This window comes from Indicator indicator, chromosome 1 (genome assembly GCF_027791375.1).
Source record: "Indicator indicator isolate 239-I01 chromosome 1, UM_Iind_1.1, whole genome shotgun sequence".
Classification (NCBI taxonomy): domain Eukaryota; kingdom Metazoa; phylum Chordata; class Aves; order Piciformes; family Indicatoridae; genus Indicator; species Indicator indicator.
Genome location: NC_072010.1, coordinates 92,495,125 through 93,012,450, shown reverse-complemented (window position 1 = coordinate 93,012,450; position 517,326 = coordinate 92,495,125). Strand labels below are relative to the sequence as shown.

Sequence of the window (517,326 nt, the reverse complement as noted above, 5' to 3'; positions counted from 1 at the left end):
TTAGTAAGACTTTTGATGCTGACCCTCACAGCATCCTTCTGGACAAGTTGTCTAGCTGTGGGATTTGTGGCTTCATGATGTGCTGAGTGAAGACTTGGATGAAGGGCAAAGCTTAAAGGGTTGTAGTGAATGGGGCCACTTCTGGCTGGTGACTGGTCACCAGTGGTGTTTCTTGGGGCTTAATTCTAGGGCCAGTTCTGTTCAATATGCTTATCAATGATCTGGATGCAGGAATCTAATGCACCATTAGCAAGCCAAGAGGGCAAACTGCATCAAACACAGCACAAACAGCCAGTCAAAAGAGGTGATCATGCCACTGTGTAGCCTCACCTGGGATGCTGGGTGCAGTTCTGGGTCCTTGAATGCATCCAGAGAAGGGCAACAGAGCTGGTGAAATGGCTGGAAGGAAGGGCCTGTGAGGAGCAGCTAAAGCCTCTGGGCTTGTCTGGTTTGAAGAAAAGAAGGCTGAGGGCTTGCTCTCTACAGCTTCCTGAGGGGGAGAAGTGGAGGGGGAAGTGCTGTTCTCTTCTCTGTGGTACCCAGTGGTAGATAATGTGGGAATGGTTCAAAACTGCACCAGAGAAGGTTCAGACTGCACATTAGGAAGCATTTCTTTGCCAAAAGGGTGGTCACATTACAAAAGGCTACCTAGCAATGTGGTCAGTACCCTGCTCCTGGGGCATTTGGACAATGCTCTTAATACCATAACCTTCGGTCAGCCCTGAAGTGGTCAAGCAGTTGGAGGTTGAAGCTCCCTTCCAACTGAAATACCCCTGTTCTACTTTGTCCTATCTATTTATTCCTCCATATTGATTTCATTATCAATTTCACTGGTGTTATATTGTGGTTGAATGTGATCCTGAGTATCCACAATAGATGATGTCAGCTATGATTTTGTGGTTTGGTTTGTTGGGGTTTTTTTAATACTGTACCTCATTTTCTGAAGAGACACCATGTTGGTAGCTTTCATGTGCCCCTTGTCTGTTTACAAAGATGACCAAAAATACCAACCTAGTTCACAGGAGACCTGTGGTGCAGGTAGTGACAGCACAAGCATTTAGTGATACAAAGACTATTGCAGTTTTGGAGGAACTACAGTTTGGTGGTGTGTCACTCAAAAGTGATGACCATGTAATTCTCAGTCTTCTCTAGAGAAGTATCCCTGGCATTGCTGTGAACGAGCATGGTGATTTCTGCATAATTGCCATACCCCCTTGTTGTCCTTCTCAGGACTTTCTCTGAAGCCTGCTGAGAATGGAATGGAGAAATACCCTTTGGTTAGCCTCCCTGAGCATAGCTATTTCTGTCCAAAGTTCAACCACACAGCAGTAAGAGTCTTTTTGCATGCCATAAGTGATGCTAAATGATCCTCTGGCAGTGGTGTGCGATCAGGGAACAATGAAAAGAAGGTAGGCAGACCTAGCTGTGAGAGCTTCATATAAACACTCGTCCCAATTCTGCTATTTGCACTGCTGACACTTTAAGATCAGTTTAATCAAAAATTTGCTCTGTTGTGCAGTTCCTTTGCCCAACTGACTGTCCAAGATTGTCTTTCAAATGCTGAATCTGACCAGCTTCGAACATCTTCATGCTGATATGCCTTTAGGAGGAACAGTGGGTGGACAAAGAGAGGAAAAGAGGTGTTACGATTCACACCAAAAGAGACAAAATTGTGTGTTAAGTAATGTTTGTCAGTCTGTAATTATGAATTGGTTTTTGTTTGGTTTCCCTCTTCACCATAAACTACTCAGCCCTCCTGTACCACCTTGACCACGCTACTTGTGTTTAGCTTTGCAGGTCACTTTGTGCCACTGACAGGTCTGTTGTGTTACAGCTTCCAAGTGCTGGCCCTTTCCCAAGGCTATGGGATGGAGAGTGATTGCAACATCTTTGTCATTGAGTGGCAACTCTTTTTTCTTGCCCTTAACCACTGAAACGGCCTTAGGTATCAGGTTACTAAGATGCTAAAGAAGGCTCACCTTACCTCAGTCTGTGTTTGTTGGGGTTTAGCTCTGTGGTGGGCTTTGTTGTTTTTTGGTGGTGGTGGTGGTTGTTTTTATTTTTATTTTATTATTTGTGTGTAGGTTTGAAAACGAGGCTTAAGTTTTTCAGAGCAAATGATTCTGTTTTACTTGTCAAGATAATTCAACAGCTACATTTTCTTCAGCAAACATCTATGACTTTATCTTTTTCTTCTAAGAATTACCTAGCAATTAACAGTTCCTTTGTTTCTGGAGATCTATTTGTGAGTTTAATTGCAGTTTGTTAGTCCAAGAATGGCATTTTTCTCTTCCCTGATACTTTTTGAAGGTTACTTATACTAAGCAGGGGTTTGTTTTGGCTTTGAAGCTAGGAAAAATACCCAGTACTGCTTAATTTAGCCAAATAAGCAGCAGAAGGGAAATACTCACCACTACCTCTAAGCTGTTGTGCAGCTGTGGCTTTCAGCTTGCCCTAAATGACTTCAATGAGTTGTTTAGGGCTGGACTGTATGCATGGCAGGGTAGTCCTTGGTTAATCCCTTACAAAGCCTCCGAGAGTAAGTAGAATCAGAGAAAGCATGCAATAAAAGAGTAATGTCCTAACATTTATATACCTTTTCATCAAGAGAAAGGACTTCATTCAAGAACAGCGAAGGAAACAGAACGGAAGTGCTCTGAGCCAGGGCATGAGCCTTACTGGAATGTGTTTGCTAGCTCCTGCTCCCGGCTCCAGTCACTGTGCTGCTGCCCAGGTGGAAGGAAGAACACCTGTCTGGAAAAAAAAATCCAAATAGGCTGTGCTAGGACAGAGCCTCCTGAAGTTTTGCACAGACTTCCTACTGCACTTTAAAGACGTGCTGCTGCTGCTGCTGTGGTTGGTGACTAGTGCTGTAGCAGGAAACAAATCCTGTGGCAGGGCAACCGTAGAGAGCATGTCTGGAGAAAAGGAGTTGTTGCATTATTTCTGATCTCTTGTTATCCTTCCACCTTACTCAAAGGTTGCAGTCCTGGCTCAAGGACTTGGTCACAAAACTCACTGAGTCTGGATGGCTGAGTGTAGTCATCTCTGGTCTTTGTTACTCCCCAAATGAGTTTCATGCTCATCCTTTGGGTAACAATCTCACTTTGAGGGGAAAGACAGAATAGCATTAAATCTATTTATACCAAATTGGTAACATTGGTGTTGTTTTCTGAGACAGTGCTGTAAGGAGCTCCATTTTTGATCATAATGCAACCTCAGTTACCTACTACTACGGTTCCCTTCTCCCACTGACCCAGTGTGGGTAACTGCCCCACGGACAGAACATGCCAGTGCAGACACAGGTTTGCACGCTGAGGATGCTTCCAACCTCCTACCACCTCTCTGTCTCAAACCTCAGAGCACCAACACTTTATGCCCTGTAGTTATACTCAGCAAGTTATTCTGTGAACTTGGTGAAACACAGAGCAGAGAATTTTTGATGGTAACAATAACAAAACCATGGTCTCTCTGCTTAGCTACGCAGGAGCCATTTATTATTTGCTGATACCAAGTTTTATAAGATTATCTTCATTCCCTTTTTTTTTTTTTTAAAAAAAGGGGGCATTTCTTTCTGCTTTACCCAAAGTATTTTTACAAGGAGGTTTCCAAGTCTGCTCTTTTCTGCAATCACACATGCAAACCAAGCAAGCTCACAGCATGTCGTAGCCCTGTTCCTGCCTGCTCACTGTGAGAAGGGAAGCAAATATGGATTTCTGCCAGAGGAGATGATTAATCAAAGATACTGCTGCCCTCCACCCTGTAAATTATTTATATTCAGCCCAGAGTTTTCTGCTGCATGCTTCTGTTTTCTACAGCTGTAAATTACTTGGATACAGCCCAGTGGAAAGTCCTCACTATTTTGTAATGGGAAAACTAAAGGAACTCTGCAGTTGAAATCCATAATGAACAAACAGGAACATCACCTTCCAGCTGTAAATAAGATCGTGCTCCATTTATTTTGACATCTTTTTACAAATGTGTTGCATTCAGGTGTAAATATCCCAAACCATGATCTTGGTCAGAGTTCTGAGATTTCTATTGTTCGCTGTAACACTTTGTTTAATAGTTGTAATAATTATTTGTATAAACATGATAGTATTTTATTAAAAAAAGAAGAAAACTGCTCCTTGCATACTGTATTCTTGTTGGTAGGGCTCCTTTCCCCATGGAACAGCCACTCTTCAAGACAGGTAAAACCTGAAAGCTCTTTGTTTAGGACTGGGAATTTACAATTCTAGTTGGCCACTGGTGGATATTCTTTGCATATACCAGGAAGTGTGCACCACTTCACATGGATATAGAAAAACCATCTAATCCAGAAGAAACACACTCTGACAACGGAAGATGTCAATAACATGTGGCAGGTGCTGTCCCCTGGCAGGTGACAGTGCTCACTGGGGTAAGGTGCAGATTCAGCCTTATAAAATGCTTATCACGCACTGCTGTGATGGTTGTGAAGTGCACTAGGGAGTGCTTCTGTCACAGTGTTGTGGTTTAAGAGCTACCACGTGGGCAGGCAGAAACCCAAGCTCCCTAGGTGGGCAGGAACCTGACCCCCCCCTAGGTGGAATCTGATTCTGGGAGGGAGTCACCCTGACCCTGGCAGGGTGAGAACTTGACCCCAGGAGTGTCACTGGATCAGGTTATTCCCTTCCCGTTCCTGCCTCTATTTAAGGGGGAAGGAATTTCCAGTTCGCTTGCTCTTGCCCTTTGCCTCCCTGCCTGAGAGCTGCTGACCATGCAATCAGACCTGCCACATGGTCCTGGCCTACATCCAAAGAATTCATTGCCACCCATAATCTGGTTCTTTATATATTTGTATTTATCCCCTTTCCCTGTATCTCTGTCCATCCTTTTCCCCTAAACACCTTTCACTTACATTACTTTCCTAACTTCTAATCTCTGTTGAAGTCTTTTTGTTTACCCTTTTACTTCCCCTGCCTACCTTTTCCTTACAGGGAGAGTGGGAGGGGGAAGAGGGCAGTAACCTACATTCTGTCCCGTGGGTTTTAGCCCTGGCAACCCAAACAGTGACACAGTTTGAATCTAAAGGATGCGTTTTGGATGCTGCAAGGTAAGCTGGTGTAGTTTACGCTTTTTCCCGGACTCCAAAAGCCCAAATTGAACAGATTTAGATTGCTTTCCCTCTCCCTTTTTTCCCCAGCAGGGTAAAAGCAAATTAGGCAGGAGAAAGGAGAGGTAAAATCACAAAAGAAATGGTCTGGAATCCGTCTGGAAATAAAAAGTAATTTTTACAAAATATATATATAGCATTTGCGTAACAGGTAAAGTTACAAAGGTATAAGGCAAAGGGTAAATAGAAAAATAGACAAAACCAGGCCCAGATGGCATTGGAGTCCCTTGCCATAAATGTGGATTGTCTTTGGATGCAGTTCTTAGTGTGGAAGCAGCAGGGAGGCAAGCTACGTGGTAACTCAGGAAGCAGGAGGACAGCAGATATATCTGTTGACCAGGCGAGGCAGGGGGGAGAGAGACAGGAAAATGGATCCCCTTAAATACGCTTGCTGGACAGGGAGGGGGAGTGGAATAGACTTTGACCTGGGGACCCCCTCCCCCTGGGAGGCAGGGGACAAGTCTCTGCCCACCTAGGTCAGGTTTCTTTTGTCCACCTAGGGGCTGGGTTCTTTTTCAGTCTCTCCAGGGATGGGTGTAACCTGGCACATAAAGGTTTTTTTAGGAGGCTGCACGATGGAAGAGGAGGTGACAAAATGGCTGTGAAATGATTCCTCTTGGGAGTTCCAGGATGCCTTCCTGGTACACCCCAAAACACTCTTGGGAACCAAAGATGTCTATGGAAAACTTAAATTTAAAATTTAGTAAGAAAGACAAGCTTCTATTTTGGTAATTCTGTGTGGGTGAGAGGACATGGCCTCAAGTTGCACCAGGAGAGGTTTACTTTGGATAGTAGAAGACACTTCTCTGAAAGGGTTCTCAAACACTGGAAGAGGCTCCCCAGAGAGGTGGTTGAATCCTCAGCCCTGGAGGTGTTTCAGAGATGTGGATAGAGTTAGATGAGGGTTGGACTAGAATCTTTTTGGTTGGAAAAGACCTCAATGACAAGAAGATCACAGAAGAGGCAAGAGACAGATCATGTTGCTAACTAGGGGAGGTAGAGCAGAGCCTGCTGGGCAGCAGTTTCCTGGCCCTGCACCACCCAAAATTGCTTGACACAAGCACAGCACTGCACTGGCTTTTACTTGGTAACCTGTACAGTCCCAGGCTGGTGTAGGCCTGAGGAAGGCACCACAGGAGGTATGGCACAAATGACACAAACCAAATGCTAGTCATAATTTTGCTTATAAACCCAGCAATCTTAGGCTTATTTGCCAAGGCCTGAGATGAGCATTTAAAGACCAAATACAGAAAGCTTAGGGCAGGTGTTCCTGGGCAGGTACAGCTTCCACAACATAGAGTTATTCTGGAAGTCACCACTTACAGCCAGGCCAGCCCCTGCCAGGAGACACAAACTCATTGAGGGCAGATTCACCAGAAACCTGAACTGTCTGCTTCTCTTTCCAAAGTTGTTAGAGCAGCTTGTGCTGAGCATAGGCGGGAGGAATGTGTGATGGAGAAGCAGGGCCCCCCCCCCCCTGACACAATCACAGAATGTCAGAATAGTCCAATGCCCCTGTTAAAGCAGGATCACCTAGAAGGGATCACACAGGAACATGTCCAGGACGGGCTGTAATGCTTCCAGGGGTAGAGACTCCACAACCTCTCTGGGCAGCCTGTTCCAGTGCTCCAGCACCCTCAAAAGGAAGATGTTTTCTCTTAAGTTCAAGTGAAACCCCCTCTGTTCTGGTTTGTACCCACTGCCCCTTGTTCTGTCACTGGACACCACTGAAAAGAGCCCAGCCCCATCATCTTGACTTCCACTCTTCAGCTATTGATAAGCATTTTAAAGATCCCCTCAGTCTTCATCAGGCTGAAGAGCCTCAGGTCTCTCATCAAAGCACCCCTGCAACCACCAGGTGGGAGAATTGAAGAACAGAAACCAGCAGGCAGAGCACAGCTAAGAGGAAATTTTAGGATCTGATGCATCAAGCTGGAGGCACAGAAGCAGCAGAGAGACTATTCCAACCCTTCCATCGCCTTAGGCTTGAGGTACATTTAATTTTCTTATGTTTTCCTGCTTGCTCTATGCTGTTCTCCACCCTTCTCCAACCCCTCTCTTCCTGACTGCTACCACCTTTCCATTTGCATACTGTGCTCATCTCTGCTTAGCTCAGCAAGCCCATATGTTGCTCTTCTACCTCCTACGCTGAGACTTCCAACTGCTGTTCAACATTAGGGTTTTTTATCCCGAGATTCCCATTTAGAGAAGATACTCAGCTTCCCAGCTAGAAGGAAACACAAGCTCGGAACAAGGTCTGAGACCACAGGATATGAAAGACGCAGGAAGACAGAATATCTTTTATGAAAATGTGTGCCCAAAACTGGATAGATTTTTAAGGCACACAAACCCTTCTTCAGTCTGCCACGGAAGAAACATTCCCCCTACTCCAACACCTTGTGCTGTATCCTTGTACACACCACAAAAGACACCAAGAGCAGAACATACTTGTACAAGAGGAAAAGCTGTTCACCCAAATACAGGGTGAGGGCAGTCCTAACAGGCAAGAGCTCATCCTGCACCTGACTAAGCAGGAGCATGAAGGCAGCACAGCAAGTGAAGAGGACTTCAGGTTAGACTTACAAACAGCACAATCCAAGGCTAGACCCTCCAGCTCTAACTCCCCCTCAAATACCTGCAGGTACACCAGTTCTGATGATGTGCCAAGACAAGAGATTCTTTAACTCATGTCCCTCTTCTCCCTATCTCTCCAGCTCAAGGGGACTAAGGGAGGCAGCATTTGCTAATTCTAGCAAGAAACAAAACAGTTAATAGACACCACAGTGGAGTCTCTGGCCTGGCATGTCCCATTCATGTAAAAATATTCATGGAATGCTTTCTTTATATGGTGCAATTGCAGCTGCAAGGCATGATTGCAGCATGGCCAGAGAGAAACCTGGCAGTTAAAAGATTAAGGCTAGTGAAGGAGGCAGATACTCTAACTGGCGGGCCTCAAGCAACAGCAAGGCAGCATCCACACTTTAAATCACCCCAGCATAGCCTCCCACCTCAACAAGCTCCTACCTTAGAAGGGATCTACACAACTCCTTCCAGGTCCCAAAGGAGCAAGGCAAGCTTTGGTTTTACACTTCATGGGAGTGGTGTTGCTTGCTGCTGCTGGCAGGTTATATTCAAACCAAACATGCCTCCAGCACTCAGGGACTGATTCTGCCCTCCACAGCACTGATGTCCTGTAAGCACACCCCCCCTAAACCAAGCCTTATAACCCACCCTGAAGGAACACATGGTTCCAACAGATCTAACAACTACAGCTCTTCATGCAGCTTCCAGCAGAGCTCTATGCAGCCATGCCTCAGACCTCTGCTCCTGCTGCTGGCATCAAGACTAGAGAAGCAAAGGGAGAGACTGGAGGGTGCTGTCAGCAGTGCTTGTCTCTGCCTGTTCCCACCCACGTTCCAAGCAGAGCTCTGGAAAGAGCACACCCCAAATATTGCTCTAACAAATTTTGGGTTCACTGATCAGAAAACTGGAAGAGCAGCACTTGGGCTCCTACTGCAGCCCTCACATCTGCAGGAACAGAGCACAGAAGAAGCTTTCAGGTCAAACATGCACACCAACTGTTTAGGTCAACGTTCTGGGCACAGAAGCTCACGTGGTTCCATCAGGACAGCACATTAATAACCATGATGGGCAAGACAGAGCACCAGAGAGCCACCAGAAATCCCTGAGGGGGCAGCTCAGTCTTCCTACACTTGGCCGTAGGATTTGGCAGTAGCATTTTGCCCCTCAGACTTGCAGTCTTTCTTTACAGGAAGGAAAAAGGAAGCTGCAGGCAAGGCTATGTAGCTGTTATAATGGGGGGATAAAGTGAGAAATTAATAACTATTTATTTGTTAATTTGGCTCCACCTCCCTCATAATGTAATACAAAGGTTATGAAGGTTCGGTAGTTTGGTTGAGGGTTATCTTCACAACAGGAATGGTTACAGGTGGTTTGAGAACAGTATTTGGAAAAGACAAATCCAAAAGTATCAGTAATACCTCATTAGCAAAAGGAAGGAACTTCAGGAATGTATCTAATACAATGCTGTTTGCTGATGATGGGGATTTCTCTTTTGTCAGAGAATTCTCCTGAACTGCTACAGCTGCTTAGTGTGTGGTGAGGAAGACCCAAGAGAAAGAGCTCTCTTGCTCTGCAACTCACATTCTTTTATCAAAGCCACCTAATTTTTGTCACATCACCATGGAGAGCATTTCCAAAGACAGGCAAACAAAAAAAGTGGGCACCAGGAGCAGATACAGGCATCAATACAGGTTAGGGGCTGCCCTGCTGGAAAGCAGCTCCACAGAGAAAGACCTCAGAGTGCTGGTGGACAGCAAGTTCTCCATGGAACAACAACGTGCTCCTGTAGCCAAGAGAGCCAATGGTATCCTGGGATGTATCAAGAGAGATGTGTCCAGCAGGTCTAGGGAAGTTTTTTTACCTCTTTACTCTGCCTTGGTGAGACCACACCTGGAATACTGCATCCAGTTTTGGGTCCCCAGTTCAAGAGAGACAGAGACCTGCTGGAGAGAATCCCACAGAGAGCCACAAGGATGATTAGGGGACTTGAGCACCTCCTCTATGAAGGGAGACTGAGACCTGGGGCTGTTTAGTTTTAAGAAGACTGAGAGGGGATCTCATCAATGTGTATAAATATCCAAGGGGTGGGTGTCAAGTGGAGGGGGCCAGGCTCTTTTCAGTGGTTCACAGTGATAAGACAAGGAACAATGGCTTCAGACTTGAACGTAGATTTCTCCTCAACATGAGGAGAAACTTCTTTCCCGTGAGGCTGATGGAGCACTGGAACAGGCTGCGCACAGAGGTTGTGGAGTCTCCTTCTCCGGACACTTTCAAAACCCACCTGGGTGCATTCCTGTGCTGACTACCCTAAGCAATCCTGCTCTGGCAGGGGGGCTGGGACTTGATGATCTCTTGAGGTCCCTTCCAGCCTTTGATATGCTGTGATACTGTGATAAAGATCTGTACCCTGCCCAGACATGCCCCAGCACAGGGTCTGTGTCTTCCCATGCCTTGCAGGGCACGTGGCTTGGGAGGAAGGGCTCACATGAGTCTTACAGACCCACAGCCCTGGGTGGGGGGAGGTGTCTCCTCCTGGCTCCCTCTATCCCAGCTTCTCCGCTTTCCCCCATCCCATCTGTGATGGCAGAAGCAGGGCTTTGGCTTTACTGCCACAGTAGCTAATACTGGATTCCGCCCTTTTAGACACACCAAGAACATCTGGTAAGGCTGCAGGGTGGCTAAATGGAAAACATGGACTATCCTCAGCAGGACATTCCTCTGCTGTTGCCACTCACACAAAAGCAAGTGTTATCTCCTCCCTTGCAGCCCAGGATGATACTGTCAAGTAAGAGAAGCTTATGCTTTGTGACAAGCCTCAGAAACCTACCTCTATTTCACAGGACAACAGAACAGTAGGGTTGGAAGGGTGTAATAAAATACATATATTTAATTTTTTTGGCAGTGGTATCTTCAGACACTGCTGTAACTTATTTACAAAGTGTATTCACAGGTTCTATTATTCGGTTGTGGGTAATGTATTCCACATACAAGGAAGATGAAGACAGTTTATCAATTTAAGCAAAAATTAGAGAATATCCAATAGAGCAATTCAAATTGGAAATTCAGATGCCACGATCTGCAGTTTCCCACAAGAGGGATTCTATAGCAAATTAGCTGGGTACTCAGGGCTTGCAATTTTGTCTGGCATCTTTCCAGATGCTGTGACTATAATTCAAGGGGTTCTTGGCTCAGAAGGAGCTAAGGGGCTCTCTCCTCTTGTGCGCACAGGGCTCTTGGGGGACTGGTTACTTTAGTCCAAGTACAAGGCCCAGGTGTGGTTTGCCTGCTAGGACGAACTCTTCAGCTACAACCCTGGCAGCATTTGGCTCTTGTTGCTTTGTCGGTAAGAACAAGGCTGATTGCCTATTATCTCATCTGGTTTAAATACTGTCCAAAGACAATTAATGTTTGGTGGTAACAGGGAAACCTGACAGCCTACCCTATGGAATGGGACATGCCCAAACATGGCCAGGGGCACACACAGTTCACAGGTGTGTTACAAGGTTAATTACACATGCTACACCTTTACCTGGGCCATCTGGAGCCCAGGAAATGTCCAGGTTTGCAAGTTCACAGGTGCTTAGCCCATTGTCTGGGTTAGGGCGTATTTTGGGGTTTGTCCCTTCAGGACAAAAGGACCTGTGAAGTTCTAGACCATCCTCATCTGCTACAGCAGGATCACCTAGAGTAAACCACACAGGAACACATCCAGGCAGATTTTCGAATGCTTGCAGAGATGGAGGTTCCACCACCTCTCTGGGTAGCCTGTTCCAGGGCTCTGCCTCCCTCAAAGAGAAGATTTTTTTCCTTAAAAATTTCAAACATGAAATACTTACAACTCCATTCGTGCAGCGAGTCTGCAAGTCAAGCCCAAAGCACTGCAGTATAATGCAGCACATGGGGACCACCACTACCTTTTGCATGTTCCTGCATATTCTGCCTGAAGTGCATCTATGGGTCTGAAGCAGAGCAACTCTATTTGGGAAGATAACAACTGTCTGCCTCTTGTGTCATTCCTCCTCCAGCCTTCTCTTCACCTCTGCCAAAGGGGCTACAATAACAAGTGTCTGTTCTTTACTCTATTTAGCCTCACAAAGGCAATTTGGGCAAGAGAACAAGCAGGTCATCTGCACCTCCACTCAGGATACTGTTTTTGAAGGTCCTAAGAATGAGATCAGCTGTGTGACACCATTGGGTACCCCTCTGCCTCAAGTGCTCTCTGCTGCTGTTTAGAGCTAGAGCAGGAAGAACTAGGATCAACCTGCAGAGCAGATAATCAGGAACATTCAATTTTATTGACCATCTTGACAACCTCCAACTTAGAAAAAGTAAAAGAGTTAGTGCAAAACCCTTCTAGGAGATACAGACTTGAAGTGGAGAACTACCAGAGTCTTCTGTTTTCATAAGCAAAAGTGGAGTGGAGCCCTTGCCTCATTGGGTACATGCACATAGGCCAAAGAAAAAAACTCAGACAACTACAAGAATAAGGACAGCAGGCCTCAAAGAATACTTTTTAATTCAAAATTAGCAAAACATGTAACACTGGAGCTGCAAGGCCTGAAAGGATTCAAACCTTATTCTCATTTTTTAAATAACTAAAGAATTCAGGAATAAGTGCAGAGGTATTTGAAAAAACTTAATTCGGATGCAGAAAAGTTGGAGAGAAAAGAAGGTTGGTTTGGATCTTTAGCTGAAGAGATCAACTCCAACTGCCTCAAAACCTCCTCCACACTCCCAGCCCATCACAGGAAATCTTTGCCAAGTTTTCCCAAAGCAAACTTGAGGAAGGAGGAAGTCTGAGGCTGCTGAGCAGCCTTCCTATTTTATCTTGCCCATTTAGCAAGGCCACACAGCAGAAGCCAAGAAGCTGCCACTGCACAAGGCTGTGACTTCAGCACAGTGTTTCTTAGCATCACTTGAGGAGAGTCCTCTGATGGTGCCATGACGATCATCACTGTGAAGAGCCTGTATAGAGTCACCAGAGGGAAGTGAGGATATTTAAGATGTGTGAGGGAGGCCACAGGAGCAAGCCAGGAGGTTCTGTTCCGGCAGAGCACTCGTGGGCAACTCTACCCATCCATCTCCCTCCATCACTGCAGTCTCCTGTTACTATGACTCCCCCACCAGCAACAGGAAGAGTTTCTCAAAATAAAAAACAAACCACCACACCAGAAAAACAACAAACCAAACAAAACAGAAAACAGTCCCTCATTGCCACCTCAGTTTAGAGTCCAATGCTTACTCAGAGGTTGCAGGACAGGCACCAAAGGCTCTCCTCATTGCTGCTGAAGGGGCTCTGAGAGCAGCAACCTTCAGGGTATGCATTCCGGCTGCCAGTGCAGGAGGAACTGTGTTGCACTTGTCAAGACCTCTCACCAGAAAGGAAGCGGAGCACATCATCAGGGAGGAAGGGAAGCGGAAGTCTCAAACACATCTCCTGTTTCCTTCCTCCTCTCTGGCTTCAGCACCCACCTGCAAGCCAGAGGGCTGCAGAGTGGCCTCAGCCACTGGGTCATGCTTGCCCCAGAGTTAAAGGAAAAGGAGTAAATGTTGTCCTCCCTCCCAGTCCCACCTCAGTTACCACTGTACCCCTTCATGCTTGCTGTGGGATCCAGCTGCATGGCTCCCACGAGGTGATTGGCCACAGAAGCAGGGTCAGTCCCCACAGATGCCTTTGGCTGAGCAGTTTGGGACACTATGTCCCCGTCCCCCACAGACTCAGAACACCGGGATCTTGTCCCTGCGCACCGTGTCCAGGTCATCATCTAGGGTCAGCAGAACCTGAAGAGGAAAGCACAAGGCAGCTTCAGGTTTCACTGGCCAGCCCAAGGATAGAAAGAATGAACACGTCCTGATGGCATCTCCTTGCAGAGGAACTGCACCTGCTCCACATCTCCAGCATGTACAGGAATCACAACAGCAGCCCCCAGAGATGTGCCAAGTGAACTTTGTTTCTGTAATGCCCCCAAGCCAGTCACTCTGGCAGGTCATAGCTGACAGGCAGCTCTGCCTGCAGTGCTGTAAGGACCTGAGCAGGTACCATTGCCCCAGCCACAACGAAGACATGGCTTGTAAGCTGCTCCCTCATCACTGGCCTCTGACAGGCAGCACGGTGGCAATTGTTTGCCACAGCTCAGGTATTGCATGTGGCCCTACAGCTCCTTCACAGTTTGCACCTTGAAAGCTAGGGTTAAGGTGCCCCTTCACTGCCCCAAAACACCATGCACTGACCCCATTGCTGGGGACATCTCCCCCTTTGCCACCACACAGACCATCAGGCCTGAAAAGAGGTACCAAGTAGATGAGAGCAGGAGTCAACTACCCAAATAATAGAAAGCTCAGGAGTAAGCTAAGCTCCACATCAGTGACCCTACTCTGCATGGGTCAAAGGGAGTAGGGTTCCTTCCTGGGGACAAACTCATGAAAGGGTTGGTCACATTAGCAACCCTTCAGGTTCCCTACAACAGCTGTGTGACCCACACCCCCAGCAAGAATTTGAGGCCAGAAGGTGCAGGGAGCAACCAAGGCAGAAGGAGAAAGCCTAATCCCCTGAACCCTCTGACAAGAAGCACCCCCTGTGAAGGCTGTCTAGAGGCAAAGAAATGCAGAGGACTTGGGGAACTTTTGTGGGGTCCTCTGGGCAGATAGAGAGGAACAAGGATGAAGAAGATGTCACAAGGCCAGAGGATCAGCAGGACTCACCAGAAAGGAGAAGAACAAGGCAGCTGCAGAGAGGAAGTGCCAGACATCATGGTCATCAAAGAAGCCCAACAGGATGCATGGCCGGTTCTTTTCCCGGGACTCTGCTGGAGTCTCCTAGGGAAGCAGGCAGGGGTCAGGACCCGATATCCACTGACACAGGGCCCTTGCTGGCTTCACTGGACCTTCTGGAGATTGTCCTCTTAAGCCTCCAAGCAGGAGCCAGGAAAAAGTGCTGTGCTTACCAGACATGTAGTGAGAGTAGGACAGGAACATTATGCCATACCTAAACTCAGAGACAGATCTGGGGAGAGCGCTCTGGTCTCCACATCTGAGGCTCTGCAGAGAACAAGCTGCAGAGCCTCCACCAGACAACCCTCCAGCAAAGCCCTTCATTTCCATGGAGTATCCAACCAGTCAGGATTTTAAGAGCCTCCCAGGCCAAAGAGAGCCCTAACAACCTCAAGTGGGTTATTCCCCATTGGACACCTGCTCCAGGGAGAAGCCTTCCATTCAGCACCGGTCAGGATTTGCCCAGTTTTGCATACAGATTCCCAGCTTTTCCTCTGTCTCCTACTGAGCACGAGTTACTTCCAGATTACCTGGGTCATAAATACTCTCTCTGCAGCTGCAGGATCACAGTCATTTTTGGCTCAGTGCAGCCTCCCACGCTCCCTTCCCAGTCTGCTTAAGGAGTTAGGTCCTTTCAGCTCTCCGTGACTCTTCCCCATAATTTTTTTGTGTAAAGCAAACCACAGAAAAGATGACAAGAGATGGACAGAAGGACAGCGAAAGGGGAATTTTACCTCCCAGCTGCTGAGGTTCTGGAAGAAGAAGTAGAGGGCAGCTGCCCACACCACTGCCGTGGCCACAATGCAGAACAGGGGGATGGGCAGGAGCTTCTCAGAACTGCGGAGCTGCAGACAGAGACACAACCTCACAATGTGCTCCAGTTTCTTCCCTGAGGTCAGAGCCATGCACAGGTCTGACACATCAGCCTATACCATCTGCATTTGTGAAGGGCTGTCCACCCCAGGGAGACACAGCCCAGCACCCCTGAGCTGGCTACAGAGCATCCAACACCAACATCTTGTCCTACCCTGAGCCCCACAAAGGCCCCCCAACATCTCTCTGCAGCACCACAGGAACCCAACCTCCAAACCCAATCCAGAAAAGAGGCACATTTGGAACAGGCAACTCAAAGACAGCTACAGCTGCCTCCTTTTACCTTCATGATGATGTAGAAAGCCAGATACAGCAACAGGTTACAGATAAAGATCCCCAGTATGTAGGAGGCGAAATCTCTGGGCCGATACACAAGCCCAAAGATAGCACTGAGAGAGAGGGAAGAAGGGACATCAGACAGCCTTTTTCTTGGAGGACAGAGTACCCCCTCAAAACTGACAGCCACTTGCTGCTCTTCCCAGACCACAGCACACAGCAGCACTGCCATATCTCCCAGTTCCATGGAGAAAATGCACTGTTCCCTGCTGCTCCCTGCTGAGAGGCAAAGCTTGGCCATAGTAAGCTGCTGAGAGCAGAGACCCCAGGGGATAGGTCTCATCCAGGAGCTGATCCCTCCATCCATGAAGCTCATGCTGAGCCAGGTTCTGTGACTAAGGAGCATCTGTCAAGTCTCCTGCATACTGGCTGTGCCAGAGAGCTCGCAGCTATTTGCACAGCACAACCCACCCAGCACCACAGTACCAGGTCAGCCCTTCACAAGCTTGCTCAGAGGAAAGCCACTAGGGACAGCAGTGGCTAAAGCACTCAGGGATGCCTCATGTAGTGCTGCACTGCAGCCCATGATTCTGCTTACCATCAGCACTCATCAGATCAAACTCCTTGCCAAAATGTGTCAGAAGGGCCCCAGCACAGGGTTACTGTACAAACACTGCTGGATGTCCCTAGCACTTCAGGCCACCTGTGTCAATAGTGAATCTTGCTGTCCACATGCATAAGTACACAAGAACACAAGAACTCCCACTACTCACAAGGACCAGTTGACCAGGTTTCCAACAATGAGCAGCACCATCCTGTCCTGAAGAGAAGACACTGATGACCATATGAAACAGAAGGAAATGCAGAAACAGACCTTTGTCTCAGAGATTCAGGATATCATTATATGAGAATTAGGAGTCTGGTTCCTGCAAACACACATGCACATGGCTCTGCAAGAGCTTTAGCCAGATGGAAGCTGCTCTGATCCTCACAAATTTGATGAGTGTTGCAAGAAAGACTAAACATTTGAAAAATATGACTGAATGAGCCAGCAATGTGCCCAGGTGATCAAGAAGGCCAAAAGCATCCTGGCCTTTATCAGGCATAGGATGACCACACCTTGAGTGTGGTCATTCAGTTTTGGAGCCCTAACTTTAAGAAAGGCATTGAGGTGTTGGAGTGGGTCCAGAGAAGGGCTGTGAAGCTGGTGAAGAGTCAGGGGAACAGGTGTGAGGAGCAGCTGAGGGGACTGAAGTTTTTTAGTCTGGAGAAAAGGAGACTGAGAAGTAACCTTCTTGCTCTCTACAACTCCCTGAAAGGAGGTTGGAGTCAGGTGGGATGTTTGTCTCTTCTGCCTAGTAACAAGTGATAGGATGAGAGGAAATGGCCTTAAGCTGCACCAGGGAAAGGTTAGTTTGGTTATTAGAAGAAACTTCTTCACTGAAAGGGTTCTTAAATACTGGGAAAGGGTTCCCAGGGACATGGTTGTATCCCCATCCCTAGAGGTGTTTCAAAGATACAGAGATGTTGTGCTGAGGGACATGGCTCAGCATCAGACTTGGTAGAGTTAGATAATGGCTGGACTGGATGATCTGAAAGATCTTTTCCAACCTAAACAGTTCTATGATTTGGTGATTCTAAAAAGGATAAGCCCAGCACCTGAGGTTCAGAAAATCCTTTTACTCTTTCCACTGATTTTCTAGTTAGATTCCTTCCCTCCTTCCATTTTACAGAGATATTACTGCACAAAGCAAGGACATGCTTGAAAGAGACAGCAGGGGAAGCTTTGGACAGCATCCCACACATTCAGAGAGCTGTTTTGCACTCATCTTACCACTAGCTAGGGAAGCACTGTAGCGGCAGCAGGCAGAAGTGTTACACCTGTGTTGCATGTGTATTTATGCTTACAGCTGCTTTCATGGTGCAGCAATCTCAAGCTGGTCAGGCTTTCTTTACATCTGAGTGAACGAGTGCACCAAATTTGCTTGCAAGTCTGACACTTTATTCACTGCTGGGAGATGGCCACAGAGCCAAAACACTTGCTGCTTTCCCCAGTGAGGCTGCACTGTGCCACCTCACATGCTTCCCTTTGAATAGACACCTGCCAGGAGTAAGAGCAAAGGCAGATCCTATCATGCTTCTATCACCTCTGCTTTTTATTCACCAAACCTGAGATTAGGGGAGGCCTGGAGGTGGGGGTAAACCACTCCCCAGCAGAGAGAAGGAAGCATCACTTTTTTCCAAACAGTCACAGCTCCTTCCTCTGCACCTTGCCTAGAAATTGAGCCACTGCTGAGCTGAGAAATCACCTACCATGTACATTGGTCGACTGCACTGCTGGATACAGTCTGTGTACAGCACCATCGCTGCCCGGCGAAACATCCCCAAGTCTGTCAAAGAAGAGGATAAAAAGCCAGAACAGTGTTTCTGTGTGTAACAGCCATCAGAGTGAGATCCAAGATGCCTACAAGGAAAGACAGTGTGACACCCACTAGCTGACAGAGGACCCATCCTGTGGATGGGGTCCAGGTGTGAACATTCATTTCTTGTCCTTTGGGAGCAGTCTGTGCTGAGCGGAAGGGCAGCCGCAGATGGCATTTGGCCAGAACAACAGATAAAAAATTATGAATTAAAAAAAAAAAAAAAAACTCTTCAACACTGGCACTGCCCAGGAGTCAAACAGGCCCTGTCTGTAGGGGCAGACAGGCTTGCTTGGCAACCACATCTCTGAAAAATATGCCTGTGTAGGAAGCACCTTCCATGGAACAAGCAAGGAGACAGCAGAAACAGATCCTACAGCCCTTAGAGGGTCCTAAAGGGGCAGAGAACACTCAAGATACCTCTGCTTTCAGAATCTTTTCAAAGCTTGACTGTAGAGACAGACAGACATGCATGCACAGACCCACCCCTCTTCAGCAACAGATGTGGGGCTTGAAAAGCCTCCCATGCCATGACCTCTCCCACACTGTATCCATCCCTTTCCTGCCAAAGAACTGCCAGTGCTGCTGACAAACTGAATTCTCTTCTTAAGGGCCAATGCTAGGTAGCATATAAGCCTGCCTCCCCACACATCCATGCATGCCTGGCTGTTCCGTCACTTCAGAAGAAAATGAGAGCTGCTGACAGTTACCTGAGTCAGGGCCATCTGAGGCAGGCAAGAGCAGAAGAGAAAGGAGAAACATTTGTAAGCAGAGCATAGGAGCCAGGCTCCTCACCAGACCCTCTGTCTCCTCACTCCCATGACAGTTTTACATAGTCCACTGTTCTGAGCACAGTGCTAGGGATGGCTGAAGCTGATAGGCACACTCCCTCAGAGTCCAGCTCTTCTGACACCACAAAGCAGACAGGTCCTGCTGACTCCCATGGGTCTGGGAAGCAGTGGCAGCAGGACATCTTCAGAGGCCAGAAAGAGGATCAGACAGATGAGAGGACAGGAAAACCAGAACACAAGCCCAAGGGACTGTGCTCACAGGTGCACTGCACAGGTGGTTCACACAAGTGAGGACAAGGATACACCTGCACACCCCAAAGCAAGATGGTTCAGTCAGTACTTACCTATCTTGAAGCGGCCCATGTAGTAGATTTGGGTGCTGAGAGCCAGCGAGGCTAAAACATGGATCACGGAGAAAATCACCCAAAACCACATGTCATTCTTCCCAAACACCTAAAAGCAAAGACGTATTAAAAGCAAACTGAGACCTGTTGTTATCAGCAGGCTAGTCCTTTCCTGTTCTGTGTCACCATGGAGCATTTAGACAACCTCACTGAACAGGGAAGAGAACCCCCTGAATCTTCCAACCTGAGAACAGCTCTACAAATCCAAAACAAAGTACAGAGGAGCAAGAAGAGTTCAACATTCTGGAGAGACCATTCTTTCTGAACGTCCCTTCAGACAAGAATGGTAGGTTTAAAGTATGGCAGATTGCCCAAGGAGCAGAAATGCAGGAACTCCCAGGCCCTTGTAAGCTCTCTACTGAGCTGGGCAGCAGCTCTCTGGCCAGGAGCTGGATTCTTGCAAAGGCAGGTAGGAGACTGTTAGTAGACACTGTAGAAGACCAAAGGTGACAAAACTGCTCTGCAGGCAATTGCTCCTATCGTACACTTTCACTATATTTAAGGACTGGAAATGACCTACAAATCCAGGTTAATGCTATGTTAAAACCTTAATTTTTCAGTTATATGCTAAGGACAGTCCAGAAACTCTGGTTTTCCATCAGGCCATGACCATGCACACCCCTCCCCTGGAGGAAGCACTTGTCTGAACTTTTCCTTTTGTGTGGGGAAAAAAATAATCCCAAAAGCAAGTAGAAAAGCCTCCTCTACATGAATAGAGCAAGGGAGACATGCAGCTTGTAAGCTCCACTGAACAGCTTCAAAGCATCCCACAAGAAAAGATACAACATCCCACAAGAAAACACCAGTGGTTTGAACACAGGCTTGCAAATCTACCACAGCTCTCAAGAGATTTTTTGGAAAGACCTTCACAGGATCAACTGGTATTCCGCATTCTGTGTGGCAAAAAGGGGCTGACAGCCCACTGTGATGTAGCTGCTAGTTCAGAGCAAGAATTCAGTGGATTTTGCCTGGTTATTACTGAATTAAAATGAAACCTTTAACAGAAGAGAAGCTGAGACCTCCAAGGTGAAACAGGCTGGGAATTCAGGTAAGCCCAGCTCAGCACTAGCTGAGCAAACAGACAAAGCCCTGTAACCTGCCTGACCTGTCAGTGACTACTGGTGCCCTTCTATAGACAAGTACTTCTGAAACTTGCCTAGGTGCTCCCCAAACATTATTCTAGCCCTGCACCTCTTCAAAGATAGGAAGGCCAACTGCAGGAGCTGTGCTCAGCAACACAGTTTTCCAAAGGGGAAAAAGAGGCACAAGCGATTAGGTAGAGGACACTTGTCTTGGAAGGTCAGCCAATCTCACCCTGCAAGGTGAACCACCCCACAGGAGACCAGCTGCATGCTTGGGCCCAGACACCTGGATATGTTATAATTTCTCCTTTTGAGAAGGAAGGCATGTAGTGGGCAAAGTCCAAAAAGCAGCAGAGCAGTTTTCTCTAAATGAGCTATTCCCCTCCCTGCAAGCCTAGGGGAAGGGAGGAGAAAAGCCCAAGAGTGTTAGGAATTCCAATGGCAGCAGCTGCTTAACACACTCTCATCCTACCCTGCTGCTCCCCCCAGTCATTTGCCCACTTAAGCTATATTCCCAGCTACATTATCACCCTTCCAGAGTAGCAGGTAGCTAAAGAGGGAGTCATACCACTCCAAGGACAGCCAGGCAGATCACCACAGCAAATGAGGCATAGGCAGAGTAGGCACTGGCATTGATGTCTGGGTGTCGTGTCTGGTAGAGCTTGAGCATGCACAGTCCTGCGATCATGTACATGAAGGAGGTGTCTATGGAAGGAACACAACAAAACCAGTGAAGACAGGTACTCCTAGCAAGCTGAGACAGTTACTCTGAGTGCAGATAAAGCAGTAGGGTCAAACCCGAGGCTGACTGGCACCAATGCCTGATGCTGCACTGTACAGTACAGCACTTTGTGCTTGACATCTTGCAGCACATCTGCCACGCTCTGGGGTAACAAAACCTTTAAGGGACTGGGAAAAGAATTACCTAACAGTGCAGCACAGAAACAGGCAGAGAACCAGTGAGTGGCTGAGGTTGAAAGACACCTCCGGAGATTGTCTGTCCCAACATGCCCTGCTCAAACAGCGTCAGCTACAAGAAGGTTGTTCAGGACCACAACCAGTCAGACTTTTTTAGTATCTCCCAACTCCCTTGGACAAGCTGTTCAGTCTTTGACAATCAAAGTGAAATAGAAAAAATTTAAAATTTAAAACCTTACTTTTCTTTTGTTCAGATAGTTTTCCCTGTTTACTGTTGTAATTTGTGGCCATTGCCTCTTGTACTGTCACTGAGCACCACTGAGAATAACCTGGCTCACTCATCTCCATTTCCTCTCATTGGATATTAATCCACACAGATAAGATGCTGCCTATGACTTCTCTTTCCCACGAAGGTGAAGGACCCAGGACTTTCCACTGAGACTGTAGACAAAGGCTTCCTGGGCTTGAGCCCTCTGCCAATCAGTATGTACGCTTACTAACTTCAAACACTGAGCTGCAAAAGCAAAGGCAGATCTTGCCAGAAGCACACTACTAGAGTCCCAAGGTCTGGAGAGGAGAGTAAAATGTGTCACTCCCCAGCATCCAAAGCCTCACCGCCTCCTGAGTGAGCCTTGGAACAGAGAGACTTCAGGGAGGGTTGCAAGGATAGAGGGATGGGAAATGTAACAACTCCGCAGGAAACAAAGCATGGCAAATCCCTACTTCCAGCTCAAAAGGTGAAAGGAAACTCAGCTTACCAAACTGGAAATTGGAGTAATTAGGGCAGACATGGTAACAGGCACTGAGCACCCCTTCCATCATCAGAGCGATTCCCATAGCATAAAAGAGGCCAAAATGTTTTGGGATCCCATAGTCCTGAAAGAGAGCAGAGCTGTATAGTAACTACCCTCACTGTTCTGATGACAAGCAAGCTTCCACTCTCCAGCACTTTATCCCTACTACCACTACTGTGTGCAGCCAGAGGCTCAGTGTTTAGCCATGTTGTATAGCCAGCAAACCCAAGCTAATCACACAAACTTCTGGTGTAAAGACCTCAGGATCTGTAAAGACTCTACTCTGTACATTGTGCCACACTACATCCCACCCAAAACTGAGAGCACTGGGGACCCAAAACAGCAGCTTTGCTTTTGTGACCAGCAGGTGTTAAAAGCCCCTGAGGAACAGAGCCTATCAGCCCTAGGTGAGAAAGCTTCTCCACTGCAAGAAGCAGACCCTCAAAACTGCCAAGACTTTTAGCTGCTATCAAGCTAGTGAAAACAGCTGTTTGTCTTCAGATGCCATCAGCACCACTGCCCACAGGGCTGCAGACTTCTCCATTTTCTCCCAGAAGATAACTGCAGAAACTGACTACAAGCAGCTCTGCTCCAAAGCTAGAGGCAGTCAACTTCCTCTGGGTTATCACAGGCAGGTTTATTCCCTCTTGCTAATAGGAGTGCCAAGAAGGAACTCCTAACACAAATTAAACCTCACTATAAATCAAAGCATCTTAGAACACTTCCATTATCCTATTTCCATCTCAGTGAGCACTGGAGGAAAAGCCACAGCCACGTGAGTCACTCCTTTATTCATCTCCTGGATCTCCTGGTCTTCAGAAGCTGAGGCTGCGTTAACACAGACACGTGGACGCACTGTAAGCAGCCAGATATTGGGGTGTGGCAGTTTTAAGGCTATGCCTTTAATTTTAATTCACAACATTTGAGCAGAAAGGTGAAAGAATGTAAATAAATCACTATTGGGTGTAAGAAAGAGAAATAATGATTATTCTGAACTCTTCCATTGGAGGGAATGGTCTCTGAAGAGTCAGTTCCCAAAACAAAGACTGGGGAGTTCTCTCAGCAATGCCAACAGAGTGTTCTCTGTTTTTCTCTTTTGGCTTTTGACCTTGGCTAAGTTTTCTAACATAATTCTCTTTGCTCCTTGTTTTTTTTTTTTTGCTCCCCTTTGCCTGCTAGCTCTGGGAAGAATGGAGGGGTGGAAAGAGGCAGGGCCCCTCTGGGGCCAGGGGCCTTCGTTGTGTTTTTCTATTAATTGTACATATTTGTAAATGTTGTGAATAGTGTATATTTGTTCATATTTCATTGCATTCCATTGTAGCCTGTAGTTTTTGATCTAGTCTGGTATTGCTAATGTGGGAAGGGAATTTCAGCCCACCATATTACAACAATTAATTTGGTGCCCAATGTGGGGCACCAAATTAGTTGTGATGTGGTGGGTTAAGAAAAATCTCTCCCACACTGACAATAACCAGGCTAACTCAATTTGGAAGCAAATGAGGCTGTATTTTATAAGCTAAACCACAATCTATAATGAAATGCAATGAGTATGTACAAATATACACTATTCACAATATTTACAAATATGTACAATTAACAGAAAAACACAACAAAGCCCCCTGGCCCCAGAGGGGCCCTGCCTCTTTTCTCTGCCTTCCCTAGACCCCCCCAGGCAGAAGGAAAAAGCCAAGAAGCAGAGAAGTTGTTAAACTTTGATTTTCAAGGTCAGTATGCAGGTGTGTGTTATCTTTGAAAAGCAAAAGGCCAGAAGAGAAACACAGACTGTCCAGCAGAGAAACACCAGACAAACTGAACTTTCTTTTGAGAACTGACTCTTAAACATTTCTCTCTCTCCAATGGAAGTGTTTAGAATAATCGTTATTTCTCTCTCTTACACCCAATAGTGATTTATTTACATTCTTTCACCTTTCTGCTTGAACTTTGTGAAGAAAAATTAAAGGCATAGCCTTAAAACCACCACATGGGGTTTGTGTCATAATACATAAGTGTCCCACCTAGACTCTCCTCAGTGGAGGGAAAAAGAGGAGGATTCAGTCTTCCAGCAAGGAAGGCAAATGGAAACCCATTGTGTATCAGTCTGGTTTTCAAGTTCTCCTTTGTTTTCCTCCCTCTGCTCATCCCCATGCATCCATGTTTCATACCAGGGTATAGATATCTTTCATCTCCATGGCCCGACGGTGGAGAATGTTTCTGCGCAACACAATGAGGAGGAAGAGAAAACCCAGCAGCATGTGGCCTACATTGCTGAGGATGTTATTGAAGGCACTGCAGGGAAAAAGGTTTAAAATAAAAGACAGCACAGCAGCAGGATGCTAAACCGTTGATCACAACAAGCTGAATCCATTTTGCTCTCCCCTTCCACCACTTTCCACCTCAGCAACTTCCAAACACTTGCTAATTACACCCTGGATGATGGTTTTAGGATGAGTAGTTCACCTGTCCCAGTAGGCTTAAAACTTCCTCTACAAGATTCCCCAAGGTCAGTCTTTCTCTATAAGACTCCCCAAGGTCTTGGCTTTCTTTGCACTCCCACTTTAGTTCAGAGAAATGCTGCACTGGAAGGATTGATCTGAACATCTTTGCAGAGCTGCTTCTCCTTGGATACAAGTGAAGGCATCCAAAAAAGCACAAGAAGATCTCATTGCTGTGCCATAAGTTTATCAGGGGAACCCAAGTGCCACATGTTCCTAGGTGTATGCACCTCTCTGCAACAGAAAGCCACTGCTGAGTAAAACAGAAAGCTCAAGAGTTCTGAAGTCTCAGTGGTCTTATGACTACAGCTACTGTGAGCTGGCAAGGATAAAATCCTGACCTGAGCACTGCACAAATACTTGGGAGGGATGAGACAATAATGCAGTGACCACAGGGCTCACTCACCTCAGCACTCCAAGGGGATGAGCACACAGAAAGTTATAGTAGCAGATGTCTTGATTGCCTGTCACATTTACTACCTGGACAGAGAGGAGGTGGGAGATCTGATATTAGCAAAGACTCGACGAGGCCCTGGGCAGCCTGGTCTACTTGGGGATGTCCCTGCTGACTGCAGGGAGGTCAGACTAGATGACCTTTGGAGGTCTTTTCCGGTCTGGATCATTCTATGAAATCCTCCCTGTTCTGGGGGGTCTGTTTCATGCAAACACTTCATGTACACAGGGTGTACCAGGACACCTCTAGATCCAGCACTGGCAAAGGGAAGTAATGACATCTTCAAGTGAAACTTTTAAGAGAGGATAAGACATTGCCACAAGACCACAAAGCTGACAACTGTCTTCAGAGACAACATAGTGTGCTCTCAACCCCACTAATAATAGATCTGCTTGCAAATATCTCAGTTAACAGTAGGGCAGTAAGGACAGGGAGAAGGGAAGAGAAATCACTCATCACAGCAAACCCTACTTGCTTTCAGTTCTCTTTTAGAGATAAGAGTATATTCCTCCTGTCTCTAAAACGAAACAGGCCCCAAGTGAGACATCAGAAGAGCAGGAAAACAGCTAGCCCTTCTTCCCAAGCAAGAAAAGCACAGAACTGCAAGCTCAGTGAGCCAAGCCAGCAGCAACACTCAACACATGGTGCAAAGAGTAGCTAAGGTAAATTGCCTCTCAGACAGGGTAGGATATCTGGGTGACCCCAGCCTCACCATGACTATCATCCTCACACAGAGCAAGTTTAAAGGCAAGAGGACCCAAGCACAGGAGAGCCACAGAGCCCAACGCACCGTCTGGTAAGTGATGACAAGCTGGATGACTGGCAGGGCATAAAACACTGCAATGGTGATGATGTTCCTGCAGAAGAAACAGTAACAGCAGTTACACACACCATAAAAACTGGTGCACACCCAGGACAGAACCCCAGTGCTTGTGAAGAAAGGTGTATTCCTCAGTGTTTAAGGGCACAGACCCTGGTCCCCTCTCCTGGAGCTTTGTATCTCTGGTTATGATCTGCTGAAGCAGAAGAACAAATGTGATAATGAAACAGGAGGCAAGTACTAATGGCACAAAGAAAGACAGGATATGGACCAGAAACTTGCGCAGTTGAGTACCAACTTCTCCCCTTAATATGTTCCAGCACACCAGTTATTACCACACATGAAAGCAATTATGCAAACCAGAATCTATTTCCAGGATCATCTGTGCCCTGGTTCACAAATATCCTTGTTTGAGGTTTGTGGTATTTGTACTTACTGGTTGGAACTGGTTCAGAATGTGTAACAGGATCGCTCAAAGAATACAGTCAGGTCTAAAGTGTAGTGCAGAAGGGCATGTGGACAGACTCCACAACCAGAGACTGGGTCCAGAGCTTGGGCCTTACCAGAAATAGATTTTGTATTTTTTGCTGACAATCCTTCGGTCCTTCCTGGACAAGTCTGACAGATAGAGGAACACCTGAAACATCAGTGGGTGGGGAAAGAGGGAAGAAAACAGAAAAGAACTAATGAAGACTACAGAAGCCAGTAGAAGATCTTGATGTATTTGGACAATATGCAGCTTGGTCCTGTTTGGATCATTTTTTTTCTCCACACAGTGACCTTCATTGTGTCCCTCAATTCTATGGGAAATGAGTTCTGCAAAACCCTCTGGCCTCCAGCAATGGCTTTGACATGCCAAGTGGGGCAACAACAGGAGGCAGTTTGAGAACTGCTAGCCTGAAGTCCCCTTGAAGTACATCCACTGCACTCACACTGCTCATAACAGATAACTAACTGCTACTGCATATTATTTTCCCCCTACGCTATTGTCCTTGGGCTTCCTGTAACAACTCTGTGCTCCTTCCTCAACAGTCCCTAATATTAAATCACTCATTTCAGCACCACACTTAGCACAGCAAGAAAACACTTTCTAGACACTTTTAAAAAAGCCACTAAAGCAGCACATGTAGCTTTATTAGAGAGAAGCAGAAACTTAAAATCTTGGCAAGTGACCAGTGATGTTTGTGGCCCAGATGGGTCCATGACCCAGCCTTTCGTCCACCAGCTATACCTTTGTGCGGATGACATTCTTATCACTTTCAATTTCTGGCATGGTGTCAAAGTCGCTCTCCTCCTCCACAGAGCTGTCTGTGTCATAACCAGCTGTCGGCTTGAGCTCAGGGGAAGATAACTGGTGTCCACCACTGGAGCTTGATTCATCTGGAGCAGAGCGAGGAAAAAGAAACAGGGAGAGTAAAGCTAAAACCCACTATGCACAGCAGGAAGAAAACTGCCCCAGAGAGCAGCCATAACATGCTGGGACAAGTCAATAACAGCTATTTCAGAGAACGAGTTTCTTCATGATCATAAACCTTCCTAAAAAGTCTCAAATTATCAGCTAAGACCACTTTCAAGAACCACCTTCCCACCTCTGAAGCATTTTGTTTGTTTGTTCTCCCTCTGCTTTTACGCTATTACTTCTAATCTCTGAAATTTTTTACTCTATACTAACCTGAGCACTGAAATCTGGAAGCCTGACACAAGCAAGAAAGCTCTAATGAAAGCAGCAGGCTGTTCAGGGGTCAGAAACAGGCTGACCTAGTTAATCTCCAGATTTTATATAATCTTTATATAAAAGCTTTTCTAAAAATACCATAGAACAAAAGACAAAGAGGAAGAAAGTTGATTTTTCAAAGCAGGCAAGAGCTTTGCTCCCCTTACATCTACAGTATCAACAGGACTTGCCTGCACTTCCCACAGGCTGACCATGTTCCCAGCAAGCCTATTGCTCATACTGGCATAACCAGAACACAACTTTCTTCCTCACTTCTGAAATGCTTTTAAAGCAATTCCTTGTGAACTGGGGAAAGAAGGTAGGGTGGTGCTGAAGCCCTCAACTATTCCACGCCTTAACTCCTCCTGAATTTTTCCCAGGCCTCACGAAGTATCAGTTCTGTTTCTTCATCAGGCCTTTAGAGACAACACACTTTCACAGTCCAACAGCTGAGTGGTACTGAGCATCAGGACTGGTTTTACACCATACAGTGAGCAAATGCACCCTGAGCAGGACCAAAAATTACATAGAGGTACTCTCCTCTCTCCTTTGAGCAGCTGCCTCACACAGCCCTGGACCTGCACTGCCTCACCCTGCAACCTGGGTCCCCAAGATGTCAAGACTATGCCCAAAAGTCCACAGTACTGAGCTATTCAACACCAATCCCTCCACAGAAGGGAAAACTGGTGTAAGGTGACCAAGAAACTCTGGCAAAGGCAGGCATTTCCCATCATCTCAGATTAGCAGGACCTTTGTGAGGTTTTCCTCCTCTGTTGCCAGGGCATGATTCACCTGTTGACAGCATCACATTATTTCTCCCCTAATGAAACCTCTGGACCAAAAGAAGCTCCAATTCTGTCCTGCCTTGTAGCACATAATCCTTCAGTGACAGGCATGCTTTGTTCTAAAGGCAGGCTTGATGAGCTAATGAAACTCTTAGAAGCTTGGTTGAAAGGAACCTTTACCAGTCCCTAGTCAACCTCCTGCCTGACGTATCACTGTCATCAACATTTACCAGGTGACTGTGGCTTCATCTAGAAGAAACAAACATATCCAATGACAGATACTCTCTGTGCACCTCTTCCAGAGGTGTGCCACCTCTCTGATGTAGATGTTCTGCCCTAAAGCGTGACCTAAACCTCCCAAGCTGCATTTTTTTTTAAGTACTTAGAAGCTGCTACTAAAGCAGCTTATAGCTTTATTCCCTTCTGGCTTTAAAGTGCTTTCCTCTGTCCCAGGCAGGACATTTCCTGTGCCCCCATTTCTGGAAGATACTGTACCAATAGCACCATAGCTGCTTCCCTCAGGGGTGCTGGCTGTGATGGGGTGAGAAGAAGTCACAAGCCCAGATCCTGAAACAGAAACAGACCCAAAAGAGACAGTGAGTTGCATGTCAGTGCTTCAAAATACATCTCAGATATGAATACAGACAGCTTGAAGAGTTGGAGGGGCTCTTCTCCAGCATTTCTCCAAACAGATGGCAGTCTCCCTCTAGAGCATTGCACATGAAAAGAGAAAACCTTGCTTTGAAACGTGAAGCAAACCGTTTCACTTCAGCGCTTCCCCACCCCTCCACCAGGGTGCTGGTTCCACTCACAAAACCCTGAGCCTCCCTCCAGCACACCCTTTAGAGATCACATTATGGGGCTACAAGATCTGGCAAATTCTAGTGCAAGTCTCATGATATTCAGAACAGCCTTCTGAAGTTCCAACTCCTCTCCTTCCCCTCCTCATGCACTGATCTGTTCAAACACCGTACCTACAGCTATCCTCTAACGAGTCATAGACAGCCTTTGGCAAGGCAGCTGCCACACAATTTTAACCAAGCAAGGAGGAAGCAGAGAACGCTCCATGCAAAAAGTGGTGATCATCTTGTGCTTATGACAAGAAGGGCAAGCCTTTGAGGGCTAGGAAGACCTTGCCTTCTGCTCACACACCTGAAGCGAGGAGGGCTGCACCTCCCAGTCAGATTGCACTGGACCTTTCCTCTCCTGTCTCCACATTAGCTTCTTTTGCTTCTGGAGAGTTGGGCAGAAAGGAGCCTAATGAAATTCAACAAGGACAAGTGCAGAGTCCTGCACCTGGGAAAGAGTAACTCCATGTACCTGTACAGGTTGGCAGTTGACCTGCTGAAAAAAATACCTCTGTGGAGAGAGACCTGGAAGTCCTGGTGGACACTAAGTTGACCAGAAGACAGGAAATGTGGCCTTGCAGCCAGGGTTGCCAACGGTATCCTGGGGTGCATTAAGAAGAATGTGACCAGCAGGCCAAGGCAGGTTCTCCTGCCCTTCTAATCAGCCATAGCGAGGCCTCCTTTGGAGTTTTGTGTCCAGTTCTCAGCTCCCCAGTTCAAGAGAGACAGGGAACTACTGGAGAGAGTCTAATAGTGGGCTATGAGGATGATTAAGAGAATAGAACATCTCTCTTCCAAGGAAAGGCTGAGAGACCTAGGGCTGCTTAGCTTAGAGGAAAGAAGGCTGAGAGGGGTTTTATAATCCATGTTTACAAATACCTTAAGGGTGGGGCTTAAGAAGATGGGGCCAATCTTTTCACTGGTCCCCAGTGGTAGGAGGGGTAACAGGCACAAACTGGAACACAAGAAGTTCTGCCTCAACTTGAAGAGAGCCTTCCTTCCTGTAAAGGTGCTGGAGCCCTGGACCAGGCTGCATAGAGGTTGTAGAGTCTCCTTCTCTGCAGATTTTCAAAACCCACATGGATGTGTTCCTGTGCAACCTGCCCCAGGTGAACCTGCTTTAGCAGCATGGTTGGACTAGATACGAACATAGCAAGACCCATAACCAGATGAATTCTCTCATGCCTGTCAAACAACCATCTCCCCAAAAAGGAAGGAAACCAGAGCAGCAGGATCAAGACCAGGTCTTAGTGGTGACAAACAGCAAGACGGGTTTAGCTGCTTGTAAAGCCTCATTCTTGCAACATCATGTGGCCAATCAGTAGCAAAGGGATACAGGATAAGGCACAGTAAAGCCAAGCAAATTTCCTGCAGCCTGGCAATGGCCAAGCTGCATTTCTGGCTTCCCAGTACTTGACCTGTCCCACACTGTAAGGCACAGGCAGACTCCTCTCTCCAGCTTGCAATCCTGGGCATTTCTGTAACACCTTACATAGGTTTTTATACCGTTTCCTTTAGCCACATACGTAAAAAACCCCCTAACTTTTCCCTGCTTGAGTCAAATTGGACTTGAAACATTAAATGCCATTACTGCTTTCCCTTGACATATTCACTTTGCTTGTTGGCCTGTGGAGTAAGAAGCAATCTCCTTTTCAGCTTCTCTGCAGTCTTGCTCCACCCCTCTAATAGGATAACAAACAGCTCAATCTTCTCTCCCAAGTAACCAGAGAAAGATTTAAATCTGGACAAAGCAGGGACACCAGGGAGAAAAGGTGCTTTGCCCTGTCCCTCACAACCACTTCAGTTCCAGCTCATCCACTGATTTCTGCCCCACTTCCCAGTGAGTCAGCAAAGTAAATATACCACAATAGGTGTGGTTCCTCCAGCTATTACCTCCACCTGATAACGATGATGTGGAATGGGACATGTGACATGGGATTTTAAAAAAGTAACCACAGAAATTTGGTGTAAGACAGGTGACAGGAGCAGAAAGTGATACGGAGTTGAAGGATGTTCAGAGACAAAGTGCAGGGATAGATTGCGCAGCAAGTTCATCCACACTTTCTTGGCAGGGAAGAGGAAAGGAAACAGGAGTGATGGAGAAGGCAAGACTCAGTTGTTCTTTGGAGGAAGAGAAATTCTAGTGGGTGGGAAGTGGGGGGGGGGGGAAGCCAGCATGCCCTAGGTGATCTGGATAGGGAAGATGCCAATTATCCTTTTATAGGCATTAGTCAGACACACACCCTGAAGAGACACAATAGAGAAAGGAACAGCATGTGAGTAGGATTTGGCTCCTCCTCAGAGGAAAGGATGTGGAATGTGAAGGTGGGTGAGAGTACAAGGGAGAGGACAGGTCACAGAAGGAGCAAGTGCCTCTGGGAGGAGCCCTGTAAACTGTGAAAGAACTGTGCTCCTCTGTTCTTTCACAGTGATGCTGTTCAGCAATCCTTCCTACCCAGGAACCTCATGGAATTCAAGAGCAAGCATAGAGATCTACACCTGGGAAAGAATAACCTCATGCACCAGTACCAGTTAGGGGTGGATCTGCTGTAAAGCTGCTCCGCAGCGAAAGACCTGGAAGCAAGCTGACCATAAGACAGCAATGCACTCTTGTGGCCAAGAAGGCCAAAGGTATCCTGGGGTGCATCAAGCAGGTCAAGGGATGTTCTCCTGCCCCTCTACTCAGCCCTAGTGAGGCCGCACCTGGAGTCTTGTGTCCAGTTCTGAGCTCCCCAGTTCAAGAGACAGGGAACTGCTGAAGGGAGTTCCACAGGGCCACAAAAATGGTAAGGGGACTGGAGCATCTCCTAGTAGAAGAGGCTGAGAGAGCTAGGGCTGTTTAGTCTGGAAAAGAGAAGGCTTTTCTGGAGACTCTGAAAACCTGCCTAGATGTGTTCCTGTGCAGCCAGCCCTAGGTGAACCTATTTTAGCAGCACAGTTGAACTGGGTGATCTCCAACCCCTACCATTCTGTGATTCTCTGCTCTCCAGGTCTATATCAAGCACAGCATCTGTGCCCTGCAGCATCTTTGGAAACTTTCCAAGCCCTAGAGTTTAACTTCTACATTTCCCAGGGCAATGTGGAAAAACAGCTTGCAAGCTGCCTTTACCACAAGAACTCTCAGCTGCAGCACAAACAACTTCTTGGGGCTTCTCTTCTCACTTGACTGAGACTGTGCCTCCTTGCCTTACACAGTGATCCCTTGTCACCACCATGGATCTCTTCCAGGGCCTTGGCCAAGTCCCTTCAGCTTTCCCAAACTCCAACACACAGGCCCTTCCTATTCCTCTGGTACCCTAAGACCTGCTGCTGTCTTACCGCTGGATCTATACCAAGAGACTTAAAATAAGAATATTTTAAAGCATATTTTTACAGTCCCCTGATCATTTGGTTGTGAAGAAAGCCTTTCATACATATTCCACATAGAGGGATGCACATGTGTATCTTAGTGGCTGAAGAAGCCACTCTGAGAATCCAGATGTCCCCAGATTCTCAGCAGAAATATTAACCCAAGTAATGCCAAGTCAGAGTGAAGTTCCACTGCAGAGCACTTAACCATAGCTCACTTAATACTAGTATGCTTATCTGGTGGCATGTAGCAGATCAGAGAGGCTGAAGAAGATGGAGATTAAAAAAAGGGAACACACCAAGAACTTTTCAGTGCTGCCCAAACATAACACGTCCCCTTTCCCCAAGAGAGGTACAAATGATGATGCCTTTATCCTCAGACCAATGCTTTGAACTACTTTGCAGAAACTGAATATTTAAACAAAAATCAAACAGCCAGCCTCCCACACTTTTCCAGAAGTCAAACCTTCCCAGTGTCCCACCTCCATCCACACAGCAAAAACCTTCCATCCTTCACTGGTGGCCTCTTAGGTGCAGCTATGTTTTTATAATGCAGAAATCTGTGGCACATTGAAACGTGGGCACAGCATAAGGTGAACTGAACCCAATACCCAAGTAAACAAAACAAAACACCACTACCTAGCTGTATTAGTCATTCATTCACTTGTAGTCTGCAACTCACAGTTAAAAGCAAATTAAAATTTAGATTAAAATATTAGAGACCCCATGCTTAAACCAGACAGGAGATCTTAAAGTGCCTTGCTTAGAAATGAACAGACTTGGCATCAGGAACATTAGTCTGTAGCCAAGTCTAGTCTCGCCCTTCCTCCACTCCTCTAAAAGGCAGCTCTTCAGGGCAGGGGTCAGGATTACATTCAGGGGAGCTTGCTTCAAATGCCCTTGTGTGAGTGAAGAGAGGAAGCTCTAACATATTTCTTCAGCACCAGAAACCATGTAGTACATGTGCAGGGAAGAAGGCTTGAAGGGACACAAGGTACTTGACTGACAGCCTAGCCTTTGCCTGGCCTGGGATCTGTGATGGCCGTGTAAAGCTGTCACATAGCAGAAAAATGACCTTACCATCCTCAGGACTCAATCTCCCAGCTGAAGCCTTCCTCTGAACCCTGAAAAAAGAACAGGCAGCACCAGTGAAATAACCTACAAACACCATGACCTGCCAGCCATGGCAGGATTTTCTTGGGCACAAATAAGTAAATACAGTGCAAGCTCCAACCAAACAAACCCAACACAAAGTACAAAAGAAACAAACAAACCAACAACAAAACAATAAAAATATTGTTTGGACTAGACACGGCTCACCCACAACTGCTTGCCGTCTACCTCTCTGATTTCCAAAACAGAGGGATTTTTACCCTAGGAAGTGCCCACACAGGATGACCAGTTGTACGACCGTCCCATCCTACACTGCCCAGGCTGTTGAGAGAGAATTCCTAATCCAGCTCCCTCGCTCAGGCATCAAGTGCATAAGAATCTACCGGAAAAGCAGCAGGAGCTAGAGGCACACATCAGCGCAATGCTTCAGAAGCCAGGACCACATCCTTCAACACAGGTGCTGAGCAGAGGAGCACAAGAACACCATCCATCCACCACCTTAAGAGCACCTGCCCACTGCCCCATCAAGGCTCTCATCCTGCACTGTTACCCCCTGCAGGGGCAAATCTCATCTCCCTTTTAGGCATGGTAGCTGTGCCCAAGTTCACCTCAGATACAGATATTCTCAACATAAGCCCAGGCACCAAGGGCCAGGACAGAGGAGTCAGGTCAGGCAAGAAACCAGCACTCTTGGGACTCCAAGGCTCTGTTTGGGTCACTGCCATTTATTATGGTATTTGGTTCAGTCCTCTGGGAAGTACCTTGGCTCCCCAGTGCTCTGGTACCCCATATCCCAGACTGGCCCCATGACAATTACCACCCAGTGTCCAGGAAGGAATCCCAGAGCTGGGGCACTACAAAAGCTGTAGGGCAGAGCCTTAAGTTTTCATCACTGTCATGACAGCCACAGCAAAGAAAGAAAATATTTTCTGGCTGATGGTCAGTAGAAGCATACTGAGTAATCATAGACGACTTTGGCTGCTCTGTTCAATGCTTGCCACCACACCTGCCCTAAATGGCTCAACAACAGAGTTCAGAGGGTCATCATTAGTGGCACAGAGTCAACTTGGAGGCCTGTGGCAAGTGGTGTCCCCCAAGGATTGGTACTGGGTCCAAGTTTTGTTCAATATCTTTTTATGAACAACCTGGATGAGAGGATTGAGAGTACCCTCAGCAAGTTCATTGATGATACAAAACTGGGGGGGTTGGCTGACACCCCATCAGGCTGTGCAGCCATCCAACATGACCTGGACAGGCTGGAGAGCTGGGTGCAGGCAAACCACATAGAGTTGAATAAGGACAAGTGAAGGGTCCTACATCTGGGGAGGAACAGCAACATGCACCAGTACAGGTTAGGGGCTGCCCTACTGGAAAGCAGCTCCACAGAGAAAGACCTCGGAGTGCTGGTGGACAACAAGTTCTCCATGGAACAACAATGTGCTCTTGTGGTCAAGAGAGCCAATGGTATCCTGGGATGCATTAAGAAAGGTGTGTCCAGCAGGTCTAGGGAAGTTCTTTTACCTCTCTACTCTGCCCTGGTGAGACAACAACTGGAATACTGCCTCCAGATTTTGGTTCCCCAGTTCAAGAAAGACAGAGAACTACTGGAGAGAATCCCACAGAGAGCCACGAGGATGATCAGGGGATTTGAGCATCTCCCCTATGAAGAGAGACAGAGACCTGGGGCTGTTTAGTTTTGAGAAGAGAAAACTGAGAGGGGATCTGATCAATGTGTATAAATATCTGAGGGGTGGGTGTCAAGTTGAGGGGGCCAGGCTCTTTTCAGTGGTTCACAGTGATAAGACAAGGAACAACAGGTTCAAACTTGAACATAGAAGATTTCACCTCAACATGAGGAGAAACTTCTTTACAGTGAGGGTGACAGAGCACTGGAACAGGCTGCCCAGGGGGGTTGTGGAGTCTCCTTCTCTGGAGACTTTCAAATCCCATCTGGATGCATTCCTGTGCTGACTACCCTAAGTGATCCTGCTCTGGCTGGGGGGTTGGGCCGGATGATCTCTCGAGGTCCCTTCCAGCCTCTGATACACTGTGATACTGTGAAATGTAGTGTGGAGTGAGGCATCTCTGAGGATTATGAGGAACAAAAATGCTGTCCCTATAAAACCCCTGAACTCACCTGATGTAGTGCACAAAAGCAACAACCATCGAGCCCAGGTAAAAGGAGAGGAAACTCAGGAAGCTGAAGAACATGGCTTGGACATACACAGACTCTGAGGAAAGAGAAGGCATCAGTCAGCTCAGAGAGCAAGGATAGCTCCTCTCAGAGCCAGCACTCCTGTCTTGCTCTTGCTAACACAATCTAGTGACAACACCCAGCCCCAAACATCTCTTCAAAACTTAGCTGCTTTCTTCAAGAGGAATTGCCAGAACCTGCTGCAATGTCTTCCCCCATTTCTTTCACCCCCAGTGCTAGCTGGTGTGCCCATGAGACCACTGTGTGTCACACAGCACCTCCTGGAAGGGACTCCAGTTGGTTTTGACTCCTTTGCTAGTGCTTTCTGCACCATCCCACCAGAGGGCTTCCGGCCCAGCCATACCCTGTTATGCAAAAGTGCCAAGCTCCCCTGTAAAGTTGCATTGTTCTGCCCCAAAACACTGACTTTTGATAGAAGGCACAATTGTCACTTGAAGGTTCTTCATCCGCTGCAGGTTCCAGGTGCGATTGACATTCCCTGTGAAATGCAAGGGGTACAGCAAATACAAAAGCAATCAAACATGAATGAACTCCGGCCCTGTTCTTACTTCCCTGCACTTGCAAAAACACTAGAGCCTGGCTTTTCTCTATAATCTGTCTGTGGTTTTGCTCCAGACCTTTCTTAGACTTGTCAACATACAGCTTTTGCCATAGGCTCCCCCCTCCTTCCCATCCACAACCTGTGTTTCAGACTAGAAATTCCTGCTCGACCCTCTGTACATTAAGTCTGAATGCCTGAATCTCAATGGCATCTCATTCCCTATTTATCTAGCCTCCAATAGGCAGTTTCTCTCATTGGAGATACTAGGACTCCATTTGTGCCTTTGGCCAAAGCTCTGCTGGAAAAACACTTCCATGCAGGGTTGCTAGCAAATTGCTGTATTTCACCAAGGCTCAGCACACCCTGCTAGTACAGCTCTACTGATAGCTTTAGAATAACAGAAAGACAAAAGATGACAATTCTCTTTTTTTTTTAGGGGAGAAGTTCAAGAGCCCACTATATCTGTTGGTTGCAGCCCTGCTTCTCCTACAGGGAGGAACACATTCAGCTTTGAGGACAGGAATATCCCCACTCCAGGTGCAGCTACAATATGAGTGGTGGAAGCTCTGCATTTACCACTGTCCTTGAAGTACAGAGTGTTTTCTGGCTGGGAACAGCACTATGAACAATTCTCTTGTACAATTATTCTCCCCAAATTATTATTTTTCCTGTTCTCCCGAGTTCAGGGCTGTCATAAATCCCAAGACAGCAGTGGGAGAAGATGCTACCTGCAGGAACTGCTATTTGGGTCTCCACGCAGGCAGGAGAATATAGCAGTACTGGGAAAAAAGGCCCAAAGTAAACCACCAACCAAAAAGCTGTAAACAGCATTACCTGGATGTCTCCAGTATCTACCAAACCACCAATGACTCCTCCAAAAAGCCAGCAAGCCAGATGCTGTACTAGCCCACTACCTCCTAGATCAGTCAAAGACTTTTAATCTATCTGACAATATAAAATTTCTACTTCACTTTCTCACAGCTCCCTGGGTAAGCCAGAGCTATACAACCACCCCATGCTATCCCACAGGAAGATCTCAAAGAACCCCTGCTGCTTCATCACCCAGACACAGCAACCAAATCCACCTCCCAGCACAACTTACCATGCATGGAAGAAGGCACAGAACCACCACAGGCATAATCCTCTGGCTTGATGACAAACACAACAAAGAACTGCTCACCTGGAAAATCCTTTCTCTGCATGGAAGGATGGAAGAAGATAAAAAAAAAAAAACAAACAAAAAAACATGAGATATGAAGAAGACTCTCCCTCAAGAGGCAGCGCTTCAAAGGACAGAGATCAGGTTTTAGTTGCTATACAGGTATTAGACTCAGACCTGCCTGTTCTGGACAGAGCTGGGCTTCTGATGATGCTCTCATCATCCTTGCTGACAATAAGATGAGTTCATAGCTATGTAGTACAGCAGCACCTCAGTACAAGCAAACCAATGCTACTGCGTTTATTTATTTACTTTAATTACTGCAAACCATCTACCTAAGCTTTGCTTACTACAAAGGCCCTGCTACCACCAGTCAGTGGTAGAACAGCCAAAGTTCCAAGGGAAGGCACCTGGCTGCAGCCATTCTGATCTAGAGTCTCAGCACCAAGACATAACAGACCTACCTAAGCAAACATAAGCAGTTATAGTAAAGGTAACATTGCTTCTTCCATTTATAGAATCATAGAATCATTTTGGTTGGACAAGAGCTCTAAGATCATCAAGTCCAACCATTATCTAACTCTACCAAGTCTGATGCTAAACCATGTCCCTCAGCATCACATTTCTGTGTATTTTAAACACCTCCAGGGATGCAGATTCAACCACCATCCTGGGGAGGCCATTTACTCTCCTCCTATCACTTGTCACTAAAAGAAGAGACCCACCCTCACCTCACTACAACCTCCTTTTAGGTAGTTGTGGAGTGAGAAGGTCTCACCTCAGCTTCATTTTCTCCAGACTAAAGAATACCAGTTCCCTCAGCTGCTCCTCACAACACCTGTTTTCCAGACCCTCACCAGCTTTGTTGCCCTTCTCTGGACCTGCTCCAGGACCTCAATGCCTTTCTGGAAGTGAGGGCCCCGAAATAATCCAGTACTCAAGGTGTGGCCTCATCATTGCTGCATACAGGGGCTGATTCAATAAAAACAAAGGCTCACATCCATACCAGAATCAACAAAACATAGGAGAAGCCACAGACCAAAAATAAACAAACAAATGAAAACCCAAAACAAAACCAAGACACGAACACCAAACAAAAAAACAAACCCAGAACAAAACCCCAACACCCCCCACCCCCAAAAAAACCAAACCCCTCACCAACCAAAAACCCAAAAGCACTGCAACATACATCATCATCTCACCTGCACTGTTATGGCTGCCTGCTTAGTCATAGATTGGTAAACGCCATTGAACTCCACGTTGTGGTCCAGGTCATACACTGGGCACTAAAACAGACACAACTAAGGGTTAAACCAAAAATCCAAACTAATTTCAAAGGGAGAAAGGGGGAGAACAGACAGTGCAGAACTGCAGGAAAAGGCTCTGCTGGACTGTCAAAGTGAACAAAACAACCAAGACACATTCAAAAGTTAGAAGAGCTGCTCTGAAGACATCAGTTGTCACCTACATTCACTGCTGATCTTGGCATTCTCAACTGGTCTGCAGTTTAATCCCAGAAGAGGATTCAACCAAACTGATCACTCCACCATTCCCACAGGGCAGGGTATACCCTCAGCTGAACACTGGCTATGCCACACTTCGCAGTGCTTGCCCTCATCTTATTCTTTTCCACTGTTCTTACTACATGATAGGCTGAAAATTGCCTGTCCATCCCTCCTCCTGCCCTTCTACCATTCTAACACAGGAATGGGGGCAGGAGTTGATGTTACTCTCATCCCAGGTATCAAAGGCAGCTGCCTGGACTTCAGAGCCAGCAACCAAGGCATCTTGCACCTCTGCCACCATCTTGCTGCTCCCACACTGCAGTTCCCTGTATCATTAGGGGAGGTGGGAAAGGAGAATAAATATGAGGCTATTTTCCAGCTGCAAGCAACAGCCAACTTCCAATGACAAGGAACAGCTGTTCTTCCCTTTCAAGGAAAAGGGATCAGTAATTGCATGGAGAGGAAATCAAATTGGAAAGGAGGAGAGACCTCATGTCTGGACATCAGAAGCTTCCCATGCTAGCTTGAACAAGATGAGAGTCAAGGGAATGGCACTGTCCCCTCCTTCATCCACCAGCAGTGTGCCACCACTTGGTGAAGAGACAGAATCATGTCACAAGGTTAAGAGGGTGCTAAGCCTCATAAGGGGAGCACAACAAATGCCCTATGGACAGGCTGGAGAAGAACAGCTTGTTCACCTTTTTGCAACAAAATTCTCTGTACAAGATGCTTGAACTCAGCATCTTCAACTTTACCTCCTTCCCACAGAATTTTCATTCTTCTTTCAGGGGTTCCCTTTACCACCACTACACTAGGGTGAAACACTTCCTAGGCCTTTTCTCTCTGTACTAGGGCACAGACCTTCTCCCAGCAGCAGGACACAAAGCTTCAGGAGGCACCTCCTCACCCTGCTATATTCAGACTTACCACAATATCCTGGACGGAGACAACTGAGCATGGGTAGACTGCATCAGACACCACTTTAATGATGACTGAATCAACATCCTCAGGAAATTTGTACAGAAAATACTGCAGAGAAAGCAGAGTGCTGAGAGTTATGGTCCAGAAATCATCCCTGACACTAGTTTCAGAGTCTCCCTAAGGTACTTAAAACAATCCAAGCTGGGCTTTGGGGCTGGATGTGGAAGGCTTTCACAAAAATTCACATTTCAAACATTAGGACCTTACACTACAGAAGAGCAGATGAAATACATACAGACAACTCTTCCTGTTGCACAGCATACTTGTTAGACATGGAAATCTTCAGCAGGTAAATTACCAAGCAAGATACAGCATAGCTTCTGCTCCCCATAAGCTTTTTTCCACTTGGTCAAGCTAAAGTGACTTATTTTAATACCCGGCTCCATTTTACATTGTTATAAGAAGTTTCCAGATGTTTTCACACTGCTTGCTGCACTTTACATATGGAACATACCACAGAGTTTATCTCAGATGGGTTGCTTCAAAGATAGACTGTGAAAAGTATTAGGTCAAATGGTTGAATCTGTTAAGAGTGTCATAAATAAATGTGTGATATTAGCTATAGGATTTCGGTTTCTTGGTTTTGTTTTGCTTTGAAGACAAAGGGTAATGGGGTTTTCTCTTCACTTCATCTTTGCAAATAATTCAGCTATAGTTAAAAAAAAAAAAAAACACCTGGGAGACTAACATCTGCCAATACACCTGCTTTCCCTCTAAGAGTGAGGAGTGCTTCTATGCTTTGAGCAGGCCCACAGGGCAGTCTGTGGGGTTAGGAAATTACTTTCTCTGTCCCAGCAAGGGCTTTTTTTCAGATTTGGGCAAAAGATGCTCCAGGAAACATCATCATTTGCATATTTAATGTATTTTACCAGCCAGCTGCTGGAGAGGTATGATTTCCATGCTTGTTATCCTCTTAAAGCCCAGACCCCAAGCGCTCAGCTCACAGTCACTGCTGCTGGGCACCTCATTCCATCTCAGAAGGGACACAAGGCTGAGGACTGCCACCAGTCGCTTTCCTTTCTTCTTTCTTGTCACAAGGCAGCCATTGCAGCCACCCTGGAAGCTACCTAAGCTCCCGCTACAAAACTGTAACCTGAGACATTCCCAGCTAGGGAGCGCCCCTTAAGTCCTAAACCTCAGTGCTGGGCAAAGGCCAACCGTTTCCTATTTCCCTTCTCCCACCCCCTTTTCAGTAAGTAGGGCCCTCAACTAGAGGGCAGGGATAAGCCCCCTTTGCCCAAGTCTGCCTTCTCTACCAAAGCATGAATTCCAGCACCGCCCTCCAAGCAGGATGCCTTCACTGCTGAGGGAGAGCAGGCTCCAACTGCAAGTCCTTACTATCAGAAAACTCACCCAGCTGGTTTCTTCAGCAGAGCACACTTCCTCCCCACCAAGCAAGGACACTGGCAATCTCAGCTCCTTGATTTCACAGGTTCACTACCCCCAGAAATCTTCAGGTCCTTGAGGGAGCCACCCATGAGGACCCTTCTATAATTTTCTCTTTAGGCCACACTTATACCAGAATACAGAATTAACCCAAGGGACACTGAGGCCTACAGCTCTCTGCTACACAGTCTGTGAGTGGTGTCTACACATCCAGATAACACTCCTGACCTACACAAGCATATCTAATTTCTCCTTCTGCCCTCAGGCATGAGCTGGGTTCCAGACAACTCCTCCATCAGTTGTTACACTTGTCTATTTCCAGCCTCAGGGCTATCACAACATCCATCTAAATTTTGAATTGCCTTTTTTACCTCCTGCCCTTGCAGACTACTTAATATTGTGATTTACAAAACCCTCAGCATTATACCAATTAAGAAGCACTCGTCTTCTACTCCCTACATCTGGGTCTATATTTAAAAAAACAACAATCCCATTGATGAATTGTGACAAATACAGACCAAAGTTACAAAGCTAATTCTGGGCCAGAATTCCTAAACCCCTTACATTCAAATTACAAGATACTAAGTAACAAAGGTTTATAAAGAGCCTGTATCTGTAAACCATCTTAAGATATGTGACAGCAAAAAAGATCCGCTGGGATGACTGGTAATAGGAAACCTAAAATTAAGTGGTGTTACTAACAGTGATAGCAACAACAAAAACAGAGTACCAGACAGCCTGGCTAAATTACATACCTTCCCAGCATTACGAGCTCCTTTATCACTATAGTTACTGCCAACAGCATTTTCATTCAAGAGACGACTTGCAGTATCTGCAAGGCTGTAAACAGGGCTGCTCAGCTGGGTGTGCTATACTGTCTGCTCTTTTCTGAACTAATAACCACAATTATCAGGCATTTCACTTAACACCTTGCAACTTGACTTGCTGCCCTGAGCAAGGAGTAGCAGTCTGAGTTCTGCTGTATATTTTACAGTTGGTGTTCTTATTTTTTTCCTGGAGAAAGACTACATTTTAGTAAGTCATACTCAGGCAACTGAACCAGCACTGGCTGGAAGCAGACAGTGGTGCACACCATCTTACTTTCCATGAAGTGTAGCAGTCCAGCAGTCTCTGGACTTCCGTATTTATCTGAATTTTCCTGAAATGCAGACACCATTCATTTGCTGTGGTCAAGGTTTTTGGCTGAATTAAGTGCTTTGCAAGAGGACCCAAATGTGCCTGTAGAGGAGCTGAGGTACTGCTATCTCTTCACTTTAACCACAGAAAACTCAAGAGTAAGGAATTTACCCTGCATACCAAGAGAGAAAGGCCTAGTTATTACAAGGTTTTTGTCATATCTAGCAAAGGCTCACATCAACCATTTGGATGTGGCATTCCTCCTTACCTGGGGCTGGGAAGGGCTGGCAGTGAAGTTAAAGGCTTTGTTGGTCCTGGAAAAGAAATGCCAGAAAAAAAAAAAATATTTGTTTTCTTCCTCTGGGAAGGAAAAAGGAGGGAAGAGTAGACAGATAGACCAAATTCCTACATAGCAGACACACCAAGAAATGACATATGTATTCTCACAGCTTACTCAAGTTGGAAGTTCTCAAGCCTTGTGACTAGGAGCTCATAAGCAATATTAAATGGTGCCATGGAAGCGACGTCCACAAATATAATCTGGTCAGAGGGTCCTGTCTCAGGAGTTGGCTCAGAGGGACAAAGATTCCGACTCACTTCTTGGTAACTGTAGGTCCTCTGATAGCTATACCAGTCAGGGGAAGGAGGGAAAAATTGGATAGTTAGAAAATTGTTTGGTAGGTCTAAGAAAAACATTTTTTTCCCTGCTTGCATAACTTAAATGCTAAACTGAAGGCTCCAAACCATTTAGTCTTTTACTCAGAGCTCAAACTCCACCTGTTGCCTCTTGTGGTCTGCACAAGGGACTGGCCATCCCCATCATTTCACTTCCCTTAAGGCTTCCAGTGGTATCTGCAGATCAAGCATGTCTGCCATTTGCTGGAGGCAGAGAGAAGCAACGACAACCCAGAACAGGCACTGGTATAACCATCCCCTGCATCAACCAAGGCACTGCACTAGGCAAGACACTGCCCATCCCCATCATTTCAGTCACAGGATGAAACTTCACATCTCAGATGGTCTAAGGTGCCTGCAAAGCTTCAGTACTTGCAGCCTAACTAGATAAGGCTGCTGAAGATACAATGGAGTGGCACTTTCAGAAACAAAACACTCACAAAACAACCCCTCCAGAACAGACTCAACTTAGGTGTACCCAGGGTGAGAAACAGAGGAGAGCCCCTGTTCCTCAAATGCACTGTAACCCAGCAGTTAGGGTGCTCTTTCCAGAGTTTGTTCAAACCCTACTTGCATACACCATAAGCAACTGCAGAAGTGACAGCAATGCCATTTGGTAGATTCACAATCTTAGCAACTGCAATGGTTTAGAAAACCAAAACCAGCAGCTACCTGACTCCCACCCGTTCCACCACCATGCCTGCAGAAAAGAGCCAATACCCAAGAAGCAGCAACCAGAACAGAAAGCCTTCCATGTTACAATCTGAACTTCGAGTCCCATAATACTTTGCTCCCGTTAGCAGTTTCACTTTTTGAAGCTGGCATGACTGCAGCATGGTATGAATAACAGCAGCAGGTTCAGTTCAGTCCGTAAGTGACACAGGCAGATCCCCAGCAGACAAGCCGCCTGGTATTCTGTGCACATACCTGAGAAGCTGAGAGACAAGAGCATGCCACCAAGTAAGAGATTACCTACCAAATCCTGGTCTTCCTACACTCAGCTGACACTGAGCCAAGTGTTACACACCGGATCTGCCTGTGTCACCAAGACAGCGAATCTACCAAATGGCATTGCTGTCATTTCCACAGCTGCCGTTTGAACAAACCCTTGAAAGAGTACCCCAACTGCTGGGTTACAGTGCAGCTGGGGAATAAAGGCTCTCCTGTCCTCTGGCCTTTGTATCCAAGCCCTGCACTCCAAACAGGTAGCAAGATCTAGCACTTGAGAAAGGCTGACGGTGAATACAGTTGACAGACAAGAGTGTTACAAGGAAAAGACTCCAGTACTTACAGGCCTCGAAAAATTAGCGGGACCTGCCACGACAGCACTCCCTTCTGCTGGCGAACTACAAACAGGACGGGATATTGGAGGTTCTCAGAGCTGCTGTTCACATAAACACGCACTGCATCTACCTGTGCAAAGAGAAAGAAGAGTATGGATAGGCATTAGATGAAGGCAAAGAATGAGACAGCTCCAAATCTGGGTGGGAGAAGCCTGTTCCCCTTCCTCAGTCTGACCTAGATGCTGGCAATATCTGCAGGGAGATTAACAGTGTTTGTCACTGGACTGGTTATTTAGATCCAGAGGTCATTTACAGGTGTGCTTCCTTGTAGCTGCTCTAATCCAGAATCACAGCCCCAGGTGACTGTTAGACAAGACACACTGGACAAACACAGCAGTCGTTAAGAGGAAGAAAGTTCATCAGCTTCCACTTACCCAACTGGAAGCAACTTGAGTAAGTGAGGGATGAAAAAGCAGGTTAGCAGTTAGCACCTGGCTCTGCTATAAATTATATTGAGATAACCACAACCCATACATGCCCCACCTAAGAAAACACATTGCTGACTGCCCTCAACTGGACAAGGAAGGCTGCTTTGGTTTGTGAGCAACGGTTTTCATGCAGCCCACTGCACCAGAAACTGAAATTTTTCCTTACAGGATCTGGCCACCACACAGCTGCAGAGGTAAGACAGCTACAGTAGGGGTAGAATGCTCTCAAGTTTACTGTTTGCTCTAAGAAGCAAGAAAGCAATTTGTCTACATCAAATGGCACCATTTCCATTTGAAAGGAAGATGTCTTCAGCCTCCTCTCCAGAGCTGCAAGCATTGCTCAAGAAAACAAGAACGCGAATGTACAACCCATCAGAAGAGACTGTACATGTCAACTAGAGGCCCTTGCTTGATGAACAAATATAAGACAGATATGAGATATACATTTTAAGCCCACTCTCACTAGATCACTGAAAGACTTTTCGTAGAGATCTTGACTTTATACCCTCCAAGAAGAGTAAAGGTACAAGGGAGGTGCCACCACCTGAATAAAGCATAGAGAACCAGCAAGGTAACAGAAGGGCAGCTACCCGAGAGGGCAGCTTATGCTTACACTCAGGGCACCAGGTTCAGAGAAAGGGTCTGCAGTCACAAACCTAAAAGAAAATTTCCTGTTTATTCTTGTCCAACAATTCTTGGCTCACATGAAAGTTTAGTCTACTGGACCAAAACACCTTCCTGAAAGCCATAATCATTATCAATTTTGCTTCTACCATCACCATAATACTGAGGCTACAGCCACAATTCCTAAAAAAATAAAGTCTTCAACAACCACCGTTGTAAATAATTTAATTTAAAAACTCTTGAGATAGGAGGTAAAACACTGCAATCTGTTTTTATTGCCTTCTGGTTTCCAAACTTTTATAACACTCTTTTGCATGCCCTCCAGGTTTCCCTTCTGATCACAAAAATACAATGCAATTGTATTTTTACACATGCAATTTTGTTTCCAAGGAAATTTCATTGTAGGGTGCCAAAACCAAGTTACTAAAAACAGCATCATCACAAAGCAAGACTCACAGGTAACATCTGAAAGATATTGATACAGGAGGCCACCAACACCAGAAAGCACTGGAAGGTTACTCTCTGGTTTCCTCAGTTTCTGTGGCTGCCCTACTCTGCTCGGGGAGCCAAGCCAGCACACGATGGTATAACTGAGAAACAGAGGCACTGAGCTGAACAAGCTGCTGCTTGTTGTAGTGTTTGCTTTAGTCACTGTGACAAGGGACAGAGACCCAAATGAAGTGACACTGGAATTGAACATGAAAACAAATCTAAGCATCATGAAAGCACAATGGTAAAGCCAAAGTCCTGCAAACACATGGACCTGTTCTCACACTGTTTCATTTACCCACTGATGAATTGGTTCACACTGCTTCTGGCTGGGCACCACTCTGTCATGGCTCAGCACATTAGCACAATGCTATGGGGAGCTCATGTCAGGCCCACAGCAAACAGCAGTACTGTACATCTACTACTCATAATACAAGCTAGACATTGGGAAATGCTCTTCTGTGCTGACTTCACAGATACAGAACATAACACACTGCAGGGGTTAGCATATGTGGCAGACACAGGTTTGCTTTAAATTAGTATAGTTTGTTTGTATTCCTTGGAAGACTCTAGAAAGTTGTATCTCTACTTCTAAACTCTTGATCTAAGAAATATACTGGCTCTTTTAAGTATATGCTAATGATGAGCACTACTAAAAAAAAAGGTACTACTTTTACAGTTTGCCCAGGTTTTGGACACAGAAGTGAAAATTGCATACATGTGAGAGTGCCTCTTCTTCTCACCTATAGGTGGATACATTCAGCATACCTTTTTTGACATCTCAAGGCATTGCAGATTAGATGCTGTATGAGAGCAGCCAAGTGTCTGTTTAGGAAGGGGAAAAGAAAAGGGGGAGGGGGGGAGGGAAAAGAGACCTGCCTATGAATCCAAGGCTATTAACTAACAATAAGCAATGTCAAGATAAATTCACCATGTTTAGAACTTACTTAATTTTCAGAGACCCCTGCTCTTGTGGCAACTGCCACTCCAGGTGTCTACAGGGCCTGCTCAGGTAACCATAGACTCTGGAGAGTTTTAGCTTCCCTCATACAATTAATATACTTAACTACTGAAAGGTCTCTTGATTTTACAGTGACATGCTATATGCCCACAACAGTAATCACCTCCATTTTACAGATGCTGAGACTCAAGTGTGCAGAAGGAGGCAGAGGGGTGAAAGGAACATGTTGGGAGATTAACTGGGGACAAAGAGTGATTGAGACACTCAAAGCCTGAGATCTGCTTCCTGTACAGTTCATACTGCATGACCCCCAGAAACATCAGGTTAAGAGTGACAGTGTCATACAACTTGCAGCTCACAGCACACAGCTGTCACCTTTCTGCTGACATACTGAACAGCCAAGAGTAGTCTCATTTGCAAGTACTTGCGGTTTGACCACTCAGTTATAAAAAAAAAAAAGTGATTAACACTTTGACAGGGAGAAGCTTGAGAGAAGACAGAAGGTCACTTTTCCATGCTGTGATCCAGCAGTTTGTCCACTCATATGGTTCCCCTCTCTCCACAAAGCCAAGCTGACTACATACACCATCTACATTTCCTCAGCTTTTCTGATATTTCCACTGTCTTATAATATTATTAGTATTATCAGAGAATCACAGAATGGTAGGAGTTGGAAGGGACCTCTGAAGATCATATAGTCCTACTCCCCTGATAGAACAGGATCACCTAGAGTAGATCACACTGGAACTTTAAAGGGAGGTTTGGAATGCCTCTAGAGACAGAGGCTCCACAATTTCTCTCAGCAGCCTGGTCCAGTGCCACACTCAAAAGGAAGTTTTTTTCCTGATGTTTACACGGAACCTCACGTCCATTATCCCTTGTCCTGTCACTGGATACCACTGAGAAGAGTCTGGCTCCACCCTCCTGACACTTGCCCTTTAGATATTTAAACACAGGTTATACTAGTAAGAAATAGCATTACAACAAGGAGGGAAGAGAGATTCTCAAGGTTCAGTATTTTTTAACAATCTAAGCACTTAATCCCATTTCTTATCCACATGAAAACTGGTATGTGCTATGTTACTACCATAAATGATTTCTCTCTACCTTTCCTGTGTTTGGCATCCATCTTTTCCTCCTGTAACAGCTGGTTAGAGCTTTGCTCTCTTCCCATGGAAGCTCTCATTCATGTGTTTTATGCTCTTTTAGGTCTGATAGTATCTGGTACAGCATCCAGCTGCATCAAGGAAAGACCAGCTCTGGCCTAAGTATGGGCTCACAGGTGTGATCCCCATACACTTCTTCCATTTTTCTCATGTTTCTGCATTCTCCATAGGCAAAGCTGTTTCCCCAGGCCATATTCAAACAGGGTGCTTCAGCCAAAGGGACATCAAAGTGTCAGAAGCAACATTTACAGAGCAGCTCATTAAGATGTACTTTAAAATTTCACCTCAATATATTAACAATGCACTTGCAGTTAACATCTCTGCTCTTCCTATATTTGGACATAGCCCTGATCAATCAGGAACACCACAGCATCTAGCCCCATCAAAAATCTTTATAATAAAAGCCCAGGGGGGAAAAAAAAAAAAGAGTGATTAAGGATTTAGACAGATGGGAATTGATATTACAGTCCATCTAGTTATTTACTCTGCTGCTATCTCCACACAGTAGTGCAGGGCCTCTTGCAGCCAGATGCTATACTTCCAGTAGAAGGGCCAAATCCCAGACCCAGGATGCAGCTCCACTCTACCCCTCACACAGTTCAGGGATACAGCAGTAGCTCCCAGCATCACAAAGCTTTGGTTGATGTGCCTCTGTGTAACATAACAGATATGCCTCCAAAATATGACAATAAAACAAGAGTGATTTGCCTGTGGTCCAAACCCACTCAAAAAGCTCCTTACTAACAGTCGCTCCAGATTCTCCTCATTACTTGCAAATGAGGTTGGACATACCAGGGCAATAAAGTTCAGGAGAACCTAGATGCAATTATGAGGAAGCTTGGGAAAGCTGAGAAGGATTAACATTTAACTGCAAGCTGAGCTTCTCTCATCTGCTGTTAATCACTCTGATTTTTGTGCTACAGAGTGAAGGAACCCTAATTAGTATCTTGAAGAAAGACCTTTTGCTTGGCAGGGTCTAGCAGAAGCACCAGGGGTAACAAAGTAGCACCTATAAATTGGTGCTTGGGCTTTTTCAGTCCTTGTTCCAATTAACCTGCCTTAAACTTTTAATCCATGTTTTGCCTCTAGATTCTGCAATCCTCACATAGACAACATACACATCTTCATGCAACAGATTTAATTAATTCACTGCTGAGCCAGTGCTGATAGTACCATGCTTCCCTTTGGAAGTCCACATTTGGTGTTTGCCTCAAGGCAAGTATTTTTAGAAGAATGGGGGAAAAAAAAGGAGGAGGTGAAGTCAAAAAAGTGATTTATTTAGCTCATGCTGCCTCCACACCTTCACAAAGATTATTTCATTTTAAAAACAAGCAGTTCTGACACAAGAACCTCTCCCTGCCACAGAACCACTGCTCCTGTCACACACATCCCTGCCAACACAGAAGTAAGATCCTAATGATGTTGCACATAGACAGGAGGAACTCCAGCTAAAAATCACAGTATTTAAAATAACAGTTACACACACTAGAACAAAAAATTATTAGCTTCCTCTGCATCCATCCCTACTCAACTAGCATTGGCTGGATGAAGTTTTGCCTGGGTAGCAAGACGGTCAACCAAGCTGTTGCCAGTCCTGCAAACCTGAGGGCCTTCACTTGGCTGTTGACCATTTCCAGCACCACAGAAAACTAGTTGCACCTTTCTTGCCCTTCCTTGTACACACACATAAGGAGGCTGTCTATATTGCTATTGTAATAGGATGATAAATTAGTAGAGTCATGGAACAGTTTGGGTTGGAAGGGACCCTAAAGATTGTCTAGTTCCAACCCCCCCCCCATAGACAGGGACACCTCCCTCTAGACCAGGTTGCTCAAGGTCCCATCCAACTTGCTTTTTAACACTTTCAGGACTGGAGCCTCCATGACTTCTCGGGTAACCTGTTCCAGTGCCTCACCACACTCATGGTGGAGACTTTGTTCCTAATGTAAAATCTAAATGGAGCATCTTCCAGTTTGAAGCCAGTACCCCTCATCCTATTGCTGTGTTTTTCTTGAAAGTCCTTCTCCAGCTACCCAGGAGGTGCTCTTCAAATAAAGGAAGGCTGCTGCAAGAAGTCTTCTCTTCTCCAGGCTGAAGAATGCCAACTCTCTCAGCCTGTCTTCATAGGAGAAGAGTTCCAGCTCTCAGATCATCTTCCTGGCCTCCTCTGCTCTAACACTTCCATGTCCTTCTTGTGTTAGGGGCTCTAGAGCTTAACACAGTACTCTGGGTATGATCTTACAAGAGCAGCTAGAGGGGTAGAACCTCCTCCTCCCTTGACATGCTACCCACACTTCTTTCAATGCAGCCTAGGACATGGGTGGCTTCTGGGCTGCAAGCACACATTGCCAGCTCACATTGAGCTTCTCATCAAACAGGACTCCCAAGTCCTTCTCCTCAGGACTGTTCTCTATCCGTCTGTATCTATTTAATCTGCACCTTCTAAGCTGAGACCCTCACCTCCTGCAGATACCTGTGGTTCTGCTGGGGGTGAGACAGTTCAGGCTGGATCTTGGTAAACAGCATGCACTAAATGCTCCCATGCTCCCTTTGACAGTCAGGTCCTGCATCAACATTTGTTGGAAATAACCACACTGCTGCCCTTTGAACTTTGGGGTTGAGACAGAGTTAGCACTGTTTCAGAAAATTCTGCTCCTCATGTTCCTTCTCATGGTCAAGCCTCTGCCATGTGCATCTCTATTCAACAGCCAAGCTCAGGGCAGTTTTATTTCTCAGATGACTGACTGACCTTGAGCTTTTTTTCTGTATTTCAAGGTGCACAGAGCAGTCAGCTGAATAAAGACAGAGCTCTCAGCACTATACAAAAACATGTTAGTCCAGGAAAGACAAATATTTGTACTTCAGTTCTATCTCCACTCTGGAGATAAAGGGGGGGAGGAGGAGGAAGGGAAGGGAAGAAATTTAAAAGTGCATCTGAATTATTGCATTCTCTATATGGGAACAGGCAGAAGGAGCTGGTCCCAAATTCATACAGTTAACAGGACTGACATGGCTGCAAACACGAAGCAAAATTAGCCAGGCTCTTGTTGATGCAAAAGAACCCTTGGATTGATTATTAATTCTGCATTTCTCACAGGGATTACACATGGGTTTAAGACTGTGGGGATGTGAATTTAGGGGCAGGAAGGAGGTTGCAACAACAGTTTCTGCTTTAAGCAAAGGTTTCTGAGAAATCTTTACTATGGATTCCTTTGCACCACCTCATGCTAAGCAAGACCTTCAAATCACACCAAGGCTTCAGCGTGCTCTCCACCACACCTATACACAAACCACTCCTTGCAAGATCATTGGGCATTATTGGTCCATGTTGCAACAGCATTTGGTTATGGGCCTGACAAGGCAGCAAGCCAAGCCAGCAGGCAGGGAACACATCCGGCAAGCAAGCACACAGGTTGCCAGTTACAATGGAAGGTCTCAGTGCAGGATATGTCTACAAAAGCAACTGAACTGCTCCTGTCTACTGCTGCACAAGAAAGAGGTGTTTAATTTTTTATCTAACCCTCAATATTAAGCAAAGTAGCATAAACTAAGTGACAGACTCTGGGTATGTCAAGCACAGTCATAGTGATATTAACATAATTGTTTCAGGACTAGTATTTTTCACTTAAAAGTTCCACTGAGTATAAATATGCTGTGTGGATTTACAGTCTGCCATGGACATTCCCATGAGTTCAATTTGTTTCCAACAGTATCTGTGCAGCATAAAATGGAAGCAAGACAAATACAAAGCATGCCAATATTTATCTTTTCCCTTTCTGGAGATTTGTCCTCTAACCAACGTCACTAGGGAGTCTCTAGGGCAGCCACAAAGAAAAAAAATAGGTACCTGTTTCTGACCATTTTCAGATTCCAGGGAGGTACTAAACAAGTATGTCTTTTTTTGAACAGCTAGTTAAGGTACGAACTACTCTGTAATAAATAATGTCTTCCTAACCCACAGCAGCTGGAACTCCAAGCTAGGGCAACTCTTGAAACAAAAGGGTTTATAACCTTTCCAATTTTGCCACCACCCCAAGCTCACAACCCCAGGGATTACTGTCACAACACAAATATCTGGTTCTTTCTTAGCTGCCAACTTCTTCACCTCAGTGACACTTCAGATGTGGATTGAATTACATATCCTATGCCTCTCCCCACCCTTTTTTCCTCACCCCTTGTTCATATGTTTTAAACCACAGTGAAGTAGCTATTTCTATGCCCAGAAAAAAACATCAGGATAAAGAAAGTGAGGAAGGCTGTTTCTGAAATCCTCTGTGTTTCTCCAAGTACACACAACAGGAAACAAGGTTTGCTTACACAAACACACTAAACTATATTTTCAACCCGAGCAGATGGCACACCCTTGCAACAACTTTTACAGACTGCACTTTCATTCCCCAAATATCTCCTGAAAATAGCAGATGAGGTCTGTATAGGAAAAGCATACCTTCCTACCCAACAATTTCTGCACAAGTTATCTAAGGACATTTCAGCCTCCACTTACAACGCAAATGTTTGCACTATAAACTGCTGCACTGATGCTGGAAAGAGTTCAAACCAAGGGGGGAAATTTTGATGAAGTTACTCTTATTCAGAATCTTTTAAATTTTTTAATCTTGGGCAGAGATTTCAGAGGGAACAACGAAACCTAATTAGGACAGCCCAATGAGAAGAACAGTTTTAAGATTTAGAACAACATCCAAATTCAAATGAGATGCCAGGTGGAAAGGGACCTGGGGGTACTGGTTGACAGCCGCCTGAACATGAGCCAGCAGTGTGCCCAGGTGGCCAAGAGAGCCAATGGCATCCTGGCCTGCATCAGGCATAGTTTGGCCAGCAGGAGCAGGGAGGTCATTGATTGTACCCCTGTACACAGCACTGGTTAGGCCACACCTTGAGTACTGTGTCCAGTTCTGGGCCCCTCAGTTTAGGAAAGATGTTGAATTGCTGGAGCATGTCCAGAGAAGGGCAACGAGGCTGGTGAGAGGCCTTGAGCACAAGCCCTATGAGGAGAGGCTGAGGGAGCTGGGACTGTTTAGCCTGGAGAAGAGAAGGCTCAGGGGTGACCTCATTGCTGTCTACAACTACCTGAAGGGAGGTTGTAGCCAGGAGGGGGTTGGTCTCTTCTCCCAGGCAACCAGCACCAGAACAAGAGGACACAGTCTCAAGCTGTGCCAGGGGAGGTTTAGGCTGGAGGTGAGGAGAAAGTTCTTCACAGAGAGAGTGGTTGGCCATTAGAATGGGCTGCCCAGGGAGGTGGTGGAGTCACCATCCCTGGAGGTGTTCAAGAGGGGATTGGACATGGCACTTGGTGCCATGGTTTAGATAGGCATGAGGTGTAGGGTGACAGGTTGGACTCGATGATCCTTGAGGTCTCTTCCAACCTTCTTGATTCTTGAAATCTTGAAAAAGTTATATGGCTCATCAGCACTAGCTTATACATTAGAAATAAAAATCACAATTCTTGCCAGCACCAAAGTCACCATCACAAGATCTGTAGGTCCACCCTGCAAAAAAAAAAAAAAAAAAAAAACAAAAAACCAAACCCAGAGCAGAGGTGTCACACTTTCTTTCCCAAAGCTTGCAAATCGATAGCCTCCCTGAAGATGTACTTTCTTTGCCCCTCTAAGCTGGGAAACTCAAAGACAAAAAAACTAGAATGTCAAAAGAATAATTTAAGTCTGAAGGGATCTCAGATGGGCACATGATCCCATCCCCAATTCAAAGCAAAGCCACCTCCCATGCCATTCTTTCAATTAGGATATTGCTTTTTTGGTCAAAGTTTTCAAGACTGCTGCATACAAAAATGGTCAAGCTCATGTTTTCAGCAGATGCCCACACCATTTCTCTCATAGTTTACTTTTGGATTCTACTGTAAGCAAGACCTTTTCATGTAGCCGTGAGCAGAATGTGGAGTGGCCAAGGAGCAAAAGCATTCCAAATACTATGTGCTCTACACTGCCCACACTGTCACCTCATAGGGTTGCTTGTTTTCCTTAAAAATATAAATTATACATACAAATGTTACTGCAAAGGGATTCTGTTGAACCTTGCTTGGCTTTGGACATAGTATACAATAACTTGGTTTGATTTGACATTGTGCCTGCATTTTTGCTTCATCAGGAATTTACAGAAATGGTGTGCTGGGGCCCTTCCAGTGTCCTGTGGTGAACAGACTAGAACCAGCAACTTAAAAGCAACAGCATTCAGGCCCTGGAGATCCTGCAATAACAGGAGCTCTAATGACCTTAATAGCTCCTCTCATTCAAACATTTGTAGTCTTCCCACTTCATTTTTCACTGCATCTTTGTGGCCAAAATGGTGGGCTTCCACTCAGCATTAAGGAAAGACAGAACCTAACCTCTTCCCCCCATTATAGCTCAGGTTTGGCCATCTCCATGCCAGAGCCAGGTTTTATTGCATGCATGGTATGGCTGCAGGCTGAAACTTGGATCAGAGCCAAGGCTAACATTATGGAGAGCAAGGGAATATTTTAATGTAGTTTAGATCCAGCTTGAAGAGTTCTATATGTGAAGTCCAAAACCACCTCAGAAGCAAAAGGTGAAAAAATAGCTGCTGGAGTCGTTAGACATAGGTGCTACTGGTATGGGACCTACACTCACATGTGAAACAGCAAAGAGTAAAACAGATTTGACCACTTATTAAACCTGGTTGTCATGTGTAGCAGAACAAGGAGTTTCCCTGCAGCTAGGACAGATGGCTTTGGTCTGAGCAAGTGACTCATCCCACAATCCCAGAGGAACGTAGTGGTGAATTCCAGCTCTGGCTCCTTGCCTAGAGCAAAGCAGATGCAACTGCCATCCACACCTAGGAGACAAGGGACTCATTCACTAGAGATCAGAGGAACCCAAAGGTATCGCACTTTTGGGGCTGCTAAAAAGGGACTTGGTCTCTATTAGAGGGCAACAAAGTTTAAGCCATGCAATTGAAAGACTTCTGTTCTTGCTAGTGTTGATTCCCCTCTTTCCCTTAAGTCAGCTAACTTATTCTCATCTGCAGTCATGAAAGAAGGAAGGATAATGATGCAAGCAACCCACCATGGTGGTAGCCAGGCACTGAGGCATACTCATTCACTAAGGGCAATTTTTCACTCATTCACCCTCTGATAGACTCCACTTAGGAAACATTTCACTCCAGGTCTACACATCCTCACATGGCACAACTGCCAAGCAAAGAAGCCGCAGCTTAATCTACTGCCAATCACAACTTACAGGAAGGCTGGGCCATATGGAAACTGAGACTAGGGCTCTGTTCCTAGCCCTAGCAAGAGAGGAGGCGGAGGAAAATATCACTCACTTTTCCCCCTAAAATAGGTGCAGCCCACTGCTCAGCTTTTGGGTTCCTTGTAACCAACACACACTGCATGAACATCCATGAGCTGTGTATGGATTGCAGCAGCTCTGCCTGCAAATGGGAAGTTGGAAACTTGTTCCGTGAGATTCTATATACAGTTATCTCCCAAATCATGCATTCAGCTGACCTGAGCTCTGATTTGGAAGAACTTCTATTGCCTCCAACAGTCATCTTCCTCATGATGCTCTCCTACACCACAAGAAAACACCCACATGCATGATATTACTGCCATTTGTTCTCAACAAATTAACCATTAACTGCCAGAGTTTAGAGGTTTTGCACAAGTTGTTTACTTTGAGTTTCCTCAGTACTCCCACAAACTTTTATTTTCTTTTTTTGGCAACCCTTGTGTTATTGCAATCATGGAACTAAGCAGGTTCTCTCACTTGTCACATAAAGCCTTCTCCAGTTAATAGTAAATCCAGCAGGAATATTTTACAACTCTTGCTCAACCTTCTGGGGAAGAACATGCTGCACAGGCAGCTACAGCAAGTCAGTTCTCCTTCCTCACTTCCCATGTTGAATACGTGGAATTTGAAATGCTCACAAACATGTTCAATTTTGCTTCCCCATACTGGATGCCTCTGGTTTAAACAATCCTAAAATAAGATAATCTTGTTTGCCCAACTAAATATTCATCAGACTTCTATGATGCACATCTGCCTTTGCTGTTAGAGCATGCATGCATAGTGACAAGTGCAACCAGCTGGTTTTATTATTGAGGGGTTTTTTTTTAATTGTTTGGTGTTTGTTTTTTTCACACTTACAGTTAACCATTACACAAGCAGCTGTGTGGAAGGGAAAATTTCAATGTGCAGCTTAGCAGGAGAAAAAGGGAACTAGAAAAGGTGTAAGACTAAGACTACCTCCTAAATAAATGAAGGCCTTCCACTCTAAAACAGGAGTTTGACAAATCTCTTTGTTCACAGCCCAACTCTAGAGAAGCATAGCAGCAGAGGTGGCTGTGCTTTCCTCAGCCATCAAGGACAAAAAAAAAAATCTGACTCTTGCCTCAAGACACAAGATGAAGTATTTCTACACAGCACATTAGGATTTTTTTTTTCCATTCCACACAGAGAAGAGACCTAGCAATGTATAAAGTTTCTGCTAGGTGATTTGCTCAGTAAGTACCCTTATTTTCATTTTACACACCCAGGAGCTGCACAGAAGGGAAATTACTTGCCTGTCTCAAAGCAGCTCTGCTCAGAGCCCAAGTTGTACTTTCTTCATCTTGTTTATACATCTGTTCCTCAATCTCACAGGACTCACTTTTCCCCTTCCTTTGTGCATGCATACCTGTATCCCATGAAGTAAGGAAGATCATAAGAAAGCTGGGGAGGGACTTTTTAGGCTATCAGGTAGTGATAGGACTAGGGGGAATGGAATGAAGCTGGAAGTGGGGAGATTCAGGCTGGATGTGAGGAAGAAGTTCTTCACCATGAGAGTGGTGAGAGCCTGGAATGGGTTGTCCAGGGAGGTGGTTGGGGCCCCACCCCTGGAGGTGTTTAAGGCCAGGCTGGATGAGGTTCTGGCCAGCCTGATGTAGTGTGAGGTGTCCCTGCCCATGGCAGGGGGGTTGGAACTAGATGATCCTTGTGGTCCGTTCCAACCCTGACTGATTCTATGATATGGATGAAGAACATCCTCTGAGAGCAAGCAAGGGGTAAGTCTTCTCAGTGGTGTCCATTGACAGGACAAGGGCCAAAGGACAAACTGGAACACAAGAGGTTCCATGCAAACACCAGGAAAAACTTCTTCCCTTTGAGGGTGGCAGAGCACTGGAACAGGCTGCCCAGAGAGGTTGTGGAGTGTCTGTCTCTGGAAGCATGGCAAACTGGCCTGGAGGTGTTCCTGTGCCACTTACTCTAGGTGATCCTGCTCTAGCAAGGGAATAGCACTAGATGATCTTCAGAGGTCCCTTCCAACCTCTACTATTCTGTGATTCTAAAGGACCAAACGAGACTAACAGTCTTGTTCCCCTCTTTCTCTCACCACCATTCAAACATTTACTCTACACAGCTGCATTTTCATGGCACATGAGCAACCAGAACATTACAAAAGTCTGATGGGTCACAAGGCAGCCCTCACACCTCATCCTTAGCTCCAAATTGTCCTTTGCATTGTAGGCCTGCCCTCATGAGAGGGAGCAGCAGAGGAGGGAAAACAGCAAGCTTAGGGCATGAGGAAAACAAATCCCTGTTCCAGAGCCAGACCACTCCAAACCTGGCTTTGCTTCATAGGGAAAACAATTAAACTTACTTACTGCAGCCCTTCCACATGCAAAATGCTCTCTTTATTCAATTAAATTTCCTGTAATTAAGGTTAATGGTCCATGTGGCATCTGCCTCAAGGTATCAGAGTCTTTTCACTGACCTGCCATCAGCACAGAGACAAGAGGAGGCTGAAAAGACCAGGAATAGCAGAGAGCTCACACATGGCAGGCAACTGGTAAAAGCTGGCTGATGATCCACTTGCTAGGAGTTCAAGGCTGAAGACTGCAGTGAAAGGCAGAGACTAGTACACTGAGTTTTTGCAGCATTTGCATTCCTTTAGAGGATCTAAAAACTACTCAGAAGACAGTATGCCCTTAAACATGTTCACAACACTTGCACAAGTAAAACCTGTCTGCAAGAGCATGATGCCAGATTAAAGTCAAAATTCTACTACCAAGCTTCTAAACTTTGAGCAAACCTCAACAGGAAGATGCAGGATCACCAGAAGAGATCAATCTCTGCCTATAACCAGGCTGGCAAGAGAAGCCTCAGCCATGCTTGCCTCAGTTCAGGGCTGCAGCTGGGGGCGGGGGGGGGGGACTGTGAACACCCACAGCAAATTATCCCAATTAGGTCAGGCACCTCCTTGCAGGCTTTTGCTAGTTCAACTCAGGAACAGCATCTGTAGGGCTTCGCCCCAAAGAATCATGGAAAGGTTTGAAGAGACCACCTAGTCCAAACACCCTACCATGGGCAGGGGCATCTCATTAGATGAGAGTGAGCTCAAAGCCCTTTCCATCTTGACTTTGAACACTTCCAATTACAGGTCATCCACAACTTCTCAGCAACTTGCTCCAGCATCTCACCACTCACATGATAAAAAAAATTTCTCTCTTACATCCAACTCACATTTACCCTCTTTTAGTTTAAAACTGTTGCACCTTGCCCTTTTTTCTATAGTCCATTGTAAAGAACCTCTTTATCTTTCTTAAAAGTACTCTTTACATATTGAAAGGCCACTGTAAGGTCTCCCTGGAGCCTTCTCTTCCATAGGATGTTCTCTGTCCTCAAAAAGCCTTCACCAGAAAGGCAGTCCATCTCTACACAAGTGTTTTTTCTCTTCCAAGTTAGTTTTCATAGCAGGAGCAACTCGCATGGCCTTCTTTAAGCACATTTACAGCAGTGCTTGAAGAGTTCTGTATTAAAAAAACATTAAGCCTCAAGCCTGAAGTTTCCCTTCTTAGATATGCTCATGACAAGCTTTGTATCTCTGCAGAGACTCCATGTTCCAGCATACAAGACCATGGAGATTATGGCCATAAAATGTCCATTTAAATGCTGGGGTAGCCTGAACTGGGTGGTTCTCCAGAGCCACAAGAACAGCCCAGCATCTGAAAGTAGCCATTGAGAAGAAGACACAGTTAGATACTGAAAAAGACCACCAAGGAGCTGTGTACTCTCTCCTGTCTACTCCCACTTCATTATTACCTTAGTTCTTCAGGAGATAAAACATCTTTGTGGAAGGTCTGAAAGGCAAAACACGTATCTTCAAAGAGTGCATTACATTGAAGGAACTAAATTCATTTTAACTGAAGTAAACACACCTGCTGTCTCTGCTCACAACCCCCAGACAACAGCTGGTCTGCCAACAGGCCCTCACCACAATAGCCAATGTTACACCTGAAGACGCCTAACTTACATCACAACCAGCTTCTACCAGGAGGCTTACGGCCAAAGAGTGCTTTTGACCTCCTAGGTTCAGTGGTGGCACCCAACAGTTAATGAATGCTGGGCTCAGTTGCATCACAGCCTCAACACACAACTCCTGCCCCATAAATACTAGGTGCTTTTTATTACATACTAACACACACAATAGAACAGTCCATTTAAAGATCTGGATATTTTGGAATTTCAGAATAAGGCAAGGGCTGATAAACATCATCTCCTCCTGCTTTCCTCCTCATCTTTTAGCATGCTTTCTACTGATTTCCTCCATAGTGAAGCATTAGAACAATAATATAGAAAAAGCAATGTTTTCCATTTTCTCTCGCCCTGTGCAACTGAGAACCAGGAGGGAAGATTCATTTGCCTGGTTCACCATCTTTTGGTACATCAGTACATCTTACTCAGCAAATAACACCCAATCCAAACAACGGGGGCAGTTTCCAAGGTACCACCTCGTTACTGGCGATAAACACGACATTGAAAGAGGAGGGAAGTGGGGGGGTAACCCACAATAGCTAGGCACACAGAAATGGCAGGTTTTCTTTCTCCATCGAGCAGCTATGGCTTTAGCAGTGCTGTCCCACAGCCTCCTCACCTCCCAAAGATGATCCTGATCCTAGAGAAGTACTCAAGTGTGAAAAATTATATTTGAAAAGGCTTATAAGTGCACATGCCACCACCACGACCCCCCTTTCTTTATTTTTCTTAGGTAGTACTACTCTCCTGATAATCCCCTTCTAGCCTTTAACCCCATTTTGCTGCTGGAAGCGCTGGATACCGAGCCCTCGTCCCAGGCGAGGGGGTGCACCAAACCGCCCGTCCACCCCGTCACCTCTAGGATGCCGCCACCACCTCCTCTTACCCCCTCCCCCCCAACTCCGGGATGCCCAGGTCGTGCTGCGGAAGCCCATGGGGAGGGAGAAGGGATAGGAGCGGAGCCTGCAGGTGCAGCGGACAGGAGAATGAGAGCAGGACGGTGGTGGTGGAGGAAGAGCCCGGCCCCCTCCCGCACAGCCGTGAGCCGCAGCGGCCGCGGCACCAGCAGTTCTCCTTCACCACCACCCCCCCCAAACCACACCGATAGAGAGGAGGGAGGGACGCGGTGAATTTCCCCGCTCCAGGGGACGCTCCTACCTGCCCAGGCTTTCTGCTGTAGGCGAAGGCGTAGACCCGCTCCGCGCTGATGTTCACGGCTCCCCGATAAACGCGGCCGAAGGCGCCGGGCGCTGGGCTGCCCGCGGGGCCGGCCCCCGCCGCTGTTGCTGCCGCCCAGAGCAGCGCGCTGAGCAGAGCCCCGGGGGCCGCGGTTACCGCCACCCTGGCCATGGGCTCGTCCCTGCGGGGCAGCTCTCGGCCCGCCCGGTGCAGCTCCCGGAGCGTTTGTCCCCGACAGGGCGGGCGCTGAGGCGATTTATTTGCAATTTAAATAATTCGCTCGGCGACACGCACAGGAGGCGGGGAGGCAGCCCCGGACACCCCCGCCCCTCTCCCTGCGGACTCCGAGCAACTTTCCCCCAGGGAAGGAGCCTCCGTCGGCCGGCCAGCGGGAAGGGGAGGGGATGGAGAAGGAAGGCAAAGGGGAGGCAGGCTGAGCGGCCCCGGGGAGGAGAGTCCCCTCCCTGTGTCCGGTCTCAAACAGGGAGCTGGGTTTGGGTGACGGTTTTATGGAACTTTTGCCCTTGGGATGTAATCTGTGGGACGTGTCAGGGACATCGGACGGCATCAGCAGGGCTCAGACACCCCTGGCTCAACGAGTCAGGGCCGTCCTCGTCCCGCGCTCTGCCGGCCTGCTGGAGCGAGGGCACACAGCATCACGGGCCCGTGGGGGTTGGAAGGGACCTCCGGAGATCATCTCGTCCAGCCCTCACCTCCCCTGTGGGCAGGAGCTGCAAGATTGGGGGCTGTTCAGCCTGTAGGAAAGAAGGCTCTGGGGGAACCTTACAGCGCCTTTCCAGTACGTGAAGGGCGTCTGCAAGAAAGCCAGGAAGGGACTTTTTACAAAGACTTCTAGTGACAGGACGAGAGAGAATGGATTTAAGTTTGAGGAGGGTAGGTTTAAGTTCGATACTAGGAAGAAATTATTTACAGCGGAGAGTGGTGAGACACTGGAACAGGTTGTCCAGAAAGGTTGTAGATGCCCCCATCCTGGAGGTGTTAAGGCCAGGTTGAATGATGCCTTGAGAAACCTTGTCTAGTGGAAGGTGTCCCTGCCTGTGGCAGGGGGTTTGGAACTAGATGATCTTTAAGGTCCCTTCCAACCCAACCCATTCCATGAATCTATGAGCCTGACAGCTAAAGCAAGATCACCTAGAGTAAATCACACAGGAACACGTCCAGGCAAGGTTTGGACTGTAGAGACTCCACAGCCTTTCTGGGCAGCTTGGTCCAGTACTTTGCCACCCTCAAAGTGAATAACTTTTTTGCTTATGTTTATGTGGAGCCTCCTGGGTTCCAGTTTGTGTCCATTACCTCTGTGTCACTAGACACCACTGAGTAGAGTCTGGCTCCATCCTCCTAACACTTACCCTTTAGATATTTATAAGCATTAATGAGATTCCCCCCTGAGTCTCCTCCAGGCTAAGCAGCCCCAGCTCTCTCAGCCTTTCCTTGTAAGGCAGATATTCCAGTCCCCTCATCATCTGCAATGTATCTTGCAAACAACCATCCCCAACCTTGATTTTTGGCTGCTCATAACATTGGGATAAATGCCTGTGAAAGCCTGCAGCAAAATGTCATTTCATTAATTCAAGCATGGCCTCCTGCATCTTCTATTCTTTGAGTTGTTCATGAAACTACTTCAAACACTCTTAGCCTTTTATTGCAAGACAAGAGTGGTATTATTGGGCTGTGAAAGGGCCAGGCAGGAATCTTCCTTTCATGGCTTAATCCTCCCATGTTCTTCTGTTGAAAACACATCTGGAAAATGTGCCAGATCCCATGCAGAGAGATGCACTTTTATGTCAGAGAAGATAGAGTGTTACTAGAAAGTAACTGGAAAGGTTTTTCAGACTGAAGATGAACTTGTAGGAGCTGCAGTTTGAAAAAGCCAGCCTGCAGTCTCCAACTGTGGTGACCCTGGCCACAAAAGCTTTCCAAGTTGTGGGTTCTGTTTTCAAAATCAAGAGATTTCCTGGAGTCAGTTGTGGTCTTTGGAGGAAAAGTTGCAAAGATCAGCAAAATGAGCTAGCATGCATTATACTGTCATCTTGGTCTTTGGGTCTTTGTGTGATCTCTATCAAAAGAAAAAAACAAAAACACAACAAAAAATAACCAACAACACAGCACAAAACCCACTAAAAAAGTTGTCAGTGATTTCTGCGTTCCATCTTGAAGCAGGCTCCTGTTCAATTCACCCTGCCTTTTTTCAGAGTCCCAAGAACTGGCATTAAGGGGGAAAAAAACCTCATTTGAGATTTGCTGGAAGATGGACACTTCAACATGAAAAGCTTGCCTTTCAGCCTGGAATATTGTGCTGTGCAGTCCAGGAGACCTGTGTAATGTCACCTCTGGGCTCTTGTGACTTTGACTTGCTTTGTACTGGGACACAGTGTGACCTGTCCTGGGAAAGTTCAAGCAGTGGCTGGGAGTCTTGTGGCTTCCTCGCTCCACCCTGTAGAGCCCACAGCTCCTGAATCCTACAGCTCTTTGCTCACCTGCTGCCCTCTACAGACCCACAGGTCCCTCTAGCAGGACCAGTAGAGGGAGGAGACTGGGGAACGCGTCTTCCAGAGGCACATGGTTGGAGGTACGACAAAGCAAAAGTATGTCAGGGCCATGCTAGGTTTGTCAGAGCAAATTGACAGATGGCCAAAGGTCAACATTCTTCAAAACAAGGTAGCTCTGGCAGCTGCAAATAATTTTCATTATTTGGTGCCACATGTATTTCAAATCTGGAGATAGGCGTGGTGTCAGTGCATTGCCCTTCCCTAATCACGTTTTCATGACAAAGAAGTGCCTCTTCATATAGTCCATGTTTTCCCATGCAGAGTTAAAAATTTCTTAAAGTGCTTGCCCTGAGTGGATGTACATTTTGGTATCTTATCAAAGACTACAAGTTTTCCCCTCATTTTGAATTTGGGAATTCAAGTTTTCTTTTCAAAGTTTTGTGTTGAATTCTATCTCACTGATTTGAGGCTCTTTCTGTTAATCCTTTCTTCAAATCATAGAATAGAATAGAATAGAATAGAATAGAATAGAATAGAATAGAATAGAATAGAATAGAATAGAATCAAGAAGGTTGGAAGAGATCTCAAGGATCATCGAATCCAACCTGTCACCCTATACCTCATGCCTATCTAAACCATGGCACCAAGTGCCACGTCCAATCCCCTCTTGAACACCTCAGAATCTTTTTGGTTGGGAAAGACCTCTAAGTAATCATCAAGTCCAACCATTATCTAACTCAAACAAAGCTGGTGCTAAACCATGTCCCTCAGCACCACATCTCTGCCACTTTTAAGCACCTCCAGAGATGGGGATTCAACTACCTCCCTGGGAAGCTTGTTCCAGTGTTTGAGAACCCTTTCAGTGAAGAATTTTCTTTTCATAACCAATCTAAGCCTCCCCTGGTGCAACTTGAGGACATTTTCTATTATCCTATTACTTGTTACTAAGGAGCAGAGACTGATACTTATCTTGCTACAATCCCTTCTCCTCCAAAGTGTTGTAGTGCCCAGTGTTACTTGCAGAAATTTTAAGTCAAAGGTCAATTCTACCACTCAAGTCACTGATTAAACTAATGAGTCCTAGCAGACAGATGAGATCTCTTAATCTGATATACAGATTCATAGATTCACAGATTGCATTGCGTTGGAAGGGACCCTCAAAGGTCATCTTGTCCAAGCCTGCACAGTCAGCAGGGACACCTTCAACTAGATCAGGCTGCTTAGCGCCACATCGAGTCTGATCTTGAATGTCTCTTTTCCTTTCTTAACTGGACCTTGTTCTTGAATGGCAGCATGTATTTTGGAAGAAAGAACTAGTCCCTGTAGGAGACAAGATGCTGATCCAGATAGACCATGGGTCTGGGTCAGTGGAAGTAGTCTGATATTCTTGTTTGTGCCACAGCACTCTGGCATCAGGGGATGGTGAGGACCAGGTGCCCCCTCTGGGACAGAGATCCAAGTAACACAATAGAGCCAGCAGAGATCCAAATAACATAATAGAGCCAGCAGAGCAGGGACCTTACTGGCCAGGGTCCCATCCCACATGATTTGAGCAAGGTGAGCAGGGCAGACCTGGAGATGGCAGCTTGTGTCAACAGGCAGCCCAGATCACTTGACAAGCCCATGACAATGGGATAAGTCTGAAGTCAATCTGGGAACATAAGTTGGTGAGTTGGCTCTGGTGCTGGCAAGCAGAGATGAACACAACCCCATGATCAGCAGGCAACTCCATAGCATTGGGCGGATCTGAGGCTTTGATGGATGGTTGGTCAGCAGGTCCAGGTCGACAGGATACAGGAATGGCTACCACACAACTGTAGCTCAGGCAGAGCCAAGCACTAGAGCCTCAGCTGAAATGCAGCTCCCATGGGTAGGTCTCCCCACAGCCCTGACTTCAAAGTCCCTAGAGGGAAGGACGACAACCCTCAGCTGTGCTCTCAAGTCTGACAGCAAGCCCAGGCTGCCAGACCTCCAGAAAGGGAGATTAGGGCCCTTGCCTCTGTGAGAGGCACATATTTCCTAACATAGCCCATTTTTCCAGTATAAGCAAGCCCAGGGTTGTGTCTCAGAGGAAGGAGGAAATGTGCTGAACCAGAGGCTCACAAAGAGTGTGGTGGGGTTTTTTGTTTGTTGCTTGGTTGGTTATGTTAGGGTTTTTTTTGTTTTGGATTTTTTGCTATAGCACGAAAGTAGAAAATCTCATTGTTATTGGGGGAAAAAATCCCACACAGTAAAGAAATCTCATTTCTCCTGGTAACCAGGGCTGCAAAAACATCCAGGAGAGAAGAAAGATCTTAATTACAAAGGAATTCCCCAAATCATACTAGCTTGGGAGGATAAAGACTATGCATGTGTTACAGAACAAATTGTTTGAAAACCTGATGGTTTTAAATCACTGCTGTTTGAGCATTTAGTCTCCATCTTATGTAAGCTCCACTGTGAGTTAATAGATGCTGTAGATGCTCAGCTCGATTCTGCAGAGATAACGCAGTATTTTCAGACTCTGCTGTAAACACAGTGTGAAGAACAAGAAGAACCAAAAGGCAGACAGATTTTGAAGACATCTGATAGAACCAGCTCCCTGTTTTCTTGCAGGTGGGTTAAGTGTCTGAAGATAGGCTGCTTGAATTGAGAAGAGTCTCTGAATTGTGTTAGGTATTTATACAAGAAAGCTGGGGAGGGCCTTTTTAGGATGTTGGGTAGTGATAGGACTAGGGAGAATGAAGCAAAAATAGAAATGGGTAGTTTCAGATTGGATGTTAGGAACAAGTTCTTCACCATGAGGGTGGTGAAACTGGAATAGGTTGCTAGGGAGGTGGTAGAAGCCCTATCCCTAGAGGTTTTTAAGGCCAAGCTGGACGGGACTCTGAGCAACCTGATGTAGTGTGAGGTGTCCCTGCCCATGGCAGAGGGGTTGGAACTGAATGATCCTTGAGGTCCCTTCCAACCCTGACAATTCTATGATTTAACAGTTATATTTGATTGTAATTAATAATAGCAGAGAGGTTCAAGAGGCTTCAGAGTGGATGATGTATTGATCTAACTGTGCTTTTCTCTCTTTATTCTTCAGTAGACCTTGTTCTCCAAGACAATTTAAAGCCATGTTACAAGAGAATTCCAGATGTGCCCTTAATTTATGCTTTTGGGTTCCAAATGTTCAGATAAACAGAGAATAATGAATCCAGTGCATTGCCTTCCACATGTGAGTGAGAACAAGGATTTGTTTTGACACAGGCTGAACTCTGATGTTGAGTTTCAAGTTGCATGCGGTATCTATGTTTAGTGCCCAGATGGAAACTGAAGTTCAGGTGCGACTTCTAGTATTGAAAAAAAAAAAAGACTTAGCCAGGCTTGCAGCACTTCAGCAAAGGCAGCTGCTGATAGTACTTTCCTGTCATGTTTTTTCTCTCTTTGTAAATTCATTGTTTTCTTTGTGTATCACACAAAACCAAATTCTGTTACAGTCTGCACCTTCACCAAAATATTCTTACAACGATGCTGGTAAAGCCATAATTAGACTGATGGGGATCTTAAGCACCAGGAAAGCTTGGTGAAAGGGAATTTTTCTCTTTAAGTAAGGAAGGACTTTTGACTGAGAGGCTGATAAACTCTTTGTCTTCAGTTTCCAGCTCCTACAGATTGAATATTAAGCTCACTTTGTACTACAGGATGTTAACTATCAGCCTTCAGGGTAATTTACATCTTGTCACCAGGTATGTGACAGGGAAGTGGAGGATCTGTGGCATATTCTTGGGGCAAGTTTATAGGAAATAGATTACACTTGAGTGTAAGTTAAATGACTCATTTAAGAACAACCAGTTGCTTTGTGGAACCTAGAAATTCTTTGTGGGTAGGTGGGTAAACCCTCAGTGGCATAGCTAATGAGATGTTTGTTAATTCACAGTCAAGTGCCACTCTTTAATTTGATGTCACCTTAATTTAATAGTTCATGTGACATTTTGCTCTTAATCACCCTTAATAGGATCTGAAATACATTATTGCATTGGGGAAATTTCCAGGGCTTCCTCAGAAGGACAGTGAGAAACAGTTTGGGAGGGCATTTGCAGTAGGGAGGGACATTAATTAAATGAGTGAGATGAAAAATTAAGGTGAGAGGTGGAAGATATGGAAGAGCAACAGTCATAGAATTGCTTTGGTTAGAGGAGACCTTTAAGATCATTGAGTCCCACCATTATCTAACTCTACAGAGGCTGGTGCTAAACCATGCCCCTTAACACCACATCTCTGCCTCTTTGAATCACCTCCAGGGATGGGGATTTAACCATCTCCTAGAGCCTATTCCAGCGTTTGAGAGCTCTTTCAGTGAAGTTTCTTCCAATATCAGCTAAAACCTCCCTTGCTGCAATTTGAGGCCACTTCCTCTTTTCCTATCACTGGTTACTATGGAGAGAAGACCGCACCCCGTCCTGGCTCCAAACTGCACCCCTGAGGTGTCTGCCGGGGGCGGGCAGAGGCTGTTTCGCCACAGAAAACCCGAGACGGAGCGGCAGGGTCCGGCGCTATCTATCCGCGCGGCGTGAGGCGCGGCTGAACAAGGTTGAGGAGCGGGGTACTTCATGGGGCGGACGTTTGAGGCCAGCAGAGGGACACCAGAATTTACCGCCGCTGGAGGGCCCCGGAGGGAGGTGCGGGAGCGGGCGGAGGAGGACGAACCGTTGCTACGCCCGGCCCCTTAAGGCGGGGGGAAATAACTCCGGCTCCGCCGCCTCGGTAACGGTAGGGTGGTGGAAGTGCGTCTGAGTTTCTGTTGTGGTGCCGGTTCCACCTCGTTGTCTCGGCGATGTCGCTGTTGCGGGGGCCGCGGCCTCGCGGTGCTAGCAAAAAGGGCCCTAGGAAGCCGGCGGCGGCGAAGCGGGACTGGGACGTAAGTTGCTTCCCCTTCCTGGGTGCTGAGCCGTGCCCCAGGCCTGCTCCGGTCTCGGCGGTTCTTCCCGCTCCTCCTCCGGCTTGCAGGCAGCAAGGCGGGTCCGACGGCGAGACAGCATGTCCGGGGTGACATAAACACATAGATAGGGGACATAAACACATAGGAAGGGGAGTTTAGAAGTCTCTAGAAGTCACCGTCCTCTGTGGGGGGCAGATGGCTGGTTTGTGCCTATGTTTCTGCGGGGAGGGATACCGTGGGGGGGAGTTGTATGTGCGTGGGGTGGATGTGGTCCCTCTCACCTCCATAGTGCTGCTGGAGTTTAGGCCTCTTAGCTGGCAGCCTGGTCCTGAGGCGGTCTTGGTAAGTCGTATCATTTTACTGAAAAAAGGGTCAGGCATTGGGGCAGGCTGCCCAGGGAGATAGTGGTCATTATCTGTGGAGGCGTTAAAAAAACGTATAGATGTGGCACCTGGGGACACGGTTTAATGGTGTTGGGTTGGCAGTTGGACTTGACGATGTTAGAGATCTTTTTCAACTTTAATGATCCTATGACTTTTTGCTGGAGGGAAAACGCTTCCCTCCAGCAAATGCTTTACACTGCCATCAAAATGTACTATTGTATAGTTTTCTGGTAATTATATTGTAATTTAGAGGTTAGGGTTTTTTAAATGGAACTTGAAAAAAATTCCAGTTCGTCCTCAGTTCTGGATTTTGATATGTTCTCTGGTTCCTGTTTGCAGAGTACGGTCCAAGATTTGACAGTCCACCGTGCAACTCCTGATGATATTGTGAGTTTCATAGCAATCACAGCTCTTCTGTACCAAGATTTAGTTGATTATCTGACAGAAGCGTTTGCCATACTTATGGGGGTATCTTCTGCTAATACTTAATCTTTTTTTAAGCTTTAGCATTACACTCTTCAGTGTTAGTTCTTTGTTTACAACATCATACATCCCCATCTCTAGCACTTGGTAATTTTCAGGTTTCTGTTTCCATCAGGAATCTATAGCTGTAGTTGTTATTACCATAAAGTCTATACCAACATAAAAGCTTAAAAACTCAATGGAATAGATGAAGTTAAGTCTCCTCTCTGCTGGAAGGACTGAAAGGCATGCTTTATTTTAGAAAACACTGATTCTGAGGATGCAAAATTTTCGTTTAAACTTAATTTCTTTATACAGAGTTCATTCCAAAATATGTGAATTCTGTTTCATTTTCCTTGGTAGCAGTGATGACCAGGATGGAATAGGCAGGATGAGCTGTTGTTGATTATAAATTTTGACAGGTTAGTCAGGACAGATGGGCACAGTAGCAAAGAGAGTGTTGATTCCATAAATAGTTGTCTTGATAGCCTCCTAACACTTCAGCAAGCACCTCCCATATTTAATTTGTATCTAAAATGAATATATATCACTGTTAGAAGAAGCATGAGACTATCTCTGGGGATTGACATTAGTGTTAAATCAGGAAAATGCATTATGTCTTTTTATGCATATTACAATGCTGGTTTTTAGGTTTTTTTCCTCCTACAGCTGAGAAAACTCTCATAAGGTGGTGTAGGGGAGATGAAAATGATGCAACTTTCCCATTTGTCTTTGGAGCTACTTTAAATTTGGCTGCTGTTGATGGCATTTTACATTTCTGGATGTTTATGAGGTTGTCATTGGTACTGCGATGAAGTGTTCAGCATGTGAATGATAAAATCAAGCAGAACTTGTTAGCGTTACCCTGCAAATTTTGCTTTAGATTGTCCTTTGATTTTAAAAATGTTTTCTTTCATTGTTTACATAGCTGCGTCGCCATGAGATGCACAAATCAAAAAACAAAGCACTGGCACACTTGGAACTGCAAGAGAAAGCACTGAAAAGAAAATGGAAGAATCAAAAACAACTGGCTCCTGATGCCTTGGAGAAAAGGAAACTGACTCTGATGCGTGAGGTAAGAGCTAAACCTGCATTTTAAGCCTGCTGCAGGTCATTTGCAGCAGTACTAGAAAACTGCTCTTACGCATAGGTCAAAATGTGCTCCACTTACTGGATAATTTGACGTTATATATGCATACACTTTCCCTCCTCTGTGTGTTGAGTGCATGCAAGGACTGGAATAGGCTGTATAACATTAGCTGATCTATACAGTTGCATATTTGATCCCTGCTGTGTGGTTGTACTCTCTGTAATTCTGCAGGCCTCTTTGCATCAAAACAGGACCTGTTTGCAGAGTTGAACTGTATGTTCTTTGTATTCTTACTGCTATTGCCCTCTCCTCCCCCTGCCTAGTATTTTTCATTGATGGAAACATAAACATTTCACTTTCTGGGAAGAACATCCCTTGTCTGCTGTTGCTTATTTAAACAGAGGAAATGCAGAGTCATAGGGCCTGAAAGGGTAAGGTAAAAAATTGGTAAGGAAGAGCTTGCATGGAAGGAAAATTGATGCAGTAAATGTTGAGGATCTGTGGCTGCTAGCAGACAAGCTTGTCATCTTCAAATTGAAAAGATTGTTCTTTAGGCATTCTGAAGCACCCTGAATGGAAATAAATAGTTTATTGCTTTTGAGTATTGAACTGTAGCAGCAAGCCTAAGCTTAGCTAACACAGAGTCGCTGAAAAGGCATTTCTGTGCTAGGCATCCTCTTGTTTCACATGGCAGGTGACACTTTGCCTTATGTTGTAAAAACTAATCTCAAAACATTCATTAGCTTTCAGACCTCATCAGCACTTGGACAAACCGAGACTTATTCTTCTTGTTAAAGAATGCGGATAAACGCTATTTACCTAGCAGTTAAAATAAACATGATTTACCAGTCCTGTAAATATGCAGTGGATTAACCATCACAGACTTCTCCCTTTCATCTCTTCTAAATTTTCAGAAGTCTTCTCCTGATCTCTGAGAATTTTCAAGCATAGACAGAAACAAATAAAAGTACTTAGAGTTGAAGGTCACCTTCTAGTTTCCCAGTTGACACCTGTTTCTCTGCAATCACAGTAGAATTTTTAAGTTCAGGATATCATGCTAATCAAGCCTCAAACTTTGATTTTCGTCTTTGTTATTTACATGCTTTCCTGCCAAGTACATTTTAGTGGAGTATGCAAAAAACTGTGGGCTTGTATACAAAATTCCCTAATGTAGTAGTAGGATAGTTTCAATAAGACTTCCACACAAAAATAAATTATGTATCAGAAAGGTAGATGAGAGCACCAGCTCTAAGGTTTGGTTGGATTGCCTGTTATGTTACCTGGGTATTTTGCAGATGTGGAAACTCGGAGATAGGAAATCGTCTTCCCTGCGTGTTACCGTTTCTAATGACGATTTACAAATGTAAGATCTTCCCGAGTTGCTTTCACCTTCATATGTAAGATATTGCTTTAGTCAACATACCCTGTGTCTGCTTCTGAATCAGAGAAAAGATGCTTCCACATAGGAAGACAACAGGAGATAGTGGCAGGCAGGCTGAAACCCATGTGGCTGTTTGAAATACTGGCATCTTTTCATGTGCAAATTAAAAAATAAATGGAGGACAGTCACCCTTTAAGCCTACCCCTAGCTTAAATATTGTTACCACTTGGGTCCTGTTGTTCACAGTAACTAGGGAGATGCTTCACACTGTATCTCCCAGTAGAGCACAGCCACTGTGGGTTGTTTCCTTGTCTCTATCTTAGTGATCTTTTTTCCTCCTTTACTGCTGTGAGAATGTAGCTTCCTAAGCCACTTAAATCCTACTTGCAAAAGACTCGGAGACAAAAACTAGGAAGATGCTGCTGCTACTGTGTTTTGTTTTTTTTTTCTTGTAGGCTGAAGAGAAAGAGAGCAAAAGTTATAAAATGGATGAGCAAAATTTTAATCTTTTAGGGATTTGTCTGCCTGAAAATCTGAACAAAAAAACAATATGAGCAAATCTCTAAATGTGAATTTTGAATGTGTAGACACCATGCTGACTGATCCTATAACAACTTGGTTTTGAAATAACCTTAGTGTTTTGCACTGAAGGGAAGGTGGTGAGTGGGTTGTCATAGTGGGGAGATTGTAAAATTAATCTCATTTAATTATCTGTAGTAACAGTCTGAAACAGGAGGGAAATTAATGGAATTTATAGATGATACTTAACTGGGACAAAGTGCAGCACGCAGTGAATTGGACAAGGTCATGTAAGAGGGCCTAGAGGACTGAGAAGCTGATATCACGTTGTTTTCTGCTGATCATGCTCAAATCTACCTTGGGTGTAGTGTTCTAAAAATGTTCATAACACGTTCAGCAGGAGGGTGAAGCTTAAGAACCTGCTGATGCTGGAAGAGATCAAGTAGGGAGAGTGGAAACAAATTAATTGGGATAATTTGTGTCTGATTAAACATGTCACCTTGATTCCTTTCCCTGAGGCAATTAAACCTGTGTTTTGAGACTGGTTACCTTTTAATTTTTTTTTTCCTTCCTGCTGTAGATCTGTGTTTTAGTGAGTTCTTTTTGACGAATTAATTAATTACATGTACCACAGGTGCCAGTAGGTACATCTTTATTTATTATAAAGGCGGACGAGGTTCCGCCGGAGAGCTGAGCTGCAAGGCATGAAACCCAAAAGCAAGGCACAACCCCACAAGTTACCCTCAGCCCTAAAGCAGAGCCTGATTCCAGGCAAAGTGTGGCTAACTTACCCTAAGCACCGTATAAGAAACACGGCGGTACTGAAGATAGAGAAATGGCAGAGCTGACTGTCTCCCATCCAGGCAGGCATCCCCATGAGACCAAATCTTGTCTTGTTGGATCGGAGAAAACAGCAGAACTTCGCCAGTAGTGATCTTCAGGGTTTTTTTAGGGTCCCCTGTCCTGTGATGTCGGGCCAGGACAATCGCAGGAGGCTGGGTCTTGGAGCCAAAGCCCCTCCCATATGTCGCAATCGTGTTATGTAACTTCTCACCCTACTGCTCATGCACTCAGCCTGCTCAGGGGGTCGTACGCCCGCTTCCCAGCGATAGCCTTCCTCATCTTCATCTTTCTCAGGTGCGTTAGTGGTCAAATGAGGGCTTGAAGGTCTTGCGACTAGCTCAGGATATCAACGCATTCAATACATTCCCATCCCTGCTTAGTTTCATAAACAGAGGGACCCACAGATGCGTGTTACCTGTTACTCATATTGTGCACCTGGGAGCTTCTGATCAAACACCAAGCATTCCCAGACACCCCCGGGCAGCTGGGCACAAACACCAATTATTCCCAGGCACCCCTCAGCAGCTGGATACTTCTAATCGAACTCCAATTAATTATTCCCTGCTACAATCCGGCATGACTTGTGTAAAAACCCATGTTGGTTTTACATCAGATAGCTAAATGGAAAGACTGGATTTAGTTAGTATCAAATGCAATAACTGAATAGTGATTTGGAGAAGCAGGTATGTGGGATGATTGCTTTCAGAATCATAGAATGGCTTAGTGGGGAAGAGACCCTAGAGATTGTCTGCTCCAACCTCCCCACCATGGGCAGAGATGCCTCTCAAGTAGACTTGGCTGCTCAAGGCCTCATCCAGCCTGACCTTGAACACCCTCAGGGAGGAAGCATCCACAGCCTCCCTGGGCAACTTATTCCAGAGTCTCACCACCCTTATAGTGAAGAAATTGTTCCTAAGATCTAGTCTAAACCTACTCTCCTGCAGCCTAAAACCATTTCCTCTTGTCGTATTGCTAGACATCTTTTGAAAAGTCTCTCTCCAGCCAGTCTCAACAACTATCTCAGAGGAGGCTGGAGCAATGTGAGGGTCAGTCTCTTCTCACATGCAACAAGTAAGAAGACAAGAGGAAACAGGCTTATGTTGTGCCAGTGGAGGTTCAGGTTAGATATTAGGAAAAATTTCTTCACAGAACACTTTGTCAGGCATTGGAACAGGCTGCCCAGGTGGGCAGTGGAGTTACCATCCCTGGATGATGATTGAATGTGGTGCTGAGGGACGTGGTTTAGCGGTAGTGTCTTAGCAGTAATGGTGGGATTGTGAGGTCTGTGTGATCATTGGACTTGATCTCATAGATCACTACCAACCTCAACAATTCTGTGATTGAAAGGTGGATAGTCACTGAGGTGCTAAATTGGTTATAAGGAGAAGTGTAATATACTGCAGTGTATTTCAGGCTCAAAAGACTAGAACGACATGAAAACTATATGGGAAACATATGGGAAAACTTCTTGGCATAACAAAGCATAGTAAAAGGGGGGGGTGGGGAGGAAACAAGCGACATGCCACTGTCTGGAATTTTTTTGAATGAGGCTGAGTATAAACCAACAAACTTATCAATGAACACTGAAGGAAGCTCTATGAAGATACTGGTATATAGTGCTCTGAAACTGCTGCAAAGCAGTCCCTCTTATGATTCCTGGGGGAGCAAAAATTGTCCCTCGGTTTTTGAATCTTCAGTAGTAGGGCATCCATGAGTCTGTCTTTTCTGTGGGACATTCTGAATTAATTGCAGTCTCTCTGGCTGAGTTGATTAATCTTGATGAATGGAGCTTCATAGCAGGCTCCCCAGGGAAGTGGTGGAGTAACCATCCTTAGAGGTGTTTTAAAAACATGTAGACATGTCACCTTGGGACATGGTTTAGTGGGCATGGTGGTGTTGGGTAGATCATGGGACTTAAGATCTTAGAGGTCATTTCCAATCTTAATAAGTGATGCTGAGTTCACTTGCATATCTGGTCTCCTTTCAGATGTTTAAGAATAACTACCTTCTTCCCAGGTTGTGGGATATAATTTTATTACTTTGCCATTTCCAACTTTGTGAGTAAGTGAGGAGTTTGGAATTGCATTCTGCCTACAAAGCCATGTCTGCAGTCGGCTCCATTTGGCTCACAGTAGCTGAATGCCTCTTGATTCAGCCAGGAAAAGAGAAGGCTTCAGAAAGACCTTATAGAGATCTTCCAGTACCTGAAGGGGGCTACAGGAAAGCTGGGGATGGACTTTTTGCTGTCTACAACTACCTGAAGGGAGGTAGTAGCCAGGAGGGGGTTGGTCTCTTCTCCCAGGCAACCAGCACCAGAACAAGAGGACACAGTCTCAAGCTGCGCCAGGGGAGGTTTAGGCTGGAGGTGAGGAGAAAGTTCTTCACAGAGAGAGTGGTTGGCCATTGGAATGTGCTGCCCAGGGAGGTGGTGGAGTCACCGTCCCTGGAGGTGTTCAAGAGGGGGTTGGACGTGGCACTTGGTGCCATGGTTTAGATAGTCATGAGGTTTAGGGTGACAGGTTGGACTCGATGATCTTTGAGGTCTCTTCCAACCTTCTTGATTCTATGATTCTATGATTCCAAGACCTCCCTCCTTAGGAGACAGCTGTCATGGTGCCAGTGATGGACTTAAAATACTGAAGGAGAGAGACCTTGAATACAGAAGCTATGCATTGAGAAATGTGTGGAGATTTCCAAAAAGCCTTTTGATGCCAGATGTAGTTAGCTGCCTATTCAAACTTCTATGGTGGTATGTTGCTTACTTTTTAGGTAGGATTTTCATTAGTTAAGGCTCAATGAAACAAATCTGCCTGAACTGGTTTGGGTCCAGTGAAATGGTGCAGTTTTTCAGTGTCTGTCAAATGTAGATAGGTATTCTTTGGCCAGACAAAACTGAGATCAAATGATTTGAGTATACAAAGTGATTTTTTTGAAGTGCCAGATACATGTCTTGGTTTTGATGAGTGTGTCATAAACACCTCTGTCATAAAATACCTGTGTCCAGCCAGGAGCAGAAGAAGGGAGTGAAAGAATTGTCCCTAAAGAGAAAGAGCCTGTGCTGATGATAGTAATAAATGCTTAGTTTTCAGAAAAACAAGGTGAATTCTATTCACTGAGAATGAGGTATGGTTTTCTGATCTGTCTTAATTAGGATCTAAATGCATGGTACCAACTTTGCAAACATTGTCTGGTTGGCTATTTTCTTTCAAACTGTTTAGAATCACCCTCCCCCGCCCCCCAAAAAAAAAAAAGAAGGAAAAATTGGTCTGCTTTGAGTGAAATATTTCACAAAGTTAAAATCAGCCTGCTCCAAATGAAATATTTCCTTACACACTATACTTTCAGGTTCTGTCTGATCAATACCATTTGCAGGATGATTTGGAGAGATCTGATCAGGTTATGGCTGTGGCAAAAGGCTTGCTTGCAGGTGCTCCTCGCACACGAACAGGTAGACCATCTTGTTTCTTTTTGGTAGTAGCTTTGAGATAATATCCTTGCTTTTTATAAATAGCCTTGCTTTGCAAACTGTCTTTTTAACTATTTTCATCTTACCATCTAACATAGTATTGTTGATCCTATTCATGTTGGATTGTCAGGGGTTAAGGCTGGGCTGGTTTTAATGACAGATGCTCTCTCTTAAGCCCCTTTCCTTTGTCAGAATGGAAAGGAAAGGGGAGTAGGGAAGAGAGACTTATGGATTGGATAAAAAGTCCCTTAAAATAGCTTTAATGAAGTAGTAGCAATCAAAAGATAATAGTATTAATAAGAAAAGAATAAATACAAACCCAGTACTGAACTCCCCCAGAGTCCAGACTGGACTCAGTGTCATGTGGGAACTGGATTCAGAAACTCATGGATTCAGGAACACACAGACTGGGACCAAAGGCAGAAGAACAGATGGAGTCTTCCTCAGACACTGGCCATAGAGTTTGACCCTTGTGATCTCTCAGCTTTATACTCAGTAAGATGTATGTAGACTGGAATGCTTTGCTGCTCAGGTTTGGGTCACCTGTCCAGTTAGCTCCTCCTCACAAGTACAACCTTTTTACTTACGACTTTGAACTGAAAGCAGTGTAGCACACAAGATTTATCAGTGACCTTGGTTTCTACAGGAGCAAGCATAACCAACATTTTTCTGCATACTATACCTTAGTGTTAGCTATAAACATCAGGTGTTACAACTTTCAGAAACAGGCATTGAAAAAATATACCATTAACTTCAGAAAGAGCAGAGACTTAGCTGAAAAGGAAAATCACTGAAAAGAGAATTGGTTCTGTTCAAGCTCAGACCTGGACATTCCACCCCTTATTCCATACCATTTACATCATAACCATTGCTAGCTTATGATTTATCTTTCTACACAAAAGTTTAAGTGCATTTAGTTCATGATTGTGGATTTCCATCTAGCATAGCAGTCTCTCAGGACATGGATGAACCTCAGATGAAGATAATACTCCCCATGGCAGGGGAGGGCTACCCACGACTGCTGTATTATTCTGCTGTATCAGTCTATTGTGAAATTTTGGATCACTTAACTGTGAAACACCTCATGCTGACCATTTCCACAGACAAGCTACTGGTCTGTGCAGAGCACGAGTTCGAGCCACTGTAGTAGTTTGGATTCTCGTTGCTACGTGGGTTAACAGCCTGGTTTTGGATATAGTTGAAGATTTAATGGCAGTTCATGAAGAAGACTTCTCCTTTTCTTACCCTGTTTGTAGATCCTTATGCTGCTGGAAGGTGGGACTGACAGTTTGCATGAGGAATCTTAAGCTAGGTTGTTTTCTCTGTAGGATGTCGTTCTTTCTTGCTTGTAGTGGTTGTTTCATCCTACATGCTGCTTCTGCACAAGTGTGTTTCACCAAGTGAGAAGGATGGAAGCGTGGTACATAGCCAGATACATTGAGATAACCCTATGCTTGGCCTTTGGCAGTTGTTGAAAGTGACATACGTACCTCTGACGTTTTATGTGCAAAGCACAGGAACTTGCTTTTAGGTACAAGGTTCTGTGACATACTACAGACCAAGTCCTCTGTGTTCTTCCCTATTTTGTCTGATTCCTCTAGGTTTCCCTAATGTAACAATGGCTCCTAACTGTGACCTAGAATCATCTCAAAGACCCATTGTACGAAAATGTGATCCTCCCACTCAGCATTCCATCCTTAGTGAATCTGTCATAGCTTCCCAGGTAATGTATGTTCCGCTTCATGCATGTCCTTTGGCTTTTTTGTTTACCCAAAATAAGAATATTCAAAGGCTGAATTTCTAAGCAAACCTAAAGTTGTGTTTGGTGTGTTGTATACCGTAAAATCATAGAATCACATTGGTTGGAAAAGACCTTTAAGGTCGTCGAGTCCAACCATTATCTAATTCTACATGTGTGGAAAGTGATGTTAAATGAAGGTGAGTTTGTTTTGTGGACTGGGAATCATTGTTTTTTGATTTCTTAACCTTTGGACAGGAGAAACAAACATGTCTCATAGAAGCTCACTGATATTCACATGCTGTCTCTTTTAAATTCTGGAATTATCAGCAAGAGAACAAATTAATTATGGACTAGGAAAACAAGTCTTGAGTCACTTAACTAATAGCTAGGTATGAAAATCTGCCTATTCTAATTATATCTGCGTATGTGGGAACATAGCCAGTTGGGCTCCACTGTATTTCTGCTAACACACATGTGAGTGTACCACAGTTAACTCCACAGCCTTGATTAGTTCTCCAGGTTTAGCTTTCAGTATTTCACATACTTTTATAATGATTAAGATTTGTTTAAAAATTGTTTAAAATTTCATGTAGATTGCCTTTCCATTCTGTTTTCATTTCATAACATGAGTTGTGCCAGGAATGCTTGCTATGGTTTGAGAGCAGGCATATGGGCGCTGCTGGAAAGCAGCTCACTGATGAAGACCAAAAGGGCTGTGGGTGTGAAAGCAATAGTGTCATAATCTCATGGTTCTCTAATCCTGTTTCCTACTACTTTCCACAGACATCTACAACTTGAGTTGCAGTACTTCTCTGTCATGTATTTTGATGTGATATTTGTTTATTTGGTTTGTTTTCTCAATATGAAGAATGAACTGTAGCATCTCTGTAAGCTGTATCACTGGATGCACTCCGTATGATAAACTTAAATTTATAAAAAAACACATACTGCTGGCTGTCTGCTGAGCTTCTGCTGAGTTTTTCTTTTCCTTATGGGCCCACAAAAATCCTAATTAAAGGCTATCTGGTGAAGCCTACCAAGAAGTACAGAAAGCATGGTTTGAGGAACCCTAATTCCAAACGTGATTAAGTTTTGCTGAGTGTTGTACATAGGATTGTATTTTGTTCTGGTTGCATTTTACACATAGACTGTAATTTTGTAGATCTCACGAGGTTGTTTAGCTTGTATTTTCAAATGGCTGAAATTTTAGAAATGCTGTAATCTAGGTTGCTGTTTCCATTCTCTGCTTGCTATTTCTCTGTATTTGTTTTGGTACAGTCTTTAAAGATTTTTTTATCCGGCGAAGTGTGTCATCTTTCTTACTTACTATAAATCATCCAAGTAAAACATTGGATATTGAATTAATCGCTTGCTCTTATATGCTGAGGCAGTTGTCAGTATCAGTCTGTCTTAAATGCTGAAGTTCCCCAAAACTCTTCTCACAGAGGTTTATGTTTTTCTTTCTTACTTTCTTTCTTTTGTTTTGGAGGCAGAGACTGAAACAAATGGTTCTCTTCTTTTTTTCTCGAAGCAGTTCAGAAAACTGATCTCTAACTTCTTCCTAAAAACAAATTAAAATTGCTGTGAAGTTCCTTTTGTTTTATTTGTCTCCTTAAAAGGCTCTTAATGAAGTAGAAGAGGAAATGTTATCAATCTGTGAGTCAGATGATGAACACCACGACTCTCTGAATTTCAAATCCAGCATCAGTTCTGACAGGTCAGTACAAATATCCATTCCGGTTTCTACCTTCTTAGCACTGGAAATAGAGTTAAAAGGGTGTTGCACTGGAATAGTTGTTACTTTTTCTGTTTCCCCTGCCTCCTCCTTTCCTGAGCTCAGAATTCTGGGCAAGCCCTTTATTGTAACAATCAGGCTGGGAATGAACGTGAGCAGGGAACTCACCTGAGCAGATATACAGAGATTTTGAGAAGGTCTTTCTAGACTGCACAGTCTAAAACCATGCTGTTAGTCCTGTCACAATTCACTGTTATCCTTGCTTTAATGTAGGCTACTTCGGTTATTGAGAGAAGATTCCTTGGTGAATTCTCAGTTGCGGGCTGAAAAGAATACACGGAAAAGTACCTTATCTCAGGAATCAAATGTGCCTTTGACTCCAACAACTATTTCTCCATCACTGGATCAATCAGGTTGGGTTTGCCAAATCACAGCCTCTCAAGAGTTATTAGGCTGTTGATAGGATCCTCTCTGGAATTCCTTTTCTGAGTTGGGGCTGAGAGAGAGGGAGATGGTTCAGATGAATTTCTAGACTAAAAAGCCAGCTCTTCTAATAGAATTACTTTACAACGTATTACTATTAATAACACAACTGAAGTATTTCATGTATATAATTTTTGTTTTGTTTAAATCAGCCCTCAATGCTACTGATGTAGTCAAGAGAATCCATTCGAGGCTTCAGAATGAATATGAAGAAGAGGCTGGAGACTCCACTTACGGTGTGAGACAAGTGCTGAACCCGAACTCAAGGAAACAAAGGCAAATTGCAGCAAAAAGTTTAGTAATTTTTAAAACAACATATCTCCTTTTAGCTATGGTCTTTAATATCTTAAGAAAATGTAGGTTGAAGGGGGATCTTTGGAAGTCATCACAGAGCTAACTCCTAATTAGACTGAGAGAAGCCTCTTCCAGCCAAGTCTTGAGCATCTAAGGATGGACATTCCCCACACCGCAGTGTGATGTATTCCCCTGTGTGTTCATCAGCAAAGTAAAGTCCATAGGAACTTTGGAGCTATCGACATGGCCCTTTGATGCTGTACATTGCCTTGCTGCACATGGAGTTTTCCTCTGCAGGACCTTTCTGTTTCTGTTATGCTGCACAGACTTATGCTGTGCTTCAGACACATCTGCATGTGGAGACTGGCATGAAAGGATTGTTATGAATGGGCTGCTTACTAAATACCAGACCTGAAAACAGCTGGTGTTTTTCACTGGCTGTTCCCAGGGCAAATGTTTCTGTGCTTTTAAGTGAGAAGGAAGTATAAACAGGTATCTAAGATAAAAGCACTGAACAATCATACTTGAGAGGTACCAGTGTGGCGGCAGAAAGTGTGGGTTTTGATGATCTGAAATCAACTGAAATGACTGGGGATGTTCTTTGATGGTCCCTTTCAGCTCAGGGCAAGAGAGGATATTTCCTTTGAATAACTACAATAAACAATGAAATTTTATTGATACTGCAAAGCTTTCTGTACAAGTTGAAATTCCAATGACAAGTTTTTTTTCTGCCTTCAGTGAAAAGAAAACAAACTGCACAGAACTCTGCAAGACAGAGGAGAGATGATTCTCCAGTTAATTCAGTCCCCATTGACCTTCGGAGGGCAAACAAATCCAGTCTAGATGTTCTCAGCCACATGATACATGAAGTAGAGCATGAATTGGAGGAATATGAGCGTTGTACAGGTCGTGAGGTTCAAAAAGCTGAGAGAAGTGAAGGCCTCACTGGTTTTACATTATCACTGGTGAACACTCTCTGTCGTTTGATACGCTACCTCAAAGAGGTGAGAAAACTTTGAATTGCTTCTGCAGTTACTTTACAAAGTTACTTCACGGGTATGAACTTTGGTATTTCCTGACTCCCTCTCGGTTTGGTTTGAGGCCTGGTGATCATTGCTTATTATTTGGATTGCATGCAATTAGGGGGTTAAAGTTTTTTGGTTTGTCAGATTATTATCTGTGGTATGTTATGGGTAGCTCATGGTCTAATTCTGTCTATGCAGCAGAAAAGAGTAACCCCAACTATTCCGATCTCCTGTGCTTTGGAGATGGGAGGTGTTTCTCCTATTCAGGGATCCCTTTGAGTAACTGCAGGCAACCCTGGGGAAGGACTCCATCTGCTAATTCTGATGTGCATGTGTGATGTCACAGCCTTTGCTTTTTTTAGGTATGATGGTCCAAAAAGTAACAGTTGTGTATTCCATTTACTCGTAAGAGGCAAGGTGGAGTCTTTGGCGTCTTGTCCAGGGAGTCTGCCTACGGCAGTGGTCTGTCTTAAAATAATAGATTGATAATAACTTTGGAGGGAAAGAGGTTCTTTACAGTAAGGTCTTTTGCTTCATGCTCAAGTAGGCTACTTAACAAGCCTTTTGGTTGTCTTTAAAAAATAAAAATAAATTGTAGAATCATTTCAGTTGCAAAAGATCAAGTCCAACCATTATCAAACTCTAATGCATCTGATGCTAAATCACATCCATCAGCACCACATGTCTGCATCTTTCAAACACCTTCAGGGATGGGGATTCAACCACCTCACTGGAGACCCTGTTCCAGTGTTTGAGAACCCTGTCAGTGGAGAATTTTCTTCTAACAGCCAACCTAAACCTTCCTCAGTGCAACTTCATAGATTTATAGAATGGTTTAGATTGAAGGGACCTTAAAGATCATCTAGTTCATGCCCCCACCCATGGGCAGGGAGGGACACCACCCACTAAACCTGAGGCCATTTTCTCTCATCCTATCACTTGTTATTAGGGAGAAAAGACCAACTCCCACTTCATGCCAGCCTCCTTTCAGGAAGCTGTAGAGAGAAAAGATCGCCTCTCAGCCTCCTTTTCTACAGATTAAACAACCCAAATTCCCTCAGCCACTCCTCACAAGACCTGTTCTCCTGACCACTCAGCAGCTTCATTGCCCTTCAGAATACATCGAGAAACTGAAAACTTCTAGAACTTTTTCCCCCTCTGAGGGAACATATTAGAAAGCAGGTGTTTTCTCCTTTATTTAGTCATGTTTTCTTCATTAATGAATTAAGGAAACTGAAGAGTAGGCACAAGTAGTGAAGGATACTGACAAGCATTAAGACACTTGGAGTTATCTGTTTACTACAGTATCCACCCAGAGAGAGAATGTTTGTGGTTACAGCCTAGAAAAACTGCAAAGGCAGAAGAACAGAGATGTGTAGGATTCTGCAGTAACAAATAACAGTGAACTCTCTGACCGTTCTCAAGGCCTGAAAACGGGATTTTTGTCATGAAAGAAACAAAGTCAGTTTAGCAATAGTGTTGCAGTATGATGTCATATGGACCTGGTTTTGTTTTTACATATTGATTAATAGTGTTTTTTAACTGTTTGGTAATATATTTTAACTTTTTGGTATCTATTGGTTTGTAACTTTCTCCCTTGTTAGAGTGAAATGCAGCTGCGTGAGAAGGAGGTGATGAGGCAGCAGCATGAGGAGATGTTGAATGAACACAGAGAACTGATTGATGCTCTGACTGCAGAAATACTTCTAGTGAGGGAAGAAAACCGTACTACACAGGTACTGAGTTGTGTTGCAAATATGGGCTGAGATGCATTGTCTCATGATCAAGAGATTTTAACAATCAACAGAAAGAAAATGATAAAATTGAATGAGGAGCCTGAGAATTACAATAGCAAGTTCAAGGAGGGAGGGAAGGAATGTTTGGAAAATCATTTTCATCATCATTTATGATGTTTGTCTTCAACACCTTAGAAAAATCCAAACGTTTAAGCACCTTCTTCCATGCTTTTATGCTGGTTAACGTTACTGGAGCAGTGGAGTAGACTGGAAACACTACATTTTCTTTTTTTCCATTTGCAGTGGAGGTAGATTTGTTCAATATTTGTATTTAAGAATGAAACAATAAAGCAGCCCTTTGAGAGGAAGTGGGGTCATGTGTTAGGAAAATGAAAACCAAAGAATTTATTTGAGTCAGGAGAGAAAATACATGAGAAGCATGGAGCACTGATAGTTAACACCTCACTAGAATCCTACAGGTTCTTTCAGTGCTATTAAGAAGTCAGATTTATTCTCAGGGCTACTAGTGGTATATAATTTTCTAATTCATGTTGCTAGAATACAAATATCTAGATCTCTCTATTTTCCTTCCTCCTTTAGGAGAAGCTTCACCAATACATGATGGTTACAGATGAACAGCTGAGCTCCCTCACACAAGCATTGAAAGGCCTCCCTTTGGTAGAACCTAGAAGAGAACAAAGTCCAAATAATTTTGGAATTGAAAGCAAAGATCCAGCAAATGGCCAAGGTGTGTGTGTCCATGTGTGAAAAATGAAGCAGGAGTTGTGGTTAGCTTATCCCTTGCAGTGGAAAAGCTGGTATTTAATAGATGTCCACTCAAATTCTTCTTGCAAGCGTGTGAATCTTAACTTCTGGAAATTTGTACAGGTTCTGCTGTGAGCACAAGTGGGGTTTTTTTGCTACAGGTTATTTTTTAACAATGTTATAGGTTGTATTCCATCCCCCTTGGCATCCTTCTGCTGAATCAGGACTTCCCAGGATTAACTTCCTACTCAAGTCCTGGGCTGGAGCTTTAAGTGATATGTAATATGTTACACTAAAAATAAAAAGGAGAAGAGGGAAGTAACCTTCCCCTGTTAAGATGACTTACAAAGTCAGGTTTATTCTGAGGATCTTAAAAAAACTCCACAAACTTGCTGAGGCACCCTAACAGTCTCAGATTGACCCTTCCATCAGACACTGGAGGTCGCTGCTGTCCAGAAACAGTAGCTGCTGAGGCCTGTTAAGTCATCAGGCACAAGTCTGATTCTTGATGTTTGTGACTTTATTCCAGAGATGAATGACTAGTTGAGTGATGTATGAGCTATGTTAAGTCAACAGATTGATGGCCGGACTAACCAAACATGATGCACCTTGTACTTCTTTATATTCTTTCACCTTGGAGTTTTCTCCCAGGTGTCTTCCCTGATTGGTTGCTTAATTGCATTTTTGCTTTCAAGGTCAGTAACTCCTTATGTTGGAGTTCCTTGGAACTGTTTATCTTCCTTAGTTAAATTTGTCAAAAACTTTCTTCCTGACTGTTTTTGTGGGGTTCTCAAGAAGAAGCCACATACCAGATTCCTTTTTTGTGATTTACCCAGGCATTATAAAAGCAAACATAAAAAAAAATTCCTACCTCAGAATACAAATAATGAGAAAAGCACCCCTAACCAAATCAAGCCTTCCAAAGCCCCAAACCTTCCTATACAATAGTCCCTCATTGGTCTCCCTTCTTGGGAAAAGGCATCTTCCTGAGAGGAAAGCTTCCTAAACTTACAAAATATTTCTTCCACTTTCTGTTTCCAAATATCTCGTGTCCTTAACATGACTGACTGGCTGTGAGATATTTGAGATGTTTAGTTTTAGAACAGAAACTGTGCATAAGAAAATGTAGGACTTTCCTGAAGAGAGGAGGAGTGGCATAGGGTGTACCATAATGACAGAAGGATACTTTGGAAATGCAGTTCTGTACAGTGAAGCAGAGTAGGAAGATCTTTCTCATTTCTTGCCAGGGTCATTGAATAATGGGTGGCATGTTTTAAATTCAGTCTTAAAATCTCGGTTATGTGAGGTTCAAGAGTATTTTATGCAAGTTTTTTTGGTTCTTTGGTGCTTTTTGTCTGTTGCATTTTGTCATCAGGTGTATTCTGCCTAATTTTCCACTTATTTCTCTTTTGGCAACAAGTACCCTGAGCAAAATTGTGAGGAGAGGATTCAGAGATATCTCTGATGGAATAGTAGATGTGAGCATATTAAAATTACTGTGGTTTCATAGTTAGCTACAACTTTGATTTTACGCTCTTCATTTTGTACCTCCATGATACGTTCAAAACAAATGGCAATGTAGACATAAGCTGGTTGTAGTTAAATACAGAATAATTTTCTTTTTTAACTGAAGACATGTCTGATTTGAATTGAGTCACAGAAAGATCATCAGAGTTCAAAAAAGGTTTGAATTTCTTCCACTCCACCATTGTTGCCTTCACATTTGTAATACAGGTTCATTACAACAAGTGCTTTTCTCCAGAGAACATTGCCAAATGCAGCTCACCGAAATACTTACTCCTCACAAATTGCATGTCTGTAAGTCTTGTCCATGAGCTGCTCCAAACAGATCTGTTACTAGTATCCTGAAACTGTGGCTACATGTAAGAGCTTTTCTTGCTCTTAAAACCAGTGAAAGTTTGTCTTATTCTCCAGTGAAGGAGTTCTGTACCTGGGAATCAAAAGGAAGCTAGCAGCATGTAGGAAACATACTGTGGTCTGTCTCTTCAGCTCCCTAAACGTAAGAGTTGTTACTGAGAACGTTCCCTATTGCACTAAAAACTTTTTTAAATTCTATATCTGCTTTGTCTCTTTTCTTTAGAAAAACGTGATTTGAGTTATTTTGAGCCTAGAGCTGGTACAGGCAACAAGGAAGGTATGCTGAAATTCCCACAGGAAGAAATTCCTTTCCATTTTCTCCAGAGGTCAGGTGCTTCAGGTGATTTGGGAACCAGTAGAAGCTTTCCATCTCACATCTTCCAGCCAGCCGTGCTGTTGTCACCCCCCCGGCAGAAGAGCAGTCAGGAGTTGTCTCCCCTCCAGAATGGTGAGATCTCTTTGGCTGTAGACGACTGGAGTCTGTGCAGTGTTAGTGTTTCAATCACTGTGCTACCCTTAATCTGAAGTCTTAGACACCTTGGCCCCTGTAGCTGGAACATCCTGCTTCTGCACCCAGATACACGTTTTTCTTTCTATGCGTGTTGATACATTTTCTTTATATTTTCTGTCCCCTGCAAATTCTTCATGAACTGTCTGCAGCCCTGTCAGTGGCAATCCAGGCTGGCATTTTTATTCCATACTGCTTTATATTGTCACTTTTGTATGATCTGCTGTAGCAAGTCAGAAAAATAACCTAAAAGTCCTTTTGATTTTTAAGGAGTTTTGTCAACTGGAAGTTTACAGCCAGTTTGGCCTTTTGGTGGGCTGCTGTGCTGTGAGAAAGCACATAATGCATCAGGAGGAGATGACCCAGAGGCAGTGTTCTGTGAAGACCAACATCTGGTTTCAGTCCCACTGAGAACTATCAGATGTTGTCTGCCATTTGAAACAAGAATATAAAACTGCATTCCTAGACTTCACTGCAGTTCAGCTAGGATACAAAATGCATCATGAAATGTTAAACTTCTTGAATGTTTCTTTATGGAAAATAATTCATAAAACAGATTTAGGTGTACATTTTTTTAATGTCATGCACTGCTCAAGAGGCAAAAGTTAAATCTTGGGAAGGAACTGGCTATTTGCTCTATAAAGCAGAGAAAAATCTGGCTTTGATCACAAAATCCAACCTGGAGTTAACATGTAGCAACTGAATGCACTGTAACATGCTCGATCATGTGTGTAGTGTGTTATCTCTTCATTCACTAATGATGACCACAAAACCCCACTAATCTTGTTGGCCAGAGTGCTTCCCCTTTCTTATGGGCTGAGTAAATAGTTAATTTATTAGTATGCCAAAAGTCTTGCATTAGTTTCTTTTAGTATTCCAACAGTTTGTGACCAACCCAGTATAAATACCAGAGCTGAAATGCAAGCTTACAACTGGATTTTGGAAAATGGAGGACTAAGAAAGAAAGTGTTTGATCTATCAGCTGAGAAATTCAAAACTGTTTATCTTCTTCTCTCTGACTTGTCTCTTGACCTTTAATGAAATCATTTAAATTTAAGACTATTTGCAACCGGAAATACTGAACCTGGAGAGTTCTTGCAGCAGGATCTTGGAGAGAGAGTTTTGATCAGTAGCACACCCACACAGAATGTTAGGGGTTGGAAGAGACCTCGAAAGATCATCTGTTCCACCCCCCCTGCCAGAGCACCATTCAGACTAGATGTTACAATTCAAGTTCATACTTGATTATTCCTAGCCTGATGCAATAAAGTCATTGCTATTGTCCTTAACGTGGATTGCATCTCTTTTCTTACTGTTCTTTTATTTCTTGTCATGTTTACAGCCACTTCTCAGTCTCCTGAAAACACTGAAAGAGAGCCCTGCAAGGAAAGGAGCTCATCTTCCTCCCTGAGAACACAGAGCACAACTGAGAAAAAGACTCTCATCTCTCAAAGGCAACCGATTCTTCCTGCAGATAAAGACTTGGAGAGTTCCCAGGAGAAAATTGGTCGGTCCTGTACAGGCGATACTAGGAAAAACAGCACAGCTGAAGAGCTACTTCATAACAGTGATCTGCTGGGACAGATAGCTGAGTTTACGCAGCACAACTCTCTAATTCAACCTCAGCAGAGCAAATTCAGAAGCTTCTCTGATGACACAAGTGACTGCCTATATCAGCCAGACCCATTAGGAAATGCAAATCCTAGTCCAGACTCTTCACAAGGACAGGTGAGAATTTAACAGGAAAGGAAGGCTGGTGTCCCCCTTCTGCTGATCTGCGTTCCCACAGCTTGCCAATGCTTTCTCTCCTGTTGTCAATTGTTGTAAGGAAAGGAGTAGCAAAACAAGTATCTTTCCATGCATTTGCATGGAGACTTGTGATAGTGACGTTCCCTAGGGGGCTCAACAGTAGTTTCTAGTATTGGGCCTATGTTGTATACAACCTCTGAGAAGTGTGCAGCACATTTGTAAGTTTAGGATAAGACTATGCTGCAAAAAGAGATGTGGTTGCAACATGATCAAGGATACCTCTTGTAGCTTGGATAGTATTTATGGTGAAAGCACTGCACCAACCCACAGGTTTTTGTCAAGCATACAAAATACATATTTAAATCCATACCATACATCTCTTCTGCTACTGTGATCCCAAACCCCACGAGATTAAAGTTAGTGCAGGTACACCTCTTGCAAATACTTGATTAATAGTGTATGTACTAGTTGGGTCTGTTATGTCAGTCCTGCTGTGTGGTGAAAATCCTACAACCTTTGGGAAGGAGAACACTTGAAGGCTTCGGTTCACACAGAAAAACTTGAATCTGCAACTAAGAAGCTATTCAGTGGCACCCCAGTGAGTGAACACCACAGAATTACTTAATCCCTACCCTTGCTGCTGTTCTTCGCTTTTATTCCATCACAGTGACTGAATTACTGTTCAGTTAAGGGTCCTCAAGATTTTTAACTTTCCTCATGTCAAATGTTGGCCAAGAGTGCTGACAGTTTCCATGTCGTGTTGTGTCATATTTAGTCATTTTGTTGTATGAGATGATACAAACTTTTAAAAGTGTTTCTGTGGAAATAGTTACTGAAGGGAGTTGGGATGAGCTTAAAGGGGATAAAAACCTGGTTTAAAGATATGTTCTAGGATACTGTGGAGGTACCAAGCCTGGAATTGTTCAAAGGCAGGTTGGGTGGGATGTTGAGCAACCTAGTCTAGAGTAGGAGGTGTCCCTGCCCATGGCAGGGGGGTTGGAACTAGATGATCTTTAAGGTCGTTTCCAAGGCAAATTGTTATATGGCATTTCTGCTAGAAATCTGCTTAGGCTTCCCCACGTGCTCTGACCCCTGTGTCTCTCTGACTATTTTCTTAATTATGATAAATCACTGGATGATTAGGAGTGAGTTTGTTTTCTTTAAATGATACAGAAAATAGAGATGGTTCTTCTTATTGGTGGGAAATCCAGTTTAAAATAGTGTTGTGTTTAGTCAGTTAAGGACCTAGGCACAGGACAGTGAAAGGGCTAAAATCAGATTTTTCACAGGAGCTGATATATAATTAAGTTTACTTTCAGTTTGAAAATTAAATACAGAGAATTTCTTCAAATATGTTGCACGCTCTCCTTGGAAGGTGCGAAATGTAGGTTTTTAACTGGAAGTAATTATCCCACTAGACTCATCTCATGGTATCAAAGAGCTTGGAGGAGAGAATAGCAGAGCTGAACCGTCAGAGTACCGAAGCACGTGATAAACTGTTGCAGCTAATAGACCAGCAGAAATCAGCTGCCACTGATGCAGTCCCTCCAATGGTATCTCCTGTTCTGTCTCCATCCCTAAATTATACTGGTAAGTACCCAGCTTCAAGAGAAGCAAAACCCAATATGACAAGGTTTTTCTGTTTTTGAGAGTTCTCTGTCCTTATCTGATTTTATCAGTGGTTGTGGTCAGCAGTACAAGTAACAAGTGATAGAAATGAGAGGAAATGGCCTCAAGTTGCACCAGGAGAGGTTTAGGTTGGCTATTAGAAGAAACTTCTCAGCTGAAAGGGTTCTCAAAAACTAGAACTGGCTCCCCAGGAAGGTGATTGAATCCTCATCCCTGGAAGTGTTTCAAAGATGCAGAGATGCAGTGCTGAGGCTCTACCAGCCTTGGTAGAGTTAGGTAATGTTTGGACTTGATCTTAAAGACCTCTTCCAGCTAAAATGATTCTATGATTCTACATACAAAAACTGTATGGTATAAGTAAGTACTTCTTAATTCAGAAAACTGAAAATATACCAGGCAAACTTCTCCTAAAGTTAGTTTCTTAATAATTAGTCTTCTGCAACTATCATGCTTCATGGTAAATCTGTTTGCTATTTCTTTGGCTGCAGAAGAGAGTTCTGTTACATAGACACTGATGGGCAGAACTTGGCTTTTCAGTCAGTCCTCTCTGATGGAGAATCTTTTATAAAAGACTTAAGTATTTACATCATGCTTCTAAAATTCTTGGCAGAGGAATTATCCAATTGTCAAACACATTTCAGTTTTTGGTCTTCTGAGTGCTCTTTCCATCAGACTACCTCTCTAAGTTACTGCTAGTGCCAGTAGAAAGAAATACCTGAGGCTTCCAGTCATCTGACGTGGTAAAATTAGCAAATCATATATTCTTGTTGATTCAAGATTCATAGGTTAACTGCCATGTGTTGCTCTAAACAAAAATACTTTCCAGCGGGGGAGGGTTGATTTATCTTGTCGTGGAACCTATGTAATTACAGGCAGAACCATATATGAGCATGTACGTACATGTGCTGTCTAGGACACCCACCCTTTCACCTTCCCTAAGCCACAGCTGATGTCCCTTTGGAAGGACTACATAGAATGCCAGTTTGGAAGGAACCCCAACAATCATCTGGTCCAACCTTTCTAAGTAACAGTATAGTTTAAATGAGATGGCCCAGCACTCTGTCAAGCTGTCTTAAAACTGGCCAGTGTAGGGGAATCCACTACTTCTCTCGGAAGATTATTCTGATGTCTAACTTCTCATGGTGAAAAATTCTCTTCAGGAGTCCAATCTGAATCTCACCAGGAGTAATTTGTACCCATTACCCCTTGCCTTTTCCATGTGACTCATAAAAAGGGAGTCTCCAGCTCTTAGCAGCTAGCCTTTATGTACTGGTACATGGTAATAAGGTGTCCCCTAAGCCTTCTCTTCTCAAAGCTGAACAAACAGAATTCTCTCAACCTTTCCAGTCCTCTGATGGTTCTCGTCACCCTTCCCTGGAAACTTTCCAGCCTGTCCACATCTTCTTTGTATAGTGGGGACCAAAACTGCATGCAGTGCTCCAGGTGTGGCCTGACAAGAGCTGATTAAAGTGGGATAATGACTTCTTTTTATGTCTGATGGCAATGCTTTTGTTGATGCAACCCTTTTGACTTGAGGGGGAGAGGAAGGAGGGGGAGGAGAGACCATCTAGGTGCATGTGCCATTAGGGTGTTCAGTGGGAATGTTTTTAACACTTTCATGGCTGTTGTAATGAGTTCAGCACAATAGGTAAAATCTTACAGGAGCGAAGTAGAGAAATCAGAAGATTAATTGCCAAACTCCAAGTTTATTCATGGAAAATTATGTTCTGTGTCTGTACACAATGTCCATGGTCTAAAAATCTTTCAACATTATTTTCAGAGAGTGGATATGGAGTTGATGTTCAGCCTGATGTTTTATGTCCACTCTGTATGTTCTGTGCAATTGGGAAGCATTAATACCTCTCGAAAGTGGAAAACCAAAATGAATGTTGTGCAGTGTTGCTGTGTTCTCATCAGAACCAAGCTATTATTTATTGCCTAGAAAATGCAAGGAGAACAGTTGAAGTGTCTGTTCCTGTGGCAGCTGACAGATCCAAAGAAGATAGTGTTTCCCCTGCCAGTATGACCAGTGTAAGAAGGTAAAAGTTAAACCTTTACTATTTAATGTCTGCAGTGTCTTCATTACTCATACAGTGGAACAGAAATACAGTGGAAAATTTGCTGTGTTTTTCTTCGGCTTCATGGACTTTTCCTGATTTCATCATGCTCAAATCTAGAAATGGAACAGAGGTCCAATAGCTTTTTCACAATTTCTATTCTTGGTATTTTAAATACCTGCAATGTGATATAAGACAGGGGACATGGGTTGTTGAAGACTATCGATAAGGAGTCTTAACTCAGGATCTGAGACTTGATTCTAGGAGGCACTTCTAGTTTTCACTTTGTCAATCTCTTTGGATATCCTCAGGTCTCTAGGAGACTCTAGCAAATCTTGTACACCCTTAAGTGCCATGTCAGAAAATACGAAATTAACTTCTGTCAGCCAAAGACCAAAGGTAAGACTGAGAAATCATGAGACAGAGTTTGATTGAATCATAGAGTGGTTTATGGTGGAAGGGACCTTAAAGATCATCTAATTTCACCCTCACTGCCATGGGCAGGCACACCTCTTCATAGACCAAGTTACTCAAGGCCCATCCAGTCTGGCTTGGAACACTGCCAGGGCTGAAGCCTCCACAGCTTCTCTGGGCAACCTGTTCCAGTACCTCACCACCATCATGGGGAAGAATTTCTTCCTAATGTCTAAGTTAAATCTAGTTTCTTCCAGTTTGAAGCCATTACTCCTCATCCTGTCACTGTATGTCTTTGTACAAAGTCCCTCTCCATCCATCCTGTAGGCCCCTTCAAATACTGGAAGGCTGCTGGTTTAGAATTGAAAAGATAACATAAGCAAATAATCAAAAGGATAACATAAGCAAATAATCCAGGATTGCTCTTGTACTCTGCTTCCCCAGCACGTGATATTCTAAAAATATAGAAATATCTAAGACTAAGTATCAAATCAAGACAAATAAAGACAGAGTTCTGTCCTACCTTAATTTTTCTGAGGCCAATAGTAATCAATTCATGGCAGTTTGGATTCTGGGCAGTTGGTAAGGGGAGGCCTAAGTGCTAGTGACATTCAGTTGTCGCTCCTACAGAGCTGTCACTTACCATAAATAATTCTGTAACTGCATTTTCTGCTGTGGCATCTTCATGCATTAGAACTGGGAACTTCTGGCAGTCTTTTCACTGGTGGCTTCAGAGAATTTCTGGCAGTCATTATGATGCACTGGTAGGACCATGTATGAGAGGCAAGCAAGCTCTTACCTAGCCATTGCACAGGTCAGTTGCTGAAGGATAAATATATCCAAATGCAAAGAAAAATCTTCAGTCTAGATTTCTGATTCCTGATGTGCAAGAAGAAGAAAAGACTACAGTAAGATGAGGAGCTCCAAGCAGTAGTACAGTCTAGTAAACTTGTCATAGCTTAAAGCAGCCATGAGGAGATATTAATACTCTCTTTTCTAATGTCCAAAATTAGGATCCAAGATTCTATCCTGACAGTAAAGTATACATCCGCAGAGGGGAAGTTTGGAATACTTAAGGTAGACCTGACTTAAACTATATTCCCTCCAGCAGACAGTTTGCTATGTATTGGTAAATTGACATTACCACACAAGCCAGTGCTAGCTAGTGAGTCTGTGGGAAATCTGTGATGTATGAATTTCAACTGGTTTCTTCTTTTGCAGGTAGAAAAGCAAAAAGAAGAAGGCTGGTTTGCATTATCAATGCACATTATGTAAAGGAAGATGCACTCAAGTCTCTTTTTTTTAAAACCAAAATTTTTATGAACCGCAATTGGATCACAACAGTCCCTCTCTCCAGATGTGCAGTTTAATGTGTGCAGTGCTTTCATGTCAGCACTAGTGTCAAAAGCTCCACAGGCCTATTGAATTTGTGCCATGCAGGGCACTATAGAAAGTCCTGGGAATGAGTTTCTGAAGTGCATGTGCTGCTGTAACATTCCACTTTTTCACCAAATCAGTCTTTCACAAGGTTATAAACTCAGCAAGACAAGCAAGCATCTGATACCTGTGTTAGATATGCTGAAGACAGGAGGTTTTAGAAATTGCAATACAAAGTGAGTGTTTGAAGTTGAAATCAGAATCCCTATCTGCTGTGTACTAAAGTATGCTCTCTTTGATACAACAGAAAACTGAAATGAATGCAATTGTATGAGCTGATTTATGTGTGGTTCTAATACTCTAATGACTGCATTTTTATATTATTTTTATTGGACTTTTTAAAGTAACCATCATTTTATTATTAATGATTAATAATAAAATCTAGAACTGTGAGAAAATGCTTATGTCTGTTCCTTCATTGCAGAATGTTCCTTCATTCATAAGGCAAAACCCCTTATAATGGAGATATTTTTAAAATAATAAAAAAAAAAAGGGCAATCTGCCAGTTTGGTAAGAAAATATTTGCCAATCTTAAAACCAGATTTTGAGTCAAGGTATTCTAATACTTTTTCTTTTTTTTAACTGTTAAAATTTGCTCCTAAAGATTTTGATTGGTTAGGTCATTAAAAGATATCTGTCCATATCCTTTCAATCATTTCAGTTTTAGGAGAATGAAGAAAAGATGCTTCTCTTTTTTCTTTTTCCCTCATTTTTTTTTCTCCCTCCCTTTCTTCCCCCCCTTCCCCCTTCCCCCCTTTTGGCTTCCCCATACTCTGACCCCTGTCTCAGGACAGACCCTGTGTGTCTCAATCCTCTACCCCTGAGCCTCGATATCAAAGCAGCATGTTCAAGCTAATTACTTTTTTCTCTCAGCACAGCAAACAAGCTCAGGTGCCACCTTGGACTGAGATGGCTCTGGTGTCAGAGCTTGCTTTTAACACAGGTGAAGCACTCTGCGCTCCTCTTGGAAGGCAGGAGCATGTCACTGGGTGTCCCACCAACTGCTCCACAACCTTTGACGGGGGGCAGGCAGCCTTGTACTGCTCAGGCTGGGGTCTCATGGCTAAAATAGCCTCAAGTTGAGAAGCAGAGCAAATGTGTTTGGAACTCTGTAGGCTAGTATAAAGCAAGTATAAAGTTTCTCAGGCAATTCCTGAGAAACTGTTTCTTCCTGATTGTGGGTAGGGTTTTTTTTGCCTGTTCAAGACCAAGCAACAAATTGCTTATGTGGCCAGCAATAAAACTGATTTTTCATATCAGATGAAGGAGAAAGTTTTAGGGCTTCATTGATCTTTATTTTTCCAGTTGTGTTAAAGCACAATGAAACTGCTGTCACCTAGCCACAGTGCTTTATCACTGCAGTGTGTTTTACTGCCAACGACTTCCTGATTTTGCAAGTTAAACATTTTGTTGGGTTTCCTTCTTTTTTTTCCCCCAGGCCTTTCATGTTCTTCCTTTTTTGTCTTAAATGTCAGCAGAAGGACACTTGGCCACAAACCAGGGTAAACACAATAGCAAAAAAAAACAGGTAAAGAGCAGAGCTGCAGCCACTATTTTCTTTTGTCCTCCCCTTTCATCAGGTGTACCACATAGGGAAACCAATTCCTTTGAAAATGTTTCCTTTGGAAAGCATGGGAAAATTTCCTATATGTATCTTGATTATGAAACCTTACACTAAAAACTTTGTTGGATATAGCCTTTTTTTTCTTTCTTTTTTTTCAGGAAAACTCTAGGGGCTTTCCTTGGGTTTTGGATTGTTTCCTCTTTCGTTGTCATTAATTATTCTGCAGCTACATGAAGGATATGGTGCTATGTGTTGTTTGGGGTTTGGTTTGGTTTGGAAATATTAAACAGTTGATAAACAGCTGAGGGTAAGGACCAGAGAGATGAAGTCTGGCAAAAGTTCCTGCTGTTTTTTAAGCTTACACCCATATGTTCCAGTTTCTAGAGTCAAACTGAAAACTCCAAAGGTCTTGATGCTTTAATTTTTGTTTTGCATTAGGAGGACATACAAAGTACATAAGGTCTTTCTAAACAGAAAATTCTCAGAGTATTTGTACCTGAAACATTTTTGCTGTTCAGAAGGCAGTCTGGTGATGCTGATTCATCTTGTCCAGGAGAGTGCTAAGATGACCACCCCTAATGACAGTGATCATAGAATCAACCAGGTTGGAAGAGACCTCCAAGATCATCCAGTCCAACCTATCACCTAGCCTTATCCAATCAACTAGACCATGGCACTAAGTGCCTCATCCAGTCTTCTCTTGAACGTCTCCAGCGATGGCCACTCCACCACCTCCCTGGGCAGCCCATTCCAATGGGCAATCACCCTCTCTGTAAAGAACTTCCTCCTAATATTCAGCCTATACCTCCCCTGGCACAACTTGAGACTGTGTCCTCTTGTTCTGCTGCTGGTTGCCTGGGAGGAGAGACCAACCCCTGCCTGGCTACAACCTCCCTTCAGGTAGTTGTAGACAGCAATGAGGTCACCCCTGAGCCTCCTCTTCTCCAGGCTAAACAACCCCAGCTCCCTCAGCCTCTCCTCATAGGGTTTGTGTTCCAGACCCCTCACCAGCTTCGTTGTCCTTCTCTGGACACGTTCCAGTACCTCGACATCTCTCTTGAATTGAGGAGCCCAGAACTGGACACAGTACTCAAGGTGTGGCCTGACCAGGGCTGAGTACAGGGGAATAACCTCCTTTGGCCTGCTGGCTACCCTGTTCCTGATACAGGCCAGGATGCCACTGGCCAGTGATGTAGCCCTCCAGGTCTGAAGTGATAGAGGCTGGTGGTGAGATGTGCTTTTAACTGCGGAAACAAGTCTCTTTTACAGCTTGAAGAACCTCTGTGATTGCAACACCGAGGGGAAGGCTACTGTGACAAAATCAGGCCTAATTTAAGGATGTTTCTAGAGCTGTGCTTATACCAAAGGGGAGAGAAAGTGCAGAGGTCCAAGATACTGGAATATCTCACTACTGAGGGATGCTTAATCACTTCTGCCTGTTAATAAAAATTTGCTGCTTTATTTATCTCAAATTTTTCCAGTATTATTTCTGAAATTTCTGTATAGTGCAATGAATTGAAATGCCTGAGGCACATTAAACCCCATGGTATCTGAGTGCCTTGCTTTTGCCAAAGTCTGGGATGTTTTTATCTCCAACTTCTTTACAAACACAAGATGTAAGGAATTTTATATAATAAGGGAAACTGCAGTCACACAGTTTTAGAGGTGCTCCTCCTGAGAGCTGAAATACAGTGTCTGGATATTCAGATCAGCTGTGACATAACATGTTGCTTTGCAGTGTCCCTAGTACAAAGTGCAAGTATTCCATCGTAATACCTACACATGACCACACTGAGGACTACCATGCTTCTTTTTCATGACTCTGGTTCCCAGCAGGTGGAGGGACACCAGATTGTGCTGATTTATTAAAACAGCTATTTTGTTAGGCCATTTGCTGTCAGACCTTGCTTGCAGAGATCCCAAACCAGCCCTGCACCCTCTGTCTTACTGCACACTCACACACACTTATTTCTGCCTTTTGATTTGCTGGGGCTGTGCTCCATTTCCACCATAGCCAATAGTGTTGCTGCTGCTGAGCAGACCTCAGGCAGGGACATGCCTCAAAGCTAGAAAATCTCTGCTGTCCTATGCACAGCACCAAGCTTGTTTCCCTAAGGTGTTTTATAGCATAGCACACATGCTGCTTTGCGCTGTGACACGATATTAGTCTAATTCTTAGGGCAGACTAAGGGGCATGTGCAGCTCTATGGATGCCTGTTCTCTTTAGACAAGATGAAAGTACAGGCAGGAGTGTGGCTGCTGACCATTCCTCATGGGTTTTCTGTGTCTGTAAAACCCTAAATGTGGAATGAGATAAATAGACAAATCTAGATACAGGGAAGAAAACAAAAAAAAAAAAAAATTAAAGAGCACCTTACAGAAAACAAGGATGTGTAGGTTGGCTGGGAGGCATGCTGCTGCTGGAGTCCCAGCTTTGCTGTTTTGGAATTGTGGTGATGTGCCAGAACTGGGAAGAAGCATAGGAATAATTTTTCACATACTAGAGATTCATAGAATACCAGGTTGGAAGGGACCTTAAGGATCATCAGGTCCAACCTTTCAGGTTAAGAATATAGTTTAAATAAATGAGATGGCCCAGCACCTTGTCAAGCTGGGCCTTGATACTGTCTAATGGAGAGGAATCCACCACCTCCCTTGGTAGTTTATTCCAATGATTAATAGCTCAAATGGTAAAAAAAAAAAATTCTGGCATTCCTTTGTATGATGCATACTTTGCTTTTTACATGGTGTTTGTTACTAAAAGAACCTGAGCTCTCCATAAAAATAGTGTTAGCCATTTTATAAGCTGGGGAAACTAAAGCACATTTCCTAGTCCCAGCAGATGTTTCTTCACCCTATGAGCTGGTCTCAAGGATAAAGTGCTCTAGGAGTGTGAAAGAATGTACCCCTGAGTGGATGCAAGATTGAGGAGTTCTGGATCAGTTGTGCTCTTTAGAAGCACAAGTTTTGTTCAAGGAAATCCTCACAACATTTATGTTTCTGCTTTTCAGGTGAGCACACCCGGTCCTGACAGCTGCTTTGTGTGTGGTCCTGTCCCTTGGCAGGACTCACAAACTTCCTGTTCTTCTGTCTTCCCTTCTGTGGCCCTTGAACATAGGGGTACTAATGGGAGGGGAGGTTTTACATAATGTGGAAGAGGAACCCAAAAGTCTTTGAAGAGAATCTCTTTTCCTGTGCCAATAATGATTAGATAGAAGTATTAATATATTTATGTTCCTCGTATTTCAGTTGTTAGTGTTTCTTCTGAACACAGAAAACATAGGTGATTCTCACGCTTCAAAGTCACCAATTTGCTGGGCAAGGAGGAAGAAGGCATGGGGCAGGCAGGAAAAGGCAGTGCCACATAACCAGTGCCTGGCTTGCAACATTGCAACCAAAGTCCTCCTATCTTGCAGTAGCCTCCATTTGCCTCAGAGAAGTGGACTTCCAGCTCTGACTAGGGTACAGCTGAACTGAAGAGCTGCCAGGGCTTCTCCCCTGCCCCAGGCTGTGGAGTACAGTTACTTCACCATTAATACCAATTAGTCACAATCTCATGTCTAGCCCTGTCTTCTTGGGAACTGCTGGGTGCAGCTGAGAGGACGCCAAGGAGGAAAAGGGAGAGTGCTTCTTTTCAGCCTGGTGATCTTGCCAGGCATAGTTTCAGCAGGTGCTTAAAAAAACAACAAGACTCTTGCCTCTGTGAGTGCCCATCTGTGCCTCCTCTGTACTCTTCTGCACAGAGCCTAGGTGAGTTCCTGAGGTAGGAATAGGTGAAATGCTTAGGAAGAGCTATCTTGGAGTAGAGGGTTGATCCAGGGCAAGCCTAGATTCCCCTTATTAACAACCTTAATAGTTACCTTCTTTCTCACGTGGTTTGTTTTGATTTGGTTTTCCAATTCAGTAGAAGGCCTCAACAGCAACAGAGTGAGGAAAATAAGAGTTTGGATTGCCCCTGCACTGCTGCTTTCTGGCCAACAAACTAAACAGGGGTGGCATTAGACACAGGAAAGGAGCCGGGAGAGGTTGAGAGACCTGGGGCTCTTTAGACTGGATACTGAGAGGGGATTTGTCAATGCTTATAAATACCTAAAGGGTGGATGGAGATCAGGAGGATGGGTCTGGACTCTTTTCAGTGGTGCCCAGTGATAGGACAAGGGGCAGAGGGTTCAAACTAGAACTGCATCTGGGCTGCATCAAGAGAAGTGTGGCCAGCAGGTCAAGGGAGGTGATTCTCCCCCTCTACTCAGCTCTGGTGAGACCCCACCTGGAGTACTGTGTCCAGTTCTGGAGCCCCTATTACAAGAGGGATATGGACATGCTGGAACGTGTCCGGAGGAGGGCCACCAGGATGATCAGAGGGCTGGAGCACTTCTCCTATGAGGACAGACTGAGAGAGTTGGGTCTGTTCAGTCTGGAGAAAAGAAGGCTCTGAGGTGACCTTATTGTGGCTTTTCAGTATCTGAAGGGGGCCTACAAGAAAGCCGGGGAGGGACTTTTTAGGCTATCAGGTAGTGATAGGACATGGGGGAACGGAATAAAGCTGGAAGTGGGTAGATTCAGGCTAGAAGTGAGGAAGAAGTTCTTCACCATGAGAGCGGTGAGAGCCTGGAATGGGTTGTCCAGGGAGGTGGTGAGGCCCCATCCCTGGAGGTGTTTAAGGCCAGGCTGGATGAGGCTCTGGCCAGCCTGATGTAGTGTGAGGTGTCCCTGCCCATGGCAGGGGGGTTGGAACTAGATGATCCTTGAGGTCCCTTCCAACCCTGACTGATTCTATGATTCTAGAACACAGGAGGTTTCACTTGAACATAAGGAGAAACTTTTTGCCTGTGCAGGTGCCAGAGCACTGGAGAATTTCAAAACCTCCCTGGTTGCATTCCTGTGCAACCTGCTCTAGGCAAACCTGCTTTAGCAGGGGGGTTGGACTACATGATCTCTGGAGGTCCCTTCCAGCCCCTGCCATTGTGTGATTCTCTGAATGGGGGAAGAGGATCTTGGGCCAAGTCAAGCAAATAAGGAAGCAGGAGAGCTATGCTGAAAGCAGCTGCATGCTTGCCAACTCAAGCTTTCCTGCCTGGGAACAAATGTGATTAGCGGGCTTGTCTGCTAGGCACAACTGTGGCTGGCTTGTACCAATCTGAAACAAGACTTTCATTCAACTGACAGTTCCTTCTGCAGGAAGCTAGTTCTGCAAACCTATTGCAGTTTCCTTCAGGCAGGCAGATTTTATATTTTTATATAAATACACACACATATGTATGTAGCCATAAAAATACTGCTTTTTTCAGGTCTCATACTGACCACAAGCCTTCTCTAAGTGAGCTCTCTGCTCTCACTGTCTTGCAGCAAGGCCAGCTTTTTGTTTCTAGTGCTGCAGGGAAAGTCTTGTTCTGACACCCTGTGCACACACAGAGGCTGTGCTTAGCCTCTAGGGCCATGGAGTAAGTGAAAAGATGCTGCAGGTGAAGATGTACTGGTGCTGGATGCTGGCTTAAAGTGACCCCAGCAGGAGGCATGTTCTGATATTACATGCTTACCCCACAGACGCTCTCTGCTGCAGGAGTGCTCTCCCCACACACACCTCAGCTGTATGGTGGTCTGTAGCTGCTCTGTGAGCAGCAGAACTAATTCAGCCCTGGTTTGTAGCTGCCACATTTTTTAGCTACCCCTCAAGACCATAATAGCTGAATCTCCACATAATATCCTACTGTGATATACTGATACCCTTCATGGTCCCAAGCAGTGAAGGGAAAGAAGAATGACCCCTTTGTCTTCTCAGTGTGAGCATTAAGTGTCTTATTTATCAATCCTCTCTTGCATGTAGAAACATATTATCTTTCAGCTCACTTCCCCTGTCTAAAATATAGTTCAAGAGGAGATAAAATAGGGTTACTGGCCTTGCAGATCACATAAAACTTGCTTCCTTTGAAAACTTGGCTTGAAAAATTTCAGTTTCATCTTCCATTCAAAAAAATCTAGTCAGGATTTAGGAGAGATTAAGTAGAATATATATAACAGCAGAAAGCTGAAAGTGGCAGCAGGTGGCTGGAAGGCTGCAGGGAGCAGGAGAAAGCAAGAATGTCTGGTCAGAAGCCACAGCAAAATCAAGTCTGCACAAAGCCCACGTTGCTGGGTAGTGTAGCTGCAGCTGGTTTAGTCTTCAAATAGTTGCTGCCATCTGAAAGGGATATTGCTTGAGCACCTCAAACTCTGTGTTTCCTTTCACAAATCTGGAGGACAATAGAGATCCATCTTTTCTTATGCTGTCTTTCTATGTTTCATGTGTTACCAGATCTCTGTTCTGCTTCCAGTTTGCTATTTCAGGGTCAAGATAAGGACCTTTGTGTAGCGCTTGTGCCCCTTCTTTTAGCTGGTCAGCAACACAGGTTTAGTCTGCCAGGTGTGCTGTTTTGCTGCCTGCTTCCTTCACCTCTCCCAGGCCTTGCTGCAATGGCTTTAGTCCTTCTGCTGGAGCATGGTTTGATACACTAGGCAGCTTATGGAAATGTACTGTGGAGGCTGGCATAAAAGTGAAGAAACTTGTATTAAATGAAGTCTCTTGACTTTCAGTTTAGTTTAGTCCCTTAAACTCAACATCAGCCTGGAAAGAAGAAAACTATTAACAAATCGAAAGGAGAGTAGATGTGTGAAGGGAGATATTTGGCAGTGAGGGTGTTTCTCCAAAGAGTACCCCCAGAAATGCCTTGTAGACAGTCTGTCAGAGGTCCCAGGGCAGAAGTCCTCCCTCTCCATGCAACATGGTTTCCCAAAGCATGAGATCAACGTTGTCCTTGTGCAGCAGCTGCCACATTCCCCTGTGCTGTCAGTTGAGGAAATTGTGTCATGTGAGCCTTGGCCTGGAACAGCCTCCAGGCCACGCACAGGTAAAGGTCAGCTGGCACCTCCTCTGCCAAAGGCAGACTTGCGCATTGCAGTCCTTCTCCTTCATCTTTGATGGGAATAACCTTTGCCACTTGACAGAGAAGAAAGAAAAAGTGACATCTGTGTCACCCCACCAACAGGGCACTGTCCGGTATTCAGACTGCTGCGGGAGTCAAAGGAAATACAAACTCAGCCCAGAAGTTTGGGCAGAGATAGGGACACAAGAACCCAACCGAAGGCATTTTCTTTATAACTGGGCACACACAAAAACTCTGTCTGAGACACTGTGCTTACAAAACTTGGAGTCAGGGCAGGGTCTCATGTGCAGAGAGCACACTAATGACATCTGCATTATACTTTATAACCAAGCATGAGCCTGTTGCCGGATCTGAACTTGCTTCACACGTGCTGAGAGACAGGCTTGGATGAGCACTGGTGTATGGAGAGACAATTTCACCCAAAGGCGTGGCTATGCCTATTTTCTGTGAACCTGCAGCCCTGTCTCAATTACCCTCACAACTGCACCATGCAGCTAATGAAGGCAGTGAGTCTGGGCACAGCATCCTTCTCAGACAGACCCTAGCACCACGGGCAGCCCAAGCTCCTGAGGAGTGGTGAATGTGCAAGCTCTGACTAGCCTCGAGTGTGACAAAGTGTATGTGGTGACACTGCGATAGGCCTGCGGCATCAAGCTGGATGCAGACAGTGAGGGCTGGGGAGGATACCAGCCTCTCTGCCTCAGTAAGCAGACTGATAAATACAGACTTGTGGACCAGAAGCCAAAAGAACAGTACAGAAATGGTCATCCCACCAGTCAAACATATATTTAGCTGAATGAGGAAGAGATTCTGCCTAGGTTGGGAGATGGTTTGTTGGGTTGTCCAGGTGAGGTTGATATAAACAGGAAGAGCTGTTAGCTGCATGGCTGGGGAATAGACAACACAGAACAGTTTGCATGGAAACAAGTAGTGATGTATCAAGTACTCCCAAAAGACCAGCCTGGCAGCTCTCCCATGATCAGAAAAGTTCATGAAAGTTCAGTAGTTCCCAGAACTGACAAATCCACAGTAAAACTGGTCAACTGGAAAGCAGCCAACTGTCTGTTGTTCTTCATCTTTCTTTGTAAATCCCACCAGTAAGCCATTTTCCACCTTCCTCTGTCTGCCAATAACCCAAGCCATGGCATTTTGACAGGTTCCCTGCGAGCTGTCAATAAGATCTCTAACAATTTCTTTCTGAATTCTTTCAGAGCTTCCTTTTTATCATCAGTCATCTTCGACTTTTCTGCAGGCCAGGGATTGCAGGTCTGCTCCTTGCTGTCCTGTTCACTAATGACTTTGGCTTCACCACCTTTTCAGTTTGTTTCTTATGGCAGAAACAGATCCCTAAAATTAACAGTGTAGGAAGGGACAGGAAAGCATGAGGCATCCCATTCCAAATGTCGTGAATGCTTTATACCCACATTACTCAGGAAAAGTTGATGAAGAAAATCGTTCTTTAAATATTTATTTTGGTAAATGATATAAAAAGTTTTACCAATATTTCTTCAGAAATATATAAACACGAAAGCAGCATAAAAGTCTCCCCAGAATGGGCTAATTAGCAGATACAATAGATATATTAGTCAAGAATCATTTAAAGGAAGGTTGAAGGAACCCATCAATTCTTCCATGTTTCTGTGGGATGATCTAGTGCTTACTGGCAGGAAACAAGAGGCAGATAAACAGGAAAAAGGGAAAGGAGCTGGTGGGAAAGGGTGGTGAGGAAAGAACAGGTCACCCAGAGCAAGTATTCTGAGAGACTTTGATAAACATCTTTAACAATAAGAGCAGGAAAACTAGTTTGAAGACAACTCAAGTAAATTATGGGCCAAATGAGGATAATTAGCAATCCATCAGCTATCATGAGATGTGGCAAAAGGGAAACATTATTCCCTTGTGTAATTTTAATGACACGTTTTCATTGTTCCATTTTTGTAATTCTGTTCCTTTATTGCCCATTGGTGTTTCTAAGTTTATGTTTGTTTTTTTTTTATCCTAATGTTTTGTCCAGTTACAAAGCAAACTCTTGAGTCATCCGAGATGGGGGAGGGCCTCCCAATCCAATTCCTGCAGTGCTTTGCAGCCCAGTATGTTTCTTGATTATATTCACAGGGCACCAGCATTGCATGTCCATGGATTTGCCTTCCACAATTTAGGTGGTACAAGGGCTTCCTCCATTGGCTGGCAATAGGCAATTCCTCCCCAGATACAAGACTCTACACTTGCCCTTGTGGAATTTCATTAGGTTTCTTCCTTCCCAGCTCTTCAGACTGTCCAGGTCTCACTGAATGGCAGCACAGCCTTCCAGTGTGTCAGCCACTCCTCACAGTTTTGTATTGCCAGTAAACTCACCGAGGGTACACTCTGTCACTTCCTCCAGATCACTGATGAATATGTTGAACAGGACTAGACACAGTACTGATCCATTGGGAACAGCCCTAGTGACCAGCCTAACTAGACTTTGCCCCACTGACCACAACTGTCTGAGCTCTGTCTTTCAGCCAATTCTCAATCCACCTCACTGTCCAGTCATGCAGTCTACGCTTCTTATGCTTGGCTGTGAGAATGCTGTGGGGAATGGTATCAAAAGCCTCGCTGAAGTCAAGGTAGACCTCATTCACTGATCTCCCCTCATCTATCTATTCAGTTATGTGATCAGAAAAGACTATCAGATTGGTCAATCATGAATCCATACTTCCTGCATTTCATAGGCTGCTGGGTTAGTTGGTTTGGTTTGGGTTTTTTTCCCATTTCTGCTTCTTTTTCTTTTTCACTAAGTCTCCTGGGTCTCTCTCCAGCTCATTTCACTCTGACTTCCTTTAGTCACATCCAGAGGTTGCTAGTGGTGTATGCTGATGGCTAATGGATACATTACTCAGCAGTGATCTGTCCTGTCCTGCAACTTGGTCAGCCTCAGGGTAGATGATCAAATCAGCTCAGATAGGGTGGAACCTCAGATTTCCTCTGTGATTGCCAGCCATGGTTTATTTCACCATCTGAATGCAGTGATGGAAGAAGCTGCTGTTCTCTAGGTAGCTCGCCTTTTCTGCACAAAGGCAATGCTATCATTCTTCTCCCATCTTCTTCCCACACCCACACTTACAGTGTCATTTGCTAGTCATGCAAAATTACAGTCCTTCCTCTTGGCCACAATGTCTAATACTGCTGTCAAGTCATCTTGTCTCACGGTTACTGCAGCTTCTCTCTTCTTCAGCTCCTGCAGCAACCACCTCAATTGTTCAGACCACAAGGCGGCATCTAGAACATCATTCCTTTTTGATCAGCTTCAGGTTGTAAACTCTTGGCTGTGACCTAAAATCTTGCTCTCGTATTATGATATAAAAGACACAGAAATGTTTTGAGCGTACCACAAAAAGACAATGTCTTTGTCAAGACATTATGCATCAGAGGGATGTTAACATTCTTCACAGATTAAGTACTTAGAGATCTTAGCGTTTAGATAATTTGCACTTAACAGTCCCAAAAACACTTGCCTGGAGATGTCCCTTGATTTGCTGTTTTTTAATGCAACTTAGGGAACTTAAAATCTAGAAGTCTCAAATGGTGTTCATGTCACATTGGTATTCAAAAGGGCTAAGCAGGTCAGGCCGACTAAGACAGCCATGGGCCTAGGGAAGCTGATGGAGATGCCGGTACAAGGTTCAGTCATCGAGGGTTGAACATGCTCCCCAGTGAGCCCGTTAAATCCCCATCCCTGGGGGTGTTTCAAAGACACAGATCTGTGGTTGCTGAGGGACACAGTTTAGTACCAGCCTTGGTAGAGTTAGAGAATGGTTGGACTTGATGATCTTTAAGGTCTTTTCCAACCGAAATGGTTCTAATATGCCACGATCTGTCTGGCCACAGGCCGGGCTTTTCAGTTACCTCGGCGGGGAGACTGAGAACGAAGGGGGCTGTTGGTCCCCTCCACCCGCCTTTGCCTGTCCTGTCCCGGAGGAGGAGCCGTGCGGGACAGGCAGCAGCAGCAGGGTTCCCTCAGCCGCCCCGGCAGCTTCGCCCCTCACACCGCCTCTCACAGGGGAAGGCGGCGGAGGGCGGAGCCGATTCGGGTCGCCTCTAGCAACGGGGCAGCCCGCGCCCCAGGGCCAGGGGGCGGTGCGAGGCTCGGCGCCTGGGCCTCGCTGGGTTTCTCCTCGGAGGCGAAGGGGGTGGTGGTGGCGTTGGCGGGTGGGCTGCCGACATGTCGTCTGGGTCGCGCTGTCCGGCGTGCTCCGAGGCCTGTGTGTCGCCGCGGCTGCTGCCCTGCCTGCACTCGCTGTGCGCGTCCTGCCTGCGGCGGCTCGGCCGCCTGGGGGAACCGGGCCGGCCCGCCGCCCGCTGCGTCCTGTGCCCGGTGTGCGACGCTGTGGTGGAGCTGCCGCCCGGAGGCGTCGCTCAACTCACCCCCGACTACCTGGCGCTGAGCCGAGGCGGGGAGGCGGCGGTGGGGTGCGACCTGTGCGCCGACGGGGCGGCTTCGGGGCGGTGCCTGACCTGCGGTGCCAACCTCTGCCTCTTCTGCTGCCAGGCCCACAGGTGAGGGGGCGGCCAGGTCCTGTCCGGACGGGGACACCTCGCCACGGGGAGCGCGGGGAGGCCTTCCCTTCCTGGGCTGCTGGAGGTCAGCGGTGGGGGTCTGCAGCAGGCAGGGACTCACGCAGAGCCAGCCAAGTGGTTAGACCACATAGAATCGTAGAATGGATCGCGTTCAGAAGGAACTTTAAAGGTCATCTAGTTCAACCCCCCTACAGTGAGCAGGGTTGCTCAGAGCCCCGTCCTGACCCGTCTGACCTGGAGTGTTTCCAGTGGTGGTACTTCTACCACCTCTCTGTGCAACCTGTGCCAGTGCCTCACGACCCTCAGTGCAAAATGTTTCTTCCTAATAGCTAGTCTATGTCTGCCCTTTCGTAGCTTAAAATCATCACCCCTTGTCCTGTAACAAAAAGCCCTGCAAAACGATTGCCCCCATCTTTCTTTTAGGTCTCTGTAAGTACTGAAAGGTCTCCCCAGAGCCCTCTCTTCTGGCTGAACAATCCCAACTCTCAGCCTTTCCTTGTACAAGAAGCGTTCCATCCCTGTGATCATTGTTGTGGCCTCCTCTGGACATGTTGCAACAGGTCCATGTCTCTCCTGTGCTGAGGCCTTCAGAGCTGGGTACAGTATTTCTAGATGGGATCTCAACAAAGCAGACCAGAGGCACAGAATCCGCTCCCTCACCCTGCTGTCCACACTGCTTTTGATGCAGCCCAGGACATGGTTGCCTTCTAGGCTGTGAGTGCACATTGTTGGCTTATGTCCAGCTTTTCGTCCACCAGCACCTCCAAGTTGTTCTTGGTTGGACCACTCTCAATCCCTTCATCCCCCAGCCTGTGTCAATACCAGGGATTGCCTCAACCCAGGTGCAGGACCTTGCACTAGTCTTCCAGTTCAGTCCCTAGTGGGTTTGTATCCTCCCTGGAGGATGCTTTGTACCCAAGTGGGGACTGGCAACCTGCTAGTAGGTTGTTCAGCCAGTTCAGGAGAGGCTAGTAAGTCCAGAATCAGGCCACTCTTGGGTTGGCTAATTGGCATCTCAGTATAGCATCGTTGCACAGTGAGGTTGACAGTGCTGCAACACACATGGGTGTGGGCAGAGTACTAGCAGAAAGAGCCTTGTGTGTTGTGCTCTCCTACTTTGAAGAAGGCATGTCTCCCAAGGGAAAATGGCGATGTTAAACTGCTGGTCTGCTTCTCTGTCTCCAGAAAGATGTACTGTGTATGTGCAAAGGCACACCTGGGACAACTGAAAGGGTGGAAGTCCTGACACACCTTCCTACTGTAACTGCTACCTCCTGATGGCCAACCTGTGTGCTTGCCTGTTAACTGCTGTGTCCATGTTATCTTGTGTGCATTTTCAGCATTTCTTTGAGGCTGGGAGCCTATAGGAGCAACGTGATTGCTTTGTTGTGTGCCTGATGTTGCAGGGTTTAGTTCTGTAGTACAGTGGGAAAACTGAGGAAGTGACAAGAGGGCTGTGCACCTTGGAGAGGGTCATTTCAGTAAGGCAGGAAGAAAAGGTGATGACAACAAAGGTAGGCGCTCAAAATGAGGCACCTGCAGTGGTCAGTGAGCAGGGCAGAGGACAGTCAGCACCATGAAAGAAAAGTGATAAGAAGTCTGAAGGGCTGTCTGAAGCAAGGAGGTGACAGGCAGGGTCACAAAACCCCCAGTAATACTTAGCCAGGGAAGCCTCTTAGCCTGGGTTAATCAGCTCAGCCTATTCCCTCTATGTTTGCTACTCCTTTCCGCTTGATTAGGGAATTCTTTTCCAAGAGCGAGCTGAGGCATATTCCTCTCTGCCCTGCCCTCCCTGCAGATACCATGTCTATGGTAAAATGGCTTAGACTCTCAGTTACCTTTCTGCTGCGGGCTGTCATTTCCAGCATACCATTCTGATTAGCTAATGCCTCATAGCCCATGCAGGCTGCTTAGGAGTGATAAGCCAAGACCTTGAATAGCAGCCAGCTGCACTGATAGAAATAACTGCAGAACATAAAAAGCAGTAGAATATTTGTCCCAATTACTCACTTCCTACATTACTTACTTGATACTGTTTCCTCACCACGCTAACACATTTGCAGACTGATTTAGTTTTTGGCAGAGCAGAACAAAGGCTAAGGAAAAATATTTTGAAATAATTTTCTGGTGTACAGGGAAGATTTCTAAGGATGAGTGCCAGTGCTGTGCTCCTTGGAATAAGTGAGAGAGGTCTTAGGCTGAAGTCAGGGAATTGTGAATTTGAAGGCTGTTGTGAAGACGATGCTAGAAGGACTTTGAAAATGTGCTGGACCCTAGAGAGAGCGAAAGATGTAGTGTAAGGGCCATGTCCTGCCCTCTGATGAGTTTGCTTTGTGTTGCCAGAGCAACTCCATAGAGCTTGGTCCTCAGAGTATTTCTTTGCTTATGGCTTGGAGCTCCAATTGCAACTGCTAGAAGTCATTAGTACAGGAGACAAGGAGAAAAGACTTTTGTATACCGCTTGAAAACTTGCTCCTCAATGTCCAAAATAGCATAAAACATAATTATTCTAGTGGTGCCCTGTGGCATAGTGGATGTCTGGGTCGTAATAGGTCCTTCGGGTCTCATCCTTGGTCTCCTCTGAGCAGGACCTAACCTGTTGACCAGAAGGAAATGGAGTTTGACTTAAATGTGTTTTTCCTTAAGGACTGTTAAAGCTCATTTGCCTCAGCAAATTTAAAGGTGATGAAAAATCGCTGGGTTGGTGGCTGAGGAGCCTGGTGCCTCCCATTCCTCTCCAGAAGTGACTGTTGGTGAGTGATTCTGTTTTGAGACACCTGCTGCCAGTTCTCACACAGCAGGGCTCACCACCTTCCTGCTACCTTTGCCATGGCTGGCTCTAGGGGTAATTTCAACTATGCCATCTCTGCCAAGCTCCATGAAGGGGCTGCTGGCAGCAGCAGCCTGGCAACATGTTTGGGGTCTCTGTGTGGCCATGGTGGGCCACACAATTCTTGCATCTGAAAATGGCACAGCATGCATGGAGCCTGAGAGCAGGCTCTGAAGAGCTGTTTGCAGAGGCTGTTCTCTTGTGTGGACCTTTGTGCTCCAAAGACCATAATTCCCTTCATACAGAGTGGATTTGAGTGGAGGCAGGAGGGAGCAGTGCACACTGTGACTTGCAGTCTGTACAGACTGGCATTTGCAAGGGCACTCGGATGTTTGTGTTTCATAAACAACATGCATAAGGTGACATGCGGTTGCTCCCTTCTAGGAGACAGAAGAAGACAGCCTCTCATGCTGTGATGGAAATGGAGAATACTAAGGATTGTAGCCAAGCTGGGAAGCCTCTCTTCTGCCCCTTCCATCCCACAGAGGAACTGAGGTTGTTCTGTGAGCAGTGTGACCAGCCTGTGTGCCGGGATTGTGTTGTGGACAGGCACCGGCAGCACCTTTATGACTTCACTGGCAGTGTCATCCATAGGCATGGAGATTCCCTGCGGCAGCTGCTGAAAACCACCCAGCAGCACATGGGCACCCTGGAGGGTGTGCTGAGACAGATTGATGACATGGGCAGTGCTGTCTGCAGTCGCACAGAGGCTGTAGCCTCAGAGATCTCTCTGTTTGCTGCTGGCTATGTGAAAGCAATTGAAAAGCACCGGGACCAGCTGCTCAAGCAGCTGGAGGACTTGAAGGTGCAGAAGGAAAACCTGCTACACTTGCAGAAGGCCCAGCTGCAGCAGCTGCTGCTGGACATGAGGACAGGCGTGGAGTTCACAGAGCACTTGCTGACAAGTGGCTCAGACTTGGAGATCCTCCTCACCAAAGGGGTAGTGGCAAGCCGGCTGGCAAAGCTGAATGGCATTGCTTACAACACCCACCCCAGCACAGATGACAGGATCCAATTCTCTCCCCAGGAGAGAGCGGGGAAGTGTTGTGGCTATGAAGTTTTTGGTTGCATTCTCAATAAAGTGGTGGATCCAGCCAGATGTACCCTGCACGGGGAAGGTACTGTACAAGAGCTGAATGGGAACATGCTGCTTCCTGAAGTCACCTCTCCCTTCTCTGTACTCACATGCTGTGCAGCATAAGGCACTGTTGCCTCCCTGCTGTCCAGCCATTGACTTGGGGCAGAGATAGAGCCCTGTCAGAGGTTGCATTGCTTGTTGAGGGTCTGTGGAAGCCAGAGAGCTATCTCCAGCCAGATGTACAGAGCATACTGGAGCTGCCCTCTGCAGCATCACTGGCCTTGTCATGGGGCTGAGGGGCAAGGAGAGTAACCCTTAGACCAAAACCCACAGCTTCCTCAGCAATTGCAGGATGTGATGCTCTCCCAGTGGCCTCAGCTGTTCTTTAACATGGGCCCAGGAAGGTCCCCTCTGTGGATGAGTGACTAGGTTAATTCCCCTTACAGCTTCAGCTGAGATAGCCACAGGAATAATTGGCATTGCTAAGGTCCAAGGATATTTTCTTACTAAGGACTTTGAGCAGGGCCAGCCAACAGATAATATTCATATCAGCCAACAGAGCACAGCCAGCTGTGGTCTGCACAGGGCAGATGAGACAGACCCAGGGTTCCTTTGATCCTTTCCATTACAAGCTGTAAGTGCTGAGATCTCTGGGGCTCCACACTGCACAATGAGGCTGTTCCTCCTCCCTCCTGGTTGCATGGTGTACCTTGAGGCCTTCTGGGAAGATGCCAGCTGTGCTCAGAGGGACAGGCAGGAAGACCACCCTGGTCCATACAGACCTCTGGCCTAAGCCTGCTCAATGTCTCTCAGCACCTGTGGCTGTCCATTCTCCCCTGATCCCTACTTCTATATTTACTTTTCCCTATGAGTGAAAGGAGCTGTACAGCCACCCCAGCAGCAGAGTCCCAGCTATGCTCTGATGAGACTGCAGCACTGCAAGAGAGGTGGGAGGTAGCAGTCATGGTTGGTGTGAATGCTGTCTGGTCCTGTTCCTCTGCCTCGCAGATCTCCACAGTGCCCATCAGAAGGAGCTGACTGGCTTTACCCTGCTCCTCAAGGACACTACTGGGGAGCGGATGCGGCGAGGAGGAGAGGCCGTGCAGGTCACCATCACCCACAGAGACAAGAGAGACTGGTGAGTACTTCACCTGAGAACTCCCCAGTCACTGGGTTTGCTTTCTGCCTTCCTTCCTCTGACTCCTTCCTTGTTTGGGTAGGTGGGAGGATGTGTTTCAGCACGTGGGTCAGCATCTGTAGGGGAAGAGGCACTACTGTTCTTCCCACTGGTATAGCAGTGCTTCCTACTGGTTGTATTGGCTGTGTGGAGCTTGGCAGCATTGCCTCAGATTTGTGTTGAATCTATGAGTGATTTGGGACTTCTTAAAGGATTTATTTCTCAGTGTGTTATACATTCTACAACAACCTGAAAGGAGGTTGGAGTGAGGTGGGTGTCAGTCCCTTCTCTCTAGAAACAAGTGATGGGACAGCAGGAAATGGCCTCAAGTTGCACCAGGAGAGGTTTAGGTTGGATGTTAGACGAAACTTTTTGACTGAAAGGGTTTTCAAAGACTGGAACAGGCTTCCCAGGGAGGTGGTTGAATCCATATCCCAGAGGTGTGTAAAAGATGCAGAGATGTGGTGCTGAGGGACATGGTTCAGCACCAGCCTTGGCAGAGTTAGGTAATGGTTGGACACGATGGTCTTAAATGTCTTTTCCAACCAAAACCTTTCCATGATTCTGTGATTGTCAGAGTGAGATGTTGCTTATTCTCATTCCTATGATCAGACACTAAGGGCTTCTGCTTTTCTTAACCCCTTATAAACCTAAACATTCCAAACCCAGAATGACTGTCATGCATCACATAGACAGTCCACCAAGGCCAGGAGCCTCTGGCAGTTGATAGAAGTACCTAGTTGTGGCAGTTTAGGCTGGGTGCCCCCTGCCACTGCTGCATGAGATACACCTCTGGTGTCCTGGGTGCCCACCCAGAGGGGTGGACACAGGAAACGACGTATTTCTACCCATAAGTCCTGCACCCTATAAGGCCATCTGCAGAGTCATTCTCTTCCTCTTTCTTCCCTCTCTGCTCCCACGGGAGATGTCCTCTCTTATCGGGTAATGCCGGGGGAGTATCCTCAAGGCCTCTTAGGCCTGTCTAGGCCTAATGCCAGGAGGAGAATGGAGGGGGGGCAGTCTCAGACCTGGCCAGCCTGAGACTTGCCTAGCAGCGGGAGGGGGAAGAAAGAGCCCTGGGGGGTTTGGGTTTACCCTCAGGTGGGAAGAAGGGAAGGATTGGGAAGCTTTGGGAATTCTGTGAGGGGTTCTGTACGCTTTGGGATACTCTTTATCACTATGCTTTGTAGCTTGTAGTTCTCTGTAGCTTCACCAATTGCTTTTCCATTTAAACTTTCCATCACTCTCCAATCCATTTGTGTGAGTCTCATTCTTTTGTCCCTTTCGGGGCAAGAGAGGATCTGTGTCTGGCCCCAAACCAGCACACTAGTTCACATTCTGGAGAAAGAATCTGTATCAGGACTTCATTGTGCTTTCTCTTGTAGTTGAAAGTGTTGAGCATTTTAACATGTTGGAGGCTTTCTAGCAAAGGCAGAGAAGAGTGTGCTTGAGATCCTAAATGTTTCCACAGTGAAAATGACAGAAAATACGATTTTGTAACTGCTTCCAGGCTGTGCTTTACAGTAAAAAGCAGCCAAGGCACAAAGGCTTGGGGGTCGGTTCTGTTTTGAAGTGCATAAGATGGAGCTGGAGCAAGATGCCGGTGTAACTTGTTCCAGGAATGCTGTTGGTGGGATGACCTGATGAAAAAAGGGACAGGATGCTAAAACTCCTTCCTGTGGGGGAACATTGGCAAGCCATGCAGAAGCAGTGCTGGCTGCACAGATGCTAATCAATAGAGTGTCATCGCTCAAGAATATTATTCCACTGTACCTTCCTCCCTTAGGTGCACATACGACACAGAAAGGTGCACACATTAGGATTATGTGGATTTTACTTGGTGGGGGTAGAGGTCGCTGTGGCCACATTAACTCAGCTTCTTTTTCTTGCCTGTATGCAGTTGCTACATCTGTTGGTGAAAGCTGTCTGGCTTGGGGCTGAGGCTCAGCAGCTACAGAATAGCATGAAATACCACCACACAGTTCATGGCAGGAAATGATATAGGCAGCTGCGTTCATGTGCAGTGGTGGGGGATGGGGAGTACAGCCTGCAAAAATCTGGAAGATTATAAACTGTCACATCATGGGGCACAAGAAACCAATTAGTGGGGATTAGGAAGAACAGTTTCCCTATGCAGAACTGCATGATAATTGTCTGTGGAAAGCTCTTCCCATCTTCCTGTGAAGCAGGCAATTAATCCCTAAGTAACTACCTGGTGTTTTCTCCCTGGCACTCTGTCCACCTGGGTTTGTTGTGAAACTCAGTGAACTTCACTTTGGAAAGGGAGAGTTCACCAGCAGGGACCTAGAACCCCTCAGAGCACTGAAGAGAGGGGACTTGGGGTCAGTGAGTTTGGGAGAGTGGTTGAAGTGATTCAGACCTTCCCCATTTATGTCCTGTCTTACCTTGGGCTCTTCTGGAGCTAGCTGCTCTCTCAAGCTGTGAATTTAACCCATGTCTGTGGGCTCTTATCTGGTGAGATAATCTGACCTGTAAGTGTGCTGTCTGGCATATACTGCTCTTTGAGTGTTCAGGGTTGCTACAGATCCTCACGGTGCAGCTCATTTTGTGTGACTTCCTTTGCAGGGTTACTGCAGCTCCCAGTAGCAGGTGTATATGAAAGCTACTCGATGCTTGAGCGTTGCTCCTGCATCCTGTTAAGCTCGCTTGAGACCTGCAGCTGTGAAACAGGGCTGAGGATAGGGAGCCAACAACAAACTGAGGCCAAGCAGTGGTTCACATGTAGAGCAATTTTCTGCAAGTCATTGGACTTCTCTCTTTTTGTAGTTCACTCAAGCCAACAGTGCGTGATAACGGTGATGGGACCTATCATGTTTCCTACAGCCCTGAGGAGCCAGGCTTGTATGCTGTCTGCATCTATGTGAAAGGGCAGCATATACAGGTAGCGTTTCTTGTTTCTCTTATGCCGCTCGTTTTCTAAATATTTTCTTTAAATCTTTCTGAGGATTCCCTCTACTACTTAGCAGTTTACAGCTGGGCTTAGTGATATGTGACTGACAGGATCACCTGGTTGGTTTTTGAAAACACAGACACAACATCTCATAGCATCCACCACAGCAGCCTCTCTGCTTGCTTGTCCTCGGCAGGGCTCTCCTTTCTCTCTGGAGGTGAAAAACAAGTTCCGTGAGCACCAAGGTGTGTTTCACTGCTGCACGTTCTGCTCGAGTGGAGGGCAGAAAGCTGCTCGCTGTGCCTGTGGTGGGACCATGCCGGGTGAGTGCTCAGCTTTCCCTGTGCTGCTGGTGGCAGGAAGGTTTGTTGCATTTGGTCCTCCCCAGTGTAGACAGCTGTGAGTAGGTGCTCCAGCCCAACTCCTGCCTTGCACTTGCAGCAGGACTGTGATAACCTGTGTGTACATATTCTGGTAGAACGTGTAAGGAAAGCTTCCATCGCTAGAGGTTGATGTCCACAAAGGAGACAGAGGAGTCCTGTAAAACTTTATTTGCATGAAGGGACAGTCCACAGGGCAGATCCCTGTGGGGTCTCTCAAATCACTGGAGATCACAAACTCCTTTTATCCTACTTTCCTGTCTGCAAGTGACCCCCATTGGTCACTTGTGGAGCCCTGGCAGTTTTGGCCTTGAATATGCTGCCCTCTCATCAGCACATGCCTTCCCATCTTAAAAATGCCTCAGGGTTGGAGCATTCACTGAAAGCCTCTGACATACTGGGATTTGCTGGCTCACTTTTGGTTCTGCCGATGCTGCCTCTTCTCTTACAGGTGGATACCAAGGGTGTGGTCATGGGCACAAAGGTCACCCTGGACACCCTCACTGGTCATGCTGTGGACAAGTGAAGGAGAGCTCAGAGTGTTTGGATGGGCTACCCAGTGACACCTCACAGAGAAGTTTGCTCAGGACGGTGGCGCTCTGAGCAGCCAGGTGAGCTTCTGCAAGCCTGGAGCACTGATGCTGGCTGCTGCATGAGTGCAAACCACGAGGATCCCTGTGGTCACTGGGATCACAATGACAACATGGTGGCTGCAAACTGAGAAAGGGGCACGAGGGAAAATAAAATTGTGACTTAGCTTCCACCTGAGGTTGTGTATGCAGAGTTGTTTTGTGCCTGAGCAGGAGTAAACTCTGGACATTGAACTGTTGCCTACTGTTACGAATAAAGAAGGATAAGGCAGGGAATTAATAAAAATATAAATTACTTATTAAATGGCTCCACCTCCCACGTAACTATATACAAAAGTTATGAAATATTATACAGATTTGGTATGTTGGGTTAAGAATATCTTCAGAATATAGGAATGGTTACAAATAGTTTGAGAAAACAATATTTGGAAAAGATAGAATCCAAAAGCAGATGTTACCCAGGTATTTCCCAGAGACTCTAGGAGTGTGTATCAATTTACTCACAGTGCTGCTTGCCAATTGTGGGAATTCCTCTGGTGTCTCTTTTTATCAGAAAATCATCCTGAAACTACTGCTGCTTTTAATCCACGTGTGGGGGGCAAAAAGCCGAGAGAGAGAGCATGCTCTGCAGCTCACCTATTTTAATACATCCCAGATAACCTGTGTTGTTACCATAAAGCATGTCCCAAAAGCCAAAAAAGGCCAGAAACTGATGACCATCACTTCTCTGCCTCAAGTATGCCCACGCTTGCCCCCAGCATGGTGCCTGGCACATGGCTTGTGGGGAAGGACCCATGTGTGTCTACTGACCACAGCCTTGGGGAGGGGGAGGTGCCTTTGCCTGCTCCCTTTCCCCACGCTTCTCTGTTTCCCCCTGCATCCTGGCTTCTGGGGATGGAGAATGGGTTTGGGTGCACTGCCACACCTACATTTGCAAGGACTTGAGGAATGTGGGATCAGGCTCTAAGGGCAAAATCAGTTTGAGCAGTTACTTCACATGAAGGTCAAGATGTGTCTCATTCTGCAGGATTAACAGTCTCTGCTGTCCATCAAAGCTCTTTATAGAAACACAGAATAGTTTTAGTTGGGTTAACACAGCCCCCTCTCACAAGCCCTGCTCCCCCCAAAGAGATGGGAGGGAAAGTGACACCAAAAAAAAATTGATTGGGATAAGGAATTTAATGGAAATGATCCAATGCACAATTACCTTAGCTTATTTCACAGGAAAGCACAGCAAAAAGCAGAAGCAGCAGCAGAAGGCAGTGATAAAACTCTTCCCCTGCTCCCCAAGCACACCACAGAACTGGAAACTGGAAGCAGCAACCAGAATAGGAAGCCTGCCATGTTACAATCTGAACTTCAAGCCCCATGATACTCTGTTCCAGCCAGCAACTTTCATTTTGTACTTGGCATGGTGTCAGCATGGTATTGAATGCACATAAGCAGATTCAATTTAACTCATGCAAAGATCATCAAGTCCAACCATTACCTAACTCTACCAAGTCTGGTGCTAAACCATGTCCCTCAGCACCACTGCATCTTTGAAACACCTCCAGGGATGGGGATCCAACCCTTTCAGTGAAGTTTCTAATATCCAACCTAAACCTTTCCTGGTACAGCTTGAGGCCATTTCCTCCCCTTCATCAGGGCATGTTCTAAAAGGTTTGTGTTCATTCCTTGGAAAATTTGGCAGGCTGAATGTGGCTTTTGCCTCCCTGGTAGATACAGGGCCAGATTCCAACCTTGGATGTGCACACATATCACAGTCGTGCTCCTGGGAGCTGCTGATGTGTTTGCAGCTCATATTTTCTACAAGTAAGCTGTAGTCTCATTACACCCTCCCTGTCAGAAGAGCAAGTGGGAGAAAGGTGGGTTAGTAATATCTCTGAAGGAAATCCAAGGGAAACCCATGGAGCTGATGAGGAGTTATGATGTCATTCACACAGTCTGTGTGTTCTTCATGGAGATTGTGTAGGCTATAGTGCTGCTGGGGGTGATGCAGGATCTGGGAGACCACCCAGTTCACCAAGGGAAGATTTGGGGATGTTTTGTGTGTCATTAGGAGCAATAGGTACAAGTTTGCAGGTGTCTTTCCTGAAGTGCAGCATCTAGGTAAGAGCAGCAGCAGGAAAGAGAAGGCAGAAAAATTCCTGGGTCTGGTTTGTACAGTCTTGTCAAGGCTCCATTTATAGAAGGAGGGCTTGTTCCGCTTTCCACAGGGGAGGGCGGGATGTATTTTCTGGGCTTGTATGTGTGCTGTCAACCCATAGCTGGGGAAATCACAGAATTGCAGAATGTTAGGGGCTGGAAAGGACCTCAAAAGATCATCCAGTCCAAGCCACGTGCCAGAGCAGGCTCACCTGTACCAGATCACACTGGAACGCACCCAGGAGGGTCTTGAATATCTCCAGAGAGGGAGACTCCACAGTCCCCCTGGGCAGCCTACTCCAGTGTTCCATCACCCTCACAGTGAAAAAAATTTTCTTCATAGAACTTCCTGTGCCTCTACTTCTACCCATTGCCCCTTGTCCTGTCATTGGGCATCACCGAGAAGAGCCTGGCTCCATCCTCTTGGTGCTCACCCTTTACATACTTATTAATGAGTTCACCCCTCAGTCTCCTCCAACCTGAAGAGCCCTAGCTCTCTCAGTCTTTCCTCATAAGGAAGATGTTCCACTCTCTTAATCAGTAGTGCTGCTCTCCTAGTTGTCTCATTCACCATTTGCACCAAGAAGTTATCATCAGTGCATGGGAGGAACCTCCTGGACTCTGGATGGCTGGCTGAGGAGGCCTTCCAGCAAATATCTGGGTAGTTAAAATCCTCCCTGAGAACCAGGGCCTGTGATTGTGAGGCTGTTGTCAGCTGCCTGATGCCTGTGGCAGCAATGATGAGGAGGAAGAGGCACTTTCCTGGAATGGCAGCTGCTAACCTGCAACCTACTGCCTGTCACTTGCCTGGGTGAAGAAGGCATCCTAGACACCTGCCTTTACAAAACACGTTGGTGTCATTGAGACTGGGAATGCTACTGCCCTGGGGGTGACATTGCTGGCAGGTGAGTGTTGCTAGGGGCTTCTAATACTGCCTGAGAAGTTGGGGATAAAGGTCTGACTGTTGGTCACTTGAGGAGAGGAATGCTGCTCCAAGTGTCAACAGTAAGGGCTGGTTCTTGCTTTCTGGCTGGTGATAGCTGGCTCGTAAAGAGCAGAAACCTGTGCTGGCTGTTTGCTTGCTCAGAACAAGAAGGCTCCTCTTACAAAGCCCGTTTTGGAACCTCTTCTTCCCAGCAGAGCAGATAGATATCCTTGTGCAAATGCTGTTTATAGCTCTTCATTAATCATCCAGAAAGGGCTGTCAAACACAGGAGGGCAGGTTAGGTGGTTTAAATCTCCAAGTTAGGCAATTCAAATCTCTAAGTTGCTGACTCTGACATTTCAAAGTGAAAGTTTAATGTGAGTTAACCTTTCATGGATCCAACAGTAACCCATTCCTGGCCTTGCTGTGTGCAGTCAGTGCTCGGTACAGAATGTGGTGTAAACCCAAATGCCTCATTTCTTGCCTCCCCTACTCCCAGCCCCATGCATGTTGTTTTTTCTCAGAGCTTCTATCCTGTATTGCAGAAGGGACACATAAGGATGACACTAACTTCTAGGCACATAATTTCTGTCTGAAAACATCTTAGTCCTCTCAGACAGAGGAATGTGTTTTCTGTGTAAGGCATCCCTTACACACACTGTTACTGACATTTACCAAGAAGCTGTCTGTGACAATTACACAGTGAATGTACAAACCCTTCAGGGAACTGCAGTCAGCTCAGGGTTTGACATGGGGAGAGCATTTTTCAGACAGCACGGGGTACTTATCCTGCAAGGATCAAGCCCTTGTATTGCTTTTTCCTTTTGTTAGACTTAAAGGCTCAGTAAATCTCAGGGATTATAAACTATTGACCCAGTACCACTTTGTGTTTGGGAAAGGAAGGCTGTGCATGAGGACAGCTTGAGGAATCACATGCCGAAAAGATGTTTAATGGCCTTAGTCACTGTGTGGGGGTTAGGTTTGAGTATCCTCCCACTATTTGCAAGCAGACTTTGCTCTCAGTCTTCATTGCTCAGAATGCTTTGCCAAGTGATTATAGCCTTACAGATCTGCTGAAGTTTTATGTAGGATCCCAACAACTATTCCCAGGAATGGCTTCCAGTGCTCTGCTGGTAAACTGCCCTGTGCAGGTGCTGGCTTAGGAGGTGTAGTTAGGTGACTCAACCACTTCCCCGGGCAGCCCATTCCAATGCCTGACCACTCTTTCCATGAAAAAGTTTTTCCTAATGTCAAGAGTAAACCTACCCAGTCACAGCTTGAGGCCATTCCCTCTTGTTCTATCACTAATTAACTGTGAGAAGAGACCAGCACCAGCCTCTCCACAACATCCTTTCAGGTAGTTGTAGAGAATGATGAGGTTTCCCCTCAGCCTCCTCTTTTTCAGACTAAACAGCCCCAGCTCCTTCAGTTGCTCTTCATCAGATTTATTCTTCAGGCCCTTCACCAGCTTCGTTGCCCTTCTCTGCACTGGCTCCAGCATCTCCACATCTCTCTTGTACTGAGGTGCCAGTTCTGGGTGCTAAATGCCTTGGAATACAGTTTGCTGACTTTGGTTCCTGTACAAGACCCACAGCCCCTTTCAGCCCCTTCTCGGCTGTCTGGAGAAGTCTGGTGTCATGCACCACATCTAGCTATGTTCATCCCATGTGAAGTTGAGCAGGCTCTTCTGGAGTTGAACTGTATTTCAGAAGACTAAGCACACACTTCTGAACTCTCACATGCCCATTTAGAAGGCTCCTGTACTCCTTGGGGCATCATAATCCCCCCTGAATCCTACTCAGCTTTTATAGCTGGTTTGGTCATGGCAGACCAGAATTAATTGGCCTTGGGTTTAACCTCTAAGCTGTCACAGAGAAAGTAATTTGGTTTTGCTAGGTGCTGGGCTGTTCCTAGTTCTTCTGGGCATCCATAGATCTGCATGAGAAAGCTGTTTGCTTCTCCTAACCATCCAAATCTGCCAGAAGTGGCTGTGGACTGTCAGAAAATCCCCTTTTCCCATCCTCCCTGGAATACAGTCCAGACAGGATACACACATTCCCCTTTGGGAAACCAAACGTGATGGTGGCAAGATGCCTTCCCTTTGCTGCTGTTTCACAACCTCTCTGCCCTTCTCAGCCTCTTATGCCCAAGAGCTACTCATCCAGCCCCCAACCCTGAGTGAGACCAAGCACAGAGGAAACATCTTGCAGGGTCTGTACCAGTTTCTTTCCTTTGCATGCTCTGATATTCATGGTAATGGCAGATCTGAAAGCAGCAGGAACTGGCTTTGGGGAGGAGTAGTTTGATCTGGAGGAGTTCAGTGGAAGAAAATGACAGTCAGAAAAGAGGCCATAGCTGAATCTATGTGGTTCTGACGGCATGGCTGAGGCTGGAGAGCCTCTTGGCACAGCACAAAGAGGCAGGGAAGGATGCACGGTGTGAATGGGGCCAGAAAGTGGATCCATGGTTACGACCTCTCTGCCCAGTGCCAGCAGCATGACTGGATGGATGGTTATGTCCTTTTTAGGAAAGACAGGTCAACAAGGTAAGGTGGTGAAGCTGCTCTTTATTTGGGACAGCAACTAGAATCTGTCTAGGGGCAGATAAGGAGCGAGTTGGGAGTTTGTGAGTGCAAATGAAGAGGCAGACTAGCATGGGTTATGCTGTTGTGGGTCTCTGCTACAGGCCACCTGATCAGGACGAGGAAGCTGATGAGGCCTTCTACAGGCAGCTGTCAGCAGCCTCACAATCACAGGCCTGATTCTCTAGGGGAATTTTAAGTACCCAGATATTTGCTGGAAGGCCTCCTCAGCCAGCCAGCCACACTCCAGGAAGTTACTCCAGTGCATTGGTGATAACTTCTTGATGCAAATGGCGAATGAGCCAACTAGGGGAAGAGCACTGCTAGATCTTACATTCAGGTATCTGAATCTTATACTCAGGTATTCAGTAGCAGAGCTACTCGAGCAGTATAGTATATATATATATATATATAGTATAGTGTATATATATATATATATATATATATATATATATATATATAGTGTACTATACTGCTGGAGACTGTCCTCAGGAGCCTCAGATCCCTGATGCCCCAGAGAAAATCAGGATAAAGGAGGAGCTTGCCTTGGTTGATGAGGACTGGGTTAGGGATCAGTTAAGCAATCTGGAAATCCATAAATCCATGGGTCCTGATGGGATGCACCCATGGGTGCTAGGGGAACTGGCAGAAGTCATTGCTAGGCCACTCTCCAACATCTTTGGTAAGTTGCGGGGAATAAGAGAGGTGCCTGAGGACTGGAGGAAAACAAATGTCACTCCAGTCTTTAAAAAGGGCAAGGAGGAAGACCCAGGTAACTATAGACCAGTCAGCCTCACCTCCATCCCTGGGAAGGTGATGGAGCAACTTATCCTTGGCACTGTCCTTAGGCACATCGAGGACAAGAGGGTCGTTAGGAGCAGTCAACATGGTTTTACCAAGGGGAAGTCATGTCTGACCAGCCTGATAGCCCTTTATGATGACATAACTAGGTGGATAGATGATGGTAGAGCAGTGGATGAGGTTTATCTTGATTTCAGTAAGGCATTTGACACTGTCTCCCACAGCATCCTTGCAGCTAAGCTGAGGCGGTGTGGTCTGGATGATCAGGGAGTGAAGTGGATTGAGAACTGGTTGAAGGGGAGAAGTCAGAGAGTTGTGGACAATGGGACAGAGTCTAGTTGGGGGCCTGTAACTAGGGGAGTTCCTCAGGGGTCAGTACTGGGACCAGTGCAGTGCAGTATATTCATCAACAACCTGGATGAGGGAACAGAGAGCACTGTCAGCAAGTCTGCTGATGACACAGAACTGGGTGGAGTGGTTGACATGCCTGAGGTCTGTGCTGCCATTAAGTGGGACCTAGACAGAGTGGAGAGTCAGGCAAGGTGAAATTTAATGAAATCCAACAAGGGCAAGCGTAAAGTCTTGCACCTGGGAAAGAACAACCCCATGGACCAGTACAGACTGGGGACTGACCTGTTGGAGAGAAGGATGACCATGAGCCAGCAATGTGCTCTTGTGGCCAAGGCCAATGCCATCCAGGAGTGTATTAGAGGGGATAGGGTTAGCAATTTGAGAAAGATTCTCCTTCCCCTCCTCTCTGCCCTGGTGAGGCCACATCTGGACTATTGTGTCCAGTTCTGGGCCTCTCAGTTCAAGATGGAGCCACAAAGATGATGGAGTGGAACATATCCCTTATGAGGAAGGGCTGAGGAAGCTGGGTCTCTTTAGCATGGATAAGAGGAGACTGAGGGCTGACCTCATTCATGTTTATAAACATGTGAAGGGTGAGTGTCAGGAGAATGGAGCCAGGCTCTTGGTGATGTCCAGTGATAGGGCAAGGGGCAACACAAGCAAGCTGGAGCATGAATGTTCTGCATGAACATAAGGAAAATCTTCACTGTGAGGGTGACAGAACACTGGAACAGGCTGCCCAAAGAGGTTGTGGAGGCATTCTCTGGAGACATTCAAAACCCGCCTGGATGCATTCCTGTGGGACCTGCTCTAGGTGATCCTGCTCTGGCAGGGGAGTTGGACTCGGTGATTTCTAAGGTCACTTCCAACCCCTAACATTCTGTGATTCTGTGAGTCAGTCCAGCTGTCTTTTGTCAAGGACATGCAATAACTGATGGGTACAAAGGGGCTGTGTTGGTGTGAGCTGAAATTCCCCCCCCACCAAGTAACCAGGCTAGCCCAGTCTGGAGGCAAATGAAGGCTGTATTTACAAGCAGAGAAATGCAATGAATATGTACAAATATACAAAATTCACAACATTTACAAATATATACAATCAACAGAAAAAGCACAACCGATCTCCCTTTGCTTCCCCCCAAGGGGACCCTCCCAAAGGGGCCTCTCTCTCTCTCCCAGGAGCTTCCCCCCAGACTCCCCTGGACAGAGGAGCAGAGTTAGTAAAGCAGAAAGTTGTTAACTTAGCTGCCAAGGTCATTGTGTGTTATCGTCAGCCAGAAGAGAAGAAGAAACAGCAGCCAGACAGCCCAGCAACTGCCCCCACTGCAGAACACAGAATGTGCAGAATGCCTACTTTGTTTTGGGTAATAGTTCTTAAACATTTCTATCTATCCAATGGAAGTGTTTAGAACAATCAGTATTTTGCTTTCTTACACCCAATAGTGACTTATTTACACTCTTTCACTTTCTCTGTTTTGAACTTTGCAAGGAAAAAATTAAAAAGACAGTTTCAAACCATCAGAGGGGCACACCTGCCCCTTGCTGCGCTGCAGTGTCTCTGCCTGCACCAAGGGGCTGCAAGTGACTGGAAGCAGTGTCCTTCTTCATGGACGCTGGCCTCTTCAGGCAAATGCAGAAACAGCCCAGAGGGAGGGGTGGATTTTCCAGGAAGCTTCATAGGAGCACTGGTAGGTTTCTACTGATTTCAGACGGGGAAAAAAAAAAACAAACCACGAAACAAACCAAAACTCTAAAAAAAAAAAAATGAAGTGTTGAGAAAATTTGAGCTCTGCAGTCATTAACTTGCTCATTGGAATGGAATATCCTTCCTCTGGGGTTCTCCTTGTCATGCTATTTCTTTGAAAGAAGGCAGGGAACTTTCAGTCTCTTAATTTTCCAGGCTTTTTGATCCTCACACCTCTGAGCCCATTCTCAAGGGATAGCTTGCTGTGAGCAGAGCTGGAGATTCAGAAGATTAAGCTGCTGCCACCTATCACAGAAGGGCTGCGAGTCTCTCTGTCAGCCTGCTGTGCTTGGCAGCATTCAGATGAGGAATGAGTGAACTTCATGCCAAGCTCTTTTTGGCTGATGAGGAATGGGAGCACAGAAAAGGTGGTAGGATGCATGAAGCGACATCCCACAGGCTGCCAAAGCAGCAGCAGGAACGAAGGGTGGCATCAGGGCTCCGATTTGTGCAGCCCCAGCCATCTGAGCCAGTCTGTTTACAAGCCTGCGAGGCACTGGAAGTATGAGGGGAGCTGATGAACAGGAAATTGCTTTTCACTGGGACTGCTGGTCAGGACTGTTGTGAAACACAGCTACCATCAGCTTGTGGCCGGGCTGCCAGCTTCCTTTTTTTCATCCTGCTCCCTGGAGCTACTCGACATGCACTGGGGCCTTGCAGGCAAATATTTTGAAGGCCCTTGTGATTCTTGGATCTCACAGTTTCTGTGGAAGAAACTCCAAAGGGCCTAATTTCCCTTTGTCCCTGGTAAGGGGTGTTGAAGTGGGCAGTAGCATCTGAGTACCCAAAATTGCCACCTCCCCCTGTAACAAAGAAGTGGCTTTTTCCATCAGCCCTGCTGCTGCCTTGAACCAGAGCTGGGGCAGCACCTCTCTGGATCTACAGCTAGCAAGGCTTTGCAACTACAGGGGACAAAATTACTGGTGCTGGGCTGTTTGTGCTGGTTTGTGTCTGTCTGTGAGTGAGCTGAGGAGGGGTTTGCCCACTAGATTGCTAGGGCAGAAGTGGTGTTCATGCCAGAGGGTCCTTTCAAGGACTGGAGGCAAGTGTGGTGATAGCTGAAGTGTTCAAGGATTGCACAGGAGGGTGTCCTGGGTGCTTGTCCCTTGCTATCCCTTTGCTGATGAAATCCCCTGTACCCCACAGGCAGCATCCCTCTGCTTCCAACAATTTCCTGCCTGCCCACTCTTGGGAAGGAGGTTTTTAATCTGCAGGGATGTGAGTCACAGCTGCCACGTGACAGTACAGTGCAGCTGTTTCTTGCTCCATCCTTCCCAGGCGTGAGAGCTGAGACTGGCCATGGCAACCCTGGCTGAGTTTGTAGCAACTATCTTGCTCCGAGATCAGCTCTGTAGAAATTGGTGGAACTTTTCAAGGAGGTAGATGCTATCCAGCATACATAAGAAGCTTGATGTCTACCCTGGAACAGAAAAGCACAGGATTGCCCCAGTGAGCCTGGCTGAGGCCAGCTTTGAGCCCTGTGGGACGTGACAGGTCTTTCATGGGAGCTGTTCACATTGCAGGATCCACATGAGGAAACAAAGTCCCCACCGGGCATGCCCCCAGGGCAAGCAGTGGCTGGTGATGGATGATGAGCTGCCCAGTGCCCATGGCTGGAAGATATCCATTGCTTTCTTTCCTGATAGAGTCAGCTGGGACCACACCTGCAGGACACCAGGAGGGGGCAAGGGGAAAGCTACTGTTCACCCTGGTCATGAGTGAAAGCTGGGGAGAGTGAGGAGGAAGCCAAACATGTGACACCCCCCATCATTGAGGGCATCTTGGCAGGAATGGTTTGGCATGGATGTGAACTTACTTATGGACTTGTATGAACTTTTGTATGGACTTACCACATACTCATTCTGATCCCTCTCCTAAGTGTGCTGGTGTGTGCAGACAGGACTTCTTCAGACAACTTTCTACTGGCTTTAAGGATGAGGATGGAAGAGGAGCAGTGGGAAGGCAAAAGAGCTTTCTGCAACATCTTCCCTCCTCTCCATCCCCTCTTTGAACCCATCTTCCCTTCCTTCCTTCCCTGCTGCTCCCTGCAGTCGAGGCTTGTTAATGTGGTGTAGCTCCTGGGAGCTCCCTACCAACCCTGTGGTTGTGGCATCTGCAGTGGCTGAGGTGCAGTTGTGCAAGCAGCTGATGCAGGCACATTAATGGTGGGAGGAATCTGTGGCTGTGCAGACGGGCTCTCGTGAGGGAGGCTGCCAGTGTGTTGGGAAACAGTGTGCTGCAAGCCAGCAAAAGCTGCTGAAGAGGAACAACAGCTAATTTTGTGTGGGCAGAAGGTCCATGACATCTCACAGCCCCCCCTGCCTGGGAACAAGATGGGAAGCAGCAGCTCAAGAGTTTCTGTGTACGATGGGGGAAACCAGGGCCTGGGCTGGCAGCATCAGACACTGGTACAGAGTGGCCACTGTTGGTGTCTATGCCTTTGGCAGCAGCATTCTCTCCAGAACCCTGGGGGCTTTGGAATGGAACAGTCCCTGAGAGGACCTCCTGTGGCACTCTGGGGTTCTGCTCTGACCATCCAGAAGCCCACCATACCTGTTAGACTGTCAGGCATGAGTGTGTGAGCTGCCGAGATGTACCTGTGGGCTTTTGAGGGAAGCTGTTTCAGGGTTTGCTCTGGTAGGGAGCTGAGGTCACTGCCACGACTTCCCAGCCTACATTAAAATGTGCCCAGGAACAATGTGCGACAGCTTCACCACAGTACCACGGTATATCAGAGGCTGGAAGGGACCTCAAGAGATCATGAGGTCTCAACCTCCCTGCCAAAGCAGGATCACTTAGGGTAGTCTGCACAGGAATGCATCCAGGTGGGTTTTGAAAGTCTCCAGAGAAGGAGACTCCACAACCCCCTGGGCAGCCTGTTCCAGTGCTGTCACCCTCACTGTAAAGAAGTTTCTCCTCATGTTGAGGTGAAATCTTCTATGTTCAAGTTTGAACCCATTGTTCCTTGTCTTATCATTGTGAACCAGTGCCCCCTAGCCCCCTCCCCTTGACACCCACCCCTCAGATATTTATACACACTGATGAGATCCCCTCTCAGTCTTCCCTTCTCAAGACTAAATAGCCCCAGGGATCTCAGTCTCTCTTCACAGGGGAGATGCTCAAGTCCCCTGGTCACCCTCGTGGCCTTCCGTGGGATTCTCTCCAGCAGTTCTCTGTCTCTCTTGAAATGGGGAGCCCAAAACTGGACCAGCTGTGGTGGGAGCCTCAACCTAAGCCATGCTTATGGGTCTGTTCAAGCTGGGGCTATGCTGGAGGTGGGTTGCACTCAGCAAGGCCTGAGCTGTGCTGCTTTGTGCCATGCTGCCTGTTACCTCCTCTACTGGGGCTGCTCCACCTGCATGGCTTGGCAGGTGGTCCTCTCTTCTTCAGTCTCTCATGCATGGAACATCCCATCACATATTTTCTGTTTCCAACCCCATCCTGCCTGCTCTCATACTGGGTGTCTCCCTGGGCCAGGGTGCTGTCTCAGTGCTCTGCTCACCTCTGAGCAACTGGACTCTCATATGTGCCACCAGAGACTGCTCAGTTTGCTTATGAACTGCAAGATACAGAGAAGCATCCCCCACTGGGACCTGCTGCCTCATCCCAAAGGAAAAGCCGGGGTCTCTTCTCCTCCCATCCCATGGTCCCCCTCCTTTGATGACTTTGCTCACCTGAATGTTCATCACTACTGTGGTCATATGCTTCACCAGTCCATGTTGCTCTAGGTCTGTGGCTTACTCACCTTGACCTTCCTGCCAGCAGCTCTGCAGACACACACCACAGGCACAGGGTGTGAAGGTGGTGAGCTGTGTGGTAATATCCTTTCTTTCTCTGGTCACTAGGTCAAGAGAGGTTCTCCTCCCCCTTGACTTTGCCCTGGTGAGGCCTCTTCTGGAATATTGTGTCCAGTTCTGGGTTCTTCAGTTCAAGAGGGACAGGAAGCTACTAGAGAGAGTCCACTCTCTCTAGTAGAGAGCCACAAAGATGATTAAAGGAGTGGAACATCTTCCTTATGAGGAAAAACTGAGGGAGATGGGGCTCTTCAGCTTGGAGAAGAGGAGACTGAGGGGTGACCTCACCAATGTTTATAAAGGGTGAGCACCAAGAGGATGGAGCCAGGCTCTTATTGGTGATGCCAAATGACAGGCAATGGGTAGAAGGTGAAGCATAGGAAGTTCCATGTAACATGGGGAACATTTTTTTCACTGTGAGGGTGACAGAACACTGGAACAGGCTGCTCAGGCAGGTTGTGGAGTCTCCCTCTCTGGAGATATTCAAAACCTGCCTGGGTGTGTTCCTGTGTGATCTGGTATAGGGTGATGCTGCTTTGGCAGGGGGGTTGGACTAGATGATCTTTTGAGGTCCTTTCCAGCCCCTAACATTCTGTGATTCTTTCTCCTCAAACAGCATGACTGCAGTTATTGTCATCCTAGCTGCTGTGATTGTCCTGGTCATTGGATTTGCTCAGGCTTCTGGAGGGGCAATGAATTTCTGCCCTGCCTCTACTTGTGTGTCTCCATCCCCTGCATGGGCTGAGATGTGATCTTGTGTGGAAATACCACCTGAGGCCCATTAATGAAGGCTGGCTTTATAAAGGTTAGATATCAGATGGCTGAATTAAGAATCACAGAATGATAGGGGTTGGAAGGCACCTCTGGAGTTCATCTAGTCCAACCCTATGCCAGAGCAGGTTCACCTACAACAGGTTACACAGGAATGTGTCCAGGCAGGTTTTGAATGACTCCAGAGATGGAGACTCCACGACCTCTCTGGGCAGCCTGTTCCACTGCTCCACCAATCTCAAGGTAAAGAAATTCTTCATCATGTTTAGATGGAACTTCCTATGTCCAAGTTGTGCAAGACTGCACAGAGAACTTCAGTTCTGGCCTTTCTCAACAAGGTATTGCTCTAGCCTGTGCTGCTGTAGATGTAGTGCTCTGTTAGCTGTAATTTCATTTGGCTTAGAGGCCTCAACAAACAGACAGAAAGTCCTGTACGTGCTGTGCTGCTTCTCCCAGGTGGGAGGAGACAATGGTATTTATTGGGAAGTCAGGCAGCATCTGCCAGGATGGGACACATTCCCCTGCTCCCTCAGAGATGACAAAAATGCATTGGTCAAAATGCAGCCTCCTTGGGGTGTGCTGGGTGATGTCACTTAGGAAGAGGATGCACAGGGAAGAGGACCTGGCTATGGGTAGAAGCTAATTCTCAAGCTTCCTGATTGGGGCTTGATTTGAAAAACTGCCTGTGTTCCCAGGGCCATCCCTGGGAAAGTGCTGACTTTTCTTAACCAGAAGAAAATGTTTTGGATTCCAGTAAGGGTGAAAGAGCAACCTCTTATCTGCCAGCATTAAGCCTTGCAGTCACATTCATATTGCATAAAGGAAGGTCCTGAGTGAGAAACGACACAAAAATCACACTCTTCTGGCAGCTGCAAAGAGAAAAATCCCTGGTACATAAAAGTAAGCAAGAAAACATCACACAAATTCTTCTCAAACAAATAAGAGATACTTTTTGAAGCATGCTGCCTGAAGCTATGCCTTGAGTACTATGGTCAGTACTAAGGACATTGAGGTGCTGGAAAAAGGTCCAAAGAAGGACAAGAAGATGGTAAAGAATCTGGAGAATAGATCTTGTAAGGAGTGGCTGAGGGAACTGGGGTCAATTAGTCTGGAGAAAAGGAGGCTGAGGGAGACCTTCCTGCTCTCTGCAACTCCCTGAAAGGAGGTTGGAGCTGGGTGGGTGTTGATCTTCCCAGTAAGAAGTGATAGGATGAGAGGAAATGGCCTCACATTGCACCAGGGGAGGCTTAGATTGGCTATTAGAAGAAACTTCTTTACTGAAAGTGTTCTCAAACTCTGAAATAGGCTTCCCAAGGGGGTGGCTGAATCCACATCCCTGAAGATGCAGAGATGTGGTGCTGAGAGACATGGGTTAGCACCAGCCTTGGTAGAGATCCATAATGGTTGGACTTGATGATCTTAAAGGTCTTTTCCAACCCAAACAATTCTATGGTTCTAAATAAATGTTCCTGTGTTTTATCTTGGTATATAAGCAATGGAAGCTGACCTGTTCTAGCTGATAGCTACTGTTGTTGTGCTTGAGATATGCTGCTGCCTTTTCAGCCTCGGGCTTGGCGGTGCATCACAGCTGCAGGGTGGTCTGGCCTTTCTCCAAACCTCGCTGTCTCACCTTTTTCACACTGCTTTGCTTTCTCCGTGCAGGAAAACACTCCATCACCGTGACGACGCTGACATCTCCAGGGAACATCGGCCAGCGTGGTGTCCTGGGCTGCACTTTGGAGCCCGACATCCAGATGAGCAGCATTGTGATCCAGTGGGCCAAGGCGGGGGTAGCCGGGCTGGTTCCTGAGTTCAGAAGTGGGAAGGACCAGCTGCAAGAGCAAGACGTGTTGCTTCAGGGCTGCATGGCAGTGTTTGCGGACCAGCTGGTTGGTGGCAGCGCTTCGCTGGAGCTGAGGGAGGTGCAGCCCTCCGATGCTGGCACCTACCAGTGCTCGGTCACCGTGGCCAGAGGGAGCGGAGCGGCAGAGCTGCAGTACCGAAAGGGATCTGAGGAACACAGGGGAGAACATCCTGCTGTGAAACGTGGAGCAGTGCAGCTCGGCCAGATTTACCCACCAGTGCTAGAGTCTGTGTGAGCAGTTGTGGCAGTTTAGGCTGGGTGCCCCCTGCCACTGCTACATGAGGTACACCTCTGGTGTCCCAGGTGCCCACCCAATAGGGGTGGACACAGGAAACGGCGTATTTCTACCCAGAAATCCTGCGCCCTATAAAGCCATCGGCAGAGTCATCCTCATCCTCTTTCTTCCCTCTTTGCCCCCGTGGGAAATGCTCTCTCTTATTGGGTAACGGTGGGGGAGTATCTCCAGGCCCCTTAGGCCTGACTAGGCCAAATGCCAGGAGGAGAAAGGAGGGGCAGGGGCAGTCTCAGACCTGGACAGCCTGAGACTTGCCTAGCAGTGGGAGGGGGAAGAAAGAGCCTTGGGGGTTTTGGGTATACCCTCAGGTGGGAGAAGGGAAGGATTGGAAGCCTCTGAGTACTGTGTAAGGGACTCTGTATGCTTTAGGATGTTCTTTGCCACTATCCTGTGTAGTTTTCTGTAGTTTCACCAATCGCTTTTCCATTTAAACTTTCCATCACTCTCCAATCCGTTTGTGTGAGTGTCATTCTTTTGTCCCTTTCGGGGCAAGAGATGTTCTGGCTGGCCTCAAATCAGCACAGCAGTGCTTGCTCCTCCAGCTGCCAGCATTGAGCTCTACACCCCTGAGGACTAGTTTGGTTTTTTTGCTTTTCCAGAGGTGTCTAAGGCCTTACCTGCTCCTTCCATATCCTCATTCCAGAAGAAATTATTTTAATGCTCTCAGTTGTCTTTTCTCTTCTAATTTACCACATGTAATCTACCAGCTACATAACTGATGACAGAGACTCCCTAAGAATGCCAGTAGCTAATTGATCTTATAAAGAGCAACAGTACACTGGAAATACCCAAGACTGACTGGCAGATCTGGTTGAGTGTTTCATGCCTAGCTCCTAGACATTTGCCTTTTTCTGTCTCTCTTCCCATTTTTCCCTCCCAAAGCTTTCAGCATTCCCAAGGTCCGCTTGGAGAACAGCAGCAGCGGGGACACGTTACGGTGCGAAGCACCACGCTGGTTCCCTCAACCTGCTGTGCGCTGGACAGCCCACAGTGACTCTGGGGAGCACCTACCTCACGTTGCCAACACCAGCTATGAGCCGAACGCTGAAAACCACTCTGAAAGTGGTTTCCTTTCTGCACAACGTTACTGCTAATGTCACCTACACCTGTGTGATTGAAAACAACATTGCCAAGGCTACAGGCAACATCAAAGTGACAGGTAGAGTGTTAACACCAGCCAGAGACCACAGGCTGGTGGGAGCGGAGAGTTTAAACAGGGCATCTGTGTGCATTAGGAGGTTCCTGCATCACTGCCTCCCTTCTGCCAGTGTGTAGTTTCAATCAAGGAAGGGACCAAAATCCATGGTTAATCCCAGCCTTTCTCTATGTCCCTGGGATGAAGGAAAGGGCAGACTCTTTGTTTAGTCCTGCCACTTCAAATGGTTTTCATGGTAACAATCACTTCCTTAGCACAGGGGTGGAACTGATAGGGAATAGGGAAGAGAGGAGGGAAGGGGAGAGGAAGGAAGGGGAAGAGGGAGGAGAGGGACACAATTCAAAACAATGTATTCACAGAAAAGAATTGTTTCATTTGGAAAAGACCATCAAGATCATTAAGACCAACCATTACCTTACTCTACCAAGTCTGGTGCTAAACCATTTCTTAGCACCACATCTGTGTCTTTTGAAACCCCTTCAGGGATGTGGATTCAACCATCTCCCTGAGCATCCCATTACAGTGTTTGAGAACTCTTTCAGCGGAGATGTTTCTTCTAATATTTATGCTATCCATTTGAATGTTAACCAAAAGCAAACCAATCAACAAAACCCCAAACTTCTGACACTTTCTTTAGCCAGTTCAGCCTAGATCCCTTTTGTGTACCAAACCAGCAGGTCCCCTTAGCTGTTACTAACAATAAACTCTGACGTCAGCCCACCTCCTTTATTCAAAAGGCCACCTTATTCACAGGAAAGCAAGCTTTCCAAAAAGCCTGGCTATCTTCTCCTGTTCTACATGAGGGGGGCATAGCTCTTCTACAGCAGTGGGACCTCAGCACAAGAGGCAGGGTCTCTCTTTATCAAATACACTCATTTTGCCTTCCCTGCTGCCTTCCCCATTCTAGTAGCCTCTCACTATTCTGCTAGATTTCACCATTACAAGGAGGACCAACTTGCAGCTGGTGAACCTGAATGCAAAGTCAGTGTCTTCCTCCCTTCCAGCTTGTCACTGGACACTTCTGCTTCCCCTGTATCTGCTGTTGATATAAAGCCTCTATAAAACAACCAGAAACACTGTTGGACCTGAAGGTGAGCTTGGAAATGAAACCTCATAAGCATATATGCTCAGTATAAGCAGATTCAGACCATCTGACTGAGTTTGGTTACAGCAGCAAACCCATCTCAAGCTTGCCAGAATGTCTTTCCCTTGTGCCTATCCTTTCCCCACCTCCAGTTTTAGGCAGGACACAGGCTCCCTGATGGCTTCTTTCATTACTTTCTGCAACCTTAGAGATTATTCTCTTACACCATCAACTGTCATCTCTTACTTGTCCCATCATTCTCTTTTTTTTCCCTCCTGAACTTTCTCTCTGACCCAAAAGCTAGACATCTTTCTTGCTCTTGTGCACCCTTTGAACCTTGGTTATAGTTCATGGCTGCAAAGCAGTGTGGGCTTCTTCCCCGCCGCCTTCCATGGGGCCTGCATAAGCCTTGCTTGCACTCACATTACTCTGACAACTCCACTGCGCAGCACAGTACTTTCAGCAAATAGTACCTACTATGGACACTTTGAAGAGGGCTAGAGGGAGCTGCCAGAATGAGCAATCCCACCTGGACCTGGGATAAGGAGGCTCGTAGACAGTCAAAGCACAAGACAACTGCCATTAGTATTCACCAGCTTTGGCTTTGGATGGTAGGCTCTAGATGTAAACTAGAGATGAAGAGAGAAGCTACACAAATCAGCTGGAAGGAACATCTCTATCTTTCCGTGTGGAAGAGTTACTCTAGCTACCCTGGTGGCAGGATATGCTTCAAGCTTTCCTCCCTCTTGGGCTGAGAACTTTAAGAACCCTTCTCAATTCCAGAGCTCGCAGTAGCACATATATGAAATCATCTGGATTATTATTTCTTACCCATGCCAACAGGATATTTTGTTTGGCTTCACAAAGAGATCGAGGAAGATAAGAGGATTTGTATAACTAAAGGAAAACCTCTGGTCACAAGAATAAAATGTGTTCTCTTGTCTGAAGAAGCCCAGTAGCCAGAATTCTGATAAGAGGCAGAAGCTCAGGGGCACAACAGGAAAGGTTTCCTGTTGTACAACAGGAAAAGGTTTCCTGTTATACAGCTGAGAACTGATTCTTCAAACTCAGAGCACTAAGAACAAGTAAATTTTTGATCTCTTCATTTTACATCACAGTCAACATTCCCCCTCAGGCCGAGATACTAATTTTGGGGGGTTTTGTTGGGAAGGCTTAGCAAAATCTTTCCTATTATGCCAAAAGCACCTACAGAAGAAAAAAAGAAAAAAAAAGCCTGTCACTTGTGTAGACCTTTGCTTTAAACTGTTTTGGCAACCTCTTTTAGGATGGAGGCTCAGAACCTGAATGGTGTCCTGTCAGGTCTTGTGCCACTCATGCTTTGTTCTTAGAAGCAGCCACCATGCCTGGAGAGGGAAGATACTTTATACATGCTCAAGGAACCCACCATTTGAAGTTTAATACAAGGCTCAGAGTGAAAGGAGAAGGGTCGGGGGAAGCTCTGAACAAGCCAAACCTAAAACAGAGCAGCTGTTCAAATACACTGCACACAAAGTAAGGCGGAAAGTAAGTGTGCATGGAATTCACTGGCCTACAGTACAAGATGAAAGATGTGGGTGTTATTTTGCTAAAAGCAAGTGGAGAATACTTGGTCATCACTGCAAGCAGATGAGAGAAATCTCTTCAAATGTGTTTTATTGGTTGGTCTGCCATGCCACCATGGACACGATGTTGCCACTGGCAGATGACATTGCAGTCAGCCCCTTGCTCACCATGAAGAGACAGGCAAGTTGTGTTTATGTCACAGTTTCTGCTTTAAGCTGCAAAACAGTACCTGCCTAGTCCTGTGGTTGAGTAGCAAGATTTTCACCTTCCTCCTCAACTGGATTAAGACCAGCCCTTGTGGCAACTCTACAGTCTCACACGAAGACAGTGAATGATCTGCAAAATGCCTGGCTCTGCTTCATAAACCAAGGCTCTATGCTCTGCCCTGAAAGTAAACCCCAACACTAAACCAGATACGGTGGTGTTTAAACTGAATTGTAATAGCTTTATTTAGTATATACTACCACATAAAGTACACACATTGTGTGCCCTGGGCCCAAAGCAACCACTGTCATGTAGGAAATAATCATACATCTCTTTCAAAATGTAGCCCAGTCTCACTGCTGGCAATGGTCCACAATGACCATTCAGAATTCCACAAGTCACAGCAGCTTCTTGATGGCACCCTTCCCCCTGTGTTCACAGGTCAGTGGGTGTTCCTACTGGAAAGCAGATTAAACAAAAGGCTCCCAATTCCAGTAGGTATTTCCTTAATTCCTCTTGCGCTAGGAGAGATGTCAGGCAATGGCTCCCACTCAGCAGCGACTTGATGTCCTGCTAATCCTCTTGCTGCTCCAGACGTTGTGTTTCACCTCCTCCACATTCAGGCACAGCAGGCTTGGTCGAGGTCTCATTTGTGACACAAATTCCACTTCACTGCACCGAAAATTTCTCAGCTGCAGCGGAGCTGAAGGGGAAAGATACAACCCATAAGAACTCAGCACAGGCTCCTGCTCTGTACTAGCACACAGCTGTAGGTGTTCCTGGGGGAGGGAAGGCCTTGCAGCAGCTGCTTGGCATCTGCTAAACCTCAAAGGACAGAATGATTAATGAATCCAGGATGTAAGCTGATGAAGGCATTTGGCCAGCATCCCTCCAGCTTAAGGGAAACAGTCATTCTATGCTGCGAAACGCTGCAAACTGTGCTGCTCACAGAGCTGATGTGTTTGGCTTCGTATCTTTTCTCACTGTCAGCAAACTGGCCTTACAGACAGCATTACAGGATAGCCAAAAGAGAAGGTCTCCACAGCAGAGCATCCTCTGGGGAGCTCAGCAAATCAACCCCTGCAGCACCTGGACACATACTCAAGTGCTAGTGCTAGCACAAGCAGCTAAGAACGATGTCCCCTTAATGCAGCAACTGTGCATTTGTGGCAGCTTCAGCTCAGACATCAGCACCCATGAATTCAAAACTCTTTGCCACTTAAATTCTGTAGAAATAGGCTGTTTCCTGACCCTACCTGCTCTCCAGTGTAAAGTCAAAACCCACTTGATTTTAGAGCTCTGCACAGTAGCTCTGTCTGGCCAGAATCCCATGGGAACTGTGCTCTTTAAAACAGCTCTATGCTTCTGTGTAATGTAGAAAAATTCATATATAACATTGTTGTAGATAGTGACTTTTATAATATTATTTCTGTATTTTCGTAAGTGTGGTTCTGCTAAGAAACAGTTCCACACTACACAATTCACAACTGAATGATCTTGCTGCCTGCACAGCAAGGGCAGCTCTCTTTCCCCAGTCTGGTGAGACAGCTTCTCCCTTCCTTCCCATGCTAAGTATGACAAAAGCCAACAGTGCTTGCTTACCAGGCTGCAGGATCCTGGAGGGCTTCCTGTCTAGGCTGAAATCCAGCAGGATAGGGCGACAGATAAGAGGACTCCTGCACAGGCTCCTTAGGTAGCAAGCAACAAGATCGTCAGGTTCCTCTGCACACTGAGGAAGGAAAGGGTGTGTTGGCAGTCAATGTGAAGGAGGCAGGGAGCTACTGGATTGCCTACAGCAAAGGAAAATCCAGTCCAGCTGAGGGTTTTGAGACCAGCATGCTGCAGTCACTACTAAAACAACTCACTCACCCCTGTGCCAGTAGCTTCCCCGTGCTGAATGCACACACTGCCCCTTCTCTGCACACACTTTAGCAGAGCTTCCCACTCGAGAAGGCTCAGGCCCAGCATTGCTGCCACATGCTGGTTCCTGCACAGCACGAAAGCTTCACCTGTTCCATCCTCCACCAGCACCCTGTGGAGAGAGCAGGCAGACTAGGATGCAGAGGGAGGTCAGGACAATGCCTGGCTCCCTCACAAGGGTCACATCCCAGACAATGAATCTCAGGAAAGAGAGAGGGAGGTTTGCTCACATCCAGGAAGACAAGACAAGACAATTCTAACTTCTATCTCTGCTATTCTGTCTACATCCCATTCTTGATCTGATTTCTCCCCTCACCTCTGTGGTGTAATTTGTTCCCTCCTATCCACCTCTTCCCATACTCAATCTCTGCAGTGCTTACCGTGCACTGGCCTGCCTCACTCCTGTGTGTGATGGACATGCTGGACTGTGTCGAGTGCATCTGCCCTGAAGGAAGAGTGAAGTTACAGCTATATATAGGTGGGCATGGGAGAGGGAGAGGGAGAGGGAGAGGGAGAGGGAGAGGGAGAGGGAGAGGGAGAGGGAGAGGGAGAGGGAGAGGGAGAGGGAGAGGGAGAGGGAGAGGGAGAGGGAGAGGGAGAGGGAGAGGGAGAGGGAGAGGGCCATTGCTTTTTTTCACCCTCCCCTAATTAAGCATGCCAAGGCTTAAAGAACTTCACTGCATTTCTGGTAAGTGTCTTGGGTAAAGTTTATATGGGAAGAAAAATCACCTGTTACAAGGTGCTGAACCCCAACAGCAATGACAATGGGAAAAGCAGTGCATTAACAGAGTAGTAATCTGCCCTTCCATGCTCTCACTTCACCTCTAGTCCTAGATCCAGCCTGGCAGGTACCACATACATATTTCTAATCAGTTGTCACTTTGATCCCTTTCTAATATACACATTCTTTTCAGGCACTGGAAAAAGAGGTTTTGGATTTGGGACAGGAACTCTTATTTCTTCTACATGGTAGCAAGGGATGTATCAGAGTAGAAAATCTGCAAGGCTCCTCACAAATTATGTCTGTGAAAGCTCGCATACCTCTTTGAAGATGCTGTTGCAAAGTGAGCAAACCCATTGCAGGGACAGAAACAGTACACAGGTCAAGTGGCATAAAATCTGTGCCCGGGGCAGGCTTTGCAGGTGAGGTTGCAGGCTGGACAGATACACAAATGAGGGGGGTGAGGCTTCCCTTGCAGGCCTGGAAGAAATAGGAATGTGAAAAGCTTGGACTATAAAACTTCTCTTGTTTTTGTAAGGTGGGAACAGACCCTGGGCTCACCTGGAAGAAAAAGGTAGGTAAGAAGCTGGCAGAGATAGGATGCTCACACAGCTGGAGGCAATGTAGGTGCAATAAACATTATGGAATCTGCAATATGAAAGAGTAAATGTCAGAAAACAAACTGCTCAGTTTTCTTCAGATGGCTGGGTTATCTTCATCTGCAACATGGTAGGAAAATAATTTCTAGTAAAGGACTGGGAGACATAAAGGTATGGAAAAGGGATGAGGAAAGGCCACATGAGAGAAAAGATTCAGAATTAGTTTCAAAGACAGCAAGAGATGTCTGAGCTGTGGCCTAGATTAAGGCTCTAAAGACAGGGGTACCTTGAGATTTTGCGTTCCAGGTTCTGGAAGAGGATCTTGGCTCCAGGTAGCAAACCCCAGAGATGCTGCAGATAGGTGGAAGCAACATAAATGTCCATCAAAACATGGGAGTCCGAAGCAACTGCGACACTGAGCTTCACACTGCGATCACTGGCTAGTAGTCTCCCTAAGAGGGCACAAAACCACACACACTATGAGCTCACTCACTGAGCTGGACCTGCTAGAGGTGTTTTTCCCTCCCATCACAGTGAGGCTATTACTGTCCCACTTCAGATTTTCCAAGTACAGTATTCTCATTCCAATCCCCAACACACATGGCAGTGTACAGCCTCCCAGCCCTCTGACATGCAATAGGATGCAACATCTTGGCATACTTCCACTGTTCACAGATACAGAAGCACGTTTAGCCAAGTGCACCATCTCTCTGAAACAGGAAGAAGCAAGAATCAACCTGTTGTTGCCTTGCAGGCTGTCCAATCCTACCTTTCTGCTTTTGGAGGCCAACAGTCACACATGGCTTCTCGTTCTTGGGAGAAGCACACAAGGTCCTCTCCACTATCTCACCGGTGAAAGAAACAAGGGAACCTGTGAAACTGAAAGTAGACCAGGATTTCTGTCCAGCCTGAAGACAAAGGGAGAAGCAGGCTGCCTGACTTCAAGATTGGCACAAAGGACAGTGTAGAGTGCTGCTGCTTCACCCTGGTTTCAGGGGAACCTGCCCTTGAGCACCTGAATCTGGACTGAGGGCAGCTTGCTGCAGCCTACCCCAACCAAGGACAGGAGTCCCCTTTAATTCACTGTTTCTTCAGGCTCAGCAGTAAAGAAGGGAGAGGCAATGCATCCTTCCTATCTGCTTAAATCATAACTACTTTTCTTAATTAAAGGAAGAGGTCAACCAAATAAAAATTTGGTTTACTGAGTGAAGATTTCAGTGTGCATGCACACTACCTCACATTAAATATGCCTTGAACAGAAAAGCTTCTGACCCTAGGATTTAAGCAAGTTACACTAGAACAATCAAAAACCAACAGAAAAGTCACATATTTAGCTGTACTTTCCTTGCTGCACCTATCTCCACTTCTGACAGGAAGAGCCCTTTGGGACTTGTTTTACACCAGTAGAAGCTCAATTTTTTTCTGGACACCATTTTGCAGTCTTGTCACCTGAAATCCCTTTAGCTTTGATAAATGGGATGGGGGCAATCTGCTCTGCTTGCACATGGAAAGATTTCCAAGCCATATTCCTACAGCATGTAATTCATCACTGTTCAACACGGTACTGTCTCCAAGAAAGATTACCATAGACCCATCTTCTAAGACACAATCACATGTAATTTGGGGCAGACCAACATACCTGTTGCTAAGTACTTCTGGAATAGAGGAAATTCTCTGGTCCATGCCTGTCAGCAATGACCTGGCTGCCAGCTAGAAGTGGGGGAGACACAGCATCAAAAGGATTGCAGTTTAGAGCTGTCCCAAGCCAGAACAATAAAGACAAGCTCTGCATGCTTAAGAACTGTCAAGCAACTGATGCTTCCTCCTCAGATTAGCTCTGAGCCAGGAAAATGTGAAACCAACCAGCAGTCTCTGACAGAGCTTAGAGTAGAACAGTCTCATCAACAAGACATTCTGTGTTGATAATTTTCTGATCTAGATCTGGAGAGAAGTAGAAGTCTCCTGTGAAAGCCTGGAGCATTAAGGGACTGCATACCTGGTGCTCAGTCAGACTGGAAATCCATGTCTCATGCTTTAAGAGCCAGGTATCTTGGACACGCAGGCACATGGGGCAGGATGACCTGCTCAGGAACTTTGGTGGCACAGATGGAAGACAGAGCTTGTCAAACACTTCCAAGTCCTGAGAGAAGAGCAATAAGGTAAGAAAGAAGCCTATTGAAGGATGGAGACAAAAGCTATATAGAAAAAATAGCCACTGAAGGACAGTGGTTTAAAGAAAAAAAAGCCTCCACTGAACTCAGAGCTACGAGAATTTTAACCAAAGAACTGAAGCAGTTCCCTGGCAAGATGGATGGGAATTCCAAGCCTCCAAAAAGCTTAGTCACCCTCTGACCCCTCAACTCCCACACACAGTAAAAGACTCCAAGAGCCAGTCAGCAAGCCAGTCTCTCTCTTACCGAGCAGCATGGCACAATGAAGCAATACAGCCCATCCAGATGCAGAAATGGAAACCATTGTAGAGACTTCCCCATAAAGAGCAGCAGTGCCTGGCAGGGGAGGAGAGGGGAGAGAGGGAAAAGGTGATGAGAAGCGATAGAGAAAAGGTAGGAAATGAAAAACACAGCAAGACAAGAGCAAGCTCAGCAGAGGATGTCTTGACTGAGAAATAAGGTTATCAAGGTTATCTTCTCTTAAGAAGGTAACACTTACAGGAAGGTGACAGAGAGATGACTCCCTTGAAGAAGCACAAAAAGGTTGCCTGCATAAACACCCATCTGTACCCCACACAAAAATCACTTTCCCAATGATTTAGAATCTAGACGCTTAATTATCCCACAGGCTCCCTGAGGAGCCAGCCTCCCAGCCTTACCAATCCCCACATCCCCCAAAGCTGCCTTCTGCCTCACTTCTTGCCGTGTCATGTCCTCTTCTCCATCACAGCTGGTCTCCTCCAGCTCTGGTAGATGCTCAGTTTCTCCGAGGTGGCTCAAGAGATGAGGTCTGCCCAGCCACAGCACTGTGGCTTGGAAACTGTGCTGCAGCTTCTGTCCTCCTCCATCTGCTGCGGGCAGTTGGTAATTGCGTAACATAAGACCCTCTTTCTGGGTAACAACGAATAGGCGAGACACACAGCTTGTTCCTCCAGTGCTGCTCTGGCCCCCCTGGCAGGTCTCATCTCTGTGAGTTCCTGGCTTAGGATCCTTCAATTTCAGCACTTTTGCCTCTGGGATTTCCAGCTCACATGTTAAGCTGCCATCATCCTTCTTCCTCAAAGAGGAGCTGTTTCCACTTCTGAGGGCTTTCTGGATTTTTCCTTCAGCAGCATGGAGAACCTGAACATCCTCAAAGTAGAACTGCACATAAACACTGAAATGACAAATGGTAGCAGTGAAACTCCCTGTACCTGACACAAACAAAAACTTCTGGTGAGTGTCCTGCAGGTATTCAGCAGGAGCAGCAGAAAGGGTGAAGGAGGGCGCAGCTTAACAGGCTGGGTGTATCTGAACAAAATGGATATGGTGGGTTTATGGCTGATGACAATCTCCTTTTTTGAAAATAACACAGGACAGTTGCTTTGGCACTGAAATACTATGCTGATAAGCAGTTTTATCACAATCCAAAAATATTTGTGGAACTGGAGGAGTGGTGATTTTTCTTGTGCACTGAATAAAGGGATTCACCTGGTTCTTTTCACCCTCACATACTCCAGATTTGCCAGGTGCTCCCAGGAGGGGAAATCAGTCTGAAGGAATCTCTCCACTATGACCTGGTAGTTTTCCACCTGCAAAAGTGATCCTGCAAACACATCAGAGAAAGGTGCTGAGCTAATAAAAAGAGAACATAAAAGCAGTAAGGTCATTTTTTTCATTTCAAAGTTACAAGGCCAGGTAGTGGCAGTTCAGCATCTCCATACAAAGTCTCCTCTTCCTTGTTTCGGAGCTGGATGGTAGAACAGAAAGAGCTCAGCACCTTCAAGTTTTGCTTAGTGGTACATACCTTTGAGATCTGTATGAGCAAAGGGGCTACCATCCTTATGGGATATCACACAGGCAAGTGTGCTGCTCTTGTCCTGCAGCTGGAGGGAACTGCTTCTGGAGGAGACTTTCAGCACACCCAGAAGTATCTGCAACAGAAAGGAAGGTGCAGAGAGCATCAAACACTTCCCATCTTCGAACGCCATAAATCAAAGTGTGCATAGCAGCAGCTCAAATTCAGCCTGTGTTCAGTATGCCACAGGTGAGAAAAGCAGCATCAGTCCCTAACGTGGGAACAGGCATGCATCAGACAGGGTGCTGGAAGGCAAGGGGAGAACTGGGAATTCTCAACACCCAGACAGTAAAAGGAACAAGGCACTCACCAGTCGGGGCTGGAAACTTCCTGCTGAGAATGTGCAGTAGGACCAGGCCAGTGTGCGATTCAGCTCTTGGGTGCCCATGTGCTGAGCCTCCAAGGGGGAGAGCAGCTGTGATGGACTGAAACCTTCCCAGCTCTTCTGTTCTGCCAAATGGCAAAGTGCTGACAGAGATGGGGCCTGGCATGGGGGGTTCAGGGGCAAATACTAAGAAGAATGAAAGAAAGAAAGAAAGAAAGAATGAATTAATCAGTCGAGTTTCTTCCCAGAAGCTAAACAGGAAACAGCTTGCGGAGCATTTACTCACCTCCTGCAGGGGACACTGGTGTACTTTTCCTAAGATTTCACTATAAATATCTCTTGCTTGCTCTCTCTCTGGCACCACAGCTTGCAGAAGGGGGTCAAGAAACTTCTCAGCAGCTCCTGGGTGTGTCTGCCTAGAGCCAAGCAACAGACGAAGGCGCCCAAAGAAACAAGAAAATCTGAAAAAAATCCCAATAATGAAAAGCTTTAGCAGTCCTCACTTTTTAGTGAGTTTTGCATCTAATTCGGGGATTCTTTTCTACTTGTAATGAGTGAATGTGCTGTGTGGGACAAGAACTAAGGAGAGCACAGAAAAAAAACATACAGTGATTGAAAATAATAGGAATATCTGGGCAATGCAGATTTATGTCACGCAAGCCGACAAGGAAATGGAAAACAGACAGGCCAAAATCTTGAAGCTGGCCAAAATTGTGAAAGCTCCCCTTAAGTCATACAAATGGACCTCCAGGGGTTCTGGCTGAGCTTGATATGGTTAGTCATGTTAGGTACACTTGGCTTTCTTTTACAGGATGAGGAAAAAAAAAAAAAAAATCACACACACACACAAATTTAAAAATCACAAAGCAGCGACAACCACAGACTGCTCTTGTTCCAATATTTCCCTCACATTAAGTTCCTTTCAGAAGTTTATCTCACTCCTTTTGAATGCCTGGAAATTATCATACTGCCAGTCAAAATATGACTCACGAACAGAAAATGAACTCAAATTAAAAAAAGATAGCAACACACTCCCTAAGTTTTCAAGCAATAGCAGGACTTAGCAATCACTTCTCAAGAAAGTGAAAAAGCCAGTAAAACCTGAAACTTACAGCTAGCACCATTCCCTGAGCAAAACTGAAGCGGTTTTATTGGAAAGCAGAGTAAAAATTCCAAAGTGTCAACAAAGCACAGGAAGACGGAGCATTCTATGAACTGCCACTTGACTGTCAAAGATTACTTACACACATTTTAGTTTTTAAGCATGGCAGCAGTTACAGTGATTAACCATAACTATTCCAGAACAAAGACAAATATTTTCACTAACAGAACACGGAAGTAAACCCAGAAACTGGCCCATAGTTGTCATGGAAAGAAAGTGCAGCTGTCAACGAGAGCAGGAAGCCATCTGGAAGAGCCAGAAACAAGCATGTATGGGAAAATCTAAGAGAGAGGCACTCAAATGCTCACACTACTGGCAATACTTGGAATGTCTCAAAGTGCTATGCAGAGCAGTGGCTGCTGCTGCTGCTGCTGCTCCTGTGAGCAACCAGGACAAGGGCCTTCATAGAATCATAAAAGTTGGAAAAGACCTCCAAGATCATCAAGTCCAACCATCACCCTAACTTCACCATGCCCACTACACCATGTCCCAAAGTCCATGTCTACATGTTTTTTTGAACACTTCCAAGAATGGTGACTCCACCACTTCCCTGGGATTCATTACAATATGATCTGGGATCTGGTTGTGGCAGCAGTTCCCAGCTCCAGGCTCAATGCCTACCTTGAATTGCCAAGCAAACCAAGATGGCAGTCCAGACAGCCTTGCTACTCCTACCCTTCCCTATTTCAGGACAGTATTTCCTAGGCAGAAGTATGTGAGCACATGCTAAGTAGTGCTGCAGCTTTCCAGGAGCAGGAGCTTACTGCATGTTGTGGGAAGCACAAAACAATGGAAACACAAAACTGTATTATTTATAAACACACACAGCAAGCACAGGGGCTGGGTGAAGATCCAGTGGCCTGTGCTGCTATGTCACTGGGAAGGAATGTGGATGGGGCAGAGGCCTGTTCTTCCACTGAGTGCGCCTGGAGGCTCATTCCTACACTGATGTCCCATCAAATGGCTGAAATGGTTGTGAAACTGAACAGAATAACAGTTTCACCCTCTGCATAACAGTAACTGTAGATATGATGTATAAATATTGCCCTGGTTTTGTATCTAAAGCAGGAATGAGGATTTTCCCACAAGAGCAACTACAAGGTACATGCAACTGGACATAATGTGAAATCTAGATGAATTGCCTTACTCAGGTCAGTAAACCAGAAGCAATTGCCACTGCTAGTAGTATCCAAACACAGTAATTTTGCCAACTCTTTGTCTAGAAGACACCCAGGTAGCCTACTAAGCAGATATATGCATAACCTGACTTCAGAAGGACTGTCCTTACCTCTCCTCAAACATCTCCAGGAGGCTCACCAGCCAGAGGTAGACTGGCATACCAAGGTTGTAGCGGAAAAGCAGCTGTAAGTAGAGGTTTCCTAAGGAGGCTGGTGGCTGGTAGGGAGTGCTGAGCCTTGAGAAACTCTTCAGTTTAATGGTGCTCCTCAGGCAAGCACCAAGTACAATGTAAGAGAAGGATACCAGAGGCTTCTGCAGGACGTGGACACCAATGAGCTGAGATAGACAGACATACAGATTAAGAGACTGCTAGTCTGCCACCATTCTCCAAAACCATCATCCTATTCTAAATTCTTTGACACTTCACTGGATTTTGTATATAAATGGGCTTGAGGAACCCAATGGGCTTGAGGAACCTCGGCACTGCTTAGGGAAGAATCAGATAATAATCATTTTGACACCCATAACCAAGCCTAGACAGTAAGATCCTCAATTCTGTTCCAGAAACTTGCTGAAATAATTTCTGTGTTGCTGTAGTCTTCTGTTGACCCACATACTCATGAGTCATGCTCAGCGTCTGAGTCTTTTCCACTGAACTCTATGCTTCATGAGTCTCAACTTACCTCTACACATGCTCCTGGTCGTAGTCCACGTGCAGAGTTCAACAACTGCTGGTAAGCAAGGCACAGACAGACTTTGTCATCCAGTAAAAAGAGACCAGCTTGGACATTGAGTATTTTGGTGACAGTTCCCTAAATGGAAAGCAAACAGAAAGTTAAAGGAATGTAGAGAGTCCCAGAACATAAAAGACTCCTAGGCTTGAGCAATAAACAAATTAATTCATAGTAAAAATAACACTTTGCAGGCCAGATGCTGAAATCCTAGAGCATGAGTGGGTTGGTTAAGGCTAACCCTATGAGTCCTTACCACATATGAGATGATCTGGGACTTTTTGGTTGATGTTGGCATCTCCTCTTCAATTCCCAGCTCCAAGGAATCACTGAGCTGCTCAGCAGACTCAAGGGAAGAAGAATGAGTGGATTCTCCTTGCCAAGCACTGTCCAGTGGTTGCTTCCTCACCTTCTCTGCACAGTAGGGCAGAAGGCAGGAAGAAACACCCGTGATGAATATCCTTTGCCCAGTTTTCTTCAGGCTGGACATACTCAAGCCTGTTACTGTGTACCTGTGACCCAGCTGGAGGATATGATGCCATGCCAGCTGGTTGGGATTCTAGAGCAGAGAAACCAAAAGTGGTATCAGCATTTCCTGCTCTGGAAAAAAATTCCCCCTGATCCAAATAACACCACCCAAAAACCCCTTTCCTTTGAGAAGAATGTCTCACATTCTTAGCAAAAGGGTGATAGCTGCAAGATGTTCAGAGACACTGCAACTGCACGAGGGAGGAGGGCTGTATTTCTGCAGGGCATGGAACTAGACTTCTTACAAGGACAACTGTAGGGTGCATGGAATAAAACAAAACAAAACAAAACAAAAAACAGGACTCACTAGTAAAAGGAAGCACAAGTCAAATGAGAAAGTCAAGGGCAAACTACAAAGAATTAATCAACTAGCACATACAGATACAGGGAATGTCAGCAATAATCCAAGGACCTACCTGCACTAGCACAGGGACACAAATAGCTGAGGTGAAGCACTCCAGAAACAGAAAGAAGAATGTCTTGTGGTGAATATGAAGGAGAGACCCAAGTCTGGTCAATTCACCTGCTACCGTGAGATTTGATTTCCTCTTGCATGGAATCCTAGAGGGCAATTGAAGAAGCAAAGGAAATCAGACGTGAAAGAAGAACTCAAAAGTATCTCAAAAGCAAAATAAATTAATATGCAGCATGCATTTTTTAGAAATATAGGATCCAACAAAGTAATAAGAAACATCTCTCAGAGAAGTCATCAAAACAATATTTGGCTACAAAACTCTAACTTTTATATACTAAATCCCTTTGACATTTAAAAAGGAAAAAAAAAAGTCACAAGCAATTCTTCAGCAGAAAATAGAACTCAGCTTTGTAGATCAATGGAATGTGACACTATGGAAGCTATAAATCTATAAACAGAAGAGGCTTGAAAGCATCAGTGCAGTTTTCCTAACACACTTGCCACAGAGTGACAGAGGAACAAAACTGAAAGTAGGTGAGAGGAGAGAGAGGTGACATTCTTTAGTTATTTTTTTGCCATTTCCAACTTCCATGTCAAAAACCAAAAAGAAAAAAGAATTCATTTCAGACAAACAAATGTTTGTAATTTCATGTCATTTTCACTTCAAGTCCTACTGGACTTGAATATAACCATTCCACTTACTCTAAACAAATACATTCTTGATTCTAAAACATATATACAGTTATCTAATCTTACGACTTGTTAAAAAAGAAATATCAGCACATCTCCACACACCAGTACCGGCACATTTTTGGTAATATTTTTAAAGAAGGAAGATGGAAAACTGGTCAAATATCAGGGAATCACAGAATGGTAGGAGTTGGAAGGGACCTCTGAAGATCAAGTCCAAAACCGCTGCCTGAGCAGGTCACCTAAAGCAGATCACATAGGAATGGGTCCAGGCAGGCTTTTAAAGTCTCCAGAGGCAGAGACTCCACCACCTCTCTGGACAGCCTGGTTAGTTCTCTGCCATCCTCAGAGGAAAGAAGTTTCTTCTTACGTTTAGGTGGAACTTCCTGCACTGTAGTTTGTGCTCATTGTGTCTTGTCTCGTCACTGAGCACCACTGAAAATAATCCAGGCCCACCCTCTTGACACTCAGCCTACTTGTAAGCCTTGCTAAGATTCCCTCTCTCAGTTTTCACCAGGCTAGAAGGTCCCAGGTGTCTCAGTCTCTCCTCGTAAGAGAGGACCCTTAAGTCAAATACCTAAGCTTAAAGTAAGTTTCTCACAAACTGTCATGGATTGAGTTGAATCTGCTACAGATATTCAATACCATGCTGCATCATGCCAGCTTCAAAATCAAAGTACTGGGTAGAGCAAAGTATTATGGGGCTTGAAGTTCAGCTTGTAACATGAGAGGCTTCCTGTTCTGGTTGCTCTTTCTCGTTTTGGGAGTGTTGGTCTTTTCCACTGTGGCAGTGGGTCAGGGGGTGGAGGGAGGTCACTGCCTTCTGCTGCTGCTTCTGCATTTGCTGTGCTTTTCTGCAAATAGGCTACGGTAACTGTGCACTGGATCATTTCCAGAAAAACTCTTTATCCCAACTCTTTATCTCAACCCAGAGAGTTTTTTGAGTGTGTTACTCTCCCTCCCATCTGTGTGGCGAGAGAGGGGAGCTTGTGAGAGCAGGCTGTGTTAACCCAGGGCATAAACCAAATTAAACCAAAAGAAAACTAAAAGGAAACTAAAGCAGCCTGACTAATGACATTTTATTGTTATTAAATGACACCATGAATTATCTACTCAAGAAGATCCAACGTGATCTAGCACAACCTGAAATTATCAACTACAGTAAGATTTGCAATTCCACTGGCTACATTTTCACACACTGTATTATTTCCACAGTTAATCTTATCAGCTAACATTTAGCTGGCACCTTTATCTTAGCATTCTAGTAAGAACTTGACTGGTGGTGTAAATTAATTTAATATTAGAATCTGGAATTACTTTCAATAATACTTTTGGTTCACTGTAGGCTCAAAAGGAGTGCTAAAGTACATTTTAGCCTCAATGAAAGTTGAATCATCACTTTGTTCTCATGTCCTTTCTGTAGTATTAAACTACAGCTGGAAACAAGTAAAATTTATCTTGTTTTGTTGAACCGTTCAAAAAAACCTAGGTGTTTACCTGGAAGTAAGCAGTGGCTCAGCGGATGCTGGGTAGGTAACTGGAATGCTGTGAGGTACTTCCTTTGGGGGATTTATTGGCACAGGATCCATCAGAATTTCCAAGTACCCTGTTGTGGTCCGGTCTGTCTGGGGTATATATGACCAGCTTGGGAAGAGGAACAGTGACTCCAGCCACTCAAGTTCAAAATGCAAGAGCTAAGCCATAAACAAGATAAAAGCCTGAGATGAGCTACATGTTTTCTCAGCACTGTTTGAAGCCTTCATTACTCATTTTCTCTTGCATGCACATCACAAACTCTTGCTCTGCTGCTGGGCTTCTTTACTAAGCAAGTGCAATGTTTTCTGCCCTCTCTGGTATCTTGCATGGAGAATTTGTGTCTTTCCAGATGCAACTCTGGAACAGGTTTGCTGGCCTCTACAGCCAGCATTTTCTGGGTTACAGTCACACCTCTTAACCAGGTAGTAATTAATTCGCAAAAGGCTTAGTTACTTTCAGATTATTTTCCTAAAATTCTCACCTGCTTTCTTTTCTCCTGTGTTTTCAGTTAGAAGTTTATACTGGTTTAACTTTTTCCTAGTCTTCACCTCCTTGAAAAGCACAACCTCAGGGCACTTTCATCACCACTCTAGGGGCTACCTCTTACCTAGACTCCCCTTGCAATGGCCTTCAGAAGGTTTTTAATTCAACTGTCACGGAAGCTATTATTTCTCAAAAGTATGTCACCAATGCACCACTGAATACCCAGTACAATTCTCCAAAAGGTTATTTCTGCTCCACTAGTTGGGATTCAATACATAGAGGTTAGTGCTATAACCTCCAGGTCTCTCAGGATACCTCATACTGTTGAGAATTTAACAATAATTCTCTCAATAATTGAGAGCTGTATATTTGTCTTTTTTTCCCAAGCCACTGTATTCACTATTTTTCCTCCTAGCAATGACAAATGTGACATGTTCTACCCTCTCCTCAGGATGCAAACTTGCTGTTTCCCTATTACATAGATGTGTTATTTCCCTTGCTACAGACCTTGGCACACCATTTGAAGTGCTTGGTGGTCTGTGACACTGCCCCAGAAATGGGAATAAATACAGAATCCCTCAGACTGCGGACATACCTCACATGGAATTGTCCCAGTACTGTCTTTCACATATAGGCAACCATCTACCAATTTTTCTTTGTTCTCTTGCCTTCCTTCTGTTAGATAACCAACCAAGATTAGGTAAGTCCTTGGCAACGCAGTGTGCATGCGTAAAGAATCTTCTCCTTGACGAGCCCATTCTTTAAATTCGTTAGTGCTCCAGGTCAGATGGCTGCAGCATGGTGTGCACTGCTGATGCTGTAGGTCAGAGATGGAGATGAAACTGGGGAAAAAAGCGCAAAATATAGAAGGATGTAGGAAAAAGCCCTCTGTCAGCAGCATTTGGGGATTACAGTGATCATTTCAGAGTGGACAAAGCTTGGCTAAGTCAGAAGAGCCTTAGCTATTGGCATGTTCAGATGGCACATGGCAAGAACCAATTCTTTCACTGACAGTTATCAATGATCTCTTTCAGCTCATTCAACATCTGTTCTGCTTAAGCACCCCCTCTGAAAACAGTCTTTGGTACTATGGTTACCTGAGCAGGCACATGGAAAAAAAAAATCCAATAACTGAGAGGTAATAAAATGGAAAATGCTTCAAGTATATATGGGGGGAGGGGAGAGAGAGAACAGTTCAGACGTTTTTAGCTTGAATGGGAGACTGTGAGAAAACTACAACTGCTCAACACAGTTTACATATCTGTAACAAACACAGGTTAAATGCAGACTAATGACATCATTCGGTGCTAAAATTGCTAAACTGCAGTAAAAGCAAGGTTGAACAACTTCTAGTGCCAGTTTTGGAACAAATTTTCTCCTGCGGATAACTTACACAATAAAAAGCTGAGAGACTGCAAGCTGATAATTTTAGACGGGGCCTTCATTTATAAGAACACAACCAAGTTAGTCCTAAATCCTTCCACCCGTCCCCTCGGCTTTGACAAGAGGGAGAAGGAGGTGTAGCATCAAATCAACAATATGTGAAGCCAGCTGGAGGTTAGCATCAGCTTAGGCTGATCACATTACTGATCATGAACAAGACAGCATCCTCACTTTTCAGGACCATGGCAGCAGTTGTCACCATTGTTTCTCCATCATTTTGGCTTTCTGTGCTACAGAATGAATAGAATTCCTCTCTCCATGTCAACATCATTAAGAAAAGAATAAATGACAAACTGGAACATGTCCAGGTGGGCCTTCAAAGCCTTCAGAGACCTCTTTACACAGCCTGTTCATGTAAAGGCTCTGCCACCCTCAAAGTAAAGAAGTTCCTTCTCATGTTTAGATGAAACTTCCTATGCTCAAGTTTACGCCCATTACCTTTTGTCTTGTCACTGGGAACCACTGAGAAGAGTCTGGCCCCATCTTCCTGACATCCACCCCTTAGATATTTGTAAGCATTAATAAGATTCTTCCTCAGCTTCCTCTTCTCCAATCTAAATAGACCCAACTCTCTCAGCCTCTCCTCATATGAAATGTTCCAGTCTCCTAATTCTCTTAGTGGCCCTGCACTGGACTCTCTCCAGGAGGATTCTGAACAGAAAAAAAAGATCAGATAAAAAGCACATGAGAAAACTGATGCATTCTCAGAGGCACAGAAGCACTGTGAATAATTCTGGTATCTATGACCTCCAAGGAGAACACACTGCTGCTCATGTTTTCACCATGTGATAACTGCTTTTTGGGAGAAACCAAAACTACAGCAGTACACTGGAATCTGGTTATCACACAAAGACAACTAACTGGACCCTCTTATGTTGCTCTAGAGCTTGATAATTAGCTGTGGATATAGTGTGCTGCAGACCACTGGCCTCAGCATTGTTTTGATTGGAAAAGGCTTCCAAGATCAAGTCCAACCATTATCTAACTTCACCAAGGCTAGTGCTAAACCATGACCCTCAGCACCACATCTCTGCACTGTTTAAACACCTCTAGGAATGGGGATTCAATCACCTCCCTGGGCAGCCTATTCTGCTGTTTGAAAACCCCTCCAATGAAGATATTTCTTCTAATAGCCAAACTAAACCTCCCCTAAGGCAATTTCTTCTCATCCTGTCACTTGTTATAAGGGAGAAGAGACCGACCCCTACCTGGTTCTGACCACCTTTCAGGTAGTTGTAGAAAGCAAGGTCTCCCCTCAGCCTTTTTTTTTTTTTTTCCAGACTAAACAATCCCAGTGCACTCATCTACTCCTCACATGACCTGTTGGACCTGCTCCAGGACCTCCAAGTCCTTCTTGTCTTTTAGGGCTCTAAAACTGAACACATAGAAGACAAATACAAACTCCTTGGAACTTGCTATGAATTTCCTTAAATACAAACCAAACTCTGGTCTAAACATCATAAAACACAGTCTCAAACAAAACCACAAAAGGCTTAGATAAGAACAGCTTAACTACTATGAAAGACCTACCATCTATGTTTATAAGCTCTTAGTATAAAATTAAAAGCCACAAATCCCTAATCAATACCAACTGACTTCTGTTCCCAAACCAGCTGTGCCAGGGGTTTTAACAGACAATCTCATACCATAAGCGAGAGAGATACTTTCTCATCTGCATCACTCTCAGCAAGTCATATGCTTTTCATAATGATAAGCACCCAAACACCTTTTACCAACTACGATATGGACCACACTACCCTAGACATCCCCTTTCTGACAGCGCACAGAGGTAGTCATCTGCTGGTTAACAGCTTCTGAGACCATACAGAGAACGATCTCCTGAGCAGACTAACAGGATCCAGCCGGGAAGCTGCCGCGCACAAACCGTGCTGTACAGCAACTCGCTCTCAGCGTGATGGTCTACTTTTGCAGATTAGCGGATACGGTACTTAATCATACCGCAACAGCGATCGGAGGCCTACTGAAGCCAAGAAAACGCATGCGGTTACCCATCTTTGACAACATTCCTCCCACACCCAGCATCCGGAGTAGGTATTGCACATGAACGAGTGGTGCCCGCCTGGCAGCCATGCTGAGCTCCCAGGAAGTTCCGTTCCACCGGGCCAGCGCTGCAACCGTTCTCTGCGCGACTCTGCGTGTGTGGCCTTCCTCCGGAACTGCCGTGCATGTGCAAGGGTCAAGCCTAGGCCCAAAGAGACTCCCCTCGCTCATCCCGCTCCGGCCCTCCTCTTGCGTCCCATTCTCTCCTTCCCTCTACGCCCCGCGGTCACCTGTAGCCGAGTGGCAGGTCCCCGCTACTTGCTTTCCGCAGGCACTGCAGTACCGCGTCCAGCGGCGGCGGCTCCGACTCGCCAGGCTCCTCCAGGGCAGGCAGTGCTCGGCGGACGAAGTCCCGAGCCGCCTGCAGCCAGCGCTGCTCCTAGGGAGAAGCAGAGAAACGGGACTTCAGCGCCGTGTGACGGGAATGACCCGGAACCCCCTAGGTCACTCACCGCCGCACTGGGCTCCGCCATGACACCACCAGGCCACGAGGGCCTCACGACATTACCATGGCGACGCGGCGGCGGGAGGTGCGCAACGCCTGCCGGCAGAGCCGCCGAACCGCCCACTTGCCAGTCCCCGCCCCTTGCCTCCCCTCCGGACAATCGTCGCCGCCCACACTCAGTGCTTCGCCCCCACTTGCCGCCGGCTGTAGGTGGTGTATTGTGGTGATTGCCGCTCGGTCTCGGGGCTGGCGGAAGAGCCGCAAGCGGCGGCAGTCGTTTTCCTCACCACGATCATCCTTTACGCCATGGTTGGCGAGAAGCGGGAACCCGAGAGGGCTCCGGAGGCTGGGAGCGCAAGCGGCCTCGCTGGCAGAGAAGCTGAGATGCAGCTACCGTGTGACAAACAGGAGGGTGGCGAGCTGGGTTCGGTGCTCCTGGAGACACAGCGCCTCGCGAAACACTGAAGACCTGGCAGGCCACAGGGAGACGGTGGGGAGGGAGGAAGGAGTGGACTTGCCAGTTCTGCCGAAGTTAGAAAGTGGATGTGCTGTATGCGTTTGACATTAGTGTAAATGTCAACCGTGTGGCCGGGCCGTGAGATCACTCACCCCTAACCAAGCTGCGGGAACAGTCAAACGTGAAGGTTTGTGGGGATTTCTCTGACACTTGTGTGGTTCCATATAAATGCTTTTCCTTTTTTTTTGGAAGGCTGAAGCTCCTTGAAGGATGTGCCTCATCCACTCTCATGACAGTATATGATAAATCTGAGACTCTTAAAAATGTCTTTGCCCTGTCCACAGATTGAACTCCTCAGTGCCTGAGCATTTTTCCATTAAGAAGCTAATTTTGTGTTCTTGTTGAAGTAAAGAAATTAACTAGGCAAAACTTGCTAAATATTTTCCTTCTTTCTTCTGTGATGTGTTGGCAGCCTGATATGCTCCTGGAACCTGCTGCTGAAAATTCAGAGCTGTTCCAAGCCTGAACTGTGGAAAAGAGCTATGTGGCTGCATGGCCCTGATTCGTTTGTCCCATGTACATGGCGTCGCTGGCTTCCACACAGCAGATAAGGAATGTCATAGTAGGCACAGTCCATGGAGGTGTTTGGTTTGGCAGCAGCAGTTCAGGCAGCGCATAGATTGAACTCTATGTGTGCTTTGGGGCTTACACATATGAATAGGCATATTCTTCCAAAACAATGCTTAGTAGGTCAATTGACTTGTAGAACAGAGGAGGAACATGCCCTGTCAAACTGATAGGTGAAAGATGGCTGCTGCAGCTGTTTTTGTCCATGGTCCCTCCTGTTCATGATGCCTGTCACTTGGTGGTACTAAACTGCCAGTTTCTATCACCCCTGGAGATGAGGCGTCAGGTAGAGAATACATGCAGCTTGCTACCTCATGAGTGGAAATAGTTCTGAAACAGCAAGGTCTTAATGGACAACAAATAAAGGGGAGTTCTTTAGCATTTAGCTACTTATTTCTTGTTGTTTTTCTTTTTTAAAGCAATATCGTTAAGAGCATATATTAAATGAAACAGCACTCACACGGAATGTTGCATATAGTCCACTACGATACTTGCACTGTCCATATAACTTGTTGGAGAGTACAAGAAAATGTGTGTTTAAATAAGAAAAACACAGGATAGGCACTCATACTCTCAGTATGTTAGTTTTGGCTGATAAATACTTTAAAATTATTTAGGTGCTGACAAGGCAGCTAGGATGCTGAAAGTTATTTTCTGGCAATTACACGGTTAAGTTTCACATTAATTTTAAAAGCACGGCTGACAGGTGAAACGTTCGTGTCAGGAAATTTTAAGTGGACCTCCGTTGACTCCTTTCCAGTGTATTTTCTAGAAGTTTTAGCCACACTGCAGACACCGTCGGTCAGTTTTCAGCTTGTCCCTCTCAACGTGTACGGAGAACTGCTGCCGGGCAGTCGGTTTGTGCCGGGTGGGTGCGGAGGGCGGGCGGGGCGCGGCGCCGGGCCGCCTCCCGCTCGACGCCCTCTTGCCTGCTGCCGCTGCCAGGAAGCTGGGGACGGAGGAGTTTCGCTCTGCGCTGCTCCGGCTGGGGCTGGGAAAAGCTGGTGTGGCTTACTCTGAATGCGGTGAACCCTGCCATGGGGACGTAAGCAGGCCGCGAAGCCATGCGCGGCCCGGCGCTGCCCTGCAGCTCGCTTGGGATGGTAAGTCACGGGCGGGAGTTCGCCACACATCCACGGGACGGGACCGTACCGTACCTTGGCGGGGATACCATCTCGTCCGGCTGCGAGCCCTTCCTCCGGAGCTGCCGCAAAGGCCGCGGAGCTCTGGGGACCGGGCTCCCTTCGTCCCTTCTCGCCGCCGCAGGGCTACCCCTATGGCTCCGGATCTGCTGGATAGCAGTGGATGCTGCTGCTTCCCCCACGGCAGCACATAGGGAGCGAGTTTCTCTTGGCAGAGGGATGAGGTGGGTGATTGTAGTGGAGGGGGAGGCTGGTGTCAGACCCACGGGAGTGGAGACGGGCACCTGGGAGGAGAGCCGCGCCTGTCCCGCCGTCATCTGGCTGCCTGCCGTGTTAACCAGGGAGCGGCGCTGCGGGGCCGCTGAGGCGAGGCCGGCGCCGGGTTCGCCGGCTCCGTTTCCGGGATTGATCCCTGAGTCAGGGAAAAGGCAGCTGGATTTACAGGAACGGCGGAGGATTTCCTGGACGCGAGCCCGCGGCGCGGCCGTTAACTCGCGAGGCGCAGGGCTGTCTCGGCGCCGGCGCCTGCCGGGCGCACGGAGCGTCCAGGGCTGGGCTCCGCTCTCCTCCCGCTGCTGGTGTGCGAAGGCGGAGGAGCCGCCGCTGACTCACCGCATCCCGCTTTGCTGTGCCGTCGTCCCGAGGTGCCTGCGGTTGTGCTGCCAAGCACGAGATGGACGCGGTGCTGTTATTAGAATCCTCGAATCGTTTTGACTGAAAAAGATTAACGAGTCCAACCGTTATCTAACTCTACTGTAAAGGCTGGTGCTAAACCATGACCCTCAGCACCACATCTCTGCCTCTTTTAAACACCTCCAGGGATGGGAATCATCCACCTCCCTGGGGAGCCAATTCCAGTGTTTGAGAACCCTTTCAGTGAAGCCTCCCCTGCTGCAACTCATCCTGTCACTTGTTATTAGGGAGGAGAGACTGATCCCCACCTGGATCAACCTCCTTGTTGAGTTGTGGGGAGCAAGAAGGTCTCCCTTCAGCCTCCACTTCTCCAGACTAAACAATCCCAGTTCCCTGAGCCCCTCCTTGTAAGATCTGTTCTTCAGACCCTTCACCAGCTTCGTTGCCCTTCCCTGGACCTACTCCAGCACCTCAATGTCCTACTTGTAGTGAGAGCCCCAAAACTGAACCCAGTACTCAGGGTGTGGTCTCACTGGTGCTGAGTACAGGGTAACAATTGCTTCCCTGGTCCTGTTGGTCACACTACTCCTGATACAGGACAGGATGCGTTTGGCCACCTTGGCTACCTTGGAACACAGCTGGCTGTCAATCAACACCCCCCGGTCCTCCCCTGCTGGGCAGCTTTCCAGTCACTCTTCCCCAATCCTGTAGCATTGCATGTGGTTGTTGCAACCCAAGTGCAGGACTTGGTACTTGACCTTGTTGAATCTCATACGATTAGCCTTGGCCAGTTCCCTGATAAAGATATTAAAGAGAACTGGCCCCAGTACTGAGCCCTGGAGAACACCACTGTGAGTGGCTGCCAAGTGGACTTAATTCCGTTCATAAAGCAAGGGAAGCTTTATTGCCACTCTGCAGGCATCTAAGCAAAGATTATGGGCTGTATTGATACCCCTAACAATGTAATTTGTTTAAAAGTAAATTTACCTTTGCTGATAAATCTTTAGCCTTCTTGGATATCATAGGTCAAGATTTTTAAGCTGTCCACTGTAGTTTTGCAGGTGAAAAAGTTACTTGTGTCAGTGTGAGACAGTTTCAAACCATCACAGTTGTAAAAGAAATCCAAGAGTTTTATGAATAATCAGGCTGCTAGTGATGAGTGGTCATCTAGAATCAGCAGATACATGATAAAGCTGTGACAATAGAGGTGATGTCACTTTAGCGTCATGACATAGCCATTAATTCTGGTATAGAAGTTAAAAGGTCAAGCTGTTTATCCCTAAATACCTGAGCATCCTTGTAAAAAATACTTTCACTTGACTGGACTTGTTTGGTTAGTTGTTAATGCGCTGTCAGAAAGTTGTGATTATGTAACTGAAAATTACCTTCTTCCAGAACTTGGATTTTTTTTTTTTTTTTAATTTGGAAACTTTTCACTTGCACTTTTGCATTTGGAAACCAGGTAATAGAGTTACAGTTGGCACTGGAAGGCAAATATGACTTAAAGTTTGGAATAGGAGCACTCTACACCTTAACTCAAACTATGGATCACTTACCATCTTGGGGCCTAGGTTGGTTACAAAAATCATTGACTTGCATAGAGATTTCAAAGCTGTTAGCAAACCTGGAAAAGCGTTTTTCTGATTTAATCACAGAATCATAGAACTGTTGAGGATGGAAGAGACCTTTGAAATCATCAGGTCCAACCACTCACCTAGAACTCACAATCCTATCACTACTGCTAAACTACTACCACTAACCATGTCCATAAGTAGTACATCCACGCATCTTTTAAATACCTCCAGGGGTGGTGACTTGACCGCCTTCCTGGGCAGGCCATTCCCATGCTTGATAACCCATTCTATGAAGAATTTTTTTCCTAATATCCAACCTGAACCTCCCCTGGCACAACTTGAGGCTGTTTTCTCTTGTCCTGTCACTTGTTGCATTTGAGAAGAGACTGACCCCTAGCTCACTCCAACCTCCTTTGAGGTAATTATAGAGGGTGATGAGGTCTCCCCTCAGCTTCCTCTTCTGAAGACTAAAAAAACCCCAGTTCCGTCAACCGTTCCTTGTAAGACTTATGTTGAAGGCTCTTCACCAGCATGGTTCCTCTTCTTTGAATGTACTCCAGCATCTCAATGTCCTTGTGCCGAAACTGAACACAGTACTTGAAGTGTGGCCTCGTCAGTTCCGAGCAGAGTGGAGCAATCACATCCATAGACCTGCTGGCCACACTATAGTGGCATATCTATCTATCTATCTATCCACATATATACATATATATATATATATATATACTCTAAGTTTAGTGTTACACATATTTTTTTGTCGTTCAGGTACTGTATGTTTTGTTATTCATATTATTTGCAGTAAAATGCACAAAATATCACTGGGTTCCCCAAATTCATCGTACTGTTTTCAGTTAAATGATACGCTGGAGGAAGAGTGTCTTTCAGTGGGTTGTCTTTTTGAGGACATTTCCCCCTTCCGTGTACCCATCATTTTGAGTTCTCAATAACTCCACACTCACTTGAGAGAATATTTCTCTTTTTCCATAAAATCATACTTTTATTTCAGTGTTAAAATTCTCACTCTGTTGCAGGCATGCCCTTCCAGATGACCCTTCTTACTGCCCTGATACCCCCTTGTAGTTTTCTGCCTCCTTCATGTTTCTTCTGATTCTTAATAATTTCCTGTAGCTTACTTCCATGCATTTTCTCTTTTTGTATACCCTTTAACCTTGTTTCTAGGTCCTCTATGTTTTCCCCATGCACTCCTTACTTTTACCATGGAAAAAAAAATATAATATATATATGTGTGTATATATATATATATATATATATAATGGCAGTTTAATTTGTTAAAAAATTATTAATTTCACGTTTGTGAAGAACAAAGACAAAATTCTATCTTCATATTTTTGACCCACAAGTATATTTTTATTTCTGCTAATATGTGTGATGATTGCTTTTGAAATCCCCAGGCACATCCTACACCCCATCTAAGTGTTGGCTATAAAAGTTCCTCCTTGTATTTGTTTTGAACCTGTCTCCTGCTTGCTTTTATGTGATGCCTCATAGTTCTTGCTTTGGAAGAGATGGAGAGCAGCCATCCCACTTTCTACATTGCATTTATGACCTTAGGGCCTGTTATAGTAGCTTCTGCTTAGTTTTTGTTTCAGTTATTCCCTTTACAACAACCAGTCACTGATCATCCTTGTTAATCTTTCTCTATATCATATCTGGGCTAATTTCTTATATTCTCAGAACTGGGGTGCAAAGCTATGAGCTGGATTCAGTCCTTATGAATTTATATGTTGGCATAACAAACACTCTCAGTTTTGTCCTCAGATCTTTCCCTAATAATTGATAGCATCTGATTGCAACTCTGATTGCTTTTTTTCGAACCATATCGGTTCAACCTTTTATCTGCTTATTAATCTAATTGTGATCTCTTTTTTTGATGGCTATCCACTTCTAGCCAAATAAAAGATGCTGGTATTGAGTTTCTGCTAATTAAATTCTCACAAGTAATCAGTCTTGTCAATTTGGACGCCTTTCCATTTTTGTTAAGTAATCCATTTTTTACACTAGCAATATTATTTGGGGTAAAAACAGTTTTTCATTCTACTCCTTCTTGTCTGTTTTCTTTAATCATCACAAAGGATATTTGTTTTCATTCGAGGCAGATGTCTTATGTTCTCTTCCACAACCTTGGCCTCATTCCTGGACAACTGAGTGCTTTCTTTGAACCCTTAGTAACACAGGCCTTTCTATGGTGGTCTTAGGAGCCTGACGCTAGAAAGCAGATCTGAAAGCACTGTTGCTACGTTTCTCTATTAAAGCAACCAGGGGTGTTTCAATTTCCATGAGTAGGACTCAGTATGTGACAATTAACCTGGAACCGTAAAAAATTCACCCAGCGAGCTACTGACGAGGGGCAGGAGCACAACTGACTGCGACACAGCGTGGGCAAGGGCCAAGGGCTTGTGCCTAGCTGAAAATCAGTTTGGGATTAAGGTGGAGGCCCCATCTGAGTCTTCTCGCAGCTCTTGTTCTGACAGCACTCTGATTCAAGGCTGTACAGCTGCAATCTCAAACTCAGCCCTGAACACAGGCAGGCAGATACTGGGGTGCCTTGTGTCTGTGAATTTGGGACTCTGACGTTGCATTCACCACTGTGTCCTCTAAGGAAAAACTAAAGAAGTTGTTTTCTTAAAGTTATGATCACCTACTGTCTTTTCTGTTCTCTCTACTAATATGAAATATAAGCTTACAACTTTATGTATTTTATGATGTGAAGTCCACAATCTCCCTACAACTGCCCGAAAGGAGGTTGTAGCCAGGTGTGGCCCAGTCTCTTCTCCCTTGTAACAAGTGACAGGATGAGAGGAAATAGTCTCAAGTTGCTCCAGGGAGGTTTAGGGGCTATAAGAAGATAATTCTTCACTGAAAAGATTCTCAAACACTGGAACAGGCTTCCCAGGGAGGTGGCTGTATCCCCATCTCTAGAGGTGTTTAAAAGAGGTGGAGATGTGATGCTGAGGGAATATAGGAAGGACATGGACCTGATGGAGCAGGTCCAGAGGAGGGCCATGAAAATGATCAGGGGGCTGGAGCACCTCTGCTATGAGGACAGGCTGATGGAGCTGGGGTTGTTCAGCTTGGAGAAGAGGAGGCTCAAGGGAGACCTAAGAGCAGCCTTCCAGTACCTGAAGGGGGCCCACAAGAAGGATGGAGAGAGGCTGTTTACAAAGGCCTGCAGTGACAGGATGAGGGGCAATGGCTTCAAACTAGAAAAGAGCAGATTTAGATTGGATGTTAGGAAGAGGTTCTTGCCTATGAGGGTGGTGGAACACTGGAACAGGTTGCCCAGGAAGGTGGTTGGGGCCTCATCCCTGGAGATATTCAAAGTGAGGCTCTACAGGGCTCTGGGCAGCCTGATCTAGCTGAGGATGTCCCTGCTGACTGCAGGGGGGGGGGGGTTGGACTAGATGACCTTCTGAGGTCCCTTCTATGGCATGGTTTAGCACCAGACTTGGTATAGTTAAGTAATAGTTGGACTTGATGCTTAAAGAGCGTTTCCAACCAAAATTATTCTATGAATCTATGAATCTGTCTTTAAAGATAAATCACAAGTTTTCTTGTTTTTAAATTAAGATTTCTAAGGCCTTTCTTCATTGTGTCAAAGCTATTATCAGTCCTCTGATTTTTAGACAAGGCCTAAAAGTCCAGCACTTCTCCATCTGATATTCATAAAATGGAGGATTATTTATAATAATAGGACTTGTATTCTTCTTTTGACCTTTCCAGGTTTTAGTGAGCAATGAGAAAAGCTTCCTGTAAATGTTGCTTTAATAGACATTTCTCGGTGTGTAAAGCAGAAGTTCTGGGGTTTGTGTGCATTTTTGTGTAGCAAACTAAAAAAAAAAAAAACAACAACCAAACAAACCTCCAACAGCTTATGGAAATGGCTTAATCAGTTAAAGAACATAAGGTTAGTCTTGCACCCTGATTTCTTTGGTAGCTCATTACTCTGAGCATGATTTCTGTTTTCTTCTGAATGTCCAAGCAATTTTTTATGGCTCATCAAAAAGACTGACAGATGACTGATATGTGCATTCCTCTGTATCATGCTGAACTCTTAAGCAAAGGGAAGTTTCTATTATGAAATATTTGAGAAAGTCTAATAACTTGTAATTGCTTTATTTGCAGGTAGTTCTGTAGTTTAAAAATGGAATTTGCAAAACAGAAACCTCTTTTGAGACAAGCAGTTGAATGATTAATATGTTAGAAGTATACAAAAAAGGAGTAAACTTCCTAATCTCTGGATTTTAACAGCACATCTGCATTTATAAAATTGTTTTATTCTGACATTTTCAGCTCTATGCTTTTGTATTGATGAGTTTTAAATTCTGGAAATTATTAATTTGGAACGATTTTAAACATTAATACTTGAGCTCCTGCTCCAGCAAGTATTGCAATCTTACTAGTTCATGTAAACGTGTGAGGTCTTAAGGTGCTGTGTGTCAGGGCAGCATCACTTCTCATCCTTCCCAGTCTAAAAAGAGATGGATCTATTTAAGCTGCAGAAAGGGCACATAGCTGTCACTTAGTGGGGTAGGATGGTTTAAAGAAGCAGCATTCTGATTTTCATCTGCCATATTTTGTTTATTTCTATAGCAGTTTCTGAAATAATCCCTGGAGTTTCTGCTGACGTTTTTTCATTCCTGGGCAGTCCGCCCCTCACTAAAAACGTGAATCACCAGTGTACATGATGTGGTTTGGTGGCTTGAATTGTCATTCACCTTAAGTAATACATGCTGTCTGCTTTTCTGTGCAGCACTGCTTACTGGACACTTGTTATTTTTCATGGTGGGTGGAATGAGAACAATGGGAAATCACGGTAGAAAACCTCAAACTTAGCCCTGGTGAGCTGTTATCAATGACTTGAGGCTTCAGTGCTTGGTAAATGGAGCTACATCTAGCTGGTAACCAGTCACCAGCGATGTTCCTCAGGGTTCAGTTTTAGGGCCAGTTCTGTTCAATATGTTTATCAACAGTCTGGATTCAGGAGTTGCATGCAGCATTAGCAGGTTTGTTGATGATCCCAAACTGTGTGGTGCCATTGACTCTCTTGATGGATAAGAGGCCTTGCAGAGGGATCTAGATGGATTGGAGCACCAGGCTATGATTAATGGGATGAAATTGAACAAATGATAGATTCTCCAGCTGGGATGGAATAACATATAAATGGAGTGAGAGTGGCTGGAGGGCAAGGACCTGGAGGTGCTGGTTGATAGCAAGCTTAGTATGAGACAGCAGTGTGTGCCCTGGCAGCCAAGAGGGTAAATCACATCCTGGGGTGCATCAAACACAGCACAAACAGCCATTCAAAAGAGGTGATCATCCCACTGTATTTAGTGATGATGCAGCCTCACCTGCAGTGCTGAGTGCAGTTCTGTGCCCCACAATTTAAGAAGCATGGAAAGGTCCTTGGATACGTTCAGAGGAGGGCAACAGAGCTGGTGGAAGGGCTAGAAGGAATTTCCTGTGAGGTGCAAATTAAGGAGTCTGGGCTTGTCTGTTTTGGAGAAAAGGAGGCTGAGGGGTGACCTCCTTGCTCTCTACAGCTTCCTGAGGAGGGGAAGTGCTGAGCAATTCTCCCTGGTCCCCAGTAATAGGATGCACAAGAATTGTTCAAAACTACACCAGGGAGGATTGAGAATGGACATTAGAAAGATATTTTTTCCAATAGGATGGTCAGACAGGGTACCTAGAGAGGTGGTCAATGCCCTGCTCCTGGGGCATTTTGACAATGCCCTTAATACCATGCTTTAACTTGGTCAGGCAGTTGGACTAGATAATCATTGTAGGTCCCTTCCAACTGAAATATTCTATTCCAGTTTAATGTATTTCTTGAATTCCACAAAGTCTGTCATTGGTGTAAATTGGTATACTGCTGAATGGCTTGGGGAGTTGCTTAAGATGGTGCTGGTGTGCTTTTTCCTGCCATATGAATGATTTTTCTGGAAGGCCCAGTCACTCGTTTGTAATCACTTGTTGTCCTCAGATTTTGGTCAGTAATAATGTCTTAACTATGGTTTCATTACAGACATAATTTCACTTAATCTGTAAAACTGAAAACACCTTTTCTGTTTTCTTTTGGTTTTAAAGATGTATCTAACCAATTTTAAATGTGTTTTGGCTTAGTCTTTCATGCTTTCCTGTGTTGCTTCTATTGCTGACTTGTCTGATTTATGTGCTGGCTGTATATACTGCCATGTCAAGGGATTAATCATAGGCTAGAGACTGTGGATCTTTTATTAGTGCTGTCAGACCATCTGTGTGAACGATCTTTTACCTATTTTCTTGCAAGCAATCAGTCTTGTAAGACTATCAGCTGCTGAAACAAGTTCTGTTTCTTGGAGTGCTTCTGTATTTCCCTTGTGGTCAGCTAATTAAGTTTGACATGATAGCTATTTAAATTTGTGGTTCACATTTTCCAGTTCACCATTTTAGCATCTGGTCTATCAAATACATCTTTGTATGACAGAGCTCTTTGAAAAATGGGATTTTTGCTTTGTCAGGGTTGCAAAGCCCTTCTTGAGGTTTTGTATTGCTTTCATGTATGCACCTTTCTCCCCCAAGGCTTTAATTTTGAGAGAGAAACCCGACATCATGGAGCTGTTGTAGCCATCTCATTTTGCATATCCTTTATTAAGTTTGCCACTACAAAACTGATATCAGCACAGTGGTTTACCCTTATTGATTTATTTTTCTTTCACTGTAATTCTTGTAGGGGAAAATAACCACAAAGAAACAGAACTTGAAAGCTGTGCCTCTACAATCAGGCATCTTACTACTTTTCAAAAAAGGATATTACAATGTAGGGAAGTTAGTGCAGTAAAACTTGGTGTGAGATTGTATGGATGGGGTGGGATCTATTTGCCAGACTATGAGATGATTTGATGCTGGAAATTTGGATATAAGAAAACCTCCTGAGACTCATTTTGGAATATCAGGAAGGAGGCATTCTTTTTGTTTCAAAGTCGCAGAAGTTTGGGTGCAAGGGGGCTCATATCTCAGATCTTACACACCAATGAGTCAGAGTAACCACTTTTTATTTCTTAAACACACGCATATACATTATATTTCCTGCAATAATCATGCGTATTATAATTTCCTGGGACTAATCACCATACCTATTATGCTTGTGCAGTGCCTCTCTGTGGTGGTCTCTGAGGGGTCTCTGGTGGACTTTGAGGGTTCTTTCGTATTGAGTTTATGCAGTTTGCTGGAATTTCATAATTGGTTTTCTGGCCTTGAGGATGGCCTGATGTGGGATGATTTGCTTCCTTATCAAAGAAGCAAGGTTCCTCCCTATCTGTTGTGTATGATGAGAACATCTGTGTCTTATCCTGGGAAATTCTGTTTGTTGCTCTTTGTTAGTGACTCTTCATTTCCACTAAGCTGAATTTTTACTTTATCAGTTTTATGCATTCACATGATCTGATACCTAGGCTACACTGGTACATGTTCTCTGCAACATACTCGGAAGCATGCATATGTCCAGATAGTGTGTCCAGGATCACTAGTATGCAGTGCAGGTAACAAGGGAAGCTGTCTGTCAAATCTTCATGGCACTACTGGGGTTCTTCATGGCACTATATACAAACTAGTTTTTAGACAAGTCCATCATACTCTTTGGGAGTTATCAGCTGGGATGGAGAAACTTGCTGACTTCATGCTCTTTAAGTCTTGGGCCAAGTTGTTTCCTGGTGTTTTTTTTTGTTTGTGTTTGGGTTTTTTGGTTGCTTGGGTTTGGTTTTGTTTTGGTTGGTTTGGTTTAATTTTTTCCCCTTTCTTTTTTTGTTTGTTTGTTGTGGTTTGGTTTTTGTTTCAGTTTTTAAACCTTTTTGTTATTGTATGTTTGAAATACTTGCCTAGGGTTTGTATTTTTGTTTGGCCAACAGGCAAAAGAATCATATTAGTTATATGCTGCAGTCTTGTTACCATCCTCCTGGTGCAGGGTCTTTTGCTGATGAGTCATCTATGTTGTGGTGTTACCACAGTGTAATCCTTTTGGCCATAACATAAACGGCACATTTCTCAAATTTCACTGCTGGGAATAGTGTCTTGAAAACAATGTCCATGGAATACTGTCCTTCAATTACTGGTACAGGCTGTTCTTTTAACCCTTTGTTCTGCTGTTTCTTCCCATGTCTGCGTCCATGCACTCATGCTCTTACAGTCATACTGCAGTCGTGTTGGTCTTAATATTTCTCTTTAAATGCCTGACAACAATAATCTTCACTATGACAAATAGTAAGGAATTAAAAAAAAAGAAATTAAAAAGTGCATGTTTTTTCTGGCAGACTGTTCAGTGTTAACAGTTGCATTTTAAGAGAAAGTTGTGTGTCTGATGGGGGAGAAGGTGAAAGCCTAACTTCCTGATGTTTCTGGGGCTGGCTTGCTCAGGAGGAAAACTCTGTACTTTGCATGCAGTGAGATTCTCCTCTGCCTTCTTATTTCAAGCTTCCCATCTGGTTTATTTATTCAGTAGAACTGCAAGTACCGGATACATTCTTCTCTCTGGAACTGCTTCTAGATGGGGACAGTTTTACTGCCTTCCTTAATAAAACATTCCTTTGCTATTGAGTAACTTTCTGGCAAGCTGCAGCATTTTCAAGGCATTCCATCTATACATTACACATCACAGGAAGTATTTGCTTTATATACAAACAGAGATGACGCATTGGATTTGCTGAGGATTTTTTTTGGGGGGTGGGGGTGATAATAATCTCCCTTCCTACTTTGGTCAGAAAAGGGTCCTGATACCAGAGTCAATCAAGTCAATTGAACTCACTGTTAAAATAAGATTTGATTGCAAGTACTGACATCAGCTGTGCAGTCTGCAAGGAGATATAATGTTTTCTCCCTTTGATTCTCTCCCTCTTTCTCCTTCTCCCTCTGTATTTACAGGTTATCCTAACATTTGTTTGCATGTTGACAAAGGAATCTGTAGAAATTACTCCAGTGCCCTATACACTGCAAGTCCATCAGGTAGCTTTTGATGGAAGAGACCCCTCCAACCCCTTGAGGAGAGAAAAGAGGCAGGTGCAGTGTCAACTAGGACAATACCTACATCCCAGAAAGACCCACTGCTGCATGAGGTGCCATGCAGGTATGTAAAATAAGTACAGTAATAGTGAGCTTCACCTTAGAGGCACTTGTCCTGCACTCCTAAACTGTCTCTGTCCTACAGCTACATCTATGCTCCCTTTCCTTGGTACCTATCCCTACCCAGCTAAATTCTTATTTGTTGTCACTTCTGGGCTGTCAGTGTCTTTCACACTGGTGAGAGTAAGCATACTTGATCCTTACACCATCAGCTACCACGGTTTCTTTGAGGAATCAGTGATTTCCAGCCTCCCGTGTACAATGCATTTGCCTTCCTGTCAGAGCTCTGTTAAAGTATTTTCTTGCAGGTACCTACAAGGAAAAAGACTGTGATCGGCCTGACCTGGCTCCTGTCTGCCCTTCATGCCCTAATGGCACGTTCACAGCTGTTGATAACACCATGTCTAAATGCTTCCCGTGTACATACTGCCGTACAGGTGACGTATCTATAGGACCTGAACAAAATGGGTGGCAGTTGGAGGGGATGAGCTGGAGGGGATAGCAAACTAAATGAGGAGGCTGGGAAGAGTAAGCAGGTGAATGAGCAGGACAATGCATGAGAAGGGATTTGGGACACAAATTACTACAGTCTGAGACATAGTTTGCAGGCCATTTCAGCCTTTTTTCTGGGAAGAATTGGGGATGACAATATATGTCATTGTAACAGTGCTCTCAGCTGAAGGTGAAGGAGGAAGTTGGAATAATTGCTTCTTTCTTTCCTCAGAATTACAACAGATAGTAGAGAGCCCCTGCACTCCAAAGCAAGATACTGTATGTGGCTGTCGAAAGAATCAATATCAAATTGGCTCATTTGATCTCTTCCAGTGTAGGAACTGCAGCTCATGTGTCAATGGAATTATTGCCAGCTGTGAGTATGGCATGAATATGGCTCCAGTATGGAGGTACTGGCTAGAGTAGATATTAACAGCCCTCTGTTCATTTCATTTCAATGCTGCAGTGCATTGCCCTGAAGTGACTGCAGTTTTGGAACAACTCTTGGTTTTGTCTGCCCCCTCTCCCCAGAAAAAAATTACATTTTTTTCCTGCCTTGACAAATTCTAACACAATTTCTGCCTTCCTTTTGTCCTTGAATGATTTCTCAGTTTTGGCTATTGTAAAAGAGATATTTTCTACTTAATTTTGGTACCTCCACCTTGCACATACTAAAACAATATCTTTGTGCTCTAGAGCAGACATCCCCCATGCCTTCCTTTTCTGTCTTTGTGTGGATGTTTCTCCTGATGCACACTGCATTTCCCTCACCAACTGCTGGAAGTACTTTGAGTATAATTGCTGAAAATACTAGTGGCCCCAGTGCCCAGCTGAACTGCTTGTCAGTTACTGAACCACCAAAGTGTACTGTGCACAGTGTTTTAAAGTAAAGAGCTGCTCAGGTAGTGCTGAACTGTATTCAGCAGCATTGAGTGTGACCTGGAGATGCTTCAGGTGTCTTGGAGAAGTACCCATGTTAGTTGTCCCAAGCTGCCTCATCTCCAGTGAGGGACTGAAGATCTTAACCAAATATTGCATGCTGCTCTCCATGCTGTAATCTAATTCTGTTCGTGTCCATAACCGATAACCTTGTTATTCTAAAGCTATCCCTTCTGCTTCTCCTGATTCCTTTCCCATCTCTTACCCTGTCTAGTGTGAGGTTTGCTGTCTCACTGGTGGATGTGTTGCTCCCTCTGCTCATTAATCTTCCTCTGTCACAGTTTCCACGCTTAGAGCTATCCTCAAGGGTCATCATCGTGCACTGCCCTTGAGCAATTTCCTCCCTCATGGCTGATGTAGAATTGTTTTGGTCCTGTCCCTCACTTGCTGCAGAATGCATGTTGTTTGTTCTAGTACCCTTTTTTCCTACCCTCATGCATATTTATGTCCTTCCATCACTGTTCTTGTCTGCTCCTTCCCACACCTGTTCTATTCCGTCTCCACACTGTGACTTGCTTAGATGCAATAGCTCTTTAATTTCTTAGCCCTTCCACTTAGAGCATAGCAGTTCACAAGAGTAGATATGTGTCCTATGGCTTGAAGTGTTTTCTCTCTGCCCAGAACCGACTTCCTCACCAGTCCCAGCTGCTCAGGGACCACTTCTTCCTCATCTTTGCCTGACTAATGTAATTTCCCCTTCCTGTCCCAGTTGAACTCAAATGACTTTCCCTGCTTTTGCACTAGAGCTGTCGTTACTCAACAGAACAATTTCAGCTGCACTGTAATTTTATTCCCTTTCCAAATCTCTGCAGAGGTCCCTGGCCTATCAAGATACTGGTACACTTATTTTGTAGTATTTTTATCCTCCTCCAATCCTGTCCTCAAACATAGACTGAATCCTTTTTCTCTTCTTCAGTAGCAGTTCCCCAGGCTCTAAGAGGGATAATCCTCCTCCTGTCTTGGAGTGGATTTTCTCCTTACGTTTTTCTTCTCTGTCCAAATATGGCAACCATTTCTTCTTTTCTCTACAGGTTCAAAGGACAGAGACACAATTTGCAGGTGTAAGCCTGGATTCTTCCTGACACTTAGTAATGTTTGCAAGCCTTGCAACAGGTGAGATTTTTTTTTTCTCTGTATGCCCCTCCACTGAGTAGGAGCAACAGGAGACACAAGCCCCACAGGAGTAGGAATTTTTTCTCAAGACTCTGTTCATCTTAACACAGCTACAATATTTTGCCTTTCTGGGACAACTGAGTCTTCCCCTTTGCCATCCCGTGTCTTCTCTGTGTAAGCATCAGCTCACTGAGAACCTAAAGTCTAGCCACACTGCATTGCAGGCTCATCTTGATTTGTCTGTTCCTTTGGATTTTTGTAAATGGCTGGTGTCCCACTTCATGCCTGCTCATTCTTGATTTGCTCTTTCAGCTGCATTGAAGAAGAATGCTTGCAGTGTCATAGCCCAGTGACTACCCTGCCAGCTTCATCTGGGCTGAGTAAGTACTGAGGGAACTGAGGGACTGCAGAATCTTTCCAGTGTGGGCTTTTGTTCTGATAATGCCTTTTGTAAACTGTTATTTTCTCCACTCTCTCACACCATTATTCATTTTCTCACTACCATTTGCACATCTGCACTTGCTGTTCTTTCTCTAGCACTTACCTTCTCCTTTCTCAGTCACTCACTCATTTGCCCTCTTCCTTTTGTCCAGATGGGAACCTTATCCTTGGCACCATTGTTGCAATATTTGGAGTTATCTTTGTCCTCTACATTGTAAACAAAGTAGCAAAGCTGGTGCAGCAAAATGGGATAGTGTCATCTTTCTACTCCTGTGGTGAGTACAGCAGCATATGCAGGAATTTTAATTGGGACAGACATCATTCTCTGTGTGTTTGTGCATGTAAAGGGAAAAAGGTGGGATCCCATTGCTCTGCTGTAAGGCCAGAGGAACACGAGAACTTGACAGCTGAACTTACTGGTGCAGTTGTTAGAACTCTACATCCATGCTCATAGCTGTGACTGAAAGTACATGTGAGCTCATTGCTGTAATATCTTTTTGAGGGCAGAACTGTGATAGCTACTTTCCTCTTTTTTTCTGGGATCAGAGGAAGTGAAAATAATTTCTGCTTTCCTTTTTCCTTTTTTTTTCTTTTAAAGTTTCTTTGCCACAGACAACCAAGGAGCCAGTATCTGAGGTAAGCAAGATGATGCGTATAAGAGCTTTCCTTATGCTCTCAACAATGTTAGTCTGAAATCCAGAGTAATGTTTGTTTTTTCTTTTCCCATGGGGTGGTTTTCAGGCTTTTAATAGGGTAAGAGTAATAAAAGAGCTGAGTAATAGGGCTGTTTAATTCTCAAGTCTTTTGCTGTAGAGGCTGGAGCCATTAACAGTTTACATCTCTTCCTCTAGGGGATGCTTTTCAAACTCTTGGCTTTTTTGCTCTTTCTGGATGTTTTTTTTTCCCCAGACAGCTGGTCCTTAATCCCTTTTCCTCCCTATATACCCCAAGTATGGAGGGTTTAACGAATTATACTTCACTGCAGATCTTGACACCCCCCAAGCTTCTCAGTGCTGCTTCACAATATTCTCTCTGGTCCAGTGTTGTTCTGCAATTAAGAGGGCCCAACCAGTAGCTGAGGTGGGGTTTCCAAAGCCTTACAGAGAAGGCTGATGGCAAAAGTGGCATGTGGTGCTTCTAGAATAGTCATCATTTCAAGTCCTGGGCTTACTTGATTTTGTGAAGAAATATCTTTTTCCAGATTACTGCTTTTTTATGCCAAAAGTGAGTTAAAAACTCTGTGGGTTCTGTTAGAAAGAAATGTTTGGTGCCTTCTGCTCAAACAAGACATACAGGAAGAACTAAAACCTCAGCAGCTGCTCCCCACCTATCTTGGATGTATTTTAGTATATAAAACTGCCAGCAGATAGGTGCATTTTGCTGTTGCAGCTGGTTCTAGACTAAAAAAACGTGTCTTCCAGGTCGAAGTAAAAAGAAATGAAATTTCCATCCTTCTTCCTGAGTCTCAGAAGGAGACAGAATTCATAGTGAATGCAACACCACCAACTGCACCTCTGCCACAGAGTTCACATGAGCTACCAGACTGTGTCAGCCCTGCCAGGAAGACACAGCTTCCAGACAGTAAGTTTTCATAGAAACATAGAAGTGAAACTTCTCCTACCTTCCCTCCTTCCCTAGGGAAATGAGAATTTGATTATGGAGATGGTGCTAGGAGGATGTTGGAGACACCTTAACAACCGTACATGACCTGCGTGCATACTTCATGCTTGGCACAGTACAGTGGCAGAAGCATGCGCAGAGCCTGTGTGGCTCTATATGCTAAACATGTCTGCAAGGTGCTTCTGTTGTCCCTTTTCCCTACCATCACAATGGATTGTCATATGTGGTGACATACTGTCACTCTTAATGCCACAGGCATGATGGCCAAGAGCATTCTTTCTGCAGGAATGAGCGGCAGCAAGGTCCTAAGCAGGTGTGCTCAGCTCTGCTCATAATAAGTCTGTGTGACTACTCCATAAAAGTCATAAACAGGAGGGAGCAATTCATGATCCTAAAGCACCATCCAGCCCTGGATTATTCAGATTCTCCTTAAGGTTGCAGAACCTTAGTTCTCACACTTGATTTATTCTCTTTCCACAGACCCTTCTATTCTCTACACTGTGGTGGATTATGTACCGCTCTCTCGGTGGAAAGAGTTTGTGAGGCGTCTGGGTCTGAGTGACTATGATCTGGAGCGAATTGAGGCGGAGCATCGGCATTTACGTGATGCCCAGTATGAAATGCTTAGACTGTGGCAACTACGGATGGGCCATGCTGCAACTGTGGAGCACATCAGCTGTGTGCTCAACCAGATGGAGCTGAGTGGCTGCAGCGAAGCTATTCAAGAGGCTTTGCTAACCCAGAACTCTCCTCAACCTTGTGGCCTCCACAGCCATCTTTAATCTATTCTGCTTTAGTTGCTTTCACTATGACTGTTAAGAGAGGATCCATAACTCTCTTTCCTGTCTTACAATATCTTGCTATCTTTCTAACACTCCTCAGCTGGGTTTATTGGAGACAGCAGCAGATGATGCTGGAGAAAAGTTGAGGATTGCTTCAAAATCTTCACATAGTTGAACACATTTAAGCAAAGAGAGACGTCTACAATAACTCCTTTCCCAAGGAGGGAAAGCACCTCATAAAAGAAGTGGTTTGTGCACTCTGTCCAGGATAAGTGACTTGATATCATCAGCTGCTTTATGGACAAACTTGCTGAAACAGGTGCTCCACCCACCATGTGGTGGGTAAACTTGTAGGGTGACTTGGTTAAGATGGCAGTTTGGACGGTAAAGTACTTGCTCAATTCTTGCAGATCTTTTTTTCCTGCAAGATCAGACAGTCAAACTGGCTCACATTGCAGCCTTTCAATAGCTAAATCTGGCTTAAGGGAAGTGGTAGGAGGACATGCCTATTTCTGGGAGCAGGAGAGGATTGCCCCCTTTTGGTATCAACTAGTGGTCGCTGTGTCAGAAGAGTCCTGGAGCTTCAGAAGTGGTGGCTCTGTGAGAAATGGGAGTGTGTTATCCGTTCCACACCCCCATTTCCATGAAGTTCAAGAAGAAAAAGGATTCTTAGCCAGTGAGTCAGGTGAGAGGACTGGTGCTTTCTTCTCAAGTTATTTTTCTATATCTAGAACCCATGTAAAATGGCTTTAACAAAACACCTGCCTGTGTGTTTGTCCAGCTGCAGAGGGGAAAGGAATGTGCATGTCTGCCTGGGTGAGAAAGTACCTGTGTACTTGGTAGTGTGAGTGCCTCTGCAAATTTGTGCTTGCATGCAGGTCGGTAGGCTTGTGTCTACCTGCTATCTGTCTTTGAATGATTCACTGAATCTGATCTAACTGCAAATGGGACTATGTATGTGTACATATATATATATTTTTAGGAGCTGTTGAGTAACTTCACACTACTTTCTGGACTGCATTCTGTGATTGCTGCTTAAGTGTGAGAGCTGTTTGGTACCATCTGCAAGCTCTTACCATCACTTTCTCGTGGGTATTACCTTGGGTGAAGCAGAAGTAGCAAAAATCAGTTAGCCTGCATCAGGTGCAGGTTGTCCCCACGTTGATTATGTGGATTCTTTTTTAGTCTCTCATCCTTTTACTAGAGAGAAATTTTCTATTGTAAATGCACTAATTGCTATGAATTAAAATTTGTATTTTTTATCTCTGCTTCTCTTCTGGTTTTGTCTGTATCAGTTTGTCTTCTGTGACTGTGAGTGGGAACAGAGAAAGAGGAGTAACCTGCCAAAGTGGCAAGAATGGGCTGCAAGAGTGGGTGGCTTCATGGTCTGGTGAATTAAAAAAACAAAAACAGCAGCAAGTTTTATGAACTTTTGTATGTAAAGTTTAGCTACCCTCAGGTCACAGGGAGCTGGCTGAGGGCAGGAATTATCATGGGAATTAAATCCTGATTTAGGTCTTCTCAGATATTCCAGAGTTAAAGGGGATGCTAGCATGTTTAAAGGGAATTTTTAAACCACATACAAGGAACCATTTTGATTTGTATTTGGCTTTTAAAAGAGTAAATTAAATAATAGATTATACTTTAATGCTAATCTTACAGAAATGAATTTTTGTCTGAGGAACCAAGCACTGTATTAAGGCAGTAAGAACCACTCTTACTCCACCAATGAGAAAATGTGAAACTTGGAAGACCATGACAGTCAGTGACAAAGCCAGGAACTAAAGTCAGTTTGAATTCTAAGTTTGAAGCTTTGTTGAATTTTTGATGAATTTTCATAGAACCATAGAATTGTTTTGGTTGGAAGAGATCTCCAAGATCAAGTCCAACATTCAACCTAAGACCACCATGGCCATTAAACCATGTCCCAGAGTGCCATGTCCATATGTTTCTTGAGAACCTCCACTGGTGTGGTCTATGGAGCAGCAGTGGTAAGTGCCACATATTAGATTGGGCTTGGTCGAGCCAGACAGAGGCTTTGCAGGTAAAGGTTGAGCAGGACCCAGAGCACAGCTTCAGCAGGACCTGCCAGCTCTTGCGAACACATGAGACTAATGTGGCTCTGAGGGGGCGTTGCTATGCTGCAGCGCTTGTCATTTAAAACGTGACACTTCCAGCAATAACCAGTGACCATGGGGGACCAGCACTGGCATGATCTCTGGAGCAGCAATGGTAAGCGCTGCAGGTTGGATTGGGCTGGTTTGAGGCAGATGGTGCCATTTGCAGGTAAATGACAAGCAGGCCCCAGTGCACAGCTGTGGCAGGACCTGCCTGATCTCACAAGCTTGTGAGACTGATGTGACTTCAAGGGGGTGTTTCTGGGACCCAACATTTAGGAAGGACAGAATAACAAGATGAGGGGGTGGAGTTGTTCTTTATGTCTCTAAGCAACTAGAATACATTGCACTGATCCCAGGTGGGGATGAAAGTGTTGAAAGCTTATGGGTAAGAGTTAAGGGACATGCAAAAATGGGTGATGCTCTGTCTACTACAGACCACTAAGCCAAGACAAAATTGTTGATGAGGGCTTTTACAGGCAGCTGGAAGTAGCCTCAAGATTGTGTGTGCAGGTGCTCATGGGTGACTTCAATCACCTTGATATTAATTTGAAAGATCATACAGACAGGCATACTAAGTCCAAAAAGTTCCTGCAGTGCACTGTTGACAACTTTCTGACGCAGGTGAAGAACCAACAAGGAGAGGTGTGATGCTGGACCTTGTGCTAACAAACAAAGAAGTCTGGTCAAGGACATTAAGGTTTGGGGTAACCTTGGCTCTAGTGACCACGACATGGTAGAGTTTAGTATTGTTAAGGAAACAAGCAGGGCATATAGTAGAATTTCTACCCTGAACTTTAAGAGGGCTACTTAGAAGTGTCCTGTGGGCTAGGGCTCTTGAAGTTAGGGGGGGGGGGGCCCAAGAGAGCTGGTTAATATTCAAACACCATTTCCTCCAAGCTCAAGATAAGTGTACAGTCTTGAAAAAATAAAATCCAAGTAGAGGTAGCAGGACACCTGCATGGATAAGCAAGGAGCTGCTGGAAAAACTCAACTGGAAGAGGGAAGTTCACAATATGTGGAAAAAGCATCTGGTCAGTTGAGAGGATTATAGAAATGTTGTCAGAGTATGTAGAGATGCAAAAAGGAAGGCCAAAGCTCTCTTGGAACTAAATCTTGGCTACAGAGGTGAAAGAAAACAAGAAGGGCTTCTTTAAATACATCAACAGTAAAAGGACGAATAGGGGAAAAGTGGTTCCATTGTTAAATGAGGTGGGAGCCATGGTGACAGATGATGCAAGAGATGGTGGAATTATTGAGTGCCTTCTTTGTCTCAGCCTTTACTGCTAAGACCAACCCTCATGAATTCCAGACACTGGAAGTGAGGCAGCAAAACTGGAGGGAGAAAAATTCTCCACTGGTCAGTGAGGACGGGGTTAGGAATTGTTTGGATAAACTGAAAACGCACAAATCCATGGGCCCCAATGGGGTGCATTCATGTGTGCTGAGAGAGCTGGCTGATAGCGTTGTTGAGCCACTCTCCATCATTTTTGAAAGACCGTGGAGAATGGGAGAGGTGCCTGAGGACTGGAAGAAAGCCAGTGTCACGCCAGTCTTCAAAAAGGACAAGAAGGAAGACCCTGGCAACTACAGACCAGCCAGCCTCACCTCCATCCCAGGAAAGGTGATGGAGCAGCTCATTCTGGAGGTCATCTCTAACTACATGGAAGACAAAAAAGGTTATAATGATTAGTCAACATGGATTCACTAAGGGGAAGTCTTGCTTGACTAATCTGATAGCCTTCTACAAAGGCATGACCAAATGAGTAGATGAAGGGAGAGCAGTGGACATCATCTACATTTACTTCAGCAAGGCTTTTGATACTGTCTCCTACAACATCCTTGTAAGTGGGTTAAATGATTGGACTGTGAGGTGGATTGGAAACTGGCTTAACAACAGAGTTCAGAGGGTTGTGATCAGCGGTGCAGAGTCCAGTTGGCCTGTGGCCAGTGGTGTTCCCCAGGGATGAATACTGGGTCCGGTTTTGTTCAGTATTGTCATCAACAACCTGGATGACGGGATAGAGTGTACCTTCAGCAAGTTTGCTGACAAAACTCACAAGGATGGCTGTGTTGCCATCCAAGGAGATCTGGACAGGGTGGAAAGCTGGGTGAAGGGGAACCTCATGAAATTCAAAAAGGACTGAAGCTGGGGAGGAATAACATCAGGCACCAATACAGGCCAGGGGCTGTCCTGATGGAAAACAGCTCCATGGAGAAGGAACTTGGGAGTCCTAGTGGACAGTAAGTTATCCATGGGACGGCAGTGTGCCCTTGTGGCCAAGAGGGCCAATGGTATCCTGAGGTGCATCAAGAAAAGTGTGTCCAGCAGGTCTAGGGAGGTTTTCCTTCCCCTCTACTTTGGTGAGAGCACACCTGAAATACTGAATTCAGTTTTGGGCTCCCCACTTCAAGAGACATAGGGATCTACTGGAAAAAGACCAAGGGAGAGCTTCAAGGATGATTAATGGACTGTGAAGAATGACTGAGAGATCTGGGTCTCTTTAGTCTTGAGAATAGAAGGCTGAGAAGGGATCTTATTAATGTCTATAATATGAGAGGTGGGTGTCAAGATGAAGGTGACAGTCTCTTTTCAGTGGTGCCCAGTAACAGGACAAGAAACAACAGGTAGGAGCTGGAACACAGGAAGTTCCACCTCAATATGAGGTGAAACTTCTTTACTGTGAGGGTGATGAAGCACTGGAGCAGGCTGCCCAAACATGTGGAGTCTCCTTCTCTGGAAGCTTTCAAAACACACCTGGATGTGTTCCTGCATGGCCTGCCCTAGGTAATCCTGCTTTGGCAGGAAGGCTGGACTAGATGATCACTAGAGATCCCTTCCAACTCGTAACATTCTATAATTATCTAACTCTACCAAGTCTGGTGCTAAACCATGTCCCTTAGCACCACATCTCTGCATCTTTTAAACATCTCCAGGGATGAGGACTCAACCACCTCCCTGGGGAGCCTATTCCAGTGTTTGAGAACCCTTTCAATGAAGAAGTGTCTTCTAATACCCAATCTAAACCACCCCTGGTGCAATTTGAAGCCATTTGCTCTCCTCCTGTCCCTTGTTACTAGGGAGAAGAGACCATGTTACTAGGGAGAAGAGACCAACACCTACCTCACTCTGACCTCCTTTCAGGTACTTGTAGAGAGTGAGATCTTGCCTGCAGTCTCCTTTTCGCCAGACTGAAACACCCCAGTTCCCTCAGCTGCTCCTCACCAGACCTGTTCTCCATACCCCTTCTCTTGACCTACTCGAGCAACTCAATGTCTTTCTTGTTGTGAGGGCCCCAAAACTGGACCCAGTACTCAAGGAGTGTCCTCCTCAGTGCTGAATCCAGGGGGACAATCACTTCCCTGCTCCTCCTGCTCCCGGTATTCCTGATACAGGCCACCCGGGCACGCTGCTCCCTCTGCAGAGCCTTCCTGTCCTAACCTGGATAACACAGTGACCTCATGCACCAAAATAATGCTACAGAAATCCCTGACTATGAGGAATTTCAGAGAATGTTAAACCTCCCTCCGAGGTAACGAAGATGACAGCACGCATGTAACACGTGTGAATATGAACACAGGCTGAGCCTGAGCAGAGCGGCCACCAGAAAAAGAGAATTTTGAGCTGCAGTTTTGCTTTCTCTGCCTTCATTACTCGTCGACCTTGTCACCCCGAAGCGATGACAGCCGTCTATAAAGTATCTAGCAGCCGCTTCCCTCTTCCGCGGCGGGCGATGGTCTAACCCGGGCCCCACTCGCTTCGCCCTGCCCGCCTTCCCCCGCCACCTGCTGCGCCTTGGTACGGCCCGACGAGGCCGCGATGCGCGTTGGGAGCTGGGCGGGCGGCGGCGCGGAGGGCTCCTTAACCTGCTGCGTCCCGCCGTGTTGCCATGGCCCTTAACAAGTCTATGCATGCACGCAACCGCTACAAGGACAAACCGCCCGACTTCGCCTATCTGGCCGCCAAATACCCCGACTTCCAGCAGCACCTGCAGACCACCCTCACCGGCAGGGTGAGGTAGGGCCCGGCCGCTGAAGAAGCGTCGTGAGGGAGGGATGGGAGGGACAGATGGATGGATGGGACGGACGGATGGATGGGAGGGCAGGGTAGGCCAGGCCGCTTCCGGGGGCTGTGGAGCAGCTCCCGCCGCCTGCCGAGTGCCTTTGCCCGTGTGTGTCCGCCCCCGGCATGCGGCGAGCCAGGTGGCGCTGGCACCCGTGACCGCTGCTTGTACCTTTCAGCCTGAATTTCAAGGACCCTGAGGCAGTGAGAGCTCTGACGTGTACCCTTCTGAAGGAGGATTTCGGTCTTACAATTGACATCCCCGTGGAAAGGCTTATTCCCACCGTTCCCTTGAGGCTGAACTACATCCACTGGGTGGAGGATCTTATCGGTCACCAGGATGCTGACAAGCAAGTCCTTAGGCGTGGCATTGACATAGGTACTGGGAAAGGCAAAACGTGCAATTCCTTATTTGTTGTCAAGGAAACTAGTAGATTTTTTTTTTTTTTACTTATCCATAGAAAAATGTAAAGTTTAAGAAGCAAAAAAGATAGGAATTGTGCTTGTTATGGTGAAACGGGCAATCTGACTGCTGGGGGATTTCATTTGGCTTCTTGGTGGGTGGGATTTCTCAGCACTAACACAGGAAGGGCCATAGCAAGCAATTGCTTGGCTCTCATGGTCTTGAACTCTGTACCAGCAAAGTTTTGTGTAGTGTAAAAAAAAAAATGTGCTGTTAGTAATACATGCAAAGTGTCACTGTAAGGGAATTCAAAGAAAAAAAAGATGGTATTTTCAGTCTTCTAGTTAGCGAATTACATTAGTTTTGCTTTTGGATGCCTGCACAAGAGATTTTTTGAGTTGCATGACAATGCTTTGTAGCATTCCTTTTAAGAAAATTTATTCTGTGGATTTAGGTGTATTTTACAGACGAATCTGCCTTTTTAAAACAGATTTCTTTTGTTGTCATATAGGAAAAAAAGCCTAAAAAGTTGAAAATTTACTAGAAAATTTATTCCAGATTATTAAATTTGCTTAAAGGGAGTATTTAACAATGCCGTATTTCAAATTAAGAAAATAAAATCCACTAAAGAACTAAATAATAGATGATCAGTAATCAGTGTTTTCTTGAAATTGGTTCTTTTTGTTGTAAGAAGTGCCTTGCATCTCTGTGTATGACACCAGAGATTTTGTTTGCATTTCTCATGGCTTTTCACTTCTGCAGGGACAGGGGCATCTTGCATATACCCATTACTTGGAGCAACCTTGAATGGCTGGTATTTTCTTGCAACAGAAGTGGATGATATGTGCTTCAATTACGCCAAGAAGAACGTAGAACAGAATAACTTGTCTGATCTTATAAAAGGTAAAATGTAATAAGTTATCATACAGTTGTTGTGACCTATTTTTTCTACCTTCAGTGGTGTCTTATTCCAGCCAAATACACCCTCAGTTGTTCTTCCTCAGGTTAAATGTTTACTCAAGACAGGAAGTAACAGATGGTCTTGAATGGAATGTGTGAATGGAGAGCTACTCATCCTTACACCTGAAAGTTAAACTTCAGCCTGGAATGTTTTCATCTCTCCTTTTTTTTTTTTTTTTTTTTCCCCTTGTTACTGAAATATTTCTTAGGATTTGTGCCGCTTTTGCTGCTGGGAGACCTGGATTGCTCCCCACAGATAATTTACATGACAGTGCCACACTGTCTTTTGTACAGAGAGAGTCCTTCATCCTCATTTTGAAATTAGGTTTTAACAGTGCTTATGGTAGTAGCAGTATGCCAGACTTGGTCTGTGGGTGACCTTGGAAAATTTTTTTTGTGGGAACTTGGTACGTTAAAAAGCAGGTTCATTGTTCAGGTCTGAAATAAAAGTTTACTCCTGCTGGATTTTGGAATTGTTTTTACCAAAATGTTGTTGTCTTGGTCTATCTTCCATTTCAGTTTTAAAGATGCAGAACTTGATATGGAGAACTATGACATTTTGTTTGTTTGTTTGTTTGTTTTACTGGCATCATAGGGATTTTAGTGGTGTTTCACCATCCTGGAAAAACCTCCGTCAAAGGTAAATGCCTTGTGAGGCTGCAGTGCCAAAGTTGATAAGCTGGAGTGAATGACTGCTGGTGAGCGGAGCCACAGGCAAGGGAGTACCACTGGTGGTACTTGTAGCCAGATGCTGCTTGGGAATGATCCAGCTTGCCATGTTTTTTAGCTCCTAGGCCTGAGTTTTTTAGCTAGAGCTGAGTATGCAACTATAGCTACTGACTTGTTGAGGAAGACATTTTGGAGTCAGAAACCTTTCTGGGCCATTGTTTTTGTGTGTGTTTGTTTGCTTGTTTTTTGGTTGGTTGGTTTTGGTTTTAGATAAAACCCACCACAACACAGACCTCATTATTTTTGTGATGCTCTGTGTGGAAATGTTTGCAACATAGCATCATTTAGAGATGATGTTGGTATAAAGCCCTTGTTTTTCTCGCTTTAATGAAAGTAAAAATAATTTTTTCTTAGTAAAACCAGCAGTAATGTTGTGATGATTTACTAATTGCACCATAGCTTCTTTTTTTCCTAGATTAAAAAAAAGGAATATTTTTTTGCCTGGAAGTGAGATACTGCTTGCAAGAACTTTCTTCCAAAGGGAGCCTTTCCTGTCTGTGGAAACCAGAAACTGAAGAATGATTGTAAATGCTTAAAGAATTATGTGGTGTTCTGAGTTATCAAACAGTGGAATAGGCTCCGCAGGCAGGTGGTAGAATCCCCATCCCTGCAGGTGTTTCAAAGACGTGGAGATGTGGTGCTGAGGGACATGGTTTAGCACCACCTTGGCAGAGTTAGATAATGATTGTACTCGATGATCTTAAAGGTCTTTTCCAATTGATATGATTTCATGATTCTTGCATATTTTATTGGAATGGGATGATGCCAGAATTGTCTGTTGGTATACCAAAAAAAAAAGTCAGTACCCTTTATGTAGTGGTAGGTTAAGAGGTATTCACCAACTTGGGCTCTGGGAATTTTTTAACTACTTGCAAGTTAATTCAGTCTTGCTCCATAACATGATTCTGAACATAGTTTCCTTCCTGTTTGTTTTATTTCCTTTCTTATTTCAAAGTGAAACTGCATGCTATCAGTCATGCTAGCAATGTGGTATTCTTTGATGTTCTCTTCTAAGTAACTTTACAGTAACTTTAGAAAGGATGTGCAATAAACCATGTGTTACTGCTCAGATTACAGAATCTGTTTGAAGAATTGTGCCTGTCTTAAGTCTTTCTCTGCGCTCAAAAATAATTCCATGGGATTGTTTTGCTTCGGTGGGTTTTTTTTCTCCCTTCGTAAAACTGAAAATTTAAACTAAAATTGAAAAAGCATTGATAACAGGAAAAGCAGTGAAATCCTCTGGTAACTGTGGCCTGAAAATTTCAAAACATTTATATAAATGTCGCATTTATGTGCAACAGTGTCTGCTGATTTTGCACTTTGGTGCCAACTATCATAGAATCAGTCAGAGTTGAAGGGACCACAAGGATCATCCAGTTCCAACCCCCCTGCCATGGGCAGCGACACCTCACACTAGATGAGGCTGGCCAGAGCCTCATCCAGCCTGGCCTTAAACACCTCCAGGGATGGGGCCTCAACCACCTCCCTGGTCCAAATGACAGCTGAAGAACTTTTGACTTTGACTGTGATGTGTAACTGTAACTAGTAATTTACATTTAGTTATGAATAATTATCAGTGACTACTTTTATTTTGTTATACCTATTGTTCTTGCTCTATATAACCTGAACTTTGGTAATTGCCAGATACCTTACGAAGTTTGTATTCTTAAGATGATGATACCCTGTAGTACTACGTGTTGGGAGGAGAGGCATGGCTTCCGCCTCTCTTCTAAATATCTCTGTTCTATATACGTTATCCTTGAGTTACTGGTAAAGTCTGCAAGAAATCCTGCTTGTATGCTTTAACTAGACTTCATGCATATTTAAGCACCTGCTCCTTGGGCTGGTGTTCCTATGGTCTTCAGAAGATGTGACTTGACCACAATTTCCAAGGAAATTGTATAACCTTTGGGGAAAGACAGTTGAGATCTGTGTGGGATGTCTGCCTTCGTCCTTGTTATGAGTAATAAGTTGGTGGACCCAAGTGGGTAGAAGGTTTATCCAGAAAAGAAGTCTAATGTTTTTTGTTGTTGTTGTGATTCTTTTAACTTGTATAAGATGGTAGTTCCTGTGCAGGGTACATAGTATTGCTAACACAGGGATTCTGTGTTATTATAAGGTTGGGTGTCTGTTTTATTGTAAAATTGGGTGTAAAACTAATCTTGTTGCTGTGTAACCTCAGCTAAGATACCTTTATGTTAGTCTTTCTCTTTCTTAGCTTTTCTTTTTTTTTTTTTTTTTTTTATGTCTTTCGAAAGTGTAAAGAAAGACCAAACAGAATATTTTCTTGAGTGCCATTCTAGCATTCTGTATCTTAAAAAAATTCTTTAGGTGGGTATTTTTTTTTCCTCTGAGTAGTCTGTGAGGTAATGACCTGACACTTGTGTTAATTTTTGGAAGGAGTTAAAGTGTATTTCTAGTTGCATCAGAAAAGTCATTATAACTTAAGTAGTTCCTATTTTAAACTGACTCATATTGGTGTTGGAAGAATAGAGTTAATTTTTGGCTGAATAAGCTTCCACTGAACTGGTCTGAAACCAGGATAACAAGAATGAAAGGCCCTTAAGACTAAATAATGGGACAACCTTGAAGGTTAAAATAACCAGAATAAGATGTAATTAAGAGCAGTATCTAAAGACAGTAGAATTCTGTCAACTTTTATAGATAATGCCTTCTGACAGAAACCAGAAGCAGATCTGGACTAGGATTGAATCATTGAGGTGTCTCCTATATAACCTGTGGGGATTTTAATAATAAAACACACGTCTAGGAGGAGAATTTATGTGTAAGTGTAGGACCACCTTAGTGTAATGAATTAGGTAATTATATAATGAATTAGGTAATGGGTCGAGCACACGTACAAAGATTGATGTGGTATCACAATATATTGGGGGCTGGAAGGGACCTCAAGAAATCATCAGGTCCAACCCCCCTGCCAAACCAGGATCACTTAGGGTAGTCTGCACAGGAATTCATCCAGGTGGGTTTTGAAAGTCTCCAGAGAAGGAGACTCCACAACTTCTCTGGGCAGCCTGTTCCAGTGCTCCATCACCTTATCTGTAAAGTTTATCCTCATGTTGAGGAGAAATCTTCTATATTCAGTCTGAACCCATTGTTCCTTGTCTTATTACTGTGTACTACCAAAAAGAGCCTGGCCCCATCCACTTGACACCCACCCCTCAGATATTTATAGATACTGATGATATCCCCTCTGAGTCTTCTCAAGACTAATTAGCCCCAGGTCTCTCAGTATCTCTTCATAGGGGAGATGCTCAAGTCCCCTAATCATCCTAGTGCCTCTCTCTTGGGCTCTCTCCAGCAGGTCTCTGTCTTTCTTGAACTGGGGAGCCCAAAACTGGATGCAGTATTCCAGGTGTGGCCTCACCAGGGCAAAGTAGAGGGTGGAAGAACTTCGCTAGACCTGCTGGACACACCTTTCTTGATGCATCCCAGGATACCATTGGCTCTCTTGGCCACAAGGGCACATAGTTCCATGGAGAGCTTGCTGTCCACCAGCACTCCAAGGTCTTTCTTTGCGGAGCAGCTTTCCAGCACGGCGGGCACCTGTACAGGTTAGGGGCTGTTGTTATTCCTCCTCAGATGTAGGACCCTGCACTTGTCCTTATTAAACTTCATGAGGTTTGCCTGCACCCAGCTCTCCAGCCTGTCCAGGTCACATTGGATGGCTGCACAGCCTGAGGGGGTGTCAGCCAACCCCCTCAGTTTTGTAGCATCAGCAGACTTGCTGAGGGTACTCTCAATCCCCTCATCCAGGTATTGATAAAGATATTGAACAAAACTGATATAAAGTCATCATATAAAGTCATACGTAATTTCTTTGTTTTTGTACTGTTTGAACTAATGGTGGGATAGCTTTGCAGAACTACCTCCTAGCACCCTTTTCTATGCAGAACTGGAATAAATAAAATACTTCTGCTTGGTGTCTGTCTATATAGGCTGTTACACCCTGAGTAAATGATCCTGCTTTTAGAATAACTAACTACTGTGTATAAACATACAAGCTGCTTGTATGCTAGTCCTTAACTGAGGTCTGCATTTGCATGCTGATAGTTGTTACATTTTTTTCATAGACAGAAAATGCTCTTTAGAAAGGACAGTTTTGATATGGTGTATTGTTTTAGCAAGCACTGATACGTCAAAGGTGTTCTAGATAAAAGAAAAAGTTCTTTACTGACCGAACTTCTGTTTTTAATTAGTGGTTAAGGTACCACAGAAGACTCTTCTAATGGATGCACTGAAAGAAGAATCTGAGATTGTTTATGATTTCTGCATGTGCAACCCTCCCTTTTTTGCCAACCAGTTGGAAGCAAAGGTAAGTTAAACTAAATGCTGCTTGTACTTTGGTGAGGGGGAGGGTAGCAACAGTGTAACCTCTTCCCTTGAGGAAGGTTGAAAAATCCCAAATCATAATCATAGATTCATTTCAGTAGGAAAAATCAAAAGACTGGTAATAGCTTTCATATAATGAAGAAAAGCCTTAGAAATCTTAATTTAAAAGCAAGAAAACTTTTGACTTTATCCTTAAAGACAGAATCATAGATTCATAGAATGATTTTACCAAGTCTAAGTGTGTCCCTCAGCACCACATCTCTGCCTCTTTTAAACACTTCCAGAGATGGGGATTCAACCACCTCTCTAGGCAGCCTGTTCCAGTGTTTGAGAACTCTATGAAGATGTTTATAGTAATACCCAACCTACACCTCACTTGGTGCAACTTGAGACCATTTCCTATTGTTCTGTCACTTGTAACTAGGGAGAAGAGACTGATGCCCACCTTGGTCCAACCTCCTTTCAGTAGAGAGAGAAGGTGTCCCCTCAGCCTCCTTTTCTCCAGACTAAACAACCCCAGTTCCCTCAGCTGCTCCTCGCAAGACCTGTTCTCCAGATTCTTCACCAGCTTTGTTGCCCTTCTCTGGACCCACTCCAGCACCTCAGTGTCTTTCTTGTAGTGGAGGGCCCCAGTACTCAAAAGTGTGGCCTCGCCAGTGCTGAGTCCAGGAGGACAATCACTGCCCTGGTACTGCAGATACGCTATTTCTGGCACAGGCCAGAATGTTCTTCACATTCTTGGCCACCTGGGCACATGGCCAGCATAATGAAAGAGTATTTAAGTCTTCTCCCTCCCCAAGCCCTACCCTAAAGGAATTTTGAAAAACCTACCTTTCCTGAAGTGAGGGAGGACCTGTAGAATCTTTTCACAGGTTCTTACAGGCTTAGAGAATTAGTCTGAAAAGTAGACAGCTAGTAAATCTGAAATCAGGCTGTGTGATACATAATAGTGGTATAGGGGAATAGTTTCTGGCATTGTCCCTGTCTATTATTTCTTTTGCCTTTGTGATTTAGGCTATTCATGTAGCTCAGAACAGTTCTTGCAGTACCTGCCAAATATAGTCAAAAACTTAATTTTGTAATATAGGGCAGCAAGAAAAAGATATGTGTTGAAATTAAACTGTGGATTTGAACAGTGTAGATGCATGTAACCAGCATGTCTTACATGTATTGGCACTGCGCATTTCATGTTAGCAGGATACTAATTTGTGACAAGTAAATTACCTAGGTTTAAGACTCTAGGGAATTCACTCAATTTTACTTATTTTGAACATATCTGTTATTATTCATATGTCTGTTATCTGTGGTTCTGATAGGTTGACTAGAGGTGGTGACATTTACTACCCACTAAAGATTGAGGCAGGAAGCAGTGTACAAAGCAGCCTAACATTTCATTAAATGTTCCTCTCAAATGTTCTGTTTTATGCAGGGAGTGAATTCTCGAAATCCACGGCGTCCCCCTCCCAGTTCTGTCAATACAGGAGGGATCACAGAAATCATGGCCGAGGGGGGAGAACTAGAATTTGTCAAAAGAATTATTCATGATAGTCTGCAACTTAAAAAGAGGTTACGGTAAGTGCTTCATTCATTAAAAAACCCCAAAACCCAGAAAACCAAACCTACCTTTTATCTGCTGCTTTGACTTCTGGAAATGCGATAGCACTGGGTTCTGGTTCCACATGGTGCGTAGTTCCAGGAGAAACTTGCTTTTGATTAGTTGCTGTTTGTCAGTCTTGGCAAATGTAGTAGAGAACTCACTGATGTTACTCTCAAGGCAAGAAGTTTTTGCTTTAAAAGGGTGATGTGGAATTCTGAGGAATGGCTTGTTCCTGTATTGCTCCTCTTGACAGTGCCACTCCTCTAAGAAAGAGGAGGGTATCACTTCATCTGATGAACTGATAGCATAGGGCATAGAACATAGCCCCATGCCAAGTGTGTATCATACGTAATTTTTCCTAAGTTCTGTGTGTTTGGAGGTGGGAATGTTTCAGTTCATGTTTTTGAACAGATTACCTTGAAGAACAATTCACTTAAAATACTTCTTTTTATTTTGTTAGAGATAAAGTTTGGCAGCTCTACCAGAAGGCATGAGTAATGAACTGTTAGTAGATAGAGACTCCTTTGGACTGTAAGATGATCTTGACTTTACCCCTATCCCCACTTCAGTTAGGAGTCACAGGCTCAGTATGTTATAATTTTGGGAAGGATGTGTGGTTTAGTTTTGCTAGAAATGTTGAGGTTTAATTTAAGTATTGCTGTGAGAAATTCTGTGCATTGCATTATGCAGGCAGTAAATTAAAAAAATTGACTGTTAATAACACTGATGATATTTATTTACCTTTTTTTTCATTTGCAGTCTATTTCATTTGTATATGTGAGCAATTTTAAAGTGCTTGCCTTCAATTTAGATGCATGGTCTTGAGAAAACTGTTGATAACTGGGAACTCTAATACATGGTATCTACAAATAAGCTTTTGAATGCAGTCATCAAAAAAATGTATGGAAGAGGGGATTGTAGAGCTCTAATAGTACTTTAGCTGAAGAACAGAAGTGTAATGTTTGGAGATACTGAAGAGGTCAAGCTGGGTGGAAGGATGAGCTCCACCAGAAGTGGGAAAATTGTGTTTGTTTTTTTTTTTTTTTCTTGTTAGTTTCCTCATGAAATATGGGTTAGGTAGTGGAAACCTGGGTAACGGCTTACAAATAAGCAGATATGGTAGCCAGTAGGCACAAACGCTTGTCAATAGGTGAATATCCCTTTTTATTCTGATGCATTCCCCAAAGAAAGTGGGGAGAAACTGAAATGAATTATTGTAAGGGGTAATGTTTTCCACGTAACTAAAGTCATCGTGTTTAACAGGATTCTTGGTTGTTTAGGTCCTCTTTCAATAACAGACTTAATGTATTTCCTAAGAACTCAGAAACTGATTTCCTTGTTCAGTCTGCCTTTGAGCCTTATGTTCCAATTCATGTTGTACTTTGTCCTAGTCTCTGTTTAAGAGTGTGATTCTGTTGTTTTGTTTTTAAATCTACTGTTCTTGCAGGCTTTTGATCCAAGTAGTTTTTTCTGGTAGTTACCATTTTCAGTTGCTCTGCATTTGCAAAATACCTTATTAACATGTTGTTTGCAGATGGTACAGTTGCATGCTGGGGAAGAAATGCAGCTTAGCACCATTGAAAGAGGAGCTTCGAATCCAGGGGGTGAGTTTGTGTATAGTGCATGTATAGACTCTATATATTATGTCCTAATGCATGCAAGTAATTACTACTGAACTATTTTACAGAGTTTATTTACAAGAAGAAACTGCAATTAATCGTTAGAGAGACACTCAAAACAATTGAGATGGAATATAGATTCAAAGCTTACAGAGAAGTAGCACATACGGTCTCCAGATTTTTGTCTTTATTGTGGTAGAAGCATTTCGTTGTCCATTCTAGAACATAAGAAATTCTCCTTTAGAATAGCCATAGCAGGGCTACTATAAAATAAAAGTCAAATAATTATTTCTCTTTCCTTTTAGATAACGTGCAATCTAGTGATTTAAGTTGATAAAATAAATAGTAACATTGTTTAAGTGGAAGAAATTCTTTGTGTTCAGTTCTGGCACCAAGTGAAGTTGAACCTTCTCATGCAAGAAGGCTGTGCAAAGAACTTTTTTATGGCTTTCTGGAGGAAGTGTAGTCTTGTTTGATTTCCAGACAAAGACAGTGATTGTGAGATCTGTCCTTATGTATAGTAGAGAGGTGGAGGGAAGAGAATGCATGATGAAATAAGTTCCCATAAAGATCAACTGCAGGCCACAGGGAATCCTTAAACTATGTGACAAAAGAAGATGCTGATCTAAGTACCAGATTTCAAGTATCTGACTTCATGTACTGTTGCACTTCAGTCTGAGGAAAGTGAGAGAAATCCTTGCAAGCCTTGCAGAGAAAAGCTGAGGGTTGGTTTTGTATTTTTCCTGACACTACCAATTTCATTTTGTTCAGATTTTTGATCTTTGTTATAAGACAGATGGGAACATAGTCACTGTAACCCAGCACACACTGTATTGTGGTTCAGGGTAGAATGCAGCAAAAACGTTCCAAAAAGCCCTCGTTATTCAAAGTGTTTTGAAATTTGCTGTATTTATCTTAAATTTTGATACAGTTAGGAATCTAAAAGCAGGGAAAGTTCTCTTCCTCTCTCTTTTTGAATACAATTCACAAAAATAAGATTTTTATTTATTTTTTCTGTGCAGACCTGGGGCTTGTGCTCTGGAGCCAATAATTCAAAGTGAGGTGGGATGGTTGATATTTATCCTTACTAGTATTTAGCACGTTCTACATACATACATACATGCTTTAGAGCATCCATGTGTGGAAAGACTACTTAACGCTAGCATTGGATCTGAGCTTTATATTTAAAGGCAATGTAAGTTGTGGCTTGATTTTTGGGGGCAAAGATAGGCAAGTGTTTCTGGGCACATTTCTGCCATCTGCAGACAGGTTGAGTGGCTTGGCTTCCCAGCCCTTTGCTGCCTTTGTTTTGTGTTCCTTTGCTACAGCAGTGGGTTCAGTAATGAAATGCTGAGCAGGAGCATGTTCTGAACAAGGAGGAAGGATGTGCTTTTTGTAGGGTCAGAATGCATGTGTGCTGTAAGTGTGCTGGATGGCTGCACAAAAAGGGTCATGTTATATGTTGCTGAACTTGGAAGTTCTGAAAGGGCTTCAAGACTTGAAAGGAACCATAGATGTGGCAGGGCAGAGGGGGAGGTCGTGGGCATAGGTACTAGTTATGACACTGACCAGCTTCAGGTGGCCCTGACATCCATGAACCATGTCAGAAAGAATCTCTATTTCTTGTCATGAGAAGATCACTCTATGCTGACTTTATAATGCTTTCAAAATGGAAAACATGTACAGTAAAACAATGTTGTTTATTAATATGAAATGAAGTTTTGTACTGTTTCTTTGCATAGGTTCCTAAAGTTACTCATACTGAATTCTGTCAAGGACGCACCATGAGATGGGCATTGGCATGGAGTTTCTATGATGATGTTCAAGTACCTGTAAGTTGCTTAATTTTGATTTGCTTGTGATTGTATCTCTTATTTGAGCAAGGGCCTAATTGAGCTATAACTGCTGTAAAACAAACTGGTCTCCTTCAGACTGGAACATGGATGGGATGGGCTGTGTGGACAGGCTGGAGAGCTGGGCAGGGAGAAATTTAATGAAGTTCAACAAGGGCAAGTGTAGAGTCTTGCACCTAGGAAAGAACAACCCCATGTATAGGTTGAGGACTGACCTGCTGGAGAGCAGTGAAGGTGAAAAGGACTTGGAGGTCCCAGTGGATGGAAGGGTGACCATGAGCCAGCAATGTGCTCTTGTGGCCAAGAAGGGCAATGCCTTTCTAGGGCCTATTAGAAGGAGTGTGGTAGGTAGGTCGAGAGAGGTTCTCCCTCTCTACTCTGCCCTGGTGAGGCCACATCTGGAATATCGTGTCCAGTTCCCCTCAGTTCAAGAAGGACTCTTTCAAGCAGTTGAGAGAGTCCAGTGCAGAGCCACAAAAATGATTAAGGGATTGGAACATCTTCCTTACTAGGAGAGACTGAGGGAGCTGGAGAAGAGACTGAGGGGTGACCTCATTCATGTTTATAAATATGTAAAGGGTGAGTGACAAGAGGATGGAGCCAGACTCTTCTCAATGATGCCTGATGACAGGACAAGGGCAATGGATGGAAGTTGAGACATAAGGAGTTCCATGGAAACAGGAGGAAGAATTATTTCACTGTGAGGGTGACAGAACACTGGAACAAGCTGCCCAGGGGGGCTATGGAGTCTCCCTCTCAGTAGATATTCAAGACCTGCCTGGATGAGTTCCTGTGTGACCCAGTATAGGTGATCCTGCTTTGGCAGGGGGTTGGACTAGATGATCTCTCAAGGTCCCTTCCAGCCCCTGACATTCTGTGATTCTGTGACAGTGAGGCTTCCTAACTGACTGCCAGACTGTTAGTTGTTACATGCCAGTCATAAATGACCCATGTGTAGGGAGGAAAAAGAAGCCTGTGCAGGGATTTCCTGTGGGTTTCAGTGAAAGGAAGGGTCACTGGTAACACACTTCAAATAGCAGTTTAGTACTATTAAAAATATGCTAAGTTTGGGACTAGATTTGAACTTCAAGCATTCCTTTGAGAACTTGTTTTTAATTTACCATATGGATTCCATTACCAAATAGATGTGAACATATCTAGCTCAGACTTTCCTACATGAATGAAAGTGCAGCTTGTTCACCTTAACTAATGTGAGATGGTTGCTTTTTTTGATCCAGATGTACATATACTATAAGACAGGTATAGACAATAACTAACCTTATTGAGGATGCAAGTAAACCTTCAGCAAACTTGGATCAAAATGACCTCGACCTCTATTCCCAAGAGCAACTGCAGTTTCTCAGCTCACAGAGAGATAGTAGTTTATAGAATCATAGAATTGTTTTGGTTGGAAAAGACCCCAAAGATCATTGAATCCGACCACCAACGTAACACCACCATGGCCATTACATCATGTCTCAAAGTGCCATGTCCACACGCTTCTTGAACATCTTCAGGGACTGTGGCTCCACCACCTACCTGGGCAACTTACTCCAATGCCTGACCACTCTTTCCATAAAGTAATTTTTCTTAATACCCAATCTAAACCTCCCCTGGCACGATTTCAGGCCATTTTATCTTGTCCTATGGCCTGATACTAGGGAGAAGGAGCCAATGAAATTTTTTTGCTAATGTCTGAAGATCAACTCCCTCTATACCTCTGGTTAGTAAAGGGTGCATTATCCTTTTAGCTGGTTTTCATCTAAAACTTTTTGGAGTGAAGTGAAACTCAAGCCATGTCATTAATTGTTTAATGGCTTACGTTGTACTCTTAACCCCAATGTTTTCTGAGTACGAAGTCATCCCATTAACACTACATAGCTTTGTAAACTTTTTTTATTTCTTCTTGTAGTCGCCTCCGTCTAAAAGAAGAAAATTGGAAAAACCCAGAAAACCGATTACATTTATGGTCTTGGCTTCTACAGTCAAAGAGTTATCTAGCAAAGCTGCAGCTATGGGCTGGGATGCTGTAGAAGCTATTGCTGTGGTTAGGGCCTGGGTAGAGAAGATTCTCACTGATCTGAAGGTACAGTATTAAGTATTATATGTTAAAACAACATCCTACTTGAAATTATTACTGTGAGAGGATGGTATGAAGTTCTGCTGTTTTCTGCAATAGGTTCAGCATAAACGTGTTCCCTGTGGGAAGGATGAAGTTAGCCTGTTTGTGACTGCCATTGAAAACTCCTGGATTCATTTGAGGAGAAAGAAACGAGAGAGAGTAAGGCAATTACGAGAACTTCCTCGAGCTTCTGAAGGTACTCTGCAAGCAATGGAAGAGGGAAAAAACCTCCCGAAGAGTGTCAGCAACAATCTGGACTGTGAAAACCCCAAGACTGAAGACTCTGAAAGAGCGTTTATAGCCCCTGATGAGGATGTCCACCCGACCGCAGGGGATGAGCTAACGGAAGACTCTGCTGCCAAAGAAGAACACAATGAGCATGTGAAGGAGGAGGAGATGGAAGCAAATGGGGGAGAAGCGTCACGTGGCAAAGGTTCCAGTAATGCAAAGGAGGAACCTAGCCCTTCAGAGGAAGCTAGCAATCTCACAGTTGACAAAGAACAAAGTCCCAAAGAAACTAGTAGATGTTTTCTCTTTAAGTGTTTAATGAATGTGAAGAAAGAAGGAATTGATGTAGTAGTAGAAATGCACTGGGTTGAAGGACAGAATAGAGACTTGATGAACCAGTTGTGCACATACTTACGGAATCAGATTCTTCGACTGGTTGCTAGTTAATCCTCTTTCCTACTTTGTTAAAGTAAGCCAGTTCTCAAATTTAGTAAACTATTTTTAATAGATTAAAATTTTCAGTTAGCAAAACATGGCATTTTTTCTCCTGGGGGAAAAACAAAGTGTAAAAGGGAGATTAAAGTCCCCTTTAATAGCTTTTTGGAAAGCTACAAGGAGTGCATGAAGTAAGTGTACTTCATTGGACGTGAAGTGATGGAGAAGTAATAGCTTTTGCACTGCGATTGTAAAACTACATGTTGAAACGTGTCATTGCTGTGAGCATTTCAGATACCGATAATGCTTACTCTGGTCTGTTTTCTGGTGCAATAGAGTATATATATTGTTACTAAGTGGAAATATTGACTGAAATATTTTCTTCAATATTTTTTCAATGCTAATGTGGGCAATGATTAGTCTGCTGTGGGAATTGTGTTCTGCAGCAAAGAGTCTTCAACCAAGGATTTAAGTACGCCTCTTCTCTTTAATGCATTTAACCTTTAATCTGGAGAGTAGCAAGACTGATACATCCTCCTCAGTGTCAATTCATTAAAATAATTGCTTTAGAAAAACTTTGTGTTGTTCTTTCCTGGGGCTTGTGTTTTGAGGTGTGGAAGAGCCTGCTATCAGTGTCTGGTTTTGTAAACTTCATTTTAACATTAAAAAAGGGGGTTGAGCTCCTTGGCTTGAAGAGGATTTAACTATGTTGACGGTTCCATTAGCCCATTCCTTATACTAAATTGGAGGTAACTGTCTGAAATGGGAGCAGTATTCTTAGAGGATTTTACTTCCACGTAATCTTGAGAGATTGCTTTAGTGACAGGAATGAGAGCACATGTTCATCTTTGTGGGCCAGAAATTCCTTATTCAGGACGAAGATGTGTGCAGAAAGAAGACAACTGACAAGAAGGTGGCTGCTTCCACACCTGACTCCCTAGTCCTTCTTACTACTAGCTCTTTTCCCAGTGTTTCTGGGCCAGTGACCTGCCACCCTGAGAAGAGAAGCTGAGGGACATGGGCCTCATGCTCTTCAGAGAGGGTACAGATGTGTGTTTGAGATACAAGCTTTGCATGAAGTCAGCCTCCCAAGCTGTGTGACCTATTTCTCTGTGGAGATCTACAGAACATGGAAATAGTTCTTAGACTGGAGTGTGTGCCCCAAAATAACACTCCTGATGGACAGACTGAAGGAAATAATGCATATGTTCATGCTACTGGAACTACTTTGAATGTTTGGCCTTAGTTGTCAAGTTTTCTGGGAAGATTAGTGTGTTTTCTTAAGTTGAATTGAAGACAACTTAGAAAAGCCTTAATTTTCCTCCTCTGTTGTTAACCATTGTGTTTTATGCTTCTTAGCACTTCTCCTGCAGGTGATGGACAAAGACTTGCATTTTTTTGATATTGCATAATTTTCACAATATTGCTTCTGGTATTTGTGTCACTGGGAAGAGATGAAACTAGCCCTGCTCTTCCAGGGTCTGAAGAGGATATTTTGGCTAGGTGAGCCATTAAAAATAGAAGGGTTGTTTGTCCTTTGCACTGTTCCCTGTTTATCATTTCCATTTGCCTCTAAAAGAAGTTCTGCAAAGTAAGCCTGTGTGGTTGTGGCACATCTGTTTTGCTGAAGCAGAAGTCCTTGCCTTGCTTCGTTAATTACCTCTCTTCTGCCACCTCTGCAACATGAACAACGTACCCTCCTGAGCATTGCTTAAACAAAGCCCCAGGTATTTTCAAAGAAACCCAGTAGTTGGTGATTTGGATGACCATTTTAGAAGTTAAAGTGTTGTCTTGGCATTTTATTTAATGACAAAGGTGGGTGTGGTCCTTGGAAAGCTAATCCTGTGTTGGGAAAGAATAGTAATTTTAAATCTGTGAAATTAGTATGAAAAGGTAAATTAGTGTCATCACATGTACAGCAGAGATGTAGCAATTATGGAGAAATTCTAAATTACATGGCCCTGCACTGTGAACAGACATCTTGGGTGCTGTAGGTACCTGCTTTGCTGTGGGATCATCCTCCCCACCTCAAGCCAGCGGAGGCTCTTTCTGGATTGACGGGCTGATGCCAAGTGTGTGAGATTCAACGAGGCCAAGGGCCAGGTCCTGCACTTGGGTCACCACACCCCTATGAATGCTCCAGGTTTGGGGAAGAGTGGCTGGAAAGCTGCTAAGCAGAGAAAGATGGGGTGTTGATTGACAGCCAGCTGAACATGAGCTAGCAAACGCCCAGGTGGCCAAGGCCAACTGCGTCCTGGCTTTTATCAGGAACAGTGTGACCAGCAGGAGCAGAGAAGTGGTCATCCCCGGGTACTCAGCACTGGTGAGTCCACACCTTGTGTACAGGGTTCAGATTTGGGGACTTCAGTACAGAAAAGACATGGAGGTGCTGGAGTGGGGCACCAAGAAGGGCAATAAAGCTGGTGAAGGGGCTGGAGAACAGCAGGTCTTGTTAGGAGCAGATGAGGACATGGGGATTTAATCTGGAGAAGAGGATGCTGAAGGCAGACCTTGCTCTCAACTACTCCCTCAAATGAGGTAATGAAGTGGGAGTTGGTCTCCTCTGTAACAAGTGATAGGTCAAGCAGAAACGGCCTCGAGTTGCACCAGGAGAGGTGTAGGTTGGCTATTCTAAGAAACTTTACTGAAAGTGTTTGCAGACAATGAAACAGGCTCTCCAGGGAGGTCGTTGAATCCTTATCCCTGGTGGTAGATCTGTGGTGGTGAGGGCCATGGTTTAGCACCAGACCTGTGTCACAGTCCAACGGTGGGTAATTTGGCAAGATGTTAACTGCCTTGCGTGCCTTTGTCCTCAGATATCAGAGGGACTGGGTGCGGCTGACCTTAACTCCTGAATGATGCCTAACTGGACATTTAATGTGACTAACTTTACACTCTCAGGAACAGAATTAAGACTCAAATGGAGTCAAGGGTCAAACCGGTTTATCTGACAGGCTGCAGCTATAAATACCGCAGTGGTCAAGTGTGGATGACACGAACAGGGGGGGTGAGCGGGGCCAGGCAGGACGGCAGCTCGTTCTTTGCGGCAGGCAGGGAGGCAGCGGGGTGGTTCTCCACGGGCCCGGTCTTCGGCCTCTGACTTCTCAGCAACCGATTCTTCGCATGCGGTTCCCCCCCCCCCGAAACGGCTTTCCCCTAGCAGCGGCTCCTCTCGGCAGGCAGTGACCCTTCCCCCCCACTCCCCGCCATAGCGGATCCCCAAGCAGCCTTTTCCAAGCAGTCCCTCCCAACCGTTTCTTTCGAAGCAGTTCCTTCAGTTCGCCATACTGTGATGCCGTTTATAGTTTTACATTGTTGCTAAAAATAGCCATCCGCTCTGATTCGACAGCGGAGCGCATGCCTGCTGCAATCTCGGGGGCTCTAAACTGTGTCCCTGCCGCCGGGGCTTCAACCCGCGTCTCTCTCATTATCTCTGCCGCCAGGGCCTCCCCAGGACCCTAAAGTCTCGCCACGGAGCCTCTGAAGCCCCAGAGCCCCTCGGTCAACCAGAGGGGGCAAAGTGTCAAGCTCCCTATATCCCAAACAATTCTCCCAACAATGTCGAGCCATTTCCGGTCCTTCACAAGCTGGCAGAGTTAGAGAATGGTTGGACTTGATGATCTTTTGGCCTTTTCCAACAAAAACCATTCTACGATTCCTCGCTGCCACCGAGGCGGCCGGCAGCGTGCCCACCGCTCGGGAGGCGGCATGGCTCCGTGCCCAGCTGCCCCAGCTCCCGCCGGCAGCCGTGCAGGGGCGGTGCGTGCTCCGCCGTGCCGCGGGGCGGTGCTGGGGTTTGAATGGCGCGGCGGGAAGATGGCGGCGTCGCTCTTAACGGCGTCGCCACAGCCTCGGCTGCGAGGCTCCGCAGTAGCAGTTCGGACGGGCCGGCCGCCTCCCACGGAGCAGGGAGGGCTACCCCGCTCGGCTCCGTCGCGCCTTGTCGGGTTGTGCTGAGCCCCCCTCCCGGCCTCGACTTCTCCCTGCGTGGCAGCGGGAGCCCCGGCACCGGCTCTGCAGGTACCGACGCAGGAAAGCGCGCCCCCCGCCCCCAGCTTCCCTTTCCTCGGTCCTGGAGCGCAGCGCGTCTGGGCGAGAGGGCGCTGGGCTGCCGAGGCCGCGCCGGGGTCAGGGCCGCGGACCTTGGCTGCCGCTGTCCTACTAGGCAACATGGCGTTGAGGTGGTTCAAGCTAATGTAGGGCGGTGGGCCGGGGCGGGCTCCGGGCGGTACAGAAAGGGGTTAAGGACCCTAGGAGCCTCTTCTGGCCCATGTTGCGCTGTCTTTGCCCCGGGTACGACTCGCTGCCCTCGGGCAGAGACGCTGACTCTTCATCCGTTCCTTTCTCCCTTGAGGGCAGTGTCTGCAGCTGAGGTTAAGTGCTTCTGTTAACGGGGGTGGTAGGGTACAAATAGGAAGCCAGGGATCTTCGTGCTCCATTCGCTGTTTAGTTGAGAGGAAGAAAGCGCACAGTCTACGAACGCTTCTGAGATCGGGCTTGTTTCATTTTATGTCATTTGAGAGTGGGCCTTGTTCTTGACTTGGCCTCTAGGTGCTACCATAATACAAGAATCCATACAGTCTGTATGCTTTGGTAAATGGGGTGAGGTTTACCTGTGTTGTTAAATAGATTCAAGAATACAGTAATCTGATAATCTGATCTAGAGGCATCACTTGAAGTGGTTGGTGCCCTGATACCTGCAAATGCAGAGAAGCATAGCAGTGTTTTTTTTCATCTTGCCTATCTGTACAGGATGTTACATAAATGAGCTTGTGTTATATAAACAACTTGTGGCAAGATGTCATATAAGGTGGTCCTGCTACCAGCCAGGACCACTTAAAGTGATGCTGCTAGATGCAATATGTTTTACTAGGTTATTGTGCTTTTGAGTCAGGAGATAAATCAATATGTGTACAACATCAAAGTGTATATAACTTCTAAAGCCAAGATGTTTACATAATGTCTTGCAACTTCATCTCTTTTCCACTTTTTTCTGTAACTCTATAAAATATATACAGCTCTCAGCCTCTTCTCCAGTCATGTCACATCTTCTCCCTGACGTGGTTTATGTTCTGCAAGACACAGTTTTGTCAGGTTCTGCAAAGGGAGCTGAGCAAGGCAATTTACATATTTGAGGGACAGCTCCCCAAAGACCATTCAGTAAGTGGCACTACTGTGTCCAACTTGCCATACATTCCAAAAGGGTTTTCTTTCAGAGAAATCTAATGCTCAATGTTTTTAGCCAATAATGTGTATCTTCCTGAATTTGACTATTTCATAACATTTTTCTATTTGGTAACAAAGAGATTAGTGCTTCTATACGCAGATCTTTAAGAACCCCTAAGGCACGAATTTTCAAACTCGTGTTTAGTGCTAATTTACAAATTTTCTTCAAACAGCAGAAGCACTTTATCTTTTACTCATTCTATCTTTTTACATATAGTTCATTGATTTTAACATTAGAAATCTGAGATTCCATCATGTAATTTTTGTTTCCTTTTTTTTGGCATGTGTTGCTGAATCCTAATTCTGTCATATTAGTCACATTTTAGGACAGACAAACCTAGTCTCCTCTTAAATCCCCTTTGAGAATCCTGTTATGCTTCATGCTGTTATGATGATCCTCAACTTCTTGTGTAGTTAAACTGTACTTTGATTGTACAAAGTGAAACAAAGCTTTCAGAGCCAAGCCGTATCAGCTTTTTATGTGTTTCTGCAAGGGAGAATGATCATGCACCAGTGACAGCTAGGCTGGGATTAACCTCAAGAAGGCAGTTGAAATTTTTAATCTGTTGAGAGTAAAAATACTGGCTGCTTACACATGCTAGTATTTGTGATCTAGCTTGCCCTCATGCTATCAAGAATTTTGTTAATGTACCTATAGAAGGATGGGTACACATGATTATTTATTTTTCATCTCAGTTCAACAATGTCTTTCATAAAATGCTGTCATGGGTGATAAGGGAGGCTTTACTGTGGATCAGAAACTTGATCTTTTTTGTCTCAGATTAAGAAAAGGACAAAAAATTTGAGATTTCTTAATGATCTGTAAAAAGAGAGGAGGAGGGAGGGGAGGAGGCAATATCTGTAGCCAGCACAAAATTATTTAGGGTTGTAAAGATAAGGAATAAGCGGCAAGAAACTTAATTAAGCTAGAGGAACTGGCAGTGTTGATAAATTGAGTAATGCACATTGTATGGAGTAGTTTGAGCTGCTTGTTTGGCTTATGTTGCTTTTTAAATTTATCCATAGAGCAAGAAAAAAAGACTGGGCAGTTCTGTAATCTGTGAGGATTACTGAAGTCTCTGTAGCAGTAGTTTAAAAAGGAAATGGTATGGATGAGGATCAGTTGGGAAATACATTGTAATGCTGTTATATTAATCAGTGCTGAAACTCTGTGTTTGAGTATGTATTTGGTAATAGCTGCATTGTCTCAAAAGCAAATATCAGCGCAAGAGTTTGTTGAAGACATGATTTGAATGTAGAAAATCTTATAGGAGACAAATTGAAAAAATTATATCAGGAGATAAGACAAACTGTGAAACATCCATAGGAAACAGTGGAAAAAAATACAGAGAAAATAGTTTCTTGTTACCTTTTTTCATAATACAGGAGCTTGTAGAGAAGTTTGACCTTTAAGTCAAACCTGACCTCAGATTCAAGGATGATACTCTTAACTTTTTTATTTTCTCTTCCCAAAGGGGAATATCAGCGGGTAAATGTTCCTGAAGACCTAGCAGACAAGTTGCTCCTTGCAAGTTGGAGTCTTCCCAAAGCAGTTCTGGACAAATACCACAGTCTTGGAGTAGTACAGATGTTTGAATGGCAAGCAGAATGCCTAATGCTCGGACAAGTTCTGGAAGGGAAGAACCTGGTTTACTCAGGTATGGAAACACCTGGCAAAAACAGTCCCCCTTAGCATTCCCAGTGCCATTTACAAAAACATACTGGTGCTGAAGGGTTCTGATCTGGCAGATAAAAAGGTTGAGGTCCTTTTTTTCTTTTTTTTTCTTTTTTCTTTTTTTTTTTTTTTGTTGTTTGTTTTTAATGGAGAGACCCCACTAAGATCCGTTCCATTGCTGTACCTCAGACCTAGCTTAATGGACTCCTTTCCAGATGTGAGGAGAGACTTCCCCCCCCTATTTTCTCTTCTATTTTTCCTTTAGAAACTGATAATTAGGAGTCAGTTAATGATTACTTTGTTTTTATTCAAGACTACCTTACCCAGGAATGGAATGATAACAATGTTAGATACAAATACTTTTGAAAATATTATTTACTGTCTACTTTTTTCAATCCCTTTATTGTTTCTTTTCACCTGGTGTACAGTTAGGGGTGGGGGAGGGCAGGGTACAGAAGGAGAAGTAAGGCCAGTGGACTAGAAATCCATGGGAAATGACAACTTGGGTGTCTCCTTTCCATGGGAAGAAGGTCCCAGAACAGCACTGGGAGGATGAAAAACTTAGGAGTGGGTGATTTTTCTTAGGCTTGGATTTCAGTTTTATTTGTTTGATACCAAAAGACTTTGGGCCTGATTACTGGGTAATGGCTATCCCCATGTATATGGCATCTCTCCAGTTTTCTGTGGATGATAGATGACTACAGCAATGCTTGCCAAGCAGGAGGGGTAAATGTATTTATGGGCTAGGTCAGTAAGGACTCTATAGGTTTTGGGGCTCTTTGGTTGGATTTTTTTTCTTTTTGCTTACCACTGAGCTACTGTTGCTTCTGTAGCAGAGATGAGAACACAAGCATGATGGAAGAAACTGAAAGAGAAATGCTTTGCAGTCTTCTTGACCCTTTATGGAGTCAACTGTAAATGTAGTCATAGCTGTGGAAGAGTGGCATCAGTCAAAGAGTCTTGCCCCAAGTTGTCCAGTAACTGCTTTGTATGGTAGTTTTATGATGCTTGTTCCTTAGATTTTTATTATTTTTTTTTTATTTAAAAGATCATTAAACCCACTCCTACTCTTGTTTGTGTTCATTTCCCAGCTCCTACCAGTGCTGGAAAGACTCTTGTTGCAGAATTACTTATTTTGAAGCGAGTTCTGGAGACTCGTAAGAAAGCTCTTCTTATCCTTCCCTTTGTCTCTGTGGCCAAGGAGAAAAAATGTTATCTGCAGGTAAGTAGTATTCAAGGAGATTAAATTTATGGGTTTGTATTTATCGGGCCACTTCTTTTAAACAGTAAGGAGTTTTTGCATGTATTTGAGGAAAGAAAAAAATAAATTTCAGACTTTCTTCACAAAGGATAATTTAGATAATTAAAAAATTTGCTCTCATTCTAAGTTGGAGATAAAAAGAAATTTTTTTTTAAAGTTTCCCTCTTTGGTTAAAATTAAGGAGTTGACTAAAATATTTTGTTTCAACTTTGACTTTTAAAGCATCATTGCGTGCATTTGTTTGCAGATTTTATAATATATGAACTTTAAAGGAATTTTGTAATTAGACATTGTGTCTGAACAATTACAAAGGTGTGCTGGGTTACACCCATCCTGGATGGGGCTGAAAGAACCCAGCCCCCAGGTGGACAAAAGAAACTTAATCTGGGGGCGGGACTTGGCCCCTCCCCGCTCGGAGAAGGGGGGTCCCCTGACTCGAAAGTGGTCTATTCCATTCCCCCTTTCTCTCCAGCAAGTCTATACAAAGGACGGACATCTCGCTGATCACTCTTTCCTGCCTTGTCTGCTCAAAAAGATCACTGCTGCTGCCACTGCCCCCTGCACTTGACCACATGGCTGGGGCCTACTTTCTTCCAACTGAATCCACTGACATCCAGGGCAATACAAGGCCCTCCAGGCTTGGTTTTGTATATTTTCCCATTTACCCTCATCCCTCACCTCTGTGAACCCTCCCTGTTACTGATATATATATATATATACACACACATACACTTTTTTTTTACTTTTTGTAAAAAAAGAAAATTTACTTCTTCTACTTCCAAACAGACTTCAGACTATTTACTTTCCCTCTCCCCTACCCTTTTTTTTTTTTTTTCTTTTTTTCCTCTCTCTCCACCTTGCCGGGAGAAAGGGAGAGGGGTGGGGGAGGAATCTCAATCTGTTATCATTCGAGCTCCTGAACTCCAGTCAGAGCTCAAACCACCACAAAAGGGAAGGTGCCAACATTATCTGAAAGAACAAAAGGGTATTTTAGCTTTTCTTGGAGCGTTCCAACAGGATTTTGTGCCTCTGATTTCACTTTGGCTTTGATAAAATTTTTTTCTGACAGAATGTGGTTATGTCTTGGCCTCTTCACTCCAGCTCTTTAAAAGCAATTACAGTGGGAACAGTGTTTTAAAGCAAAAAAGTTTTTTCTATTTTTTTTCTTGAAAGACTTTGATGTTTCATTTCCATTAGCTAAAATATCAAAATAACAAGGATTGCTAAAAACAAATACAAACCCAGCAGGCATTTTTGTTACAGTTTCAGATATTTAGGGCATTTTAGGTGTTAATAGACTGAGATGGTTCTTAACCTTGTAAATTGGTAGGAAATGCTACAAACTGAGTGCAAAAGCTACTTTGTAGCAACTGATAATGGAGACATGCTTTTTGCTTTAATCTTGTAAAGATGGAGGATTATGGATGCAGTGTTCTGCTACTCCTGGCCTAAGGTTTTGCTATAGCTGCACGTACTTGAAGTCATACAGTATCCTACCCATCTGCTTCCAACAGCTGTACCTTTTGCTAATGCAGAGTGTAATGTGCCAGAGCTTTGGCACTGTAGTAATAAGCCCTGGAAGAAAGAGGCTTATTGTGTCAGGGGAGCTTTAGTTTGGATATTAGGAAAAGTTTCTTTACTGAAAGAGCAGTCAGGCATTGGAACAGGCTGCCCAGGGAGGTGGTGGAGTCACCATCCTTGGAGGTATTCAAAAAACACGTAGACATGGCACTTGGGTAATGGTTTAATGACCATGATTGAACTTTATGATCTTAGAGGTCTTTTCCAATTGAAACAATTCTATGTATGAGTCTATAAGAAGTCATTGTTTCTTCATTTTCAGTGGGACATGTGGCATCTTTGTATTTGAGGTCCCACGTTTGCCCTCTATGTCAGTGACTGGCTGGAATCGGTGGAGCTCCACCTGGGGAAGGATGATAAGCTGCAGGGATCTGCTGGCCAAAATATCAAGGAACAAAGCCATTGAGGGAAGAGGGGCCCAGGACAGTTGGTCAGTGTTCAAGGATCATCTTCTCTGTGTCCAGGAGCAAAGTATACTGACAAAGAGGAAGGCAGGAAAGAATGCTAAGAGATGTGCCTGGATGAGGAAGGAGCTCCTGGGTACACTGTCACACAAAACCAAACTCTACAAAAGGTGGAAGAAAGGACAGCTAGAATGGGGGGCATATAAGGAAGCTGCCTGAGCAGCAAGAGACCTGGTTAGAAAAGCAGTTTAGAATTACATCTAGCCATGGAGATCAAGGGGAGCAGTAAAAATTTCTATAGGTATATTAATGGTAAAAAAGAAGACTAGGGAAGGTGTGGGCTCCCTCAGAAAGGAAACAGGGGAGCTGGTAACAAGTGACATGGAGAAGGCTAAGGTTCTCAAGGACTTCGTTGCCTCAGTCTTCACTGGCAAGGGCTCCAGCCGCTCTTGTGGAGTAACAGAAGATAACGGCAGGAGCTGGAAGAAGGAACTGCCCATTGTGAGTGAAGATCAGGTTCGTGACCATCTGAAGAACCTGAAAGTGTTCAAATCCATGGGACCCAATGCGATACACCCATGGGTGCTGAGGGAACTGGCAGATGAGGTTGCTAAACTGCTCTCTATTATATTCCAAAAGTCCTGTCAGTCCAGGAAGTCCCCACTGACTGGAAAAGGGGAAACATAACTCCCATTTTCAAAATGGGAAAGAAGGATGACCCAGGGAACTACAGGCCAGTCAGTCTCACCTCTGTGCCCAGTAAGATCATGGAGCAGATCCTCCTGGAGGCACTACTGAGACAGAAGAATAATGAAGAGATGATTGGCTATAATCAGCACAGCTTCACTAAGAGCAAATCCTGCCTGACAAACCTGGTGGCCTTCTATGACAAGGTCACAATATTAATAGATGAAGGCTGAGCAAATGATATCATTTACCTGGACCTGAGCAAAGCCTTTGACACTGTCCTGCATGACATCCTGGTGTCTAAGCTAGTGCAGTCTGGGTTTGATGAGTGGACCATTCAGTGGATAAAGAACTGGCTTGATGGCCACACCCAAAGAGTGGCTGTCAATGGCTCCATGTCCCAGTGGAGGGCAGTGACAAGCAGAGTCCCTCAGGGATCAGTCCTGGGACCAGTCTTGTTCAACATCTTTGTTGGTGACATGGACAGTGGCATTGGGTGCACCCTCAGCACTCTGAGCAGACCTTGTTGTGGCCTTCCAGTGTCTTTAGGGTGCCTACAAGAAAGCTGGTGAGGGACTTTTTAGCCTGCCAGGTAGTAATAAGACTAGGGGCAATGGAGCAAAATTAGAAATGGATAGATTCAGATTGGATGTTAGGAAGAAATTCTTCACCATGAGCGTGGTGAGACACCGCAACAGGTTGCCCAGGGAGGTGGTAGAAGCCCCATCCCTGGAGATTTTTAAGGCCAGCCTGGATGTGGCTCTGAGCAACCTGATCTAGTGTGAGGTGTCCCTGCCCATGGCAGGGGGGCTGGAACTAGATGATCCTTGAGGTTCCTTTCCACCCTAACAGATCTGTGATTCTATGATTGGGCTTTTGCCCAGGGTTTCTCAGGAGCAAGGCTTCTTTGTAGGTAACGTTACATAACATACTGCACCATATGATCTGTAATCTTTGAAATAGTAAATGTTTTTATATAAAACAGTGATCTCCATCCCTCTTGCTCCGTTATGTGCATTGTTATCCTGCAATATATATTGTGTAGCATCTGTTTTGGAAATAAAAAGTGTCAGTAGAAGAAAAAGAAAAGGTAGCGATAATTGTCTTTAATCTGATCAGTTGGTGTTACAAATACTGGAAATTGTGGTTGTAGGATGCAGGCTTTTACGTGATTACAACAGGTGCTGGTCAAAATGTACTTGTAACCTTGGCATGACATTCTGTATTCTTGGAAAACAGGCTCTGTTTCAGGAGGTGGATGTGAGAGTTGAAGGTTACATGGGAAGCATGTCTCCTGCTGGACGTTTCTCTGCCCTGGATGTTGCTGTCTGCACCATTGAGAAAGCCAACGGTCTAATCAACAGGCTAATAGAAGAAGACAAAATGGACTCACTGGGTAACATACTAAGGCTTGATTGACCATTGTGGGGTTGAGGATTATTACATACTCTGAGTACATGCAAAATCATGGGATACTTTGTATTTGCTCAGTTCTCTATCTGGCAGATATGTCATATAGGAAATTGAGCTATTTTTCTTCAGAACACCTCTGGTTTGGCTTCAGGAAGGCAGCCAGGACTGTTCTATACTGTACTCAGTGACTGGAATGGGTAGCTGGAAGCTGCAGATTTTAGTGTGTCTGAGATGGATGGCTGCCAAGGATGGTGATTAGATGCAATAAGCAGTGATTCCCATAGCTAGAAAATGTCTTCTAATTAATGAAATTGATTTAAAGGTCTGGGATAGGTTTGAGTTCAAGAATGTACGTATATTCGTTTTGGACAGAGATTGTGGCATCTGTGGTTTATCTTCACTTAGCTCAAGAAAGAGGAGGAATTATGTTTGGTGCTCATCTGGGTACATAAGTGGAATGAATAGAGAGCTTTTGTGGGTAGGCATGGTGACTAGAAGGGCTGTGACGTTAATTACTGTCTTGTAATTTGCTCACAAGTCCTCTGTCCTTGTAACATAGTCTTCTGGGTCACTGTGGCCCTGATGGCCACTAGATAATGATAGTATTCATTTAGTGTTTGAGAGGAGATACTAAATCTGAAGAAGCCTGATGTTTTCAGTGTGCACTTGGAGAGAAATGTGCTTTCCTAGTCCAGTTCGCTCTTCTCTTTGTTTCAATAATATTGTTTCTGCTCAATAAAGCTGTACCTAGTTATATTTTACATGGTAATCCCTCTTGTCTTCACGTAACATAACTGGCTTCTATTTTAAGAATATAAATACTGGAAAACTAATTGAGTATCAAACTTCTCTGAGAACTCCACCTATGAAACTGCTATTCCATGTGCATCTGGTGTTGTAATATTCTGCAGCACTGTATACCACGAGAAGCTTTTGAACACAAGAGAGAATAAGACAAATAAAGCCTTGTAGGCTTTTTCAGAGTGACATTGTGGAATAACACATTCACACCTAGGTCTGTAGGGGCTGGGTCACTGGGAATGCTTTAGGCTGCCAGTTGCCTGGAAGATGAGTAGGTAACTGTGGTTATGCAGTATTTAAAGCTCATTTGAATTGAGGCTTCTGCAGTCTAGCCCAATCCTTGATTGTTTGTATACAGCCCTTTCCTTGCAAGAGAACTGGAGATTATGCAGTTAGTTATTTTCAATATATGACTATTTATTCATTTATGCATATATGTATGTTTTAAATAGGATTAGTTTGATCCTAGGTCACTACACCATACAAGATGCACTGCCAGCATATGGCAGACAGTGGGGTCATGACGTCCGTATTTGTATTGGCTTTGTGTACCTTGGAAGCATAATCAGTATACTAAAATGTACCATTTAATGCTATCTTTCAGAAACTGGAGATATGCCAGAACCCTTTAGCTGGTGCCTCCGTTCCATTCCTGTATTTTGGTGTGCTGTCTAAAATAAGTACACCTGAGAACAGTCATATAACTATAACCAGCCAAGTGATTATGAGATTTGAGTTTGAGTATGTGTGCTCAACACTGACACCTCCTTAAAGGGTGATGTTTTTGTGTCACCATTTGAAAACACCTCTGCTGCAACCCTCTGTTTCCCGTGTGCCCCAATATGACTGTATAACCAAAGTACAACCTTTTTCTTTATATATATATGTATTTTTTTTTTTAAATTAAATTTGAGTTTAAAATCAGTCTTAAAGAAACTGACAAAATTTCTATCAGGAGATAAGTTTTCAAAGTAGCTGCAAAATACAAGTGAGAGTTGCAAACGCCAGTTTGACTGTAGCCTAAAGCAGACTTGTCTGAAACTGCAAGATTCAGACCTGGTCTTCTAATTAATTCTAAATTTAGACCAGTTTGTAACAAGGGTGATTTTTATCTTTTGAGATGAGTTATTGGGAGATAACTGGAACCCTGGCTGGATTCCATCTCAGGCTTGAGCTGTTTCTTTTGTTGATGTCAAGCCCCTGTTGACAGCTCACCTCGTCTTTGGAAATTGTTGAGAGAACCTCAAATCTTCTGCCTGGCAGAGCTCTCTTTGCTGTATTGAAGCATTTAAAAGCAATTTTGTGTTGCAGATTATGAGTAATGTGTGCCAGTTTGGAACATCCAGGTACTCAGGAGCTGATACACCTCTTATTGTTCGGCCTCTTGAGACAGATGCTGGAGAATTTTTTTGGAAAGTGGATTAGAGAAGAATCTGCTGCCTTCTCAACCTGTCAGCTGGGAATGGATTTGTAATGTGCTGTTCTGATAGTTGTTTCTTTTCTTAGTTTAAACTTGAAATTAAAAAATTACTGGGTTAATTGTATAAAAAAAAATAAAATCCTCCCTACTTGTCATTCAGAACAGAATGTGGACTTAAAGCAGCCTTGGTGTTCTACAGCAAACGTGTAAAATAGCTCTCAGGTACTTTTTAGTAGGTTTCAGCAGTGCTGAGGTCACACTGAATTTGCAAACAGAAATGGAGACTGAGGCAGCCTCATTTTCAGCAGCAATGCAGTGTGATGAAATTCTGGTCTCAGTTGTGCTCCTGAGCAGCTTGTTGAGTAGGAAAATAACATTGCATGCTGGGCCCTGTAGCCTTCCTTGTCTGCAATTCCATTTTAGGATGAGAATAGCTTTGTGAAAAATACTGGTTACCTGATTGCTTTTGCTGTATTATCCCAGTGGGTGTGTTTCAGATACTGCCTGAATAGAGAAGATCACAGCGCATGGGTGACGGTCAGGCCTCACTAGCTTTCAGGCTACCAGGACAACACAGTGCACAGGTTTAGTGAGGGTTTGAACATGTGTAAAGAGCTGGGTAGCAGCAGAAGGTATAGAACAAATAGCAGCATTCCCAGTGCTTTGGCCTGTAGCTACCACTAGTGTGCCATGCTTCAGGAATTAAAATATGCTGCTGTTGGCACAGACTGGGCTGATAACTTACATGAATTTTGCTTTGATAGATATCTGATTACTTTGTCCTGTCTCAGCTTCTGAAAGAATTCAGACAAGCTGTTATATGAGGAAGCAGGAAGAAATCTTTTCTGATAGCCAAAAAACTACATATTTGGTGACCAATGAATTACTGTTCTTTTACAAGTGAGAACAGAATAGAGGAAGTACAGGAAGGAGCTGGATGGGTGGGAGTTTGTAACAGAGGCTCATGAAGTAGTGCAGCATTCTTTTCTAACTTAAGTGACTTGAAAGAGAAGGGAGGGAGAAAACAGAGAGAGAAGGAACACATGTAGGAAGGAGAGAAAAAAATGAGAAGGAAAGACTGCATAGAAACATAAGGTCACATTCACCCTTAAGCTCCTGCTATTTTAGCTGTCCCAATAAGATGTTATATATCTGCACCAACAAGGAAAAAAAATTCCATGGCAGCAGAACTAATGAAGCCTGGTGTCCTTCATGCCCTGCTTTTATTCTCTGTAACCTTTCTTCAGCCTCTTCCATGTCCCTGTGACCCTGTCAGCTGGACAGAAAGGGTACATACTGCTGCTAGTTGTACATATATCTGCAGGAGATGTGCTGAATGGCTGAGTTGTAGTGGCTTTGTTTTTTCCTCAGAGGATCTGGTCTCTGATCTGGTCTGTCATTTCCAGCTGCTGATAGTCAGAAATCTTTTTAGACGTTGTTCTTTTCAGTGTTTCTACACATCTTACAAATATGGTGTGAAGGTGCTGAATGGATTAGAAATTAGTTTGCAGGAGGTAGGATAACAACAGACCGTCGTGTAAAGATTTCTTCCTTTTTTTTTTTTTTTTTTTTAAATTAGCCAGAGCTACATAATAGAGCTCATTTTGGTTTGGTTAGTGAGGAACCATATAATAGGAAGCAGGCTATACTGATGTAATTACGTCTGCTCTAGGTGGTTTGGGTTTGTTTAGTTTTTTTTTTTTTTTCTCCCTAACATTGCTGTGTTAATAAGGAGTGATGTTTTTAACTAAGGCACTGATGCCAAAACAGTGGCTTAACTCATTTGGGTCCTGGAATGTTCCTGTCCAGATCCCGTGAAGCCCTGAAAGTTCTTATTTGCAGAGAGGTTACAGCATAGATGCTGCAATACTGTTTTGTGTGGTGGCCACACTTAACTACTCAAGCTGTTTACGTTTGTGATGGTGGTTTTTGGTTTTGTTTTGTTTTTTTTTAAAGCTGATGGTGTATGTAAAGTGGTGGAGGGTGTAAAATGTCATGACACTGGTCATGATTTGTCTTTATCAGAAGAATCGGTGACAAAAGGAAGCCAGAGTTGTGTTGGTAAGCACAACTCTATTTGTGAATATAAGTTTCAGTTCATCACGTGGAATGTAAAAGGGTTTGAGGCTATCTGTTCTGCTTGCTTCCGTGAGATTTAACCTGAGTGCTTCTCTTTATCAGGAGTGGTGGTTGTGGATGAGTTACACATGCTGGGAGACTCTCATCGAGGATATCTGCTGGAACTCCTTCTGACCAAAGTTAGATATGTCACAGAGAAGGTTGCAAAACGGTGTGTAGTCCAGGATGTTTGTCCTTTAATTGTGAATTACTGATGGCTCCAAATATTTTGTTCTCTGGGTGACTGGAAATTTGGGTTAGCTCCAGAGTTTTTGTAAGAGTAATGACCTAGACTCTGATTATTAAGGCCTCATTATATCATCTCTCACAGCCCTACCATTGTAATCAAAACCTCTTTATCTGATGGTTTTCAATTTGTGTGCTACCATGGGATTCACTCTGTCAAGAAAAGGAGTAAATGAAAGCTTTGACCTTACATTTTTAGCCTATTTAAATTTGTTTAAAAGTGTAAACTACTTTTACAGATTTTGCTAGTGGACTTGTCCTGTTTAATTTTTCAATGTTGCATGGAATGGAGTATTTATCCTACTGAAGTGTTCAGGGATTGCAGAGGACTGGTCATGCTGTTAACTTGTCAGTGGTCAATTGATCAGAAGATTTAGGAGGATATTCCAGTAGTTTGCAACTTAGATGGTGAAGTTGTGCTAGCAAATGCTTAAAGATCCCACGTAAGAGAGAGTCTGCCTCTCCACATCTTTCTCATCAGTGCCTAGCCTTTTTAACTCTAGCTTCTAGTCTTGTTTCCTCTGTCTTGGCTTTGTTAGTATAACCAGGATCTTTTAAGAAGGTTCAGACTGTTTCTGAGCTTACACTGATTTGTCAGACATTTTTATTTTTTTAAAGTCTCAATTTGTCACTCAGTGCAATTCCAATGAATAGTTCTAAAATGTAGACTTAGGAGCAAAAAAAAAAAAAAAAAAAGAAAAATCACCTACTGTGTGGATGTAAAAACGTGAATTAAGATATGCATTTGCGTATCTAAATTAGTGGTTTGTGTTTTCATGTCTGTTAAGAGTCCATTGCTTCATGCTGCCTTTAGTGGAAGCTGCTGTTCAGCACTTTGAGAACTGAAGCTGCCTTCTTTGCTGAACCTAAGGGCTTTGGTTCCCAGAAGGACCTTAGCTTGGTATTATTTGTTCTGAAATTGAAACAAATAGAAGTGTTTTAATTAAGGCATTTAAGCTTAGAAAGACTGCAGTTGGGACCGGGCCATTGCTTTGTTCCATGTTTTTGTTAATGGCAAGGAAACAGTTCATTTATTTGTTTTCAGTTTCTCCACATATGCAGTTAGTTTTTCTAACTGGAAGAAGCATAAATTTTAGGTTCAAAGTGATAAAAAGCTGAATTGCCCTGTTATCAATGCATAACTTGACATTGTGTTTGCTAAGAATAGAATATGGCTTGTTTCTTTTTCAAGAAGCTGAAACAAAAATTGCAAACTTTAGACTGCAGAGGGAAGTAGATTAAGTTGTTTTTTCTGAGTCCTGTTTTCCAGTACATTAGCTTGTGGTGTCACTAACTTTCATTTTCTTTCAACCACCCCCAGACAGGCGAAGATGACCAGTCCTGGGTTTAGTGGGATACAGATAGTAGGCATGAGTGCTACCCTCCCTAACTTGGGGCTCCTAGCCTCATGGTTAGATGCAGAGCTCTACTGTACAGATTTTCGCCCTGTGCCTCTCAAGGAGTGGGTGAAAATTGGCAGCAACATTTATGACTCCTCCATGAATTTAGTGCGTGAATTCCAGCCCAAGCTTCAGCTGAAGGTAATAAAACTTTGAGCAGTGGCTCTGAGATAACACCTTTTGTACAGCTAAAGTCAAGAAGACTGCTACTGGTCTGGCTTTAATTTTCTTTGAATTGATGACATTCTGACATCATTGTGTACTTCGTAAGTTACATGCTCAAACTGTTGTTGAAACTGCTAAATGATTTAAATTTGTCAATGATCAGAAGGCAGATGTCCGTCCTGATTCTTCTGAATCTGTTTTGAGTATTTAGTACTGTTGTGAACTTAAAAAGAATATAAAAAGGGGTAATGCTCTATAATGATTTGAAAGAACCAAATGAGTAGAAATGTGAAATTTGCACTTCCTACTTGTAGCTTCCTTTTCTGTGGAGTCTTTGAAGGGTGAATCCTTTTCCCACTCCTGTCAACTCCTCTGTGTAGTACTAGAGTAGTTGTTGGGCAGTATGGGCTGAATGCCAGCAATGCTTTAGACTATTTTGCACCCAAGTTCTCTTTGTGCACGAATGTTCTGTTGTCACTAGCATGGTGGCACAGCAAAGAAAAAGGTTCCTAGAAACAAAAGGAAATGTTTGTTTCAAGAATATCTGGAAGTTTGCTTTTTTGTGGCTATATTGGGAAATGAAGTCTATCACTGGATTTTCAGACTTCTGTGCCTCAAACTGGCCCAGGAAAGGAACTTAATGACCATGCCACTTGTGCTGGATTTGGCTGAATCCTCGCTGAGCTTTTGATGTGTATATGCAGTTCCTGCCATTGCTCCCCTGTTTTCATTTGCATTTTAGTACTTTTTATTTCTTACTGTATACTTTTTTCTCTTCCTCCTTTGGGCTGCTTGCTGGAAGAGAATCTGGCTTAGCCAAGCAAAACAGATCAGTTGCAGGAACTCTTAGGATTTCAAAACCAAAAAAGACAAGTTGTAAACAGTTGGATTTTGCATGTGCATCTCTGTAAGTAAACACAAAAGCCTTCCCCTGTGCTCTGAACACTCGCAGTGTTTGGTGGGCAGTGCTAGCTGGATGCATCTTGTTAGGGATGACTGTATCTCATGCTTTTAGGTCAGACATCTGATAAGTCTTACTCAGTTACTGTAGAGGGGTATTTTCCCTCAGGGCTCTTCTCACTTCTTCCCCATTGCTGTTAGCTGTGACATGGAAGCTGCAGTAATGTATTGTGTTTTTTGGGGTTTTTTGGTGGGTTTTTGTGTGTGCACTGTGTGGCCTTCATTAAGAAACAGATTTATGAGAGCAAGACTTTAAAACCTAAGGTTTTTTCATAGATAGGTCTAGAGCTGTCTTCAACAATGTGGTCATACTAGCTCTTGGACTTCCTAAAGCTGGACAGAAACTAATGTGACAGTGCTTTGTCTTCTTTAGTCTTCTTTCTGACTTGAATAGAAGATTCCTACAGCAACACAGCAAAATGACAGCATTTAGAAACCCCATTCAGTATGAGAGTGCATTGAAAGTATTTTGTCTCAATTCAGGGAGATGAAGACCATGTTGTGAGCCTCTGTTATGAGACTGTTTGTGATGGCCATTCAGTCCTGCTTTTCTGTCCGTCCAAGAACTGGTGTGAGAAGCTGGCAGACATCATTGCCAGGGAATTCTACAGTTTGCAACAGGCTGAGAGTAAGAGGAAAGTAGTTAATAGAAGACTGTAGTCTGCACAGTGCCTTTAATTAAAAATTAATAGAAACTATAAAAATATTTTCTCTCTCAAGGTTCTGCGAAAAACTCAGCCTGTGCCCAAACTGTTGTGGCTAGAGAAGGGATTGAAGAGGTTCTGGATCAGCTGAAACGTTCTATCTCAGGCCTGGACTCTGTGCTCCAACGTACTTTGCCATGGGGGGTGGCATTTCATCATGCAGGTATTCCTGAGTATCTTGGTCTTGAATTCTGTAATGGTCAGGACATATGGGTTCATTTTACTGTAGTTACCAGCAATTTATCAGTTGCTTTTGCAGCCTTCTGTAGCTTCTAACTATATTAAAATTAGAGTATCTCACAGTTAGAAATAAGCTTGAAATTATTTTGTTCTTTAATTCTTTAGTTTTTATTCAACTGGTTTTTATTTTACTGAATATTGTTAATCCACTAATTGTTGTGATAAATCTTTGCTTTATTGTGTTGGATAACAGCAACTTTCTAAATACAACTTAATTTTTGTGTGTGAAATGCCTGAAAAATTAGCTGATTTGTAGCTCAAGCATTTTCAAATTTTCCCTAAAGCTGCTGGAGTATTTCAGGGCAGTTTTCCTCAGCTTAGTACTGAAAGAGATGAGTAAATAGGAGATGTATAAAGATGACTAAAATAATAAAAGGAGCAAGTGCCATGTGCTAGATCTTTTATTTCATATGTAAGACCTTTCCGATCATTGAATTCAACCATAACCCAAACATGACTAGTAAAAGACATCCTGAAGCACCACATCTACATGCTTCTTGAACACCTCCTGGGATGGTGACTCCACCACCTCCCTGGGCAGCCTGTTCCAACGCCTCAGCACTCTTTCAGTAAAGAACTTTTTCCTAGTATCCAATCTAAACCTCCCCTGACACAACTTAAGCCCATTTTCTCTAGTTCTGTCATCAGTTGCTTGGGAAAAGAGACCAGCACTGGCCTCACTACAGCCTCCTTTCAGATAGTTGTAGAGAGCAATAAGGTTTTCCCTTAGCCTTCTCCAGACTAAACAAACCCAGCTCCCTTAGCTGTTCCTCCTATGACATGCCCTCCAAACCCCTCATCAACCTTCTTGCTCTTCTCTGGACGTGCTCCAGGACCTCAGTGTCTTTCTTATACTGTGATGCCCAGAACTGAACACAGTACTCATGCTGTGGCCTCACCATGGCTGAGTACAGGGGCACCATCACTTCCCTGTTCCTGCTGGACAGACTGTTTTTGATACAGACTGGGATGCTATTGGCCTGTATGTTCTATTCCGTACTTAAGGAGGTAATAGTGTGTCACTTGTTCATCCACTGAGAGAAAAGACTGACTCTGGAACAGAGAACGGTAGCTGTGGCATTGAATAAGCTATGACAACTTCATGAAGTTCAACAGGGACAAGTGTAGACTTCTCTGCCTGGGAAGGAATAACCCTCTGCACCGGTACAGATTAGAGGCTGACATGCTGGAAAGCGGCTCTGAGGAGAAGGACCGGGGAGTGTTGGTGATTAACAAGTTCACTGTAAGCCAGCAATGTGCCCTCATGGCCAAGAAGGCCATAGTATTCTGGGGTGCCTTAAGGGAGGTTCTCCTTCCTGTCTACTCTGCCCTGGTGAAGCCATGCCTGCAGTATTGTTTCCAGTTCTGGGCTCAACAGTTCAAGAGACAGGGAACTACTGGAGAAAGTCCAATGGAGGACTATGAAGATGGTGATGGAACTGGAGCATTGCTGTTACAAGGAGAGGCTGAGAGACCTGGAGCTCTTTAGCCTGGAGAAGAGAAGACTGAGTTGGAGGTCATGAGGGTGGGGTTGGGCTCTTTTCAGTGGTTCCCAGTGACAGGACAAGGGACAGCATGTACGAACTAGAGTACAGGAGGTTTCACTTGAATTCATGGAGAACCTTCTTTCCTGTGAAGGTGCCGGAGCACTGGACCAGGCTGCCCAGAGAGGTTGTAGAGTCTCCTTCTCTGGAGACTTTCAAAACCTACATGGACATGTTCCTGTGCAACCTGCTCTGGAAGAACCTCTGTTAGCAGGGGAATTAGACTGGATGATCTCCAGAGGTCCCTTCCAACCCCTACTAGTCTGTGATTCTCTGATATGTAGGGGGAATAATTTCAGATGCTTATAGGGTGTGGATTTTTTTCTCAAGTAAAATTGACCCAGAGCCCCCAAGGAGATGTAGCAAGGTGAGTATTAGACCTGTATCCTAGAATGGAAATAAAGAATAATTTCACAGTCAGGACAGCAAATTACTAAATCCTAGGTTATACTATTACTGTCAGTTGAATCATAGAATCATAAAATCTTAATGGTGAAATTCTGCTTCACTGATGGTTGAAAAGAAGTTAACCAATGTAAGTGTTGCAAGTCTCATTCCTAATACTGAGTGGCAAGTGGTCATTAAGTTTGTTTATTCTACCCCTTGCTTGACATGCAGGACAGAGATGTGATGCTGAGGGATGGGGTTTAGCACCAGACTTGGTAGAGTTAGATACTGATTGGACTTGACGACTTTAAAGGTTTTTTTCAACCAAAACAATTCTGTGGTTCTATGAATATTGTTAGCTCTTAAATGCACTCTCACCATTACTAGGTTGGCTGAAAGTCATGTCTCCTCAGGTCTCACTTTTGAAGAACGGGACATCATTGAAGGAGCCTTCCGCCAGGGCTTGATTAAGGTTCTAGCAGCCACCTCCACGCTCTCATCTGGAGTGAATTTGCCTGCACGCCGAGTAATTATACGTACGCCCATGTTTGGTGGCAAACTGCTGGACGTTCTCACTTACAAGCAGATGGCTGGAAGGGCTGGCAGGAAAGGAGTAGACACAGAGGGTAATCAGAGGCTTTATTAACATTCTCTGAGAACGGTGTTAACCCAATTAAATCCAGGGCAGTGCTTCACAATTAGTGACTAATCATGATGAATTCCTTTGGTATTCAGTATGATTAAGTTAATCAAGATGAATTTGTTTGGTATTAATGGAGCAGAAATTGTAATTCCCATGTGATTCTTTTCACTGCATAGGACTTACTTTGGTGTTTACATATCAGTTGCTTCAGGAAGGGATGATTTCCTCCTTTGAATTCTTTTTGGCTTCTAAAGCTGGGTTGTTCATTTGCATTAATTTTGTGATTCTGTCAGTTTACTAAAGCAGTTATAGTTTCAGTGAGAAAATTTACAGTAAACTATCACTGGACAGACCTAAAATGTAAGAAATGCATTTAAAGTCTATAACCATAATTTGATGAACTTCTGTGTCTGGAGTTTTGATTTGTATTTATTAAATTCCACTGAACATAACTTTCATGGATCTAGAAAGTAGTAATGTGACAGAGAGACAGGGAAATAGGAGCAGTAGTTCATAGAGAATATGGTGTCTTCATGCATGCAGCATAACTGTTTGGTATCCAACAAAATAACCCTGCCCATTGTTTTAATTTGCATTGGAAATTTATCTTCGTGGATGATGTTTGGAAAAATGGTATATAATACCATTATTAAGTATTAAACACAGTAGAAAATAAGAAATTCAGCAGAAGCGGGAAGTGGGATTTGGCATACTGATTGTCTGATTGGTGCTTGCTGGAACTCCATGTAAGCAGACTGTTCTTACATTTAACTTTCTATTTTTGCCAGAGTAGCATAGCAACAGAGCATTTTGTGACCCATATCTCTGAGCTATCCCTATGTGTTAAAGAAAAGGGCAGCTGCATGCTGTATTTTGAAATTTTCCAGACTTTGTCATTTGATTGTAGCTGGCAACTGTAAAATCACATTATTCCTTGAATTTTGTTTTTTAAAAGATTTTCCTTCAAGTTACAGTAATTGGTACCCTTTTATTGACAGTTCTGATGTGGCTGTGTTTTGCACAGTAAGCAGTTGATTTTATGCTGATGAGCTTCATGAATGTACCATTTTTTTTCCACGCCACAGAGTCTCTTGGGTGAGAACATAAGCTACAATACCAGCTGCTACCTTTTTACAGAGTAGGGGAGACTGGAGGGCAGCAACTTCAGCTGGAAAAAATGCCTTATGTGGATATGAAATTCAGCTGACAAATGATAAGTGCTGTTGGGTTGATTACCTTCTCCCTTCCCAACATTCTAGTGTTGGATTGCCTCAAGTTTTGGTATTTTGAATGTTGTGGGGTTTTGATTTTTTTTTTTTTCCCTAATTTGATGGAAAGTAAAATCCAACATTTTAGTAAATGAAATTGGATTATTTTTGCATTCATCACAACTGTTGTGTTTCCACAGTGAAATAGGTAAAGGTGAACAAAACCTAGAAATATAATATGGCCCTTTTTGCTTTTGATGGAATTTTATGCCCAGATAGCCAGAGTCATCTGATGTTTGTCTTGTCTGATGCTAACCTAGACTACACAGACTTCTGCTGTCATCTAAAATGTTCAGTAAGGTTTCTTAGAACAATTTTGGTTTTTTTGGTTTTGTTTGTTTGTTTTGGTCTTTTTTCCTGTTTACTAGGGTGCAGTTATTGGCTTTAATTTCTCAGTGACATCGTGGGAAACGATTTCCATCAAGTCTTGAATGACTGTGAGATAATGTAGAGCCAAGTGATTACCCAGTGAGATTTATCACTTCGAAGAGTCAAAGTTTTCAGGGGGAATTAGAGGTCATATCAGAATCAAATACGAGATGAGTGAACGTTCTTTGTTGCTAAAATCAAAGTAAGCTTTGCTTTCATAAAACAGTGCTTGCAGGCAGTTTATCTTTTTTTTTTACTCTCAGCTCTGGCAAAAATACATGTTGAAAGTTTCACCGTGCAGAATAAAAAGATACCAGGGATGCATCCTCTGAGCATGCCTTTCATCCTGTAACTTCTTTATATAATCGTATTTAAGCTTCATTTGATTACTCACCTACACTGCAGTTGTGGTTCTTATTCTGTTCATTAATTAATAATTTAAGTGTAGTTATGTTTTCATTATTTCTAGATTTACTAATTATCATAACATTCCTAGAATCTTATCAAGATATCTACTACCAACTAGCTAAGTCTCCTGGGGACCAAGCTGCTTTGTAATGGCTTTGTTGAAAAATATTTCTTTTATATGACCGTTGCATTTTCCATTGGTTGCCTGTACTATTACTGTATTGTTAAATGAATTGGCCTATTATTCTTAGTCTTGTTTCATGGCTTTGGGACCTTTTTCTTGTCTCCCACAGAATTTCTGTAGTTAGGGATTAACTTAATGTCTGATAGAGGGTTTTAAGGTATATTTACAGATACTTCCAGTGAAAACCATTCAGGATACATAAGATTTTGTGTGTGTAATGTGTTTATGCATATAGGAAAGTTCAGAGAATACATAGTTACTTAAATAACTTTAAATTTTATTTACTTTGGTATCTGTGTTAATTGATTTTGGAAGTGGAAGCTGGTTGACAACACAAACTGTCAAAGTGCTGTGCAGCTTTTATGTTTTCTTTTTGCTTTTGAGATTCTATTCAGTTTTGAAGAAACAGAAGAAAAATGGTTGTCACTGTACATTACTGTTCCAGAATATTCCAGAACAAGAAGTTAGAGTGGTTCAACAGCAAAGCAGATGCACAGAGAGGCTATGGAAGATCCTTAGCTGATTTGGCAAGACCCTAACTAGCCTAATGTAACTTTGAAGTTTCCTCTGCTTTAAGTTCTTACATGTTATGCATCTGTTGAGTTCTTACATTGCAATGAGTATATACTGCTCAAGGTTGCAAAGGTTTTTTTCCCTTTTGTTTTCTTACTTCAGCTTTTTAAAAAATACTACAGTTTTCCATTCCAATAATGTGTCCTTGATGAACTGTACGTAGCTCTTACAGTGCTAAGGTGTAATACTAAGGTCATAATTGTTTGTTTGTTCGTTTGTTTTTCCTGTAGGTGAGAGCATTTTAGTTTGCAAGCCTTCAGAAAGATCAAAAGGGACTGCTCTACTTCAGGGATCTCTCAAGCCTGTTTGCAGTTGCTTGCTTAGAAGAGAAGGGGAAGGTGTTGCTTCTAGCATGAAAAGAGCAATACTTGAGGTACAGGACACGTGGAAAGGAATTAGAATTGTGGTTGCACTCTTGTAATTGTAGGATGGCACTTTTTGTGTCACCACCAGAGGTTTCAGTGCATTTCTTTTTCTTCTATTTCCTCTCTTGTCAACCCAAGCATCTTCAGAAGAAAATAGGGTTCTCAAACACTGTAATAGGGTCCCCAGGGGGTGGTTGATTCACCGTCCCTAGAAGTGTTTTAAAAGACAGAGATGTGGTGCTGAGGGACATGGTTTAGCACCAGACTTGGCAGTTAGATAATGATTGGACTCAATAATCTTAAAGGTCTTTTCCAACCAAAACAATTCTATGCTTCTATGAAAATTATTTGAGTTTGCCAGCTTGCTTCAGTGTTCAGCATTTGTTTGGTGTGTTTCAGTCTCTGCTTGCTGCAGATCAGGATGTGAGTGCAGTCAAAGAAGGGATACTAAGCTTTGCTTTTGCATTTAGATATACTCAAACTGCAGGCAAAAATTAGTGTAATTAAACTTTGACAGTCTTAACTGGGAGATGCTTGTAAATTACTGATCCCAGAGGCTTTGTAGGTAGAATTGGCTCATGACATTTGTACAGCCTCATAGGGTCCATTATTTCCCCCCTCAACTTCCTGCACAGAATACTCTTTTGCACAGAAATTACAGAAATTTTGTAAATAACGTTTTTGGTGAACAAACAGATCTAGTCCTTCTAGCCTGCCCTCCTCTGTCTAGATTAATGGATTCTTAGAACTGTTTCATCTGAAAAAGACCTCTAAGATCTTTGAGTCCAACCATCCACCTAAGAACACCGTGGCCATTAAACCATGTCCTGATGTGCCCTGTCCACACATTTTGTGAACATCTCCAGGGATGGTGAGTCCACCACTTCCCTGGGCACCCTGTTCCAACGTCTGACTACTCTTTCAGTAAAGAATTTTTCTTAATATCCAATCTAAACAGCTTGAAACCATTTCCTTTAGTCCTGTCACTTGACACCAAGACGAGGCTGGCCACCTCCTCTCTCCAGCCTCCCTTCAGGTAGTTGTAGAGAGCGATGAGGTCTCCCCTCAGCTTCCTATTCTCTGTACTGAACAACCCCAGCTGCCTCAGATGCTCCTTGTAGGCAATGTGCTCCAGGCCCGTCACCAGCCTTGTTGCCCTTCTCTGGACACATTCCAGAACTTAATATAGTACTCGAAATACTGCTTTACCAGTGCTGAGTACAGGGGGGCTCTCACATCCCTGTTCCTGCTGGCCACCATGTTTCTAATACAAGCCAGGATGCCATTGGCTTTCTTGGCCACCTGGGCACACTGCTGACTCATATTTAATCGACTGTCAACCAACATCCTTAGGTCCCCCTCTGATTCGCAGCTTTCCAACTACACATCCCCAAGTCTGTAGCTTACCATGGGGTAGTTGTGACCCAGATGGAGGACCTGGCACTTGGCCTTGTTAAACTTCATACAGTTAGCCTTGACTCATCGATCTAACCTGTCCAGGTCCCACTGCAAAGCCTCCCTACCCTCTGGTAGATTGACACATCCACACAGCTTGGTGTCATCTGCAGATTTACTGAGGGTGCATTCAATCCCCTCATCCAGATCATTGATAAATATATAAAAGAGAACAGGCCCCAGTACTGAACCTTGGGGGACATCACTAGTAACTGGGCGCCAGCTGGTCTTAACTTCATTCACCACCACTCTTTGGGCCTGGCCATCCAGCCAGTTTTTAATCCAATGCAGGGGGTTCCTTTCTGGTGGCGTTACTTTATAATATTAAAAAAATGCATCAGAACCACAAAAGAAAATTTCTTATCTAAACACCTTACTATCTTGAGGAAGAGACATGCATGGAAATGACTCACAAGAAAAAAGCAATTATGTGAAAAACAAAACAAAATTCAAGGGCAGAAAAAAATCACTCAATCGAGGAAATAGTGATGGGGTGTATAGCATTCACATTTTATAAGAGAAAACTTTAGTATGCTGAGGAGCCTTGGGACAACTTCTTCCTGGTTTGCTTTTTGTCTTCAGAAATTTGCAGTGTGTTCTAACAATTTAAAAGTGTTTCACGGTGTTGACTGAACAAAATGCCGAGGGATGGTGTCAAATACAAATTTCTACAATGCATAACTCTACTATCAAAATAAGACTTTATAATTCGTTCTGTCCCATGGCTTAGTCCTCTTACTTCTACCTAAACTGTCTAAATTCTTGCCAAGAAAAGTCCTTAAGGTTTGGCAGTTGTTTTGCCTCATGTTCCCCTCTTGTACTGATTCTTTAAAACTTTAGATAATTGATGGGTCGGGATCTTTCATTCTCTGATACGATGTTTTATCCTACTGCTTCTCAGCCAATATGAACAAATCGTTTTCTTCAACAGATCATTGTGGGAGGAGTGGCCAACACTCCAGATGATGTGCACACCTATGCTTCTTGCACTCTTCTTGCATCCAGCTTAAAAGAAGACAAAAGGGTTCATGAGAAAGCACAAGATAAGGCACAGACTGGACCTATTGAAGCTTGTGTGGCATGGTTGCTGGAAAATGAATTCATTCAGGTTCTGGACTCTGGCAATGATGTGGAAGGTAACATTGGTGTTCTTCCCTGTGACTGCAATTGGTGGTTTTGAATGAGTAAATCTCCATCTGGATAGATGTTCAGTGTAACTTTATAATGAAAACTTGAATGCATTTTTATTTTGAAGTATTGTGTGTATCAAGTTTTTTTTTTTTTTTTTTTTTTTTTTTAGCTTTCTAGAGGGTGTCTTGATACCTTCTTTGACATTTTTTGCATGCATGTATTCTTGGAAGGCCTCTCTGCACATCGCCTCTAAGGCTGATGTTTCCTAGTCTACAAATTCCAAGATACGTTTAACCCAGAGATTTTTATTGCAGGATTTGTGCATGTTAACTGTAGACTGTGTGTTTTGTTTTTCTGAAGAAAAACCAGTATATTCTAAGAGAGTGCAATTTTCTTCTAGAACTGTTTGGTTTACGTGGTAGCACTTCTTCCAGATTTTTGGCTATTTTCTTAAAATTACTAAGAGACTGTTACAGTAATAATAAGAATCTTCATTACACATTGATTTGTATCTCTTTTTTAGCAAAGATGATAGGCAATATTTGGTATTCCTAAGAAAGAAATACATTAAATGCTAACTCCCAGGCAGGGTGGCAGATGAGATCCCAGTGTTTTGGTTCTACCTGTTAGTTTGAGTAATTAGAGGGATCTGTGCTTGTGATCTGGCCTCTATAAAGGGCTAATTTAGATTTAGTGGAGTCTAAACTTTTTATCGTTTCCATTTTCTGGTCTTCAAAACTGAGAAATATGCAAATTTCTTCTTGTAAAAGCAGTTGGGAAAATGTAGTAGAATGGATAAAATATATTGCAACCTGAAAATGAGGTATAAAGTTGCACTGAAATGTTTCTTTGTGTGAGGTTTTGATGTTGTTGGTTTTCTTTTTCTTCAACAGCAAAGGTTTATCATCCAACTCATCTTGGCTCAGCTACTCTTTCCTCTTCTCTTTCGCCAACTGAAGCCATGGAAATTTTTGCTGACCTGCAGCGAGCTATGAAAAGCTTTGTTCTGGAGAATGATCTTCATATTGTCTATTTGGTAGGTTCCTCCTTCTACATTTTGTATTTTGTCCTGCCAAAACTAAAGAATGGAGAGAAAACACAAAGCAGAGTTCTTGAGAGCTCCATGACTGTAGGGGGTTTTTGTGTTTTGCTTAGCTCATCCTTCATGAAGAAGTTTCTAAGTTGAATTATTCTCCATAACTACTCTGTTTCTCCTCTTCTCTGTACTGACTGAATGATAACAGAATTGGTTTTCTTTCTAAAAGTGTGAGAATGCTCTGGATGGCTTTTTGTGTTAGTGTTAATAGAAGCTGAGATTTCTTGTGTGCTAGGTAAATGAATGATTCAATGAGTTCTACCAAAATCTCTGTTCCCTCTTGCTTTATCAGAGGCTTTGGCAATGAATAGCATGGTTACTAGTGATTTGAGGTTGATAGGTATCTCTCAGTTTACTTAAAAAAGATAATGCAATTTAGTTTTGTTAGCAGAGAATAAAGATGCAACTTAAAAATCTTCTTGTGGCCTGGATTTAGGGAGCAATCTGACAGAGATTCCAAATAGTTTAGTCATTAGAGTACCCATATGAGTCAAGTCTCATCAGTACAAATAGTAAAAAACTAGGTTAGACGAGCTTTTACTTCCTTCAGGGGTATGTGGTTATGACTCAGTGCCTCTAAGCAGTGTGTAGGATGCTCTAACCACATTCCCTAGGCTGTATTTCTGTTTACTCAGAGCTCTGTTGTGGTGTTCCTCTGAAATAATTTTTTGCATTATCTTACTCTCTTTAGGTCACCCCGGTGTATGAAGAGTGGACCACAATTGATTGGTACCAGTTTTTCTGCTTATGGGAGAAGATGCCTGCCTCAATGAAACGTGTGGCCGAGTTGGTGGGGATTGAAGAAGGCTTTCTGGCACGCTCTGTAAAGGGTGAAATCAAAGCTAAAACAGAGAAACAACACAGACAAATGGCCATCCACAAAAGGTAGCTAGAAATGGTTGTGAATGTACGAAGACTAGAGGCTACAACATATGGAGTGGACAGACTCTGTGTCTGTTTTTGGGAACTGGCTGTCTCTCTGAGTGAGCTGATAGCTCAGGGAACCCAGACCTGGTCTGCTCTGGACTGAGAACAAGATGTTTGTGCCAGTGTTTTCTTGGAAGCCATCTTCTCTGTTTCTTTTGTGTGCTATGCTATACTATGTTAATTCTGTCCTATTCTATCAGTGCGTTTTGCCACGTAGACTAATGTGCCCTGGACGATGATTTTATTTCCTTATGTAATTCTACAGGTTTTTTACCAGTCTTGCCCTTCTGGATTTAATCAGTGAGGTTCCCTTGAAAGATATGACCAAGAAATACGGCTGTAGTCGTGGCCAGCTTCAATCCTTGCAGCAATCTGCTGCCACCTATGCGGGTGAGTTGCCTGGGCAGAATGTTCCAGGAGTCTTGGACTCGTCTGTTTTCTTTCCTTCCAGATATGGGAAGTGTGGTACTAATAGCAATCAGTCTTGTAAAACCATGTCCAGCTCTACAGCCTAATCCATGGTTGCCCCTGTTTTGAGATGGAACCACAGAGTGTGCTGTGGGAAGAGGGTTAGCTGAGTGGAATCCAGCTATGCCATAGCACACTGAGGTCTGTGGAAATCATCTGTGTACTCTGCAGGAATATAATTTGTTCAGTGGTAAGGATGGAAACAAAGGCAGGTCCATTTTGAAGCTTTACTATATCAGGAAAGAGTACCTGTCAGCACGGGTAGAGTTTGGAGTCTCTAAGACTTAGCATGGCTTTCTCCTAGTTGCAAAGTTAAGTGGCTGGAAATAAGATTTTAGTGTTCAAAATAAAGCAAGTAGTTTCTGGATCATTTTTCACCAGATAACAAGAGGTCAGATAGCTGTCACCTTTAACTTAACTTCCTGAAGAAGGGTGTGTAGGAGTAGAAGCAGCAGCTTACCATGTGACTGAGATATTTTTGTTTTCTGTTGACTAAATCCTTCATTACTCCACAAGTGTTTCTTCAATTTTTCAGACAGTTTTAGCTCAACTTGCGAAACCCTATGTGTGGGTTGCAGCATGAGTCAAAGCCCAAAAATGAAGAGGTCATGCCAACTGATGCAGAGTGGTTTAAATTAATTCTGGTGGTATAAATAACCTTTTATTGTAGCAGTTTCATAATTCTCTATTCCCAGTGTTAGTAATTTTAATGAAAGTCGTTTGGGAAGTAAAATAAGCTGTTGGCATGACATATAGTTAAGAGAGATGATAGAAGTTGTATCCTATAATCACTGTAAAAATAGTGAGGCATGCTGTGACTTTGTTGTTTTCGTACTCTGTAGATGCGATCTGTGAGTAAGAAACTGTCTTTTGCCTGCCTTTTTTCCTCCTCTCCTGGGGTCTGCAGTTGTAACCTTTATCATGGGCTTTGCTACTTCCTCTGATGCTCTTAGTAACTGAATTTCTGCAGGCCAAGTTCTGCTTACTGCAGCTTTCCTCAAAGATATGTGGCTTCTCTTAGTGCCTCAGTTCCTGCTTATTTTGCATACCTTTCTTCAGTGTGTTTACTTCATAGGGCTCCTGTTAGAGGATTTGCACATGCTTCACGCTGAAGATTAGCATCTGTGGAAAAAATAGTGTAACTCAGAATTTCTGCTTCACTGATAAACTAGGTAATTCTAGATTGAGTTCTGCAAGATCAGCTCCTGGTCACACTTATAATAAACATGAGTTAGTTTCTGTAAGTAATGGAAAGGTGAAAAATGTAAAGTGAAGGCTGATGCAGACGAGGGTGGGGAAAAAATAGATCCAGCTTAGCAGAACTGGAGTTGGAGTTAATACATTAATGTAACTTCTGTGTTCCAGGAATGGTGACTATTTTCTGTAATCGACTGGGCTGGCACAACATGGAACTGTTGCTCTCTCAGTTCCAGAGCCGCCTCACTTTTGGGGTTCAGAGAGAGCTTTGTGACCTGGTACGAGTGTCTCTGCTGAATGCCCAGCGTGCTAGGATGCTTTACAGCGCTGGATTTGTCACCGTGGCCGATCTTGCCAAAGCCAGTCCTGATGATGTGGCAACTGCTCTGAAGAATTCAGTACCATTCAAAAGGTGAGAAATCATTAAATCCAGAAGTCAAGTAAAGGAGTTTTAGTAAGCTGAAGGATTCCAGGGTGAAACCTCCAATAAGATCAAATCGGGTAGACGTGCTAGGAGACCTGCATGGCTGAGCAAGTTGCTGCTGAAGGAAATCTCAGGGAAGAAAGAAATTTGTAATTCATGGAAGAAGAGAATTGTCACTTGGGAGAACTATAGAGAAGCTGTCAGAGCATGTAGGAAGGCAACAAGGAAGGCCAAAGCCCTATTAGAACTGAAACTGGCAAAGGCAGTAAAAGAGAACAAGAAGGGCTTCTTCAAGTATATCAGTAGGAAAAGGAAGAATAAGGAAGGTGTGGGCCCACTACTGAACGAGGAGGCAGCCCTGATAACTGAGGATGCAGAGAAGGCAGAGTTGCTGAATGCCTTCTGTGCTTCAGTCTTTACACCCATGACTGAACTCCCGTATGAATTCCAGTCCCTGGATGAAGAGAGGAAGCCTGGAGGAGGGAGTGCTCCCCACTGATCAGTGAAGACTGGGTTAAGGATCAGTTGCACCAATTGAATATTCACAAGTCCATGGGACCTGAGGAGATGCACCCAAGAGTGCTGAGAGTACTGGCTGATGTTACTGCACTGTCACTCTCCATCATTTTTGCCAAATCCTGGCAGACAGGCGAGGTGCCTGAGGACTGGAGGAGAGCCAATGTCACTCCAGTCTTCAAAAAGGGCAAGAAAGAGGTTCCCGGGAACTATTGACCAGTCAGCCTCACCTCCATCCCTGGAAAAATGATGGAGCAGCTCCTTCTGGAGGGCATCTCAAGGCACTTGGAAGAGAAGAAGGTTTTCAGGAGTAGTCAGCATGGATTTACCAAGGGGAAATCCCACTTGACGAGTCTGATAGCATTTAATGATGCTATAACTGAATGGGTAGATTCAGGGAGACCAGTGGATGTAGTCTACCTGGACCTTAGCAAGGCCTTTGACACCATCCCCCATGACATCCTAGTGAGTAAGCTCAGGAAACGTGAGATGGAAGAGCAGACAGTGAGGTAGATCAGGAACTTGTTACAAGATACAGTTCAAAGAGTGGTGGTTAATGGTGCCAGGTCCAGCTGGAGAGCTGGAACTAGTGGGGTCCCCCAGGGGTCAGTGCTGGGTCCAGTGCTGTTCAGCATCTTCATCAATGACATTGGTGAGGGAACAGAGTGTCTACTCAGCAAGTTTGCTGATGACACCAGTGTGGGAAGCTTGGCTAATACAGCTGAATGCTGTGCAGCCATCCAGTGTGACTTGGACAGACTGGAGAGTTGGGCAAAGAGGAGCCCAGTGAGGTTCAACAAGGACAAGTGCAGAGTCCTGCATCTGGGGAGGAATAATAAACTGCACCAGCACAGGTTGGGAGGTGATCTGCTAGAGAGCAGCCCTGTGGAGAGGGACCTGGGAGTCCTGGTGGATAACAAATTATGCATGGGACAGCAATGTGGCCTCATGGCCAAGAAGGCCAATGGGGGATCCTGGGGTGTATTAAGAAGAGTGTGTCCAGCAAATCAAGGGAGGTTCTCCTCCCCCTCTACTCTGCCCTGGTGAGACCTCATCTCGAGTACTGCATTCAGTTTTGGGCTCCCCAGTTTAGGAGAGACAGGGATCTGCTGGAGAGGGTCCAGCGGAGGGCTACAGGGATGATTAGGGGACTGGAGCATGTACGTTATGAGGAGAGGCTGAGGGACCTGGGGCTTTTTAGTCTGGAAAAGAGAAGACTTAGAGGGGATTTAATAAATGTTTATAAATATCTGAGGGGTGGGTGTCAGGAGGGAGTGTCAGGCTCTTCTCACTTGCTCCCTGCAATAGGACAAGAAGCAGTGGGTATAAGCTGCACCACAGGAGGTTCCACCTCAACACAAGGGGGAAGTTCTTTACTGTAAGGGTCAGAGAGCACTGGAACAGGCTGCCCAGAGAGGTTGTGGAGTCTCCTTCTCTGGAGACTTTCAAGGCCCATCTGGATGCATTCCTCTGTGTCCTGAGCTAGATTGTATGGTCCTGCTCTGGTATGGGGGTTGGACTCGATGAGCTCTTTGGGTCCCTTCCAACCCCTGACATCCTGTGATCTGGAAACCTTTTGGACTTGGTGCCAAACGTTAGTTAGAAATAACTCGTATGTCTCTGTGACTGGTCACAGTCATTCTGTGATTATTTTGAAATTAATTAGAAGCATGTTTTGTTTGCAACATAAATCTGTTTAATGCACCGTTTAGTCCTGGGTAAATTGAAGATGCTTTCTGGAGATTCTTTGCTGCTTTTAAAAGGCAGCCTCATGTATGATCAGATGATTTGATGATATATTATCATTTGAGGTTCTCTTGTGATTTTCATGTGAGTGCAATGACAAGCTTCCTTGAACAAGTACCTGTTGGATTGTGGCATGACACCTGTCTGGTTCATGCTCCTAAAGTTTCCCTTCTTTGGAAAACAGTGCATGGAAGAGGATTGATTCAGACCTGGCTCTTGCCCTAGCAGGGAGTTTGGACTCATCTGAAGTACTCCCAAAGCCGAGTTACATGTGATGATAGGAGCAACCCCCCTCACTGAGCCAGCTGATCTCACAAGAGAGGCGGGTGAGGTGTGGGCAGAGCTGTAGCGGGCTATTTAAATGCTCCAGGAGTGCAGGGACCAAAGATCCCTGTGCACTGAGCAAGGCTGAGGTGAGGAGTGTGGTGAGTCATCTGAGCATGCCACAGCAGTTTGTGCAGAAGGTTGCATGGGCAGGATCAGCCGTGGTTGCTACCCAGGTGAAAACTGATGGAGCCAGGCTCTGGTCTCCCTGAAACAGAAATGGGGGCACCTGTCTGATAGTACTCAGGATCAGAGAGCCCCTGTATCCTGACATTGTCAGACCAGAGGCGGTAGCCTGGATGAGGGGGAACAAATGGAAGCAGCAGATGACCTCCTTCCTTGCCCATCTTGCCCCTACCAGATGCCACTGAAAACCAGGTATGAGGCTTTGGTTGGGAAAGACCGGCCAAATGCAGGCATGGAGGATAGGCACCCTACACCAGAGGTAGGTCCACACTCAGAAAAGCCCACCACCCCTATCACAACATGATCCACAAGACAAAAAAGAAGGGTTATAGTCATAGGTGACTCCCTCCTGAGGGGAACAGAGGGTCCAATATGTCAGGCAGATCCTTTCCATAGGAAAGTGTTCTGTCTTCTAGAGCCCAGGTTAGGGATGTCACTAGGAAGTTTCCTAGCCTGATGTGGTCCTCAGACTATTACCCGTTACTAAGCTTCTGTGTAGGTGGAGAGAAAGTAATGACTATGAGCCCAACAGCAATTAAAGAGACTTTGGGACCTTGGGATAAGTAGTGAAAGATTCTGGGGCACAGGTCATTTTTCCTTCTGTTCTTCCAATCACAGGCATGCCATAAGAATGAACAATTGAATCTGGTCCATTAATACATGGCTCTGTGGCTAGTGTCACTGTCACAGATTTGGGTTCTTCAGCTATGGTATGGCCTACATAGCACCATGGTTGTTATCAAACAGGAGACACCTTTCTTGAAGTGGGAAGAGAGTCTGTTGTGAAGGGTGCCTATGCCCAGAATTATTCCCCAGATATTGCCAAAACTTGTCCCAAAATGTTTGGGTCACATTCCCCCTTCTCCATCCTTTCTGGAGTCGGTGCTCAGCCCAGAGCTGAGAAACAAAGGCCAGGTATCAACCCAACCTGCCTTGTTTGGGGTAAACAAGATTATGAGCCCACCTTATGGGATGCATATGCTATGCCCATGCTCCTTGCAAGTTTGGGCATAATTCTAGCCACATGCTTTGGTCATAGGCTGAATATCTAATCAAGGTTGACCATTGGCCCAATTCAAGGCTCAAGTAATGTGTAAGTATTCACCAATGGTAAACAAGTCACTCTTTGCCTGAGCCCTTTGCTCTCTGGTACTAAGCTCCTTGCTATTGCTTCGGCTATTAAGCTCTGTCTACGTGCACTCATACTACCGGCCTCTGCAGTCCAGGGAGAAGCCAGCAACCTGGGAGGAGCCACCGTGCCTCAGTTTACTCAGAAGCCTGCAAAGACTCCTTTGCAAGCTGCTTCGCAGCTACAGCCAGCCTTGCATCACATCTCCCAGTCCTGCCAGTAAGAAAAGAGTGCCATCGTGCCTTAAAGGGATTGAGACCCCAGTGGTAAGATTTGCCATTACGGGGAGGGAACTAGCCTGAACCTCAGCAGTTCCAAGCATCTGCTACAGGCATAAGCCACAGACCTGTGAGCCAAAGCAGCCTTTGTGTGCCTGCTGGCAAGGGACCGTGCTCAGTTGCGGGAGAGAGGAGTTGCTTTGCCGCTCCACAGCCCTGTAAGTGCCAGGGTAATTCAGAGCACTTTCTCTGCCCATAATTCAGAGCTGGGATCACCTGTGGGCGTCCGTACAGTTTCACAAAGGACCATCCTGTGGCCTTAGAAACGGGAAAGTCGTCGCTGTGAAGAATTGGCTGCTCACTCATTTTGAGCTGAGCCAGGGGAAAAGCTGTGCCGCCTCCCCCACGCTCACTAGCAGCTCCAGGAGGGAACCGTACCCCGAGGGAGCCACCTGAGCCTGTCCAGGGAAACCTGCCTGATCGGCAGAAGTCTATGCCTCACACCCCCCCTGCAGCCACAGGAGGAGAAAGCTGCCCCCACCGCCATGTCCAGAGTAACTGCCTCAGGAGCCAGCACTCAGGAGCCTGCAAGCCCCTGAGCTTTGTCAGTGATCGGCCACAAGCAGCAGCTTCTATATGTGCAAAGAAGGGCAACATTACACCTGCTTTTAAAAAGGGTGGAGGACCTTGGGAACTACCAACCTGTCAATCTCACCTCTGTGCCTGGTGTGCTGCTCATGGAGCAGATTCTCCTAGAAGCTCTGAAAAGGAACACAGAGGCCAGGGAAGTGATCAAAGACAGCCAACATGGCTTCACTGAGGGCAAATCCTGCTTGACCAACCTAGTGGCCTTCTATGATTGAGTGGCTATGTCAGTGGACAAGGGGCAACCTGTGTATGTCATCTATCTGCATTTTTGTAAGGCCTTTGACATGGTCCTTCACAACATACTACTTGCCAAATTGAAGAGATATGGATTTGATGGGTGGACAGTTCAGTGGATAAGGAGTTGGCTGGATGATTGCATCCAGAGGGTCAATGTGTCAAGTCCAGATGGAGATTGGTGAAAAGTGGTGTTCTTCAGGGGTCTGTACTGGGACCAGTGCTGTTTAATGTTTTTGTCAGTAATATAGACAGTGGGATTGAGTGCACCCTCAGCAAGTTTGCAGATGACATCAAGCTGAATGGTGCTGTCATTTTGCTGGAAGGATGGGATGTCATCCAGAAGGACCTGGACAAGCTGGACAAATTTGCCCAGGTGAACCTCATAAGGTACAGCAAGACCGAGTGCAGGGTTCTGCAGCTGGGTTGGAACAATCTTCATTATCAATACAGGCTGGGGGATGAAGTGATAGAAAGCAGCCCTGCAGAAAAGGACTTGGGACTTCTAGTGAATGAGAAGCTGGACATGAGTCAACAATATGCTCTTGCAGCCCAGAAGGCAAATCATATCATGGGCTACACCAAAAGAAGCATGGCCAGCAGATTAAGAGAGGTGATTCCCCCACTTTGCTCTGGTAAGACCTCATCTGGAGTACTGCATCCAGTCCTGGAGCCCTCAATGCAGGAAGTACATGGACCTGATGGAGCGGGCCCAGAGGAGGGCCACAAAGATGATCGGGGGCTGGAACACCTCTCCTGTGAGGACAGGCTGAGGGACCTAAGGTTGTTCAGCCTGAAGAAAAGAAGGCTTCACGGAGACCTTATAGTTGAGGCCCCATCCCTGGATCTGTTCAAGGTCAGGCTTGACAAGGCTCTGAGCAACCTGATCTAGTGGAGAACGTCTCTGCTTACTGCAGTGGGGTTGGACTAGATGACCTTTGGAGGTTCATTTTAACCCAACCTCTTTTATGATTCTTCATGTTTGAACACAGAAATCTGGGAATGCTTCTTGGGTATGCAGCCAGTAATATCTTTCATAGAATGACTATGGTTGGAAAAGACCTCTAAGATGATCAAGTCCAACCATTATTTAAATCTAGCAGGGCCAATACTACACCATATCTTTGAGCACCATATCTAGATGGCTTTTATATACATCTAGGGATGGGGATTCAACCACTTCCTGGGCAGCCTGTTCCAGGGTTTGATAGCCATTTTGGTATAGAATTTTTTCCTAATGTCCAACCTAAACCTTCCCTGGTGTAACTTGATGTCATTTCCTTTTGTCCTATCAGTTGTGAGAAGAGACCAGTACCCACCTGTCTACAGCCTCCTTTCAGGTAGTTGTAGAGAGTAAGAAGGTCTCCCCATAGCTTCTATTTATCCAGACTAAACTACCCCAGCTCCCTCAGCTGCTCCCCATAAGACTTATTCTCCAGATGCTTCATTGGCTTCGTTGCCCTTTTCTGGACCTGCCTCAGCACCTCAGTGTCTCTATTATATTGCAGTGCCCCAAACTGAATCCAGTACTGAAGGTGTGGCCTCATCAGTGCTGAGCGTAGGGGAACAATTGTCTCCCTAGTCCTGCTTGCATCAATTCACATATAGAAAACTGAAATAATTAATTCCTATTAAATGTGTTATAATTTGGATATAGTGCTTCTGTGAAGCTAGGAACCTGTGAAGCTAAGTGAAATAGAACCAGAGCAGAATAGTGGCAGCTTCTTGTGGTGTTTGTTATTTTCTGCAGGAGTGTTTACATCTGTCTGTTAACTTTCCAATAGTGCTCGGAGAGCTGTGGATGAAGATGAAGAATCAGTAGAAGAGCGTCGGACTGTGCGCAGCATCTGGATGGCTGGAATGAAAGGCTTAACTGAAAGAGAAGCAGCTTCCCTCATTGTGGAGGAAGCCAGGGGACTTCTCCAGGAGGATTTGGCACTGATGGGAGTGCAATGGAACCCAGAGTCTTTTCTTGAGACTGATACATCCTCTATGATCAGCAGTGAGTCAGAACTTGAGGAGAGACTACATAGATCAAGTGGAGAGCTGTCTTCTGAGTCTTCAAGGGTGTTCAGTAGAAAATGGTGTAGAGTGCAATATCATAATGGCCTTGGTTTTCAGACTGGAAACTTATTGAATATTAAAAAGGGATATAAAAGGAGACTAAGCAGTAGTACAGAAAACTCCAGACTTGAGAGTGAAGTCCTAGGCAGAAGACAGATTGAAGCAGAAGGCGGCAATGATGATATTGTGTATACCGCTAGGAAGCGGCCAAACATGTGCAAAGATAATGAAAATGCAGAAGGAATTTCTCTGGGCAAAACCAAGACAGATTCCACAAGATCAGTTCCATCGCTCCCTGCTGAACAAGTTAAAACACCGACACTGAGATCAAAGTCTCCAGCTTCTAGATTGGTAAAAAGTACGGGCATGCATTTAAAACGGACAAGGAACAAAAATACTGCTTTGAAACTACAGAAATCACTTCTTGAAGACTCAAATATGCTTGGCATAGACATACGAAAGCTGCCTGGTTTCCACCCCACCAACCCCACTGACAATTTTTTTCCAGACCAAAATAATAAGGAATTTATGGACACAAGATCTGTAACTCATGAAGTCTCAAATTCTGTACCGATGAGGGAAATCAATCCTGGGAGGAAAGATAAAATGGAAGGGTTTTGTACAGAGCCTACCACCAGTTGTGATGAAGGTATGCCTAAGGGGAGAGTATGTTTTCAGGCACCTGTTAGAAGACCGAATACTCCACACCTCAATGTGGAAACACATAGTATTGTAGGAAGTCTAGTAACACCTAGTAGTGCTGGGACACAGAGAAATGAATATACTGATGATAAGCAGAATAAAATTAATAAAATTCAAGCAGATGTGAGCTGTGCTGAGGTGATGGTTGGTAAGCAGCAGATGGCTTTGGGCACAGATCATTGTAATGTAGTTTCTAGTTGCTCTGGAAGTAGATGTGTCCATCATGGCAGCAGGATACAGAAGCCTGTATGTTTTTGTCCTGGGGAAGATAAATCCTGCTCTGTTCAGATTCAGAATAGTTACAAAAATGGTAGTGAAAAGCCTAGTGGAATATTGTTACAAGCTGGAGTGCTGCAGAAAGTCAACAGTCATCCTAAGGATTTTGTGAAAGACTCTCTAATAAAATCCAGAGGTGTTTGTTATGCAGATGGTGTTCAGAATGGTCCATCCTCTGCTCTGTTTTCTGACTCTAGAGACTTTGAAGACAGCTTCCAGTTGGATACTCAAACTGAGATGATAATAAAACAGGAGGGAGCAGCTGGAATCACAGGACAGCAGGGAAAACAAGGTTCAGAACTGGCAGCAATACCACTGCAGGCAGTCTCTGAGAAACTAAGCACTTTGCGAACTGACAATGCTGTTGCTGAAGGACTGGCTCCAACAGTTAGGAAACTGGGCTTATCCAGTCCTGTCACAACAAATAATGTTACAAAAGACACAGCTCAGCACTACAGTAATAAAGTTTTGGATTCTGGAGGCCTTAATTTACAGCCTGTAGCAAATGAAATAGAATCTGCACTTTGCCTTAAAGAAAGCGACTTCTCAGTGACTGACTCCCAGCTACACAGTTTTCTACAAGATTACCAGACCCAAAATTCAATGAAAGGAGAGAGTGTGTCTAAAGACTTTAAAAAAGCAACCCCACTTTCTGGTAGGGAACATACTGTACAAGTAGAATGCCACCCTGTACCTGAAACAAGCCTGAATATGAGTGATAGCTTGCTGTTTGATGATAGCTTCAGTAATGTCAGTGACCTTTCAGCTGTTCACATCATGGAAGCTGACAGAAAGGACCCTGTGGAGAAGCAAGAAGGTTTTCTTCCTCCAGATGGTCTTTTGCAGAGCCTAAGGTCTGTTCAGAATGAAATTGACTTCCATGGCAATCAGAAAGAGCATGAGGATCCTGCTCAGTGTAATAATGTGTCTCTAGCATTTTCTGATCTAATAGCTGAAGTTTTAGATCATGCAAACTCTCCGTCTTTTTTGGAACACCTTTCTTCTACATGTTGTGGTCAGTCAGGATTAAGAAAGCCCCCAGTGATTTGTAACAATGACTCCAGATCAAAGGATTTATTAGGAGATCAAGGTGAGAGGCTCCAGAGAAGCCAGCAAGCTTTAAACAAGAAAACCAATCCAGTGGTGTGGACTGACCACTCTTTTGAACTGAGCCCAGCGTTGCAAGATGTGTTAGACAAGTGGCCTAGTCCCTCAGGCATTGAAGCAGTTTCAGCAAGCTGCTGTTTGAAAGGACAGTTAGTTGCTCCTATTGCTAATCAAGAGCCAGATCTAGTTTTTGAATCTGACCATTGTCAGCCAGAGCCTAATGGGCTTATTCCTCCAACACCACCTGAAGAGCTTTTTCTAAAGAGTTCTGTTTCTCTGTCTGTGAAACCTTCAAGGAAGAGACAAGTTGCCTGCATGAGCAAAGGGCAGCTGATTCAGCCACAGCAGAGGAGAGGGGGCAATGCAGAGCAGCCTGTAAAAACACTCCAGCTCAATCTTGGTAGTGTAAACCCAATTGAGACTGATGAGATAAAAGATGATTCCACTATAGACCAAGGCTTTTCACTGCAGCTGTCTCAAGACGTGTTTCCACTCGTTCCCTTAAGTGCCGAAAGTTTCACTATTATTGATGTAGCCAGCGACAAATCACTGTTCCAGACTTTCATTGCTGAATGGAAGGAGAAAACCAGATTCTCCATCTCGGTGGCATGTGAAAGAACAAAATGCCTTTTGTCTCCCAAATCAACAATTGGTGGCAAATTCAAAAAAGGTCAGTTCTGTGTTCCAGCACGTTGGTTTTGTGAGCAGCAGGGTGACATCTTTAGCTTAAAGTAGAAGTAGGGAAGGAAAGGGTTTGCAAAAAACAAGGAAAATGACTGATATTAACTGAGTATTGTCAGTCTCAATAAAGCAAAGGAGCTGAGTGCTAGTAGAGGATAGAGGATTGGTGTCAACCATTTCACTGCTAGGTCTTTAGTGTTAAGAGCTTCAATTTATGTGAGGGTAGCTAAATATTCTTAAAACTTTGTTGTGTATCTCATTTGAAATGGATCCTTGTGCAATGTCATTATCATGTGTATCTTTCCATGTCAGACACAAGTTTTAGTATAATTTAAAATCAATAATACATTTAAAAATAAACTGTACAGATCGTTCCATGTCTCAGCTGAGCAGTGTTAGTTGCAGGACTGTCTCTGAACCAAGGTTAAATGTTTTTGAGTCTGCAAGAAGTAAACTTGGTTCAATATACGCCTGTGTGAAATTCAGCTCAGTCTCCAATTTGTTCAAATGTTACTTCAATGTTTTCCACAGAATTATTCAGATGCTGTAGTTTGCTACTGCAGCTGTATACTCTTCTGTTAAAATGAGGTTAAGCAGAGTTAGATTCTTTACTATCTACTGTCAGTTTCAACATATATTTTTTTACTGACAAATGTGAAATATTTTTCAGAGTGGAAGAAGGGAATACATTTCTGTCTCAGTTCTTGAAGAGATTCCTAAGTATCTCTACAGTTTTGTAGATTTTGTGGCTCATAGAATTATAGAATAATTAAGGTTGGAAAAGACCTTTGTGATCATCAAGGGCAACTGTTAACACCACCATGGCCAATAAACTATGTCCCAAAGTGACATGTCTATACATTTTTTAACATCTCCAGGGATGATGACTTCACCACTTCCCTGGGCAGCCTCTTCCAATGCTTGCCTGCCCTTTCAGTAAAGAATTTTTTCCTAACATCCATTCTAAACCTCCCCTGCTGCGACTTGAGGCTGTTTCCTCTCATCCTATCACTTTTTACAGGGAGAAGAGAACAACACCCACCACCAGGTGATGGTTGTAGTAGTTGTAGAGAGTGAGAAGGTCTCATCCCCAGCCTCATTTTCACCAGACTAAACAACCCCATTTCCCTCAGCTGCCTTTCATAAGGTTCTTGCTGTTAAGAGAAAGTTTTGCTATTCCAAACATGGATTTTTTTTTTTTTGGGTTATGCTGTTTTGTTTGTTTGTTTTCTCAAAAGATACACATATTTTTCTCCCTAAAGATAAAAATCACGGTGTATGTTAACTTGTAAGAAAATCAGGCTCAGATGTATGTATTTTTCCAATATCCAAGCTATTCTGTATTTATGAATGCCATTTCATAACTGTAACTAAAAAATTATTCCTTTAGTAAGTTCTCCTCAGTGGATGCAAGATAAAGACGATGGATTTCGTGTCCAAGGCTGTGAAGACATCTTAGTAGTTGGACTAGCAGTATGCTGGGGTGGAAAAGATGCCTACTACATCTCTTTGCAGCAGAGACAAGACCAGACTGGTAAGTGAGCATACAGGCTCTGCTGTGTTAATGACGCTGCATTTCAGGAAACTATCTGCAGCATATGGGTTTTTCTGAAGAGTTTTGAGTGTCTTAAACCCTGCTCATCTTGGTTATTGAGTGACTTAACCCTTTTATTCAGCAGTCTTAAGTGCTGAAGACCTTTGGATATATTGCTGTGGCTACTTCTATGCTACTATACAATAAGACCAGGTAATTCACTCAAGTGCTGGACTGCTGGGCATGCTTATGGCTAAAATGTTATGGGTGCCATGCTATCTTTTGCATACTTGCTTTTCTCTTTCCACCTTTTCCAGTTTTTGCTTTCTAGAACAAATGTGACCAATGGGGTTATGTGCTGAGCATAACCCCGTATGTGCGCTCATGGCTAGGGTTTGATTCCTGGCTCTCCTTTGTATAGTAGTACAGGCATAGCATGTTCCTTTGGGGCATCATGGCTGGTTTGATAAAATACGTAGTATCTGTATGGATTAGTTGTTGTTTGTTTAGACTCCAACTGCAGGTGTTTATGCTTTAGGTGACTGTGTTCAAGACTTTTGCCATTCTTACCACACAGCGGGTAAAAAGAGGATTTTTTTGCTTCTATTTCCTGTCTTAGAAATCAGTATGAGTTTGGCACCACCACCTTTGGACAAGAACCTATCTGTAACAGAGAGACTGTATCACCTGCAGCTGTACCTTCAGAAGAAGCCCAAGCAGGAGCGCTCTCTTGTCATGTATAACTTCATTCAGCACTACAAGACTCTGGTGATGGCTTGTGGCATCTCTTTGGAAGGAAGTTTTGAGGACCCAAAGGTTTACAGGCTTAATACATTTAGCTTGGGTAAAACTTCTAGTTTAAACACACCAATGGGAAGACAGGAGTATTTGGTACTTTCCTTCTGGTACTTGGATTTGAATGTGCACTGCTGTCAGGGGGTTTAGTGAAATTTTCTTCCAGTGGCAAAGTATTTAGAGGAGAATGCTTTTGCTATGTGTGTTCGTAGTGCCCACCAGAAAAACAGAGCAGGTTCAGTTGTAGGTTAACACATTAATCTTTTATGCCTGATTGCTTGGGTGGGAAGAATGAGGTTGAATCTCTCCCCTGCCCAAGTGGACAGTGCTGAACTCTTTATTTTGTTGCTGTAAGAAGCTTGGGACTAAAATGACAGAAGTGCTTTTGTGGTCAGATGGTTGATTCTGAGAGAAGAAAACTTTGTAAGCAAACGATTTACCTGCTGTATGTAGACCACCTTGCTTCCAGTTATTTTCTTAAAACAAAACAAAGTCTACATATAATTTCAACAGGCTCAGGGTAGCATTTGTAACTCAGATGAAACACTAGAAAGAGGTAAAAGCCCTTTCTTGTTAGGGAAAGCTGTAGGTGCATAGAAATTTTTGGTGTTGACTTTTAAAGCTTGCATCACACATGGGCTGAACATCATTCATGGCAGTATTTGAGTCTGCCGGTCGGGTAGTCAAGGTATTCAACACAGGGATAAATTTAGGTTTTCATAGTTTCAGAGAAAATTAAAGAGCAGTAAAAGTGGCACTCTACCATGGACTGTTCCCTGTATTAAATGGAGCCATATTCATATTTATTTCAGTGATGCAGTGAGTATATACACAGTCTACTTGTGGTTTTTATCTTCTGCTTGTATGGCAGAGACAATGTAGAAACCTGCGTTTTATCCAATTTTGACACAAGAAACTGAAATACAACTATAAGCGAAATCACTTTGAAGACAGTTGGAGGTATGAGGCTTACAGAGAATAAAATTTGCCTTGCAGAATTCTTGGTGCTAGTGCTCATGTGCAAAAAACAGGAGAGCTCAGCTTGACCGGTATTATAGATCAATAGCAAGTTTTGATTCTTACAAAGTGAATTTTCAGATTAAAGATATTTTGATCCTGATTTTCACATTTAATCCTCTTGGTGTTAGGTTTCAATAAATAAAAAAACCTTAGGACAAAACTTTGAGATGTGTTTATTTGAGAAAGGGTAAGGTTTTCAAATATACAGAATTAACTTTGTGTGAGAATTAAGCTTTTCAGTGACTTAGGCTTTCTTGTAGGTTCTATCTGAAATCATGTAACTTTCCCATAAATTATTCCAGTCTGCCTGCTAAATCAAATAAAACAATCTGCGCATTTAACCCTCAATTAAATATTTACACTGTATTATGACTGATGTGGAAGAAAGGTCTCATTGAAGGCTTCCTGTTTCCAGGTGGCATGTTGGCTGCTTGATTCCGGCTCTAAGGAACGTACACTTCACAACATGGTGACTAACTTTCTCCCCAGTGAGCTACCTCTGCTGGAAGGGGTAGGCACTGGCCAAGGTGTGCAGAGCTTGGGGCTCAGTGCCAGTGAAGATCATACTGGGCGTTACAGAGCAGCGGTAGAGTCTGTGCTTGTCTTCAATGTCATGAACCAACTCCATTCTGAGTTACAGAAAGAAAATCTGACAGGTAAAGAGGGCTCCTCTGCTTGAGGGCAAAGATGAAAGGTAAGGGTAGCTGGGTTACCACAGGCTGAAGGATCAGTGGAGAAGAGAGGAAATTTAGAAGTTCTTATCTAAGTATATTCTGTGGCAACATGTTCATTTGTTAAAAGAAAAGACAGAGCTTCTCGTGGAAGTACATTTGTTTTGTAAAAAGTAATTTTCAATTTTTTATTAAATTTATAATTTAAATACAATTTGTATAGCCCAAATATCCACCTGTTCCATTGATTAAGGCAATAGCAGAATCTCTCTTAAGTTTCTGAATCAAACAGATCTCTACTTCTCAGGTGAGTACCCTGGGCATTTGGAGGGGACTTGTAGGTCTGTGTGGTTTCTCATGAACATTATCAAAAGCTTTTGGATTTCCTTGTCAGAAGCAATTCCTAAAGTCCTCAAATGTCTTCTGAAGGAGATTTCTTGCCCTTTGGCCTAGCCATATAGCATTGATTGCTATGTATGAGTTTTATCTGTGAAACTTTTTTGATGCCATAGTGAGTGATTCGGTATCTCTGCACTAATATTTGCTGAATTTGTCTCTATTTAAAAACTAGCCAACAATAAAGCCCCCAAAAGCACATACCTATTGATAGGGTTTATTACTGTTTCACTTCAATTGTACACAAAGTCTAAGACTATATCCAGTGTCACTGAAGTCTTTTACTGCAAGTTTACCACATCATTTATGATCATGACAGCTAAACTTTAGAAAATTTTTTAAAAGATGTGGATGGTGGAATAAAGTATTGTCATGTTAGAAAGCTGACATTAAGCATGTTTGCAGTTTATAAAATGCTGATACATAGAGAGATGTGTGCTTCCTAGAGAAAAAAAATGATAGAAGTTGTCCTAAATACTTTTGTGATTAAAAGCTCTGGAATACTTATTGTTCTGAACTACTTCTTACTATGAAATATTCTGTAAACAAAAGTATTTAAATTTGATTAATATTAAAAGAATTCAATACATCAGGACACTGAGGATTTTAAAAACTGAGGATTCCATGTTTGGGTTTTTTATGAATCCGTTGATGTGCAATTGATCTGTTTTCACTGTTAAATAACTTTAATTGGGGTTTCTTCTTACTTCAGCCATATTTTCTAACGTCGAGATGCCCACCCATTATTGCTTGGCTCTGCTGGAGCTGAATGGTGTTGGTTTTAGCACTACAGCATATGAAACCCAAAAACAGGTTATGCAAGCTAAACTGAGTGAGATTGAGACCAAGGCGTATCAACTGGCAGGCCACAGCTTCTCCTTGACCAGCCCTGATGACATTGCAGAGGTTTGTGGGGGTTAGGGTGGGAGGGAGAGAACTTTCTTAGAAGTTGCCCTCAACAAGCTTTTTCTTAGACTTAAGGAAAAACTTTCTTGAGCAGACTGTGTATGAAGAAAGACAAAATGAAAATCGAGCTCTGCTCAAGGTTGATTTGTCTTTATGCTTATTTTGAGGTTGCTGCCTGCAAGGTGCTGCGTATTTCCTGCTTGTTACTAATCATTCTGATGTCTTCTGACTTCAGCAAAAATAAGATAGGTAGAAGTAAAATAAGCACGTTGGAAATGAAAAACAAGTGGCTTCTCATGGTACATGAGGTGGTCTGTCAATTAAATGGCTTTGGCAATATTTTGGGTAAGAGATGCTTTTTTTGCCATACCAGTATCCTGCACATGAGATTGTAGAATTATAGAACGGTCTGGGTTGGAAGGGACTTTAACGTCATCTAGTTCCAACTCCCCTGCCATGGGCAGGGACACCACCTACTAGATCAAGTTGCTCAAGGCTCTGTCCAACCTGGCCTTGAACACTTCCAGGGAGGGGTCATCCGCAACTTCCTGGGCAACTTGTTCCAGTGTCTCACCACCCTCACTGTAAAGAATTTCTTCCTAATATCCAGTCTAAATCTACCCACTTCCAGCTTAGATGTGATGTGCTTTCATGTCATCTAAGAACAGTTGCACTAAATAAATTGCGTTGTTACTCTTGACCCTATGCAGACATGAAAGAGGAGGAAAGACTGCTTTAAAATATTTGGAACTGCTATCTGGTTTTGAGACCCTGCATAGATTTTTTTTTTTTTTTTTTTTTTTACAGCCCAAGAAACAAATTTCTGTGTAAGTTAGCAATACTTTTATTCCTCAAGAACTTTGGTTTATATTTAATGTACTTTACATGGCATCATAAGAATGGATTATAATTGCTGTGCATGCCTTTCTTCCCACCCCCCCCCCCTTATTTCTTTTACATATATTAATTTCTTGCTGAGGAGCTCTACTTTATATGGAAATAGTCAAACTCTGTGAGCAACCATCACTAAAAAAAGTCTCACAGAAATAGTCCTCCTTTGTTGCAAATGCAGAAGTTTTGCTCAGTAACAGTAGCCTGAGTTAGAACTCCTCAAATAATGCTTGTCTCCAATTTCATTCTGCTTCATGAAAGAGAAGGGGAAACTTTAGTCTGAAATACTGTTCTCTGAACTAGTTAAGCTTGTTTCTCATGTGGAAATTTTGTTAGGAATCATGTGAAGTTTCTTGTATGGGTTAGTAGAGCTTTACCCTTCTAATTTTGTGTCACAAAAACTGTGCTATAAAAATGCGAGAGAGAAAAAGCTTCTGTTCCCTTCTGCCAGCTGTGAAGTGAAAGACAATAGCTGCTAAATAGTGTATAATAGTACATAGAAACATGGAATGAAAAATGAAGAACTGTGTTCTGTCTGTCAACAAATGAGCATATATTTAATTTTCCAGTTCTTGGCAATTTTTTAGACAAGCTAATATTCAGGCTGTTCTATAAAAGGTATTTGTGACCACCACCTTTTCACTCCTTTGTTTCGCTCTGAATCCTGCTCTCTGCTAACACTCCCTTTTTTCACCAATGTTCTTCCCACTTTTAGACCTCTTAACATCACATTTTATTACAGTTGCCTGTCAGCAGTAACCTGACTTACTGGATGGAGTTAATTACCTTTTCTGAAAACATACCTCTGAACTCTAACTTACAGTGTTTAGAAAATGAGATTTTAGATTGCATTTTGTAGTTAATTAAAATGAGGAGGAACGACTTTGATAGCAGAGATCTTTAATCAGCTTTTTAATTACCTGAAGCATTTGTACTATCCTTTGGTTGGAACAAGCTGTTTAAGTGCTCACTTACTTTTTGTTTTCTTCTGGGAGCAGTGTGTAGAAACTGATTTGAAATGATGGCCTTTTCCAGGTTTTGTTCCTGGAGCTGAAGTTGCCACAAAATGGAGATGTAAAAGTTCAAGGGAGCAAGAAAACTCTGGGTTACACCAGAAGAGCAACTGCTAAAGGAAGCAGGGTTAGGTTGAGCAAGCAGTTCAGTACAACCAAGGTACAGTAAATTCTGGTTCTCATCTGAAAGTGACATTAAAAATAACTCCTTATTTCATCCATCTGCTGCTTGGATACATCGGACTCAGGTACACTGACTTAAATGAAAGTACATTTTAACTGCCATTTGCTCCTCCAGTTACCAGTGGAAATTCAAACTACATTCTGCCTTCTCTGTTGGCAGAGTTAACTCATTCTGTTCTCCTAAAGTCTGGGTATAGTGAGGACATTAATAGCAGGCTATAGCAGGACTACAAACAGCAGGCTTCAATAAGAATATATCAGGCAGAATTTGATTTCCCAAACCATGTTTAAGACCAAAATAGCACAATAATTTTGTAAAGCAGATAGTTGAAGAATTTTTCAATGTCAGCTTGAGAGGTACTTAAATACCAGAGTGATTAAATACTATATTTTCCCCTGCCTGGTGGTACCATATCTGTATTTTGTCCTTCAGAGAATTTGTCTTCCAAATGGCTGCTCTGATGTCTTATCAAATTCGGTTTATCAAAAGCTTGTATTTCTGGGAAGGCTACTGACATGCTTGCCAGTTGATAAAATATTGTGGAGCTGCATTAATACCAACTGATTCAGGCTAATGGTGGCTCTTGCCAGATAAGTGATATTAACATGTTCCCTGCTTTCAGGACTCGTTAATCTGTGTTGTTTTCTTGGTTTTCCCTTGTTCAATTTACTCAGACAGGTATTGATTTCTGAAACTCAAGTGGTAGTGAAGGAGTGAGCGTGGTAGTGGTGGCAGATCAGGGAGCAAGAAGCAAAGTGAGGATTTCCTCTTGTTATATGGAGGAATGAGGCTGCAGCTGCCTGCTGCATACAAAAGCAGTATGTTGTTTTGAGAAATGTTTGCATGCCAGTCTTTTGAAATTCTTATTAGTGCCTTCATATTTCTGATTTAACTTGAAAGCATTTGGTTGATACAGCGATGAGCAATCCTTTCAAGGAGCACAGTCAAGGGTTTCATTTTGTGTTCCAAGTGTGCAGATAGGAGAGAGCAGGGAGAAAAATATGCAAGAAGATGGAGAAGGAGCATTAACGTTGGGCAGGAGGAGACAACGTAGGGGACGTGTGGCAAGTGATGCTTCATTTGATCATTTCAGGTGATATATTGGTTGATACAGACTAAGAACTGTAATGAGGATGCACAAATCCAAAGAGAAGTGATTGTCCTCTTGTGGGTAACAATTGCAGCTGTCTCATGATGCTCTGACTGCCCAGGTGGAGATGGTATAAGTGGAGGGGTTATCCATTTTATTTAAAGGCAGTGACACTGGAAGCTCACTGTGGGCAAAGGAGTCAGTTTTTCCTGTAGAGCTGCAAAAATTTTATTTATAAAGCTTTAAAGGCTGTTGATTATAGTTGTGACCTTTTCTCCCCACAAGGATATTTTGGAGAAATTAAAGAAACTTCACCCATTGCCAGGGTTGATACTGGAATGGAGGAGAATCAACAACGCCATTACCAAAGTAGTCTTTCCACTACAGAGAGAAAAACGATTGAATTCTGCACTGGGAATGGAAAGGATATATCCAGTATCACAGACTCACACAGCTACAGGTAAAGAAACGTGTGCAAAATCCTCACTACTTACTTTTCTTACAGTAAAGCCTATGCTGTGTTTATCAAGCAGTATTATTAATTTCTTGCACATATTGACATGTAGATTTCTGACACCGGAGCAAGGGCTGGATTTAGGAGTTTCTTGTTAGTGATTGTCATGGGCTGAGTTGGGTCTGCTGATGATATTCAATACCATGCTGCTGTCATGCTAGCTTCAAAATTGAAGTGCTGACAGGAGCGAAGTACCATGGGGCTTGAAGCTCAAATTGTAACATGAGAGGCTTCCTGTTCCAGTTGCTGTTTCTGGGTTTTGGGGCTGTTGGTCTTTTCTGCTGTGCTGGTTGCTGCATGCTTGGGTGGAAGGAATTGTTTTATCCCTGGCTTTTGCTGCTGCTTCTGCTTTTTACTAAGGTAACTGCATAACATATTATCTCATTAAACTCCTTATCTCAACCCAGAGGTTTTTTTTTATTACTTTCCCTCCCATCTGTGGTGTGGGGCTTCCCTTGCAAAGTAGACTGTGAAACCAGGGACGCTCTCCTTCCTGATCTATGGCCAGGGAGGGGGCTTGCTTGTAAGAGGGGACCATGTAAACCTAGGACAGTAATACAGAAATGCTGCAGGGAAATCATCTGAAGACCATTAAACCCTAATTATTTTTCCTTGTCTTCAATTTTCTCAGTGATTGTGTCCTGTCCTGCACTTCTGTCCTTTGTCTTTTGGAGATGCAGATGCGTGTTTGGTTGTGTTGAACTGGAGAGACTCCTTTTGGACTTTGATTTAGTTCTGCCTTGTCATCCTTCTCAGGTCGAATAGCCTTCACAGAGCCAAATATTCAGAATGTGCCAAGAGATTTTGAGATTGAAATGCCAACTGTGGTTGAAGAAAGCCCACCCTCCCAAGCCCATGGAATTCTTAATTCTCGTGCTGTTTCTGGAGGCAGGTAGGAGAATCTTGGCAAAGCTGCTGCTTGTGCTTCTGATCTTCATGTGATCAAGTTGTCATATTTATCTTTTCTGACTTCACCTGTGGCTGCTGTCAGTGTGAGTTGTTATTCAGTGTTTCTTTTACAGTTTGACGGAAATAAATACCTAAAGATTGGTGACTAATGAAAGACCTAATAGTACTTACGGCATGTGGCTACGTTTGCTTTTGGAAACTCTTTAGGAAACCCTACAGTGAGATTGGCATTTATGCTCCCAATGGTTGGATGAAAAGCCTGAGTAACTAAAGTAACTAAACTGAAGTTAGGATCTGATTTGACTTTCTGAGAGCTGCTTTGAAAGAGGATGCGATATTGTGGAAGAAGCAGAAGAAAGTTCATCTGGTTTATGCCATGAAGCTCCCTGTGTAAGGGAACATGAGTGAACATATACTTTGTTAATAATTTCATTTTTGATAATGATCCTGCAAAAACTGCCAGGTAACAGAAAAAGTGCTCAGACTTACAGGACTTTTCAGGATGGTTGAAGAGTGGGCTGGGTTGTTAGAGTGTTTCCTGTAGAGAAGCAGCCCATCAAAGGAATGGAGTGCTTGCTGAACTTTGAGAGAACTGTGCTGCTCAGGCTGGCTTTTGGGACTGCATTCCTTAGTTAAGCAGCCACTGTGGATGAAGATGGGTGATGAGGATGGGACTGGGCTCTTCTTAGTGGTGGATGATGATAGGACAAGGGGCAAAGGGCAGAAACACTTGAACTTTAGGAAGAAGTTCTTTGCTTTTAGGGTGCTGGAGCACTGGACCAGGCTGCCCAGAGAAGTTGTGGAACCTCCTTCTCTGGAGACTTTCCAAACTTGCCTGAACAAAGCAAGAGGGCACCTACCTCAAAGTGAAGTGGGTGTTGGTGTCTTCTTCCTAGTTGCGACTGACAAGATGAGAGGAAATGGCCTGAAGTTGCACTAGGGGAAGTTTAGGTCGGATATTAGAAGAAACTTCTTCACTGAAGAGGTTTTCAAACACTGAAATAGTCTTCTCAGAGAAGTGGTTGAATCCCTGAAGGCTCTGGGTAGACCTTGTAGTGGCCTTCCAGTACCTGAAGGGGGCCTACAAGAAAGCTGGGGAGGGACTTCTTACAAGAGCTTGTTGTGACAGAACAAGAGAGAATAGATTGAAGCTTTGAGGAGGGTAGATTTAGACTGGATATTAGAAAGAAATTCTTTATGATGATGGTGGTGAGACTCTGGAATATGTTGCCCAGGGAGGTTGTGGATGCCCCCTCCCTGGAGATGTTCGAGGCCAGGCTGGATGAGACCTTCAACAATCTGATCTAGTTGATGGTGTCCTTGCTCATGGCAGGGGTTTTGGAACTAGGTGTTGTAGTGTGGTGGGCTGAAATTCTCCTCCCACATTAACACCACCAGACTAGCTGAGTTCAGAAGCAAATGTACAAATATACAGTATTTACAAATATGTGCAATTAACAGAAACAGCACAAAACCCTCCTGGCCAAAGCCAGGAAAGCTGCCCCCCTGCTTCCCCCTCCCCTGCCTTCCCCAGACCCCCCTGACAGGAGGAAGAAAGACAAGAGAGATTGTTAGAACTTAGCTTTTCAAGGTCAGTATGGCAGTATGTTATCTTCAAAAGCAAAGCCAGAAGAGAAATGCAGACTGCCCAGCAGAGAAATACCAGACAGGCTAACAGATTGCCTGTACTTTGTTTTGAGTATTGAATCTTAAACATTTCTATCTTTCCAATGGAAGTGTTTAGAATAATCATTCTTTTGCTTTCATATACCCAGTTGTGATTTATTTACATCCTTTTACTTTTTTGCTTGAACTCTGTGAAAAGAAATTAAAGGCATAGCCTTAAAACCATCACACTAGGTGATCTTCCAACCCAAACCATTTTATGAATCTCTGAATGAAACTGTTACCCTTCTCTGGACCTGCTCTAGCACTTCAGAGTCTCTTGTAATGATGACCCCAAAACTGAGCCCAGTACTCAAGGTCTGGTCTTACCAGTGCTGAGTACAGGGGCACAATCACTTCCCTGGTCCTGCTGATACACACTGGCTCGTGTTCAGCCTGCTGTCAACAAGTAACCCCAGGTCCTTTTCTGCTGGGTGGCTTTCCAGCCAGTCTTCTCCCAAGCCTGGAGTGTTCATGGTGTTGTGACCCAAGTGCAAAACCTGGCACTTGGCCTTGTTTAACCTCATACAACTGACCTCAGCCCATCAATCCAGCCTGTCCAGATCCCTTTGCAGAGCCTTCTTACCCTAAGCAGATCAATACTCCCACCCAATATAGTGTCATCTGCAGCCTTAAGGAGGGAGCACTCAATTCCCTCATCCAGATCACTGATATTAAACAGGCTTGGCCCCAATACAGAGCCCTACAGAATGCCACTTGTGACCAGCCACCAAGTGGATTTAACTCCATTCACCACCACTCCTAGGGCCCAGTCATCCAGCCAGTTCTCAACCCGGATCCACCCATCCATGCCATGCGCAGTCAGTTCCTCCAGGAGGATGGGGGACACAATGTCAAAGGCCTTATCAAAGTCCAGGTAAACAACATTCACAGCCTTTCCCTCATCCAGTGATCAGTTCACTTGTTGTAGAAGGAGATCAAATTCATCAAGCAGGAAAGGGAGAAATGTGGAGTGTTTTACGAGCATGTCTTCAGCAACTTCTGCTCTGCTTTTACAGGCTTACTTGTGTTTTTGCCAGCATGCACTTGTGCCTGATGTTGTGGGGGAAATCTTTTCTGTCTCTACTAGGTGTAGGCATTATGCATGTGAGAATGATGTTTGAGGGAAGACTTGACAGTCAAGGTGGGGTGTTGAACTTTTAGGATTCCTGTGGGACTCCTCTTCTATCTCTCTGGGATGCACCCATCACAGATCTGGGGCATTTCATCTCGCTGTTTTGGAATGGACTTATCCAATTTCTGGACTGAATTCTGCATGTACTTGGAAGATTTATCCCTAAATCTGTTTAGAGTCAGTAAATTCCAATCCCAGGTGCAGAGCTGTGTCTGATTTCCCCATGGTCAAATGTAGGTATGAATTGTTCAAAATAGTGGAATAGAGGCTACTGTCATAGCTTCTTTTCACTGATTCACTGTACAAAAAAGGCGTGGACAGGCTGGAATGTCTTCAGAGAAGGGCCACAAGAATGATCAGAGGTCTGGAAGACCTGCCATATGAGGAAAGGCTGAGAGAACTGAGTTTGTTCAGCCTTGAGAAGAGAAGGCTTAGGAGAGACCTTATTACCATGTACCAGTATGTAAGGGGTGGCTAGTAAGAGGAGGGAGGCTCCCTTTTTACAAAGAGTCACATGGAAAAGGTAATAGGTACAAGTTACTCCTGAGGAGATTCTAATTGGAATCCAGAAGAAAATTTTTCATGATGAGGACAGTTAGACATTGAAATAGTCTTCCAACAGAAGTAGTGGATTCCCCTACATTGGCCAGCTTTAAGGCTCAGCTTGACAGGTTGCTGGACCATCTCATTTAAACTACACTATCACCTAGAAAGGTGGGACTAGATGATCTGATGGATCCCTTCCAACCTGGCATTCTGTGATTATGCACCTTTAAGTGTTTTAGAAATTGGTGAACAACAGTGATTCTTTGTCTCCACAGATTTAGAAAGCGTTCCAGTATTTTGCCTAATGGCCTAAAGGATCAGGCTGAAGACAGATCCAAAGAAAGAGGAATACCTTTTTCTGTTAGCATGAGGCATGCTTTTGTTCCCTTCCCAGGTAATGCCCAGATCCTGCTCTGTAGCTATATTCTAGCTATAAGAATATAACAAAAAAAAAATCCTCAATCTAATGAAGAGCTGGGAATGTCAGTAGTTATCATGCTTTCAAAATGATTCACAAGACTGTACTGGAGAGAGTTTGAATTGGGGGGAGTATTTAAATGCTATAATTCAAATGCTCACACCTTCATTTCCTGTCTAAGAATGCCTGTTTTTTAAAGAGGTCGCTTAGGCATCTCTTAATACACATATCACACTCTTACTTACTGTTCTTTCTATCCAAATGTCAGTTTTCATGTTGCCTGCCCTGGCTCAGTACAAGTCTGCTGGTCTGATCTCTGCTGATCATTCCTTTCAGGTGCTAGGTTTTTGCACAAACACCTGGACACGTTCTTGGCAGTGTGGTTTTGGTGGATTCTAGATGAAGGGGCTAGGTGGAAAGCAGACACTGGAGAAACAAAATTTGTCTGATAGAAATGGCTTTGGAAAACTTTCAGAGCAGAAGCTGCCAGGACAGTTTCAGACCTTCTTGCTGGAGTGTTGGGATGTTGTTAGAGTAACGTTATGAAATAATGATTTCTGCTTACTTCCTGATTCCAGGAGGCTTAATCTTGGCTGCTGATTACTCTCAGCTTGAGCTGAGAATCCTTGCTCACTTGTCTTGTGACTGTCGACTCATTCAAGCCTTGAAAGGAGGTACTGATGTCTTTAAGAGCATTGCAGCAGAATGGAAAATGATTGATCCTGAAGCTGTTGGAGATAGGACCAGACAACAAGCTAAGCAGGTAATTTTTAGGAAAAAAATTTGGCAGCAGTCTTCTGGGCTGGAAGGTTCAGTGTTCTAAACATCAGGGAGTCACAAGAGTTATGTTTTTTTGCTTGGATTTGGGTGTGGTTGTTCAGTAATGTTGTGTACTCCCACTCTTGATATGTTCCAGCTCGAGCTGTCTGGTTTTCAGGGGGCTGAGGATGGATAAAAGCATCAGGAATGGCTTGGACTCAGAGATAGTCTCTCTTCTTGAATGCTTGCCCTTTTTCTCATATACCTGTCTTCCAGTGAATCATGTTTTGGTTTGGCTCTGCTTTCTTTGCGTGGCTCACCATACAACTGTGATTCTCCATGCTGTGTTCCGGCAGATTTGCTATGGAATCATCTATGGAATAGGAGCAAAATCTTTAGGCGAGCAGATGGGGATTGATGAAAGTGAAGCTGCCAATTACATTGAGTCCTTCAAATCAAGATACACAGGTTTGGCTATGGCTGTTTGGGAGCTATGAGGTGGTGGTGGTGGTTGTTTTAAACCCTTCTCTCCCCATCTTTTCAAATCCTAGTATTGTCTCAGCCTTCTGCTGCTACTGTTTGTTTTGAAAAAAGCCTTTCCTTTTGAAAAAGTCCAGTGCATGAACACAGCAGTGTGATGCTCTGTAAGGTTTTACTTTCTGCTCTCCTTTTCTTCATGTTTAGGACATTGCCTGTTTGTTTATTAGAATAATTATTTTCTTGTTTTTAAAAATTATTTAATAAGACCTGGGGATTAGTTTTAAAGCTCTTAACTTTCTGAATAAGAATCACTCTTTTCCTTGTTAAAACACAGCTTCAGAGGATATGCAGTACACCTTTAGACGTCATTTCTTATAATCTTTACATGTAACAATCTGTCTCTTCTATTCTTGTCTTCCACTGAGTTTTAGATTGTTTTGCATATAACCCTTACATTTTTATCCAGCTGCTCAGAGCAACTCTGTAAAATTTTGTAAAAGGACATTGTTGCATCGCTAAGCAGCATGTTAATTTTTAGGAAAGCTGTAGGAAGAGTAAAGCTGCAATAAGACAATAAATGGAGGGCAAATGGGATGAGAGACAGCTAGCTCTAATCATAAAACTTGGCAATGAGCTGGAAAATGATGTTCTGAAGATTCAGGGTCTGTTTCCTTAGGAGACAAATGCTGAGAAATGCTGTCCTATTAGGAGTCTATTTAGTCTCCAGTAATTTCTGGATAGTCTATACTTGATGAGCTCCTCCCCATCTACTCAGCCCTAGTTAGACCACATCTGGAATATTGTGTACAGTTCTGGGCTCCCCAGCTCAAGAAGGATGAGCAACTACTGGGAAGATTTCAATGGAAGGCTATGAGGATGATTAAGGCACTGGAGCATCTCTCTTACAGGGAAAGACTGAGAGACCTGGGGCTGTTTAGTCTGGAGAAGAGATGGCTGAGAGGGGACCTTGTCAATGTCTACAAGTATCTGAAGGGTGGCTGTCAGGAGGATGGAGCCAGTTGCTTTTCAGTGATAACCATTGATAGGGCCAGGGGTAATGGATGTAAACTCAATCACAGGAAATTCCGTTTCAACATGAGAAGAAACTTTTTTACTGTGAGTTTGACAGAGCACATAAGAGGCTGCCCAGAGAGGTTGTGGAGTCTCCTTCTTCAGAGATCCTCAAAACCTGCCTGGGCACGTTCCTGTGTGACCTGCCCTGAGTGATCCTGCTTTGCCAGTGGGGTTGGACTCAGTAATCTCTGGAGATCCCTTTCAACCTGTAGCATTCTATGATTCTGAGAAGTAACTTCCTGCTTGCTCCCTTTCACTACATGTGCATACATACGAACTCTGCAGTGTACCTTATTTTGTAACTTCACTTCTTGTGAATTTTCAATTATGCGTACTGCCAGGCTGATGTGCTAAATTACAGACTCGCTAATGCTGTCTTACAAATTGTTGAATAGAATCATAGAATTGTTTAGGTTGGAAAAGACCTTTAAGATCATTGACTCCAACTGTTAACCCAGCATTGCCAAGTTCACCACTAAACCATGTGACTAAGCACCATCTTGAATAGCTCATTCTACATCTTATGTTCTTAAACCTTGGATGGAAACTGAAGTTAACTTTTTCCACTGTAGTGCAGTAGTTACGTGGACTTGCAGTGAAAGAGGCTCTTCCCTGTCTCACCTTTCTTTGATCTAAAGTTTCTTTTTAACACCTTTGGTGGATTCAGCCCTTCCCTTGCAAAGTGCAGGTGGGTGTGTTTCTTTCATCCTAGAATCTAAATTGACACAAACTCAAGTCAGGTGGCATGAGGCATCAAGGGCTCTGACTTTTGCTTTCAACTTACTCCCTTCCTACTACTTGTCTTTCCGGTGCTGGTCAAGGTCCTGACCTCTCCATTATTAATAATACATGTATGATCCTCTGTGCCTTGGCACTGTGCAGAATGGACTTCCAGCCAGATATCCTGACACTAGTCACTCTTTTCCACCTCAGAAGAATTAATAAGTTTCCCAGCAGAGCTGCAAATAGGCTGAGCAAGCCTTGTCTGCTGTCAGAGTCTAGGGAATTTAAAGGATTGCCTTTATGCTGCTTGGGTGTCCTGGACTGCTTTCAGTCACCCCAGTGATAAGTCAACATGGACCATCAGCTGTACTAGGGAAAATTTTCTCTTTCCTTTCCACAGGGGTTCAGAAATTCTTGAGGGAGACAGTGAGGAGCTGCAGGAGAGATGGGTTTGTGCAGACCATCCTGGGAAGACGGAGGTACCTGCCAGCTATCAAAGATGCAAATCCCTACAGTAAAGCTCATGTATGTTGAATGCAATACAACTTCCATTTTAATTTTTCTTATTATTTTTACACTTTTTTTTTGGTATTTTTAAAATTTACTTTTAAAGCATGGGACTTTTTTGCATATCTGTGTCTGTGGGTTTACAGGGTCTGTGAGCCATCTTAATTATGATCTTCCACTTCTCAGTTCGTTGTTCCCTCAGTTGTTCTCTGATTAACAGAGCTTTTGTCATGATCTGCTTGACGCAAGTCTGCTGGGACTGGGTGTGCCGCTGTCGTCACTCTGCTAAACCTCTCTTCAGAACTCCCACATTGGAACTGGAATGAGTAATTTATTGCAATAAGTGGACATGATTTTTAAAAGCCTCCACACAGTGATGTGCTTTAACTCTTCAGGCAGAGTTGCTCCCACTCAGCAGCCTTTGTATGCTATACACTGTTAGCATTTGAACAAGAAAGGGCATTTTGGGATGTTTGGGGTTTTGTTTTTTTTTTCACCTCAAAGGAAAATTGTAACTTGTTAGATAAATATTTACTTAATAATATGCCTTTGCATTGGCATTGGTTTGTTTTTCAAGGTCATTTCAGGCACAGCTGTCATAGACCCTACTTCAGTAAGAGTGAGTTGACTCCCTGGGGAGATGTTGTTGCCTTTCTGCGGGAAGAAGCATTATCCTTCTCTGCAGGAAGCTGGATCAGCTCATGTGGAATTAAAGACTAGAGTGGAAGAGGGGGGAAGCGGGGGAGTGTTTACTCCAAGTAGTTGAAAGGATGACAAGAAGACTTTAAAAGACTTTTGAGATCATTTGACTATTAATCTGAAGATGCACCTTCTATTCAACTTCAATATGATTTTAAAGAATAAATCAAAGACCAATTAATGAACTAAATTTACTTTCATTTCAGCTTCCTTGTATTTTTTGCACACATTTCAGCTCTAATCAAAGAACCTTTGAATACAGTTTGGTTTTATTTTTTTTGGCTGAGGAGGGGATTAGTAAAAAAGTTGCTTGCATGGAAAAAAGTCATTGTGTCGTAGAATGGCCTGTTGTGGTTTTGCACAGCTGTAATGCTCTGATGGTTTTGAAGATAGGCAAAAGTGTCTCATGGTACTTGGATTAAGTGTGAGATTTTTCTGATCCTTATGAAACTATGACCACGTGTATATGCTTCTCTTTATTGTGGCTTATCACTACCCTTGATGTTAATTTTAAATGTATGGAAATCCAGCTTTTCTCAGTCACCTGAAGAAATACTGTCTCTGAAGCTTTGTTTCAGATAGGTGTAACAAACCTTTTATCTGCATTTATATTGCATGTAATTTTTTATAGGTATTTATTATTTTTAATGACGTACATGTGGCATGCTGGATTTCATTTAGTTTTTTGGCTAGGTTTTGAGAACAGCTATCTCTGTTTAGGCAGAGCGACAGGCTGTGAACACAACTGTTCAGGGATCTGCTGCAGACATTGTCAAAACAGCCACTGTGAACATTCAGAGACGCCTGGAAGCCTTCTCCTCCGTGATCAAGTCCCTTGGACATCTGGAAAGCTCCTTCCAGAGAGATAAGACTGGTATGCTCCCCTTGCACAGGAGAACTACGTTTTCAGCGTTACTAATTGTTTTAACAAAATAATTGCCTGCAAAAAAAGGTAGGGCCTTTGGGCTAGGGGTGGGAGACAGTGATAAGTCTGTGTTCAATGAGCAAGGAAGTCATAAGGAAAGAGGGAGAATGCCTGCTCACCATGCAGCTAAAGCAAATACTGTGATCAAATCAGAAACCTGAGTTGCTTCAGAGCAGATCTTGCAAAGGTTGACAGTGGGAGTTCATATGTGATATGGCCTGTGAAGTCACCACAGAATTGTTCAGAAGTAGGAAGGAGAAACTGAGCAGATACTCTGCCTTTAAAGGTGATGAATAGATCTTTAGAGCATGAAACAACTTTTTGTTCCAAAAATATATTTGTTTTTGGGGAGTAGAATTAAGTCTGGAATTTGTTGACTGGAATTTGATGTACAAAGGCTCCAGAAGAGTATTGTATGAAGCACTTAGCAGCATAATTTTCTTCTGGCTGAAGACCGCAAAGCTGTGCGGGGATATTCCTTCCCAGTGGAGTGCTATGAAGAGTTTTTTTTTTAGTATAGTGTAGACAGTGTTGTGTTCATCAGTCATATTTTTAGAAAGACAGCTTAAGGGATGGAGTGCCATCTTTGATAGTTAATATACTTCAACCTGAAATGTGAAGCTGTCGTCTGACTTGCAGGACTGAGAGGGAAAGATAAATAATTAATTGCCACATCTCAAAAAATATGTCAGGGAGTTTTATTTTAGACAAGATTCAGAGGTCTGCTCTTCAGTAGAAGGTGTTTGCTGGCAGAGCTTCCCACCCCTTCCAGGACCTTTGACCATTGTAATTGTAGGAAAGCAAGTAGATCCACTTGTGAGAGTTTGTCCCCTTCTGATACTAGCTGTTCAAGAACTGGAAGGATTTGTCTTTCAGCAAGTTATGTGCCATCAGAGAAGCATCCTGCACCACGCAGCTTCTTCAACATTGCTGCTTCAGTGTGAGGCTTGTGCGAGGCACTGACGATGCTGCGAAACCCTTTCTGTAGCTGTGAAATGGAGGCCTCCTGTTAGCTAACCTGAGAAATAAATAACTTTTGAGTCTTTGTGTGTGAGGTTGTGTTTGTTGGTTGGTTGTTTAAAAAAAAAAAAAAAAAGCTTTTACCATGAACAGTTTGTTCTGTTTTGTTTTTGTCAGCAAGACTGACCAGGATTCTGTTTTTGTCAGCTGCTTACTTGTTTATGCAAAAGCTGCTCTTTTTTTTTTTTTCCTTTCCTTTTTTTTATTATTTTTTTTTTAATCAGGAGTAGTAGCTACAGTTTAACTGCACTCGAGAGGAGGATCAGTGCCTTTATAGACTAGCCATTTAAATATTTTGGAAGAAGAGCAGAATCCTAATTCATTGCCAGAGAGAATGTTGTAAACCAACTTCTGGTTAAAGTTGACATTGATTTTGTTTAAAATTTATTTTCAAAGCAGATGGTTCTGGAGATGCAACTGTCTCTTGTTTCTGTTCTGATTTCTGTCCTTATAATGTAAAGCTGAAATGTTTATATCTAAAATGCTTTTCATTAACATTTTTCCCTCAGTAGCTGTACAAATATTGATAGAATAGTAATGTTCTGTGGTTTTATCTGTGAGGTTGGGCTTTTTTAATTTTCAAGTTCCTCATGCTCTGTCAGCACTAGAAATGTGTGAGGGGTTTTTCTAATTACAGGAAACATGCCTTTGCATAGTGCTATCTAATAAACTGTGCTCTTCACTTTGTAGGAAGACTAACAAGGAAGAGAAACAGTGGGATGTTACATCCCATCAGTGGAGGTTTCTTTATTCTCCAACTCCACGATGAGCTCCTTTATGAGGTTGCAGAAGATGATGTCATCCAGGTACAGCTGTATACTTATTTTTTCAGCTATCCACTGTGTTACGGTGTTTCAAATGAGCCTTCCTAGCAGGTGCTCTGCTTCTTTCCCCTAGATTCTCTCTCGTTGTATGCTAAAAGGTCTGTGAAAACAAAGTTGAATGGGATGCAAAATGGTGTTTGCATTCTTGATCCCTGTATTTTCAGACCCAAGTTATCCCCATGGCTGAAGTTAATTTTTCCACCACGTGCTTCGCTGCTTGTAACAGCAGGTCATGCACCTTCTCTGCAAGACTTGAGTAAAGTAGCTTGCTATTGTTGACAGGTAGAGGAGGAAGTTTTCCCTCATTTGGAGGTGTTTTTGCCTCCCTGTTTACACTTGTGTCTTGTGGTGTCTCTTGGAACATGTGGTTTCTACTCTGTAGGGAAAGGAGGATTCCTTGCTTTGGGTACTTCTTTCCTCATTCCCTCCCTACCTGTCTTTCTGTTAGTAGTGGTATGGTGCTCGTCAGCAGTGTGGTAAGTGTAAGAAATGTACTGTGTGGACTTAAGGTACTTTTTATGTGTATGTCTCTCTGTGTGTGTTCTTCCACCGTGTTGGTGCTCCTGAGCCTGGGCATAGTAGTATCTGTGTGACAGATTTCAGTAGCAAGTGTTTTAGCAGCAAGCGTATGTTGGCAGCTCTGTGTTTTCTCAAGTCGTAAGCACAAGGGCAGAGAGGCTCCCAGGGCATGTTTCCATAGCCTGGGGATGTCTGTCTTCCTCTTCTGGGCCTATACATCCTTAATGACAAAAGGGCAAGGAAGCTGGTGAAGGGTCTGGAGAACAGGTCTTCTGGGGAGTGGCTGAGGGACCTGGAGTTGTTTAGTCTGGAGAAGAAGAGGTTGAGTGGACACCTTATTGCTCTTTACAACTCCCTGAAATTAGATTGTAGTGAGATGGGTGGTGGTCTCTTCTCCCTAGTAAAAAGTGTTAGGATGAGAGGAAATGGCCTCAAGTTTTCCCAGGGGAGGTTTTATGTTGGATGTTAGAAGAAACTTCTTGACTGAAAGGGTTTTTGAGCACTGGAATAGGCTTTCCAGGGAGGTGGTTGAATCCTGGAGATGTTTCAGAGAGAGAGAGATGTGGTGCTAGGGACATGGTTTAGCACCAGACTTGGTGGAGTTAGATACTGGTTGGACTCTATGATCTTAAAGGTCTTTTCCAACCAGAGTGATCCTATGATTCTGTGATTCTAAGAGGCCATTCCCTGACAGTGAGCAGTAACTTTCAGTTTGAGAAAGCTTTCAGCAGTAGTGACTAGCCTGGCTTTTTCTTTCCTTTTTTTTTTTAATGTAATTAAGTACAAAAGGTTTTAATGCTTTTCTCTTGAATCTGAGCTCAAGCTGATGTTCATCTTGACAGCTCTGTTTAGACATCTGCTGCCTCAATCCAGGTAGGCTGTTTTAGCTATGAAAAGGCTCCTAATTGTCTTTCTGTAGAAAACTGTAATCCCCTGAGTATAGGCTTATATATCTTTAGGCACTGACTCCAAGGGATCACAGTGTGCCCAGAACAACTGGGGCCAAGATTTGTTTATAATTTCTTGTGTTATTTTTTCATTAACAACCTTAAGTTCAAGGGCAATTATTACCAGCCTTTCTAACTGCTTTCAGATATATTTCTGTCTGTGGATCTTCTGAGCAGTCACCTAAAACAGCATATGTATGCAGGGCATCTTTCTTAGAGACAGACTTTGCTTGTGAGTGCTAGATTTGCTTGTTTTCAAGGATTTCTATCTAGCAGAGACAACAGGGTCATTCTTACCTCTTTGATTAGTTGCTTTTAGGGCCAAGAAGAAATATTTTTTTTTTTTTGTGATAGTATTGCCTGCTGTCCTTTCAGATCTACCCTTAGAGTAATCCTGTAGTTGAAAGGTCTGTGTTGGAAAGGATCTCTGGAAGTTTCTCCCTGTTAAGCTCCCACTCAAAGTAGGGCCCGAATTAATTTAGGATCATAGAAGCAGATGATCCTTGAGGTCCCTTCCAGCCCTGACAATTCTAACCCCCCTGCCATGGGCAGGGACACCTCACACTAGAGCAGGTTGCTCAGAGCCCCATCCAGCCTGGCCTTAAAAACCTTCAGGGATGGGGCTTCTACCACCTCCCTGGGAAACCTGTTCCAGTGTCTCACCACCCTCATGGTGAAAAACTTCTTCCTAACATCCGATCTGAATCTACCCATTTCTATTTTTGTTCCATTCCCCCAACTCCTATCACTACCTGACATCCTAAAACGTCCCTCCCCAGCTTTCCTGTAGGCCCCCTTCAGATACTGGAAGGCCACAATAAGGTCACCTTGGAGCCTTCTCTTCTCCAGACTGAACAGCCCCAACTCTCTCAGTCTGTCTCCATGGGAGAGACTGCAGCCCTCTGATCATCCTTGTGGCCCTTCTCTGGACATGTTCCAGCACTTCCAGATCCTTCTTGTAAGAGGGGCTCCAGAACTGGATGCAGTACTCCAGGTGGGGTCTCACCAGAGTGGAGTAGAGGGTGAGAATCACCTCCCTCAACCTGCTGGCTGTGGTTCTCTTGATGCAGCCCAGTGTATGAATGGGTTTTTGAACTGCAATTGGAAAGTAATTATTCTTTTCTTTAGGAAAGAAGTGAGCTTTCTTGGTTTCTGTATTGGTGACATTTTTCTTGCTGCCACCAGAGTTTTGTTGTGCTATAAATCATGTATTTCTCTGCTGCAACAGTCATTTTTATTCAAACAAGTTAGTTTGGTCACATGCTTGATGCTGCCTCTGGCTTATTTTCAGCTGCTGAAGTGCACAAAATAAAGCTAAAAATATCTTTCTGTTTATGTAGGAATTTGTTTCTCTTACCAATGCTTTGTAAGAGAAACACCACCATGTTTGGTTTTCATTTGCAGATGTGGTGGTTTGGCCCTGGCCTAGAGGCCAAGTGCCCACTAAAGCCACTCTATCACTCCCCTTCTTAAATGGACAGGGGAGAGGAGAGAAATATAACAAAAGCCAGTGTGGTAGTTTTAGACTATGCCTTTAAAATTTTTCATAGTTCTTGAGCAGAAAGTAGTAAAAATATAAATAAATCACTATTGGGTGTAAGAAGGAAAATAATGATTATTCTAAACAATTCCATTGGAGGGATATCTCCCATAAGATTTGGTTCCCAAGACAATTTCCTTTCCCTTCCCTTCCCTTCCCTTCCCTTCCCTTCCCTTCCCTTCCCTTCCCTTCCCTTCCCTTCCCTTCCCTTCCCTTCCCTTCCCTTCCCTTCCCTTCCCTTCCCTTCCCTTCCCTTCCCTTCCCTTCCCTTCCCTTCCCTTCCCTTCCCTTCCCTTCCCTTCCCTTCCCTTCCCTTCCCTTCCCTTCCCTTCCCTTCCCGTCCCGTCCCTTCCCTTCCCGTCCCGTCCCTTCCCTTCCCGTCCCATCCCGTCCCTTCCCTTCCCTTCCCGTCCCGTCCCGTCCCTTCTCTCTGGTATTAACTTTCTTTGCTTTCTCTCTCTTCCCTTTGTGCAGGGGGGTAAGGGGGAGGGAGAAGCTGTTTGCATCTTCCCTGGTCTTTTGGCCGGGGGGGCCTTGTGCTGTTTGTTAATTGCAAATACTGTAAATACTGTATATTTGTACATATTCATTGCACTTCATTGTAGGTGGTAGTCTGGCTTGTAAATACAGCTCCATTTGCTTCCAAACCAAGCTAGTCTGGTAAAGTTAATGGGAATTTTCAACCCACCACAGCCAGTAATAAGATAGAAGCCATTTAATAGTAGTCAGCAAAGACAACAGAGGGCGCAGAAGCGGAAGCAGAGAGAGTGAGATGGTAGTCTCCGCTTCCCACGGGCGGGACGATGGTCGGTCTCGGGAAGCAGGGCTCTCTGCGCTTGGTGGTTCCTTAGGAGGGCAGACACCATGGACAAATCCCCCACTTCCTTTTTTCACTTCATTCTTCTGTCTGGGCTGATGTCATATGGCATGGAATACCCCTTTGGCCAGTCCGGATCAGTTGGCTGAGCCATGTACCCTCCCAAGATCTTGCCCACCCCTCAGCATACTCTTGGGGTGGGGAAATGTTGGAAAGACACAGCCTGGATACTTAACAGTAACCAAAGCACTGCTGTGTTAACAACTACTGCTGCAAAACACAACACTAGATGCTTTGAGGAGGATTAACTCCAGCTCAGCCAAACCAAGTACAGCAGTCTATCAGTGAGCTAGCTTGCCTCTTTCAAAAGACCATATTGGGGTAATACCTGGGGTTATTTCTCTTGCACTGAAGGTCTGAAATGCCTGAGGCATCAGGGTTTGCCAGTCTGTGCAGAACGTTAAAGCGAAGGTTGGGAGCTCTCAGAGTTTATCACAGTAGCAAGATGGTGATAATATTGCCAAAGATGGCAGGAGGAGCTTGACCTGCCTGTTGAACTGACCCCTGGCAATGAGGAATATGTTAGAAACATAAAGGTATGCACTATATTTGGAATCAAAGACTAGATGCTTCTAAAGTACTTTCTTATTGCCAGCATCACTGCATTTCTGTTTTTAAAGCAGGCAGTGTTCCTCCAAGCGTGTTGGAGACCACTGAGAGCCCTGGAAGCGATGCTGTTTGTTTAACATACATGAAGCTTAGAGCCCAAAGCTCCCCATGTCGAGTGTTGGTGCGTGTCCCATCTTACCACATCAGCTTCCCCAGGAACCTCACACAGGTTTTCATGTCTTCTCTGCAGCTGCTGTCCCTCATTCTAGGTGCAGCAGCCTTAATTTGATGTTCCTCACCGTGTGCTGGACCTGTGACTGTTCTCAGAGAGCTTCCCTCTGTATGTTCTTTTGAAATACTGGGCCCCAAACTTTAAAGGCTGGAGAGGTTAAATAGAGAGGAAAACTGATGTCTGTGTCACACCAGCAGCATTTTTGTTTTCTCTGTTCTAGAATTGCATTCCCTTTCTCACAGTGGTGTGCCTTGCTTAAGCCCTGTTCAGTTTTTAATCTCTGATAACCCCATTTTTTTTCCTGCCTAGGCATTTTTTTTCCTTTTATTTTTGAAGAGCAAATTATTTCTATCCTAGTTGTCTGCCCTGCTTCTTTCTACTCTGCATTCATCTGTGCTGAATTGCATTCTATTTCAAGGCACTTTTCTGGGTTATCAAGATCATTTTGAAATGTGGCACATACAGGCCAGGGTTTTGGAATACAAATCTCCCCCTAGTTCTTAATGCTGTTGCAAACCCTGGTGTTCTGATTTCCTCACATATCTCCTCCTTTCCCTAGTGAAAACTGTGGAGAAATTTCTACTGTAGCTACCTATGAGGGAATTCTGAAAATGCATAGAAAGGTCAGAACAGTTTTTATGTTGACACAGGGGCTTCTAGCTGAGGTGAGGAATCGTAGTAATTTCAAAGCTCCTTTTCAGTCTGCTGTGGAAAGGTTCATGGGATGGATGAGGGCTGAAAGACTGATTCAAGTAAGCAATCCAGGAGAGGCTGGACTCCACCTGGGTCTTGGAGGAGGAAGGAGAGTCCTTTTATCCAGGACATTCACAGTCAGGAAAAAAAATCCAGTCTCTTAAAATCCAAAGAGTTGCAGGCACAAATATCTTCTGATTCCCTAGCAATGTACTGAAATGAATGTTTTCCTAGGAATGCTTTTGGAGGACAGCAAGCATTGGAGTTGCTGCAGGAAAATAGCGAGGGGAAACCTGGGCTGCAAGTGAGCACTTGCATTGTGATCCACTTTCCCAGAGGTTTGGAGTTGGTGTTTTGCAGAGTGCTTCTCCTGCCAACACAATGAAGGGGAGCACTGTTCTTTGCCTCTGGTGTGTTTGGATTGTGCCTTGATTTCAGTACATGGAAGTTTTCAGAACAGACTTCATGAAACACTTAGAATTCTGTGTCTGAATGAAAGAAAAGACAGACTGTGCTCAGCAGAAACTTAATCTTGCCTCTTCTCTAAGTAGTCTTAAGTAGTGTGGAACCAGTCACAACTCTGCTGCACAAAATGTTACTGGCTTTTTACAGTTTCTCTGTTCATAAGCCTAATCAAGATTAAGATGTTTAGTCTCATTCCCATCAGAGGTAAGTCAGTGCAGATAAAGGCAGGTGAGGAGCTGAGGTGGGCCTGGCCACCCCAGCTATTGACAGAAAACCAGGTTATGTGTTCAGGTTATATGTGCATCTGATGTCCAGTGTTTTCTTGTAGGTCGCTCAGATTGTCAAGCACGAGATGGAAAATGCCATCAAACTCTCAGTGAAACTGAATGTTAAAGTGAAAATTGGACCTAGCTGGGGAGACCTGCAGGACCTGGAGCTCTGACATGAAGTGCAGCCTTCCTGTGTGTGGTGAGGCAGAAGGCACCACAGACTGGGCAGGGCAATGGCCAGAGACTGACCTGCATGTGATGCCATCCTCTGTATTGTGTTTCTTCAGATGTCATTGCAAGCTGCCTTCAAAATGTGTGGCAGAAGTGGGTATGAATTCACCAAGCCATACCCTTTGTACAGTGCAGTGAAGGATGTTTACAGAACTGTGAAACTCTTAAGTGCTAAAAGCGCAGTATATAAATGAATTCTGTACAAATATGCTGGATTTTGTAATTTAAAACAAACCCCCAAAGCCTAATGGATTTATTACATATGAATTGTGCTAGATTATTTAATTAAAACAAGGCACAGAGGTAATTTGGCAGTTCTTGTGTGTAATTCTGTCTAGGACAAAACAAAGCCATTCTCTCTTCACTTAATGTTGAATTTTACAGTCCCTCACTAGGATTATTTTGTGCTGAATCCTCCTGCTGACACACAGGTGCTGAAGAGGCTTTACAGTTGGCTGGATTTTTTACTTCATGCCTTTTGCAGCATTCACAGTGAGTGGAACCACTGCTTCATTGGCCTCCAACTTTTAGGAAAGCATTTTTGGTCGAATTCGTCCAGCTGGTGCCTTGTAAGCTGGCCTTGGGAGGGGCATTGTACTCCCTTAGAGTTAACAAAAAAAACACCAGCAAAAACACTCCCTTCTAGAGAATGAACCTCCATGTACTGGTTAAAAACTGCACAGCAACTCAGATTTTTGTGATCTGTCCAAAAGATACATCTCGGTCTGGCCAGCTGAAGGGATAGCCTTGGTGGTGTTTGAGGTCCCCTTCATTACAGATGTGTGGTGTGTGGCCAGTGGCTCTTCATGCAGAGACCCGTCCTCTTGGGAAGCTCCAAACCCTGCCTGTTGGTAGCCTCACTACAAACTACTTGAGTTTCCCCTGCAGTTGGTTGTGATGGTTATACAACTTCAGCTGGTTTGGTTAACTTCAGACAATGCCTGACCTTGAATTCTGGCATTTTCATGATATGACTTGTGTATGATACAAGTGAGGGAGCACAGGTGCCCTTCTTCACCACCTTTATGCCTCTAATTACTTTATCACCACTTTCTTCTGTAGTTTCTCCCCAATGTAAGCAATCTCGATCTTTCCATTCTTGCCTCCTGTGAGAAATTTTCAAGCCCCTAATTATTCTTTAATTTCTGAACTTCTGCTGGGTCCTCTTTAAGAAGCATACTTGTGAAATTGCCTTGGCTTGCTGCAGCCTGACAGTGCTTTGGCTGGTTAGCTTCAAACACAGCACCTTCTGTGTGGCTGTTACTGTGGCACCAGAGGCTCATGGCAGTGAGGTTTCAAGAGCATGGTAAATTTTAAAAGGTGTCGGTGGGGCCAGAATACAAAAGGTCATGTTCTGGACTCTGAGCCATCACCTGCCTCTTGTACAGCAAAAGACATACATGGTATCGTGTGAAGCATCCTCAGGTGAGGATGCCTTGGTTGCCTTTCTCAGCACCACCTTGGCTTTGTTTTCTGTTATGTATGTCACTTTACAGTGAGATTTTTGGGTTCCTTCCTGCCCACTCTGTGCTGTGGTTTTTCATCACATCTGTCACCTGATGGCTGAGCATTCAGCTGATAGTTGTTTCTTTCCTTAGCTTATTAAAGCTTTTGTTAATAACAGATCTGAGCCTTGGCACCCTGGTGTCCAACCATTTGTGTACTCTGCCTGTGAGGATGCTGTGTTGGACTCATTATCAATTCACATGGTCTAATGATTTCCTGTCCCAGGGTGTCATGCGGTGACACACCTGTGCTGTATCTCAGGGCTCAGCAGAGCTGCTGTCACTTGAGTTCCTTGTTCTTTGGCACATTACAATATTCCTCCCCCACACTGTCTTTAGAATTTCAGAAGGATGGCTCTCAAGCTCTCCATACAGGGCCGATGCTAATCAGTGAGGGGATTGACACAGAACTAAACTTATTTTGCTAAACAAACTCTATGAGTTCATTGTAATTAAGCAGTAATTTGGAACAAATGGGAAGACAAAAGGTGGCCACAGCACTGTGAGTGAGGTGGCTGCAGCAGCATTTGAGTCATGATACTAGAACTGGCTCTGAGCCCGTTGCCTGATTGCTGCTGTTTACATTTCTTAATTCTGATGAAGCTCTATTAGTGAGAGTAAGCAGGGGCAGCAGAGGAGGGCCTAGATGTGGTAAACCGTGTGGTGGGTTGAAACTACCCCCCCAACATAAAATTGCCAGACTAGCTCAGACTACCACACTGAGGGGGTGCTTGGAGATGTGCAGAAGAAAATATTTGCTATTTTCTGAAGTTTGCAGAAGGAATTTGCCTCTTCCCGTTGCTTACTTATTTTGCCTTTGGGCCCCTCCTCTCTCTCCTTTGATGGGCTGAGGCCTGCATTTGGTTGGAGACTGGGCTTTTTTTTCCTAGTTCAGGATGTGAGTGTGCAGGTTACTCTCTACCTTCATGTAGACAGCATGGGATGCATCTGATGATGTTCATTCCCTGTTCCTCAGCTGGTTTGCACATCTTTCTTTACAGTCCACTCCTGCCTCCTTCCTGTTAGTAACATACATGGTCCAACAGCCTGAGAAGACAACAGAAGAATGTTGCAGAAGGCATAGGAGTCCTGTTTGTTACAGCAGCCTTATCACTAGATCTACACAGAATTGCACCTGCAGCCCAGTTCTGCCTTTTGCCTGGCTGCTGCACCAGCAGGTGAGTGTCTGCCTGCCAAAAGAAATTAAGTTGGGACCCAACCCTGGCAAATAGTTGTGGTCCCTGGGAATGTTGTCTCTTCATACCATGTGAACTTGTGTGACTCTGCTTCTTGCAGGGAGATCTCGTCAACCTGCTACTGGTATAGGGTGAAACTTCCCTGACTGGGTAGCAGGAACTCTTGCTTGCTGTGCCAAGAGAGGTTCAAAAACATCTGCCAAAGCTACTGAGTTTCCAGCTCCCTCTGGAGCTTAAGTGAGCTCTCTTCTACCCTTCTGAGATTTCAGCTTGTAGGTGGCCACTTTTAATCTGAGGTGGACACGATGTGAAGGGTGAGAAGCCCAGTTAATGAGGGACTGGGATTGTGATTGGGACTGGGATGGTGGATTGCACACACCATGGGACCTCCCCACAGTAGAGCATAGGAACGTGAGCTGGGGTCTAGGTTTTGTCCCTGCACAAACTGCTGGAGGACAGGAGGTGGCCACCCCGATCCCAGCAACAACCATACTGCCAAGTGACTGAGCAAACTCCATCCAAAGGCTTTATGTGAACCCAGGCACCTTTGAAATGCTACAAAGAATCCAGGAGCAGAAGCTGGAGGAAAAAAAAGAGCTCTACACCAACTAATATCAATTCTTTGCTTTATTTTCTTTCCCTCTTGTTTTTGGTTTTTACTGGGGACTCAAAACAGCCTCAGTTAAAGATGCCTCAGTTTTCCTTTTGTGACGCTGATTTAGGAGACCTGTGGAAGCAGGACGTGGTTAGCGCAGGAGTGTGTGGTTCACCCCACGGTAGCCTCGGTTCTGAGATAGATACAGGTAATGATCCATTAGCAAACCCCACATATATTCTGTCCCCATTTCCTTGACACTGAATCTCAATATTGGTTGCTATTTAAAAAAGTACAATGTTTGATCTGTTGATTTAACCACAAAACAAAACACATGAATGGACACACTCATTTACATGACTATTGCTTATACACCTAAGATGATGAGTTGACTACAAATGGCCACACGTAGTTCCTACAGGAGAGAGAGTGTGTTCTTACTCAGACCATACCAAGGCAAAGAGACATTCAAGACTGAAACATCCTGTGCTTGAATTCACCTTTAAAACAAAGCATGTATGGGGGGCAAGGCATTTAAAGGGCATCATTAACTGAAATTTGTCTTCTTTTTTTGGATGTTACAATACACACAGTTTGGAAATGGTGGAGTCCTGAGGCTGAGCACAGCTCACACTTAAGCTGCAGTGTTTGCTTCTTAAACTGTATAACAGCAGCAATAAAATTTCCATATGCATATCTTCATTACAGTGCACATGCTGTGGTGTGAAAGGGCTCCAGGAACATGTAAAGCATTTGAGAGAATTTGCCTATGGATAATTTTGTACATGTAGTAAATAGATTGTTTCTGTTAAATATTTGTGTAACAAGGCATAGGACACAGGTGCCAAGAGACATGGTTTAGCACCAGACTTAGTAAAGTTAGATAATGGTTGGACTTGATGTTCTTAAAGGTACCTTTTCCAACCAAAGCAATTCTATGATTCTGTATTTTGGTAACAGAGGGAATGTCTAACTGGTGGACATTTTTGAACTATAACAAAATCAAAATAATTTAGAAACCAGGTCATTAAGCAAAACCAAACCTGATTCTCAAACTTTCCTCTGTCTTGTATTTGACTTCAAGATTTGAAGCTCAAGTTTAAAATCTACTGCTAGATTTATTTTTTAAAGAAAATAGCTTCTACTTCATCAAAGACTTGTCAACTCTCGAAACACAGAAATAACCTCGTGGATTTTTCTCTGCATAGTCTCTCTACAGCTGTTAGGGGTAACAGGCATTGGAACAGGCTGCTCAGGGAGGTGGTGGAGTTGCTGTCCCTGGAGGTGTTCAAAAAACATGTAGGCCTGGCACTTCAGGGTGTGGTTTAGTGGCCATCGGGGTGTTATGCTGATGGTCAGAATTGACCTTAGAGGTCTTTTCCAAGTAAAACAATTCTGTGACTCTATGATCTGGGCCAACTTAGAGGGGGTTGAAGTGGAAGTTCTGTGTGTCTGGTTTTGGATGTGGTTGTGATAGAGAGTTCCTTTAAAGAAGGCTGTCAAGGAACAGGGTATCTAGATGAAGAAAAAAAAAATTGAACTACTATTATTTTCAGCCAGTCTGGTGTGTTGTAACTGAGGGGTGCAATGTTGAACGTACATCTGAGTTTAGGATCTTGCTGGAGGTGGTGCTGGCTTAGTGGGAAAGGTGAAAGCACACGATTGCAACATCCAGTGACAGCTCCTGTCCTCAGTTTTCTTAGAGCAAGTCAGGTCAGAGGCTGTGCTCAGTGCTCGGAGTGCTGCATCGTTATGCCTTTCGCTTTGCAGCCTTCCATGGCATTCAGGTCAGGCCTTTCCAAAATCCCACACTCCCCCTCATTTCACAATAAATCAACCAGGCAAGAGTTTTTCCTCCCTCACTGAAGTTTTTAAGTGAAGGGTTGGGTTTTTTTTTTTTGTGTGTGTGTTGTTTTTTTTTTAAATCCCACATACATGGTAAATCTTGATAGAAAGCATTTAACAGTGTGCACTAACAAACTTGTACAACATATACATTACATATATATATTTATATATATAGAATGTTCTATATACAAACATATACAACTTTTTAGATCTCTACAGACTACAAGAAAATTGATAATTTATAGTCACAAGTGGTGAACTTTAACAGAAATGGTAATTTGTAACTGTCTGGAAATATGTAAAATATGTAAGCGTGGAAAGCAAGATACAGCTGTGACCTGATGGGGAGTACTAGAGAAAAGTTGCTTAAAAGTTTAGTAGTAAAAATGGTTAAGTTTGAGAGATGCTAGATTCTCATTTCTCTATTGCATAAAAATGCAAATGGAAATCTACTGGCAGGTTCCTCCTCACCCCCAACCTCTGGTGTTAAGTTGGAGCCTGTTGGCAGCTGCAGTCAGTCAGGCATTGTGTGACTGCCTTGTTGAAAACACTTTTCTCTCTGGGTGTGCTGTAGTGAGTAGCAATTAAAAGTGGCTCTGCAATTGTGACACACTGGCTCTAGCTCCAGCTGTTTCCATTGAAATCAAGGTTATGGGGATCTCTGCAGTATTAGCCACCCACCTGAGGGACAGATGAAAACTGAACCCACAACTGGTGGCTTCCTTCTCATCAAAGTGAACCAACTGCTGCCTGATCACCTTGTGCTACCACTCCCCCAGGCTGCTTTCCTGCAGGCTGCTGGTGTTGCACCAGTTCACAGCAGACACTGACCCTGTACAAGTGCCACAGTGGAACTGGTGATGGCTTTTCCATCTGCACTGGCTTGGCGCAGGAACCAGTGTAGAGATGGGTATAGAACAAACGCTGGTGGGGTGGCCTTGGCTTGGTGTCAATGAAGACTGCTTGGCTTCTCTGTAAAGAGCAGAGAAGGCAGGAGCAATAAGGACTAGAAAGTTGGTTGCAAGCGTTTGAACCATCTCCTGCCTCAAAAGGTTTTGTTGCCCAAAGACTAGTGGGTTTGAAGTACAGGCCAGACTACAGGCAGAGTGAGTGCACATTTAAACAGAAGAGAGAATTGCTGTAATGTTCTTCTCATTTATGTCTCATTCTAGATGCCTGGTTCCTCACACCCAGCTCCTGTTGGTATCAGTGGTGAGTTTGCTGGTTTTTTCACCCCTAAAGACAGCCTCCCAGCCCATGGACAACTCTGATTCCTTAACTCTCAGCAAAAACCGAGGCACTGCTTGGGCTTTGACCTTTTTCCCACAAAGCTTGTACAGCTCTTAAAATTATAGAGAAGTTTTTCCTGTAACAGAGGAACTTGCTGAGTCTCATTCCCAGTTGAGCTAGACCTGTCAGGGCCATAATTTTGATTTTGCCTGTAAAAATGTAAAAATCCTGTAAAGCATGAAGTTTCCATTGTGCTAAAATGTGAACTCCAAACTTAACACCTCAGATTTGTTCCAACCTTTTAACTCACGCATCTGGGTTGATTATGAAGCCAGATTTCAGGACTGTACAATTTCCTGGGCTCCATCTTATTGTAGGAAAAGGAAGGATATGGGAATTGCATCTTTGAGAGAGTTCATTTGAACATGGGGATGATGTAGGTGCCAGTGAAATTAAGGTCTAATTAGGAGGGAGATGCTGCCTGTCTGTATCAGTCTTGGTCAGGACTCCTTGAAGGGACAGAGGTTGTTGCTTTTCTCATATAGAAAGTTTTTTAATGCTCCTTTCCCATCTTTTTCTCACTTGTCTAATTTGAAACTATGTCCAGGCAAATGAAAAGAAGCCTTCAGTGCCTGGTTTCCAAGAAGGTCTCAGAAAAATGTCTAACTGGGGAACCTGTGAGGCTCTTGCAGGCAACCACGGCTGCAGCACAGTCACAGACTGGGAATCTATTGGTGCAGACAGGTAATAGGTTCTGCTTACTGCTCTCTTCTTTAGCTGCAGGTTGGAGAGTTTTCTGCAGAAGCCAAATAAGCCACTTGGAAGCAGAAGCAAATTACTTTTAGCAGTGTGAGCAGAAAATCCATTGCCACTCACCTGGGGTGTCATTTGATGTACGTGCCAGTTCAGCATCGTATGTTGACAAGTGGGTTTTGTGCTCCTCCCTGGCCTACCATTTGGTCTTGCTGCCATGACCTCTCTCCTTCCACCCCAGCTCTGGTGGGGGGATGGGTTACTGTGCAGTTTCCTTGGTGTAATTTCAACTGACCACTACAGAAGAATCACTGCTCTTCAACCTGCTCTGCAGCTCCTGGGGGCAGAAAGTGATAGGACTTTCCAACCTGCAGCCTTGTTAGTTTCCATCTTGCCTTTCCTTGCCTTTAAAGAAGCCATTTCCTAAGTTGGTTTTCTCTTCCTGCTACTGAGAAATAAGGCAACCAAGTGATACAGACACCAGGGAGATAAAAAGATGTCCCAGCCCCCTTCAAGTACAACTGAGAATAATCCAGAGCACATTTTGAAAAGTACAGATAAGAATGACATGGCCTGTGATCTGAATTGCAAATAAACCATCTATGCTCATATTTGAAGGACATTTCAGATAGTGCCTGCCTGGGTACTTGAAAAGAATCTGTTAAGTTTTGGGGAACAGGATTCTGAACTTATTTATTCTTCTGGTAAGCGTTAAACAGCATTGATTTCAAGTAAAGTATTTCAAGGGAAATGAGCTGCGTTTTCTTATCTGCTATTTAACTAATTTTTATGTTGAGAATGGTAGCAAACATGCTTGAAAGGTACTGGCTTCTCGTAATATCAATTTTAAAAAATAAAGGGTTTTTTTTGGCCATTTAAGTTCTGTTTTGCTTTGTTTTTTGTTTTTCTCAGAATACGAATAAATCCCATTTTTCATCAGTCACAACATGCTTTCTTTTTCTCTTTTTTTTCTCTTTTTTTTAATGATTTCAGTTATTCATGCAGAGTTTTATAAGTGCATTAACATTCGAGTTTGTACAGAATATTTTTTTTTTTTTTATAAGCAGACACACTCCCCACAGTTCATACCTACAGCTTCTGAAAAACTACATGCCACAGTGATGGTTGAGTTCCTTCTGGAAAGAGGCTGGCTGCTGCCTGAGCCAGCTGTTGGAGTGAGACCCACGTGATTCTAGCTTCCGTCTCACGCTCTGTCAGATTTCTCCTTGACTCACGCTGTGATGAATCCAATAATAGTAACAGGAAAACATCTTCTAGGAGGAAAAAAACACCCCTCTCTCTGGCCAGTGACTAGTAGTTTTGGGAATGATTGTTGATTCCCTCCACAATGTTCTTTGTAAAGCCACAAAGCAGCTTCTTTGAGTGTCTAGAACTGGTACCATTTTTTGTCCTTGTATTTCAGCATCACCTAGGGAAAGGGGAAAGAAAGGAATGGCTATAAAATGCTGCTCTGCAGCTGAGGTACCACATCTGCCCTAAGGCCATTTACTACCACAAACTTCTTAAGTGAAAAGGGCAGAGCACTGCAGTACTTTACTAACAGTGCCATCAGGCCTTCAGTCCACCCTGGCTTTGTGTTTAGTTTCATAATCATTACATTAAAACAAAAACAAACAAACGAGCAAACCCCCAAAACAACAACAAGTTACCTGCTACTGCTGATCATTAAAAGATTTTTTTTTTTCCTGAGGTGCTTTAACAAACTTGTCTGCTGCAAAAAGTACAGTGGTAAGGGAATAGAATCATAGAATGGTCTGGGACAGAATGGACCTCCAAAGGTTATCTAGTCCAACCTCCCTACAGTCATCAGGGACATCCCCAACTGGAGCAGGCTGACCAGGGCCTTGTTGAGCCTCACCTTGAGTATCTCCAGGGAAGGAGCCTCAACCACCTCCCTGGGCAACCTGTTCCAAGGATCAGGATAACCAGGATCTTGCCTTTTATTCCTATAGAAAGCATCTTATCTCTGGAGCACAGTAGACAGCCCTGAATATATAAGGTTGTTTGCATTTCAGGGCATGATCTGTCTGCATATTTTTTGCCTTTCACTTACAGAGGCCAATAAAACAGTTAAAGGTCTTGGCCAGAGATGTGATGTGTGTTAACTGGAGAATGTGTTTTGGGCACACATTTAACGTTTAGTGTTGTTTTTTATCTTCAAGGAAAGTTCTCTTAGGCAAGTTGCACTAGGGGACGTTTAGCTTAGATACTTGAAGAAAATTCTTCACTGAAAGGGTTCTCAAAAACTAGAACAGGCTTCCCAAGGAGGTGGTTGAATCCCCATCCCTGGAGGTGTTTCACAGTTGCAGAGATGTGGTGCTGAGGGACATGGTTTAGCACCAGCCTTGGTAGAGTTAGATAATGGTTGGACTTGATGATCTTCAAGGTCTTTACCAGCCAAAAGTAGTCTATGATGCCCAGCCTTAACAGTGTGGGAAGGAAGAACTTTCCATTTCCAGCTCTAAGCACAGAAGCTTTCTATTCAGGCACACTCTAATCTATATAACTGTATGAGAAACGTTCTCCTCTTCTTCCCAGTAAGATCTGTAAACGTTCCTATAGACACATCCACCTACCTCTTCTCTGCTGTGCTACATAGATGTGTTGTTCTAAGTGGTTTAAAAAAAAAAAACACATAATGAACTAGTGAGGAAGGCAAGAGGTGAGGAGTGCTGTGTTCTGAATTCAGAGGCTGACAATGGATGCTCGTTTATGAAAACATGACAGGCAGGGGGGGGTGCCACAGGAGTTTATTTTCAGCGTTCTCATTGTTTGGGTGTCTTGATTACTATAGGCACACCTAAACCAACCAAGTGTGCTTGACCTCCCTGAAGATACTCCTAAAAGCTCTGCTAAGGCACATGGAGGATGGGAAGATGATTCAAGACAGCTAGCATAGCTTTACTAAGGGCAAGTCCTGCTTCACCAAGATGGCAGCTCTCTACAGTGGAGTGACTACATCAGTGTACAAGCAATGGCTGTCATCTATCTAGACTTCTGCAAGGCCTTTGACATGGTCCACTAAAATGTCCTTCTTTCTAAGTAGGAGAGATAAGCATTCAATGGATAGAGTGTTCAGGGGATAAGGAATTGGCAGAATGGTCACATCCAGAGTGTAGTCAATGTCCAAATGGAGATGGGTGACAAGTGGTGTCTACTGGGACCAGTTTAATATCTTCATTCATGATATAGGCAGTGGGATCAAGTGCACCCTCACAAAGTTTGTCAATGACACCAAGATGAATGGTGCAGTTGATATGGCAGAGGGACAGGATGTCATCCAGAGGGCCCTGGACAAGCTGGAGAATTTGCCCAGGTGAACCTCATAAAGTTCAACAAGACTAAGTGCAAGATCCTGCACCTGGATCAGGACAATCCTCACTATATCAGTCTAGGTTGATGTAATAGAAAGCAGCCCTGTGGAAAAGGACTTAGAGTTAGTGGATGAGAAGCTGAGCATGTGTACAAGAATGTGCACTTGCAGCCCAGAAGGGCAATTGTGTCCCGGGCTGCATCAAGAGAAGCATGGCCAGCAGCTCGAGTGAGGTGATTCTGACACTTTACTATGCTCTGGTGAGACCTCACCTGGAGTACTGTGCCCAGCTCTGCGGCCCTTAACACAAGAAGGTCATGGACCTGTTGGAGTGGGTCTAGAGGAGGACTAGAAAAATTATCAGAGGCCTGAAGCACCTCTCCTATGAGGACAGGCTGAGAGAGTTGGGGTTGTTCAGCCTGAAGAAGAGAAGATTCCAGGGAGATCTTATAGCAGCCTTGCAATACCAGAAGGAGGCCTACAAGAAAACTGGGGAGGGACTGTTCACAAGGGCGTGTAGCACTAGGACAAGAGGCAATGGTTTTAAACTAGAGTTGGATATTAGGAAGAAATTCTTTCTTACAAGGCTGGTGGAATGCTGGAACAGGTTGCCCAGGGAGGTGGTAGAGGCCCCATCCCAGGAGACATTCGAGGTGAGGCTTGATGGGGCACTGAGCAACCTGATCTAGTTGGGGATGTCCCTGCTTAATGCAGGGGGAGCTGGACTAGATGACCTCTAGAGGTCCCTTCCAACCCAATACTTTGCATGATTCTATGATTCTGTGAAAGGGAAGCAATGACTCAGTTGCAGGGTTGGTGGTTCCTAGCTCTGGGTGTGTGGTGCCAGGGCCCCTACCTCGTGTGCATGCTTGGAAAACGCCTCTGCGCTGGCCATCATGCTCGCTGTCCTTTCATCCAGCTCTCCCAGTTTCTGTCCTCGCTCATCAAGGGCGATGCGCGCACGAGTCAAGTCCCCAATGACACCTCCAGCAGCCCCTCTCACGCCTTCAATTCCACCCGATCCAGGGATGTGCTGGGCAAGACTGCGAGAGGCTTTTCCTGCTGTGGCCTCGCCAACTGGAAAGAAGTGGACAGACAGACAGAAATGAGTTCTCAGCCCTGGCTCTGTCAGAGCTTCTTGTCCTCAAGCTGTGGCCTTGCAGCAGTGATGCCATTTGATGTGCAGGTGGCACGTGTGGAAGACGTTGCTTTGTGCACCAGCACACCTACAGTGCAGTCATGGCTCCCCTAACTCAGCTCTTCAGAAGAAGCTGTCAAAGTGAAAAAATTGTGGGAAGGCAGCTGAGGACACTCCCCTTTCACTACAATGACATCTTTACTATTTCATTAGTGATCTAAAGCTTGTGCACAACTCCATTCCTAGGCAGCAAGGGCAGGCGATCTCATGAAATAATTTATTAAACAAAAAAACTCCAAGAAATTACTTACAGAGCTCTTCTCTGTCAAAAGCTTGTCCACTTCCTCCAAAAAGTCCTTTGAGAAAGCCTCTGTTCTGGGCTTCTGGTGTTTCCACAGGAGTAAACAAATCCCCAAGCATGTCCTAGCAAAGACAGGCAAAAGACCACGTGAAAAATTACTGAGGTGGAATTAACGAACCACATGCATTGGAGCTAATTAAATAGTTTTAAGAGTCTGTTGTGTGAAGAGTATTGAAGATTTAATATCTGTGTTTCATGACAGGACTTCAGTACAAAACATTGATGTGCTGGAGCAAGTCCACAGAAGGGCAACAAAGCTAGTGAAGGATCTTGAGAACAGGTCTTGTGAGGAGGGGCTGAGGGAACTGGGGTTGTTTAGTCTGGAGGAGGCTGAGGGGAGACCTTCTTGCTCTCTACAACTCCCTGAAAGGAAGTTGTAGGTAGTGAGGTAGGGTGGTTACGTCACCCAAGTAACAAGCACTAGGATGAGAGGAAATGACCTCAAGTTGCACCAGGGGAGGTTTAGGTTGTCTATTAGAAGAAACATCTTCACTGAAAGGGCTTTCAAAGACTGGAACAGGCGCCAGGGGAGTGGTTGAATCCCCATCCCTGAAGGGGTTTCACAGTCGCAGAGATGTGATGCTGAGGGACATGGTTTAGCACCAGCCTTGGTAGAGTTAGATAATAGTTGGACTTGACGATCTTAAAGGTCTTTTCCAAGCCAAATGATTCTATGATTCTAAATACTTGGGCAAGCTAGATTCCCTCATGCTTTCAAAAGGGCTTGGTTTCTCATGTCCCAGTCTTGTGTTCATTACCACAGAGCAAAAATTCGTAAGTACCACAGAGTGAAAGGAGCAGTGCCAAGACCACATTTTGCTCAGAAACAGGAGAGGTGACACTAAAATTGAATGAACGAGTTGATGTGAATTAAGTGCTCTGCTCTAGTGATGATCCAGGCATACAGGGCAATTGCTCTCTGTTTTCTCTTCAGAGAATCACAGAATCGTTTTGATCAGAAACATTCAGTGTGTGCTGGCAGGTCAGAGAGTTTGGGGGTTTGCTGTTTGGTTGGATTTTCTGTTTTGTTTTGTGTTTGGTTTGTCTTTTAAAATAAAATCCTATCAAATGCCATACACCTTCCCTGCCTCGTCCCCATCACTGTGCCATCAGCAGTGCTAAATAAGCATGCCTGCTGAAGGCATGGTCAGGCTGCCAGATCTTGGAGCAGTCAACACAAACACATCTCAGGCTCAGATTTATTTGCAGAAGTCCTAGGAGAAGTGGGTCCCCCAGAATAAACCTGGCAAAGCCTGCAGTCCTGTTAGTGTTTGAAACCACTGGGGCTGTGTGCACAGAGAACAGTTGCTGCCCTGTTGCTCAGCTCTGTGTTTGCTCATCCAGACCTCAGCAGAAAGATTCTGCTTCTGGGCTCCCGGGAGGCTGAGTGCTAGGACAGTGCCATAACTCACACTCTGCTCCTCTGCACAGTCACCTGCTCTGGGGAGAAAAATTACTGTAGCCCTGTGAGCCTCAGTGGAGAGACTCATGCAGCCTGGTGATGCTTTCCCAGCAGGTAGCAGGTGAAGCTGGGTCATCTGCTTTTGTGTGCAACGTGATGACCATGCAAGCCTAGTACTGTCCTCTCTGCATAAAATCCAAGATATAAGCAGCCGGACTCCAGCAGCGCAGAGAAGCAAGGGCTGTGTTTCCCTTTGGCTGGTTGTTGTATGATGTCATTAAGCTTAATAAAAGAAACCTAAGTTCAGAACAGCCTCTCACTCTAGGTCCCTGTTCTATCAGTCAAACCTTTTGATCACTTTAAAATTGGTCCCCTGCAAAACCATCTCTTCTCCAGTGCTCAAAGTCTTGTGTGCTGTGCTCACAGGGCTTTTTCAGACTTGAGACAGACAATGCTGTGATGTGAGCTGAGCTGCTCAGCACATGTTATTCCCTAGGGCACAATGAGTGCTGGCAGGACCATCCCTTTTATATTTCTATCATAGTTAATTTCTAATTATATAATCTAGAACTTATTCCTCCTCTTTGTTTCCCTTTTTATCACTCATCTTTCTCCCTGTAACCTCTCTCAATTCCTCCTGTTCAGCAAATGACAATTTAATTTGCATTTTCATCGTTAAAAAACCCAACCAACCCAAATCTAACATTGTAAAGACCTTTTGCACAAAATAAACTATTTCAATTAGACTATTTCTGTAGCTGCTGTATTTTAATGCACAGTGGGAGATGCTTTCCTCATGTGGAAGAAGGGGAGTACCAGTTGTTGGAGTAAAAACAATGGTAAATAATTTTAAAAAGATATTAGAGCATATTTTTTTTATACTAACCACACTGGTTTGCCTCATTCTCTCTCACCTAGCTACTGAGAGGTGTAGGTATTGAGATCTTTTCAGAGTTGAAATAAACAAAATTATAAAAATATGAGAAGGAATTCCTCTTTTTACTGAAGCAGTTGCTACGTGGTTGGACACCTGGTACCAACTGCTGTAGCTGCGGTCCATTTGTAAGCTTCTCCTTCCTTCCCTTCAGTCGTATTTAGCAGTTGGTCTTTCCTAATAGAGGGCCTTTGAGAGAAGCTGGCTGCGAAGAGTCCTGATGGGGCATAAATCTGCCTCTGCAGAGTGCCAGCAGAGATTGCCATTTTTTGCAGGCTTGGGCCAACCATAAGGGCACAGGAGCTCAAAGAGTGACAGAGCTTCTGAACCTCTCTGCTACTTTGGCATCCTTCAGCCAGGGCAAGTGGAGAGGAACGTCTGTCCTGCTCCTGCAGCACAGCCTTCAGATACTGAAATCTAGCAGTAAACATGCAACAATTTACATCTGCACCTTGAATACTGTGCTCAGTTTTGGGCCCTCACTACAAGGAAGACTTGAGGTGTTGGAAGGGGTCCAGAGAAGGACGACAAAGCTGGTGAATGGTCTGGAAAACAGGCCTCCTGAGAAGGAGCTGAGGGAACTGGGGTAGTTTAGGCTGGAGAAGAAGAGGCTGAGGGGAAACCTTCTTGCTCTCTAGAGCTCCCTAACAGGAGGTTGTAGTGTGGTAGATGTTGGCCTCTTCCCTGTAGTAGCAAGTGATAGGACAAGAGGAAATGGCCTCAGGTTGTGCCAGGGGAGGTTTAGATTGGATATTAGGAAAAAATTCTTCGCTGAAAGAGTGGTCAGGAACAGGCTGCCCTGGTTAGAGTGGTGGAGTCACTTTCTCTGGAGATGCTCAAAAAACACTTAGACATGGCACTTTGGGACGTGGCTTAATGGCCATGGTGGTGTCAGGTTGACGGTTAGACTTAATGTCTTAGAAATCTTTTCCAACTGAAAGGATTCTACGCTCTGACGAGTCAGGCCACTGAACCTTCCCACACAAGCACAAAGGCACCCAAGGAAGCAATTGAGCACTACCTGCAGATTGTCACACATCTCCTGGCTGTATGTCAGGCGCTGGATCTCTGTGGGAGAGCTGAGGTACAAAGCTTGTCCTTCATTAGTGAAACAAAAGGTCCGTGCTATCCTCATGTCTGTCACAGGCAAATAGTTGATGTCCAGCAGCGGGCGAAGGCTGGGCAAGCTGAAGAGAAGCAGATGCCTAGGTTAGTCACCAGCTGCCACACGTGGGACACCTGCTCTCTATCTGCATTTTAAACCAACATTTAAGTTTATGCTTCTCATAATTGGAATAGTTAAAGTGCAGCTCTAAGCTGAAAAATTCTGCCATAAACGTGCTACCTTTCTGTCATCCTCTACTTCCTTGCATGGAGAAGTTTCTGCTGCCTTGCCTAAATGATTCTTAGGCTTCTGCTGCTGTCTGGATTTGGGATGTGCATGTGGCACAAGTGTGGCTGGGCAGTTTGCAGGGCGAGGTCTGCCCCCAGCTATCACATGGGCAGCTGTGGGAAATGGCATGGCAGGGCCCTGCTTGCACCTTGTGGACAAAAGGGCTCCAGCATTGCCTCTGCTGGTTCTCCAGATGCTCCTGTGAATAGCACTTTCCAAAATTTAAATGGCTTGGTTAGGTAAGGGGGGAGCTGAAGGTGGGACCAGAGGGCTAGTGCACAGTCAGCTCACTGGTGGAGATGACAAGGAAGGGAAATCAGGTGTTCTGAGTGGAAAAATCTTCCAAAACAGCAGGAACAGGATTTGCTGCTTCACACTGGAGAAACAGCACACACCAGTTTCTTTCTACACTTGAGTTTCTCTATACTCCCCTATACCTTACAAGAACCGAGTGCTAAGAGACATGCTTTGACACCAGACTTGGTAGAGTAGGATAATGGCTGGAGACAATGATTGTAAAGGTCTTTTCCAACCAAAATAATTCTATAATTCTAAAATGATCAGGTTTTTATTTTATGGTAGTTAAAACCCAACAGTCATGAATTGCTACAGGCAGGGGATTACTATGAAATACAGGAACCTGCTTTGCTCTGCAGCTGCCTTGACTCTCCATGTGGAGATAGGCCAAGGAACAGGTACAGCAGCAGGCAAGCCAGGGCATTAAACACACCCACCAGGGAGCGAATGCAGAGCATTGGGCACTCTGGAGCAAACCCAAGTGGAACGTGATGGCACTGAGCCACCTCTATGCTTAGTTTTGCCCCAAGGTTAGTTAGATAAGTACCTCAGTGTCATGATGTGCCCATTGGCACAAAAGCACGCCAGACAGACGCTGTTACAGAGGGTGACCACATCTGCTCGCAATAAAAAGGACGTTTCGGTGATGTTGTGGACATAAAGACATGTTTGGGAAGGCAATGAGAAGACTTTGGCTTGTTTTTCTGAACAAATGACTGCAAATTGATGATCACCCATATCCTGGGAAGAGGAAGGGGAATGCATGACAAGTTTCCTTTTCCTTGTCTTTTCACCATCATCAGCACTGTGTGGGTCCCTCCATACTTCATACGGTGGATGTGTCAACGTCCCCATGCAGTCCAAGCAGGCAAAGGTCAGCACGGCTCCTTTCAGTGTCAGGACTGTGCCTGCAAAAGATCGTTTGCTGTCACTGGCACTGGCACTACAGTGAAACTGGTTGTCAGCGCTACAAATGCGTGCAGGACGGCTGACATTCAGCTTTTTCAAACTGAGCAATCAGGTTAATCTCGCTCAGGAAGACACGTCTGCCATGCCCAGTTCTTCCTGAGCAAACAGGCTGCCAGTACGCAAAAGGTCTCAAGCAGCCTACAGCAAACAACCCATTTCATACATGCTGTGGAATACCATAAAGGCAGGCTGTTGGTTATCTATCTCTACATTATACCAGTAGGGCAGTCATTCCCCAGCAGTAAAATTGTTATCCTTAGTGTGGTGACCTTCTAGCATTGTTTTTCTAAACAAACTGGAGGTAGGAAACCTCTGATCCTGTGCATCCTCTGATTTTTGTTATTTTACTCTGAACGTACTAAGTGCATGCTGCCTCTCCTCAGACCTGACCTCTCTCAGCCCTCTGTTCTCTTAGCTACACTGTCTGTCACTCACTCAGCCAAGGATGTCTCCTGGTACACTGGCCTGCCAACATTTCTGTTTCCTTTCCTGAATTCCCTTCTACTTCTCTGCGGCTTTCTGATAGTGAAGCAGCCAGGCTGTTCACAGCAGCCCAGGCAGGCCTGCATCACAGCTGTACATATGACTGCAATTTCACAATATGGAGGGGCTCTGCTAATGTCCCTTTCCTCACAGAAAACATGTAACTTTTTGCTCACGACACAAGGTGATCTTCAGCAATAACACAACCAAAGAAACTCAGTTTGTGAAGCTGTCAGTGTCTCTCACAAGCATGTTTGTTCTCTGTTGTGAGTGATGGTGACCTGATGCACGCATTGAGACACTTCTGCCCCGAAGGCCATACAAAGTCATGCAGTTGTTCCTCCTGTTGTACCAAGAGAGGCAATAAAGAGGAGAAGAGCTGCTCTCTTACCACTTGGCGACACCATGACTGGCTCTGACTGCCGCAAGTCGTCACTAGCAGGCAGATTAAGGGAGAGGATTAAGACCATACCAAGGCCTGTTCCAACCCAGAGGCAGGGAGAGACAGCAGAGTCGTTTTTCCGGGCAAAGGACTCCATGAAGTACAAAGCAGTAATTGCCTCCTTTGAGTCCCTGTCGATACTGGACACGCTGGAGCTTCGGGAGCGGCTGAAGGAGTTTTCCCTGTTTTCTGCACAGACAAAAACAAGCAGACAGGCATAAGCTGAGAGGCCTGCCACAGGCACGAGCCTGTGGCAAACACAAACTCCCCTTCGAGCACAGAAAATACAGAGTTTTTGTAACCTGAGCAAGCGTTCTGACACTAGGAGGACACCAGCTTGCTGCCAGCGTATAAATAAGTTTGGAAAATGCTGTCAGACCTCATCAGTTAGATCTGTGTTAGAAATAGCTGCTTATTATGGAGATTAGCATAGACTAATTAGAATTTACAACAGCCTTAGCTCAAAGGACTTGTTCTAAATAGCATGAAATAATTTTAGACCCATATGTTACCAACGCATTTAAAATTAATCCATGTACCTTGTTGCTGCAGGACATGAAAGGAGATGACATTACCAACTTCGGAGCACGTGCCTTTTGCTCTGCTCTTGTTTCCATCACTAGAACGTTCTAGCACTGTGTTCACAGCCATGGTTTGATGCCAAGCCAGTAATAGCTGCTCTCTAGGGAAAAGACACTCCATTGCTAAACTGATTCCAGCATCCAAAATGTCTCAGGGTACAAATCAACTCTGGCTTCCCAGGGAGTGAAGTGGGAAACCTGCTCTGTGCTCTTGGCAACAACTGCACAGTGAGCCAGCACTGGCGGCTTCATCTTGCTGCCTAAGCTTTAGCAGGTGACAGCAAGAGCCAGCTGGAGACAGAGCTGTGTTGTCCTCACTGTGCATATGTAGATATGGAGACAGTCTCTGAACTTTTCACATGATCTGACTGCTGCAGGGCTAAGGATCTCTGCTTTGCTTTGCCGAGTGCTTCCAAGTAGGAAGCACAAAGCTGTGTGGGGTAGCTCCTGGCATCAGCAGGAATTGTTGGTGGCAACACACTGGAGGCTAGAGAACACAGTGGGGCTCAAATCTTACTGAAGACTAAAGGAGCAAGAGGGAAGAGAGTAGGGCTGGTTGCTAGCACATTCTTTGCAAAACAGTGTGCCAGTGCTGCCGCCCGTCAGCCTGTAGTCATAACCAGGGCTAGATCGCTGGAAACCTCACATGTTCTGCTGCAACAATAACAAGAGCACCTAGAGGTTCTGAAGATGGAGAAATAGTTGAAGTTACTGGACCTGAGATAAAAGACTTGCATTTGAACTTATCATTGTGAAATAGATCTGTCTCTGGTATGAAATTATCCTTCTTTAAACTCAGAAGAGCTGTCACTTCAAGAGCCAGTAAAAATGTGTAAAAAAAGGAATACGTCCTGCCATGGTTGAAGAATAAAATTAGAAAAGGACTTTATCATGTACTACAACTTAAAACTGGGCTGATCCTTATATTGCCTCTATGGTTCCTGCTCATCACCATCAGGTTCTTTTCCTCAGGCAACATAATGTATAGCATTGTATTCTCTTACCCAGATGACTCTGTGTTAACTGCTGAAATTATCCTCTTCACAGCAGCTACCTGGGAAAGACTGGAAAGGCCCACGGTAAAGCACCACTGGAACCATGCCAAGTGTTACTGTATATGCTACCTTAAAAACAAACACACAGGAGTGGGGGCAGATTCTCCTGCTACTCTTTCACGGGTGGGCCAGCTTCTGCTCTTTGAGGGCATCCTTAGGCAGGCAGGATCTTCACAGGGTAGGTGTCCCTGGCATTTCAGTCCCACTTGTGTGGAAAAGAAACTTATGTCTACTTGAACTTTCAAGCACTGCCCTCACCCTGTTTCACCTTCGTGTAGGCACTGCTGAGAAAGAGCATTTAGCAGTACTTGCTTGGTACTGCTAAATATAGCTGCCTAAAACTGGGATTGTTTATTCATCTGCAAACACAGCTTCTAATACCTTGAGAATTAGTGTCTCACATAACCCCAACCACTTGCACTTCTCCTGCAGCAGACTGGTTGGCCCAGCTCCTTCCTAAGCACAGTGACAGGTGCCAGGTAAAGAATGGGATGACAGTAATTTCAAGACAGAGATCATCAGGGCTACACACATGCATATATACATATATATGTGTACACACACACACACATATATATATTTATTTATTTCCCCCCCCCAAAAGGGTACCCCATTTCCAAAAAATGTTATGTAATTCATTTTCTCTAGCAGGCATATTAATATCACAGTCACACAGAACTGAAGTATGGTGGTGCTCAAACTGAGAAAGATGTTGAAAGGACAAATGCAGTTAGTGTAGGCGACATACATGGAACTTAAAAATACATGATGTGCCATTTGCATGTGTCACCAAGCTTTCTCCCTCCTTAAATTAACAAGAAATGTTCCTTACTCCTGTGCAGTACAGTTAACTAATATGTCTTTGCAGAACTGGCAGTTACAGATAGAATCTTTGGGATACTTTTGGGAACATACTGTGCAGGTTTTTATTAAATACACTACTCAAACTGAAATTCTAAAGACCAGCAAGACACGTGTCAAAATTTGATGTCATTAAGCATTATCTGGACAGCAACCCAAAACCTATAAAAGGCTGCAATCACCGTGTGACTTTGAAACATAGAATTGTTTTGGCTGGAAAAACACCTTTAAGATCATCAAATCCAACCATTTTCTAACTCTACCAAGTCTGGTGCTAAACCATGTCCCATAGCACTACATCTCTGCATCTTTGAAACACCTCCAGGGATGGGCGTACAACCATCTCCCTGAAAAGACTATTCCAGTGTTTGAGAACCCCTTCAGACTTTACTGGCTAGCTCTAAAGCAAGGTAGAAGTCTCACCTCTTCCTTGATTTCAGGAAAAAAATTCAGTTTAGGCCTGTTCCATAGGATTCTTTTCTCAAAGAGATATTGCCCCTAATTCTTTATTTAGAAACCACTCTATTGTATCCTAGAGAAACACAAAAGCACTTTATTTGGAAAAACTTCCTTTACCTTGAGGGTTGCAGAGCACTGGGCCAGGCTGCCCAGAGAGGCTGGGGAGTCTCCTTTTCTGGAGGCTTTCAACACCTGCCTGGACATGTTTCTATGCAACTTGATCTAGGTGAACCTGCTTTAGTAGGGGTGTTGGACTAGGTGATCCATGGAGGTTCCTTTAAACCCCTACCATTGTGTGATTCTGTGATTATCTGCAGCCAGTGTACTTCAAAAAGCTGCACACCACGGGTTGAGACTACATAATGCAGACACAACTACTCTCCTAATAGCAGTCCTGCTTTCTTCAAAATGTTTTATTTCAGCCTTGTTGTGTGCATGGTTTGGGTTAGTGAGATGCAGATGGAAACTCAGAAACCACATTCCTTCATTGCACTGGACTGGTTGTTAAATACCAGCTATGCAGTGCAAGATATGAAGAGAAGACTTCTGATTTAAGAGCAACTACCGAGCCTTTAACTCGTTACCCACCTCATGGACAGAAACACACAGGACACTTCAACTCACATGCCAGGAGAAAAATGAAGGCAGTGTTTCTGAGTCTTACCTTTGTTCATCCATGTGTGAGCAGTACAGTGACGCTCGTCGTGTGAGAATGAACTGATTCGATGTAATTGCTGAAGCATTGCCCGTCTGGAAATGCAACCTACTGCCACAAGAACCGCATGCATTGCAAAAGGACAAGAACAGTTGAGCCAACCCTCATCATCACATCTACACCAAAGCAGCCCTGAGCAGCTACTGTCCTAGCTCTTTCCTTCCGTGACAGTCATGCCACTGTCCTGTGGCAGTACACTGGTGTCTAGGAGTAGATTTAAGTTAGGATTTGGGGGGAAGAGGGGGGATGTTCTGAGAATTTAAAAGATACTTTGACTAAATGATTCCATGTCTTTCAAACTGTCACTTTTACAAAGCAGAGATTGCAGAGATTTTTTTTTTAAACTTTTATTTCCTCTAAACAAAAAGGAATTTCCTTACTTTTCCATGGAATTAAGGAAAAAAAAACCAGCAAAGAGGGAAGATATTAATGAAAACATATATGCCATGTTCAGGGGCATGTTCTGACTTCTCTATTCTCAGCTGCACCACAGGACTTGTAAGGGGGAGACTTCCTTCCCTATCACCTCTTCCAAGAAATTGCCATTGTGATTAATCTAAAGTAGTGGAGTTTGCACTAACACAGAAGCAAGAAGCAGTTTTCTTTTTAAAGTCAGGAATCATGGAAGTATAAGCATCGCTTATTATGAGGAATGAAAAAAAACCTGCCAGTGACATTTTCATTGCAAGCGTTTATAGTCATCACTAAACAGTTTTGCAATAGACTATCAGTGTCCTGGATGCTATTTATAGGTCCTTTTCTGGTGTTAACAAGCTGACTAATTGATCTGCTTATAAAACATGCACAAAAATTGACCCTTTTTGTTATGGATACAGTCTGGAAACAAAGTTAGAAGTTTTATATCCTCCTCATTTGGAGATTTCTACAAGTTTTAACCTCAAACATCTGATCTAACTCTTCAAAGAGTTGCCAGATTAAGATTCATCATCTTAAATTTTTTTGAGAAGTCTGTCACTTTAAAAATGATATAGTCAGGAAAGCATGCAAAGCTCTGATTGCCAGTGTGAGAATACAGTAAAGGAATTAGACTTAAAACACAAATTTTCACACAGTGACATTATTAGACACAGAAACCAAACCACACTACTGATGGCAATGCTTCAGCCACACAGAGGAAAAGGGGGTGGGAAGTGACACTGCAGGGGTTTCACACCTTTAGCAACACTGCACATTTACTTGGCTAAAAACATCTTCAAGCTCATTCTAACAGCACCGCTCCATTCCACATAAAGCAATCCACTAGAAAGCAGCACATGTAAACACAAACAGTGTGATAATAATCTGGAATTTTACTATGAATTGGAATTTCACTGGATCAACTCAAATAACTTTCCTTAAAACTATGTTGAAAAGTCTATGGCTGTACCGCTTGCACAGCATGCAGAACAGGGTGGCTGTGTCTGTGCCTACATGGGGCATGGGGTGCATGACCCTCCCTGGGAAAAGTTCTCTCATGTATTGCCCTGGAGATGCTTCAGTTACAGCAGTGTAACCTGAATGGCCTCCTGAAATCGTACTGATATGTGATGGTTTAAAACTGTATTTTTAATTTTTCTTCACAAAGTTAGAGCTGAGAAAGCAAAGGAATGTAAATAAGTCACTATTGGGTGTAAGAAAGCAAAATAATGATTGTTCTAAACACTTCCATTGGAGAGAGAGAAATGTTTAAGAATCACTACTCAAAACAAAGTTGGGGCAGTCGGAGTTGAGTTCTCGGCTTGCTTGCTGGGCTTCGGGCTGGCTGTTTCTTCTTCTTTTCTGGCTGAAGATAACACACTGACCTTGACCAGCTACGTCTAACAGCCTCTCTGTTTCTTAACTCTCTGCCTTCTGCCAGGGGAGACTGGGGCGGGGAAAGAGGCCCTTTGGGGAAAGGCCCATTTGGGGGAAGCAAAGGGGGCTTGGTTGTGCTTTTCTGTTGATTGTACATATTTGTAAATGTTGTGAATAGTGTATATTTGTACATATTCATTGTGTTTCATCATAGATTGTAGATTTGCTGGTAAATACAGCTTTCATTTGCTTCCAGAATGAGCTAGCCTGGTTATTGTTGGTGTGGGGGGATTTCAGCTCTCACACTGTTACATGATACAAGGCTGATGTAAATGATGGCAAATAAAGGCCTGAGATAACAGATAAAGAGATAACAGATTTGGGTCACCAGATTTTGATCTTCATTTTGGTATTTCCAGAATATGGTAAAGTTCAGGCTTAGAAAAGTTTTAGTTCAGTACATTTTAAAAATCGGAAGGGTTCTGTTAGGCCAGAACAGAAAAGCATTTTCTTCATATTGAAAATGAAATAGAAATAAACATTTTAATGGAATGCTAAAACCACAAGAGATCCTTGCAGCAAGTAAACCATCAAACTTCCACACGCAATTGTATGAATCACTTCCCTTAACTTACACAAGCAAATTGCACTCACGTCCAGATCACTAAGAGCTCTGTTTGGATATAGGTTAAAAGTTTGGACATACACTTTTTAGTCAAAGACATCGCAATTCTCTAGAACATAAACCCCAACCTAAAATATCCACTCTGTTCTAGTGTCTTAAGCAACACCGATGGCTTGGGAAACAATAGTGTGTTGTATAACTGAAATATGTATTGAAATACCCAAGAATAAGATGGAGAAGAAAGGCATTTTAGAAGGAAAACCTTGAGTTCATTCAATAGCAAAGTAAAAATAGTTAATGTCATAATGAAGCAAGTGAAAGCATTTTAAATTACTTCCCCCACCATTGATAGATCCTCTGCTTGTGTAACTGAAGCATTAGAAAAGCGTTGCTTCAAAAAAGAAAAACCCTTTAGAAACAGCTATTCTCACATAATTTAACAATCACAGAATATTCCTATCCTCTTTATATCTCCCTATCTAAAAGAAGCTAAAATAAAAAATGACAAGATTTTCAAACCCAGCTTTCCTGTCTCCTGCTGCTGCAGCTACGCAAACCCGTGGGTGCAGCCATTCCTCCAGATGACAGCTAATCCCTTTCTCCTCACTGCTGAAGCAAGAACAGCTTAGGAAGGGTTGGAGTAGGAGAGGCAGCATCAGTGTTACAAGGAGCTGTATCCAAAATGCAGTCGTACAGAGGACCTGTGGACTTTGCTCTTGTTTTGGGCAGAGATAGCTGTGTTGTTTTGCCCTGTGGTCAGTTAAAATCAATATTTTCCATGGGCCTGTAGATTTTGGAGACAGCTGCACTTGAAGAATTTCATGGATCTCTGTCCGGTCTGTATAAACTGAGCTTCTGAGCCTAGATTGCCTAAGAAATTAGCTTGGATGGGGCCTTGAGCAACCTGGTCTAGTGGGAGGTGTCCCTGCCCATGGCAGTGGGGACAGAACTGGATAAATTTATTTAACCCAAATAATTCTAAGATTCTATGATTCCCTAGTTCTCTATACATAACAGCCTACCACTTATTCTCACTCTGCCACAGAAGTACCAGGAACCACCCAACGATGTATTCTGTTTCCAAAATTATTTCAGATGTAGAAAAGCAATTTTATGTTAAATGACAAAAATCTAACTCTGCCTGGCCCAACAGACTTGGAATTTAGGCACCAGAAGCTAACATACATCCATGCAAGGCCCTTCTCCATTTCTTCCCAGGCCTTTCCTGGCCATTAGACACAATCTTCTGCAAGGATCTCAGTCTTCAGACAACCTCCCCATACGGCTTTTCCCAGGAACAGAGGGCATTGCAAGCTCTGTTGCGATCAGGTATAGCCGCACGCCTAAACCTCCACTGAAACCTCTGATTAGATCCGATAAAGCTTATGATTCAGTCTAGATGACAACAGTTCCACTGGCTTTGTGCAGTCTAGTGAGTGGAGCACTCAGCAGAAAACTGGAGGCCATAAGGTGTAGGCACAAATCAGTGTAGGCACAAATCAGTGTAGCCACAAGGTACAATAAGGAACAGCATTCTTTGTGTGTCCCCTGAAGCTGAGGCCCTAATTGTTATGATGCTCAACTGAGAGGCTAAGCCTAAGGTTTCTGGCCCTTCTGGTCCTGTTTTTTTATTTACTGTGGACCTGATATAAAATATGAATGTGTTCTGGAGAACCTGAACACCATTTTTAGGGTCTTAGAAACTTGGATCTCTCTTGCCATAACGACCTACTTATGCATGCCCTGTAGCAGACTTCCTGGGCAAGAAGCATGCCCCATTTTTTTTTGGTTAGGACATCCACTCTCAGAAGCACTCACTCTCAGATGGAATTCTAAAGGGATGGATTGAAGTAGGTGGGCTGAACTTTCCTCTTACTCCCAGGACTGGTTGCCATTATTCTTGATGTGTCTGTATGGCAGGTAGACTTGCTCACTTTCAAAATTTCTCTACAACTCCTTTTCAACAGGGAGCAAAAACCCAAAACCCATTAATTTTACTTGCAGTAGAAAACAGCCACACAGACCACAACTGAAAAAGAAGTTAACACTATGGAAAAGCCATTTCTGGGAACAATTATATTCACTCAAGAATAACCTATGGATCTTGTCGTTCAGTGTTCAAACTGATTATCTTGAAAACCCTACAGAAGATGCTGGAATTCTATGACATCCTTCTTTTTGGTACAAAATGTTTTATTACAGCCATGCAGAATTTGCTGTTCAGAAACCTCTGAGTTTGCAATGACTATTAGACCAGAAGTGCTGTGGTTTTGCTGTATACAAGAAAAAAATAACCAACTTCCTCATAAATAACTTTTTTTTCCTATTTGAATAAAGCTTTCTGCAGGAAGGAACAGCCTTTCTAGATAGAAAATAGGCCCTCTATGGAACATATTTTTCTGCACAGACAAGCAATGTGGTGACAAACTGAGCAGTTAGTAGATACTGTGGCTTACCATAGGGTCTCCAAGTAATTTCCTATTATATTATTTTGACTGTTACTAGTTAAAATGAGGTAAAATAAATTCAAATGTTAACAAAATGGAAACGATTTCCAATCAGAATAAATACCATAATCCCCTCACTGAGACATGAATAAATAAATAAATATGTTAGAGCCCAGGGTTTTTCCATCTGCTATGAAAGCCTTGCTATGAAAAGCTATGGCTCTTAGGGGCTTTGTGAATTGTGGTCCCATGACTGCTGTAACATGCACAGAAAGTCAGGTAAGTGTCAGTTTGGCTGCCTGCTTGAGCAAGGGAATTTACCAGAAATCAACTCTGCAATATGGAGCGGCACAGAACCACAGAATGGTAGGGCCTGGAAGAGACCTCTGAAGATCATCTAGTCCAACCCCTCTGCTAAAGCAGGTTCACCTAGAGCAGGTTTCACAGGAACATGCCCAGGTGGGTTTTGAAAGCCTCCAGAGGAGACTCCAGAACCTTTTTGGACAGCCTGTTTCAGTGCTTCGGCACCCTCAAAGGATAAAAGTTTATCCTTGTGTTTAAGTGAAATCTGTGTTCTAGTTTACCCCTTGTCCTATCACTGGGCACCACTGAAAAGAGCCCAGCCCCATCCTCTTGACCTTCACCCTTTAGATATTGATAAGCATTGATAAAATCCCCTCTCAATCTTCTCTTTCCCAAGCTGAAGAGCCCCAGGTCTATCAGTCTCTACTCCTAAGAGAGATGCTCCAGTCCCCTCAGCATCTTCATGGCCCTGCATTGGACTCTCTCCATTAGGTCCCTGCTCCTCTGGAAGTGGGGTGTCCAGAACAGGACACTATACTGCAGATGCATGGCAAAGGGAATGCAGGTGAGAGTATGAGCTGTTCTGAAAAGCTGCTAGAGATGCAATAACCTCCTTAGATAATCTATTTCTGCTGTTAACTACCCTTGCAAGCAAAATGAACCCCTTACTGTCTCCCAGAAGTCGTGTCTCTGCCTTAGTAATTTATGTCCATAGCATCCTGTCCTTTTCTCAGCATACACGGACAGCATACTATTGCTTTCCTCTCTGCAGTGCCCTGCCATGCATTTGAATAATTTTGTGCTTTTTCTTCAATATTTTTCCAGATCAAGCAGTCAAGTTGTTTCTCTCTTTCCTTGGATGCCTTTGAAAACTTGTAGTGATCACCTTCCAGGCCATCATCATTTAGTTAACACTCACGTGTGGCCTTCAGACCCAAGAAAAAGATAAGAGAAAAAGATAAAACCAGAAATCTCCTTCCTCATCCCCCATCTCACCACATGGGAAGAAACCTACAGGTCACACTCACTCATCCGGCCCCCCAAAATCCAATGTGCGATGCATACAGCACTGCTGCAGGCAGTGTAACAGTACAGCTGTAACTGACAAGAGAAAAAATGATACAAAACATATAGAAGCTAGGTAGAAAATACTGCAATACACAGCACAACATCAGCTGAGTCTGGTTCCTCAGACTGTGGACTTTTTACAGGATAGCCACTCCATAGCTATCATATTTCCAGGACCCTGACTAACAGCAAATGTCAGCCCTTCTCTATGTAAAATTTGCTGAGTCTAAACCCCAAACTAAACGCCTCAAAAAACTCAGAACCCTAGAACCACAAAACCTAAACCAAAACCCATCAGGAAAAAAATCCAGAAGCCACTGCCAAGCTGTCTACAAAGCTTCTTATGGTGATCCTCACGAATACTTTTGAATATTAGAAGTTTAAAGTATGTAACACATACCAAATAATACCTATTTTCAGGCATAAGGAAAAAATGCTTCACTGTGAGGGTAGTGAGACACTGGAACAGGCTGTTCAGAGAAATTGTTGATGTCCCCTCCCATGAGGTGTTCAAGGCCAGGTTTGATGGGGCCTTGAGCAGCTTGGTCTAGTGGAAGGTGTCCCTGCCCATGGTGGGGAGTACGAACTAGATGATTTTTAAGGTCCCTCCAAATCCAAACCATTCTATGGTTCTAAAAATTGGACAAAATCATGCAAGAGGCAAAACAACTTATCTCTCAAACAGTTCTAGTCATTCTGTTTGCAGGGTAAGTATCAAAACACACTGGATCTATGAAAATGGAAGTTGCATTGTACTTGACAGCATATTTGATAAGATCATTAAAGCTAATGACTAAATATTCTTGAGTTTTTCGTTTTGCCAGCTCACAGTGACATTTCAGTTCAGATGCTGTATATCAGATTTTAACTGTATAATCAAAGAGTTAATCCAGCTTCATAGCACTAAGATCTAAATGGCCTTTCTAGTCAAGGGTGAGTAAGCTGCACTAGTGAAAAAACTACATAATGGGAAATAAAAAGTAATTAAAAAAAGAAAGACCATTTGTTATTACAGCTGATAGGAGAATACAGATTTCTAAATGCAGCGTTTCAAAGGAAAGACTTCACTCTGCCTTTACTTTCTTTCTAAGATGTACAATATAACCACATATGGACATATATATACAGAATGTTCCCATTTCTGTGCAAACGCAGGCAAGGAGGGGAAAAAAACGTTAAGAGTGTACCAGCACAAGCTCTTGATGGCAAGTAGCAAGTCATGGCAGAAAAAACTGTCTGGAAAAAGTAAACTGGCTTAAAAAAGAATGCCTGGAAAAAAGCCATAACCAAGCAGCATCACCTCTGAAAGACTCCTTAGAGTTACAATATATTAAAAGCAAAAAGGAGGAAGAGCCAGCAAAGGTATCTGTGCACACATCCATGTACCCACCAGTGATACAAGTATAACCACACTGAGTTCCCTCCCACAACAGTTTTACTTTTATTCTTTAACATCACTGTTTTCTTTAATTCCCCTAAAATCGCAATCAAAAATTTAATTGAAATACAGATTTTGTTTTCCTGTTCAGAAAAAGAATGGATGTTTTGGCCCTATTCATTTACCATGAAATTCCCAATCAGGCTGGGATCTCTGCTGCTCTAGATAGAAATGGAGCTTTGAAGGGCTTAACAACTCTGCAGCATTAGCTCTCACACCATGATGGAGCATTTTGGATCTGTGTGACAGGACAGAAGGCAAGCTATGTAGAGGTTTTCCCCCAAAGAAGTTAAAAAAAAAAATTCCTTGAAGAAGTTAATATAATTGTTATTTCAATGTTTCTGTGAGGACACTTGCGTACAAAATAGTTTGCTCTTTGGAGCCCAGAGCTGCAACAGACCAAGACATGATCAGTGCAAATGGCTACAGCCTGCAAGAAAATCCTCTAAGCCTGGAAGCAAAACACATTCCCTTTCTACAGGATGTTACCATGGGACAGAATCTCTGCAAGGAATTTCTTGACTCAGAATTATGTGCATACATGTATATTTTTTATCGTTCCTGATACTTAAAAGCATGATCTTAACTTGATAATTAAAAGGCCCCTTAAGTTTCCACCCTGCACAAGAAATATCTAAGAAATATAATCACTAACTCTCAGAATCACTAAAATCTCAGAAAGTTCTGGTCAAAAAGGACTAGAAGTGGTGTAGATGTTCAGCAGTGGAATTTCCTATATATGTGGGTTTGTTTACAAGGCAAATAAATTCTTATCTTATTGCAAGGAAGAAAGAGCTTAATCAAAAGCAGGTGAAAACGAGATTGTTTAGAATCAATAATATGCTATTAAGAACTTGTAAAGTTCTAGTTTCTTGCTAAAATTAGATATTGACCATATTGAACAACTACAGAATTTATTAGTATAGCTGAGAGGACAACATGTACATTTTACAGGGCATAAATGGTATTTCAGAAGTGCTGTATTATGGAGGAAGGTTCTCCTCCCCCTTTACTCTGCCCTAGTGAGATTTCACCTGAAATATTGGCTCCAGTTTTGGACCCCCCAGTTCAGGAGGGACAAGGATCTACTTGAAAGAATCCAACGGAGGGCTGCTAGGGTGATTAAGGGACTGGAGCATAGCCTGAAATACTTGGGGCTTTTTAGTCTGGAGAAGTCTGAGAAAGGATCTAATACATGTATACAAATATCTGAGGGCTGGGTGTCAAGATGGAAGGGACAGCCTCTTCTCACTTGTGCCTTGTGATAGGACAAGGGGCAATGGATGTAGACCACAGCACAGGAAGTTCCACCTCAACATGAGGAAGATGTTCTTTACTGTTAGGGTCACAGAGCTCTGGAGCAGGCTCCCCAGAAGGATTGTGGAGTCTCCTTCTCTGGAGACTTTCAAGACCTGTCTGGGTGTGTTCCTGTGCAACCTGCACTAGATTCTATGGTCCTGCTCTGGCAGGGGGGGTTGTACTCGAAGATCTCCAGAGGTCCCTTCCAACCCCTAACGCTCTGTGATCCTGTGGAATGTCTGTGTAATTATTGACAAAAAATATGACCATAGCAAGCTATGGGTTTTGTGGACACACAAAAAAATACTAGTAAATCTTCAGCTTGGTATAAAGTCTACTTGAGTTTAAAAAGCTTCAGAGCTTTTCAGATTTCTACATGATAGATGAGAATACTGGGAAAGACAGGAACCATGCATGCACAGACACCACTCCTCTGCTGCTGTTACCTGGCTTTTGAATTGTTCTATGAATGTTTAAGAAATATCAGCATTTTTTGAGACTGAACAGTTTGTAATATTTTGACCAGCAGAAAACAAGACACCCCCCTCCCTCCTTTTTCTTCGTATGACTCATCGTTGTAAAGACGTTCTTCAAAAATGCTTTTCTATATCAGGAATCCTTCAGCACATGAAAAGAGGTAAGAGTCAGCAAAATCTTGACAATCATCTAACAAGAATGAAGTCAGAAGAATTTACTGTGTGACAGTTGCTCGAAAATACACTTGACGAAAATATAGGAAATACAATTCCTATTGTACCAAAAGATCAGATTGAAATAAGTAGAGTCTGAAATCCAGTGCGAGAGGAGAAGATTGGTTCTAATAGGTGTCTTATGATTACTCACCAAAATATATTATCTTTTTAATCAAATCAATTAGAAGAGGTTGTAGAGAGCAGGATATGGAAACATTATTAAAAAATCTGCAAATGTTATCAGTGCCTCCGAGACAGTCTTAAGAAAAGGTAAAGAACCATCTACCCACCCACAAAGGTTTTTAAAATTATTATTTATTGGAAGTGCTTAACACTACCGTGATAGCAATCTCTAGTCAAAATTCTACTCAGGTAGGGGAATAAAATCCTACCAAATACTAACCTGAAATACTACCTCTTTAGTGAGGACATAAAACATGTATCTTGAGAGAACGTTAAAAAAAAAAAAGAAAGAAAAAAGAACCATATCTTTCAATAGATCTGTTGTTTATTGCAGCATATACTCCTAAATAGCAAATAAATTATTAGCACAGAGAGGACTTCTCCATTTTGTTTTGGAACAGCCCAATTTGAAGGTTTTGATCAAAGCCAGTTGCACAATTTGGAAGAAATGCTTATTCTCGGTATATACTTTCTCAAGCCTTCTAACTTCATAACTTCCTTTTCTCTCATTGTCCTTCTTATTCCCAGCCTAAGAATCTTTAGAGGATCATACAACCTTCCACCACAGCAGCTGAGGGAACTGGGGTTGGAGAAAAGAAGGTTGAGGGGAGACCTTCTCACTCTCTACAACTACTGGAAAGGAGGTTGGGTGTTGGTCACTTCTCCCTAGTATCAAGAGTCAGGTGGGGGTTGGTCTCTCCTCTCTAATAATGACAGGAAGAAATGGCCTCAAGGTGCAGCAGGGGAGGTTTAGGTCAGCTATTAGAAGAAACGTCCTCACTGAAAGGGTTCTCTGGAACAGGCTCCCCAGGGAGGTGGTTGAATCCCCATTCCTGCAGATATTTTGAAGAGGCAGAGATGTGATGTTGAGGCACAGAGTTTAGTACCAGCCTCGGTAGAGTGAGATAATGGTTGGACTTAAGACTTGACCTTAAAGGTCTTTTCCAACCAAAATGATTCTATGAATCTATTATATTTAGTATAAAACCCTTCAACAACACACCAAAACACATGCCAAAACAATATATCTAGAAATTCAAGATGCATCTAGATATGCATCAGATACTCAGAAAACATCCTCATGCCATCAAAACTATCACTATATTACTAAATATTTTGTACATAAGGGTCAGTGGGACCTTAGAGGGTTGTAGGTGCTGCCTACTAGTGACCCTACTTGCTCTGAGAGGATGGGAGGGAAAAAGAAACGAAGCAGCAGGAAAGAATTAGCCAGCACCATGGCCTGGTTATGTACAGGTAATGCTGATGCTGCAGCAGTATCTGCATACAAGAATTCCAGAAGAGTTTGCTGCTATGTAGGGTGAAGAAAACCATCAGTAAAAAACCCCACCATGTCAAGGATATATTTTCCACCACAGGCTATTCTATGACAATGGTACTTACCATAATTGTGTTGGAGCTCTGTAAACCTGCTTTAGCACAATGTTGACACAGGAGCCTTTAACTAAGTTAAAATTGAAACTTACAGTAGGTGTAGAGTTTAAACAGGGTTAATTCTTAATGAGTGCTACAGATTACACTTCATGTTCTAGGAAGTCTGCAATGTGATTTAACATTGTTGCTGTTCAGCCTGATTTAATCTTTGAAGAGTCCATGACCTTGTAACATTCTCCTAAAGGAGAGATTGAATGGTCACTGAAGAAACAGCAGTGTCAGTTGAAATGTCACTGCTCCCAAAGTCTTTGACCCTGTTCCTCTGCAGAAGGTTAACAAGTAAATTCAGAAAAATAGATCACGTGTGCACTTCTTATCTGCTTCAGTGCAAAGGGAGTTGGATAATGTAACCCAACACAGAAAGCTCTTTAAGCTGGAGGCAGAGGAGACAAGAGTTAAGGACACCAACAGCAGAGTGGGAACACTGTCAAGATTGAAGAAAAACACATTTGTGGAATGCTTCTGCTTAGAGGATCTGCTGAAATTAAAATGATCTTATTCTAAGTTTTAAGCACAATGCATTGCTATGAGTGGTCCACTTTGTATCTCGGTTTCATTGAGACTGTGTTCAGGTAGGTTAAGATTGAAGGCATTAAAGCAGGAAACTTACTATACATAAATAAATTAATTTAAAAAAAAAAGTATTAGATTGTGGTCTATAATTTGACTGTAAGCAGTGGCCAGGGATTGTGGAATTTTATAGACTTCACTACCAATAAGTTAATAGATAGATAGATGATAGATAGATAGATAAATAGATAGATAGATAAATAGATAGATATGCAAAACCTGAACTCACATTCTAAAAATATCAGACTTGGTAAGTAGAGACAAGACTTTAAAATGTTAGTAACTACCAGCTGTCACAAGAACTGTATGTAACCTCCTATGAACAATTGCTTCTCAGGAACAAAGCACCTGATCCATACAGGTGAGTGGACAGCTCTAAGAGCTCTAGGAGCTGGGTGAAGTTCAGCACCCTTAGGCAGCATGGAGCTCAGGAGCAGGCTTGGTTAGTAACAACAGTAGCACACGGGTTATTCTAACTCTAAACAGTCAGGTGAAGACAGCAGTTCAGGGCAGGGACTAGGACAAGAATCATGCTAAACTTCATTTGCTTTCACATCCAGTGAGAAATATCGCAAACACCTTGTGAAATATTCATTGCCACCCACCTTCTGTGGTGACTGGGAGAGAAATCTCCATGCAGGCTGCAGACTGTGCTTTTCTGAAGGGGGGCCTCCCAGGCCCTCGGCGGTTTGCTTTTGAGACATCTGCGCTGGAAAGTCGTTTTCCTGAACTGCAGCTCTGGGATGTTGGACTTGTACAGTGACCATTCACATGATCTGGAAAGTGAATGCAACAAGTGCTAGGTAAAGTGCCAGCTCCCAGAATTCAGAATGGAGGAGAGGAGGAAAGATGTGTGTTCTGATATTGAAGAACGGATTAAATCAACTTTTCTAACTACATATTTTTTTTACCAGCCTAGCATGTAGTTGTAAGAGTAACTCACCATATCTTTAAGGTACACTTTGAAAAAAAACACAAGGGAAGTAGACCTGGCACATGTGCTTACAGCTGCAGATCCCAGCCCATTTGGTTGCCCTATGTGCAAAGACAAATTCTCAAGATATTGCTGGTAACACTGTCACCCCTGATGTTGTGTCTCCTAACAGATACCAAATAAATTTGAACACTATCTTTCCTTTTTGCTCTCACAAAACCCTGCAAGTCTAACTTACTACAGGACAGAATTTAGAGCTTGACATCTTCCCTACCTGACTCAAAGCCACACAAGACAGGCATCTAACTGCCAAGAAGGCCAAAATCATGGCCTGTATCAGGAATAGTGTGGCCAGAATAGGGAACTGATTGTGACCCTGTACTCAGTACTGGTGAGGCCACACATTGAGTATTGGGTTCAGTTTTAGGGACCTTACTTACAAGCAAGATGTTGAGGTGCTGGAGTGGATCCAGAGAAGGCAATGAAGATGGTGAAGGGCTTGGAGAACAGATCTTGTGAAAGGCAGCTGAGGGAACTGAGGGTTGTTTAGTCTGGAGAAGAGGAGGCTTAGAGGAGACCCTGCCATTCTCTACCACTACCTGAAAGGAGGTTGTAGTGAGACGGGAGTCAGTCTCCTCTTCCTAGTATCAAGTGGTAGGATGAGAGGAAAGAGCCTCAAATTCTCCCAGGGAAGATTTAGATTGGATATTAGAAAAAAATTTCTTTACTGAAAGAGTCATCAGGCATTAGAACAAGCTGCCCAGGGAGGTGATGGAATCACCATCCCTGGAGGTGTTCAAAAACCATGTAGATATGGCCCTTTGGGAAGTGGTTTAGTGGGCATGGTTGTATTGGGTTGGCCATTAGACTTGATGATCTTAGAAGTCTTTTCCAACCTTAATGATTCTGTGATTCTGTTCTATGATAATTACTGAACACAATTTTCCCCTCAATGTATGAAAGGACATGCACTGAACTAGTTTTTGTCAGCAGGTAACTCGTACTTATTTAAGTAAACAGGAGCTAATAAGAATAACAAAAGTTCAGACTCATGCAAGCACACTGTGTATTTCTATTCAAAACTATGGAAGCTCAATACTCTAGGTAAGGAGAAGCTTGGAGTTTCTGCCTTCATTTTAAATGTCAGGTTATTTATATCTGAGAATTAGATCAGTCTTGAAAATTCTGTATGGAAGTATCGCATTTGGTTAACTCTATTCCTTGGATACAGTACAAATCAAAAAGATGACTGATAATATACTAAGATAAATCTACTTCTTTGTTGCCACGCCATGAGAGCTCTGCTGCACGTGATGAAAAACTATTTCTATATTCAAATGATAAAACAGATTCTATATTAAATGCAGGCATATAGATACCACACTGAATACAGCCTATGGCATGCTATTATGGGTAGTCTTCCACTGTGTAAGTCACGTCCTTTCCGCATGAAAGCGGTTCAGTCTTAATGAACAAAAGAGGAAAGAATTGTTCAGAATTACAGATTGGAAAGCAATTTGGTGTCTGCACTTCAAAAAGAGACGGCTCTGTAGGAGACACAACTTTCACAGTTCTTATCATGTTTCTTAATACATGGCTATTAACTGAGCTAACAGCAGACATAAAACTGATGCGGATGATTCATTCAACTTAGAGTTATGGAATTTTCCAAAATATGCTGCAACTATTCATATATTTCAGTAGAAAGTCCTTTGAGATCAGGAGCTTTGTTCAAGGGCACAGGCTGACTGCTCAGCCTCAGCAATAGATACATCCTCATCCAGCTGCTTTCCTTTCTTCAAAATTCAGTTTGTGTAAAGGAGTTTCAGCATGATACCTAATTATCTCAAGGGGGATCCTAGGAAGTGGTGAGGAACATAACAGAGTGAAAAAGAATCATATTCTATGGAAACAGCAACAACATTTGAGAGTCCCTTTCACTGAACATTGTATAGAATGGACACAATTCATCTAAACTCCTACTCACTATGCCATATTTTAAGAGAGATGCTGCTGTGTTTCTCTTGGCATGCTTGCTTGCGTCAGTTAACTTCAATGTTCCAAGTGAAATACAACCAATCAGCAGGATCTGGGCACCTAAATCCCTTTAGTTGTTTTGACAATGCCTTTCCAAATAAACAAAGCCAGTTCTAGTGCAGGAAAAAAAAAAAACCATTAAAAAAAAAAATCAAGCCTGATCCTAGAAGCCGCAGACATATCCTTCCGAGTACTGAATGTGGTGAAATATTAGTGAATGCTACCACAATGAGTCTTTTCCCATTTGTGGATAATGAACTAAATAGCTGGAGCTCAAGTTGTAGCTATTCTGTTCACTAGTTTAAAGAGGTATGGCTCAGGCAAGCCATCGGAAGTAATCACAGCAGATTACCCTGTGCTACAATGTATTAGTCCTTTTTATACTGATTTAACTGCACTGATTTAATAAAGCAGCTAGTAAAACATTGTACCTACGACGTATTAAGATATGCAGACAAGAATTTCATGACACAAATTTCTCTGATGTTCCCCATGTGCAGGTTGTGGTTGTTTGCCATTACCCAGACTCATGGCATTGCCCACACAAATTAAAAATGCTGTTTCCAAACAGTTGCAGCATGCAGCGCAGCATGCACCCCAAAAACTGCTTAGGAAAGAGGACTGTGCTGATGGAAGGCCAGTGTGTCACACAAAATATACCACTTGCATGATGAGATTAAGACAAACTGAAGTAGTATTAGTTACTGTGAGCTCGATGAAACTAGTGAGGGATGCCTCATGAGAGAGATGCAATGTGCAACATGGTAGCAACTGGACAGCCTCAAATTAAGTTTTTGAAGGAGTACTACATAGACAGGGAGAGTATTATATATACACATACTGACTTTAGTTTGCACACAGTAACATGCACATACTACACAACCTGCCTTGTCACAAAGGCCTCTTATAACTACTTCGTGACCTCTGCAAAAAGCAAAGGGAACCAACAATTTGCCAGCGAAGAGCTGAATCCTTGTTAAAACCAAATGCACTGAAAGATGCCATGAAGGAAGGAGGAACATGCAGTTGCTGTTAAGGCCTAGCAAGTTGTGTTACACTAGACATAACAAATCAAAAACGTAAGAACCCTTTTTTTCCCAGTTCTAACAAAGGGGAAAATTTACACAAAAAACTGTCTCAAAACCAGCCCTTACTAATGGTCTGAGAACAAAGGAATTTAAACACAACTAGAAGCATTATAATATCATTGTAAGTTGTAAGGAAGTAATCAATAAAAAAGCAGGCAAGGGGACCAGAGGAAGATGTTTTAATATGGAGCAAAAAGAACCTGAAAAATGAGTCCCAAAGAATGTCCTCAACAACTGTTGAGGAATATGATCCCTGCCATTAAAGAGAGGAAAACTCCATCCATTTCTATGGGGGGAGGGGTGTGTGTGTATTATCTATAAATTAGATGTGGGGTAATAATTATGGGTGTGACTAATTTTTTTTTTCTTTACACAGCAGAGAGATGCACATCAAAATCAAGGAAAGCGATTCCAGAACTGTACCAATGGCCCAAAGAACAGTCTCAGGTTTGCACATAAAACCCTCCAAATTTGTGTAAAAGTAGTGAGAACACAGACTGACACCTTCAACTTTTAGCAAATTATTCTTAGAAGAAAATCCCTTAAAAATTCGACAGTTTTCTCTTGGTGCAGTTCTGTCAACCAGGCAGGAGAGGAGCTGTGATCCCTAGCAGAAGAGGTTAGTACAAACATACTGCCAGCAAAAGGGTGCATTTACCATCATATCTTCATCAGCTTGAAGAGGAAGGATGAACTGCCCTATTGACATACTGCTAGGACATTTAGGTCCACACTAAGAGTATAAGGTGCTGATATCCTGGAGGGTTTTTTGTTTGTTTTTTTTTGGGTGGGTTTTTTGACAGCAGGGTGAACACATTTATTTTTATATAAAATACTGTGAAGTTGGTTGAAAATGCTAAGTGTGTTGTCACTAACAGAACCCCTTTAAAAACCAGTATTTTTGGCTGCAATTATGAACAATGAAACTGAAATACCAAATAAATACTATCCAAATGAAAAACAGTAAGAATATATGCCATAAAGTCACCTCTACATTATCATATCTGAAAAACAAACCTGGCAGTGCAAATCTAAAAATAAATCTAACTTTGTTACCCAAGAACAAAGGTAACAGTGGGAAAATTATGGACTACTCGGATCTAACTCTGCCCCTCAGAATCCTTTGCTGAATTTCTAGTGATCATTTAACCCCACAATAGTATCTCAAACAGTGCATGGCACTCAGCATGCCTTGGCAAGAATAATGTAACATAAATTGTTGCCATGCTTTGAGCATTGAACAGGAAAACACAGACAGAAAACTTGATTTAATTCTGAAACCTCACCATGGCACATGGTACACCAGAGAACTGCACTGAAACCTGCAAGAAGTGTGGATGAACCACAAGACCACGCAGGATATTAAGAACTAGCCCTGAGCGCTTCTTGTTAGTAGCGGTAGACCTGCATTTTCAAGATGGAAAAATCTGAGTTTAATTCTGTTTTCAGAAATGGAAAGTTCTTAAAAAGGTTTGACTGGAAACATTTTTTCAACTTGAACATGACAAAAATAAAGCATGACACATATGAGCTAGAGACTTTCTAAACAAAACTCCATGTTTCCCTCTGAAATCAACAAACAGAAAGTAAGATAACGACAACTAAAGTGTTTGTAGTCTGTTATAACCAGATTCTTCCAGAGATTCTTCCCCTGATTTTTCAATAAATTGTTTTTAACTAGTGGTAAGAAAGTCTGAAATAATTAGGCTAGCACCATTCCATAGATGTATATAAACAATTTGCTTGCAAACACTCAACATAAAATGGCACAGACATGGTCAAATCAGGCATTCCAAATACAATTAAGCTTACACATAATTTTTATGCAACAAACATTTGCATATGAAGGTTTTTCAAACTTGTTAATGTTATTTTTGACAGCTATCATACCAAGTTATTGTAATAAATAAGCTAGTATAAATTATTCTTATTCTAATACTACAAAACCAGATTTCACAGTTGATGACTTCTGATTTAGAGTTCTTATTTATCCTTCTTTTTTTATCACTTTGTTGTCAAAATAATTATACGTGCAAAATTATTACTTTCTAAATATTCTTCTGCTTGTACAAACAGGTTAGTTATTAGACTTTTGATGCTGCTTTAAATCTAAACATCTCATGTCCCAGGCTTTGCTTAAAGATGAGATTCTGTGTGACAGCTCAATCTCAATCCAAATGACTTACTACAGAGGACCTCTAGGTCCAGACAGGTCTTGAAAATCTATGTGTAGCCCCAGAATTTGCCAGCAGGAAGAGTATTAGAACCTGAGAAATGTACGGAGACCACAGAATGGAAGAATACTGTACATGTGTTTGCTTTGCTTGGAAGGAGTGGAAAATAACTTACCTTTGAGAGTCCTCAAGTAAGGAACTCTTCTTTCAGTAAAGATAGAGAACTTAAGAACAGTGCATATCTGTTATACTGTGAGCCTAGCAGTTTCCTATCGTTTTGTTACCAACTCTTAAATGTATGGAAAGTTTCAGTGCTTGTTTTGTTGTTTCTGCTAACAAATTTTACTGCCTTTCCATTGTGACTATACTTAACCATATCAATTATAAATACTTCAGTTAGGTTATCATGTCAATAATTTTAAGCACTTACCTTTTCTTTAAATTACTTTCTTGTTAAATTTTGCATATAGATAAGTTAGGGCTTTTGTGTTTATTGTTCTTTTTAAAATTACCTAAACCCTGGAAGAATTAGAAGTCAGAACACAGCCCCTTTCTGCATTTGAAATATAATCACACAGCACATATCTGTTCTGCTTTAACAGCTGGCAGAGTTAACCTGCTGGCCACCTTTTGTTGCCTTTTTTTTTCTATTACAGGTATTTGGACTGGTAGAGTGCTAACACATCCATTATTCCAAAGTCTCTTTTAAAAACGTTTGACCATAAACCTTCTCTCATTTAATTAAGGATGAACTGGTGTAGTCATACACCTGACCTTCAGCAGATGAAAGAAACTTTTGTCTAGTAGGGTCCTAGCTGTAGAATATTAAAATCCAAGTCTGAAAATGTGAAATGGCAGATAAGCCAAACGTTTAAAGTGATTTTTGTAAAAGTGAAAGCCTTTAGTTCAACCACAATGTTTTTCATCTTAATAGTGGTAAAACTTGCCACAAAAAAATGCAGACCACATCCTCCCCCAAATTAGTGAAAGCACAGCCAGCAGCCTGAGGGATACAATCCTTCCCTGCTCTGTGGTACTTGTCAGACTGCATGTCAAGTCCTATGTCCAGTTTTGAGCTCCCTATTACATGTGATATATTGACATAAAGGCATGAGCTCTGCAGGAGCCCCTCAAACTGGTGAGGGAGTTAGAATAATAGAGTTATTAAGGTTGGAAAAGACCTCTAAGATCATCAGGTCCAACTGTCAACCCAACATCACCATGACCACTAAACCATGTCCCCAGGTGCCATATCTACATGTTTTTGAACACCTCCAGGGATGTGAATAGAAGCAAATAGTTGGCACAGAGAATTGTTGGGTTGGTTTGTTTGTTGTTTTTTTCTTTTTTCATCTTAAGAACAGAAATTTGAGGGGAGACCATATTGATATCTGAAACTACCTGATTTGAGTTTATGGGCAAGATAGAGCCAGACACTTCTCGGAGGTGAGGCAAAGGGCATATCTTGAAAGATGGGAAATTCTGATTAAATATTAGGAAAACCTTTTTTCCTCTGTTGATGATCAGATACTGGAAGAGGTCAGCCAGAGAGGTTGGGCCTTCTGTCCTTGGAGGCATTCTAGACTCAGCTGGGCACTGTCCTGACCTACCTGTCCTAACCTGACATGTTTTGAGCAGGGTGATGACCTAGACAACTTCCAGAGGTTCCTTCCAACCTTAATTATGCTATGATTCTAACTACAAGCAGAGTTCAGATGATTCCTCCATTCAGTTGGTATTTTCAGACTGAGACGTGAATAGAAATTACCCTTCTGAAAGAAGGCACACAGTGGACAGCATATAAAATCCTTTGCATGTAAAAATACTGATAATTTTCAATGCATACTGGTAAGTAATTAAAGCATTGTGACAGCTGGATGTCTGAATTGCCTTTTCTAAAAATGTCAGACCAAGGAGAAAAGCAACTCATACCAATTCTAAATTTCTGATATGTTCTTTAGCATTGGAAACAGAATTACAGATCCCAAAAAACTAGTACAGAATGCTCTGCCAGTTTGTCCAATGCAGCAGTAAGCAACAACAGATTAAAAGCTTCATAATCCTGCCAGTACCTCATGTCTATTCTTAAATACTTGGAAAGAGTAAAGCAAGCATTGCTGTATCCCCAGCACTCATACTTAATACAAAAACGAGGCATTCTTTATGACATCCAGGTACTGTTTCGTAGGTTTTGACACTTTCCTTGCAAACAAATACAAAGGCATCAAATGGTGGGTGTTTTCATAAAAATATATTACAATATGCATACATCTTTAAGGAAAGAGAAATCAAACAGATTCCACAAACCTTGTACAAAATGGACAAAAAAGGAATACCGACTTATAACCAAAGCTTCTTTGTCTGACCCCCCACATTTGTGTTCGGAAAAGCCAACATTTAGAATTAAAGTTTCTGGGTCTCTGCATCAGAATACATTTCTCAAATCCTTGGGGGAAAAAAAAAATATTTATTTGGTACTTTGTCTAGTTCTTCCCTGCTGTATAAGATAGGTGGCATTATCTTTGATCTGGTAAAGAATTCATCCACTGCTTATAAATACCTGCGGAAAGTGTAGGAAATTATATTTATCTTCTGCGGATCACAGCTCAGCAAGAGATGTCAGCTCAAAAGGTATCTGCCGCTACTTGTGTTTTCTTTTGCTATTTGGCTAATAAACTCTAGGTGATAGCATGAATTCTTACAGTGAAACCATCTGTTCATAGGAATTAAGCAAAAATCAGCAGCTACTGAGTATCTCCATCTTTACTTAGGACTTCTGTCTAGCTCCCTGTGATCACCTGGCAACTTGGAAAGCTTCTAATGAAATGAACAGAAATACCTCCTAGCAGAAAAATGCAAGATGATTCTTAAAGTGGATGGTGAAGCAAAGTTAGAAAACACGCATATAAAAGCAGCTGTATAATAAAAAAAAAAAACAAACCCAACACCCCCCCCCCCAAAACCCACAAAAACAAACCACCTTGGTTGTGGAGTCTCCTTCTCTGGAGAGTTTCAAGACCTGCCTAGACCTGCTCCTGAGCAACCTCCTCTAGGCAAACCTGTGTTAGCAGGAAGGCTGGACTAGATAATCCCTGGAGGTCCCTTCCAATCCCCATCATTCTGTTTTTCTGTATATGTCTAGATATATCCCAGATTCTTATTATATTTATAATACTCTACTTGATTAAATTACAATTATCCCTAGACTTCTTTTCACTGCCACACTGTATGGAAATGTAGATATCTTTTCGGAAAAATTTGGGAGACAGTGTTAGGTTCAGCAAGAAGGATGCTATGGTTCAGTTGCTCATCTCAGAAGGATGATAAGTAAACTGTACAGTATATGTAACACCAATGTCATCTTTCTTCTGGCCAAGTCAAACAAACCTTAGGTTACATGATCTGCAGTAGCTAAAAACTATCAAGAAGTTTGAATGTGTCCCCCACGTATGGGATATTCTCACATTTCTGTGTGGAGAAATGGCATCTACAGAAGCCAAGTTCCTCAGCAAGGACAGATAATAATCACTACAGCAAAATAAAAAGATGCTGAGGTCAACTATATCATCATATGAGGGTTAAAATGGAGTCCCAAAGTACCTTTAAGTCACAAAAATCCTGACAAGGTTTAACTAGAATGCCCTGAGTTATCAGATCACACATTATTCCATTAAATGCTAACAAACTACTCCCCAAGCAATTCTCAGTACTGGCAGCACCTCCACCTGAAATAGATTTAACTTCTACTTAACCTCCACTATTACAATTTAAAGCAAAGTGAAAGCAAGGACATTACAGGAGCCAGAAGGGAGCAGAACTGTGAACTGCCAAATGCTAATGTATTTCCCAATTAGCTGCAGTAAGTGCCAAGAGCCAGCGATGTATCGGTGCTCTGTAAAAAGCTATGAGCCACAGCCAGCAGATGTATAGCACCTGATCATTCAAAAGTGGTGGCCTGAATATCTTTACAAGAAGTGTGGGCCAGAGAGTATTGTTATCCCATGAATATTCAGCTATTGGATACAAACTCAGGCAACAGCCAAAGAGTAGATGAAGAATCTCCAAGAGCTCTGCCAGTGTAGCCAGGACATTTTGGATCAGAAGTAAATGAAATGCAGACATTATTAATCACCTTTTCCAGGAACTCTCATTTAAATTTAGCTCCTTACATTAAAAGGGATTTTTCCAGGCTGTTGTAAACTAAGAAATCTATAATTCAGTACAGTTTTTAACATCCAGCATGATTAACAGGAAACTTCTGCCTTTCTAAGACAGTCATGAAGGAGATCTGAAACAAGGGGATTCGTTTTGGTTTTAAATCTTCCTCTGTGGTTGGTTAGCCATAAGCATCTACCAGCTTACACACTGGATGTTACTTCCAGAGGCTTTATCCTTAGCAATCCACCAAGCTTCTTGGTAATATGAGTACAGAGTACCCAATAGCTGTCACACTAACAATAAACATAATCCTTAAGTGACAATTTGATAACATCTTCTGGTGTTTATGAAGCTTTTGAAATTAATGGAGTTCCACCCATCTTTGCAAGATCTTGAAGCTGAACTTCTTAGACTTATTTTTCATTTATACTTGTTCTACATTACTAAATAGAGGAATGGTGGAAATACATCTGTTGTGTAAACAAAATCACAGACAGAATTATTCATTCCATTAATCTTCAAACTTCCTTACATATGTCACACATTTAAAATGGGTCCTCATGCTTCCTACAGTCTTAAGATGATTTTGATTAACTTTTCTAGCTCTCCTTTTATATATACTTGTAATACTCACCAGTCCTTGGGGTATGGTGGATGGTTTTTTAATGGGTATTTTTGTTGTCTTTTTTTTTTTTCCACAGAAATTTGATTTCAATATTTAGGCAGTACTTACAGTATTGTCCAGCTCCCAGTATGATTACAGGAAAGCTGATGGTAAGGCCATTTTTTTAAACTCTGATATACACATATTATATTATACAATAAAGCCCTCTGATGTACAAATATTATATTATACAATAAAGCTCCTAAAGCCCTCACCATTTCTAGTTACATTGATTTGTTTCTTGTTTAAAAAAAAAATCTATAAATTCAGTCTTTTCAGTCTTTTACACATCAAATTTATCTTCTTCTTGTGTTACAATTTGACATCTGCACCTATTTCATCCTTCAAGATTATATTTTTAATAATACTAACAAAAAGAAGTCTGATCTGTAGAATATGGTTTAGCCTTAGGTCCTACCCTATGGCTCAGTATTTGCCTTCCCTTTTAATAGCTGCTCATTTAATTAGTGATAAATATTAATTTTACAGGTGTATAATAGCTGCCTAGACCACGCCTTTTACTATTTTTCTGCCTACATCATGCCTGTTACCATTTTGGAGTATTTCCACTCCAAAATTTTAACGGTGTATTCCTACATCCCTATTTTCTCAGACATCACTGTTAATGATGAAGTTTTCCAAGTTTCTCAGTCATTCATAATGTGGAAGACATATTTATTCCCCTGACTCTTGCTTTAGGGAACAGTGCTACACTGGTTAATACATGCACATGATTCCTGGTGACAGAAATTAACTTCAACTGCATTATGCAAGGACGTGATCCAACTTCGTAATTTCTATCTCTAAAAAGACACTCAAACTAATGAGACATAGTTACATGGCTTTTTTTTTTTTTTCCCTGTCACCTTACAGAGCAACTTCCCATGAGAGCAAAATTAGAAAGGACTCCTTGAGACTGAGAAGATTTAAAGACAATGATAAAAATATTCGTGTGAACCACATATTCGAACCCAAATTCCAGGAGAAATCCCTGTTACATGGATATTTAAGAGGGCATGATTTGCCTCAAACATGTTTAGGTTATGCAATATGTTGAATTTTAATTTTAGAAAAGTTTTGAGGGGAAATTTCTGCTCTCACTATGAATTTCCACTGAAGTATTAGAGAAAAAGGTTGCAGGAAACTCTGTACGTAACAGTTGGCTGAGGTAAGTCACAAGGAGAGGACTGAGACACAAATGACTGATTCCTGATCTGACTACTCAGAATTTCAAAGACACCATAAAATATAGATATTGAACTGTCTCATTGCTGCTGCAGCACGAAATTTGTACACCAAGAAAATAAATCAGCACATGCACTGGGTGTTACAGGTGGAGGTAAACATTAGTGACAGCCAGTTATAACGGCTCAGGTGTGCAAAAGGTTCTGGAGCCTTTCCAGAATGAAATATTACACACTTCGTGTGCAATGAGTGGCAAATACATCTACATGAAATAAATGAATATTAAACAAGCAAAATGCTGAGAGCTGCCAACAGAACTGTATGGGTTAATAGGTGGTTTTTAGAAAGCCTTTTCAGACAAAGCCTCCAAGGTTACTGTGTTATCTCATGAATCAGTTGGTAAAATGCTTTGCCAATGAATGTAAGGAAGTTTAAAGCTGTTGGCTTTCGCCTACCGTACCAAGATCAGTCTTAAGATCTGTTGGCAGACTTAACTTTCTTGATCCTTTAACTGAAACAACAGAAAAAGGAGAAAGGCAGTTGTTAATACGTAAGAAAGAAAACAGAGTGAGGGAAAACATCATGCCACCTTCTGGTCGATACCATGTTGCATATTTGTAGCTTTTTTGCCTTTTTTTTTTTTTTTAATCAGCATATAAAGGCAGAATTATGGTTTAAGTATTTTCATGTACACCATTCAGCAAAATATGTAATTGAACAAAGATGCACTGGAAAAAAAAGCATTACTCCAGCTGTCAGGAAGTGAATGGTGCTTTACACAGGTTTGGCTGTGTGCTGCAATATCTTACCTTGTGATGACAGGAATGGTTAAAAAAAAAAAAAAAACAAGAACACAAATGAGATTAAGGCAAATATTGCAAATGCTGGTTATGCAGCATATCACAAATCTTTAAACACCTGGACATCAATTTAATAAGAGAGTGCAATGAAATTATGAGTTCTGATGACATCATACCTCCAAGATACCATTAGAAAAAAGGGCATATTGCACAGGTAATGGAGACAGAAGACACCATTGCAATATTATGGAAAGGAAGACAGATTGCACAGAAATGAAATACAGCAACTTCAGGATATAATTTGGTATTATCTAGACATGGAAATATTGTACTCAATTTACTAAAGATTTAATTATCGGTTGTGTTCCAATTATGCAACAAAACCACAATTGTGCTTCTGTTCAAAAAATGTTTTCATTTCCTTACACATGAGCACATTCTTCAACAATGAACACCAGAGAACTGAAATGAAGCATGTCTTGTATCAGTCAAAATGGCATTAAATTTATTAAAAGAATGCCTTAAGAGATTTTTAAAATTAATCACTCAGAAGACTTAATTTCCAACATGATTCTCTCATTTCCAATATGGTTCTCTCATTTTGCTTTAATTCAGTATTTTTTCCACATTGTTTTCTGGCTTTTACCCCTTACCCATACTGTCTGTTTGTAGAAGTGAACAAGGAAGAATTTGTCAAGTAATGATTATACTTCTTTTAAAGAAGTCCCACATGGTAAGTACCAGAGTGACAGGAAAACTGTGATACGTGAATATAAGTAACAAGTCCTTTGTAATTTCTGCTTAATAGGCTTTTAGGTCAGAAGGATGCCCAGAACAGCCACTTACCGTTTCAAGTCACAGAGCTCCTAAAAAGAAGTTGTTACAATCTTTTGCAGTGTCATAAACTACAAAGCCTTCAATGTGGCAGAAGAAAATACCCCCTGGCACCTCTGGTAGATTTTTTTTTTCTTCCTTCAGGAAAGAGCATTGCAGCCTTTCAGACTCTTGAGCAACATTTTGGTATGAATAGAACTAGCATAGTCCTTCCAGTAACATTTTCAGCTGTCACCTTAACTGGGTGCTTTGGGACAAGGTGAAGATCAGCCCAAGATCAAAATATACATCACTAACACTACTACAGGAAAATTCTCTAATTTGGATACCGAGTGTTAGGCTCCTACAACCATTTTAGTCTCTCACACAAAAGGCAGCTTGAGTTTTGGAACAGCCTTTTAAAAAACATTTCAATTATCAGAGCAGCTGTCACACACTCTTTCAGACTCTGAATGGAGGATTCTGCTCCAGAAAATCAGTACTTTGCTACAGAGGAATAGAAAGAAGCATCACTTGTGATATAATTTCCTTTAAAGGAAAGGACAACATCTGGCCCAACCAACCCTCTGAAAAAACAGATTACGAACTCCTAAACAAGACCGTAGGGCACTTTACCTAAGATATAAATTAGGATATTTCAGAGCTATAAAACCTATCTGCATTTAACACCAAGGAGCTTCATTAGTGCTGTCATCACAGAGGCTTTGAGCTTTGCAAATTGATGGTTTAACCTCTTTTATTTCCATGCTACAGGTGTTCCTGTAGAAAAACAATTGTACATCTTGTGCTATATGCCACAGCTGTTCCAAAATTGTGGAACATGTGTCTGAAGTGCCAGACTGCACAAACAGCTCCCAACTTTTTTATGCAGGCTCATACAGCACATGCAAAGTATGCACTTCCTGCTTTCTCTGAAGTACTCTAAAGAGGCCTGAGTTGGGAGCTGCTGCAGCTGCACACAGACAAAATAGCCATACTGAAGGTTGCACTCTAACACAGCCTTGGGATGCAGAATGGAGTGAGGATCGGAAAAAAAAAAGGATACTGGTACAGGGATAGAGTTGAGGACATGGTGGGTAGTGGACTAAAGGAAATAAATAGTGTAAGGAAATGAAGGAAGTACAGCTGACTAAGTTAGGAGTCATGCTCCCCCAAGCTTTACTGTGATTGAAACTGTGCATACCACTTTAGGGGTTGTGGGGCAGGTAAACCAAACTTTTTACTATTAAACTGATCAGTCTTATGAGGAGTGGCTAGGGAAACTGTGATTGCTTAGTCTGGAGAAAAAGAGGCTGAGCCAGGTGGGAGGTCAGTCCCTTCTCCCTAGTAACAAGTGATAGGACAATACGAAATGGCCTCAAGTTGCACCAGGGGAGGTTTAGGTTAGCTATTAGAAGAAACTTCTTCACTGAAAGGCTTCTCAAACACTGGAACAGGGTCCCCAGGGAGGTGGTGGCAATGGTCCCCATCCCTGAAGGTGTTTCAAAGAGGCAGAGATGTGGTGCTGAGGCACATGGTTTAGTAGCAGGCTTGCCAGAGTTAGATAATGGTTGGACTTGATGACCTTAAAGGTCTTTTCCAACCAAAACAATTCTGTGATTCTTTGAATGTGAATATTATGCAAACTACTCTTAGTACCTATTATCATGCATATGTTACTATCTCTACATTTATCATACAGGATGATCATACATGTAAACCTGTCTTGCTGAGAAAGAGCTTTTGAAAACCAGTTTCATTTCAGAATGAAGTATAGCATAAAGGTTCAAGAGGCTACCAGAGTTTTTACTATTATTTGCATTCATGCTGGAGGCAGCCAACAAAATTGTGATGCCACAGTGCAAGGCAAGACAGCCCCTGCCCAAAAGAGCTGTATGTGTACACATTTTGATTATACAACAGTTGGATGAGAAAGGGACACAGAGTCATCAGGTACAGTCTCCTGACCTGACAACCTCCTATCTTGGAGCCATATGTTTCCTATCATTCTTTCAATGAAAATACCAAGGCACAATCAAGAAACATGCACCCACAACCACAGCATTCACTGATGTGTTTCTCTCAGCTATTACAACAGGAATGTAGAGAATTTACTGGTTTTCAAAATAATGAAGGTCACTTCATGCTGCTCTTTTTTCTGTTACGGACCTTTTGCCTCCATAATACTTTGGAATACCTGTCCCAGCCTCCCCTGACTAAAACATGGATTCAAGAGCTTAATATTTATCTTCTCAGTTGGACAAGCTACATGATAAAGTCCTGGAGGTTTGGCTACTGGGGTTCTGAGGCAATGTAAAGGCAGCCCTTTTCCTTTGTTGGCCTCAGGCAGATTGCCCCAGGCAGTCACTCTCTTGTGGGAGCTACTTTAAAGCGGAACCTAACTCTCACTCTGCCCTGAGATACAGATCCTGCTGCTGCCATTCCTGTGCCTGGCCAAGGCCCTGTTGATCCAGACCTGGATTCACACACCAACATCCTCCCTTCCCTTGTCCTGGACCTGCCTGTCAATCACCAGGCTGTGCTTGACCCTGCTCCACCCTGCTCCCTTGCTTAGTTCGTGTCTCCGCAGACTACAGGAGCTGCTGGCCTCTGCCGGTGAGCTCAGCTCCTCTTGAATCGTGAGCCATGCGCTGTGGGGTGGATGGGGGCTACCCCTGCTCCTCCCTGTGAGCAAGATACCACTTCCAGGTCCCCATTTCCTCCCCTCTGCCAGATCATACTGCTCTCTGTTCCTGGCTAATCTCAGGATTTTACACAAGCAAGAATTCACTTGATCAGAAACCCCCTCACATACTAAAAAATTGATAAAATGTGCCTCGTATTCACAGCACAGGAACCAATCTCTCTTCATGGATTAATTTGCCTTCTGACTAGCAAACATTCTTTTCAATTTAATATAAATAAGTAGAAATTGTTATGCTGGCACTGTCATCAATAATCATGTTTCCAAATAAATTATATTCTATGTTTTCCACACACACAAAATATTTTGAGGCATTTACTTTCCTGCTTGTTTTCAATGAGAATATAATTTTCAAACTGAGTCAAATACCCTAACAACTTTGCAGTTGCCCACAAGTTTCAAAAAATAAAACAAACAAAACCCCAAAAACAACAACAAAACACCCCAAACCCCAACCAACAACAAAACCTTAATATTCTTCTTGAAACAAAGCTATTTAAAACCATTTCATGTAGGAAAGTGTGAGCTTAGCATGCCATGGGTCTAATCCCAGCAGATTTAACTAGTGGAAAAAAAAAATCAGGATAGCAGCACTTTAAAATTCCAATACATACAAAAACTTGTGCTCTTGCCATTAGGGACCTGTTCCAAAGCTCATGAGAATCATCTGCGGAAATCTTTACACAGCCTTCTCTAAGCTCTAGAGTTTTAAAAGCATTTTGGATGTGACCCCTGAACGTGAAGGTGATTTTTTGAGAAAACACAGAAATGCACTTTCACTTTGGAATATACATTTGAAGATTCACTCTCCAATACACAGACCGATGAATTTATTAGAAAGAAGTCTAAACATCTTACATTGCATCTCACATAACAAAGTTAAATGACCTCTTGAAGATGACTTTGCTTGTCCTCATTACACTGCTACTTGTGCTCTTGTGTATTCTCAACTGCGTACTTCAGTATCAAGCTGCACATAAATGGCTAATGCAGTAAGGGACACCTATATTCTTTATCCTATATTGCTAAGAGCCCCTGAACATTTTTTTTTTTCTACTCAGATGATAAAAACCAAGGTAAACTTTACTGGAATGGGTACTGTTCTGTAAAACATCACATAGACATTAACTCCAGATTGGATGTAATAGCATTTACATTATGAGTGCTTATAAGGCCTTGGCAGGTTTTACTGCTTTAGAGCTACTGAGCTTGCATATGCCATTGTAGAGCGAATGTAGTACAAAGCCCTAACTTATGACCTCCAAATCACAAACAGTGATCAAAATGCAGCTTGACTTTCCTCATTGAAAGAACATGGCACAGAGGAGTGGTACTGAAAAATCCTGATCTCAGCTGTTCTTTGTAGGATCCAGTGTAAGTCAAACACCATTCCATGTGGTATGTCATGCTGCATCACTGTTCTCATGAAACATACTTTAGATAGGAAAGTGTTTTGGCTGTTAAGGTTTTTTTTTTTAATTTGTGAAGTTTTTATTTTACCAACATTATTCCATATGTATCACTATATCTCACACGCATTTGATTTACGGCGGCAACAGCCACCATTCAGGTATCCACAAACAAGCAGAATCTTTCAAATGGCTGCATTTACTTTTTGTTTTCCTGTAGAGCATTGGAAATATATCACTACAGTATTCAAATACTGATGTAATTATAATAAGATACCAGTGGTTAAGGAAGATTATTCCTCTGCTCTGCCTACCATTCTTACAATGCAAGGTTGTCATTTCTTCACATTGCTGCTGCCCTCTGTGTTCTAGCTGGCAAGGCATTCAGAGCAGGAATCTGATTTTTCAATTACACTGTCTGCAAAGCTATGCTTTAGTAAATTGTAAGGAAGCTCCTGAAAAGACAGTTTAAAATATTGCCTAGTGGTAGAGGTTGGATTTGTACAGAATTAGAAACCAGCCCCACATGTAAAATAAGGAGTATTCTTCAGCAATGAGTACTCAGTGCTCCAATAATCATACCAGTAATAGAACACAAATGCCTAATTCTGATTTGAAGCAGGGAGAAACAACAAAGATGAATTACTCAGCTGATCTAGGCTGATTCTGCAGAAACTTAGCCTGAGGTTAAAACATGGGCAAAGAGTAAGAGATTGTAAGCAAAATACATTTTTTCAGGGAAACCATGATGGAGGCAGGTGAAGCAATGTTCAGGATCAGATGAAGAGATCAGGAGGTAGGAGATCTTTTAGTTCTCCAAGAAACCTTATCAACAATGTTCTTACAGACCTGGGTGGAACTGAAATCTGACTAATTTACTAATGGCTCTCCCAGATGTAAAACTGTTCGTGTCTATGCTGGCAACCGGTGTGCTGGAGGGATTCTTCCTAGGCATTGTCGTGGAGTAGGCACATGAGCACATGAATGTTCCACAAATCAATCCATCTGATGGAACGGAGGATGAAGTTGCTCAGCATTGTGCCACCACGTATAGTGTTTGTCATGCAGACTAAGTGTCCTCCACATACACTTTGTCTAAGCATAGTGGCCCTGAGTATGCACAACCTGGCACAAACTTCACTGCCTGATGTTGATGCAGTCAGGCAACCGTAACAAATTGCAAGAAATCAAACTCCATTCCTTCTGTAATTTGCAACCTTATCAGTTGTTAATGTAGCAATATCTAGTAGAGCCTTCTTTGAGGAGCAACTCGAATCATTTAGCAGTCAAGTGTTCTTTCTGATAGATTTCTGAAAGATAGAGTCTTTTGTCTATCTTGAGCATAGGAATGTGGTTACTGGTTTTACGAACAGGTATCAGGGGACTCTGCAGAGTACAGCACACTTCTGTTACAGAGCCTGTGTGCCATGAATTATAAATAGATCAAAGGCAAGACTAGAAGTAGAAAGATCCTGCCTAACAAATCTGTAACTATGCAGATCAATCAGCTGTTTTCTACAAGAAAGTAAAGAAGTGTTAGCCAGCACGAAGGCTGATGAAAATGTGATGCTGTGCTGATAAGAACAAAGCAGTTCTGCTCCCAGATTCTGGGAGGCCATACTTTTGAGGTCAGTGACTCCATGTGACAAAGCTGGATTTTGTCCAGTTTTAGAGCAGGTGTGCCAAAGTACAATTATTTTAATTGTGCATTAATTAAAAATACATTTTGCATCAGTCACAGTAAAAGTAGCTTCTATTTTAAAAAGTTAATAATAGCTAATAATAGTTACCACCTACAAAACTGCACCTGATTTCACATTTAAAGATTCAAATATAGCTTGGAAAACAACATGGAGGGGCTAAAATAGAAAATGTTCATAAATATGCCATGTTTTCCCTGCTGAATTATTTCTAAACCAAAAAAAACAGAATACATTTTGAAGCAAAGTATGTTAAATTTAAGTCAAGTAGATATTTTTGATCAACAGCAGAATGAAAAATTGATGTTTACTGCAGAAAAAGGTGCTATAGGAGTCACTCATCGTTATGAAACTAAACATATGCACGTGTTTACCAGCTGGTCATGTCTTAGTTTTCAGTAAAAAGAGTTTGTAGCTTGCTGATGGAGAGAACACTGAAAAGATGAAACCTAGTGAGCCACACAATCAATAGATTAATTATACTTCAATTAATAAATGTTTGATTTTAAAGACCATATCAAGAGTTTTTGAATCCTGGCTCAAGAGTTTGAGCTCCTGAGTGCCATACCAGCATTATTATAGCCCAATCCACTTTGACATTCATACATCTATGGAATCGAGGTTGCAAATAGTACAAGGAAATACATGGTTTAAAACAGCTATTTTGTTTTAGTTCTTGATGTGTCAGAGAAACAGTGGCCTCTATTAATGTGTCCTGTTACAATAAATTAAATGTGAAATAATAACAGAGGATTTGAATAGCATATTTGAGGGCATTTGTTGCCATAACTAAGGGGGAAAAAAGAAGTATCTATCAGTACTTACCAAAGTACAAGAGAAAAGTGTGATATGCATATAATAAGCACAATGAACGTATCACAGCTACACCTCCTTATTTTTCATCATATTTAAAGTCAGCTACTAGAAAACAGCTCTAAGCAACAATCTTTAAGACAGTGAACTCACATTAAAGAGATCAATGCAGACTAGGCACTTGCAGAAAAAGTCTCTAGGAAATGAGACGAACTCCACCTTCTGAAGGGTAAAATGGGAAACAAACTTTTTAACAGCCAAGATTTCACTGCTGGGTCAAAGTGGTTGATAAATAAATTATTTTATTTTAGGTTATGATTCCACTATAAAATACATAACTTAAGCACTGGGCAGGTTCTAATGGTTAAAATTTGCCACCTCCAGACTGCTGTTTTCCAAATAATTTCTCTATGTTCACATATGCATAATATATATAAAAAACTATAAGGGCTCTCTACTGAAAAAGAAAAGAACTCTGAAAGTTGTTGAAGAAAACGGAGAAACAAGCTTCTGATAGAGGGATATAGGAATACACCTGAACAATACATTTAACTCCAACGTTTTCATAGTCTTCTCCTCAAGATGCACCACGTACATTTAATTTTTCTTCAGGTAAACAGGATTTTGTTGTGCTATGCAATAAGCACTTCTCCAGTAATTTCTTCTCTTTGGAACTGTAACTATGCACTTCACTTCTTAGGGATTAATGAAACACAGTGATGCATGACATGAATGGCTTATACAGACTGCAGGAAGAGAAGCCAATCACCTTTACCTGAAGTGGGAGACTTGCAACGCTCTAGCTCCAGGGAAACTGGACTGTCACTGAGTTCAGTCAGGCCTGAAAAAATGGAGTTGAAAAGTTAAGTTACAATCTAACAGGGCATGCTTCAACTTTCTTGGTTGATGATATTCTGCACTTTAAAATAATTTTCGAGGAAGGAATGGTGTGAAACGCAAGGGAAGAATCTATTTCTGCAGTTATCAGGCTGACACTGCAAAAATTTATGCCTGGTTTAAAAATTGCACCTCTTGTTAACTCAGCTTTGTTTTCTGACTGCCTCATGGTTGACAAAGAGTGACTGTGCCTAATGAGAGAAAACAAGTAAATTTGATTTGAAATACGAATCAGGGTAATTCAAACCCTGTCAAACTGACATAGGAACAGCTCTATGTTTTCAGTTGCTGCAGAATGCAGGGACAAAATCTTAGAAGAGGGGTAGAAAAGCCAAAAAAGCACTGGTGTGAAGACAGTGAATATAAAAATATCATCACTACTATGCACTATTGGGAATTTTTCTATGAATTCACAAAAGATAGCTCATTTTAAAGGACACAAAGGAAATGGTAATGCTGTCTGGATATAACACAGACTTTTTGGACAAGATAATATCTATATTGTTTGTAAATATTTTTGAGGAACTCTTTTGTGGCATTTGCAGCTATCATAGGAGACAGCAAAATATAAAGTAATTTTAGTTTATACTGCTTAAGTTTGGGCTTGTTTCTGTGATCAAACTAAGATCCTTCTGACACAGGTTGCATGTACAAGTCTAAACATGCCTTTTGGCATGCTAGGAAGAGAAAGTCTGAGCTTGTGCTTTACTGTGGGCTGTTGAGAGGGTGAACTGGGCATGGTGAGAGGGTGAACTGGGCATGGCCGTCCCTATTCAAATGTTCCTTTGGAAGGTGCCCTATTGCCTGCATCAAGTGGTTCACATTTGTCATATGGAGCTCTAAAACTTCGTGCCATAGGCTCCTTGGGACTGGCAGACAGCGCAGCACTAGACATTCACCTGCTATCAGTGTGGACTCACAGCACCCAGGTCACAGAACCTATTGAACATTAGCCCACAGTCAGATACTGCCATAGTGATGCTATGTTCACGCACACTCTGCATACACTGTATCCTGGAAGCCTAATGTGGAATCATAGAATGCACTGGGTTGGAAGGGACCTTTAAAGGTCATCTAGTACAATCCCACTGCAGTAGGCAGGGACACCCTTAACTAGATCAGGTTGCTCAGAGCCCCATCAAGGCTGACCTTGGATGTCTCCACAGATGGGGCCTCCACCATCTCCCTGGTCAAACAGCGCCAGTGTTCCCCCATCCTCACAGTAAAAAACTTCTTCCTAATGTCCAATCTAAATCTATTCTTTTCTAGTTTAAAACCATTGCCTCTCATCCTGTACTTGTAAACAGTCTCCCCTTTCTTGTGGGCTCCCTTCAGGTACTGGAATGCCACTATAAGGTCTCCCTGGAACCTTCTCTTTTTCAGGCTGACTAACCCCAACGATCCTATCAGAACCTTTCAATGTGCTTGAATCTGGCACTGTACTTTCTGCAACACAACGTTTTAACTTTTATAGCATCTGGACCCTCAGGCTCAGAGACCCTTGTCTCCAACATCCATACAGATTCTTGTTTTAAAAGATTTCTGCTACCATTTGGTCACCAGTGGATTAAAAGCAGTGGTATCTTAATGTAGGTGCCGCTGTTTCTATAACAATGTAACTTTGAACTGCTCTGAGAAAGGGGAGAATTCAGAGCCTCGACAAGCAGAATAAAAAACTCCTACCACTAATGAAACTGCACAAGTACTAAAACAACTTTGAGAGCACTTTGGGAAAAGTGCAGCATTGATTTGGCCTGTTAAGTCAGTATTAATGACATATTTGCTCCTGGCCTTTAAACAGTAAAAGATCATAATCTAGATACTAATGTGGAAAACCCAATTCTTATTTTATTTTGTTTTGTGAAATGCACCTGAATCTTTTTTTGATTCAACCTGGAATCTTAGACACAATTTTATATTCCAAATCAATTGTGAGTCCAGTCATTTTTGACATTAAATAGAACATTGCATAGGGTTTAGCCTGCTTACAGGGATGCATAGCTTGCTTACAGCAAATCTTACCACCATCTGACATTGAGATTTCTGTATGTACCAAGAGGCTTGGGTCATAATTGATTTTTGCTGCAGAACTGTCTGCAAGGTACAGTAGGAGTGAGTTTGGCACATTCACATAGCATCAGAGGACTTGGATGAATAAAATGAAATATTAAACTGTTTATTTTGCAAATGAAATATTTGAGATACTATGGTTCTGATGTTGTAATTAATTTTGTAATTAATGAATTTCTTCGAAAGTTTGTATAGTTACTATTGGTGATAGTCACAATGTCAAATGGTAGGTCAGAATCTGCTTCTGAATGAAAGTTTGTGGGTTGTTCGGTTTTGTTGTTGTTGTTTGATCTCTTTGGTTTTTGTTTGGTTTGGGTTTTACAGGGGGTGGTGGTTTGTTTCGTTCATTTGTTTTTGCTTTTCTTGAGTTCACAGAAGCAATGTTATAGCTTGATATAAATGATGATGCCACTGACTTAGGAAATGCACCAGATCACATCACTCTCCAGAAAACCCAAGAGCAACCACCTTGAGAATACCACAAACTCTTTACGTTTGGCAAGAGTTTTACAACTTGTACCAGTAAACACGAATTTCACGTTATAGCATATTTTTAATGGTGAACACGTGAACTTCTCGACAAATCTAGATTTGTTGTCAAGTCACTATCACCTCTAACAATGATCACCAACAGATGCTTTAAAAATACCCCAAGAGAGTAGTAACTCCTCATGTTAAGCACAAGTGGTACTATACACCTTGTACAAGGGCATTGTCAGAATCATGGAATCATTAAGGTTGGGGAAGACTTCTAAGATCCTCAAGTCCAACCATCAACCCAACACAGTCTTAATCTCAGACACTTAGATTTGCTTAAGCACTGCTGTTTGCAGATTTTCTCCTGCCATAAACCTTTCTTGCTTAGAAATATTATAATGAAGAGTTCTCATTACCCCTCCATGTATCCAAACTCTCTTTCAAATCTACTAAATTCTAAATCTCAAAGAAGTTATACAGCAATGACTTGCACAATCATAATTCACTGAAAGGAAAAAAGATTTTTCAGTTTTGGTGTCATCTTTGATTCCATTAAATGTTGTCTTCTGTTTCCCTTTGAGATAAGAGAGAGAGCTCTCAAGCTTTCCTTGGCACTAGTGCTTATTTTATATCGTAATTTCCTTTTAAAGAAAATCAAGCTAAGCCTTTTCAGTGATTTATAATGTATAAGTAGTTCCATGTGACTCAGTTTCCCCTGAATGTTAGAGATTACAATAGCTCCTGAAGTCAGATTACAAAAACATTTTCACTTTTCTTTTTGAAGTTCTTTACCACAATCTGTGTCCCGAGATGTTTAAGCTATTTTTTGAGTCCAGGCAGAGCAAGAAGAACATAGCAGCAAAACTAAAGGCAAAGAAATTTCCAATGTAAACAACCATCCATGGACTTTTTAAAGAAACTGTCTTTGAGCTGAACAAATTATAAACATGGGAAAATGGTGCAAAATGCAAATATATCACATAAGGTATTACAGTACTTTTAAAGATATACCCCATGAATCCTTCCTAAACCTTACCTTGAGTCCCATTTTCCCTTTATTGAGGGACCAAAAAAGATACTGTATAGTATGGAGTGACAACTTCTATGAACTCAACTGAAAACTATTTTTGAAATGTTACATTTCTATCTTGATGATTCAGACTGACCATTTCCTTAAAAGCACCCAAGTCCATCACGTCCTTGCTTACAAGTAAATGAATTATAAATAAACTATCATAAATATTCATGAGGCAATAAGTAAGCATAGTGTTATCTTCATCACCTTCACACTGAATTACCATGGAAATGTCAGGCCATTCAGAATACAGCTGTTGACTTGAAACTCAACCTGTGTTAGCCTCTACTCTGTTGTCAGGTGTGATTTTAAACTGTCAATTACTGATATGTCATGACTCATAATGTGGTTTTCCATGCCCTCCTGTTAGACCAAAGTTACTTTTACTTGCATCCTCTCAAGGGTCTACCCTGATGGGGGAACAAAGAGTTCTCACTAAGAAGTCTTCGTTCTGAAAATTACTTTCCAATGGACCAACAGCCTGGGAACTTGCTGACTTTTTGGATGCTTCACAGAGACAATTTTTTCCTGGTTTACCAACAGATGGCATGAATTTCTACAGGAGATGGAAACAGCTTTTGCAAGTTGGTATTTTTATATTCTGCTGCAAATACTCACTCTAGATGCAGTAAATGTGCTTGCTTTGATATTTGATATTGATTTCAATTGTAGGAAAAAAAACATAAAACCCCAAACAAAACCATGAACAACACAGCTCTGCAATGCTGCAGAGAAGTTTATTTTATTTAGCCTGGCACATCATCTTGCTACAAAGTACAATGGAAGGTGGCTACCAGCGGCTGTTATAGCAAATGGAATAGGCCATCAGCACCAGGAAGCTCTGTACGTACCCTCATCTTGGCCTATTATTTTCCTCAAATTACCTCCCCTGATAGGACGATTGTTTCAGTCTCTCTCATTATGTATGCCTAGAACTGATTACATTTCCCCTCCCAATTTCTTCCCTTCTTGTTTCTCCCTTCTCACTTTGACCTTTCAAAACAAAGAATGTGCTGTCTTAATGCTATGTTTGTTCTAGTAGATTCCGCGTGTAGCTACACATGTATACATTACTTTTATCAAGCCCTCTAAAGATCTATTGGCTAAAAGTATATTATTCCACCACTGTCCCTTGCATGTTGGATGTCCTTGACATTGCTGATTATGTCTTTCCTTTGGAAAACCTCTCTTCTCCAACGTATTACTTCTTTTCCCTGTTTGATGTGTTTTGGCATTTGCTTCTCCCATTCCCTCTTCAGTTGCGTGGCACTCCAGACTGAAACATTAACACTTTATCTGTCTGTCCCAGTATTTGATGAGATTCTTTCCCATAAACAGGACAATAAATAACTTTTTAAATTTAAATCCTAATGAACATCACAAATACACATAGTATTGCCTTGGCTGGAAAAGACCTTCAAGATCACAGAGTCCAACCATTGACCCAACACCATCATGGCCATTAAGCCATGTCCTGAAGTGCCATGTCTACATGTCTTCTGAACACCTCCAGGGATGGTGACTCCTCACCACCTACCTGGGCAGCCTGTTCCAATGCCTGATCACTCTTGCAGTTAAGAAGTTTTTCCTAATATCCAGTCTAAACCTCCCCTGGTGCAATTTGAGGCCATTTCCTCTTGTTCTATCACTTAATGATAGGGAGAAGAAACTGATCCCCACCTCACTACAACCTCCTTTCAGGAAGTTGCAGAGAACAGTGAGGTCTCCCCTCGGCCTCCTCTTCTTCAGACTAAACAATCTCAGTTCCCTTAGCTGCTTCTCATAAGTCTTGTTCTTCAGGCCTTTCACCAGCTTTGTTGTCCTTCTATGGACCTGCTCCAGCAACTCAATGTCCTTCTTGTAGTGAGAGCTTCAAAACTGAACAGAGCATTTAAGGTGTGCCTGAGTACAGGGGCATGGTCACTTTCCTACTCCTGCTGGCCACACTATTCCTGACACAGCCCAGGATGCCAGTGGCCTTTCTGGCCACCTGCTCAGACTCTGGCTCATGTTCAGCAGGCTGTTGATCAACACATCCAGCTTTCCAGCCACTCTGCCCCAAGCCTGGAGTGTTACATGGGGTTGTTGTGACCCAAGTGGAGGACCTGGCACTTGGCCTTGTTAAAGCTCATTCATTTGATCTCAGCTCATCAATCCAGCCTGTCCAGATGCTTCTGCAGAGCCTTCCTGCCCTCAAGCAGATCAACACTTCCACCCAATTTAGTGTCATCTGCAAACACACTGAGGGAGCACTCAATCCCCTCATCCAGATCATTGATAAAGATGTTAAACAGAACTGGCCCCAAAACCGAGCCACAGAGAACATCACTTGTGATCAGCCACCAACTGGATTTAACTCAATTCACCACCACTCTTTGGGCCCAGCCATCCATTCATTTTTTACCCAGAGAAGCATCCACACATCCAAGCCATATGCAGCCAGTTTCTCCAGGGGGATGCTGTGGGACACAATGTCAAAGACTTTATGGAAGTCCAGGTAAACAACATGCACAGACTTTCTCTCATGCACTAAGCAGGTTGTCTTTTATAGAAGGAGATCAGATGAGTCAAGGGGGACCTGCCCTTCATGAACCCATGCTGACTGGGCCTGAACACTTGTTTGCTCTGCATGTACTGCATGATGGCACTCAAGATGACCTGCTCCATGACCTTCCCCAGCACTGATACCATACTGACAAATCTGTAGTTCCCCAGGTCATCCTTCCAGCCTTTTCTGTAGTTAGGCATCACGTTTGCCAGTCTTCAGTCAGCTGGGACCTCCTCAGTTATCCAGGACCACTGGTAAAGGATTGAAAGTGGCTTGGTGAGCACTTCTGTCAATTCTCTCGGTACCCTTTGGTGGATGCCATTGAGCCTGACATATTCGTGTATGTCTGAGTGGTGCAGCAGGTCACTAACCATGTTCTCTTGGATTATGGGCGCTTCATTCTGCTCCCTGACCCTATCTACCAGCCAAGGAGACCGGGTATCCAGTGAACTACTGGTCTAACTACTGAAGTGTGGAGCAAAGAAAGTATTAGAGTAACTCAGCCTTTTCCTCACCTTTTACCACTATGCTCTACCTGCATGCAATAAAGGACAGAGATTCTCCTTAGTTCTCCTTTCATTGCTAATATATTGGTAGAAGAATTTCCTGTTCTCTTTAACAGCTGAAGCGAAATTAATTTCCAGTTGGGCTTTGGCTCTCCTAATTTTCTCCCTGCATAGTCTCAGGACAACCTTGTAGTCCTCCCAAGTGGCCTGCTCCTTCTTCTAATGACATAAACTCTCCTTTTCTCCCTAAGCTGTAATAAAATGTCTCTACTCAGCCAGGCCAGCCTTCTTCCCCCTAACTTGTCTTTCAGCACATGGGGATGGCTTTTCCCTGTGCCTTTAAGAGTTCCTGCTTCAGGACTCCCTCCCAAGGAACTCTGTCCACCAGTCTTCAAAACAGGCCAAAGTCTGCATGCTGAAAGTCAAAGGTGAAAGTTCTGCTGATGCTCCTCTTCAACAACTGAGAAATTATGATTTTGTCACCACTTTGCCCAAGATGGCCCCCAACCATTTCATCACCCACAAGCCCTTCTCTGTTCACAAATAGCAGGTCCAGCAGAAGACACCAAGCATTGACCTTTAGGCTCTGTTTATTCACTCATCACACCCCACAACTGAAGGGAAAGATGAGAACACTACTTGGGCTCCAGATCCCTTTAGCCACTCTTCCCAAGGTTCTGAAGTCTCTCTTAATTTTCCCTGGACATCTTTAACTTGGATTCCTTCTGTCGAAGTTAGAGTAGTAATTCTGCATTTCTAAAATACACTCACAAACTTAACATTGCCAAGATAAACTCTATTTTTTTTTTCTTCTGGAGTCTTACCTTTGCTACTTCAGCACAGCTAATGGCACTACTGCCTTCCATAATACTCTAATATTGGTTTCATCCTTGGAACATCACACTTTAACTCTCAGATTCAGGTTTGATGCTGAACTAGGCTGTTTATTACTGGAAATCAACTTCAAAACGACCAACAAAAGTCTAAGTGTCTTGCTCATTAATAACATCTTCATTGGCTTCCATGCTTGCAAGTCTCATTGTCTCAAACTGATCCTCATGAAATTATCTTCTTGGTTCGTTACTTAATTGAATCAACTCCTTCTATATCTTCCCATTAACTTCCATTTTCATTTATATAATCCTCAAAACACTAGACCTGATGATTATGTTATCACATGACTACTCCTGCTTTTACCTTAATGATATTGACATCAACTGCACAATTTCAAAAAATAATTTATTTTTCTTTTCCCACCATCAGCCCTTATGAGTAGAGTTAAACTTGTGAGGACAATGCTAAATCCATTCTCAATAGCCCTCTTAAAACTCATGTCTCAGACACATACGAAAGCACATTTTGGGAATGACTTTAGCAAGGCACTTTACAGTGTATGACATGTTCTTGCCCTGTTCTTTATCTTATCACCTGACACGTTTTTCAGATCAGACATTACATACTCCTGTGTTAAGTATCCAATGGCAAAAGCAACAACCAAATACTTTTTGAGGAAAGAAATTAAGCTGTTAGCGACCTTGCACAAGAATCAGACTCATACTCTTCAGTTATGATGTACACAGAAAGATTCTCCAGACTTTTCTGATTTGGGGGTTGAGGATGGAAACAAAAGAATACATTTTCCACTGTGAAAAACATCACTGTCTGTGTTCATCCTTTTGAATGACAATGTTGGTGATTTTTGGTAGGGGAACCCCTCCAAACCTTTGACTGCTGACTGTCTCTTGGGTTCTCTATTACAGACCTCAAATTAGCGAAACCAGAATAATAAACTTTAAGACACAACAACTCTTACAGACTGCTGGATTTGTAGCTGGATTATGTGCTTTAACTAAGCAGGCCACCTTTTACGAAGTATTATGGAACAAAAATGTAGAAATCAGTTGTGGAGTAATCACTCTAGAAAGACAGAATACATTTTTTTTGTGTGAGTGAACAAATATATTTTAATGCCTACACAACTCTGCATGTATGTGACATGACAAAACAACTGCCACACCTTTACCTTGCCTATACTGAGTATTTAATATAAAATTGCCTATCCAGTGAATCTGTGAAAACTACTTTAAAAAGAGATGAATAAGAGGCATCCTGGAGACCTAATTACATATAAGCACTGCAGTTAATTAAGATACACACAGCTCATCTGTGGAATAGTCATTTTTTGCAAAATTAATTATAGCTTTGTTCATTGCATCCTGTAGTGATGAATACTAATATTTAAATTGCATATCTCTATAATTGAAAATTTAAAGATATTAAAACCATTAATGTTCATAACTCTCTTTGATGTATATATTTTTATACCCACTTTACATTCCCCATTAAACATCAGAGGCATGGGGTGGTTCCCTAAAGCCAAACACTCAAGTACCAAACCAAGTTTAAAATTTTGAATTTCACAGTACCCAATCCAATAACCACATAGCTCTTCTGAAAAATACGGAAGAATTAGCTACAACCAGGTAGTGCCATTGCAAAACAAGAAATGCTTCATATAAGTAGATGTACACTGAGATGAATATAAACCCAAAGAAAGATAACGTCATCAAGAATTCAACACTGTTGACTGTTGAAAAAAAAATAATTTTTAAGGCCCAATCCATCTCATAGAAGTCTCTGAGGTTTTTTCATTGACTCTTTTGGAACAAGAAAACAGATCTGAAATATCTGTCTAATAAAGGTAATTGTCAAAATCAAGCATGGTTGACATCACAAAATGTAATAATTTTGCATGCATGCTGAATGTGTTTTAAAAAAACACATTACAAAGCACAAACACACATGTTTAAGTCAGGCATAGTCCAATCATGATAAAGCTATTTGCCTAACCTTTATAGAACTTACTCTGATAGGAAGTACGGATCCGTTTCGTTAAATCTGGATAAAAGTTAGACAGGCCACGCATGCAAAAGTTGTCTTTGGAACATGCCAGTACACCAGCATCAGCAGCAGGCAGAGGAAAGAGAGAAAAAACAGTCTAAAGTGAAAGGAAGTGATACCATAACCAGCATCTAGAACAGCCAAGGTGAAGAAATTTCAGCAGACGCTTACCTTCTAATTGGGAGATATAACAAGAAGAGTAATCAAAAACATAAAGGATGTGGGATGGATGGTGAGAAAGCAGCTGAGGCTATTTTGAGATGCATAGTTTCAATGAGTGATCTAGAAGTGTGTACTCCTCCTTAGTGGTCTTTTATTCCCAGTGGTCTCCATTCTGGCAGTGCTGCATAGCTGGAATGTTGCCTTAAAGGATTGGCCAAGGCTGTTACTGACACAGATCCTGTGTAGTATAGTGACAGCTAATTCTACATCAGCTACCTTCCACCTTTTGTACAGGGGTCTGCAGCACCATTGCTTGTGACTGGCTGCTCAAACCACTTTGGGAGCTGTTGTGAGGCTGTCCAAACCAGAGAGAGAAGATGAAGTTAGCTTAAAGCTGATGCTTGTCTCTTCTCTCCTCAGCTGTGCCAAATTTACATCTTTAACAGTTGGCACAGTTGAGAACTAAGCTTGCCATAATTAAAAGCCTAGAAAGTGAGATAAATGGTCTTTCAGGAAGGGACATTTTATTCTCTGAAGTTTACTTTCTATTCCCAATTTTAAAAGTTTCCATTGGCTCTATGGAGAAGTAAGATTTGATGGTTTTGTGCAGGGTTGGCAATGAAAATGCTGATGTCATAAAACCACTATAGTAATAAACCCACTGCTTTTATAATTTTACAGTTAAACTTAAAACTCAATATTTTCCAACAGATTTTTAAACCTAAAACTTCACAGCTATGTAAAACACATTTAATAATTATGTCTGACTCTAGTATGTTACTATGGAAAATGTGGAGTAAAAAGACTTAAAGCATAAAAGGTCTTCTGACTTTTTTTATCATACAAGTAATTTTTGTAGATAACCAAGAAAATGTGGTAAAATTTATCTGCATTGATATTTCTATCACACAATGCATAAAAATAGCTATGGCTTCCAAATGTGATCCTCTGGGCATCAGCTGGATTTTATAAGTTTATAGCAAGAGCTTCAATTCACTGAAGAGTGGCTAATTTGAGCTACCTGTGCTACCTACATAACATGTGTCTCAGATGTTACACTTCTCCAAACACAACTGCCTATTCAAACACCAATGAGCAGCATTTGGCAGAAGATTCAAGTTTAAATTGAAGCCTTCACTATTCATATGAACTTACTGAGGCTAAAAAGAAAACAGCATACAGACTACACTTCAAGTGACTGCCAGAGAAACAATTCACTGCTCTACTGATTATGATTTTTCACAGACTCAGCTAAGGGAATTACTTGCTGACCTCCATCCCAAACGAAGAAACTTTCTAAAGCATTTGGTTGCTGGGAAAGTGTTGGTACCTAAAGCATGTCATGTTTCTTTTCTCAAGTTGTAGAAACTCCACTGGCCAGCAAATAGTCATGCATTTCAAAAGCACTATACAAAGCCACAGGCAAAAAAACCCAAAGAACATATCAAGCTCATAAACACAACAATTTATTTCCTACCTGCAGCAAACTGCTTGTTTTTGCGAGGTGAACGGGGTTGACGCTGGTATGGATCACTTGATCCATATAGGTCAAGGGTTCCCATGCTCAGCAGTACTGTCCTCTGCATAAAGTCCACAACAGCCAAACCATTGCAGTTGCCAAATGCCACTCTGAGAAAAGAGATGTTCCTCCAAAGTATTAGCAACAGGTAATGAAGGCAAACAAGAAGTAGTATTATGAATTCTACACAAACATTATCTTCAGAAACTACTCAAAGCTGACATTTCATAGTTTTTATTATTCTCATAACCCTGAATTTATAAATCTGTGTCCTGAAAGACAGTAATTGATTTCCTAGAAGGTAGAATTCTCACTTGACCTTTCTGTGCCAAGGGCATCGCAACTATGTTTGGATATTGCTTAACTGAACAACATAATTCTAGTAATAATGATGCAAAGTAGGCTTAAAAATCTGGACATAGATCTTAAAATGAGGCTATATATACATATAAAATACAAAAATAAATTAAAATCTAAATACAAATACATATGTAAATAATTATTTTAATATAAATGACAAATGAACTACATGAAGTGTATTGTAAAGATACTCAAACCTGAAAGATATAAAAAAAATTTCCTTCCAACTTTGTCAGCTTGGCCGTAGTATAGATTCTTGTTAAAACAGTCTCTACCCCTCTGGTATTTTGATGGTATTTGATTCATGAGCATGATTTCTCAACTGGCATGAATATGTCTAAGATCTGGACTGCAGTATTGTTTTAAGGAAAAAGAGATGGAACAATTTAAAGTTTTTGATGCCTAGAAAGTCCCTTTTGAAGAATTCTTCCCAAATTCTTCCCTATTGCTTCTACCAATTTCCTAATTACACCAGTTTCAGAGAGAAGTTGTATTGCACCATCAGTACTTTCTCCTCGTCTCCCAAAAAAATGTTTTCTGGTCCTGCTTTTTTCCCAGTTTGGAAGGAGTGTAAGTTGAGGGCAGGAATGAAGAAGCTAATGCATCTATCTAAGGAAAAGGAAGAAACAAAAAGATCTTAAACATGTCTATATGTAAGACCTGTGAGAAAGTCTGAAGTGAACTGCAGAATATGGAAACCCATATACCTCAGCAGATATCTTTGCTTCATAGTCTCATTAAAGCATTAAACTTATTTAAGATTTCATATAAAAAAAGACATGTAAAATTGACTACTTTCTTTCTGATTTAAATAATGCTAAATAAATTCACAGAGAATATGACTATTGATGTCAAACTCCTGACACATTGTTAGAGACTTGATTTAAGCAGAAATATTACATACTGACAATTATTCTACACAGGTCTCTCCTTTGCTGTCAGACTTCAATTTTAGCTTCCAGACTACAGATACAGCCACAAGGAAACTCAAAATCCCCAACCATGCTCAATAATATTAGGAATAATTTGTGATCAAGTTACACTCTTTACGTAAAAAATGATTAAGGTGGTCAGTTCAAAGCCCTGCAAAATATACTCAGCTCACACTAAAAGTGACTTGTGTACTCACCTCCACTCGACTTCTTAATATTTCTTAAGGGAGATATATGAATTTTTGTGTGGAAAAATAGTAAGGAAAGAGAGAAATAACAAGATGGAGGAAGGGGAAGCAGGGCAGATAGAACATTTTCCTCAGTTGTACCTTTTCCTCCTCTGCTTCCATTAAAAAAAAAAAAGAGTTCCATATATAGCAAAGAGAAAAGCTAATGGGTGAAAATGAGGTGAGTTTTTATCACAGTAGCAATTTAAGGCACCATCTACAACAATGGCTCAAATTCAAGTGGTTCTTACTACACTGTTTTCTATCTTTGATGACTTAAAACTGACTTTAGTACAGAATCTGTGGAAACACTAAGAACACTCTTTTTATCCTGATTGACTCTTCACTTAGCTGTAGCTTCAACAGCTAATAATATACACCAGTTCAAAGTGCCTACAAATGTGCTTTTATTTAGCACAACTTTGTGCTTATGTGGAAAGACTGTAAGGTGCCCCAACAAATAAGGTCCACGTTTTACGAATGTAAAGTAATAGCTGTTTCAGAAATTACTAAAACCCATTTTACTTAATGAAGAACAAAATATTTTTAGTGAGGTTCCCAGAGAAAAAAAAGTACTTTATCTCTCATATTTGCCAGAAGACGGCTGTGTGCAGTTTCCTATGTCTTCGTGTTTCTTGACAGAATTTACTGACAAAGAATAATGAAAAATAATTTTCCTATTGTTTTTTGGCATTCTTGATTTTGCTTTCAAGCATAGGTTAATAGACATTGTTAGAGAAATGATACTGAAGTAAAAAGATTACTAGTGTAAAGTGTGACAGCAGTTTCTGTGCTCCCCATGTTCTATGTGGAGAAGTAAAATAAAGGAATAAAAACAGCAAGTGTCAGACTTATTCAGTTAATACTTTAGGGAACAAAAATTATAGCCATCTGTATTTTGAAAATTATTAACCTGAGAGCTATCAGTTTTTGCAAACACAAGTTGAAAGAAGAGCTAGTGATCATTCACTTTGTGGCCAGTGAATTAACAAAATGGGTCGATATTTCTAAGTTCACACAGAAGTGTGGATACAGAATCATAGAATCATAGAATGGTCTGGGTTGGAAGGGACCTCTGAAGGTCATCTGGTCCAACCCCCTCTGCAGTAAGCATACCTAGAAAAAATACTTTACCAAGAAAACCCAGAAATTGGTCATTAATATTATAACACTCCTGAGGAATGGCAAGAAAATCTAGACAGACATTAGTATTAACAAGTAATTACAAGTAATTACAAGTAATTACTATTAATTTAAGACTGTTTTCTAACATCCAAGTCTTTATGAAATCAAACACAAAATAAGAACAATGAATTTCTCAGTTCTGACTGATGAATAGAATCAGTTGCTAGGAGATATGGATATCTTTCAAAGAAATGTCATAAAATCCATACCAAACATTGTGAGGCTAAATAACAGGAGAAAACTAAATTCTGATGAAAGACACGATTGTACCTTGTCATAGTTGAGACAGACAAAGAGAGAGGAAGAGAGAAGAGACAATGGAGGAAAAAAAAGAAGAAAGGGGCCTTTCTTTGATAGCTTCTGGAGGCATGTTGTATTTAGGTTATTGGGCTATTTTATTGATACATGCATCTCTTTCTGAAATGTACTTAGTATGTGGTGTTTTAGAGGAGGCTGTCTTGTAAATGATTCCTGCATCTAGTAAATAATAATTTAAGGGATATGATCAAATCAGATATGTTTAGGAAACCAGCCTGAGTACTAACAGAACAGCAATCTATCAGAGTAGTTTACAAGTGAGAGAATGGTGTGATGATTCCTGAAATCAGATGCTACCTGAGACTAGCAAGGGTGCAAACCAGGCAAAACCTAACAACTTGCACAAGTGACAAATACAGCTAGGTATGGTAAAAAAAAAACTTCTAGAGTTCATGAAAATTTTCTAGAGTTCATGAGTAGGAAACTGCCTGGACACTCAGGCCAAATACTTGACAAAAGAGCCCTCGATGATGATATTTTTGCACAAACGTAAAGGCTCTGCATAATGTTTCCAACATCTCTGAAGAAAGTCAAATGACTTACTGATATCACAAGGAATCAAACAGGTAACACTCATTAGAGCCTATAGTTTTTACTGGAGTAACACCTTCTACAGGGGAAACCATTTCAATGTATCTAGGCAACTCCCAGCGAGCGAAAACATTAAAAATTGGCAAATAAATTGAACCTGAGGGAAAAAGCACACACAGAGATAATGCTCACTTGCGTTGTCATACAGAATTTAGCAGCTGAATGTTCCTCATGCAATTTTCCATTTCAGGACACTGGTTCTCTTGCAAACAGAGATTAGCACAGACATAAAAATGAGAAGACAATTTCCAACTAATATACAATGTCATGAGAAATTACATTTAGCAATTAATCACACCACCATTTTATATGAAATATATTTCACCTTGGTGATCCTTTCAAAGTAAGTCTCAAAATTACAGATTTCAAAGGTAATTAGATTTTATTTGAAAAGATGGATGGAATAATATGAAAAGATTCAGTCTTTTAAATAGGAATAGTGAAAATATTGGCAAGAATGACAGTTTAACATCTCATATTACAATCTTTATGTGAATTCAAATAATTTCCCCCACGCATCTGTGGTGTAGCAGTTCTTGACTGTTTTAATTTAATTTCTGCAGGAAACGTCAGAGAACAATTGGAAAATATGTGATTTGGTGCAATAAACAATAAATCTACGCAACTTTAATTTTGAGGTACTTACAGTCCATAAGCAGAGTTTACAGCAAGACTGGTAATCTGTTGTGGAGGCTCACCATCCACCCACACCAACTGAATAACAAGATCTGCTTGGTATCCAGGAGGCATTCGCACAGGTCGAGTCTTAACACTAAGAACAAGAGGTACAAAATAAGAACCAGCAAACAGACAGACAGACTGGGACATGCATAACAACTGCTTCTCTTGAAAAAAATATTAGTGAAACACAATCCCTTAATAATTTCACAGCAGCACCAGTACTTGCAGCATACTGTGCTTGTACCCACATACTGACGCTAAGCATTCCAATCAGAACAGGGACATTTTGGAGAAATTCCAGATTTTGATTTTCATTTCTGTTGCAGAAAGAAAAATCTGAAAACTTCAATATTCCCTATAAGAGAAACTAGAGAAGACATATGTGGGGTCAATAAAAATAATTGTTTTATAATGGTTTTGCTTTGCTTTTCCCTTTTCAGAATATTTTCTTATGCTACATAATGCACATTTTAAAAAAATCATCGTGAATAATCAGCTTCAATTGAAAACCTAAACTACATCCTTCCAAAACTTTGACAGAGGACATCTCTGTATTTTTGGAACTTTCTTGCTCTGAAGCATGGCAGAAAAAAGAGGCAAGAGAAGATGAGAAGATATACTTTTCTGTAGTGGTCCTCACCACTGCATATTCAAAACTTATCAACTTGACAATTCTATTTGTCCATCTAGTGCAAATGGGTTCTGTTTTCTTCTTGAATTATGATCACCTAATATGTAATGTGGTCTTAATAAATGAATGCTTCTTACATAAAATTTGATGTAATTATTGACCCCTGTGACCAGCAGGACCAAGGAAGGGACTGCTCCCCTATACTCAGCACTGGTGAGGCCACTCCTGTGTTCAGTTTTGGAACCCTGACTATAAGAAAGACATTGAGGTGGTGGAGTGGGTCCAGAGAAGGGCACTGAAGTTGGTGAAGAGTATGGAGAACAGGTCTTGTGAGGAGCAGCTGAGGTTGGAGGAAGTGGGCATTGGTCTCTTCCCCATAGTAATAAGTGATAGGATGAGAGGAAAGGGTCTCAAGTTGCATGAGGTTAAGGTTGGCTATTAGAAGAAACTTTACCGAAAGGGCTCTCAAACACTGTGTAACAGTATGAGAGATGAAACCCCCCTCCCACACTGATAATAACCAGGCTAGCTCAGTCTGGAAGCAAATGAAGCTGTATTTTATAGGCAAAACTATAATCTATGATGAAATGCAATGAATATGTACAAATATACACTATTCACAACATTTACAAATACGTGCAATCAACAGAAAAGCACAACCAAGCCCCCTTTGGGCCCCCCAAAAGATGGGGGGCAGCGTGCTTCTTTTTCCTTCCCCCTCCCAGAGCAGGCAAAAGGGAAGAAAGACAAGAAGCAGAGAGAGGTTTGTTAGACTTAGCTTGTCAAGGTCAGTGTGTTATCTTTAGCCAGGAGAGAGAAGAAGCAGGCAGACTGAGAGAAGATGGACTGTGAGAGTGCCTGACTCCCCACTGTCCTGTATCTTGTTTTGAATAGTGATTCTTAAACATTTCTGTCTCTCCAATGGAAGTGTTTAGAATAATCATTGTTTTGCTTTCTTACACCCAATACTGATTTATTTACATTCTTTCATTTTCTCTGCTCAAACTTTGTGAGAATAAAAATTAAAGACAGTCTTAAAGCCATCACACACTGGAATAGGTTTTCCAGGGAGGTGGTTGGATCCCCATCCCTGGAGGTGTTTAAAAGAGACAGAGATGTGATGCTTAGGGACATGGTTTAGCACCAGACCTGGTGGATAGTTAGATAATGGTTGGACTTGATGATCTCAAAGGTCTTTTCCAACCAAAATGATTCTGTGATTCTATGATGATACAATGAAAGAAGATATTATGCAATATTTTATCACTTGAAAGGAAGCTCTACAAGGAGTGGAGGAAAGGACAGCTGGAATGGGGGGTATGTAAGGAAGCTGCCTGAGCAGCAAGAGACCTGGTTAGGAAAGCCAAAGCACAGTTTGAATTGAATCTAGCCAGGGAGGTTAAAGGGAACAAGAAGAATTTCTACAGGTATATTAATGGTAAAAAGAAGACTAGGGAAGGTGTGGGCCCCTTCAGAAAGGAAACAGGTGAAATGGTCACAAGTGACCTGGAAAAGGCTGAGGTTCTCAATGACTTCATTACTTCAGTCTTCACTGCAAGGGCCTCCAGCCACACTCCTGGAATAGTCATGAAAGCTAATGGCAGGGACCAGAAGGAAGAACTGCCTACTGTGAGTGAAGATCAGGTTCGCGATCACCTGAAGAACCTGAAAATGTTCAAGTCCATGGGACCCAATGGGATACATCCACGGGTACAGAGAACTGGCAGATGAGGTTGCTAAACCCCTCTCTATTATATTCCAAAAGTCCTGGCAGCCTGGGGAAGTCCCCACTGACTGGAAAAGGGGAAACATAACTCCCATTTTCAAAAAGGGGAAGAAGGAAGAACCAGGGAACTACAGGCCAGTCAGTCTCACCTCTGTGCCTGGTATGATCATGGAGCACATTCTCCTGGAGGCACTGCTGAGACAGAAGAATAGTGAAGAGGTGATTGGGTACAGTCAGCATGGCTTCACTGAGGGCAAATCCTGCCTGACAAACCTGGTGGCCTTCTATGAACAGGTCACAACATTAATAGATGAGGGGAGAGCAACTGATGTCATTTACTTGGACCTGAGCAAAGCCTTTGACACTGTCCCACACCACATCCTGGTCTCCAAACTGGTGACACATGGGTTTGATGGGTGGACCACGAGATGGATAAAGAACTGGCTTGATGCCTGCACCCAAAGAGTGGCTGTCAATGGCTCCACGTCCCAGTGGAGGCCAGTGACAAGCAGAGTTCCTCAGGGATCAGTCGTGGGACCAGTCTTGTTCAACATCTTTGTTGGTGACATGGACAGTGGCATTGAGTGCACCCTCAGCAAGTTTGCTGATGACACCAAGCTGTGTGGTGCAGCAGACACGCTGGAGGGAAGGGATGGCATCCAGAGGGACCTTGACAGGCTGGAGAGGTGGGCACAAGCCAACCTCATGAGGTTCAACAAGTCCAAGTGCAGAGTCCTGCATCTGGGTCGAGGCAATCCCAAGCACAAATGCAGGCTGGGCAGTGACTGGCTGGAGAACAGCCCTGAGGAGAGGGACTTGGGGGTGCTGGTGGACGAGAAGCTCAACATGAGCTGTCAATGTGCACTTGCAGCCCAGAAAGCCAACCAGATCCTGGGCTACATCAAGAGAAGTGTGGCCAGCAGGTCAAGGGAGGTGATTCTCCCCCTCTACTCAGCTCTGGTGAGACCACACCTGGAGTACTGCATCCAGTTCTGGAGTCCCTATTACAAGAGGGATATGGACATGCTGGAACGTGTCCAGAGGAGGGCCACCAGGATGATCAGAATGCTGGAGCACCTCTCCTATGAGAACAGACTGAAAGAGTTGGGGCTGTTCAGTCTGGAGAAGAGAAGGCTCTGAGGTGACCTTATTGTGGCCTTCCAGTATCTGAAGGGGACCTACAAGAAAGCTGAGGAGGAACTTTTTAGGATATCAGGTAGTGATAGGACTAGGGGGAATGGAATAAAGCTGAAAGTGGGGAGATTCAGACTGAAAGTGAGGAAGAAGTTCTTCCCCATGAGAGTGGTGAGAGCCTGGAATGGGTTGTCCAGGGAGGTGGTTGAGGCCCCATCCCTGGAGGTTTTTAAGGCCAGGCTGGATGAGGCTCTGGCCAGCCTGATCTAGTGTGAGGTGTCCCTGCCCATGGCAGGGGGGTTGGAACTAGATGATTCTTGTGGTCCCTTCCAACCCTGACTGATTCTATGATTCTATAATATTTTGTGGTATTCAGGTTATTAATTAGTACATTCATACTCTAGGTAGTAATTTATACATAAAGCCCACTAGCCAGTGTGGTTTTACTGTAACTGTAAATAGTGAGACTGCTTATATTGCAACCCTCTGCAGAGTCATGACAGGACATAGTCTATCACATCTAATCATCTACCCCTGTGAAAAATAGTACCTAAAGGAAGACTAAGAATCGGGAGAGGAAGAAGAGTAGACAGTTAATACAGACACAGGCAATTCATTCTGAGGAACTGCAGGTTTTCCCATAACTATTTCTTTTTGCTATAAGCACTTCTTTGTACATATATCTCTACCATAAATAACTTAAGCACTATTATCCTAGGTACTGGATCGTAAAGATCTTAGATGGCTCTTGATGATGCAGACTGCCTCTGGAATGTGACTGTGATGTTACTCAGCAAGCTTTCCAAGAAGCTTTGGCCTACACTGCTGAAAAGATCATGGGACAGACACCAAAAAAAGGCAACTAATTTTTATCCAGAAGCAATAGAAGATATTCAAACAGTCTTTCAGGTTTTTTGTAGCTGTTGACTGCATCTGTTCAGATGGAAGCCTTGGTAGCAAATAGGGCTACCAGCAATCTCAGAAAATTGAAAATAGATGCAGAAAATGGGAATAAAATGAAGTAAAACACAGCCAAAGAATGACACTGGGGCAAAAGTTCTGAACAAGGCAATTCTATCAGGACAATGGGCAACGTACAAAGCAAACAGTGTTCTAATTCTGGCAGATGTTATGATGAACAGAGGACTGTGCAATATTCTCATACATTCATGGTCTGATACAGAGCATGAAAAAAGACTGGACATGGATGTACATTATGACACCAGGAGATAAAATCTCCAGCTCAGTGTTAGCAGTAGAAGCACTTGAAGATACTTTTTGGAAAAGCTCTTAAAGCTTAAGGACTAATTTCTTAATAAGACTTCAATACTTGTGCTGGGTTAACCTCAGCTGGTTGTCAGATTCCCACCTAGCTGCTCTCTCGATCCTCCTTCTCAATAGCACGGGGGAAGAAAGCAAGATCAAAAAGCTCATGGGTTGAGATAGGGCAAGGAGATTATTTACCAATTACAGTGACAGACAAAACAGATTCACCTTGGGGAAAATTAATTTATTACCAATTAAGATAAAGTTAGATGGTAAGAAATATCTGTCCCTCACCTCCCCTTTTCCCCAACTTTACTCCTTCATTCCCAACCTTTCTACCTCCTCCACCCTGAGAAGCACAGGGACGATGTATTTTCTGTGTTTCCAGGACTACTTCCATTTTATCATAATAATTCTACTTACAACAGAAGTTTTTTGACAGATGAGGAGTGTGGATCCAGTTAGGATTTGGGGGGGAAAAGTGGTTATTTATATGCCTTTCCCTATTGAAAAGGGTGAGAGTGTACATAGTACTGTTTTATTAAAATGTAAGAGGGAATATGCCAGCAGTTCTAGTGCTATAATTACTTTGACTTTGAAAAGTCACTTTGCTGTCAAAATATTTACATTTACTTTGTGTAAAACAGGAAAAGAAAAATCAATTGGCCACTTTAATGTGAGATTATATGCAGTTATGCAAACTTACTAAAAATCAACCAGCAGAACCTCTGCTAGTTCACTACAGCTTTTCTGTATCCAAGATCAACATTTCCTCTCCTTCTCAGACCAAATAATAATCCCTTTATAGAAAATCTTAGCCACAGAAATAATCAACTGCATTCTTGCTGATTTCAGTGTCGTAAACAAATTTCACATTGGGATTTTTTTATTAACTCCTCTACCTTTTCTATTGTGGATGTCATATATCTTGTCTTCAGTAAAGCTTTTGATATAGTCTCCCATAACATCCTCATAGAAAAGCTCAGGAGATATGGCATAGATGACTGGTCAGTGAGGTGGATTGCAAACTGGCTCAACAACAGAGTTCAGAGGCATCATCAGTGGCACAGAGTCAACTTGGAGGCCTGTGGCAAATGGTGATCCCCAGGGATCAGTACTGGGTCCAGTTTTGTTCAATATCTTTATCAACAACCTGGATGAAGGGATTGAGAGTACCCTCAGCAAGTTTGCTGATGATACAAAACTGGGGGGGTTGGCTGACACCTGTCAGGCTGTGCAGCCATCCAACAGGCTGGAGAGCTGGGTGCAGGCAAACCTCATGAAGTTTAATGAGGACAAGCGCAGGGTCCTGCATCTGAGGAGGAATAACAACAGGCACCAGTACAGATTAGGGGTTGCCCTGCTGCAAAGCAGCTCCACAGAGAAAGACCTTGGAGTGCTGGTGGACAGCAAGTTCTCCATGGAACAACAATGTGCCCTGGTGGCCAAGAGAGCCAATGGTATCCTGGGATGTATTAAGAAAGGTGTGTCCAGCAGGTCTAGGGAAGTTCTTCTACCTCTCTCCTCTGCCCTGGTGAGACCACACCTGGAATACTGTGTCCAGTTTTGGGCTCCCCAGTTCAAGAAAGACAGAGACCTGCTGGAGAGAATCCAACAGAGAGGCACTAGGATGATTAGGGGACTTGAGCATCTCCACTATGAAGAGAGACTGAGATCCCTGGGGCTATTTAGTCTTGAGAAGAGAAGACTGAGAGGGGATCTGATCAATGTCTATAAATATGTGAGGGGTGGGTGTCAAGTGGAGTGGGCCAGGCTCTTTTTGGTGGTACACAGTGATAGGACAAGGAACAATGGGTTTAAACTAGAACATAGAAGATTTCACCTCAACATGAGGAGAAACTTCTTTAAAGTGAGGGTGACAGAGCACTGGAACAGGATTCCCAGGGGAGTTGTGGAGTCTCCTTCTCTAGAGACTTTCAAAACCCACCTGGATGCATTCCTGTGCAGACTATCCTAGGTGATCCTGCTCTGGCAAGGGGGTTGGACCTGATGATCTCTTGAGGTCCCTTCCAACCTCTGATACACTGTGAGACTGTGATTTTGATTTCCATGGTTTACATTTATGATTAAACTGAGGTCTGAGGTTCAACTGTGTGACTGAATGAAGCAGACAAACAAACAGGATGCCAAATATACTGTTCATTTTACAAGAACAATGAAACAACAGTGCTTCTAAATTGTCATGCTATTTGCATGAAGCTCAACGGCCCTAAGTATCTGCAAAGCCAGGCAATGTTCGTTTAAACTGCTTTTGAAATGACTGAGGCATTAAAAATATTTAATAACAATTAGACTGAAATAATAATGAAATTACTAAAATGAGAGCAATTGTTACCAGCAGTGCACTGTAATTGCTGGAAAATTACAGTTTATGGAGTTTGCATGTAATTCCTTTTTTGAAACTATTCAAACTGATAATTTATCTGCCTTACTAGTAAGAACATACTCATCTACCCCCAATAGTACCAATGTGTACTCCATCAGACAACTTGCTTATTTCTAAAGAAGACACACACACACACTTCCATACATTGTATCTTTTAAAGATTATTTCATGAGTATCAACACAGTTTCCATCCCTTACCATAAAATGCATATACTTCTTTCATGATTATTATTGTCACGCTAATTAGTAAACGAGGGAAAGCTTTGCACATGTCTGATTTATGGAAATCTCTTTGTGAATTAAAAAAAAAACCCAAACCAGTTCCTCAGAAAGTCCTTGATTTATCCTGTAGTGCTCTTATTCCATTCAAATTTGTGGGTATGAGGTGAAGATTTACTCTTAGATCATGCTGGAAATTACAATCAACCCTTTACTGCAAGAGTTTATCTTACACATAATTACTTCGAGCCTTTAAAATCCCTTGTTAATTATTTTGCCTTAATTCTGGTGCTTGTTCCATACACTGGTTTCTTCTCATTTGTGTCACACACTTACAATTAACTTCTTTTTTTGGAGAGCTGAACAATTAGAACACACACATAGGAATGCTTTGTAGAAAGACAAATCTTTGACCAACAGCATAGACTTACCTAAGACATGGGATACTATCCTTCATTGTTCCTTCACATGCTACAGTGTTGGTACTGCCTGAAAGGCTCTTTAAAGAAGGAAGCTGGGAGGAGGCATCTGGAAATGGAGGATTTGTTTCTGGTTCAGGAGTAATGATATCTTCTACTTCATACTGAAGTCGTACCTCTAAAGACTTCAATAAATAAAAAAGTTTAGTTATAATTTAATGAAGCTGCTGAAAGTTTTGTTATGTTCAAATAAATATCAGTAAGCCTCTTTAAAAAATTACCACCACCACCCCCACCCCCCATTTATCATTATCATTTGCAGGCAAATAATACTGTAATTTGTTATTTATGCAGCCTAACAGAAAAATCAAATAGGAACTAGTCCTCTGCCTGGTGCTTACTGAGAAATACATAGGTATATTCCAGTGCTAACTTGGATTCAAGCCTTTTATTTTAAGTGAAAGGCAAGAACCTAGCTTTCCAGAATTTATCATGAAAAGAGAAGTTAATCGCTCATCCCAAAATAAATATTTTGGTACAAGAAGAAGGTCTCAGGATAAATGTCATGAAAATTTCTGCCTATTTTCTGATATCTTTTTCCTAAGCAAATTCATTAAAAGAATGATATCAACTTTGCCTCCTCATTTCCTAGTACAACAGAGTCTCTGCAAGTTAGACTGTAGCCAGAGATCAGAAGAGCAACAGTATGGGTAGTACTGATGGATGAACTTCATTTGTCCAGAGGTGAGAGTCAGGAAATCAGAAATAACAGAGCAGAGAGTTCTGTATTTCTTAGACTGAATATGAGTTTGATGGATTCTGGAAAGCAAAGTTCAAACTAGTTACTTGTTGCTTTCTTTCTAGGCTCTCCAGATGGAGAAAAGATGACCAACCAGGCCCAAACTCCCTTCAGTTCTTTCCATTAATTCAGGAAACCTTAACCGAAGGATTCCAAAACACAGAGGAAACTAGATAGAGAACTCAAATCTAGAGATGTGAGATCAAATCTGAGAATCACAGTAAATATTGGGCAATTCTTTCTACCTCATTAATTATTGAAGGAGATCCCCATTTTGAAAATGAAACAAGGTACATCCCTTAAAGAGAGAAGGTCTTGGGATTACTGGCTGAATAGTAATTTTGGTGCTGTTACTTTCAAGTGATCCGTAGCAATTGCAGATGTAGACACTGAAAATTCCATTTTAATTAGTGATCTCCCACTGAGACATCACATGTACCAGAATGGAGATTATGAAAATACCTAGATTTTGTGAGGTTAGGGAGATAAAAATCAGAATTGAAGGCTGTCCTGTTTCTCAACCACTGTGTTAAAACATAAGATTTCAGAAAGAAGTGATTCTGCTAAACCAGAAGAGAAAGAGTGTTTTCTCAAAATATCACTTGTTTTCTACTTGTAAAATCCACTGATATTTTTTTGCCTGAATCAGCTAAAGAAACCTATGGTCACCATTTGCATTCAAAGACTAATGAGTGAAATATTGAGCTGAGGAAAATCTAATCTCCTGGAAGTAGCTGTTGCTGACTGAAACAATTTGTAATGCTGTTTAATTTTCATGTAAGACTGGAGTAACTGTTGAAGAGCATTTTCTTCTGCTTGCCATATTAGAAGTGCATCTTTGGACATTTTTCTGTGTGTCTTCCTTTTTCTACTAAAATTCATTTTGTGAAGTTCTAACTATCATCCATTTGCAGCGAGAAGGGGAAATGTAGACTAATAACATGGCTGAGATTTTTTTTATGTTTTGGTCCCTGCTTTGGTTGGACCTTGGAAGTGGTACAGACCTGTACCACTTTATTGTACCAATTTATTTTTGTACCAATTGTACCAATTTATTTTGAGGATTCCACTACCAGGCTCATGGATTTTCCTTTCTACATTCAAATTAGTGTAAACCTTTTTCCTATGGTTCTTCTGCAGGGCTTTGTAAAAGAGATTCCCTGAGAGAAGACTGATCACTGTGGAAGTGATCATGTTTAATAGATACCTAGATAGGATGGATCAGATTCAGAACAACAGGAACAAATGCTTTTTACAAAACTGCATGATTCCAAGATTGTCTCACACTTACTACCTGCCTCCAGAAGCTGATAATTGATGATGCATATAATACTTCCATTAAGGAAATATATGCCTCTGGGACATATTCAGCAGCAGACTTCCCTGCTGCATGGAGAAACCTTTGAGTAGACTCCATCCTTCCTATTTACCACAGCAATAACATTACATCAGGCAGACCAACATGTGGTCTTTAAAATGTTGGGATTTGCATTTTGAACTCAAGGTAAGTTCAGGCTGGCTGCTGGAGAAGGAAGACACTATGCACTAGAACCTGGATTCACCTCAGGCAGCAGAGAGATTCTGAGACTGACCAGTGCAGTCTCGGTATAGACATAGCTAGACAGCCTGAAGTCATCTACTTATTCCAACAGAGTTTTCCACACTTTTTATTAAAAAAATAATATTTAAGAGTGAAGACTTGGATGCCTGCAGCACAAATGCAGAAAGGATGAGGCCCATCTCAGGGATTCACAAAACCCAGGGGAATCGGTGACTATGCCACGAAGATTAGATAATATTAAAGCAACTCTTTAGAGGACAATTCCTCATACAAATGCTTCTGAATTACAGATAAGATTTGAGACACTGTCAAATAGCACATAATAAAATAGAAAATACCAGTTCTGATAAAATCAGCCACAAAAGTAGAAGACAGGAAAATAAAGAAATTAAATGTTAGGTAATAAGAGATAAGAGGCATTTGCTATGGAATAATGTATAAATACAAAAGTTTAGTAATTTTAGTACCATTATACAGGAACTGGTCAGTAATGTGAAATTACTGTTCATTAGTTTTAAAACATTCCTGAAATGATACATTCAGCTTGCTTCATAATTGCTTCTTGAAGAAAAAAATAAGAGGAAAACCATGGAAGAGCTATAGGTAATGAATTTCCTTACCAGATGGCACATGGCTACAGGCCAAAAATGACATGTTTTTGCTGAGCTATAGACTTTCTAAAGTACATGAAAATAGTGTGGAAAGGAAAAGAGCTGTAATTGGGAAAGGTGGAAAATAGAAGAGAGATTTTTGAGTGATTCCCTGGGGTTCGCTGAGCACTGGCTGACACAAAGAAATGGTTTCTGCTGAGAGTGTTTTGAGATGCAAACTGGTCTTCAGCACCACAGAATGGCAAGCCTAGAGAGGTAGTCATGTTTAGTTTGGCTTTGCCTTAAGAGTAGTCTTTTGTTAAACAACTTTGACTTCAGGAAGAATGTTTTACATTATAAATGCTGTCCAGACACACTGTTAGCAGTGGTTGTGGCTCCTGTGCAAAAATGCAAGGTTTAAACCAAAGTCAGTCTTGCTGTAAGTACAAAGCGACTGCAGTGCAGTTAAAAGAACATTAACTGTATGGTTCTACATGAAATAAGGTGACTTCTCAAGACATGAAGACATAAAAAGAAGTATTTGAACAGGAAAAAGCAACATAACACTTGGGAAATTATAACATGCTTGGCCATAAATAATCTGGCATTTCATATACTGTCCATTTTTTAGGAAATAAAGTCAGCATAAGCTAGAAAAAGAATCAGCTCTTGAAATATTATTAAAGCCAGTGACAATTTCCAGTTCCCTTGGGGTACTAATGCTATGAGCATAAATTAAAGAGATTTAATACTTGAGTTAAAAAGAGCACTATTATGTAAGCACACAGTGTACATTATCTAACAATAACATAGAGCAGCCAGTATTTTTAGAGCAGATAAATACAACAGAGATTTGCTGTACCATAAAGTCTGAAAAGCAAACTGTCTGAAGTCTGTTCTGGTTGTTACTATTAAAGCAAAAAAGTAGGCACTTTGCTATCAAAACCTCAGTTATTTTCACTAACTTTAGTAGGATCAAGATTTCAGTCAAAAGGTTTGAAATAGAATGTCCCTAAATCTATATCTTGTACAGCTTGATATTAATTTTACTTCAGAATATGAGCAGACACAGCAAGACAATTTCACTTAGAAATTATGTTCTTTTATAAGAGAGGAAAATTACGAAGGACTTACTGCAATTTCAGTATTTACTTCATGTTTGCTGAACCTGTAAACAACCACATAGGCAGAAACCCCTGCCACACAGAAAATTCGGCTTTCAGGACACCAGTACATCATCTGAACAGCAAAAGGATCTTCTTCCACAATCTCAGCTGTTGCTTTTCCTTCTCCTTGTTTCTGTTTTTCAAAGACCTTTGACGTTTTTAATTTGTACAACATCTGCAGAGTAACTGGAATATATTAAAACATATTAAAAAATACTGACCAACATGAAGCAAATCAGATATAAAAATTCCTCGGTTCCCATTCTCTTTTCATTATAGCATAATAAAGAATCTTATGAAGAGAAGAAGAAGATGGGTATTATACAATACAGGTATTATTCTGTTGCACAGTACTGTTAAGATATGCATTTAATACTTCCAAAATAGGTATTTGTGAAAAAATTCTTAGTACTTTCTGGGACAGGATGCCAGAGGTGTCAGTCAACTGTTACGTGCATAATTAGGCTTACGCTGAATGTTACAGAGCGGCTCTGATAATGGTACTGTTCTCCTAATGAGATACAAACCTAAGATTTCATTTTTCTGAGGTTACTGTCTTGTTAGAATGTAAAGACTGCATGCCACTTCAGAAGAAGACATTAGGAAAGTATTTTGGTGACCTGGGCAACACAAAGACTTTTTGAACAATGAAGAGTTCTAAAATGTTTTTAATTTCTTGAATAATATCTATATTGATACCTGTTTATAAAGCCTTCCTATCCAGAAGCTTTTGGCAAGAATAGAACTCCACTGACATGAATTTCAGAGGTGAAGGAGAGGTTATAATTAATCCCATTTTGTTTCACTGACATTCCTCCTTGTTTTTTACTACTTTTATATTGATTTATCAGTGGCATTAATTGATAACTGCATAAGGTCAGAAAAAAAAAATCACTCAGGCCCAGTACCTATAAAGGCCAAACTGTTATGTACGTTAGTGCAGTTGTGTACTAGATCAATCTAGCTAGCTTGTCTAATTAGAGCAAGAAAAAGATGAGAGAATGGTGCTTTAGTTATGTAACCAGATGACAAGCAAAATTACATTTTCATTTTGAAGTGCAGATATATTTCAAGAATTTTAGCATATACGATTTTTTATATTATTGAAATAGGATGAGGGGAAATGGTCTTAACTTGTGCCAGGAGAGGTTTAGTTTGGATATTAGGGAAAATTTCTTTACTGAAAGAGTGGTCAGGCATTGGAACAGGCTGCCTAGGGAGCTGGTGGAGTCACCATCCCTGGAGGCATTAAAAAATGAATAGACATGGCCCTTCAGGACACGGTTTAATGGCTGTGGTGGTGCTGGGTTGATGGTTGGAGGCAATGTTAAAGTTCTTTTCTAATCAAAATTATTCTATGATTCTATGAAAGTTTTAGCATATATAATACTACCAATTTTTCACAAATTGCAGCAAATGCTTCTGTAATGAATGCATAATTCTTCCTGCCTCCTGTGGCAGTGAAAGAGGCCTCAGGATGCCCTTAAATCCTGGTATTCTAGGGTGGCAAAGCTAGAGTGGCACTTCAAATCAGCCATCACGTGTCTATGCACACCAGGACTGGAAGAACTACAGAATCAAAGGGCACATGTATGAGGTGAGACTCTCTCTGCTTCTGTGAATTACTAGGTTCCATCTCCACAAAGGCAAAAAAGAACCAGCAATAGCTTTCAAGCAAAGATGCATTTGGAAAACTGCTTCAGTGGCTTAGTAATACCCTTTTCCCCCACAAATCTATGCTTTCAGATTACAAAATGATGCCATTAAACTGTGTCTAAAAGCAAAGCATTTTATGCCTTCAAATACCAGTATGATGTAATGTTTGCTATGAAATCTCAAATAAGATTTGAACTTTATTAAAAAGGTTAAGAATCTGTGCATAATAAAACTTTGTAATAATTAAAATCTTATATATGAAAAGTGACAAGTACAGTACCAGTAACACAGTACATGCCCTGAAAGGCAGGACTAAAAGCAGGCCATCAGAGAAGCACTGAAAGTACCATTACTGTTGAAGGGATTGTGAAATACTCATGATCATCTAAACTTTTACCTCTAAGGAGAATTCCTATTGCAGCATGTACATACTGATTAGGGGGTTATGTTTGTACTTCCTGTGAGAATTTTTTTCTCATTCCTGCCAGAATTCTAAAAGAAATGACTTACACATTGGTTCCTCTGCAGTGTATGCACTAAATGCTTTGGGGTCTTGAAATGGTCTGTATTGTCTCACCCTGGCTTTAACGCCTCTATTTGCATCTTCTTTTTAAAAGTCTAAGTATGTAATGAAACATACACAATACAAGGTGTAATGCCTCACATTACTTCTCTAAATAACATTGTTATCCTATTGTTGTTCATATTTAAGCTCTCCCAAATTTCTGCATTTGCAGATAAACTCCTATTGACTTAATAAAAAAAAATATTTTTTTTTTAAATTTCCGGTCTTCACCATTACTGAAAACACTGGAGGATGTAAACGCTAACAAGCATGTAAGTCTTTGTTCTCCACTTCCAAAAATACAAATTGCATAGCAACAACAACAAAACCCCTCATAGTCATGTTCAGCTGACATGTCTATGTAGAATTTCTTTGTGAAATGAGGATTTGGAAATCCTCATTTTCTCCTGGTCCATCCCAATGAGTAAAAACATTTGGAATTGGGCAAAAAGAGAACTACCTCACACTGTCATCAGGTGTAGCTGACATTAAAGTCTTGTAAACATTCCATGGATGTGGCTAGAAACTTTATCTGTATGAAAAACTACAATTCTGTGGCACAAGGTGGAACTAGCAGGTAGTTTAAGTATTATATACTCTCTTCATGCCACCATTACAGACTGGTCATTAGGATCAAATTAAATCTTTCTATGGCTAACACCTCATACTGAAGTGTCTTTCACACTCTCTTTTAAGAGACTGATACCTCATAAAAGAGGTATTCTACCCAGGTATTCCTGTACCACAGAAGAGACAGAATACAAGGCAACTCTACTGTAGCTTTCGCAAAGCAGAGTCACAGTATTTGAACCAGAATATTTGACCTTTCAACCAAAATCTACATATATATTTAATAAATATATTTTCCTAATGAGTATCATATGTATTGTCTGTAGGGGGAAATGCTGGGTTTGATATGTGTACTTATAGCTAGAATGTACACAAGTATTTTCTGAAGCTTTATTCCTGCTAGGATGAATGCAAATGCTTCTTCACAATTACTTTCTGAAGCTTGAGACCAGACAAGGAAAGTGTTAGGGTCTTTTCCCTCTTTGCCTGATTAGACGTGTTCTGAGATGTATTATTTTAATATTTACGTTTTACTTAGCTGTAAAAATTATTAGTTTGTACTCAGAATAGAAGAGGCATTTCAACTGGAACTGAATGTGAAGTGGAACCGAATATAAGAGTGTGCCCACTCTTTTATACACAGAAGAAGATTATGCTCTAGGGATTTTTTTTACTAGCACTTCATCCTTCATAGGTTTTGGTATGCTGGATGTGGGTTTTATTTCCTCTTAAACTTTTTCCTTCTTTTCTATCTAACATACCTCATCAGCACCGGCTTTTTCCTTAATGTAGTAAAAATTTGCTGAATTTCACCTTATTACTCTTAATATAATTACAGGTATTACTTCTCATTCAGTTAAGTATCATGATATACCTCTCTCTATGTGTGTATGTGACTTGTCAGCATTATATAAAAGCGAACTTAGAAACTTACTGGCAGAAGCATCCCAAAACTTTACTGATCCATCTGCATGGCTTAAAAGAAATATAAAAAATTAATGTGTTAAAACAAGATGCAATTGTAAAACTACTTTATTCTACTTTCAGCAAATGAAAACAATAAACAGAAAAAATTTTGCTCACATGATAATTCTCTTCCTGACAGTATATAGTTATACATATAATAACTATAAGAAAATATTCTGTTATTAGTTTGATTAGGTAAATAAAACACATGTTCATGCATTTCCTACAGAGAACTAAGCCTCAGCGAATTTTAAGATTGTAACAGCAAGCAATGAATTCCGACATTAATGTCAAGTTTAAATTACAGCACTTTTGGCTTTGCAGTAAGCCAGTCTAAAGCCTATGCACCCTAAAACTGAGTTTGTATAATGAACTATGAAAAGACAGAGGGGAACTTCATTTTGCTTAATCCCTTACAGCTGTGTTCTCTATAGCAATGTAAAATCACCCCTGAATTAATGCTGGGGAAAGAAGACATTTCTGTTTAAAATGAGAATAATCCCTTCAGCACCTTATTGCACAAATCATAATCTTGTTTTTAAAAGTGTTAAGTAATAACCAGAGGAAAACACAGTGCATCAAAGCTAAACAGCTTCTGCTTTACAGCACAGCCCTGTGAAAATCCATCAGGCATTGCTCAGGAGCCTTTCTAGATCTATTTGTTATGGGGCTGTTTCTCCACTCACATGGTAAAATTCATCACAGTGCCCCACAGTCTCACTAGTGCTGGCACATTTAGATGAATTCCCAAACAATCCCCAGTTACAAAGTCTCCAGAAGGCCAAAGGACAACAGCTATAGAAGAAACAGCTATTCCCCTTTTAAAAGCTATTATCTATGCCCTTCAAGGCCGAAATATTCCCTTTCATTGAGTTCTCCTTGCCAAAGACCCCAGTCTCCCAAGAATGTAGAGTTGCTGTCTAATATTGGAGCCTCAAGTGACAGTGCTTCATGGTAGCCCATCCCCAAGTAAAAAGCTCTGTATTCTACAGCAAATAGGAATTTCTGTGATGACTGTGTGTAAGAGAAAAGACTGCATACCTCAAATGAAGAGGATATGGGTATTTTGTGAAGGGTCAACTCTTATCTATAGCTAACCCAAGGTCAAAAGCTGTAGACACTAACATTTTAAAAGTACCAATCCTCAGATTTATTCTCACCCTGTAATAATGATTTCAGGATATGTCTGAGCTCCAAGGTTCCATGCTCCACCACTGATAGGCCACTCCTAAACAAACAACAAGTGTGCAGAGATGACAACTAATTCCGATGAATCTTGCTTAGTTAGTTCTTAAACTAAACAACATCTTCCTCCAAAAAAAGCAACACAATTCATAAAAGGAACAAAACCATGTAGCATTCAAGGCTTAAAGCTTATTAACATTATTATATTACCAACATTTTGAAACACAACATGTTTTTCTGTGATCAATTAAAGCTCTATGTTTTAAAAGTATTTCTGCACAGGTAACACTCAACAGCCCAAAACAGGAACTAGAGGAAGGAATCATATAAGGCTGGGCTACTCTTTCCAGATTGCTGGGCTCTTGCAGTTTCCAGAGGACACTGAACAGACTGAAAATCTATTTTGAGGACAAAGACTACTGAAAAGATTGTCCCAGAAACAAATACCTGAGCAAGAGGCCACAAGATACAAGATAAGCGAATGCAGCTTTTATGAACAGATGAACACATGAACATATGAAATCATCATCTCTTCCTGCATATTTTTTACTAGAGTGCCATGGATTGAGTTGAACCTGCTGCTGTTATTCATACCATGCTGCAGTCATGCCAGCTTCAAAAAATGAAAGTGCTAACTGCAGCAAAGTATTATGGGGCTTGAAGTTCAGACTGCAACATGGGAGGCTTCCTGTTCTGGCTTCTTGGTTCTGGCTTCCTGCATACGGTCTCTTTTCTGCAGGAAATGGCATTGAAATGGGTGGGGGTCAGGTAGCTTCTGATTTTGGTTTTGTTTTATGCCAGGCTTTTTCCCTGTATTTCACTGCTCTTCTGCAAATAGGCTAAGCTAAGGTAATCATGCATTGTATTATTAGATTAATTAGATTTCCAGCTAACGTAATTATCCATTGCAATTATGATATATTATATTAAACTCATCTCTTTATCTAAACCCTGAGTTTTGTGTGTTACTTTTCCCCTCACTTAGCGTTGGGGGAGCAGGGAGTTAGCCCTTGCGCTAAACCATTACAGAGTGGCAAGACTTCCATTCTCTTCCTTGGCCTAGGCTGGCAGAGCACAATGCTGGTCTGGCTTAAAGCCTGACCTGTATGGATATAGGATGTGAACAATAAAATATGTGCAGAGTGGGTAAGGATGTGTCTAGAGCATGAGTGGGTGGAAGAAAACTGGGGACAAAAACTGGTTTTGTGGAACCATGTAGTGATGTTTGTGGGTGACACAAACAGAAATAGGTGGGTGGCAAATGAGTGGCAACCTACATTCAGAGTGTATATTTCTATGTGCACAAATAAAGCAAGGGGATAAGAGTGAATACAGGTAGGAGGTGAAAACTTTGGGAAATGGTGTATATTAGGCAAGGATAGATAAGCAGACAGATTCAAATAACTGGGAAAAATATTTTCTGAAGTACTTTGCTGAATGAAAACCCAAAAGAAGAGCCCACTTTCCAGTTCATGGAAAATAAGGCAACTTCCAGTTCATGGAAAATAAGGCAGCTCCAAGGAGAATACTTCAGTTAATATGAATAAAAGCCTGACAATGTCTGATTTGCTTACCCATTAAAACAAACAAAAAACCCCTATTATGATGGATTAGTTTAAGTCAAAATACAAACCAGACTAATACTCCATAAAATAATTCTGCTTGCTATCATTTCTGCAGCTTGTCCTGTTCCTAAAAGCATTATGTTAAGACTTTGGTAGCTCAGCAAAATAATTATTAGTATCTCTGTTTAATTAAAACCTCACAGACATGCTGTCAACCCTCAACTTTCATTGAGGCTCTTCTGCTAACTTCTTTCAGTGATAACGTTTTAATTTTTTTCTTTAAGACAATTTATCCATTGGAATTTGAATTGTACACCGATGGCTTTCTTTTAACTGAGTCTGATCTGTCATAATTCCAGAGCCTAATAATAAAGTCCTATGTAACAGTAATTCATAGTTATGCTTAAGTGATGGTGTTTCTGAGGGACAAATAACAGGCTGTAAACATACTGCTAAGCTGCTGGTTAGACCATTTTGAAAGTGACGATTACAGAACTAAAATTATAATAGTTTTGTAAGATGTTACAAAAGCATAGGTTGTACATCTAATTTCTTTTTTTTTTTTTAATATATTTGGTTTTGTTTACCTTATTGCTGTATCCTTGCTTTTTATGTTTTGCTCCTACAGAATAGAGCACAGGAATCAAATCTGGAGGACAGTCCGCAAAATATTCTGTGCAGGTAACAGGTGACTCATGAATGTCAATAGGATATGGATTTTCAAAGATTGGAAAACTAGTTAAGGAAGACAATTTATTAGAAGCACTGTGACACACTGAGACATAGAAAGAAACATATTCTTATACATTAATATGCAAGAGAATTGAAGTCATTACTAATAACATACATTTTCCCTTATTTATTAAAACATACGTGTAATTATTCAAATAAAAATATAAAAATTCCACTGCTGTGACAAGAATCCTCTTGTAACAGAACCACTCATTCATGTGAAGTCTTCCTAAGGCTAACAAAGCTACTTGTCTGAATTATGATTATGAACTAATATTTCCCAGCATCTCAAAAACCTTATCTATGCAGAAATGACACATTTTATAGACACTTCAGGAAAACGGATATATATTATTGTTGCGTTGTGGCGGACTAGTACGACATGTACACACTTTAACTTGCAGATCAAGTAGAGTATCAAGCATAGAGCACACTTTATTATTATTAACAACACACATTTATATGTTTTCTATGCTACTGTGGCTACTTCTAATTGGTTAACAAGTTGTTTTTAATACTCTTAGTGGTTATTGCTACCCCACTACGGAAATAGCTATTCCTGTTACATTACACATGGGAGGATTCCTCTTATCTTAGGGGTTTCCCAGACACTGTTGTTGCAAACCACCTGCATCTCTGGAGCTTCCCATATCTTTACTGATACACAGTAATCTGCCCAAGGACAAGTTGTTCTTTCTCAGGCAAGGAATCTGCGGACCCGCTGCAGTCCCCCACATATTATGATATTATATTTATTATGACCTAAGAATTACTTATACAACTGTGAATTTTACGTTGAGCAGCTTAGCTTATTGGTTTGGTAGAGTACTGATTCTACAATGAACAACAGTGATAACAGATGAAGCAGGTCTCAGTTTATTTCTCAATTCCATCACTTTGGACAGTTTGATAAGAAGGAAGGCTTCATTTCTGGCACATTATGCAATGTTATTTGCAATTAAAAAATGATTCTGATTTCAGTTACATCCATTTTATATCGCTGAGATTATTTGAATTACTCTTGAACGTGAGTAAGATCAGAAGATGGTTCACTCAAAATGTTTCAAGATGCTAAGGGCAAAATCTGTTTCTAGTTGTATGACTGTGAACATAGATGTAAATTACTTGCAGTGTTGGAGGCAGAACACAATAAAGAATTGGATTCTGCATTCCATGGCACATAGTTCCACGACACAGTTCCTCTTTGATATGAACATCAACTCTGATGTGAAAGGACTATTTGACATTTAAACCAGCAGTGGCATCATGAAATAATCCCACAGATCCACTAGTAAATACTTAAGTGATAGTCACAGATTCACAAATCGCATTGGGTTAGAAGGGATACTCAAAAGTCATCTTCTCCAACCCCCACCCTACACTGAGCAGGGCCAGCTCCAGTTAGATCAGGCTGTCCCTGTGGAGCCTAGTGAGGTTAGGCATGCATATATGTATTAGTTGAATCTGATTTCCAAAACACAGATTGTGGTCATAATTCAGCATGTGACCAAACGTTACTTAACTCTGATGTTGAGTCACTGTTTGATGGATATGCTGAATGGACCACAGATTTAAATTTATTCCCAAACTTAAGAACAAATATTATCATAAATTCTTGTTGGTTAAGATTGTTGCTTAAAATAGCAGTAAACATATGGAGTGAATTATTACCAAGAGTGAATGATATTGGATATTAAAATGACATTGCATAATAACAGTTAAGATACACAAGTAACTTCATACAAAACTCCATACTTACTTGCTTTGAGTCAGGTCAACAACAATGAGATCTTTTTCCAAAAGCACAACTACAGCATAGGGTTCTTGAAATTCTGTAAGCAAGGAATCAAGTATAAAAGACATGGAGCTCTCCTAATAGCCATTTTTAAAAAGCAAAACATATTTATGTTCTCTAATCATTCACAGTACATTAAACAAAAGTTTTAAGGTAGAAATCCCAAGTACATGCACAAACTACACATATCTGCAAACCAGAGCCAGATAGCAACTGAGAAATTACTTTGGGCCACTACTGTCGATGGCATACACAGTAGAAGTAGAATTGCCATACTATAACTTGCCAGGAAGATGGGATATTGAAATTAAAGAAAAAGAACATAGGTTGTGTGTATCACTGCATTGCTGAATCAAATTATTATACAGAAAATGTATTTTTGCTGTCCAGTAGTAATACTTCTACTGTGTAGAACTGTTCTTCAAAAACGGATTAAGAACAGCCGGCCCAAATCGCTTACTGATACAGAATATCCTCATTTCCAAAGCAATTCCAAAGGAATCCTGTAATTCTGTTCTGTTCAATTTAGATATTGACACCTTCCTTCCTCCCATACACACTTTAGGAGATAATACTGTTTGGTTTCTTTGTTAAATGCTTTTCTCATTTATAAAAAAAAAAACAAATGCTTCCTTTGATGCATAAAATATATAAATGTGAAATTATGACTCTCTTTTCAACAGTGGCAAACAATTCCAGCATATGCAAGCTCAGAGTACTCTCCTGTGATGGCTAATGTCAAAAGGCTGAGTAAATTGATAGCACTTGATTTATCTTCCTTTCAGGACAGCTACAAATGTACATTTGTGACCTGTTTATATACAAGGCTATGAATAAAACAGGTTAAACCAAAAATCTTAAACGTTACAGTGTGAGCTGGGGAGGGCTTCCAAAATATTATTCTTGGGAAGTGTCACTTGTACTTGACACAGTTAAATGAAGGCCGAAACAAACTTTGATTACTGAAAATTAAACTTTTGTGTGAACATTGAAACAAAAACACATTTTGCTTTTACTAAGTGTTTTAAATACGTACGTGATTTAGCCATGTGTGTAAGATTTATTTTACTTTTCTACTTGAGGGATTAAAATGCTAACTTAATTCACTTTTGGCTTACAACCTTTCTTAATTAACTTTCTGGAGTTTTCTCTGGATGTACTTCACCACTCGGCAGTCCTACAATATGCAGTAAAATAGTTTTAATAGCTCACTTTAGGCTGAAGTGTAAGAGCTTTTTTGCAGATAAGTGATAGTTCAATCTTCAATAATTTAGCAATCTGTAGATTTTCACCATCATGTCAGAAATATAAGCACATATGTTTGAGTAATAGCAATATTCCCTCACAATAGCCCATTTCTTTCTAGGTTATATTTGGAGATTTATGCATGCTTTATTGTCCACTTATTACTTGCTTCCTATATTGAGAATGCAAACAAGTACTTTCCAGGTACTTTCAGTGATGTGGTTTCTTGAGATGGGGACAACTGGAAGTCCCTGGAATGGGAAGGTATGAGAGAAGATCACTTCATTTGTGTTTTCCATAACTGTGTTTCGCTGAATAAACTCACCATTTGGATATGGGGTTTCACAAAGAGTTAAAAAATCAACTATAGGGTGATCCATTTCAAGAACTGTAATTGCTTTCCCATGCATGATTGTTAAACTTGGTCTTCGACAAGGCTTATCATATGACAATCCACCAGAAAATATGACAAATGGTTCACTGTATTAAAAAAACACAACATAGTATTATAAGTTTACATAGTTCCATACAAGTTTGCACTATAAGTTTAGTACCTTTAAGGACTAAGAAATAGCTTTTCAAAAAGAAAGCAAAGAAGATTCTGAAGGGACTTTAACACTGGAATGGAACACTGAGCTAATTACAGAATGAAGAACATACCTGTTTTTACAGGTCTTGTACTCTACTTTAAGAATTGGTTTACAAGACTCAGGTTTTTTTCCATCTCTTTGAACTTTCCCTAAGAAAAGAAAGATGAAAACTGTATTAAAATGTCATGTTAATAGAACTTTAAAGCTAAGAAGATGATGAGTGTTAGTTCCTATTTCCATAAAATATGGATTTGTCTAAATTAATTACATCTGCTCTGGCTTTATGGTTTTACTGCTGCATACATCTGAAGGACCATAGACCACATATCAAAGACATCTAAAAACCATGCAGATTACTGACAAGGATGACACTTAGCTAATAATTAATGAATTTGACCAATATATACCTTTTTTTTCTGATTATATTATGGCCATAAACAGCTTAATTCTTTCTTAAGTTACATTCTTAGACTGACTCAGTTTCTTTTCTTGACAAAATATTACATGCTCTGGAGTGAAACTAGTTCACTGATAAAATTCAATGAAGTGTACAATTGAAATTCAGGAATTCTTGGTCAATTATGGCTCATCACTTTCTTTCAGCTAGAGAGAAGTCACTTGTAAACCAAAAACATAACAATTTGGGGTTTGTTACTTTGGACAGCCTGTGCTTGCTTATGACAACCACTTGACTGGAAGATACAGTGCTGAGGGAGCCAATATGTTCTCAGAGGCACACAGTGACATGATGGGAGGACTGAAGCTGTGACATAAGAAACTCTGCTTAAGTATTATAAAAATAATACATATTTATTTCATAATTCTATGACTAAAAATGATAAATTAGGAATTTTAAGAACACAGAACTTGCCTTCCCTTCTTCTTCCCTCTCCCCTTAGCCAGGCTTCTTGGTAATCATAGGCTCACAGAATGGTTTGGGTTGGAAGAGGCCTTAAAGATCATCTAGTACCACCCCCCTTGCCATAGGCAGGGGCATCTTCCACTAGACCAGGTTACTTAAGGCCTCATCCAAACTGGCCATGAGCACCTGCAGGGAGGGAACATCCACAACTTCCCTGGGCAACCTGTTCCAGTGGCTCACCACCCTTACTGTAAAGAATTTCTTTCTAATGTCCAATCTGTATCTACCCTCCTCAAGCTTCAAGACATTCCCTCGCATCTTATCACTACAAGTCTTTGTAAAAAGTCCCTTCCCATCTTTCTTGCAGGCCCCCTTAAGGTACTGGAAGGCTGCTATAAGATCTCCCAGGAGCTTTCTCTTCTCTAGGCTGAACAGCCCCAACTCTCACAGCCTGTCCCCATAAGGGAGGTGCTCCAACCTTATCTTTGTGGCCTTCCTCTGGACTTGCTCCAGCTGCTTGATACCCTTTTTATGCTGGATGCAGTACTCCAGGTAGTGTATTGATTTGCAACACAGTCAACACCTTTTGGCCTCATTTATACCATTTTAACCATCAAAATTACCGTGTGGAATTGTGGTCTGGAATGGTCTGTTAGGACTTTTCAGATTCCATAGGGTCAAGCTGCCATCAGAGTGACTGCACATGAACTGTTTGCCTTCATGATGCCAAGCAACAGAATGAATAGCCTACAGAAATGAAAGAAGAGCTTGAGACTGGAATGGAGTACAGTGTTTACACTAATGATATTTTGATGTATGATTTTGGATTATATTAATCTAATGGTATATCAACAGTTGGATTGCTCTTTTATGTCTGAAGTCCATTCCCAGCGTACTTTAGTAACGAGTGGATGCAATCTACTGCTAGTCAAGAAAAACAAATCATTTTGAATGCTAACATAGAACTAGGATGTAAGAAAATCTATACTGAATCAGACCAAAATTGAAGGAACAAGGTATTAAGGTCAAAGTACGAAATGGAGGGACATACAGTGCAATCATAGTATCCCTGATAACTATCCTTAGAAGTATTTAATCTGGCAAACATACAAGGAATTCTGTGTGACAGGCTTTACAGGTAACATACAACACATGCAGTCTTGCCCAGGGGACTATTTAGGAAAAGCAGGAATAGTACTGAATAATTTTTTGCCCTCAGATACTTAAGTTTCAGAGCCAGTACACAGAAACCTGGATGTTCAGTACAAAAAACCCACAAAAAAACCCCAAAAACCCCAAACAAACAAACAAACAAACAACTGAAGAGATCAGGTATTGCTTCATTGATATAGGAAATGACCAACACAATGTTGTAAGATAATTTTAGATCAGGTAGTGCTCCAGAGTCAAGGAACATTGCACCCGTATGTACACGATGCAAGTATCACAGGATGAATGTTACATATGCCAAAAAAAAAGAAAAAAAATCAAAAATCAATAGACCTTTCTTAGTATTTTGTGCATAATTAGTGGAACTGAAAGTATTCACAATTACATCAAACTAGGGAAAAGAATAATGGCGTAAGTCCCTAATTTTCACCGCTATATGCTGGAAACCAACAAAAGCTATTTTCTGGTGCAACAAAGTATTGATTCACTGCATAGCACAGTTTCTCACACCCTCCCCTCAGCAGCACAAAGTCAAAGAATTTTCCCTCGAATCCATTTCCCTTCCAGAAACGTTAGTTGCCAAATAGCAAAAAGCTCACTATGTTTTTATATAAATACAAATAAGAGACTTATTTTTTAATTCAGTTTAATAAATCTCCATTTTTGCAACCCAGGAAATACTAAAGCCTTGTATGCACTTATAATTGCATATGGCCGTTCCCCTGATTTACTCAGATAACTTTAATACCATGCCTGGCTATTCATAAGTCATCACTGGAGCTGCTCATATCAGTTTTGTTTAAGCTGCCAAGAAATAGCCCTAAGTGCTACTGGTCACTGTTAAAACCTCCCTGGTGCTCTTCCTCTTTTAATAAGCATATTGATTGTTATGGTTGGTAATGGCTCATGGACTAGAGGGAATATCAGAAGAAACTAACTGAAAGGCTGTGATCCTTGACCAAAACTTTACTCAGCTCTTGTGACTGGACAGCAGAGCCACAAATGAGCCTTTGCATTAAGATGATGCAGATGTTTTAATAGGAATCTGCCATGTTTTACATGTGAATACTTCACAAACACACTGGCAAGCTAATCAAGCCCATAATGACACCACAAACTGAACAAAGTGAACTTGAGATGTTTATCCTTGAGTGACATAAGACATGTCACTCAAACTTCTACCTACCACAGTGGGTTTGGCACAATATTCCTCTTAAAAGACCCGGAAGATACCACACTATAACTGAAGCAAGAAGAGACAACACAGAAAGATGGCTCATATAGTCCAATGCCATTGCTCCCAGGTAGTAAGAACCTTACATCTGTGGGGAGCACTGCTTCACTTGTCTATCCTTGTGCAAATTAATTCTGACATGAGCTCATTCATGTTTGCTATCATGCCAAATTTGAATCTCCTTTTGATGCGTTAGCACACATAGAAACATTTCACATGGTTACAGTTGCTGTGTCTGAGCAGGAGCTAGCAACTAGCAATTGAAAATTGTACCAAACTGCTTGCTAAACGGCCTCTCAGCTACTAGGTGCCACCTGCCAGCATAAACCTCCTGTTGTGTGGAGCTGAGGCAGAATGCTCCTGCCACAGACCACTGGCATAGCAGCAACTCAAATTCACCTGCTAGACTTTGGCCCAAAATGGACAAGAAATACTTAAAATTGCTTTTGGATGTCTCAGCTGAAGGTCACAACTAATACTGAAAGGTGTATTGAACAAGTCCCTAATTTCTCTCTGCCAGAATATGTCTAGCATTCTGATCCACTTCTTTAGCATCCAAACACACACAAAAAAAGAGCAGCTATTTGCTTAGAACAGGAGTTCATCGTGGTGGGTGACTCATGTGAATGTTCACACAGTGTATGCAGACAAAGTGTATCACTCCAGACTGGGTATGTTTCTCCTTCTGCAGTACCCACAGTGGTTGCAGATATATAGATTCCATCTTTGGTCATAGTCAGCATGTACTAAAATTAACCATGCCCCAAACCATTTCAGTTCCTTTGCAATCACAAATCTCCTCCACCGAAAAGAACTCATGGGGACACTTTTAAACAAGGACCATACTCATTTCATGCTATTGCTTGAATCTTAAGAATCTTTTGTGCACTGCAGGACCACTGCATCAAGAGCCACATCAGATTTGTTCATTCCGTAACGGCATAGTGCTTGATAAAGATAGGGAAATGTCATTTGGCAAATGTGTCTGTAAACTCTGAAGATTCATTTTGGAAATGTACACAAATGAAAGATGATAACTATGCTTCAGGAAGCTCGGACTGTGCATTGAAATAACCTGTCAAACTTCTAAACAGTCTTTGTACGAAGATGGATGGTTTTTTGGGTCTGCCAACTATCAATAATAACTTGAGAATCCTTTGAAGGATCTGTCTTGTTTGTCTGCTCTCTTTTTATACCAATCAATGGAAATAAACTTTTGAAGGAATCTAGAGAAGAGCTTGAGAGGAAAGTCTTTTATAGAGGACATCATACAGAAGCATTGATTGAAAGGGCCTGGATATCTCATACTGAGAAAATGACAATCATCATCCCACAAAGAAACAAATATACAGAAATCACAGAAATGTTCAGGTTGGAAAAGATCCTCAGGATCACCAAGTCCAACTGATAACCCTACTCTACAAGGGTCACCCCTAAACCATATCCCCAAGCACCACATCCAAATGACCTTTAAACACATCCAGGGTTTGTGACTCAAAAACCTCCCTGGGCAGCCCATTCCAATGCCTGACCACTTTTTCTGTGAAATTTTTGTCCTAATGTCCAGTCTAAACCTACCCAGTTGCAGCTTGAGGGTATTCCCTCTTGTTCTATCACTAATTACCTGTGAGAAGAGAGCAGCACCAGCCTCTCGACAGTGTCCTTTCAGGCAGAGAGCAATGAGGTCTCTCCTCAGCCTCCTCTCTTTCAAACTAAAGAGCCCCAGCTCCTCCAGTTGCTCTTCATAAGATTTATTCTCCAGGCCCTTCACCAGCTTTGTTGCCCTTTGCACTTGCTCCAGCACCTCCATATCTCTTCTGTGTTGAGGTGCCCAAAACTGGACACAATACTCAAGGTGTGACCTCGCCAGAGCTGAGTACAAGGGGACAGTCACCTCCCTACTCATGCTGCACACAGCATTTCTAATACAAGCCAGGATGCCATTGGCTTTCTTGGCTACCTGGGCACATTGCTTGCTCATATTCAGCTGCTTGTCTATTAGAACTCCTGGGTCCCTTTCTGCTAGACAGCTTTCCAGCCACACTGCACTGGAGGTTGTGACCCAAGTGCTCATCCCGTTAATGTTGGCCCATCGACCCAATCGATCCAAGTCCCTCTGTAGAGCCTCCCTACCGTCATGCAGAGCAACACTCCTATCTAACTCGGTGTCATCTGTGAGTTTACTGATGACACACTTTGTCTTCAACAAGATCATCAATAAAGATGTTATACAGCTGACATCTTCAAGAACAGACACAAAACTCTTTAGCAGCAGGTTCAAGCTCCACTCTGGGACTAGGTGCTTCACAGGTGAGAATGTTTTCATCTCTTAAGAAGGTTTGACACAGTAGAGAAGAAAACAGCAACTCCTTGCATCAGGAGCTGATGAACTGAGGCAGCCTTTAAGTGGGCTAAAAGAGAGATTTTTACTTTTAGCTGCTACAAGTTTTAGCTCTGGTGAACAAACTCTTAAGTATTAGGGAAAAGCTTTAAAGGGAAGTTACGAGCTTATAACACCAAGCAGAGAATTCTGGATAATGCAACTTGTACAACTTTCTCTATCCTTGGTGAGAAGCTCTCTCATTTGAAATGAGCAGACATGTTTTATCTGTGAAAGGTTCCCAGGCTTCAAGACCTATGGAAGATGGAGTAAGAAATACAACTGTAAATACTGCAATTGTAGGTCTGTGTACAGGGGGAAGAGTTTTCACCTCCACCACTTAGAAGCTATTGGATTGCCTCAGTGAGCTGCTTATTCTAGGAGGAATGTGTCCATGGCAAGGAAAATGAAAGGCCATACTTCTGTATTGGACAGATCTTGCTAATATTGTAGGGAAAAACTCAACTCCTGTCATAAGATTACACACATCCTGAGGAGATGTCTGCAACATATGTCTTGTATCCATGTCTGGAAATATGATGTGATGTGAAGCATCACACTGGTATGACAATGCCGCATAGCCTAGAAAGGATAAACAAGATTTCACAGTGGTGATGTCCTAATGGACTGAGAGCCATTATCTCTTCATGATTCTTCTGTTAGCCAGCTGTTCAAGCTGCAAATAAAGAGCACCTATTCCATCTGAGTTATGTGTCTTCTACTTGTAGAAACTTCAACTAAAAAACAGCACTCAAAAAGAAAAAGAAAGAAAGAAAGAGAGAAAGAAAGAAAGAAAGAAAAAGAAACTGAATGGAGAAGACCATTTAATAATGGTTCTCACTGATAATGAAAGCATTTTGTCTGGCTGTATGAGAAGAAATATCTTTAAATTCATGAGATATGAAATTATTCCTCTCTATAACAAGTGAATGCCAGCAGACATAGTGCCTATCTTGAACTTAAAAAAATAAGAATATTTAGATTTGTAGACAGACAATCAGTTACCAGCCTCCTTCGCTCTTGTATATAAAAATATTAACTGCTAACTTCTCTCTTCTGTGCTGCACAGTAACAGGTTCTACAGTTCTGAATAACCATAGAGCTTCCTTCTCAGCAGCTGGTATGGAGGGGCTGAAATCCAATGCTGTCAGAGTAACACAGAAGAAATCCAGCTGAGGCTTGATCCTGTGAAAGGATGAGCACTTGGATGGAGTCTTGAGGGTGCCAACATTTATCTTGAGTGACATTACCAAGGTGGACAGCTATTTGAAGATTACAGAGAAGAAAGAATTTGCCTCGGTAATGAACACTCACAGTGCATCAAAGACAAGAAAATAAATTTTCTCACAGCATGCACCAAGTGCTAATGGAGAAATCTGGTGCCAGAGCAATATTTTTATACTAAATTTAAGTATCTGCTCCACTGATAAGCCAGAAAAGATCATGTCATCTGGCAATCCTTAGAGATGTCAGAAGAGGAAGTGGTGAGTTAGATGAGATTTCCAGGTCTTTCACCATCAAATAGGATGACTTCATTTGTTTCAAAATCGGTGCTAAAGAAAGCATAATGCTAGCAAGAAAAATGAGGCTAGATTAATTTCATTCAGATCCAATTCAAAGGGGCACTTCAGTATTCAGTGAAGACACAGACCATTTACTGTAATTTATCTAAGATTTCACAGAGACCCTGCAATTGCAAGTGGCTGGCTCAGCACCAGAAGAATGATACTGAAAGGTTGGTCAAACATCATGGGTCGCAGAGACCTTCATTTGGTCCAGAGAGAATGGTGAAGGGGAGCAGGAATTACGTTTTCTGAACTGTGATCTTAGGTGAGCAATATGTAGAAAGAGGTTTAGGTTTGAAAACTTCGGTTCATGGCCACATATTAAGTGGCACATACCAAAATAATAATTTATAACTCACAAAAGCTATACAACACAGGATTTAAAAAGGAACCCTTTTTAGGGGCTCTGTAGGGAATTCCTAGCAGATCTGGAACATTACCAATGTGGAGCCTGAAAGTCTGGAATACAGTACAATGGCTAGCCACACAACCCTTTTAAAGACAAACTATGAATCTTGAAACTATTTCAGTAGATGATAGCAAACCAACACAAGTGTTAAAACAGAGTAATGACACAGCAAGGAACCACAGAGGAAGAAAGGACGACTAATAACAAGCCTGTAGAAAGTTCCTGAGGACAGTACTGAAAAAATGTGAAACAACTAAATTGTATGAGAAATTGTCAACACCCAACCACTCTGTCTCAACAAGCAAAAAAAAAACAGAAATGGTATTATAAAGATCCTGTTTTATGTAGTCTCATTCTGAGCACAAGAAAGGACAGTGAGTGAACGGACACCCCACCACCTCCAGGAGACCTGTAAAAGGAAAAAATTGTGCTGCCTTAAGTAACACAGCAGGTTCAATTTCACAAGTGTATGCACTGAAGGACTGTCACTTGGAGACAATTTAGTGGGCACGCCACAAGGCTTTAGTGCTGGCCTGTTTAAACTCCAAACTACCCTATCCTTTATAACATTTGCTAGGTGTATGCTCAGAATCTTTTCCCTGAAGCTCAGTGTAGTGTCAATATTTCTGTGAAAACAGGCCTGAAAGACTGAAGGATTCAGATATATTCAGATTACTTTTTAGAGTGAAAATAAACGTGTACAGTCTTTACATTTAATAAGCAGCAAGAGGAAGAAGGGAAGAGAACTACAGGAAACCAATTACTGACTGGATTACCATAAAGAGAATGGGCTTTCTCTACCTTCAGTTGTAGATGTACTCATTCACTTTACAGAAGGACTGGCAGGACAAAAGATGTTTTTTCCTAGGGCTAGTGCTAAAATCATAGAAATTAGGAGTAATCTATTTTTTAAACAGCCTGTTTATTGGTACACAAACTGTGCCTGGGTTTGATACAATCAACCTACAAACAACAGGAGACAATTATCTGATAAAACCATGAAAATACAATTTTGAAAACCTTTACATCACATCTGGAATACTAGGTAACATCAAGAGCCCTACAAAATACTTTGTCTTTCATTCTAGTTAATGATCTAGTAATACACAGTAAAGGTAATGATATAATTCCTAATGTAGCTGTATCTCAGGTCAGCTCATTGCTATGTTCTGCTCAAGTGCGGATCCCCACACAGAAAGTGGAAAACTTGTCAGAATCGAGAGGAAGAGACTCCATGTTGTAGCACACTCCCAACAGCCTAATGCATTAGAATACAGGTTTCAGGTTTTGATTTCTATTGTCAATACCTTGTTCAAAAGCATAGCACAAACAGTACTTCCAGAACAAGCAATACCTTGAGATAAATATCCATCTGTTTGATAAGACATATGAGGAACTGCTGAGCAACAGTTTTTCTGAATTGATGGAAACTGCTTACCTCATCATAATAAGCCCTCAGATCAGCTCTTTTAGATCGTAGGTCCCAGAGTACTACAGTCCCATTTTCATAACCTATCAATAGCTGGAGTAGGGAAACAAACACAATTATACTTTCAGATTCAAAAGGTATATATAAAAATATCAGAAGAGCTTCAAGATTTTAAGAGAGTTTTTATAAGTAAATAAGCACTAGAAAAAGCAAGGCCAAACTTGTAGTTTTCACTCCATGTAATACCTATCTTTCAAATGATTTTTCAGTATAAACTATTTTTTGTTGTTGACAGCTTAAGTTTTAATATGGAAGGAAAAAAAAGAGTTTATATTCCTATTTTTAATTTGTTTTGTTTCTTGTTTTTCCTTTCTTTGCAAGATTATATGTCTGGACAGTCTTGACAACTGTGAATCTACTGAGAAAACAAGACTGTAACATGTTCCTCTCAGCCCTTCTTATCTTCCTTACCCCTGTTGGAGGGAAAACAGTTTTTCACGTAAGAGATCACTCAAATAACTTTGAACCAAAGAGTCAAAAGATTAAACTCTCATTCTGCTACACATATTCCTATAATTTCTGTTTTTTACTGCTTTAAAACATTTTGAACAACTCCTGCAGAGAATAAATTGCTTCATTTCCTAGAAACTGAAAATAAATTAATTGGTATGCCAATTTTTGCTTTTAGAAGTCGTATCATCATGCACGCCCAAGAAATACCAGTGAAGATGATTTGTCAAAAGGTGAAAGAGAAGCACAGTGCTCAGGACGAAAAGCAGAATGAACACAATCCTTTCTGCCTATCTCTATTGAAAATAACTGAATTATTGATCTGGCACTGTACTCTTAATTGGTACACAATTAATATCAGATCTTATGGATGGCAGATGTGAAGCGTGTCCTCGTGTCCTTGTCCTTGTGTCCTGGGAATTGCTTCCTATAGAGCCCATCTTCCTAAATAATCTGTCCTGGACATGAAGACTGGGAATGTCCAAACTGACTCACACATTTCTGCCATGGAATATTTTATACAACTGGCAGTGATAACTGTTGCTGTTCTTTGTCCATAGAGACATGGATAACAGAATGTAGGCAAGGATTTACAGTTTCTATGGTACTAATTTGAGCAGAAGATTGACAAGTCTATCTCTTAGTCTACGAGATGCTACTAGCAACTTTGCCATTCCTTACTTTAGCTTGCATAAGTCATAGAAAAGAAACTTGGCTGCGCTGCTAAACAAAGCTTCACTTTGTTTCCAAGTTCAATACAATCGATACGTCAATACTGCTACAAAAGAGTCTGGGAAAACTTCAAGTCCTACTAAATACAATTCTTTATGTTGCCAGGAGAATATTCATTATGTGGAGTTATATTATCTAATCTAGGAATTACTTAGTGTATTGAATACCTGAATATGAAGAGTACCTGATTACTTAAGGATTCTATTCCCGAAAAACAATTCAAACTGTCCTAGAGAAATTCCAGGATATTTATCATATTTGCTCTGGACAGGTCCATATGGAATTCTGTGTCAGAACAAATGTGAAAAGATATCCTGTTAACTGGATAGCACTTGTGTCTGGATGCCATATGGTATTCTGGGATAATAAATTGCCATAGAGAGAGTACAAACTCTCTTACTGCGACTGTTTCGCTGCTAGTGTAGTCGTGCTTAATGGAAGACAACTGCATGTCCAGAAGTCAGTGATCCATGGAACAGGTAACCTGAGTGGCTGCATGCCTGTGCTGTGTTATGTTGTGCTGCACATAGCACTTGACTTTCAGGCTTGTGTTGTCCTGCACACATTCCTTGGTCAGAAGATGAACATTGCTATCTAATTGTAAAGCAGAAGCTTGTAGGCAGCTCCCATTTGGTAAGGGCAATGATAGCAGCTTTATGATCTCACCTTTATCTTAACATAAGGCACTATATACTCATATGAGTATCCTTTTGATGACATTAAAAATGAAAAAAAATTTAAAGATTAAAAAATTAAAAAAAAAATATTTTGAGGTCGCTAAAGACTAAAATGCTGGTCAACCTCTTCACAGAGGGGACCAGCACAGTATGTGGAGGTCTATCCAATGCTGTAAACTTGGGGTTCCCATCATCTGAAGAAATGTGTAATTGTGTACATTCTCCTTTTCATAGTAACTCAAAGAAATGGTATTTCAGTCAATATATTATGGAGTCTGAGTGCCTTCCTTATTATCACAAGAAGCACTTGCACTAGTGCATTACAGCTGGTAATGCACCAGTTGAGTTCAGTTTTTATCTACCAGTATTCTTTTCACCTCAGCTTTTGTACGAATATATTCAGGAAAAGGAAGGAATAGAAATGTATTTAGTATGTGACCCTGTTTCATAATAAGCCTTTCTCCCTAGTGAGGCAGGCTTGTCTTTCGATTTTTGTCACACTCTCTGGCACAGATACCACACTGCAGGTAATTACTGAAAGGTTAAATAACTCCTACCTGAGACAGCACTTCACCTGATCTATTGCTGAAATGCTTAATGCACAACAGCACTAACGAGTTACCAAGTGATGTGAATTCAGGGAAGAAGCTGAAAGACAAACAGATTTGCTGCACAGGAAGGAACCTCTCTCTCTCTCTCTCTCCCTCTGCTCAGGTGCTGCTAAACCACCAGTACTGTGGTATGATACTGCAGCCAGAATTCCAACTGAGTGAATATGATTAGTCTCTTTGCCTGTACATTTATGATGCTCTGAGCTGTGACCTGTCTGAACCATAGGAAACTCAAATATTCACAGTCCTCTTGGCCATGGGAAGCACTTGAGAGATCTATAGGATATATGTCTATGAAGTAAAAAATAAAACATCCTTAAATTCTGTTGAAGAAGAAAACACAGACAAATAAGAAAAACGTGTTAAAAGAGTTGAGGAAGTAAACCTTCTAAGATTTCTCTTCAACGTGTGCTTCCTGGCACCTTATTTAATTACTTATGCTTAATTAGGCTAAGAATCATGAAGGAGGCTGGACACAATTTTAAGAAGGAAGGAATTCTGGCAAGATCTTCTTTGTCTAGTGGAGTTGCTCCACATTTTGATTTAACTTCATGAAATGTTTTTGATGATGGTGTTTTAGGGAGATTGCTCCTTTGCAATCAATTAATTCCATCCTAGTACATGCCAGCCAGCCACTTACTTGTCCTGGCAGCACAAAGCAGCTGAGATTAAAAAAAACAACCCAACACAAGCCTGCCAAATGCATGCTGTATTTAGATGTTATGATGTTATTAGATCTCAGAACAGAGACTCAGAGATAGGAAGTTTAGTCCACCAGCTAATAGTTAATAACATTAAACCTTTTCCTATTAAGCTTTCTCCAGTTGCTGGGAAACTGCAGATGATGCAGCTAATGTCCTCTCCTGTGTCAGCAGGGAAAAAAATCATGTTTGCTACAGTTCTGCCACTTATAAATGTCTGTGCACTTCAGTCTATTCCTAATGTACACTTACTCATTGATTTGGCACAGTATATTTCATGGACATAATCACTAGGTTCCCAAATTGTTCTTAAGTGACACATTAAATGCTCACATTCTCTTTGTCATCTGTCTTCCAGCCATGGCTTGCTAAATTCACAAAAGAGACTGCCTGCAAAGTCTGGCTGGAGGGCACTCTAGAAAAATTTTGAATGGCAAAAGTGTTCACTCTTTTGGCACAGAAAAAGTGGTCATCAGTCACTGACTCAAAATGGAACTTTCAGGAATTTAAAGATTAATATATAGTCAGCACACAAATTTTCCTGGTTTTCAAAAAGAGATCTTACTATTGTCCTGGATTTGGAAAGGTTTATCTGTGTCTTAGGGCTCTCAACCACTCAGTGCCTGTAGGAAAATGCTACTTACTTACTTCAGTGAAATGTGCCCAGATCTGTAATAAAATATGTGATACCCCAGAGAGGGATACAGCACTGCAATCTTGCAGAGTACAACACCCTTGTACTTGTAGAGTACAAGAATATCTGTATTTTAAACAATGGTTATGACTGATTTGTACCCACCATTTAATTCCTGAAGCATGGGTAAATAATAATTTCCTCTGCTGCCCACCATGAAGTGATGCAAGGAGTCAGCTTTCTCCCACCATCTCTGGGTGGTTTTTGGTTAACTTGAGGCTGAGAAACTAAGCAGAGTATGTAAACCTGTCTTGAAGCAGCTCTATTGCCTAAGAACAACTCTGCAAAATTGAACAAAAGGTCTGCATATCACAGACTTAAATGGTCAAGAGTAAAAATCAGAGAACAATGTGGGAGGAGGAGAAGTACTTATCATATTCTCTCATAGTCTCTCAGCCTAAGCAATTTTCTCAAAGACAGCCAACTCCACAGCTAGGTATGACTTTCTTTGACCTCATCTTTAGTAACTTTTAAAGGAAATTAAGCAAACCTCTTCAGCAACTATCAAAGCAATTTCTCTTGTGCTAACTTTTCTCCTTTGTGACCAGTATACATTTGTAGCATCTACAGCACCATTTGGAGAAAGTTTTACAGCTTCTCATTGCATATCTGAAAAATAATTTAATTGGCTTGTTTGGAATCTGACTTCTGTCTGCTTTCTTTCATATACCTTTGTATTGAAAGAGACAATGAACTGTTTCTACCCTCTTTATAACAACTGTGATTTTCAAACTCAGAATTACAGTGAGTTCTTTTCTACAATGAGTTGTCCTGTCTCAGCCATATCTCATAGAGAAAACCTTGCCCTTTCCCTGAGTTTCTTTGGGCATTATTATGTTTTTTTTGAGAGTGAAGGACAAATATTATACTCAGTATTAAGGAAGCAATTCAACCATGCATTTATGCAGTCATCCTGTTTTGTTGACTGTTCTTATCCAGGTATAATGCCAAAGTTTGACTTTCTTTGTTGGTCACTATGGAGGTTTGAGTTGACATATTCATTGAACTACCAAGGATCACTCAAATTTCTTGATACCAAACAGAAATAAGCAGTTCAAACCAACTGTTTTATATTAAAGTCAGAAATACTTCCCCCTCTACATATCAATTCCCATCATTTACACTAAAAGTTCACAAAAGACAGTATTTAACCTGCCATTATCCTGCTGAATTTCTTAGCTTCCTGAAGTCCAGTAAGTCTCTTTGCATCACTGGTTTTCTAGGCTGTCTCTGACTATGATAAACATCTGAAGTCTCAAAAGATGTGTTTTATTCATATTTCCCCATTCTGACAACAGATTGTTTTGTCCTTCATTCTTTCAACCAAAGTTTAATGAGACTTGGTTGAAAACCTTAGGTTAATTTTCATCTCTACTGTTAGGTTTTTTGATCTAGAGCAATGTCTTTTGATTCAATGTTTGTGTCTTCTCTTACATCTGTGTGCACCTTATATTGATATCTTCTTGTAAACATCAAACACTATTGAGTCCATATTCTACCAAGCTGCAAGTGTTTGTTAACACCAATTTGTTGTTTATGCCACTCTCAATTTAGCAATGATATAAACAACAGGGATGGTTTCAGTGTGACTTACGTTTTCTAATCTTCCTCCCCCAAAATTACCCATGTTTGTTTTTCATAAGTGATCTGATTCTGCTGCTGCTGTGAGTATGCTAGTACTTCATCAATCTCCAAATTACTCTCTGAGCAACAAGCAATTGTTTATCCAAGCAAGTTCTCCTCTAACACCTTTCCTGGGACCATTTCATCTTCTCTCTCTCAGCTGAGGTCAAAATATTTTAAATCTCTGTTGTGTCACAGCACATGACATTCCTGTAAGAGATGCTCACTCACAAGACCATTTTTTCTTTTAGTATCATATACTGTCTTCCTACCCAGTGAGTTTTAGGTAGGTTATCAACAGCTTCTGCTGTGGCCAATGAACAAGACTTATACCTCATCAAGAATCCTTTCTTTTTATTAGGTATTTTGTCATAGGTAGTTAAATAACTTTTCTTGATGACTTCTGGTTTGAGGCTAAAACACTATGTGTCATAGCATCTAACTGCTTTATTTGATGTATTCTAATTTGCTTGATCTATTGTGATTGTTCAAAAAATGCATAGAGAGCAAATATAACTTGCTGGAGGGCTAGCTGGCAAGTATATAATTTACACATAGTTTAGTTTGCAATATGGGTAAGTCCAAAGAGGAATAATGCAAATGAAATTCAGATGTGGTCATCAATGTTTTTCCAGGCACCTATATTAATTTCAGTATAATCCCCCTCACATCAGTATTAGAAATTCAAACTGCTGCAAGTTTCCATCAGCTGTTATGTGAGGCACACTGTCAAACAGATACATGATTTGTAAGATGCAGTCCTGTATAAAATGTAATAGGCAAAAGCAATAAAAAACAATGACATAATTAAATGCCCCTTACACAAAGGCAAAATGCTCAAATAAATTCAGTAGGAACATAGAAACACTTTAATAAAATTGATATTCATTTGGGGAAAAACACTATTAAAAAAAAAGGCATCTGTGAATTTCCCTCCTAATGGTATCATGGGAAGGTTTAGGTTGAATTTTAGAAGAAAGCTTCTTCACTGAAAGGGTTCTCAAACACTAAACAGGCTCCCCAGGGAGATGACTGAATCCTCATCCCTGGAGGTGTTTAAAAGAGGCAGACATGTGGTTCTGAGGGACATGGTTTAGCCAGACTTGGTAGCATTGGACTTGATCTTAAAGGTATGTTCCAACCAAAATGATTGCATGATTCTATGACCCTAATGCTTTGTGTTTTGCTTTCACTTGTTAACAGCTCTTTGCTATTCTCAACTCTGTTCACAAATAGTGGCAAGTTCTAAATGTCTGTTACTATTGCTATTATTTTTAGATAAGAAAATACTTCATATCTTTGGAAAAATTACTATAATGCCTTCATAACAACATGTTAATCCAAACACTGAAATGATGCTTGACTTTTTAGTCGATTCTTCCTTAAGCAAAGTCGAGTTTATTTAATCAGGAATGGTTTTGATTTGCTATAGGTTTCAAAGTACATTATGCTGTCTGCACCATAGTTTTTTACTCACTGCAATTGTACAAAGATTATTTTTTCTTTAAAATCGTAAAATAGTAGAAGTGACCTTGCAGATATAGAAAGAAAACAGATATTAATATTAGTGATTAACCAAAAAGAAAGAACTATCAAAGCAAATAAAGGCTATGAAATGCTGCAGTGTTTTATACCATTAGTTATACTCACTTTTCCCTCATCTCTTGGGCTGTCACTTAAATGTACAACTGGCCCTGGGTGAGTCTTTGTGGATCTGCAAGATAAACATTGATTCAAATCTATGAATGTTTTCCGTATGAAGAAAGAGATGCCTACCTTAATTTGCAGATGTGTTCACAAATACCTCCAACAGTTTAAAAGTCATTATAAAAGGCCTGACAGAGGAAGAAAGCTATCTGAAAGTTACTAATATCTTTCCACATCCACCTCTATTTCCTTTTTGCCATTATAGGCAAAAATTCTCTTTTGCTGATGAAACCTTTCTGCTATTCTATTTTTAAAAAATCTCACTACTCCTCCTATTACAGTCATTTCCCCCCTCTCATTTCTAAGGATTTTATTTTGCCTTTTTTATTCTCCACTCCCTTTGTACCTACCAATTTTAGAAGCCAAGAACAATTTAGACAAATCCATGAAGCCACCGTTTTCTTTTGAAGATGCCACTGTCTATCAATGAATGTATCCATCTGTCTTTGGGTAGAAGCAAACTCATACATGACCCATAGTCACCCCACATTACATTTAACTTTAGACTAATTATATTTCCATTGTTACACAAACCAGTTGTTCCTCTGTAAACATTATAAAACATACTACCAGTCTTATTTGTATCTTGTACTCTTGCAGGGGAGTAGCCTCAGACTTTCATGCTAAGACCTCAGCTAAAAGGAGTAACCTTCACTAATACAATACATTTTCCTACTTCTGCCATTGCTCTCTCGAATCTATTGTAAATGATAGTTGGAGGATCCTGGAATTTATTACACTATAATAAAATTTCTTTTTGCTTTTCAGGATATTAGTGTTCTGCTGCTTTTAGGAATATGATCTTTTTATTATAACATTTTCAGATATTTCTTTAGTTTTGTTGAGTAAGAGCTTTATACATATTATCAACAAAGTTGATATGAAACAGAGCAATCTGTGCACTAAATGGATGAGATTTTAATTTTCCTCATTTTCTTTCCTCTGTATCTGATACATGCATTCTCTTAATATTTCTATTATCTTACTCCTCAGTATTTTAAAAGGTTAGTTGTTATGTATTATAACTAGCTTGGTCAGCCTGCTTCCATTTTCTTCCAATTTCACTGTTTTAGACTGTCAGGTATGTCACTCCACCAGAAGACTCAATGAACCACTGTTTGGCATTTGCACACACACCACCAGTGTGCGTGTGTCTTTGGTTCCATTCTTGTTAGCTCAAATATTGGACATACGTGTCAAGATGTTGGCAGTGGGAAATTGCAGAGAAAGTCTCTGTGAAGAGAGGCCACTGTCTCCAGTGTCTCAAATGAACACACTGCAGGGCACAGCTGAGCCCTGCAGCCAATACGGTGGTGCCTCAGAGAAAACAAATTTAAGAAAGGGAAAAAAATGCTGCACAGGCAGTGAGGTGGAAAATAAGCATAAGAAACAGCCCTGACAGCCCTGTGAGCAGCAAGGCCAGCAAAGAAGGAGGGGAGGAGGTCCTCTAAGTGCTGGAGTAGAGATTCCCCTGCAGGCTGTGGAGAAAACCATGCCAGACCAGACAGCTCCTCTGCAGCTCAGGTCATGGAAGATCCCACGCTAGAGCAGGGTATTTACTGAAGGAATTGCAGCCTGTGGAGACCCTGAACTGAAACAGATTTATTCTGAAGGACTGCAGCCCTGCTGGAGCAGGGAAAAGTGTAAGGAGGAAGGACCAGCAGAGATGAGCTGTTATGGACCAAGCACAACTCCATTCTCCATCCTTTCTCTGCTGCTCAGGGTGGAGGAGGGGAAGAAGGTAGAAGAACTGTGAATGAAGGAGTAAAGCTGAGCCTAGGAAAAACAGCAGTTAGAGGGAAGACAGTTTCATTTTTGGTGCTTTTTTATTATTATTATTATTATTTTGGTTTTTGCCAATCTGCTTTATTTTAACTGTCAACAAATTATATTTTCTCCAAATGAAGTCTGTTTTGCCCATTGACAGTAACTGGCAAGTGGACTCCCTATTTTTATCTTGACCCACAAACTTTTCCATTTTATTTGCTTTCCCTGTCCCATTGAGGACTTTCTAACTTTGTCAGGAAGTTAGAATGAATCCTTTTCAAGTAGTTGCATACCCTAAAACTCATTTCAGAAGTGCCATCTCAGATAAGATCACACACAGTTTCTGTAGTGATGACAGCAGATATTTCTGAACATTTGTGGAACTATAGAGTTACTCCCTAGCAGTCCTCCTGCACTTCCTCTTCAAAGCTCCAAGAAACACTGATTTTTTAATACCTATCAAGTAAAGTATTTGCATCAAAGGTAAGTACTCTTTGGAGTAAACAATAAGGAATAGTCACGAGGTGCAGCACAAAGCTTTTGGTCTGGTTTGAGATGGGACATGCACAGTCTCATCTTGGGGGAGATGTTTGGGATAGGATAAACTGATAACCAATAGCACCAGTTCAAATGGAGCAGAGAAGAAAACTGTGCATGAAAGGGTTATCTCTTTCTCCATGCTACACTTTCACTTGTTTTTTCTGCCTTATGGCTAGGTATAGGAGAAATGTGATAAATCTTCACTGGCAATAAATCTTGCTTGCTTCTCCTGAAGCAATGTTATCCCTTTCCTAGTGCAGGACTGTGTCTAGGAACCCAAAGCTAGTCCTTTGCACCACACTAAGATCAGGAACAGTCTGCCAAAGGCAGATTGGTGCCTTACTTCCTGTGTCTTCTTGTCTCCTCAAGGAAATTATGTATAAATAGAAAGAATAGCAAGGTTTCGGTTTCCTTTCAAACCCTAGAGAAGTGTTGCTTGTCAAAGGACTGCCAGGCATTAGGCTTTACAGCAAATTTCTCCTAAGGGTAGACATTGTGACTGCACTGCAAGTAGGATTAAATAAAGCCATTATTTAGGTAACTATATTATATCAATGGTTGCTAGGTTGATGGTTGGACTCTTAGAGGTCTTTTGCAAACAAAACAATTAAATGATTCTATTAGTTTACAGAACTCTGAAACAGTATCAGAGCTACAGATACAGTAATTACTACTTTCATACATTAAATTATACCGTATGTGGAAATGTCTGCACACAAAACCATTTTGCCTCCTAGCTTTCGTATATCTAAAATGTTTCCCTCATTGCTATTACAGTAGAGTTGTCAAGGAGACTGGAAAGTTGCATGCTGTTGTTGTGGAACAGCATACAAAGAAAGAAAACTTCGTTTGAATTACATTAAAAGCAAAAGTAGACATCCAACAGCTCCTGGAAAGGATGCAGAGGTGCTGGGAAACCAACCACATTTGAAGCTATTGTGATAAAATACACTACTGTTGATGCCAGAAACTTACATAGAGGCATTCCTTCAAGTTTGCATTAGGAGGCTAGAAAAACTAAATCCTATTCTTGGAGAAAGGGGAAAATAAGGAAGAATCAGTAGGCAAAAATAAGGCATAAGTGAAATAGTTGAGCAGAGTCTTCATTCCCAAATACTAGCTGGGACACTGCTGAGAAGAACTGGGGAAAAAAAGCTCTGAAATGATGTGAAAAGGATAAAACACAAAGTCCATACACAGCAGGCGAAAAAAAAATGTCAAGTCCAAAAAGTATCAACAATGCTTTGCAGTAAAAATTTATTGAGGCAAAAGTTACCTTTAACTGAGCAAGAAGTATGAAGTAATGATACAAAAGATTACAACATTTCATGGCCTTTATTGACCTTTAAGCCCAGAAAAACATACTACAGAAGAACTGAAAAACAGAACAAAAGGTTCCCATGACAGCTGCACTGAACCAGAAGTTTGTTAAGAGACTAGTAATACTTTGAGCTGGCTTGAACTTTATCAGAAATTATTCCTGACAGCTGCAGGTATTAATTTATTTGGGCTGTATTCATTTGGAAGATGGGAAATCTGATATGCCATAAGACTTGAGTCTTGTTCAAAAGAACAGGGCTAAAATGAAGAAGCCATTCACTGTAAAACAGAAGTCTTAAAAAAAAAAAAAAAGAATGGAAGCTTTTACTTAATTATTTGATTCTAAAATTAGAAAGCTCAAAAAGTCTTCTGCACTGTTATAACTGGGACCCAGGAAAATGAGAAAAACGCAGAAAGTATGTATTACTCCATCATTCTGAGAATTTTTATGCACTCTAAGAAACAGAGCAACTCACATACTGTTGCAAGAACTTCAAATACCAAGGCAACCTTTAAGTAATATATGACAAAACAGAATAAAATCAAGAGAAAACAAGTTTCCTCTTGGAAAAAAAAAAAAGTCTGCACTGTTACAGAAGCAATGTAATGATTCTTAAGAAGAATGAAAATCTGATGGCAGAAAGCGTTAGGAGTTAGGAGAAGATTAAAAAAAAGAAAAGGAAAACATCTGTATTAGTCATTGTTACAGAGTTGGAGTTGACTGAATGTGTCAGTGCTGAGAACAGCACGTGCATAAGCAGATAATCCTATACTGCCAGCAGTAGTCAGGCATCTTCACAGTTCTGCCTTCCACAAAGGTGCAGCACACCAGAGATTTTAAGACTTTCTATTCATTGGTAGAGTCATGGAGAAATTAAAAAGAATAAGTAAATTAGATACATCATTCGAATACTGTGGATCAAATCCGGGAACTGGAGCAAGTAAGATGCTCCAGTTCCTCAAGATGCAACTCTGAGCCTTGGACACAAATTCTAAAATGTCTAGAAGAAAGATGCCTTGCAACCTGCACTTTCTTTATACTAGGAACTACTACCATTTGGGTATGCAGAGAGAGAGTAGGAGCTGTCACTAGGCTGTCACTTCTCCCACATGCTGCTTTCCTTCACTACTGTGGAACTATTGGTTCTAAGGCACATGTTGAAAATGGGGATGGGCAAGAAAAAGGCTAAGAATGACCAAATTAATGCTCATAACCAAGTTCCAATTTGCCCAATTTTTTCATGTTCCAACTTCCATAAATTTTGACAAGTTTCAGTTATTAATTCATTAGCTAGTGGGTGTTTGAACACTGGTCTCTGTATGCTTGGGAAGGAGGCTTACAATGCAAATGTCTTATTTTTAGACTTCAGTAGACTCATACCAAGATCTTCCTTTCCTTTCCAACATCAGATGACTTTCCACAAAATGTATGATCCCACAGGCTGAGAAAATTAGCTCACTGTAGTTGGACTAAAAGGAAACATGCTTGGTTCATTGACTATTTTTCTCTTCTAGACTTGTTTTCAAATATTTTGAAGGAAAAGAGAGAAATTGTTTGCTTATTAGAGAGCGGAAAGCCAAACAATATCATGAGCCTTAAACATCTCTGGCAAAGGACTAGGTCTGCTACATGACAGAAAAGTGACAACTGAAAAAGTTTTGAGTTATTCACTCTTAGATGAAAAGATGCTTCAGTGCGGTCTGAGGTTGTGACAATGCATGAGATGACAGAAATGCCTGAGACAAAAATTGCTATAGGAAATGTTTCTAAAATTCCCCATCTTCTAATGCTGGAGCTGTGGACAAGGCCAGCTCCACTGAAACTTAGTGCACACAAGCTATACAGGAATGTTTCCTTTTAACTGCTAGAATCAGTTATGCCTCAGTACTGGAAAACAAACTCAAATGAAAAGATTAATGTTTCCTTTGCATTGTCAGTCTGTTCAGGACTTAATTTCTAACTAATATTAAATATTATTTCCTTTGAGGATAAAATTCAATTTTAATGACTATGCCTATGAAATTTGATATGGTGACAGGGGAGGAAAGAAAACAAGGCATTGGTTTTGTCATCTGGGGGGACATACTGATTAGTGAAATCAGTAACAATATGATGTAAAAAGGAAAGGGAAGAATTTCAGAGTAAAGTGGCTGCTATCAATGTGATGTCTGCTTGGGACAGAGAATTAGATCCACCACTGCCACTCTATTCAAAGATACTGTCCTCTTGGTGCAATGAGCTTGGTGAATTTCAGTTTGCTACTAGAGGTTCCAGGTTCCTCACAACATGAAGCAGATGTCTCAGAAACTGCTTGAAATACATGAGCAGATCCTCATGCTGGACAGAGGAAACAGCAGAGTAAGAGGTTTTTAGTCACGGGAAGCATAGATTTACCTCATTAGACTTTTATGTAAGCCTCCTTCCATTTCATATCCACAGCATAGGCCTCTGTGTTAGCCTGTCAGAAAACTGTCATTTAACTTTTAAATTTAACTCAATACCTTTCCTATCCCATCATTAGATTCTGATGAGCCTAATCCAACTTTTAAATCAACCCTATGTTGAGCAAGAGGCTTCTAGTCCAGAGAACTCCTTCCAGTCCCTTCTTATCTAAATGATTCTACACTTCAATGAAGAAAAGTTCTCCACAGAGTCTTAGGGACAAAACACTTCATTATTCACTTCACAGGATGTTTGGAGGAGATGGTGATCAAGTGACTGTCATAAAAATAGCAAAATCTGAGTTGTTGAGGTTACTGATTATCTGTATTTCACAGAACTTCATAGTTAAAGGGATTGCCAAATAACTCTTTATTTTATATAAAATATAATTACATGGTCTCTATCATAAATCTGAATTTCTAATGTCCTGTACAAAATAGTTAACACTGCACATGCATTCATGAAAATAAAAAATATTTTCAAAAGATTTGCTAATATTTGTAAAAACAAATAATTCCTGAAATTGAAGCTTAAGTCAGCTATGAAAATAACCACAGACAAAAACTCAAAGAAGCTTGCACTTACAGTTCTATTGCCTTGTTCCACATGATGACATATCCAGAAAGAATGAAGGACTCAATATTTACAATGTGTGTATTTCCTCTCTCTGTTCCAACATAAAGCCATTTACTCTGGAAAGGCAGATGGCAATAAGTAATCCTGGAAAGGAAAAACAAAAGAAGTGAGTGAATACTGTGTTTACAATTTTTGGGAACACTTTTGCATAAGAAATAATTGTTCTTTCCATTTTATAACTTAACAAATGCCTGCCTAGCAGGCTCAGCATTCTGAAGAATGTGAAGGTTTTGGGAGCCATCTCCAGAAAAATCTTACAAGAGAACATAAACCAGGGTCATTTTACCTGCCTATATTAGGGACAAGAGTCATCACTCAAGCACTGGATTATGTCACGTTATCTCCAGAAGTATGTAAATTGCACTATGTTAACATCCAAGACTCTCAAGTAAGACTTTCTTACATCCTTTCCTAGAATAAGCAATTTTCCAGTTCAGCAAACAGAGTTAATGGACATCAGCAGGATTAATGTTTTGTACAATGGTGTGACATCATGATTCACACGAGAAAACATTCACTTTGTTGTTGATCTGGGAGAGGAGGGTGCTAGATAGGAGCATTATCAAGCACATTTAACTATTATATCATAGATGCATTAATTCCTACGTGCATATTTTTCTTACAGCATGACGAACTGGTGCTGTATTAGCCAGTAAAGATGTCATGACAGTTTCTCATGATAATAGAGAAGAGTTTTCACAGATGATGAATGAGCAGTTTCAGGTTTCTTTTATATTATATTTTTATATAGATGTGAAATGCATTCAAGCAAAATGAAACCTGTATGAGGTTTAAAAAAATGCCACTAAAGTATAATTCAATGCATGCTACCTACAGAGACTTAAATTTAACCTGAACTTATGGTATAGAGTCATGAATTTTGACAAAAAGCAGGTATTTTGCCTGGCTTGTCAGATATTATATTTATTATTGAGTTCAACAAGTAGGCTATTCCGGGCTTTTATATGCACATTTGATTTGTAGCTATGCATTTTAACCTTAATACCTTCCTCCCCCACAAATATCTGCACATTATTTAAGAACATACATACCTGAACTTTTCATTCTTATAGTACAGCAATCTTTCTGAATTAATTATAGAGGAGTGAGAGTGATGCTGGCGATCTTCCAGCAATTTGTCCCTCTCAGTGATGTAAAGACCTCTGAGTACATTTGCTACCCTTTGAATTAAAGGAATTGTTCAATATTTACAGACATTTCACATATTCTCTGTAATCATGGAATTGTTTCAGCTGGAAAAGACCTTTAAGATCATTGAGTCCAACCATGAACTAATTTTACCAAAGCTGGTGCTAAACCATATCCCCCAGCACCACATCTCTGCTTCTTTGAAACACCTCCAGGGATGGGGATTAATTTCTCCCTGGGAAGCCTGTTCCAGTCTTTGAGAACCCTTTCAGTCAAGAATTTTCTTCTAATATCCAATCTAAACCTCCCCTGGTGCAACTTGAGGCCATTTCCTCTTGTCATGTCACTTGTTACTAGGGAGAAGACACCAACACCTACCTTGCTCCAACCTCCTTTCAGGGAGTTGTAGAGAGCCAGAAGGTCTCCCCTCAGCCTCCTTTTCACCATGCTTAACAACTCCAGTTCCCTCAGTTGTTCCTCACAAGGCCTGTTCTACAGACTCTTCACCAGCTTCATTGCCCTTCTCTGGAACCCTTAACTGTTTCCTGTAAGGTACTCTCAACAAATGATGAGATTCTGAATAGATTCTACAGAGTACTTGGATAGTTGTGCAGTTTTTCATGTATCTAATCATGTGTTAGAACATTTAATGCTGAATTCACTTGAGTGAGCAAAATGTGGGTTTTTTTGTCCTTGTGTATCACACTCAATTGAACACAGCTGAAATATGCAGTCTTCATGGGGGAAATCATTACAGAACCATGAATCCAGAATAAGGCTTACCCTTCACTGAAATCTTGTTTTGTTGATTCAGTGAGACTTCAGTATGATATAGGGTTTGTTCTGTATGTCTGCACAGGATTAAATCTTACCTTTGTCTAATATTGGCAATAATTCCAGTGCCTTTAGTGGAAAGAGAATGAAGTTTTTCAAGAGAACTGCTTTGAGAATGGGAATTACAGCTTAGTATGCATAAATGAAAATGCCTTCAAGCGCCAACTTAGTACTTACATTGTAGGTGCAATCAGATCAATAAAGATCTGACAGAAAACAACCACAGAAGGTGTATGTTAACTACCTTCACTGGAGTTAAAGTTGTTGGCTTTATTATTCTCTTCATAACAGACATAAAGAACAATTTGTCCTTTTCACTTTGTCGTTTTACCAATGTGAAGTTGGTTTTCACATCTTTCCTGATCCTTCTCCTCAAACTAAACAATCCCATTTCTTTTGCTTTCTCTTCAGATGCACACTGTGCTACACTTTGGCTAGATTAATATTTAGTCTTTTTTTAAAAAAATAAAAATTATTACTTGCCTTTTTGTACTGGTTTGAATTTTCTTTAGAATCATAGAATCATTTTGGTTGGAAAAGACCTTTAGGATCATTCAGTCCAACCATTCTCTAACTCTTCCAAGTTTGGTGCTAAACCATGTCCCTCAGCACCACATTTCTGATTCTTTGAAGCACCTCCAGGGATGGGGATTCAACCACCTCCCTGCAGAGCCTATTCCAGTCTTTGAGAACTCATTTAGTCCAGAAGTTTCCGCTAATGTCCAACCCAAACCTTTCTTGCTGCAATCTGAGGCCATTTCTCTCATTGTATCGCACTCCAAAGTATGTATTCCCCGTTACAAAACCCTCAGTATTTTACCATTTCACATTGATGTGCATTCAGCACTTGGTTTGTTTGAAACTCTTAAATTACAGGAAGAGAAAATATTTGTGACTTTGAAAGCATTGGTACTGTACCTGTCTAGTGACTGACAACTCATGTGAACCTTAGTTGATTTGAAAGCTTCTACTCCAAATTCTTTCAGTTGTGCCACCAGACAAAACCAGTCCACTTAGTAGTATACTAGTTTCCAGTACTCTGATAAATCCATTCACAAGCCAGCATGATGTAGTGCAGGAAACTTGGTATCCAAAGTGCAAGACTGAGTCCAATAATCTGATCACAAATGAAGTCTCATAATCACCTCACACAACATATGAGGCTACTATGGCCTGCTTTTTTTTTCCTTTTTAAAATTTGCTTATGGGTTATATTGCCACAACAACCATCAGACTAAATGGGTGTCTAATTTCCCAGCTACTGCATGTCCTCCATTTATTCAGGTTACTTTTAGAATTTTAAGAGCATAATATTTCAAGAGCAAGATCCTACAGTAAAAGAAAATTCAGACTAAAGTACTAATTATTGGCCATCCGTTACATGTTTTCCTCCTGGCCTATCTGAAATACCAGGCACCAGTAGCTACTGAGTCTGGATAAATGGTATCAAGATACAGAAAATAATTAGGTCTTGCTAAAGAATGAAGACAATTATCACTAATTTTCTGGTTTTCTTAAACTTGGCTACTTCCTCTTAGATAATTTAATTTTGTTCTGATAGACAGGATGAGAGGAAATGGCCCCAAGTTGCACCAGGGGAGAGTGAGGTTGGATATTAGAAAAAACTTCTGCACTGAAAAGGTTTACAAACCTGGAAAAGGCTCCCCAAGGAAGTGTTTGAATCTGCATCCCTGGAGGGGGGTGCAAAGGTGCAGAGATGTGGCGCTGAGGGATATGGCTTAGCACCAGCCTTGATGGTTAGATAACAGTTCGACTCAATGATTGTAAAGATCTTTTCCAACCAAAACAGTTCTATGATTAAAAAAAAAAGTATTTTGCATGTTCTTTCTTCTTTAATGTCAGCTACCCTCCTATGAGCCTTCATTTTTTACCCAAACATTTACTACACATTATCAAATATCCTCTTTGCAGTATGTGAGCTTGCAAGAAAATGCTATTCCCTTAAAGACAATACAGATAGGTAAGAAACCTATCAGAGCCTAGGCATTTTGAGGCATTATCATACGTTGTTAGGCTTCACCAAACAAAGCCATACAATTTTCACATTCTCAGAAAACTATGCACTGCTCTGAAGTATTTTTCTTTTACATTATGCAAATGAAATGCAAACTGCTTTTTGTATTACTGAATTTCCACTTTTACAGAAAATAATAACTTGACTTTGAGGCTTGAAAGCTTTGAAGCAAGACTCAGATTTTTAATGAACATCTTCCGTTTCAAGTAAGTACTGAAATTACATAATAATTTCTTCAAGAGAAAACAATGAAGTATCATACTGTAGTTTTCACTGTGGGTGAAAGGTATCCATCTATTTGTAATATATCCCACAAGCAAATTAAGATGTCCTTTGATGCATTTACGAATAACAGTCAATTAGCCCAAGAAAAAGAAAGGCTATTTCTGTTCTTAAGAAGATAAGGGGGTTAATGATTTATACTAGTATGAACTGCTTCTCCCAAAATTTAATCAGATTGTCAATCGGATTGAAGTAACATGGAACCCACTTAAATGGAGAGTTATTTGCTCAATGTTCATCACTTAACAGAAAGTCAGCCAGAAATGTGGCTATTGTACATTCTTAGCAGCAAATCAAAATATGAATCTCATTGTTCATTTTAAGAAATAGTAAAACACATGGAACGATACCAAAAAAGGAGTTCCTATGCTGCCAAAATGGCCTGAAACATTGTATTAGTTTTCCAATGTGTTCAAAGCAGAAAATGAGATACAATTTAAAAGAAAGCAACAGGAGACAAATGCAACAAATCAAAATTTATTAAGCAAATACTCTCTAGCAAAAGTCCAGAAAACATTTCTAAAATTATGTAAGAAATAAATGAGACAAACATCATTAAAAAAATCAACCCCATTTCAGAAAGAAATCGTTTCTGGCTAGCAAATCTTGATAGGTATGTTTTTCAGAAAATCACACTACTCCATAGCATAACGACTCTGGCAAAAAAAAACTTCATTGCATATAAGTAGAATACTGCAATGTTTAAAATAGTTTGGACTGCTGCATTCTCTGAAATACTAGTAAAAACTCTCACATGGCATAAAATATTTTTATTACAGTAATCATATTGCTCTAAGAAAAATAAAATATATTTTTTAGAACACTTCCTTCTCTTTCTGCTTTGCTGTTATTTTTTTTTCCTCTATTTTTGTTATGAAAAATTTTCCTGCAACACTGTTCCCAGAAAGAGTGGAGAGAACTGTGGAAAGGACAGGGAGAATAAATTGCATTTTGGTCAAAATGATGAACAGTTTTTCCAATTTAATTATTTAGTTGCTCATTGCTCGATATCAAAACTGCAGCTAAATTTATAGTATGCCATGTCCCTTATAAAGATAATGTTAAATACGGAGAAGCATAGAACAACAGCATGTCCAGCACTAACTGGCAGAAGGGTTCACTTTCTACAAAGTTCCTACAAAACCCAAACTCCAACAAACTTGAGCTCCCACTCACAATCCTACTAAAATAAACTACATTGCCCAGGCTGTCAGAGAAGATGAAAATCTCACACAGTCACTGGAGAAGAGGAATACAAAACAGGAAGGAGCATTAACTTGGGAACATGAGTAGCTGATAGGAAGTAAGGCCAGTAGCTGCAAGGCATGGCAGCAGTGGTCCTGTCTGAGCCTTCTCTCAGCTCTTGGTGACTTCTAAGTTACAGCCATTCTCCTACACCCAACTTGCAGTGCACTGTCTCAGCATGGGTGAGTTCCACTGCTGAGAAAGCTGATCACCTTCAGAAAGAAATTATGAATATCAGAAATCTGCCTTTCATTAGTGATTATTGCTCCCCTCCCAACTCGGGGAATTTCCTCCAGCATTTTCGGGGCCTTTCAGTACTCTCCACTAATTTAGGTTACTTACTTCAGATGGTCATTACCACAAGCTGTTCCTTTGGCACTGCCATTCTCCCTTATACTAGCCAATGACTAGCTGATGGTCTGTCACATTCTCTTTCAAAGCTACTCTTTTTAGAGATGAATCTGTGGCCTGTGTAGCCCTCAATGAATATTCACAACAGAGTAACCAAGTAAATAAGACCTTTCCTTTCTTCTTGACTTCTGCGTGATTTCTTCTCCCCAGTAACAAAAACTACAGTTGCTGAAAATGCCTCACGACTTTGTGTACAGTCCCCTTCTCCCTCTATCAGCAAGCAGAAATTATTTCCCCCCTCACTACTCTCTTAATCTTTTGGTAATACAAAAAGTCTTCACTGACATACAAAGAACATCAGGTTCATCTTGTGTCCCTACTTCTCCAGTGGCTGAAAGAAGACTTTGTGTGGCAGCTTCTGGCTAACCGGTATTCCTAGGAAGAGTAGGGTTGCTTTTCTGTCAGTTCACAAGGGAATGTTATAGCTGAGATTTTTGCTTTAAGTCATGAAATACACACAAGAAGACTTAGACAGATATTCAAGCAAAGTAATTTATAGCTGACCTGAAATGCCTAAACAGAAGCACAGGCTAAAGGTATAAGCAATGAAGAAAACGAGTAGTCTCAGGCAGATCAAGCAAAGCATTATGATCTATTTGGCTCTGGAAGTATTTCCCCTTTTCCCTGGACTACATAAATTTGCAGCTCATCAGCTCTGTAAGACATGTAAAAGACATGCACAATAGCAGCAATTCCTGCAGTCTGCCATCCGTACCACGAGATATGTTTGCAGCAGATGGCTGTGTAGTTCTCCAGATAGATGTGAGCTGGGTCTGTGCATAGCAGTTGGAGTGATTATATACTAGGAAGTCCTAAGAAGGCAGAAATCCAAGATGAACTCCATTATTAGGATTTCAAATGCTTAACTTAATTTTTATTTTAATGTACTTGAAGTGTATGCACAGCCTCCAGGCCTGAGATAAGAGTACAGGAAATACTTTAAATTGTTAACTGCCATGACCAAGACTCAAATGATCTATATAGCAGCTTAATACATCTAGACAGCTTTTCCTTCCAGGGTCTTGATAATACTATACCATAACACAAAACTTTCTTCTTTTCAAACTACATTCTCCACATACTACACGAGATCATTCCCAAAGTGTATAGTAGCCCCACATGGGTAGATCCTACCAGACAGATCCTACCAAACTGAACCTGCCTTTGAGATGGATTGTTGTGGTCCACTTATTTCTTAAGAGCGTGAGTTAGTTTAGCTTAAAAAAATCCTTTGTTTCACATATATTTTCTACTAGTGTTATCAGTCAACATTTGTTATGAATTAAAATCAATTAGTCCTTCTTATTTTATGTTTTAATTACTTATACAGGAGAAAGTAAAGGAAAGCTGGAAATGTATTGTACATACATGTATTGCACTGGATCCCGGTGACAGCATAACACAGGCATTTGTTTAGAGATACAGGAACACAAGAGGACTATTTATGTAAATTGCATACTGCATGAACAAAATACTGCATGAACATTTCTATCTCTGGATTTGTTCCCATTAAGTGTTATACAGACTACTCAGATATTGGTTGTTGTAAGACTATGGTGTGTATGATACAATTATAGTTCCGTGACACAACTGGGGAGGGGAAGAATATCTAATGAAAATATCTAGTAGTAACTAGAATTTAGTTTTGGTTTTCCATCAAACTAGTAAGGAGGTGAATGTGACTGTTCTGTTCATAACAACTCAATGAATCATCTCTAGAAATAAATTCAAGGTTATAAATCAAAGCCACAAACTATTTACAAGTAAACACTGTGAAACAAGTCATCATTTAGCTCACATGCCACTGTGTCTATTTCCTGACTGAACTACCAACACTTGCAAACAACAAGGTCACTTGAAGACATTACTTAAGCTTAGTCCTCTGAAAGTACTCTGTAGAGACCGATGTTTTAAAGAAAGAGAGAGTAAAATGAATTGCTTTGCATAAGGCAGTTCGATACATGTTCCTTACAAAGAAACTTGAATGAAATATTGGGTCAAAGCAGTGGTAGCAGTTACTTCCAAGTGCTATTCATCTGTTTGCCAATATCCTTTTCAAGATCAGAATTTTAGACAATTCAGTTTACCCAAGCAAGTTCATGCAACAGTTTCATTTGTCTTTATTTTATAGCACTTTAGCTACAAACATTCATTATGCTCATTATTTGTGCAACAGTGATAATCTGATTGTAATTTAAGAAATAAATGTTTGGGGCCCCTGTCCTCTGCTTAATACAGGCCATTGGATTCATCAAACTAATTACTGCTTGGATCAGAATAATTTACTGCAAGATACCTCTCTTGATCTCAATAATTTCAGTGATGGAAGATACCCTAGAAATGCTGGGGTACAACAAATCAAGATTCTATCTCTAAATTATCATTTCAGTATAAATACATCTTTAGCAAAGTATTCTAGCTATTTGTGAACATGTTGTATACAACTAACAGGCATTTCCCCCTGCCCCCTTCATTTCTATAAATTCTACTTGGAAAAAGTATTTTGACTTTATAGTTTCATTTTAGGTAGATAGGTTCAAACAGGAGTGATAGATAACTTATATAGTTGTTTCAATAAAGATAAAAGCCTTATGCAGCTCTTCTCCTATAAAATATTCAGACATGTCACCTAGATTGTGGTCCACTGCTGCTTTCAACATATCTAACACAGATGTATTTTTCATGGTGTCCCTTATGTGAAATACTATACATAAACAAACTATATGAATAAGAAAGGGAAATACAAGAAGTAGAAAAAAAATCACAAACATTTAAGAAATACAGTTGAAAATTTCTTTTTCAATGTATTTTGGTTTTGTCCCTGGCTGAGTTGCTTTTTCCCTGTGGATCTATCGGTGCATCCTAAAGCATCCTGAAGCATCCTGATTTTTAGAAATTGGGAATGATTATTAATCCTTTAAAGTAGGATAATGTGATAGAGATCAGCCCTGCACGAAAGGACTTGGGGATGGTGGGTGAGAATCTGGACATGAGCCAGAAATGCACACTTTCAGCCCAGGAGGCAAATCACATCCTGGGCTGCATCAAAACAAGTGTGGCCAGCAGGTCATGAGAGGTGATTCTGCCACTCTGCTCTGCTCTGGAGAGACCTCACCTGGGTTACTGTGTCCAGCTCTAGGGACATCAACAGAAGAGAGACATGGACCAGCTGGAGCAGGTCCAGAGAAGGGCCACAAAGATGATCAGATGGCTGGAGCACTTCTCCTGTGAAGAATGAGTGTTGAGGTTGTTCAGCCTGGACAAGAGAAGGCTCCAGGGAGGCCTTCCAGTTCCTGAAGTGGGCCTACCAAAAAGCTGGAAAGGGACCTGTTTACAGGGGAATGTGGCACTAGGACAAGGGGCAATGATTTTAAACTAGAGCAGCATACATTTAGATTGGACATTAGGAAGAAGTTCTTTCCTATCAGTGTGGTGGAAAACTGGAAGAGGTTGCCCATTCCTGGAGGGCCCTATCCCTGGAGACATTCAAGGTCAGGCTTGATGTAGCTCTGAGCAATCTGATCAAGTTAAAGGTGTCCCTGCCTGCTGCAGGGGGGTTGTGCTAGATGACCTTTAAAGGTCCCTTTCAATCCGATACATTCAATGATTCTATAAACAGTTAAAAACTAAAATAGAAAGTGCAAAGCAAAGCACTAGTGGTAGTATATTTGCTTCCTCATCTTTCTTCTTTTTCCTATTAAAACAATCAAGAGTAAAAGTGGGTGGTTTTTCTGTTTCTTCAAAAGCTGAAAACTCCTGTGGAAAGCTTCTGGATGGGTGAAATAGACCTATAAGCCTAAAGTTAGGCCCATTCTTGATTTGTGAGCTTATTATTTTAAACGAATTTGCAACCATAAATGTAATTAGCGGTTTAAAACATTCCATAAATGCTTGGTTTATGCTACAAATGCTTATGTTAACCACAGAAAACGTTTGTCTAGCAACTATATTAGCATTTATAATGGAAGTTAACAGAAATTATTTACAAGCAGTTAGCTCAAAGTTTAAAGAAGCTGGAAATATCAGAAAAAAGCATGTTCAAAACCACATTAGATTAGCAAACCTGGAGATCTCCCTTGAACAAATACTGAATTTAGTATTTAGATAAAACTTTATGAAGTTAGGGCGAGAAGTTGACAAGGACAGTCATAGTATACAGCATGCAACAGGTTTTTACAAGCTTTATTTCATGTAACTAATCTTCTTACAACTCCATAGAAAATCATCTTGGTCTGTTCAGCATGCCGCAATACACGTGAAAAGAAGTTACAGTTGCACTATAACTTCCTATAATGCAAGATACAGGCATTTAAATTCACACTCTCAGTAACTCAATGGCTATCTGCCATGGAAGCAGCACTGCAACATGTCAGCCAGCAGTGCTGGAGCTTCAGAACAACTTAGAAATGACTCTTGAGGCCCTAGTGTTTGAGTGGTTGATGACTTTTGTGGTTTGGGCTGCTAATTGAATCTTGAGGATGTCAGGAAATTACTTTCCTTCCTCTTGGACAAATACACAGGAAACTAACACCCTCTTTAGTCAACTTTCTTTTAAGGTTTTGACTGAAAAGTCATTGGGATGCCTTACATGTGGAATCAGGATCAGTGGCAATGACAGTGGCATACTGTTCCTGGCTAGATCTTTGGCATTGCATAACAGTAATAGATTCATTTCACTTGGTAAATACCAACCGTTATCTAACTCTACCAAGGCTGATGCTAAACCATGTCACTCAGCAACACGTCTGCCTCTTTTAAACACCTCCAGGGATGGGGATTCAGTCACCCTCCCGGGCAAGTCTGTACCAGTCTTTGAGAACCCTTCCAGTGAACGGTCCTCTCCTGGTGCAACTTGAGGCCATTTCCTCTCATCCTATCACTTGATACCCACCTCACTCCAACCTCTTTTCAAGGAGTTTAGAGAGCCAGAAGGTCTCCCCTCAACCTCCAGACTAAACAACCTAAATGCCCTCAGCTGTCCCTTACAAGACCTGTTCTCCAGATCCTTCACTAGCTTCACTGCCCTTCTCTGGCATGCTCTAGCACCTCACTGTCTTTCTTGTATGGAGTGCCCTAAAACTGAACCCAGTACTTAAGATGTGGTCTCAGGAGTGCTGAGTACACAGGGACAATCCCTTCCTTGCTCCTGCTGGTCACATTATTTCTAATACAGGTCAAGATGTTGTTGGCCTTTTTGGCCACCTAGGTGGGGGGGGGCTCATGTACAGCTGGCTATTGATCAGCACCCCCAGGTCTCAGCACTGCAATGTGCAGACTTGGACCCAAGGGAAAAAGATAAGGAAATTACATGGAAACTTGCTTCCTTAAACAGAGAAAGATGCTGAAAGAAACCAGTATACTTTTCATTGGCTTCCAATTTGCTTCTGATGTTGTCGGGGTCATTAGACAACGAGAATTAGAATAGAAGTTCCACAAAATCAGTGAAGTGAGCAAATTACGGGAAGAGGGCTGGCAAATAGACTCTTGCTTTCATCTTTAGGGAAAGACAACACATATGATTATTCTCTTGTCGGATAGCTTGGGAAATCACAAGTTCTTATTCTTAGTACTTTTCTCCATTAATTTCTTTGAAGGTTAAGAAAAAATGTAGTTGTAATATTGAGCACAGTGACAGTGATGGGTAACACAGACCACAAGAAGAGCCACTGAATTTTGTAGAAATAAAAGGAAGCCAAAAAACAAAGTTTGGAAGAGAGATATGATCTCAAAAGAGAATGTTTTTGATTTATTTCATTGATTTTGTAGCAACTGCCTTTAAAAACAACAAACAACAGGACAGAGTTTCTTTCATCCTTTCACACAAAATTTAAGATCTAAAGAAAAAATGTAGGTTTTGCTTTCCAATCTCATCATTTAAAAAAATAAATTGGGACTTAGTTCAAAGATGAAAGGTAGAAACTTCTCTTTTGCTAAACAGCAACATACCTGCTACAAAAGTAAGCAGAAGATCTGCTAGTATTTCATCCCCTGCTTGCCACAACACACACAAATCTGTTTTTACCATATACATTCTTACTATAGTGAGTGTAAACCTACTTTATATCAGTGTTGATCAAGTTCATTCAAATGACTCCCTTACAATCAGGACAAGGACGAAATAGTGAAATTGACTTCAAAGTAAAAAAAAACAACACATTTTTTACATGTGTATTTTTTTCTAAGTATACACACTTCTTTTCTTAACAGCTTCCATCAATTAAAATCATGTAGACTTATTGGAGACCAGCTGTTCTCATTTGTTATGCTTCAGCAGATAGTGACTCTGTGATTAACGGTCCTTGTTTTTCTGCAATCTGCAGTCTCTCCTCTCTTCCTGCTCATGTACTGTTTAATGAGATAATCTCAACACTGACATTACTAGCTCTATTTCTGATTTACTGGAATAATGCCCAGAGTTTATTCTGACACAATGAAAAATATCTTAAATCACTGCATTGGATTCAGTTTGAAGCTGATATGTGGCTGGGCTGGAAAGGGGTGGTGTGGTTTCCAAGAAGCAAATGACTTACTGCAACAGAAAGGATACGCATTCCTCATTGCTTTAATATATGACTGGAAATCTAATGTAGCAGGCCAGATTCTACTCAGCACTGTCCTGTGACAGGACAAGGTGCCACAGGCACAAGCTGGAACACAGGGGGTTTATCATAAATATCAGGAAAAAAATTCTTTCCTTTGAAGAGTACTGGAACATGCTGCCCAGAGAGGTTGTGGAGTATCCACCTATGGAGTCATTCGGAACCCACCTGGATGTGTCCCTGTGTGATTTACTCTAGGTTACTCCTCTGGACCCACTCCAGCAGGTCCATTATGATGATTTCATATGTACGTGTGTGTATGCACACACCCCCACAGGCACACTCATATATATGTGCATTCACATACATGCATATGCATATAGCAAATGTATGTGGTTACTTCATTAGCATTTATAAGTTGATTTCACTTTTTAAGCATTTTAGCTATGCTGTATTTATAGTGACAATATTTAGCCCACTACCAGCTAGAAATAGTGATTTTGGTGTTTCAGAGTTGAAAAAACTCTTCTTTAGAAACCTTCACTTCAGATGCTTCCCACAGCCTCAGATCAAATCCCGAGACTCTTTTATGCATTTGCCAAAATATTTTCTGTAAAACACTTTAAATAAAGCAGTAAGTCAAAGGAATAGTTCAGGGGTGGACTGGGGGAAGTCAAGCAACACGAGGAAAGTAGAAGTGATCAGTTGTAAGTCATCTTCCAGGTTTTTTTTTGTTCTTGTGCTATTAAATACAGCTGTTATCTCCAAGAGTAAGACACATCTAGTGTATCAGCCATTTTCTGTTAACCTCCTTTTAATGCACCAATGTGAGGAAAATATGAACCAATTTGCTATTTATTGACAACCATGAAATAGAAAAAAAACATTTACCGAATTATTCATCACACTTTGTCATGTGTTTTCTTAAATCCTGGATACATGTTTATAAAATGAAGATATACATATAATGTGGTGTCTATCTGCTGGTTTGAGACGTTTCTGAGCACTTATCTGTTAGTACAGCAGTTGGCAGCTGTACTAAGACACATGAAAAATAATGAGGTCATCGGTGACAGCCAACATGGCTTCACTTAGGGCAAATTGTGCCCAACTAATTTGGTGGCCTTCTATGACAGAGCTCCAGCACTGATTGACATGGGAAAAGCAACTGACATCATTTACCTGGACTTGTGCAAGGCATTTGACACTGTTCCACATGACATCCTTGTCTCTAAAATGGAGAGAGATAGATTTGATGGATGAACAGCTCGGTGGATAAGGAACTGGGTAGAAGGTCGCACTCAAAGAGTTGTGGTTAACAGCTCAATGTCCACGTGGAGACCAGTGACAAGGGGAGTTCCTCAAGCATATGTTCTGGGCCCAGTGCTGTTCAACATCTTTGTCAGTGACATGGACAATGGTATCGAGTGCATCCTCAGCAGGTTTGCCATTGACACCAAGCTGTATGGTGTGGTGGACTCACTCGAGGGAAAGGATGCTATCCAAAGGGACCTTGAAAGGCTTGAGAAATGAGCTGGTGCAAACTGCATGAGGTTCCACAAGTCAAGTGCAAGGCCCTGCACCCGGGTCTGGCCAATCCCAGGGACAAATATAAACTGGGAATTGAGTGGGTTGAGAGGAGCCCTGAAGAGAAGGGCTTGGGGGTGTTGATAGATGAAAAGCTGAACGCAAGCAGACAGTGTGCGTGCATGCAGCCCAGAAGCCCAACTGTATCCTGGGATGCATCAGGAGGGGTGTGGTCCAGCAGATAAGAGAGGCGATTCTCCCCCTTTATTCTGCTCTTGTGAGACCCCACCTTGATTACCGAGTCCAGTTCTGGTGTCCCCACCATAAGAGTGACATAGATCTGGTGGGACAAGTCCAGAGCAGGGCCACAAACATGATCCAGGAGCTGGAACACCTCTGCTATGAGGATAGGCTAAGGGAACTGGGATTGTTCAGCCTGGAGAAGACTCCCGGGGGACCGCATAACTGCCTTCCAATACCTGAAGGGAACCTACAGGAAGGCTGGAGAGGGATTTTTCACAAGAGTGTCCACTGATAGAACAAGGGGAAATGGATTTAAATTGAAGGAGAATAGGTTTAGATTGGATCTTAGGAAGAAATTCCTCACTGTGAGGGTGGCAAGACTTGAATGGATTATCCAGAAAGATTGCGGATGCCCCCTTCCTGGAGATGTTCAAGGCCAGGTTTGATGGGGTCTTGAGTAACCTGGTCTAGTTGAGAGGTGTCCCTGCCCATGACAGGGAGGTTGGATTAGATGGTCTCTAAGGGTCTCTTCCAGCCTGATTCTTTCATTCTATATGTTGTGCTAATGTTATTACTGCATATTTTAAAGTCTCGTTATGGAATTAGAACCTTTATGTACAGAGCTGTGTAAAAACATATCTTAAGTATCTTAAATAGCTCTATTTGCCTTCAGAGAAGTTTAGCAAACGGGTTTAAAAGCAGATACCGTGGCATAATGCACTAAAGGAGTTTTTTAATTGAAATGAAACTGGAAAGAACCCTGGTGGATTGAAATTTACTTTGGGGATATACTGTGAAAGTCACCATTAAAAAAAAAAAACAGAACGCAGATTCAAATTCAAAGTTAGATCTGGAAATACATAGAGATATTTTTGGTATTCTAGAATGTAAAATATGACCAGGTCTTCTGTAATTACAAGAGAGTCTATTGGGTCATATACAAAATAGAAAAGAAGCATTGCTAACAACTGGATGGCCTAAATACTCTTGGAAATGGCAGCCAACAGATTTCTCTAGTAAACAGTCAATGAGTCAATAAAAGGTGATGCTATTTTAGAGTAGCACCTATCTTGCTGTAATTTAGGCACAGAAATACCAAACTAGTATTAAGCTAGCCAGCTTAGGTTCTTGTAACATGTTCCTTGCAGTGGCACCAACTAGGATCGCATTTAGAAACCCCACTCAAGAAGGTAAGCATAAAAAAGTTAAACCAAATAGAAATACAGTTAAGCCATGTTGCCATCTATATGACTGTAATGTTACTACTTTCTCAAATATACTTAAAAATAGACATTAATCAAGAGTTTGAAAATTTGTAGTATAAAAAGGAAATGTAGACTTACCAAATGTAGGCTATTGCAGAATATTCCAATTGTAGTAAGTCTAGCATACATCAAAACTAAATACAGCATTTCTAAAAGCCTCCTCTATAAAAATTATCCTTTTAATGTCTCCTTCCTCTGTCATACTGGATATTTGATTGATTCTCAAGTATTAGTTTTACAGCTGATCTTGTAATTTATTGAATTATTTTGGTATTAAACTAATGAAACCTCTTAGGGACACAATATGACAGAGGAAGGACAATCTGCATGAGTAGAATACAAGAAATTGAATGAAATTTAAAATGCAAAGGGCAAGCCCCCAAACTTCAAAGAATGTAAGTTTCCACTTGAGGGTTGGAACTCATGATAAAGAAGTGATAGAAAAAGATAATTTCAATTTCACTTGTCTTGCTTTGCTTCCACTGTTAAAAGCTTGCACTGAAAAGCAGCATATTCCCTGCCAGCTAGATATACATCAGTGAAGAAGTGTAATGGGTGTATCAGTCAATCACAGCAAGACCACAATTACTGATAAGATGAAGCCACATAAAAGGAAGATGTTATTACAGTATGCATCAGTGAACATATTCCTGCAGAGATTACAAAAGAAAATGGTAATGTCAAAGTCCATTGCACAGATGGGACCCTATCTAGAACATGCTTCCATGCCTAATCATCAATTCAGAGAGAACTGATAGGAGAAAAAAGGCCAAAGAAAAGAAAAGTGAATGACATAAATTTATAAAGGTAAACACAGAATCTTGATTTTCATAGTGGAGAGAAAAAACGAACAAAAAAAGATCAACAATGACAATCAACCAACCAAAAAACCAACAAAAAAACCCACCCAGGTTGTGGATGGATATGAATGAACTGTTTAACCTCAAAGGAGAGATAAAATATTTGAACTGTATGATACTGTGAATATCAGAATATCATAATAAATGGGAATTTAAAAGCCATGAAAATAAATATAGTCCTGAAGCTGGATTTGCAAGGATGAAATTAGCATAGAGCAATTTTCCCTAATAGGAGGAGTAATGAACTTAAGCTTGAATAGTTCTATAATAGTGTCACAATCCTGTCTGTGGAGGAATTAGTTATACACACAGCAGTTAACCTGTGCTATGCTGGGCTGAATGTGCAGAGTGGCCTTCAGACTGGTCTTCTGCTGCATGTACCCCTTGGTTTCAGGCTAAATGCAGCCTGTTTTCTGTAACTGGGGAGCTTGGAGAGACAGTTCCCACAGGTGACTACACAATCTGTGTGGCCTTGCCTTTATCTAAGAGTGCAGTCTGAGTGTGACTGTCCTTTCTGTTTGATAGTAGAAATAATGAACACAGTTGCTGTCTTCAAAGAAAATCCTGTAATAGCTTGAATGACCAAAACTGAAAAAGGAATGTAATGTTGTAATTTTATTTATTTATTTATTTATTTAAAATAGAGAAGGTAGTGGTGTGTGGTACATACAAGCACACCATTTGGGTGAGTCTCCCTGGAGAAACTTTGTATCTAGTCTTTTGTTTTTTCGAAATGTCATTTGACAAAATTCATTTTCCTTGCCTGCAGGGCTATGGCACAATTCTATACAGCAAGGGTGCTTTTTATGAGCTTCAGAAATCTTTTCAAGCTCAGTAACTGCATTCGAACAACTTCAATTGGTTATTGAAATCCCTGAGCATCCCTCTTTCCAAAGTGAGAAACACTGGTGCAAGACCATGCCACATATATTTAATTAATTATCTTACACATTTGTGGTCTCTGCTGCCTTCACACTTGGCAGTATACACTTCCTAAGACCAAAAGGTGTGGAAGTGAATGCCAATCAACAGCATGGCTTCTTTTGCTTTCCTCAGTTGTTTTTTCCATCATCAGCCTGAGAAAGTTAAAAATCTTTCCACAAACCATGGTGGGATTGTATGGTAAAATACTGCTTTATATTTGAATTCTGTGATTCTTTGGAATAGCTAACTGTTGCACTATGCTATGTAACCAGAATCTGGCACAGCGTGGCTGTACAACTGCACTGATCCTATTAACTACTTTCATGCTTGATGACAGATCTTTGATTAATTTTAAAGTACGTAAACAGTACAGAGGTTACAGTTATATAATGTTAACCAGGAGGCTTGTTTATGACCATGCAAGCCATCTCAGAAATTCAGTTCCTTGAATAGCCAATGAGACAGATAATCTAAGTTTAGCAACACACAAGTAAACAGACACAGGTACCACTGGGACTGCATAGCCAGTCATCAGTATTCATTCAATTGCCTCTTCTTGTCATTTTGATGAGGTAAACCCTTAACAACAGAAGACACAAAATCTTGCAAGACACAAAGATACATCTACTTTCAGAAAACAATACAGACCAAAACACAAAAGAAAAAACATCAGATCAAAAAATACCTATTTTTCCTCTTGGCTTTCAAGCACTGCTGTAATACTCTCAGTCATCTTGTTCAAATACTGCAAAATTTTTGCTGAAGAAGTCAAGTTTCTAATTAACAGTGAGTTACAGCTGAGAATTGCTCTAAAAGTCACCCACTTAAGGCCCCTCTTCCTCTATGCCAGCATACAATTAACACTGAATTCAGTGTTACAGATCACACAACTTCTCCCGCGCCCCTTTGTAGGATAGGAAGGAGAAATTTGGAGTAAATTGTTGTATATTTAAAGTTATACTTGCTAAAGTCTGCTCTGACTATATTAAACAACAACAACAAAAAAAAAAACCCTCTAATAGTTTTCAGTGGTTTAGCTTAATCCTAATGTTCTTGAAGCAGATTGAGACAGTGTCCAGTTCCAGCTATTTGTTTTGCCTGAAATGTCTACTCAAGATGAATCTGGCATCACCCATACCAAAAAGAAAAAAAGCAAGAACTAACATACGGAACATCACCATAAAGTTACCCTTAAAAAGGACTGAAAAGATTCTTATGGAGTGTTTCCAGAGGTTAAGAAGTTTTACATGTCCATCCTATTTGTAAACAGAATAGCAAACCACTGTATTATCAACCATATGCTGTTGTCAAACATTTCTTGAGTAACCATGTTATGATTCCAGCTCTTGGTATGGGGCTCAGCAAAGGAACATTGCTTACATTGATATTTTCTCAAAAGTTCTCAGTGCATTGTGTTACTTTTCAGCTAGAGCAATAGAAATTTAAGATCATAGAATCATAGAATGGTTTGGATTGGAAGGGACCATAACAATCATTTAGTTACAACTCCCCATGCCATGGGCAGGGACATCTGCCATGTTGCTAGAGGCCCCATTGTGCTGGTTTGAGGCCAGCCAGAACATCTCTTGCCCTGAAAGGGACAAAAGAATGAGACTCACACAAACGGATTGGAGAGTGATGGAAAGTTTAAATGGAAAAGCAATTGGTGAAAATACAGAAAAACTACACAGCATAGTGGCAAAGAACATCCTAAAGCATACAGAGTCCCTTACATAGTACCCAGAGGCTTCCCAATCCTTCCCTTCTCCCACCTGAGGGTCTACCCAAACCCTCAGGGCTCTTTCCTCCCCCTCCCGCTGCTATGCAAGTCTCAGGCTGGCCAGGTCTGAGACTGCGCCCCCCCCTCCATTCTCCCCCGGCATTACCCGATAAGAGAGGACATCTCCCATGGGAGCAGAGAGGGAGGAAAAGAGGAAGAGAATGACTCTGCAGATGGCTTTATAGGGCGCAGGATTTCTGGGTAGAAATATGCCGTTTCCTGTGTCCACCCCTATTGGGTGGGCACCCAGGACACCAGAGGTGTATCTCATGCAGCAGTGGCGGGGGGCACCCAGCCTAAACTGCCACACCCATCCAGCCTGATTTTAAGCACTTCCAGGGTTGGAGCCTCCACAATGTTGCTGGGCATCCAGTTATGGTGCCTCACTACCCTCATGGTGAAGAACTTCTTTTGCACGTCTCATGTAATGTATATGATACTGGGCAAAAACATATAATTTGCAAAAAATCTTAGAGCATTACATCATAGAACAGAAATGCCAGTTTGCCATTAGGGCTCATTCTTCAGTGTTCTACACTTGCTCCAAAGCGACACTTAGTGAAGGAGCAGTGAATTATCAGAGACAAGTTAATACTGCTAATGATGCACCAGAATTAGCTTAACAATAGGTCCGAAGAATAAAAAAAAAGTAATAAAAATCTGATGTTGAAGACTATGACATAACGGCTACAAAAGTGCATTTTGTTAGTGAACTATTATTCATAAAACATTCAATATCTTAATCCTGAATGCAACATGGTAAATGAAAGATAACCAGTGTGCCGCATGCAAGAGTTCTTTGCTCTTTATATCTACGTTGTCACCAACATCTGAAGAACAAACATGGGTTTTACTTTGGTAGGAGGGAGAGGGGAAGTATACACTTGGGGAAATTTGACTTATGTAGTTACATAAACATATACAGAAACACTGCTAAGAGCAGCTTTTAGTCTGTTATCCTCCAATCTTAAATGTCAAGAAACAGAAGCAAATGGCAAACTGCTCAACAATATGATGATTGGTGCACTGATTAGCACCCAAAGTCAGTCATTCATTTAAGGGAACCTAACAGCTCTATGGTTCATATATCAAATATTTTTAAAACTCAGAGTAAACTAATTCTACATGAAAGCTAACTAATTGGAGTCAATTAATCAAGATTTTGGACTTATACAATTATCTTCCTCGTCTCAAGCAGATAAAATCTAGAATTTTCACTAGAAGTGCATTGTGTTGCATTACTTCATCAGTAAATCTGGAAATGTACAGAAAAAAAATATCTGAAACAAACTGTATCAAGGAGAGAAATACACTGCATGGATAAAATTACAATTTTATGAGATCCTCAAGAGAGAGACATGAAAATAGGAAAATCTGAAGCAGCCACATGCTCCATTTTCACAGGTAAAATACATCTGACTAATTTTGTGTTTGAATCTGTAAAAGCTATTTGAAACTAAAATTAAATTAAATTACAAATGCTGTTCTTGTAAGAATGAGACTGACTTTCCAAACACTTCCCTGCATGGCCCCTTTCAATACCTTAGTGGTTTCTCAAAACATGCATCAGTATTTTAAAGACTATTTTCTGTCAACAAGCATTTCTCCCCATTTAAGAAAATGAAACCCAGCTCATTCATTGGGTCACTAACTTAAAATAAGATAAAAGAATCTTTCTCTCCAGTATGAATCTTGACTCCCCTAAACCTCCCCTGTAAGAGGAGAGTTGGAAAATAAATTTTTTTAACTGTCCCAACCGTTAAGATGACATTCACTTTTGGAAGACAGAGTTTGGAATTTCCTGAAGAAAATAAATTTTGATTTTATTGCTTTATCAGTGTCCCAAACTCCCCTTATAGCCATTTTTGTCATAAATGGCTTAAGGCAACCATTATTTGCTGTTTTTCTGAGCATCACATAATTCATAACTTCTGTACTCTAACGCAAAAAATATATTCAGGAGAAAAAAAATGAAGGCACTCTTTTGGACTTAACTGCTGGGTCTATACACAGAGAAATGTTCCACATTAATAAGAGGGTTAATTAGGATTTTAGGGTTGGGTTGGGTTTTGGGTTTTTTTTGTGTGTGGGGGGGTTGTTTGTTTTGCTTGTGTGTTTGGTTTTTTGCTACTTACCCAGAGGCTTCTGTTGATTTTTACATACTAAATGTGTAATCAAGCTTAGAAAATTGTAAGTTAGATGAATTGAAATTAATTTATAAGAAAAGACAGAAAAAAATTAGAGATTTTATTATGGAGACAAGTGCTTGAATACAACCCCCCCCACCCCCCCCCCAAATAAGCCAGTGCTACAGAACCTTGAGAAGAAAAGAACTGCCTACGCAGTTAATTCTTCATACTTACTGAAAACTATTTTTTAAATTGAAAACTGGACTTATTTCTTTGAAAATATTATATAGCAGTGTAACAGGATATTTGCCTCACAGCCTTTGATGTGATAATAAAAAATATTTAAATGGCAGTGTTTGTACCCATTGCTTAAAATATGCATAAAAGAATTAACAGTTTGGGGGATTTTTTTTTTACTCACAACTTGCTAGGACTGATAAATGCTAGCAATGCATTTATTGCAAATATCTACATCCTCAGATCCTTCTTAAACCTCAGTTCAAAAAAGCCATTTTATACACTTGTTTTTTTACACAAAGATTTCCAGTATTCCAAATAAATTGCTTTCGAATATTTTGCCCAATGTTTTTGGCTGTCAGAAGCAAAAGAACATTCAGGTAGATGTGATGAGAAATGTTTTACTCTTAGCAAAGTCCCAATGTGTGTGAGTTTGTTTTATCAAGAAGTTCTGGTAACACTTTGACCAAGAGGCTATCATGCTCCTGCCTCTGAAGAGAAATGGCAGGCAAAAAGATGAACAGATGCCTCATTCTTCTAAGTATTGATTCCTAAGGTTGTAGAGAAGGTTACTAGCTGGGATAGCTAGATCAAGATGTACCTGAATGATTTCCACAATATTTATTTTTATCAATGACAAATTGTGGATAATATATCTACCTGATGAGAATACCAAGATCCAGATATTCAACATACCTGAAATAATGACTTACCATCCAGAAGCAGCTATCAAATGTGCATATAACTTTTCTTTTTTGTATCTCCTTGTGCAGACCCAAAATGCTTTATATACATCTGCTACAGGTTATAAACTCTTTGGAATTAGGATGTATATTTTCTAAATTATTACATAGTACTTCCCCCCATAAAACTTGCAACTTGGTGACATTTAAGTGCAAATACATTTATCTGAGTAAGGAATGACAAAGAAAAAGGCTATTTCCATAATAATGTCCAGACTTGCTGCCCTTTTACTTGATTACTGTTAGAGATTTGATGAGCCTGTTAACATCACAGCTCCGGTAAAGTACTGATATCTTTTCACCACTGCATAAGCAAATATGTAAATACCTGAGAGGAGTTGCTGCACCTTAATAAATGTTGCATAGACTCATAGAATAGAATCATAGAATCAGTCAGGAAGGGACCACAAGGATCATCTAGTTCCAACCCCCCTGCCATGGGCAGGGACACCTCACACTACATCAGCCTGGCCAGAGCCTTATCCAGCCTGGCCTTAAACACCTCCAGGGATGGGGCCTCAACCACCTCCCTGGACAACCCATTCCAGGCTCTCACCACTCGCACGGTGAAGAACTTCTTCCTCACATCCAGCCTGAATCTCCCCACTTCCAGCTTCATTCCATTCCCCCTAGTCCTATCACTACCTGATAGCCTAAAAAGTCTCTCCCCAGCTTTCTTGTAGGTCCCCTTCAGATACTGGAAAGCCACAATAAGGTCACCTCAGAACCTTCTTTTCTCCAGACCGAACAGCCCCAACTCTCTCACAGTCTGTCTTCATTGGAGAGGTAATATATTGACTAAGGAATGCACATATTGACTAAGGAAATCACAGTATCACTTAAACTTCCAGACAAAACCATACCATGTATTATATCTATGTTTTCAAATTAAAAAAAAAAAATCCATCTCGGAAGTGAAGTACAGGAAAACTGTTACTGTTCAATGACTCATAAAAAACAACTGCAGCATTTATGCACTGAATCTTGGCCTTCTGACTACTGGCCTAATTACTTCATAGAAACACACAACTTTTCCTTAATACTAATACAAGTGTAGCATTAAAGTTCTGTAATAGTGTAGCAGGTTTTACTTGGATGACCAAATGCAGATTAAAATGATCAGCTTTTGTTTGAGTTTGAAAATCACAACCACCCATTTCATCTATTTTCAGTAGAGATTTCTATAATTAGGTACTAACAAAGTAAAATCCATAAACCATAGTTTACCAAACTATAATTTATTTCTGCTAAATTTCTAGTTTTTAACAAAAATAAAACCCTTTCAAGGTAGAGAAAATAATATTAATAAATTCAGTATTCTGGCTAGTACTGAACAACAAATCAGCCCAAAGGATCATGGCCCTTGTGTCTGTTCTTAAGAGAAGCAAACACACTACTGTTCACACTGGTTCATAGAAATACAAGGTAAAATGAAAAACACTTTGAGAAAAAGCAGATAAAATTTTTCTAGTTCTGAGAAGGCTGTAGAAAGAGGAACTGGAGTGTTTGTTCTATAGAAAGCAGACTCAAAGGAAGAAAAAAAATCAAGATGAAACTTATCCAAGTGCAGAAAGGTAAATTAATAGGCATGCATTTTTAGAAATCCAGAAATCGAGTTTGTTTTTTGGGTTTTGTTGTTGTTTGTTTATTTATTTATTATTTATTTAGTGTCACATAGTCTTACCTTTCTCTGTTAAATTTCAGAGAGTGTAGGATAGCTGGTCGTTTCTGTCGGAGATTCCACAAATGAAGTGCATCATCTGCACTTGCACTGACCAAAGCACCCTAGAGCAGACACAAAATACAGCATAACATATTACTTTTCTGCAGATTTTGTATTATTCTTCACTGATCCTTACTGGTAATGATTTATCCGTAGAAAAGGACAAAGTTTATGAAAAATGGTCGCTTTTTTTCCATGTCATCTCAACTTGATTTTGACAAACCATTTACAAAGACTGCTGGTTTGATTGATGACCTCTGCAATTGTTTTTTCATGCTTTGAGTGGCAACATACCCCCAACTATTGAGTTTCCAGCCAGAACTATCAATATATTTCCGCAGAAAGAATTGGTTCATTTATTAATTTCTATTTGAAACACGACTATTGCAGCATATTTAGTAAATTATTGGATTTTACATCTACGTGCACACATTAATATATTGACTGCCTTTTGTTCAGTGCTTTATGCTGATGTATATGAAGGCAACACTTTTTCCTGTCTGCAGATCCATAAATGGTCTTCTAAAAGGGTGTATGGCAAACATCCTCTGGACATAAGCCACCTATTTGTTTGGCACTACTTGTCAATATGAAAAGCTGTATAACTCAATTACAATACATAAAATTACTCAATCAACTAATTTTATACAGAAGAATCTGAGTAAATATGTTCTTACCTCATTGATTAAGAACTGGAGCTGCAGAACTGCGGCACCGCTTTCATGTTGGCAGTAGCAATCAACACCAGGCCTGCCCAATCTGTTGCCATCAAAGTCAAGGATTCTAACATTCCTGTTATCGTCAGAGGTAAAGAAGGGTGGCCAAACACAATCCCAATTAAACTCTAATTAACCTTTAATTAACCTCAGTTCTCCTTGCTTTCTGTAAACCAAAAGAATTTATGCCACCCTTCCACATCACAATTAAAGTACCAGCATTATCAGGATGAAATACATGCAACTATGAGTGATCTGTTCTTGCCTGGACTTTTTGCCTGTGAAATAAAGTACATGAATTAACATAAAAATGCATCTTACACTTCTTCTTACACACTAGTGGTTCACCTAACACATGAATGCATCAGGTTTTTCTACTTATCAAGATACAGTATTAATAATTTAGGGACTAAGGTCAGTACCTGGAGCAGGTCTTGAGAATGAAGCTGGTGAATGATCTAGAGAACAGGTCCTGTGAGGAGCAGTTTTCAGTCTGGAGCTTTAATTTTAACAAACAAGCATTTTCCTTTTAACTTGAGCTTTATATTCAGTATCAATACATGGCATCAGCTAATGATTGTCCTTAATGAAAATTACACAAGCACTGCCTTGATTAAGTGGCTCTCACCCTTCAGCATCAGTGTCATGCTAAGTCAGTTTTCTAGGAAGCATCCTAACACAGCAGACAATTTAATTCATCATATCCCAAATAAAGCACTAATAATTCACATTTGTTTGCCTGAGTGTTCACCCTGAAATGGTTCACAAATTACTAACATAAGAGAGAAATTGTGCTGTCTGCTTCAGTCTGGCCAGTTGCCCTGAAGTAAGGACTGATGCTTAAATAGCAACATTATCACCGACTGATGGTTGTTTTCAAACGCTCTGGGAGCTGCAGTGAGGTCCTTCCAGCAGAAGGAGCATAAGAGACACAATGAATTGGCAAATGTTCTTGCCACTTTAGCCCATCTTCTGCAAATTCTCTGCTTTGCCATCAAGCATAGAGGAGTACAACCTTACCTCATCAAATTTTTTCAGAGGACTGTACTCTACCAGGGCATACAGCAGAAGTAGCTATTGTACAGGCTTTGACTAAATGCATTCTTTTACTTTTGCCTTTTTATTAAGTAATGACTTTGCTACCAGGGAGAGCAGAATATCTATGAAGACAGTAAAAGGGGGGGCTAATACAGATATATCTGAATACCTCAAAGTAGGCATCATGGATTTAAACATAAAAGCCAGTCACTATCTTCTCTCTCTTATCAATATGTTGGATCTCCCACAGGCCTTCATAGGCATGACAGATTATCCTAATTTATACATAAAAGGAAAAAAGATGAAAACTAAGCCTGGAAGTCTTTTGGGATCTAGAGTGGAACAAGTAGAATAAGAATTATGTGCACCAAGCAGTGAAAGTATGAGAGTAATAACATTCTAACGGAAAAAAAGATCTTTCTAAAAACAATATTTAATCCTGGTTTTAACATCTGTGAATGTGAAAAAGGATATTCTGCTCTGTGTTCACTTGTAAACAGGTTTTGATATAGTATTTCAACATCCTGTTATTCCAAAACTAATCATTATTTACACCACCTCCCCCTGCCCTACCCCTCCCCCCTCTAAAAAAAAAACAAAAACCAAATTAAAATATTGTGTTAGGATGCCTAATTTTAAGTACTTGAATTCAGCTTCCAAAATGCAGACTTCCATGGCAGCACAATACATAACTAACAAAGAATTTACATCTCATGTCTTGGGCCATTCCATCATTTCCTAATATTACAAGCTGATTCAGATTTTTCCTCCAAATTCTTTTGGTCAGTTGTATCAAGATCAAGGTGTATATATCTAACACTTTCATGTCATATCCATACTCTCTATATCTTAAATGCCTGATGTCAGAGCACATGCATATGTGGGTATGCTTTACCAGAAACCAAAGCTGTCAGTGAATGATTATATACATAGGGAAGCATCAACATGCAAAGCATCTCACAAGCATGATCTATGACCACCAGCATCCTACAACTTTCTTGTTCCATAACTCATTTTTACTGTGTGATACATACAGATCTGATGTCTCCCATTCTTCTCTGAGTTTAATGTTAAATTCTTCTCTGACAATAATAATTAATATTAAATTCTTCTTCATTCTTCTCTGAGTTTAATATTATTTCATAGCTTTGAAAGTCTTGTGTGTTTGTTGAGAACCAAAAGTACAGATACTTTAGAACTGATTGCTGGAGTTGAGACCAGTGCTACCTGCAGCAGATACCTAACTTATTAGAATCAGAAGGTCCAGAGGTAAGACATATTTTTCTTCATTAAGATGTGAGAGTCTTCAGTAGTATCAGATTACATCTTTTTGCAGTAACAAGGACTGCAGTCTGATTTGTCCCTCTTTGCAAGGGCAGACGAACTGGACATGAGTATCACAAAGGACCTCCTGCCAAGACATGCCAAGCAGCTAACAAATATCCCTTGTAAAGTGAAATTACATAACTTTTTTAAAGCAAAACTCTGCCATACAAGAAAATTACACCAAGCAATGCAAACAAGCAACTCTTAACTTTTTTTGATTACTTAACTTCTTCCATGACCAAAAGTTATGTATGTACAGAAATGAAAACTCAAGGGGTTATGATTATTAACCAGAAACCATGTCTCACTGTTTTATTAAAAGACACACATAGAAATGGGCAATCTCCATTTAGATCCTCTCCTTCAAAACATTTGGGAATTGTGGGATGCTGCAGGAGTAGCATTTTTGCCTGATGGAGTCCTGTCATCTGACCTGCACTGACTGGTACATGTTTGAGAGAAATAAACAGCACCCTAAGAGCAGATGTTTGTGGGTTGGTGTTACTCCTTTACATAAACCAACTGTAAAACTGATTTAGCATGTAACTCGAATATGGCACAGCTTTTCTTGCAGAAGATCTATTCCACTGAGTGGTGTGGTTTATTGGTTGAAAAAGTACCAATGTATTTAACTAAATGATAAAGTAATAGAATGAATGAAAAATTCAACCACAATAATAATCACCTAAACCAACCAGAAGGTTAGTGAGTTGCATCTGTGTCACAGGATAGATTTTGTCAAAAGATAAGTTACGAAAACATCATCTTCATCACCTAGATTTACAGTCCTAAACATAGCTACTTCCAGTTCTTAGAATATATAATTTTAGAATTCCTTCATGGAATTTCTGTAAGTCTATCATAACATTATTTTTTTTCTCTAAGGAACATCTATATTCAGGTAGAAATAAATGCCACAGTCCTAGCTTTGCTACTTGAATTGGGCTTCAAACTGTTTTTCTGTTTCCATGAAATATTCCATCTTCATGATCTCTGAAGTATATTGCTGCAGTGGTTACGTATCCTCACTATTAAGGATGTCATGCTATGGGTAGAATCAATATATTTAGCTTCAGTTTCAAGCCTCTTGATCTCGTTATGCCGTTCTCTGCTAAATGAAGTTTCTATTAGCAGAAATGTCCTGCTTTGAAACTGCAGTTTCTGTATCTTACTATGTCTTATCCATCTTTTGCATAAATAAAACCAAAATACACTGAGATCCTTTATTTTTGAGACTTCTCCACTGCTTTTCAAAAAAATAAGCCCACCTACCAAACTTGATTTTGTTAACTACATGTAGCTGAGCTCACCAATTTCTCTAAAAAGGACATGCAACCTAATCCTAGTTTTATCACCACCTATTTGGTGTGGATCCATCAGATGCTGCTTCATTAAACAATAACTCTCAGTGGGGTTCATTTTAACCACAGGAGGATTCACTTTTACAATAAGCATTATGCCTTGAGTTCATGCAGCTGTTTAACTAAAGAGCTTTTCTTTCTCTCCCCTTTCCTATGAAAAGGTTCAATACTGCTGTGCTTGGCTGCTCTCTTAAGATGCTAAATGTGCTGTGTTTTATAAATAGTAACATTTTTTTTTCATCACTCAGTGTGAGCCTTTGGTCTGCAATGACCTTTGCCTTGTCTATTTTTATTGACATAGATTTCCATGTTTCTGCATACAAATTATGTAAGAGTTAATCTCACCAACAGTTAAGCATCTATTGTGATATATACAGGCTGAAGGATTTGCTTTTGGCAACTTTGATTTCTTCCAGATTAGAATACATATAGATAGCTTGTATTTAATGGCAAGTCTATACTTATAGGCTACAGATGGACAGCTGAATGAATGCTATGAAAAATATGACTATCTATTCAAGTAAAATGCAAATTCACACCAACACTATTCACAATTTTCTGTTCCCTATGAATTTAGATGCTGGTTTATTTCCCAAAATATCTGCAGATAGCACAAGCATTACCAACAGTCACAGGGCTATGCATTTTCATCTCTTGGTGAGTCTGCCTTCCAAGATCTTTGTTATTTTAGGAATCATCTGTTCTGGAAACAGAATACAAATATAATTATCATGTGATTAAACTCAATCAACCCTAAACCTGAAACAGCAAATTGTGAAGTGCAGATACTCAAAGGTAATTATTCCAACAATGTTTTGCAAATAACATGTAGGTGAATAATTTTATATCCCATTTGTGGAACATCAATAATTTTCAGTTACATTTGAGTATTCTTCCCTGTATCAAGAACAGTGTGGCCAGCAGGACCAGGGAAGGGATTGTCCTCCCATACTCAGAAACAGTGAAGTCACTCTTTTGAGTACTGGGTTCAGTTTTGGGGCTCTCACTACAAAGAAGATATTGAGGTGCTGGAGTGGGCCCAGAGAAGAACAACAAAGCTGGTGAAGGGTCTGGAGAACAAGTCTTGTGAGGAGTGGTTGAGGGAACTAGGGTTGTTTAGTCTGGAGAAAAGGAGGCTGAGGGGAGACCTTCTCACTCTCTACAGCTACCTGAAAGGAAGATAGCAAGAGGTGGGTCTTGGTTTCTTCTCCCTAGTAACAAGCAACAGGATGAGAGGAAAGGGCCTCAAGGTGTGCAGCAGCTGTTTGTGTTGGCTCTCAGAAGAAACTCTTGACTGAAAGGGCTCTCAAAGACTGGAATAGGCTCCCCAGGGAGGTGGTTGAATCACCATCCCTGGAGGTGTTTCAAAGAGGCAGAGATGTGGTGCTGAGGTACATGGTTTAGCATCAGCTTTGGTAGAGTTAGAGAATGGTTGGACTTGATGATCTTAGAGATCTTTTCCAAACAAAACAATTCTATAATATATACATAATATTTATCAGAAACTACCTATCTCCAAATTCACCTCCAGAAAAGTAGCTATTTTGTTACTTGCCTATAAGAGCTCCATATTGCTACACAGCCACCCTGAAAAGTCTATATTTTGAGGCTGTACTTCTTGCAGTAGTAACAAACAATGTTAAGAGTTTACAGTTACAGTGGGAGATCTGTAGGAGTGAGTGAAGAGTGTATTGATTATATTCACAGGGGCTGTTGTTTCAGAGGACTTTACAAATGCAGGCACGAGTTTAGTCAAAGGCATGACAAACATGGGAAAATAGAAGGAAAAGCCTATCTGCAAAGATTATATTACAAATGCATCTGGTAAAAAGCTACAGAGAGAATAAACTGGGACAGAATAATATTCATGTGCACTGGAGGTTATGGAAAACCAAACTGAGCCAGAAATGAAAGGGCTGTGTATTTTGGAGCATCCCAAAGCCAGAAAGTTGCTATAACACAATCAAGAGCCTACACAAGAATACAGAGATATAGATAAGAGAATTGATAACAGAACTGCATTTTATTCAGCTTACTGCCTTTTAAGAGGACTGTGCAAATGATACCATTTGCTGACCATCTGTATGCACTGGGCACAGATGGTAGCCTGACAGACTCTCTCTTACAAAACAAACCAAGAAGGTAGCTTTAACTCAGGCATTTTTAACTCTTTTTTTTCTCAGCCTTCAGATACCAGCATTTCACACAGCATTTGCTCCAGGTATATCTGTACACCCAGAATCACAGAATCACAGAATCAACCAGGTTGGAAGAGACCTCCAAGAACATCAAGTCCAACCAATCACCCAACCCTAACACTTAACACATTCAGGTTGCCACATGTGCAATCATTGATGACAAATGAAACCACATACAAGGATTTTATACTAAAATCCACTGCATTTAAATGTTAAGCAAGAATGTTGTGTTAGCCTTTGTGTTATCTTTGCTTGTATACTCTACCAATGAACTTGTTGAAGTTCAGAGAAGATTTTAGGAAGTTTTGTTTGTGCTCCTCATACAAAAACCAGACTATAGAAATCTATGCCACTATAGAAATCTACTTGAGATTTCTCATATTTTCCTATAGCAGAGATTTTTTTAAGTGGTTGTTGAATTTTTAGCAATTTATGACAGTGATCAAAAGGTGACAACAGAAGATAGAGTGAAAAGTGATCACATAAGTCTTTTTTTAAAAGGTCAAAAGACTTATTAAACGAAATGTGTCTAAAAATAAAAAGACATTTCCCCAAACATAATTCTTCCTGCAGCTGTTATGGAAAAGTTATACAGCTGAAATAATACATTAAGCCTTCACCCATGTCATGGCAGAACTTGAGAATACACGTTACACTTTCTCTTTTAAACAGAGACTGCAGTTAGCCTTCACTGGAAATAGAGACTGCGTGTTTTCCCAAATGCTGCTTCCAGTCCAAACCACTGGACTGGGAATGAGGTGATGAAGGTCCTACAGCAAATTCTGTGGTCTATAGGAGATCAGAACACATGATTAAATAATGTTCATTCTTATCTGATAATGTTTCATCATCTATTTTGACTAACACAGATTGGGGGAAGAAAAACTTCTTTGTCAGGGGTGTTAGAATAATGATTTGTTGCCTTGATTACTTCTGGCTAATTCATGAGGGGTACAGCAACAACTACCACGCAACTACAGTTTTCTGTTTCATGAGCAATTATGATGTTTTAAAACGAGCTCACTGTTGTCTTACTCCCAGTCTGGCTATGTAACATGGCTGATTTTGTGCTCAGTCTGGCAATAAGAACATTGTGGATTTCACTCTTATTAGGTGTTAATATCCCCCCCCCCAACTTAATTTTTTTAGGCTTATTAACAAATCAACATACAACTGAAACAAAGGAAGAAAGCTTTCTACTGAAACAGTGAGATAATTACACACTTCTCTGAAAAACTACGAGCATCTGAACAACAAGGTATTCAAAAGGAAATCCTTCATGCAGAAAATAAATGCTTTCTATAATCAATGTTTTCTTTTGAAGCTACATTCACAATTACCTGCAAAGCCTAATAAATCAACCTGCTAAAACAAACGAAAAGTCCCCAAATTAATTTGAGACATTTTGTCCCTGAAAATTGGCAGACCACTAGCTATCAAGACAGTTCATTGGTTACAAAAGTGAGGAGAGCGTCCAATAACAGAGTGTTAGTAGAGCCTATATTCTGATTCCCATATTTACTGTAAGAATTCAACTTTATAAATAAAATTATATCCTAATCCTGTTAAGGCTGCTGATTATACTGGAATAAGCAGCAGGGGATACAGTGCAAATACAACTGTGAAGTAAAAGTGAACTGTTTGATGATATCCAGTGATGACACACTTTCAGTCTTGCTCAGTAAGACTGAGAATATTAGAATGTTAGAAAATTTCCATGCATAACTTCACAGAACACACTTGTTTAACTGAGAGATCTAAGTAAAAATATGTATATCCTTAGAGAGAGATATTATGCAACAGCACTTCAATCGGGAAAAAACTAGATCAAACTAATACACAGGCACTGAGCAAGATAGTACCTTTGGTGGTTTGGCCCTGGCTAGGGGCTAAATGACCACCAAAGTTGCTCTATTACTCCCTTCTTAGATGGACAATGGAGAGGGGAAAATATAACAAAAGCCAGTTATAAGATAAAAGCAATTTAATAATGATAACCATCATCACCATCAGTGATAGACTGCGAAGAAGCGAAAGCAGAGAGAGATGTTAACCTCCACTTTCCACCAGCAGGATGGTGGTCAGTCTCAGGAAGCAGGGCTCTCTACGCTTGATGGTTCTCTGGCAGACCAACGCCATGGACAAATATCCCACGCTTCCTTCTTTCCCTTCGTTCTTATATCTGAGCTGATGTCATATGGCATGGAATACCCCTTTGGCCAGTTTGGGTCAGCTGGCTTTGCTGTGTCCCATTAGCCTACTCTCGGGGCAGGGAAATGTTGGAAAAGCACAGCCTGGGTGCTCCTTCAGCAGTAGCCAAAACACTGGTGTGTCAGCAACACTCAGCTACAGCACTGCAAAGCACAGCACTAGAAAGATGCTTTGAGGAGAATTAACTCCAGCTCAGCCCAAACCCAATACAGTACCTGATCCTAACTCTGGAAGTGGCAAGTAGTTTAGAGATTCATTAACTGGATTGGACATTTCTATTGTTCCAAGGAATATGCTTTGTAACATCACTATGCCAAAAAGAAACATTTTAAAACACTTTCATTCAGACATTTCAGTATTTACCCAGCTGCAAGATAATATAGATGCTGTGGTCATATGTGCCATTCTCTTCAGGCAGGGCAGTGCTGCCTAAAATACTCAATAATTTTATTACTTAACAGGAAACTGCTCATAGCTTGTTCATTTATGAGTAACCCCTCATCAACTGCATCAGCTCTATGATTATCTGGTTAGAATTGGATAATTCCAGGAGGCCTCTGGTACAGCACACTAAATACTTCACATTCAAAAACTTATTAAAAGGAGGTTCAATATGTTAAACTGGGTAGTAATTTCACTCCTGTCCCAGAAAAAAAAAAGGAGAAAAATGACATTTCCATAAATTTCAGTTAGGCTATATTAATACTGAGCACTTTTGTGAGCCAATATACTTATTTTTTGACACTTAATAAAGAAAGATATTCATCCAGAATTTCATTTGTTAAGCAAAAATAGATGTGGAAAACACACAGGAGCTCACATACTATTAGCAGAAGTCAAAACTGGCAATGAAGCCATTTGTGTCTGAATAAATAAGACTTGAAAAAAAAAGAAAATTCAATTTAGAGTCTGAGAAAATGTCAGTGTACTATCTGGTAGCTTTTTTTCTTAGGTTTAGTTCAATATAAGTGAACTACTGTAAATATTACTATAAATATGCCTATGTTAAAAGGCATTCCATATATCAGACCGATGAGTTTAAATAGTTTTTTGTCATCTATTATTGGAAAACCCACTCTCTTTTTTAAGGTAAATTCTCAGCAAGAAATTACATGGAGAAGGTATTCCTTTTTTTTTTTTCTAGTGCAAGGTGCAGGTTAAATGTTATCTACATTTAATTGCTTTTATAATCCTCCTGAACCACTTAATTATTCTATCAGGTTTTGAACTAAAGTATGCTCTAGATCGCAGTTAATCATCCTTTTCATTCAATTTACATGAAATAAGTAACCAGCAGCAGGTTAAAATGTAATATTACATTCATATTTGACGCCCCCTGTATTAAGCATAATTAGGTTAGTTAACATGGGTTAAAACATGGGTAAAGGTTTGAAGGCACTGTTGGTGAGCACTGAAGAAGTCAAAGAGCATTTACGTTTTAAGAAAAGACCAACTACATTTTGGGTTTTAAGAGGATCTAACAAAAACCTCTCAGGATCCCTCTTTTTCCATGTCGATCACTGAAAGCATGTTTCAGGGAGGCAGGGCGCTGTTTAAGAATTTACCATACTAATATGGTATTATTTCAGAATAACCCGCTTCCAGATCTTGTTGGACAAGAATCAAAAGGGATCAAAACTAATTTTGCACTTCCTTGGCAATACAAGTTTAAAAGACTAAGAGCTCTGCCTTACTCCAAGGGATTAATCTTTGCAGAATTTGAGAGAACTGACACGCTGCCATAGCTGAAGCATAGCCCTCATGCTGAGGCTCTGCTAGATAACTGACAGCTGCTCTTTAGATTGTTGCCTTCAACACCTCTTTACTGAATGAGGAGAGCTAGCAGGGATTGTTGAAGTTGCATGACTGTCAGTCCAGCCCTTGTTTATCACTCCTGACTCTTTGCCAAGATCTACAGGTTTTTTATCTACTTCAAGAAGTAGATCTGCAGCATAGTATAAAAAACCACCAGGGCAGGAAAATCTGTGTTAGGCCCCATCTAATTTTTGCATCTGCAGTATGATGCGAGGAAGAAAGGCTGCAGGGAAATAAACTGGGAAGATGAAGCAAGAGATGGTATAGGCCATCTATACTGCCTACTGAAGAAGTCCCCATATTCATTTTAATTATTAAGCTAGGTTTCATTTAGGGAGATACAGCTTTTGCAGTCTGAAAAGAACCCTAACAGCAACCTATCAGGCATGTAGCATGAGCTGATCAGCGATTGGAAGAGACAGAAAAGTGAGATAATTCCTACCAGAAAGTCATTGATTCGGTACAGGACAAACAAAACTTTGTAATGCAAAATGTATTTAAAATTTGAGGAATAGCAGTGGAACAAAAAAAATTTACTTTCTGTCATACTCCAGACATAACAAAGGGAAAGCAACAAAACAGAAAAATCCTAAACAAAAATAAGCCTCCCAGTTCTTTTCAACGTAGATTTATGTTGCGATTTTTGTATTTTGGAAGGGCTCAGAATCTTAAATAGTAGATGAACAGATTCAGAGTTCAGATTTGCACAAGGAAATGCCAGTGTTTGTATAGATAAAGCAGGAGTTTTATTACATGTATTAAAACAAGAATTGACAAGATGTACTAATAGCTAGTGATGATGTTTGGAGGCCTTCTTGTCCAAATTTGTTGATGGATCTGTCTTAAAAAGATGAAATATATCCACATGCTAATACATGAAAAAAAAAAAGTAAGGTCATAACTTAATGTTATACAGTTTACATATTTTGCATCATAACACTAATTTGTAGCACAAAATCCTGAACTGATTAGTAAGTAAATGAGAAGAGAAGAAATGCCTCTGAAAGGTATGAGGTCAAACTGACCATGCTTTAAAAGTAAATGTTTATTCTTACTGGAACTTCTCTCTCTGAAGGACTGGCATCAGAACTTGAAAAAAATAGGTGTCTACAACAGCTACTTTCCTGCAAGTTAAGCTGTGTTTATGCAGAACATGCACATTTAATATTTATATTAATTTCTCCACAAGGACATGAAAACCTAACGACATCCTGTGCTCTTGTACCCCATAGTGAAATACTCTTTTCTAGATATGGATTTGCCAATGAGTTCAGCTCTGTACTCATAAAAGGAGTAGATTTCTAAACCAGACCTTTGCTACCCAACTAAGTGTCCCATTTTTCCTGTAGCTTGATTTCAGTCTATAAGCTCTAGCCAATAAACAAACATTTCCCATGCCAATCCTGTCAAGAGTAAAAGAATTCTACATTTATCACACCAAGGCTTTTTCTGGGATTAAAGATCTGCATTTCCCTGACTACAATGAGTTAGATAGCATTGGTTGCTCACCATGATTTCTACGATACCATCACAAAATTATTCCTTTTGTTTTGTCAAATTAAACCATGCACATCAAAGTAGATTTTAAATCCAATTCACAAATACATTTATAATTCCCACAGCCTCCTCTAACCTTCAGCATTCTTATTCATTGTGGACTGATCATCTGACAGAGTTATTATTAATGGTACTGTCAAATGATAATACAAAAATTAAGTGGTCCCTCTGACAAAAAAAAAATCAATAACATTTATCAAAGAACAATTAAAGCTTCTGAATGGTTTATAATTCAATATATTCTATACTATAGATTTCAAACATTTTTTATTTTGCAAATCACCAAAACATTAAAGTCTCAAAATTTAAAGTTGAGCTTCCTGTGGATGATGGAAAAGATTGCCTACCAGTGTAAGGAGGATTAGTTTTTGCGAGGGTTACAAGTCAAGTTATTATTTTCATGAGAGTAAACACAATTTTCTTTCATTTCTTCTGAATTAAAACCCTGCAATGAGGGCAAATACAACCTACCTACCGGCACCAACTACTACTACAGTGATTTTGCTTCAACTGGAAAGTACAAGCACTTCTGCTTGCTGAGTATACAGATTGTGTACTCCTTCCCTGCTCTATCTGTTAATGAATAGCATCCAGAGATAAAAAACATGGAAATTAATTTACAATGCTAAATGTCATATTTCCTCTATTCTGCCCATTCTGCCTTAGTAGTGGTACACTCTACAGTGGCTGAAAGAGGAAAACAGTTTTTGATACTTAAAAGTTCATGGGAAAGGTTTTTTTCATTGTTTTTGTTCCTTGTTTTGGGAAGGGATTGTGTTTAAGTAGTATAAGTATATAGTATATAGCTCTCAATTTCTTTTGATGTCAAGATATTGTGTATTATGTATTATGTTTCACCTAACTGTGTCCAGGACTATGACATCAGCTTTAATGCACTCTACTGCAATGTTTTTAAAACTCTCTTTCCTGTAACAGACATTATCTTTGGATACAAAAACTCAGATGTTGCCTGTGTTTGTCTCACAGTTATATCCTTGGCAATACTGTTCCTCTAGCACAATGCAGGTGCCACAGTTAGATCATGGCTTCACTGCTTTTCAGCCTCCTGAAGAGAAGAAATTTTTCAAATGATGGAAAGGGTGAGGAGCAAAAGTACTTTAATTGTTTACTAGCAAAGGTGTGGTGGCTCAGCAGAAACCAGTGCAGCTCTTCCTTTGTTTTAAGCCTTGTTTGAGTCAAATACCACAAATTCCAAGGTCTCCACCAAGGCTCTTTGCAGGTCAAAGTGTCCTGTATTAATTTAGGTATGTTTTGACAATTTTTGATCAAGACAGATTATGAAAACTGAACGGCTTCATGCTTAATTTGCCAAGATTCTCTCAATTTTTCCAGCACTGAATTTATTTCAGATCACCCTGTAACATATCAGAAGTAGTCAAATGTTGATCATACTAACCAAAGCTCTTACTCTAACATTCTTTCATCACTAGCTCTCTTCCATTTCCAGTTCCAATGTTACAAATCATACCAGAATTGCTAGGTTAGCATTAGAAACAAAGCACTAGCCAAAGCACTAAAATAGCAAAAATATGAAAATAACATGTATATAATATTAAAATAAAGTAATATAAATCAAAATTATAAAATATGTAAATATAAGAAATAATAAAATACTTTTAATATCTGTCTGATATTAACTTTTTATAGCTAAAATTCTCTGACACTTAACGGAAAAAAAAGCAAATTTTCTTGGTTGCTGGAGCTTGAAAATGTCTACCCTGACCTCCTGTATTACCTCAATGAACAAAATACTGCTTGCTTAACTGAAGCTTGTCTTCCAGAAAGGCAATAAAGTTTAAGATTTGAAGAAATGAACCTATGAATTTCCTTGGTAATTTATGTCAAAGACTAACTACATATATTGCTAAATATTAAGACAATTTGTCAGACTTTAATTTCAAGCCACTAATACATTTCACTGTTAGCTCAGAAAACCTTTTAAGTAACCATTTTTTTCCCATGAAAGGACATCCACAAAGCACTAAACCCATCATTCAGTCTTTTTAATAAGCTAAATCAGACTGAGATCCTCAGGTCTCTCATTATAACATACTTCTTCCAGCCAAATGATTATTGTACCTCTCCTGTAAATCTATCAAGATTCCACAGAATCACATAATCACAATAGTTGGAAAATACCTTTTATATCATCAAGTCCAACCACTACTTAATTCTACCAGGGCCACTACTACACCATATCCTTGAGCAGCATATCTAGAGGGCTTTTAAATTCATCAAGGGATGAGAATTCAATCACTTCCCTGGGCTGCCTGTTCCAGTCTTTGATAACTCTTTCAGTACACAAGTTTTTCCTAATGTCCAACCTAAACCTCTCCTGACATAATTTGAGAACATTTCTTCTTGTTGTATCACTTGTTACTAGGGAGAAGAGATCAACACCCACCTCTCTACAACCTTCTTTCTGGGAGTTGTAGCGAGTGAGAAGGTCTCCCCTCAGCCTCCTTTTTTTCCAGACTAAACACCACCAGCTCCCTCAGCTGCTCCTCACAAAACCTGTTTTCAAGACCCTTCACCAGCTTTGCTCCCCTCCTCTGGACCTGCTCCAGCACCTCAATGTCTCTCTCATATTGCAGTGCCCAAGACTGAACACAGTACTCAAGGTGCAGCCTCACAAGTGCTAACTTCTACACTTGTCTTTCACGTTCACAGAAATGAAAAGACAAACCAAGCAAAAGAGAGAGAATACAGTGAAAGCTTCCCTAACAAGCATTGCCTTCTAGTTACATCACCCTTGTCTTGATTTCACAGACTGGTAATTTATGTCTCCACTACAAGTAATATCTCAGCCAACAGTGCAGAAGCAAACTAGCAATGTTCAACTGTTAAGCTTCACAACTGCTAACACACACTCCTGTTGGTAAGGCAATCAACCAGCTCTCTAAGGTACATAATCATAAATGGAAAGGTATAACCTGTTTTCCCTTCTCAAGAAAACGAGGCATGCATTCTGCTTCTCCATGGGAAGTGCATTTATTAAACTTACCTTTATCTGAATTCCCAACTGCTCTGGGAGAAGATAACTTTGTCTCTGAAGATGAAGTAATTTGCTGCCCTTTTACTGAAGCCACTTAAGAGAGGTGTCCCAATATTGTCACCATTAAGTCCAAAGGCAGTGATTATGTCCCAGATCAGAAAAAGTAAACACAAACTCTTTGTACCTTCTTTTCAGGTGAAGATTAGACTTGTTATGGCAGGTATGAAGTCTTCAGCATGTCATCCACAGCTGCTGCTACTCACAAAGGTACTGGAGCTTCTGGGATTGCTTGGGCTCCCACCTATAATCAGACTCACATGCTTCCTCACCAGGAAGGTGACCAGAAAAGTAATGGTCAGTAACTAGTTGGTATAATCAAAGTCTCTGCTATTGTGCAGCAGGGAGAGAGAGACTGCCAGATAATGTTTTTAGGATACTTTGATAACATTTCTGTCCAAGTAACACACATCTCATAGTTAATTATTTTGCTGTCTGTTCCTCCTCTCCTCTGCCCTGGCTTCTAAAACATTTAAAAGACAGGTGGACCTTTCAAAATTGCAGTTTACTCTAGTGCACTCTGTGGCTCAAAATAGCAGCTATGTCAACCATCAGACTTATATTAAAAACTGGACTTTGAACTAAAGGAGAATCCCAGTATGCTCTCTAGACTGAAGGCAACAAAAAAATCCCATTTACCTAGTTCTAAAGTATGTTCTCAAAATATGTTCATTAGTTACAAGCTTACTCTTATTAGCTACAGATTTCTACTAAGTTGTTTGATGGCATCATTCAAGGTATTGTATTCAACCTATAAAGCCTGGCTAATCTGAAAACTCATTATTGAAAATACTGTTAGCTCTGTAGTGCAGTCATGCACCAAGAAGCAGCTGAGGTATGTTTTCCTCAACTCTAACAGTACCTGTCACTTTGAGGGTTGATTTTCATGCAGTTCATGAATACAATTGCAGTTTAGAAGTTTATTTTTCCCCTTATTACTGAGTAAGAAGCAGACAAACCCCATAATTATTATTGTATCATTACAGAATTACATGGCATTTCTTTTCTTTCAAAGTAAGCCTTTAAAAACAAACATTTTGCTATAACTAAAAACCAAGTTTTTCCAAGCACAACAGTGCGATTTGTCACAGAAGCATTAGTAAGCATTAACAACTGTGACTGATTTTTCATTAGACACAGAATTCTCACCCACTGCTGCTGGCTTTCACAAACAAATTAATATAACGTATAAAATAACAGTGAAACAATTTCTTGGACTTCAGACAAAATTATTTTGATTCTTTAAGAGCTGCACTAATTAAAAAAAAATAATTACAGTTTCAGTTGGACAAAAAAATAACACAGACCATGTCAGGTAAGGAAGAACCGACGAGATCTGCCCAGTATTTTGAAATTAGAGCATTTTCTGTAATCCTAATTATCATCACTCCTCACATAGCATGAAAGCATGTATGTATTCTGGAAGTAAATGTCACTTGAGTGTTGACTAGTATAAATAGTGTTCAGAAGAGACTGAAAAACCTTTTCATAGTATACATTTCCATTGGTTGCTTTCAAAACAAACAAACAAACAAACAAAATCCAACAACAACAAGCGTAATAATCAAGATTTATAGGTTATCAAACACTGGAAAAGGCTGCTGAGGGAGATTGAATCCCTATCCCTGAAGGCATTTCAAAGACACAGGCATATAGTGCTAAGGGACATGGTTTCGCACCAGACTTGGTAGAGTTAGATAATGGTTGAACTCGATCCTAAAGGTCTTTTCCAAATAAAACAATTCTATGATTCTAAGAATGATCATGGAAAGATCACATTCTTTCTAAATAAAATACTCTTAACCCAGTCATTAGTCCTTGTAATAATTTGTGAAAAGAAAATTTGAAATGACATGGGTAGGAAGGCTTGCACCTCACACTTAAATCAGTTCTCCAAGCTCTGATGTTTGATCCAGAATTGTTCCAAGTGTGTATAATAAAAAGGTCTCTGAAGCAGAAATTGATACAATCTATGAAGTCTGTGCTTGGTGACAAATACTGCTAGACCAAAATACTAATTTGTTTAAAAGTCTGAAACTGCAGAGAACTCAGGAGAAGCTTGAGGATAATTTTGTAATCATGAAAGAAAAGAAAGAGAAGGAATTCTTCCAATCCTTCAGGCCACATGTGCTGTCAGCAAGAATATAAGGGAACAGAAGGAGGTAGCCACTGAGTAGGAAGGGAAGATTTATAAGATCATACAAAGATAACCTAAGACTGCAGGAAAAAAAGGCTGACATTAGTCAAAAGCACTGCTTCAGACATTTCCCAAAGTGGAGGGATAGAACACAACATAGTCTTGCCTCTGTTGTTCCTGCAAATTGCCCATCTTGAAGACAGGAGAAGCACTGCCTCTTGGCCCTTCCATGATGACACATTACAGCAGAACCCTCTACTCCTTCCCTCTCAAGCAGGTGACCCCTGAGCTCCCTGGGGGCTCAGAACTGATGACATTATCTCTTCTCAGGGTATAAAACAAAACAAGGAAGGAAAGAAAACTCAGACATACTGGGAGTCAGATAGCTCCAAATACAAGTTAATGAGAAGAAAACTCCATACTGCACACCTGCATATTGAACCCACACAGTCCCTCTTTGGCACCTACAAAAGATTTCTTCTTTGCCATCCACCAGAGCCACCTATGCACCAAAGTTCTGGCAGTGCTGTCTCTTACTCCCAACTCTTCTCTCCCACAGCCGGAAACCTCCCTTGGCTGAGAGGATTCAGCGGCATTCCAGAGACACAACCTTCCCCTCAAGGGAGCCAGCCAGCCAGCAAGTAGATGGAAACACCACAAGGAAGATGAAAGACATCATTCAGCTCTCCAATACAACTATTTAGTAAAACACAACCACACAAGCAAAAGAGATTCCATCTGTTAAGATTACATCTGTTGTCTTAGAAACATAAAAGATGTGTCTGAGACATTTCTGGTGCAACATAATCAAAAGGAGGAGAGGAAATGACCCCAGGTTGCACCAGGGGCGGTTTAGATTGGATATCAGAAGAAAGTTCTTCACTGAAAGGGTTCTCAACCACTGGAACAGGCTCCTCAGGGAGGTGGTTTTGAATCCCCATCCCTGAAGGTGTTTCAAAGAGGCAGAGATGTGGTGCTGAGGGACATGGTTTAGCACCAGCTTTGGTAGAGTTAGGTAATGGTTGGACTCTCTTAAAGGTAATTTCCAAGCAAAATAATTCTATGAATAGAGTAAGCAAACCAGAGCATTCTGCTGGGGAAGATAAGCCAGCCAACTGAAGGGCTGTGGCAGTATTGCTTTACTCCAGGAGGCCTCTGTTGAACTGTGCTCCCACAAAGCTCTAAGATTTGAGCTGGGTAGTTTGGCAACAGCACAGTTCCAAGCACTCCAAGGCCATGTGCACCTCACCTCCCAGTGCAGCTAGATGACCTGCCTATTGCTACAACCCATGGTTGTGTTGCTGTCAGTCAGTACTTTCTCCATGAGGCTATAAAAAAGAAGCAAAAGATATTTTTGTGAAAACAAAACTGCTCTGAATTCTGACCTGCTGACGGCAGATGAAGTCTTCACAAGTCTATTTCTCTTCAACCTGCACATCGTGCACACTGAATAGAAGCTGTCATTAAAAGAAGTGATATGGGAAACAGAACTCACCTACACTGTTCTTGGCAAATTTGTCAATGATTAATGTGCTCCCATGAGGAAAAAGACCATGTTATGCCCATGCTATACTGGTTGGATGGATATGTTTATCTTACACATTACATGCATCTATATCTATATCTATATCTATATATGTAGAGTGGAAGACTCTACACTTACTGTTACCCAAAACAGAGACAGAACTTCTCAGAAATTTTGTGATTTGGAATCTGGGAAAAAAATGAGTAAGTATATGGGATACTTTTGATATTGTATGAGTCCTTCCAACAGATACCTTTTTTGTCACATGATATTTGTATGGTATCACACTATTGTCATGATTAATAAGCCATTTAAAAAAATGCATCAGTTACGTAGCAATTTATTATTTTCAACTGTCTTTAATAAAAAATGATGCACTAAAGCTCTGCAGGTTTTTTTTTCTGACCTCCATATTTTGCAGTTTTATTTTTAATTAGTGGAGTATTTTCCAGAATCTTCTATTTTTCACAAATTATGTATCTGTAAGTAAAACAAGAGATTTCATCCAATTCTATCAAACCATCTGTGTTATTCTATAGGCAGAACAACACTATGGCTCATTAGAGCTTATATATATATATATATATGCACACTCATATAAATACAATGCATATGTATAAGTAAAATACACAGAACTGTAGAATGGTTTGGGTTGGAAGGGACCTCCAAAGGTCCCTATCTAGTCCAACGCCCCTGCAGTAAGCAGTGACATCCTCCACTAGAACAGCTTGTGCAGAGCCTTGTCAAGCCTGACCTTGGAGTATCTCCATGGACGAGGTCTCAGCTACCTCTCTGGGCAACCTGTTCCAGTGTTCCACCACCTTCATGGTACAGAACTTGTTCCTAACATCCAATCTAAATATGCTTTTCTCTAATTTAAAACCATTGCCCCTTGTGCTATCACTACAGGCTTTTGTAAGCAGTCCCTCTCCAGCCTTCTTGTAGGCTCCCTTCAATTACTGAAAGGCCTCTATTAGGTTTTCCTGGAGCCTTCTCCTCTCCAGGCTGAACAACCCCAGCTCCCTCAGCTTTTCCTTATAGGAGAGGTTTTCCAGCCACCTGATCCCGTGCATACACTTATGTCTATATATGTTAGAACATCCAATTTTCAGTGACAAATGACTTGTGGGCAGATACCTATGAAAGACTAAAATGATATATCTGTGAAATACCCCAAATCAGCAGAACAAAATCTGACACATGAAAACTATACATACTGTGTTACATTAACAAGGTGGTAAACTCAGCAGTGTTTTGAAAACTAAAGACCATTTTGCTAAAAGATACGTACATCTAGAAAAGGAAAAGACGATGGTTGTTTATTGCTATGTATCTGCTGTGATCTTTTACAGTTTGGTCTACAGTAAAAATAAGTTAATTAGTTCTAAATTTTACATGGTAACTATTGCTATTTGTATTTTTAAAGGTGGGTTATCTCATAATTTATATAGTCACAGAAAATATTCATGTGGTTCTATAAGAGAATAAATACTACTTATTAAAAGGCTGTAATTTATCTTTCACTATTAACTTGTAACTCCTTTCTGTTCCAAAGTTTCAGTAAAATAGTTCACTCTGATTATTTCTACAGAATGAAAAAGTGATAATCAAACAAAAGTTATTCTTATGCTGTGTGAAAACCTGCTTGAATCCCTAAATGGAAAGCAGAAGGGCTGCAGTAGAGAGAAGAGTATTCAGGTATTTGCAGCCCACAGAACAAACTAAGGAAAATAAATCAAGAAAGCAACAGAAAATATCTGGTTTCACTTTGGGCCTAGTCTCCCTAAAGACAGCAGCCCTTTGAACTATGAAATAGTCCATCTGTAGCATCTTTCCACAGCTCTGGGTTAAAGGCTGAGAAAAAAATTCTGCTGATCATGACCCTTTATTAATTCAGCTTCAAAAATCATGTACCAATGTGTATGAGGCAGTTACATTTTCAGAAGTGTTAAAATAGTATTATATAAAAACATAAACTGATTTGGAAGATATTTTAAACCTATGAACTACCTGCATATTTTTTGAGTTGTTAATGAAAAACATTATTTCAGGCTGTTAGTGTCTCGTCTGGACATCGGTCTCCAATTGAAGAATGCAGCATTGATAAAAGAACAAGACTTCCTTTCTTTATGAGGCATATATCAAAAATCTCCATTTAACTGTGAAAGGTACCACACCCAGACCAATCTTAATTTCTCCTAGCCTTAGGTTGTACCATGGCACCATTCTTCAGCCATGAGCACATATACTTATCCCAAAATCAGAGCCCTCATTCCACACTTCCCTCTTTCTGGTACTGTTGTCTCTATTTAAGAAGCTCATCCTGGCGTGTCAGATGTGTCATGCACTGCAACATGTAAACAAGGCTAACGAGCTGAGACCTCATATGCTAACCAAAACAGGTAGTGAACCCTAGACCTGGATTGCAGTTCAGAATGCTTCTTCTACAATTCTAGAAAACATGATGCATAAGGCTTGTATAGGCAATCTCCAGAGACCCAAAGTTTACTTTGAAAAATGTCTATGTCAGTCCCGATGTTTGGAGAAACTCAAGAAATCCCTAAAATGTTCTTTTGTTGTGTTTCATGTGACTCACTCTGCACTAAGTTGTCAGTGCTGTTTCTCCACTCTTCAGATGCAGTAGTCACTGGATTTTTCAGAGACCACTTTCAAAGCTCTGGAGGCTCAGTATTTAACTAGAAGAATACATCTTCTGAAACTGGTTCTACAGTGCTGGTACATTCACCTCCCATTATGAACTACAAACTCAGTAATGTGTGGGCAAACTAATAATGGAAATCCTGGTAAAAGCTGGACTGCACAAAATACTGAGAAAATGCAAGAAACTTCCTTAAAAGAGCCAGGCAAAAATCAGAAAGATTAAAGTAGACTGCAACACTATGTAGTCTGTGTGCCTGCATTTGCCTGAAACAGTTAAAAGCAGAGTGACCACAATCCTGACCAAAGAACCTCTAAAGAAGAAAGGACTACAATTCAACCTGGAGAAGTGTCAGAGACAACAATATTCAAAAAAAATTAGAGAGGCAAAAGCACAGTTAGAAATTAAACTGGCCGCTTCTGTGAAAGACAACAAAAAGCATTTTTATAAATATATTAATGCTAAAAAGAGGGGCAAGAGGAGCCTCCACTCTTTATTGGACGTGGAGGGTAACATTGTAACTAAGGATGAGGAGAAGGCTGAGATTCTAAATACCTTCTTTGCCTCCATTTTCAACAGTAAGGCAGGAGGACTTCAGGATAACTGGCCTCCTGAGCTGGTTGATGGGGTCAAGGAGCAGTGTTGTACTCCTGAAATCCATGTGGAATTAGTTCGAGACTTGTTGAGTCACTTGGATATTCACAAGTCCATGGGACCTGATGGGATTCATCCTAGGGTGCTGAAAGAGCTGGCAGATGAGCTGGCCAAGCCTCTCTCCATCATTTTCCACCAGTCCTGGCTCACTGGAGAGGTCCCAGAAGACTGGAAACTGGCCAATGTGACGCCCATCCACAAGAAGGGACGAACAGAAGAACCTGGGAACTACAGGCCTGTCAGCCTGACCTCAGTGCCAGGGAAAATCATGGAGCAGATTGTCTTGGGGGCAATCACTGCGCACCTGAAGGATAGCCAAGGAATCAGGCCCAGCCAACATGGATTTAGGAAGGGCAGGTCCTGCCTCACCAACCTGATCTCCTTCTATGATCAGGTGACCAGCCTGGTGGACGTGGGACAGGCTGTGGATGTAGTCTACCTGGACTTCAGCAAGGCCTTTGACACTGTCCCCCACAGCAAACTCCTGGCCAAACTGGCAGCTTGTGGCTTGGACAGCAGCACTCTGCGCTGGGTTAGGAACTGGCTGGAGGGCCGAGCCCAGAGAGTGGTGGTGAATGGTGCCACATCCAGCTGGCAGCCTGTCACTAGTGGTGTCCCCCAGGGATCAGTGCTGGGCCCCATCCTGTTCAATATCTTTATTGATGATCTGGATGAGGGGATTGAGTCCATCATCAGTAAATTTGCAGATGACACCAAGCTGGGAGCAGGTGTTGATCTGTTAGAAGGTAGAAGGGCTCTGCAGAGGGACCTTGACAGGCTGGACAGATGGGCAGAGTCCAACAGGATGGCATTCAACAAGTCCAAGTGCCGGGTGCTGCACTTTGGCCACAACAACCCCATGCAGAGCTACAGGCTGGGGTCAGAGTGGCTGGAGAGCAGCCAGGTGGAAAGGGACCTGGGGGTACTGATTGACAGCCGCCTGAACATGAGCCAGCAGTGTGCCCAGGTGGCCAAGAGAGCCAATGGCATCCTGGCCTGCATCAGGAATAGTGTGGCCAGCAGGAGCAGGGAGGTCATTGTACCCCTGTACACAGCACTGGTTAGGCCACACCTTGAGTACTGTGTCCAGTTCTGGGCCCCTCAGTTTAGGAAAGATGTTGAATTGCTGGAGCATGTCCAGAGAAGGGCAACGAGGCTGGGGAGAGGCCTTGAGCACAAGCCCTATGAGGAGAGGCTGAGGGAGCTGGGACTGTTTAGCCTGGAGAAGAGGAGGCTCAGGGGAGACCTCATTGCTGTCTACAACTACCTGAAGGGAGGTTGTAGCCAGGAGGGGTTTGGTCTCTTCTCCCAGGCAACCAGCACCAGAACAAGAGGACACAGTCTCAAGCTGCACCAGGGGAGGTTTAGGCTGGAGGTGAGGAGAAAGTTCTTCACAGAGAGAGTGGTTGGCCATTGGAATGTGCTGCCCAGGGAGGTGGTGGAGTCACCATCCCTGGAGGTGTTCAAGAGGGGATTGGACGTGGCACTTGGTGCCATGGTTTAGATAGGCATGAGGTGTAGGGTGACAGGTTGGACTCAATGATCCTTGAGGTCTCTTCCAACCTTCTTGATTCTTGATTCTTGATTCTTGATTCAGTTTATGAAACTATTTTTGAGCTACTGAACCTCCTGACATGTACATACATGCTGCTAGCATAAAGAATTTTACAGTGAAAATTCTTCCATTTACATCCTTGAGACCTTGGAAAGAAGATGGAAGTACAAAGAGAAGACACTAGAAAATCCTAAAGGACAAAGGAAGTCAACACTTAAAAGGAATCCATGGATGCACAATAGTTAATTTATTAGAATCTAACAAACATTGTCCATTCATCTTTCTTTTGGTTTTTTTTTTTTTCTCTTGCAAGATGTGGAGATTGAAACTGACCTGAGGCAATAACCATAAAACACAGCTATGTAGACAGCCTGGAGGAAACAGACAAAGTAAATATTGTTGCCCTGGTTCAGGTTTTCAGATCCCACTCCATAAACTAACATAAGCTTTGAAGGAAGGTGATCTTGCTTTATATCCTCTTAATCACTTTTCAATTGCAGCCAAATGCTTTGAATTAAAAACCCCCTATGGTATCACATATATGTATATAAATACATATATGCAAATGTGCATATATATATATACACATACACACACACACAGACAAATATACATGTACACACTTACATATACTTAAAAACATATAGGTACATAAAATTTAACTGACAGGATTTCTGCTGTACTAGAAATGTGTACTTTTCCTACACCTTATGTTACTCATATTATTTTGTGCAGCGCTCAAAACTGGTTTCTTGAATTCAGAAGCAACAATTATGCCAATTCCACTTGCAGCTGAAAGGACAGTATTTACTGAGCCACCTGTAATAACAACCTTGCTCTAAGTGAGAGGGCTTTATCTCAACCACTTTCTCTTTTTAGCAGTCAAGGTGACCTTTGGTCACTAGAGGAACCAAATCAATAGTATTAACATGAACTAATCCTTGCGGAAGCATTTATTTTTTTTCTTTCCCTTGCTAAGCCAAGGAAGCAAGAATTGCCTCAACTCTCAAATTATAAGCCTAAAATGATACGCCTTGAGTTGGTGTGTCTAGACAATTTTAAAACTATTCTGATTTTTTAGAGTTAAGGAAGTTCAGTTTTGTCTACTGAACTAAACTTCTACAGTCAAAAACTCTGTGTACTCTGATTTTGCAGCAAAGATTATTTACAGGCCAAATCATCTCTAAAAGACACACTACTATAACTTTCACAGTTTGGAAAACTAAAAATCTGAGTGCCTATTTGGTAAGAGGAATCCAAGCTTCCTGAATTTAATTCCAATCCACATTTGGTACTTGGTCATCCTATCGATGGACACAGCAAAAATGTGTTGAATTCTTACTCAGGTAAAAAAGTCCAAAAGTTAGCAAAATGAAATTATTTTTGCTTTTTTTTTTCTTTTTTCAATTGGAAAGCAAAGATTATGAATACTCCTGACTATACTGATGCTAGACCTAAGTTTCTAATGCCTAATTACATATGCCATGCAAGTAGGAGAGAAAAACGCTTTCAGGTATGTACCAATCCACTAATTAATGTATTAAAGTGGCAAACACGCACATGTAGATAAAGTAACATATTTATTATAAATGGCTACAGAGAACAGAAAAGCAGTACATCTTTGTATGCAAGGTTGTTAAAGAATACATTTTATGTAATATTTCAAATTTTATGCAGCCAAGACCTTCTTTATAACATTAGGGGGAAAAAAAAGAAAAAAAAAAGTAGAACTCAGAGAAAACAGATCAAGAGACTTAAAAATGTAATCTAGTCCATATTTTTATCTTGTTCTGGTCTAACTGATGTCCAAAAATCATTAACTGAAATTCTTCAACTTAGAAAAAAACTAAGTTCCTGTCACCTATTTTCTTTGGAGATCTGTCCACTTGCCATTTTTTCCCTCTACTTGAAGCAGCAAAGAGGTAAAGAAACTATTCAAAAGCAGCAGCTTAATTTTCTAGACTGTAAAGCTTCTGGAAACTTACAAAATATTTCCCTTTTCTGTGTTACCCCATCTATTTATCCAATGCTGTTACCTGTTTTGTTCAGCTAGTACTGCACACCCCACTTGTGTGGTGCAGAACCTTAGCCCTGGCGAGACTGTCTGCTGTGTACTCACCATGGTGATGTGAATATCTGAATACAAATGGAAACATTGTCTAGAGTCCCACTTCTGTAGCTGGTGTATTAAAGGATTCAACAGTACTGCAGACAGACATTTTAAGCCCAAACAATCCTACCTTTGAGACAGGGTAATTAAATTTGGTTGACAAAGATTAGGACCACGAAGCACAAGCAAATGGTAAAAAATACATCAAAGGAAGAAAAGAGATGAGAATTGGGGCATTCTTGATTTCTAGTTTATTAAGGAAAGCAGCAGAGGGCAGACTGTTCTACAGATTGTGAGATTCCTGAAATGTTGTTTAGAGAGCTCATTCTAATAATATCAATGAGTTAACCTAAATAAATGAAACAAGCGAATAAAATCTACACATTTTTTCCCCTAGAAAGAGCAGCAATTAAGGAAAAGGCAAACCTTGCATGAGCTTTTTAAGAAGCCTGCCAAAATTCTGCTCATTTTCACCTCTCAGCTATTCAATAATTCAGGCAGTACAGTGCAGTCAAAACGTCCACTTGCCATTTCTGCATTTCTGTGAAGCATTAGTCAGTGTTTTTTAATCATGTTGCCTATCTCTGGAACTGTCATTGCCCTTTCTTGTTTTGTTACTTTGAGGAGAAAGACCAGTGAAAACAATTTCATGCCTTGAAAAGAAACATGCAATGTTACTTCTACATTTTGTAAAACTGTGAGAAAATCCATTTTAAATTTCACCCACCTGCCTTTCCAAAATGATGGCTTATCCTCACATGCCAGTGAGGTGAAGCAATCTGAAAGGAGGTTGTAGCAAGGTGAGTGTTGGTCTCTTCTCCCTAGCAACACGTGACAGAATAAGAGGAGATGGCCTCAGATTGCACCAGGGGAGGTTTAGATTGAATATTAAATGAAACTTCTTGACTGAAAGGGGTCTCAAACACTGGAATAGGCTCCCCAGGGAGGCACCCCATCCCTGGAGTTGTTTCAAGGAGGCAGAGATGTGGTGCTGAGGATCATGGCTTAGCACCAGCCTTGGTACAGTCAGATAGTGGCTGGACTCGACGATCTTACAGGTATTTTTCCAACCAAAATAATTTTAATATTCAATTTCAAAATAGCTCTGCTAGTTCTATTCTGCCACAGTTTCCATTTGAATTGAGCTTTTTTCCTTCTTTCTTTCTTTTTCCCCCTTAGAATATCACTTTTAATAAAAGCATATTTAAATGTTCTAAGGCCATTGTTATAGGATACTGTAACAGATCGCCTTTTGCACATGTAACTACATTTTGAAATGAAAAATGCAGAAGTTTGAATTTGTGGTGGTTTTGCGTGGAACAGATTTGAGCCATACAATGCTGCATGTCATATTCTTACAAATATTAATATTCGAGGATGCTCGAGTGAAGAATGTTCGTTTACATACAAGCCTTGACACTGCCTTCTCTTTCCCTCCTTGACAAGGTGACTCATGCAGGAGCTGTGCTACCAGGGTTTCCTGGAATATGCTTTAAAGTACACAAAAACTCATTGGATCAGCCATTTCCCCCTCTACTTTCTCCCAGCAGTTAAAAAACTAGAAGAGATTCATTGACTAGACTATGCAGAACCAGCATACTTACTTTACTAGCAATATTAGGTGTATGGAGATCTCATAAGAGTTCTTCTAAAACCCCTGAAATTACATTAGTGCAACATCCTGGCCAGAAATTTCAGAAACTGGGGGGGGGGCAATACCTCCCCCCTCACTGGGGATGGCAGGATGGGAACTGGGGAAGTGGGAATCAAAGAGATCTAAGCAAAGAAATTGCATTAAAAAGGACAAACAGAATAGGACAAGAATTCAGGGATATCACTCAGGATTACCACTCTCCCAAAATAATGGCATCAAAAAATTGTGTCAGCGTTTCTTTTAGAGCTGTGGGTGGCTACTGATGTCAGTTACTGCTGTTCGGCTTCTCTGCATAAGCCCTCACCTCATTCCCTCTGCTGGCTTCAGAAAGTAAACTGCTGGGGAAATCAAACGAGGTGCAGACTGTTTCACTCTTTATTCTTTAATAGATGTCACCAATGCCCTTCCTGTCTCCTCTGTCCTAAAGTCCAAACATCAGCCAGAAGTTACTATTGGTTAAGTTCACCCAGACAGAACACTGCAATAACTCATCAGTATTTTTGGGCTGCAAGTAGACCAAACCCATCTCACACCCACGCCTTGGAAACCATTAGCATTACAATAGCAGCAAGTTTGTTCGAACAGCAAGGAGTACTTTAAAACGAAATGCAAAACCTCCCCAAACCCACCAGTCTATTCTTTGCAGCCTCTGAACACTGGAGAATAAGGTAAGCAACCAAATATAATGTTCATAAAACTAGCAAATGCATAGTTTATCTCAGCCATAATCCATCAGGTAACTTTAATGGTGTTAATGATCCTGTGAAAAAATTACTGTGTATTCAGGTAATTAAAGATCACCTATACAGTATTTCCAAAAGGAAGAATTAAAATTATAATGACAGATATGAACATGAAAATATTTTCCTTTAAAAACACAAATTCCTGATCGGATTTTCATAATAAAAATTGTTTTCCCAGGCTAACTCAAAATAAACAGTTAACTGGATATAATATTACCATTAACATACATGAACAGGGGTCAATTCGTGGTACATAAACTCGTCAAGAGAAACCTTAAATGTTCCCTTGAGTCAGGATAATTCTGAATGATGCACTGATTTAATGCAGCTTGCCAGCAAGTTTGCATTCAGCAATTGTAGAAAGGATTTCACTCTTAAAAACTAGGAACCTCAATGAATGATACTAGGTTTAAGAACTTTCTGGTATACAGGAAAGGTCTAAGTAGAATCTCAGAAATCCATCCTGGAACTAGAAGTAAAAATAACCCAGCTTCATTCTGGACTGTGGCAACTTATAAATATCAAGTTATGGAGTATATTTGTGGTGCTGTTAAATTTGATACCATCTTGCTTGGAAAGAGCAAAGGAAATAGTTTCACCTAATTAAATTACTTGCTATCAGGACCTTTGGAGTATTTTCACAAGACACATAAACAAATTATTGGAAAATGGAACAGCCTTCCTTATTTCATTTATGATTTGTTAATGATTGCATCAAAAAGAAAGTGATTCATAAGGAGTTTTTAAGGCAAAAGGGGATTATTAAAATGAGATAATTTTATCCTTCACATGATACAGGTCACAGATTTTTGTTATCTGGTTCTTGCATTATTGTGATTCTATTGCAACAGGCATATGTAAGTTAGAAAGCGACTGAATATTGCTTTAAAGATGCCCACACTAGAAACCCTTCAATAGTATAGATTGTACATTCTCCCTTCTTACACTGAGCCACAAAACTGTCTTATAAAGCCACAACCAGACATGAACTACCATGAAGATGGCATCATTCTCTTACTTCATTAAGAGAAATAGAGGCTTCCTACTGACTTTCCAAATAATAGATCCTGCAGTCATACAAAACTCTGACATGGAAGGTGGATAGCTATGTAAATGTGAAGCCATGATTCTAAACAGAAAACACATACAAACAAATTATTTGTTTCCTTCTTAATTTCTCCGCATTTTTTGTTATGGTAAATCAGCCAACAGTACTCCATCAGATAAACAGTGTTTCGGGAGGTATAATTAAAAATGGATGACTACTGGAACAACCTTCCGAACCAAGAAGTGGAATACATTGCAAAATTTATCTAGTCCTTTAGAGTGTATGTACTGCATATCACCAGCATGCATTGAGAAACAGACCTAAGATCACTAACAGAAAATTTTTTAACCAGTGAAGATGACCTTACTAAACTGATGTAAGGCAAGGCTGCCAGAGTCTATTCCTCAGAGATCTCTGAATGGTCCCAAAATGCCTTTATTTACATGCATTGCTAACCTGTCAGTAACAAAATTATCAGATAATTTTGTGAAGGTCCTTTCTTTCAGAGAGATGGTTTCAAGTGAGGCCACACTACCATGGCCTTTGGATGTGTGACAATGAAATTAGAGACAACGTTAAAAGAGCTAATGGAATATTGTGACATTCACAGAGAAAAGGCAAAATGGAGAGAAAAGAATAAAGGGAAAAGAGAGAATATAAGATATCAGTACAGTTTATCAAAAAGAAGACTGAGATGATGTATTGTCTATAAATCTGCTTCAAGAAAGAAAAAATTACTACTAAAGAGCTCTTTAATCTGAGAAATCCATAATAAGAAGCAATTCCTGAAAGCTGAATTTTAAAAAGAAGCAAATTGGAACAAATTTGTCTTTTTTTAAATAATGAGGGTAATATAGGAAACCAGTGAAACAAGAGTGAATTGTGCATTTTAAGTCTTCGCATTCACATAAGTATCATATATTCATTTATTAGTATGATGCTTCATTGACAACATGGGAAGATAGGAAAGGTATCAAAGATCCTGAAATGTATGCACAACAGATATCTTGTGTAATACTTAAAATGAATGTATTGGTGGCTTTAGTATTTCATTGACTGCAAAGCAAACAAAACAGAAACATGCTGAACAGCAGCTGCTGCCTGACAAGCCAGAGGAGCACAGTTTTTAACTGGGGTGCTTAGAACCAGGAAAAGATCTGAGTGACTCTTCCACAGCTGACACAACTCCTGGTTAATTAAGTAGATACATTTGAGTAGCCAGACTGCCCAATTCTGACAACTGTCATCAGCATCTAGCAAGGGAATATAAATGCAATAGATGAATGTGGAAATAGTCCAAAATGTATTTGGAAGGCAGATCACAGCAACTACTCTGCTAAGTAAAATAATACCCAAGAGGAAAGCTAGGAGCAGATTCCTTGTTGTCCATGTGACGTAATTGCTACTTAGCTCCCAGGCTCTGTTGGAAAGATACACATTTAGTTGTTGCTGAGACCAAACCAAGGAGCAGTTCAGAGGGAGGAATATTCAAAGGAGTGCCTTCCATAGACAGTGTGAAAAGGCTGTGCCTGGTTTTGGCTTCTTGTGGCCTATACATTCTTTCAGCTCTAACCACAAAGGTTTTTCATCCTCTCAGATACCATTGCATGCACTCCTACCACGTTCTGTACCTTGTAAGACACAACTTTTATCTAGTATTATAAAAACTCTGTGCTGTAGGGCTGAAACACAGCCATTGCATTACTTGAGAGGCTTTGAAGTGAAAAGAGAAAATGAAAGGAAAAGATCTCAGACTCATGGAGGACCCCAGTCAATTGTTATTTTGGGGTTTATCTCAGGAAACAAAGACCTTGAAGCAAGCTACTAAATTTCTTGGAGTTCAGCAAGCATTCCCTTAGATAGACACATTTTTGCATTGCCCATACATTCTCTGATGCATTGCCACTCAAAACCAAAAAAAAGTGAAAAAAATTAGGAGGGGAGAATGTGACACAGGTAAAGAGATTCTGCCATAAATAGTTGATTGGGAAAAAAGTCATGAAATAATCAGATGCAAAATATAAATTTGTTCATGAAATCCAATCCTTATATCCAGCTAACTAAAATATTTGCTTTACTATGAAAGCCAGTAGAGAGATGAAAAGCAAGATGAACTATGGTAAAAACATGACAAGCTAAGAATGATCCGCCTCCAGAGGTTAAAAAAGAAAAATCATGAAGGATTTGCTTCTAAGAATGTTAAAAGAACTATTTAAGAAACTAAATGGTGTTGAATCTTTTTTCAAAGACTGCAAATGGTCAGAGGGAGAACTATGTAGTTTCCTCGAGCTTTTTGAAATTAAATATACATTTTTCCTGCTCCAGGAAAATCCTGAAGCATGACAGATGTCTACCCTGAATGTGCTCTGATTCACCCCCACATATCTCTTTTTTTTTTTTGCAGTCTAGATGGCAACATCCACACATCTTGGCTGAGGTCTTCACTGCTTGTGCAACAGGACACTGCTGCCTTAGGTAGATGCATCCTAACTCTGAGGGCACAAGGGCATGTATTCGGCAAGCTCCGTGGCACAGCCGCTTGAAGCATAAAATATAAGCATAATACAAGTAATTTAATAACTTCTGGCTATTTAAGTTCAGCAACATCTTAGTGCTTAAGAAACAAGACTTGAATATTGCTTCAACACACAGAATTTTCTAATTTAAGCCAATTTGGATGTTAAAGTCTCATAGTATTTGCTCTGTTCCATGTGTATTTTTCCATGTATATTGTTTTGTGTAATGTTCATGTATATTGTACATCTGTTACATGCACATTGTTTGATTTCTAATATTGTTAATCTGTAAAATTCTGCCAGGTTGATGAAACACACCTGCTTTTATAGCAATTCAAAAATGTTTTGATTGAGAAATTTTTCTCTATATGGAGATATAGATGATATAGATATAGATATATAAAAGATTTCCATCAGCAACAAAGAAACTGGTACATGGAAATAAAAAGAACAGAGGCTCAAAGATGTTATAAAAAACTTTAAAACTCAGCTACTCAATGAAGAACAGATTGTTATGCATAAAATCATGCCCACAAGAGGAAAGTGTTCACATAGAGGCAGTGAACAGTGAAAGAACAGAAAAAGGGACAGAGCAAAGATGGAGTTGTAACATTCTTCACTATTGCATGACAAGTTATCAGTAATACAATAAGATCTGACAAAATTAGCCAAATATAATAAGATAAAGAATAGGCTGACATATGAAAAAACATTTTTTACTATTTGAATGCCATGTATAATTAAATTTCATTCTAAAGAGCATCTGTATGGTCCCATCGTTAGTGATTTTTAAAAAACCAAACCCTGAACCTTTTATTTTTAACCTTTGTGAAGATCATTAGATAATGGTTGGACTTGATGATCTTAAAGATCTTTTATAACTGAAACAATTTTATGATTCTAAGATTCCATGCAGCAGCCAATATGCTGTCAAAATTAAAGAGCAAATCTCTTCATGGCTTACTTCCCAGGACCTTTTTTTCTGCTATTAGTATCATCATCAACCACACAGAATCTGTAAACAATTTGTACACATGCAGTCTTTGCCCTGTGGGAACCTGCTTTTAACTGATTAAGGCATGATGTGAACAGTAGTTCACTTCTGGTAGGAAACTGCAAAATGTTGATGGTTCCATGTCCATGGCAATGTTTAATGGCAAATCCACAAAGCAGTGGGAAAAGTAAGGACAAGAGTGAAATTAGAGACTCAGGCAAATATTATGGACTCAGAGTTATAGAGGAGTTTTTTGATCACCTGCATTATCTGAAATATATAAATACAAATAAAAATGTGATTAGAAATATTTATATAAGTAATTCACAAAGTTAGAAAGGGCACAGTCGCATTCTCCCATAACATCTGAATGGGAAAGTTAAAGCTTATAATTTAAAACTAATTAACTAGGTAATTAATGCAGACATCACTGTTTGGAAGATAATGGCAAAAAGCTGTTTGGAGTTTTGTACTACTTGTAATAATATAATTCTGAAATTTAAAAAAAAATAAAGAAAAAAGAAAAAGAAAAAAAGGAGACAAGACCTTATATGTGGAAATTCTGATTTTAAAAATAGCCATCCTACATCCCAAGAGAAGCTGCTCTAAACAGAGATGTTCCTCACTGAATGTTGCAGTGTTCAGTGATGAAGAGACATGTAAATAAAAACTAGACTCCTAGTTATGTAATTGCACTCAATCTTTTGAAATATCTTATTATATATGGATCTCTTTGACCAGACTTTGCCCTGCTTGTTCGTCTGATCTTTCTGTTTTACTTTGTCATTTTAACGGTAAACCCTGTTTGCAAGATGCCTGACAAGTTGAAAATTAATCTAAGTAATGCCTTCAGTTCATCCATAAGATCAACTGCTAAACAGTAAAGGGGGAAATCCTGTTGTGTGGTTCATGATTGGTCTAAATAAAGTTAGTCCATACTATCAACAAAAGTGATGCACCTGACTTTCTCATTGCTGTTCTTGGCTCAACAGTCCAATTCTGCTCATGCTGATTCCACTGCTGCACAAGCACAACAGGGAACCATTTGCACTGGAAAGCATCTCCACAACAAAACCCAAACAACTCCTTTACCTCAGATTGCATTTTCCAGTTCCCAGATCTGGATTGCTAGGCAGCAAGAGGGATGGATGGGAATGCTGGCTGATGGTGAATGGAACCAGTCCTCAGAGTAGAAACACATATAGATTAGTTTAAATAAATTGTGCAGCTGCACCCTTTGAGGAAATGTTAAGTATTGTATTACAACTTCTTTTCATCTTTTAGTCCTGATTACCTCAAATTAAAAAATAGAATAAAAATTTTAAAATGTTTTACTTTTCTGAGTGTTCTTTATAAAAGAAACTATCTTATTAAATTGCATTGCATTTAATTGGTTTGTTACTTCAAAAAAAAAAATCAGTTGTTTCTTATCTGCCTAAGCAAGACTAGAAACCTAACACAAGGCATTCAGGTTCTAAAATATTGTTACAGCCTGCGGTACTTTGTTGGATTTTCCTGCTACTTTCTTTAGTATATTTAACTTTGGTGGATTTTCCTGCTACTTTCTTTAGTATATTTAACTTCCCTTTGGAATTTTCATTTCCAGTTTAAAATTGTTTCTGCAGATTTTGGAACTACTAAATTGCTACGTGACAATCAAAAGTGAAACTGTCATACTTAATATCAGTGTATATTAAAAAGCAAAAAGTCAGCAAGTAAAAGCAACCAGCATGTAACTCTATATTAATCTCATTTCCTATTTCTAATGGTATTTTACAAAGGAAAATACTGTAAATTAGTATCTTGTGTGAAGGGGGAGTATGTAGACAGAAAACCAACTTTTTTTTTTCTTTGCCTTGCACTATTTGCATCAGCACTGAAAAAAAAGAGGGTTTGGTGAACAGTTTCAACAAGGAGGTTTCCAGTTGTTCACCCTTCCAACAGAATAAAACTAATAACATGATTAAAACTTCAAGCAAAGCTTTCAGTGAGCTCATGGATGATGGAGAGAGATCTGAAGCTTTAGGCAAATATATAAGCAGCCATACAAATTTTTAATGGCTGAATCTTAAAAAAGAAAAAATGTCCTGAAGTGTTTAAATCAAGAGTGACTTTATTTAATGTTTGAGCTGGCTCTGAACACATTAAAGCAGCAAAAAGGAGAACACATTTTTTGCTGTTGGTTTTCTTTTCTTCTCCAACTTTCAGTTTAAGCTAATCCAAACAACTTGAATTTGCATCAGGTGTATGAAGTAGATATCTACGAGAACATTTTAAAATTCAAATATTCTCTGTGGCATAGTATGCCTGGATTACATTTTGAATTATCTTCTCCTTACTTCTGAAATAGGAATTGTAAGGGAAATCTAATTACTGGATGTAATTACTGGATCTGCATATTCTTTGGAACTTACTGCAGTGAAACAACCTCATGATTTCACTGCTTTTTTATGACCTTCCCTGAGGAGATGCTAGAAAAAGACCTCTCTAAAGCTTCTCCCCAACATACAGGGGAAAAATAGGACAAAAAGAGGCAAATGGACAAGATTAGAGAAGGGAGTGGTGGAAAGGACAGTCCAAGGAATTACAGCACCATTCTTCCCTAGTACTTCCTCAGCCAGTTTGCATATACAGAACAGTTCACCATTTCCAGTTACCCAGAAGGCTCCCAGCCTCGGCAGGTGACCTTCTCTAGGAAAGTCAAATAACCAACCTGAAGCTGCAACCCAAGATCTCACTAAGACATGAATCCTCAAAATTTCCAGGAAGTATATCAAGTACATGTAATCACATTTGAGACAAGAACGATCACAGATAAACAAGAAGACATATTTTCCAACTTGTCCTGAAAAAACAGGTTTGCCTGTGGTCACAAATCAAGAAATCATTGCCTTAAATGGCTTTTTGATGTGGATTTTTAAAAAGAAATCCGCATCAGCATTCTTCTAGTGCTGCTCCTGGCAATTCATCTTGGGACTTCTTTTCCTCTCCACAAGCCACTTCAGTCTGATAGGTCATGCACGAGGGATGAATAAGAAATGTACGATGGCTGTATCTTTAGAGGAGAAAAAATCCAAACACAAGGTAGAAAAAGATATTTCAAGACCAAGAGATTCCTTTTTTTTTTTTTTTTTTTTTACATTTTCATATCTGTAGAGGGTTATTTGTCTTTATGTGTTAAGAAACAAGTTGTATTCATGTGTAAAAGGCACTTCATAAATAGAAAGCACAAATGTATGGGCCCAGTGAGCTGCTAACCAAGGTAACTCACGTGTAAAGTACTTCTTATGATGCATTAGATGTGTCAGCATATTTCCAGGCTAAGAATAGACTGAAATAAGCCATTTGTTATTTTTTTCATGAAAATAAATTGGAATTCATATTGCACATCATTCATGCAACTAGAAAACTGCAATCTTACATGGTTTCAGTTTTACTGCTTTTCTTTGTCAAACTGACTGAAATCAATTAAGGTGATACATTATTGCACATAACAAATTCATAACTTCAAGAGGAGAAGCAGCACTAATTGCTCAAAAGCTGCCTTAAACATTTATGAGTTACTGTAAAGCAGGAAAAGAGAACAGCCTCTAGCTACAAAAAGACAATCGTACAGGCAGCAAAGATGTGACTACAGCTCAGGCAGGTAATGCGCAAGGAGCTGAAGCAGCCCAGGTATTGTAACAGTCTTATCTGCAGCAGCACTATGATCAGTATGGGCTGATCTCCCAACACATACTCACGTTCCTAGGTGCAATGTGAGTTCACTCACTGAGTTCTTTCCTACCACAGCTGTACTCCAGGCACCTAGCTTAGGTATCACAGGATGTTAGGGGTTGGGAGGGACTTCAGGAGATCATCTAGTCCAACCTCCTGCCAGATCAGGACCATAGAATCTAGCACAGGTCACACAAGAATGCATCCAGATGACTCTTGAAAGCCTCCAGAGGATTTTGCAAAGATGATGGAGAGTGGTAGAGTGACAACGTCAAGCAGCTATCTCAACACTCTTGGGTGCATCTCATCAGGGCCCATGGGCTTATGAATATTCAGTTTATGTAACCGATCCCAAACCCAGTCTTCACTGACTAGTGGAGAGTCTTCCCTCCTCCAGTCTTCTTCTCTTTCATCCAGGGTCTGGAATTCATATGGCAGTTCAGTCTTAGGAGTAAAGACTGAAGCACAGAAGGCATTCAGCAACTCTGCCTTCTCTGCATCCCCAGTTATCAGGGCTGCCTCCTTGTTCAGCTTTGGGGCCACACCTTCCCTATTCTTCCTTTTCCTACTGATATATTTGAAGAAGCCTTTCTTGTTCTTTTTAATCTCCTTTGCCAGTTTTAATTCTAAGAGGGCTTTGGCCTTCCTTCTTGCCTTCCTATATGCCCTGTCTACTACTCTATAGTTCTCCCAAGTGACAAGTCCCTTCTTCCATGAACTGTAAGTATCTTTCTTCCATCAGATTTCCTTCAGAAGCTCCTTGCTCATCCATGCAGGTCTCCTGGCACATCTACCCCATCTTTCACTCAAGGGAACACACCTATCTTGGACTCGGAGGAAGTGGCATTTAAAAATTGCCCAACTTTCCTGGGCTCCTTTACCCTCCAGAGTCTTAGCCCATGGGATTCCTGCAAGTATATCCCTGAGGAGTACAAAGTTAGCCCTGTGAAAGTCCAGGGTTGTAATCCTACTTATAGCCCTGCTTCTACCCTGTATAATACTAAACTCCCCCATGCTATGACCACTGTCACCAAGGCAGTTCCCCATCTTAATGTTCCCAACCAGTCCTTCTCTATTAGTTAATACAAGGTCCAGCAGTGCATCTCTTCTTGTTGGCTCCTCCACTACCTGCATCAGGAAGTTATCATTGATACACTGCAAGAGCCTTTTGGACTGGCTGTGACTGGCTGTGGGGTTATTCCAGCAAATGTCAGGGTGATTGAAGCCACCCATGAGTACCAAGGAGCATGTACTAGAGGCTACCTCAGTTGACCATAGAAGGCCTCATCAACATCTTCTGCTTGATTTGGTGGTCTATAGTAGACATCCACAACAGTTTCATCCTCATTTCCATGTCCCTTAATTCTTACCCACAATCTTTCAACGTGTTCTACCTCCCTCCCACAGCTGGTGGAGCCTGTAGCAGCACTACACCCCAAGAAGTTTCAAAGTTTTTGTAAAGACTGGAAAAAAACATACTTGAAAATGCAAGAATATTTGAACAGCCTCTGGAGACTTGCTGATGAATTCAGAGAACTGCTCAAGTCAGATATTTATTCTCTTCATCCATCCTACTGATCCAATTGCATTAAAAGAAGTTAAAACCAGTCCTTGTTTTTATTTTTTTTTTTGGTTGTGGCTTTTTTTTTTTTTTTATTGTTTCATAAACATTGCTATAGCTGTCACTGGAATGTTCTTCAATTGTACGTAGAAGAAGATATTTTCCCCTTACTTTATGCCAAATCTTCAAGTTCTATATTTAACACATTACTTAAGGAGTTATTTCGTATACTTGCAAATACTTTGTGTTCTGTTGCAAATATCATTGTATATGGCCAATATATCCTGCTGCAAGCAGTAGCAAAAGAAAGTCACAGCTCTGCAAAATCTGGCAGCCCTTGCAGATGAACAAATGGGGTATGTCTTATGGGCATACTGAGAAGTTCTGAGACACTGCAGAATGAAAGGCTGTTTTCAGACCTGAAAAACTTGCAGAGGCATAGGGAGGTTCAGAGGAGTGCTAGGCAGGTAGCAGTGAAGGACTCCTGGGTTTGCTGAGATGGATTTAATATGGGTAGCTGTTGACACTGAAAGGATGCAAGAGAGGGCCTGCAGATTTGTGAAATAGCAGAAGTACCACATCACATAAAAAGAGACTATTCAGCTGGAGTGGAGTATTAGATTTTCCTGCAATAGCAGGACAGTATTCTACAGCATAAAAATTTTGGGAAGACTGTGTCCTCACCCTGAGATTATGTTGTTTCATTTTTCCCTCTCTACTGATTATCTTCTCTTTTTTGATATCACAGAATAGCCAAATGGACAATACTAGGCTCCCAGACCAGGAGGTATGACAGACATTATATATATAGAACTGCTGGTTTCCTAAAGTTTGGCAGAAAATAAAAGTGCAGCAGAATAGAAGCAGCATTTCAGAGTTGTAAGATGTGGAGCACCTGGTAGCTTTATGTGTTTTAGGGGCAGGGGATGTTGATCAAGTGATTGAAATTAAAACACAGAGTAAAAACACACAGCTGGAGACAGAAAAGTGGAAAAAGAACTTGTCTTTGAAAGTTTTTTCCTTCAGTGATTCACACTGAGCAGCTTGAGGACTCTACACTGGCTATGGCAGTAGTAGCTATGTGCTACTGAAGGCTGAGGTCTTCATATATGCATTCATAATTTCAGTGAATGGTTAACTCTGCCTCATCTTTCAGAGAGAAAAGAAAAGGAAGAAGTGACAGAGGAGAATGTACAGATAAATATAGAGCCAGTTCTGGGTGCCTAAGACTTTGATATTCTGATACACAGCCTTTTACTAGCTGGGTAATAGTTAGTAACCTCATTAGCAACCTCATAGTAACCATCAACTGCTTTCGCTACAGGGAAACTATTGTTCTTCTGTTCTGTTAATGTTCTGAACAACTAAGATCAAGACTGGAGACAGGTGGTAATTTTCCTGACAGGTGGCCACATTACACAGCATTTTCCCAGATCCCTTCCCAAAATACAAATGCAATCTGGAAGTATACAACTGCCAAGAATATCTTCTTTTCTCTTCTCTTTGTGTACATACTGTTTCATTTTTTTCTCACTTCATATAGGAACTAAAATAACACATAGTGATGCACATTTGGGCAATGAAATTTTTACAACCTCTTCTTACATTTGAGGAATTTATTTATCCTAGGATTTTATATAGCCTTTCTATATGTATCAGAACATTAAACAAATGTCACAGTGCTAAAAGCCTGACTGTGAGAACAATTTCCATGTATGCTACATATGCCATTCAATGATTGTAATATGTAAACTAAAACCTGTGGATCATGCCACAGCAACAGTGAAGTGTATAGGGGAAGTAAGATATAGGATGTACTAGATCCATCCTTAGCACTTTACACTGTTAGGTTACAATTACAGCATTACAATACAAAAGATGAAGGGAATCAACCTGAATTCCTTATGATCTGGAAGACAACACAAAGAATATCACCAGAAAGATGCATGAAAGCTTTCAGGCTAAATATCTGAAGTGCTCGTATCTGAAGTGCCAGCCTGAAAATCAAAGAACTTATGGGTCAAGTCCCTTTACCATTCAGTACCTCAGTTTCCTCATCAGTAAAACTGGGATAGCTCTGTTGATATAATTTTAATCATACTTGGTGATTAAAGATTTCCCTAAGAGATACAGCATTTCCCCCATTCCATAGTGTTGGGTTTTTTTAAAGTTTTAATTCATAGCAGTATATAGATTATGAAATATCAAATTAGAACCACACTATTTGAAAGTCAGTGCAAACCAGAAAATGCAAAATGAAAGCATTGAAAAATTAATTCTGTCTTCCTTTACATGCAATGCTTCTCAAAAATGTTTAGACTTCCTTTTTAAAAAACCTGACTGATACAGAAAAAAATGCCTATAGGATTCCCTGCACTTTGTTTGATGTTACACCCATAGGAACTGGTTAATAAGAGAGATTTTCTTAGTTTCCAAAGTCCATGGAACCCCAAAGTCACTTCAAGTAAAAGCTATGTTACCAATTTGACATGGTGGAACCAATACGCATGCTATTTTTCCTGCAAAAAAATGTTTACAATGGAGATTTTATATTTACAATAATAGTTGGGCTAACAGTCCAAACTGCTTTAAGCAAAATCAATTTTTAACACAACTCTTTGCCCATTATTATAAAAAACAAATATATGTTCTTCTTCAAACATTTTATTTTATTTTAATGAGAAGAATGAAAGTTGGGAGAAAACATAGTCAAGGTATGTAAAGGTGAAAAGTACAGCAACCATCTGGAATAACCACATTCAACTCAGAAGAGCTGCTCTAGATTTAGACTAGTGTCCAGAGCACTAAGAGAGGTAAAAAAACAAACGTGAAATGCTTTCATCACATTGGAAACAGTAAGCTTACTAAACAGTAACAACAACAAAACCTAATGAATCTCCTAGGTTATCCAGAGATAAAGGAAGCATTCAAATAAGAATATTTAAAAACTTAATTATTTCTTTGATTTAGCTTTGAACAAAGTGTATTTGCAAATGATCTTTTATGTATGCTCCTTTTTTTTTTTTTTTTTGGCTTATGTGTTAGGTAATACTATCAATGATGAGGATATGAATTCTATGATTCTATATCAGAAACACAGGCCCAGAAATCAGCAAGTAATGTCCTAAGCAAATTGCTAGTAGGTTTAGATTAGATTTATCTCATGTCTTGGAACAAGCATGGGAATAAAGCAGATTGAATGCTAGCAAACACACCCCATACTTCCATTGCATGGATGATAAAAACATATTTTTAAAAGCTACTGGAGATGAGCTAGGAAATTAGAAATCAGTAGATTTTATATAGGCATGTTGCAATGTTCTCTGAATGGAAATAAGAAATATGATGATAAAGAATATTATCTAAGCATAATTCCCTAAAAATTCATGTGATATTGATCTCTTGGTACTGCTTGACCTTCTAAAAGGTCATCAAATTGGACAATTTCCACAGTTGTCATAAAGCTGCAGATAATGTCCTTAAGCAGAAAACGATGCAGAATCTGAATAGACACAGAATAAGAGAAAAGATTTCACAGATTGCTTTGGGTTAGAAGGGACCCTCAAAGGTCATCTTGTCCACCCCCCTGCAGCGAAGCAAGGACACCTCCAACTAGATCAGGTTGCCCAGGGCCAAATCAAGTCTGATATATCACACCATGTCCATTGATTATAAATTATGGTGGAGGTGTGGCAGGTAAGGCATGTCTAACTGTCAACAAACTGAAAAGCTGAATTCTAAGAGACTTCAAAACTTTCCAATAGGATCATCACAAAATTGAAAAGCATTTTAAAAACTGATGGGAGATAAGGGAGCACAATCCACTTTCAATAGCAGTTTTGACATTCTGAAGCAATTCTCTCATCAAAACCGATAGCATTCTGTCATCAAAATCAATAACACTTGGGCTGAAATCACAATATTCCAGTGCACAGCTGACAAAATTTGCCATATTTCTTAAACTTTTAAAGACCTAAATAGTTAAACAAGTGGCAAAATCATTTGGTTTAGCAGTTTAGAGAGGATCTTTAAACACACCTAAACAAACCTGGTGAAAGAGCAAGATGATGGCCATGTGCTAAGTTGACAAATTCAATGTAATCCACACTAGAAGAAAAAAATAAGTCTGGTTGCTCATGCACATCAGGAGAAGATAAACATACAACAGGAATTCTAGGAAGAGACCTGTGTGTCCAGATAACTAACTGTATACAGATGGTTGGTGAACATAACTGTTGCAATAAAAAAGCCCCATGAGAGGTCCTATATGCTTGTGAGCTTGAAACTGACGTGAAGATTCACAGCTCAATCTCGCTCTAAAAGACAACTTTACAAGATTCTGTTGATAAAAATACCCTGCCTAAATTTCCAGAATCATGTCTGAGTAATAACTGGAATGAGCAGTGACAACAGGGCTCCAGGGCATATATACTATGATTATATAACCAGAGAGTGACTATAACTGAAAAAAAAAAAAGACATAATTTCCAAGGACGGTATAAAAATACTTCCTCAAATAACCCTTCATAATTTTGTAGTTGCTTGATAAATAAGAAATATGCATCTAAGGAAGTCTGTAAATGAGAAACAAAAGGTTTTCCTATTTTTTTTTTAATTAAAGAAGTTTGCATGAGTATGCTCCTCCCCAAAAGGTATTCCTAATTATTCAAGATGCTTGAAAATACTGTCAAATTCTCAAACTATCTACCTTAGGCAGTCTTTTTTTTTTTTTGTATCATCTGAGATACTTACTATTTCATAAATAGCAATATGGGCAGATTAAACTTGATCTTCTATGTCTTTGATACCAGTCTTCAATCACAGTAGACAGTCAGAGCTTCATGGCATACTGACAGACTTACCCTTATAATCATTGCTGGAACTACAGAGATTACTCATTTGCTCTATTCCCTACTAAGGAAGAAGAAGACAAAGTGAAAATGAGAAATATTCAATTGAAACTTGGATTCTAAAGGTATCTCTAGCAAGCGAGATGGTAATCAACTATAGTTTTATTAAGGAATGTAAAGTTGCTTTTTAAAAGACAAATAAACTGATGGTATTAATAGCTTTGGCCATTACTAATTCAGATTTAATTTGAGAGATGCTTTATATAACCTATTTTTTCACTGAAATTCAGCTAATTTTACATAATGATTAATTCAATTCAATATTTGCACTTAAATTTTAAAATACACTTAAATAAATGTCAATCAAGACAAAAGCTATGATTCCTGCACTAGTGCAAAACTACCTCTAGTTCTTAAATATTATTCACTATATGATCACAATGAAGTGTTTAAAGAATATTAAAGACTGCATATTAAAGCCAGGAATTAGAAAAGAATGTCAACTGCAAGAGTTAAATTTGTATGTGCAACCTTGATTTGTCATTTGATTGTGTAATTACGATCACGATGGCAACTTCCTATCACAGAGCACAGTAGTGCAGTAGATTTACCCTCAGTTAAAGCCCTAAAACACAAGGTATTAGTCTTTCACTGCCTGTCCTTGTAAAACTCGAGAGCTGAAGATTGCACAAGTGAAGTTTTAAACATGGGAAATATCAGAGGCAGGCACAGATAACATATCTTTGCTTAATTACTGATTCCTTATCTTTGCAAACTGATAGATGAGTTCATACATGTCTATGACATGAATCTCATCCAGTTATGCTTAAAGATAAATCAGTAGTCAGACATCATTATGTACCAGTGGAAGGCTTGTTTATGTATAGCAAAGATGACACCAAGCGTATTGACTGTGAACATTCTTTCAGTCTCCATCATTCACAAGTTCTACCTGTCCTGTTAGAAACTGCACCACATTATCAGAATTGCTGGTAGAGGGCTTTTATGATTTCTCCTTTGGCAACCTTCAGCATCCTATTCTAAACTGGGGAATCAGAAAAGATCTTTAACCTATTCAATACTGATGGAATCAGTAGCAGCAGTTTCAGTAGTTTTCCTCTCACAGATAAATGCAGCTGTATGCAGTACCCCTCTAGGAACAACAAGAGAATTTTCAGTCCCTCTCGTAAGTTTTCACCATGCTAGGGGAACCAGACCAGACACTTTGATTACCTTGGGAATCAGAGAGCAACTAGACTATTTCAGGAAATCACCAACAGTTTCTCTTTTTCTCCTCATCATTTAAAATCAGTCTCACAGGACAGAAGATGGAAAAACAAATACAAAGAATGCAGTAGTTCAAAGAGGCTGCATTTCATTCTTCCATCCATTCTGCCACAGCACACAGCATGGCAAATTAGATAAGGACACTGATACAGCTCCTCCTCATCAGGCCCAGAAGCATAAGGTTGGTGAGGAATCCTGACAGTAGCAGATGTAAAGTTGTATAGGTGCTAAGACAGATATTATGCAGTACTAATTGAAAATTAATTAATTGAAAGTGTAGGCTTAATTGTACCATACTTCTATTGATTCAGTGTTTAAGAGCTTGTGATGGTTTTAAGACTCTCCTTTTCTTCACAAAGTTTGAGCAGAGAAAGTGAAAGAATGCAAATAAATCACTACTGGGTGTAAGAAAGCAAAATAATGATTATTCTAAACACTTCCATTGGAAAGATAGAAATGTTTAAGAATCACTACTCTAAACAAGATACGGGATAGTGGAGTAGTCGGGCAGTCTTGCAGTCCATCTTCTCTCAGTCTGCCTTCTTCTCTGGTTGAAGATAACACACCCTTGTACTGACCTTGACAAGCTAACAGCCTCTCTGCTTCTTGAATCTCCACCTTCTGCCAGGGGAGCCTGGGGGGAGTCCTTCTGGCTGAGGGGGGGAGGCCCCTTGGGGAAAGGCCCCTTGGGGAAGAAGCACAGCCCCTCAATGGGAGGGGGAAGCCAGGGGGCTTGGGTTGTGTTTTTCTGTTGATTGTACATATTTGTAAATGTTGTGAATAGTGTATATTTGTACATATTCATTGCGTTTCATCAGAGATTGTAGTTTTACCTGTATAAATCAGCTTCATTTGCTTCCAGACTGAGCTAGCCTGGTTATTGTCGGTGTGGGAGGGGGATTTCAGTTCTCACACTGTTACAGAGCTTCATTGGTTAGGGTAGAAACTTAGAAGGAAAATGTTCAGTCTTAATGTTATGTCTCCGTATCTTTCTGTGAAGCCCTAGAAATGGTTATGGCTAGCTAAAATAGGCAAGCTGTGGCATTGGCTAGATGAAATAGGCAAGCAAGCCCAGAATTTAATTAATTAATGGATTTGAAGCCAGGAGAGAATTACTCCTCTAAAACACAACTAGTAAGAGCTCATTGTTTCTCTGTCTTCTTCTGTACCCTACTGTTGTAGCCTACTTCTATGACTATGTAGCTCGTAGCAGTATTTATATCCCTTTCAAATAGTTAGAATTTTTTTTTTTACGCAACTGGAAAATGTCTCAAGTTCTTATGTTGCTCAGTGGCCCTGAAAATTACACTATTTTCTTATTGCAGATATTGATTTCCTGGCGATTTAATTTACTCTTAAAAGAAATTGAGAAACCTCCTTTGCTGTAGTTAAAAATGCCAGCTCAATGAAGTGATTCTTCTGCTTTTACTTTCAAGTACAAAAGAATGATCTCTCAATTAAAACTGAAGGAATCTATAAAATTAAATTGTTTTTAATTGGCATTTCCTTTCATTTGACAGTTCATTTGACAGCTAGCAACCATAAGCCACAAACCCTAAGAACATAGGAGAAGACATTCTTATGGATGTTGGTCACAGGAGAATTTATTTCTCTTGTTTCAGAAAAGACTGGACTTCCTGGCTTTGGTGGGACATTTTAGCTGGCACATCCTACTTGAGGAAGTTGGCAGCTTGAAAAGTTTATGGTCCATGTGATTGTTTTCATTTAGGTGAGTTATCTGTAAAATAATTTTATGTCCATTTTTATATGAACTTTTATTTTAGTTGACAAAGTAGCCAAGAATAGCTATTCATTCACTTTATATAAACCACAAGTTATGGAGGCTTAACCAAAACGCACAGGATAATTCACAGATGTTTTGAGTGTTCATTACTATGTGTTGAATGTATTTAAGGACTTCCTTTCTTCTATAGCTCTGGAAAATATAATTCTGGTATTCTTAAAAGAAATTTACGACTATGCATTGTATTTTGTAAGACTTCTTGACACAGGCAGACGCTTTTCCATTTTACTGATATGAACCAAGTTAAAGGCTCTATTCATTTCAGGACTTGAAAGGACAAGTCTCAGGCCTTGCTTTTATCTCAAAAAAATCTGTTTAGGCAATTCTAAGTCAGCAGGTGCCTCCATCCATCAGAAATCTTCTTGTACGAATGAAAAGATGTACCAAGAAAGCAGGCAAAAACTGCCCCATTAAGAGTTCAGCATTTCTTGCATCTAAAAATAAGAGGAAACTAAAATGAACAGTTACTCTGCTTGAAACAAAAGTGCTACGAGCACAATGTTCTGACCAAACCCTTCTTGGAACTACAGTGACTCTTGATATTTTCAGTTCAGAAGAGGAGGATGCAGAGCTTTAGGGAAGAAGGCAAAACTCATTAAAAGAGAGATGGAATAAGAAATCATGGCCAGCAGATTTCCATGTGGGATGGAGAGGTCTTAGCTTCCAGCACCTACGATAATCTGTGTATGCTATCCAATGATCTGTTAATATAAAATAATTTAATTCACCAGAGACAAGAGATATGGGCCCAGACAGACAGTTCTGAAATCACAAAAACTAACAGGTGCAATTAGATCTTCCAGGGTAAACTATTACTTTATGAAAAACTTCTGTGAAAGAAACAGATGAAGCTATTAGACATACAATCTGTCTTGCTAAGATAAAATTATCTACAAAAATGAGAATAACTTTAGATATTATAATTATTGCATCTCAACACTGTTCCAAAGAAAATTTATACAGTCCTTGAGCACAGGCTGGAGTGCAAGATTCCTATTTTAAATTTTTTGTGACTAAATCATTAACTGGTAAGGACTTGCTCTTGCTTTTCCTCCAAAGTGGAACACTTCAAGATGAAAAATGCCTCACAGATATATATCATCTGGGAGTGAAAATGTTGTTGTTTGTAATGGGATGTGTAGGTTTAAACCTTTGTGGAGAAAACTGAACTGACACTTTCATGTATCAAGTCAGTATATCCACGGCACAAGTCAGTGCATACCACGATGAGCACAAACCCTTAGAAGCAGCATCCATCACAGCATTTTATGTTCATTCTGATCTTGTTTGCTTGCTCTGAGAAGGTGTGGTAGAACTTAGTCCTTTATCAGAGGTTGCTGGAGAAACATTTGGATGATTAATCATATTAGCACTCTGTCATGAGACACATGCTCCCATAACATCCTTGTGAGTAAGCTCAGGAAGTGTGGGATAGAAGAACAGATAGTGAGATGGATTAGGAACTGGTTACACAAAAGAGTCCAAAGAGTGGTGGTCAATGGTGCCAGGTCCAGCTGGAGAGCTGTAACTTGTGGTGTTTCCCATGGATCAGTGCTGGGTCTGGTCCTGTTCATCATCTTCATCAATGACATTGATAAGGGAACAGAGAGACAGAGTGTCTGCTCAGCAAGTTTGCTGATAATACCAAACTGGAAGGCTTGGCTGATACACCTGAATGCTGTGCAGCCATTCTGCAAGACATGGACAGACTGGAGAGCTGGGCAGAGAGGAACCTGATGAGGTTCAACAAGGATAAGTGCAGAGTCCTGCACCTGGGAAGGAGTAATAAACTGCACCAGTACAGGTTAGGAGGTGATCTGCTAGAGAGCAGCTAGAGACAAGGACCTGTGAGTCCTGGTGTACAACAAGTTCTGCATGGGTCTGCAATGTGCCCTTGTGGCCAAGAAGGCCAATGGGATCCTGGGGTGCAGTAAGAGGAGTGTGTCCAGCAGATCAAGGGAGGTTCTCCTCCCCCTCTACTCTGCCCTGGGGAGACCTCACCAGAAATATTGTGTCTAGTTCTGTGCTCCCCAGTTCAAGAAGGTCAGGGATCTACTCAAGAGAGTCCAAAGGAGGGCTATGAGGATGATTAAGGGACTGGAGCACATGCTGAGAGCCCTGGGGCTTTTGAGTCTGGAGAAGACTGAGAGGGGATTTAATAAATGTTTACAAATATCTGAGGGCTGGGTGTCAAGAGGGAGGGGACAGGCTCTTCTCACTTGTGCTGTGTGATAGAACAAGGTACAATGGATATAAACTATAGCACAGGAGGTTCCACCTCAACACAAGAAGGAACTTCTTCACTGTGAGGGTCACAGAGCACTGGAAGAGGCTCCCCAGCAGGGCTGTGGAGTTTCCTTCTCTGGAGATTTTCAAGACCCATCTGGATGTGTTCCTGTGCAACCTGTGCTAGATTCTGTGGTGCGGCTCTGGCAGAGGGGTTGGACTTGATGATCATCGAAGGTCCCTTCCAAACCCTAACATCCTGTGATCCTATGATCTCATGCTGAGATACCTGACCCTCTTAAAACAAAAGCACTTGTGGGTGTCTACACAAACAACATGTAAAGCTTCTGAAGAGGCTGGGCTTTTCTCAGGTTAGAAAACTGAGCAGAAATGTTCAGAAGTTCAGCTTCAGTTTCAGATACCTCCGCACTCCAGTGCAGATTTTGACATTACAGATTTCAATGGGGCTGTTTTTCTGAGTAAAGCAATGTACTGGGGCAGGTCTTAAGGCTTCATGTGGTGTTATCTCCATATAGTGGTTTCATAAATGTCCCTCCATTGACTTTTTAAGCTCTCCGTGTAAACAGATGATTGGCTAAGAGTTTATACTCACATCTCTCAAGTGCTCACATGACTTCCTAACAAAACTATCTCACACATAAATTGGATGACTTAGTTCCTTCAGAAAGGAAATAAAATTAAAAAAACCCTCACACCTTCAATGAGAAGATAAACAACCCTCACTACATTGAAATCAGAGAACAAACAAGTAGCCTACAACACTAGCATCATGCAAATAAAATATTCTACACTCTGAGTGAATAAGTAAATGAGAAACTGATCAAATCTTGCAGAGAACAAGGAAGAAAAGGACAAGAGGAAAATGTGAAAGAATGATGAAGTTGTCAAATAATTTTGGCTTGAAAATATTGGGGGGAAAAAGTTGACATGTACAATTTATAATTTACTATAATAATACCACTTGGATAACTCTTAAAACCTAGGAAAGAAACACATTGCTACATATGCCCCATCTATATACAGGTGGTTAGCTTACTCTCCACAGTGGATTTAAGACATAGGTAAAGAATCTCTTCTCTGCATCACTCTGAAGTCACTCCTATCTTTCAGGAGCTTCTTATCAATATAGAACAAGGAAATAAACATTACTATGCTTGCTTGATTTCATGAATGGTACCTAAACACTTGTGGTTTTAGCTCTTACTTAATTTTCTGTTTCAAAATGGCCAAAGTTAAGTTTTAAGTTAGGTTTTAGTTCAGAGATTGCATTCTTGGGTTTCAAAATTATGCCCCTCTCATGAACTTGGCTAGTAAGATAAAATGAATTGGCACTAAAACCGTGCAAATCTACTGATTAGAGTGCATGACATCTGTAGAAGGAATATAGGACACTTTCCCTAATCACATCACATATTTTAAATCAAGTTCCTCAACAGATAAAGTAATGATGCATTGTGTTAGACACTCCTTAACTCTAAGCATTTAACTTAAAGTGAAATCTCTCAAACTCTACAAACTAAGATTAATAGAACTGCTATGAAAAAAAAAAATAAAAACACTACTGCTAATTTAATGGGAACTGAGGCAAACATCTGTCCATATCTGAAATTTGAACCTGTGAACTTACATGATGCAAAAAATAACAAAAAAAAAACCCCACAAAACAATTAAAGATAATTAATTTAAAAGACTAGGTTATTAAGCTGTTATCATAGACCTCCAATGGATTATATAGTTATTCATCTGCACACCTACTACAAGAATTTACTCAAGTGTTAATATACTTCTACCATGCATCACATTGATACATCTCATAATGAAAGCATAGTGGATTTGAAATTGATGTGTCTTAGATCAAACTGCATAATTCTGCCAATCCTTATTTATTTCCTGAACCTATTGACATATGTAAATACAATGTCATAGAGCTATCAACTTTGCATTGTGGAAAATACAGCTAACATCAAAACACAAAGCCAAACTCCTCTAAAATTCTTAGCATTTAAAAGGCACCTGTTGTAGCTGCTTAAAATCTAGCAGTTTCATGGGTGATGAGAGTTTTAGCCTTCTTGAAGCAATCACACACACACACAAAATCAGAAATCAACCACAGTACAAAATAATCAAATTCCAATATTTCTTTCTTATGTTATTTGTGAGCATTTTTAGACAGGATATTGAATAGCAGCATGTAAATACATCCAGACAGTATTAGCAAAATGAAAAAAAAAAATCCCAGGTACAGTTCAATGAGAATCATAGTTATTATCAGTAACTAGACAGATGATTGAGAAGTCCTCTTTCTGCTCAAGTCAGCAATATTACAATGAAAGCACGTTTCCAGTCATCGCTGTTTGAAAACTACTTACTGCACTAACTTTGTAGAAGACACCAAGCTAGAAGGGAGTGCTGATCACATGAGGGTCAGAAGGCTCTGCCTCTACCAGAAGGACCTGAATAGGCTGGATCAATGAACTGAGGCTGGTTGTATGAGATGCAACAAGGCCAAGTGCCAGATGTTGCACTTGGGTCACAACAACCCCATGCAATGCTACAGGCTTGCAGCAGAATGGCTGGAAAGCTGCCCAGCAGAGAAAGACTTTGGGATGCTGATCCACAGCCAGCTGGATATGAGCCAGCAGTGTGCCCAGCACCCTGGCCTGTATCATGAATAGTGTGGCCAGAAGGAGCAGGAAAGGGATTGTCCCTCTGTACTCAGCACTGGCAAGGCCACACCATGTGTCCTGGGTTCAGTTTTGGAACCCTCACTACAAGAAAGACCTTGATGTGCTGGAGTGGGTCCAGACATGGGCAATGAAGCTCATGAAGGCTCTGGAGAACAGGTCTTGGAGTAAAGGAGGCTGGGGAGAGACCTTTCTCTCTACAGCTACCTGAAAGGAGGTTGTAATGAAGTGGGTGTTGGTCTCTTCTCCCTGGTAACAAGTGATAGGATAAGAGGAAATGGCCTCAAGATGAACCAGGGGAGATTTATGTTGGATAATAGAAGAAACCTCTTCACAGGAAGGGTTCTTAGAGACTGGAACAGGCTCCCCAGAGAGATGGTTGAATCCCCATCTCTGGAGGTGTTTATTTCTCCCCTGTCGTGGTATCACTTCTGATGAACCAAACACATAGAAAAGACCTACTGAAGTTCCCCAAAACATCAAATGAATAGATACAACTACCATATACCTCACAAATAAATTTGTGGTGAAATACTTCTGGTATTTCACAGTGTATGTATATGCCCATGTACTTCATGTGTGACTTTTTGCTAGATATTAGTTTTTTTAAGTTATTTGGAGAAATATCCATTCTCTCTCCCAACAAGAATAGATGCCAGATAAAAGCAAAATATCAGTTCTCTCTCCCAAAAAGAGTAGATGACAGACAAAAGCAAAAGAATAAATGAGTCAAGATAAGTGCATAGAATGACTACAAATTTCTGTGTTTTAAGGATGTTTGCCAAATTTAGGTCATGGATATTTCTCCGAAAAACATAATTAGCAGACTGGAAAGGAGGGCAAATTGATGTGCATTACTTCCAAAGCAAGACAACACTTCTATTGATGACAGAAACTTTTGAACAAAAAAGGTAGGGAAAGCTCTAAAGCTCACACAAAGTCTAACTAAGACACATCACTTCTTTGAAATGGTTGACTATTACCATTAGTCATCATCTCAGTATCACAGCAAGTTGGTTTTTTTTTTTCTTAAATTCAGTAAAACTCTTGCAATAAAGCACCTTTTTTTGATTTTTTTTTTTTTTTACAGATAATGGTTGTCCTGGTTTTGACTGGGATAGAGCTAATTTTCTTTTCTTTTTTAGTAGCTAGAGTAGTGCTGTGGTTTAGATTCAGTATAAGACAATGCTGACAAAATATTGATGTATTGACGTTCTTAGTTGTTGCTTAAGGAATTAAGGACTTTCCAAGTTCCCATGTTATGTCTGTGTTCAGAAGCACAAGAAGCTGGAGGGGAACACAAGCAGGACAGCTGGCTCAAACTAGCCAGAGGAACATGCCATACCATAGAACATCATGCTCAGGACACAAACTGTGAAGGGCTGGCCAGGAGAGGCAGATCACTGCCTGGGGGTCAGTCAGTGGGTGGTGCATCACTTATCTTTTCTTGGGTTTTAGTTCTCTCTATTTACCTTATTTTCCTTTCCACTATTATCACTGTTGTTATTGTATTTTAGTTCAGTTATCAAACTGTTTCTATCTCAACCCATGAGGTTTCTGCTTTTTCAGTTCTCTTTCCCATCCCAGTGGGAGGGTGGCTGTATGGTGTTTAGTTGCTGGCTGGAGTTAACCCACAAGTGATCATAAATGCAGTCATCACCTCCAGTTAAAATCTTGTTAGATCCATGCACCTGAATGCCATTTTTATGTGCATCTCCAAACATATGGGAATCTATTTTTTCTTAATTTGTTTGCAGAGGTCTAAGTCCATTAATACCTCCTGGATAAACACCAACTGAAAGTGAAGGAAGCCCAGTGCATTTAACTGTAATATATTTAACTTGCTTAAAAAGCATGATGTAAGGGTTGGGTAACCAATAGATCCAAATTCATACATATATGCAAAGGCTTAATATGTATAAATGAGTGCACACACAACCAGATCCATAATAATCTCAATTTAAATGTAAAATTCCCCAAAATCTGGTTCTGTCAAATTTAATGATACAACTAAATTTTACTTTTATATATTTTATAACATTTTTTTTATTCTTGTAGACAAACAATAAATTAATTTCTGTAACAATCTGTTTAGGCATATATGCATATAAAAATACATAGAATCATTTGAGTTGAAAAAAACCTTTAAGATTACTGTGTTCAAACATTAGCTAACTCTACCAAGCCTGGTAAACCATGTCCCTTGGCACCATATCTATGCATCTTTTAAACACCTCCAGGAAGGGGGGTGTGTGTGTATATATATATATATTATTTATTTATTTATCTTTCAAGAACTCTGGAAAAATCCCAAACAATTCCACAATGAGATAATGATAAAATGCATCAATGATTCTTCCAACTCAAACAACAGAACTTTGATTTTATGATCTTGTCTGTGCTTCCCCCATTCCATCTGCCTAATAAATCAAATAGAGTAAACTGCATGGAGCACACTTGGCTTATTTTAAGGATAAAGATCTACTGAAACCTTGTTTAGATTAAGAGACAGCAGTTCCAGGGAAAGTAAATCTGTCACACTTTTTATTTAGATGTTACGCCATCCTTCTCAGACAAAAAACTTAAGTTATATTCTCTTTTAAAATACATTCAAACTGATGTCAAGTGATCTTTACCACCCTTCCTGTAACTGCACCAAAATTCCATCCTTCCTCAGAACTCTGCAGGCAATTATTTTATTAGTGCTATTTGCTTTCTTTGCCTGATCTTTTTCTACTGTGCACAAACAGCCTCAGTTTTATCTCCTGGTAAACATAGTCTCTCTGTAGACATCAGCTGCTCAAGGATCCATACTGTTCAATAGAGCTAGCTTAGGTTTAGATTTAATCTTCCCCTTTACTTGGAATAGCAACTCTGGAATCAAATTTATCATTATTGGCTGATGGAAAGAATTGAGGAAATCTTCTAGACTCACAGAATCATTTAGGCTCGAAAAGACCATCAAGTACAAATCACAGAATCACAGAACATTAGAGGTTGGAAGGGATGTCCAGAGATCATCGAGTCCAACCCCCCGGCCAGAGCAGGATCACTTAGGGTAGTCTGCACAGGAATGCATCCAGGTGGGTTTTGAAAGTCTCCAGAGAAGGAGACTCCACAACCGCCTGTTCCAGTGCTCCATCACCCTCACTGTAAAGAAGTTTCTCCTCATGTTGAGGTGAAACCTTCTATGTTCAAGTTTGCATCCATTGTTCCTTGTCTTATTACTGTGTACCACCCAAAAAGAGCTTGGTCTCCTCCACTTGACACCCACCCCTCAGATATTTATAGTCATTGATCAGATCCCCTCTCAGTCTTCTCTTCTCAAGACTAAACAGCCCCAGGTCTCTCAGTCTCTTTTCATAGGGGAGATGCTCAGTTCCTCTAATCATCCTCGGGGCTCTCCATTGGCCTCTTTCTAGCAGATCCCTCTCTCTTGAATTGGGGAGCCCACAACTGAACACAATACTCCAGGTGTGATCTCAACAGGGCAGAGTAGAGGGGGGAGAAGAACCTCCCTTGACCTCTTGGATACACCTTTCTTGATGCACCAGGATACCATTAGCTCTCTTGGCCACAAGAGCACATTGTTGTCCCATGGAGAACTTGCTGTCCACCAGCACTCCAAGGTGTTTCTCTGTGGAGCTGCTTTCCAGCAGGGCAGCCCCTAACCTGTTGTTATTTCTCCTCAGATGCAGGACCCTGCACTTGTCCTTATTGAACTTCGTGAGGTTTGCCTGCACCCAGCTCTCCAGCCTGTCCAGATCTTGTTGGATGGCTGCACAGCCTGATAGGGTATCAGCCATCCCACTGCCCCAGTTTTGCATTATTAGCAAACTTGCTGAGGGTACACTCAATGTCCTCATCCAGGTTGTTGATATAGACGTTGAACAAAACTGGGCCCAGTACTGATCCCTGGGGAACACCACTAGCCACAGGCCTCTAAGTTGACTCTGTGCCACCAATCACAGCCCAAATGTCAACAACCCATCACTACCAAAAGAACCTCATTTGAGCTGGACCTGTATAATTTTTGTGATCTGCAAATGACTTTACATGAAGAAGACTTTTTCAAATGTAAGGAAAAGGTAGGCTATCTTCCATACCCAAATTTTAAAGCCAATTTGTAGCAAGTTTCATAGATAACTGCATTCCACCATCATGGGATTTCTAGAATGCAGTTTCACATAGTAAGACAAGTCAATGTAATAACTGCCAACACGGCCAATTACGGCCAACACTTTTGTTGTCTCTGTCCAGTCCCAGCTATGCACTCTTTCCAGTTCCTGATGCACCGTTCTCACTAGCTCCAGAGGTAAGCATCAGCTAATTCAGTTAATGAATCTGGCAAAACATGAGACAACATAAAAGAACTAGTATTTTGTCAGGTTAGTGAACTGGATTGCTTACAGAAATAACTGGTAAATGTCAGAGTCAGTGTCAGCACTGTGCAACTAAATGAAGGGTTGGGCCAGAGCGCCACTTCCACTTTCATGTGCTAGTGAGTGAGAATAATTTTGTTTGATTAGTTATAAAATAGCTACTACATTGTCTGATAACACTGGAATACAGCAAGATGGAACTATCTATTAGAAAGGTCTTGCGTGTGTCATGGATTCCTTACTTTCTTGCTCAAGCAACAAGCAGTGCAAACAAAGATTTGCCTGCCCCATAACCTGCATCCATGACAACATGAAGCCTGTAAGTTTAAACAATTATGTATTAACAACAATAATAGACAACATGAAAACATATCCAAAAATATACTACTTGTTTGATGAGCTTTCACTGATATGGTGGCCATTTTGGGCCCCATATGTTGTTTTCTTTGCACCAGATTTAAGACAAGCTTTCATTTCTTCATAAGCAAAGATGATAGTAGCTATACAAGAGTCTCTTTTAGAATTTCTTACTGCAGCTGACCACCAAATAATCAGCATCTCAGTACAAAAATATGTAGATGCTCTATTCTTGGTGTTTGAAGTAGGTGGCTGTATTGACTAAGCACATCATTCATGTGATGGAAGAAGTCCAAAGGAAAGGAGTCAGTGGCTCCAAAAAGTACCTATAATGAATTTTAACAGGAATTTGTGAGGTGATTAAATGACAATACTGAACTATGCATCCTGGAATCAGAGAGCAACTCGCCACTTTTTCAGATGTGATACTGGAATAATCATTGCTAACACTAATTTTAACCTATTTATTCAGACTGAGACTTTGCCTGTGATATGAGGAAAATATTTAAGTCTGACCCAGTCTCTTTATTTCTCACCTCCTTCTATGGTGATAGTGAAGCTTCTATAGGTTCTAAAGGCTGAGGGACTTGGGCTTTTCAGCTTAGAGAAGACTGAGGTGGGATCTTATCAATGCTTACAAATACTTAAAGGCTGGGTGTCAAGACAATGGGGACAGTCTTACTTCAGTGGTGCCTAGTGACAGGACAAGAGATAATGGGCACAACCTTGGACATAGAAAGTTCCATCAAAACATGAGGGGGAACTTTATGCTAAGCATGGTAGAGCACTGGAACAGATTACTCAGAGAGGTGGTGGAGTCTCCTTCCCTGGAGAGTTTCAAAACCCACCTGGATGCCACCCTATTCAGCCTGCTGTAGGTGAATCTGAGGTCCCTTCCAACCCCTAACATTCTGTGACTTTTTCATAGTAACCAGAGACTGCACATTTCATTTTACTCTGTGTAATATCAGAAGATTCTCCAGACTGGGACTAGAGGAGAAAGACATCAAGAAAAGGAATTCAATTTCACAGCCCCTCTTCTTCTGAATGTGTTTGCCTGATGCAAGGAGAATCCACGTGGAGTGGTATCAAGCAATGATCTGAGCAATGACCAAAGCTCTGGGAGCCAAGAACAAGCTTCAACAGGGGAAAAAGATCCTCAGAAAGGAAACAAAATTAGCTGTTTAGGACAAAGGAAAAGAATGACCAGATGGCACAGCAATTTTTTCAAGAGTGCAGTTTTGACCTTTGTTTGCAGATTTTTTTAGCTCATGCTAGGGAGATACTATTTCATCAATGATATGCAGCACACTCATTCTGTGGACTGAAGTATAGCTGTCCCTATCAGGATCAAGTACCCAGAAGTCACCAGTGTAGGTAAAACCTACATTGTTGTTTGAAGTTCCCTGAGAATCCCACAGAGACTGCTGGGATCAGTAGAGCATGGCAACAGCAATTCCCATTGCTGTGGAAGCTATAGCAGTTGCATCTAAAGCAGCCTGAAAAGAAACCTAGAAGACAAATTCACTGTCATGCCGAAATGAACTTTCATTTATCTCTGTACTCTAATGGCAGCTTATGAATAATATACCCTATTTCAGGCCCATTTAGCATAGTCAATTTCAGCACTGCTTCTGGATCATTTGAAATGATCACCTGAAGGCGTGATGTTAAACATTAATTCACAACACAGAGGTACACGCTTCATTTTCTTTGGAAACGGCTTGTCTTTGATACTGGAGACCTGATAACTTGTGACCAACAGAGACAACAACACTTTGCCTATCATTTCAAACGACAAGGAAGCAACAACAACATTATGCAACTTACAACTGGTCACAGGAAACCTTGCTATAAATCATCACCTGAATGACAGAATCCTAAACATAAATTCTGTATTGCTATGCCTTTATGCATTTATGCCCAGCACAATGGAGTGTGATCCACGGTAGGCCCTCTTGGTGCTACCAATAAAGAAACAAATAAACAATTGGGTGCATTTCTCTGATGGTAGCTAGAGAGTCTGCACTTTTGCTCCAACCACAGCACTATTTAGAGCACCCAGCTAAACACAGTGTGTGTGGGGGACAGATTTTCTTTCTGTTACTTAACACATTCATGGCAGAAGGAAATTATGTGGCTCTGTTAAAATGATTTTGTATGGGATACAACAGAAGATTCAGAGCCATTGCAACCTGTACTTGTTTCAGTTAGCTTAAAAATATTCCATTATGAATTGCATTTGCAGATGTAATACTAAACTTTTACATCTTCCCTTCAATCTTTATGGAATCATAGAACCATTTATGTTGGAAAGGACCTTTAAGATGATTGAATCCAAGCATTATCTTACTCTATCAAGGCTGCTGCTAAACCATGTCATCACCATCCAGGGATGGGGATTCAACCACCTCCCTGTGGATCCTGTTCCAGACTCTGAGAAGCCTTTCAGTGAAGAGGTTTCTTTTAATAGCAAACTTAAACTTCCCCTGGTTGAACTGGAAGCCATTTCCACTAATCCTGTCACTTATTACCAGGGAGAAGAGACCAACACCCACCTCACTCCAACTTCCTTTCAGGTAATTGTAGACAGCCAGAAGGTCTCCCTTCAGCCTCCTTTTCTCCGAACAACCCCAGTTCCCTCAGTCGCTCCTCACAAGATCTGTTCTCCAGACCCTTCACCAGCTTTGTTGTCCTTCTCTGGGCCCACTCCAGCACCTCAAGGTCTTTCTTATAGTGAGGGTCCCAAAACTGAACCCAGGACTCAAAGTGTGGCCTCACCAGGGCTGAGTGCAGGGGAGACAATCCCTTCCCTCGACCTGCTGGACACACTATTCCTGATATAGGTCAGGATGCAGTTGGCTGTCTTTGCCACCTGGGCGCACTGCTGGCTCATATCAATCAACATCCTGAGGTCTTTCTTTGCCAGGCAGCTTTTCAGTCAGCTTTGCCCAAACCTGTAGCATTGCATGGGGGTCGTTTCAAGCAGGAATTTTATCACTTGATTTCAAGAATTGCAAATGGCTGCAGCAAGACTGGCTTAAATGAGTAGTGTTCTGTGTGTAGTCCCAGTCCCTGTTTCGCTGATTACTGTTCAACCTTGTGTAGAAAAGCAAAGTTATTAGTTTCCAAGTAGGCTTTTTACATATGTTCTGTGAATCTTTAAGAGCCAAGTGGAAAAGCCTTAGCTTAAATGAATAAGTAATTCCTTTTATTTCACCCACTGTCTTCAAAGCACAGCTTCCGTTAACTCAGTGCTCAATTAAGCAAACCAGGCTCTGTGTGCCCAAGCTAAGCAGTATTTACCTACAGAGTCAGTGTCCCTGGAGGTCTTCATAAGACATGCAGATATGGTGATTAGGAACACGGTTTAGTGATGACCTGGCAGTGTTTGGATAATGGCTGGACTCCATGATCTTCTGAGTTGATACCTCTTTTAAAAAGTCAAATTCCCTCATAATCCTGATGCTCTTGTTTGATTTACATACTAGAACCTGTAGACAATTTTCTGTGAATGAGGTAGGGATTTGCTAGAAAAACTGGAGAAGATATATTAAAGGGAAGGCGGTGCTTTGAAAAACATTCTTCTCCCTTCTTGCTCTCACACCTTATAATCATAGCATCATAGAATTGTTTTGGTTGGAAAAGTTTTCTAAGGTTATCAAGTGCCACTGCCTACCAAAAGCCACCATGCTGCCATTAAGCCATGTTGCAAGTGCCATATCTACACGTTTTTTGAACACCTCCAGGAATGGTGACTCCACCCTCCCCCTGGGCAGCCTATTCCAATGACTGACCACTCTTTCAGTAGAGAATTTTTTCCAATCTAAACCTCCCCTGGAACAATTTAAAGCCTTTTCCTCTTGTTCTATGACTTGTCATGAGGGAGAAGAGACCAACCCCCACTTCACTATAACCTTCTTCCAGGTAGTTGTAGAGAGCAATGAGCTCTCTCCTCAGCCTCTTCTTCTCCAGGCTAAACAACCCCAGTTCCCTCAGCCACTGCTCATAAGACCTATTCTCCAGTTCATATCCATTTCCGTGGAAGGTACAGAGAGAGTTTTCTATAATGTCAGGGTTAGATCTAATTTTGCACCGCACATTTGATTCTTGTGGCAGAAGACATGCAGGTTTAACTCAATTCTACCTGAACCTGCATTTTTTCAGGCTCTGCACTTGGATTTTTTTCAAAGGAGAGCCAGATTGCTAAGATGGAAAGAAGAGGTGGGCTCAGCAGCCAGCCTTCTGCAAGGTCTTCTTCCTACATCTGCATTACTCATGAAATTCCCTATATCCCCACTCACAGAAGACATCAATGAATTTTCCAGACGCAAAGCTCCATCTTTCTAACCTTGCATAACTCCCCAAAGAAGAAAGCACAGCTACTAGACTTCAACTTTCCCAGAACTGAACAGAATATATTCCATCTACTTCACAGAGGTAAATATTAAGACCAGAGGTATCAAAGCAATGCTTGTCTCAGAACAAGAGGTTTACTTGAGTCTTGTAAGAAGTTCTGGATCAGACACAAAATGAGGCTTGTTAAGAAGAAGAGCACTCAAAAATAGAAGAAACAAAGTTTGAGTCATGTCATATAAATCTCAGACTGGCTCCCCAGCAGGAGATTTTTCTTGACATTGTAACCTGCCCTTGGGTTCATTAGGTTTATAGTTACCTTGGGAACAATGGTAGCAAAAAAAATAGAAAAAAATAGAATAGTATTTTATTTATACACAATTCATTTAGCTGCAAAAAGCTGTAAAAATACTCATTTATTGCTTCCATATCCTGTAATTTTTACATATGCTTACTTTTTTTTTCCCCTTCAGTTTGTATGTAATTTTCACCAAATTGGGATGCACCCAAACAATGACAAATGAAGGATATCATGCAGAGACATATTTTGAAATACATCACCTTTAAATAGTCTCAGTTTCTGTTTTTTTTTTAAATCAAGGTTTTCAGATTTTCATTACATTCCCATTCAATTTTTTTTCTGTGTATGCTTCTAACTTAAAATTACTCCTGTATTAAAAAAAAAAAAAATGCATGCAAAGTCCTGACACTGATGTAGCTTTATAATTAATGATGAGAAACAGGAACTTGTGATATTTCACCTTCTTCTCCCGGAAAAACTTAATTCTGCCCTAAAATCACTTATTTCCCACCACTCACTCAAAAAAGTCTAAACAATATTTCATATGTAGATATATCTACAGTGAAGATGTGTACAGCTGCCTAGCTGCATTGCAGTAATGAAATTATTTATAGGCAACTTGCTCGTTACCACTTTGTAGTTCGCATTTACGTACTGAAAAGTATCTACTTTTTCTGCTGAAAACCAAAATTAGTTCTCTTTTGTATTAACTAATGTATGACAAAACCAAATGCCAAAAACTCAGTCAAAAAACCCTTTCTTTGGACACCTTAAGGACATAATGGTAATTCCTCAACAGCATATCCAATTCCAGTCCACTGAGAATAGCAACACGAAGTAGAAGGTAACATAAACTGTAACCTTACCTGAGTTCTGGTAGAAGAGGATTCACATCATTGTGTAACAAATACATAGAAACGGTGTAAGTTCTGAATGAGAAAGGATACATTCTTATAGCTCCTGTTCTTGTTCCAATTGCCAGAATTTTCTGAACTGGGTCAAAAGCTAAGGCAGTGGGTAGATAAGGAAAACCATGGCGAACCGTCTGAAACAGAACAAATGAGCAAAGTAATTGAAAGGTGAGCAAAGTAATTGAAAGGTAAGCACAGGTAACAGCATGGGTGGTTTTTTATGCTTTGCATATAGGAAGAGAATCTATCTTTTGCTAAGGTTGCAGCATTTGAAGTACATTTCATAAAGTACTTTAAAAAACACACTATTTTGAATACAGAGGTGCATTTCACTAATCAATTTCTGGACATTGTTCTTTACTTAGCTGTATTTTAAATGGGTTTGTTGTAACAAAGTAGATTGTATGCTAAAACACAACTGGTATATATTGCTTATAGGATATACTGAAAGACAACCTCAACATCCAAGGCAGCTGAACTCTAAATAGGCAAAAAAAAAAAAAAAAGACACATAATGTGCTTTTAAAACAGTCACAAATAACCTCAGCCCCAACAGAAAAGCTTCAACAGAAAAAAAAATGGAACGTGTCCAGGGAAAGAGATCCAATAAACTAAATTGAGTCTACGAGGTAGAAATTCTTAACATAATTTTCAAAGACAAAGATGCCAGAGAAAATCTTCTCAAAATGAACAACTGCAACACTCAATCTTTTTAAATCTTTATTTATAATACTATGCTTTTAATTCTAATTTTTGCAGAGATACTTTGGGGAATAAATGAACATGATGTAACACGTCCTTGAGTTGGAAGAATGCCTCAAATAGTATTTTAAGTTATCTTAAACTGGAGGTTATGAACAGTCTGACCTGTATGATTCTTAGATGGAAAAATATGAGGGAGAACTCATCAGGGGTTGTACCTCTCTGAAGGAGGCTGGATCCAGGTGGGTGTTGGTCTCTTCTCCCTAGTAAAAAGTGATAGGACAAGAGGCAATAGCCTCAAGTTGCACCAGGGGAGGTTTAGGTTGGATATTAAAAGAAAAATCTTCATGGAAAGGCTTCTCACACACTAGAATAGGCTGCCCAGGGAGGTGGATGCATCCCCATGTCTGGAGGTGTTTCAAAGACATAGAGATGTGGTGCTGAGGGACATGGCTTAACACCAGCCCTGGTAGAGTTAGATAATGGTTGGACATGATGATCTTAAAGGTCTTTTCCAATTGCAAATGATTCTATGATTATGATTCTGATAACATAAAAAAATTGGAAGTAACTAGACTATACAAATACACATAAGAATTAACTATAATTAATTTTGTATAACTACCTACGTAAAATTGGGTAACAAGTAATATATATTTTGAGTATAATGTTTTATAATATTTAACATAATCAAATATTGACCTCTAGGATTTACTTTTTAGTATATGGCTGGGATTGGAAAGAAAGTACTTTGAACTGAAATTTAACTTTGTAAGTTAATTTTTCCTGCTTTGGAATTATCTTCTCCATGAACGCTGCTGAAGCATTCAGCAGATCCTACAGAACTTCTACAAAAGAGATTCCTTAATTGCTAACCTGACCAGTTGAATACAAGTCAGCTGATGGTTTCTACAGCTGTATTACACCAACTCTTCCCTTACAGCTGGAAACACTTGAACTGATATTCATAAGTGGTTCAAGAACAACCAAATGTATGTTTTTCAGCAAATAACCACTTCCTTAACAGAAATCTTACTCATCCCATATCTTAATTATTACTGATAGGGGATGTCTTTTAAAATAATGTCTAATTATTAGTTTCTAGTGTGCAAAATTCCAGAAACATATGTTACTTCAGTACGCTGTAGAAAAAGTAACTCACTTTTATGCTAATGTAGACATTTATCAAAGATACCCATATCTTTGTTTCTCCTTCAGCTTGCTTTGTGTTTGGGGATTATTTTTAAACTTTCTCACATGGTAGGATTATTCAAATGTAATTTTTTTTTATTCTAACAGGTAATATGGAACTAGACCTACAAACTATAAAAATGGGGTTACCTCTCATGTTCCAAACCCATCAAGAATTATGTAGTACTTTCTACTGTGTTGAATGTTTGGCCTAACTGCATTACCAATTTTCTAATATTTGAGATTTCTGTATTCTTGTGAATAAATGTCTTTTCCTATTAAAAAAAAAAAAGAAACAAAAACCCCATATTTTTGTACATATGAATTTTTTTTTTTGTTTGGTTACCAATTCTTAGAAATCCTGTCTATAGTAGAGGGTTTTAATTTCTAGCTATTCCAGTCACAGTAAGTTTTTCCTGATGTTTATCTATGACTAGAGCTTTCAGTACTATTTTTTCAATCTAAAAATGCAAAGATCAACATTTTTAAAGACTGACTTGCGTTCATCACCTGCCAAATTTCAGTATTTCTTTAATCTACAATCAGACTTTGCATTTGGAAATTGTAATTGGGTTCTGTAATTGAGACAACTTTATTTTAGAAGTGCTGTGACATACATTTTTTTAGGATCATAGTTTAGTAAAAACATTTAACCTCTAGGATAGACTCCAAAATCTTATTTCTATTTTGCAGCCATTTGCCAAATTTGAGTATTTACACTAATTCCAATCAGGAAGTTCTTGTGAATGCAAAATTTGTAGAGTAACAATTAAATAAATAAAAATTCTTGAAGTCAATTGAGCATCCAAGTAAATGACAATTTTCAAGTAAAATATTTATATTTATTAAGATTCTAAATAGAGGACAAAAACAGTTTGGAAGGAGAGCCAAGCTATACTGTAGACAGTTAAGGCAAATAAAGATGTATTTATGATTGGGATTTTGGCACAAATTAAAACACCCTCAGAAGACATTCTCAAAACCAAGCCTATTTAACAGAAGAATATGGACAAGCTGTAACATTTCAGACCCTCAGAATCTTCTCCTCAACTTCATTCCAACAACCCTTCTATTTCCAAGGACTGAGAAAAATCCACTTGAAAAGCATTTGAGGTACATTTTTCAATTATGCATTGACACAGCCAGTGTGAGCACACATGTAAGAATGAGTAATGATTCTAGCTGGGCTTCCTTACAGTATTTACTACTATAGATGAAGAAGAGGGGAAGGCCACAAAATTAACTTGATCCTAAGGTGACCAAAAAAAAAAAGCATATTCCTACTTGAGTCATGTCTAATAGGAACAATATAAACCAAAACTACTACTAGTGAGCAGAAAACACAAAAGTAGATCTTTCTTTTCAAAATTAAACTGTCTCAGCAGCAGGTAAAAGCAGAAAAAAAAGTATCCTGAAACATCAGACTGTGTTTAAAGAGATATAGGACCAACCCACCCCGAACGCTCTAAAAAAGAAGGTGACAGGCAGAAAAAAAGAACAACAAAAAAAATAATAGAAAAAGTAGACAGCAGATGGAGCCAGGACTACTTTTCTCCACTTTATCCAGCTTTCATTATGTCCCCTTTTTTGGCACATTCTCTCTAGAGGCAGTCTGTGCTCCCTGGGACATACAGTTTATGTGCAATATGTGAAATAATCTATCTGAAACAGAATAATCACAAATGCAGCTACAATTTCAGCATAAATCTTAGTCCAGCTTTGTTATTTTCTTTTAAATTATCTTTTAAATCATTTTAATTAACATTAATCTTTACAGAACAAATTTACCTAAATGAATATAGGAAATGGATTATTTGGACTTGCTAGTACTCCACTAGTGAATATTTTGATGCATTGTGCAGAACATAATCAACTCTAAGATGCCATGATATATTTTATTTGCAAAAAACCCAAAACAAGCTAACAACAACAAAAATCCCAACAAAACAAACAAAAATGCCAAAACAACAAAAACAAACCCAAACCATAACACACTACTAATAATATGCAATATCTGCAATTTTTCAGCATAACTATTTTTCTTAACTTGTGTTCTATGATAGTTTACATTAGACTGCAAAGACATGTTTCTTTCAAAGTGTGGGGTTTTTTTTGTTGTTGCTGTTCTATAAACAGCTCTAGAAAATCCAGGATTAAACTCAGTTTTAAACTTGATCAATTAAGTAATAGGGTTTATAGCCAAAATTGTTCCTGCTAATTTGCATAAACTTAAAATTTGTAGCTTTTCTACTAATATTTTACAGATACTGTTTCATGGAACATCTGAAAACAAAACTGGCTTACTGTGGTAAATAATCTTTGAAATGTCTATTAGTTAAAATTGAACTATGTAGGCTAAGCCTGGGACTTGGGATGTAGGATCTACTCTCAAATTGTGACCAACACACCACATGCAAGAATATCATTGAAGTAAGTACTTGACTGGTTTACAGAAGAGAAGATGAAGTGTTGACCAAATCCCCCAGAGCCTCTTACACAGCTGTGTAGGAAATTTTAAAAAAGCAACGATCACAGCTTTCAGCAAGGCTGTAGGGGCGAAAATAGGTGCTTATAATGCTAGGAAGCTCATCTTTATATTGCTATATGACTATGACACCTCACATTTATAGGCTTCTTTGTCTGGAATCGCCTGTTGGTAAGATCACTGCTTGATCAGGTTAGATGGAAAGAGGACAAGATGTTGGTAAGGTTCCAACCTAAGTAAATTATGTAGGCAGGACACATTTTTTATCAAATTTTCACTTTTCAAAGGAGTATTTTTTGTAAAAATTCCAGCTTACATAAAATTTTCCAAAATTTTAAACCCAAGTATGGAATCCATTTGGTTCTTAATCTACATTAGGAACCAGGGCTTCTGATCATGTTCAGAGGATATTCTAAAAACTACCTGGGTTTTTTTGCTTTTCGCTTCTTGAAACGAAAGCCACAGACTAGCAAGGCTGGTTGCTGTTCCCACCAATATGGTAAAATAAAGACTAACTGAGCACATAGATGAAGATCATTCCAGAAGCCAGCAGTGCTTCTACAATGGGAAATCCCATCTGACTACTCTTCTCTAATTCTATGAAGCTGTCACCATGCAATAAAATAAAATGGGTGATGAATACATGTACATTTTCCAATAGCCTTCCAAATAACATTCCACAGCAATGTTATTAATGAAACAAAGTTGCCATAGGGCTTAAGAAAATATTTTCTGTGGACTGTTTAGATAACAGAAAGCAAAAGACAGGCAGAGTGTTCCATGGATGACTGGTTGGGGAAATTTTATTCCTAATCTTTTATGGATCATTTAAGATAGTGAACACTGAAATCTCCAAATTCATAGCTGATAGTTCATAGTTCTTTCTGACAGTTAAATTCAACAGTGGTGTTGATCAACTTCTGAAAGACCTCATTAGCCTGAATAAGTGGGCAAGAAGATGATAAATGAGCTTCAGTGTGGGTAGATGTAAAATCAGACAACTAGAGAAAAATAACCACTATCTTAACCAGGCTTGCGCAACGCTGAATTTGGAAGTAGCATTTACAACTCAGAAAAGTGATTTTGTGGGCATGGTTGCCATTCCTCTCAAATTTTTGGTTTAATGTGCAGCAGCAATCCACAAAAAGCCAAGTAATGTTGGACACCATTGGGAAGACTGACAAAAATAACAGAGGGTGTCATTTTGCTGCTATGGAAGAACATCTGTGAGTCCATTACTTTAGTACTGTATGTAGCTCTTGTCTCCACAAGTGAAGAGGCAGTCAAGTCAGAGCTGACAGACGGAAGGCAACTAAAGCTGAATGTGATGGACACAAGCCTTATGAGGAAAGACTAAAAGTGCTGCAACTTCAGTTTGGAGAAGAGAAGGCTGTTGTGGGATATCGACTGAGATTTACATAATCAAGAGAGTAGGTAAACTAAACGTGGAACTGTTATTTGGTAAAGCCACAGAGCCATTCAACACAAATCAAAGATTAGGTTACAACAACAACAAAAAAGAATACTTCTTTAGAGAGCAGCTAATGAACTTCTGAAACTTGCCACCATAGGAGGTTTTGAGGGCTGACAGTACCAGCAGGTTCAAAAAGGCATTAGACACATTTATGAGCATTATTGATAAATGGATTCTAAAAGGACTGGCTAAAGACACACTCTCTGACATCTCCAGTGATGGTGGATGATGGGAGATTAGAAAGGGAATGGACTGCAAAAAGTGATCTTACTACTCTCCCAAAATGACATATTCTATTGCCACTGTCAGAGACTGACTGCTGGGAGATAAGGACCATTGGTTTGTCTCAGCAGGGTATTTCTTACAAGCTTGTTATCTTCACCAGCAGCAGTGCATCTGAGAAAGGGAGGAAAGGGAGATCAGTATTGACGAAGACAAAAAAAAAAACCAGCAAAGAAAAAAACATGGGAAATGTGAATACACAAGGGAAAAAGAGAAATGTTACTGAATACAGGAGCAGGAAGGAAATATGTGCACAAAGAACTATCAGATTAATAAAAGAGTTTCAAAATAATGACACACATAAAACTTTTTGCCATAGAGGAGCAATACTTTCAGGAATGGGCAAAGCTGTTTTGTCTTTAAATTTGTATGCTAAAAATTTTACTTTGTTATGAAAGCTTAATAAGCTATGGCAGAATTTTGAGAAATTATTTGTCCTGGACATAAAGCAGACTTGAAATACAACCTGAATGTTAACAGTTTAGTTTCACAATTATCATAAACTGATAATTATATTTGTATGGGAAAAAATCAGAAATATATGTTAGAGCATTTGAAATTAACTGACTTTTTTATTGTACATATTTGTACTATGAACATATGAATTATTTTTTCCCTGTGAAAGCAGCTTAATATACCTTAAAAACGTAAAAAATAAGATTGTAAAAATTAATATAAAGTCTATATTTAATTTGTCTTTTTTTTCCACTCTGCTGTTTTTTAAAAGCCTCTATGTAGACCATACGACTGTTTCTTGAAAGATGCTGGTTCTACCACACATCATCTATTTTAATTTCCTCATCTTGCTTTGCCTTGAAAAATTAAGTACATCCAAAATCATCTTTCAATTAGTTTCAACAAACAACTAAAACAAAGAAGACAACTAAAACAAAGAAGAAAACTTGTAGTCCTCACTAAAGTTCCTTTTTTCATGACAAAAATCTCTGCAGAGACCTTAGAGACTGGGTTTTCCACTGTCATTTTCAGTTCTGCAAACTGTATGTTAAAGACTACCAAATAAGGATGGTCCTATTTGCATATGATTCACATTGATACAAATAGCCAAGTTAAGTGAATCACAGGGGAAAATAAGGCTTTCTGAATTTCAAAAAGCATTCCTCTCATGCTTGATCTTTGAAATACATTGCAGTGTATAAAAAAACCCCCAAATTAATATAATTCAGACAGAAAAAAAAAATCACAAATAAATAAAATTACATCTTTGAAATACATTGTAGTGTATTAAAAAAACCCAAAATTAATATAATTCAGACAGAAAAAGAAAAAAATCATAAATAAATAAAATTACATTGATACTCAAACTGCATTATTCCCAGACTAAAGCACAGGTGAAGTTGGAAGGGAACTCTGAAGACTACCTACTCCACCTCTCCCTGCTCAAAGCAAAGTATTTGGATTTGAATCTTGTTTGATCTATTTAAATGAGTGTTGCTGGGGCTGAGGAACTGCTTGACAACTAACACCATCTTACAACATCTACCACAGCACTGAGTTACTGCATAGTAAGTTAGTAAAATAAGTTACAGCATAACATCTTATTGTCATCATCAAAAAGTATGTATTAATCTCTTCAGAGAAGAATTTAGGTGATGAGAATACATTGTACACAATGTTCCTGTTCTTTGTAGAAGAACTCTATCAAGTTAGGGAATAAAAAAAAAGTAAGAAAAATACACAAAAAGGGAAGAAAATCATTCTGGTTGGAAAAGAATGTTAAGATCAGCAAGTCCAACTGTTATCTAACTCTACCAAGGCTGGTGCTAAATCATGTCCCTCAACAGTACATCTCTGAGTCTTTGAAACAACTCCAGGGATGGCAATTCAACCAGCCCCCTGTTCCAGTTTTGAGAAGCCTCTCAGTCACAAAGTTTCTCCTAACATCCAACCTAAACCTTCCCTGGTATAACTTGAGGCCATTTCTTCTGGTCCTATCACTTTTTACAAGGGAGAAGAGACCAACAATCACCTGGCTCCAACCTCCTTTCAGGGAGTTGTAGAGAGCAAGATCTCCCCTCAGCCTTCTTTTCTCCAGACTAAACAAACCCAGTTCCCTCAGCTGCTCCTCACACAACCTGTTCTCCAGACACTTCACCAGCTTCGTTGCCATTTTCTGGACCCACTCCAGGACCTGAATGTCTTTCTTGTATTAAGGGCTGGAGAACACAATGGAAGAGCTGCTTTGTTCAATTCATGCTATTACGGACTTCCCACTCTTGCCATTCAAACTGGGGAGAAGAAATAGTACATCAGCCTATAGAAAAATGCCACACACTTTAACAAAACTATACTTGGCCTTGGCTTTAATATAAAACAATAAAAGACACCACAACCATAAGCCATTTAGTTCAAAGCTCAATTTGGCCTACCTACTAAAGCAATGCCATTAGAGTACAAGGAATTCTAATAGCAGCTCTTATTGATTGCTGTGTTGCGTCCTTGACCCTATTACTCTAGAACTTGAGATAGTTTGGTTGAGAATATAATCTGCCTGGTTTATGGGTATTCACAAGAATTGTAAAACCATTCAACACATCAGATAGCCCTGAAAAGAAAATGTTCTTGTATTCACTATGAGTGTGAATGCAGAATACAATGCAATTTCATAACAGTAATGAGACATTATTTAAAATATCTGGTTTTATTAAAGTTAAGCCAGACCAACAGACCAATAACTAATTAATTTCATATAACTTCCCATTTTGGGGTTTTCTAGAACTTTGTTTCTATAGGCTGATAATATCCTGTTCTGTTACAGCTGATTAAGGTTCCTGTTCTGAAGTAGGTGTTTTATTTCTTGTTTCTGGAATACATCAAATGAAAAATAAAATAGATATTTTTTTAAAATCAGCTGTATTGTGGAATTAAAAACATTTTTAAAGAAAATTCCATGCTACTCTGGTGGAAGAAAAATTTGCTGCTATGACTAATTTCTTGTAGGGGGCTTTTTGCTTGCTTGCTTGCTTGCTTGCTTGCTTTCTTCCTTTCTTCCTTTCTTCCTTCCTTTCCTTCTTTCTTTCTCTTTCTTTCTTCCTTCCTTCCTTTCTTTCTTTCTTCCTTCCTTTCTTTCTTTCTTTCTTTCTTTCTTTCTTTCTTTCTTTCTTTCTTTCTTTCTTTCTTTCTTTCTTTCTTTCTTTCTTTCTTTCTTTCTTTCTTTCTTTCTTTCTTTCTTTCTTTCTTTCTCTTTCTTTCTTTCTTTCTTTCTTTCTTTCTTTCTTTCTTTCTTTCTTTCTTTCTTTCTCTTTCTTTCTTTCTTTCTTTCTTTCTTTCTTTCTTTCTTTCTTTCTTCCTTTCTTCCTTTCTTTCTTCCCTTCTTTCTTTCTTTCTTTCTTTCTTTCTTTCTTTCTTTCTTTCTTTCTTTCTTTCTTTCTTTCTTTCTTTCTTTCTTTCTTTCTTTCTTTCTTTCTTTCTTTCTTTCTTTCTTTCTTTCTTTTTCTTTCTTCCTTTCTTCCTTTCTTCCTTTCTTTCTTTCTTTCTTCCTTTCTTCCTTTCTTCCTTCTTTCCTTTCTTTCTTTCCTTCTTTCTTTCTTTCTTTCTTTCTTTCTTTCTTTCTTTCTTTCTTTCTTTCTTTCTTTCTTTCTTTCTTTCTTTCTTTCTTTCTTTCTTTCTTTCTTTCTTTCTTTCTTTCTTTCTTTCTTTCTTTCTTTCTTTCTTTCCTTCTTTCTTTCTTTCTTTCTTTCTTTTCCTTCTTTCTTCCTTTCTTCCTTCTTTCCTTTCTTTCTTTCTTTCTTTCTCTTTCTTTCTTTCTTTCTTTCTTTCTTTCTTTCTTTCTTTCTTTCTTTCTTTCTTTCTTTCTTTCTTTCTTTCTTTTCTTTTTGAAAAGCTATAGAAACACGGTGTTAAAACTCTGCTTTGATGTCTGTAATCCTTGTGTATTCCTGGGAAAATCTTTTATTTTGCAACACAATTTGGCATTCCTGTATACAAATGCTATTACCAGATTTCACTATTAGCATCTACAATATTGTTGATTACTTATCACTGATTCATAATTAATCTTGTCCTACCTTCTTTCTGTATGCACTTTAAAGACCCCCTTTTCTTCTGTTGAACTGAGAATTTAATTTGGAGATGCTGGCCAGTATCTCATCTATGGTAAAGGTACATTCCAAATTAAATGGGAGATATTTTGTGGCAATTTTTTGCCCTCTAGTAGCAGTGAAATCCAGAAGATCATGCACATTAGTATCTTCTGCTGCATTGCCCATAAAGCTACCAAGGGCATAGCTCACAGACACAAATGAAGATATGATATCCAAGGATCCTAAGAATCAGATCACTGTTTACATAACCACATAGCATGTTCCTGCCTTTGCCTCATTCAGTGAGCATTTAAAAAGAGATGTAGGAACAAAAGACTAATAAAATGGGGGGTTTTGGACCCTGGATAATCAACTTTTATCCACAGCTATAATGGAATGTATCTGTAATACAGCTGATGCTGGACAGGTGTAACTGAAAGCACCTATCTGTCCTTAAGGGATACCAAGGATGGAATGGGATGAACAAAGCAGATGAACATTCATAATTTATTTAGCATTTAGACTTTCATTTTTCTGTGATGTCCAGTGGATAATGCAGAGATTTTCTCACAGAAACCACTGCAAAGAGCACACACGAAATAACATCCATTCTTCCTATATTTCGTGTACAGTTCAAGCCAGATGTGATGGAGTACAGGAACAAAACATAAGCAGACAAAATAAGAAAATAAAAGTATGTGATAAAGACTAGATTGCCATGCACATAGATGCAATGAAATATGAGCTGAATAAGAGACCTGACTTCTGGGTGTTTGACCTCACAGCATTCTTACACAGAAGGTTTTTAATGAAATATAAGCAATCATTTTTAATTTCCTGGATTCAGATTTTACAAAAAGACGTGGTACCATATACACCTGTATCTGCATATATACCACTAAATTCAGCAAGGCTACTTTTGAATCTGTGCATTGATCAACTCAAAGCCTTAAATATTAAGGGTCATTATTTTTCTTTTCAGTGCTGTATACAACTTAAATTCAAGGGAACCATAAAAAGTGTATCTCATCAGACTTTGACCCTAGCTACAGGCAACAGCTTGTCTCTAGTATTTTTTAGTATTCATAATCTTTGTTGGTAATCTGTCAGGAATAGACACAGCACTGCACAGATAATATCTTATTACATTTAAGCATATTTACCAGCCATCTGTACCTAACAATATTGCTTTCTCTCCTCTCCACAGATGCACATTACTTATACTTCCAACTGTACAGTCCTCTAATTTTCCCCTAACATACACTGTGACAAATTAATATATCCCTTATAAGCTGCTTTTATAAACACTTGGTTTTAGAATAGCAAATAGACCACTACATTCATTTAGCTTGGGGTACATCACTTCTCAAGTGCTTCCCTTTCTCTGCTTATAAAATGAACGTACTAATGCTAACATTTCACAGTATTTTCACACAGACCTCAAAAAGGGATTTTGGCATATACCATGCACCAGGGAGTATCAGATGTTTCACAATAAGAGTTAGATATGAACAGACATTCATCTAAGTGAGAATGAGGTTCTGTCTTAGATTTAGTCCACCTCTGCTGAGGACAGCTGCATGTTTTATGTAGTGTCTGTATTTCTACTTGGAAAAAAAAAGAAACTATCTTAAACTACTTACTATTTTTATTCATGAACCTCTAAGTAATTTCTCAGTCATTTCTTTAAAAAATTATTTACAGAAATATTTTCTTTCAGAAATAAGTTGAAAAACAGTCGCCTGATGTTTCACATAACAGCTCTATGATCAACACTCCCTAAGATATAGGCCAACCAGGCCGAATTTCCTTCATCCTCCAAGAAGAGATTCAAAATCAGTTTTCCCACTACCATACTGAGAAAATTTCTCATTAACTAACTGGTGGCATGATCAGGAAATAACAGTCAGGAGGATAAAAATGATGGATCACAAAATAAAGGAGAGACAGAAAGAGAAAACTTGGGGATTGGAATTAACTTTGTGAGAAAAGCCCTGTGTCTCAGGGATAAACTCCATACAGTTCTCACAGAATGAGAGACAGCTTCACCACACCAGATTGCAGGAGTCTGGCCTCTGCAACGTAAAGTGAAGACACTGTATTCCTCAATATGTTCCTTCCCCCCCCATTTCCAGGATATCCAAGGATTTCATAGTCTCATCATTAGCTCAGGGAAAGAAGACTTAAATTCCGTTACAATAATCTGACATCTCAACACATGCCTATTAAAAAGTGACTCCTGAACAAAGAGGATATTAAGCTATCTCTAATATATACTTTCTGTGAATAGGGACACTCTCACTTTCTTGTGAGGAAAAAGTATATCCTGAATTTCAGTTCTTTATCCAAGGACTGCACATGATTGAAATGAATGAATCTCTGGATTAGACAAAACAAAACAAAGCAAAACAAACCACTTGAAATGGCACACAACATTATATTAAAAGGCTTACATTTTACATTGCCTTGTGCTGAGTCAGGAGTTGAACTCATGGTGCCCTTCCAATTCAGAAGATTCTATAATTCTTATATTGGTAAAAAATCAAATTCAACCATAAAAAGCATTAAAATTAGAATAGACACAAACTAAAAATAATCTATGGAACATGATTTTGTTCTCTTTTTGAAGACATTAATTAAATTATCTCTTTCTGGCATAGAAATTTTGCTCAGTCCCATGCTGAGTAGAGTCTGGTCTGTCCTATGGTTAAACCAAAAGTAAAAAGTTGAAGACCTCTTATTTGCCAAACTTGTTGATTTGGTACAAAATAGGAAGGTGCAAGGTACAATTCAGATAGAAAATTGCAGAAAGGAAATTTTCACAAAGCCTTATCACTTAATTTTCTAAATGATGAAGCCAAGGCCCATGAATTAAGCTTATCACATGTGGCTGCTATTCCATTTTGGAACCTGATGATACCCATTATAGATACAATTCACAGGTTCAGTGTGGAGACAGAATTCCATCTATAGTCAGTTGAGAAAGGAAGAAAATTCAGAGCTGTTTTGACTATCTAAGGTGGACATAGAAATGCACAATATGAGTAACTAGCCTAAAATCTACTCTATAGATGTGCACAATACTTTCAACAGAATGCAAAAACAATGGGAGGCATAATGGAAGGGTGCAAGTGATATACAAACATTAAACATGCTGGGGAAAAAAAATCTGATTCAAAGCAGGTCAAAATAAAGACTCAGAAACAGTGGATGCTAAGCAGTCTATCATATGGGATTCTCTCTGCCTTGATTCCTCATCTATACAGCTGGAATAACAATATCTCAATCTCACAGAAATATTACGAATTATCTGTTCATTACTGTTTATAAAGCTTTCGAAATTACAGTGGTGAGAACTTCTGCTGGAAAAGTCCATGGGGAGCTTAGTATTCAGGTACGTCTCTAGTTCTAAGTATGCAAAGAAATACTGAAGTGCTTTCCACTGAGCAAACACTATCCACATTACTAAATTTGACCAATAAATCACGAAATTAAAGGTTGTATAAATAAGCAAACTTAATTCAAGAATCTGGAACTTCTGAGTGCTTTGTTTTGCAACCTTGAGTATTAAAATGGTTTTGAAGATGTAATTGCATGTGTTGGCCATGAAGGACCTGCATTACCGCGTTAGTATTTGAACAACAGTCCAAAATAACAGTGCCAAAACATAGGTATTTCCAAAAAACAAAACAGGGGAGTCCACTTATACAACTGTAGGCAGATTAAAACATTCAAGCTTCTTAAAAAATAAGCTTTTAACATGCTATGCCCTTTACCACTGACGAGTCCCACTTCTAATTAATACAAACATAAAAAAAAATTATACTTATCACACATTTAATAAATTTACTATTCTCTGACTACAGAAGTGTCACTTACAACTATCCAGTTTTAAACAGAATAGGGTTTTGCACCTTACAGTAGATCCAAAGTACGGTATATAGGAGAAATTCTTCCCAGAATTACCTTACTTACCATTTAAATATCAAATGATCTCTGAACACTTTCAAGAGTTAATACTTATTTTAAAATGGGTTTTCTCTGAAATGTAGCATTTCACACATATTTTGGTTTGTTGGGGTTTATTTTTCCCCCTGAATGGCCTTACTAAGGAAACACAGATTAACACTATAGCTGTTAAAAAATTATTCTTCTTCATAACCAAAAATAGAACTATTGTGCTACTGCAGAACAGTTCTTAAACTGCCATTCCAAAATTCAGCATCTCTCTATTATCATTGAACTGTAATGTCATGTTGCATTTACTCGACTGCTGTCAGAGGGACTCAATGTTACAGGCTGACAAAATAAAGCTATAAGCCCTGGGAATTAAAATTTAAGACCACCTTGTAGGAAACGTAGATAATTAAGGTACTTAAATGAGCTACTGATTTGATGCATCTTGAGGACCTGTTTTTGTCAAAGCTAAGTAAGGCTAGGAAGGCACAATTGTAGTCAGCTCTGGGCTTCCATACCAGTTTCAACAAAAACCTAAAACACTCTCACCTCCATGGGTTTGGTTTAAAGCCTGGGCAGAGCACATACCAAAACTAATGGCTATAGTATCAACATGAACAACACAGCAAGATTCAAAGGAATGTTTATTAGGTAAGAAGATTACCCAGTAGTAACCCTGAAGACCACTTTTGAAGAGAGTACAAATCTCATGCTTTGGCATTTAAAGGCATCAGCATTTGGAGAATAATTGTATGAGGAGATGATTAATTCAGGCTTTCTTGAACGTCTTCTAGGGAATCCAGTTCCTGCCTACAGCTGAAGAAAGCATACTGGACTAGATCATTCGTACATCTAGTAAAGTGAAACTGTTACTGTACTCCTAACTGCTGTCTTGATTTCAAGCATATTCTGCATAAAGCAATCAACATCATGCTCTAGAAATTCAACCGTATGAGCATTCTTCAAGAAAAGCAGAAGTAGTTCCTTACTGGAGACTTAGTTTCATGAAGAACATGCACCCCATGTTAAAAAAAGTACATCTTCATTCTTAATCAGTTTTTTTCTCAACTGTGTCATGCTCTAACAATGAACATTCTGCAAAAATTATAAATTCACTGTTTCTTCCTTTTATGTTCCTTCTGCTCAAAGTTCTACTCAAATGATTTACCACATGCTAACCATGATCTTCTTACTTCCTATATTAACTTGGTATTTCTCCTCAGTGCTGTATTTCAGTTTCTATATGCTATGGTCAAACACAGGCAATCCTAATAAATCCTTGCTAGGAAAAGCCCATGCATATACAGAAGGAAAATACAACTGAGTAAAACTGAGGAAACCAGGTCTATCCCCATTAAAATTAATACAGGCATTACTAATTTGTTCTACCGGATCTCACCTAATTTTTGCCATGGTGTTGCTATCTCACACATTCAATTTGATTAATGTGAAATATAATCAATATTTTCATGATTTTCACTTGGATACCCAAGTCCCAAGATCAGCATAGCTATGGCATAAACTCTACCTCAGCTTCCTATTGTCACAAAGTACAATTGCCTGCTTTGAAAAGGGTGCCAACATATAAATTTATCACGGTTTAAAAAGACTGCGGCTACTTCATTTTTAGTCTTTCAATATACATGATTACATTAATGATTTAAATACAAATGTCAGAAGTAAGTCATTGTGAACATCTTAGTGTAAAATGAAACATTAAATTTACTTCTGTTAAGTTCTAATCTATATCTCAAAAAGACACTGTGGGAACAAGCACCCTAAAAATGCCACAAAACTGAGAGACAGCTTTTAGGTGTTTTACGAATGAATCCAGGTGTGTTACAAATCAAAATAGTGTTCTGGTAGAGGATTGGATCTGTGGTTTTTGCCAAGCAGATGTCTCATGGACTTCAGAAAAGCAATTTATTCAAATAAAAACTGCAGGCTAAGGCCCTTTAATTCTTAAGTATGAGTCAGCTTTTATGTTTCATATCTAAATGAAGATTTTTAAAACAGCAAAGGAAGGAAAAACAGTTCGGGGGTTGCAGTTGTGGTTTGCAGCTACTTAGGCTGCAAGTCCGTCTGCCTTGATCCTGTAGATCATAACAAACCAATATTGCCGTTAGCTTTACTCGGTTCTGTGTGCAGCAGGATCACAGATCATGGATCCTTAAGTATGCAGCCTGTAAAACTTACGTAACTTTACAATTAAAATAGCAGAAGTTCTACACAGCAAAAGCTCAGGGAAGGCAAAGCTTGGAGTGTTATGTGTCTTGCTGTATTTCTAATTTCATTTAGAGTTATCGAGGTACAAATGATGGCTCAGAACCTGCACGCTGAAGCATGCAGGATGAAAGCTGTGCCTGCGTCAAGTCCCGCTGCCTCCGGTAGACTTGCACAGTACAAAACACAGGATTTGGGCCTGTGGGGATTTGTTGTTTCACTCAAATGTGATTGTAAGGTTACAAAACTAAGTAGATCCTGTTGAATAAACATTGTGGTATTTTAAAAGAACATACTCACTGTTTTAGAAGTTTTCTTTCAGTAGGATTTTGTACCTTGAATAAAAGGAAGCTGGTACTTTGCATAGTATAGAGTAGACTTCTGCAGTACCATGCATGCATAAGCAAGTGCCTGTGCAAGCAACCAATAGCCTTCCGACACAAATATTTTCTTTGTTGAGGACATTTTAACTTGAGAGCTATGACAGGCAAGTATTGCCTGCTGAAATCTTCTTAAAATGACATATTCCAGTACACCAAGTAGCTCTATTTCCAAGTAGATCTATCAGATCTATTTCCAAATAGATGTCTGTCTCCAAGTAGATGTATCAGAACATAACACCAACTGCTTTCAAGTCATAGCAAGCCCAAGAAGTGAAATAATGGAGAACAGGCTGAAAAATAATTTCTCTTACATTGCCTATTTTTGCAAATACACAACACAAAATAAAAATATCTCAGATTAAAGGCAGATCTTAAGCCCTATTCAATAAATTAAAAATGAAGAACTGTGTTGAGTTTTAGCCTTAGTTTGAAGTCTCAGAATGTCAGACATTCTAATGATATTTTGACGTATCTTGACTGTTTACATTACCTTTTATTGAAGTGGCATGAATGGAATATCACTGTACTAAGCATCTGCAGAGTCACAAAATGCTAAGTTACTGTGCACACAAGAAGTCAAATTCAACCCCGGGAAACAGGTATGACTCTAATGCACTGACATGCTATTAAAACTACAAAAGAATTTAGACTCAAAATGCATGAATTGGTTTTGTGTCAGGATGGCAAAGCACTACAAAAACTCCAGAAATCTGAATTATGTAGAAGCTATTCCAAAGATCCTTGACACTTCTAAGTCATGGAGCCCCTTCCTTCTTTCCCTGAACTCTCTAGGAGTTTTGACACAAACTGTAGCTGAAAACCAAACAGAAATAGAACCATAGTACCTGAGATCAGGAAAACTGTGTACTTCGAAAGGTTCGGATCTGCACACAAACTGTCTTACAGGATTGTCTGGTTTGTTTATATTTCTTCCTTCTCACCAAAAAGAAACAAGAACTTGCTGGAGTTGGCCATAACCTAAATTTCAAATCAACTGGGATCTGACCAACAAAAGGAAAGTATAACTAACAAGTAAAGTTCATTTACTTTTAATAATGTAAATTGCAGTAATTAAAAAACTTCGAGGTTTGAAGCTCCTAAGCAAAACAAATTAGCAGACAAAACTTCTATCAAAGCCAACAGAATTAATGCCAAAGCTAAAGATTAACGGCAGAAGGTCATAATATAATCTTTCCTTTTGTTTTTGGTCTTCATTACAAAAGGATGGGTTTTTTTTTTATTCCAGGGCGGTTCCAGAAGTACCAGATAATTTGTACTGATTTCACTTGTGCACTTAACAACACTGAAAGCTTTGTTGCAGAAAACCGATATAAAACATGAAACACACAGGCATATCTTATGCTTTCTACTCAAATCCTCATTTAAGGACCTAACCAATACATAAAAGCAATGCCAAACAAATTGGGTAACTTTTGGTATTTATGCTGTCCCGTTATTATCATACAATCAAAATCTTTGCTACTAATGCTAAACCCCCCCACATTCTGAATCTACTTACAACCCCTTACAAATAACTGAAGTGCTAGTAATCACTGCACCGTCTTTCATTTCCAGCTTGGACCTTTTTCTTAAGAAAGGGAAGGATGAAGGGATGAGAAGTGCGAGGAAGGGGAGTAGGTGTATAAAATTTTGAATTTTTAATAACTTGTAAATGTGCTAGCACCAATTTATTTGCTTTCCTGATAACAATCTTGTTCGTAGTTTGGAGTCCAAGTGTGAACTTAGGATTTGTCCCTGAATGCTAAAATGAGGATTTTTATTAATTTAATGACTACCCCAACTCTGCAGCAGGAAGAAAAAAGCATCAACAAGATCTCTGCCTTTTCATTCCAAAGTCCTTACACAACCACTGCAGTTCTCAAGTAAAAGGCTTACTGGTATCATATTACTGTCCTCAGAAAACACGTAGCTTTTATTATTTTCACAGCAAAAGAAAAACAAAACAAAACAAGTCGTAACCCTTACCTTACAAATTTGAAAATAATCTGAAGTGAGCGTCTCCTGGATCTCCTCCCTGGGTGTCCCTGCAGCTCCTGCAGTCCCTCCTGGGTGCACGGAGCCACCACCAGCCCCACTTCCACCACCACCACTGCCACCACCACTACTTCCACCAGGGGATGAGGCAGTTAAACCATCCAAAACTTTGCGAAAATTAAATTTCTTCATTTTGGAAAAATCTTTCAGAAGATTAGAGGGGGAAGAAAAGATGTGTCGCAACACATTCAGCTACATGTAGCGAAAAAGTCCTTAATGGTCCCTCCGAGTGAGGCAGCACTTTAAGTCTCTTGTACCAAACAGAATGTCGATATTAGGTATAATTGACTGAAAAATACAAAGGCTTCATTTTGTCAGACGTAAAAGCTGCCTGGAAAGGTCCTTTTTAAAAAATGGAAAAATAAAAAATTCCACAAGCAGCAGAACTAAGATTTACGTTCAAACAAGAAACAATGGAACAACCACCATCGGGTTCTCTCAGAAAATCCACATTTAGCAGTGGTGAAAATGGAAAAGTAAATTTAAAAGAAAACTTAAAAAAAAAAAAAATCAAGGCAGCACCCAAAAAGTAGGCTCCATCTACCTTTCCTGCCTAGGATTTGCCTTCGTTACTTGATTAACAAAACCACAAAAATCCGACTACTTTCAATTTCCTCACCCCTCAAAAGCCTTTCAGCCAGGGCTGTCTCTGCCCCCAGGGTTTCGGGGGAACGGATTCCCTTTTCTCGCCAACGCTCTCCTCCCACAGCTGCTGTCGCGACTCCTGCTATCCAGTTATCTGCCCACCCCAGCAAGTGCCCGGCAGCCGCTTCTGCCCTTGATCTTCCTCTCTGCCCACCCCCGGGATCCCGGCCGGGAAAGGAGCCCCTCACTTTCCTCACCACCCACCCGTGAGGACTGAACGACGGTAAGGAGCAACCCCCTCGGCCAGCCCGGCCACCCCGGGCTGACCACCTGTCCCGTCCCTAAGGTGACGGACAACCCTCCCGCCCGTCCCGGTTCACCGAGCCTGTGCCGCCGCCGTGCCCCCGGGGGACCAGACTCCTTCAGCGCCGGCAGGGGAGTGAAGGAAGGTGGTGAGCGGGGAGAGGCGCCTGGCGCAGCCGCTCGCTCTGAGGCGACGCTTCCTAACAGTCCCTGGGGTGCGTGTGCTTGGCGCTGCGAGGGGCAGGGCAGGAGGGGAGAGGAGTGGGGCAGGTGAGCAGAGGGCGACTGCGGGTCCGGACGGCTGCAGCGGCTCTTGCCTGTCCTGCTTCCTCGCAGCCGCTCTCCGAGGTACTGAAACCTCGGTCAGCGGCGGCAGCAGCCACAGCTCCTCCTCCGCGTCCCTCCTCTCCTGCCCTTCCTTCCCCTCCCCTTCCCTCCCTCCCCTCCCCTCCCCGTCCCGCTCGCCGCAACTAGCGCGCAACAGAGTGCCTGAACCTCCCCTCACTGGGGGAAGGTGGGGCAAAGGTTGGTGATTGACAGCGGCGGCAAGTTTCGATTGGTTGTTTTAAGACAATTTGGGTGGATGCGAATGGCAGAGCGGGGAGGAGGGCGGGAGTTGCTTTCCAAAGGCTCGGGGGACGGCAGAGCCGCAGGCCGACAACTTGCTACAGCGGGGGACGGTATGGCTGACCGCCGCTGTAATCCGCGGCATCTGATTGGGGTGCTGCTCAGATGGGCACGTGCTCTCACCAATAGGTAGGGCTGTATCGCAAGTTTCCTTCCGCTCAGAAGGCTGTGAGGTGCCCTTCCCTCCTCCACGTCCCGCCTCCAGCCCAATCGGGTGTCGCAGTGTCTGCGGGGGCGGAGCCAGGATTATGACGGCGCACAGCGCGGCCGCGGCCACGCCCCACTGCGGCGGCAGTGGGTCCTGACGGCGGGGTGCGCAGTGTTGCGACCGCTCTGAGGGCCAAGAGCTCCCCGCGGCGGAGGCTTGAGGGCCGAGGGAGAGGGGAGCGAGCAGGACAGAGCCCGATTTAGTTTGTGTCAGTGGGGAAAGCTGCGCCAAACAAACCCAAAACGTCATGGGATGGAACGGTCCTGGTAGTGACAACGAGGCCCTGAGCGAGGGGGGAGTCTCCCATTTCCTGGAGGGGCACCGAGTGGTCTGGGCAGGTTGGCTTCCAGCCCTTTTCACAAAGGGTACAAATACCCTGTTCCTCCCGAGAGGAGTAAGATAACCCATGGTTGCCCTTCCAGCTGTGTGATGGTGATTCCCCGCGGAAGTTGGTGTGGAACTGCTCCCTGGCCTGTCAAGCTCAAAGCAGCAGAAGGAACGTTGTTACACTGTACACAAGATTCTGTATATATATATATATGAAAGGTTATTGAGGTCACAAACAAATGAGGTAGCTATTACAAAGTGACTCGCGGCACAGCGCTGTCAACGTGTCTGGAAGCTTGCAACTGACTACAACAGTGTAAGGAGCAAACCTGAACGGTGCTAAATACATTGCAGCACTCGTAGAGTAAAACCATAGAAGTGATGCCCATTGCTCATCTCATTTTGCAGATTCTTCAGGAGCTCTTTTTATGGTTCTGATAGCCACTTTAATCTGGTGTTTGCAAATCTTAGGGTTCTGTGAAGCAAGGTAAAAGTGTTTATTTTGGCTTCTTACACTAAACTGCATGCTTTTTTTTTTTTTTTCCACTTCATTTCTTTATGTTCACAGGTATTTTCCATCTGAATATTAAAAAGATTCCAGGGAAGTTCAAAGAATATCTGTTGTTTTGCTTATGTCATCCTGAAAAATAAAGGATACCTTACTGATGAAACGGGGAAGGTTTATAGGTTTTTGTAGCCAGGAGAAGATGACAAAAAAAAAGGGTGGGGGAGGGAAATCTGTGTGCGAAACAAAATATATGAGGAGTATGGTTAGGACACAGAAATGAAAACGAGGATGGAACTGAGTAAGCAAATCTGTAAAGATGTAAGTGCAAGGGTTTTGGAGAATAAGGAAAAGTCAAAACCCAAATGAAGCTATTTGAAAAATGTCATGTCCTACTGATATTTTGTTCACTGCAAGCAATGCAAGTGAATAAAAAAGGAAGCTAACAAAACCGAAAAAGAAGATAGCAACATGAATTGTGAATAGGAAAGATAAAATAAAAAAATAAATAATTAGGATGAAGAAAATGTCACAGACAGACTTGGAAAAAGAGAACAGCCTGGGAGTGAGGGGGTGCTAGAGCAAGAAAACCTAATAATGTAATGGTCCCACAGTTCTAGGGAGGATAGAAATAAGATGGTTAGTTTTAAGTGAAGAAAAAGAAAGACCAAAATTGGGAGAATGATAAAAGCATTTGGAAGTGGAATACGATGCAGACATTTTTCGAATATCAATAATATTTGTCTTTCAGAGAATCAGTATGAAGAGTTGAGTATTGATGATTAGATACTACCTCAGGCCATCCAAATGGCGAGGACCCTTACACTGCCAATGTGCTCTTTGGGAAAAAAGATTTGCTGGAAACAAAAACCCAACCAGAAACAGATACTACCCAAGAAAACAGTGAGCAGTTCTATTTAAAAATTTGGTTCCCTATCATGTAGATCCTTTTGAAAATTTTGCTTTAAGCCAGACGCAAACCTGGAAGCTGAGATAGGGCAGAGGTAGACAGGACAGTGTAGGACAGAGGAAAACACAGTAGTAGTGATGACATGCACAGAAAGGAGGGCCATCAAATCACCTAGGGGAGGAGTTCTGTTCTTAAAAGGAAGGAAAAAAAGAAAAAGGAACAGTTTGATTTTGACACAGAAAAAGGTATTTGCTTTTTGTTTAGTAGAGAAAAAAGAAACCCAAAACAGTAGACAAGTAAGGCATTCACTTGCTCATTTTCACTCTGTTTAGGTGCTATTGATGTTTAGTAGGACACTTCTACAGTTGTATAGTTTTGATGCCAAGAGTTTTAATAATAGACTTACAAAATGATGAAAATGTGGAAAGATCTTAGATGGTACACAAGAAATTAAATAAGATACCCCGATACAATGGGGGATGTATGTATCTGAATTTGTGTTTTAAATAGTAAACGAAGAGAGTATATTCTTCAATATTTTCTTCTGGATAGTATCTTTTACATTTATCAGTCATCTTGTTGTGCAAGGTCAAACAGAAATCAAATGTTGGTAACAGTTTGCTAGCAAGATTTTGCTGGAAAAGAGAGCATGTTTTACAGTCTAAAGCATCAAAATTAGTATGACATCTCATTTTGATTTTGGCTTAGTGAAGCTTGTGGCTACATGTAGTAGTATTAAAAAAAATTGGTCAGAATCAAACCTAGCAAAGGAGATTAATATTAATTCAGCATTTTCTAATCTCAGTCTGATTCATGAGCTGACCAAGGAAATGGAGAATCAGGAAAGCTGTGCTTAAATCAGCTGATCAGAAAGTGATAGTAGTAGAGATTGTGTATGCTTTGTATGTCGTTAACGTTCTGGTCAGCTCTCTTTTAGGTATTTTTTGCTTACATCATCTGGCTCTTGTGCTTTATTTTTTTGATAGCAAATTCTGCTTCAGCCTCTGGGCCATAATTTCCTGACTTTGTAAAGCTGCAAACATATTTTAATCTCAGGCTTGTATTGTTGGTAGTTTCAGTGAAGACCTGTAGAGGTGTTCAGTAAGTAGTGATTTCACAGTTTACAAGTTTTTTATGATTCATACTGTTCATTTTGATAACATATGAGTTAGTAGTTAAAATAGATGACCTCTGAAAGAAATAACTGTGCCCATCAGCATTTGACTAGATTACAGCCTTGCAACTGTACCCTGTAAGAAAACCTCTCTGCTTGTGCAGAACTGAAGAGAAAGGATGGACTCAAATACCAGAAACACATTTATACCAGTCCACAGGCAAAACTGTGACTTTCCATAGTTGCCCATTCCTCATTATACTCTGGGACATTTGCCATTATTCTCTATGTTTCTGTGTAATTCCAGAACATCAAATAGCAGCAAGCATAGTGTTCCTGCTTGCAGAACCCCACTAAAAATATCCCCAGTCAGTGCTGAGTATCTGGTTAGAATAGCTTGCTGAACTCTATCAATTAGCCAGATCTTAATCTATTTAATGTGTTTTATTAAGGCTATATAATGCTAATGTTTTAATCAAAATGTCAAGCAGTACTAAATCAAATTCATTAAGAAGGTCCAAGTCTATCACATCCATGTGGTTACCTTGATCAAACAAACCTGTAATCTCATAAAAAAGTGAAGTCAGGCCTGCTTGTCAAGACTTGTTTCCGTAAAGCCATGTGGACTTGCTTTCATTATATTCCTACCCTTTAACTCCTTATTGATTGAATCACACATAGCATGACTGCTTTAATTCACATAACAGCACTGTAGCACTGTTTTCTCTGGGCTTACTTAGGATGCCAGGTCTATTATTACCTTGGTTATTCTGGTTCATTCTTGGAATAACATGAGGTTTCCTTTGGCCTTTCAAATTTGTAGTTTTATATTCAAAATTAGTATTAGGAGGCTGGAAGTCTCCTACTATTCTGGGATCTTTTGATACTCAGGTGCCACAGAGACTGCTATTTTCATCCTTCGTAGGTGTCAATGGATAGAAAAATAATTAATCAGCCTCACATAATATTAATACATTATCCTTTGTTTTTCTTCACAAATACAGGATAGACACATTTACTTTACTAATTAGTTCTTTGCACAGGCTCAGAGATCAGATTTCTTAATGAAGAAGCTGTGACATGGTGGGATGTGTCTGTACAACACCGAGATTGTAATTTTGTGGTGAGACCCCCATTTTGCACAGGTGTAAATCAGCTGATGGATAGAGGTATCTGTTACAGCTTGAAGTGATCCATTCTCATTGCTGTTGAAAGGAAAGGTTCTGTATCCATTTGATCCCGTGTAGGGGTTTGCCCCTTCAGCAATAAATTAATTTGCTAGGAAAGTCAATAGTTTTCTTTTGGTTTAATGAACTGAAATAGCTCTGATCAGGGCCAGACAAGCATTAGAGCCTGTGCAAAGAAAGGCAGAGCTATAGGCCTGAACAGAGAAAAGGAAGGTGGTTTCCCTTTTGTTAAATTTAGTTCTTCTTAGCAATACACTGGAACTTCATTGTGATAGTGACCTATTATGTTGTATTCTAGATATATGCCCTACCCAGGTGTGGTGGGTTTAGGAATCACCCTCCAGCATGAATTTGGAGAAAAGAAATCACCCAAAAAGAAATCACCAGACTAGCTCAGAAGGTAGCATTTCTTCCCTGAAAGAAGTCACCCAAAAGAAATCACCAGACTAGCTCAGAAGGATTTGGAAGCAAATGAAGCTATATTTACAAGCAAACTAAAATCTAGAAATATGAAATACAACTAATATGTACAGAATGTATATATATTTACAATTTATAAAGGACACAGAGACCCCTCTGGACAAAGGCAGGGTCTTCCAAACTGCCTCCCCTCTCTTTCCCCACACGCCACTCCCCTCCCCCCTTCCATACAAGGGAAAGAGGAGAAAAGGAAAAAGCAGATAATATAGCTTGCTAGTACGTAGCCACAACAAGGAATGCAGCCAACAAGGTCAGCAAAGCCATGCAGAAGCACCAGCTAGTATCAGCTAGAGTGAAGAATATGAAAAGAGAAAGAATTGTTTATGCAGCTTTTATCCCTATTAGCAAGCCAATGGAATTATTTAGACTTTATTATTTTCCTCTTACATCCAATGGTAATTTATTTACCTTTCTATTATTTTCTCCAGAATTTTCCTAGGCATCAGCCTGTATCTGTGACACCAGAAGAGGCTGCACGTCCCAGTAAGGAGCTATCACAAGCCACTTGAACAGCAGTGGGGGGCATAAAGTTTTGACTAGTTTTTACAGAGCGTCTTGTTGCAGTAGAGCAATGTATTTCTTGCAGAGGGTTCTCCAAAGGCTGAGGTAGGACTCAACCTTGGTTTGCTTGCTCTGGAAGTAGGGGTCTTTTTTCCGAAAGAAGCCACAAAAGCCTCAGTAATTACTGTCTGCACAGCAGTTCCTTGATGTACCTTTATTATAGCAAATATGCCAAACTCTGGGATGTCTAATCAAGATAACCTGAGTTCTAGTTGTGACTATGGGAGAGCTTGCATGGGACACAAAACTACTCTAAGAGGCTGGATAAATATTAAGGTAATTAATATAGGCTGTGCACCATATCACCATAGGTTTCAGCCCTTTTTTTTCTCAGGCTGGCTTTTGGGTCTTCTCTCTGCAGCCAGATTGTGTTGTATTCCATGTACAGTTTCCTAGTTCTTTCTCTTAAGTCCTCTTCTTATTACTTGATTTTATAGATCTCTGTCTGTCAGCCATGCTACCTCTTTTCCCTCCTACCCCTTCAGTAAGGATTAGACAAAACTGTCTGGCTTTCCTAGGTCCTGCTGTGAGCCAAGCTATTTGAACTTGTAATGACCCAGATTTGCAATCCAGCCTGTGCACATCCACTGTATCTAAGAGTGTAATGGTTCATTAAAATAATTGTAGTGACTGGCACAGGTGGTCAGAAAGCAGAGTTATTATTTTCTTCTCACAAAGTTTTCATTTCCACCATGTCTGGCTTTTGATCAATATATACACAGCTTTTCTGATTTTTTTTTTTTTCAAAAAAAGTTATCTTGATGCTTTTCCCATTGTGAACATTTTCATCCTCTCTAGTAGCTGCAAAACAGCAGGAACCGATGCCTTTTTGAAGCCAGTTGTTATTAGTTTTCAGAACAGCTTTCAAAAAAAAAAAAAATCTACGAAAATGGGAAGGCCTTTCTTTCTATTTGTGGTAGGTTAAGGGAAATCAGGAGTTAACTGGTATAACCACAAAGAAAGTCCTCCCAAGGCTAGAGAGCGTCCCAGGGGGATGGGCAGCATCCATCCCAGGATGTGTTACTCTATTCCAATTTCCAGTGTCTCACTACTGAAGGAAGGTGTCCAGCTGAGAGCTCTTTTCCTCTCTGCTGCTGTCTGGTTGGGATGTGCACATCTTATCTCATGGTTTGTGGGGGAGATGGCCTGGGCTGGCGTGGAAGTTTGTACTATGCCGTAAGTCCTGTAGAAGCCTGTGGCAGGCCTGCTCGGGGGGGGGGGGGGGGGGGGGGCAGTTTTGGCCTGCTCTTAGGGCTGCTGAAGTCGAGGCAGGTGGAGGTTTCTGGAAGGCTCTGGAAGGTTTTGGCCTGGCAGGCCCAGGTGAAGGACTGAGCCTAGTTTGTGAATGCATTCCTTCTACTGGAATACCTTTTGTATATGTTTGTAAATAAAATTTCCATTTATACATCCAATCAGTGTGGAACATCTTTGACTCCTTGAAAGAGGGGTGAAATAGAATTTTCTGCCCCTTTGCCCTGGGCAGCTCACGGCTCAAAACTGGGACACTATTGACAGGCTAGTGGTCCTTGACTGACTGTGTACCACTTACCCAGGTACTCTGAAGCCAGATCCCCAAACTGACCAGTCACCCTCCCAAACACTTTAGCAAGAGATTACAGATTTCCATCAGATAAGGAACTTAAAGTCTTGGTTGAGCACATTAGATAATCTACTGTATTTAAATCCCTTGAGAGAAGCGGATCCTTTATAAAGCAAAATCAGTAAGAGCTTCAGCAAATCAGGAAGACAGAGTGAATATTCTTTTTGTTGCCAGCTTTGATACAAGTTTGACGTTTTATACCTTTTCCTGCTATTGCTCTGAGTGTTTTGCAGATTCTCACTGACATTTGAAGTGATAGCTAATGTATTCCAAATTGTTAGTTCATTTTACTAGATTCTGTGCTAACAAAGCTCTCAATTAGGACTGGGCTACTTGTCTTGGTTGCTTTCAAACCCACACAGTCTTGCAAGTTGGAAACTCTATCTTTGAATTCATATTTGACTTTCAGGAGAGTATAAAATAAGAGCATTAGGAGTTAGAAAGGAAAAAAAATATTTAATGTTAACAGTTAACAGTTGCTCTGTAGAAAATCCATCAGCATAGTTTGTGGTTTTGGGGGGTTTCTTCCAATATTCCCAGAAAATACACTTCTTTTTAGCTGGGGAAAATTTCAGCTGCCTTTCAGGTTGAATTATAGGGTAAAAAAGGTCCAGTCACTCACACTATCTTGATGAATCACAGGAGCCAAAAATATAATGTGTCAGTTCACAGATAATCAGGTATCACCTCCCTGGTCTCTATGCAAAAAAATTCTTCACAGAAAAGTCTAGACCCTCTATAACTTTGGTCCAAAAGCAGGGGACTGGCATTTCATATACATGGCCTTAAATTTGTGTAGTTATTTGCATAAAAGAAGAGCTGGAAAGATGAAGACATGAAGACAGAGAGAGAAAAGGAGAAGAGCAAAGGGATAATGGAGGCCACGTTCCAATATTTCAGTCCTTCTGTCATTAAGAACATTCAGGTTTATGTCTGCATCTTTCATTTGTAACAATTGAGATGTTCTGTAAATACATTACTATTGACCTGCAAGACCAGTATGCTTGTCTCCTCCAGACTAAGCATAATAAACAGCTTCATCAGAAGACTCCAGGGAAGAAATGCTACCTGCAGACTGACTTGCAATCCTTTTACGAAGTCTATGAAGAAAAGCTAGCTAATGCTCTATGACATCTCCCTCCCTCAAACCATACCCCAAGCCAAGGCCACATCCTGATCACAGCCATGCCTTGGTTCTTCATCACAGGACTACCAACTGCCTGATCAGCTGCCCAAGGTTTATGCCAAACTGAGCTACTCTGTTCGTCAATTTATCACTGCAATGGCTCTTACACCCTCCTTTACCCCTCCCTCCCTCATGCCTTTTTTCCCCCTTCAATCTTAATTTAAGAACAAATTGAAGGCAGATCAGACCATTCTGTCTCTTCTGCAAGTATCTTACAAAATATTCTGTCCTAGTCTCGCTGCTTCATTGAAAGGAAGTCTGGCAGAAATGTTACCAGTGAAAATCCAATCAATCCTAGAAGTTAAAAAAATGTTTCTTCATGCCAGGAAAGACAGCTGTATTGTTCCTCAGCCCTTGTTCTGTCTCTCAGTCATGGATTTTCTCTATGCCAACATGATATATCAAATAGGAATTTGGTATGTATTGCCTGGATTGGATTGAGTTGTCTCAGGGGCTCTGAATCCTTGCTGTCCCATCCACATCCTTCAGGTAGTGCATATGTGCAGAGTGCTTTTCCAGATAAAAAGTTAGTGCAGTGCTGATCTGCAATTTATGTGCTGTGTGTAATCCTACAACTGGCCATTCCTTCAAGTGCTGAAGGAAATAAGAATGGCTGCTGTGCACCTCAGGCCAGATTTGAGCTTAACTCTTCAGAGTATAATCAGTATATTTTTTTAGGTTGTCAGGAATAATTTGTTTTCTAGTTCAGAAGTTCAAACGGTTTTAAAATATTTGTAAATATAATAAATGTCTAAATATAAATTAAAATATGAAATGGTTGTTTTGAAAAGATTTTTTTTTCCTTTTTTTAATATTGCTTGCATTTCGTTTGTACTAGAACCTACTAAATGTGACATACTCATTAGGTCTTCCTGTTGACTCAGACTAGTCCAAAATATCTGTCAGTGACCTTTACTCCTGTCCACTTTAAAGTATTTTCCAGTAACTCAGGTCTGTTCAACTCCAGATTCTCTTCTTTCATTAAAAAAAAAAAAAACAGAAAAACAAAACAAAACAAACAAAAAACCACAGCAAAAAAAAAAACCCACCAGAGAATTCAAATTTATTGCATTTTGAGGGACAGTTTGCCATTGTGCCAGACTCCCTGTTCCACTGTACTCCACAATAAGGCACCTCAAGCAAGAGATGACCAGTGAAGATTCTATTCTAAGGAAAAACAAAATAAGAGCCAGGATCCCCTAATTCCATCATGCTGGTGGCTGTTTCAATTTCTTCTTACCAAGCAAGGATTCTCACTTCTACTATAGACAAGGATATCTGTTCTCCTTACCTCACCTGCTTATGGTGATCATGTAGTTTCAATTCTCCTAATGTCTGTTTAATTTATCATATATACTTTGCATCCATAAACCACATAATTGAGTGAGAAAAAATGTGATCCATTGGTTCTGCTGCAAGACTGAATCTGAACATGAGGAAGGGTATGCTTGAACTGGCATTTAGGAATCAGCAGAAGGGCCTCTCAATCTGAGTGACAGAAGGGAGACTCAGAGTCTAGAAAGCAGGGACTGGGGGCTGTGCAGAGGTCCTGGGAGATGCAGCTGTCCTGCAGAAATGAAGCCCAGGAAAAGTCCTGTGTTCTTGGCTGGAAAGGTCCAAGGTGGCAAGCTTTGGCAGGAGCTATGGCCACTTGGCTGGGCTGGGAGATTACAGTTAGTGGTGTAACAAGTCTGTGTATGAGGCAGAATTTACTACCGGCCAGATTATAAGTGAAAGTGTGTCCTAACATTGGCCAGTTTGATACCTTTGTCAGAATTAAATATGGATGTCCTGTGTCTCAAGCGTTGTATGATAAGCATTGAAGCAAAGGAGTTTCCAAGAAGTTACAGGAGGAATTTTCTGAAATATCTGCTAGAGATTGTGTCCCCACATTGCAAATTCAAGTCTCTCTCAGGAAGACCCACAGCCTTCTAGGTGGGACACTCCAGATCAATGTGCTCGCTTATCACACCTGTCTCATAGAGCCATGCTTTATTATCCAAATCCAGGAAAAGAATTCAAAATTCTTTCTCCCTATTGTTCTAATAAGTGACTAGCAAATAATTGCATAGCCCAGTCATGTATGTCACATCATGCTCATCTCTATCCACAAGGAAAAGCACATTTAATCTTTTGTGGTAACATTAGAAAAATGTTCATACCAATAAACCATATGGAGCATTTTCATAATTTCTTCCTGTATTTTGGGTATTTTTTCCCCTCATTTCTTTAAAGTAAATTAAACCATGTATCCTGATCTAAAGGATAACAGTAAGAATCTTTCAGTTATTTGTTGCAGCCACTGTTCTGAGGGCAACTGCTGGACATGTGCGGAGTGCATGATTAAGGCCTTAGCTGACCAATTCCTTAGCACGCTGCGTAGAGCAAAACAATAACGTTCCATGTGAGCCAAGAACATCATCCTCACGTTGGCACCTTTAATTGGAACAGGCTGCAGAAGCCACCTCCTTGACATGCTGGTGCCTCTTATTGGGAAAAGATTTTAGCTTATATATGTGGTTGGATTTCACTGGTTAAGGGATTGATAACAAAGAGTATAAAAAACAGCCACTCTGAGCAATAGTTTTCTGTGGTTAGATTTTTGGTAAGGGCTCCGATTAGGGACTTTGGTTAGGGCTTCAGTTGAGGACTTAGGTTAGGGATTTTTGGTTAGGGCTGTTAGGGACTTCTGCTTTGGTTAGTTAGCTGCTTCAGGCCAGGGCTTCAGTGTTGGAATGCTGCTAGGGATATGCTTGGGACTTCTGTTAGCTGCTTTGTCTGTTAAGGGCTTCTGGGACTTCCACTATAAGCAGAAGTCCAAGATTGTAATGCTAGGGCTTCTACAAAGCAGCAATAAAGGACTTCAGAGAAGACATCTGAGATTCTCTGCTCTCTGCATTTCTGGAATCTTGTTGCTATATGGCAATGGGGTTCGTGCCTTCATTCGTCACCCAATGGCCCCCAAATTGGGGGAGAAAAACAACAGTTGTTAAATAACAAACCCCCAAAATATTGACACTACCTTCACTCATTTATCAGTTATTTTAAGTCACTTGTTTCACCTGTTACTGGGTTTGAAGGTGAATAGTTGTAACAGAGACAAAACCCAATTTATTTAGCATTGAAGTTTGCATAGTGGTGCGTGAGCTGTAGGAGTTCAGGTGATTCATCAAAGACTCCCTGCTCTTGTCCCCCAGACAGTACAGATTCTGACCTTTTCCTTACAAGCTCAGCGTTTCTTGGAAAATCAGGGGAAGGTGAGTCTAAAATGTCCATTCTTGGCTAACATGACCACAGCATCCCAGCCCTGATTTGCATCTGCCATGTGCAGATGCTAACCCAAAGTTTTTATTTATTTTAAACATGGAGATCCCCAGACATTTTATGAACTGTGTGCCTTCTGAAATGTTCAGTTTTGATCAGGTGCACGTACACTTCCTAGTCATTGTTCAGCAATACAACCTATGGAGGATGATTGGCATTCATACTAGAAATGCATTATGCTTTCCTACCAGTATGAATTATTGCTTTCATCCCTGAATTTACATACATTGATGCTTGTGCAGATTCTAGACACGTTTGGAAGGAAATACATTCCGAGTGACTGATAGAACAAAGAAGGTTTCTAGTCCTCATCCGTCTATTCTTTAAAACATATCACATAACTGACTGACTGAATATTTTGATTACTGCCTTTAGTTTAGATTCACCAAAATTGATTCTGTCAAGGTGGGTTTGTCTTTTCTTTCCTGGGATTTGGGTTCAGTCTGTGTTGCATCCTTAGGACAAAAAAACTCAATGTTTTAAGGTTTTTCTGTTTGAATGCTACTGATGCCACTATCTTTATTTAGATGAAAAAAAGACTGGAGTTCCTTACCATTCTTTGCTCAGACAGTTGGGGTTCAACTCCTCCACTCAAGAACTGGTTTTGCTTCAGTGACAGATTGCACATTTTTCTGTCTCTGTAATTTGTTCTTACGCGTTTATGCTAAACGATGCTGCAGATCATAGAATCATTAAGATTGGAGAAAACCTCTAAGGTCGTCAAGTCCAACCATCAACCTAACACTACCATGGCCACTAAACCATGTCCCAAAGTGTCATGACGTCTATGGATGCAGATAGTTGGTGTGATATACACCCCTGATAGGACCCAATATGCCAGCATTTGCCTGACTGTGGGACTCACGGAAACTGAAGGAAGTATTCTGCCTGTTCAACAGCTCGTACTCTTCATCTGCCCTCTGTGGCTCAAATAGGTCTTCTCCCTACCTTTACTTTAGAATTTCAGTATGAATACGTAAAAGCTTGAACTCTGTATACGTGCTGTATTTGGCAGGCTAATTGACCCATTTTAATTAATTGTCTTTGGCTCCCACATAAGAGATCACCTTTCCCATAAGCAGCTTTTGAAGGAATCCAGTCATTAATCTTCTTAAGCAGGTATTCTGTTCTAGCTTCCTCTAAGGCATTTGCTCACACAGCCTCCACACTAAACTCATTCAGCAAGGAAATCCCCTAAGACTGTTCACTGAGCTCTGGGAGAATCCTACCTCACAAAAACATTCCTGGAAGAGAGGATTCATTATATTTTATTCAGATGCTCAGGAAAGTTAGGTGAATTAAGCTGACCTCAACTTGCTTTTCAAGTTTTTCCAACTTCTTGGAACAATTACACATAAAATACTGGGAGACACGTAAGACCCAATAATCACAACATTTCTGATACTGCATTAAAATAATTTTTTAGTACAAAACACCATATTTACAACCCTTTGATATCATGCTGAGACAAAAAATACTACTTACATTAATTTTCAATACACTTTGACAACATAAACTATCAAAACATGCTGAGTCTCAATTATTATCTGGCATAACTCACAGATGCAGAATTCATCAAGCAAGATGCTCGTGTGCTTTTTTTCTGTCTGCATAGAATCATAAATATTTTTTGGTTGGAAAATACATTTAAGAATATCGAGTCCAACTATTATCAAAGTCTAGCAAGTCTGTTGCTAAACCATGTTCCTCAGTACCACATCTCTTTATCTTTGAAACACCTCCAGGGACAGGAATTCAACCACTTCCCTGGAAAGCCTATTCCAGTGTTTGAGAACCCTTTCAGTGAAGAACTTTCCTCTAATATCCATTCTAAAACTCCCCTGGTGCAACTTGAGGCCATTTCCTCTTTTGTATCACTCACTACTAAGGAGAACAGACTGACCTCCACTGCAGCAGAAATGGTTTTTGAGACATTTTGTTTAGTCCTCACTTCATTGTTTTGCCATGCAACCTGCTCTGGCTGATAAGTAGAAAGATACTAGTATGGTAATAATGGAGTAAGATCTCTGTTCTTACTGCCTTACAAGAAGCAGGATTTGATGAACCAATAGCCTATGAGAGATGTAGCTGGGTCAATGACCAGGACAGGCTGGATTTTAGAATAATATATAGCTGGAGCCAGCCAGATTTAAACAGAACAGGTGTGGGAGACCTGGGACAAAGCTGTTCCAGAATACATAATGATGTCAGGAAGACGGCATAGGAGAGCAGCATTTTTGGGAAGAGGGAGTAATAGAGAAGGAGGGGAAAAAACAGAAGGGGTGGAAAGAAAAGGAGGGGGAAAAAATCAAAGCCAGGTTTCTCTTTTGGACATACTGAATTTAGGTTGATGGCTCGCTAGCTCCAAAATTATGTCAGATGAAAGCTGAGATGTTAGTTTGGACAGGAGACTGACACCAGTCAGTACTCTGTCAGTTTAGTGATGGTTGTTGAATCTGTGTTTGTGCATGAAGTTAGCCCCAGGGAGCCTGCAGAGGGAAGAAAGTTTTAGGGCCAAGGTTCTGAAACCACCACAAAACATTTCAGACATAAGAGCCACATTGGAGGGGTTGGAAATTTTATGTAATCCTAAACAAATGTGGCTGATGCATAAACACAGAAACCAAGATGCTGTGCCATTCTTGGAGACAGCATATGTTGTGCTGTATTTAAAGACACAGAGTGGACATTCAGTGGGATGAGTGGTTCTCTGTCCTTCCCCATGGGGAGCACAGGGGAGTTGTTATATATCTGTGGGCCAGCAAACTTAGCACAGAGCTGGTTTTATGTTATATACAGAATCATAGAATCATTTTGATTGGAAAAGCGTTGGTAATAGGGCAGTCCTAACCTGACTTTGCATCACCCATCTTGCCTTCATCTGGCAATCCATCCCTTGCATCAGATCTCGTGAGGTCACAAGTACAAGTCAGAGCCAACGCAAGAGAAGTCACAGAGGCACACAACTGGAAGAGGGGTGGTTGCTCCTTTCAGCAGCCACTGGGCAAAATGGAACAAAAAGCAAGCTCTGTAACTGGTCTGCCAGTCGTTAGGGTAGAGTGAAAATATTCTTGTGAGGATGAAGTCGCCTGTGCGTTATACCCAAGTTTACTAGAGTGACAAGCTCCAGCCTTCTATTGTGTTTACATGTACGAAATATAAAACTACTAACTGCTTTGTCTTTCATGGGTTTTCCTGTTTTCCACATTCCTCTTCATCTTGTACTAAGCGAACAGTGCTTAGATGCCCTTTCCATAGGCACAGTTTACATAGAGGTGTTCATATTGACATTTTTTGGATACAAAGTGTGAGCACTGAGAACAGATAGAGTCAGTGGTACTTCTCCATCTTTAGCTCAGTTTTTACAATAAATAAATAAATGCCAAGTCCTCAGAGCAGGGTACAGTTCCCAGCTTTAAGACCAGTCAGTAGGTGGGAGGTGGGAAAGATCTGCCAGTATGACCTGGGGGATAATAGATGAGAGTATTTTGACACTGCATATTTCTCTCATGTACTGTGCCTGCCTCCTCTCACCTTGATTATAAAGTTTAAAAAAAATCCAATTCTTCACCACCTACACATATACTATTAAAATCATGATGTGTATTAACAAAAAAATCTTTCCCAGCTGGATGGGAAATTGCTGATGGTATTGCTAATAACAGAAGTCAACCCTTCATTGTGCAGCCATCTACCATAATGCCATAAAACCAATGCCTGCCAGGTTTTACAGTTTTAGAAATTGTTAGTTTCTCATCCTCTCCTCCATCTTTCCTTCTGTCTTTTTTTTGTTTTGTTTTGTTTCGCCTCCTCTCTCCCTACATAAATATAAGCTACCAAGATCATGGGTAGTGCTGACAAAGCACAATGGAGAGGTGTCCAAATACTCTGTGATGAGTTCCTTTATTTTTCGGGGCAAGGTGGGAAGGAGCAAGGACAGCACTGGCAGACCTGGATTCTGGATTCTGCAGTTAGAATCATAGAATCAATCAGGGTTGGAAGGGCCCATCAGGATCATCTGCCATGGGCAGGGACACCTGACACTAGATCAGGCTGGCCAGAGCCTCATCCAGCCTGGCCTTAAACACCTCCAGGGATGGGGCCTCAACCACCTCCCTGGACAACCCATTCCAGGCTCTCACCACTCTCATGGTGAAGAACTTCTTCCTCACATCCAGCCTGAATCTCCCCACTTCCAGCTTTATTCCATTCCCCCTAGTCCTGTCACTACCTGATAGCCTAAAAAGTCCCTCTTCAGCTTTCTTGTAGGTCCCCTTCAGATACTGGAAGGCCACAATAAGGTCACCTCAGAGCCTTCTCTTCTCCAGACTGAACAGCCCCAACTCTTTCAGTCTGTCCTCATAGGAGAGGTTCTCCAGCCCTCTGATCATCCTGGTGGCCCTTCTCTGGACACGTTCCTGCATGTCCATATCCCTCTTGTAATAGTGGCTCCAGAACTGGACACAGTACTCCAGGTGGGGTCTCACCAGAGCTGAGTAGAGGGGGAGAATCACCTCCCTTGACCTGCTGGCCACACTTCTCTTGATGTAGCCCAGGATCTGGTTGGCTTTCTGGGCTGCAAGTGCACATTGACAGCTCATGTTGAGCTTCTCATCCACCAGCACCCCCAAGTCCCTCTCCTCAGGGCTGCTCTCCAGCCAGTCACTGCCCAGCCTGCATTTGTGCTTGGGATTGCCTCGACCCAGATGCAGGACCCTGCACTTGGTATTGTTGAACCTCATGAGGTTGTCATGGGCTCACCTCTCCAGCCTGTCAAGGTCCCTCTGGATGCCATCCCTTCCCTCCAGTGTGTCTGCTGCACCACACAGCTTGGTGTCATCAGCAAACTTGCTGAGGGTGCACTCAATGCCACTGTCCATGTCACCCACAAAGATGTTGAACAAGACTGGTCCCAGGACTGATCCCTGAGGGACTCCGCTTGTCCCTGGCCTCCACTGGGACATGGAGCCATTGACAGCCACTCTTTGGGTGCAGGCATCAAGCCAGTTCTTTATCCATCTCGTGGTCCACCCATCAAATCCATGTTTCACCAATTTGGAGACCAGGATGTAGTGTGGGACAGTGTCAAAGGCTTTGCTCAGGTCCAAGTAAATGACATCAGTTGCTCTCCCCTCATCTGTTAATGTTGTGACCTTGTCATAGAAGGCCACCAGGTTTGTCAGGCAGGATTTGCCCTCAGTGAAGCCATGCTGACTGTACCCAATCACCTCTTCACTATTCTTCTGTCTCAGTAGTGCCTCCAGGAGAATGTGCTCCATGATCATACCAGGCACAGAGGTGAGACTGACTGGCCTGTAGTTCCCTGGTTCTTCCTTCTTACCCTTTTTGAAAATGGGAGTAATGGTTCCCCTTTTCCAGTCAGTGGGGACTTCCCCAGACTGCCAGGACTTTTGGAATATAATAGAGAGGGGTTTAGCAACCTCATCTGCCAGTTCTCTCAGTACCTGTGGGTGTATCCCATTGGGTCCCATGGACTTGAACACTTTCAGGTTCTTCAGGTGATCACGAACCTGATCTTCACTCACAGTAGGCAGTTCTTCCTCCTGGTCCCTGCCATTATCTTCCATGACTCCAGGAATGTGGCTGGAGACCCTTGCAGTGAAGACTGAGGTAATGAAGTCATTGAGAACCTCAGCCTTTTCCAGGTCACTTGTGACCATTTCACCTGTTTCCTTTCTGAAGGGGCCCACACCTTCCCTAGTCTTCTTTTTACCATTAATATACCTGTAGAAATTCTTGTTGTTCCCTTTAACCTCCCTGGCTAGATTCAATTCAAACTGTGCTTTGGCTTTCCTAACCAGGTCTCTTGCTGCTCAGGCAGCTTCCTTACATACCCCCCATTCCAGCTGTCCTTTCCTCCACTCCTTGTAGAGCTTCCTCTTAAGTGACAGTGTGTCCAGCAGCTCCTTGCTCATCCAGGCAGGCCTCCTAGCATTCTTCCCTGCTTTTCTCTTTGTTGGTATACATTGCTCCTGGACACAGAGGAGGTGGTCCTTGAATACTGACCAGCTGTCCTGGGCCCCTCTTCCCTCTAGGGCTTTGTCCCACGACACTTTGGCCAGCAGATCCCTGAAGCGATCAAAGTCTGCATGTCTAAAGTCCAGGGTCATAAGCTTAGAATATGTCCTCCTGGTTGCCCTGAGGATCTTAAATTCAACTGCTTCATGGTCACTGCAGCCAAGGCTGTCTCTGAGCCTCACACTGGTCACCAGCCCTTCCCTGTTGGTGAGAACAAGGTCCAGCATAGCACCTTTTCTTGTTGGTTCCTCTACCCTTTGGAGGAGGAAGTTGTCATCTATGCAATCCAGGAACATCCTGGATTGCTGGTGCCTTGCTGTGTTGTTCATCCAGCAGATGTCAGGGTGGCTGAAATCCCTCATGAGGACCAGGGCTTGTGACCTGGAAGCTGCTTCTATTTGCCTGTGGAGGGCCTCATCTGCTTGGTTCTGCTGGTCAGGTGGCCTGTAGCAGACCCCTACAGTAACATCTCCTTCCCCTGTCTTGTCTTTAATTTTAACCCACACACTCTCAACCAGCTCATCATCCTTCCCCAGGTGGAGCTCCACTGATTCCAGCTGCTCACTGACATAGAGGGCAACACCTCCTCCTCTCCTTCCCTGCCTGTCCTTCCTAAAGAGCTTGTACACATCTATCCCTACATTCCAGTCATGGGAATCATCCCACCAAGTTTCAGTAATAGCCACTATGTCATGGCATCCCAGCAGCACAGTGCCCTTAATTCATCCTGTTTGTTGCCCAAGCTGCATGCATTTGCATAGAGGCACTTCAGCTGGGCTGGCCTTGTCCTCCTCTTGTGCCAGTTCCCCTTGATTTCCACAGAGTGTCCTGGTGCATCATCTGTGTCTTGCCTCAGGGCAGCAAGTTGAGAGCCCTCACTAGCTCTCCATCCCTCTGCCTCTGGGGAGCTGCCCCTCTGTCTCTGGCCAGCAGTAGACTATTAACCCCTTCCCCCTTCAAATCTAGTTTAAAGCCCTGTCAATGAGCCCTGCCAATTCCTGTCCCAGGATCCTTTTCCCCCTCTGAGACAAGTGCATCCCATTAGTTGTTTGCAGCTCTGGTGCCTTGTAAACCGAGCTGTGATTGTAGAACCCAAAGCCCTGTCGATGACACCAGCCCTGGAGCCATGAGTTGACCTCCTGGCTCTTCCTAAATGTTCCCTCATCCATCATTGATGTTAGAGGGATAGAGGAGAACACAACTTGAGCTCCTGATCCCTTTAGCAGTTGCCCTAAGGTCCTGAAGTCTCTTTTAATTGATTGTGAGCCTCTCATTGTTGCATCGTCACTACCCACCTGAAAGACCAGAAGTGGGTAATAGTCTGAAGGACTCACAAGGTTGGGAATTTTACCTGTAATGTCCCTTACCTGGGCAGCAGGGAGGCAGCAGACCTCTCTATGAAGTGGGTTTGGTCTGCATATTGGGCCCTCTGCTCCCTTCAGTAGGGAGTCTCCTATAACAATGACCCTTCAAGGTTTCTTTTCAGGATTAGTTTTGATGGCTGGCCTGAGGCAACCTGTCATTGGCGCAGCTTCTGACCTTCTTGAGTCCTCACTCTTACCAATGACCTGTTCCTCCTGCACAGCCTCATACCTATTCTGCAAGCTCACTGTAGGCAGTGTGCTGCTTGAAGCAGCACGCTGCTCCGTTTGCGTTTGTTCTGTCGGGCAGAGACCGGTTCCCACTGACCCTGCTCAAGTGGGTTACTACATGGAGGATGGGAGGGTATCAAACTCCCTGCTCCACTAAGAGTTACCCACTCTTCTGGTTTTGTAGAGGTTAGAGTATGGAAATAGTTAAGTTACTGATGTTCCCTCCTGATATGGAGGGATTCTTAGGGCTGAACTATTTTTAGAAGAGTGAGAAATTCAGTTTAACAAGGAGCAGTTCTGAAACAAGCCCTTAGCTCCACAGTATCTTTCAAATTTCAGGAAATGCAGACTTAAGTTCGAACTTCAACACTGTCTTACTCTCATAAGGCATCACATTAGGGCTCTGGTCATGCATTTTGACTGAAGTTAGGATCTGATATCTTAGAGGGCCCCTCACCAGTCTGAAGTGGCTAAGCTCTATCTGTGGAAAAGATACTGGTTTACTACTTTTTGGTCCCTCACTTAAATTATATTCCGTTTCTCTGAGATTTCTTCAAGATTTGCAAAAGAAAACACTGGACAAGGAAAAGAGAATGATAAGCCTCCTCCTCTAGGAGGAGAGGCTTTCTCTGGAATTCGGTCCAGATATAGCTACTGCTACTTCAGTGTACTTTTTTGGGGTGGAATTCAGATGCTGAATATCACATTCCCACTTGTGCAGGCATTTAACAGCTGTAGCCCTGAAAGGCTTGGTCCATACTGGAAGGATTGCTCTGTTCTTAGTAGTCCTTAATTCTGCTGCTGGCTTTGATGTGCTAGGATTGACATGTGGATTGAAATACAGGCTCTAGGTAAATTACAGGCAATCAATTCCCACACCAAAAAGAATTGCATCAAAAAACATTAAGGTATAAATAGAAAACACATATGTCAATTAAAACAGAACCCACAGCTGCAAACAAAAGCAATTCTATTGCTGCTGTCTTCTGAGCCCAATGGGCTCAGTAATTAATGAGATATCTCCTTGGATCTGGGTGTTGTAGGTCCTCCTCAGCAGTTACTGAATATTTCCTCTGCTTTCATTTATCTTCTCCCAGCACTTTAACACCAAATAACAATTTGCACTTAGTAATTAAGACCTGTCTTGCAAGCATTACAGACTCTTCTGTACAGCTGTGGGACCTGTTTCACACCTCCCCTCCTTAAAAGAAGCTGATCTGAAACATGTAAGGTGAATCACTATCTAGGCTAACAGAGCTGGGACTGGAGAGTGATATACCTCCATGAACTGTTATAGCAAGTACCCACATAAAAACTGGTGTGGCTGCAGTAAATGATCTTTTGTTTTAATGACATTGAACTGAGAAACGAAGGAAGGGAGGGAAAGAGGGAGGGGAAAAGAGCAAAGAAAGGAAGAAAACCACCAGAAAGTTTTGTCCCAGGGGCATGGAAGCAGAGGATGTTTAGAGCAAGCAGGAAGCAGACAGCGTGCAGCCATTCTCTAGAGGGAACTAGCCTCAGCCAGGGAAGCTTGGGTTGGAAATCAGGGCAAGTGTTGGGTTGGAAATCAGTGGCCTTTAGCAGAGTAGATGTAACTGTGGTAACTGGATATTTCTCCAGTAACTACTACCAGTGAAAGATTTAACAGGTTCCCAAGAGCTGAAGTTAACCAGAGCAGAGGTGCAATTTTTCTCCAAAGTCAACTCTGCTTTGGCCTGTTTGGTCTCTTTCAGAATAAGAAGCCAGTGGTTTGTGTTCAGGTGGCTTGTATTCAGGTTTTTCTGCAATGGCCAATGTAACAATCTGCTTTTAAAATAATGACAGATGAGATCTTCACCAACATATTTACAGTGTCTGTCCTTGCCTGTACGATACCCTGGTTATGTTTGGGGATATTAACCTGTACAATACCCTGGTTAGGTGTTGGGATATTAAAGTTAAATACAGGAGGTTCCACCTCAACATGAGGGTCACAGAGTACTGGAACAGGATGCCCAGGGAGCTTGTGGAGTCTCTTTCTCTGGACACTTTCAAGACCCATCTGGATGTGTTCCTTTGCAACCTGTGCTAGATTCTATGGTCTGGCAGGGGGGTTGGACTCGATAATCTTTGGAGGTCCCTTCCTACCCTAACATCCTGTGATCCTGTGATTATTTAACTTTAAATTCCCTTGGGATTTTTTTTCTTTCCTCTGCCAACCCATTATGTTTCTTGGCAAGATGGTAGCCCATGCTCACCTCCACCCTAATCTAAAACAGCAGTGGATGTCTTAGAATCATAGAATCAACCAGGTTGGAAGAGACCTCCAAGATCATCCAGTCCAACCTATCACCCAGCCCTATCCAATCAACTAGACCATGGCACTAAGTGCCTCATCCACTCTTCTCTTGAACATCTCCAGCGATGGTGACTCCACCATCTCCCTGGGCAGCCCATTCCAATGGGCAATCACCCTCTCTGTGAATCCTCCTAACATCCAGCCTATACCTCCCCTGGCACAACTTGAGACTGTGTCCCCTTGTTCTGCTCCTGGTTGCCTGGGAAAAGAGACTGACACCCACCTGGCTACAACCTCCCTTCAGCTAGTTGTAGACAGCAATGAGGTCACCCCTGAGCCTCCTCTTCTCCAGGCTAAACAACTCCAGCTCCCTCAGCCTCTCCTCACAGGGTTTGTGTTCGAGACCCCTCACCAGCTTTGTTGCCCTTCTCTGGACACATTCCAGTACCTCAACATCTCTCTTGAATTGAGGGGCCCAGAACTGGACACAGTACTCAAGGTGTGGCCTGACCAGGGCTGAGTACAGGGGAAGAATAACCTCCCTTGTCCTGCTGGCCACACTATTCCTGATACAGGCCAGGATGCCATTGGCTCCCCTGGCCACCTGGGCACACTGCTGGCTCATGTTCAGCCTACTATCAACCAGCACCCCCAGGTCCCTTTCTGTCTGGCTGCTCTCCAGCCACTCTGACCCCAGCCTGTAGTGCTGCTTGGGGTTGTTATGGCCAAAGTGTAGAACCCTGCACTTAGCCTTGTTAAATCTCATCCCATTGGCCTCTGCCCACCCATCCAGCCTGTCCAGGTCCCTCTGCAGGGCCCTCCTACCCTCCAACAGATCAACACCTGCTCCTAACTTGGTGTCATCTGCAAACTTACTGATGATAGACTCAATTCCCTTGTCCAGATCATCAATAAAGATATTGAACAGGATGGAGCCCAGCACTGATCCCTGGGGTACACCACCAGTGACTGGCTGCCAACTGGATGTGGCACCATTCACCACCACCCTCTAGGCCCAGCCCTCCAGCCAGTTCTGGACCCATTTCAGAGTGAATCTGTCCAAGCAACGAGCATCATATAGCAGCTGCTACTGTGTAAATCAAAGACTAGAGACAGCTGTTGCTGCTTATTCACAATTACAACTATCAGGATCACATAGACTATACTCTGTTTTCTCCAGGTAAATCTGTGCCTTCTGATGTGGCTCATCACTTTTGGTTTGGTCTAACATTCTTATGAGTTAGGCAATATCTACTTAAAAAGTTGAGCTTGCATCACTGCTGTTTGTTCAGGCAGGTATCACACATGTCACCTGTACACCTCTGCAAATGGTCTGACTTGGTGTTTGCTGTGAAAATCACCTTACCCTCGTGAGGCCTTGCAACATGGGAGTTGCAAGGATCATCCCAGGATGTAGTCTGAGTTTGGATAGTGTGTGCTTCCTGACAGTGATTTAGAGGCTTGTAGGCAGAGCTTTCTTCCCTTTCTATAATGCTCTAAGTTGTTTTACAAGTACAAAAAACTTTATATTATTTAGTCTAGAAAGTTATTTCATAGCTGTATTCACCTTCTGTAAAGCCAATCCACCAGTGTTCCCTGCACTTTTCAGTGGACACAGTCACAGCATCAGTATCAGTTAGACATTGTTCTGTTCATAAAGGAAGCAAAAGAACTTGATGTGTGAAGGCAGAAGTTACCAAAACTATAATTCCTGCAAATGTGGATGGTTAGAAGGGGCTGGTTCCATTTTTCCCTCATGGAAAGAACAAAGGTCTTCTTCCTCTAAACTCAAGATATTTACTTATAATAGAATCACAGAAAATTTCTGTTTGGAAGAGACCTTGAAGATCATCCAGTCTAACCTTCAACCCAGCACTGAAGGGTCAACACTAAACTCTGTCCCTAAGCACCAGGTTCACACACCACTTAAACACCTCCAGGAATACTGACTCCACCACTGCCCTTGGTGGACCATTCTAACGTTTGATGACCCTCTCTGTGAAGAAATATTTCCTAGCATCCATCTTAAACCTCCCTTGATGCAGCTCGAAACCATTTTCTCTAGTCCTGTCACTTGACACCAAGGAGAAGAGGCTGTCCCCCTCCTCTCTCCAACCTCCCTTCAGGTGGTTGTAGAGAGCGATGAGGTTTCCCCTCAGCCTCCTCCAGACTGAACAACCCCAGCTCCCTCAGATGCTCCTCATATGTCATGTGCTCCAGGCCCTTCATGAGCCTTGTTGCCCTTCTCTGGACATGTTCCAGTGCCTCAATATCTTTCCTATAGTGAGGGGCCTAGAACTGAACACAATACTTGAGGTGTGGCCTCACTAGTGTGGAGTACAGGGGGATGATCACCTCCCTGCTCCTGCTGGCCACCTGGGCACACTGCTGACTCCAGTCAACTGTCAATCGATACCCCCAGGTTCCTCTCCAAGTGGCAGTTCCAACATCCCCCCGTCTGTAGCTTACTATGGGGTTATCTCATCTTTAAGAAAAATTTATACTAAGTGTTTCAGTGATTCGGGGTTTTTTTACCAAAAAAAAAAAAAAAGTTAAAAATGGGCACAGATTCAATAACTCTTACATTCTTTTGTTTCATTGTGCTGACCAAAACATGCTTTGATACTCTCCAGCTATGTTACTGGCTTAAAGTCATGACACCTATTAATCCCAGTATCCCTTTGATACAGCATTTGTGGCAGCCACATCTAGTGATTCCCCCCTGACTGTGTTGTCATTAACCCTACAACTTTTCTCTGTGATCTTTCTATTTCTCTGCACTCATGTTTATTCATCATTTCCTTTATACTTATTGGGTTTGAACTTCAATTTATTGATTTCAGCTCATTTAGAATCATAGAATTGTTAGGGTTGGAAGGGACCTCAAGGATCATCTAGTTCCAAACCCCGTGCCATGGGCAGGGACACCTCACACTAGATCAGGTTGCCCAGATCCACGTTCAGCCTGGCCTTAAAATCTTCCAGGGATGGAGCTTCTACCACCTCCCTGGGCAACCTGTTCCAGTGTCTCACCACCCTCATGGTGTAAAACTTCTTCCTAACATCCAATCTGAATCTATCCAGTGCACTATACTTTGGCCAGCAGATCCCTGAAGCGATCAAAGTCTGCATGCCTGAAGTCCAGGGTTGTAAGCTTCGGATTCATCCTCCTGGTTGCCCTGAGAATCTTAAATTGTATTGCTTCGTGGTCACTGCAGCCAAGGCTGTCCCTGAGCCTCACATTGGTCACCAGCCCTTCCCTGTTGGTGAGAACAAGGTCCAGCATAGCACCTGTTCTTGTTGGTTCCTCTACCATTTGGAGGAGGAAGTTGTCATCTATGCATTCCAGAAACATCCTGGAATGCTGGTATCTGGCTGTGTTGTCCCTACAGCAGATGTCAGGGTGGTGAAAACACTGGAAAGACAACAGTTTAGAAAAAAGTGGAACATGGAAAGTCTCTCCTCTAACTGCGACCACCCCTCTCCCCCCCCCCCCAAAAAAAAACCCAAACCCAAACAAACAACCAAACCCAACCCCCCCAAAAAACCTCAGCAAAACCCAAAAAACAAACCTAAGTGTGTAATTTTACAGTTCTACATCAGTTTCTAGAAACTTAAAACAAAAAAAACCCAAACCCAAGCAAACCCAATGTGGTGGGTTGAAAATTAACCCACCCCCCCCAACATTAACTTTGCCAGACTAGCTCAGTTTGGAAGCAAATGAAGCTGTATTCACAAGCAAAACTGCCATCTACAGTGGAATGCAATGAATATGTACAAATACACAGTATTTACAATATTTACAGGTATTTACAATATTTACAGGTATTTACAATTAACAAACAGCACAAGGACCCCCCTGGCTAAAAGACCAGGGAAGGAGCTGTAATAGCTTCCCTTCCCTGCCTCCCCAGCAAAGAAGCAAGAAGAGAAGAAAGATTGTTTTGGGAATCAAATCTTATGGGAGGTATCCCTCCAATGGAATTGTTTAGAATAATCATTATTTTCCTTTTTAGACCCAATAGTGATTTATTTACATTTTTACTACTTTCTGCTCAAGATCTGTGAAAAAATGTCAAAGGCATAGTCTAAAACTACCACACCCAACCAAAAACCCAAAGATAAACCACTGGCCAGTACAGTCTTTGGATACTTAGAGGAGGGGAGAGAGTCAGTTTCCAGGATGAAGTCAGTCGGTTTCAGCCTCAACAGGGTCTTTGCCTTCTTTGTTCTTTCTCTAGCTCACACTTTGTATAATCCCACCCTCCAGAGTTATGGATGTTTTTCCTACCTGCAGGTATGTTTAGGTTCTGTGCAGCCTGTTCACAAGTTGTAATAGGGGTCGGCTGGGCATGAGGAGATCTCCTTGCTTAATCCTACCACTAATACTTATCCTGAGTGCTTGGCTGTTTTTCACCAGGGTTTTGTGCAAGGCAGTTGTATCACTAGTTTTGCACCCTGCTTGATACTCCTGTAGAGGACAGTCTGTCATCGTTGCACTAAAAACCCAGACTTTCTTGTTTCCATGTCATTCCATGTTTCCAAGGTCATTCAGCCTAAAGATAAGACTCTTAGAGTACAGAGTCATACAGCATGCAATAAGGGCAGAAACCAGTACAAGACAGAAACCAAATTCTTGCTTCACACCTTCTCAGGAGAAATGAACCAAACTGTCATACTATGTGACCTCTCCCAAGAAGATGGCTTTTTGTCCTCCAGTAGCAAGACCACAGTGAGGTTCATAAATTTTCTAGGACCTCTGTGATAGTAGATCTCATCCATGTCATCCATGCCATGCCTGGCTAGAGTTTTTGGCTTCAGGTGGTGATACTAACAAAGTTCTTGTCCTGGCTCTGCAGCTTTTAACCACTGGACACAGTGGTGTTTATTAAGCCAAAACCAGGACACAGGGAACCTTTTACTCTAGGAATGCCAGTACACTGATCATAGCCAGTGTTTCAAACAGAACTCTTTAACCTCTTCAGAGAACATCTGACATAACCTGGTATTACTTGAATTTACACCACTCTGCACTCCTGCTGGTCTCCTTGCTAGTTACCTGAATATACATTATAAAGGTGACTAGAGAAAGATCACCTATGCTGGTTGCAACAGGTTAGAATAATTGAATTTTTGTTGGAAAAGACCTTTAAGATTGAGTCCAACCATTCCCTAACTCAGCACCACATCTCTGTGTCTTTTAAACACCTTCAGAGATGGGGTTCAAACACCTCCCTGGGAAGCCTGTTCCAGTGTTTGGGAACCCTTTCAGTGAAGAAGTTTCTTCTGATATCCAATCTAAGCCTCTCCAATGCAACTTGGGGCTGTTTTCTGTTGTCCTGACACTTGTAACTAGGGAGAAGAGACCAACCCCTACCTGAATTTTACCTCTCTTCAGGGAATTGTGGGGATTGAGGTCTCCCCTCCTTTTCTCCAGACTAAGGGTGCATGAAAAATTCCACCTTCCAGTATGGGAGATCAGGCAGGTAAGTGGCATCATGGGCATCATGAAGGAGAGAAGTATGCACTTTTTGAGCAAAAGCTTGCTGGATGAATTTGTAAGTGGGTGTCTGTTCATAGTCCAACAATTTTTCTGTCACAAATTGCTGATGGCAAAATAAACCAAGATTATGTGCATCACTGCTGCTGACTGCTCTAATAGCGAAACATCTGCATGGCTGTGGTTTTGAGCTTCTCTGTAATATTGAAGTTTAAGATCCAAATCCTTCTTATGGAAGGGGATATGGTGTAATATACTTTTCATTCAGTGGCTTTCATAGATTTGTAGGTTGGGAAAGCATCCCTCAAACAGTTGTGTAGTTTAAAACGCCTGTGTGTTGGCTGCAAAACACTGCATGGTGCAGTTTGGCACGCACTGGGAGAGTGCCATTCGGATTTCAGTAGCCCACAGATAAGGGCATCTCAGGGAACTATATAAAAAGCTACTGTCAAATAATTTTTTGTCCACTAGGCTTGTTATCCTGTCAAAGAATGTAATTAAGTTGCTTTGCTAGATGCATTATAAGTCTCAGTTGCCTGCTATTTATCACTTTGTTTTGCTGTAGCTGCTTACACAACAAGTACTTCATTAAATTCCTCTACCTATCTGTTACCTATTGATGTAGTGTTCCTTATGTTCTAGCTCCCTGTTTTCCATTGCCTATATGGAAAAGAAGACATCTTTTATACTCTTACACAACAGATGGCATTTAGGGTCACTTATCCCTTTCAAGAGTACTCACAAGTAGTCACCAGTGGTTGTGATTACCCACCTTACTCTTTTTTGTGTTACATTGAGCAATAGTCTACCTTCAAGTTTTCTCTATCTTCATTTTGAAATGGTTGCTTCATAGATTTGTTTTGTGATGTATCTTTTTGCTTCCTAGCTGCTCTTAGGTAAATTTTTCTAAAGGTATTTCACTCCAGTGGAAAGTAGTTAAGTGTTTCAGTCTTCATACAGCTGCAATGAAACTAAATACTCTGCATGTATTTCCTGTAGCAACTGAAGGGTTTCCAACTGCTTTATTGACACAAACGAATGTGTTCTCAGCAGCCCCTCTGTAATAAGAGAATATCATTATTGCTATTGCTTAGAAAAGGCAAACTGAGACACAAAAAGGCTGTAGGATTGTTCCAAGTTCTTTGAGAGCTGCAAGCTGTGATTGAAATTTGTAAGACCAACCTTAGGGTGGCCATATTGGTATATATAGTCCAGAAACCTTCTGGAGTCAGCTTTCTCAGCTCTGTAAAACACCGCCTCTGGAGTGCTAGAGTGACTGCACAGCATCATGCTTTTGGTGGAGCGACACAGTAGCAGAGGCTATACAAAAGGTGCCTTATGTGAATTAGGGTGGGAAACTTGGGTTGTCCCAGTGTGACTCCATCAGTTACTTGGTGTCACGGACTCTTTCTGTAGAGATATCTTACCTACTGTTAGCAGATAACATATATTAACCTGTTGTTGTGCCGAGATTCCACAGTTACAAGCTCCTACTCAGCTTTCCTTTGTCCCTGTTTAAGACCACTTGAGTGATGGCACTTTTGTCCAGTTGTCTGTGTCTGTATCTAATTGTCTGTTTCTTACAACAGCATATAAGTATGAGGATCTTTCTCCCAGCTTCAGGAGCACGAAGAGGGTTTGAAACATATTTCTTACCTTATCTTATGGCTTGTGATCCCACTCAATAGACCTCTCTCTTTCCTGAGACGCTTTCGCTTCTTTCAATAGCCAGACACATGCTTTGAGTGAAATAGTTCCCAAATTTGTCTTAGTTTTTGCCATCCACATGAAAAAAGGTGAGTTTGGCAATCTTCCCTATCTTATGGATGCACCCTGTAACTTGATCTTGCTAAAATCAGTTTCCAGAGAGTAGATGAAATGGAGGTAGAGAAGACACTGTCATCTAGGACAATAGACTCCTAGGAGCAGCAAAATCATATTTCTTCAGATTGCTTTGCCTAATCCATGGAAGCCAAGTTACAAAGTGTTGCTGAAAGAAGAGTTTGAATCTTTGGAATTGGTGGAGGACAACAAGGCTTGGAGGTAGAAGTAACTACCCTGTCTTTTCAGCAGCAATGGACTCTTCTCTCCAGGGCTTTCTCCTACTTCTTACATCCAAATCTATCGTTTTTCTCTCTCCTTTTTGCAAGACCCTCAACATTGCAATAGTAAAATTCAGGTTTGCCAAGGTCACTGGAGCACTGAGCCATTATGAGCAGTTCCTATCTTCCACGCTCCAGCTTCTTTTCTTACAGAGAAAGGAAAATTTTGTTAAATACATTTCCAGGCCCAGAATGCAGAGGGTGAATAAACATTCAAAATTTATATTGTTAAACGTCACGACTTTTAAAGACAATCTTGTGTTTTGAGACCTGACACATACTTTTTTATCATTTGGCAAAAGTATAAGCATCTGGGGAAGTATTAAATTTTGTTTACATTATAAACAGAGTACATTGCTCCCATAGCCCCCCTAGATCAGCTACAGAGTGTTTTTGAAAGTGTCCATCAGATAGATACATAAGCTTCACTCCATCTGGTAAGGGGGTAGCAAGAGCTCCTCATGTGTACCGTCTAGAAAATTCATCTTTGCAGGTAAAATTGGACCCTGATAGAATGGAATACTGACTTGAGGAACTGCAAGAGGGATCAACAGCTCAGTGCTGCCCTTAGTCATGCAGTGATCCAGGTGGTCAAGTGTGAGACACTTTGTCAGTGTGGAGGGAGAAGAAGCTGATGCTCTGCCTGTACACAGCAGCAGCCAAGAAGCTGATGCTCTGCCTGTACACAGCAGCAGCCAAGATATTAATCCCACGTTGCTGCAGACGCTGAGCTCTCTCAAAATGAAAATAAGGTGACTGGAAAGGGCAGTGGAGACACAGGGTTAACAGTGATATCCTGTAGGAGAAGATAATATTTAAGTGTCGGCAAGCGATTTCACACACCCCAGTCATTTCACCTTTGTGTTTGACACAATGGCCAGCAAGAGAGCACAGCACGTAAGGCTAAGAAGTGAGAGAAGGTAGGGGCAGAGGTGACTAAAAAGCTTGGAAGTCAAAGAAAAAAATTTCCATGTTTCCCACAGAAACCTGAGCAATAATCCTAGAACACAGCTGCAGCAAGACCAAAAAAAAAAAAAAAAAAAAAAAAAAAAAAAAAGCAGCAAAACCAACAACAAAATCCCATGGGCTTAGGAAACAGGAAACAGTGAGGAGCTAGACTGAAAACCAGATCCATTTCAGAATAAATTCGGTGTTTCAAAAGCAAAGATGTTTAAGGCACATGAGCCAAAGTAATAAAATGTGATATGAGCTGTTACTGTAAACAAGGAGGAATAATTGACAGCGAACTAAAACAGATCCACAGAGCATGCATAGCCCAAGGCTCTGCAAACCTATAGCTGAATGAGAAGGAGTGGCATGAAGAGAAGTCAGAGAAAGGCTAACAAATCACAGGTGGAAAATAAACAAATCACACCACAGCCCTTGATCCCTGAGACCAAAAATGCAGGTGGTGTCACTACATAGTCCTGTGGTAGATCAGCAGAAGGAACAGTCAGCATGTAGAAATAACAGAGACCATCTCCCCCTAAAATAAAGAAAACCAAATGTCTTTGGGGCTGAAGGAGAGAGACAGGGTTTGTGAAATGGTTAGCCAGTTTCTTTCATCTTTTGGATGTGCATCCTATCACAAACCCTTAGCTTAATCCACAGGAGAAAGCACCCAGGTTGGGTTTGGAGGAAAGAAAAACCATGGCTGGGATCTGAGACGCAGGACTACAGACAAAAGCTCTGTGGGAAATAGCCTGGTGTGCTGGTGGAGCAGCAAGGAATGCATTGTAAACAGCATAGGGTGCAAAAAACTGCAGCTGAGCAGGCCCTCACATTCTGCTGACACATATTGTAGACACATGGAAGCATACACACAGACACATAAGTATGCACGTGTTTATGTGTTTATGAGCTTCAAAACCACCTGAGAATAACTACATGTGTAGTTTCTAAGCCTATGGACAGTTTGGCAGTAGAAAGCTGTTCCAACAGAGAATGGAGGTACCTTTGGTGGTGGTGTTCACAGTTCAGGAGAGTGGTGATGTGCCACCTCTTTTTCTTGGAAATCCTAGCCCCAAAATGCTTACAGAATGAAATATTAGTGTACAAGAAAAGGATGTTAAGAGACCACAGGAGAGGAAAGCCAGTGATGTTTTCATCTAAGATTAGAAAAAGATGGAGTGGTAGATGAACACTTGTGACTGACCCAGTAGAAGAGACATCCTTGAAGCTGCTAGCTGATGTTAATTATGGAAAAAGCATTCTAGTGGGAAGAGAGATCAAATTTTTGCTTTGTACCCCATCCATAGCTAGGGGACATAGTCATGCTGCCTGGTGTGCACACAGATGGTTAGCAGCAATTCATTCTCACAGGCGTCAGAAAAATTAAGAGCTTTTTCACGTTCATAGAATCATAGAATGGTTTGGGTTGGAAGGGACTTTGAAGATCGGAGTAGTTCCAACCCCACTGCCATGGGCAGGGGACACCCTCCACTAGATCAGGTTGCTCAAGGCCTCGTCCAACCTGGCCTTGTACACCTCCAGAGAGGGGGCAACCTGGTCCAATATCTTACTGCCCTCATTGTAAAGGATTTATTCCTAATATTAATTCTAAATCTACCCTCCTCAAGCTTCAATCCATTCCCTCTTGTCCTATCACAATAAGCCTCTCTAAAAAGTCCCTTTCCAGCTTTCTTCTAGGCCCTCTTCAGGTATTGGAAGGCCACTATAAGTTCTCCCTGGAGCCTTTTTTCTCCAGGCTAACAGCCCCAACTCTCACAGCCTGGTTCCATAGGGTAGGTGCTCCAGCCCTCTGATCGTCTTCATGGCCCTCCTCTGGACCCACTCCAGCAGTTCAATGCCCTTCTTATGCTGGGGCCAGCAGAACTGGATGCAGTACTCCAGGTAGAGTTTCACAAGATCAGAGTAGAGAAGGAGAATCACCTACCTTGTCCTGCTGGTCATGTTTATTTTGATACAGCCCAGGACATGGTTGGCACATTGCTGGCTCATGTTGAGTTACATGTCAACTGGCACCCCCAAGTCCTTCTCCTTGAGACTTCTCTTAACCTACTCCTTGCCCAGCCTGTATTTGTGCCTGGGATTGTCCTGACTCAGACGTAGGGCCTTGCACTTGGCCTTGTTGAACTTCATGAGGTTGGCATGGGTCCACCTCTACAGCCTGTCCAAGTCCCTCTGGATGCATCTCTTCCCTCCAGTGTGTCAGTTGGCCCACACAGATTGGTATCATCTGCAAACTTGCTGAGGGTGCACTCAATGTCACTGCCCATAGTGCTGACAAAGATGTTAAACAGCACTGGTCCCAGTACTGACCCCTGAGGGATGCCACTTGTCACTGGTCTCATTTGGACATTGAGCCACTGACTACAATTCTCTGAGTGCAGCCATCCAGCCAGTTCCTTATCCAGTGAGTTGTCCACACATCAAACCCATTATTTTCCAATTTGGTGACCAGACTGTCATGCAGGACAGTGTCAAACACTTTACACAAGTCTAGGTAGATGATATCAGTTGCACTTCCTTTATCTGCTGATGCTGTAACTCCATCACAGAAAGCCACCAAGTTTGTCAGGCATGATTTGCCCTTCGTGAAGCCATGCTGGTTACCGACAATCAGCTCTTCTTCATTTTCCATATGCCTTAGCAAAGACTTCAGCAGTTATGTTTCCCCTTTTCCAGTCAGCAGAGACTTCACCAGATTGCTATGACTTCTCAAATATGATGGGCAGTGGTTTGTCAACTTCATCTGCCAATTCCCTCAGGACTCATGAGTAGATCTCATTGGGCCCCACGGACTTGTGCACCTTTAGGCTCTTTAGACAGTCTCAAACCTAATCTTTGCTTATAGTAGGTGGATCTTCCTTTTCCCACTCCTTTGTTTCCTGCAGCTTGCAAGATGCAGCTAGAGCCGTTGCTAGTGAACACTGAGGTAAAGTAGTCACTGATCACCTCAGCCTTCTCTCTATCCCTTGCAACCAGGTTTCCATTTTCCTTTTGGAGAGACCCCATATCTTCCTTAGACTTCTTTTTGTCACTGTACCTGAAGAAATTCTTCTTATTCCCCTCCATTATGTCCTTCTCCAAGTTTAATTCTATCCGTGCTTTTGCTTTCCTAACCTGATCCCTGGCTGCTTGGACAAATTCTTTGTAGCCCTCCCATGAGGCTTGTTCTTGCTTCCATTGCTTATAGACTCCTTTTTTTTTTTTTTTCCTGAAGTAAGTCCAGGAACACCTTGTTCATCCATGTCAGCCTCCTGGCACTCTTGCCTGCCCTCTTCCTTCTTGGGATGCACTGCTCCTGGGCTTGGAGGAGATGGTCTTTGAGTATTGACTAGCATTATTTGGCCTCTTTCCCCTCCAAGGCTTGATGCCATGACACTCTGCCAAGCAGATCCTGAAGAGGATGAAATCTGCTGTCTTGAAATCCAGAGTAGTGATCTTGCTTCACACCCTCTTTGACACCTAGACGGT

At 41.9% G+C, this 517,326-nt stretch overlaps 9 protein-coding genes across 10 annotated transcripts; 6 read left to right on the top strand and 3 right to left on the bottom strand.

Annotated features, from left to right (window-relative positions):
- Positions 1-13,438: 13,438 nt before the first annotated feature.
- Positions 13,439-43,078, bottom strand: SIDT1 (SID1 transmembrane family member 1). The gene is made up of 24 exons (XM_054399803.1): positions 43,002-43,078; positions 42,816-42,861; positions 39,971-40,072; positions 38,741-38,824; positions 37,482-37,575; positions 36,245-36,316; positions 35,761-35,854; positions 33,591-33,634; positions 28,810-28,881; positions 27,047-27,195; positions 26,379-26,452; positions 25,786-25,852; positions 24,948-25,021; positions 24,212-24,335; positions 22,014-22,131; positions 20,906-21,042; positions 19,196-19,304; positions 18,771-18,785; positions 17,954-18,030; positions 16,414-16,460; positions 15,648-15,753; positions 15,226-15,336; positions 14,423-14,536; positions 13,439-13,501 (listed from the first exon to the last, which is right to left on the bottom strand). The coding sequence occupies exons 1-24, from the start codon at positions 43,061-43,063 to the stop codon at positions 13,439-13,441; spliced, it is 2,055 nt and encodes a 684-aa protein (XP_054255778.1). The 5' UTR covers positions 43,064-43,078.
- A 24,933-nt stretch (positions 43,079-68,011) lies between these two features.
- SPICE1 (spindle and centriole associated protein 1) lies at positions 68,012-93,549 on the top strand. Its single transcript, XM_054386923.1, has 17 exons — positions 68,012-68,095; positions 68,839-68,886; positions 69,890-70,036; positions 76,140-76,242; positions 77,862-77,983; positions 79,621-79,718; positions 80,010-80,149; positions 80,372-80,512; positions 81,252-81,517; positions 83,143-83,274; positions 83,875-84,022; positions 86,141-86,365; positions 87,768-88,153; positions 89,593-89,764; positions 91,746-91,842; positions 92,172-92,259; positions 93,496-93,549. The coding sequence occupies exons 1-17, from the start codon at positions 68,012-68,014 to the stop codon at positions 93,547-93,549; spliced, it is 2,451 nt and encodes an 816-aa protein (XP_054242898.1).
- Positions 93,550-106,399: 12,850 nt separating this feature from the next.
- Positions 106,400-115,761, top strand: TRIM45 (tripartite motif containing 45). The gene is made up of 6 exons (XM_054388244.1): positions 106,400-106,734; positions 109,970-110,703; positions 111,672-111,801; positions 114,628-114,742; positions 114,948-115,074; positions 115,583-115,761. The coding sequence occupies exons 1-6, from the start codon at positions 106,400-106,402 to the stop codon at positions 115,732-115,734; spliced, it is 1,593 nt and encodes a 530-aa protein (XP_054244219.1). The 3' UTR covers positions 115,735-115,761.
- A 12,909-nt stretch (positions 115,762-128,670) lies between these two features.
- Positions 128,671-133,199, top strand: VTCN1 (V-set domain containing T cell activation inhibitor 1; the record flags this gene model as incomplete). Its single annotated transcript, XM_054388711.1, is given in 6 exon segments — positions 128,671-128,733; positions 128,910-128,919; positions 130,496-130,841; positions 131,873-132,043; positions 132,045-132,151; positions 133,078-133,199. Coding segments are annotated over 6 exon segments (819 nt in total), but the record flags the coding sequence as incomplete, so codon positions are not given.
- Positions 133,200-135,515: 2,316 nt separating this feature from the next.
- On the bottom strand, positions 135,516-153,273 carry CTC1 (CST telomere replication complex component 1). The gene is made up of 24 exons (XM_054386725.1): positions 153,253-153,273; positions 153,031-153,179; positions 149,892-150,138; positions 148,775-148,971; positions 146,589-146,733; positions 145,901-146,203; positions 145,597-145,725; positions 145,023-145,249; positions 142,859-143,033; positions 142,558-142,758; positions 142,197-142,323; positions 141,881-141,995; positions 141,107-141,566; positions 140,657-140,746; positions 140,236-140,379; positions 139,879-139,949; positions 139,009-139,118; positions 138,526-138,691; positions 138,202-138,288; positions 137,961-138,120; positions 137,300-137,364; positions 136,869-137,031; positions 136,602-136,728; positions 135,516-135,702 (listed from the first exon to the last, which is right to left on the bottom strand). Exons 1-24 carry the CDS (start codon positions 153,271-153,273, stop codon positions 135,551-135,553), a joined length of 3,831 nt encoding a protein of 1,276 aa, XP_054242700.1. The 3' UTR covers positions 135,516-135,550.
- A 13,285-nt stretch (positions 153,274-166,558) lies between these two features.
- On the top strand, positions 166,559-172,176 carry LOC128973281 (tumor necrosis factor receptor superfamily member 1A-like; the record flags this gene model as incomplete). Its single annotated transcript, XM_054389551.1, has 9 exons — positions 166,559-166,793; positions 167,098-167,226; positions 167,514-167,657; positions 169,252-169,333; positions 169,646-169,713; positions 169,927-170,049; positions 170,373-170,410; positions 171,196-171,355; positions 171,875-172,176. Coding segments are annotated over 9 exons (1,281 nt in total), but the record flags the coding sequence as incomplete, so codon positions are not given.
- A 6,007-nt stretch (positions 172,177-178,183) lies between these two features.
- Positions 178,184-192,707, top strand: METTL16 (methyltransferase 16, N6-methyladenosine). The gene is made up of 9 exons (XM_054386339.1): positions 178,184-178,311; positions 178,536-178,735; positions 179,522-179,662; positions 184,666-184,781; positions 186,228-186,370; positions 187,930-187,999; positions 189,757-189,846; positions 191,780-191,953; positions 192,047-192,707. Exons 1-9 carry the CDS (start codon positions 178,184-178,186, stop codon positions 192,662-192,664), a joined length of 1,680 nt encoding a protein of 559 aa, XP_054242314.1. The 3' UTR covers positions 192,665-192,707.
- Positions 192,708-196,452: 3,745 nt separating this feature from the next.
- On the top strand, positions 196,453-262,185 carry POLQ (DNA polymerase theta). Its single transcript, XM_054388129.1, has 31 exons — positions 196,453-196,528; positions 196,562-196,672; positions 199,354-199,536; positions 200,645-200,775; positions 204,726-204,882; positions 209,302-209,410; positions 210,806-211,025; positions 212,493-212,637; positions 212,730-212,876; positions 215,298-215,510; positions 218,560-218,702; positions 221,081-221,285; positions 222,174-222,316; positions 223,068-223,261; positions 223,569-223,693; positions 225,137-225,380; positions 232,178-235,216; positions 236,618-236,757; positions 237,377-237,573; positions 238,988-239,228; positions 240,352-240,545; positions 242,472-242,609; positions 244,009-244,183; positions 244,994-245,129; positions 248,768-248,886; positions 249,489-249,673; positions 250,026-250,137; positions 252,347-252,471; positions 253,873-254,026; positions 255,788-255,903; positions 262,072-262,185. Exons 1-31 carry the CDS (start codon positions 196,453-196,455, stop codon positions 262,183-262,185), a joined length of 7,731 nt encoding a protein of 2,576 aa, XP_054244104.1.
- Positions 262,186-270,757: 8,572 nt separating this feature from the next.
- Positions 270,758-482,590, bottom strand: STXBP5L (syntaxin binding protein 5L). 2 transcript variants are annotated; one of them, XM_054383024.1, is made up of 27 exons: positions 482,390-482,590; positions 463,703-463,800; positions 402,997-403,078; positions 402,281-402,381; positions 378,343-378,477; positions 371,631-371,694; positions 364,442-364,525; positions 356,869-356,992; positions 355,454-355,532; positions 355,119-355,273; positions 353,513-353,585; positions 351,609-351,756; positions 349,432-349,499; positions 348,240-348,280; positions 344,483-344,700; positions 340,411-340,583; positions 332,562-332,687; positions 328,261-328,412; positions 326,586-326,657; positions 316,923-316,988; positions 296,274-296,444; positions 280,073-280,312; positions 278,777-279,137; positions 277,561-277,726; positions 274,154-274,265; positions 273,561-273,781; positions 270,758-270,799 (listed from the first exon to the last, which is right to left on the bottom strand). In XM_054383024.1, exons 1-27 carry the CDS (start codon positions 482,588-482,590, stop codon positions 270,758-270,760), a joined length of 3,573 nt encoding a protein of 1,190 aa, XP_054238999.1. The 2 variants fall into 2 exon arrangements, with proteins under 2 accessions (XP_054238999.1, XP_054239007.1); XM_054383032.1 differs by lacking the exon at positions 326,586-326,657.
- Positions 482,591-517,326: the final 34,736 nt, after the last annotated feature.

Bases quoted from the DNA above. Each gene is read 5' to 3' on its own strand.
- SIDT1 (XM_054399803.1), bottom strand. From the start codon at position 43,063: ATGGCACCATTTAATATTGCTTATGAGCTCCTAGTCACAAGGCTTGAG. The intron at 40,073-42,815 runs GTAAGGAGGAAT...CTTTCTCTGCAG, and splicing joins CCAGCCCTTCCCAGCCCCAG to TATTTTCTGTACAAATTTCC. The intron at 27,196-28,809 runs GTACAGTATCTT...GCTCTGCTCCAG, and splicing joins AAGCAGCTATGGTGCTATTG to ATGAATCAAGCTCCAGTGGT.
- SPICE1 (XM_054386923.1), top strand. From the start codon at position 68,012: ATGTCGCTGTTGCGGGGGCCGCGGCCTCGCGGTGCTAGCAAAAAGGGC. The intron at 80,150-80,371 runs GTTGGGTTTGCC...TGTTTAAATCAG, and splicing joins TCCATCACTGGATCAATCAG to CCCTCAATGCTACTGATGTA. The intron at 83,275-83,874 runs GTACTGAGTTGT...TTCCTCCTTTAG, and splicing joins AAGAAAACCGTACTACACAG to GAGAAGCTTCACCAATACAT.
- TRIM45 (XM_054388244.1), top strand. From the start codon at position 106,400: ATGTCGTCTGGGTCGCGCTGTCCGGCGTGCTCCGAGGCCTGTGTGTCG. The intron at 106,735-109,969 runs GTGAGGGGGCGG...GCTCCCTTCTAG, and splicing joins TTCTGCTGCCAGGCCCACAG to GAGACAGAAGAAGACAGCCT. The intron at 111,802-114,627 runs GTGAGTACTTCA...CTCTTTTTGTAG, and splicing joins CACAGAGACAAGAGAGACTG to TTCACTCAAGCCAACAGTGC.
- CTC1 (XM_054386725.1), bottom strand. From the start codon at position 153,273: ATGGCGGAGCCCAGTGCGGCG. The intron at 142,324-142,557 runs GTGAGTGCCTTG...TTTCTGTTGCAG, and splicing joins GAAGTTTCCAGCCCCGACTG to ATACTTCTGGGTGTGCTGAA. The intron at 141,996-142,196 runs GTATGTACCACT...ATGTGTTTGCAG, and splicing joins TGCTCATACAGATCTCAAAG to GATCACTTTTGCAGGTGGAA.
- METTL16 (XM_054386339.1), top strand. From the start codon at position 178,184: ATGGCCCTTAACAAGTCTATGCATGCACGCAACCGCTACAAGGACAAA. The intron at 178,736-179,521 runs GTACTGGGAAAG...TCACTTCTGCAG, and splicing joins TAGGCGTGGCATTGACATAG to GGACAGGGGCATCTTGCATA. The intron at 179,663-184,665 runs GTAAAATGTAAT...GTTTTTAATTAG, and splicing joins CTTGTCTGATCTTATAAAAG to TGGTTAAGGTACCACAGAAG.
- POLQ (XM_054388129.1), top strand. From the start codon at position 196,453: ATGGCGCGGCGGGAAGATGGCGGCGTCGCTCTTAACGGCGTCGCCACA. The intron at 225,381-232,177 runs GTGAGAAATCAT...ACTTTCCAATAG, and splicing joins AATTCAGTACCATTCAAAAG to TGCTCGGAGAGCTGTGGATG. The intron at 242,610-244,008 runs GTACAGTAAATT...TCTCCCCACAAG, and splicing joins AGCAGTTCAGTACAACCAAG to GATATTTTGGAGAAATTAAA.
- STXBP5L (XM_054383024.1), bottom strand. From the start codon at position 482,590: ATGAAGAAATTTAATTTTCGCAAAGTTTTGGATGGTTTAACTGCCTCA. The intron at 353,586-355,118 runs GTGAGTTTATTC...CCTTGCTTACAG, and splicing joins TGAAACCCCATATCCAAATG to AATTTCAAGAACCCTATGCT. The intron at 328,413-332,561 runs GTAAGTACCTCA...CTCTTTTCTCAG, and splicing joins GTAAACTCTGCTTATGGACT to AGTGGCATTTGGCAACTGCA.